Source organism: Channa argus, chromosome 6, assembly GCF_033026475.1.
Source record: "Channa argus isolate prfri chromosome 6, Channa argus male v1.0, whole genome shotgun sequence".
NCBI classification, from domain to species: Eukaryota; Metazoa; Chordata; class Actinopteri; order Anabantiformes; family Channidae; genus Channa; species Channa argus.
In genome coordinates, this window is record NC_090202.1 from 27,400,195 (window position 1) to 27,964,528 (window position 564,334).

The window sequence follows — 564,334 nt, forward strand, 5'->3', positions numbered from 1 at the left end:
CAGTAAATAGTGCTGAGGTGCCCCTGAGCAAGGTGCTTAACCCCTGTCTGCTCCAGTACAGAGGCCCGGTGAGGAGCAGGAAACTGGGGCCGGATGGGGGCAGTTTCATCATCCTTATTCACTGGGCTACAGTTTATCAAATTATAGTTTGGATATGCCACCATACGTGAATGAACCCACTGTGGGTGGTGCACAAGCTGGTGGCTGAGTGTGGACAGGATGCAGATACAGGCAGACCTCCGTAGCACAACCGGGCATGAACCTGCTCTGTCTTCTGTCCTTAGGCGGCCTGGTGCCTCAATGGGTTGGACATCGGGCTCGGGTGCAGCCACCTGAGACACTCAGCGCTACCACTACCCACTACCACCCCCTCCCATTTTGGTGTAGCAGTGCTCAAACGCCTGAATCCGTCCAAAGTCATTCACCTGAAGACCTTCTGTAATGTCATTATGAGTTTTGACTAAATGCCTCCTGCTTGTTGCTTCATATCAATGTTTCAACCGGCAACAGTCTGATTTACTGAAGCTACAAAAAACAGTTTTTGATCCTGGAACTTAACTTTAATCACTGCTATTGTTGAGGATGCGTGTTGTTTTTCATTTTCATGGTTTTCACAGTGTTTTATTAAAAGGTATAAATCCTGCAGTGGTGAAACGAGCCTGTGTCTCCACAGATGATAGTGAATAATAAGACATTCACGTACATAATGAGAAACTAATTATATTTTTAAGGTTGTCAGATGTCAAACCAGATATAATTTATCAACGTTGCATCGAAATGGAGAAGAGACAACGTTGTAAAAAAAAACTGTATTTCTACAAAATCCGGTTGCATGTAAAGAGGTTTTAAACAACTTTTTACCAGTTTGTTTTAGAAATGTGGGGGGACCAGATTAAATGAGATATAGGGCAAGTTATTAACGCATTGGACATTAAATTGATGAAAGCTACATTTAGTAGCAAAAAGAGGCTTTTTTAAAATTAGCTGCTCCTGTCATACATTCAGAAAACAAGTGATAATGGACTATTATCGTACCTTTCAGGATACAACACCCCCGTCACTGTAACCTTCACTGAGTACTTATTTGTACCCTTTGGATGGTAGCTGTACTCATTATTCAGCACTTTGCCACTTCAGTGCACATATGTCATTGTTTTCATTTAACTTAGTCAGTGATAACTGCAATTTTATATCCACAAATCTACTCAGACAACTGACTGAAATTGTACCTTAACTGAACCAACAGTACACATATGTACATTCCTTAACCCCCAAAAAGTACACATAGGTACCTTGAGCTCCAATAATCAACCCTGGAGGCTATATTAGTGTAGATTGGACACTGGGTGACAGAAATGAACTCGTACAGCGTCACATGATTGCACCAGGATGTTAAGTAGGAATTTCATACGTTCAAACCAAGAATAAACCGTATAAGCGACTTTTCTCTACATTTACAAACTAGTGATTAGCACAGTGGTGGAGGGAGACGCTGTTAAAGCTGTAGGTGAATATTTCTGAGCCGTGCTTTGTGTAAATGTGTCCAACTCTCACTTAAACACTTGTCTCTATACTAAACTAGCGGTGCCTCTTCCAGTAGGGTGAAGGCCGGCCCATCTCAGCAGCTCCCAGAAAGAAGTCACGTTATCGACAAAACCAAATCCCCGCTCAATACAGTAATGAGCCAGTTCAGTGCAGTGAGCCTGCTGTACTTCTCATCATTACCCTGCATGGGTAGAGGACCAGAGACAACTAATCAATGCAGATGTATCTCCCGTGCAATGCAATGCTGCTAAAGCTAGTGCTGGAATGTGCCTGGGTCCCGTTTCTCCAAATGTGATGCCAGCACGTCATCATCTTCTTTACAAGTTCTGGTACCAATTTTATAGATGGAAAACAGCAGTTTACTGTTGCTAATGAGACCAACGGGTGCGGCCTGAGCAACTGTACGTCTCACAGCCCCTGAACTGGCTGAAACAAAGTCATCGTGAATTCAGGTCAGTTCTTCCTGTTTCTTCATCGAAGTAGTGGGAGAACGCGCTGGGACTGGGTTGAGTCATAATTTCATCATCCATGTTTAAGATTCAAAGAGCTGTGTGAAATGAGAAGAATACCATCGTGTTATTATTGTCTGTGTATATGACGGCGTCATGCTCTGTTCAATCAGTTAAAGTCCGTGTCCAATAGCAGCCTCACAGCTCTGCATGTCTTTTCTTTTTATTTAGAAAACAAACGCTGGAGTGTCAAACTGGCCCATGTGAAGACGAGTCCACAGACGAGTCGGACTTAAAAAGAAATTGTTATATACATCATATTTTATCTTTCCTTTTATTGAAGGGGGTGTCCAAAGTCCGGCTTCCTTCTTATAATGTATTATTTATGTCCTGCCAGCACTGTCCAACACAGTGTATCGTACGTTCAAGATTCAGTTTTTCCTGTCACAGCAGGGTGGCAGCAGCATCCTGCAGCACTGTCTTTGTAAACCTGAGCGTCTCAAAGGTGGAACCGATCTGGCCCTGACGCAAATGACCCCTTCCCACTGCCAGTAGATAATATTTGTCATGGCTGCTGAAGCTAAAAAGAGAGGGAAAAACTATTTCTTTTTCACCAAAAGCCCTGGAGAAAATGCTGAGCTTCTTCAGATCCACATATTTGTTTGAGCAAACACTGTTATGAACTTGAACAAGCACTGCTTTGCATCCAGACTCAACAAACTTTGTATTAAATAATGATTTCTGATACTTATCACTAATTACACTCAAAACAAGGTTAGAACTGTGCACTTGGACTTAAATTCACCTATAGTTGTTAACACTGGTGTGATGTCTGTATGATATTTAGCAGTTTCCTTGTTTCCCTCGGCCATGTTCATATTAAGGAATCTGGCCCTGTTTAAAAAAGGTTTGGACTTTTACACAGACAAGAGGGACACAACATGATTTCCTAATGAGCTTGGCACAGGGACACTTCGACGGACATTAGATATCATCAATCTGTCTTTAGAAACAGGCTATGTACCACAGGCCTATTAGGTTGCTGTATTCACACCACTTCTTAACAAACCCTGTCTTGATGCAGGTGTTTTAGCCAATTACAGACCAGTATCCAATCTGCCATTTATTTTATAAATCCTTGAAAAGGTAGTTGTAAAACAATTATGTGATCACCTGTACATGAATAATTAGTATGAAGACTTTCAGTCAGGATTTACAGTTCATCATAGTCACCAACGATCTTCTCATGGCCTCAGATAATGGACTTGTCTCTATACTTGTTCTGTTAGATCTTAGTGCTGCATTTCATACCATTGATCATAACATTTTGTTACAGACTGTAAGGACTATAAGTAGCACTAAAAGGCCTTTAACCATGACGTCACTCAGAAACTACTAGGACCAACTTCTCAAAGAAAAATGTCTTTGAGAAGTTTGAATTGATTTTAGTTTGACAGGCAGCTACAACATTCTGCACACAGCTTCAGATTGTCCAACCTTGCTGTGTAGTTTTGCATGAAATGAAACAAATCCTCTGGGGAGTCCACTTTTAAAGCCCACCCATGGAAGAAAATAATCTCATTTTTAAATCGGAGACACACACTCTATGACTTTGGCGGCTTGTTATAACAGCAGGTTCCTCCTTTACTTACCTGCTCGCACACAAACACAGACACATTTTCTCCAGCCACACGCCTACATACTATATTTCCACCCCTCCAACTTTCCTCAACTTGTGTCCTCACCGCCCCCTCCCTTACTGATAGCATCTGTGTTCTGCTTCCTTATCACAGGAACAATGTAGCACAGTGCACCGACACAGGCACCTTTATCAGCAGCACAATACCCAAAAAAAGTTGACACAATGCTCCACATTGCAACATAAATGCATAATGTGGCTCAGGTGAATCAAACATGCACAATGCTTCCTATCCGGCTGTATCGATGATGGTATCGAGCATGTGGCTTTTATTTGTGGCTCTACTCATTGGGTTTGCCACAGAACCAGGAATTTAGCCCCGGCGCTAACCTTTAAAGTCAACAAAGCCTTTACACCGATCCTTGGATTCTGCATTCAGCCCTGTTTAATGCTCCTACAAACATAGATGTAATAAATGAGTTAGCGGTTTTTCCTCCCTTCTGTCCCTGTAGAGGCAAAAAGAAAAGCCTCCATTGTGAAGCAACATTCAACAGCTGTACATGCAGAGTAGTAGAAGTAGCAGTGTGCACGCAAACTGCGATAAACTGAGTTTGGACACGTTGAATTCACTTAAAAAATTAAGTAATTGAAATGAAAAACTTGTTATTTGAAGTCCAATACACTAAATGTCTAACACTAAAGGTTTATTCAGTGTTTTAAAAAAACAATTTCTTCACCCCATCAATCCACTTTAAACCTTAAGTTTAATGGTCAGTTTCTCATCTTTATGGTGATAGAAGTTCTTCCTCCAGATGCAGCTGCCTTGCTCATGTAATACCGAGCTCAGTATAATGATCATCATCATCATCTGCAGCTTCTTTGAAATTTTTTGGTAAAATGTCAAACATTAAAATGTTAAAGTGCCTGTAACTTACTCATTTGCTGTTGCAGTTGCTGCAGTAACCACTAAGAATGATGTTTGCATGATGTGACTGACTGAGTGTATTATATACTCTACATGCACAGGATGCAGCTGTACGGCAGACGTGGATACGATACGTATAATAAACCCGTTCCACAGTAACTAAACAAATTATTATTATTATTACTACTATTACTATGTTTGGATATTTTAATTTGAGTGATGGGGGAAAAAAGTTGCCTTTTAGTCAAATCATACCAGCTCAAGCAGACACATGCAGTCAGTAAAAGCCCCGCTGGTTTGATAAGCACTTGTTTCGTGTTGAGGTGAATGTTGACCAGCCTCTTGAGCCCTGACACACCTCCTGGAATCGCTCCATTCCTGCACAACAGGCGGACGTGTGCGAACGCCTTGGGAGGACGTGCACTCAAAGAGCAATTTCCCCTTTTCTGTTGGGGGCGTACAAGGTGAGTGTTGCTCTTCCCATTGTTCACTGCCCTCGTTTTCCCCAGAGGAAGCAGTTGGAGATGCACAGCTCAAACCCCAGTCGATAGCTCTCATTCCACACAGTGCTGGAAACTTCAGTGAGAAGATAAGACACTGTAATGCTTTAAAAAGTGAAGCTCAATACACACAGGCACACAGACACACAAGACGGAAGACGCACACACACACACACACACACACACACACACTGTGGCTGTGTAGACTCACTGACCTAATGCATCTCACTCCTCACCCTCCAACAAGCCATTTAAAATTGTGAGGATCAGCCAATATATCCTCAAAGAGCCAAAATGTTAATATCCAACTGATATGTGTCCACAAAGCATAGAAACACACACACTCACACGCACACACACACACACACACACTCACACACACACACACACACACATCCTGTGGGAGGCTGCAGGCCATTTATGAAGTAATAAAAACAAGGCTGCCCAACAGTCAATTTATGCAGACAGCACTGTATCGACAGGAATAAACACAAGCCAATGCAACTGCTGAGCTCTCACCAAACACTTTCAATATGCCTAAGTGTGTGTGTGTGTGTGTGTGTGTGTGTGTGTGTGTGTGTTTCGACCCCAGCCTGCTGTCACAGCAGTTTCAATGTGCACTTATCCTCTATGATTTTTCTTTGGCCAGAGCTGAAACACACCTTTGTGATTGTAAAGCCACGTAAGAGTGTCGCCAATCAGTGTGTGTGCATGTGTGTGTGTGCGTGTGTGTGTGCAGGTGGACCTTAGGGCTAAAATTGATGTTTCTCAGGGGAACAGCAATTCCTCTCTTCTCTGGGAAGTTGGGATCAGGCCAACTGTGATTGGTTTTTCCTGCACATCCGTCCGTCATAGTACCGTCTTCATCCCAGGCTCTCAAACACACATTTCCTCTCTTCCCGTTGGCCCACGCTGCATCCCTAACTCCTGCTTTATCACTGTAAATTCACGCCGCTCTCTCTCTCTCGGCGTTTTAATTCTGTCCCTATGTCTTGTTTTCCGCTCTGCTCGCTCCCTCTTCTCCCCTTTTCATCTCATCTCGCTTCTTCCTCCTCTCCAACCTGAGAGCTTCTACCTCCTGCTGATTCGTTGAGTCAAAATGTACGTTATTAACATTTTGGTTTACAACAGGTTATTTCCTGAAAACGTTTCTACTAATTTCACCTGCTTTTGATTTCGTTCCCTGCTCCTTTTAACCCGCTTTCATTATCTTTCATCTCCACACGGCCATTAATTCTCCACTCTCATTTCACTCTCTCTTCCAACTTTCTTCTTACCTATTATGCATCTCTACCTGGATCTGAAAGCATTGATTCAGAGCTAAGTTATTTATTAAAGCTGATTGTGGTGTTAAAGATTGATTGTGCTATGAAAGTGCTGTTTACAGGCCAGGAGCGTTCCCTTCTGTTGCCTTATTTATTTTTCCATCCACAGCAACTGAATGTCTGGGGATTTTTTTGGTTTTTATGTCATCAGCTTCACTGATCAGAGCTCCAAGCTTTGCAGGCTCTTAGATAATGCTTTTACCCATGAATATGCAGTAAGAAAGTAATTATGGTTTTACTGTCTTGCTGCAGAGACAAACTGACAGGATACATAAAGGCTGTTTTGTGCTAAAGAATGGGAAATGTGCAAGAAATGTACATGATAATTATGGAGCAGTTTGGAAGTGTCTGAACAGTGTTGCATGGAAAAAAAGAACTGGCATTATCAACTTATCCATGAGTCTAAATGGAGGTTTGTGCAAGATGTAATGGAATTCTGTGCATGGGACGGATGTGAGGTTAAAGTGTCCACTGAAGTACAATCAAGTTCGTGATAAGTGGATGTTTGCGAACCAACATGTCGTCCATTTTTACCACCTACAGATGTTTTATACCCTCTCCTTTGAATCAATGAAGTGTTTGTTGAAACAGCACCGCACCGCCGGGGGGCGGGTGTCTTTGGAAACTGCACCCACACAAAATGGCCCATGTCGTTCCTAACACTGAAGCCAAAAAGGTTTTCTGCTCTAAATACTCAAAAATGCGGGATATAAAACGTGCACACACAGCAGTCAGGTTAGATTTAGCTGGAGTTGGGCACAAAAACATTAAATAAAGATGTTTGGGTTAGTTAAAACGTCGTGGTCTCATCTAATAATCAGCTCATGCTTAACGTCACGTGATGTTCAGCAGGGAGCAGTAACTCTAACAAACTGTTGCTAAACAGTCCAAAAGAACCTTGGTTGGGTTTAACGTTAGAAAATGTCACATGACAACAAGAAAAGGGCAATAACACTACTCGGTTTTCCTGTGGGAAAGTCCTGTGTTTTAGTGACACATCCATCAACCCCGACCCCGTCCTTTTGTCGGTCTGCTTGATGTCACCAAACTGTGTTACGTCTGTTTGGCTGATCCTACAAATGGTCGTATTTTTCAGGAGAACAGTCTCTGAAAACCTAACGTCTCCAGTCACAGCTGCCAGCAGTGCAAAGCCACAAACACACAGCTGGGTTTGTTGTAAGAACCATGCAGTTGCTTAGATAATCTCGCTCTTTCCATTTGCAGCCTAAACCACCATTGGACCAGTTTGTGGTGCGATGCAGCTCATTGCACTTAGGAACTGCCTCAGGTTCATAGATGGACCGATGCTGCATCATGTGGACCCTGTCCCAGAACGTTGAAGTGCGGTGAAGAAGCTTGAATGTCAAGTGTAAATGTTCCAACATGGAACTCTAGTGATGATGGGCTATAAGAACCATGGCCACAGAGATGCTGCACTTTCCTCTAGTAAATTTATACCTGAGAAGCCAGAGATCTTTGTAAGCTTCTCAGAGCAGAGACGGCAGCATACAGTACAGGATAAACACAAACACATCCATTACTTCGGTGGCTGTGGTCTGAATAATTAAAAAGCATTCTAGTTTCAAATTAAAGTCGTAAGTACAGTGCTGAACAAGTGGTCTGAGAGGGAACCTCTATAAAAAGGGGGGTTACAGAAGGAAACAAAACATTTTTCTCACACAGCGAGACTGAAAAGAAATCATTCCAGGTTTACGGTATCCAAACAGCAAGTGCTCAAATGTGTTGTTTCTGTGGAGATGATCTGCTCATTAGGGGCCAGCGACTGCAAAGTGGTTTCCTGTAACTTGTGCAAACCTGACATGAAGAGAGGAAGCCGAACACTCAGGACTGGGGAATAAAATGAAGAAATTCCCTTTTTCTTGCTCTGGATACAACCCTGCATGAAGACAAATGACATCCAGCCAGAGGAATATAACTTTCATTAAAGGCTCAAAGGGCTAAATGAGGGTAACAAGGCCTTTATCTGATGGGCAATGTTTTCTGGAGAACAGCTGAGCAGTAATCTGCGTGGCAGATGCACCAGACATGCAAACAAGTCATAAAAACATGGCAGCTGCCGGAGGCCTTGTACTGAACCACAGCACTAAATGAGAAAATTATTAATAAACGTGATTTTGCTTGCTAGTCCAATGTGTGCAGATGAACTGCCATGAGACAAATGAGCGGCAGCCAGTACTTCCTTCAATGTGCCCTTGCAGTATTATAACTTGGGGATTCGGGTGATGATGTTCTCATCCTGAGTGACTGGTAATAAATGTACAAGTAGGTGTGGAGTGTCTCACTGCAGGACACGGACAGAAGAGGATTCCCTCATCACGAAACTGAAACTGAAATGTGCCTGTTGCCATGGTAACCAGCCAGCCAAATATGCGTGCAATTACATCATCGGCACTAATCGAATCAGATGTAAGCTGATGATAGTTTTGTGATAGTTTGACCCATGATTAGCGTATGAAGTCGGCAGGATGCTTTGGTTGGGCCACAGCTGGGAGGAACTCGCTTACTGATCGGATCGTGTTTTTGTCTTCTTCACAACTGGCTCAGAGTCACTAGTATTGATCATGATTTCAACACCACTTGTATCCTGTAGAATCTAGCAGAGGTTGCAGTATAACAGGGTCACTGGTTTGATTCCCAGCTTCACACGCTGAGGTGTCTTTATGGAGGTTTGACAAGTTGTGTGTGTGTTTAAATATAATACCAGACTTCTAGGTCATTTTGAGTCAGTCCTCGTGTCCTTGGACAAAGCACTCAACCGAGTGATGGGCAGTTGTTGGAATCTACCTGTTAAAGAGTTTCCTTCATTCCTCATCCTCAGTGACAACAAAGCACACGCGCCAAACATTTCATGGCTGCATAGAGCTAACATAAAGACGTTATCATTGAAGGACAAGGCCTCCTGTTTGACAGATGAGTACAGAGAGGACGCCCACTCTTTTTCAACGGGTCGTCCCCAAAGGACTCATACGTCGGTGAGTTATAGGAAAGGGAACTCTCTGATTTGTAATATGGATTCACCCTCGAGCAGCAATAACAAATATAGACATTTATGAATATTTAAACTGCTCGAGCCGTCCATCCAACACGGTGATTCACCTGAGTGCAGTGACAGTCTGTGCTGCCGTGAGGAAAGTAAATCAGCACAAAGTGAAATTATTTCTGGACTGACTCAGTGATTAGTGATGCTGCATTCAAAACACACCGTGCCACCCCTCCACTCCCCCAACCCCACAGTGGCCGCTCACCTGTGTCTCATGTCTTTTGTCTCGAGAAGGATCACATGTGCTCCCATCTTTATCTCCGCAGTCAAACACGCAATCATCAAGCTGTTTGTGTCACCGCTGCCGTACCACTGTATGGGTTCATGTTCTGAGGCAGGAGAGCGGAGGTGTCCTTCAACACCATCTGGCTCTTCATCAGGAAGCAAACCGCTTCATTAAAGGACACGATTAACATCCACGCTTTCTTGAGTCCTGCAGTGGGGATTAAAGGATGCGCATGGTCGTACATTCTAACGGGAGGGAAGTCCAGCGACAGGTAAAGCATTTCACTTCCTGCAGGCTGGAGGACTCTATTACAAAATACAGTTCAGGTTCACCAGTTTGGAGATGTAATTGTCTCAGGGAGGTATTTTCCACACCTGCAGAAATTGTTCTGATGTCTGGAAAAAAGACAGGTTGCCAAAGACTGAACCTTTGATAATCCAACAAAGCACACGCGCCAAACATTTCATGGCTGCATAGAGCTAACATAAAGACGTTATCATTGAAGGACAAGGCCTCCCGTTTGACAGATGAGTACAGAGATCTCCTGTCCCTGTCGTCAAATGTTAATTTAATCAAAACGACAGCAGTAGAAGTCAAAACTGCTTTTGAGTGGCTCCATTGTCCTTTAATGCTTGTAAAGAATTGAGTCAGTAATGTTACTCTCCTCATCAAGTGCTGGACACATCAATGGGACAATTAACATTCCTGTGTTTGTGAGTTCTGACCTGCAGAAAGACAATAGATAAATCATTCAGGTTAGAACTCACACAGACGTGTTGATGTTTTACAAAAACTTCCGACATCCAGAGGGAGCTCTGAGTAAAGACACCTCTGCTTTACGCTGAAAGAAACCGTCCAACGAGAATTCTTCCATTGTGCCTCCCATCGAAGGTCTTCCAGGCATGTCCACTTATAGGAAACTCAGATCATGCTACAGAGATTAGGTATCTCGTATGGACTGGGAATGTCTCAGAATCCCACCAGCTACTGAACCTACTACTCCAACCCAAATAACGATAAGCAGGTGATAATGAATGGGCCCATTTACGTGCTATAATTTGTTTGCTCTCTCTAAATTTCTTCTAATTTACTTCATAGTTGATATGTAATAAGTCCTAATCTGGTATTGATGTCTTTTCTCTATGCTATTACACCACTCATGTCCCTAAGTTAGCTGCTAACTCTGAGACTCCGTGAAGCCTTTCTGAAGCCCTGGTGAGGATTGGACGTCATTGGTTTCTTATAATCCCTAGTGCCCCCTCTCCCACCACCCCCATAGATCCAGGCCCGTTTACCATTACAACACTGTAGTTGATAGTGAATCTGTGCCATAATTACTGTTTTCGCTATGTGTCGGGTTGGTGGGACGATTCTGGAGAGGACAGCACCAGGATACCCTGGTGGGTTGTGTGTTTGAGTGTGATGCACAACAAAAACAGGCCTAAACAGAGGAAACTAATACAGGCCAGTGTTACCTCCACATTCGTCACACTCAGCTGCTGCTGTGTGTTTGCTTTACAACTTTGTCCTCTGCTGTGTCTAATAGCAGCAGGTGTGTGTGTGTGTGTGTGTGTGTGTGTGTGTGTGTGTGTGATAAACTAAACAAAGCCTGTCTCTGTCTTTGTCCTTAGCCTTTTCACCTCTCCGTCTCTGAGGGCCGACAGAGACAACCTGGACCTCTGTGATACCAACGCTCACTCTTTCTCCCTCTGTTGTCCTCTGATTCTCCCTGGAGCCGTCTTGGAGATAAATATCCCTCTTTTCATTCTGTGCTTCACATTTAACAGCCTTCTGCTTTGTGTGGGACACAAGACCTGAATCTTTTTTCCCGTTTTCTCTTCCCATATATGGTAAAATCCTTAGTTTGTTCCATTATCACATGAGGTTAAGTTTGTGTAAATATTCATTTGGTGTTTGTGTGTCAAAAGATTTTTAATTAAACGTCTGATAAGTCAGATTTGGAAGTATTAGTGTTTTAAGTCTCATTTGAGTCACGTACAGACAGATTTAAAATATGAAATCCACACACACACACACACGTAAATGATGTATGAATATTCAAACACATCATTTGGTTGTGAAGAGAAACTTTGCTCCGAATGTTGCAGCGTTTTCTGACTCATAACTTAGTCAACCTGAAACGCAGACGCTGTGCTGCAGTGGGTGACAGTTCTCCTCGTCTCTCCATGGCCGGTCCACACTTACGGACAATAAACATTCGCTATCGGATGGAACAGGGGTGAATGTACAACGTGAGCTGTAGCTACACATCATGTCCTGAGTTAATTACCTCTAATCTCATTGTGCACTGATTTCTGTCACTGAGAACAATACATTTTACATGTTGCGTTGGAAGTAAAGTGAATGTTTGCACTATACTCTGTGTAAGGAACTTTAAAATTAGAAGGAAAAATTGTTTGACCGACCAGGAGCCAAACCAAATTCCACAGCTCTTGGCAGTGTGCTGAAAAGCGAAGGTGGCGTAGTTTCCGCTCACTGACTGTGGCCAGGATCTGTCGCTAATGGGACAAATGTAAACTACGACGGACACAGATTGTGTCTCTGCTGCAGCTGCGGTCTCATATGGACTGACCCGTGAGACACGTCAGGTTTGAGGCCTGATTTTTCATTCTGTTTCAGTACAATGATGCAACTTCTACTGCTGAAGAAAAAGGTTTGAAAACACTGGAAAACGGCTCATACACCTGTCAAACTGAACCATCTCATTGTGGCACATTTTTTCTGCCCATTTGAGTCAATGTCATTTCCCAACAGTCCTTTCCTGTCCAACAGCTGTCCTCAGTGTCTGCACGCCTCCCCCTCAACAAGCACTAACTTTATAAGTACTTGCCCAAAAGATTTCAGTCATTCGTAATAATATCACTTAAACTTTTTATACCTAACATAACCACTGGCAGAGCATCAGTGCACGTCTTCGTGTGAATGTATGAAGAATTAAAGCCAAAATAAATAAGCATAAGCTTTGCTAAGTGGATATGCAAGTACTTTCATTAGAGTACTTGCTGATACAAATACTACACTGTTTTGCCTCCGGTGTGAGTTGCTGGACAGTGGAACCCTCATCAATCCATGACAGTTAAACAAATCGCATGGGAACAGAAATTATCACACATTTTTCTGTCAAAAAAACACGGCAGCGACTGGTGTTTAATAAATGAAGCAAGTTTTTCTGAAAAGAATAAAACGGAAAAAAGAGAATAGTATCCTGGATGGAGAAGCGTGGACAACATGGAAAGTAGAGTCTGAAACAAACTTCAGGTAACATTTCAGTTACTGTATATCACCACTTGTGAGTCCAACCCTGTCTCCTAAAAACTGTAAACACGATTCCGTTACCACATTACGTTTCCTGTGTTGTCATGTAACGTAAATGTTGAGTTACAAATACGTTAATAGTGAACATATCAATGAAATGTTAGCAGACGCTTTTTTTTTGTAGCTCAAACTATCTGATCTTGCAGCAACATACCAGGTCTCGTTTTATGCTGTAATACGTCTTCCTGATATATGTCATCATTTGGATCATTGTTGAAGGAATTTTATAATAATAGCGTTTACATCAACACAGATGATTTGTGTATTAAAATGATATTGAACATTCCACATACGAATAATTTTAAATATTTGAATAAACTAGTGTATATTCAGACAGTATGTGTCAGTGTAATAGGCCCAGGACGGGAAAGGGCTTATACTGTGTTAGGAGCTATAAGCTGCTATACTCCCATATCCTGTCCATCCATCTGGTGCCGTCTGGCCAGAGAGCTGGCTCATGCTTCTATATTTGAGCCTGGTATTCACACTCTGCCTCCATATTTGAAGATGGTGTTTACCTCCCACACAGAGACAAAAAAGGAGTGGAGTTGTGAAAATCTCTGCGGGTGGGAGAGATGTCCCAGACCATCTTTGGGAGGCTTTTCTGCGTTGAATACATTTAGACTGCGGGGACACGATGTTCCCTCTAAGATGACACAGTGAAACCGAAGCGCTGCAGTCAAACACCTGAGAGTGCGATGATTCACAAAATGTGACAGTAAGATTTGAATTCAATTCAATTCAACTTGATTTATATGTATATATATATATATATATATATATATATATATATATATATATTATTACAAACTCTAATGCAAACTTTAGATGCATGTATGGCTGCAGCTGTGTATTGGCTTTTTACCTCTTTCACCGACAGTTGGCAGGTGGGACGGACACGTCTCTTGTCTTAGAGAGCTCGTCTGAGAGTAAGGACAGCTTTCCCTGGAATACATTCACACTGTTCCCACCGAATGTTCCCACTCGATCGCTGCAGCATCTCTCCCGGCTTCAACGACAGTAGTGCAGCCTGCACGAGGAGTCACCACATTCTCTTCTCACTCTGTGCACGATTGTATTCTATTCACTTCTATTCACGTGCTTAGTATTTAGTTTTGTACTTACACTTTGAGAAATAATCTAGTAAAATAGTATTTAAAAGTTTGACTCCACTTGTGAACTGAGAGCTACCTGTCGCTCTGTAGATTCTGATTCCCACATTTTGACAAACGTGTAGCAGGCTGGGATTTGATCCTGCAGACTCCCCCCGTGCCTCCCCATCCTTATTCCTGCTCTGCTGGGCTCTTCTACCATCTGCTACACTTCATTACCCTGCATAACTTACGAATGAAGCTGGAATTACTGAAATTCCCTGACTGGTCAGAAGCGTGAGCCTCGCTGGCTGTGATGTTTCATTAAGTTGCACAGGAGCTCAACACTTCACCACTTCTCCACTGAAATATACTGTAAGGTAGGTGAGACCTTACTACTAAATGAAAGTCCAATACACACTGTACCACACTGAAGTACTACTAATAATGAGTACCCTGCAGTTATATCCACTGAAGAGACCAGGCCTTTACTTTCTGGCAAACTTTTCGATTGTCTGCTTTAACCAAACTTGGAGACCACCCTCTCCCCCTCCTCACTCCATTTGTTTTTCCCACACAGCATAAGCTTTGTATGAAAACCATTACGACCCAGAGGACACTGTGCTTTGATTGTGATGCGGCTGATTTCCAGCTGTTCCCCATACTTGTTGTTCCTGTGATTATGGGTAAGACTGTACCCATTATCACAGTGGCCTCCTCTTACTGTGCATGTAAATCTTGTGTTATTTGCATATATTTTATTTCTGCTGGAGGGTGGAGGGAGATTTTCTCTTTCCTCTTGTTTAAAATGCAGTGAATTAAGAACAAAATGTACTGAACCTCTGCTTCTTTTTGTTCCGTGCTCCCCAGTGGTGGGCCGACATTTTCTTTTGACTGAAAATAGCTGCCTGTCTTGTGTTTGTAAGTGAGGCTCTCATCTCTTTGAGTACCAGGTCTCTTCACCTCTTCCCACTGAAGCTTTTCTACTCTTCCATCTCCTTAAGGCACCGGCCATTTGTTAGTCATAGAATAAAGAGGTAGTGGAAAAAGAATTGTTCATTATCAACCAGTGGCTCTCTCAAATCCCAGTAAAGCTGCCAGCTGCTTCCCTGTTGTTGCTGTTGAATTTAGGATTAACTACCCAATTATAATAAACTTAAGTATAATTATAAACTTCAGGCTGGCAGACACTAAATCCTCACTGTTCAGAAAAATGTGAATTTATTTCAGACATATTGAAGCTGTGTGAAATGTGTGTTTTATATGTAATCAAATCCACCTGATACATGATGATCTTAAGCATGTGTCATCTTCAGATGTGAAATCTAGAAAAACTAAAATCATATATTAGTCACAGTTTTCAGAATTTCACCAGTGAGAAATTCACACGTGGTTTATCACTGGTGCCTGGGTGGAAAAATCACACGTGACTCAACTGACTTACAGAAACACAAATGTTTGTTCCATTTGTGTTAAAAGTTCTAGTAAAGCATCACAACTAATACACACTGTGTGCACATGTTTCTCCCTCTGCTCTTTGAAATATAATTTTCGTAATGGTCATGAATCTAAACTCTGCAGCAGGCAGAACTTGGCTGCAAAGAACACTGTGTATTAGAAGTTACCATTCAAGCCCTGCTGGTTATTTGCTGTTTGACCCATCATGTAATGCAAAAGTAATATTAGTGATAACAGTTTGTTGCGTCGTATTATTTTAGTAGTAGTGACTCTCTGTTCCCTGCTGGAGAGGAGCTGCAGCCGAACCTGCAGCAGTGATATTTGCAGAATTCCCAAACACACGAGACCATTATGTTTCCTTCTGCAGCATAAAACAACCAACACAGACGTTTTACAGTTGGGCAGCAGCCACAAGGCCGTAAGCATGTTGGTTGTACACGGTGTATGTCACATAATGCTGAGTAGGTCAATGCTTCCAGGATTTTGCAGACCTGTTTTTTATGGCCCCTTAAAATGCTTTTCTAAAAAAATTGTTATGCGTGTTGCAAAGTCACGCAGAATTTCTGGGGGATCAGTTTAACTACTAGAAATGTTGAATTGTCGACATGATGAATTCCTGGGGGGACTGATTCCAGCACTTGTAAACTTTCCTCTTTGTCTTACTGGCCCTTCTCACAGCTGCAGGTAGGGTCATTTAGATAACCCTCCCCATGTGGCCGACTCACGTTGTAGTAAAAATGCAGGTTCCTGGCCTTAAAACCTATTTTCCCTGCCTCTGCTTCAGGTCCGGAGAGGATGTAACGCAGCGAGATCAGACGATTTAAAGAGCCTTCTTCATACAGCATGAAACATTTCTCCTCCTGAAATCACGGGCACAAATGTGCAGTGTGATCACACACGACTATCTGTGTGTATCTGGATTAAAAATCAGGTGCAAGTGATAAAATGAGGCTAAAAGATAATTACATGCATTCATGACTATCAGAATTTCCGTGGCTCATTAATTCTGTTTGTCCCGACCTTATTTCCAGCTTCTATTTTTTACATTTTTTTAATGATTCATGTTTCATTCTTGCGACGTCTTGCAGAGCAAGTACTGCTGCTACTTTCACCACGTCATGTTACGACTGGTAGAGAAATAAAACTGGGCTGTATAATTTGCATCATACAGCCTAAACCGCTCCAACCAATCATATTTAATTATTACTATGAACGTGCTAAAGTCTCATCATTGTAAATGTTTGCCAACTGGTGTTCGGTGGATCCTCCACCCCACCTCAGAGCGTATCGGCACCTTTGCTGTTCCACGTCAAGCGCTGGCCCTTGTGCCCAAAACCAACCAAAGCTCTATGTTTGTGCAATTGTAATGCAGAATTTTAGACTTTTTTTGCAATACTCATTTCATAATGCCAGCTGCACTTTGGTGCCTTTGTAAGTGACAGATTGTATCTAGAACCAAAGGGATGCGATTTTAACAACCACCTGCAGTCATGCGGGTGCTGCTACACATCTGTACGAGTACACATACTGTATGAGTGAGTATGAACCTTTAGGTCGGAGATGTACTTGCATAACGCTTCCCCACCTTACTGGAGTAAGTGCTTTACAATGTAGCTTCCCATTTAAAAGGCAGGACTGCAGAGAACACAGGACTGAAACGTTGTTTCTTTGACTTCAGTGCTTCCACCACATGTCAAATGTGTCAGTCTGAATATGATTTATTGATTATAGCTTATATTACACATAAGCTGCAGTATTTAGATGTCTTATGCTGCATTAGGCTGCATTGTTATGTTCTTTTGGCCCTTGTGATACTGGATGATCTATTTTTGACATTTTTAAAATTGAATTTCCAATTTAAGATTAGCAGTCGGACAAATCCACAGATGCACCCTACAAATCTTACATCACCTCAGTCCTTACATCTTAATACGTGGCTGACTGCCCGTTAGCTGGTCTGACTTTACAGGAACTCTTATCTAACAGTTTAAACGAGTTCTGCTGAAGTCCAATTTGTGGAGCCCGGATAGATTTTTATAGACCTTTGAGAATTTTGAGGAATAATATTGCTTTAAAATAACTGTTTATGTTAATGGACTGTGTAGAAAATCCGATGATTTATAATTTACTTTAGTTACTCACAAATGTAGAGTTAAAGCCCCCCATGCATCACATCTGCAGCAGAGAAATTATAACATATAAGAATCTAGATATGTTGGCAAACATGTCTGAAATTAAAAAGAGGTGTGAAAAATCTGCTCTCTTTATTAGCAGCTGAGTGTTGGGCAGGTTGGCTGGATGGTCGGTGGCTGCTCTGACGTGTGAATAGCTGAGACGCTTTAAGTGCAGTCAGATAAATAATCAAAACAAAGAGAATTGGGACAGCAGCTCCTTGTATTTTGGTCATGTGTGTGAAAATGTAGGTTTGGAGTCTGGGGACAGAATGAAGACTTACTGCAGTCAGCATTTTAACTGCTGCACCTTTTCTCCCACAGAGTGAAATTCACACACCGACTCACAGAAGCAGGAGGTTGACATGCACATGAATGCAGACACAGTGCAGCTTGGTGCTCTCCAAGGTGCTGATCCTGCAGGGACGGTACAGTCCTGGTCCTCTGTCCCCTGTCCACAGCTGGTGGAAGGCTGATGCCAGTGAGAACATCCAAGCCAAGAACTTTCAACCTACCTCATATATATTTATATTCAGAAGCATGTAACAGCCAAGTCGGGTCCTCACTCCATCCGTTAACAGCTGATTTCAGCTCCCAGCTAAAGTCCAAACAATCAAACAGTCTTTTAAATCACTGTGCAGAATAAGTGTTCTTTGTCAAAGTACAAGCTGGACAATACACATCACTTTCCAGAAATTATCTTGTCCACCAGCTAACAGTGTCCATTGACGAGTGACCAACCTAAATGGCATGTGCTCCTGATTTGAGCCTTAACTAAAAAGAAAAACCCTCAAAGACACGAGCAATGTTTTCTTACCAACATGAAAAATGTGCCCTTTGTTTAGGCTGATCCTGGTTTCATCAAAGGCACCAGATACATGCTTGTACTTTCCACAAACAATTTCAAAGTCCACATTAAATGTCCCAAAGTTACACGTGACCTGTGGCAAAGCCAAAGCTTAGTGTCCTCTTAGTGTATTAGTATAGGATACAGTGGTTTATACCAATGTGCTGTGATGTCCGGATTTTGCCCAAACATGTTTTGAAGATGGTTGAAAAAAAATGTTGAATTGTCTTGTCAGAGAAACAAGAACTAAGCAGTGCGTTACCTTGTGTTCTCAACTGTCCTTTAATGAACGAGGACCACTTCATGCTCCAAAAGAAAAAATCTGAAACTCTCTCACACACTCAGACACACACACACACACGGTTTGTCATGCAAACAAGCAGGATCATCACTTTGTTATTTAGTCGTCACTACTGTGCCTATTTAATGTTACTCACCTTGATTCTTTTCGCACTTCCAGTGGCTCCGAATGCATCAGCCTGTCGTGGTAATGTGCCTGTTATCCACATTGTAAGGGGTTCGTTGAATTTGTGTCTACTGTTGTGTTTGCAACATTGGGAACGAACTGTGCTTGTGTGACTTCTCCTCACAAAAAGTCCACATTTAACATTGTGTCTGGCCCAACGCGTCAGATGATGAATCCTTAGGTGTGAAATGGCCCCGCTCTTTAAGTCCGTTGGTGCATCGTATGGAGGCCAGAGGTGCATTTTGATGTAAGTATTGGACGCTCCAGGAAAGCTACTAATTGAAGCCACATACACACAAAAACTGCACTTGGGGTTTGTGAAAACAACTTCTAACGTTACGTTAATAAAAAAAGGGCTAAATTTACCTCAGAGTAAAGTTAAGTTAGAAGATAAACAGAGTTGAACCCTGGTCTGTGGGAAGGTCCTGTGTCTTGTTGTACTATCCTTTGTTGTACCAGACTTTCTCACTTCATGTTCTACGTCACTGCTTTAAGCGTCAAGTATTGAAGCAGCAGTTTCCATTGAAATACTTTGGAGCCCATTGGAGTGTCGACCAATAGGCTGCTCTGGTCATGTTGTGACAACAATGGAACTAAGTCACAGACGACAAAACTCATCCAGGCTGCAGACTGAGAAAATCACCTGTGGGTAGAGCAAGTCGTGGGTAGAGCTGGTGTTTGTAGAAAATGAGTGAAGATATTGTTTAAACATTAGAAATGATTTTCGTGTTTGAAATTTGAATTACAAATGTATAAGATGTAGGTTAAACAGTTTCCTGTACATACAATATCTATCTATATCACTTTTTGTCTTCTAGAATTGTATTGTTACATCCATCAACCCACCACACACACACACACACTTACACACACACACACACACACACACTTAACACTGGAAGTAAAAGAAGTCTGCAGTGGCTGCTCTATGAAAAATGGAATAAAATCCACACAGGGAGTCACTTTTCAATCACTGCACATATCACATCCTACAGCTGCCGAGAAGGACAGGAAGGGGGGGGGGGGGGGGGGGGGGCTGGGGGGGCTCAGCAGATAATGAGAAACTCAAGTCGGAGAAACAGAGAGAGAAGGAATGAGAGATGAGAGGTAAGGAGAGGCCAGATTAGCAAAGCATATCTCCAGACCAGCATAATTACCCATCATCCTCCTCTGTAATACTCCTCTTATTGCCAGGCTCTTTGGAGAGAAGAGGCTCAGGAACTTCTGAAACTGAAACGGTGTCTTCTTATTTCCCTCTTCTGTGCTCCCCAGGTGGTTAGGAGGATGATGGGGGGGGGAGCAGCGCTCTGTAATTTGGATGCAATCACATTCCTGCTGTCTGCTGGTCCAGGTTTAACAGTGCATGATGTGCATGAGTTCTGGGATCTTTCTTGTGTTTTAAGCGATGGAGGCAGACCAAAGAAAACCTTCAGAAGTATAAAGCAAACCTGTTCCAGATGTTCCTGTCCGTTAAATTTAAAGGAGATGTGCGGTTTTATCGTATTAAATTGATCTCAGATTGACACCTGTGCTTGGACCAAAGCTGGGAAAATGTGTCTGGATATAATGAAATGTTTGAAGTCGACATTTCATCAGCATTTTCAGGTGTTGATTCTAATTTGATCTCTTCCTGTTTTTTATCTCACTGTTTTAAGTTCACCCACCGATCATGGCTACAACAGAACACGATCAATTATCCCAAAGAAAGTATTACCATTACCAAGTATTACTATTTAAGAGAGAAGACAGCAACAAGAGGAAAGATGGGGATATGGTATAGATCATGCGAGGCACCAATAAAGGGGAAAGAAATGTGTGTGGAGGGACATGTGTTATACAAAATGGATGAGGTTACAGAGTTAAAGCTGGAGCAGTTATTGTTTTCCATTTTTTATGGGATGGGTTGCGTTAGATTGAGGTTTTCAGAAGCACTGATTTAAGTCAAGTGGATTTGAAATAGTTTCCCTCTGCACCAACTTCTCCAGAACTGAAGATTTTTATTCCAAAATGCTCTACATTCATCTTTTTTAAGAGTTTTTCCAAATGCATCCTTGATTCACTAAGCACACTAATGGAAAACCCACTGAGAGATGATTTAAAGACGGCAGATCCTGCCCTTACATCAACCTCTAACCTTAACCATCTTCCATTTTGAAAAACATACAGGAATCACATGGTTCACAGAATCAAATTCGGTTACTAATCTTTCAGATTTTCAGATCAGCATTTATTTTGATGCATGTATGCGTGTCAAATCACACACTCACACTCACACACATACGGTCAAGGTGTATGTTTGTTGTCACCTACAGGTTTTAGAGAGAACTGCTACGAGAGAAAAAAACTGTCTTTGTGCTATAGCAGCTTAGGAAAAACAGGATAAAACAGGTCGATCTAAGTAATGTCAAGGTAATAGAGAGTAATACCTTTGTAATACTGGATAATAGTTTGCTAATAACAAGATAAGAGAGGTAATTATTTCCGTAATAACAGCATTATTATACCAATAATAAAACAAATGAATACATTTGTAGTAACAAGCTAATAGCTTGTATTAGCACTAGATACATGTAGGTAACAGGAGCAGTTATGTAGAAACCAATCACAAACTAGTCCATCCTCTGACAGGGAGGCAGCAGGGTTCTCAGTTATTGTGTGTGTGTGTGTGTGTGTCCACTTATATCAAGCCATTACATTAATAATAATATGATACTTGATACATGATAGGGTTAAGTTGATAACACTAGCTGTTACATTGTTATTACACAAACATTAGCATTATTACAACGCTGTTACTAAGTTGTTACATAACACTTTTATTACCTAGTTAAAACCCCTAAATAGCCTTATTTGCTAAATATTACCTCAGCATGACCTTGTTATTACTGAGCTGTATTGACAGCGTACAGTAGCTGTGTGACCCTCTCTGGGTTCTGCTGTCTCTTTACAAAAAAGTCCAATGCTGGAGTTTTATGATTCAGTCAAATGTTTTACGAGTGCTGATAAAATGCATCAGTGAGCACAGTGGTCCATGTAAGTATCATGTGTGAGTGTTTGTCATGTGGCTAAATGGATTTAAACTTTATTCTACCCATCGCTCTGCGGATTTTACTCTATGGATTGTTGCTTGTTGGCCTTCTCTACTTGGCGCAGGAATTTCCACAGCTCTTCTTCACCAAACATCAGACTGGGAGTTTTTAACCATGTTTGCCTTAAAAAGACTCTTGGAATTTTTACCAGTACCTCACTTGTCCCACAAGACAGGACGAGAAACTATACCTTTGCTATGAATCAGTGAAGGATGCATACAAGTCCCGTCCCGTCCCCCCATTGGGCCTATCAGACCATCACTGTGCACATTTGCTGCCCTCATACAAGAGGCATCTTAAAAGGGAGAAGGTTAAGAATAAAAGAGATAAAGACTTGGACTGAGGTGTTTAAAGACTGTGGAAGTGATCGAGATGCACTGACTGATGTCGTGTGTTCTTACGTTGTTTTTTCTAGGGACATGATTACAACATCCAAGCAGGTTAAACTGTCCCCAAATAATAAAACCTGGCTCAACTAGTCTGTGAAGTTACACATTTTCATGGCAAAATTTACAATTTCTGGTCCCAGACACCTCGAGTGTAATCAAGAAGGAAGCTTCCACATTCAGGCTGTTGTTTCAGCAGAGTTTCAATTCTCCATCCAGTGCAGTTCTGAGGACTTAACATGTCAAACATGAATTTATATCTGTTGCTGGGCAGAATACTCTACTCTCCAGGCTGCTGCCTTCAGCTTTTTCTCCTTTTGTAACTTTGCCAACATACGTTAAGCACACAGGAATCTGGTTTAACTTGGAGACATCTCCGTGTGGGCAGTCAACCATGTAGCCGACCAAGAGCATTTCTACAGACACAAAACATCCCTATGAAACATACTGCAGAATTTACAATGCATAAGCTTTAAAATATTAATACTTGATTTCCCATCACACACATAGAGGAAAACAAGTCTTGTCTTTAAGCTGGGACCAGTGTGAAATTCCAAAAAATAGCAAGATGCTAAAAATTGAAATCCTGAAGGCTAAACAGAAAGAAAACGGGCTCATTCTGGTTCAGCATAAAAGCCAGAATCAAGGTTATGACAGGCATCTTTCTTTAGAGGGTTTCAAATCAGACGTGGAGTTAGTAAATGCTCTTTACTGCTCTTATAGGTTCAGGAACTTCAACTAAATGATAACCAGCACTTTGAGACTTTCAACAAGAGCAAACAAAAGTCAAGGCGCAGATAACATCTACTTAAACATTGCATATTTTTAACACATTCCACGAGTTTGGAAAGATGCCGTTCTTGTACCAGTCCCTAAATCAAAAAGACCTAAAAATGGAAATGATCAACTGAAAAATTGAAAAGGGTAAAGATTGTGAGTAAAACCAAACTCTGTGCTGTTTGCTTCTAGGCTACAAAGGGAAGTAGAACATGCCACAGTTACCTTGCTCCACTTGATTCTTAAACATTTAGAAGGAAGTGGGTCCGATGCTCGACTTCTTTTAATTGATTTATTTTTTTTGTTATTCACGCTTAAACTGTCTCTACTGGTTTCTCAGTACGTTTTAGTTGTTAATGTATTTTATACTATGTGATGTCCTGCTTTTACAGCTGGCTGGTTGCAGGACCTGCTCTCTCAAAACTGTAAAACAAACCTACATTCAGGTACAAATAAAGGAACCGTTACCTGACCTGGAACCTGAACCACGCTAAATGAATCATGTTCTTCCTAACCTGTAATGTTTCTATTATTATTTTATTGTAATTTAATCTCCCAGCCAATATTTAGAATTTTGACGTTTGGTCCTTATGAGCCAGTGACAGTTGATTTGATAAGAATATTGTCATGTTGTTCTGCAGCAACACTGTATGACTCATATCTTACTGTATAAAAGAAAAGACGTCTTATTTGATACATCATTGTTCCTTGTTATAACCTGCCCAAGACTACATTACCCAGAATGCAACCTCAGCTTTCAATCAGACATTCAGGTGTGTTGAAGCCTGCAGCAGAGATGGGGAGCAGCTACAGAGGCCTGGTAGGCTCACTTCTTTCTGACTCCGTGTGCCCTTGTTTTGCCTTTCAAACCTTCAGCCCAAACCATCGTTGACTCTAGTGACATTACTCGAGGCAAATTATCAGATCAGATTTCCCTAAGCTCCCTGGAGACACAGCAGGGTTCATACAACTTGTTCTCACATATGCATTAGCGCTCCCCAACACAGGCTGTGCACAGACTTTGATGTGTTAAATAGTTGGAGGACATATGCAGGAAAAATGGGAACAAAATTAGATAAAGGTGCCTGTTCAGATTTGGATCCCGGACACTGTAAATGTGGGTTTGTGAAGGAGAAGAGAAACTCTCACTACCATTTGGGTAATGTGAACATACAGGGATTCAAACGAGCGGCCTGACATCCGGGCTGCTGTCTGCGGGGAATCTTAGAGATGACAACAGCATAAAGTAGCTGGTGGCTTCATTAGAGTTCTCCTCTCAGAAAACATCACATGTTGTTCCAGAATCATTTCGGGCCATTTGAATGTTCTGCTTGTCTTTAAGGCATTTCTGCTTCATTAGACAGTTTACTACAGAGCACTACAGAAAAGCAGAGACAGACAACGGACACGACAGGCTACAAAGGTCAGGGAGACCAGATATGCACTGTGCTTAACTAACTCGAAGCTCTGATTGCATGACAAACATGTTGTTGTTTCACATGTCGTCTGGATGCAAACCTTTGTCCAACCAGTGAGCTTGTATCCTGTAGCCTGACTGCAGGTTAGTAGTATTTCTGTCCAGCTTGTACTCTGTCCTCTAACCACAGTGCTGGTCTGTGTTCTTCCTGTCCACACCTATAGTTTGTATTTTCTATAATGTATGAGTTGCCCGAACTACATGAAAAAAGCATTGATTAAATTTTTAAGCCCAGGGCTCAAACTGAATGGAATCAGTCTCAGTTTTTTTTTTTTTATGTCTGCCTTTAATCCGTCCCCCAAGTGCTGAATGTCTTGCTTAGGGAAACACCTGGTGCTTTGGCTGGGATGTGATCATGCAGACTTCTGCACTCCAGCCTGATTCTTCACCTAATCAGTCACCAGTCACCACAAAAAAAAAAAAGCTTTGCAGCACCTGGTGTCTTCCTACCAAGTACTAACCAGGTCAAACCTGCTTAGCTTTTTAACTCAGACAAGATCAGGTATGTTCAGGTGCTGTGGCTGTATCATTCTGTTATCATGTAACAAGTCAATAGAAACAGAATGGTGTCTTTGCAGTGTCCTTGGAAAAGAACCTCAAGGTGACCACACGAATAAACAGGTCATGACCAAGTCGTTTGGGCTGCAGCTTGGCCGTAACTGTAGTTGTGAATTAAAACATACCCCAACCTTCATGCTCATACAGGTAATTTATCCCGACCCTCTCATATTATCTATAGACAGCTGCCGTGTCCTACAATGGTGCCAAAATGGAAAATGATGTAAAACTATTTTTGTCCGAAACACTCAACACTGGAAACATAGTGGATTGGTTGGGTTTAGGTACAACTTCACCTCAGTTTGTTTTAGATGAGCTCGGGCTCATAGAAGGTGGCAACGGTTTTACCTCTCGTTTCTTTGCATAATAAAGTTTTTAGTCATTTTCATGCTCTGATTTCCACTACACAGTTCTGTTTTAATGCAGTGACCCGTTTTTGAGGTTGTCACACGGCCCTTTAGATCCATATTACGAACCGTAGATGATGAAATGCTTATCCCCTTCACTTTTTATGCACTGATGAACAATTCATGACAAATGCTATGTATTACGTTGCTTTGTCTTTTTGAGATTTGTTCCCGGTATCAAATTCAAACGGAGCAACTATTTTTCGAAATCAAATTTCTTAGTTTCAGTCTTCTTCGCTTGCATTAAAAGAACACATTTAAAGTGATGAGCTTTCTGAAAATGGGGTTTATACATGTTCAGTCTAATCAAACACAAACAGACACATTTAACTGGTGACAAAATTGAAGTCATCAGTCATATTAAAAAGCCCGAGTGTCTTTCTCAGGACCTGGTGGATACTACTGTGCTAAAGTGAGTGTCACAATGTACATTTGTCAGGTGGACACGGACACTGCTCCAAATCAATGCTAATGCTCCTGCAAGTCTGTAAACACGGTCACTGTTTGTCTTGAGAGCTTTATGGGCTCAGCAGTGAGTTTAGATCTTACAGTTTGCTGCTCCCCAGTTTTTCTTTGCAGCAACAGGCAAGTGAGATGAGAAAGTATAAGCTAAAGGTTTCCTTCCATGTTGCCAAAGGGCATGGAAATGACTTAGTTTAGGTTTAAAGGTTTGTCAGTTAATCATGGTATATTTAAAATGACTCTGTGAGAGAGAATGGGGGAAAAACTCAGGGATCCAGCTGTGAAAGTAGCTGGTGGTTTTTAATACAGAATGCAGCAGAACCTTGTTGAAATTCACAAAGCATATGTTTGAGATGATTTCTCAAGAGGCGACTGATGAAATGGAAGTTACTTTATCACTTCTTAGACATATTTGAAAAATTGGTGAAGTGCAGAACTTTTAAATTTAGCACTGTCATGACTTGATTCATTAGAAAAGAGGCGAAAAGGAAATTACCACATTACTGTGAATGAATTATGTTCACGTTGCCCTGTGAACATTGAAATAGGTCTGTGTTTGGTTGTTGGTCCACATACGCTTTGGTTGACCAGCTGGTTCTTTTGGCGCACAGTTAAGACAAGGGTTTGTCTTCATACCAAGGCCAATGTGCTATGGGTTCACATGGACTGATTTGCTTGACTGTCCAGCCCGTCAAAATGGTCTCAAGTCACCAACGTGCAAACGCAGTGTTGAATCAGCCAAGAAGCCACCAGTTGGTTCTGAAAATCGCCAGTGGTGCAGAGCAAAGACTCGGGTTTGTCTCTTTGCATGAGAGGAAACACCTTTAATTCATAAAGCACAACTCTGGTGGGGCTTGGTGGGATCCAAAACCATTTCTGTAGAACTACTTTTCTAGAAGTCAAATGCACGTTGGGTTCACATGGACTGATTTGTTTCGCTGACCAGCCAGTCAAAGTGGTCTCAGTCACCAATGTGTCAATGCTGACTCATCATGTCAAACTGGCCGTAAATGGGGTCTGAATAGTGCCACTGGTGCAGGACATACTGACAGATGCTCCCTGATGGCCCGGTACCGGCCAATCGTTGCTGTGATGTGTCACAGCCACTTTCTTTAGTGCGTCAGTTCTGATGGCCATGTATTGAGTCCATTTTATTTGACTGTGATAATCTATGATACTCAATGATCAATGATATGCTTCATTTGCTCTTTTACTTTAAGATAAGAATCACTTTGTACAAATAAAGATCTATGTTTAGCTAATAAAATGTGACTCTGGTGGGACTTGAACCCACAACCTTTGAATTACTTGATCATTGTTTTAGCTAGAAGTCCAATGCGCTGTCCATTGCGCCACAGAGTCCATCTTAGTCTTCAGTGTCCGCTACTTGTTTGTCTCAGTTCTCATTAGGTTCCTAAATATCTTTGAGTTCCAGACTGCAGAAGTCCAATGCGCTGTCCATTGTCGTTGGCCCTGTGGAGCAGTAAACAGTGAGGAGTCTGCAGTGAAAGAAGGAACCTGGCAAAGCCAAACATGATGGCTGTCAAAACCTCATTTTTTCTGTATGTAAATGTCTACACGTGCGTTATCACCATGTTTTCCTATTGTTCAGAGGCTTCGTGGTTGTGTAGAGTGACTCTGCATTTCAGTTACCCAGCCAGATGTTTACCCTGCTAGTCCAGGGATTGGAGCAATGGTTTTGGAACCATGTTTGTTTCTGTAACCTTTAGACTGATGCTGGCCCACAGCAAAAGCTGGAAGTCAGCGAAGAAGTGGTTGGATAGTGGTCCTCACCTCTCAGGAAGCATGTGCTGGATAGCAATGATTCACCTGCTGCTGCAAGCAGGAATCTAAAGTTTTCTTGAAGACTGTGACTCTTCCAGTGCTGCAGATGGATAAAAGTGTGTGTTCAATAGCTGCAGCTGAGTTTTATTCTGGTGTGTTGCCTCAGAAAATAAAAACCAATCTTTGCCAAAACACCTCCCTGATGCAGCTCTGGATTTGGTTCGTTTTGCGTGTCACAACCTGCACTTTGTGATTACTGTGTGGGGAGCATGTGAACTCCAAGGCAGAACATTTGATGGAAACCATCAGCTGAACTGATTTTCATTTGGATTGAAATAATGCGACCCCTTGCACTAGCAGTTACACCCACCCCTATTATCTCCCCACAGACAGCAGTGGCTGTCAAGCCCGTGTCTGAAGACACTTTCATTTCAGCCAAACACCACAGACCTTCCTGCTTCTCTGTTCACTTCTAGATTTTATCAGTAAAATCATCTGCTGCAGTGTTTCTGTCAAATGAACATTTCTGTATTTATCAGCAATGCTAACATCACATTAGCTAGATGTGTGTGTGTGTGTGTGTTGGAGGCCTAAGTGGGAGGCCTTCCATCCAGCACCCATTCCTCATGTTTTCAACCCACCACATCAATCCATTCTGTCTAATCTATGCATTGTTTTTGACATGTGTGCATGTAGGTCACAGATTATACTCTGAGAGTGTGTGTGTGTGTGTGTGTGTGTGTGTGTGTGTGTGTGTGTGAGGGAGAGCAAACAGTGGAGATTTGGTGTCCTTGTCTCTTTTGTATACTTCATCACTTAAACATAATGACTATTCAACAGTCTGTTGAGGATTTTGTATTTATCTAAAATCCATAGGGGAGTGTGTGAGTGTGTGTGTGTGTGTGAGAGAGTGTGTGTGTGTGTGTGAGTGTGTGAGTGTGTGTGAGTGTGTGTGTGTGAGTGTGAGTGTGAGTGTGTGTCTGTGTAACAGTGTGTGTGTGAGTGTGTATATACCATATTCTCATTTCCTGTGTCATTCAGTTCACATCGCAGTATGAACAAATGTGTGCATCGTTCCCTGTGCGTGTCTCCATATTTCCACTCCTCATTTCATTTATTACCAAGTCACAGCTCCTCCATCATGACTACTCACTCTGTTCCCTCACCATGTCTGCTCGTGCTCCCTCGGGTCAACAGTATCGGGGTGTGACTCAGAAATGCAGCGCACGTTTTCCACTTACAAGGTGATACAATATTCAGCGTTCAGCAGGCGCGTAACAATCCCCCGATGATGCTAATTCTAATTCACGGCTGCAGTGGCGACAGCAGCCGTCCCTTGTGCAACCTAAAGTCTATTCTCATCCTCTTCACACTTTAACACCCTTCCAGTCTTACTGTGTAAAAATTCACTTTGCGTGTCTTTTCATATTGAAGTTAAACACATTTTAGACTGAGACTAAATGAAGTCCATTCCTACAGTTTGTTCCTCCTTTAACTAAAATGCCCATCGCTTCAATTGCACAGTGGGAAATTTGCAACTTTGGATTTGGATTATTGGCCATTACCTGTTGTTATTATTGCTATGGGCCAGAAGGTACCTGCTCCACACGTTAGCAGTCACAAATGTCCACTTTGTCTTGAGGATGCACTGTATGTGTTTTGTTAGTGAAAGGTCAAAGGTCATTGTCCCTGTGACCTCATGGTCATAATGTTTTTGTAAATGTGATGTCACAGGAATCTTCAGCAGCTCAGGCCTTAAACTTACAGTAAGGAGGCCAGAACCCGGAACAGCATGTAAACATGAAGGGCAGCAGAATTGTGTTTATGTGAAGACCAAAATGTGTGACTCCTGTTCTTACTGGCCATGGACTGATCCTCAAATCCTTTCAATGGACATGATGGGGACTAAAACACACAGTGCTTATTCTGTGAGGAAATGTGTTCACATGTGTGAAGCTAAAATGAGTCAACTCTTCCTTGTACTGGTATATTTGCCCTTTGTATTTCCCTGGACAGCAGCTCCCTGTTGAGATCTATGGGAGGACATTAGCAGAAGAACAATGAATTTAGCTGTAAGAAGGTTGCAGCTTTGGATGACGTCCACTCCCATCACATTTTTGAAGAGAAATTCTAATCTACCTGAAAACCTTCCCTGTACCTTTGTAGTGCGTTTTTAAATCTGGGAATGTAAAAGGTCCAGTGGAAACACGGGTACAGAAAAGAAACTTGCCAAAAGGTGCCTGGTTCTTGCAGTGGACATTCTAACTGTCTTAAAATTAAAAAAGGAAAAGTTTTTAACAGAAATGTGTGAGTGTTGTCTCCCATCACTAACAGGGGTTAATGAAACCTGCTCTAACGGCCACATTGTACAATGATTGAATTGATTTTAACTCCAGTGTCTATCAGGGGATGCTACACAGATATGGGTGTGTCTTTTTGTTGTCCCCCCCCCCCCCCCCCCCCCCCCCCCGCCCCCCCCGCCCCCCCTCCCTCCCTCCCTCTTCTCATTCCTTCTTCTTCCCTGCCAGTCAGTCAGCCTTGTGCGCGCCTACAGCCGCCTCCACCCGGCGGGAAGTACGCGCTGTGATCTGTGGCTGAAATTCAAACTTTCATCGTCTGGAAAAAAATTCCCCAGCAGCAGCAGCAGCTGTCACACGCAGAGCGGATCAGACACAGAGGGATGTAGCGGAGGAATTAACCAGCCAAAAGAGGAAATGTGACCGACAATGTGACGTTTCGACGAGGATTACCACAATCTCCATCGGTGGGGTGTTTTTTTTTTATTGTCCTCTAAAAATAGGCGACTTTCTGGATCCGCGCCTGCTGCAGGTCTGCAGCCTTCACCAGCACATCGCTGGTAGCGCGCTGAAAGTAGAGCTTCAGTCATTCCTGCAAGATTATTGTCTGTAAAAGCTGCGTTTTCCTGCTCGGTGGATTATCAGAGTCCTGGGAGGTTTCTCGTTGATCTGCGAGGACGCAGCAGCTGGACACCGCCCGGACCAGTGTCAAGGATTTCGCCACCCTCCCTTGGTTTGGGGTTAACATCACTGGAAGGTCTCTGGATTGAAATTGTTGTATTTGCCGATCGGGCCCCACCTGGAGGAGCAGCTGCGTGTGTGGAGGAACGCACAGGAGGATGCTGGGATAAGTGAGAAGGAAAAGGGTTTGGATTCCAGTCAAGGACGCCCTCAGCATTCCAGTGTTTGGCCACTGATTCCTCCTCTCAGCGTCACTTTTCTCGGTGGGTTTCTCTCTGATGAAAAGGGACATTACACGGGTGACACGAGCTCTTCCGTCCCCGATACTTTAAATCCGCTTGGAGTACCGCTGACCGGACTTTGGGAGGCGACTCGAAGGAAAATAGGAGTTTTTCGCTGACCCCTCCATCGTTTCAGGATCTATGTGATTGCTTGTCGGGGATTTGCACAGCGAGACCACCGGCACCTGGATTACCTATTGCCCCCCCCCCCCCTCCCCTTTTTTTTTTCCCTGTCGGACTGCGTGCCCGTTTATTCCCCTTCTGTCCGCCCCCCCCTACACACACACACACACACACACACACACGTTTATTCAGCCACAGAAAACTACCAAGGTAGCCCCTCTCTCTCTCGTTGTGTGGCTGGGAAAGGAGTCGCGCAGCAGAGGAGAGCAGGAGTTGGGATAGGCTGCTGAGCCCGCTCGCCTTTCTTGAGCCTTTCGGGGCTTTGAATTGTGATTTAGGTCCCCCATTAGTGGACGGGTCGCGAGAGGAAGTGGACGGGATTCGGGAGAGAAGAGATAAGACGCGGGGAGAGGAGCTGCAGATCGATGAAGGTAAGGCTGACTGATCGGCTGTTAATAATGCAGGGTGTGTGAGATGGCGCTGGATGCGCGCTGGGACCGAGCTCCGCTATGCAGTTGCTTTTTTCTGCCAATAGTAGTTTTATTCTTAGTCCCCAGGAAATGAATCATCGCTGTAATCTGATTAGGCTCTGCCATAACTCCCCTCCGTGTGTGACTGCTCTCTTTTTTTGCGCCGGTCTTGGTTCCGTCAGTGGACTCTGCCTTTCTCGGAGGCGACACCGTGTTTGTCCAGACCGGCTCCAAAATGTGGCACCGCGGCTCCTCTGCGGTGGTTCAAGCGGTGAAAGGCTAATTGTTATTTTGGCGTCTCACTGGTCAGGCGGACCCCCCCCCCCCCCTCTCAGAGTGCCTGTGTGGGAATGTGTGCGCGCGTATCTGTATGTGTGAGTGTACGCGGGGTTTCTGCGCGCACCCGTTCTCGCGCGCGCGTGTGTAGGGGCACAGTAATAAAACCCTTTATTTTCTCTCTCTGTCTGTCTCACTCTCTGTTTCTAAAGCTGCCTCATCATGCCGCTCCAGTTGACAGGCATTACAGCCACATCTATTATGCAGGAGCCGAGGAGATGAGAACACGAGAGGGGAGGAGAGGGGGGAGGAACAGAGGAGCAGGGGGACGGATCACGAAGTAAGCGAAGGGCGAGGTGAGGAAAGATGAGAGAAGTGAAAATGAGCGAGCAGTGGAGGACAGGGGACAGAGAGATGGGAAGAGGAGAGGGAAGGAAAGAAGGGAGGCCGAGCAGAGGAGGTGGCAGTGCCAGAGGGGATAAAAGAGAGGAAAGGTGAGGCGAGGAAAGACCGGATAAAACTGAGAGACACTATACTGTTTGTGAGCTACAAGCCACAGTGTTACATAATGTTCTCCCGCTTGTGCAGACTTGAACTTCCACCTGCAGGAAGAAGAACAGATAAGAAGGAATGTTCTTCACTGGGAGCTCCTCATTATGCAATGATAGGAAGTGAGTGAGACACTGACACACATGACGGAAACAGACTAAATGATGTCTTTATGAGAAGACTTAAGATTTGTCCTCAAGGAACCTGGACGTGTTTAACAAGCAGTGACAGCTCCACGGGGGAGCGTCTGTTTCAAGGAAAGATCGGAGCAAGACCTGTCCAATAACATCCCCAGAGACAAGTGAACAAGCTGCTTGTAGTTCATGGTTGCCTGGGACAACTAGGCCACTATTCAGGACAGAGGAGAGGTCCCCAGAGGCATCCTCGGTCCCAGGGAGACCGCTACGCTTTCAGTACCACGGAGAGAGACGGTGCAGTTCAGAACCACGGGGAGCTCCAGCTTGGTTTGGCTGCTCTACGGCAGGTCCACATTGAGTCAGGACAAAGGACAGCTCCAACACACAGCAACCAAGCTGTGTCGGGGTCGTGGCACGATATGAACAAGTTGTGTGGGCTTCAGCACCGAGGACAGTTCTAAGCCGTGTTTCTACTGCAGGGAACCTTAGGTCCTCTTCCTGTGTCTCCACCAGAGACATCAGGGACTAAATTAGGTCTACTACGCCATAGAAAAGTCCCTAGATTGTAGTTAGTATTTTGAGAAGCTTCTAGAACGTTTGGGTGGTGTCTGTAGTGCTGAGTGTAGCTGACTGCCAACAAAAGCAGTAACGGCCCTAAAGGTCATGGCTGCAGTGACCATTCGAATACAAATACAGATGGTAAGAAGTGAGTGTCAGTGAGACAGCTGGGACAGTAGGGGGCTTCTTTTTTCATCTGTCAAGTGGTTTCTGTCACGATTTTACCACGTGTCAATGCTGTAGGCTGAGCTCAACCTCACAACATGGCTCCTACAACCCTCACATGTTCATGCTGCGTGACATCACCTCAGTGATTGGGTTTGACAGGTTTTCCGTACACTGGACAGAGCTGATGTGGGCTCAGAGCATGGAGAGTCCACTCTAGATGATTCAGAACAATGGAGGACCCACATTTTCTGCTTTCCCGCCATTGGATTTGTGGGTAATTCTTGGAAAAAAGAGCCCCCAGCATTTATATTTCTGAGAATGGTCAGATGGATTCTAGGGAGGCCCTGAGCCCCATTTTCAAACCAGTAACTGTACCCGACCAAAGACCAGCTATGACTGAATCCGTATTTCAAAAATTTATTGATAAATCTTCTCTTAGATGGAATTAAATTTTCAGGAATGTCCCAGTTAATCCTATTTTCATGACATGTGATGTAATTTAGTGCTGTTAGTTTGAATGTGTTAGACACACATTTAATGAGCTTTTGGGTAAATTTAAGGTTCAGCGGATATCAGCACCTAAACAAACTCGTTGTGCAACTCTAAAACCTTTTGCGACTCTTGTAGGAAGCAGTTGTTCCCATAAGGACACTGCATTGAACGTTGGAGTGGTTTTAAGGATGTTTGAGTGTGTTGGAAAGGAGGAGAGTTTGTGTGTGATCAGTGGATTTCCTCTCACTATCTGTGACTGTCTTCACGTCAAACTTGAAACTCGTGGTCTTTACTTCCACGCTTTGACTGTTCTTCCTAATAGCAGTGATGGTCCCAGTGTGACAGGAAGCTGGACAGACAGAGGGGTAGGTAGCACACTTCTTCATACAGGAAACAGCAGGTAGGCAGGGCCGGAGCGCCAGTAAAGGTAGAGAACAGTCAGCCAGGTGCTGAGCTGTCCACAGCAATGCCCAGTGAAATGCGACTGGAGTGATGCATGGTTTGCGGCGACGATTATCATATGGAGAGCATTAAAATGTGCTTCACATCCCATTAAGCGTTGGGATGGAGGGAGAGAAAACACTGCCCACCTCCACACTTACTCTCAGCACGGTTCTCTGCCGGGTTTTCCGCCTCCTTCTACCTATGACACATTTGTTGGCTGCTGTATTTTCCCTCTGCAGACAGCACAGGGAAGACCAAACCGTTCTCATGCATAGAATCAGGGTCAAGTAGACACTGGGATTCATAGCAAAAAACACCATAAAATGAATTAATATTAACAGGTTTTTAATAATTTATTTATTCATTTTTCATTTCCACCGTCTGATCTGAGGCTTTCCTGTTCATTTGACACCTTTAAGTGATAACAGACCTTGTTTTTTTATTTCTTATGTGGAAATGATTCTTTCTCATTCTCTACAAGTTGAAATCAGAGTCAATTTGAGCAGCGGCACTTCGTACGGCTTATTATGTAACAACACCCCCACTCCGGTCGCAGATAAGCAGGTAAGAGGCCGCCACAAATATCCAGCTCATGACGTGTGATTTACATTCCAGTGGAAATTCGGCATCTTGTCTGGTTGAAGAATTAATCTGTGGCTTAATCTCCGGGGCCAGAGCTATTCTCAATCCCTGCATCCATTCTCCTATCTGTTTCCTCCTCCATCCATCCAGTCAGCTCATTGGCTTTGCAGTTTGTATTTGCTGCTTTCTGTCCTTTTCCTCGACCCGTTTTCACCCAGAGATTCTTTGATTGTTCCGTGGGGGGAGATTTGTTGCAGGCTACGTTCACAAAGGTCACGTTAGGCCTTTAGGCCTTTAGATTTAAATGGACTTCAGTCTGCAGTCTGGTGTTCCAACAGTAAAACCACCACCATCAATACCGAGCCACAAAATAGGAACTAAATTGCCCTCACGGCACAGAGAGCGGTGCTGGATACTTTTCATCATTCTGTTCCATCTCAGCACAGATGAGATGGAAAACGTAAAGCCGTGAAGACGTTTGGCCTGTTACTTGGGTTTAGACTATGGTTCTATTATGATTAATAGCTGCATTTTGGTTTGGATATTCATTTCCTGTCAGAACATTTGCTGCTAGCGTGCACAGATTACTGAACATAAGAAGATCCCCTCTTCTTTGAAAAGACCCCACAAAAGAAGGATGAAGCTAAGATCCTAAAGAAATTCACAATGATTAGAACTATATACAAAATAGAGATGATGTGACCCAAAAGAGGCATAAGATATCTTTTTCAATTTGGGGTCCCTTACAGGGGGTGTGGACCCCCATTTTCTCAGAACTAGTTGCATTGCAACATGCAACAGTAAGAAAGATGTGCTGTGATGTCTTCTGTTCCTCAACCTTTGTTTTTTTTTTGTACATGTTCTGGTGATGAAGACTTTATAAATAGACCACAGCTTGACCCACTTTCCAGCCCAAATAAGGGACTGTGCTTTCTTTGTTTGGACTAATGGGGAAATTAGCAGTTGTGTAAAATGATGGCCTCCGACTGTTTCCCCCAAACCCACGCACTTGTTTTCTGTGGAAATGTCAGGGTGGCCGGGTACATTTAGCATTTGGTGCTGATGTTTGTGTTTGCAGAGACGAGTCAGCACCTGTTTGTCAGCAGATACAATGCGGCACTAACATGTGATAATTGGTTAGTGGTACTTTATGAATGTCACGGTTCGAGTGCTCAATTAAGTTGTCAACTAACCGTTTCATTGTTCAACAACGAATTAGACAACAGATGTGTTAACTAACAACACAGTGAAAGGAGCTATTCCATATCTGATAGTTCGTTAGTGAAACGGAGCATTTCCACTTACTGTGCTGCTCACACTTTTCCAATCAGTCCTCTGTGCATTAGTGAGCAGACTCCCTCAGTGAGCGCGGTGAAGATCCACTCTGAATTAAAAGCGCCGAGCTGATAACACGGGGATCGGTGCCCTGCCTCCAAAGTGAGTCTTCAACTCTGATCTGACAGCTGAGAGATTAACGGGAAAATGGGAAAACGTGTCGAGTTTAAATTGAATATGAGCAGGCTCGGTACAGACCCCCGAGAACCGGCAGCGTGAGGACGCGTGACGAGCACAGACCCTGATCTAATGCTCATCGCATCTCACTCTGTCTGTCCTGTTTCCACGCTGTCCATCACTCCTTCCTCTGTTTCTCCTACCCAGCTCTCCCCAACTCTCTGTTTTCATTTTCAAGTTGAAGGTCACATGTGAGAGTCTGGTGATGGATGCCACAATAGGATTTATGACAATTGAACACTGTGTGTGTGTGTGTGTGTGTGTGTGTGTGTGTGTGTGTGCGTGTGTGTGTGCGAGTGCAGAATCATATTGAAGTTGTTGGGGGGAAAGCAGATTACGTGCGTGTGCAACAAGCTGAACCAGATCAAACTAAGTAGTGGAAAAACGCGATCACAACAATTAATTAAATCGGTCCCCTGTGAATTCAGCACAAACTCACAATTTAGAACGTTGTCACAACATCACAACATGCATCACAGATATTTTTTAGTTGACACTTAAAATAAAGCTACATAAAATCCTAGAAGCACTGATTAACTCATTAGTCAGCTGACAGGAAATAAACAGAAGGACTAAAAAGATTAAGTGATTAAGCAACGAATGTTAAATACTGTGTTTCTAAAAAAGTGAGGTTGGTCAGTTTGAACAGACGAACGAAGGCAGTTAAACGATGCTGGATGCTCCTGATGAGTGTTTTGCCTTTTTTACTTTCACTAACCAACAACTGACAATGAAATGATTTCATAAGCATCAACACACCTGATAAATATGGCAGTTTGTTCAATTACGTCCTGATGCAGGCTGGTGTGTGTATGTGTGTGTGTGTGTGTGTGTGTGGGTGTAAAAGGCAGGTGGAGGTCGCTGCAAAGTGAAAACAATCAGTGCACACACACTTGTTTTCATCACTTACCGGAGAAGTTAATGTAAACCCTAAACTTCACTCCCCTTTAACCGAGTCCTCTAAAGCTCAGTTGGCAGAGCAGTGATCAGATTTAAATGTGAAAGCTGCCTTTATATAAACTATCATAGGTGAGATTGGACAATGGACGAGCTCGCTGTGCAATGAGTCTCACTTTACAGTGTTGTTGTTGTTGACCTACATATTTGTTAAAAATGTCACTCGTATCGTTCACTATCATTTCTTGGTTGTGTGAAATAGCAGCTGTGCTCCGTTATTGATGGATTTCTGTGATGCTTCCACTAATTAACACTGCAGGAAACACTGAGTCTCTGTGCATCTTAGCAGTCTGGTCATGGGCGTTGGCTGATCCAGCATCAGCTCATTATGTATAACTGACAACAAGGCTTAGGTTTTTCCTTAGGATCCAACACGTAGCCACATCGTGTACCGTGCGTCCGATCGAGCGTAAGCGGGTAATGTAACTAATGTCCCGCTGAATCACTTAATCTCTGTGATCAGTCACATTCAGACAGCCACTTTGTGAGTTGTGTTCCTGACATTTAATACCCAACTTTGTCTAGAGCTTGACCTCACAGCACTGAGGAAGTGATGTGGACTCAGTAAACCTGTTTGATAATGGTTTGGATTTGTTAAAATACTGAAGTGTCTACTTAAGGCCTCACTCCTCCACAGCAAACCCAGCTGGTGTTCAGCAACAGCCTAAAAATACCCACTGTGACATTTTCTCTCTGTCTCTGTCTGTCCCACTCTCTCTCTCTCACTCTGTGTGTCTCCATCCTCGTTGTTCTCCTCTCTGTCTCCTACCTCCACTTTTCCCAAGTGTCTTTCTGTCGCCTCCTTCTCCCTCGTAGCCTGAGTGTAAAGTCAGCCTTGTGATTCGGCTCTGCTGCAGTTCAGGCCTCCTGCTGGGATGGAAAATGGGAGCTTGGTTTTTAGCTCCCAACGCATAACTCGCCAGGGTAAGCACAAGTATGGGATGGAGGGATATCAAAGACGGAGGCAGGGAGGGAGAGACAAGCAAAAAGAAAGTCAGAGAGAGATGGTGGAGGCAACCAGAGAGGATAGATGCAGCCAATTATGTAGCTCAGCTTAGTGTGAACAGTGGGACGGGGCGCTATCAGCAGCAAGATATAAATAGACACTATGTGTGTGTGTGTGTGTCATGTATCGATGTCTGTGGGTTTCAGGTGTATCTGAATGTGTGTGTCACATGTTTGCAGTTCTTGCTGTTAATTAATTGTGTCTCTGTGTCTCTGTGTGTGTGTGTGTGTGTGTTGGCAGTACAGTGCAGGAGGTTGGTGGAGAGTAAACATAGCTTGTTTAATTGCCCAAGTTTTCACTTACTTGTTAGGATGAGGGGGAAATGTCACAGACAGTGACTCTACAGTGTGTGTGTGTGTGTGTGTGTGTTTGAGACAGATCTCTACGACCAATTATAAAATTGGCTGATGTGGAAAGAGAAACTGAATATGCAACTGTGTGTGTGTGTGTTTGCGAGAGAGAGTTCAGCACTTCACTGGGAAGTTTAAGGTTCTGATTGGCTTAAGGTTCGAAGCGAGTCCTGGGTTGTGCTAAACACTGTGCTGTGGTTGTGAAGGTCAAACAGGACACGTTATGCATAAATTATGGATTTTATTTTGGTCAGAGGCTTTATTGGAATGAGGCTGTATGATTTTTCCATTTCGTTTATGCAACACCTAATGTGGTCAAACGGGTGAAGCCGTCCTCCTCCTCCCACTCTGCCCACTGCGTTGGACATGGGAAACCAAAACAGCAATGTGTCTTTGTGTCCCAAGGACACTTCAGCATGTGGACAGGTAACATGTTCTCATCACACAGCATCAGGTAATGATGCTTCTTAAAGGAAGCCTCTTTTTCTATCTGCAAATTAACATCATCTGAACTCCTAATGACAAAAAACTCCTCCAGGTGATGTCATCTGGAGGAGTAATATTCTGGAGAATTATTTTAATGTAATGAAGTCAGAGGGAAGTTTAAAAGCATTAATGTACAGTCACACATTAAATTAAAGCCATAGAGAGCAAGTAGAACATTAGTGGAGTTAAATGTTTACATTCATCCATTTTTCGCTTGATATACTACGTCACAGCTTTAGGCGTCAAATACTGAAGCGTCGGGCTTTGCATGAAAGACCGCTGAAAGCTCAGCACGTCGATCAGCGACACGGACGGGAACCTTAACTGTCAGCATGTAAGACAAAAAACTGGACGAACGGCCGCTTTTTGAGGCCTTGGGAATGAGAAGAGACTGGGTCAGGGAGTAAAACCTTTCCACTCCTCAGCCAAGCCTTAAACTTCAAAAGCCCTTTAAACCAAACAGTGATAATAATCCCCACACGACATGAGAATATGAAAAAAACAAGTTTTTCCCGTTGGGTGAAAATCGAGAAAAATGAAATGTGAAAGTGAAATGTTTTCCGTTTCTTTTCTTTTTATAAGTACAGTGCAGTTGGTGGAGCAGGATCAAATGCTCTGCTGCAGAAAACACGTTGGTATTAAGTTTCGGGCTGCAGGTAGATGATCCCAGATGTCCACAGTACGCTGCAGTCAGGACACAATGATGCTAAATGTACAAACACCGGAGAAAATCCCTGTTATTTTCGACGGTTTTCTGTTGGCGTTAAATGAAATGTGGTCAGTTCTGACTCCATACTGCAGGGCCCTGATGGAGCTTGTTTACCCAGTGTCCTGTGAAGTCCTGATGGCAGATGGTTTTGTGGATTTTGCTCGGCGCAGGCTCGCTGCCGTCTCCCTGGTGACTGACGTGACTTCCTCTGCACTGGAGCTGCCGTCCACATTATCTGCAGTGACACTGCTCTGACTAAAGCTGCCATCATTTACTGTTTACATTTCCACAGCTTTGTTTGGTCAGAAATAACTTCACAGTGATGTAACTGAGGCCTATTTTCAGTTCTGATTATGATTTTGATTGATTACGACTTAAACTCACTTAAATATACTCAATATTTTTAACTGATGAGATAAAATTGTTCAAATCACTGTGATAAACAGTAACAAACTTTCTTAAGATAAGACTTTATTGGTCCCACGATGGGGAAATTCCAGTTAACACACACACAATGTTTGTCTTTTTTATCTTGTTTTAATTTTTTTAGCCTGATTTATTGTTGGAAAGAATCCTAATTGTAAAAGTGTTAAGAACAGTGTGTGATCAGGTCTCTGTTGCTTTATTGTCGATCCAAACTCAGGCTTTGCAGAGCAGCAGCAGATTCTTCCATCTGTAAAGAGGACGGAATCGTCCAAACAATATGTTGACTTGGATGTTAAAATTGGACGACGGTCACGCTGCTTTCAAAGAGGACATTTTGCTTTTCTTTCATATTTCTGTTGCAGGTGAAATTGATGCCTCTGTTCTCTGTGTGCTGGATCTCAGTAGGCTGCTTCAAACCCCCCAGCGTGCACTCAAGGATCTGCAAGGACGTCCAGATGAATGTCCGCATTAGACGCTGTATGTGGTGGAGGACACCCTTCGGAGCGGAGTGGTTTATAGTTACAGTATTTAGTCGCACACGTGTTAACGCCACTAGAAACCACAGCCGCATGGTGAACGTCCACATTTTCACTACGGTGGCCAAATGGACACTGGTCTTTGCAGAGCAGTCTGTCTTTGTGGCTGTGCTGAGGACAAGAGACGATGAGTCTAATGGCCCCTGTCGTGATTCCGTCTTTATTCCTGCACATTATCGAATATTTTAAAGCCACTTTTATCGTTTGACTCTGCTGTTCAGGAGACAGTGGCTGCAGGTCAGAGATTTCAGCCACACAACGTTTCCTCCTGGACGTTTGTCACTTCCTCTTTCACTTCTAAAGCCACTGGAGATGTGTAACATGTGCGTTCGAGTCCCACCACAGTCAAACTTTATTGAGTTCATTGCATTGCTGTTCATGACCATCTCTGCTCTGAAGGGTTCCTCACACAGTTCAAACAATCAGTGCTTCCATCCCCTGACTGCCCTGGTTCTTTGTTCTGTGTTCATCTGCAACCTCTGCCACATCCCTAAACGGAAAGGTGTGATGTTTACTCAAGGTCTGGTAGTACTCAGTAATCCAATGCGTACAGCCTGAGGAAGGTACTGTATCAACACCCTCTGGTATCAGTGTGTAAACACGGCTTTTCTTTGCTGCTGAAGAAGGTAGCTACTGTAAATAAAATGCTTCTGTTGGCCTGTTCCTGCTCTGCTCGGCCATGTTGGGCTGCTAAAGGGTGCGTGTGTGTGCAGTGCACAGTGGTTACACGTTGTTGTGAATATTAATGAGCTGTTGTGCACCACTGCTGAATCCACAGAGAGGGAAACACCAGTGTGTGTGTGTGTGTGTGTGAGAAACTGTCATGTTTACGACATGCTCTGAATCATCCCACGTGTCCTTAACAGAATGCAAAGTGACCACCTGCTGATGGAGCTTTGTACTCACCCACACAAATACTTCCTCTGTATGGAAGAAGATGATTTGAACTTCAGACTGGTGCAGATGTCCTGATACCAGACAAGGCCTTTTCTTTCATTAATCATACTACATATGGTAAATAATCCATATTTGTTTATGCTACAAAATAGGCATCAGTGGCTCAGTTGGTAGACTGGCTGCCTACCGAGGGTCAGAGGTTCACGCCCTGCTCTTCCCGACCGCATGTCAAAGTGTCCCTGGGCAAGACACTGAACCACAAACAGCCCCTCCTCATCCCAGCTGTGCAGTGCCAGTCCCAAGCCCAGTACACATTGGGGAGCGTTGCGTCAGGTATAAAAACTGTGCCAAATCAACATGCGACCAAAACGATCCGCTGTGCAACCCTGAACTCACAGGATATCTGAAAGCCAAAAGTCTATGCTACAAAATAAGCTTCTTACATTGATCAATTCCGAAAGTAAATTAGTTATTAAAAAATCAGGTAAATACTGTGACAAAGTACTTCGGGTAGCTGCTGTCTGACGACACCTGGCGAATCTTGGGGGCAGAGTGGTTAGAGAGTGTCGACGTGCTGATGTATCCCAGCTCACGGCACCTGGATTTAACACCTGAGCGACCTACGTTAAAATAATACCAATGAGAAGCACTTAGGATGTGTGTTCCAGGAACAGCTCTGACTGCATTAACATTATGCAGCAGCAGCCTGTGTCTCTGGATTCAGATGATTGTGTTTGCAGAGTGATCCATTTTGCTGTGCGCTGCAACCCGCCTGTCCATTAGAACCAAAAGCTGTGGAATTAGAAGCTGCTTATTGATCCTGGAATCATTTGCCATCTTCCTCACTTTATGCTCTGTCTTCCCCCCCTGAAGGTCAGAGGGATTCCCCAGACACTTTGGAAAGATTCAGGCAGAGCAGTTGGCAGCGGGACTGAAAATTCATCTCTGGTGGTTTCCAGTTTTATTTCTCAGTCACCAGCAGTGGTTCATCTATTCTTCGGGGATTCTTTAAAAAAAAAAAAAAAACGTGGCTTCACTTAATTACATTTCACAAATGAGTTAAAGCAGTTTTCTTTCCCGTTGAACAGTTAATCACTCACTCCACCCTCAGGGATCAATATCTGAAGCTCGTGTTCATCACATCTTTACTTAATTTCTCTGTACGTAAACACTTGGTTTCGTGCCAAAGTGTTGGAACAGACGAGAAGATCACCCACCCACGAAAGTCACCTGGAGGTAATTTGCTATCCACATACATTAGTGCCAAACAATTATCCTCCACTTTCAACACTGACTTTCATTTGTTTTCACTCAAAGTTCACTCTCAATCATGTACAATCTTTTCTGTTAGCGACTATTTTAGCTGATGTAGAAGTGAAGAGCTGCCACGTCCACACCGGATCCTGAAGATTGGAAAACTGTGGCTTCTAAGGAGGATCAGCGGATGGCAGTGTAGTAACCAGTCTTAGAAATTGCATTGAAATTCACTGGCACACACACCACTCACGATAAGTAAGGCTGCATCCCACTATTATTTTTTATTTTTTTTGGTTTTCAACAATTAATTTACTAAGAAATTCAATTTTAATTCCTCGATCATTTCTATTTCAATATTTTCTTCAATCATCTTCACGTTTTACACTGGTTTCATTCTTTCAAAGGAATGTGGTGCAATCTGCCTTCACCAATTCAACAGCAAAGCTAGAAAAAGCATTGCCAGAAACAAAATGCACTGTAAAGGCTTCAGTGCTGAAAGCTTTTTGCAAGCAAAGCTGAAGAGAAGAAGTTCGAGTGCACGTGATGTCACCCACTCTATCTGGGCCAACATTCTGCAATACACACCAATGGAGAAGTTGAAGATTCCCCAAAAAGTGCCTCAAACTACAACTGCGATTCTTCAAAAACCGTAAAAGATATTAAAAAGTGCATTACAGGGGTGATAGCTGAGAGTCTTGTGACTGGCTGAAAGTTTGAACGTTCTCTCTAGGCTGGAGTATGTGGCTAGTTAAAGCTGAAGAGGAGCTGAGGAGTCTCTCCTTTCATTTGAGTGAGAAAAACTCCCTAAACAACCATCTTACTTCCTGTTCGTTTACACGCCGTTCTCGCGTAAACACGTTGATTTCTGTACACATTTTACATAAATGATATGTATATATGCAGGATTACGTACATCCGTGTATTTATGTAATCGATGACGTTTTTGCGGTCGCTCCACCTCTAATGATGATCGCTGCTTTGGGACATTTGGTTTCACTGTGTTTATAAGAAGTTAACAATTGTAAGATCGAACCTTTTTTAGACGTGTTTGTGTTTAGATAAGTGCAGAGCAGCAGTAAAATCATTGGTAAATATTTCGAGTGCATCCATGAAGATCGGCCGTACCCACCATTCGTACCGCAGCATGAATTCAGTCAGTGTGTACATGTAAACACTGTGAGCACTTGTTGCACCTGTAGCTGCTGTACAGCTGTAGCACAGACAAAAGACAAACTTGAGCGGAGACGAGCTCATTAGGGGAATAAATTGGTTTTTCCCACCTTCAACCTTCAGTAGAGCTGTAATCATCGAAATAATATCAGGTGTTTACCTAAAGTTTTAGAACATGTTTCATCCGTCGTGTCGCTGCTTTGGTCCAAACAGTGTTTAAAGTGACTGCAGCTCAAAGCGGTGAAAACTGAAGTTTGTAGCATCTATGTGCTCCAGTTTCTTTTCGTCTGTCCCGCTGTGACGGAATATGTCGTGACACGTCAGATTCCAAAAAGTCGCAGGGGCACGCGGTGGGTCTGTGCACCAGAAAGCTGACAGGAAGCCCCGCAGAGCTTTCACTTTTCATTTTAAGTGAGGCTGAAGCGCAGGCAACTAACTAATCCTCCAGCATCTGTTCCACACAGCCGGCTGCTGCAGAGAGGCCCAGCAGCTAAAGGGTTAATAAGTCAGAGGTCACGGGGGTCAGTGTGTCCACTCCACAGCAAACCTGACAATTACCTTTCAGACGCTGATCCAGCTTTAACGAGACATACTGGCCTGATATAGCCTCCATCTTGTCCTCATCTCTGCCTTTATTTGTCCCCTACGTCCTTCCAGCCGCTGCTTTGATTGTTGCCTTTCTTTTCCCTCATTTACTTTTTTTACCAAAAGTTTGTCTCCTTCTGTCCATCTGTACTTCATCTGGACAAACAACCACAAAGATACGAGAAGGAATCACACAATCATGTTGCTTCCTCCCATTCTCTCTTTCTCTCCCCTCTTCCTCCTTCCTCCTCCGTCTCTGTGTCTAACCTCTTACCTCTTACTCATTTTTCCCCTCACCTGCTCTCCTCCATCCCTCTCTCTCTGTATCCTTCACGCTCCCTCTGCACTTCCACTCTGCTCTCACCTTCACCCCATCCAGCACCTCCGCCCTGCACCAATCCGCTCAACTTTTCGCCTGCTCTGCTCTCGTCTTGACCTCTCGTATTACTGCCGTGCCATCCCTCCCTGCCATCATGACTGTCATTACAGTAAAGGTTGAAGATCCTATCATTGCTCTAGCTGCCATCAGCACACACAAAGAAACATAACTGGGCTCCTCTTTCGGTGCGGTGCTGGCCTCTGCAGGCAGAATTATCCAGAGGAGGTGTGTTCGATGTGTGTTGCTGTGCGTTTGTAGTCGCAGTAATAATCCCTCATGCATCGTGCATGACACCGTGGGCAGAAATAGTCTGACAGAGTCCACGGCACCATCGAGAAATAATTCTCAGAGTGTGGAATGAGGCCAGATCTGGCTGACCCCATTAGAACAACGTCACGAGCCATTGTGACGGCGCCCCGCCGCCGATCACCAAGACACGCTCACCTCGGTCTCCAGTCTGTGGTCTCAATCAGCCACGGGGGGCTGGGGGGGGGGGGGGGGGGAGGCTGGGCTGCAGGGACACAATATTGTATGATTGTCTATTTTGTGCTGTGTAGCCAGAGCCACAACATGCTGCCGTGTTTACACCTTGTTAGTTTCTGCTACAATCGTGGATGGATTATGAGAAAACTGGCCCCTGGGCACAGTAAGATACAACCACTACCACCAGCACGAAGGAGACAAACCTGCCACAAGTAAAGCTGTGAGGTTGTTTTAGTCTCGTTTGGTCGTTGTATTTATCTGTGCACTGTGTTGATCACTTTGTCTCTTTCAGCCTGTTGTGAGCCTCATTTGTGCCTCTTCAGGCTAATTTTTTGAATCATTTGCTGCCATTTTGTTATTTTATGTGGTAATTGTCCACCTGTTGTGTCTTTTTTTCCCACTTGTTATTTCGGAGGTAATTAATTGGGGTAATTATTCTGTATTTGTCTTTTAAACGTAGTTTTTTGGTGTCAGTGGTTATTTGGTGTCAGCTAACTGAGTCGTGTGACTCTAATAGAAATATTAACCCTGTGACTTCTAGGCCCCTGGGCCCAGTCGATAATACATCCAGTTAGGTAAGAGGATTAGCAACGAGCTGAATTGGGGCTAAAACATCCTGAAGAATCTAAGAAAGGTAGATTCAGAGCTGATGTGATTCCTTCTCTGTTGCACACCAGTGGCAAATCACTGCATGGGGGCAGTTTTACCGAATCAACATTGGTTTTATTTAATGAAAATGAGCCACTGTGAATTCACCTTTGTCTAATTTTGCCTACTGAAAAACACTGCTATATTTGATGTCGGATCTAGAACAAACAGCATTTTAACTAATTGTTCAGTGGTCTCATGCCGTAATTTATGTGCACAATTTGCTCATTTGAAAAACCGAAAGTGTTAATTAGACAACAGAAGTGGTCTGTGAAAAGACCGAGGAATTTAAAACCTAATGAAGCTAAAATCAGCACTGGTACTGATCGTGTGTAGGAGATTCATGTAGTGACATAACGGTTACCTTGACAACAGAAACTGATGAGGACAACTGTCCCAAAGCTGAACCAAATAGTTTTCAACCATCACCTCAAATAGAGGACTGGTTGGTTACTGGTAACTGGGACTAAGTCAAAACCAGGATTTAGCCACGTTACAGGTCGTAATATCACAGTGCGTTTACAACTCAGCTGGGATGTGCAGCTGCTCACTGCTCATGTTGTACAGTGCAGAAATCTACAGGAGCTAAGCTTAATAATCAATGTCTTAGCATCAAAATTCAGATTGGAGGATGTTTATTGCTTTGTGTTGAGCTTTCCGGACTTTATTCCACTCTTTTTACTGAGGACTTCCCATCCATGGTCGCCTGAGGCCCGGAGCTGATCTCGGTGATATGAGGTCAGTTTGGAGCCACAGGTCACTGACTCAGTTTAAGTTAAAGAGTAAACAATAGCGTCAGTACCGAGGAGGGACAGTCCAAGGTGTAAAGGAGCTAAAACACCAAACCTCCTTTAGTTCCCAGCCACCATCTAAGCCTCCAACCTGTCCAAAACAAGTTGAACCCTTCAAAATGTTTGACATGAGTCATCATCTGGAGATTTGTGTATTATCAGCCTGAGTCAGGACTTGTTTTTTTTCTATTTACTGTGTATTTCCCTCTTTCTCTTGTCTTAGCTTTTCTCTTTACAGATCTACTCCTCTCTCTACACTCTCATTGGTTATTGCAGGTTTCTGCTGACTGTTCTTCACACACTACAGGAGTTCAAATCAGTGAGACTCAGCCTGTGGGGGACGAGCATCAGTTTGGGAATGTCCCCCCATTCTTTGGGAGAAGACAAATCAGACTCTAAATCCACCCAATTGACCTCTAGTTTGGATTTTCTCTCTCTCTCTCTCTCTGCAGAGGTGCTTGTTATCAGGTGCAGCTCACTTTCTGCACCAAAGTCTTGAAACAATAATACTTTTATTTAGTTTCTTATCAGCCATTAAAACGGTTAATGTGTTTTAGTGATTATGCAGCAAGTGTGTTTCCTGATTCGTGGCTGAGCTGCATTTGCTCTGTGATAGCTGCTGACTGGCTCCATCAGCGAGCATTAAAGTGAAACAGGGAATCTTCATTTATTTCCCCATCTTGGAATACAAAGCATACATCACTTGCTTCTATTTGCATCTGGGGAGAGTGTTATTGGAGCCTGATGCCTTAACGAGAGTCATATAAGCTGATATCAGAAATCATTGTGACGTTTGTGTACCGTAGCCGCGCCATAAAAATGCTAATGCGGTTTCTCTGGTGGAGGAGGAGGTGGCTAGAGGAAACGCTGTCATTACGCTCATTGCTCAGGCTTTTGTCTGCACACTGGCCAAAGTTTAGCTGCGAAATAAGACGTTTACAGGCATTATCATGCTCATTATCCTCCAGAGGCCTCTTCCAAAGCTGAAGCTGCAACATTTCGATGCTGATTCTGATAGTGAGTTTTAGCCAATTTCGTTGTTTCTCTGTGTTGGTGAATAGACGAAGAAGCTGCAGGGCCAAAAAAGACACTTTATGCATCTCAAGTCCTGCTTGTTTGTGGATTAGAAATGCCTTGTTAATCTCATTACATGGAAGAGTCCACCAGGGTTTAATTCTTTCTCTATCCAGTCCAGCCAATAAGGGGATAAGGATTTCCTTTAATGTGAAGCTAGAAACGGCCCTTTTCAGGAAATTGCTGTATTCTCATGAATACATGATTTATGCAAGATGGTCCAGGGACAGTAGAAATGATCATTACTTCTCTGAATGCTGTGCCAGTGATTATTAATCATTCCATTCATAAAGGAAGCCATGCGAGGTTTTTCAGCTTGTCCGTTTCACATCACTGCAAACTAAATATATTGGCTCAGCTTAAACTTTACTTATTTTATTTTAACTTATCCAGAAAATATTTGGTAGATTTCACTGGTCCCTAAAAATGGCCGCCGAGTGCAACCAAACTGCAAACATGATGAGGTCTTTGTGCAGGTCTGGGTTTGACTCCAGCACCCTGTGTTTGGCTGCAGTTGGACAAACTGAACGCTGGACTGCAAGAACAAATATTTTGATGCAGGAAGCTTCTTATTAACATGTTCAGCATCAGTGTGTTTGTGACTTTTTTGTTCTCGTTGCGATTGAGTTCCACATGAAAACAAACGAATTTTCAGTGGAGTCGCATATAAACAGACAGGACGGAATCAATACTGTTGCAATCCATTTAGAAGGCGGCAGAAACCGATGAAACATGCTGCACCGTGGTCACGTGATCATCAGTGTTACTGTGGTGAACGTCTAAAACCTCTGACATTGTTACACAAAGCAGAAATGTAACAATTCCCAACTCCAGTGTCACAGTGATGGTCAAGATTTGCATGTGTCCACACACACACACACACAGTGAGACACGAACTACACACCCCTCTTCACCCTCCTTTTCCTCTCGTTGTCCTCTTTCACTCCGTCTGATTGTGTCTTTCTTTCCCCTTCATCTCTCACACAGTGGAGATGGTTAGTGAAGGGGAGAGCAGTAATCAGACCCGTTCCTCAACTCTGCACTGTTCAAGAGGCCAGACGACCTCCACACACACACACACACACACACACACACAATCAGGATATAAGATGCGACAACTGCCTCGCATGCTTTCATCCAATCTTTTCTTTCTGTCTCCCAGTTCATGTGTGTGTGAGCTTGGATACACAAGCTCTGCCACCATGTCTGCTGGAGATCTGCCCCTGGCCATTTGTACAATTATGCGTGATGTGCAGAGGTACAGAAGACGCTGTGAGTGTGTGTGTGTGTGTGCTTTATAGCAGCATCACGACCTTGTTGCTCAGTGCAGGTGATTGATGAGGCTTTATGTGTTTATCTAATGGCATTTTAAGCAGGTGCTAATGTTCTCCTTCACTGCATTTACAAACACTCATCTTCCATCTCTGTTTCTGTGTATTTTTAAAATGAGAGTGGCCGATCCATCTTCTTAAAAGGCATTATTGGCTGTGTGTTGGCAGTAATCACAAAGAGGAAGCCGGTGAGAAGGAGAGAGGCTCGTCGACAGCAGCGGACTTACTTTAAGCTGTGTTAATTGTGACATTTGCTGTGCCTCTCGATGTAAACCTGCAGTGGACGGTTTGCATTTTTGTCCAGTGTAAATCACTTCATTGGATTTCAGTGGTGCCCTTTCTGTGCTGCGGGCATCTGAATGCTTTCCAGCAGGACTCTGTTTGCTTTTAAATGTTGTCTGCTCCACAGGAGCTTCCAATCTCATTGCTCCAGTTCAAAACAAACCCCACAGGCACCAGCTGCGCCACCAACACTCAACCAAATGACACGCTCACAAACTTTCTTTCCACTGTTCCCTTTATTCAAGATGTATGCGGACGCACAGAGCTTCATTGGATTTGAAATCATTCATCTGATACCAGCTGCTCGATTAAGAGACGCCACATCTGTGAGCTTTAAGCTAATTTATTATGTGGGTGCAAGTAACTCATTCAGATAAAACTACCCATGCGTTCAAATAGGTGCACGACTGCTATGCGAATATTGATTTTCAGTTTGTTGACTTGTGAAAGATCACCATCAAATTAACTTTACTGACTTTACAATGTGTCAGCATCACCTAAACACATCATGTTTTGCAGTGTAAGCATGGAAGGACACATTTGGAAGGAAAAAAGCGGAGCAGTGTGTGATTTATCTAGCAATCGTCCGGCTCCGCAGAGTCCTTCATTACAGAGTCATTATTCTGTGAAGCCGGGGGCAAAGTGCTTAACAGATTTACTTAGAGAATTGTTGGAATCAAAAAACCAACATCACAGTGGTTTGCTTTTCATGTCACGTTTAGCCGCTCGTGTCCGTCTTTCTGAAACCCTGAGTCTTAGAAATTAGCCTCAAATCACACAAATTTCTTTGGCTAATTACATTGTGATAGAATATACAATTGCTGCCTTAATTGACTTGTCTAGCGACGCTTTGTTTAAAGTGGGAACACTTTGGACGGCAGCGCAGGCACCACAGACCTGAATTTGACGCGGTTTGGTTTCAGCAACAAAAGCTCTTCTAATATTAGAGAAACAAAAGGTCTCACGCACCCATGCTGTTGGAAAACATGGAGACAAAGATGTCGTCTGGATGGCAGCATATGTCGCTCCAAAACCTGTAGATAGCTTCAATAGTCAAAACAAGTCAGTCGAGTTTTTTGTCGATGAAGCAAACCAAACTTATTACTCCTGATATCAAACATATTAATATGGATTGAACCTGTTCCTAACACAGGATAACCAGCTGCAGAAGCTAAGAGCTGAACATTCATCACATCCTGCTTGATTTGAACTGTCCTGAAAACACGTAACAGCCCGTGGATGTTGTCAATGGAGGCTTGTTTTTTTCTCCCTGTTTGATTGACAGCAAATAGGAAACTACAATTATGTGAGCGATGCTGGTGATGGTCTGGTTGTGACAGGGATCAGCCTAAAATCGCCTCAGTTCCGCTGAGACGAGCTTAATGTGTGATCCCAGCTCAGACACAAAGTACTTTGGATGATCTGGAGCTGGTTCCAAATATTGGACCTTGTTTTCTGCGCACGACTTCTAAAGACTCTCCGAGGACCAAGACTAATGTAAATGGGAGTGTTTAACCTTCAGGGGGAAAACATTGCTCTCATTCATGCGTTGTTAATAATTCCTCATCAGTTCACCTCAGTTCACCCTAACTGGGTTTAATTCAGCTTGGTGAGTCAATTTGTATCTATTAAAGGCATTACACACGTCTCCTCCCAACTGTCTTATGATGAGGTGGTGCACAGAGCATCAATCCCAACAAGACAGCTCTCCAACCCTCAGTCAGCTCAGGCTTAAACATGCACAACATTAAGCCAAAAGGTTCATTGTGGCCCAACAATGATGAAGGTTGCTGCACTACCACCATGAAATGCGATATTTTTTTAATTTCCTCATAAGGTGTTCGCTCTGAGCTACATGCACTCTATGCAGATGCATGACAGAGGTCAAAGGTCAGTGTCAGCTGTGAGCGGCATCCTCACAGGAGGAGTGTTTAAAGGCAGTTTGGTTTCTGATTGTGAAACCAAACACTGAATCCACACTCGTGTCTTTTAAGGCAGGCTGGCTGATTGTTCCACCCCCTGCAGTTTAACGTGCAGCGGGTGTCGAGGCAGGAAACACAACTGACACAAATGCTGATTTCAGCTTCGAGTTGGCCTTCGAACTGATGCTAACAGGTCAGTTGTAGCAGTTACCCTGGTGATAGCAGCAGGGTCATTGCATCTACATAAACAAACCATTTTACACTTGAAGTGACCGGAGAATCATTTTGTGGTTCAAACCTCATTTGGAGGAAGCATCTTATCAGAAGCATTCGATTTTTTATTTTAATATTTTAAGTCAATACATGATGTATTTATCCCACCGTATTTTAGATAATATTTAAATACATTTTTATTCTGTTTTTATTGTAATCTTATTTGGCTGTTGAGTGGTTGGGGGCATTGTTCGTATCCCCCCCCCACACACACACACACCTAAACTGTTAGGTAGAGTTGTTTGCCAGCGGTTTGATCTTCATACAGGATTGATGCCTGTTTATCACTTTGGCTGATGGATAACATGAGCTTAGCTTCCATACTCTACCTCTCAGGAGGCAGCATGATGATGATCCCCCTGCAGAATGTTGGTGAAAGATCTCATCAAACATCCTTTAAATACTCTGCTGCTTGTTCGATGTGCTCCTCTTCCTCCGCTAGTGGTCATGTTCACATCTTTTTTTTTCTCCAACTATCAGGGTTCAACTACACCTTAATGTGTTTCCACATTAGCCTGAGTCTATACTCTGATCTGTTAATGTGTTTGAGATGGAGGCTTGGGGGCTAATAAAGTGTTCGTGTTCAATCAGTCTTTAACGGATAAGCAAAACGCTCCCGCCCACTCCATCTCCAGAGTCTTTAGACCTGCTGCAGCTAGCTGTTGTCCAGTGGTCATTTAGTACATGTGGCTCCCAACATTCAGCTAAACATGCCCTTGAAAACAATAATAATAAAGTGATTTCTCCTTAAAGGAGGCGTAAACAGGCACAGTGGTGGAATATTAAGTGTTTGACCTTTTAAATGAGAAGCAGGGTCTCTTGGGATCCAAATCTCTTTCTGGACTAGATGGAAGCACAGCCAGGAATTGACAGAGGTGCTGGGGAGAGTAAATTACAAAGGCTATCAGATCACATGGGTTGTGCCAACAGTTTTTATTTATCTGCTTTAAATAAAGCCATTCGTGGACCCACAGACAAACTTAGTTCACTCACAGTGGTTTTCAGATGTGATCCTGAGCCCAGCATGTCTGTTTATAATGAGAGATCATGGTCATCCAATATTGGTTGTCAGCCTTTTCAGCCATTGTTTTTGTTATTAAGTGATGAACTCATCTCAGACTCAGCTTCTCTGGGTTTATCATGATACCAACCTGTTGCCAGTTGACCTCAGTTCAATTAATCTCGGTAAATTCAGTGATGGTTTGGGTTATTTACACACTGACACTGTACTGTAGTGTCTGCTTTAAATGCATATTTTAATAATTTGCATTGTTAAACTTCACCTCTTTCTCACTGTATTGTAATAACCCACAAACAAAACAATCTTTGCTTTGACTAAATATGTGTTTTCTTTATCTAACTGTTATGAGTAAAATCAACTCTGTCATTACCATTTTCATCACCATCTTCAGACTTGTCTATGCCAAAGTCAGAGAAGAGGAGCTGAAAACTCAATGTGCAGCTTAAACCTGGTCATTTTCCAATGAATCCAAAAAAAAAAGAAAACCTGTTATTGACTCCCAGTTAAGCCTGTGCGCTCCACTGGCCTGGACACTGCTAAAACGGACCGATGTGAGTGAGCAAAGTGGGTGGGGGGTACACCCACACCTGTCCCCCTCACAGACCAGTGCCTCTGATCATCTGCCGTCACAAATCATGTAATGTGACTCATGAGTGTCGGCCTCCCTCCGCCCCCTCTCAACCTGTCAGCTCATTATGCAGATCGTGCTCATTTGTGACATGCTGCAAAAATGCATTAAAAGAAAGCAGCTGCATCCCGGAGTTGTGTTTTTACTATATATCGTAGAGGCTCCTGTAGGAAAGACAGTGAAAGACTGACTGACTGAGTGAAGGAGGGAAAGCATGAGAGCAGATAAAAGTTAATGTTGTGTACACAGTTTAAGTGGCTGCAGTCGTATCCTGCTCCATTGTCTTTTAGTACGAGGCACTAAAACTAACGAAAGACCAACATTCTTTGGTAACGTACTTAACTCTGTGCTATAAAACTATTTAGCCTTTGCAAAACTGAGCGAATGCCAACAGAGTAACCTTCCACATTTTCATCAGCCAGTTAGCGGGTTTTAAACAACCCCCCAAAGAAACAGCGCTTGAATGCAGGGAGGGGGCTTTTGGCATTAAGGCCAGCTGACATGAGACCCACAAGGCAGCTATAAAATCATTAAGGCCAATAAATATTTTATAGCAACCAAGACCGGGTCCAAATTATTAGTTTGTTGCTATGTGTGCAGCCTGACATCCAGAGGACTAAAAATCCTGTGCTGATGGTCCCACTGCAGCAAGCTGAACAAAATGAATGAGCTGCCATGTTTGGATTCATTATCAGCCGTGAACGTTTCAGCCAATGTCTCGTGTCGTCAGAGAGCGTGTGTGGGAATGTAATCAGAATCCAGAAAGTCCAGAGTAGGAGTGGACACAGAGTGAGAAATGACGTGAGAGAGAGGAGAAGGAGAAAACTGGATGTTGGGCCGAGGTTGATGAATGGAAAGCACGAAGGACCACGCGATTAACAAAGGTGAAAACAGACAAATTCATGGAGGAGGAAGAAGTCTGTGCCATGTCTGTGCTGCTTTCTGCTGCAGATTAAAAAAAACTGTATTCTGCTTTGTCCCGGGATTAGGAAGGTCCAGACCAATGACAGCCAGTCTAATCAGTGAGACCAGATTAGAGTCAGTGATCGGTCGCAGACAGGAAGTACAGTGATGTATGATGGTTGTACGAAGCACACGGCCTGAGTTTGACTTCACAGCTCGTCGTAGACACAGGACTCAGGAATCGATCTCAGGTCTTTGGCTTGACAGTCACCACCCTCCTCATCCACCTTCTGGAAGCTCACTTTCCCTTAAAAACAGTGCAATTTGTGTCATTCATAAAAGTCGTGGCATTTTCTACAGACTGTTTGCAGTTTAGTTGGATGGGGCGTATTTTCTAGCAGACACAGTTGCCTTAAAACTAGACTAATGTAACATATTCTAAAGTAAGAAGGATCAAATGCTATTAAACCTAGAAATTTTAAAATATTTTTTTGATTACAACATGATCTGTGAAGGGACCTGCTGCCCTGCTGCATGACTCCCCAGTGACTCTGCACATGGAGGTGGCAGCTTTTTGTTTTATCAGCTCAGTGGATCTTTGGCTCGGACCTGCTCTCCCTCCACTCACACCACTAATCACATTTAGCTTCTACGGTTCTTTTACATTTCTGCATTTCCGCTGCTGCAGTGGAACCGGAGCTGGCCGGATTGTTACACGCCGTGCTGATGTGAGCACGGGAAAGCAAACAGGCGAGCGCTGAGCTATTTGTTCAGTAAATATAGTTTGGTGTTTTTGTGAACATGTAGCAAAGTGTGTGTCCAAAGAAAAGAGCACTGCAGCCGGCAGGTGACAGACAGCTCCCGTCCCTCCTAACAAAGCCTCTCACTGCAGCGTCCTGCAGCTGTTTCTCACCGACTTACCTCATTCAGCTTCTCTCCTCCTTATCACGTCTGCCACCTTCTCTCCTCTGTCCTCACTCGGAATTTCCTTTCCATCATTATCAGGATCTCCTTGATCTTCGCAATTCATTATCAGGTTCTTTTTGCAGAGCTGTCCGTCCACACTCAGAGACCAAAACAGCAGAAAAAATGCTTGAACAACGAAAGTGTTGGACATCTGCTCAGTAGATGACCAGACAGATGTTCCTCTGTTCACTGATCTGGCATTTTCTCTCTAAATATGAACGCTCATACCGCCAGTGCTCCGTTGTAGTTCACTGTGTGTGAGTGGAAACCTTCACAAAGTAGAATTTACTGCAGCCCAGCGGTGTTAGGCTGCATTAGCCTCAGCTTGGTGTACCTAATAAACTGCCCTCTGATTGTATTCTGTGTGGATCCATTACAGCTTGATCAGCTTAATAAGGTCCTGCTTGCTCAGTCTAAGTATCACTCTCTCCTCCTCAGTTCTGAGACCCCCGTTAATTTTGTCCCTTCTCCTCTTCCCGTGGCCTCAGTCAGCACAATGATTGGGCAAGCACACACTCATCTAATCACTACTGTGCTGAGTGTGTGTGTCTGTGTGTGTGTGTGTGTGTGTGTGTGTGTGTCCATCCACCACTCTCTTCAATCACATCTTCTCTCTGATTATTATCATTACTGTTACATTATCACTTGTTCTTGGCAGGAGGAATCCTCATCTCCATTTAAAATGTCAGACACTCACAGACACACACACACACACACACACACACACACACACACAATGACTCATCTCTTTGGGCTAATTAATGCTTTTAATAGGCCAGAGAAGGCTGCAGCAGTAAAATATGTCCAGTGTCAATTAATGCACACTTTCCTTTTATTCTAATGCAAGAACCACACAGAAGAATCTGTACTGGAGAACATTTAAGGTAGAGGATACACATGCACACACACACACACACACACACACACACACAATGACGTGTGTTTAGAACTGCAAAATGCGTTAAATAAAACTGCAATCCACATGATCTTCACATTCACCTGCTGTGTTAACACTTTTCCATTTTCCAAACAATAACACACACGTCATTCTGTGGCTTTCTTGAATTAACTGTGTCAACAGTGAATCACATGATCCCAGGTGATAGAAATGAATTGTGATGTCATGAATATGTGTGCAACCCTCTACACAATATTACTTGATCAGTGATCAGTTTTTATCATCTATAAAAGCTGCTGCAGTCGGGGTAAAATGGTCTGTTGATGAGAACCTGAGGTCTGATGGACAGGAGTTCCATTTAGTTTCTTTTTACTTCTGTATTTTCACAGTAGTTACAGCGTTCAGTGTTTTAACTGAAGGATGAATGCAGTACAAACATCTCATACTGAGACTGTGAATTGGTCCAGTCTCATCTCAAAGACAGTTGGATGCAGAAAGACCTGCACACAGGAATGAATCAAGAAAACAAAGTCTTGACAGGGAAATCTCTTCACTAAAAAGTAACATAAATGTTGACCAGCTGCAGTACTGTATGTAGCAGGGTAGTAATGTGTGCTCGACTGTGGGGGCAGATGTAAAGGTCACATCTATAGGGGGTGGGGTCTATGTGGGGAGCTGTGTACACTGATCTGAGCCTGAGATGTGAACAGTGTGAGGCTTTGGGTAATTCACAGTGTCCCTGCAGGAGAACACTTCCACTAGCTAACAGCTGTCTGTAGACATAAGGCCGAAGTCTTGTCAGCTTAAACAGTGCGGATGAATTAGTGAGCAGACTTTACCTTCCTGTCCTGCCTCAGTGCCACGGTGTCGGCACTGTGCTGCACGGGTCGGCTTTTTTACTTTTTTTTATTCCTTTTATTGTCTTTAGATTGCTTTAAACAAATCTCTGATGCAAACTTTATGTGAGCAGTGATACTCAGGTGACATCCAGCCCCATTACAGCACAACCCTCCATCATTCCCAAGTATTCTGGTCTAACTATGTCATTTCCTCACATACAGTTGGAAATGTTAATACGGGTTCACATGTGGTCAACACAAAACCAACAGGATTGCACACACAATATCGCACAAAATGGAGGTCAACCCTGTGTTAGTCTCCATTTTTAACCTCAGCAAATCTCCATCTCTATCCACACTGACGCAAACTCATGCACACATACACACACATGTAACAGTGTGTGTGTCTGTGTGAGTGTGTGTGAGTGTGTGTGTGTATTACAGAAAATATTTAGACCATTTTTTCTATTAGAGGAACATCTGACTAATCCCTGTTTTAGAGAGAAGAGAATAATCTGCCTTTGTCTGTTTCCATCCGTGTGTGTGTGTGCGTGTGCGTGTGTGTGTCTGTGTGTTTGCAGCAGCCCAGTTAGATATTTGTAACCACACAACACACATGCAGTGAAGGCAGCACTATTGTCTTGGTCTAAATCACCCAAAACACAAAGCTCAATGCTCAACCCTAAAATTCACTGGTCCAAATGAAAATCCTGAGGTTAGAAGATCCTAAGGGAGGCTGGGAAGATCGTGCATGTGGGCAGCAAGTGATGAGAATTTGTGTGGCCAGTAATCGAGTGTGTAATTGGATTGCAGCCGTTGCCTTCTCTGTCCTCCAGTACGCACCAACATGTGAGGGACAGGTTTGGTGGAAGCATGGATTTTGTCAGTGCCACAAACAAATTGCATTACACACAGAAAACTCCTGCACTCTTTGGTTCGGCTGTAATTTATTAATGTTTCATCATGTTTCTGTGTGTTCTATCTCACATTTAGCCTTCAGTCATTTTCCACAGTGTAACAAAGAGGTAACAACCTTCACAAACGGATTCTTGTCTCTACAGATACAAAGCTTTTAAATTAAATGTTACAGTCACCATGTTTTCAAGTGACTGAAGAAGATCGTATAACTGAAACATGTGGAAAATATGTTTTCATGCCCACTGGTAATAAAAGACAATAAAAGGACAAATATTAGTTTTGACATCTAGATTTTTGAGGAGTTCAGTCTTGTCATATTTTACTACAGGTCAAAAGTCCACATCACCAGCATGCTAAGCTTTGTGTTACACAGAGTTTAAAGCCCTGGTGATCAACAGAGTCGAGATTTGTTAGGAGGAGAGAAACTAAATGAATTGGTGCGTCGGTGCAGTGTTGTTAGATGACTGTGGTCCTGATTAACCTCAAAGACAGCAGAGTCAACAAGCTCTCCATTTTCTATTCTAAGCCATGGCTGCTGTGGTTACAGATGTTCAGCAGGACAGTGTCGACCGGGAGTGGAAATATGCACAGCTGGAAGATCTGTCTCCACACACACAAACACACAGTTGCAGAGGAAACACACAAAAAACACACTGAAATCGGTCAATACAACGTGACGGAAGCTGTGTGACAATGAGACGTCTTTATTTCCCATCAGTCAGTGCGGAGGATGAAAGACGTCGATTAACCTTAGAAACAGTGAGCTTCACCTGCTGCTGACTGTTCATGGACAGCGTGAGTGGATGACCTTCATGTGAACCATGAAGCCCGAATCTTAACTGCCTCTGACCTCGGTGCAGAACTGGGAAGCAAAGGAGAAAACGTTCCTATGCTTTAAAACCTTTTCCTGATTAACTGTTCCCACACACCGCTTCTTTTGTCCATTAGTCTTTGCTGCAGAGACAGTTGGGCTGATTAATTATTGAGAGAGAAAATAAGATAAAGACTACAAACTGTGCTTCAGAGTATTTTAGAAAACATCTGCCACCATCCCAAAGCATATTTTATGACCAGCTGTAAGAAATTTCTTTTTCAAAGCCCATTTCTTCTGTTCCTTTTGAAATGTACAAATAGCACTTTGAATGCACCATCACACTGTGTACGACAGCAGGATTCCTACCCTGACTCACTGCTAATGCCTGTACCTGAGTGGATAACAACTGAGACGACGTGCACATAGTGAAGTATTAATATACAACCAGGTGCTTAACTGTCCCCCTGTAAAGTCCAGCTCGTACGAGCAGTCGGGCGACATCCACATTACACGGGTGTCGTGCTTCATGTCTGACACCTAAAGCAACGACGTAATTTATAAAATAAAAAACCTGTGGCATCAGTGAGAACGTGTTGAGATGTCTGCCTTTCTACCAAAGAGTTACTTGTAACCGAACTGAGTTTTATACCTCTGGTCCCTGGAGCGAAGAAGTCCTCGTCCCTGATCCGTATCCTGGCAGAAATGCAGTGACTCAAATGTATATTTGTCAAGGCAAATGAGGACAATAAACATCCCTTGTAGTACCCGGGGCTGGTTTAATGCTGCTAATTAAAGTGGAGAGATTGTGTAAATAATCCCGTGCACCAGTGTGTGTCTGTTTTGTGTGTGTAGCTGAGTGTGACTGAACAGGAGCATCTGTGCTTGACCCTGAATAATTAGACGTTCGGGAAAAAAAGATGCACACAATGGGTTTTTTTCTGCACTTAAATTGTATTAAGTGTGGTTGACCACTCACTGACTCATGCACGTCTTGCTGTGGACATGCTGGACTTTGTGATTCAGTAGATAATCCTGATCAGGGTCAAAGACAAACACTCACGCACAGCAGCTCTTGCTGTTTCCACATCGTGGCTGGAATGGTGAATTTGTGGGTCGAGCGTGTGTGTTGGGGGGGTGTATGTAATATAAAGGAGACAGAGCCTGGGGGACTGATGTGGGTCTGGGAGCCTGCTGTCACATCGTGGACACACCCACACACATGTACAGGTGGCTCGTTGTTTGTGAGGAGCTTCATGCATCAGCGGGGGTCAAATTTCTCAGCGCTTTAAAAAAGCTCTGTTAACTTTTAGTGTCAGTGTGTCGTGATTAAGGGGCAGACTGAGCCCAGCGTTGGATGAACTTTTATCTTTTTTAAATACGATAAAATTGACTTCTGCTGTAACAACTTAAAGTGTAGCTATTGATTAAATAATCAGAAGGAAATCAATGATTTTAAAAGAACAGTTTCTCCACTAGAAAATACTTTCAAACCACACTGACCATTAGCTTCTCTCATATTTGCTATTTGCAGTGTGAGGCCAGTAGTTTCAAAGCTTCTCTCCTGAAAAATGGAATTGCATTTCTAACACTGACAGTACGTTGACCCTTATACTCAAATATCAAATATGTTTACTTTAAACATTTCAAGTATTTTTTTCACCAAAATATCTGATCTTGCAGTACAACGTCCATTTTGTCCCTGCACTTAAATGTCTTTTATTTGTGTGTATGGGCGCTCATGGCACACAGTCTAACGTAGACTGACTGTGACACTTTACCTTTAGACAGAAATGTGCTAAATAAATACTTTGACATTACACTATAAATATATATGTGTATGTGTTGTACACACAAACACCCACGTGTGTCATCTGTATGAAACTACTACTAAGACAAATCCAAGTCAGATTCCAATGTGAAGAATCTGTAAGTCCACAACATCCTCTTTTACTGATTCTTTTGATCACAATAAACTTCATAAATACACTAAAGTCAATTTCTAAATTGTCAAATGACATTTTGGGACTTAAAGTTTGGCAGAAATGCCACGTGACATGTGTGTGACTCCACAGATGTGGGAGTAAATAAGCCATTTTTAGTTTTGTTTTTCTTAAATAACAAACACATTAACAGTAAATATTTAAGCTTTTATTTGTAAACTAGACACAAACATGAAATAATATGAACTAATAATGCAGCATAACAATACAGAAGTATGGTGAAACAACAATCTCACCACAATAAATGGCATTTTACTTACATTCTGCTCTTTTAGAACGTTAATGAGTTGGTTTGACTTGTCCAGAGTAGGGTGAGATGAAAATAGCATATGTCCAAGCACCATTTCTAATGCTAGTTTTTTCAGGATTTTTCTCAAATTTAATTTTTCAAATTTTCCCTCAGAAACATGATCGCTCCTGCAGTTTCACTGTAGACAATCATAGTTTTTAGGAGTTGGGATAGTGATAGTTATTATTACGGATCATTGTTTTTAGCTCTGCTTTGGTCTCCACCATCTCCTGAGAAATCTTTAATGGATCTTAGGCAGTTTGGTGCTAAGGAAGTAGAGGTCAGAACTTGTTTGTGGGACACAACTGGAATCCGTAAGTGTACCACAAAGCTACAGTAACACAATCAACCCGCTAAAAGAGACTCGGGCTGTTTGTTGTGTAACACTGGGACCAGTCTCACAGTAAGAACAAAATTATTATTGCAGAGATGATACAACTGACTGCTACTGCTACTGACGGTCAAACACACACACACACACACGTACCACGTCCACGCACTTCAACTTGCATTTACTTCAAACACACACAACCTTCACCCACACGGCACCAAACCAGCTGAGATCCTTTGATGTAAATGTGACCCAGTAAAATGAAATGAAGGAGGCCCAGCAGCGTATCCTCCACTGTCACCATCCGGTCGATTCGCCACACTCCGCTGCTACAGCACCTCCTCTTCTCTCCCCTGCTCCGTCCATCGGCTCGCTGTCCTTGTCTCCTGTCTTGAGTTTAAAAATGGATTGTGGCCTCGCCGTGATTAGATGCGCTCTTCAGAAACTCCCCCTCAGCCAGGCAGAGGACAGCAGCGACCCACGCTCAGCAGAAGGTTATTTTGAATCAGTTTTTCTTCATTAATCTTTTTATTTCGCTCCCTCTCATTAGTTTCACAAAGAATGTACAGCATTTAAAAGGCTGCACTATTATTTCATCACAGTATTTTTAGTATTCATGTTTGATAAACTGGTATTAAATGACCAGTAATAATTTATTTTAGCATTCTCTAAAAATCTAGAGTTTGAAGAATTTGTGAGAAACGAACCACTTTCTATTCTCTGGATGTTTTCTCCAATACTGAGCTCACTAAAGAATTATGGATCACAATCCTCATTTCTACACCGTATTACTAAACTTATAACTGAACTGAATTGGGAGCTTGCTCCACATGGAAGAGACCAGCAGCAGACGAGCATTTTGAGACAGATCAGAATCCGTGAAAAATGGATTTGTGGCGTGAGGAGAACTGACTGGGAGCTGGGAGAAGGAATCTGGCAGCTCTGTTCATGTTAACCAAATCCTCCCTCGTCTTCATTTGAGTCTTACTAGATCTTTGAAGAACTGAAGAAAAGAGTGATGAACCATCTCAAATTAATACATGTTGGCATGGAGGAAAACACCATATTATGTCAGTGTCCCTCTGCCATATCTATTAAATCCCAGAAAGAACCCACCCCTCAAGACATGAATCGTTAAGTGTGCGCTTTGTAAAGATTCTACTCTTCAGCCTTAAGACCCAGTCGTTCTCACCACGATTATTTTAAACATGTTTAATATTTACGACTGATATCGGAGACAATGGAGTCAGACCTACAGTAACTACAGCTTTACTTGAACATTGCCTACTTATTTCACTTCCTGTCCCTCTGTCGACTCCATAGTTGGCTCCACATTGTCTTTGTCTTTTTACTGCTTAATAATATTGACTCATCAGTACTTTACAGTATGTACTACTACACACTCACATTCTTTACAGTACACAGTGGCTGAGCGAATCCCCTATGACACAAAATTTAAGGGAAGTCTGAAAGATTCTCTGCCCTTTTTGTCTTGTATAACATGCTTCCAGCTAATGTGACGTGTGCAGTACGTTCCTCCTACTTATGGAGCCCAAGGTTCAGAAATTACTACTCATACTGCAAATAGCAACGCGCAATTTGAATTGTATTTTATTTCTAGGAGCAATAAATTGGCTTTGCTCAACTGTGATGTTAGAATAAAAAAGGATATTTGTGATTTATAGCATCTGCATAAATAACAACAAACCGAAAACAAAACAACTTGTACCTTGTTTCTCAGCTGTTTTGACATAAAAAAAAAAAAAGATTTGCAACATTCATCTCTGCTCCTGTATTCTATTTTTACTCCCCCACCGACCATCCTTCACACCTCGGAGCTCCTCTCCGTCACCCACTCATTTACAGAGGAGCGGCACTGATATCTGAAGAAAATGACTTAATGGAAGGCGGCGTGAAGGCAGCGAGAGCTGTTTAGTGATTAAGAGCTGATGCAAACGCACATTTTCTGCCTCACAAATTAATTTCAAGTGTTTCTTGTTGGTGTCACCGAGCTGACGTTCAGTGAAAACATCTGTTGATTCCGATTGAAAAGGCCAATCGATTTCAGCCTCTTTACCTGTTGTTCCTCTGCTCTCATTTTCTCTTTAACCTCCGTTTAGCTCCTTTCCATTCCTCCTCACTGTCATCCAGTCTCCGATCATCCTCCACCTCCTCTCAACTCAACGAGACGATCGCCTGAGGTTTCTGCTGCCATCTTCCTCCTCTCATTCCTCTCTTTGCCTCTTCTGCTGTCGTGTTTGGTTTCATTGTTCCTGTCACAAGCATCAACCCTCCCTTCATCTCTGCCGCCTCTTCCTCATTTCAGGTTTGCTCTTCTTGTCGCCTCCTGTGAGCAGAGGGAAGCGACACCACGAGGCCCCCGCAGAGCCAAGGCTCAGGCAAACAAAAGACGCCGAGCTCTGAGCGAAAGATTTGAGACGGAGGAAGGAGTAAATGTGCAGAGAGGAAGAGAGGAAGGAAGTCTGAAGGAGGTCACCAGGGAAGCAGAGATGATGCAAAAAGAGCAGTGTACACAAATGGAGCTACACCAAAAAGAAGATGGAGGGAGTAGGCAGGGGCAGGGGTGGACGCTGTGTAGCATCTGCTTTGTGCAACGCTGCTCACATTACCCAGAGCACAGAGGGGCTGAATGAGCCTTCCTCCTGCCTCTCTTTAGGTCATACTGTGCTCTGCACAGGCTGGGGATGAAAACGCCATGAACTTCTGCCCTCTAGTCTTCTTCTCCCATTGTTGGTGCACGAGCTTCCCAGCTGTGGAAAACGTCTTCCATTCTTCATTTCATGCTTCAGATCACTTTGCAGCCATCTATCTCCCATTTATCCATCTTTTCCTCTTCTGCGTCACACGTTTCCTCCTCCTCCTTAGCTCTTCTTCTCCTTGTCTTCTCTCTTTCTACCTCTTCTCCTCCATCCTCTTAAAAAGCTCCATGTCACATCAAAGTGCACATTTGAAAACATCAATTTGATCTCCTCTGTTTGTTTCCCCACTACCAGTTTGATCTCAAATAATATCATAAATGCCGTGATGTAACTGTCAGAGCAGAACAGTGAAACTGGTAATCCTGTCAGTGCTCTGTGGATGATTGTAATATCGTTACACTGTGACCGGGCTTCTTTTTCGGGATGATAAAAGCATTGTACTGTGTGCAAACCAGGGTGAGAAGCTTTCAGCCAAACACTGTTGTGCACTTTGGTCAATGTGTTTGTGAAACCTGCTCAGCTTTAAAGAAGCCAGTGGACTTTGGAGTGTGTCAGCCAGCATGGAAACACGATTGGTCTTTGTACTATTATTGTGATTACTTTTCATTTGGCTTATTAGCTTTGGGTTTTAAACTATTGCAGTCGTGGGTAAAAAGTCTTGCAGGCTGCCAGTTTCTTAGCACGACGTTGGATTTGCTGCTTGCTCCAGTGGTGCTGCTGTACAGCTGACCTGCCACCGGACTCTAATCTAAAGTCATAATGTTAGGGCTATGTAGCCCTTCACATGGAGGGTGGCTCCAGATCAAGGGTTATGAAGAAATGTAATTGGTTCTCTAACTGACCTGTAATAAACACGTTTAGCACATAATTGCTTTAGCTTGTTAAATGCAGTTGCCAGCTTTATGTACATTTCCTGAACAAAACTATAACGAGCTAATTGCTAACATCGGTTTAGCAAATGTTAACACCCAGTTAGTGACCTAACCTTAACCAAACAAGACAATCTTGCATTTCCACAGTCATATTTCCACATTCTATTAAATCTTTTCAGTATCGCATGTCTCCTTGAAAAATAGTGCAGGCCGGCAGAGTAAGATGTATAGTGGTGATGAAGGGTTGTCCGAGTTCATAGAGTGATATTTCAACCACTACCTCTTGTTACTCTGTTTTGAGGGGAAACTCAAAACAAGCGAGTACTTAAAAATGAGGGGCAGTGCTATGAAATATAAATTGGGTTGGGTCTTGTTACATTCCACTTGTAAGAGGAGGAAGGAAGATCATTTCCAAAGAGAGAAGACACAAATTGTCCTCTTGTTGTTGGTGTGCAGCTGCTGTGTGCAGATTCGGGTGTTGGGGGGGGGGGGGGGGGGGGGGGGGGGGGGGATGTAAGACAGCATGTGGATCTACAAATAAGCAGCAGGATTTGGGTTTTGCTCCTGCAGAGATGCCTGCAGGCCTGGATTTCTTCCTTGTATCCGACTGGGGGCACAAATTTCACAAACTCTCTGTCACACTGAGCCCCGGGCTTGTTAAAACATTTTCTCCTGTACTTATTACTTCATCCCACACTTGTACATTGTTTGTGCAGCATTGCTGTTTTTTGAACTGTAAGTTTCATTTTAACCCTGATGATTTCCCTCCCTATTGGGTGAAGGCTAGCTGTTCCATTAGCACTAGCAGTTAGGGGCATCTGCGTTTGGTATCGGTTGCGTAGACACATCGTAAAGAAAGTGTGTTTCATTCTTTTTGTTTCATTCTCCATTTTGTGTCTTTCACTCAGCCCTGCAACCAAAAAAAACACAAATATTGAAGCTAACTGCACACTGGGCCCCGGTGGACCCTGACCTGAGCTTGAGGAACACTCTCAAAACAGGTGGCACAATTGCAAAATGACTTGAAAGGTTTTAAGTCAAATTTAAAACCCTTTTTTTGGTATAATAGACTCTATTGTAAGGCTAATAGTATGCTTGTATATCCAATATGCAACTTAACTCCCATTTTTAACTCCTAATAGTTAAAAATGTCCAACCCATCAATAATTCAGCATTCTTTGGAGTTTTTTTTTCTTTTTCTTTCTGTGTCCTTTTGTAAGGCAGATATTGGTGGAGCTGTCCTTTCTTTTAGTTTGTTCTCCAGGGGAAAGCAGAGGAAACACTGGAGTCACCTTCTCTACACCAGTTTCCTTTTAAAACTTCACACTGAATTGTGCTCATGTCTACCAAGCCTCCCCCTCCTCGCCCTCCATTTCTCCTCTCTCTCTTGACTTTGTAGCGCACAATGAGAACACGGGGCCCTAGCTGTGTTCTCTGCATGTTGAGCAGCTCAACGCAAGTGACTTTTGTTGCTTTGAAACAACAACATTCACCAAAGCCAGACGGGGACAGTGTCACAGTTTGCTCTCTCAGCCTGGTGTGACTCGATCGGTGAACGGGAAGGGTGCTGCGCAGCATCTGGCTGTTCCGAAGAAGAAAAATTGCAAAAACCAAAAGATCAATATTTTAGAAATACAACAATTTCAAATGAAATGGCAAATGGCAAAGATTTCAACAATGCTGTGCAACCGATGTATTTTAGTGATCAGAGTATTTATCAAGGTCCAATAGAGGAGGGTTAACAGCCCACCATATGGCATATTAAGCTGAAATATGGGCGGCAAAGCAGTCCTAATGTTTCCGCTCGCTCCCTGAGGCTTTTACCAGTGTGGCCCTGTTTTGCAAACACGATTTAATGTAAATGTGACACACATCATCAGTTTTCAATGAAACACAAACACGTCCTGCTCGTGCTTTTAAATCTGTCTCACCTGCCTGTCCAAATGTCCCTCTGTCCTCGCTGCCTCTCCTAGTGAAAATAAATGATTTTTTTTTACTCACATCAACTATTTATTTATGTTCCTATAGTATCTCTTCCCTTATGGATTTGGTGTGCGCTTCACAGCACATGTCCACCAACTCAAACGAGTGTCTGTTGCCAGAGCATGCACCGAGGTCAGCTGTCCAACGATGCATCAGGGATGTCAGAGTCTAAGACTTTCAATTACTCAGGCATGTTTACACTTTCAATGGGAAGAATGTTGAAAGTATCGACTAACCACAGGGAGGGAAAATCTCACTGAAGACTATCAACACCTCACTGGCTGGTTTGCAGACAGCAGCAGTGCAGTGGTTGTAAACAGTGGTGGCTCCAAGCTCCAGTGTTGATGTACTGTAGCAGACTGCTGACTGCACTCTGCTGGGTTAAACTAATCCTCCATCGTCTTTCATTTTGCATGGCTTGTTTTGACTCTGCGAGGACTCTGACGCCGGATTAATGTGTGTTTTTGTAACAGAATACAGCAGCATCCATGGATGCACAAAGAGTGTTTCTTAAATGGAACAGGCTGTTGCTAAAACCAACATCAGGATGCTGCTGTGTGAGCACTCAATCCACAGAATGTTCTGGAATTAATGTTTTTGGTTTTTTTGTATATGTTGTTGGGATATTTGCTGCTGGAGTGGTTAGCACTGCCGCCTCACAGCTAGAAGGTCGTGGGTGTGAATCCCCAGCCCGCTGCAGCCTTTCTGTGTGGGGTTTGCTTGTTCTCACCGCACCTGCGTGGGTTTGCTCGATATACTTAAGTTTCCTCCCACAGTCGAGAATGTTATAGGTTATTTGCTGAATCTAAATTGCCCCTAGGTGTGAGTATGAATGGATGTCTGTCTGTGTATGTCTCTCTGTGCTGACCCTGAGACAGACTGGAGACATGTCCAGGGTGGACCCCGCCTCTCACCCAGTGACAGCCAGGATAGGATCTGGTTCTTTGTCATGCAGAGTCCTGTACCTGGTCTAATAAATGGTGTGGTCACTACTGTGGACCGCAGTCTGTTTGTGTTCACCTGGAGGTTTGCAATGACTTCACAAGCAAATTGAGGACTTTCCCTTAATTGACGCGTTGATTATAGTTCATTTCCTGCTAACTTATGAGTTAATTTATGGCTGACAAAGACACTGTGACCTCTATGCTACACAGTCACTTTATAAAGCTGTTCATTCTCAGCCATATTTATTTCAAGAGAGTGGCTTTCATTACCAGGGGATAACTGATAACTGCAAAGGTCAGACGTGTTCTGCTTTGTTGTATCGATTTACACATTTTGTGATTTAAATTTGAACAAACTGCTCACTGTGGATCATAAACAGCCTGAGAGGTTTGGATAACCAGGCATTCAGAGCTTCTTTTACTCTGATTCTTACAGAATGTAAAGTTGCATTTTCAGCTTAGGGGCTGAAGATACTAATATATCAACAAATGATGTATAAAATCAGTCATGATTGTAAATCAAGTTTTTAACTATAACATCTTATTTAAAAACATCTATTTTAGCAACCATTCCTGAAACAGACATTTATGCAGTGCATCAAGTTTCATGTATATCTTGCACACTTTCCTAAACCATTTACTGTATCATTTTCAAGAGAGACTAAGCAGATGCGAAGCCTATTTGTGATATAATAAACTTCATACTGCTTCTGATTCAGCTCTTGTCTTCTATTAAATGTATCAAACGATTCCTGTGCCTTTCTAATATTGCACTATTGCAGCATTTACTGTCCTATCAAGCTAGAGAGCAAACTAATGGAGAGACAGACAGTTCATGGATCTATGATAAGTGGACAAAATGCTTTAAAAGGGCTTTGCTTTTACAAAATGGAGCTGGAGCTTCACCAAGTGAGTTACTGTCGCACTTTATCCAGCTGGACACTTCCAGATTTAATCAATCGACAACAATTTAGCAGCTTAAAACCATTTGTTGGTTTACTCAGTTTTTCTTATTCAGAGATCTTTGTATTTTTTTTATTGGGATAGCAGACCTGCATTTTTTAGGTAAACAGCACCTTGGCTGCCCTCTGTGTGTGTGGTTGTGTTTGTATGGGTGCATGTGCACATCTGTGGTTCCCAGCCAGTTGAGTGTGCAGAGTTTCGAGCCGCAATCAGATTAAGGCTGAGCATCTCCTTCTGATCGCTGCTCACTGTGCTGCACTGCCAACTCAATCTGATCTGGCCACAGCCTCAGGCCGCTTTTTTGAGGAGCTACACACACACACACACACACACACACACACACACGCACAATCACATATGCATGCGTGAAAAGCATAGAGGCTCACTTACACCCACAGATGTGTTCAGACACACAGGCACTCTACATACATAGTCCCAAAGTGGCATATGGCAAGGGAGATGGAGAGTTCAATTGTGTGTGTGGGAGAAAGAGAGAGGAGGCTTTAGAGATGGAAAGCAGGCTGGTCAGAGAGACAATTTTTTATTTGGAGTCCTTTTGAATCATTCATGAAGAAGAGATGGCAGAAATCAACACAGAATCAATCTGACACACACACACAGAAACACAAACACACAGATGCATGCATGGGTGCACACCAAAGGCATGCATCACTTACCCTGAATCACACATAGCACAGAGCACATAGAAAGACCCACAGACATGCACACACAGAGAGCAGTCAGATGAACCAGAGTCAAACACCTCTTACTGTCTCACTCACACACTCCCTATACCAGTCGGGATGTAGCTTCGGTGTGGGGATGCTGTGGCTGATGGTGGGCGTAAACAGATTGACTGCAGTGGAGCACAGTGTCAGAGCTTCCCTGTCTTCTATGTACTTACACTGCAACAAACCATGTTTTTAGTAGCACAAACCCTCCATCACCTTAACCAAAGTGTATTGCCTATAAGCTGCAAATGGCACCTGGGATGCAGATCTTTATCTGTCGTGTGATAGTTGTGTCTAGAACGAAATGGAGGAAGACTATACAGAAGCATTCAAAAACGATGCATTACATATCACACCACCACTCGATCTCAATTAAAGGTAGCTCAAAATAGAGCTTACGAACTCTATGCACTGCAAAGGAGATGACATGGCTTTTTTTGAAGTGGTTGGTGTTTTCTCCACTATCACCAACCTCTGCCAGCGTTGAAAAGCATTTCAGTGTTTGCAATCTGTATGTTTTATGTTAGTAGCCCCGGTGTGCAGTTGCATTTTTAAGCTCCAGGAATAGCCACGCTGTAACTCGATGCAACTAAGGACTGAAAATGCTGGAGTCAGAGAGGGGTCAGCTGAAGAAATGAATGAACCGAAAAGAAAAGAAGAGCAGGCTCTCAGCTTAAACGGGCATGTTGCATAAGGAGAGGTGCACAAACCTATAGGGGGGAAGAAGGGAGAAAGAAAGAGGAGAAGAAATAAAACAGAAGGGGAACAGCATGTGGGAGAATTAGAGAAGAGACGGCAGTGGGTGAGGAGAGAAAGGCTGGGCAGATGTGTTTGGAGGAAACATCCATTTTACACAGGTGACACTAGGCCATGAGAACAGACAATAGAGTGAGCTCAGCCCAGTCTGTGACATTTTATGGATGCATTCACTGTCAAGGTGATGTGGCCTTCTGGATGCTGCTCTATAAGTCATTAATGTGGCCATGGCTCATTGTCACTGGGTGCAGGTGTATTCAGAGACTCTATTAAAGCTGAAATCAATCATGGTTTTAGTGAATATGTTTTTTTTTAATCCATCTGTGTAGTGAAACACTAAAATCTTTTAATGCGGTCACAGACAAACTGCACCTGTCCTCCTCCACCTGTTCAGTTGACAGTGCCTAGTGCTGACTTCATTAGTGCAGCGAATATTCATGTTTTCCATGTCCAGGTGATATTGTGAGGTGAAACATCTCAACTAAAACTCAAGGCCACATGTGGGAGAATGTAACCATCACACAGTAGTTTTAATGTTTCACCTTTAAGGCAGATTTCAAATGCGATACTACTTGGCTGCTTCCTTAAGATTATTGAGAGCATCACTTTGTTTTTACTTTTATTTAATTCATCCAACACTAAATATATATAGTTTTCCACCCACTAACATCAGTCAACCTAAACGTCTAAATTTTGTTTGATATATTTACAAACGAAATATGTAGCTGGGTTGGCTGGATAAAACAAGCAAAATTGGACTCTGATAGAATGATAGACTAAACAAATGTTTTTTCATCAACCAACTACTCTATCATTTCTTCAGCTGCAAGTGCAAAGGATGGTTTTTAAACAAAAACATCATATACTGTATATGAGCGATGGTGAACGTATGAAGTGTGTTTGACTGCGTGATAGCCAACTACGTCTGGAGAAGCCCCACGAGGGTGTGGGGGGTGTTAATGAGCTGCAGCAGTGCAGTGAGACAGGCTGCTGTTGGTAATAATGAGTCACAGTTGTGGCCTTCTGTACTATTATACTGGTCTTTCAAATTATTTCTTTAACCTTCATTTATTCCAGAAATATTTCTTCAAACAAAGCTTTAAGTTGTTACGTGTTGCATGAGTCAAGCGTTGCATTTTGAGCAGCAGACAGCTGTTTCTAGCCACTTTCAGGGAATATGTACAGTTTGGATGACAGACAAAATGAGCAAGTAACCGATCAGTGAAGTTAATGTTTGTGCTAAGGAGATATTTTTCATTTTGAATGTGCGGAAACCAAATTTAGACAAAACAGTATGAACAGGATATAGGAAATAATCTGTTTGCGATTTTAAAAACAGTATCATTTGGAGTCCATATTTATGGTATTGTTCAAAGTCTAAATTGAAAATGTAAGATTTCAACAAAGTGAACCCCCCCCTCCCCCCTCCTGACAGTACTAGTGGCCTCTTCCACTTCCTGGTTGAAAAGCATAAGAGGCCATCTCACCCTGTACTGCATCTTTTAGTCTGAGGTGGACTTGTGGCTTGTGGCGGTAAAACTGGGACAAAATGGGACAAAATGGCTGCCTGTTGAAATGCTACAATCTCAACTTGATGCACTACCGAGTACTTCAGGTACATTGGGTTCTACTACTTCTCAAGTTGTTTGTGCAGTTCACATTATGAAGTAACACATACATTGTGATAACCTAAATTACTAGTAAGCAAAGCTAATCTAAATTTGTACTAATGAAGGCTAAATTACTCAGTAAACTAGCCTTACTTACTAGCAAGTTTGCTAACATTAGCAGTAAATTAAGCTAGCTCAAATAACTAGGCACACTAGCCTCATTTACTAGCAAAGTAGCTAATGTAAGTAAGTTAACCTTCATAGGCAGAAATTAACTTAGCACAAATTGCTAAGTACACTAGCCTTAGTGGTAATTTAGCTAACCCAAGTTAACCTACGTTAGCCTCATTTACTAGTAAGTCAGCAAATCTAAGTAAGTTAACCTAAGTCAGTGGAAATTAAGCTAAGTCACATTACTAAGTACACCAGCCTCATTTACTATTAAATCAAAGAACCTAAGTAAGATAAGCTACTTTAGCAGAAATGAAGAGCCAATAAGCCAACTAGTTTACCAATCAATGGAAAATTCACTTTGGATCTTTGATTGGTTTACAGTCAGCCAAACCACTGGGCCCTTTAGCTGAAAGCTCCTTTTTTCTAACTAGACCAAAGACGTTAGGTCTGTGTTTACTTATTTTGTCTTGGTATTTTTCTCTTAGACTTTTTGACTTAGCCCTTAGCGTGTGTGCTTGGCAGGCTGAAGGCTGTACTGTGTGTATGTCGGTGGACTTGGTCCAGTCTGCTGGTCCCACTACAAATGTATTCATGTCTCAGCACTTCTGTTGTTTACTTCTTTGCTGGTACTTCAAACTCTGCGCTGTCATCAGCAGTAAAACTTTGCTCGCTGCATGCCATTAGCCCATATACCAACCGAGGAAGACCACATAATAGAGCATACGCCTTCCTTCCAGCACTCTCCTTTACTTAGCATCAAAGTCTGCTTCTACTTTCCAGAGCCTGTTAATGATGGCACACTGAAGGTATTCCTAACATAGCAGTATCAGTGAGTGCTTGTTTGCACGGAGGACGTTCTTCAGATAATCTGAACAACCATGACCACTGCTGTAGACACAGTGGTCTACAGACCATGCTGTGGTCTGCTTAAGCTTGCATAGCTGCTGTCAGCGTTTTGATATGTGCACTTGTGTCTTGAAGTGTTCTCATTGTGTGTCGCAAGGGTTTTTTGCCACTTTCTGAGCAGTGGTTTCAAAAAACAAACATTTTCACACACGAGCATGTACATTCACTGTTCCCGTGTGTCATTATTGGTGATACGATGGCCAAACTAAATCTAGCAGAGAGCAGTAACTGCACCACAGTCCACCATAATGTGATCATTTTCTGCAGCTGTGGTATCTCATATGGGAAATGATGTGGACCATTTACAGACTCCTGTCAGGAAGTTGTTAAAGTCTGGGGGACGGGGATGGGCAATTTAGGCTTCAGTGTCTTGCCCAGTGACTCTTCGGTCGGAGAAAACCTTTGACCCTATGGTCGGTGGACAGCCACTCTAGTAACTGAGCCTCTGCTCACATCATACCTACTTTATTTAAAATCATGATTTTGATGTGTATGTCAAAGTACTATGATCTGGCATTTTAATTTTAGCTTTTGATGGGGGTATATCTTAGATGCTATTGTGGTTATCTAGCAATGTTCAATGTTGTGTTTAATCGGTTTTTGCCATTTTTCTGCACACACATGATAACTCTTAAAGGAGTTTCTGGAATTTATTTTTAGATTAAACACCATACTTTCCGTGTGCTTTTGCTTCTTTTTTACACTGAGGCCACAACCTGAGCTCTATTAAATGGGGAGCCATTTAATACAACCTAATTTCACATTTTTGTGTGAACTTTGTGGGTTTCTTTTGACAGGTCATTATTGAAGTTCATGTTTTGTACAGTAATTTGGTTTAATAATAAACTCTGTTTGTCATGTAATATAACCTTTATTTGCAAAGGTTGTAACTAAAGTGAGACTGAGACGGATGTTTTTAGCTGCACTGTGTAAGGTCTGTGCTGTGTCTTTGTCTATCATGTTAATGCTCAATTATAAGAACACAAAAACCCTCTGAGGATGGTCATTAACAATTTAGGTGCTGCTTGTTTGTCTTTGTGAGTGATTGAGCTCAAAGTAAAGCATGGAACCTCCTATCACAGGTCAGTGAGAAGTACTGTGGGTGCCACACCAAATAAGGCTGACTTCCTGCAGCATGCAGAGTCACGTAAAGCCTTCAGACACTAGAACATGATACTTTAATTGTGAGGCTGATGGAAACACAGCTTAGCTGCAGGCATTTCATCCAAGCACCTGACCATTAAATGCTTAACATAACCTTTACCTAACATTGCCTTCTCAAACGGAGAAGCACTGCATCTTTACTGCAGGACATTGAGTGCCCTCTGTGATGTTAGCGATACTCTGTCAAGATCAGACTAGCCATGGCTTTTAAAGCTCAAAGTAGTCCAATTTCATTGAGGGGGTCAGCCTAAGGATGCTTTTTGACAGTCTACACTGAATTTTCCTCTTCAGGATGGTATGGAAAGAATAGGTGAAGGGAAGAAATATTGAAAGTAGGGACAAATGAGGAGAGGAGAAGAACATGGAAGACAGAAAAGCTCTGTATTCATGTGATTTATTGAGCTTGTTTTTGCTCAGTTTTTAAATTGCCCTCTTTGCATCTTTTGTTTGTCTTATGGAATGTCACTCCTCCTCTGTCTCGTATGTTTAAGACATTTGTTGAATACGTAGACACGTAGATGCAACAAAACTCTCTTTGTAATTTCTTCTGCTGTTGCGTCTCTTCATCCCTTCTCATGGATGACATCCACTTGTCAGCTGCCTCGGCATCTTTAAAATGAATCAATTTGAGTCTGAGTCGCTTCGTTTTGGCATTGCTTTATTGCAAAGAGGCACAGTTTGGCAACAAATGCTAAAAGATGAAATAAGAATTGGTGTCATGATGACTCAATGGGTTCAGCTATATTCTCGCAACATCAAATATGACTCATAACTTCCTCTGCATGACATGCCCCTTTTGCTATCTCCGCTTTAACAAATGCTTTAGAGTGTACAAAACTGTGTAAAGACAGGTAGACTAATTAGTATAACGTGTCATTTGAATCCTGCATTTTGAGATAAATTTTAGTTCAACCCGTGTGGGTTGTGCAGTGATGTGTAGACCCTACTCTTTCCTACCTGGGGACTTTGCAACTAGCACTGTATATGTGTGAAAATGTCCACCCTATGTAAGAACCAAAATAGGCCCAGACACAGGGTAGGGAAGTCATATGTAATCTGTATGTATCTCTATGTAATCATGTTTACCCAATAACAGGGGTTTCAGGGTGTGTTTAACAAAGTTTAATAATAATGAAAAACATAAGTTTTCCACAAGTCAGTCCAGGGGTGGAGCACAAATGTCTCTGCTCTGCTCCGTGTGCAGTCATTTTTCAGCTTTGCATAGAGTCCCTTCAACTCCTCACAAACAGTTTCAGATGTACCAAATCTGATCCTATAAACGGGTGCATCGCTTAATCTGCCTTCCTGAAAATCACAAAACACTAGATCAAAAGTTTCTTAAAAGCTGCAGGATTTTCTCAGGACCTGTCGAGTGTCTCTGACATTACTGTACCTGAAGTTAATTACTGAAATGATACAGCAATATTTCTTAAAAAGAGCTGTGAAAAACAATTAACACTTTTAAATTTTATTCTGGTTTCAGGTGTCAGGACTCATTGACCTGGTGACCAGATGACAGAATGGTAAGTCAGTTACTTTTTAAAATACAACTGCAAGTCTAAATATGGTATCTTGTTTTGATTAGTTAAGTAGCAATTTCTTGACCAACTCAAAATGAGGAAGTGAAATCCATTACTTGTACCTGCTTGAGTCTGCATCAGTTACTGAACTTCATTTGCACTGTGAGAAATTACAATTGAAACATGCAGAGTTTGGGCCCAGGTAAATGGATGGAATCTGCATTAATGGATAGGGAAAGAAGTTGGAGTGATTAATGTTTGCTTAAGGATGGATGAATAGCTTTAACAATGACAGATAAAAGTGGCAGTTGATGAAGAGATTGAATTAGTCCTGCAGATGAAGGTTTGCTTCAGGCTTATCAGGTACTCACTTTGACAAGAAACGCAAAACAAAAACCTGAGTTGAGTTACAGCCGAAAACGCATGCACACAGAGGAGCAGGCCACACATCTTCTAATGGAACTACCACTTCTGTAGCTTGCTATCCACTGCCAGACCAAAGGTTTATGAATAATATATGTGTAAATATTATCTGATAAGAGTTGGCATTATCTGGAAGGATGGACTGGACTTCCTCTCTAAATCACCAATGGCATTTAAATGATGAGTTTGTTGAGATGTCGGCTATTATTGAATTGACATGATGATGGCTTCAGGTGTGCCTTCATAGTGTGTTGTCTCTGACTTACCTCAGTTACTCAGCATCTGATTCATTTTGACTGCCAGGTCTAAAATCTGGTACAGTATGGCCTTTAGTATTTGTAGGTTTCATTTCTCTACTTTGACTGTACACGTGTCAACCTTACATTTCTCTACCCACATACAAGCCAGTACACCCAGTCCTGCAATGGGAGTAACGAGGCGAATAAGCGCTTTTAAAAATATCTGTAGAAGCAGTGAAACAGCAGTCCATCCGTGTCTGCAAAGTGGGATATTATAACAGTACCAGACTCGGTCTATAGTACATTTTGTGTGTGACTGTGTGATGGTAGTTACTACCCAGAACTAAGTGGACACGTAGATTGCTGCCAAAAAAAAATCAGATGGTTCTTTTCTCTAAACTGCAGAATTTGTATCTAAACACATCTCCCCTTGGTTCATTCTCTTGGCACTAGATTATCAAGAACGTTATTTTGCATAACTTTGTCTAAACACTAGTTTGACACTGTTTTATATCAACAATTGTTCTCTCTCTTGCCTTTGGTCAAAGTTGCTTCATGCTCAGTCACAAAATTCAGAACTGGAAACCAGCCTCTTCTTCCGCCGATTATAGCTGCTGATCATCCACCAGACTGTTTGTACAATTAGTTGAATCATTCACAAGCCAAGCATCTCAGTGTTTGATGCCTCATTATTTATTATCTTGTTTAAAATATTCCCTTTTATTCTTACGGCCATAACTCTGCACTACAAGGCTCAAAGTAAACCACAACTGCTTTGCTATTAAAGGAAATGGCTGTGTGGAGCGAGGGAGCATCTCATTACTCCAACATCTCGCATTCTTAACTGGACCTTTTCTACCCTCTGTATGTAATGTATGGTAACCCACATAAGCATTCAGTACAACATGTAGTATTTGTTTAAAGGGCAAACAAATATTTTTTGAACCAACAACCCGTCAGTGAGACATTTCACATCAAGGACAGATCTTGTTGTGCCAAAAAAAGTTGCATTTGTCATCTTCATCCTCTGGTCGATTTCTCCAGCTTTTTGCTAGTGATGTGTTAGTGCTGGATGAGATTAGATTGTCACACAGGCTGATTACTATCTACTGTTGGTTTCAATATTTCACTCAATTTGCAGCACTGTTGCCAAATGTGAACTGGTGCATCTGTAAGAATTATTTACTTGTCAAAGTGCAATATTTAACCTCTGACACAGCCGGGCGCAGTTCCAGTTTCCGGGTACCTGAAATTGCTCCCCTGCTTCTTCAAATGTGATGTTAACAACTCCTAAAATCGTCCCACAGACATCTTGAAGTATGTGTGAAAGCAACTGGGTAGAGCGGCAACACTAACAGGTGGAACTCTCCACTCTTTAACACCCACGAAAATGCACTGATTTTTGTCTTTAGTAGAATAAACACCGGCTCATTATTGCTTTACCTGTAATCAGTTTTTGAAGTGCAATGGTTTTTAGAACCTACTTGCCTATTTGTATTGCCTTATATGTGAACTTGAGGTACATTCATTTGCCCGTGTTTCACTTTTTTGACTCATTTTATTTGCATTGTCTCTACTGTGTAAAGACTTGAATTGTAAATTTGCAGTATGTGTACAGCAGTACATGTAAATTCATGTGCGTAGCACTGATAAACATTACATATAGTACTTGGAGTCATCAGTGTACATTCAAGTAATATATGTACCTGCTCAATTTGTATAGTTTGTGATTTAGCCCTGTTTTTAGCAGAGTTGCCTCAGAGCCTCGCAGTAACACTTGCAGTAGAAGTAGCATGATGCTCAGTACATGCCTCTGCAAGGATACTGTATGCAATGGCAGTAATCAAAAATGTGAAGCATCTGAGACTTGATAGATGAGTACAGATGGTAAATGGTCTGCACTTGTATAGTCTTTCTACCTTATCGGTACACAAAGTGCTTTACACTGCTTCTCATTCACCCATTCACACACACACACTCAAACACCAATGGGGCAGCTGCTATGCAGCAGTGTCTTGCTCAAGGACACTGAGACATGCGACTGGAAGAGCCGGGGATTGAACCAACAACCCTTGGTTTGGTGGATGACTGCTCTACCTCTTGATCCACAGTCACCCACAGATTACTAAGCTTTTATCAAATAAGCATTTTAGTACTTTTACTGTACAATACATTCACAAAATAGAAACACAACGCCCAAGACTCTGACTTATCTCCTAATTATGATACACTATCTCAGAATTACAAAAGGTCTTGTTTAGTCTTCCCTGATTTGAATAGATCAGTGGTTAAACTAGTGATGTGCTGCAACTTGGGCCCCATGTTTTGGCAAGTATTACTATCATTGGAACTTTAAGCAGCCCCTCCAGGATTGTATGAATCTTTTTGATTGTTTTTTTGAATGCCTGATTTTTTCTCATAAGATTATTGAAAGAGTTATGCATATTGCAATGCTTTTATAATGTTGTAAATTCTTGAGAAGAATTTACATGGTTGAAATAATTGTTGTGATCGCAACATTGCAAATTCCTGGAGGGACTGATTACTGATGCCAAATAATGATTAACAGTTTATTTTTGCTATGCACTACTGGGTGTGCCATCACTTATTAACTAAACTGTATAAATCTTAATGTGATTACTCTTCCACAAGTTCTGCACCATTAATTGTACATTAATTTGTAATTATACTATACTAAGTTAAGAGATGAGAGACTTTTAAGGGCTCCAGCTGCTAAATCATGTAAATAAAACATGCCTATATAACTTGATGCATTGTGAGCCATCTTTTGTTTAAAAAATTAGCCATAAAAGTTTGCCTTTTATCCAAGGTTCAGTTAATTTTTTCTATGACTTTGGCTGAAAATTAAGAAAGAAGTGGTTAATGACCAGCCCTGCATAACCAAACTCTTGCATAAAATGTCATTAGTTCTTGGAATCTTTATTAGAAATGCAACATTGAAGAAACACAATTAATTCGCTGTTAGGTTGCTTAGGACCAAGGGGGAGGTAAACAGAAAACAGATGGTTTATATGATGCTCCATTGCATCAATATGTAAATATAACGCTTGGCTCTGCTGGTGCCTTGGCGAAGTTTTTTTTTTTTTAATACAGTAACATATCAATGGGTTTTTCACATAATAACGAGGGTAATTGGATGGATTAACAGATTAAATCAAACAAATCTAATATCATAATTTATTAGCCAATTAGCACACACTTTATATCATACTAGCTCTACACTGACAGCATACATCACATTCTTCTTTCAGGCTTGTTTAAGTCCCATCAGTATTTTACCTGTGAGTTTAAAGTACAGTATTTAAGTTGAAATGATCAAAAATTAAACAAATGATTCATCCTTATTATTGTAACAGTACTACATCAATAGTTTCTTTTTTCCAACAACTTAAAAGAAATTAGCTTTATTATGTTCACCTCACAAAGATAAAGAACTTACAAAGAAAAAAAAGACATGCGGGGGTCGGAGTGCATTCTTTCAAATTGTAAAATAAAACAAACAAACACACACACAGTAGGGGAATTCGACATTTTGGCTATTCCCTCTTTAATTCTATTTCATTGAGTTCCTATAAGACAGTGCTTAAAGTTTGTTCAAATTAAACCAATGCCCGTGTACATCTTCCCACAGAAGCACATGATTGTATTTATCTTCTGGGGAAAAAAAAATATTTTTTTTCAGCTTCTGTTTAAAGACTAAAACGTGTCTGTAGCACAGTGCTGTAACACTATGAAGCAACAACAACTTGGACTGAGTTGTAAGGAAAGCAAAAAAATCTTCCCATTCATATTAAATGAAGTTTTGACTGGACCCTCACTGTACGTAAAGGTTTTTGAATCTTGCATCAGGCCACTCTGTGAATAATCTGCTAGACCCCATAATATGTAACATTATTCTCATATTCTCTAACTTAACCGACCGAATTCAGACTTGTAAAGCTTCTTTTAACTCTTACCCTCACCTGAGACTAAATACATCCCAACTTGTCTAGTGCTACCAGTACTTACACGTTGTGTCAGGAAATGACCACTATTCTACCTAATGTACTTTTAAGGTGTTATGGATTCACCTGATACTTGCATATCAGTACAGTTTCATAACCTTTATATCTGTAATAAAATTCCTCAGATAACTAGCCTGCAGCGACTGGCCCAACTGGGTTGTCAAGGAACTGTGATTCAATTGGTATAGCACTGCAGGGTCAGTGGTTCGATTCCTGGTTCTTCCTTGCCGCATCCCTATTAAACAAATTAGGGCCTTTTGACTGGTCTGCTTAAGTAAAGTAAATGACTACTTGTAATGAATGTCATAAGATTCTCAGTTATCTCACTTTTCCTATACAGTACTATAATTCAGCGCAATTATATTAAACACAAGTTGACTCAACATATTTCACCTCTGCTCCACATAGCTTCTGTTGAGTCACCTGAGTCAAGGTGTCGATGGGTCTGAAATTTTCTATTATAGAAAAGGGAGAAAGGATTGTTATAAGTTGCTGGAAAGTTGTGTCATAGAGTAGCTGCACTGTTTGTCTGCATGTGGGGTCTTGGACAAAAAAACTTCAACAACAAGCTTCTCTTGATGCGTTTGCAAAACCCAATAATTAATTTTTCGTTGAACGTAGAGCTGTATTTTAGTGATTTCTTTTCAATTTTGTTTATGTCCATTTTCCCTCTGTCAGCTGCAGCACTTTTCTTCCTGGATTTAGTTACTGATAGCTATAGGCTTTTAGTGCTCCCCTGATATGTTTTCTCTCCTTCCTTAGCTCTGCTATATACATTATCTGGTGGTAAAAGCTTCTAATGTGTTCTAGTGGGTGATGGGAGTCAAAGAGTAAATATTGATCAGAGTGCTTGTTTTTTCTCCATTTGATGTAGGTGGTTCTAAACACATTATTCGGTCTACTTGTCTGTGTTATGCACAATTCAAAAAGTTATTCTCCTTTTTTGCAGGTTCTAGTTGAATCTACTTTGTTGATGTGTGTTGTGAAGGCTGTCACTTGTCATTCACATACCTAAAAAAAGACTGTTTGTTTTACCCTAGAAGGAGCTCAGGGCTGAAGTTTACATTACTTGGATGTGTGGTAAATAGTAGCCACAATGGGAGACGCTTCACGGTGAAGCTAGAAGCCATCACTGTGTTTGAAGTAGGTGCTTGAGCAGAGCTACAGTGTATGTGGTCAGAATTATGACTGATATGGGTTTTTCAGTAGCCAGGAAGGCTGATGGCCGATGCAGATATACGTATATTTAGTGGTAACAAATTAAGCAGACATCTGCTGCACGTACGTTTATTTCACTAATTGTGAACAAAAACATCAACGGCTTTTCGGCTTGTCGCCACAGCGGAGCATGTTCTGCACTTTAATTTGGCATGAGGTTTTACTCCGGATGCCCTTCCTTCCGCAACCCTCCCATTTTGTCCGGGCTTTGTGCCGGCACCAAGTTCAATTCGAACCCGCAGTCTTTTGCATCCCACCCTGATACTCTACCCATTGACCCACCGGGCCCTTAATTATTACATTAATTGTAAACATTTGTATTAAATAATTAGGTATTTCATAATAGAAAAGTGTGGTGTTTCATTTTGATCAGTTTTAAATATAAAATGTCCACAAATATTCAAAACTAAACTTGGAATAGAAAAAAATATTAACATTTTTATTTTTGAGAAAGCTCTCATTTATTGAAAAATTATGTTAGTAAGGTGCACAGTACAATAGCGGCATCTGTTTTAGTTCCAGTCTAATTTAAGAGCAGTGGTGCAAAACAGTTTAGGCTAGTTTTGTTCTATTTACACCATTACACTGGCAGAGCAGTCTTCCTGTCAAGCACTGGGTCTCAGAGGTAACTGATTAGCTTAATAGAGATGTCCTCCTCACTTTCCTCCTTAGCAACTGACTGTAGATGCCATCATTTGTCACAAGCTGCAATGTGTGAGCACTGCAGCTGAGGTTTACTTGCATTGTGCTGTCTGCTCACATCTACCCAGTTACCAGAGGTGAAAACAACGTGACACTCACTGATCAAGGACTATATCTCATTAAATATTATGCCAAATTAGTTTGGTATATGGTGTATTTCAAGAGACGTGCGCATGCAAAGGCAGACAGGCCTGTACTGTAAACACAGGCAGAACAAGTGCACACTAGCTTTCAGACTCCTGTTACTGTACATAATCCCAGTTTAAATTGATTCTCCAGCCCAATAGCAAATTCGAGAGCCTGTAACTGAGAAAATCATAGAACCATTAAATCAATCGCTTAAAAGTTTAGGCGAGTTTTGAGCTGATAGCACTGGTTCAGGCCTGGTTCAGGTTTCCATTTAGTCTTTTGTACAACCTGTAAATGTTATTGAAAATTTAAATATTTAGCTAGAAAATCCTTTTTTCCCCTCCCAGATTATGTTTTGTCCAGCATGTCATTAACATTGTTGCACAGCAGCCATTTAGACAGACAGACTGATGCCGACCTGTTTAATCGGTTGGACGCTATTCTGCTCCTCACTTTTACCCTATAACAAGCTTCTCCTTCAGCAGTAGTTGATCAATACTGACATTCACTTACACTTTGGTTGCAAGTCCAATATTTACTCTTTGGCATTTGTTTAGTCCTGCCAACTCCTGAGGGCAAAACGCTTATCTCCTAAATCAGGGGTCGGGAAACTTTTTGGCTGAGAGAGCCATGAAAGTCATATATATTAAAATGTATTTCCCTGAGAGCCATACAATATTTTTTTAACACCAAATACACTAAATGCATGAATTTTTAAGTAAGACCAACAATTTTAGAGTATAATAAGTCTGAATTTATTCTTTTTAATAGCGTTGTTATACTGGAGCTAACCAATAATAAATAAAATACTTCTTACCATTATTGCGACTTATGGTGCTGCATGGTTTTGCTGATGGCTCTGTAGTCTGGTTGATACGTGGTGAGGTAAAGCTTTATGCAGGCGTTGAGGCTTTCATCAGTTAAAGTGATGGTAGGTTGCTCTTGATGTTTTTTAGATGTGAGAACGACTGCTCACATGCATCTGTAGAGCCAAACATGGTCATTACGGCAATTGACCGTTTCATTGATGACATTTTAACATGTCATCAATGACTATTTGATTAAAAGGACCTCCCAACGACCCATGCAGGCTACTGCATTATCCACTGAAAATACAAAATGGTAGAAAATGGATGTATGGATTAAAATTCATGAAAATATTTTTTTATTTTGAACGTTATTTTTAACACTGTGATTTCTGTACTGTTTTACTTTAAATGTCAGGGGAATTATTAATTACTTACCGTGTTAAGAAATGTCAGCTAAGATTTATCTGCTGCCATAGTTTCCTGACGCCTGTCCTGAATGCTTCACTGTTTAACCAGCAGATCTCCAACTGTCCATCTTCTGTTTGGTGGAAGTGTACAGCAGCCTGGTAATAATTCTGTGTATCTGTTATTGTAAGAACTATCCTTTACCTCCATTATCTACCACAGCTGAACAATATCTGCTGCAAAATTATTTCTGAATCATGAGTTTGTCTCCTACCTCTTATTCCAGAGACTGACTTTAGACCCACCAGACATTAGACCATTCCTCATGAAAGGATCGGTTGTTCTAGTCCATCTTAATGTCTTTATCACAATCTCATCCACCTTTGTTCTGAAGTGACTCTTCAGCCAGACCCTGACATCAATTATCCTGTCAAGCTTTCTGCCAACAAGCAGTGTCTCTTCTGCTCTTTCACACAACCTCTGGATTCTTCCTCACTTCCCCTCCACTCATCTTTGTCATTCTGTCTCTTACTGTCAATGTGTCTTTTTAGTCCGCCTCAGTATTAACAGAACCCCCAAGAGAACCACAGCAATTTGTCGTTTTAGATTTTACAAGAGAAAAGTGATTTTAATTGTCATGAACGTGCTTATTAAAGTCCATACCAAACCACAACAGCAGAGAGTAAAACTCTGAAAGTGCTGTGTTGGTGAGGCCTTCTTTGCTCAGGTGATGAGGTGAAATGGAAGCTGGGAAGGGTTAAAGGGTTTCTTAAAGGGATTTTCAGACAGTCTGACGTTGTGCTTTTGATATTTCTCCTTAGAAACAGGATTAGTACATCTATAGGACTTGTCACAGTAGAAGTACTTTGGCCATGTGGTACTGTCTAGTACTAAGAAAAGGCTAAAAATATTCCTATTTGGTACATACTAGTTTGACACATTGAAGCTGTTGATGTCCTGATGGTTTAAATCATTTGTGTATTTCTTTTAGTAATTATATCTACTTCTGTGTGTTTCTTTTGGCTTGTTTCTATCTGAAAAATGATTTAACATTTTAGGTAAAAAAAAATTGCTCTGGAGAAAATATAAATGGATGAAATGGCCGCACACAGAACACGTAGGATTATTATGATGATTATTTACAGACATAAATCCAGTCCACAAGGCGTGTTTTTGCTTTTAAATAGCACCTCAACACCCTGACATTTTTCAGTCACGTCAGTGCAAATAAGTCATCTTGCAATCCCCCACAATTCAGGCATCTCTTTTCGAAGTTGTCTTTACCATGTTTACTGTCAACACTACTCTATTTTGGTATAACCTGCTAGCTTAAGACATTAGGCAGTGGGAATAAGTAAAAGGAACTTTTTCCCCCAAACAATGTAAAAAAAAACTGAAACAGTACAACATTTACCATGACTTAATCTGCTTGAATTCCTATTTTTAAAGCAGGTCCTAATGAGGTCAGAGTGAAAATAGAATTTGGTATAGAAGATGTATGTAAATTCAATATAATGTACACATGCTGTGGCTAATGGTTAATAGTCTGCACTTATATAGCACTTTTTTACCTATTGGCACTTTACACTGCTTCTTATTCACCCATTCACACTCACAATCACACACACACCGATGGGGGAGCTGCCATGCAGCTGGCCAACACTCACCGGGAGAAACTAAACTGGGGTTCAGTGTCTTGCTCAAGGACACTATGACATGTGACTGGAGGAGCAGGGAATCAAACCAACAACTGTGAGATTGGTGGAGAACCGTTCTATCGTCCTGCGTCACAGTCGGCTGTGGGTGTGGTTTTATTATAGAATTACAAGCTTTGTGTTTAAGTGACACAGTGAATAAATAATTGCTGCTCCAAAGGGAAATAGAAATATCTTCGGTGTAGGCAGTGGAAGTGACATGAGCTAGAAATGACTCACATTCACTAATGGAACCTGACTTGAACCTTTTCTCTGTTCGAGCCACTAAGGTGATGGCAACATTACATTTAGTCTTTAATGTGTCTGTGGTGGTCCTGAAATTCCCCGTTGTTCTGTTAGACATGGAACTACGCAACTGCTGATGCAGTTATGCTGAAGGTTCACTGCACACCAAGATGAGGCAATATTAGTGTGTATGGTTTGTTTGTTTGATTCTTTTATGATGGGAGTTTTAATTAGTTTCTGGGTTGTTGCTGTAGCTATGTTGTGGCTGTGGCTCAGAACGTACTGTAGATCTGCTGAATTAGCTCATCAGTGGTTTTGTGTGGGCTCTTAACTGTAGCGACTAGTGTTAGTAACGTGGTCTGATATCCATTTACCAAAGATTAGGGTGGTGGTACAACAATGGTTGAACACCATTAACACTTTTTGATAAATTATGAATACAAAGTTGTGTGAGGAAAAATGGCAGATGATTTTCTACAAAAATGTATGTGTGTTTATGCAGTTAAAACATTTGACCATGCTTGGTTGAAAGAACAGCATATATCTTGTGGTCAGTGGTCAGAAATCATGCAGACAGAGAAAAATGAAAACATTTACCATCTATTTCAAATCAGGGATGAACATCTCCAAAAAATAAAAACGTCCCCCCAAATAATGACTGTGGTGCTCAGTCAGCAGTGGCTAGTTAATGACTGTGACTGAAGGAGGAACACACCACAAACTAGTGTTGGGTAATGTGCTGGTAAAGTACTACTTCATGGCGGCTCCACCTGGCAGCTTCCAGAACATAAAGGATCTGCTGCTGACATGTATCCTATACCATAGCAACCTTCATAGGTCTTGTAGAGTCCACGCTTCAGCAGGTTGGTGCTGGCAGCAAGCAAACAGCAGGAAATCAAGGCTGATGGTTGTGTGTGTTGTTTTAAACTACAGTTTGAATGAAACTCGGCATGTTAAGTTTGGACGGGCAGAACAAATAACAAAATAACTGGTTGATTAGAATCTGATTTAGAGCTAGTTCTATTAGTTTTCTTCAAAGTTTAAAAATTAGTTTGAAATGCAAAGGTGGAATTTGTGTGACATTGTATACTTATGATACTTAACAGCCTATTGCAGCAGTGCAACAAAGTTTTTCACTGTCGCAGTGGATGCTGTGCTTCACATCCTGTTTCCTACGTCACTGGTCAACAAAGTTGCTTTTAACCTTTTCTCACTGACAAATTATTATTATTTTAGATATATTTGCTCTATTAAGAACAAGAAAGAACCCAAAAGTCAAAGACCCTGTGACATAGAAACATGACAATGAGGGGTAGTGGAGGAGGAAAAGGAAATCATTCAGCACAAGGAGCAGCAGCTGTTTACCTCAGGTCAGATTAGATAAGAAGCAGGAGAGTGCAGTGTGAACCTGGGAGATTACAAGGACTACTCCATGTTGTTGATTGAACATGAGTAGTTTATTAATGACTCATCTTATGTGTCTGTGTGACTTTGGTGCTCTGCCAGAATTAACACAGCACTTCATTAATGATCACGATGGTGGTAAGAGGGACTTCTGCATTCTGGTCTCACTTGGCAGGGGATAGACCTGCTGTTTTTAATTGCAGCTTTCGGATAAACTCACAAGTCTGCAATGTATTTATTTGGCAGTTAGTGGAGGGGAAATTTCCTCAATCTTTCATTTGACAGATTTTTGTTTTCACAATCTGAGAAAAAAGTGAGCTGTATTTTGAAAAAACTATGTAACAGGCTGTTTTTGCTCTCGCCTTTGTACTTGGCCAGTAACTGCTGGGACAGGCTCCAGCACCTCCACGACTCTCCACAGAGTAGGCAATAATGGATGGATAGCTGTTGGATGAGGAGAGACAGAACACAAAATCCAGAGCAGCAATATTTGTGTTTAGCAAACATGTCTCCTCTTCAGAAACTGTGCAGAAACCAATAATTGAACTCTGAATCTAATTAAATTAATTGTGCTCACTCTGCCACAAAGTTATTTCTGCTATTCATAAAAAATCACATTAAAATGGCAGTTACACTAAATCTATTAGTGATTATAGTGATTGTACCCATCAGTCTGTGTTATTAGAGGTGAGCTTTTTGCCTTCAGTGAGCAGCCATTATCCATTTCACATCCCTCCCTGCCCACCCATTGCTTTTAATTTACACACACTCTCACACACACACCCTAATACACAGTTAAAAGGGGATACACACACCTGCTGTGGTCTTATGTGCTCGTGTTGCTTTCACACACAGACATACAAACAGTGATTGTGACTACTGAAGCTGCAGCTACACTTGTTAATGTGACATCAGGTATGTGGAGGATCCCGGTTTCAGCTGGAATTGCATTCCTCAGTTCTCCATTTGCATCCCCCTAGAGTCAACAATCTTCCTTTTGCCTTTAGTCCTAACAAACCTTATTAACTACCACAGCAACTGCAAGGGCTTTTGGGATGGCAGTGCTGTTGCTCCATTTATTATTGGATAGAAATAAAGGACTGGCCTGGCACATGCTGCTGCTGTGGGGAGTTTTGGATTAGGAGGAATAGTGGATCACAGTGGCTTCTGTGCTCTTTCGAATCATCTCTGAGCTTTGTAATCGGTCCAGTCATTTTTTTTCCCCCTACAAAAACAATCATTGTTGCTTCCAATGTTTTGGCAACTGCTTATTCAGTGGGTATATTTTGACTCATACAGTTGAGTTTGTTCAGAAAGGTCAGGTTGTCAAAGTACAGATGATGTTTTCCACAGTCTTGGGATGGTTATAGCTTTGTCTTTTGCATATCCACAGAATAGTATCTTATGTTAATGTAATGGCTTTATCATATGTTATATCAGAGCTATTAATTGAGATGTGCTGTATTTTTAGGTTGCAGCTTATGTTTGGCTGCTTGTACAGGGTTCTGTCATATGCATGACAGTTAATTCAACAGAGCACAAGAATGTTCCCATTCATGTTTATAGCTTGACTGCTTTTGAAGATATAATTTAAGGCACAGTGCTTTTTTATAGTCGTGGTTAATCACTTGGTCAGGTTTGCACAAAGATTGTTGTGTATCTCGGTTTGTGTTAATAAAAGTTAAACTTCAATCATTTAAAAAAACATATTACTTCAGCACATTTTCTTTACTCTACAGTAAAATGAAATCTTTGTAAAACAAAAATTTACAGCAGTGTTAAATGCATTGAAACTTTATTAGCATTCCTGAGTCTGCTCTGGTCTCCCATTACTGCAGCTTGGGAGAAACATGAGGCGACTGTAAAACAGAGGCTGAGCCACTAATGCACCGCAGTGCTGTGATGAGGGATGGTGCGGATGGTTTTTTTATTTATTTTTTTTAACTATTTGCTGCTATTAATGCATTTTACATGTAACAGTTGAGTCACATTGACCTTATGAAGCACTGATGGAGCACTTCCAGTCAAATCATTTTTATTTATGATGTTTTTTTCTTTTATTTATTCATCATAATAGTTTGCTCATCTTCAGACATGCAAACATAAATGTCAGTAATCCATTTCTTTCTCATATCCAGTCCACACTGCTTAACATTTTATAATGTCAGATTTAATTGTATGATTGAGTCTGTTGCTTTTATTGTTTGCTATTTTATGACTTTTTGAACTCTGGCATCTTTGTATTTCTTTACTGCTGTTACTGTATAGGAGCTTTATACTGCTTAATCACGTTACATTTGCCACTAGAGTGAGGAACTTTCTTCCTACTGTAAGTTACCATTAAGATGTGCAGGTATCTAAAAGCTCATAGAACTGGAAAATCTGGGCTTAACTGTGTTATGATAAGTAGCATTATGAGTGAGTATATAGGATATGCTCGTCTATTCTGGCTTACTTTTGTTCATTGTACTGTATAGTCCTGGTTTTGCATAGGGATTTTGGTGCATTTCCCTCTGTCAGTTTACCAAACACCTTAAAGTTACCAGGGCAAAATGGAACCCAAAACAGGTGATTGTGTACTGTATGAGCACATTAGCATGTAGCCATACTCTCACTTGTTTACAATGGTCTGAAGGCTCCATGTGAGTTAAGCATTTATCCCCCACATTTGTATTTTATACAGCAGATTGATACTAGATAAACTGAATGATCTTTACTTAAACTTATTTACTCACTGAATTAGCTGCCATGCTGAGTAATCACAAGAGTGTTGTCAGTCTGCTCCCTGAGTGCTTTCAGACATCCCTGTAATGGCTTCTACCGCAGCTTTTATTAGTCGGAGCCCGAGACGACACAGAACTGTCAAGATGCGCTTGCAATTTTTTTATATCAAAAGTGTGTGAACCAAATGATACAAATATTTTAAAATTGCCAAGTGGACTCTCAATGCCATACCATGGTAGGTAATTTAAAGTAAGCTTACAGACTGAGAGTGCACGTACATGAACTAGGAATGTGCCATTTGTACCTGCTGTGCAGTGACTGACGTAAGATTCCTGCCTCACCTTCAGTCTGTCATTTAGTGAGCCAGTGAAACAGTCACTCGTTCAGTGAATCAGATGTTCAGCATCCAAGCTGGGTGGTAATTGTGGTCTCTGCCTGCTGCAAGTTGCTCTCATCATTTCTATCTCTCAACCCATTTACACAGCCATGTTTCACATTTAACTCTGATAGGGTTTAATACACTCCAACACCACTGTGATACACACACTGCAGCCATTTGGGAGGCAACCGCAGCATGTACAAACTTTATTTTATGCACACTTCTCCCTCCTTTGTGTCCACAAATCGAATGAGATATCGCACATGACATTTACCGAAGTCGGCTATTTCTTCCACAAATTTCTTTATAGAATGCAGTATGTCAGGAATTTTAAAACCTGGAAATCAGTTAGTGTTTTCGCACTCAGTTTCCTTGTTCCAAATTCCATGGGCTTTGTGAACATCTTTTTGGTTCAATTCCTGAAATAGGCAGTAGCAATCCTAGTCAGTGGAGGCCCTAGGCAAAACTTAATGCTATTAGGATATGGAAAAGTAGAAGAACTTACAATCACCGTAGTGATTTATAGTGCACTATAGTCCAACTTGCTTTGAATCTAAATGTCAGAACTTAGCATTTATAGCTTGACAGTTTAGTTGAACACAGCTTTTATCGGTTTACAACATAAACGGTCCGAGTTAGCTGATTATTAGCAGCCTGTTAGCTAAGCTAACACATTGACTTCTGGTGACTCCAGCAAAGCTAAAGACATTAGGCTGCTCTGCTAACTTGTTTAGCTGAGTTAACTCTTGTTCATCTCAACACCCAGTGTTCTGTCCTTTTCCATACAAAGACTTTGATCATTCTGAATTACATTAACTTACCATATGTGCCTGTAATAACCTATATAGCTGCTAGATATTCATCCACGCATCCAGCTCATAACAATGCAAGTAGGCTGAGTACATGCCAAACAATAATTATGGGCTGATGATGACTGATAACACCACTCAAAGGCATGATAATTACTACACATACTGTACAGTACTGTATATATTTAGTCTGCAATAACACTGTTTTGGGTTTTCATCAGCTTAACAGCAGCATAACTATTACGATGATCAACATCTTCATCTCAGCTGTTATAGTGTTGTATTTATGTGCATTTTGACTGCTGATAACCACAGGTTGCACCGTTCATGATGTCACAGGGCAAATATATTTAATGTCACAAAGTCCTCTATTTAGGCAAATCAGCAACATTTAGTATTTGCAGTATGTATACAGGACAGGAGAGGCAGGATTGAAAAGACTGATTTTCTCTTTATTCGTGTTTTAACAGGTTTTGAATATTTGCTATTAACAAACACGTAGATTTTCTTACATGTACAGTAACAAGTAAATTTTTTTCTTAAATATATTTTGCTTCACCCAGTGTAATTTTCTGCTCCTAAGACTGTGTGGGTGTGTGTGTGTGTTTAGAACTGGCACCCTGTTTAACAGACTAAATGAGTACTGGGTGTATACAGTAACTAAATAGACTTGTGATCTGACTGCTTCCGCTACTTTTGTACCTGTACTTCTAAAATATTATATTGGAGACCTTAGAAATGCTGGTGAGTGAAGTCAGTGAGTGGCCTGAAAGCAGGTTGATATTTGTAGGTGTCATGTTACTATAATACAAGCAACCCTGCCTCCCTGTGACAAATCAGCAGCAGCAAACTTCAGCCTCTCACTTACCAAAGAGATGAATTAGGAATCATTAAGCAAAGGCTTAGATGTTGAGGGATTAAAAGGTGCAGGGCATCAGTGCACAGAAGCAGCAAATTGTTGTCATTAAGAGTGGGGAGAGCAGGGTGAGTGCCAGGAGTTCCTCAATGACAAAATCAGCTGAGCTTGACCACAAATTAATTTCTGAAATGCTTTGCTAGCTTGGGCTCAAGGCAAGAGAAACCTGAAGATGGAACATTTCAGTCCAGCATTCAAACATGCACATTGACGTGTAGACTACATGCTGATCCAAGCATGTGGATGGCCTGCTCTTTAATAAACACATAACCTGTCATTGACAACCCGCTCTTCTTCCTGAACCAAAGCTGCCAATACTCACAACACTCTGTAAGATGATGTAAATTAATGTTGTTATACATTAGATAAAAATACAACTGAAGACTGAGAAAAGGGGCTATGCTATGTTGAATTGAACAGCATTAAATCCGATCCTTGTATTACCAAATGCAAATGTTCTTATTGTAAGAGGAAATATATTTTTACTGTATGTTAATGGCACTAACGTTAGAATGCAACTGAATATTGAAAGTAATGGCTTCAAAAATCCTGGCATACAGCCATTTTGTTGTGGCAGCAAAAGGAAGTATTTAGTATAGGTTGCTAAAGAAATGATTGGAGGACAAAAGAGAAAGCTGAGGGCATGAGAGAAGAGGAGGATGAAGTTAGGTGAGTTTAGAAAGAAGCAGCGTGCAGTCAGGACAGGGCCTGAGACATTACTGTGTCTTGGCCTCTGAAAAGAGAGCAGGGGGTGAATGCAGCCTTTGAATAGCAGTAATGGGATCAGGCAGCCTCTGGACTGCAGACTGAACTACAGCCAAGTATTGACCCGGCTCACATCTAGCAGCCAAACAACGCTAGCTAACGAGCTGCACTAGGTCAAATTTCTGCTGCTGCCCCTGTTTTGCACTAGAGTGACCCCCCCCCCACCAGTTGAAGATGCTTGATCACTTACAACAACTCAATTAGCTGTAGAGTTCACACACAGGTAAACAATGCTCAGAGAATTGGACTGAGGTGATACATTTTCTTTGTTCAGGAGTTAAGGATCAGCAGTACAACACATGCCCATCTTGAGAAGAACATCTGGGACTGTTTTGAATGCCATAACTAAAGCTTGTAAGAAATCTGATAGAAAAGTCTCACAACCAACATGTTGGAGCACTTGGCTCAATGCTGTCTGGAAGAAGAGAAAAGACACTAACTGCTCTGTCTGCCAACACTCTGGAAACCCAGCTGTAATATATGCCGTGATTATTCACAAATACACATCCTAACCCAGAGTAACAAAACATGTGCTGCTCTTATAAACAATTTGAGTTTGGTACGCTAGTCACATCAAAAAAGACACGCACAAAAAAAAAATACGTGCTGAGGGTGGCAGGAAAGGAACACAAGAACAAAAAAGTTAAAGGCATCCTCAATCTGAATCAACACATTGGAAACATAAAAATGTAAATATATCAAAACAGTGCAAATCACTGTTGAATAATGCTAGTGATGTGCTGCACATTTGAAGTGTAAATTATGTAACTCAAAACATTCGAGATCAACACCACATTCACGGCGGTTTCTGGCCTCTGTGTCATAGCAGGTTAACACCAGGATCGATAGTTGCCCTGCATCAACACATTCGTAATTATTTTGCTCATGTTTACACGCTAGAAATCGAGATTGTCATTACTCCCCTCTGGATTTCATGTCACCCTCCGGTTTATTGCAATAATAAACACGTTAAGGTTAAAGAGCTATTGACTTCTTGCTTTTGCCATAATCCCCCTCTTGTACAGAGGTCTTTGTCACAGGACCGTAAACATCAGTATTTAAGTTCCTGTGATGAGTAGGCAGTTGGTTGTTGAACTAATTGATCAGTTCACTACAGGCATTAGTGCTTTTTTGACGACTTAATGACAGGTTTGTTGCATAGCTGACCCTGACCTCTGACCTCCCTGTGTGGGAACAGAACAAACAACTGTCTTTAACTAATCAATGGACTATCACATTAGAAGCTAATGTGGTTAGTGGGAATCCCAAGCTAACACTGACACGTGTGGATTGGAGCCTCTGGCTGAAAGCAACAAACTGTCGGCTGCACTCTTTGTCCAGCTGCTGCTCATCACATCAGACACTGTTAATAGGCTTTAAACACAAACTGACATATGACAGCAACAGTGAAGTACTGCAATCTGACATACCCACACCTCAACACAGCACAGCGAGTGTGTGCCATATGGATGCATTAGTCTAATTAGTTGGTCAGATTGCTGCATGTTTGATATGATCTGTCTGTTCTTTTCACCCTGGAAATTTATTTATATCTCTGCACGTTTTGCTTTGAAATGTGAAAAGAAAATGAAAAAACGTCTGGAGGCAGTAAGGCAAAAAACATTTTCCGTAAAAACCTTTATGATGTAGGAGTCATTTGAAAGGGGATCACATTTGAACCCACACCTTGTGTGCCACTTTAATTCAGCTGCTGCTGATGCTGTGTGACGTCCTTGAATATAATGAGAGTAGTATTTAAATGAATTTAAAATAACTGAAAATGTCACAAAATCAACTGTTACAATTCAGTTTCTGTACAGTTGTTACACTGCTACTAAAAATAGCGCCATTTTTTTCTTACTGGTGATAAGTTATCAATACTTCTAATCAATTCTATTTTTTCTCCTTATAGTACTGCATCCTCATTATGAAAGTAATCCAGTGAATTGTTTGTGTGCATCAGTGGAGAAATGTGTAAATGGGAGCAAGGCTGGATCTAAAAATACATTATACAATTTAGGACATTAAACTGAAACAATTAAACATGAACTAGTCCATTCTTTGTTCTGGGCGATGGAATGTCCAACATCTAGTGTAAAAGGTGGAAAGTAATCTAGGAAACAGAACTCTAGTGAATTTGAGACATCTGAAAGCTGGTGAATCACTGTATTGAGTGGTCCCTGGTCAGTGCTTTCTTGATGCACTCAATGTGCATGAAAGAGATAAGAACTGAAAATGTCTTAAAGATTTGTAGAGCAGGTTCTTGAGTATCAAACTACAAGGTAAACACCACTGCACCACTGTAATGTTAATGACCTGATGTGCACTATGTGCTTTACGACATGCATGTGAAATCATAATGCAATTGGCCACAGAAAGGTGAGCAAAACAGCCTGGTTGATAAAGTTAAACACCAAATTAATAACATTTTGCGAGTCAAAACAGTGTTTATCTTGATGTTAGTTGTAGGAGTTATTTCTTTTAACTTACTAATCTGCTTAGACTTTGTCCACTGCATGTAATGAGTTACAAGCCAGCACACGCTGATTTAAAAAGATAATGATGTTTCATAAATGCGGCTGTGATGAATTGGACCTGGCTGTGCTGATAAGCGGGGCAGTGCCCAGCTGATGAGCTGCTCGTTTCATATAATGAGTTTTATTGACATGGATGTCTCAGTGTGATTAGCGACGCTAATAGGCAAACAACTGTCTGGTCTCATATTCAACAGCAGCTTTAGCTGAAGGGATCAGAGAGACGGTCAGCATTGATTGAAGGCTGCGTCCTCCAAGAAATTGTCTACAGTTCATTTTCTGCTGACATTAGCAGTAAACATTAGTTTCTTACAATGTTGGAAGCATTGTCGCCTAATTAAGTGTAGTTTAAATGCCGATTTCATTTTTTTTTAATAGTGTTATTTATTTGTCAACAGTAAGAAACATTCAGGTCAAACCTGTTAGAGCAGCACAGTACAGAGCTTGAGTAATGATGTCCACTGCAGAGAGGACGGGATCTCTAAACCATCAATCTGGGCCAACTGTGCCTCTTAAAAATGACCTTTATAACACTGAACTGCAGATATCTTTTCTAGGTAAAGTAATTGCAACCCAATAACCTTTTTTTTTACACAGTGAGAATTGTTAACAATTGACAAGTCTCCAATACGTTGATTCTAAACGTGGAGACATTTTCTGCAAAAAATAACCACTCTCATAGAACAACATCCAGTTTATGTAACATTAAACATGTCATTTAACACACGTTATTCTTCGCACAAAACCACAGTGTTCCACTAATTCTGACAACACACTGGTTTGGAATGACAGTTCTGCATATTGCATGCTTGTGACCATCGCTAGTTCTAGATGTACTCTAGCTTCATTCAAAACAAATGTTGCATAGAAGACAGGGTTGTCTCAGGACATTGTGGTGGATAGGTTTTAACCACTGACCTAACATCAGCACAGATTTTTCAGAATCTTTCAGTTTGTGTTTCTCAAGCATACTGCAAACTGGATTCCTGAGGACCAGGTTGTGTTTTCAGTGTTAGAGAGCACAAACTGAAAAGTGCTGCGCTGATGGTGTATTTTATTGTAGATATAATTTAATTCCCATCTCTTACATTCTACTAATGTTCTACTCTAACTAATTTTTATAATCTCATAAAAGGATAAGTTAAGTCACAAATTTGAACAGACTTTTGATTTTCAGGCAGCTGTAGCTCAGTTGCTAGAGCAGTGGCAGAGGAAACACGGGGTCAGTGATTTGACTACTGGTCCTCATGGCTACATGTCCAAAGTGACATGGAACCCAGAGTTGCTCCCGGTGGGTTACGTGACCACCGTGCATGGCAGCTGCCATCGTGAGTGTGTAAATAAATGAATTAATGCGAAGCAACATTATATAAGCTTTTTATAAGCAGAGCTTCACATTTTTTGCTATTTTTGCTATTATTATTTTGACAGCTTTTATGTCCAGTTATGTTCATTGGGACTACATGAAATGCCTTTGTTTGCCTGTTCTATGGTTACAGACTTGGCAGTTGTGTCACTATAGCACTCAAACACCTGCTTTGCTGAAATTTAAGTTACTGTAATAAGAGGACATATTATAGTGCAGAGACTTGTTGCCTGTTTCTTTATCTTCCACTCTGTGTCCATTGATTGTGGTTGCTGACATTTAGAGACGCGCCACCAGCTTACACAGCAGGTTGCTTCACTGTGGTGTTGCTCTGAGCTAATTGTCTGAATAAGTTCTGGTCTCACGGCGACAACCAATGAAGTGTGAAGGGGAGACTGCTGCTGAATGAGACAATGCATCAACCTGACAAATGGATGCTACACATGTCCACATACATAGAACATCCACTTTTTAATGCGTACAGATATTTTCTACAGTTTTACAAGCGTGTGCACACACAAGCAGGAGTAGTTGTGCAGACAGTGTGAAGATCAGAAGATGAGCTGCTGCAGCTGTTGAGCGAACCCACAGACAATGTGGGTCCAGATTTTGTGATTCTAATGCTGATGGGAAAAACCAGGACCGTTTTATTTGCCGGAGGTCTGCTCTGAAAGACAACACCACCTTATTCCCTCTCCTTCAATTGGTGTCACAACCTACATCCGCGGCCAGTTGGATTTGGTCATTTCCTGAAACGAAGTTGGTCAGTAGGGTTGAGTAGTTTTGCCTTTATGGATGCAACAGCCTTTTTCTACTAGTGCTACTATGACACCGCACTTTAGTGCACACTAATCTCATGACTGCACCTCTGCAGTAAGTTAACTTTTTAAATCCTCAGGTCACACAACTTCAAATTAGTTTTCCTTTCTTGACTTAAATTAATCGAAATAGTTATGTTTATTTATTAAAAAAATTTAAGGGAACTTTTGTTGAAAAAGCATCTATATATTTACATGGGTTTCTTTTGCACTTTTGTCTGCATGTTGCATTAAGTGGGATCTTATAAAAGATTTTAAATATTATATGGTACAGGTTTTATTTTTGCATGCTTTAATAAAGCCCCAGTATTTAATATATTTTTTAGCATTTTCAAAAGAAAAGATTCAAAGCCTATTGTGAACACAACAGCCGCCAGCAGTGCAGAGATGTTTGCTTCTGGGGGTTTCAAGTGAGACTTTGAATGGTTTCTACTTGATTGGCAAATTTTGCAGCTACTTGTTTATTGTATTTTGTTACTGACTAATACCTTGAAGGCCTATGCAGGGCGTAGAAGAGCGGAGAAGAGCTCAGCAGAGCAGACTGAGGAAAGGGTGGGTGGAGTCAAGCTAGTGTTAGCTTGTTGCATATTATAGCTTTAATAAGAATTTTACAGTTGTTTTTCTTGTAGCATGTAATAGATCCAGCTTTTATGGCACTTGTCAAGCAAAATGGAATGTTGTATGTCTAAAAACGTCATGTATAAAAGTATAACTGGGCACGAACCTGTGGGAGTTGCAAAGCTTGAGTTTTTATTCTGGCCACCAAACATCTATACTGACCTTCTGAGGACATATTCTTCATGTTAGGTCGTAGACCATTACCACCAAATCCAATCATTCATCCTTGAGTCCAAGTTGGCACCTGCTAATTTTGTGGAAATTCTTCAAAGGCTTTCCCAAGAGATTGCATTTAGAAGAACAGGACGCACATTGCCTCCAGCCATGGGTCTCAACAGCACATCTCATTTAGCTATGCATAATATGTGATGCATACAGATGATTCGAGTTCTGAAATTTAATTTAAGGATCACTTTCCCTTCAGAGGAAACAAGGTGTAATAACCCCCACAGGTCAAAGACACTGCTGCACTGCAGCAGCAACAATGACGAAGCAGAAAACTTGTTTGAAGAAAATGAGTTCAGACAGGACATCCATTGTTGTTAACAGCTTTATAAAAGCTGTTACACTGGGGCTGCACGGTGACAGAGGGCTTAGTACTCCTGCCGAACCAGCCAGTTCAAATCACGCTTGGGTGGGTTTCCTCCGACAGCACAAAGACGTGCAGATAGGCTTATTGGTGACTCTAAATCACCCATAGCTGTAAATGTAAGTATTATGGGTTGTCTGTCTCCCAGTGTCAGCCCTGAGAAACTATTCAGGCTGTACCCGCACCAAACATCATATGGGATTGGCTCCTAACTCCCCCCCCCCCCCCCCCCCCTCCCCAACAGCTCAGTTTAGATAATGAATGTGTGTTATAACACTGACAATATTCCTCACCTGCGGGGCAGATTTTCACCTGGGGGGACATTCAGAGCTGTGATTAGGGGTACTTCACTCCTGCTGATGGTGCCTTATACCTTGATTCATCACTGTCCTACCTGTAATCGCAGCACTGAATGTTTAGATATTACTGCTATAATAAATCTATATCGAGACACTTATAAGAAATTCATAATATTCTGGCTTCAATCTAATGATATTTTACTTCTCCTGGTTTTGAAATGCATTATTCATATTTCATTTGGTTTGGATGGGAGATAAGGACGAGATAGTTTTCCCTTGGGCACTTAAGTGTCAAAATCAATCACAGTTATGCGTAAAACACTATGAATCAATTACAAGATGAACTAGAAGAGAATGGGTTCAACTGGATTAATGCTGCTTTAAAGATGGAACAATCTGAACTGAGTTTAAGGTAGAAAGGGAGAAGAGGATTTAATATGGCAGGCCAGTCACACAGGGGTGGAACATTTATGCTGGTACGAGACAAAGCATAGAAATGGACATTAAGGGAAAATATCTGGCTTCTTCATTGAGCATCTTAGTTCAGACTAAAGGTATGAGACTAGGTACTGTCAGCAAGTTCAGTAAATAAGTCTGCTGGACTAACTGTTCCTGACACTTAAAGAATGCGTTGGTCACTAAACCAGCTCAAACTCAAAACTTTACCTGTTGGGTGACTCCATGTTTAGTGCAAGAATACACTGCAAAGTTAAGCTGAAGCTCATATGATACAGCAACAGCACCTTTAAGCAAAATCCTCTGTGCCTATAAAGTTACAGTGTATTTACTGTTTTAGTTTCCTCTGATATGTTCTGCTTTTTACTCATGTAAGAGCCTGTAAAAGCCTGCCTGTATTATCCAGATTACAGAGATGACAGTACAATGTTGAGAAACTATGATGAGCTGGTGCTGGTTCTACTTAAAGGAATATGGGTGCATCCCAAAATAAGAAGGAATGTGTAGATTTTTCCTGCTTGGTGCAGGAGTTGCAGTTCTACTGTGGTTATCTTTGGGTGTACTTCAGGGTGTTTGTGCTACAGTGTGAGGGGTTGTAGACTCAGCTGACGCCGCTCAATACAACAAACTGCAAAAACAGCCCAGCTATGAAATCTGCAAAGTCAAAACTCACTTTCATGTTATTTTGTGTACAAATGAAGAGGCAGGCAGCAGCAAACCTAACCCTGACTCCTTCTTATTATCCCTGTTTCACAGCTTACATGGACTATAGGGGAAACGAGTGACATTTGTCTTAAATACACTGTGTTGCAAGACTTGTATTTTGTGATGGCTAGATGACACCTCATGTATGGCACAGTTCCCTATCTGTGCTGGCACAGTGTTGACACTGAATGACGAGGCAACGTGGATAAAGCGTGTGAACTTGGTTCATCCCTTCTGACATGTAAATGAATGGTCCTGTTTTCATAACCAGCTGATAATAAACTGAAAGAAGTGCGTATACTCGAATATAACCAAAATAATATGACTATGACTAATAGTATGTCAAACACAGAATCTACAAAAATATTTTACAGAATTTACAAAAATATTTTACAGAATTTAAAAAAGGCGGTAGAGCATTGGGTTGGGATGCAGAAGGCCGTGGGTTTGAATCCCACCCTACCAGGTGTGGCCAGGCCCAGTCACCGGCCCCAAGCCTGAATAAGATGGGAGAGTTGCGACAGGAAGGGCATCCGGTGTAAAACTCAGGCCAAATCAATGTGCGGAACAAGTTCCGCTGTGGGGACCCCTGAAGGGTCCGAAAGCTGTTGATTGTGATGATTTGAAAAACGTGAGATCAAAGGTTTTGGTTAATGTAATTTCTGAATATTAAGTGAAAGTGGGAGTTCTTGTGTACTTATGTGAGGGGAAAAGGCAGGTTTACACCTTCTTATTAAGAAGTTTTTGTCTCTTTGAGAGCAGTTCTCCTGCTTTGGTAAAAAACTCTTACAGACGCTACAGATGAGGCGGGAGAACATAAACACTTTAAAGCAAGTTTGTACCTGCAAATAAAATTAAAAGTTAATTCTTCAGAAAGGATCTGAATTAATTTAAATGAAAACTGAGTAAAAGTGGAAACGGGAAAGAAAAAGCATTTACCTTATTTGGGGTTATAAGATCAAAATGATCCCAGACTCGACAAAATAAACTTTTTTTTGATGGTTCCATAAATATCAGTGGATAATGATGAAACAAAAACTAATAGAAACAGCACCAAACAAAGTCTACTGTCCTCGTTTCAGAACGAATACAAATCAAAAGCTGCTCTTCCCGATAGACACAATTTGGTGCTTCACGTCCTTATAACACAGCAGCTTTGTCGGTCACGTGATTTTTCTCAGATACACAAATCAATACAGGACTGATTAAAATTGTTTGACCCGTCTCTACTTCTATTAGTTTTGTGAGCCTCAGCTAAGCTTACAGGTACTTTTTTGGATACGCATTCGATACTCGTCCCAATTGTGCTCCAGGTCAGATTTTATGGAGCATCCTAACACAAGGCCCATGAAGGCACAGGTGGCCCTCAAGGGAGTCATAAATAAAATAATGTAAAGATCATCATAAGATCAGCTTCATAAAACCCCAACTATTTTCCTGTTGTCATGGAAAATTAGAGATATAACCACATCCATTTTCTACATGCGATCGTCTCCATATCTTTTCTGCACTTTCCTTTGTAAATGTACAGATTGCAGTTTAAATGCAACTGAATGAGCCTGTGTGTGTCTGGGTGAGGTCTGACTTATTGTATGTCAGGAAAGTGAAAGCTTCATGTAGAAAGAGCTCCCACCCAGAGTTTTTTCTTGTTTCAAGCTCTCACACCTGGAACAGAACAAGACATTTATATATTCTGATACCAAAAGTGGTGTCAGTCAAATTCAGTACATGACAACAGACGTACAGTCTTTCATTTTACTGGGGCAGATTGGTGATTTGTGAATTACCATGAGTTAATGTTGGAACTCATTTGAGTTCTAACATCACAGAGGAAGTTTTTACTGACCCTGATTCCAACGTGAGTTTGAAACTCTGCATCCGTTTAGTTGAACGTTTTTCCAGCAGTGTCAGACCATCACAGCACAGTTTTTTTCTAAATGAAGGCTGATAATTGGTTGTATAGCTTCTTGCTTTAAATTGCAGTTAAACTGAAATATTGCCTTTTTAATGAGTGTGGCTGTCGAAATAAGATGAGTTTTTAGTTTTTTCAAATGTCATACTGTTAATGAGGTGTTTGGTAGTTTGACCTTCTTGTTTGGTTTGCATTCATCTGTAAAGAAGTAATATGTTTTAATGAGCCTGAGTGTAGTTTATGGAGTTTCCTGCTTGTAAAAGGTTAAGAACCTTTGATGTAATGAAGCTCACAGGTACTAGCAGACTTTTAATGAGTCTCACACTACTCCATGCTTCTCAATCAGCTTACTACTGGTTCAGCTCAAGTATGTTGAGAGTCTTAATCCTGTCATGTTCACGAAGTAGTTGTACAATGTAGTTGTTGTTTTGTTTTGTTTTTTGCATTATTTCTCTGCTGATATTCATATCTATCATTAAAAAGCCTTATAAATACTAATTTAACATACATGGCTTTGGTTTGCATATATAATTCCATTTCATTAGCACATAGATTATTGGATCTGCACCAATAACTTTTTAAAATCATAGTTAATTAATCATTTGGTCTGTAAAGTATCATGATGGCCAGTCACAATTTCCCACAGCAGTTCAATTAAAGTGGCTACTGCTGTATTTATTATGCCTTTCATAATACATCTGCATTTACTGGCACAAATGGGATTTTTCAAAATGTACAAATTGTGATCCTGGGTATTCATGAGTACTCATATTTGTAATGAGATCAAATCAGCCAGGGATGAGTTTGTGGCATGATTATTCTAGTACATCTAGTCAGTCTGGGGGATTAAACCAACTAATCATGCATAAACATACAGTACCCAAGCCTTTAAATTTATTCTCTTTCCCACCACAGTAAGGCTGGATGCTGACACCATCACCAACTCCAACATTTTAATTTGCTAAGTCACTTTTAATCTGTTCATGACAAATCAGTTACATTTATTAAATACCAATGTTGCATAGAGCCCTTCTCAGATTCCTGGGATTATGTTGAAATTCAACCAACCAGTGAGCAACACGGTTTACACATTGTACTTATTTCCTAAGAATTAATGTGGCCTAAAGGTTATATGGTTGTTTTAGGCTTCAAGTTCAAAACAGTTAAGCAAGTATAATAAACTTTATCTAGATTATGATTTAGCCACAGTTTGTAACAGCTATCATCTGTTTTGCTCATGTTGTTATACTTCCAAATAGATGGAGGACAGTTTAAGCCTCTTTTTAAACGGTTTTGTCTATAGTGTTGTTTGTCCTTCAGGTTGAGGGAATGAAAAGACTCTTCAGTGATTCAGACCTCTTGTGTGTTGAAGTGTACACATGCACGTCACACTTTGTGTGTGAAACAATGACATCTTTGAGTATATTTGTCGGTGTGTGTGGGGTTTGTGTTCACCATCAAGCGTGACTGTGTGTTTTACTCAGCTAAAAATAAGCCCTTTGTCACTGGGAAGAGCAGCAGAAAAGTAGTGAGAGGACTTTTATCAGCATGATCTAACTTTAATAACTCGACAGGAAGTTCACTGACTACAAGCGCCCAACCACAAAAACACAGGAAGCTTTCTTGCATGCGTCACAGCGCCGGTGGGGGGCCAGGTGATTTGAAGGACTCCTGCTGTGAGCTCAACTACAACCGGAGGAGTTCAAACAAGTATTGTAGAGAAATGGGACCAAAAGGAAATGTAGATTTTTCCGGTGGGGAAAATGGCAGTATGGCAGCAAAAGTGAGTGACAGCACACATCGTTTTTTCCCTAATTTTCTTTCTCTTGGTTAAAAACTCAAATTCATCATTTATTCTCTTATAACCTCTCACACTACCATGGGACGCGCTGTGATTTGCAATAAGTGTTTAAACTGCCAGTGATTTCAACAAATCTGCAGCGTCTGTAATTTGTAAAGTAAAAGTGCAAATTGCCTTCGACATCCTGCTGAAGACAGAACTCCCTGATAACACTAATCCCGTATGAATCCATCTCTGCAATTGTAGCTGCAATTTGTTGTTTCTGCAGTTTCACCCTTCATCTTTAAAAAAGATGGGGGAAAGAAAATTCTTCAATCAATTCTCAGCTTAAACTTCACTCATTTTGTTGTGAATATTAGATGAAATTCCTGTTTTTTTTTTAGACTAATGCATGATTTACACAAGGTCCCTGCGTTGCTTTCATTCTGTTTAATCTTTTAATTTCACACCTCCTGTTTGGTGTATTTTGTGTCGGAAATTACGATCTTTCTTCTCAGTGTCACAAGTCAAACCAGAACACACCTCAAATACACACTTTGTGCTTTTCAGATGCCGCCTGAAGACAAGTGTCCTTAAATACACTCGTATGTATTAAAAACAAGTTAAGCATTACTGTCACAGGTAAAAGGCAAACGGGGACACTTTTGACGATGGTGAACAATTCATGTCTCACTGTTTTTGAACCTGTGAACTGTTCTGTAAAAGACCCTTTTTAATATGCCTGAGTTATGGACATGTTTGTGCGAACCAGGTGGTGCAGCTGCAATTTTCACCTCCCTGCTTTATATCATAGTCTGATGTTTTGACACCATCCTCTCCTTTTCCTTCTCCCCTCAGAGCAGAGACATCTCTCAGCCCCATTCCCCAGCTGGCTTGAACATATAAAGTGAACAGTCCACTGATCGAACTGCAAAGGTGAAATGGGTTTCAGTCTTTGGCATTCCAGGACGTTCTAAAGAGCCACCTGTCGTCCTTCCTGTCCATCTCTCCCCTCAACTTTGTATCTTCACAGGCATGTTGTTAAGCCTCAATCGATTGATCTGTACAGCAGAACAGATGAGTGGAAAATATTTACCGCCTCTCATTGATCAGCTGTGGCTCAACCAACAATCCCCAGCACTGCTGGCTCATGGTGAGCTGGGAATATTTATTATAAACCTGAAAAAAAGACAAACGGAAAGAATGGCAGGAGGAAGGGCCGATGTGGCATGGAAAATAGTCAGTTTTGAAGCTGTGTTAGCGTGCTAGTCATTCAGACGCACAATTACTTCTCTCCCACACTAAGACATGAAAGCACAGGCCAAGCATGCAGAATGTGGCAAGCGTGAAGCATCAATACTGTGATGAATTACCTTAATATCAGGATTGACTTGCATTCAGACTCTGCCTCTTCATCCTAATGACCCTCTTGAAATTGTCCACCCTAAAATTATAGCATGGCTCACATGGGTTTACACAAAAGTCTGGGGTTGTTACCCAATTGAGATCCCAAGTGAGAACTGTGTTCTATTGTTTTATTTTGTGGTTAATTTTAGGAAAGTAATTGCAAATGGATCTTGTCTACAGTATTAACACAATGCACATATGTTTTTAATTTACTAGATAACATATTTTCTTCAAAAACCTTGTTGGACAATGTCCAGTTTGTTGGACTATTGCGTTATAAATGTTTAATGGTTATGCTTAGAATTACACATCCCTTGGTCGGTTAGAGAAAGATTCAAAAAAATGTAAACATAAAATTAAGACTGTGATAACCATCAAGAATTATAAAACATTGTTTTATACACGGTAAAAAAAATACAATAGGTTTGTCGAGCAGCAGAGCTGCTGGGGTGTTAGAGTTTGGCAGATGAAAGCACAAAACATTGAGGACAGGTAAATGGGAGCACAGTTCTTAAAGAGAGAAGAGGAAAAATGAAACATGACAGACAGGACAATGATGTAAACAGAGATAAGAACACTGATGGAGAAACCTGAGTTGAACCAGAGAGAGTGGTGAGAAAAAACTAAATGTTAGAGGATGAGAGGATGGGTGGAAAACGCCACAGTGAGGCAGATGAAACTGAAGACTCACTGTAAACACTCCATTCTGTCAGTGTCTGTCTCTTAATGGCTCACAAGGGTTTTGTTCTTCATGTCACGCTCTGATGTGTTGGTGTTGTCATTATAGTGAAATGGAAAATGCCAGAATGGAGGAGAGCAAAGCTGCAGACGGTGTGCTCTTGATGTAGTGTCAGGTTTGCTATGAGTTCCATAAACAGGGTGGAGGTGTAGTGGACGTTTGGAGGCATATTGAAGAGCCTGGCTGGAAATCAGACGTACACACAGCGAATAGTGCGAACATTATACTACAGCATATTCTGGTTCACGGCAGGAGCTCAGGTCTCCAGCAGGGATCACTACACGATATTCATGGCTCCATTTCTGAAGTGTGAACGCAGATTTGTTGCATGTATGCATGTATCTAGTGAGGTGGGAGAGATCGTGTGCCATGGTATGTAATTGTACATTATATTTGACTTCTTACAAAAGAAGGGGGGGGGATTGCTGCATCTCTGCAAACCAGTCAAGTTGAAGTTTTCATGTCTGTCCAGAAACTAATTCTAGTTATTCATGGGTCCAAGTGGATGTTTTTGTCAGATGTAATGAAACCCCAGGTGCATTTCTGTGATTATGCTGGGAAAGTGTGACGGACGTGAGTTTACCGTGACTTTAACCTTTGACCATCAAAATCTAATCAGTTAATGCTGGAGGACCTGGTGGAGGCTGTTGCCGCATTTACAGAAAGTCCCCTTAAGCCATTGCTTTCATATTTCAATTCCAAATGTAGGATGGATGCAAGTTCTGTGACCCTGACCTTTAACCTCTAATCAGTTAATCTATGAGTGCAGGTAATTGCTTGAAACTTGAAAAGACGTTGTAATTTACTAACAATCAGCTTTTCCTTTTTCTTTTCCTTCATTTTTCTTCCCTTATCATCTTGTCTTTACTGAGATTTATTTTAAGATGAAGGGTAGTGAATGTTTGTCTTTAGTGCACATAAATGCATCATTTCATCTTCTCACCCTCAATAGCTTTCATCTCATGTAAAAATAGAACCAGAAGACATTTTTCAGTTCTTACATCTAAATTAGTAACTAAAAAAATTCAAACAAATCTCCATATTTTTTTCAGTTTCCCCATAAAATAAATGACAGAATATACTTCATGCTGTATGTTTTACTCTTTTAATCATACACAAAATTGCCCTTTCTTTATATACTGTAGTTAGACAAACAAACATAAATCCCATGATTAGTTGAATGCATTGAAGATCACAGGTTTTCTTTGATGGCAGCACACTTCTGATACACCGAATCCATGTGTTCACAGGCTCACTCCTGTTCCCTCCAGGTTAGTGCTGCCAGAAGAGGTACATTTATGAATTAAGCCTGAACTGAGGTGACTTATAGGCCAGCAGCTTATTCTTGTTTTTTTGGTTTGAAGCAGATATTAGGTGGGGGCCTGCATGGCCCCCGGACATGACACTTATTCATCACTGGAGCTCAGCCTCAATTTTAGCTCTTTATTTCTGGAGGCAGAGCACAGAAGAATCAGGTGCAGCTCTCTGAAGTATACACATCTAATGCTTCTATCCAGTGGATGTGGTACTGAATGGAAAACCATCTGTGGACCTTTTGGTGCATAGGTGTGTTGAAGCTTACACTACATACAGTTAACAGAGTTCATCTGAACACAGGAAGTGGAAGATGACCACAACCACCATACACACAAGTTTGGCTTCACAGGCCCACGTGTGGTTGGATGTTTGGTTGTAGTTATCTTGCCCTGATGGTAACCAAGTGCTCATTAAATTTGGTGCTTCAAGATTGGATATTTTGGTGGAATGTTAAGATCGCTAAATATTTGGAAACGTGGCGTTAATTGCAGTCTCAGGTGGGTGGACTGATTGCTCTGGTGAAATGTCAGGATGGCAGTGAAGGGAGGTGATACTGTAAGATATGACTCAATCTGTCGTCTCCAATTTCCAATTCAAAGTCAGTGGCTTTGTCTTTTACAGTTATCTGTATTATCTGTCCAAAATGTGAGATGGAACTGCTGTTATTTCATATATAAGGGTGTCTGTCTTCTGTCATTGTAGTTGGACCTCCTACTGTCGTAAGGTGTAAGGACACTGTGGAGTTTCAAAGGGCAGTGACCCATCCACAGGTTGTCTGAACTGAACATGAGGCTTAGAGATTAAGACGGGTGTCTCTTCCAGTTCATGTTATCAGTTTGTTCCTCGTCTCCCTCCGACAGTTTTCCTTTGAGTCTCTCTCATCCTCCTTGTCTGTCGAACATGACTCCAAATCATGCTCTGCCTTTTACTCTGATCCTTCACCAAATCCCCTTTACATGCTCCACATCAAACCAGAACCTTTTCATGTGAGAATAAAAGTGTGCTTCAAGGTTTACATAGCCTGTAAGCCTTTTACAAAATAATTAGATTGGACGTAAACAGTGATAATATTTTGGCTTTGTAAAGACGGGCCATAGATCTGAAGTGTGACTGGAGCCTGGCTGCTAAATACTGTAGTATAGTTCTTGAGAAAACTTAAGTAGCACAGGAGTATAGGAGTATTTCTCGGCAGCACGGCAGCTGGCGAGTGATTCCTCAGTGGGGTAACAATCATGCTGAGTATTATCCACAATCTGAGCAGAAAACTTTCTCTCTGCTGTGCATAATAATGATGGCAGACCAAGTTTGGATGCGCAGCAGTCGGGAGGAAGCCCCCACTGGATTTCCAGGAACGTGTTTCTGTGTCGGCTCTGATTAAAGTGCAGACTGACACAACATGGGACAATATGTGTCATGTCTTTATAGAAGCATTTGTATCTACGTCTTCAGTCACACCTGGTCTAAACGCAGCTATGTTCTGCCCACTGTCTTCTTGCACAGCTGTCAGCAGGGATTTCTAAAGTGTTTATCCAGTTGCTTCAGACGTTTTTGAAATGATTGACCACAAGCTGATTGCTGTTTTGTTCATTTCTTTTTAGTTCTAATGCTTCTCTTGCTTGTCACACCAGGCATTGTTATATTTCACCTTTCACTTCTACCTTTTCACCAGATTGTGATCATAAAATTATGGGTTTATTAGCTGGTAACAGCAAAGTGAATTCTGTCAATTGGTTAAATTCCAGGGCTTTAACAAAGGCAGCTGGTGGGTGGTACGGAGTGGCTCCAGCACCTAACAGCTACACGGCTCAGCCAGATTAAATGTGCTTTGGCTGAGCTCCCACACAATCAGCCCCTGATATGTCAGCACGATAACCCGTGAACCCATGACATAGCCTATTAACATAATTACACTTATAGCTTGCCTGAAGTGCAAAGCTGTTTGCACTGTGGGTCAGCTTAAATGAAACACAGCCCCAATGTTAGTGTCATGTTTTTGCAGATTGTTGGCTTAGCCAAATAGATGTTTTCATCAATCATGTTAATACAGTAGTCATATTATCAGACTCTATTGACTGGTGCTACGACTCAGTGCCTTGCTCTGTATGTTTCTACCTACAGCTTGCCTCCATTGCAGCATCCTAAAATACTAGTGCCCCTCTGCTATTCTATAAACCTGTCTGTAAGTGTCACCAGCAAACACTCACATTGCCAACTTGCTTTGATTGTACAGACTAAATCCACTGCTTTTGGCTTGTCCCTTCAGGGGTCAACACGGCCGAAGGTGTTTCCACACATTGATTTGATTTGGAAACAAACTCCCATTTTATCCAGGTTATCTGCTGTTAAATGTTAGAGGTTTGTGTTTAATAAGGACTTAGCATAAAGCTAACAAAGGCTGCCCTGCCAAACATAGTGACTTTTCGTAGTTCTCCAAGCCTGCATTCAGATACAGAATGTAATACAGGCCCAGTAGCAACCACCACCTTGTGATTGACAATGCAATAACCTTCTGTATGTTTGCATTTAATACATTCATTCCTCCATAGGGAGGACACAGTTATCATGGTGCCCTGCAGCTAAATTACTGCACAGCTGAACATGTTTACCCTCTACAGTCTAATTTAAACAGCAGTTCAACACTTAATGAAACACCGACATGTTGGGATTTAATAGGGATGTAAAAGAACAGGTCGGCTGGACAGAGCAATGGCTGAGATGTCTAGTGGTAAACTTTAATTTGCTGGGGCAGCAGCAGTGACCTCCATCCAGTGCCCTGAAGGACAAACAAACAGAGAACCTTCTGTGGAAGGCTAGCTTACCCCCATCATAAAGCAAATGTGATAAAAATGCCTTAAAGTTGCCACTTAAGTGGAGCAAATGTGGAAAACTGCCCTCTGAGGTAACTTCACTGTTTTCACGAAACACGTATGGTCTCTGCGGATGGGGGGCCACTAAATGCAGATTTTTTTTTTTTTCCTTACCCCTTAGACAGCCAGAGTCCACCTCTGTAGCTTAGGACAAAGAACATCTTTATTATGAAAATGTATGACTGGTTACTTAAACTAATTTATGAACATAGTTTATTAGATAATGAACTAAATTTCTCTGCTGCTTCCATGATTTATTAAAAGCTATAAGATATTCTGCCCTATTTCTGCTTATTTAAATAATGAAGGAAAGGGCGAAGTTGACAGCAATGTTTGGATTTGACACAGCTTAGAAACGGAAGTCCAACTTGTGACACCTCAGGTGATGTGTGACTGACTTTTAATCGACAATGGCACCTCAACAAGAAGTGATAGATCGCTGCAGGGTAATTAATCCCACTGTAGGCTGCAGGCGTCACTGTCCTCATGAGGACCAGAACATGGCTTTGAAAACTCATAACTCATAACACATAACTGCCTGGCCAAAGAAAAAAACGTGTGTTCAACATATTTATAAAGTGGTGAGTGTCTCTGCAGACTGATTTAAAGAACAGTAAGAAAAGATGGCTGAGAGAAAGCATGAAGGACGGTGCATTCCAGTACCGAGCCACCAGGATGCCTTTAATCCTGCCGTGTCTCACACACAAACAGTCAGATCTGATTAAACTGCTCCTCTGGTGAATGCTGACAGAGTTTGGGGACATTTAATCAATCTAAGAGTTGGACCTAAACTTGTGCCTGCAAATTAAACATTATTGAACTCAGCTCAACACCAGGGTGGTACATCTGGCTTAGAGGACATTCCTTAGCTGGAGGCAGAGTTTCCTTGGAGAAGCATGCTGACCTTTGACCTCCTTGTGGAGAGAAAAAAATCCACTTAATTTATCAGTAGTGTCTCATAAAATGGCTCCCAACCTGCCACCCAAGGATAAAGCACTTCAGCTGAGACTGGCTGTGCTTTAACACTCTTTTGCCTGGAAAACCTGTGACATTTTGATTAAATGGTCTGTTAAACATTGTTGAATGCTGCTCGCACTCAACGTGTAGCAGGAGCTTCTTTGGTGCTCCAGCAGAATTCTAATTGCTTGGATTTACTGTTTCCATCCTGCTTTATTGAAAAATGGTTGGTTTACTGAGATTTAATTGAGGGATTTATAGTGATGAGACAGATGTTTTCCTCTGATTTATTGCAGCCTGATGGTTCCTGCTTGGGTGGTATATCCGTTTCCAAATAGGATTGTGTTTAATTGCTCGCTTTGATCTAAACACAGTTTGACTGTTTTGTTAACTGTTTCATGTCCATATGTTGAACATTAGTCGTTTCAGTTTGTCATACACTGTTACCCACTGACATTGTCACATCTTTAAAATAGGGCAGTTGTTGGGCTACGCGTCTTTACCTCTCGTGTCTGTGCAGTGAGTCCAGTGTTTGTGCTAAGCAAAGCAGCTGATGTATAGCAAATGATGATGTAACCTGGCCCATTTGTTTTCTGCATGTGAAGCGTTGAGTTCTGATATATAAAATGTAGAGAATGGAGTAGGCCTCCTTCTTGTTTAGATCAATGAACCATGTGTAGCATTGCTCACTTTTCTTTTACTAATTTTATTCTGAAATAAACTGCACGAGTTTCTTTCTGTTCATTCCTCTGAAGCAAATCTGCCTTTAAGTTTTAAAAATAGTTCTGATTGTGTTGATTAGTGTGTGATTATTACGTGTCACTGAATTCTCTGTGCTGTGATTCATTTAAATGCAAATTTTGTCTCAAGTTCTTATCTGCAAAACAGATCTGGGTCTCATTGAGACTTGTTAAAAATGCTTAACAAGCGTGATTAGGAGTAAAATAAGATTAGGACAAAAGCACGATTGTGGTTTGTTCTACAGCAATCTTTAACAATAGCAAAGAATCTAAAGTGATGTAAATCTGCGCATCAGCACAACCTGCATACAGAGGGTTGTTACCACTGGTGCAAACTTAAGTTGTCCTATTTCCTGTTGTTCAGTCAGTGGTTTATGTGAATGAGAACTCTGCTAAAAATAAATCTGTCCAACACAGAAAGCTTCATCATTTATCTGCTTCAAAACCACCGAGGCTGCAGCTCACTGCATCCAGCGAGCCATTATATTGGAATAACACATTGTGTACGACCACCACACGCTCACACCCACAACAATGAGACTCATTTGAGTGACTCCTATAGAGGCTCTGCAGTAGCTGTTCTTTTAGTGAAAGACAAGGAAATTGTATTTCTGTGTACATGCAAGTGTCCAGTGCTGTGTCAGCTACCAATGGTTGAGCTAATTATTTTCTTGAATGCAGAGCATAAGACATGCTGACAACAGGGTAGCAAGCAGAGAGAGAGGGGACGGGACAGTTTACGGAAAACAAACGGATCAAAGTAGACAAAAAAAAAAGTGAGATAATGAGAGAGAACAGCTTGAAGGCAATCGAGATGCCGCATACAACTTTTCTGTAATGTACATTTAGAATTTGTGCAAGGGAAATCCCAGCCCAGCTTGAGGTGAACAGACTGTTGTACTGTTATTGGAGAAGCACAGCAAATGTTGGAGGCTGCAGCTACAATTCCCAAAAGCGGAAAAAAAAAAAGATAACTGGCAGAGATGCCACACGCGGTTTTAATTTAGAAAAGCAACAAACTGAAATACAAATACATTGGTACTGCAAAAATATTTTTATCAATAGATATTTATGCTTCATCTGCAGTTTACATTTTCTTTGGTTTACTAAAAACATATATTTTTAGAAAAAAAAGTGTAGGTTTGCTGAGTTATAGTAGATGCCGTATTTGGATGTTTCACTGGGGGGAAGAGAGAAGCTAAATGACTGAGCAAGGGGGGAGAAGATGGGGAGAGAAGCTGATAGAGGAAGAGGTAAACAGTGCAGTCTGGCACACACATAAGTCAGATGTTTACAGTACAGCCATGACCGTCTAACATCTTTCCCCTTTCCATTTCCACAAACCGTCAAAGAGTGATTGACTGCTGTATTTGATCTCGTTTAATGAAGTCACAGTACAACAAGGTAGAAGATAAAAGAACCACAAACATGTCTTCTACACATGAACGGGCACAACCAGCCCCAGCACCACAGGCATCTGAGTCACAACAGAAAAACTATTTGGAGGTTTTTTTTAGAAAATGCAAGAGCGATTTAATAAGAGGCTAAACTGAGGGGGAGCAGGACAGAGGAGGGTGGAGACAATATGGAGGAGAGAGGTGTAGGCTAATGGTTTGGTCATTTCTCGACTGTCATTTGATGGACAAAAGAAAATGACGTGCTTATGATTCTAACAGAAGTGGTGTGAAAAGCATCAGGCATCAAGCAGCTTCAAGCAGCAGACAATGAAACAACACAGAACACTGTTCCAGATGAATCCAGACTACATTCAGTCTGTCCTGTTAATCTGAAATCTTTCTGCACAGCAACTCTACTGTTAATTTGGAGGACGAGAAAGAACAGTTATACCTGGACCCTATTTTACACGTTCTTCTGAGGAAATAGGTTGAACAGGAGGGAACCAAGCCCTGACACAGTGTATCTCAGCTATTGCAGTAGTTCTCAAGCTTTTGTAGTAAAAACTGACTCCCTTTGACATAGCTTTGCAATGAAGTAGCTTGACCAGTGCCAAACACTTTGCAAAATAGTGCTTCATTATCAGAGCCAAAGGTATTTAATAACTGAAACACTTAAACGAGTGTTTCAGTTTTTACTCGCAGAGTTTATATTGTGCGCGCAGTAACAAACAGTAGTTATAAGAACGACTGGCCTCTGTCCTCTCTCCTGTTGGCAGCTGGCTGCTCTTACTTTGTGAAGTTCTTATAACTAACTGTGTGCACAAATAAGAAACCTTAAGCATCACACTTACTTTCAATTCATGTTGCAGCTGCACTTTGCTCTCATCTCTTCATTGAGTAACTTCAGTAGGCCGCCAAGAGACAAATGAGGGAAATTTCACTTAATGAATTTTGAACTGCCCCGTCCAGATTGAAGATGAGGGTGATAACGTGTGCAATGATTAGCAAAATGCAGCTGATGGGACATGCCAAGCTCCTCTTTGTGTTCGTGGGACAAACGAAAAACTGCATCATCCACGCTGTACAGGGTTGTGCTCATGTGACTGTACAGTAATTCCCCTCTCTCTGTGCTAAATAGTGTCCTCCTGTTCATTTGGAATTATGTAGAAATCTGTGCAGATATGATCCTGTAAAGGAGAGTTTTGAGACCGCAGCAGCACAAAAGCGTATTATCTCCAAAAAGCCATTCTTTAAGGATTAGCAGAAATATTATGTTCTGAGTTGAGTCACTTAATGAGCTCTTTGATTGTGCTTAAGAACACTGGCAGTGCTTAGAAGAGATACACACTGATAATGTAACGCCAGAAACACAGAAGCTCCATCAGGCTGAGATGTACCTTTTTTCGGTTTTAATATGACACAAATACCAGTAAGAATAATCCAGGAAGAGCATATTAAAAATACATGGTGTGATGGCTGTGGATCAGGAGCAAGGGTCAGTAGTTTGATCCCCAGCTCCTCAGCTCCTCCAGACCATGTGTCCTTGGACAAGAAACTGAACCAAATTGTTGTGTGATCCTCACTTGTAGGTTTTGGATTGAAACATGGACCAAATGGCTAAATGTAATTAATTAACTAAGCAGAGTTAAATTCCAACCTAGCAGTCTGATTTAGGAAGTGGAACATTAGAGTTACATCTATCAATAAAATGTTTTTTTCCTGTTTAGATAAGCAGGTTTACTTCTCGGCCGTGTTGCACCCTGCCTAGTCAAACCACATCCTGGCCCTGTTCTTTGGACGTACTTAGCTGGAAACCTGATAATACTGTTGAGGATTTGATTTGATCCTGGATCATGTTGAGCTTGTTGTCCTGGCAGCGTACTGTCTCACAAGCAGGTTCATTCTCAGGTTTAGTCAGTGTAAACAACATAACACATTGGAACAAAATAGAATCATGAAGTCTATTTAACTATAGATGTGGTTTTCATTGTTGTTGTTTTTTTAATCCACTAAGTCTCCACAATTACTCAGATAGGCCAAAGTAATACACCAGCACCAGATTGCAGAATATTCTTGTAACTTAACTTCTCACCGGTTTTAGGTTCTTATTGTGCTTGTACTTGATTTATGCAGAGATAAGTGACACATCATCATTGGGATATTTAGAGAGTGACTGATCCTGGGTTTATATTTATACTGGTTGTTTGATTATAATTTAAAAAGTCACTAATCACGATAGCAGAAGAGTGTTCTTTGCATATGCTGCTCAGATTAATGACAGCAGACATTTTGTAAGATACTGGAGCTGATTAATTAGCTGGCTTTAATGGTGCAAACTAAAATTATTTTAACACGTGTCTTCATCAGAGTCTTTGTTCTTGTTTTTCAGCTTCTTGATTCTCTTATATTCATCATGTGGCCACACAACTATAGATAAGTACTGTATGCTCTACGCAGGCATCACCCCTCAAACTAAATGGGATTTCCAGTAGTTGAAAGTGATGCCTGGTGTCTACATATGCTTTTCTGGACCTTTTCTGATGATCATGTTGTCTGAGAAAATGGCTGCGGTTACAGTGTGAGCTTTACATTGTTATAAACCACTGAGATGCCTCAGAATTCAGCTTCTTGCTAAAGTTTCCGCACTGGGCAGTTAAAGTTCACAGTTCAACTGCTACATCAAGTGTCTTGTTGTAGGACAGTTAGATAACAGATGTTTGCTGTCTGCATACTGAACACCATGTCTTTTGATCAAGTCTTTAAACGGTTTGACTCTGTAGTGAAGCTGTTAAATGCTGAGTTATCAGCTGAAAAGCGAAATACTAACACACAACTCTGTCCTGTCCTGCATCAGGTGGGACAGAATTCTGCTGACTTGGTTTTCAGACTTTGCCTGTGGTCTAACTGCGTAGTGAGAAAAGTGAGCAGGCAAGGATTGTCCTGAAAATGTTTGGTGTAATGAGTTGTGCAGTCTCTGGCGAGGTATTGTAGCTGCTGTTGTGTTTGCCCTTTTACTCAACTAATAGACACAGTGTGCAGGAGTTTCCAAAAGCCTCCAGCAGCAACATGAATGCTGAAGAGTCCATTAAAATAGACCTCCGTCTCTGTATCTCTGCCCCATCTGTCTTTCACTGTCTCTCCCTGTAGCATTTTTTCTTTCCCATGAATCGGGTGTGTTTCTCCCCGTCTGTTATCTCTTTTTCTCCCTCTCTTCCTGTTTTCTTATTATTCCTCCTTTTATCCCCCCCCTCTGCATTTCTTCTTCCCCAGCTGTGTTCCTTATCCCGGAGACCCAAGCTGCCTGTGCAAACAATATTTGCAGTGCAGCTGGGAACTGCAAACACACATGAATACACGAACCAGTACACACTGAACAGGAAAACACACTCACTGTAATACATAAAACCAATTTAGATGCAAACATGCAGTGCTCGTTTGGCAGTTTAGTTGCTGCTTTTGTACTGATAAGAAGACCTAAAGAAAAATGAATTGTGGTGATTGTGTGTCTATCTTTAAAGGGAGCTTTGAGCTCTGAGTACATCTCTACATTTGCCTGTTTGTGCTTGTTTATTTTCTATGTGTGCAACTTTCTTGTGTGTGCATGTGTGTGTTGGGCAGTAGGGAATTATCCAGGAGGAGAGGGGATATAGATGGCCGTCTGGTGATAGAGGCGATTGCCGGGTGACAGTTGGGGATGACTTAGCAACCCGCCACCAAATTACTTTCTAGAAAGAGGAGCAGAGCTTAAGATAGCTCCATACTTATCTGTTATAACTCATGGGGGAAGGAGGGAGAGGTGTGAGGGGGAAGGCTGAGAGACAAGCAGAGAAAAATACAGAGGTGCAAAAATGTAGGAAAGGAAAGATACTATAAAAGAAACAGGCAATGAGGATGAAGGCAAAGAGCAATTTGGGGAGGAATGAAGGGAAGAAGAAATGACACAAGAAAACAATGAGAGGCCAAGGGGGAGAAAAGAAGCAGCTACTGTACTGAAGAGGGCAAACTTCAGCTACAAACGTTCTTATAATCAGAAATAAAAAAAAGTCTAGACTTAAATGGAGGAAGTAGGAAATACAGACACGTACAAGCTGGTTAGGAATGAAATCTGAATCAAGAGATAAGTAGTGAAGGAGAGGGAAGAAAAGCAGGAAGGAACATGTAGATTCAGTTATTAGTGATACTAGGATGTTACTGAGGGCAGATGTCTCCTAATTCATACTGGAACCCAGCCAGGGCCTGCTCAGTCTCCAGCTGTGTTGCTGCAGAGTCAAACAAGGCTGTAAGATGAAATGTTCTTACTGAGTTATCTTGAGCTGCCACATCAATGCAGTAAGTAATCTGGTCTGCAGTGAGGGTGGAAGTGAGCCCCAGGCCTCTGTAGGAGCATCCAGATTACAGCTTGTTACATCTGTATTCAGTCAAATATCATCCGGAGCACTGGTTTTATTTTCCATTAACATAGTACAGGTACTAGGTGGTGGTACTGTGTTTTCAGTCCTCTGCTTGAAGTTTGTTCCTGTTTAGATGGGAAGTTTTACTTTTCCTCCATGTCGCACCCTGTCAAACCCGGGGGTCCACATCCTGCCCCTTTTGTGTGTACAGGATTAGCAGGAAACCTGATATAGTGAAGATTTGATTTGATCCTGGATCATGTTGAGCTCGTTTTCTTGGTAACATATCTACAGTCTCACAACCAGGTTTGTTCTCAGCTTCAGTCAGTGTAAACAGTGTTATGATTTTAATTAATTTACTTTTGTTTTCTTACCTCCATAAAGTCTCCACAATGACTAACTTGTAGCTTCTCCCCTCCCCTAGTTTCCAGGTTCTCGTTGTGCTTGTATTTGATAAATGCAGAGATTATGCAAGTGATGCATCATCATTAAGGTTTCAAACTTAATTTGTCAGCCATTTTGCACCTCCACTGCTCCTCTGTTTTGCAGCTTTTCCAATTTAGATGTAGAGAGAAACTTGACTGATAGCTTTTTCGCCATGTAAGAGTGATCCAGGTGTTAATTATAATTAAAACAAATTCCCAAATAATCAAAAAAAAGCAGAAGGGTGTTTTTCTTTGTCCTCCAAAAATATGAACTTGAATCAGGTGCTGCTCAAATTGATGAGATATTTTTTTAAGAGGCTGGAGCCCACTGATTAATTAGCTTTTAATGGTGCAAACAAAGCACATTTTTCATCAGTCTTCGTTTTTGTTTCTCAACTTCTCGATGGTCTCTAAACTTCATAGAATGACCCCCACACTTTTGGATTCCAGGCCTATAGATGGGGAGCCGCTGTTTGATGCCATGAGTAGTCAGTGCACATCCTGATTCATACTTCAGCCTCTGAGAAGCAACTATTTTCATTTTTACTCGCTCAAAATATCCCTTCTACACACAAACACGGTCAAGGAAAACAAAGTGTGACATTGACACAAATGATAAGCACATACAGTCACACACACAGTCTAGACAGACACTTTGTCAATCTTTCTCTATCTCACACGGACACAGATACTGACGGGGGAAGACAGATGGCAGGTCGTTGGATTGAATGTGGTGACAGAGGCGCCACTTTACGTGTTGTTTCCACGGTGAGGGGTGTTGCCCAGGGAAACCATTTTGGGACTAAAACTGAGATTGAGTTTCCCTTCTCCGGGGTGAGCGATAACGAGACCCTGGCAATCAAACCCCACAGTATCAAACGCTCGTGCATCAGTCAGAGGTGACAGCCGAATGCAGGCAAATGCACATAGGATAGATGAGTTCTACTAGGAGACAAGGACACAGGAGATATCAGGGGAGATGCAGTCGCACACACAAGAGTGGGGGAAGCGCTTTAGGTGCTACTGCAGTTGTAAGACAAGACAAACTCCCAAGGTTTGTGACGGAAATGGATTATATTGCAGGATATTCCAGACTTAGTTTATCAGGTGGTGAGTTCGCTCTTTGTCGCACACGTTTATAAATCCAAATGCTTCCTATTAAATGTAACACAAGGAGGATTTGTGTGTGTTAGTGAATTTCAGTTAAATACATTCATTTACCATATTTTTCACAATAGGAATTGTAGTTGATGGAGGGATGTGTTAGAAACTTCTTCCATTTCTCAGTGTTGACATTTACCCGAGCTGAACATCAGGCCCATATTATTCCTGATTTCCCCTCCCAGTTCTTTTGAGGTCTACTTGCTATTATTAAAAGCCTGTTTGCATCTGAAATCCCTGATGGTGTCACTGTATTGCAAGAAATTGACAGTGGTGCTGCTGGAAGGTTTATGAGATGTTTGTGCCAGTGTTTTACTAACACTTAAATCAGAGTGAACAGTCACACAGGCGGCAAACGTAAATCACTTACTCTGCCAAACAACTGCAATGGGCTGCATGATGAGCTGTGCGCTGATCCATGTCATAATGATGTTTCACAGGACCTTTGAGAGCCGCTAACCTACATCAAAGCTTACATGGGTTTGTTTTTCAAGCTGGCTTTGACATCCTTATATGTATGTTACCACATGTCTCCGTCCCTACAATCTCCTCCTCTAATTAAACGCACTGTTTATAATTTCACCAGCAACTCATTTAGGCTTTAAGTGGTTGGAGTCAAAATGGACGGTGCTTGTTTAGTGAAAAATATAAATAGCATTTATATATATTGCACTATTGACATCATAATGAGACCAAACCTTTTCTTACTACCTTGATCAAGAGGACATTAAAAAACTGAACCCACTCTGGTCAAAAAGTACCTGGTACTGTGGTCATGGATCCAGGTTAATTTATACTTTCATTAGTTTTCCTTAGCAGAGCTAAGACAAGGTAGTTGGTTGTTTGTCTTTTTAATTCAGTTGAAAAATCGCTTCTGTTCATAACCTAAAGGTCTCTCACGACATATGTTGTGATTTTGTTTTTTCACTTTATCCCTTTCTCTTGTAACATCTACACCAGCACAGTGCCGTACGGCTTTTTGATGAAATTACATCACATTGGTAAAATAACCTGATGCAGCTAATAAAACTGGAAACTACATCAGGGCAGTTTTTCATGTGATGAATGTTTAATCTGGACCTCCAGCTTGTTTTTCTAACTTTATTTTAGCCTCAGCAAACCGTTCTTAAGCATTGAGAATTATTTTACTGAAACTGTCTCAGTCGTCTCAACAGGTTTTCTAGTTGATATTAGAATGGCACAGATAAAACATCACAACACTGATTGGGCTAATCTCTTCCTTTGAGGTCAACCAACCCCAGAATACAGTAAGACTGAACCTCCAGTCAGTGTGTGTATTAAAGGTTCAGCACATTACACGATCAGTCTGCAGATTAAGCAGGCTTACACGATGTGTGTCACATCCATGATGGATCAATGTAAGCTTATCTCCCGGCAATACATTCATTTAAAATGAAGATATTGATGGCGTCTTAATTTTCCATAGCTCCAGGAGTGTTATCTGTTAACGCTGAGGGATGAGGACTTTAGCTTTAAGATATCACTATACTGACATAAACAATAATTGGTCTCTGCAGTAGCTCCATCAAAACATGACATTGTTTGTGCTGACAGGACGTTTGTGAATTATCTTAATGAGCATCTCTTCTGTAGCTTTTTGACAGCATAGGGCTGTGCATTGTTCGTGATATTGTGGCATAATGTGTGCATATGTGCCTTAACTAGGGCGTCTCACATGAGCTTCCAAACACGACTTCGGTTTGAGAAATGTGTGTTTTGTAACTTATACCATCATGCACGAGGAGGAGAACATGGTAGATATTAGAGTAACGATGGAAAGCAAGTTCCATTAAATCCGATGGGTTTTGGCTTTTGCAATTTTACCTACTGTACGATGAAGAAAAAAGAAAATGCTGGAACAACCTTACAGGGGCAGTGGAACTTCTTGTCATGTCAGTTTAAGTCTTACAGTAAGTGCATCATCCAGCCCTACTCACATGGTGTTAAATGTACCATCAGTGAGAGCTGGTATGTACATATTGCAGACGTTAGGATGCGTGTGTGTGTAAAGCAGGTGGGTATGAGCAGGTCACGTTTCCACTGTGGTCTTTTGATTAAAGCTTCCAGCTAAAAAAAGTTTCTAGAAGCACAGTCCTTCTGTGCAGGCTGAGCTGATCAGGAAACAACCTGCTGTGGGTTTAAAGACCTCAGACAGAAAAGCAAACCTCTGCTGCCCCTTTTTATTTGAAATGTTTACTGTTGTTGTTTATGAAACAATCCTGTAACCCCTGTTTTTTGGAGTAGGTGCCAAAACAAGACTTTGAAGAGTTTGAAATGTACAGCACAAATACTTTTGTGCTTAAACCCCAACAGGTGTGATGCCAAACCTGAGGGCAGCCAGGTGCACCATAATCTATGAGGAGGAAGTGCAGTAGGTGGCTTACTCAACCATTAAACGAGTCATGGACTAATAACAGCCCAATGAATGGTTTGATAACATCTAGAATTAAATGAGAGACTAAAGTGAAAGGACATTTCAGTTTTCTAGAGTTATAAATCTTAGTAGGCATCTAGTGTAAAACACAGGGAGTTAGCTTGTCCACTGAAAGAGCCAAACAAAAGATCAACATGTTCTGTGCTTTTGGTGCCAAATAAGGTTCACAGTAATGTAGCTGTAGCTTGTTCAAGTTTTATAATCCTAATGAAATTCTTATTTCTCTTTTGGCAACAAAATTAATCTTAACGGGTGTCATAAGGTTTCCCCTTACAGGTGTCCCCTAATAATAGTTTAATAAGGCTACGACAAGTCAGACAGAATGTGTGGCCACATTGATTCTGCACATTATATTATTTATTAAATGGTTTGTTGTACAAACAAGAAGATAATGAGACTTAAAGGAACAATGATCAACTGAGCCCCGTCTCCAGACAAGCAGTATATGTATAGAGTATAATATTAAAACCTGCTTCTCCTTAATTGATTAATACTTATTAGAATACACATCTATAAGTCTGGAGACAAGAAGTGAACTGTGATTTACTGTAAGATAGTAAAAGAAAACTGCAGCTTTTTGCTTTGTGCCACAGCAACCAGACCCTCCCCTCCTTGGAGTGTCGATTGGATTTTTGCAGAGCCAGATTGAAGGAAAGAGGCATGATTAAAATGTCCCTTCTGCCTCTCTGCCTGCTGTAAAAGCCAGGCCAGCAGTACCAGTTTGATTTCCTTTGTTTCTGGTTCACCATGCTAGCAGTGTCACAGCACGACACACTGTACTGTTCATTCCCCAAACCATGTTTATTGCAGGAGAGGCAGCTCCTCTCTAATTACAACTGACACTTGACAGCTGCTTGTGTAACATAGAGCAGATTTAGCTGAACTCCTGAGAGTTAAATGGCACTTTTATTGTTTTTTTTTTTTTAACGAAACAACATCCATGACATGTAGGTTGGCAGGTATTATTATTTTGATCCTTTTGAAGCCTCTTTTCTTATTGCTAAAATCTTTCTCTGAAGATATTTGGTGTGTGACATGCAAAAAAAGGGAAGTTAATAGAGATTAACTTTGGGATTTCTATATTGATAAAACCTTAACAATTTTCACATCAGTATTAGCTACTAGTTATGACACCAGTGTATAATAGTATTAAATAGTCATAAAAGCAAGTTTACCCATTATTTTAATGCCGTGTCAATTTATGTGCACAACTATTGAAGCTATACATTAATAATGGCATTGATATTTGTTCATTTTTACCATCCTGTTTTTTGTGAGATCAGCTTGAGATCATCTCACCTTGTTCAGAAGGAGCTGGGCTTTACAGTAGCTAGTGTATATCTGTGCCATGCTATAGCTAATGCTAATCTCTTAGTCTGCAGCTTTAGCCCATAGTAAGGCTACTCCTTTTTGTGCAGGAACTGGTGTTTTCTAGTTGTGGTAATGCTAGTCCAGCGGTCAGTCAGTGCTGACGGACTGAGACTTGAATACCTGTCTGCAGCTCACAGTGCTTCAGCCTGTCCTAAATACAGCATCTTTGCTATAATTCTTTCACTTCATGCTTCTGTTTGTCTTTGCATCTGAGTACATTCCCACTAATCTCTGCTAGTCCTCCACTCTTTCCTATAGTAGTGTAGCACAAAAAGATGCTTAACCTCATACCAAAGCTCTAAGACCTTCTTAAAGAACTCAGTGGGGATATAGAAAACAACCCAATGGTGAGTGTCACAGCCATATCCACTATGAAACAACAAAGATGCACGAATAAATCAGGAAGATGGTCCTAAATCATGATATGCTTAGTGAATACCTTAAGCAAAAGAAACACGGATCAAGAGAAGGAAGAGCAGGAACCATCATGGAAGGACAAACCCCTTCACAGTATGTACAGATACCAGATAGAAGGGGAAAAATCTTTCCAGTCGGTAGACAAAGCTGGACCAAAGCACTAATCCTGGCAGCATAGGAGCAGGCTCTAAGTACAAGATCAGTAGAGGCTGGGGTCTATCACACCAGGCAGGACTCCAGGTGCAGATAACAGCATTTTTCAAGGTGCTGGCAGGCAGGGCAGGCATGGAATGCCATGACCAACTATGTGGTGTCGTGTAGCAGAACAGCTGTGCAGAGTACAGTCAAAAAGGGACACACTTCCAAATGTGCTCAAGAATGACAGAGTTAGCTGTGGGACTTCCAGATACAGACTGACAGATTGAAGTGTTGGACAAACAGAAGAAAAAGGCCGTAGTGTTGGTTGTAGAAATCCCAAGTGATGGCAACATCACGAAGAAGGAACACGAGAAGCTTGAAATACCAAGGGCTTGTCTTGTAGCTCACTTTCAAGTCGCTTTGGATAAAAGCGTCTGCTAAATGTAAGAGGAGTTATAAAACATGTGGATGGTGAAGGCACAAGTGGTAACTGTGGTAATTACAACCATGGGGCCTGTGACCCCCAAACTGGAAAGTTGCTCCATCAGATTCTTAGAAAAACGTTGTCTGTTCAGAGGAGTGCAGTCCTCAGGAAGAAATGCCCAAACAAATAATTACTTAAAAAATTCATTTAAAAATTGAAATTTGTGTTACCTGTGCTGACAATCAAATGCCAGCGCCAGCAGTTTTCTGGAATCGTGAAAGCTGTCATCATCAACTGTCAAGTGAGCTTTTCTAGTCCACAAACTGGACTAATGGTGGCTGCAGAAGCTGAATATGACAGTCATTGCATGGTGGTATGATTTTGGTTTTCTTTTCTAGTCCTTCAGTTCCGAGCTTTACTGGGCAGAAGAGGCAGCACGTGATCACTGCCATCCATTCTAGATGGTGTTGATCCTGCTCACTGAAATACTCTTCAGCCTTTGACCACAGAGCATAACTGCATTGACAACATTGCTCTTCTATGTGGTAACTACTATTAATGGGTAGATGATACTGTGTGAAACACAGAATGTAAAAATATCATTTCTGAAAAATAAGTGGGACAGTCTACATGTCAGTTGTCGACAATAAGACAAAACGTGGCCCATCAGGAAGCCTTGTCTATCCATCTATTATCTGTCATCGCTTATTCTATTTGGGTCGTGGGGGGATGGAGCCTATCCCAGCTGTCATAAGGTGAAGGGAAGGTTAAACCCTGAGAGGTCGCCAGTCTACAGTATCTCAGGGCCACAGAGAGACCGAAGAATCCGGAGGAAACCCACGCAAGCACAGGGAGAACATGCAGAGACCACACACAAAGGGCGTGAACCTTTAAGCTGTGAGGCGACAGAGTTATCCTTCAAATAAAATGTATGTGCATATATGTGATGCAAACTCGACAAAAGTCAGACTTCAGCTCAGTTGTTTTGTCCGTGCAGCTTTGAATTAGATCTCCTGGAAGTGTCCCGATCTACTGTTCTCCCCATTTATCTGCTGTTTATTTGATTCTCTGGCTAGACGGCTTCCTGTTGTTGCTAAAATTCCCTTCTTTCTAGTGTCTGAACAAAACAGCTTGAGGTTTCCCCAGTGACACAGGCTGCCTTCCTCCTCCCACTGCCTTCCTCCAGTTCTTCCTCTTGGGACTGTTTATCATGTTGTTTTTGTTTTTACTTTTCCTGAATGCTGTTTTCATGCAATCGCCTTTTTGTGTTTTACAGCCTCTTCGATTTACTTATGTAATTTAGTCGCCCCTTATCGTCAAGCTGTTTCTGCATTTTTCCTTTTGTTTTGAAGACGCAACTTATAATAACTTGGCTTATTCTGTCATTTATCTTTGCTGCATAAATTGTGTTTATGTTCTGTTTTTCTGTTGTGGCTGTGTTTTATCGCATTGTTTAATTACCATACATCTATCTTTTAATACCAGGCAGACTAACTAGAGAAGTGCTTTCCTAAAAGCCTGGAGCCAGTCCATGTTAATACATTTGGAAAATATGACTTCTTAAAAAGAAAACAAGCACAGAAAATATAGTGTATAAATATATACTTTCCGATGCATAGAATGTGATGTAACAAGTCACAGTGGCACCCGCTGCACCCCCACCACCCTGACATTAGAATCCCACCTTCAGGCACCTTGTTGGCACATAGTTGTATATCATCAGTCAGTGATGTTCACTGTGTTTCTGTGAAGCAATATTTACACACTTTTCCTTCCACCTTCCTAATCATCTTCACTTAGCAGTTTCATGCGTTTCCCAGCATGCCTCTGGAGAAACCCACGAGAACAAAACACGAACAATACGCTGCAGGTTTCAGTGAGTGGGTGGACAGAGTGAGGGGAAAAGTAAGGAGTTTTTCTAGCTGAGAAAAAGCAAAGAGTCACAGCGTTTACTAAAAACATGTTTTTCCTCTGAGGCGGCAGAAAACTGCATCTCTTCTTCTCGGGAGTCTTCATTGTATGATTGTTGAAATGTCAGCAGCACTTGAGAGAACACTCACTCAGATTCTGAAGGACAGATGCCAGAATGTTTTTATAAATTTGGGGAATAAAGATTACTGTTGCCTTTAAATTCTAGCTATTTCCTTGTATTCTTTTATGTCCAACATAATTATTATTGGTCCCTAAATGTCATCCGTTCACCCATCATTCATCCTTTACCTGTAACTGCTTATCCTGTTCCGGATCATGGAGACTACAGCCTATCCAAGCTGTCATAGGGCGAGAGGCAGGGTCCACCCTGGACAGGTCCACAGTCTGTCTCAAGGACAACACAGAGATAAATACAGACAGACAACCATTCACACTCAATTTTACACCTACAGCCAATGTAGTCCCCAATTAAGCGAACACGCATGGCCACGGATTTAAACCAGTGAACTTTTTAGCTGTGAGCCACCGTGCTGCCCTACATAGTGTTGTTAAATTGGTATTTGAACCCTGGCCAGCACAGTGTGGGAGTGGTTAGAGCTGCTGCCTCACAGCTACACAGTTTGACTCCACCTTTCTGTGTGTCTGTTCTGTTTCGATGTTTTGTTTGTATATGGTTGTTTGTTTCCGTGGTAACTTGTGTTTGTGAATGCAGACAAACCATGTTGACGAAGGTTATCAGAGGTGCAGAGTCATACAGTATGTATTGCTGTGTTGACTTAGGGCCCAAAGATTTAGAGATCTCTCTGGATTCTGACTATTCCAATGACATTTTGGATTGTACATGATAAAATCGGCAGTTGGTAAAGGCAGTCGTCCACGGACCACAGGGTCAGTGGTTCGATCCCCGCTCCAGGCTATATGTCAAAGTGTCTCTGGGCAAGACACTGAACCCCTAACAGCCCATTTCCCTCCCCAGCTGTGCAGTGCCGGTCCAAGCCCGGTAGAAACTGGCGAGTGTTGCGAGATTCAATATTCACACACAATCTAGTTGCTGACCTGTTACCACTTAACCTCATTATATGTGAGATGATGCAGCAGCTGTTTTTCTAGCATTGCACAACTTATCCAGTCTTTTGTTGCATGTTTTCTGACTATTACACTGGTATCAAATTAACATATATGAGAAATAATGTAATTACTAATTTTCAACATTTGTACTCTTTTAAATTGAATATAAGTTGTCAATTATTTTAAAAGTATTACATTTACAGGGTTGTAGTCTTGAAGTTTAAAAACTTTAAAACTTTAACTTTAAAAACTGGGTGCACATTTAGTGAGGCATCTGGATCTTTTAGCAAGTAAACTGCACACTAGCCACTGCAAAAGTCTACATTTCTTTGAGAGCAGCCAAGTAGGGAGGGACAAGAAAGGCAAGAGGAGCCGAGAAGTGACAGTAGCTAGAAAAGAGAGGCGTGAAGAATACTAACGACTTAATGATGCAACATGTTGACATTTCTCTCTATCTTCTCTCCATCCTTGGTTTCCTTCCTTGCTCTTTCTCCACCTTCCACATCCCGTCCTTGTCCTGGGCTTCTCTGCAGGTAGAATGGTGTCCTTGTTAGCTTGTCAACCTGTTGGAACCCCGAGGCCAGTGATGTGAGTGGAATGTGAATTGAGCACAAAAGGACTGACTTTACCTGAAGACTTCCCGCTGCCCAAGAATTTCAGGTAGGTCATCTGTAATGGGATAATTAATGTGCTAATTCTCTGTGTGCTTTATGCGTGTGGAATACTTACAAATGGTGACCAGCAAAGCAAGAAGCAGCCTGGACAAATGTTAAATGTTTGACTGAGGCCTTGTAAAGTTGGTGTCTGTAATTATCAGGTAATTTGACAGGTAACTTGAAAAGCTAATCAGCTGCTATATAAATGGTTTCTATTGTAATAGGTAAGTATGACTAACAAAATAGTGGAAATGACTGTTCAGTTTTGACTAAGATTTCTTACGATATTAGACAAGTGTAAAAGTTGGAAGCTGTTGAGAGTTGGAATTATTTGGCAAGAGGTTAGTTGCTAAGATTTATTAGCTACAGTAATAAAGTGCAATGCGTTTTTGGCAGGTTTGGGGATTTAGGCCAGCATACAAACAAGGGAGCAATAAAACATCAGGAGGCCTCTGCTCTCTCATATCAAAAGGAGTCAGTTAAAGTGGTTTGGGCACCCTGTAAAGAGGCCTTCTGGACACCTTCCAACGAGGCCTTTCACGCTGATCTAACTGGTAGGAGACACCAGTGTAGACGCAAAACCTGCTAAAGGGATGAATGGATGGAAGGAATCACAGAATTCTGATAAGACATCTCTGTAAATACTCTCTACTAGTAAGTCATTATAAACTCGATTACATTACAAAATGAATTACATTCCACACTGTGCCTAGTTACGCAGATGCAGGTAGTCACAAAAATTGCAAAATGAGTGCACAGTGTACCCACACTGCCATCGTCCAGGTTGTATAGACTTGCAGTTGGACGGAGCCTTAAAAATAGGATCTGAAGTGTCATCCATTTGTAGGGACTTCATCCTTTAAGTGGACTGTTTCTGTGCAAACAATGAAGTGCAGGCAGAAACACTGTGTCCTATGACGTTATCTGAACAATAAAACCTATGTACACTAAGTAAATACTCAGGTGTCCCCCACACACTCTTTTGCAGAACAGACATTTCTGCTATAATGATGGACCCTGTGTTTCTGCTTTCTAACAGACTCCTCGTAATCCTGTTTAACACCTCAGACCAGTACATGTTTGCTATTTCTATGACACACTTTTACTCACACACCCTTATATTAGTTCTACCTAAACACTATTGGCTGTACAGGTGATTAATTTAGTATATTTTACATTTAAATAAAGTTCCTGACTCTGGTAATATAATCTGAGCCCATCCTCTACCAACCAAGTACTCGGGGGTATTTGATTTATATCATTTCAGTCTGGTTTAACGATGTTTATTAGACTTCCAAATTTGTTGTTGATCACTGAGACAGATTTTTATGAGACGAGCCTAAACACCGTGGTTACCACTTTATAGGAGTGTGGTAGAAAATCACTGAGCAGCTCTTTAACGAATAGTGACTCAGTGAGTTTTATCCCAGATGGTGCCACACTCTTGACTCATGTCCTTCACAATGATGAGTGTTGGTGCTTCTCCTGCTTAACAGGGAGTGGAATATGCAGGAGAACACTTGGTGTGTGGACTGATGATCATGATGACACATCAGGATGGTGGGAGAGCCTCTGGTCCACGGCGACCTCTGCTCATCACTCTCTCATTGTGTTGTTCTCAAACACATTCACACAGTGTTGTTCCGTATAGAAATATGCAGACACACACATGCACACACTAGCCCTAGAAATCTAATTATCTGCTATTTTCTTCTGAGAATAGACTGTGGTCGAGTGCAGCACCCATGGGGAATGGGTTAACTCTGTGTGTGTGTGTGTGTGTGTGTTTGTTCCTTCTGTGTAATCTCCATCTGATTAGTGCAGAACAGGAAAGATGAAGGGGTATGGGTCTGTTCTCATCCAATTACTGTGTGAGATCTGAGTGAGTGTGTGTGTGTGTGTGTGTGTGTGTGAAGTAAGACGATGGTGTCCTTAGAGAATCATCCACTGGATATTTCAGATCTTTTTCAATTTTCTACATCATTTGTTGCAGCCATTTATCCAAAAGCACCCAGTGAACGTAAAGTTTTAGTGGAATTCAACCTCTGCTGATGTTTCACACTAAAGACCTCATGATATTTTTACTACAGCAGAATAATCTTGAAGCATCTAACATGCTGCACACTGCAGAACCACATACCCAATATTTTGTGGGTCCCCTTCAACCACCAAAACTGCACTGACGCATCGATGCATGGACTCTACTAGACCCCTAAAGCTGGTCCTCTGGTATCAGGCAGCAAGGCACCAGCAGCTTTTCCTAAGTCCTGTAAGTTTTGAGGTGGGTGACTTCCACTAAGTTCACCGCAATGCAGTGTTGTAGTACTGTACTGTAGATTGGTCTTGGTCTCGAGACTGGTCTTAAGACCACGTGTTTAAGGTGTCTGACTCGTCTGGGTCACGTTTTCACTTGGTCTTGTCTTGGTCTCCAAACACTAAGGTCTTGTCCATGACTTGATCTCTGTTGACAACAACACTGCCACAATGTGTGACGTGGTCTAAACATGGGTTTGGAACAGGTTACATGCTGGAAGCCCCTCTGATTCAATCCTCATCCATTTTGCCTGCAATGGGTGTAATCATTCAACATGTAGACCATAGATATCTAATCTGTTTTCTCTACCCGTGTTAACTAAATATCAAGACATGCTCTTCATATCTGACTGAGTCTGTTTCTCTGTCTGATCTTTACATTTCTGCTCCTCTATGGACACAAAACTACCTAAAAATTAACTAACATTGATGTTGGTTGTGTGCAATGGAAACATCAGTAGGTCAACTTCCACTTATCCTGTGAAACGGTGACAATTTGTATTTTATTCAAATGGTTGAATATGTTGAATATTGCTCTGTGTGCTTCAAACTTAACAGACTGCCCAGACTTACATGGTTAAAGATGTTGTACAAAACACTTCTTACCTTTTCCAGGCCTTTAAATATTTAATTGAAACATTTTTGCTAGTTTACATTATGATATGCAACAAAGAAGTGACAACCTTGGCAACAGTGTTAAATATGTAAATTCTGTTTTGCTTTTACTGCGAAACACAACACGTACAGTATGCAAATCTCTACAGATTTATTCTGTTTGTTCACTGATGATGCTGGGATTTGTGAACCTTAATCTGCAAGTTTTCTGTATTTATCCTCCCTTCTTCTGAGTTTTCTGCCACCTCTATTTCTGCTCGTGCTTTCAGGCTTTCCATTCCTTTGTTTTCATGTTCTCACCATCTTTCTCCTTACATTTTCCTTCTGTCACCTTCACTTTTTTTCTCATCTTGTCATTTCTCTAGTCTGAGCACTGGTGTTGCTTTTTGTGTTTTCGTGATCTTTGTCACGCACACAGGATCTTGTATTTACCATCAAAACTCTTCCCCTCTCTTTGTCACGGTTCTAAATGTCCTTTTGTTTTTATTTTCAGCGGGCTTTTTTCTCCAGTATATGACAATATCAGTAGTGAGTTTCATGATCAAAGACTATAATGAATAATTGTGAGAGTATAACTGCGAAGAGAAGTGAGAGCTGTGCACTTAGACAGCCATCCTCCAAACCTTGTCTCCAAATTACCGTTATGTTCATGTGACATAAAGGGCTTTATTAGTTGGACTGGTTAAGGTTTAGAGTAGAGAGATGTGTGAAATCATTTTTGCCTTAAGGTCTTTTCATTTCATCTTTTATCGTTTCTCAGGCCTTTCTATACCAACACACAGACATACACACAGTCACTTGATGGATGTGAAAAGTGTCCTGAGATTGACTCACTGAACGTTCTCCCCTTTGATCAAACCATTTTTATGTCTTTATCTTTGTGTGTGTGTGTTTGTGCACATGTGCACGTCAACCATTAGTCAGTGTGTTTTCTTTGCCTGAGGATAAAGCAGGAATAAATTTAAACATATGGGAACCTCTCAGGATATGTTCTCTCATTTGTGATCAGACCCTCACACAGTGAATCACAATGCAAAATTTGCTGGAAACAAAACAGTTTTTTTTTTGTGAGCTGAGCTTGGTGGGTCTAGATAATGTGCATCAACCAAAAAATAAAAGCAGAGATGCATTGCAATTTTTGGAAGGTGACTGACCCTTAACGATGATCGTCATCATAGATCTACTTGTGTGGTACAACCTGTACTTGATGGTCTCTCTTTACTGATTGTAAAATGGTTAATGCTTTTCTACCTATTGGAACCCAAAGCACTTTACACTGCTTCTCATTCACCCATTCACACTCACAATCACACACACACACACACACCCACCCAAGCTTACGGGGGGCCAACGCTCACTGGGACTAAGTTGGGGTTCAGTGTCTTGTTCAAGGACACTTCGATATGTGACCGGAGAAGCTGGGGGTCGAACCCTGGGGTTGGTAGACTACTGCTCTACTTTCTATTGTAGCTGCCTTTTTTTATGGAATAATGTGGTCTGGAAACTGCTGTGAAGCTGCTAGTGTTGCCTCTATAACCCTCATCAGTCAGCCACATCCAGTGTGTTGTATTTTGTTTTTTTTTTGTTAGGGGTCTGTTCGATCTGCAAGATAAAGATGCTGTATGAGCAGTTCTTGGTTTAGATCACCAGGAACAATTTTTACTGCCTAACAGGCCATAGGTCCTCCTGCTTCTGAGCACCGGATAAGGTAGAGCAGATTAGCTTTAAAGTAGATGCAACTGGGGTCTTGATGTTATCTGAGAAGATGATCGACGAAATCGAGCTGCACTGCATCTCTTCCTATCTGTGGCAGCCCCTGCTGGTACAGTAATTATGTGAAACTATATGAAGGATGTCATTGTTTGCCCTACACCTTTCTTTCAGGTCCAAAAATAAAACCCAGACGTACTGTATGTGAGTCAACAGTGTGAAAGTGCAGAGGTCGGCATCATGCTTCTCGCAGATGATTCATGCTTCTTTTTCTGTCATGCAAATGGACGTCTTTCTAAACCACAAAAGGCCAAATTTAATATTTGTTGCTTTTGTGCTTTGGGTGCCCTGAAGACAGACAGAATATAAAAGTGACTACAGTTGTTTGTGGCTAGAGAGTTTTCTTTTTTCATACAGTCCTTTTTTAGCTTTCATCCTTTTATCTCTTGCCTTTCTCCCCTGCCCTCTTTCTCCTCTCCAGTTCTAGAGAAAAGTGGTCGCACTGCTATTTGGAAATCATACAATTCCCAGTTAGACGCTCAGCTTTCACACTATTTCACACACAAACAGTGACTGTTCCCTGCTCAGATCACTCACCGAACATGCACTTACAATCCATGTGTAAAGTTACTCAATCTTGAAAGAAGAGGAGAGATTGAGGTGCAGAGAGAAACCGAGTTAAGAGAGGAAGATTCACAGAGCGAGAAATAGTGGAGACTTGATGTATGTTTGGCTGAATCGTATTCTGTTTTTACAGATTATCTCAGGTGATATAGTTGATTGATGCTCCTTCAAGCAGTGTTCGCCCTGAGCTGAAGATGGATACAATTAACACTGGAATTGTAAACCCCTGCACTATTTGTCACATTGTGAGCAAATTAGTCATGTGTTGTCCCAGTGCCTATCAGCTTCATACTTAACAGGCTTTAATACAACAAGACACAGGACTTTTCCACACAAGACCGAGGTTGGACTCCAGTGCGAGATGTTGTTTGCTTTATTGTTTTCACGTGGTTACTATAGTAAGTAAGTGCGTGTGTGCCGTCATCACCGTTTTGTGTTAATGTAATTTTTCTTCTAACTTACCCTAAAGTGTTTGTGCCTGAACCTAACAGTTGTTGTTTTTGGATGGAACGTTGCCCTGTAGTTGTTCTCGCTAAGCGTAATGGTCATTGCTGTGGCGTCATAAGTTGATGCTCCTGTAGCATCCAATACGTGCTCCAAAGTGAACCTGCAGGGTCAATACCTGTGGCGTCAATGTGACGCTCCAAAGGATGTGCAGCGCAGCACAATTTGACCTTTGGCCTTAGGAAGGGTCGATATCTGACGCTGTGGGACGAGAACATGTTGGTAGTGAATAAATTTTGATATGAATATTTTCTCGACAACAAAGCTTCCTTTCTATTCCATTCAGTAATGAAAACTGAGACTTGGACTTTTCAAGCCAATGTTTATAATAGTAAAAGCTGTATGGCTACAAGTGATGACTGTTAATTAACAGGCAACCGTGTTGGCCAAAGGCCAAGTTGAATCGTCTTTTTGAGCCGACCAAATCCGCAGAGATATTTTTTCTCATTCTCATTAATTAGCTTTTTCGGTGCTGCAAAGACTTTTCTGTTTTGCACAATTAATTTCTACCCTCTCACTTTTGGTCTCTTTGTTTTTCTAGCTAAGCTGCTGGGTGAAGGCATTTATTTTTCATGGACCACCTCCATTTTTGATATATTTTGTTTTTCCTTTGAGAGCAGATCAGGCTTACTGAGAGTCATGAATCTATCTGGGGGAGTTATTTGCAATGTGGAGATGAGAGGCCAAGGACAAAAGTCTCCTTTCTGGAAGCTGATGGAGAAGCTTATTTTGGTCTGCAACAGTCTGAGCCCCCTTTGAACCCTGACACTAAGAGTCTGAAAACATTTCAGTGTATTTTACAATTTGTTTTGCCGGTTTTAAGACATCTAACAGATGTGCCGACCCTGGATGGAGATGTACCTGACATTTTTTATTTTCAGAATTTGAGGAATTAGGAACTTGTCTGCAGAAATTCTGTTAATTCCATAGTTGTGACTATGGAATTAATCTATGAGTTAAACTATGGGGTTAATCTAAGTCTGTTGTGCACCACTGAGATTTCTGTAAAAATTCTTGTTTATTAAGAGTTGAGGAGTGTTTTGATTTAAAAAAAAGAAAAAAAAGTTGGGATTATGAAATCACCACCTTCTAGTTGTGATTTTTCATGAAACACCCACAATTGTCCTCATGCTAATGAAATGAAATTCACACATAAACTTCTGTGTCCTCCGTCAGCGTCTCTGGAGATAAATGAGTGTGTACACACAGTGATGGTATCATAATATTAGTTTTAAATACCTGATATGTTACGTATGTAAGTCACTGGGTGTATCATGGCATAGTCGGCATTTCTGTTAAGGACTATGCTATTTCAATAAAGTTATGGAGGCACGTCGAAAGACTGAGACTGTTATAAGTTTCCATCAACTATTACTGTTCATATCTTTAGTCTTTGCAGTCTGGTCGGAGGACACACCTGATGACTGAGGTCAAACATGGGTAACACACTGAAGATCTGGGCCTCAACTGACAACTAGAATTCTTGCGTGTTCTTGTGGCAAAACAAAAGTCATCAGCATCCGGCAGCTTGCAGTTAAAATTGCACTGAAACAAATGAATATTGAAATGCCGGATGGAGACATGTGGCCAAACTACACTACTGGGTGTAGTTACACTCAGACTCCCTTGGTCGTTAGGTCTTCGATCACTTACTGTACTGTCAGTCATATATATCCACCGTATTTTACAAAAGCATTTACTGAGAACTGTCTCTGAAGCACCTGGCTCTGAACACAGAGCAACTGACCCAGACTAGCACAAACCCAGATCACCCCCTCCCCTCAAATCAAATGCAAGTTCTCCCAGTTATCTATTTTGTAAGTGTGGGTTATATCTGGGTGCATGAATAAATGTTCTTAAGCAGTGTATTTTGGAATTAATGAAGCCCGACCTTTATTATTGGATAGTGGGAGGGGACATAGTTGGGGTGAATTTTTTTTTAATGTCAGGGTTGTAAGAAGCACTGTAGTAAGTAAATTGAAGGTTTTAGTGTAAGAATGCAAGAGTGTTTTACTGATAATCCAAGTTACACTGTGTATCCGATTACAGTTGACATGTAGAAGCGTAACTGTAGGAGACGGCTTGGATCCACAGTGTTGAGTGGTGAAAGAAGCTTTGAGCCTGTGCTGCCTCCAGCCAGCTGATATACTGTATATATACTGTACTCAAAGTCACCAAGCCACTTTAATGAGTTTGTCAAAGACGCTGTACATGGTTTAATTATTCAGAACCTTGATTCAGACTTGGTGTATATGGAACTTTATAAAGCCGTTGCATCAGGATCAGGAGCTAAAAGCTCTTAAAGTATTAATGAAGCTGCCATGCAAGTCAAGGTTGAAATTAAACACCGTCTAGCAGTCAAATCACTGTCAACACTGGCTGGGGGAAATGTATCCCGTCTACCCAGGGATTCTGACAAATACCCAGCCAGGGCAGGTTTCGCTGCCCTTTAGTTGCAGGCCTCATTGTGTGTCGCTTCCTCTCTCTGAGTTTTTTTACATTTGCTTCCAGTTAAGGTCGGGTTCTGATTCCCACACATAGCTTGCTTTAGACAACATAACTTACACTTTGTTTGCTTCTAGTTGCTCTTTTCTTTGCTCTCTCCACTCTCCACTCACCCCAGCCGGTCAAGGCAGATGGCAAATAACTGGGCTAATACATTAAGATTTAACTAAAACTGATCCTTCCGCAGCCATAACCATAACATGTTAGCGATTGTTCCCTGCAGTACTTCAGCCATTTCTGTTCCAAAGACTTAGAGCATGTTACTTCTGGGTGACAGAGTTGGAGGACAACAAAACATTGATGCAATCTTTGGTTGTCCTGGGATGATTGACAGCACCAGGATTAGGCCTTGTCCATGTGTTTTTAATCTGTATATCTGCTACAAAAAACCTGATCTTTTTTTTTTAAAAGGAACCTGACACTTTGGCAACTTGCTTCAGGTTTGTCAGTTCATCTCTGCAGCTCTAAGCCCAGTATGTGTAAAGACATGCTGACATGTTCTCTACTAAAACGGAAACATTAAGGTGAGGAAATACAACAAACTGAAATTTTTACTCTGTTCATCCTCAGTCAAAGTAGATGTAACCATATTAACGTACAAGTTGAATAGTGTGATTTGCTCGATTCTACTCTACATCAACACATTAGCTGCTTGAATAATTACCCTGAGTTTGGGATGAACCAGTGACTGTGGGTGGGAGGGAAAACAAAATCAGTTTCCTGTCTTGGATGCGATGTAATGGGAGCACAGTGTCCTCTGAGCGGCTGGCACAAAGATGGTAAACACAATCCAGAAGTAATGGAAGTCACAGTCAGACTCGACCCATTTTAGAAAGTGCTCTTAACTTTGGATATCATCACTACATTTCACATATGTAATGCAGGTGTGGTTTTATCATTTTAAACAATGTTAGCTCAAATGTTATGAGGATAAAGATTAATACAGCACCTTTTTTTTTACTTTCACTTTATTGTGGATGAGTAATGTTCAGAAGTGCATCCTGCCAATGTCACTTTTGGAACCACGACTTTTCTATGTCTGCATATTCTCTGAGTACCCTGGTTTTCCCCCACAGTCCACAGACAGGAATGTGTTTAATTGGTAACTCATAGGTGTTGTCTGCATAGCCTTCTCCAGGGTGTAGCGCACCTTTTGCATAGTAACCGTAGGACTGGCTTCAGCTTACCTGGATAGGCAGCTTGCAGTAGATAGATGGGTTAGATGCTTGAAACAAATGTAGCACTTCACTCACACTATATTGCAGTGGAACATAGACAATGTGCAGTCAAGTTAAATGAATTGGAGACAGGTTTGGCTATGTGGACGACATGCAAAGCTCAAAATGCACAGTGAGTGTGTTTACATGGTGTTAGGTAGCCAGGTTACAGTTTCTAAAGTGCCATGTAAACGGGAAAGCTGATTTCTGAAATCGGGGTCAGCGATCAGGGAAATCTGGTTCCCCTGTCGGAGAACGCAGTCATTGACGTGTTACCACCCACGTACTCTGTGCAGCACCGGGGTGAATATGTGTGACCCTAGCGATATCCTGATTCCAGTTGCTGCAGAATCCGAGATACAGTCTCACTCCTGCCTTCTCTGTTCTACTCAATTAATCAGCAGCACAGCTAAATAGACTCTCTACCATCAGTGGCCCTAAATTGCTTTCAAGATGAACAGCTCAAAGCAATACTTTGAAATTACTTTTAAAATTAACTACCAAAGTCAGCAGCTCCAAATTGGCTGTAGAATGATCAATTAAAAGCAACAGACCTAAATAGCTCTGGAAATGAACACTGCAAAAAATGGCTGTAAATTATAATGAACAAATGAAAAGTTTATTTCCAAAGTGCTGTAATGTTTATTGACTTTGTAGGAAAACAATCTCATTAACTGAAAAATCATTAAGAGCAGGGCATCACTGTCCACTTTGTGGAAATTGACAGTTTTGTTTGGCAGGTTCTTTACTTTCCATGTTATCAATCACGAAGTTGCAGGTGTCACTTTGTGTTGTCGGGTCCTTAATTGTAGATGTAAACTCCATGTTGAACTTCCTGTAAGGCATATTGACTCAGCTTGGCCTGTGTTGTGGCTAGAGGGATGTTCTACTCCAGTGATGTGGAAACATTCCACATTTCACTCCCTCAAAAACAGATGCTGAGCCTCACATGTGGGGCTTTGATTGGTCTTTGTAGACTAATCAGAGTGGAAAAGTTTAGTTGAATGTGTTTAGTCAAGTGTTGGTTATTAGGATTGGTTAAGGAAGATTTGTAAAGAGGAGTTAAACTCAAATGATAAGTTTACTGGGATTCATTTTACAACGTATAAATAATTACAAATAACTAAAATCTGACTAATTTGTGTCTTGAATCAGTGGCTAAAATTAAAGATTTGAATAGTTAATTTCTTATTACCGTGGCCTGATATTGTCATCTTTCCCAAAAGCCTCATAAGGAAGTTAACATTAGATCTTTTTCCACCACATGGTGCTGACCAAGCTGTACTTGGTACTTGGTTTACCACTACGCACCTAGTTGGATGTTTCTGTACCTTTAACGTGTACACCTGGCCTGGGGTGAATCGTCCACCTAATTGATTATGTGTGGACGCGTTGTAGGGAGTAACATGACTGTGTGTCGTGAGTCCACTGATGAGCGAGCGATAACCGTTGAATGCGAAGTATGGGAGTGTTTGAAGCAGAGGCCAAACAACATAGTGCTCTTTGAGCTGCTATTGGTTTTATATATTTTGCTGTTTAATTCCTAAATGTAGATTGCACCACATTCCTATAGCTTGAATGGTACGAGCTCTTGCTTTAATGATATTGTGGAGAGACTTTGTTTGGGTCTGTAACCACCAGTTAAGACTGGACAGTGCAGACTTGGTCATATTTGTTTAAAGAGAAGATGTTTTAAGAAAGAATCAAATATAAATGACTGAATTGAAATGTATATTTTTAGTAAATGAATAAGTGAAAAATAAGCAGCTATGGGTCAGTTACTACCTCACAGATGATTTGATTAATTGAAAAAATAATGGAACCATTGATCATGAAACAATTGTTAGGTGCAGCCCTAAGATACACCAATACAATTGCGACAGTAATTAACTTTGTCCTATCAGAAGTCCTATCAGAAAAGTTTTTTTTTCCCCGCACCCCAAATGTCCTATTAGCCTGGTACATAGCTCCTGTAAATGATTTAAAACAGGCTTCATAAAGCTTTATGAAAGTGTGGAAAGGTATCACTTCTGTGCATTTGGCTTCATGAAAAAAAATTCAGTGATCACACAGAATGGAAAGGGAACATTAGAAATCAAGACCTCTTGTAGTTTTAAATAAGCAAAATAAGAGGATCTACTTTGTTGTCAGCCTTTTTCAAACTTTATAGAAGAGACTGACCCAGCGGCACAGAATGAAAGTGTTTACTGAGTGTTTTCATTCTCATCCCACTCTTGATTAGTTGTCTGTCTTCCAACATGGCTGCTCCACTGTTTTGGCTGCTGCTGTCTGGTTTCTCACAGATCTCTGTTCAAATTTAGATTGCTGCGCTTTGCTGCTCTGGCTGAGGAACGAAAGGCAGGTGGATTATTTCATCCACTGTTTCATGTGGCTGGTGTGTCAGAATGTTAATTTGGGACAGACACACACACACACACACACACACACACACCTGACTGTCAAACCAGCAGCTGTGCCCAGTCCCCGTGATGCTAACCAAGCGCTCTTAATTAGGTAGCAGCCAGACAACCGGAATGTTTTATGTATCTATGTGCACATTCCCTTCCACGTGTATGTGTGTAATCTGATCTGGCATCGCATCAGTCGCTGGGTTATTATCATGAACGTGTTTAATGTCTGTGTTTTGAAATGGAAGCAGCAATAGCATGCTAAGTATCCAGGAGAGTAGCCATCTGCTGTGTGTGTGTGTGTGTGTGTGTGTGTGTGGGAGAGAGCCAAATGCACAGTGTCACAAGACGGGATTAATTAAGTTGTGTGTGTGTGTGAGACACTGCACACTCTCAGAAAAATGTGTGTTTTTAGTCTGCTGTAAGAAAAATAATGATGGAATCATAACCACTCAAGGTTGTGATTGACAGCTCAGGAAGAAAAAAGAGTTACACAAGGTGTCAAAGAAAGTAAGAGTTAAAAGGGGATAAAAATATACATTTAAAAATATGTAAAGCTTGTTAGTTCATTTGTCCTCAGAGCAGTAGCTGATCTTCAGATCATGTTTGCTCTGTTCTCATAACCTTAGATGAACGTTTGAACCGTTGTGTTCTATTAAAGCTCCTGCTTTATGCATCTGCAGTGTAAAGAGCAGCAGTCCTAGTTTAGTAAGAACTTATTTTTTTGTGTAATTAGCCGACAAGTTTACAGCCATTGTAACAACCCTGAGAGTGCAATGCTCATTTCACCCAGAAAGTACTGGATGGAGGAAAAGTTAGTGGGGTTTTTTCAGAAAACCCTCGAGTGATGTTTGACCTCAGGATGGTGGCGTCAGATCAAACTGGGCTCAGCAAGGCTCTAACTGAATGCTAATGTACAGGGCTGTGAAAAACTACTGGGCTCCCTCCTGATTTCTTCTTTTTGTGTGTAGCTCAAACTGAACCGTTTCACATCTTCAAAGCAAATCTACCATAAATCAATGGTCCGGACGATGACTAGGCCACTGCAGAACTGTCATTTTATTCCTCTTGAATCGTTCTCAGGTCGACTTCCTCTTACGTTTGGGATCATTGTCCTGCTACACAACCCAGCTGTTGTTGAGTTCCACTCACAGATTCTCTGGTAACACAGCTGAATTCCTGCTTCCCTGGCTTTGACTGTATATGGTGGTGGGTTTGTGGAGGGTCTTTCAGACGTCTCAACTTTGACTCATCAGTCAGAGGTGTGTTGAGGCAGAGTTCAGACGAGCTTTAATATTGTCCTGGCCTGGTCAGCAGTGGTGTTCACCTCACCACTGTCCCATGATGCCCCTTCTACACTACATCTCTCCAACCGTGGAGTCATGAACACTGGTCTTTGTTGAGGTGGGAGAGGCTGCAGGTCCTTCGATGTTTCCTTGGATCTTTTGTGACTCCCTGTATGAGTCTTTTCTCTGCACATGGACTCATTTTGAAAATATCTGACACTTGTGGGAAGGTTCACTGTTGTTTTTGAGACTTAAAACTGAGATTTGCTGTCGTTTTGCTTTAATCGATGCAGTAATTATTTAAAACGTGTGTTATAGTAAGTGTTTTCTCAGATTGCCTTTGTTTGATGCTGGATTTAGTTTCAAGATCTGCTATAGTTTAGTATGAGAAACACAGACTAAATCAAAAGGCTTATGCAACATGTAATGGTTAGCAGGTTATCATGTTCACATATTTCATAAGTGAAGGGTGGGTCTAAAAAACACTGACTTGTTTTGACAGATGAATTTCTATCATTAGTAAACATCTGAATCCAAAGTGCTAGTTGTAGTGATCCCATTGTAGTCGTCTCAGCCTCATTTCTTTCATGTCTTCTGTTTGGCTTTGCTTTTAACTTCCCTCCTAACAGAAAAAGTTTTCGTTGTAGCATCAGACTCTGCTGTCTTGACCAGCTTCAACCTCTTTCATTGGAGCGTCTGCTATGTTTGTGCCTCTGGCGTCTTTCCCATGACAAACAAACATTCCTGATGCTGGATGCTGATGTTTGAGAAATGTGATCAGTCGGCTTTGTTCTGCATCACTTCCTCTGTTGACTACATAGAAAAGCACAATCAGGGCTAAAGCCTCTGATTCCCCTCAACACGGATTGGACTCTAAAATGTGAGATTCACCATTAGAATGAGTGACAGCTCACCACAAATAATCACGAGAACATTAAATTGTATGCATACAAAAATGCCAGTCTTAGGTTGGTTTAATTGTAGGTTTTTCGACAGGATGTTCTGCAACTCAAAACTTTAAAATAAGATGTAATGTTCCACCAGCGTGTTTGCAAGTTGTGACAAGTTTGGCATTTAATTTTAACTGACTGATATGCATCTTTTCTTTTGTTTTTTTTTTGGATTAAACACACACTCAGGTAACTGACAAACATAATTTGTGTTTTTGCACAAGCGACAGTAGCTGCAAAATACAATAAGTGTGCTTCCAACTGTGACAAGTGTCTGCAGATGGCTGTGCGAGGATATAGAGATGATAAATGTCTAAGAGCACTCGGAGCAGCCCGGCCCAGAGAATATAACACTGTCAGGATCCATTCAGTCGTCTGGGTATGGCAGAAAACAGATGCCTCACGGTTAGAGCTGCAGACTTTCCCAAATGAAAGAGAGGTTACAGAAATGTGACTTCTGCTGGTGTACTGCTCCAGCATTAAGTGGTCAGAAAAATGAGCAGGGGCTGAACAGAACGCTGAGAAATAGCCTGAATAAAACAAACAGGAGATGTCCTGGGAATAAATCCTGAGCCCGAGGGGATGCGGTGTTCATCCTTTTGTCTAAGAAATACGGATTTAGCTGTGTTGGCACACATAAGGCTCCGAAAAATAAACTGCCATGATTCTCTGAGTGATTCCATTAAATTAGTGGTTTAAATCAACAGGACATAATTTTGAGAAATTCGACCACACGGTCATTTAAACAGCAAGTTTTTAGACTGTGATGTAGAACTAGCTAACGCGGCAACTGGTTTCACAACCTTTTCACAGCAAGGGTCTGGCCCAGTGTAGTTGTGATGTGGTTCAGTTGCTGATTCCAAAGCTAGAAAGTGCAATAAGAAATGACCCGGACACACAGCAACAGTGATGCTCTTCGCCTCACAACAACTGAAGTGGTTTTTGAAGCTGTAATTTTAGTGGAAACAGTCGACATGTTTTGGAAGCAAATAGCTGACTGTGAGCCCACTACATTTATTATTAAGACTCTGTTTCAATAAACCAAAATGCATCGTAACCATTAGACTATGATGATCCCTGGTGTTTCCAGCAAAACATATGATCATCAAAACAGTGGATGAGGTCATTAAAATCAGCTCCAGTGTTACCAGCTGCAACATTAGAGTGATAAACGCAATCATGCATCAATTATAGTTACATCACAATAATTATTGTAAAATGAGGCACTGAGAAAAATGAGTACTTACACTTTTAGGATCACAAAAGAATTTTCATCAAAACAAACACACTTTCTTGTTTCACATTTTGAATGCAAGATTTTTATTTTTGGATTTTTCTAATCATAGCTTATGCTACTTTTATTGGGTAAAGCACTTTTAGATTGAAGTACTTCTTCCACCACTATGTTTACATTAGCATTTACCTGCAGTGGGATCCATTACCGTTAAAGGCATTTAAACCATGGACAGATATAGCACCAGGACTAATGTTATCTCTAAAAACCACTGCTACTTTAATGTTTATACTTATCTAAATAGTCAAGTGTGTTTTAAACAGCTTCTTGAATATGTAAATTAATAGCCATCATGAATATTTAACAAGCGTTAGAATAATCAGATATTAGTCTGAGCCGCCCACTCAAGAAATCAATGCAATCATGGAGAAGTGCTGAGTCTCCCACCTCAGTGCTTTTTTTAATCGATTTCAAACACGCAGACTCTCAGCCACAAGCTTGTCCACCTGACTAACACACACAACAAAAACACTAATGCACAACCGTACACACAGCTTTGTCCCTGAAATGTCACATAGGGTTTAGTTCTATTAAATACATTATGTAAACTATAAGGAATTGGTACATGTTATTGTTCCCCTAGACTAAACCAGATCAAAGCAACAGGCAATGATCAGACAAAGTGAGAATAATGAAGAAGAGCAGCTCGTCTTTCATTTCATTAAACGAGGTGTTCAAAGATGTGGCTTATTATTCTGTATGTGAGGCCATACACAGGTCTGTAAAATGATTCAACCGACTAATATTAGTCAGCGGGGGGCACAACTAATAGTAATTTAAAGTTGTTGCCTTAGCCTCTTTGGGATTATGATTGGCATTTTTACCTTTTTTTTATAAACAAAATGCTTAATTGGAAAAATAATAAACTTAATTGACAATGAAAATAATCAGTGGCAGCAGTGCTGCTGAATTCTAATAAACTAACTCAAGGTAAACAAACTGCACTGTAAACAGATGTGACGGCTGCCTTTAATTAAAATATCTGTAAATTGTTTTTCAGTTTGTTATTTTTCATCATGGACCTGTCAGAAAGGTGTAAAATCTCTGAAATAAGCAGCTTTCTGTCTGGTTGTGACGCATCCTGATCTTTGCCTCCTGTCACTCAAAAAGTGGCTTAAACAAATGGAGATGTGAGAAATTGGTAATTTCCTGCCCCAAATATAAACAGCTCCCGATTCATTTCCACAAGAGTCAGACCTCATTTAGCGCTGTGTGAACTGAGCTCTGCAGCCTGAGTGGGTAATGGTTAATTAATGTTATGTCTTGTACTATAACTACTGCACATATTTTACTTAATTTATTTTCTTCATTTATTTTTTCTGATTCTCCACTCTCACTATTTACCTTTGGTCTGGGTACACGATTCCATTATAATACCACACGGTGTAGTGCTGATACGAGACTTTGTGTTAGATGCTGCTAAATCATCCAAAAGTTACGAGTCATATAATCAAAGTTATAGGTATAATAATGAACAATATAGAAAATTATAAATTTTTATATTTCTTATTTGGATCTAAACAGTTTTTGTCAGGTTTTTTTATTATTATTTTTTTTTATTGGCTGCAAGACAAAATTCCAGATAATTACCACAAACCTGTCTTATTTCTTGTAAAATAATAAATTAAAAAGATGGGTTATCCCGCCCCAAACATTGGGGTGAGTGACCCACCTTGCAATGTAAAATACTAATAATATAATGTGGAACTCTCCCACTGCTACCAAATACAAAAGCTACTATATTAACCTGCTATTACCGAGGTGACGTCGGTACAACAGAAAGTACCACAGCCACTCAATGTCTATCTGTATTATTAAAGGAATGAGTCAGGTATTTTGAAGCTGGTCTTAATATAATGCTGAGGTATTTTTTATGTATGTGACAGTGTGTTTTTTGCTACAGTTTATTCTTGTTACAAACACAATGTCAAACTTCACCAGGAACATGACTGGACTGTAAGTAATCAGGGCCAAGATGCAAAGCTCCAAAGCTCAGCTGACACACTCTTAGTTAATCATAGACTGTCCCCCTGTAAAGTATGATTCTATAGTTCGTTTGTGAAATTTGATGCTGTTTAGCAACATCTAACAGCTGTGGTCAATGTAAGACATCACCTAATATTTAGACCCAAAACAGTTTGTTGTGAATTGGTGCTATAATAATACAGTTGAATGAATGAATAAATCCAACCACACCGAGCTCCTCCCTACAAAGTCATCTCAAGATACCTTATATAATAAAGTCATCTTTAAAGATGTATAGAGAGAACCCAACAAATCCCCCTTGAACAAGCCCTAAGCCACATTGGAGAGGAAAAACTCCCTTTAACGGAAGAAACCTCCAGCAGAACCAGGCTCAGGGTGAGCGGCCATCTGCCTTGATCGGTTGGGGTGAGTGGAAAGTGAAGAGAGAAGAGAAAAGAGCAACAAAAGCAACAACAAAACATCAGCAGGTTAGTTGGACCAGTAGCTGCATGCTGGAAAACACACAGCTCAAAAGCCAGGGACACCTGCAGAAAGGGACAGAGAGACGGGGACAGAGAAGGACAAAGACAACTACGGGAGAGAAAAAACACTGTATGAGTTAATGTCATACAGTGGTGAGAATTGTGGGGTGAGAGGAAAGGACAGAGGGACAAGAGGAGGAAAGGAGCTCAGTGCATTGGGGGGTGGGTCCCCCAGCAGTCTAAGCCTATAGCAGCATAACTATAACTAACTATAAGCTTTATCAAAGATGAAGGTTTTAAGCCTAGACTTAAAAGTAGAGAGGGTGTCTGCTTCCTGAATCTGAACTGGGAGCTGGTTCCACAGGAGAGGAGCTTGATAGCTAAAGGCTCTACCTCCCATTCTACCTTTGGAAATTTTGGGAACCACAAGTAGGCCTGCATTCTGAGATTGAAGTGGTCTACTGTGATGATATGGTGCTATGAGGTCTTCTATATATGATGGAGTCTGACTGTTCAGAGCTTTATATGTAAGAAGCAGGGTTTTAAATTCTATTCCAGATTTAACAGGAAGCCAATGGAGAGAAGCTAGTGAAGGTGAAATATGATCTCTCTTGCTAGTTCCAGTCAGCACTTTTGCTGCAGCATTTTGGATTAATTGCAGGCTCTTTAGGTGAACAGATGAGTCAAAGCACAGGACATTTCCCCCAGGAGACTGATGTTTAGGTCCACAGTGAAACTACTGCTATTGCTGTTGATGTGACAGCAGCTTTCAGCACTTCTCCATAATTCTATTGATTTCCTGAGTGGGCGGATCAGAGTAATATTTGATTATATTCATGCTTGTTAAATGTTCATGATGACTATATATTTACATATTCAAGAAGCTTTTTTAAAACGTGTAAGTAGCAGAGGTTTTTACAGATAACATTAGTTCTGGTACTACATCTGTCCATAGGTTGAAAGCCTTTCATGGTCGGCTACATGCTATGCTATGCTAGAAATGACACTGACATTCAAAATATGCTAAGTAAAAGAACAACCATGAGTATTAAATCATACTTAAAGTACTCTACCAAAGGTATATGTGCACGTTTGACTTTTTTCTAACACGAACATCTTTAGTGCGTAGACCAAACCCTGATGTGTTTGTGGCCAACTCTACGAAAGATGAAACTTGCATACTTCTTATTTTTTTGGTTTAGATCTTGGAGACACAAATGTAGTCCCATAAATGTTTGACTGGCTGAGACACATCTTGGTTCCTCTGTCTTGTTTCCAATTATGTCCCACTTACATCTCCTCCCCGTCAGGTGTCTCCACGTGGACTGAATCTCGAGGCTGTTGAGGTGTAGCAGCGCCTCAGCCGGACAGCACTGCTGTTGCAGGTTTGGCTGCAGTGTTATCGATCAGGGCTGCTTCTCTGCAGTGAAGCTCTTTAATTAAAATGCAGATTAGATTCTTTTTTCAATTCCTGATGTGTTTGGAGGTCACATCCAGGTGATTTTTATCTTTATTGCTCTGTGCTGCTGCTGCTGGACCTTCATTTGAGTCAGATCAGAATTCAGTTTTTTCTCTGACAGTGAAGCTTCTCATCGTCTTGCTGTTAATTCCATCAGATACATCATGTTTCATAGCCATAAAACCCCATTTTCTACCCTTGAAGTTCTGATTCTGTGGAGCAATTACCTGAGCTGAATCTGAGTAGAGGAGCCAAACACACTGTAACATAGGGAGAACGTTGGTTCTACCGCACTGGTGAGCAGATGTTTTATTTCTCATTAAAATGGAAAAGTTGGCTTTGTGCTTTACAGCGTGGTTCCCGTGTTAAAATCAACAGAGGAAATGCATCGGATGATGACGAACATGAAAATGTTCATATTTGTCATGCATGTGCCACTCAGGGCTTTAAATGTGACTACTCTTCAGTGTTTTCTCTTCGGGAAGCTACAGATGTGAGTGCTCTCGATTTCATACTGCACTCAGAGCTGTTTCAGAGCTTGTTACTGTAATGTGAAGTGCTGCTCATAATGTGACACGTGTTTATACATAAGTAAAAGCTATGGTGTTAACTTATTCCAGAAATACTAGATGCTGCTGGGGAAGGCAGTGAGACATTAATTACTAAAGAATTGGTAATATCTGAAGTGACTATTGGCTCAAGAAGATCAAAATGGAATTTGCTTTACCCACATGATGATTACCTAGGCTGTTGCCTTGTTATGATTTAATGCTAATGGTTGTTCTTTTACACCTTTCTAGGGTCAACTTCCTGTCATATTCTAACTGCCAGTGATGCCACAAAGTCCTGATTCCTTCACCAAATCATCAAAACATTTCTTGTAACTAAACCAGCCAAACATCATGTGTGTCTCTGTGCTGCTAAACAATAGAATAAATCTCTCACTATCCTTTAAAATGACTCACTCTGGACTTTGTCTGCACCTTTTAAAGCTGCAGTCACACAATCATCCTGATCTGATTTATTGCTGTTGTGGCTTAATGTTTCATTGAAGGAAAACTAACTGTAGCTCAGTAGGTAGAGAGGTTGTCCATGACCCACAGGGTCAGTGGTTTGACTCTTGGTCCCTCCTGGGCCCCGCCTACATGTCCAACTGTCGTCCGAACTGCGAGAGTCTAAACCCCAAGTGGCTCCCAGTGCGTCAGGTGACGGGGCAGTCGCTGTTATTGCAGTGTGTGAATGAGAAGCACATTGTCAAGCAGCTTGGATAAAAGTGTTTTATAAAACCAATTACCAGTTTACCAGTCTGTAACCTGCTTGACTGTCTGTGCCACAAAGAATGTGTCATATTTAACAACCAAATATGCTGCAACTCCTGCACACATTTCCCTGCAGCACTTTGTAGTGGAGCTTTTCCACCACAACTAAAATAAACAGTGTCTTCACTAATGTCGGACGTAATTATTGTATTGTGTTTGTAATCGAACATGGCGCAGGCTTGTTAAGCTTCATGGAAAACAAACAGTACCACAGTCCAGCACTGATGACACGATAAAATGTATCTGCATCTGTCCGATTCAGATCAGTAGTTTGTTTGACCAGTCACATTACAAATTAGTTTTGTGGTAAATAATCACAGCAGCCTGTGCAAATGGCAGGAAAACAGTAAAGGTGTATCAGATAATCAGATCTGTCAAAACTCTGCATTAAATTTGGACCCTCCACCAGTTTAATTGGGTGAAGACTGCTACACTACGCACAGATCACTCTGTGAACGAACTTCCAACATATGGTGTATTTTAAAAATATGTTAATACATGTATAGCGATCAACAAATTCACTCAGGATTGGGAAGGAAGGAGAGGAGCGAGAGAGAGATGGGTCTACTTGACTAAAAATGGGAGTCCTTCACAGTTATAAGCTGGAGTGCTTCCACCCCGACTAACTGGCTCTCAGCCAGCAGTTAAGAACACTACAAAGAGCACTTGTCATGTCATTATCCAACCAGCAGCTACTTTCCCTCGATCACATCAAACATCACTCTGCTTGTTGCTGGCCCTTCTCTCTCTTCACTGTGCTGTTGTGTATCTGTGTCTGTATTTATCTCTCCATCTCTGGTCCTCCCGCCTCCTTCTCCCCCTCTCCCCCTCCCTCCGTCTCTGTGACACCCTCTCTTGTTCTCCCTCTGTAATCTCCATCTAATTAACGCAGAGCAGTGGAAATGAAGGCAAAGAGGCCCACTCCAGGTCAATCAGTAGGATAAGTGTGTGTGTGTGTGTGTTTGATAGAGCATTGGAGCCAGAGTTAATTACTGGTTATAATAACTGTGGTTGGGAGACTGACAGATTAGTGAAAATATTGACTGAATGAACCACTGACTGGTTGGCTACTGACTCACATAATTGACTAACTGGCTGACTGACTTGCTCACAGGCTCACTAAGTCACTTGCCATGCATGTGTGTGACCATCTGACTGGTAAGCAGCCTCATAAATCTTGACATTTTACGTGTTTTTTGTTCAGATCTAAATCTCGGAAACAACCAATTAGCAGCCAATCCAGTCTGACAGCTAGGCTCATCTGATCAGTCGATAACATGACTCAACACGCCCAAACCATGAGCCATTTTAATAGTTTGACAACAGATATCTTCAGTATATCTTATAGCTTCCTTTGTTGTTATCATGTCTGTCATTTTTTACAATTATTATATCATGTAGCTACACCTACGAATTATAAACCTCATAACAGGAACTGTTCCCTTTCAGGAGTCACCACAGCGAATCATGTGCCTCCATCTAACTCTGTCCTCTGCGTCCTCTTCTCTCACACCAACTAACTTCATGTCCCTCTGATGTCCTCATTCCTGATCCTGTCCATCCTCGTCCCTCCCAAAGAGAACCTCAACATCTTAAGCTCTGCTACCTCCAGCTCTGCCTCCTGTCTTTTCTTCAGTGCCACTGTCTCTAAGCCGAACAACATCTCTGGTCTCACCACCGTCTTGAACATCTTTCCTTTCATACTCGCTGATACTCTTTTATCACACAACACACCTGACACTTTTCTCCACCCGTTCCAACCTGCCTGCACTCGCCTCTTCACCTCTTTTCCACACCCTCCGTTGCTCTGAACCGTTGACCCTAAGTACTTAAGGTCCTGCACCTTCTTCACCTCTGCTCCCTGTAACCAGCATCCTCAAAGCAAATACTTTCTAGGCATGAAACCATCTTGCTGCTCACAAATGTTCACCTCTGCCCTTAGCCGAGCTTCCACTACTCTTTCCCATAACTTCATTGTTTGGCTCATCAGCTTTATTCCTCTGTAGTTGCCACAGCTCTGCACATCTCCCTTGTTCTTAAAAATTGGTACCAGTACACTTCTCCTCCAGTCCTCAGCATCCTCTCACTCTCCAAGATCTTGTTAAACAAACTAGTCAGAAACTCTACTGCAACCTCTCCTAGACACTTCCATACCTCCACAGGTTTGTCATCAGGACCAACTGCCTTTCCGCTCTTCATCCTCTTCAACGCCCTCCTCACTTCACTCTTACTAATCTTTGCTACTTCCTGCTCCACACCAGTCACCTCTTGTACTCTTTGTTCCCTTTCAATTTCTTCATTCATCAACTCTTCAAAGTTCTCTTTCCATCATCCCATCACAGTCCTGGCACCTGTCAATACATTTCCATCCTTATCTTTAATCACACTAACCTGCTGCACATCCTTCCCATCTCTATCTCTCTGCTTCACCAACCTGTACAAATCCACCTCTCCCTCTTTAGTGTCCAACCCTAGCATACACGTCCTTGTTGTAGAAAGCTTTGCAAAAAAGTTCTCCGTCAATTTAAATAAGTTTCATTAAAAATCATCATGATTCTGCAGCCCTTGGATCCATTTCTCATCTCAAATGCATTTCAAAGTGGCAGAATACTTTTTGGGAAAAAATGGCATACAAATGGCATATGAAACAGTCAATAACTAACCATGGCCTGCTGTGCATTTACATATATATGGATTAAAGTGTCTGATCTTGGCTGAGCTGCCAACTGTGATAATGTTTGAATTCACTGAAACATAAGAGCTTTGAGTTGGTATTATTTTTGCGGTTCATTTTTCCTTTGTGTTGAAAGAAAATTGTGAGCCACAACAATACTGATCAGCAGCCAGACAGTCTGGTGACAGTAAAATCAGGGGTATTTTGTCTTTCTCTAGCTCTAGTTACACACTTAGGTAAAATTACAGCCTGTAATTTGTCTAAACTGCAGACAGACAGAGGCCCGTGGGACTGTGTTTCTGAAGTCACACAATGTGAAGTAAGGGTTCTTAAAAAATGGGCTGAGAGGTTTACGTTTTTATGAAAATGGTACTGTGGCAAAGGGGCCTATTGAATCTCATGTCAATGTCTGCACATTAATGATGCTTCAAGTCTAAGCTAAGGTATCAAACACTATTGCAGGTCAGAAATGTTCTACTTTCTACATGTTGTGGTGGATAAACTGGTACTGGTGTCACTCCAAGAACCCGCTGAATCACGGATGGCTGAAGGACATGCTACCTGTGGAGTATCACACATAAGTGCATCCCTCATTATGTTCATACTTGTGAGCATTGCTCTCATTCGTGTTGTGTCTCTCCGACCCTGTAATGTGGAGAGACCATTGCTCTGGACCAGACCCAGCAGACAGCAGGGCTTCCGTAGAAGAAAATGTGATGGTTCAGTGTTAAACTGCATATGTGCTGAGTTCTGTTGCTTCTAAGTAGTTTTTGACCTTCATATATACATCATGTATTTTATTGTTGGCTATTGAGCTGATTAGTCAGCATGTGTGTTACCAAAGAGTGTAACACTGATTCTCAAAACTCGTCACACCAGGACAGGCCAGTAAAGGTCAGTTGCAGAGGTCAGTGGGTTTGTGCAGTAAGCTTGAAGCAGGCCTGAGTCCTCTGGTCATGTGTAATAATACTGTAAGTATACAGACAGGAAGAGTTTCCCATAGGCACCTAAACACCGGTGTATTAGCTCAAGCATCAGTGTCTTCTATAGGCTAACTTTTCACCTCAATCAGGTGAAGGCTCTATTTAACAAGTGGATTGAAACATACTTGGGGAGTCGATGTAAAAAATACTGCGGTTTGTCTAATGCAGACTGAGAACATTGACAATAACCTGAAACATCAGCTTTAACTCAGAACAGCCACCAATTATACTTCAGAAAAAAACATATTTGCTTTTGCAGCTTAGCTGAACAAAAAGAACATTTCTAGCAAACAGGCTTGTAATGTAGTGTGTGTTTGCGACTGAGGGCACTGTTTGGAAAGATCATGTACTAAAGCTTCTGGAACAAAATGGAAGTAGATCAAATAAAGAACAGAGAAGGACATTGAAGCACTAAATAATGAGCCTTCACAGGCTGCATTCAGTCAAGCTCAGCACAGACTTTTAAATCTCATACTTGATATAACGTTGACAGTTTTGTGTATTTTCAGATGGTTCAAATAGTGCGAAGAGAAATAAACGTAGATCCAAGAGTTGTGGAAAAGCATTAATGGACACGAGAGGAATCAAACGGAGGCACAAAACTATGAATGTGTGTGAAAGAGTGATGTGTAGAACAGACAAAGGGAATAACTGGGAAAGATGGAGAAAATCAGTAAGTATCTAAAGGGATCAGATGAGAAAGTCCTGTGAGATGAAAGAGAACACAATGAAAGAAAGAACATGTATGAAAGATTTTGAAGAGGGTGATTGCAGTTTTCCCTCTGATGAAAGAAATGGAGACTGAGAGGAGGAGGACATGATAAAAGGAGGAGGAGGACATGAGAGGTTGCTGAGGAATTAATGTGGTTCTGATCATTATCCTCATTTGTCATCTGCTACACTGAATCAGACGGTTGATCCTCACAATAATTATGTTTAAATGTAAAGCTCTTAAAAAGCTGCTCTCTCGGCTTCTTCCACATGAAACCTCTCAGTCCTTGTTTTGCATTATGACTGTGGTGGACAGTATAACTCTTTTTGTAATGAAAAGGAGTCAAACATGGACTATGAAGAGATCAGTATCTTTGGAGATGAGTTTGACTTGTGATGTGCCGGCTGACGGTGAAGGTGGAATGATGATGAAGCAGCCATTATAATAAACGTGGGTCATGCTTGAAGATTTGTTTTTTTTCTTTTCAGTTTAACTCAACAAAACACAGGAATGAAAGAAACAAATGTTTCCTGTATTTTAACACACACCACAGTCTTTCCCTGTGTCTTGATTATCGTATCCAAACCTAAGCACTTAATACCATGATGAGCCCGCAACCGTGTAGAGCCAGTACTTTGGGCCTATGGTGCTGACACGCTTGCAGAACTAGTATGTGAATTTGTGTAGTTTTATGTATCATAGTGAAATGAAGCATATTGAATCCGGTAGATGGTCAGGTAAATATAAACTGTGCATAACTGCTTGGTAAAATGAACTGAGGTGAGAGCTGCCTGCTTTCTTCTTTGGACTGTCTTCTCCATCAGACTGTTGAGCAGCAAAGAGAGTAGAAAGCTCAGACAGGAGAAGGATTTCATTTTATTTTCTCCTGCATTTTTCTCCCCTCTCTCCTCTTTGATAATGGGATTTTTAGCTCTGTGACAAAATCGAGTCAGACTTCAAAAAGGGGCTGCTACAGCTTAGCAGCTGTGTGTGTGGGTGGGTGGGATTGAAGAGTGTGTGGAGGTAATTCAAGTGTGCATGTGTGTTTGTGGGTTCACAATTCAGTTCAGGTTGAAATGGTTAATTTGTATGAATGACTAATAAGCTATTGTTCCATTGTTGCTACCTTTGGCAGACAACAGTGACTGAGCAGCATCTGAGAAACGTGTTGATGTTGCCAGGTTTGTCATCATCAGAAACAAAAGCCAAAACCCTTCACTTGCTGAGTCTGTGGGACATGTCAGCACCACGTAGGTGTCGATTCATCAACTGACAGCAGAAACACTTTTTTTATATATCACATGTGCATCAGTGATGCTGCAGTGTAGATGGACGGTCCTTTAGTTTACATTTAGTTGTTTGGAACAAGTATATGCACCAATATTTCTCAGGGACATTGTGACATGTACTCAGCCGTCGTCTTGAATGCTGCCGGTTGACTTGTAAGCTACCAAGCAGATGTTCACTGAACGTTCAGAATATGTTAATCCTGAGGAGAGACGATCAGTTTTCGCAGACATTTGATGACTGGTCTTCACACACTTAAAGGTGGAAAAAATAGCATTTTTGTATAAGCTGCTGGAATTGTACCGGTTACAAAGACTTAACTGGCCGCATGGTTTTCTGGTGTTCAGGGAAGAGGCCGATCAACGGTTTCAGCTTGTCACTTTAAAAGTCGACACAGCGGAACATGTTCTGCGTGTTATTTTTACGGTGGATCTCCTTCCTGCCACAACCCTCCCTTTTTATCCGGGCTCGGGACCTGCACCAAGGTGGCCCTTGGTGGTTGGGCGGGGCCACAGGTGGTCAGGTGGGATTTGAACTTGCGGCCTTCTGCATTGCGACCCAATGCTCTACTACTAATCCACCAGGCCCCCATTTGAGAGAAGAGGTAGCTGATGCCCTACATAGTGCTGTCACCATCTTGTCTTTTTAGATAGAAGTCTCATTTGTAAGAGCCAATCAGGGGTGGAGCCAGAGAAGTGTCCTGGTGCGGCACTGGCCACTCACCAAAATCTGATTGGTAGTAGGATCCTATCAAGCTACAACACAAGGTGAACTGATTGAATGTAAAGAAAAGAAGTTTGTAGATTTCCACCGGGCCGGAATTAGTTTTAATTTTACTCTGATTTTCAAAGATTTGTGTCCATCTGTTACGATCCTGTGACAGTTATTTTCAGATTTTTTTGATTGTCTTACGTTCATTATTTTTGAGTTCTTCATCTTGTTGCTCTGTGCAAAACTTTGTCCTTTGTATCTTCTAACTGAACTTACAAATACATAGCTGGGCCTGTTGAGTAATCTGTCCCTGTCCATCAGATGCAGCTCAACCGTCCTTCTCTTACAGGGAGTCTGTGAAAATTTGACTATAAGCACGTGTCCTTTGACAGAGACACTGTGTCCCAGCTGAGCCAGCAATTCTGCTACAAGAGACTGTCAGTATGTAGCCAGATGTTTATTTGTTAATACATTGAAACAAATCTGGGGTGAAGTCGCTCTTTATTACTGCTTTTCTCCTTTTTCTCCTTTGTGGAGCCACAGCAGTGTTTTTAAATGTTCCCTTTTTGCTTCCTGATCCATCTTCAAGGTCACCGCAAAAGCTTGGACAAACACACACACACACACACACACACACACACACACACACACACACGCGGCACTTTTTGTGACAAGGCAGCTCTAAACGAATCCCATGGTCACCACGGTGATGAGAATTGATTGGCGACAGAGAGAGACGGGCTGAAGGATGAAGGTGTCGCTGTGCGGTGTTGGGGTCAGAAAACTCTTTCCTCAAACGCACAGACAGAGACACAACTCACAATGAAACAGTAACAACTACACTCAGTTTATTGGTGCCAGTACATTGTTCAACAATGCTTAGCCATATGGTTATTACAGGCTGTAATCAGCTAGAGTTGTAGATGATGATGATGAGTGTTGAGGTCAACCATACAATGTGGCAGGATCCACGGATTAGAGACTAAAACAAGATTGTTGCAGTCACTCAGTCTGTCCTTCATTAATCTGCTGTGACAGCAACAAAACGCGTGATGCCAGTGCAGTGCGGCACATCACTTACCAACATGTTTTTTCACATTAAAAGATTCCCAGCTCCAGTTTTCTGTAACATTTCAAGACATTAACATTTGCATGTGGGTTTTCTGTGTGTGCAGGCACCTGTACACAAAACCTGCAGAGCTGTGAAGAGTGAACTTCGCCTAAATGTGAACTGAAAAGCCTTTACACTGTTAACACAACATTACCAGCACAACTGTCTCTTGTTCTCGCTGTCACATTTTTTCCCTTCTGTATTTCTATTCTGAAGACACTCATTGACATAATGCATTACCTAATTCCTTACCTAACCACTACTAAATGCCCTAAGGTGGGCACACACTCAAAGACTGTGTAGACCATTACAGTATAAATGTGATTTGGTCTTGACTGGTTGGACGTAGTTAGTCCGGGTCATGTTCTGTTGGTGCCGACAGTCAGCAGAGAAAGATACTAATCTTCCATCTTAAGGACAGTCTCATTCTCACAAGAATTATTAAACAGGTTTAATATTCACAACCGGTATCAGGGACAAGAACACGCAAGAATTTCAGCTCCCCTGAGTGTCTCAGACCAAGGAATCTGTAGTAGTTGGTTGAAACAGTCTTTGTGGATATGGATCACTATTTCACAGTCCTTGCTATTCTTCAGGTGTGTCGCCAGCTTTACCCCAACACTAAAATCAAGTCCATTCAAAGAAAAATTAATCTTCCATAAAGTCTGTTTTTCCACTCTAACCTTCTCCCCATGGATTTACTGTAATGTGCCATTGTTTTTCCTGACAGATGAGTCATAATTACTACAGCTGCTCTTTGTCACTAAATGTCATATAGTGTGTCATTCGGGGGCATTTGCTGCAACAACTGGCTTCCTGGCCACATCAGGCAATTACTGGTTCACATTAGATCATTTCTACATCCCAATACACACAGTGCAACATGTGATAATATAACTGATGAGAGATCACCTGCTTTTCCCAATAATAAAACTGCATTCTGCAGTGCTGACCTTCAGTCACACACACAGATGTTCACATTTTCTTCATGTTTGTAACAAGCAGGTTTGGTTGTGTGTTCCTCTGTGGAGCTAAGGAGGCTGATACACTGACTGAACAAAGCTGCAGTGATACAGAGAGGAGAGGAGGAGGGAGGGTGTGGGAGGATGAGGAGAGTTTGTCCTTCTCAGCTTATCTCTCCACAGAGCTCTGCACCTGCTGCGGTTGCCAGGTTGCAGGGAGGTTTACAAGCAGGCGAGAGTTGCCATGTTGGAGTGATTTTAAGCAGAGGAGGTGAGTGGATTTGGAGGGAGCACAGTGGAAAAACTCCTGTTGTCATGTCAGGCTCTTCAGATGTCAAGTGGTTCGGTTTAAAGCAGGGCACAAGTTACTAGGTTGGAGAGAGTTTTAATCCGGTGGAGAGGAGGTGTGTGGAGGCAGATGTTGTCAGGTGTTTAACAGGTGCAAAGGTTAATGGAGACCATGAAGAGTTGCCACATCGGTCTCATTTTTTAAGGGAGTGAAGTGGACAGGGTAATTTTGGAGACATGGAGGCTCAGCTGCTGTGCAGATTGTTTGAAGTGCCAGGTTGGAAAGATGCTAATGCAATGTAAAGGTTACAGCTAGATAGTTTCAAACTGACAAAAGCCAGTGCTGTGTTTTGCTGAGGAAGATTCAGGTGCCAGGCTGAAAATTGCACAGTAATTTTAGACAGCTGGTGTTTAGAGCTATTAGCGACGATGGCGCCAGGTTGGAAGAAAGTTGGACCCTTCGAGGCTGAGCTTTTTACGGAAAGTTTTGACACACATTTATCCTTTGATAACTTTAAGGGCAAGTTGGTAAAAGACTGATGCCAGTTTGCAATAATTTTATTTGTCAAAGTTTGAAAGAGTTGAAACCAGAAAACCACCCGGGATTTAAGTCATGCGATGGATGCTGTGTTGGCTGCTTTAACTCAATTAAATATTGTTTCCAGGTCACGGGTTTGTTTTTCGTTATAAATTCAGGACGAAAGTCACGGTGCACATCATTCTTTTCTACAGGTATAAGACATAGAGGCTTTTGTTCTAGACTCACCGCTACTTGAAGCTGGTCACTGTCCTGGTCAGGCTTTAAATATAAATAATCATCATTTCTTACACACTGAAATGTACCTATAGTGTCTTTGTTAAACACAGGCTCCTCAAGGCCACAAAAGGGAAGGAAACTAGATGGGATTTTTCTATTTCTAACCTTATAGATGGTTAGCAGATAAGTCATGCTATGATAAGAGCATGAGTTTATTCTTTTCTTTTTTTATATTCCTAATAATTCTTTGTTTACTGGATTATGATAATTCATTTACTGACCAAATTCAGACCATTATTATAGGTTTTCACAACTTCACAAGCCACAAAGAGAACAAGCAACCATGACCCCAGATAACTCAAAGATCCATGTGTAGGATTTAAAATAATAATAATAAAGGAAAACATGGAATGGAGTGAGATTTTTCTGACACAACAGATTCAATCAGGAAAAAATTACATCCGCAGTAAACGGGTCTGGAAAGAGGTTCCAGACAAGCTAAAAACAAGGAGTTAAACACACTGGTCACACTCTGTTTAGAGGTTGTCATAGCAGCAGCACTGTTGATACAGACAGTACAGGTACTAAGAGAGCAGGCCAAAATGTGTGGCTGCAATTTAAAACCGGAGAGAAGTTGGAGTCATGTTAGAGAAAAGATTATTTGAATGAGAGAGGAGGGAATATTTTTGTCACTAAGAGCAGCTGGACAGGTAAAACCACTCAGCAGCCATGTGATTTATTCATGTTGCCCAGTGTGATTCTCAATGTGCTTTTAATTGTTTTTACATTGTTCATTTATGACAGCCATCCAATACTGCCTGTTGGACCTGAATAAAATTTAAATGAGGAGGGAAAAGCATGGACTCCACTTTTCATAGTCCCACAGAGGTAGCACTCAGTTTGACTATAACCGGATTCATTGTGATATCAGACAGGTTTTTCCTGTCCTGACCTCCACTTACCACCAGTAGAAGCCCTTTATATGGAAACTTCTTCTTTCAGGCGCCTCTGTAAATTCAACACGCTCTCATCCCACAGCGTCAGAAAATGACATTTTCCAAGCCGTCGAATTGCGCTGCTTTTTATGTCCTTTGGCAAACAGTATTGACACCACAGTCACCCTTTGGCACCAGTATTAGAAGCTGCAGGAGCACCACGATTTGACACCATGAGAAGGGCATCACATGCACACAAACTGCGTTAGGGTTTGGCACAAATGCTTTAAGGTTCAGGTAAATTAAATAAAAAAAACTACAAACTGTGACATCACACATCTTCATTCTCACCATAGTAACCACATGGGTTAAGTTATATCTCACACTCTGGGACCCTGTATGATGTGCAGGTCTGAAGTGGGCAGTGGTAACTGTTTAGAGGTAAATGGATTAAAGTTAAGCTTAATAACACTTAATTAAAAACTCAATGTGTCCAACCGGGTAACTGTAAAGTGGGGTCAGGGTTAGCTAACTAAGCTTATTTAGGAATTTAACTTCAGCAAAGAATCAAGGTACTATTGAGCTATTGTATGAGTTATGAGCCCATATTTGTGGTTGAGTAGGCCACCAATTAACAATATCAATTGTCTGTGTGATAAATATTCACCATCTAGTGACCATCACTATGAGAGCAGCAACGCTGGCAGTCAGTGAAAGAAGGCCAAAATACAGGACTTTGAAACATACTATGATATTTCTTTGAACCTCACTGCCTCGTTCCTCGTTACTTAACCCAAACATAAATGTGTGTTTTATGCCAAAATCAAATGGCATTGCAGCGAACAATATGGCATAATAAAGATTTACGGAGTCTGATATGGACCAGGTGCTTATAACAACAGATAGCATCCAACTCATGACATGACGCTTAAAAGAATACAAATTCAGATTAAGGACACACAGTTTGCACCTTGGAAAAGTATTCATACCCCTAGAAATGTTTTTGTCACATTACAACCACAAACCTAAATTTATTTAATTGGGATTTTATGTGATACACATACATAAAGTGAAAGGAAAATAATAAATGGTTTTCATTAAAAAAATAAATAAATACCTGAAAAGATTTGTGTGCATTGTATTCAGCCCCCTTTACTCTGACACCACTAACTAAAATCCAGAAGTCACCTAATCATTAACTAGACTCCAAATGTGTATCATTTCATCTCAGAGGTTTGTTAGAGAACATTAGTGAACAAACAGCATCATGAAGTCCAAGTGACACAGCAGACAGGTCAGGGATAAAGCTTAAAACATGAACATCTCATGGAGCACTGAACAATCTATCATCTGAAAGTGGAAGGAGTTCAGCACAACTGCAAACCTACCAAAACATGGACGTCCACCTAAACTGACAGGCCGGACAAGCAGAGCATTAATCAAAGAAGCAGCCAAGAGGCCCATGGTGACTCTGGAGGACCTGCAGAGAGCCACAGGTCAGGTGGTGGAATCTGTCCACAGGACAACTATTAGTCGTGCACTGCACCGATCTGGCCTTTATGGAAGATGTGGCAAGAAGAAAGCCATCGGTGAAAGAAAGACATAAGAAGTCCACACAAGCACAAGTTTGTTTAAGGGGTATGAAGACTTCTTCAAGTCACTGTATATAGAAAATAGTCTCATTGCTGTTTGTTCCTCAAGTTAAAGTTTCAGGTGCATTGGTGCCGTTTAAAACAAACTGGCACCTCATCTGTCCACTGACTGTATTAGTCACACCACTACTTTGAATTTTACACTCTGTGTTGCTGATAAATACACATTTAATGTCTGAAGAAATCTGTGAAAAAGACAGTTGACCTTTTAAGGAGGTTGTAGCATCAAAGCGATGCTGCTAAAGCTCCTCTTAAGTTTGTGGATGATTATTTGGTACAGAATGAAGGGATGAACACTGAGGCTGCCAGGTTGGATCAGCGCTGCTAGATGCTTAGAAACTGAAGGGTCGGCTACATCTTCTACCTGTGCTTTTCTTTTAAGAGATTTCAACAGGATTTCAACAGGTTCCATTATTGGAGGTTGATGCTGAAGGCAGAGAGAAGTTTATTTTGAACCTCCATGCTAATTTACAGTATGTGATGGGTCACAGTGATGCTGGATCTGTGAGACCATTGTGCTGACAGACTTCACGTCATGTAATTAAGTTTTTTACAGTTGTATAATAGATTAACTGTGTCGACAAGTATTTCCTAACATGAGGATATGTTGACAAGATTCTGTCAGCTTCCAGTCATTACATTTATTAATTTATGCTGGACGGCCAAACCTTGCTCATACCCACAGAACATCACCTTAATTCCAGTTGAGATCCCAAAGATCCCAAATATGTCGGGCTGCATTTCTGCAGTACACATATGAAATGATGCACTAGACATCAAACATACCCCAGTTTGCTGTAATGGTGCAGCCATAAAAAATACAACACCCTGGGCGTAAATATTTAAGTCAATGTGAACATCACAGCATCAGTGAAGCTGACACTACAGACGCAGGTTTATGTCAGACATACAATTGTCAAAACTAGAGCTTATTAAAAAGGAACTGTATGTCAGGGGATTTAAATAAGATTCCTTAAATCTGATTATTTAAATGTCTTACATACATTTGTACGACAGTTGGCCTAAATGTTAATGGAACATTTGTGTTTCATGAGCTAAATGGCACCTCTGCGTACATGTCCACCAGAGGGCGGTATCACGTTTACCAAGCCTCGATTTGCTAAAAATGAAGAAACAATCCAGAAATGGCAATTAAATGTGCAGGTTCTTTGAGTAAACCTTTCACAACACGCAGCCCATGGGAAGGATTTCAATGATTAAATGGGTAGTTTATTGAACTGAATGCACAAGATGTTGACATTTGGAAGCTGTGCTCATCGGGCCTCTGTGGCCTATGTTTACCCATAATTCCAGTATAATTCCACCTTGAGACTAAACTGAATCCTGTCATTTACATCCTGTTTAACATAAAGCACTGTAGTCTGACCATGTGCAACAATAAGTCAGTGAAAAGCTCATTTCCACCCCAGCGTGAACATGAAGGAGCCACTAAAAGTTATCCGAGCTCCTCCGGCCTGATGCTTCACTATGTGGAAATCAGAATGTGTTTCTGTGGAGTGTGGCTGCCGGAGCCAAACACTCAAGGCTGCGTTCGCGCACAGCACCTCATACACTTCACACTTTGGTTCATACACCACACCTCACATCCCTAATGTATGATAATGTGCGGCTTCCTCTTTCCAGAATGAGAAGACTGGCTGACAGCCAGGGGCAGCTTCCATCAGGAGGTGTTTTCTAAAAGTCAAATTACTGTGTTACACAGCGGGTTCATGCTGATGAAGTACTGCAACATCACGACTGGTGCCAGTGGGTAAAACATGATATCATGTCCAATTTAGGGACGTACCTTCAAGTGAGAGTACACTAATGTGAGGCTGTTGCTTTGTGAAAATATATATTTTACGTTACGGTAATAAAATGTGATCATTTCTGTGGGTAGTTTGTCTTTAAAGTATGTGTTGCATTTTCAGCAGTGTTTCTGCACAAATGTGTCTTACTGGGGATGTAATTACTACTGGATTACATTTTTTCCTAACATGAGGATATGTTGACAATTAGCATAAATGACAAGTCATAAACATGTTGATACTGAATATTTGTTCCTGCTAAATATCCTGCAGTGCAACACCCAGTTTTGAAAATGTAATGAAGCTTCATAGAGAAAAAGGAACATCCACTTCAAACACCGTGTGTGGATTGATGTTCGAGCTCTCTCTCTATAACCTTAACCAGAGCGCGTTTGTTGCCTACACCTGTGGACATAAACTAGTGTCTGCTGTGACAGTCCTGGTCATGTTGTGCCCAACATGCCCTTCCAAGACTTTTCCAGCATTCGCCTTCTGTTGGTAACAATAACAGTGTTTGGCTGCCTGATGGCTCACTGGGTAAAGCATGAGCTGGGATGTGGAAGTCTCCTGGTTCTAATCCCAACCCATGCACCAGGTGAGTCCTTGAGCGAGATGCACTGGCTCCTTGGGTGCTGCCTCTGGCTGCTCTCCACAGGCGGATGGGTTAAAGGCAGAGGATGAATTTCATACCAACATGTATCTGTACTGTATTTCCTAGTGTGGACTCATACCTCCTCTCCAATTTGTTTGTTCCTGTTGTGATCAAAGACAACGAACAGAAAAAAAATAACAAAAGCTATTGTTCTTATTATTAGGGTATTAAATAGTTTTTTTTCCTCTAATAGCCACACGGTCTCTATGGACATGTAAAACTCAGGCCAGTGGACAAAGTGGATCCCCATGTAGAGTTGCCAAGCTGGCCTGATGAGTTAGGTCTGCAGAGGAGAAGGACAGGCCACTTTATTTCACTAAAGTGCTGACAGATCCCAACCAGAAAATGTGCTTAGGAACCCAGACAATTTCCTGCACTCACCTATTTAGTGTTTGGCGCTTCAGTCTCAGCGGATCGTTTTAGAACGGTAACAACACAGTTTAAGAAGTGGGCTAAACTAATCTGTCACACACCGCTGTGGGAGAACTCCGACACAGTTTGGGCAAAACTAAAGTAAAACTTCACACCATCTGCCTGTGATGACGTTGGTCCCAAAGGCTTCTAGCTTGGCTCTGTTTGCTCCTTAGTGTTTTAACACCACAGATAACAGTCATGTAGATATTTGACAACCATCAGACAAGGTCAACTTTTTACCTGCAAACTGTGTAGACTCAGCAGGGATTCAGTGCACGCAGAGCCAGACTGCACAAGGCCGGGCTGCCAGCTGTCGCCTGAGCCGTCAACAGTCTCCTGCTCGACGCTGGGACCTCAGCAGTAGTTTGTAGGACGTTTTCACAGATTTACAGGAACAGAAAATGTTCCAGTTGTTGAATGAAAAGCTCTTTGTCCCTTCGTTTCTCATTGCGCAGCACTAGGTTTAATCAGCTCCCTTTGATTGGTTACAGATCTCCTCCATCTGCACTGAGGATTTTCATAAACAAAAGGTAAAGTCTTAAGCCAGACAGCTAGTTAAGGGACTTTGCTGCAATCGTGACACATCTGTCCGCACTCCCTTCTTATATAACACTCCTGGGGGACTTTAACATCCACGTTGACAATGACAGCAGCACCCTTACCAAGTATTTTCAGTTCTGTCTGGACCACAGCAATATGTCAACTCAAATTAGATTTGATCTGTTGCTCTGGTACTGCTCCTGTTGATTGCAAGGCTCTTGTTCCTTTTTCCTGCCATATGTTGATATCTTTCAGTGTTAACCTGCCATTCACCACATACTGTGTCCCCCCCATAATATCAAAGACACTAATATAGACACGTGTTCCGATGGTATCAGTTTTTCCAGCCCAGAGGAATTGGTCTCCTTCTACTACAACAACAGTCCACATAATCTGTCAAAAAATCTGGCCCCACTTAAGAGTAAATCTTTTACTTTTATTCTGCTTAAAGCTAAATGGCACCAACTTGAATGTGTGTGTGTGTGTGTGTGTGTGTGTGTGGTGGTGGCAGCATCATGCTGTGGGGATGTTTTTCTGGAGACTAGTAAAGATGGAGGTTAAGTTAAATGCAGAAATGAGACACTTTGCAGAGACATCGTTGATGAAAACCTGTTCCAGAGCATCTGGACCTCAGACTGAGGCGACTGTTAAACTTACAACAGGACAACGACCCTAAGCCCCCAGCCCAGATAACAAAGGAGAGGCTACAGGGAAACTCTGGGAATTTTCTTTGAGTGGTGCAGCCAGAGCCCAGACTTGAACCTAATGAAACATCTCTGGAGAGATGTGAAAATGGCTGTGCCATCCCATGTACCCATTTATGTACATGGGAGTTCTTTAGTTTTTTTATTTGTAATAAATTAGCAAAGATTTCAAACATTGTTTGTAGAATTTTGAGGAAAATATTGAATTTAATCCATTTTGAAATAAGACTGTAACATAAAATGTGGATACTTTCTGGACTGTAATCATATCTCTCATCAATCCTTCTAATATTGTGGTTAGGTGCATTTGATTCAAGGTGATTCAGTGGCTTTGTTCTCTGTTCAGAAATGTCACACAACCGCCTGATTCACCTTCCTCACACATGTATTCCAAGGATTTCTGTAATATACCGCTCTTTTTTATTAATAAAATCTGAAGTATCCATCAGGAGCTAACTCTCACGAATCATCAAAATTCATCTTTCTCTGTTCCTGCTCTGGTCCCTTCTCACTTCCTCTCAGTATTCACTCTGCCTTCCGTTGCTCAAATTTCTAACTTAATTAAAAAATCCAAATTGTCAACTTGCCAATTAGACCCCCTTCCAACTGTTCTTGTTAAAGCAACCGTTTCCTCCCTTGCCCCTCTCACGACAAGCATAATTCACTCTTCTTATCACTGGAATTGTTCCCTCTCGTCTCAAAACAGCTGCTGTTTCTCCCATACTCACAAAGCCTGGTGCAGATCCCAATGACCTCTATAATCTCCGTCCTATCTCCAATCTCCCTTTTTTATCTCTGACATTCTAGCAAAAACGATGGCTTCTCAGCTCCGTGCCTATATAACGCACAATAATCTTGAACAATTCCAGTCTGGCTTCTACCCTCTGCATTCTACTTTAAAATGACAAATGAGCTCCTCCTGGCAGCTGATTCTGGTTTTTGTCTGTCCTCAGTCTTGTGACCTTCTGCACCATTTCACATTCCATCCTCTTAGAGAGACGTCTTGCTATTGGCATCCCTCATATAGCCCTTATCTCTGTGGCTGCACTCAGTAAGTTCATTCCGGTAAATGCATTCACATCGCACCCCCTCCCAGTCACCCCGGATGTGCCCCAGGGTTCTCTACTGGGTGCCCTGCTTTTCATCATCTAGATACACTCGGTCACATTTTTTGTAAATATCGTAAATATGGCAACCAGCTGTACATCTGGACCAAATGTAATTCCACCTCCTTGATATAAATTGCTGGCTCATGTGCCACTTTCTCCCATTAAACCAATGTTACTTACTGTTGTTAAATCTGCTTTAACCAAATCTAATGGGTTTAAAATTTCTATTGACCTTATCTCTCTTCCCCTCAGGTTAAGAGTTTGGGTGACATCCTCGAAAACACATCTTCGTTTTTTCTTCCCAGATTAATAACATCACACGATCAACCTACTTGTATCTTCGCACCATCAACCGCCTGCATCCGTCCCTCACATCTCATACCGCCACCATACTGGTTCAGTCTTGCCACTTCTCAGCTGGACTACTGCAACCCCCTTCTGTTTGGACTTTCCCAAAAAACCCTCCACAAACTCCAACTTGTACAGAATTCAGCAGCACGCAACATCACATCACTCAACCTGTCACATTATGCCCGTTCTGCAGAATCTCCACTGGCTCCACTGGCTTATTACATATTACTTATTATTTATTTATTTACATTTTACTTATTACGCATTACTTATTCCATACGTATGAGGCCATTCATAACCTCGCCTACCTTCTCCATATCACCATACCCGTACCCTCAGAACTTCATCTATCCGACTCACTGTCCCTTCTGCTGGACTCACTGCTATGGAATTCCCTGTCTCCTGACCTTCGCAAAATTAATTCACTCCCACACTTCAAATCTGTTTAGCCTTTCCTACTCTCTGAGTGGTTGGCCTGCACAGACGTCTATACAGATGATTTTGATGGATTGATGCTGCAACAGTTTGTGTACTATGTATTTTATTATTTTTTTATTGTACTTCTTTTATTTTGCTTTTATCTGTTTGGTGACCTTTATGGTTTATCTGACTTTTAATGTATTTTATTCTTCTCTTCTGCTCTTATCTGTATGGTGACCTTGAGTGTCATGAAAGTTACCTTTAAATAAAATGTATTATTATTCTGTTCACATTCATGAAGGAAATAGTTCAGGAGCAATCTGTTGGAATAGGGTTTAATATGATGGTGGGAATATGGATTTTTATTCTGATAATTCTCTAGAAACTGTAAACATTAGGAAAAGAATTCACAGATACAAATGTGGGTTTGTGATTATAGTATTGATTTCGAGGCTATTTGACCTTGGCCAACAATAATATACATGAGCTTCCTCAACCTGCCTTAACCAAAGACTGTGAGAATCACCTGTAGACAAAGGATCAAACTGATGCCATCACGTCCAACCTTTGTGTGTCTAATGTATAATGCATAATGTAAAGGTGAACAGCTCAATAGTTGAAATTGTTAATCAACAAAAATAGTATAAAAGTATTAATTGTTTCTTTACAAAATGTTATTAAAAAGGGAAATAAAGCTACTATCTCTAATAGATTTCATACTGGCAGAGCACTTCTGTCTGTAACATGGTGAACCAGCTCAGGAGTTCTCTGAGCAGCACATCAGACCCCCTCTCCACCCCAGTCTTACTTTGGTTGACTTCCAAAGTGGGTGTAATAGAAGGCATTGATAGTCTGAAGCAAGAAGCCGGAGCCCTGCCTGTCTTCACCTGCTAATCCAATGTTGCTTGATCACATTTTCTTTTTTAGTCAAACATCAGTTGAGTTTTCTGAAGCTGAAGTGTAATGGCTGCTGCCTGATACTGGCTGGTCTGCAGATTTGCAGTCTGAGCTCTGTCGCTGAGAGAGAAGTGGTGCTTCTATAACCCATGATTCTCTTCTCTTCTCATGATGGATGTTTTTCGCTGATTAAAGGGACATTTCAGCAGCCAAGTTGCCATTTGGCTGCTTTCACTGCATCTGTTCACTCGTCTGCCACCCTCCTTTCTTCCCCTCACTCTCCTCTCAACCTTTTCCCTCCCTTCTCTTTGTCTGCGCAGGCAAACTTGGCAGACTTTGACAGACAGCTGGCCGAGTCAATGACAAACATCGAGGACTTCTAACGCGCGTCTGCAGGGTCCTCCGGTCTAACTTATGTAGGCGTGCGCATCACGTGGACGTGCACGTGAACGCAGATGAGCCAGCACTGCTTCAAACCCTGTGACAAGAGGACACTCCCCCCAATTAAAGAGGTAGGCTGCTGTTCAGTAGGAGTCAATTAAAGCAAATCCAACAAATGCAGTCACTAAGTGCATTGTCACTTTTTTGCATTTGCTCAGTTTGCTTCTTCTGGACAAACTCCCCCACTAAGGAATGAGTGTAAAGACAAGCTGCTGTGTTGTTGTGACACTACTCTTACAGTGTCCTCTCTCTATTTGGCTGCTGCAGACATCTCACGTATATCACTGTTATATTCACATCGCCGGTGTAGCAGCCATACATTTGTTGTTTGCAGCTTGTTTTAATTGATTTCCCTGCACCCACACTGCTTAACTCATTATTTAATTTTGCCTTATAACTAAAGTCACAATTACCCTTTTTTTCATTTTCACACACCAGATCTGTGAGATACTCTTGAGTTGCAGAACATTTTACCCTCAAGATAATTAAAAAAACAAAAAAAAATCAATGAGTGCCGACACCACTTGCTGTGTTTCTCACCTTAATGTCCAAGGTGATCAACACCACACGTCCTTGGCTGCAGGGTAAGAAAAAAAAACGAGCTCCCAAACTAGAGTTATTCTTTGCTGTGTTACCAAATCAGTTTCCCTGTTTGAATGGCTTTAAAATGAACTGCATTTGGTTTATTTTGTCCTTTCATCAGGAGCAGAGATGCTTTAAAAGCCATGTTAAAAGGTTAACGGCCATAGATCTCCATCAGGCTTTGAGGTGACCTCTCTAACTGCTCTCACACATAATCAGAATAGAAAAAGAAAGCAGCTCGCAGTTGGTGTGTGTGGGGGACAGTGACTTTACTAATGCAGCCTTAATAGCCACATTAGTTTCTTGCTCTGGCTGAGTTGTTTGACGAGCAAATAGGTCCATTAGGTAGCCATAGATCTCATAACACACACACACACACACACACACACACACACACACACACACACACACGAGTGAGCTTCCGAGTACACTTCATTTTTTCTTTGCTCCTCTCACAATACACACCCCACACACAACTCTGCAATCACAATTTGTCTTTCCTTTACATGCACACACACACACACACACACACACACACACACAGAGTCATATGTTTTTTTGTGCTGACACGCAGCATCTCATTGATGACTTTTCTATCAGACGTAATTTGCTGCTGCTGCATTGGTTGTGGCAGTGACAGGCATTTCCTAATGAGACGGAGGTCTTGCAGTAATGGCAGGTGTGTGGGCCTTGAATCAGGATTACAGTAATGAGATGAAGAGGCCTAATGGTCACAGGCAGAAAAATAGGAAGTACAGACGCAGGACGAGAGCGACAATAATGAGAGCAAAAGCTGGGACACTGAGCAGAGGAGCAGTGAGTCGACTGCTGCTGCTGCTGTGTTGGGTTTATTCTAATGAATGAACAGAAGTGGCAACATTTTACTTTTTTTTTTTTGTCTGTTTGCTTCGATGAATATTCACTAAGTTCTGGTTGCTTATATTAAATCTAACATTTTTGATATTCATGTTTTGAAGCAGAGTACAAAAGAATGCAGTGTGAATACTGAAGAGGTGTGTTTCTGTTGAGTTCTGCAGTGTGACTGGCGAATGCTTTCATAAATAGTCATTAGCAGTGAAACCTCCGTGTTCCTGCAGAGCTGCTGGGCAGAAAGTTTGTCTTAAGTTGTCACTTGTGCCGTCACAGTAAAACCAAAGCAACACACATGTTGTAATGACATTTTTTTATGTAACCATTATCCATCTGTGTGTGAATTCACACCTTTGTGCTGGCATGAGCTGCAGACTGCAGAATCCCTTGTTATGAGCTACATCAGAGGGGGCCTGCACTCAGCCTGGAAGCTGACACAAAAACATGAAAATGAAGATGTGAAAACCAGAGTTTAAAGGTGTAAAACTGCTTTGGTTTCAACTTTTCACAATTATAGCTTTAGATTTAAAATCACTGTCAGAACCCAGTTTTCCTACAAAACACTAATGTGAGCACTGAACAGCTTTGGTTGATTTGCTGGATTCACACTTTTTACTGTGCATGTAGCTATGCACATAGTTACTGATGATTGACATACAGTGCACACAGAGAAATACCTTTTTTTTTTTTTTTTTTTTTTTTTTTTTTTTTTTAGGAGATTTTAACTGTTTGGATCTAAAAGCCTAATCAGAGACTGGAGCTGACACTGCTGCTCATCTACTCTTAACACTTGTTCGTCCATTTATTTCATTAAATCATTTCATCATTGTGGTGGTTAACAATTGTTTCCTCCGTGGAAAAATAAACACCACCATGAACTCGGTACCTGGGCTTTTTTGCTTGTATGGTCTGTGAGCGATCGGTGACTAGACCAGTTTTCAGTTCAGGTTGTTGTCGGCACACAATGGTCCCGTCTGCTCATTGGTGAAATGCAGGAAAGGAAAAAAGTTAACGCAGGAAGTAGCTCCTGTTCTGATATGGTGAATATTTCTGAGTGGAAAAAAGAAAAGTTTGCATTTGTTAACGGTATTGATCATGTGGGCAAGCGACAATATTTATTACCATGAGAATAGCAAGAGACAAGCATCACTAGAAATACAATTACGGCAGCTGCTGTGATAACAATCAAATGCTCAGTTAAAACTGTGGAAACTTCACAGTTGGGTCTTAGATACAACATTAAATGGGTTTGAGTTAGAAAAAAACAGGAATATAAACATGTAGCTGGGGCTAAAATAAGTACTGATTAATGTTGAACGGTCAAGGTTAAAGCGTTCAATATTTCAGTATCTGCCTCCTGTGGGAAGGTCCTGTGTCTCGACCATCCATCCACCTCCACCTCCTCCCTACATGGACTGTCTGGTCTAAAATACTATGTCCTTGCTCCAGGTGTTTAATGTTGCATTTGTTTAAAAACCCTCCGTGTCTCCTACAGATGTCAAGACCACCTTAACTATCAGTATGAAATGCCAAAGATTGTAAGCAATGAGTATTTGAGTCCATGGGAATGAGTGGTCCTGTTCTAGAGGTTCTGCTTTTTAGTGGCTCCGGAGCTATGAAGGCAGAGTTGATGTTAAAACATGTCACATATAGAACTTCCTTGTTATCACGATAACAGAAAGCTTGTTTTGCATTGGACTCCTGTGGGAAATTCCTCTGCTTTAGGTAAATTAAGCTGAAATTCAGTTATTCAGATAGAAACATAAAATCAGACGTAAATATAAGCAGCACAGGGGCAAAGGGACTGGGACTATTGGGTCAACATCCTATGAATATTGAGCATCACTGCGAGTTTGTCTGAATGAGAGCGTCTGCCCAACGTCATAAATATGTATGTAGATGTCCAGTAAACGTAACTTTGCTGCTGTTAAACTTCGAGAACACTTTGGGAAGTAGAGTAGCTCTGTGCCTGCGTGGCTCTCTGCTCCTTTCATTGTAAACTCAAGGTCGACAGACATATTACCGCCCCGACAGAAGTGGTGGACTGTGCCAGGAGGCTGAGGACACGGCCGGCTGCTGGCAGGCTGCTCGGCCTCACTGGCTCCCTCGCTGTGTCGCTTTATAACTTTATTGATCTGGACAGAGCGGTGGAGCAGAAAGGCCCATTACAGTAGAACGTGTTGGCGACTTCTCCTGCCATCACTCAGTAGCAAAGGTGCAGAGCAACAAGGAGAGAGCTTCATCCTCTGCCCAAGGCTTTATATTTAGTGGAGATCTAAAGCTTTTTAAAGCTCGAATGTGAACCTCAGTGTCGTAGAACTGCAAGCTAGCTTTTGGTTGTGCAGATACTTCTAAGTTGTGCTGTTCCTAAAAGGGCCATAATTTACTTTTGAATCTTTAAAACACAAATCCTAGATTTTGTAAACTTGTAAAAGTACTGTAAGCACAGCTCACATTAGAGTTCCTGTTCTTTTTTACCTTGTCATTTTATTATTTGTCAGCAACTTGAATGTACTTGCAGTACACATTGTGCTGGCTGTGCATAAAAAGCCTGGCTGCGACTAGTATTGTCGAATAAGGCTACAGTATGTCAATTTTATTAGTGCTTCTTCAGCAATAACACACATCCCCTTTTAATGATGGAGTAGCAAATAAAGTGTCCCAGATGGCCCCTACTTCCTCACTCCGCTTCCCCCTTTATTTCCTCCTATGAAGGACACTTCCTGTTGATGGAGAAGGGTTTTGGCTCCAACCTCCCTGATGATCTGTCAGCAGCCTCCGTGCTTTATTTTTAACGCTTTTAGGTGATGAGGACTTTAGAGCCATATGTGGGTGTTGGAAATCACTGTCCAAAACCACGTGCATCAAGCCTCAGCCGCTGTCTGAACTCATACTATGTCAGACCCATTAAAATGTCATCAGTCCAACCAAACGATGGCTTGTTCATCCATTCTGTTTTAAGCCAGAACCTCAAATCAAGAATTGATGTCACTGTTTAAAAATAAAAACAGCATTTATTTAAGGTCTTCAGGTAGATCTCTCCAATCTGGCCAATCATAATGAAACTTCCTGCAGTGTCATCAATCAACATTTACCATAGTTGGATCTTAGGGGGTAGTTCTGCTTACAAGTGAGCCGTCTGTGCATAGCTGAAATACGCAAAATGATCTTTGTGCTGGCCAAGATTTATAAAAAAATATACAAGATCACTCTAGTTGCAGCATTGTTTAAAGCTCAGTGGGGCATTTGTGACACAAACCTATTGATTTTTTTCATCAAAATGCAATATTTGCCTCAGACACAAGCCTAGATTTGGGTAGAACAGCTCCCCTCTGCTTCTTCAAGGTGGTGTCCACATGATTAGCTCCTGAAACAGTCCCGCAAACACCCTGAAGTCAGTGTGACACTGACTAGAGCTGCAACTCTATGCACCAGCTATTGAAATTCTCCACGTGGTCCCATCTTGTCCATTTAGGATCCACCCGTTCTTCTCTTTAGCAGAATAAGCAGCAGGTCACGTCATGTTTAATGTGAATATCTGGGTTTTGCTTCTTCGTATAATTATTTCACGCTTCTAAAGTTATCAGATGGTAAAGAAAGTGCTTTGTGCACATCACTCAGACTTTCTACACCAAACATGTCTATGGTTTTGCCCGTGGCAGCGCTGACATGTTAAAAAAAGAAAAGGTAAAGGCCTTCGTCAATCTGGTGCCACTCTTCTGTTCCACTTCGCTGGTTTAAATGATGTTTGCAGTGGGTTGAAGCCTTTTTTGAAAATATTTTGTCTGTACTGTCAGATGCAGTTTCAACGCACTGCTTTCTTTCTTTGGATTCCTCTTCTTTTTTATTTTTAAGGAAAAGTCCAAGTTTTATTTTAAAGTTTGCTGATGTTTCTTCTTTTGTTCTTAGAAAACAGGATTTCATATGTTTCGGAATTACCGTTTTTTTTTTAAATTCTTTTCATGCCTGTTTCTAAGTGTTTTCTCTGAGTTCAGATTCCTGTTTCCATCTTTCTTTGCATGGTATTATCTTGTGCCACAGCAGCAATTCTAATCACTTTCATGAAGCATCAGGCTCTCGGCTGCCTGTCTAATTAGTTCAGAGCTTTTCTAACGCCGGCTGGTTTCCTGCCAGAGCTGCTGAAAACAGTAGGCCAGCTCCTTCGAATTGCTGTTCGGTGCCAGTTTCCCTCCCTGTTGTTCAGTTTAAGTAAAGGATGGTTTTTTGGGGGGTGGGGGGGCAGATGTTTATGTGGAACTTGTGGTGTGCTCTGGCAGACAACTTTTATTTTATTGAGAGTGAAGTTTGTCAAACTGCTCATAATTTCCTTATCTCTCATTAAAGAGTCATTTTCAAATGTGTGTTTCTCAAGACAGAAGTGTGTGTGTGTGTGTGTGTGTGTGTGTGAGTGTGTGTGAGTGCCTCTTTAGTGAAATTGTTTTCATGGCATTTCTCTATCATTTAATTGTCTTTCACAAACACGTACATATTTGTCCAAAGTTAATAGCAGTTTGAATGACAGTGTCTTATACAGTAGAGAAATGTGCAGTGGATCTAAAGCACACATCACTTGGACAACCAGTCATATCGAGTGGTCTTCAGATTGTATTTTTCATAAACCAAATGACCCATTCAGCCTCCCCGAATGAGCAACACAATAGAAATGTCAAATATCTTTAAGAGACATTTATTAAGAGCAGTTCAGCTGTCAACTTTTATTATCCTTGATCAGAGTAGATGTGCAGTAGAGAATAAATACGTGTGAAATATATTTTCTTGCTTTACAGAATCTGTGTCAGCTTCCTGTGTGGATCACTGTAAAGAACATGCACTCAGCTTTTTTCTTTCCCTTGGAAGTTTGACGATCAGTTTCTCCCACTGGTATTTTTCATTAACCCACTACCTATTGACCATAGGTGACCATGTTAAAACTGCGGTAATACTTTTCGCCAGTTAAGTATCACTTTAGAAAATGGGACTAAGGATCATTTTCTTGTGCAGCCCTCACAGGGTTTGTAGCTGCCTCCTCAGCTAATTCACTCCTCAAATACAAAGTCAACTGAGCGTCTCTGGATCTGTATGCTGCGAGCAAACCTCTGTGAAATGAGCTCTAATGTGGGATTTCAGCCTTAATCTTCTAAATTAGTGAGGATAACTTAATAATGGCAAAAATCTCAACGCAGCCTTGTGGCTCTGTCCTTCTGTTTGTCAACTCTGCTGTGGCACAACGCCTGCTGTAAATGTCAGGGCAATTTCTCATTCTTCATCCCTGCTGAAATGAAGGCCTGACTGTGTGGCAATAACCGCAGCCTGATCTGCCGCTTGGCTTTGCCTTTGTGTGCTAATGCCCCCCTGAGGAAGCCCCGAAGGTCTGCGTGAGGCAGCTCACTGAATGCTTGTCATGGTAATGTTACACTTCACTCCAGAAATGATGGAGTAACGTGATTTTCTTGTATCTAAATTCAATAGGAGCTCAGCTGTTATTGGCTGGTCATTTTCTAAAAAAGCTTTGCTTTGAGTGTCTGCTGCTTTGAGTATTTTTTTAACTTCCTTTTCTTAAAATCCCATTTTAAGGCTTTTTTCCTTCTATGCCCATAACCCTCTGACATGGCATCATATATGTTATGTTTGAAGTGTTCAGGCACCTGTGGATTCTGGGTTAGCTTGTACTAGCATTTCCCACATACATTTGTCTAACATTCATAATACATTTTTGCCTGTGGAGGTGGCAAATCCAAAGGAAGTTGTCTTGGACCAGTATCTAGTCTTTCCCCTGTTTCTTACCATTAAACAATGACTGAATGCTAGTGCTATCCATGTAGCCGGGTTTGCTTTCCAGCAGTTTAAGACTGACAGCTTGGAATTTTTCTTGCCTGTCAAAGAGCACAAGGTGAGAGGTGCCAGCGCATATGAAGTTCAGTGAAATGAGGCAGTGCACATACAGCGGGATCTCACAACTGTCACTTTCTGACTGTCAGAAACAATGAATTACTGCTTTGAACTTACACCGACTTGTTTAAATTAAACCCTCTTCAGTGTGTACAAGCATTAAAGTCTAAATCCAAAATGGATGCAAACCTTGAAAAGGCAGCAGTGATCTACAGGTAAATGTGTTGGAGTAGATGCTGGTTACAGCTACTGCTGGAGTTCATTTATATCAACCTAAACAACCATATGTCATTAGTTCTTTTCATCCAATCCACAGAGCAATTTGTTGCAAAACAAAAGGCCAAAATGGCAGCTAGGTAACTGTTATGTTTGATTTTTTTTGGCACTGAATGAACATGGTTACGTTTAGTAAAACATCGTGATTAGCTGAAATCATAAAGAATAAATAGGTTTTCTTGACGCTGCACATCATACAGAACGCTGCATTTGTACAGTGGCCATGTGCATGTCAAGTAACGTCACAGACACAACATGCAGAGTCTTGTTGTGACTACAAATGGTCTGTAAAACATCCATAGAGCTGTGAGGGAGGATATATTCTCCAATAAACTCCTGCAGCCATCTTAAGGCAGCAGGACAGTTATGGTTCCTCAAATCTTGGATGTGACTCTTTGTTTTTGTTTAGTAAGTTCAAAGTTCAGAAGTTACCTACAAGTCTAATAATACGATGATCCACTCACAGGTTTAATGAGGTTTGTGTGACCGTCTATCATAACCCTGTAGGTTTCTGCTTCCTCTCCCTCGTCCCTTCCTCTGAATGAATGAGTGGACTTTTCTAACCAGACAACTTGACTGTGCTCGTTCTGCTGAACATCTGTAATATAACTCGGCGGAAATGAGCCCTCGGTCGCATTTCTGCTTTATTGGACGTACAGTGAGAGGCATAATTTGCCATGGTGGAATTTGATTTCCACAGTGATCACAGAAAACATTGTTGGACAGCTTAATTAGTTTCATCCAGCTTTGTGCCGTAGACCCCATCTCCTGCAGTTCTATAATAACACTAATGACGGTGCACTATGCATGGCTTTGTCACTTTTTCTTCATGATTATGAAGAAAAAAGTAAGAAAGTAATTACAATACCAGCAGATATAAGTTGAGAGTTTAACACAAAAGCTGTGTGTGAAGAAATGACTAACAAAGTAAGGAAATTAAATACTGTTAGTAAAAAGGAAGTGCATACAGTATTAGCACAGACCATGTACGGTCCATTAGATCCATGGCCTGCATGACAGTGCCATACTTGTAGGAACAGGTTCCGCTGCCTGTGGGCAGAAGAAAATGATCTTTTCTCAACACTTCATATGCATGAAAGCAGAGCAAACTAGTCCCAGATTTGTTCAGTTTGAAAACAATGTGACTCTGGTCTGATTTGAACTCGACGCTTGCAGTGCAGATGATGTCATTAGAGATGGCTGTGGAGTAAATTGTGTGTCCCTTCTTCTGCAGACTCACACTCTGAGCTCCTGTTGTTTGTGACTGAGGTGTTTTCAGGTACAGCTGAGGGAGGATGCACAGTCAGCCTGCTGCTGGATCTCAGTGGATGTGGGTAGACAGGGAAATTATGCTTTAGTGGACATAAAATGATGGGTAATACTGATCAGCTCCAGCCTCATCAGCCCATGGGCACCATGCTTCATGTGTACTGCTGAATAGTGCTTTCAGTAGCAGATCTTCTGTGTTGTTTCAATTACTGAAATTGTCTTTGGTGTTGATTCTTTTTCTCCATAATGACTTTTCTCTTCCTACTACATTTCCAGCTTCTCTCTCTTTCCCAAATGTAAACAGGCCTATGACTCGTATCTACTGTATAACGTTACACAATTTAGCAAGAGGCTGCAAATGTAAAAGCTCCATCTTTAACTTTAGGTGGAGGCATTCGAACACCAGCCGTTTGTTTGGGGTTTTGCACGGTTTAGTTTCATTGATCTTGACAGATCACAAGGTCGTGTCGTTATTATGCAACAAGCTCAGTTTAATTTTATACCAGAAAGCAAATGAATGCAGAGGCTCCCCAGTGTTCAGCCTGTCAAACTAGCGAAAACAGGGTTTGTGATCAGATACAGGCTGTTCATTTAATATGTTAGTACAGCTACTGCTTTGTGTTTTCCTGAAGTACACACAGTACACTTTTGGAAAAGCCATACGGATCGTGTTTTTAAGTTTTACTGTTAGTTTCACAGTGAAGAACATTTTAAATGCTCTTATTGCGAATCACATGTACAGTAGAAAGTCAGGAGAACTCACTGTCCCCCCCACCGGCTGTTATGAAAAATATACATATTTTCTACTAAATGGAAAACTCCATTGGTGTGGGCCCAAAAGAGCAGCGACACGTGAGCTCAGACAGGCTCAGACATACACTGACACTCAGAGTTATGGATGAATATCCAGAGTGTTGGCACTGAGATCCAGCCAATGGTGAGCTGACTGTGTCACTGCCGCATTGAGAGGCTGTCTGGATTTTACACTGCATTGACTGGGTAGTTTGTTACACGACTGACTGACTTGGGCATATTGCAAGGATTACCAGTCCGCTCAAAACATGGATCAGCCAACATGGAAGTAAATTTGTATTGAGGATCTAAACCCACAAGGTGCTCGTATTCTTTATGCCACACGACGCCTCCCAACTCCGGTACACTGAACAGACCTCATTAAGGAGAGGATGTCAACAGCCAAACACTTCTCCACAGGGAATGTGTTGGGGTCTGCAGCTTACAAACTAAGGATTTAATAAATAACTTGGATATACTATTTACAATTTTCTCCAAACTGCTGGATTCATATGCAAATATGTCAAAAAGGTCAGCTGGGAACTTTAGCATTATCTCTGAATGCTAATATGTAAATATTTTTTGTTTTGCTATTCTGTCCCCACTTATGGATGTGCTTCATTAAACCTGTTCATCCACAAAAATGTCACCGTTCCAAAGCCGTGCAGAACGTGTGCTGATAATAGATAATACATCAGTTGGTCCATCAGCAGCATCCATGTTTCCCAAACAACAACAGAACAACTGGACAATTTTCTGCTTTGCCTCAATCCATTTTAAATGAACTAAGTGGGCTCAGAGAAGGTGGCAGGAGGTTCTGGATGGTGTTTGGAACTGGATGTTTCTTTCATTTGTGGATGCAAATGTGGATGCTGTGTTCAGTGACAATTTCAGAGGTGTCCCTGAGTCCATGCACTGATTTTCACTACAGAATCATGTATGTTTAATTCAGTGATCCCTGGGGCCCAAACACCATGGTCGTTCAGTATTGGTTTTACACCTTGTCCCTTGATATACCAGATGTTTTAATGATACTAGAATCCAGAATGATGAAATAATTGAGCATTTGCCCCTGTTGCCAGTGTTACCAGAGATGTTTGCTTAAGGGAAAAGCCACCAGCTCCACAGTAGCTCCCAGTTTATGGAGCCAAGCTCATTATTGGTTCTTGTTGCTGGGGAGGAAATATGATACTTCAGTAAGTCGGTCTCAGAACTCACATGCAACAGCAGTTCAATTTTAACTGCTCTTCATTATACGTGTGTTTACTCCAGCTCAGCTAATGGCCTGCTCCTATTGGTTAGAACCTCTGCAGTGTGGAATCCTCTGGGACCTATCAGAGCTCAATGCTGTCTGGGGAGTGCTGGGCTGATGCACTCTGCGTAGTCCGCTGGGAACTTCCATTTTCCTTTGGTGGGAAGTCAGTGAAAATGAGGTGTGTGTTTCCAGTAGTTACATGTTCAAAAGGCACCAACTGCAGCTTTTTATCACTAAATGGTTGATAAGAACATAGTAGAGGTTGATGGAGGGAAGTCATTTTCCTAAGAACTGTTTTATAATCTGTCACAGTTATGTGAATGGCTGAACAGTGTGTTTGACCAATAAAAATGTAGTAAAACTGCTTCAGAGAGGCAACGTTCTATGTGCAGACATACTCATTTCTTCTGGGTTATGTCAGTGTCCTTGGTCAAGACACTGAACCCCTAAGTTGTAGCAGCATAAATGAGCCTGATGACATGTGAATCAGCTGATTGCACTTTGCGCTACGTCAGTTGTATGAGAAATGATGTGGTGATGAAAAATGGAATTCTTGAAGTTACCAACTGTAAAGTCCGACAAAGGTGCAGCAGGGAAACCACATTTGTTTGCCTTTCATATATACAGAATGTTTTCAGAGTCGTGAGTTTTCACCCAAACCTAATGCAATTATATTAATAATGTAATTGTGTCCTACAGCAATGTGGTGAAAATACTTTATATACTAAGTGAAAACAGCTTCGTTTCACAGCTGCAGTGCAACATTTCTGTTAATGCAATGTATTAATTTGGTATATACAGTAATGTTGTGTTCCGACACATGATGAGCATAAGTAAACAATACAGTAAAACTTAATATGTGGTGAATCTCAGGATAACGGAAACTAATCAGGTAAAACAACCCAAGGCGCCATACGAAAAACCAAACCATAAGAAAATCAAACATGGTCATATCCAATATGGCACTGGGACGCTGTCGTTTATTTCCTGTGGATATAAATAGAAGCCGGCGACCCAAAGAGCAACAGGACGTCTCAACATCCTGTCTGATGCGCTGTTTGCTGACAATTGATGTTCATTGGATGAATATGTGAGTGTGACAAGAGGAGTCGCCAAAGTTATCCCCACTTGAGATATGCCCTGCACGTCACTCCCCCCACCCCTCCATCCTCACCCCATCTATCCATCCATCCATCTCCCATCTGTCACACACCCCCACCCTCTTCTTCTTCAGTTTAGTTGAAGATGCAACATGAGAAGAGCTGTTCTCTGATTGCAGCATCCCACCACTTCTGACAGTCACAATTCATCATTTTATCCATTTCTCTCATGCTCCATCCGTCCGTCTCTCTCTTTCTTATTTGTTTATTTACCAAGAGGAAGCTGTGATATGAGGAAGAGATGGGGCTGACGCCAGTTTGATGCTGATTGCAACATCCCACCATTTCTGTCAGTCATAATTTATAATTTTATGTGTCACCCCCTCGCTCCCTCTCCCCCTCATGATGATTTACTGAGGGGAGGATGTGGTATGAGTTAGCTTTTGCTGATGTTATCTTGTGATGCTGATTGCAAGAATCCACCACACTGTCCAGCAGGATGTTGCATTAGTTGCTGTTATGTGCACTCACTCTGCCTGTTTGTGTCTGTCTTTCAAAATATTTTTAATTTCAAACATTTGACTAGTACAACGATACTGAAACAAAAGTAAACTTAGTTTTTCTATATGTTATACATGATGTAAACAAAACGATGCAACATAATCTACTGTATTCAAATTTTTTATTATACAATTAACCCTTGTTTACTTCCCTTTAAGCTTGGTTTCTTCTAAGATTTACACAATCTAGTAGGGTCCGGAACGTTCTGTGATGTTGCAACTTAAGGCCACACACTGGTCAGCCACAATAAAACAGCTACACAGGAAGTGAATAACACCGAATTCAGTGATACTGTGCCTGTGGTTCTAAAAGCAGGAAAAATGGGCAGCGTAAGGATACGAACAATTCAATTCAATTTCAATTCAATTCAACTTTATTTATATAGCGCCAATTCACAACAAAGTCATCTCAGGGCACTTTACAGAATAAAGTCAAGATTATAAGATATATAAAGAGAACCCAACAATTCCCCCTGGAGCAAGCCATAGGCAACAGTGGAGAGGAAAACTCCCTTTAACGGAAGAAACCTCCAGCGGAACCAGGCTCAGGGTTGACGGCCATCTGCCTCGACCGGTTGGGGTGAGTGGAAAGGGGAGAGAGAAAAGAACAGAGCAACAAAAAGCAACAACAAAACATCGGGCAGATTGGTAGGATCAGTAGCTTCACGCTGGAAGACACACAGCTTCAAAGCCGGGGGACACCTGCAGAAAGGGACAGAGAGAGGGGGACAGAGGAGGACAAAGACAACTACGGAAGAGAACACACAGAGTTAATGACAACAACAACAACAAGTGTGATGTCTAAACATCTGGGTCAGAAAAACATCCCTTCTCATGACGTGTTCCCTGTAAGCAAAGGTCAGTAGCTACCAACATTACAAGAAAAGACGACAGGTAAACCAGTGACTGGGTCATGGCTGCCAACCATATTCAAACTCATCTGAGCTAACCTTTGAGTGCTTGGTGTGAGCAGATGGTATGAAACCAGCCACCATTTTGGCACCATGGTAAGCAACAGTAGCCGCCATTTTGGTGCCATTTCAGATGCCCGCCTCCCTACGTAGCTGTGCTACTTCTAAAAACAGTTCATTGGTTCACTGGTTTTATGAGAGGGCAGGGACAAATGTTGTACTATACAGGCAGAATGTTTAGAGGACGGTTTGGGAGTCCCCCATCCATGGAGGACTCCACCTTAGAACTGACAGGACTTGAAGAATGTGCTGTTTTGGCAGCACAGGGGGACTTGCAGAATATTAGTCATGTTAGCTTTTAAAGTTGTGGCTGCTCTGTGTGCTTCTATCTTTGATACCGACTGACCACAGTCATTACTCACACTCTTTTTGTCCTGTGGACTTGAACTTGTTTTGGAATTTATCATGACCAAACTTTTCCTACCTTTTTTTTAAACCTGTCAATATGACAACTTGCAAGTACTGTGAGTCCTCTAATGAGGAGCCAGTACTGAGAGTACACCCTCCTAACACTGAACATGTTATTAAAGCTGCACAAACATGAAGTACTTTATCTCCACAAGCTGAAAGTCAATTTGCTTTCAGCCTTTGCAGAGACATGGTTGAAGTAACTAATGGTTGAACAGTGACTAATGTTCAAACCCGCACAGTGTTTGGGACACAGCTCTGCATGTGAGTGTGTAATACTTAACCTAACATTAGTTTGTTGTGCTGTATAGTCTAATAACCAGTTTACATTATTTGTAAAATGTGAATCAGTGTGTTTATGGAGGCTAAATTACATTGAACTTGGAGTTTAATTAGTGTGTGTGTGTGTGTGTGTGTTTTCAACTTGTGCTTTCATCTTTGGCCAACCAACCAGCAGACTGTGTGAGATAAAGGTCCATAATTCCCCGGTGGTTCATTAGAGCTCTCTCTGTTTCTAACCGCTGAAAGTGGAGGTTTCCCTCCCCTGTCAGAATATTGTCTGATGGAGTCTATTGGCTGCTTGTGGACGAGAGACAGAAACAAAGAGGCCAGTAGTCCCTCATAATTCAGGCACGTTGTAGATCCTAATCTCCTAAAAATGCATGTGAGCACCACTCAAAGCAAACCACAAGCTTTCTCCAACCGTAACCAAAGTGCTTTCGTTGCCTAAATGAACCCGGAGGTGTAGCACTTTATACGCCCTCTGTTCCCTCCACAGCCTGCTTAATACTCTGTACAGGATAGTAAATGTGTCCCTATTCATTCATTCAAAACACTGGTCCATCCACTGATTATGTTTCATATTAAAAATATGAGAAATTGCAGTTTAGTTTTGTGATACAGAGTTAAGGCTCCAAAACCACAATTATTGTTTAAAATCAACCATTACAAAGCTTCTTACAACCCACCAACGTGCTCTAAACCTTTAGATTGTTTCCACACTCAACCGCTGTGACCTGCAGGCCAAAGATCGCATGACCGTCAGGACAAGCCTCAGCATCACTGGGCTAAATGTTCGTGGCTCCGCCAGTAAAGAAAGACAAAGGTGAGGAAGTGAACAACACAACTTTCATTGAAGAATTATTCAAACTCTGCAGAGGACAGGAAAAGCTGAAGGAAAGCTTGTTAATCAAGCTACTGCATTTATTTATTCCTTCCCATGCAATGACTTTTGTCAAACCAGCATCATCACTGTGATTAAAATGCAATCAGTGCAAAACTGTTCAAATGGAAAAATTACCATTATGACAGACACAAACTAAATCAAGGCATAGAGCAAAACAGCGCCCTTCCTCAATATGACATTAATCCCTCATGAATATTCCTGCAGACACTGTGCTGTAGGTAATCAGACTGTCAAAGCAGACTTAATCATTACTTTTAATATAAGTTACTTTACATTAGTTTATTATCATTCTATTATCTGTGAATCCAATAGAGGGAGCAGTGCAATTCTGTCCATTTTTCTGTATCATGCAAATCGTTAGACTCTGAAAGGAAAACAAGCATATTTTTAAATCATACATTTTAATTAATTTATTTACTTTTTTGCAGTAATCTTAACACAATCATTACTGGAGCAAAGAAACTGTGCTATTTCCATAAGTCTTATTAATGACCCTCATGTTTTTTATTAATAGAAGTCTTGTAGCAGAGAGTGGGGCTCGATTAAAGCTTTTGGCAAACAGAAAGAAGCTGTGGACGGAACTAAAAAATGTAAAATAAAAGTCTCTCTCTCTCTCTCTCTAGATAGATAGATAGATAGATAGATAGATAGATAGATCTATCTATATATTTATGTATAGAGATCTATCTATATATTTATGTATAGAGATCTATCTATATATTTATGTATAGATATAGATATATAGATATAGTTATATATAGATCTATAGATATATATAAAAACACATTGGTTATGAAAATGTTTTTGTTTAGTTTTTCATAACCACTGTGTTTATTCTTGTTGGTGACTTTCCTCGTGGCGTCCGTGAGTGAGTGTGGTGAATTAGTTTTTATTGTTTTTAATATTTGTTACAGTCTGTACGCCCACATATTCACTGAGACACACACTCAACATGCATGTCCACATGGCTGCACATTTACAGACGCACACAGTCGGCTGGTGCCATCTGTCGATCTACAGTAGATGAGCCTGCAGGTGGGAGCAGCCTCATCTCTCGCTCACACACAAGCTGTGATGTGCCAGTGTCTCGGGGCCGAGTGTGACGAGGTGTCAAAGTGTTTGCCCTGCCTGCCAAGTGTATCTCTCTCTCTCTCTCTCTGTCTCTCTCTCTCTGTTTTATTTGTCCATTCCGTTCTTAGTATTGTACATTAGATAGTGGCTCCTCCATTTAGGTGGACGCTCACATGATTGATCCTAATTAAAACAACCTCATCAAATGGTATTGACCACAAAAATAGAAACATCATTTTCACGGAACATTTAACTGAACATTTATTTCACTGAATAAGGTTTTTTAAATGTTTATAACTTATTTACTACACACCTGTTTTTTCATTACTTATATATTGGGCCTCCACAAGGTCTCCAAATCACCCACTTACCTCCCCACCCGAAACTCCACCCTATAGGACTCAGGATTTACAGTGTCATTAGTGCCTTGTGCTGTTGGACCCTAAAGGTTCTGATCGTATGCTTGATGTTTCAGTTGTATAATAAACCTTTGAGATTTTGATTCAGTGTTTATGGTCCTACTGTTATATTATCTGAAGCCATCCTCTGCCAATGAAGTAATGATGCTGTTAATTACATTATTTATTCACTCACTGAATCTGCTTATACGGTACAATATGTACTGTGCAATTAAATACAATTTATAAAATCACATTTATTGGATTTGAAGACCCTGGTTACACCTACTTCATGCATAAATCTAATTAGACAGCTGATTCCCAAGATGCAATGAAAGTTGCAAACCATGTATCACTTTTCATGCCACCTAGTGACTAAATCTATAGCAGATTGATAACAATCACTAACAATTCAGAGTTAAAGCTGCTTTGACAATTATTTATTTTTGTGAATATTGTTACTATGTCCAATACATTCTATGAGGCTATGATTCATCCATGGGTGCTCACAATTATGCTGGGTCAGTACCACAGCTGATGTCATGTATAACCAGTAGTCCAGCATGTTACACCACTCACCTGGTTTCACTGGCTACTGGTTGTTCTGTATATGTCACATCATCCACCTGCCAAACTGCACTAGGGACAGTGAGTATAATTCTATTTAAAAAGACTGTGACTGTGGGTTCAGAGTCAGAACAGACTGATTTCTGGGAGCTGCATGCTGATTGGGTGTTTTGTATTGCCAGTCAGCCATGTTCTCTATTGGAGCTCTGCTTGTTACTGCCGATTACCAGTATTGGGTGTTTTTAGTTGACCAGAAGCTGGAAGATACCATCTCAGAGGAGTGTGGAGTAGGAGAAAGCAAAGGGAATTGGTATCTTCCAGCTTCTAATTGAATGAACACACCTGATCCAGGTAATCATCAGTGGGAAACGCAGGGTTAGTTGGAACATGAGAGAGGTCCTTGAGGACCAGGATTGAGAACCATTTCTTTTCTGTATGTTGCCCATCTGGCAGCCCATGTGTCAACACTACGTTAGGAAAATGGCATTTTAAGCATATACAGTGTGACAGCAGGGGTAGCTGGCTCCATAGCCCCACGACCCTGGATAATGGATGAACACATATATTTGAATGTAAACAAAGGCAAAGCAAAATGGTTCGAGCCCCAGTGTGTTTCAGCAAAACAAAGGCCAAATGCAAAAATAAATGATGCCGTCGTTTGCTTTACACACGTAAACACAAACACTTGGTCCATCTTCTCCTGAACTGCAGCCCGGTTTTCCAGCCAGTCTGTGCGTATTTTGGTGAACGCAGCATGAGTGTATGCACGTGTGAGAGACAAAGTGTGTGTGTGTGTGTGTGTGTGTGTGTGTGTGAGACTGTGAGGGTGCCATCTGTTAAAATATTGAGTAGAACAGACCAGTATTATTCCCACAATCCCTCCCCTGCTGTCCCCTCTCTTAGCCATCCTGTACTCTTTTCATCTTCATCCCCACATTTATCTCTGTAGCTAGCTAGCTGTGCCCTCTACACTCTCTCTCTCTCTCTTTCTATTTTTTCTCTTCATCCACACCCTCTCCTTTTGGCCCAAGGCTGTTTATCTTGCAGCACCACATGCACCAGACCTGGAGGTAAATAACAGCATCATCAGCAAATCATTGCACAGGACACAGCATTTACATATTTTTCCACAACACGTTACACAACATCCTCATGCTATTTGACTTGTTTGGATTAGCTATGTTAATAATGAAATGCACATATATTTATTCCAGTTCTTCAGTGCACTGCTGTAGCGTATGTGTACATCTGTAGCGGTGTGTGGACACTAAATAGATTTTCTCCATTCGTGTGTTTGGATTCTTGTGTCACTGCATGCACACACGCCAGCCTGGTCCTCATGTTAACTAACGATGAAATGATGATGAGGGAGTTTTTCCTCTCCACTGTTGCCTAGGGCTTGCTCAAGGGGGATTTGTTGGGTTGCTTCTACATACTTGTGTAGTCTGGACTTTATTCTGTAAAGTGCCTTGAGATGACTTTGTTGTAAATTGGCGCTATATAAATAAAGTTGAATTGAATTGAATTGAATTGAATGTAGGAATGTTCATTCTATCATGTTTTTGCAGAGTTGCTCATTATTTCCTTTTCTTTGTGTATTTCTTTCTTTGTTTGATAGAGCGTATAAATGATGATTTAAAGAGTTTAGTGGCAGTGCAGCAAACATTAAACAGGATGGCACTGTCCCCAGTGGGGTTTTCATTTTAGTGGAGTGGTGGATCTGTCACACAAAGTAAAAACACTTTTTCAGGAAGAATTATAGAATTACAGAGCAACTGTTACATGAGCCACATGTCTTTAAGGAATTATTTAATCACACCAAAATAATAGTTTACATCTCTATTTGTAGTCTCGTTTACCTGTTGCTTCAACACGAGCGCTCTGCACTTCTTCAGTCAGCATCATTGATTGAAACCTGGACATAGTAACAAACTGGAGGGTTCAATCACACTAGTTAGAGTTCATCACAGATTCTTTGTATGAAACTAAATGAACAAACAAATGAAATAGGCCATCAGTGAAGGGGCAATAGGACGATGCCATAAGTTAAGATATCGGCTGAGAAATCGGTGCATCCTTAATTAGAATCTACTTGGACCAGTTCCCCACTGACTCACAGAAGCTAACGCAGTCCATTCTCCATCCGGTTGTAACAAGTCAATGAAATGAATGTTAATGTTCAATATGGATGTTGCCTTTAACACAGCACGAGGCTTTTCAGACAGCAACTGTTCTGCATGACTTATTATTTAAAGCTCCAAACTGGTTTTCAATACTGTGTCTTAGCAGACTGGAAGCTTAAAGATGCAAATTCTCAGGTTTATGTTTCTTCTCTTCATTATACAACCCAGTGTGAGCTTAGAAGCTTTGTCTGTAATACTGAAGCTGTTAGCAGTGTGATTATAATCAGATAGTTGTTTCTTTGCATTTGGGATCAGCAGATAAATGTTATTACAGCTCACTAGAGCTGTGGTAGAAATTCCCTCTATAACCACTATATGAATTTATAGTGTGTAGTATTCTGATCTGGCTGGTTTGAAACCTAAATACTCGAAAACTAACACACTTTCATAATGTTAAATACACGCAATTTATTACATACTTGAAGATAAAAGTAATGCTGTCTAATGGCTCTGCAGTAACACTGTCCTTCATGAAGGTGATCACAGTCTTCATACACACTGAGCTGTTAATTCAACTTTAGGTTGGAGGCTGTAGCTCCTGCTTCTGCTGCAGTTACTGTTTCTGTGCCTTAACACTTCTCACATTTTCTTTAATAAAAGGTCATTTATTGCAGGACTGCTCGACTGCTTAGTGTGTAGGTATAAAGAACCCGGTAACAAGTTGGAACCAGTCTCAGATTTTTTAGGAATTCACTGAGACATGTGAATTTAAATCCTGCACTTTCCTGACTTGAGTGAACGGGTCTGTAGCTCAGTCGGTAGAATCGTCATCCACAAACTGCAGGGTCAGTGGTTCGACTCCTGTGCCCTACTGGCTGCGTGTTAGTGTCTTTGGTCAAGACCCTGAACCTCGCGTTGCTCCCGGTGGCTCAGGTGAGCACCGTGCAGGGCAGCTGCCATCATTGTGTGTAGAAATGCATAAGTGAGAAGTCATATTGTAAAGTGCTTTGGATAAACGGGCTACACAAGCAGAAAATGGACCACGGCTGACTGCAGCAAGTGCTCAAAAGTTCTGCTTTCCTTCACTAACAAAGACAACGTCTGCAATCCGACATTTGAGGCAACAGAGGAAACGCCTCTTGTATGACGGAGCATTTGCTTCAATAACATGTCCAACCTTAATGACTGATTGTAGACTTACATCAGTCATCAATGTGTCTCAGACATTTTCTAAGAAGCAGCTTTGTGAAGCGGTGATATTCATGTAATATTTGATCCTTTGAAGTCGTGAAGTTAAATGACCTGAGGAAGGTGTTTAAGAACAAACCTTTTACTGCTGCTCATAGTGCAGCACATTAAGGCGAAATGTTCATCTGCTTTTCAGTATATCATCACTTCTGCATCACACCGTCAAACAGCTGGAGAAATGTTTCAGTAGATGAGAAACGTCTGACCTGCTAGATGAAAAGTCGGGGGATCAGCAGTGCTCGTGGTGGGAGACGGCCCTGCTTGTTTTCCAACTCTTTACCTGGGTGAGGTGTGTTCAGCCAGTCAGAGGCTGGGGAAGCATTGTAGAGTCAGGGAAAACACATCCCCGCTTGTTGAGCATGGTTTCTCACCCCTGCGTTGTTCAAAGACAGATCAGGCTGTTTCAGTCTCCACATTAAATTAATTACACCTGTGACCTACATCTCAGAGTGGACGAGGATAATTTAATGGTGCTAACAACAACAAACGGGGGAAAAAAACGAGACGTTGTCGTGTCCTTGTATCTTAGTCATTTTTTCTATCCCCCATGAGCAGTTTCCAGTCTGCTCTGTGCCCCCCTCCCTCCCCCCCTTTATCTCCTCCCATTATTGTCCCCCATCACACCTGTCCTTGTAAGCGTGTTGTTTTCATTTTCTAACATGAATTTTTCTCTGTATTCATGTCTTTCTTTGCCTCCATTTCACTCTCCTTCCTTTTCCTTTTTCTCATTTCTTCCTCTTTGTCTTTAACTAGCTTACTTCGACCCCCTCTGCAGTCTCTTTATCTGAATTATGTCTTTCTGTCCTACCTCTCACAGTTTCTTGTGGCCTAACCATCTCTTGCTGCATGTCTTTAAATGTATTTTATGTGCTGCTGGCACTGCAGATGTTTTCATGTTGTTCCTCATGTTTTAGCTCTTTTTGTCTTTCGTTATAATGCAACATGTATTTCCATTTTATCAGATGCTTTATTAAATCTCAGCCTCTGTAAAAGTTCTCCCACCATTGTTATTGCCTACAGTAGTGAACAGAGAGATTTTCCTGGGTACTGCCAACGTGAGTTCTGTTTTATTGACACGGCTTCATCTAACTTAACACTGCCGGACCCCTTCTGTTCGCCTAGGGGATTGGGGGTATTTGATTTGGGCTTGGTCTACATCTAGGTGTTCCAGTGGGAAAGAGAATTGCAAAGAAGTAATGCTGCTTCCAATACCCTTGGCATGCTGGGAAGTTTAGACTTCACATGAGCTTTTGAGAGATGGGGGAGTGACGGGACCAGAGAGAGTCGGTTTGTGGATAAAGGTATGAAACCTCAGCAGCAATACAAGCTGCTCCATGTTGAAAATCAGTAGATACTGTGAGGCAACAATCAGCTTGGTAACGCTCATTTTGGTTGATGAAACCTGACACCAGTCACTTCATTAACTCTACAAGCATTTTTTTTTTTCCTTTTCTATAATTTCTAAATGGATTTTTGGACTCTTTATTTTTCAGATGATTTTTTTGTATGTTCAGATTTGGACGTAGGAATGTTGATTGAAACACCAGAGAAACTAGTGCTGCTGTGTTGCCCGGATCAAATCCGACCAGCCAGTGGTTTTCATCTTCTCCCTGTGCTTGAGTAGGTTTTCCCCCGGGTTCTCCAGTTTCCCCCCAGTAGCTGGGATTGGCTGCAGCAGTCCTGTGATGCTGAACAGAATAAGCATTTAAGATGATGGCTTGAGCAATAAGACGTTGAATCCTTAATGAGCCCATTACATGTTTAGCCAAACAATGGACAAAGTTAGGCTTAATACTACTTATAATACTAATACGACCCTGGTGCAGGACGTAGAGCGGTCGTCCACCAATCCCCCCAGTTGCTGGTTCGACCCCCGGCTCCTCCGGTCACGCGTCGAAGTGTCCTTGAGTAAAATACTGAACTTAGTTGCTCTCAGTTAGCGTTGGCCAGCTGCATAGAAGCTCCCCCATTGGTGTGTGTGTGTGTGTGTGTGTGTGAGATTGTGAGTGTGAATGTGTGAATGAAAAGGGCTTTGAGCAGGTAGAATAGGTAGAAACACGCTATATAAGTGCAGCCCATTTACACTCACTTTGTGTTATGACAGATTAAGCACATTTTTATTTTATTTTGACACCTAAAACATTTAAAAGCAGCTTTGTGATCAGAGGTACTGATTTAATCCCCTCTCAACAATCCTGCTAACTGCCTAGCTTTTCCCTAAATAAGTCATTTCAGACATACTGAGACATACTTTTACAGAGAGCCAAATATTGGAGCGGTGATATAATAATGTCCTGCCATGGTTATTTAATCATACTCAAAAAAGGAAATGCATTGGAAATTTAATATTTTTCCTCAGTGATCAGCAGAGATTGATGTCACTCAAACCCCTGAAGTGTACGTGTGCAACATAAAAGCATGATGTGATGGGAGGGAAAGTAGCTGAGGGGACAGATATGATAAAAAGCCTGTGAGAGAGCAGAGATGAAAAGGGAGAAACAACAGACGAAGAACAGAGGACAGAGGACGGATGATAGATGGATTAAAAAAATTAAAGGGTATTTGCATGAGGGCCCGGGAGGTGGAGGAGAGGACGAAATTGAAGACGAGAAGCAAATCAAGGACGTCGATCAATAATCTGAGAGTCTGATACTGAACACTGCTCCAGGTTCTGGAGCGTGGGAGGAGGACAAGGGGACACGCACTTTCTCACACTGTCTCACAATACACACTCTCATACAGTGAACAACTCTCTACACACACAGGCCCAGAGGCAGGTGCACACCGGGTACACACACACGCACACACACACACACACACAGGTAGAGTACCTCCCTAACAAGTCTCCTGCCTCCATGTTTTCACCTTTCATCAGCACAGAGAAGTCTGATCCTGATTATCCACCTTCTGCCTCCCTCTTCCACACGGAGCCCTTGTTTCTCCACCTACACTTTGCTAGGACAACTCCCAAACACTGCTCCCTGCACTGAAGAGGAGGAGATGCTGACACATTAAGAACAGGAATCACATCTGTCCCATTGATTAGAATAACGTTTTCCAACCTCATCCAACAGAGCAGCACCACACTCAGGCAGTTTGGATACATTTACTTTATACTTGCAGAGACGTATAAAGGAAATATTACAAGTCATCAAGTGTGTGCACTAAAGAGTACTAGCAAGTACAAAAGTACAAGTAACAGTTTGTTGCCTTGTTCAATTTGTTCAACAAATGTGAAAATGATTGTAACATCAAATCTCTTGTAACACCAGCAAATGACTGAACTATGGAATTGTCCCCACTGTGGGATGAATAAAGGTTTAGACCAACTTGTTTCAGTTTGCGTCCTTCATCAGAGTCAAAACACTGGTAGTTGCACTACTATTCTCCAGTTTATCACCGTAATAATTTCTGCATGAAAGGGTCAATCAAAGAGAAGAAAGATGTGGTGACGGTGGTGTCACTTTGTGTACTCACAGCTGCTTCATCTGTGATGCATCTTATTTTATTATTTGAGTACTTCACGTAGAAAAACTGCATCTGCTGGGCAGCTAGTAACAAAAGCTGTTTCTCATCACCTCCGGTGTGGCGACCTCTTGATCGTGCTACTGGGAAAAACCCCATAACCACAGCATGTGTATGTGTCCAGTTAGATCAGTGGTTCCCAAACTTTCTCCGCTTTCAGACTTGCCATTTGTATGGCAAACTTTTATTATAATATTACTTGTAATTTATAAAGAAGCCAGAAGAATAATGAGCAACCAAACTACCACAACACTCCACAGAGAGCATACATATTCATCAGAACCACTTGGCATCTTTTAGCTTAAATACAAATGAACACGTTACGAACATTGAACAGTTTCACTGTACCAGCTTTGCTGTGTTGGCTGTTGGTTCCTCATTCATGGTTGAAACCACTGAGTTAGATGTTGTTGTGTAGACAATGCACACACCACACACGCAGGGGAAAAAACCTCTTGAATTCCAAACCCTGACGCTCCTCTCCAGTAGCAGTCAAACCTTGTAGGTCCAGTGAATTAATAACTGGACTAAGTTGTATAAATATGGATGAGGGTGTGAGTACTCCCAGCACCTCTCCTCACAGGGATCATTTATGTTTCTCATTACTTTGAATTGCTGTGTGCTCCCATCAGAGCAAAGTAGTGAAAGTATTTTGTGTCTCTGTGAACGTGGCCCAGCTTTGGCCCACAATTATTCTGAAGGATTTGTCCTCTTCATCCTGAGTTAGGGACCATTAGTATTTGCTCAATGGATGTTAGGTTCTAGATGTTCAAGTTTACCCGGTAAAAGTAAAAATGTGTAAACTGGTTAAAACTTACTGCAGAAACAGTGTTGTGCTTTAATTTTGACGTTATCCCCAGTGTTATGGAGTTTCCTGTCTCAAGCATGGTGCACTGCAGCTTCACACTCACTTTAGTAAGTAAATTATTACAATTTAAAAATGTTTAATATTTGTGGCTGCCACTGGCAACGAGGGTTATATATAGTAACTAAAATGTTACCTGAAGTTCCCTTTGTTTTCCAAACCTGTGTTGTCCACACTTCTCCATCCGGGATCTCTTCATAAATCTGTGCTTTCTTTGTATTTTTTCCTTTTCTTTTTGCTCTTTTCAGTGGTTATTGCCATGTTTGTTTTCACAGGAAATGCGTTTTCTGGCAAGAGATTGATGAGGATTTTACTGCCCAGCAACTCGAAGCTAGATACTAGAAGCAAAACACCTTAGTACTCGCATCAGTAATAGGTATCAGCAAGTACTCGAATGTGCTTGTACTACTGTAATAAGATCTTGTATGCAGTAACCTTCTGACTTTCCTATTGAGGTTGTCAACTTTCCATAGATGTGTTTTGTGGAATAGGAACCACACCAGAACAACCTATTTTGTAAAGAACAAAGATCCCTAGCTCCTTCCTCACAGAGAAGAAAACTCCACTGCATCTAGTTTAACCTGCACACATCTTCTGTCCAGTCGTATAAACAAACACTATCTAGAACTGTCTTCTGCTCGGAAAATGGCTGCAGTAAACGTGACAGTTATGAATTACTTGCTGATTAGCACACTACCTGCCTGGCACCAAACTGGGGTCAGTGAGGGCTTCTGTCTTCTGTCTGCAGGATCATTTTTTTTATTTGCTAAAAAAATCAAGCAGAACAATACTTAATATGATTAGAAGCCAGTTCTTTTGCTTCCAGTGACTAAAAAGAATGAATGCAGCTTTGATTAAACAGGAACTGATATAGCAGTATGAATATGAAATCCAGAGACATTTTATTTGAAATAAATCCCATAGTCAGTCAACTATCTTGGCCAAACTCTTCTCTCATCATCCTTAGAGGCTAAATTTGACACTTGCCATTGTATTTCCCATCATCTCCTCTCTATATTTTCAAGCTCTACATTCTCTAACATACACTCATGTTGAGTTGTAAAAAGTCGGTCCCTTTAATTTCAGTGACTGCTGAGTTCTGTGACAGACCTTCACTTTACAGAAGAAGCTGCATCGCTGGTCCCATGTGATGCACTGTTGGCTGATTGTTTGATTTCATTTTATTTTACTTCACTCCGTGTTCCCTTAACTGGAAGGTTGTCAGAGATTAAATGGCAGCCAAATGTCAGTGGTGCCTTCAGAGGAAGGTCATAGTTTCAGGGTGTGGATCAGTTTCCTGCTCCTCTCAGTTTGAGTGGACTTGCTGTACGTTGACGGCTTAAAAGCAGCACAGTGATAAACCATTGTTTAACCAAGCAAAATAATTCCTAAAGACACAAAGTCTGCGTATTGGCTCAGCAGACACATGCAACAAATAAAGGAAACATCCAGGAGCAAAAATCAATTCCTTACAAAGGAAGCTGAGAGGAAAAACTGAAAAATAAAAACACTCATAAGGTTTCTCATCTGCTTCAAAAAGCTTCTCGTCCATTTCTTTTATTGATGCTTTTTATGCTGTTTGAACCTGATCGTGTCGAAACCTCTGAGCAGAACAGTGAATGTCTCAATTATCAAATGTATCTTACAAGGCTTGAAGAAAGTGACGCCGCTTTACAAGCTTTACTTTTAAATCCACAGGACTGTAATGTTCAGGCTCTAAGTGAATTGATTTTAGCAGTGAGTAACTTGTAATATTGCTCAGGATCAATACTGTCTCTGTGAGACTTCTGATACAGTTTGTTTTACTGTAAATGACTGGACCTAGTGCTTCTCACACTAGTGCTGGACAGGATACAGACGATCACATCATTACATCATTATGTTCCCAGATTACACGCGGTGACAACATTTTATGAGGGGATCTATCACAACAAGCTCAGAACGTGATGGTAAATAATGTCAAGTGATTTCCAAAGGGTTAAGGCAAGAAAATTCATTTAGCTAAACGTTGTGCAGGGATTGTGGGCAGATCGCGAGCTTCCTGTGCTGTGGGAGTGTGAAACCAGCCGTATAGTTTTGTAGGCTGCCGACAGATGAATTGGATCCTGCTCGTCACAATCTGCTAAGTTGTCTGTAAAGAAAAACGTCAAGAGGAAAAGTTTTACTGATGTGTTCAGTATCAACATGTTTGCAAAATGTTTACGCCAACTCAAAGCATATTATGTTCATGTTAATTTAATCAGATTCCAGTTATGTTCCTTACACATACATATAGGAACATCATTAGTTAGGACTCGGGATCCAGGACGAAATATTTTTATCACTAGCAAATCCTGACATGTTATACTTCAACGTGTTTATTAGATGCAGTGTATTGATGGAAACCTCAGGCTGCCAGAGCTCCAGCAGCAGCAGCTACATTCAGACGCTCACTAACACAGTAATAACACAATTAAAGTCATGTTTCTTCAAGCTCTCTAGGATCAAACAATAGCGACTACACCCAGGCTTTTATCTGATGTTGCTGCTGCCTGCTCAGCGTGGACGAACTGTCCTGTTGCTCTTCCCTCTGGGCAGTACAGAGAAAAAAAGTCACTGTGACACTGAGCATTTAACTGCTCAACTTGGACTCCGCCTGGATGATTCTCATCAGGGGGATGAAACATGAGGCACCCAGAGGCCAAACACAGACAAACCTTTCTTACACCTTCGAGTATCACTCAGCCTGTAAAGTCATTAAAGAGGGTGTTGACTTTGGAAGGTGAAAAGAAGCCTGCGTAATTACACTATTTAAGTTTGTTTCCCTGCAGCAGACTGACAACTCTGTTGTGTAAAAGCTCCACAGATGGAGAGACAGACAGCAATTTACCATGTTTGCATGAAAATGAAAAGAACCTGCAGCACAGTGAAGGGTGGGTTTAATTGGAGCCCGCTGCAGCTGAATTGAAACAACAGTGGTCAACACTCACATTCATATTCCTCATGTTCTCTGCTGATAACATTCATTCTAATGCTGGTAATTCAACAGGTCAGGGAACTACAGAATGTAAGGAGAACTGCATTTATCACTATGATTAGTGTTATTAGCAGTATTGTATTATATAGTATTATAGATGATGTTGTGCCCCCCTGCCAGTGGAAAGGTTTCATTTTCATTACAAAGCCGGGTTTTCTCTGTGCCCTCTTTGCTGCTTCATGACCCTCCTGACCTTCCTGTGTTCAGACAGTGTCTCTTGTGAGTGAACATCAAGCGTTTCTTTAATACATTTCATTAACTTATTGGCCAGAATTTCACAATTAAGGTCCAGACACAGCAGAGGCAGTCGAGAAGATGTTTTTAATGTGAATTTATTTTATTTAGCATAATTAATGAAATAACAAAATCTGTTGTTGCTGCCATCTTATTCAAAATGAGCTAATATTTTCCCTGAATGGGTAAAATGTCTGTTTCAACATCTGACATGTTATGTTCTATTGTGAATCTAATATGAGATTTGCAAATCATTGCATTAAGATGTTATTTACATTTTACACATCATACCAACTTTTTTAAAATTGGGTTTTTACTAACTTAATCTGACTGTTCACAGCTTTGCTACATTTGTGAGCTGCACACTAATCAAGCAAAAGTAATGCACATAGTACGTGTGTGTGTATATACATACAGGCATTTAGCTGGAACACACTTTAGATAAAATATTAGCATAAAATTTCAGCAAGAGCCAAATCAGGTAAAAATAAGATGCATTCAACTGTAAAGTAAACCACTTTTCTCTACTTACTGAGACATGACTCATAGTATAGGCCAGTTACCAAGTGTCCTAAGGCAGGACATTCCTAAAGGATGCTGTCTGTCTTATGTAAATGAAGGCATATCAGGGTCAAGATCCCCTGATGGAATTAGGAGTATTTAGAGGATCTGGGGTAAAGATATTTAACAAATTTCTTCCATGCTGTATGATGAGGACGTGATGCGTTTTGGTTTTGGGGCTGCGACAGAGTCTACGGCACAAGCTAATCCAGACTGAAGACTGACTGACAGTCAACATGAGTAGAGAAGGCGTCATTGTTGGGTTTGGTGTTTGAAGGGGCATAAAAAATAAAAAAGTTTTCATATACAAAATGATCAAAAGTAAACGTTCATTGTGAAGCAGAGAGGATCTTAATCTGTAAATCTAAGCTCACTGAGCTACTTTCATAGCTTTTTGGTTCAGTTTGGTCAAACGCTTTGGGCTTGCTCAGCAGATCACCCACAGGACTGAGTGACAGTTGATGTGACTCCACTATTCATGATTTTACTGTTAATTAAAGAAACCTCGTGATACAAACCTCACGGTGAAGGACTACATAGCTCATTTGTTGGTGGCCCCTCACAGGTTCTAATGGACACTCTGCTCTAATGGCTGCTCACACACAGGGCTCACTGTTTGCTACAGACGGACCTAAGCTGAAGCTGCAGATTCTGTCTTACGAGGCAGAAAATATACTTTTTACAACCTTGATGTGCAAATGTCTCTGTCCTCCTCTGTGACATTACACTTGAACTTATTCTCAAGGAATGGAGCCTTGTACCAGGCTAGTCTGAGCTTAAGTGGTCTTTTTAAAGTTATTTCAGATAAATTGACCCTGTGATTAAATGTTACATGTATCTGATAACACAGTGGCTGTCCATTAAATCTTTATCCTTCCTTTTTGTGTCTCCCATTTATCTCTGGACTATTCCCCCTCTGTTGTGTCCACGTTTCACGGTTTGATTTAGAGCTACGTATTTTAGAGCAGAGGTTTCTGTGATTCATCGCCTCTTCCTCTCTCTCGTCTCTATTGACCACCCATCCTGCAGAGCTGCAGCAGCTCAGTGATGGATTTCCATCCAGCATTTATAGAAATGAACACACACTGACAGCAGTGACCTGAAATTTATAGTGTGGTCTCCTCTTAAAGAAGGGATAATAGGAAGCAGATTTGTCTTTTGCTTCAGTTCATGTCCTTGAGATTGTCACAGTTTTATATAAGGACGGACCCAAGTGAAGAGACGGAAGAAACTGATAACCAGGTTTATTAATGGAGAAAACTAAGGACTAACATAAATTCACTCCTGAGAGGAGAAAACGAAAAAAGCACAACAGGTAGCTAAACATTAAACTCAAGGATATAAGGGGTAGATAACAAAACCAAACCTCAGGCCAGGAACAGAGAACAGAGTTCAAAAACAAGAATCAGGAATCCGCAAACATACGTCAGGTAAACCAGGGAGCGAGTTAGACGGAGGATCTGGCAGAGGACTGTGGGGAGGGACAGGTGAAAACAATCAGGCTGATGAATTAACATGAGGCAGGAAGCAGGTAAATGGGGCTACAAAATAAAAGTTGTGGGCAGGAAGTGGAGCTGAAGACCAGATCATGACAGAGATGTTGTGTCCTCATGTGTCCTTAGCTTGGGGCTGTGGATTAGTGTGTGGTCTTTACACTTTTCTAAAACCCTGAACCAAAGTGTAAATGTGATTCATGTTATAATAAATGTTTTGAATGTACAACATCTATCAGCTAATGTGATGAAGCCTCCACTGTGATGTAAAACAGCCTTTGTGAGTAGAAATGTGAAGTGACGAGGGACTGAACCATCATGGTTTTCAACAAACGTAGTGCTATCACTACTGAGGCCTCAGGGCAAGTGTGTTTCCTCTTTTCCTGAGATCTTCTAGCATTACATACAGTCTGTGGTGTTCAGAATTGATAATGCAGTCTTTGCTGGCCTAACATTAAGGAAAACACTGGCTTTCTAAGCCAGGGATTGTGGTTCGAGTCCCAGAAATCAGCGGCGGCCTTGTAACTACAAACTACAATTGTGGGCCACTCTCACGAGCATTAATATTGATGTTCAGAGTTGTGTGCTGGTTTTTGAAGTTCTCTCGTAATTCTGCTCAGTCAACATGTTCTCATTCCACAGCATCAGATAGTGACTCTTGCCTTTAATGCTTTTAATTTTCAATGTTCTTTTCTTACGTGGTTTTGTGTATCAAATGGACTATTATTGTTGCTATTGGACGCCGCTCCAGAGCGCCACCATTTGGAGCCATAGGAGTGTGTTTATGTACACCAAAAACTGCGTTAGGGTTGGGGAAACATGTTCAGGGCGAGGTCACGTGAGGAAACAACCTGGTTTAGGGCTCGGCACAAAAACCCCAAGGTACAGTTACGTTACTAGATAAATTACATGAAAACAAAACGCACCAAACGGGGACAAATCACACATACCTCCTTAAAAGGACTGGACAAAGTGGTGCTTTTGGGGACAGTGGGAACAAGAACAGGCTGTCTCAGTGCAGTACCCCCAGGACCAAACTACATTTCTACTGCACCTTTGCTGCAGTTCCTCTTTCAGCTTGCAAAGCTGTGCTTTCAAATTCGGTTCCCCAACACTGCATGTAGTTAGCTACATCTGACTATGGTGCACAGGATGTTATGATGCAGCTACATCATGGTACAGTTACCTTCTTTGTCCCTAAAAATCTTTGAAAACTTGACCTCCTGAGTCAGTGTCACGTCCTCACACAAGCTTTTATGATGATGCACCTGCACTTCCAAAGTGCAGGACTTTTACGTTTCAGAACTTCATTCAAATTCGTTTCATTAGGTGCTTTTTAACTTTCATTGCTTGCACAGGTGTTGTCAAGCTGTCATCAGAGAATCGGGTACAGTATGACGCTCATTGCCTACAGAACACAGCTGGTCAGTAAATTGAAGCAAACAAACTGCATCCATGAGCATTAAGAACAGCTTCACCGCTCGTTGTCAAGGGCCTCAAATTCTTTAAGTCAGAACATAAGTCTTTGCCAAAGACAAGACCCTTAGAAATTGTGTCCACTCCCTTTAGAGGCTCTGGAATTCCACCTTAAATGTTCACCGGCTGAAATAACAGGAAGTGAATCAGAGCATACGGTGCTACGTTGCTGAAAAATACGTCCCGTCTTTTGGAATAAACCCACAAGTCTCCCAGTGGAAGCAGTTTGTCTCACTGATGTATTTTTACATTTTTGGACAACAGATGTCTGCTTCAACAAATGAGCAAATTCCTGGCAGCAGGCTGATAACCAATAATAGTCTGTATGGTAAATTTAAGATGATTAGTTTAGAAGCTGATGTCCCTCCCCAGATAATGGGACACCTGTTCACACCTTGTCCCAAATGACACATGATGATCCACATGTGACCTCCACCAAGCTGTAACTCTGCACTGGTCAGTGAGAACTAAAGAATCGGTTCAGTTTAGAGGTGTAACGTTTAGAGGTGATTTATACTTTGATTTACATTTTGTTTGTCTTTGCTTTTTGATGTGAATTGGCTTGAATGGCATCTGCTGTCATTAGTGTGAGAATGAGAAACATTTTAAAGAGCTTTGAATGAAAACTCTATCATTTACTTTTATTATTCTATTTCACTTTTTTTTTCTATATTAATTTTTCTTTCACCTTCTTTCTTTTCTTTTTATCTAATTTTCAGTTTTAATTCTTAACAATTTTCATTTTTAACATATTTTTCTTTAAATCACCTTTTTTTACTATTTATTTACTTTTACTACTTTACATGCGTAACAAGCAAATGGAATAATTTAGGCCGTAGGTTAGTTTGTCGCTTCATTTGACTGAAAAGACAAAAACAGGCTTCAAAGTTGAAGTGGATATAGAGAGAAATCTTTTTATGTTTCTTTGATCAGATATACTTTATCTTCATGAACTTAAACTCGGCAGTGTTTTCTCACGCTATTGTTGGGAGGAAATAAACTCAATATGGTTTAAATATTAATATATAACATTTATTTTCTGAACATTTGGACATGATAGAGGGATGAAGCTAGTTTGTCTAAACTTGAAGGATCAGAAGGAATGTTTCTTCTTCTGGCATTATGAGGAATTCTAGAGAGCCACACTTACAGCAATGGTCAGACATGGAGGAGCGGGAAATGCAAAAGCTCTTAAGGGGGAGGCTTCAGTGGAATGGATGGAGGGATTTAAGGAGGAGTTTAGACTGGGGTAGGAGGAGTGTGGCTTTCTAGAGCTGGTCCCAGTCAATGCAGTTAAACTAATAGTGAGATATGGAGGAGCTCGATATGCACAAAATCAATGTCTGAGTAAGCTTTGCTTCGTTAAAAGGATGGAGGAAGGTTACTTTAGTTCATCATCTTTCAGGGGAGGCTGGACCTGTTTTTGGACGAGTTTGAGAAAGTTGTTCTTAGGGTTTTTGAAAAGAGTCAGACTGAAGAAGGTGAAGTCGGCGACGGGCTCCATCTACAGGAGGGGAAGAGTCAGAACCGGAGGCTCCGGGGAGGCTTGGTCTGGATTGGTAGCAGGTGGTAAAAAGAGGGACAACACATCAGGAGTGACTATCAACCAAAGCACAATTTTATAGATTTAGAAAAATGGAGAGAATCTTACCATTTAATGTGGAGGCAGAAGATCTGTTGGAAAGGCAGTCGTCCACGGACTACAGCGTCAGTGGTCCCGGTTACATGTCCAAGTTGGTCCCGGTGGGTCAGATGAGCACCTTTCTATGGCAGCAATGTGTGTGAATGAGAAGCAACATTGGATAAAAGAGCTTTATAAGCTGCCGTCAGATGTGATGTGGGCGGCTACATATTTGTGGGAGGGAGAGAGCGATTTGAGTTTGAGAGACTTCATCCTGCAGTGGAGAGCAGTATGGAGGTCAAGAGGGCCGTGAGCAGGTTCTGACCAACTGTGGAGTGAGAGGCAGACATTTCTCCAGGCTGATTTTTATTGTGAAAATGTTACACAATGGATGAATTGAATTTGAGGAACCAATTCACTGTCAGTTGACCACCTTTCAACGGGTGACAGCTGGGGGCAGCTCCAGCACTCAAGCAACCCAGTAAGAGAAAGTTTTGTAATTGTGGATGGATGGATTCATGGAAATACCTCCTGGATGTGTGTGTTTTTGTCTTATGAACAGTTCATCTTTACGCATAATCAGAATGTTCCAAACCTGTCCACAGTCCAGACCTGTGGGACTGTCTCTGAACCATTCTCAGGGCAAATAGATATAGGAGCACATGCATGTGTGCCAAGCTAAAACTTCATATTTCCAATGCATCTGGATAGTGATCAAACTACAACTGCTAAACATATGCTAAACCGCATATGCAAACCTACCAAGACACGGACGTCCACCTAAACTGACAGGCCGGACAAGCAGAGCATTAATCAGAGAAGCAGCCAAGAGGCCCATGGTAACTCTGGAGACGCTGCAGAGCTCAGGTGGGAGAATCTGTCCACGAGCCAACTATTAGTCGTGCACTGCACGAATCTGGCCTTTATGAAAGAGTGGACGCCAAACTTTTCAGATATTTATTTGTAAAAGATTTAGAAAATCATTTATCAATTTCCTTCCACTTCACAATTATGTACCACTTTGTGTTGGTCTGTCACATAAAATAGCAATATAATACTTTACATTTGTGGTTGTAACGTGACAAAAGGTGGAAAATTTGAAGTATGAGCACTACGTCTCCTTCAGCTTCATTCTTTGTCCTTCTGTCTCATCTTTCTCTGCATCTCCCTCTTCTCACACATCTCTCTTCTCCTCTTGTAGTTCAGAAGTTTTCCAGCCCCAAATCAGGACATATATGACGAACACGATCAACTTATGAGTCAACAGCAGTTTCGGTGACTGCATCATATTTATTATTAATAACCTGCTTATTTGCTGTTATTCAGTGCACACAGCAGCATCAAGCAGTGTTTTATCGTGGATGGTTTGTGGGAGAGACTTTGGCAGCTTAAAGGCAATGTTGCTTGGAGTTGAATATGGAGATGAATTCAATATAATCCAAATTAATCTGCCAGCTCCAGGTGTTTAAGCGGGTGCCTGTCATTGATGACTGGAGATATAGCAACATAATCCTGTTTGTTGGAGGAAACATCTCAATCCTGTTTCAGCTTCACGTGAGACAAGCCCTGACTCGTTTCATGCTCGTCTTCCAGCTGAAGTTCTGCCTTCACCTTGCTAAGGATCTTTGCTTTGATGGGATATTAATCTAACTTGGGTTAACCCTGCTGCCTCACAACTAGAAGGTCCCCGGTTCAAATCCCCGGCCGACCGGAGGCTTTTGGTGAGGAGTTGTGGAGCATGTTCTTTCTGAAGGGAAGCTAAATTGCCTGTAGCTGTGAATGTGAGTGTGATTGGTGGTCTATTTGTCTCTCTGTGTTGCCCCTGAGATGGACTTGAGACCTGTCCATGGTGGACTCAGCCTTTCATCCAGTGACAGCTGGGAATGGATGCAGCCACCCATGATCCTGAGCAGGGTAAATGGTTACAGATGATAGATGGATGATCGTACTAGGTGGCTGCTGCACTTTTTATTTCAGCAGAAACCAAAAATTTATATCATTTTATACAACTTGAGGTTATTTCAGTAAACAGTAAATTTATAAACTGAAATTAAATTAGATTCAATTTGACAAAAATAAAACTGTGACCTTGTCTCTGATTTATAAACTAAAAAAGGTTTTAAGTTAAATGTTTAGTAAAGACATCCGTCCAGTCCTGGAGAACAAGGTGGCTGTTTCTTCCAAGATTGTCCCTGTAGCACTTGGTGTGTGCCCCTGCTTTTTTAATATCAAGACAATTTCCAATTCACTGAGATACAATAGAGTGGTGAACATGACCTGCTTCACGGTCTGAAATGAAGATTGGATATTTTTCTTTCCTTCTGAATTTTTTATTTGGTTATGAGTTGTACCATGTTCTCTCCATTGTTATTGTCCTAAAATGAAATGGATTGAAGTGAGAAAGAAAAATGAACATGGAAAAATGAACATGGAATGGTCCAGAGGAGACGGAAAGCACAACTGGCATGGACTTAAAGGGGGAAGAGGACAGAGGCTCGAACAGAGAGTGGAAGGAAATTCGGCCTGACTTTAAAAAATGACAGTAAAGCTCAAAGAGGAATGGAGAGTTGATGTGACAACAAAGAGAAGGAGAGAGAGAGAAGGCCACTTTGATATTCAGCCTATAAACTGAGGAGGGGCTTCAGTCTGTCAGCTCAGGGACACAGACGCACTCGAACGAGTCATCCACCTCGTCAGTCATCGGAAACACCATCACCCAGCCAGGAAATCGCCCATCAAACGCTCACTCACCAGCTCTCACCTCACACTCGCACCAAATAGACTCGTCAGACTGGCGAAGGAGATTTGGTCAGTCAGCCTGACGAGTTGGCACCGGTAAAAGTGTGTTTCTAATGGAAAGGTGGGGGCATTTTATGCAGCTGATGTGGCGCCTCCATTCTTTCACCTCCATCCTGTAGCTCCCCACTGTACGTCGCGTGGTTATTCATCGTGTGGGAAACCTCAAATGGTGACTCAGCATCGCTTTGAAAACACAAAATGTCCCTCTTGATATCTAATGACTCCTAAAGGTTTTTGCATTTATTGCAGGTGTAAAAGCTTTAACTGTAAAATCTATAAATATAACAGTAAATGATATTTTAGACACATATTTTAGTACTAGCATCATCCCTGTCTCTGTTGCTTTAGAGGAGACATAGTATCTGCTAGTATAAACCTGGGTCCTTGTCCCTTTTCAAAGCTGGAGGAGCGATGGGAGGACAAATAATGCGATGGCTGGAGAGCAGCCTTGGTGTTATGGCTCACTGCACGCTAGCTTCAAGATGAACACGAACAATGGCCAGATGCCATTCATCCAACGTCAGGTAGTTTCTGTACAAGAGGAAATCTAGTCTGCAAAGTCCCAACTAGTCAGCCAATCAGAAGTGTTGTTCCGAGGAGGAAGAAGTTTCTTTCACATGTAGACTATTTGAACTGTGCCCAGTTTCATCCTATACAGTTTTACCTTCATGGACTCATTACTGAACAGGCCTACGACAGGTCATGGAACCCAGGGACCAGACCGTGTGAAGGTCCGGTTCAGATGTCTTGCTCAGACAAGCTCATTTAAAGGAGAGAAATGATCAGAAACAGATGCACAATGAAAACCAAACGCAAGAACAAGCCTCAAAAATGAAAAGACTCAAAATGATCAACAATAAAAACAAACAAATGAAAGCGTTGGGTCCCTTCCTCATAAAGCCTCTACACTTTGCCCAATTAGCTGCTTGCACTGTTATCAACTTGCTGCATCAGACATCAGAGCAGATGGATTTATATTCATAATTTCTTTAATTCATATTTAGTTTTTCCAATGTGATCTATTGTCAACATTACAGAATCTTCCGTGGCAGCCTCTTGTTTGTGCCCTTATATAAGTCACCATCCCATGATACTGTGCCCAGCAACAGTTTTACCACAAAAGGAATCTTGAAATCATATTTATTATTATGAAATGACCAAGCTGGCTCCATGTTTCCACTCAGTTTTTCTTTAATCACTATAATTTACCTTTTACAAGCTGAGACGAACACGTAGGGATAATCCACATGACCGAAATGTATTTCTGCATTACTCAGAAATGGAAGTTCTTGTTTGATTCCAGCTTCCAAATGTAAATAAGGTGAATTTCTTTTTTTACATTTTTTTATTAGAATCTGTTGCATTTTAGATTTGGAAGTTAAGAAAAGTTCGCTTTCATTTATTGTGATTTTAACTTATATTACTTGACAAAACAAAAATCTGGGTAAAAAGGAGAAATCCACAGGTATCATACTTGTTAAAATGTGCCCATAAACATCTGAACACTGAGCCTCTGAGCTCAGCAATGAAAATAAAAATCTAGTCTACATTAGGGCTCAGATCAACAAAGAATCAAAAAAAAAAAAAAAATTGATTTCCTTTGAATCTGATACCTGTGGAGGTTTGAAAAAGTTTTTTCTCTCAGAAACATCCTCAGAATTGAACGGACAGTATTAGCCTTCAATCCATGTACAAGGCTCCAGGCATAGAGGAGGGGGTGGAGGCAGGGAGGCAGGGAGCCCCCACCCCCCTCCGGAGCTGGAGCTGGAGCTGGAGGGAGCGTGAGAGAAAGCAGAGGGACCCACAGGGGAGAGAGAGACTCAGCTCTGACCATCTGCCAGCTTCCAGCCTCTGCCAACACACACCAACAAGTGTGCACACATCCCTTAGCCTTTACATTCACACACACACACACACACACACACACACACACACACACTGGAAGGATGCATCTCAGGTGTGTATTCAATCAGCGGTGTTTTCAGCCTTCTTTATTCTGTGTGTGTGTGTGTGTGTGTGTGTGTTGGCAGCATAGATGCTGGGTCCGGTCCTTCTGTCAGCTCCCTGCTAAATTTCATTCTCTCAGGTTAAAATAATCCTCCGCCCATTCACTTGTTTATACATCCATCTTCCCCCCCTCGTTCCCCCCTCCTTCACCCCTCCTCTTCTTCCAAGTGTCGTTCTCTTTACAGATACGCTCTCCTTTCCACGCAGCCATCCAACTCTCTATCAATTTATTAATGTGTGGAAAAAGTCACTTGAATGAAGTGGAGCAGGTTCAGGTGCACTGCTTGACTATAGAGTACTTAAATAAGTATTACTCTCTCAGTACTACTACTATTAGTTCTGCTTTGTGTATGTGTGTTGTGTGTTTACGCACTTGCAGCACTTGCTTAAGATTAAAGAAACATTTTAAGTTGCGTTTCTATTAAACCAAACCAGTCACTTCACACACAGCGTGTTTAATTGACCTTTGCACACAACCAGTCTTTCTGTACCTGTAACCAAAGACGTTCTCTCACCTAAAGCCCACGTGAGACTGTGGGGTAACAGTCCTGTGCATTGTACAGTCAGCACCGGCCTTTAATGAACGTAGTGCTTCATAGTACGACGTGAACTCGTTGAACCGGTGTTTTCAAGGGTTCCTGGTAACCATAGGATTCATAAGATGGTAAAAGTGCGCTGAATGACAGCGTGGAGATGGAGATTTTTCTCTTCGGAGAATTGCTAACCGATGAGGGGAACTCTGGCAGGGTGCATGGGTCAGGTTGACCTGGAACACTGATTCGCTCATGCTTCATTATAAGGTCAGGTTGTTTTTTTTTTCCCAAAGAGCTCATCTTTCTGAAAATATCATTAGAGTGCTGTTTTTTCATTGTGTGTGTGACCTTTGGGCTGCCTGAGGCTCTATGGACACCCAAGCTCCTATTAGAGGTCTCAACTTCAATTCAGTCCAGCTCACAAACATACATAATCCACCCAGTCAAATATGTTCCCTACAAAAACCTAATTGCGTCCGTATTTTAGTTGAATAGGACCCAATTTTCAGGAGACGTGGTTGAATCTGCATTCTCCTTATCGTATGAATGAACCATTTTGTTACAAAAGCGGGTCTGGATCTGTGTGTTTCTGCTGCTGCCATGTGTGTTCCCGTGTTAGTCAGTGGAGCAGGGAGGATTAGCACCTTAATCAGTCCAAGAGATGATGATTATTAATAGAATCGGAGTGAGTCATCATTTTACGGACAAGAGCCCCACCCCATCATACATCCTTTACCAATCACTCCATTCATATTTCATGTAATAAGTTTTCTATCATCCATTTACACCTACTGTACTGTCCATCTATATTCTATTCCAGGTGTCCCCCTGTCCACCCGTTCTTTCCCCATAGATCTATCATCATTCATTGATAGATTTCTCAGTCCATCCACCCATCTTCCCATCATTCAGTTCACTAGTTTATCATGCATCTATATGCAAATAATCACTGTCCCCTAATCATGCATTCATTGATGCACCTATTCATCAATCATCCATCCAGTCACATCCTATTCAAACTCCTACTCCGTTAGACCTGTTCCCCTCCGACACTCTTATCTTTCCTCCTTGCCCATTTCAGTTTCCTTCATTTTCTCCGCCTTTATCAAATCTAATCACATTTTATTCATATTGCCCAATTCCCAGATCACACATTTACCTCACTTGGCTTTACAAAACGTAAAACAAAGACATCGTCCTTCTCTCTGTCAGCTGTCCTCTTATTTCTTCTCCTTCAACATTTGCCCTCTGCTCTTACTTGTCTCCGTCTCCTCCATCCCTGCATTTGACAGATGAGCCTTTTTTTTTTTTTTGCCTCTATTTGTGCTTTCGCCATATTGATTTATTCATAACTTAAGGGGTGTTTAGTATTTGCTGTGGTAGGATGAAGGAAAAAAGGGGAAAAAAGAAGCAATTTCCTAACTCTCTCATATATTCAATCAGTTCCATCAATACTTCAGTCTCTTTCTGTGGTTAAGGCTTATGGTTTTATGACTTAAGATATATTTCTGTATTCTACTCCCATAACAGTTTGTGGTTTCTGCGGTCAGTTTTGTGTGTATCGAAGCAGGGTTGTTACCATTTGTTAGGTAAAAGGCCTAATGAAGGTTGGTTGTCTGTCTCCTACACACTTCATCAAGTCCATGTCCCTGTATGTAGCACAAAGAAATTTAGTTCCTGATGTCACCGAATGCAAAGGATTCAGTTCATGAAAGTGTAACGGGTGTAATTTAAAACCAGTTTTCCAGTTAAAAGCTCAGACTAGAAAGAGGTTTAATCAGATCTAACAGTAAACATAACCTCAAGCCTCTGCACTGCTCCCTGTCCTCCATCATCTCTTTATATCTTCTCCGTCCTCTGGAGGATTACTGCTGAGTGTTGAAGGACGTGGATGGACAGATCAGAAGAAAAGAGGCTGAACAGAGCGGAGAGGAGAGAAATGTCTTAATAGGACAGAGCGAGAAGCTTCTTTGGGAATGAAACTAGCTCTAAGTTGGGATATGAGTGAAATCGGAAATGTGGTATTTTTCTCGGGGAGAACAGAGACACTGGCCTCCCTTAAAAAGCTCCTCGATAAGCACCAACTGGAACAAAATGTAGGAAGCGAGTTACGTCTCTTACATTTATGGCATTTATCCAAAGCGACTTACAAGTGAGGTACAAGGCAGCGAACATCTAAGTCAAGGAGAAAACATCAAAGCAAAGTCCCATCAGGAAAGGGTTTACATTTCATGAGATGCAAGTGCAAAGAAGAGCAGATAGGAAGAAATGTTTTCAATATAATAGATTTAAGTGTATAGGAAGGTGCAGAACAGTTCTTTTTTCAGCAGTCATTGAATGTAGGGGAGTGCGTTTGCTGAGCGTGCAAATTTCAGTGGCTCGTTCCACCATCGTGGAATCACTGAGCTGAAGAGTTTTGCTTGGTGTCTCCTATGTGGTGCTGGGACCACCAGACGTCGTTCGTTGGCAGACAGCAGCGAAGGAGCTGGGAGTTGGTCACCCTGTAGGCAAGACACAGAGGTTTGATCCTGATGCAAGCAGCTAGAAGAAGCCAGTGTAGAGATCTGAAGAGTGGTGTGACATGATTCCTTTTTGGCCAAATAAAAACGAGTTGTGCTGCTGCATTTTGGATCATCTGCAACGGTTGGATACACACCCGTAACCCCATTAACAGCACATTGCAGTGATCAAGACGATATGACCCGGCCTACACAATGAGTTGGGTTATATATTCCGTGAGGTAGGGTCTGATCATTCTGATGTTGTAGTGGGCAAATCTGCATGCTCCACATGCTAAGGAGATGTGGCCCTTAAAGCTCAGTTGGTCGTCGATGATGACCCCCAGATGTCTGGCCAACTTTGTGGGGACAATCACTGTAGATCCAGTGTTGGTGCTGATGTTGTGTTGTGTCAGTCTGGCCAGGAAGACAATGACTTCGGTCTTCAGGTTGAGCTGAAAATGTCTCTCTCTCATCTAAGCAGAGATGTCAGAGAGACATCCGGTGGAAAGGACAGGAAGTGCTGTGTGTTTTTAGCATAGTTGTGATAGGGTGTGAGAGGATGATGGAGCCCAGGGATGTAGTACAGATGGAAAAAAGAAGAGGACCAAGACCTGAGCCTTGCGGCACACCAGGAGGGAGGCTATGAGAGTCAGAATCATGCCCCTTGAAGATACCTTGAATGTTCGTCCAGAACACTTTCAAGGGCATCCACAACCTCGCCCCCTGATATTTGTTTGATCTCCTCCACACCGACACCTTCTCTCGCTCTCTCACATCGTCCTTTTCCATCCACCTGCCAGAACCACTGGGGCTACAGCTTTCAGCCGCTCTGCTTCCAAGCTCTGGAACTCAATCCCACTGGACAATAAAAACATTGACTCCAGACTGAAATCCTACCTGTTCAAGATCACCTACTCGCTATGATCTGTCTTTGCATTGTCCTGTTACTGTCTTTTGATATGTCCCTTGATCTGTTTGTCCTTAAATGTTTTGACATGCGCCTATAAATAAAATGTGCCATTATATTAGTCCAACTGAAAATTAAAGTAAGAAGTAGTTTTCCCTCAGCTAAAACAAACTCTTTCAGACCTAAAACACTGGCAGCACATAAGATATGATGCTATGGTCTTTCAGATCCAAATGTCAAGTCACCACGTTGCAGCAACATTCAAAATGGATGTAGGACGATCTCTCTGACAAGAGTAATACGGGCTCTTTTCAGGAACACATCACAAATTGCTTCACAAAGCAGCTGAGAAAATGATGTTGACTTGCTAAATAAACTGTCACTACGCTATCAAAATACCATGAATCTCCATCTGTTGAGCAGTAAACCCAAAGCTTTTGCTATAAGCCAAGACTGTTAAATAGCATCTGTCAGAATAAATATTCCGAAATTCTGGGGGAAAAAAACCTGAAGCTGTAATGAAATTGCAGTTGCACATTATCAGAAAGTTTTGCACAGAGCGTATCAGAGATGAGATTTACTGATAAACCCACACGTGTTTGATGACTTTGGGCTTGGTGTGTTTTGGTGTCCAGCGACAAAAAGAAATGAAAAGAAAATTCAAAGAGAGAAGAATATTCCGTGTAGTTTGATTCAGAAAACAGAAGCCGTCTTTAATGTGTAACTTCTGGATTCTCCAGCTGACTGAAGATGACAGCCTGTAGCCACATGACACACACACACTGCCGCAGGGTTTGTATTATTAAGGTTGGAGGCTGAGCTGTGTTCAAGTCAACTCTCTCACACTCTCTCAAACACGCACGTGTCATCCCATCCTCTCATATACAGTACACCATAAGTACACTTCTAGTTACGGACCTGGACAAACATATTTAGCTGAATGCAGCGAGAAGTCAGCAGAGCAGGCTACAGACGGATGAGGGCCGGACCGTCAACAAAGCCGACTGACTCTCCCCGTCCACTTATCGCTCTTCTCATCTTAATAAGACCAGAGCTGCAGCCGCATCCTTCCCATAGGGCCGTGCTGTCCAGCCTGAGCCACAGTCTCATTAACCAGACATATTGGCCTCAGCAGTACAAAGGGCTTCCTCTGGAGCTGACACGCGCTCTTTTAAACCTGAAACGCCGACATCCTCGCCGTGTGCCATCATCGATATCAGTAACCGGCGCTGTGGAGAAGGAGCAGACGAGAGGCCTTCTGCTGCTCCTCACGCCGAGCTGCTGCTAAAGACGACGGATGATATTTGCTTCTGAGTCAGTGAAGACATTTACATTTGATGACAAATCAGTTTCTCTTTCTAATCAAGTGAGATGCAGTTGAATTCTCTAGTGTTATTTGAGTTTCCTGAATATCCTGGTAATCCTTACAGTCCTGCTCAACATATTTGAAGGTTAATGCAAGAGGGATCACGTGGACGGGAAATTCTAGATAATGATGGATTTGTACCACTAGATGTCGCCATGAATAACGCTAACAGTCAAATCACCTGCGAAAACTCCATCAGGTTGTGTTTTTGCTCTACACCCAAAACTGGATCTTGGTCAACAAAGGTTTTTTTTGTATGTTGGCAAATTAAAAATCCAGTTTACCACATTTGTGTTGTGTGGATATTTAAAAGCATTTGATGCTTTGTGTTATTCCACTTTATATTTGCTTATTTAAAATTAGATTTTCTTTGGTACATAATGGTCGACATTATCTTTGCACATCGTCATTTTAAAAGAGCTCCTACCTTGAAACTTTATCATTACAGTAAGTCTTTATCTTGTACAGTATCACACTCTGAATACTTGGTATTTATAGAGGACATTTAAAAGGAAAATGAATTAGCTGTGTCTCTACTAAAAGGTGTAGCAATGCTGTTTAAATCACATTGAGTTTGATTTAATGTTCCTTAATTATCTTTCCTTTTCTGACTGTTGCAGATTAAATCCAGACGTCACGTCTCAGCTCGACCTGGTCCTGATTGGCTACTGTGGATGTAGAAATACTGAAGCCCTAAAAATCAGGTTTGCTCCATTTGAATACTGCTTTTTTATAGTTCTTCACTCTTGTCTTTACATGGACACTAAACATGCCTATGGATGGTCACCAGAATTTAAATTGATCTAGTGTTAAATGGAAGCAACACATCTTCTATGAAGAATCACATGTCGGATCAGAATGTTTTGATGAATGATGCACAAGTGATCGAGGAGACAGATTCTGTGTCAGCTCAGCTTTTTCTGCTGAGATTTAAACTCTCTCTCACCCCTCCCCCACTTTTCATTCTCAGTGGTAATTTCAGATCCACCAGTCAGACACCTGCGACTCTATTTGATAAATATTGAATCTGCCAGAGTTAGAAATTGATCTTTAACAAAGCGCACACACACACTGCATTTTAATAAAAAAAACAGTAGAGATGCAGAAAGCGTAGTAGGAACATGCTCCAAACTGTGGAGAGGTGCTGTCGGTGCCTCCAATAAGGTCACATTCAGAGATCACCTTTGTAACCAGTCAGAAGCGTAAAACCTTTTGTCTTGATTAGAACATTTTCCAGCCTCTTATTTATTATAAGTTGCTAATGGAGACGGAGTTTTTTCTTTTGGTGTGTTGGTTTGTTTTTGCTTCAGTGATGAAGTTTTGCATCCATCCTGTGGACTTGCACTAGGATGGATTGCGGTTATGCAACTTAGTCTGAGATGCTTGTGCACACACTAAACATTATTCAGCAAGTCTGCAAATGTGCCAGTGTTAGACAAATAGTTATTGAACCCAGACACAAGTGAAAGTAGTGTAAGCGCAGACAAAGAGAAAGATGGCAGCTATGTCTGATTTAAAACACTCTGATGTTGCTGAGAAATCGGAATTACTGACCTAATGAACTATAAATCCCAGATATAGATCATCCACATCTAAACAATGTGTCTCCTGTCCTCTGTGCTCTAGACATCAAGGACAGATTTGATGGACTTGGGGCTGTCTCCATATACATTCATGAATATGTATCACAGGTATCATCATGCCTTGACTTGCCATTGCTTTTATGCTGATGTGTATCATTCTCCCAGTGAGAGAGGACACATCTGTTTGCCAGCAGAAGACACGTATCAAGGACATTTCTTCCTCCTAAAGCAAAGATGAGGACTATGTGATTGTCTGCAGCAGCAGCAGCAGCTGTAAAGCAGAGGAGGACATCAGCTCAGTAATAACTATGCTTTTATAGGCACTGGGAAGCTTCTGATAGTGTTGCTGGTGCCATCAGAGGCTAATATCATTTACGGGCGTTTGGATGTGAACAGGGATGAGAGTGTAACGATTTCTCGCCTAATTTGTTTCTGGTGTATCACTGATTTAAAGGAACATAATGGAAACTTTTAGAAACTTTAGGATGTAGAAATACAGTGAGGCTTCCCATTAAAAAAAAAAAAAAAAAAAAAAAATCACCTAAATCAAATTGCTTCCGGCTGCAGTAAACCCTGCAATACCTTGTGACCAAGTTCATGAGAAGAGACAATATAAAAAGTTTAAAGGCAATAGCTGTCTGTCTATCTAGCCATCTGTCTGAGAAGTTCTAGGGTGGACTTTACTCCTCCACCTCACGTCATGTATAATGTATCACAGGATTCATTCTTTAACACAGTGATTGCTTTTCTGTTGGTAAACAATTTGGATGCAAAAGGGCTGAGACTGCTCTGCAGAGACGAGCTGCACATTCAGACAACACCCACAAATGGCAATTTGACTGCCAATTGCTCAATTCACAGAACAAATTCACCACCTCGTTGAAGACAGAATGGGTTTTCAGCTACATTAAAGGGACGTCCCAGAGCAGCTTAGCTTTGTGAGCGGGATCCTTCACAACAGCTATGCACACTCATAGCTGTGGGGAGGTTTGCTGTGAGGGTTCAAAATTAAAAGAACACTGTCCTGTTTGTCAAAGTTGATATTACATTCATAGGAGACACTTCTGTCTTGCTTTTGTTGCTGGATATAATGAATAAATGTAGGTGCATTGATTTGCCATCAGGGCTGGAGGTTCAAAACCCACCAAAGAGCATCTGTAGGCATGATCATCATCCCAATGGCTCTAATGACTTGAACTTAACTGTACCTTAAACGTCTCTTTTGTTGAAAGAGCACCGTGATAGAAGGAGGCAGGCATCTGTTGCTACTCCACCCTTTTGACAGCAGTTCCAAAATGGCAGCTGCTCTGTCGTACAACTGCACTAAAATGGCTGCTGGTGTAACGCTATTTTTAACAATGCTGCTTCCTTATTGTAGCATAACGTGTGTCATGTGCTGTGCATCACATGGATGGTTACAATAACAGCAATTGCAGTAGTTTTCACACTGCTGTTAAACTCCTCATCCATCTTGGGGTCTTTGGGTTTACATACCAGGCTGCTGCTACAAATAAGCTACTAAGTCTAATAAGTCATTTTAGAGGAAGACAGTCATCTACATCTATATACTACAATTGGAGATGTGTGAAGGGACACACTTCATGACAGCAGCACAAAGATCATCTCCATTATGTATATAAGTGAAAAAAAACATACTTACAAGACCAAGGATGTTAAAATATATTGTAGCTAGTTACTTGTCTGGTGCATTTGGCAGTGGCCCTGTGAACAATGGGAGGAGGCAGACATTTTGGGGCTGCGCTCCGACTCTTACAAACTCTGGAAGTGGCATAATTTAGGTATACCTAGATACCTTTGTTGTGCATGAACAGGCTAAAATCAAGCCTTCTATTAAAGAGCCTATTTTTCCGTTGAATGAATTGAATTCTTTTGTCACCAAACAAAGTGAACCTGGAGTGTCACTCACCCACAGGTGGACTCAACGTGACCGCAAAGGCTTCATTCTGCCACTGCGAGTCCCCCACACTTTGAGCCCCTACCTCATCCTAATTCTTCTCCATGGTTCACTTAAAGTGTGGCTGAGGAGTTCAGCAAGTTGCACAGGTTTCCAAAGTGCTAAGACCAGAGACCAGTTGGTGAAGAACATTAAAGTATTTTGGAGCCGTTTTTTTCGGAGAGGCTAAAGTAGATATAAGATATTTGGACTAAGTGTTGCATTATGGTTTCTGTATCTTGATTAAAAACCCCTCTTTGGCCAAAAAACTATCAAAATAACTTTAATCATCTTAGGGAAAATATCCTAAAAATTAGAGAATGGAGTTAATTTCCCTCCAATCACTGGACTAGATTTGTAAGTAAAGACTCTGAAATACCAACATGGTGTAAGTGTTTCTATGGCAAACAAGTTGCAAAAGTTTGTTTTTTTTATTATATGTAAGCTCTCTATTCTTCCCTCTGAAGTATTTTGATTAGTGATTAGACATTTTCACGTTTTGTCATTTCAGCCGCAAAGCTTCAGAACAACAGGGCTGCTCCAGGACTAATAACGTGAACCATACTGCCTCATATCTCTGTGTGTCATACATATAGTCTATTCTTTTCTTTCCTCTTCTCAGTTCTCATTTTGAATCTATTCAGATCTATTCTCTCCAACATCATGCAGCCACGTGGTTTTGGTTACAGATAGAAGCCTCTGCATTGAACAATAGCAATGAGCAGGCACGCCGAACAAAAGCCTCTCAGTCTGTGACAGAGTTGAGCTCGCTGCTAATGGGAACCAACGCTCAGAGGCCTAAAGTGCATAGAAAACGATCATCTCCACTCACATAGAAGAGAAACCACAGGGGATGAATAAATGAAAGAATAGAAGACAGAGAGAGTGGTGGTAGGAAAATAAAGGAGGGTTTAATAAATGCAATGGAGACAATAAATTTGTGAAGACTGTTATTAGCGCAGGTATTGTATCTCTAGGTTTGATTTCATGGCTCTTGCAAGAACAATAGAACAGTGAACCTATTTATTATCAAGATGCGTTTCCACCGATGCTCCGGTCTCCATATCTTCACAGCACATTCATCTGTTAAATCCTCTACGGAGATGGAGATGTAGATAGAAAAGAGCAGGGATTATTTTCACACCACATTTCTCAGCACATAACTCTGGCTGCTGCCGAGCAGAGGGTGGGAAGCTGGAGGTTTACAGCATCCAGACTAAATCTGGATGTGTAGTTTGAGGCGTGATTGGACCAAAGATTAAAGTCCCAAGATATAAATCAAGAAGTAGAAGTTAATTTTCATTTGTTTGCATTTCGACTGCATCTGAATAGAAATGAGACCAGTAACTGATTAAAAAGCTTTGTTTCATGCACAAAAACACACAAATCATTATGTTGTTCTGTGTAAATTACTGCTGTAGGAACACGGGGAACTGGAAATGCTTGTAGTTTTTGAAGACAGTGAAACACTTATCTGAAACAGCTTCATCAGTTCTGACCATTAGGCTTAGAAAGACACGCATATAAATCCTGTGGAGTTGCTGAGGTGTTGCCTACTATATGACCCCACTTAAGGTCGGGGTGGGGGGGAATCCAGTCAAGCTGGTACTGACAATGGTGCCCATTTCATGTCAGAAGAGTTCAGACAATTTAGTCAAGCCGCAGAGAGGAGTGTACCCACAGTTAAACGGATCAGTCGTTAGTTAAGGGGCAGCTTAACTAATGATTAGCTGACAGATCAGGACTGTTCATACACTGACTAAGCAGGTGAAATGTCCTATTTACTATAACACTGTCAAACTTAAGGACCAGCAAACCAAACAAGTCTATATCTTCTCCTGCAACAGACGTCCCTCAGGACCTGAACTTTAGTAAGGTCAGAGTGGCACTGTTGCCCTGAATGGAGAAAGAGGCATCCTGTTACTTTCAGGCCCATTTCAGTTTAGTCATTTAGCTTTTATCCGAAGCAGCTCACAAGTGAGGTACAAGGCAGCAAACCTCTAATTCAAGGAAGTCCTGTGAGAAAAGTGGTTGCATTTCATGCAGCACGGCCTGGTCGTCCGCAGGAATCGACGACATATTCAGGAAGCCACACCGCCATTAGTGGGAGATGCAGCACAAGAGACCTATGAACCAAGCCAGGAAATGTCTCCCTCTGCCAGCACTGCTATTACTTCAGTTCCCTCTTTACCAGTCAGTCCAAGGGCTGCTCCCATAAAAGCCTCAGCTGGGAGAGCTGTTAAAACTCCTTGGATTCAAAGACAATTAGATTAGTTCAAAGACTGGATTTTGGGAGAAAAACAATCAAAAGCAGTCAGCGTATTGAAAATGTTTCTAGGTAATTTGGGATGCATTATTTTACATGTCTTCATATTAGTGCATACGATTAAAATGGCCCATCCACCCGACACGCGTAACAGAAATAATGACATACTGTGCAGAGTAGATAATAAAAATAATCAAAATAAAAGGATCCATACAAGACCAAGAATAATCCAGATACTTAGCTTTTCAAATTCCATTTTCAAAAGGTAACGTAATCTCCTTTTGTTTCTTAAACAATATACTCCTGTATTTGTAATGGAAAGAACAATACAGAACAACATGCACTTCATTTTCTACTTTAAGGCACAAAGCTCACAGCTCCGATCATGTTCTTTAACGTCCCGTTCTGTAACTAGTAGGTAATAAACAGAAGAACTACAACAGAATGAGTAGATTTCAGTCAAACTAAAAATCAGGAGACCAGTAATCAAATAGTTAAATTAAAAATATCTCTGTACCACATTTGCTGTGTGTCAAACCTGAAAAAGTACAAATTAGTGATACTTGAAGTGCAAAAGTTACCATCAAAGCTGCCTCAGCCACCCTCAGTGTCTTACTGAAGGACACTCAGGCAGAGCAGCTGCTGGCGTCACTGAGATTTCAGACCTTTCATCTGAATGACACAAAGCATCAGAGCAGACCAACAACCCTGCACGCAGAACAAAACGCACTTTTCTCAGGGATTGTCTTTTCTTTCATGTGGACACGTGTCCCATCAGTTTCTTGTTTCTCAGCCTTTTTTCCCTACTGATTCTTTTGATCCCACCTTGTGAATGTTATGCAAGTGAAGAGTGACAGACTCAGGTGTCTCTCCTGAGAGAAATCTTGCAGTTCGCTCTGTGTTGCAGGGTCTAGCTGAACACTTACACACTGCATCTTTGGTGAATGGACGAGTCTGTGCTGGCTGACAAACGACGCTTTATTTTGCCGCAGCGACTTTTCCGAACTCGTGGGAGTCACAGTGCGCATCGAGCACACGAATGAATCAAAGAAGAGGCCCAAACGCTGTGTTCTGCTCCGATGCTACACATTTAGCCGTATTTCCAGTGTAAACACTGCAACCGTGTGAGTAGCCTACGTATCCCACAGACTTCTGAGTGCAGCAGATACAGTTACACAAATACGCACAGCTGCAAATATTAAATTGCAGCCATCAATTAGAATGTAAGACAGTCTTGGCCTGTGTAATTTGTGCCGGTCAGCAGACTATACTCCTGTAGGCCCCACTTACCTGTGATGTCACAGTTAGGATGTGTCCCATTGGCATAAGGAACCTGACAAAGCTTTGAAAAGAAGAAAGCACACACTGTATCCTTCTCTGCATCCTAGTGAAGATTTTAAAAAGTGGACAGTTTGATTCCATCCTGTACAGACTTAAATGAATCTGATTGTACAGTCACAAAAAGATCCTCATCTAACAGCACAGCCTTCGACTACAGCTAATGACTTATCATATGTTGCCATGATGGCCTCCAGATATTCATTCTCCACTGTGTTCTATGCTGGTGATCTTTAAATAAATGGAGAAATGATAAGTGTTTGACAGATTCCCTATAGATTTCTAGCATTTAGAGGTCTGGAACAACCTGGGAGACGGCAAAAAGACTTAACTCCCCTCTGTATGCTCTCATGGTGCCTCATGGTATGTTTGCTGCCTCGCTGCAGATGGAGACAGTGTGTGTGTGTGTGTGTGTTTCCATGTATAGGCTTGTATGGGAGTTTGTAAAGTATGTTAATCCATCAGTGGAAGGTCAGCCCCTCAGGGTTTCCTCATTGTTGTTTAACGGAGAACTTTTCGTGCGAGTCAGCACAAACAGGAAGGGAGGGGAGATGGGGGAGAAGCGAGGGTGGGGGTGAGTGCTGCTTGCTGGAGGCCAATAACACCTGGACTGATGCATCCAAATGAATCCACAGCTAACAGCTCACTGAGCACCTCTATTTTTATCTCTGCTGTTTTTCTTCATTTGCTTTCTTTCATCTCTATTGTTCCCTTCTTTTCCAGCCCTTCCTTAGTGTCTACTGTCCCTCTCTTTAGTCTTGGCATCCAACTCGTACTTCTCATATTTTTCTCATCTCTTTCTTCAATCTCTTGTCTTTTTCTTCTTTTTGGTCTTTTAGTCTGTTTTCATGTCACTTTATACCCATTTTCCCCTTTAACACAATGGTTGTCTCAGTTCGTATAATCCCCTTCACACCACTCTCCTTCTTCTGCGGCTTTAAAGAATTCTATTGGTGGCTTTGTGTCTTTGCTGAACTTTTTTATATCACTCAGCCTTTTTTTGTCTATAAAAATCAACCTGCAGGTATTAATACCTCATAGGAACATGTGTCCTAAACCTCATCTTCCTGTTGTATGTTTTATATGCTCCTTCACAGCTTCTTTTCCTTTCAGGGGTCACCACAGCCAACCCTGTCCTCTGCTCCTTCACAGCATATTTCACTATGTTTATATTACTTGTAGTTTACAGATTAAGATGTTTACATGACGTTTAGCATAAAACCATCCAACCCTATTACATAAACATTTGATTTATATCGGATGTTGTAAATGACTGTTCTTTTATACAAAGACTAAACACAGCACATCTGGTCCTTGTGCATAAATATGTTAGCTACCATTTTATTGCTACTGTAACATCCCCATCTAATAAAATAAAACTAATAATAAACTGTCCAAACAGATCAGCCCCCTTCCCCAATGCACCTTTTAACCAGATGACTTGACTTGTCAGTCATCAGGCCTGATTGGTTGCACAGCCGGCCCACTGACACAGCATTCAGTGCTAAAAGTTTCTCCTGTTGTGCAGAGTATTAATTTACAACAAATAAAAGTCGGCTCTTGGATTGGATTGATCTGTATTTACTGGACAATGGTTAAATATGAGTATCAGATGTGAATTGGTGTTGGCAGCGTTTTTCTATATTAAAGCAAATAAATTAGCATTGGTGCAAAACAAAATCAGGTTTGTGTCACCACTAATTCCAATGCAACTAAATGGCAGTTTTTGTAGGGAACTTCCTCTAGTAACAAACATGTTGACAGACTTGGCTTCTATCAATTATTGTATGATTGTATTCACTACAGAAATCTCCCGAGTAGGAACATCATTTTTTGGAAAGAGGGTTGCAGGGAAACCTTCAGAGGAAGGTTTTTACCTGCTGCTCACATGATGGCTGTAGGATAATGCCGTTAGAACAGGGACTGTTTTGAAATCTCCTGGCTGGGAGAGTCAGACACAGTGATTGTGATCTTCAAGTCCGTGTTTAGTGCAGCTACTTTTAAAAAGATATGTTGGAGAACTTGAGTTCTAAAGTGGCATTTTAACTGCAAACTACTCTGTGTTCGTTGTGTCCACCTGAACCGGATCTTTCAGGGAGCTGATTGCTTCCATACTACACCTGATTTCCAAAAGTTTTATCCCCCTTCATTCATCAAACAAGTGTGTTCATATTTGGAGGCAGAGTGAGGTAATGGAGCCAATCAGTCACTTAGTTTTTGGGGTTTTTTTGTGTGCACCTCACTCCATCCTTTAAAAGTGCAGGATAATGCTGGTAGATGTGGTAGTAGAATTTTTCTAATACAGCCTTTTTTAAAAATCTGTCCCAGTGTTAAATAACATCTCAAACATTACATAAAACACCAGACAGTGGTTTCTCTGGAACCTGGACCTGTTATAATCTAAATGAATCTTCTTAGCTTACAAAATGTTGGAATTATAAAACTATGACTTATTTTCACGCTCTCAGTAAAGAACTCATTTCACAACTGAGTAACCCTCTGTATACAACAGCATTTGCTTTTACATCACTTGACATGATTGGTTCTTTACAGGATGTGTTCATTACATATTCTAGGAAAAGAGGTCGTCGTTTGCTCTGCATTGTGAACTTTGATACTGAAGCTGTGTCAGTCTGTATGAGGAGTCTGAGTGGGTCCTCACACATGAAGCCATAAATCAGACATCACTAATGAGAGCGGCTTTAATTTGAAAGCAACCAGCGATTGTTGTTCTGCAGTTTGACGACATTGAGAGGTGCTGACACTATGCTGACGTTAGTGTTCAATAGTCCAAGATTCTGTTTGAGTATTTAAAATAAAACCATGAATATTAAAGGTGCAGATATTAGGTGTTTTTCCCATTGCAGCCACTGTATCAGTGTGTTCTGCAGCTGTTTTCAGAGATCCATTTTATTTATTAGTTGAAGTATAGACCACAATCTACTTGTCTATAATTAACTTGTATATGTGTTATTCTCGTCTGCGTCTCTCGGGAGGTTGGTGGTTGCTGTCAAGCTGAGAGCAAAAACAACAAAAGGTGCGTTAGCGGCTGCTGTGACACCTCACAGACCTTCACAGAAGGTTGTGCATGTGTGGATTTTGGCCTGCTGTGTGTGTGTGTGTGTGTTTGTGTGTTTTCTGTTCCTTAAGCGTATGTTCAGCACCCTGCATACACACACACACACACACATGGACAGATGGACAGGCAGGTAAGCAGACAATGGAAATTTCCATGACAGGCACAAAAGCAGGCTGATGGTAAATCACAGTGACAGTTAGATGAACAAATCCTCTGTTCAAGTAAAATGGTCAAAGTCTGGACTGAGTCATTGGTTGATGACTCATTGCAATAACAGTAAAATAAAAAATACACACACTAAGATGTATTTTCTTGCTGGAGCTGGTGGCAAAACTTGTGAAAGGACTTAAAAGTTTCTCTATTTACAATCTTTCTTACAAAGTACTTGTAATCACTGTAGTCAGACAAACCGCATGATGCTCTGCAAGGGTTTCGCAGGAAACAGGAAGTTGCCTGCGTTAATGTAAACAGTCAGACAAAAATCCCTTTCACAAACAAAAAGCAGTTGATGTTCTCAGTTTACAGATGTTTAAGATGTTAAAAGACGAAGGTCAACATACCCTTTGTCTCAGAAATGTTTTGCTGGTATCAAATTCAGAATTTAAATGTATTAAAGTTAATATCTTCAGGTTCAACTATTAACAGTCAGACAAATTAGCAACTCATTGCTTCTCTTGGTTTTATCTCCATCTTTTACAGCGTCCCAGCTTTTTCTGGAGATGTGGTTTGTAGACACAGTTGGTCTGAATGAAATCACGCTGCTTAAATGCTTTGCTCCTTAGGGCCCGAGCTTGTCTGTTGTTTCAGTTCAGCTTTTTTTTTTTTTTGCGTTAGTTGCAAAATTACCACATTACATTTACATCAAGTAGATTTAGGTTTATCCAATGGTCATGGACTTTACCTTAAAGAAGCTTTGTAGCTTAAATCTACTCCTGTAACTGCAAATGGCCCAATGACATCAGCTCTTACTGACTATGCCTGTAGGTGCAAACATGTTTACATCTGCACATGTGAACTGCTGCTGTCCTACAGCTATTTACATAATTATGCACTGTGCATCTTGTATTTAATCATGTCTCATGTTGTTTCATGTCAACAAGTACATTTGTGATGCTACTTGTGGCATGTTCTGGTTGCTGGTGCATGCTGGAAGCTAATGACTTATTAATGAATGCTTCAAATGCTAATGAACAAGACTTATTAAAACATTAAAATAATCACTTTGGTCACATTCAATATTGATCCTATTGTCCATGATTTCCATACAGCTGCTAAGACCAAAACTGAATCTCCTCCATGCTCAGCTGTGATGTCAGTCTGAAACCTGCATTTTTGTCAAAACTCGTTAAACATATCAGCTAATAAACTGCTGGTCTGCACTTACATGATGCCTTTGACTGCTTCTAACGGTGTCACGTACAGTTGATCGGCCACTATAAAAAGACATTTTCAGCATTTGGGACGACCTTTACCACATGTGGAATAAAGACGCACATCACTCAGGCCTGTTTCACACTTGAACTCCTGACGATGTTAGTAGAATTCAGCCTGAGACATGGTCTGGAGTGGTCTTTCTGACCTGTAACTCACAGCAGGAGAAGCCCCATGAACGCGTGAAAATCCACAATGTTTCACGATCAGCGTGCACAGGAAGCAAAGCACCATATAAAACTTAAGCACATCGGAACCGTGCGTCTATTAAAAAACCTCATCAACACAACCGCTCACTTGCTTTTAATTCTCCTGGTGATTTGGGAGGTGCAGGCATGTTGTCTCAGTGAAGACATAAATCTTTACAAACGTGTCAAAGAAACAACAATTTTCTCTGTTGCTCTGCATTTGCTTGTTTATGACTCTAGTGGATTTATGAAGACTTTCAGAGCTTTTAGCTGGATTCACCTGCTTTGTCAGTCCAAAGAACGTAGTCATCACGTGTTTTCTCCCTTCACAAACCCGTCTCCACACAGATACGGCTGCCGTGATGCTTTGTTTCAGCATGATGGTGGCAGTTATTGGCCGTGTGTGTGTCCGTGACTGTCCTACCCAGCGTCCACGCTGTTGACAGAGACTGTAATGTGTTGTGTTTACATTGCTGCAACCAGCAGACATCAGCACCTTTTTAATAAAGAGACCCAGTGTGACCATACCTTTAATGAATAGCCTTGTCCACACCTTTATTAAAAGCCCTGGTGTGTGCGTATCCAAGATTAAGAGCCTCATATTTGTTCATTCCTGTTGGATAAAAGGCCCAGTGTGTCCATACCCTTAAGTGTCTGTCTCCTCCTTTGTTAAATGATCTACTGTGTGCTCTCGGGTTTGCAATGTTAAATGAATCTTTTTCTTTCTTTATAACTAAATCATTTTGAATGATGGGCAATTCCTAATGAAGTGACTTGATACATACTGTAGTTTAACTGTGAGGCTTCATTCTAAGCTGTGCACACAGAACTTTGAAGCAGCCATGGGGACTCACCCCGTGCCGTACTGGCCTTTCCTTCACCCTGCCCGCTGGCCAGCCGCTTCTCCTCAGTGGCCCACTTCACATTTCTAAAGCCTCCAGTCCAATTAGATTTGAACAATGGCTTTAAACCAAGCTAACAACAACCTAAAAACGCCTCGTGTGTTGCTCTACACACAAGGGTTTGTGGTGTGTGTGCGAGTGCATCAGAACTCTGGGTAATTACAGCAGTGCATTCAGACACAAACAACAAACAAGGAGTATGTCCCATGCAAAACAAGTAACTTGGCAGAGTGACATTTATTTGGCTTTATTGTTGTTCATTGTCAATCTATCTGTTTGCTGCTCTTTGTGTTTTAAACGTGATTCTGCGTCGACCAGTGTTCAGAAGCTACAATGCTACAAACACTGAGTAAAGAAGGTAGTTTAAAGCCCCAATATGTAACATTTTGACATTAAAATAACGACTTCAAAAAGGTTGGACTGATACTGAGACCCCCAACCCCCCCCCCCCCCCCCAAAAAAATACCAAAAGGAGAACCGTTTGCATGAAAAAATAAAACACTTGAATTCTTACGGTTTTACCAACAGGGTCTCATCCCAGAGCATCACATAATGAAGCTGTACATCCGTTGGTGTATCATACTGGCGTTACACGTACAGTTTGGACACTGCAGGAGCGTCACCTATTTGATAATACAGGACGGACTTTATATTCACACAAAAACTGGACTATGATCAGGAAAAAAACGCTTCAGGGTAAGTTTAATTTAGAGGAAGACCAAAGAGGAGACTTCTGGATGTAGTGAGAGAAGAGGATGCAGAGGACAGGGTTAGATGGAGGCACATGATTCGCTGTGGAGACCCCTGAGAGGGAACAGCCCAAAGGAAACAAAGAATTATATTTTCAATTAAAAAAACTTGTTATTCATCTATGCCACTAAAAACACAAATGATTAGTTTATTAAATGACACAAAGTTATGTTTTAAATATGTCGTTCGTGTCGTGCAACTTTTAATTGTAGAAAAGAATTTTCAGGGATTATTTCTGACTTTAGAAATGTGCTTCTGAAGTGTGTAAAGTTGCCGCTGTCCAAAGTAGTGTACAGTAAACCCTAGCTGCTAATTTTCCACAGAGCAGAACACTGAGAGCGAGGCAAATTATGGAGGATTGCTCAGGAAGGGGATCCAGAGTTCAAACCTGTGGCAAATGAATATGCAGATCAGATGATTTGCTGGGGCGACTTCTAAGGAGATAAGCCAAAGCAAACTGAAAAACTTATTGGTAGACTCGACCCACCAAATGTATTTCCGCAGTGTTTAGGCAGGTGTAGACACACACTTGTCATTAGGACTCTCTCTTGGCTGCACATAGCAATTACAGCTCTGCACTACACACAATGGGCTGGGATGGCGATGAATGGAAAATAATAGAGTTTATAGAATGTGAATGTATGTGTGTGTAAGCATTCCATTTATTCCAGGTGTGCTTTGATTCAAGCCCCTGCGGTATATGATTACATGCCTCTGTAAAACTCAATCAGACCTTTATGATGGCAGCAAACAACACATCTGACAAAACACACACATTGTGAAGCAGCACCTCACTCGGGTTTAATGAGTCTTTGCAGTAGGCTGTAATCAACACAGTCGCCATGGAGAACACAATTCAGATTTTTCTCATCTATCACTTTGTTGTCCTCCTCCTTTTTCTTTTGGTGTAGTTGGTTTTGTGCTCAATAGAAGCACAATGTTTACAGACACATTAGCAAGTGTGAAATGTGTTAAATGCAATGTTTGCTGCTATTCATTAGAAAAATAATAACCACTGATTACTAATGTAACAATACTTTATTTGGTTGTCGAAAACATTTTCTTTAAACACTGGCTGTGTTTTCCTGACCCCCAAGAAACTGATGCAGAATAAACAAGTGTCACTTTCAGATTCCTGCCACGTGGAGATCAAACCTCTGTGGTAAAAACAATATTACAGTCCAAAACAAGAAGGTGGCTGTTGTGTCCACTTGTCCTCACATTTCAGCTAATATTTATCTGGATGAGTTTGCTCGGCTCACGGTGACAGTCTTTGCTTAATGAGCACATAACAACTACCTGGGAAACATAAATATTAAATGAAGCAATGGACAGTAGCAGAAATGGTGACACATTACCTCATTAGCAGGAATGACTGCACATCACATCTTTTACATGCTCTGACTCATTAGCATGCAGCATCTGTTAATGTGGCAGTGGGGGGAAAAAAAATCAACTGAGCTTTACATAACATGGTTACAGCTGAAATGGCTGAACAGTGGAAAAAGTATATGAACGTGAACTAATTTACATTATGTCTGCGTTCATCGTACATTTGGAAATGAATTTCTAACAAAATGGCAGTGTCAGTGGTTTGAATCCTGGTTGTCCCTGGTGACCATAGGCTGCAGAGGCTCGCAGAGGATGTGCCTACCTCCTAAATCTCGGCAATGTGTTGTGCAAGGCTGCACATCGACAAGCAGATTGGTTAATGCACTATATTTGGGAGGCAGGATCAAATTCGAAATGAAACGTAAATCGCCGCCTCGTAATTGCCGATGTGTGCGACCGACTCCCGTGTGCTCTTGTGGTAAATATATCGTGTCACTCGTATATTGTGGTGCGCCTCAAAGATGAATATCTATAATAGTGGTAGCTCTCATCTTGCATAAAAAGTGATTTCCCTGTACAACCACTCATTATTGAGCCATAGCATAAATGTATTACTCAGGCCTCTAAAATACTCAAAAAAGCTGTTGCAAAGCAATAACATGATCACATGTGCAGGAATAACAAGACAGAGTCAGAGTTTACAGGATATCACAGTATAGAAACAGCACTGGAGAAAGTCACAACTGGTGTTAGCTTAGCTTCTGCTAATGGACTCCTCTCTAAACGTGTCCTGTTAAATCTTACTGCTGCTTGTGACACATTTAGAGACGGGAACATGTCATTGGGATTGAGGAACTGTACATGGTTTAAATGTTAACCATCAGATAGATTCTAATTTGTGCATGTTAATGATATATCTTATCCACAGGACTCTGCTCTGGGACCCATACGTCTCACTATTATGAAACATTCCATACATTTTCATTGCTACGCAGATGACACCCAGCTATATTTATAGAAGCAGACGAGACAAATGATTTGTTTTCCCAGCCACCCGAAACTTGTTTCAGTAGACTCCAGAAATAAATCTATGAACCTTTTTAAAGTACTTTTGATGTGAGAAACCTTATATTAGTGTGCAGCCTGTAACGTAGAAGACATCGGGATGCTCCCAAAGGTTGCCAGAAACGTTTTCATCTGCTAATTGACCTCTGACCTCAAATAAAACTGACACCTCTGTGCTTTGGTTTGAAACTTCACAAATGTTGTGAACTTCAGAATGATCAGTGATCCTGACTAACCTGGAACCTGCGCATAGTCCCACAGAGCGTTCAACTGAAAAAAGTCAACGAGATCAAGGAGCTGTGCTTAACGACAAGACTAGTGACAAGCTGACGTATGACCTCAGGTTAAGAGGACTGTAAAATTGACACATTTTTAATGGGCTCTGTGTGTGTGTGTGTTTGTACGTGATATTTGTGACATAGGAAGGGTTTGCGTGTGCTTAAAGTACCCGGGTGTCCTCTGTTTCACCTTGTCACGTCATGCAGCTCTGTTCTCACCTGTCAGCTTGGATCACTATAGATACACGAGTAAAGCCGCAACGACAGCACTGCGTGTGTGTTTGAGCTGCAGCACCTGACTGTTCAAACACAGCTGTCCCCCTTACTCATATTTACACATCTCATCACAACACACACACTTTTCCTCTTCACACCCACTTTCTCTCTCTCTCTCTCGATACTTAGCCTGCTGCTGTAACATTCAATAGCTTCTTCTCAGAGACAGTATAGCATTAAATGTCATTATGTCTGTCTTACACACACACACACACACACTCACTCACTCACTCACTCACTCACTCACTCACTCACTCACTCACTCACTCACTCACTCTCTCTCTCTTTTATATGTTCAGCACAGTTCATTAAGCAAATCCAACAGTTGCAGTTTTACTCCTCACATCAGTCACAGATGAAAATATGAACTAACCATGTTCAAAAAGTCTTCTTAATTTGCTATGAGTTCCACGGGAGTGGAGTTTTATCAAAAATTGATGCAGGATGAGGTCAGTATTAAAAATTAACAGTTTTTGTGAAATCCAGCTGTCAATCATTTTCTCCATCCAGAAAGCAGCAAAAATTAAACATAAAAGCTTCATGACGCTTTTTCATCGAGTGCATAGTATTTTAAAGTGTTTACTACCCACACAGATGGCTTTTCGATAACGCCGGACATTTGCTGTAACCTTTAAATCAAATACAAAACCTACTTTTGTCTCTATCAAACATTTATAAGGATTATTAAAAGTGAAACATTGTCACAAAAGGATTTCTGCAGCCACTGGACTCTGTCATGATACAAAGTAAATTCACACCATCCTCCCACAATGAGTCGAGGTGAGATTGTCCCAGTGAGGCAAAGACGAGTCCAAAAGGGAAAAAGCTATTTGCTTAGTTGCCTCTTCTGATTCTATAACTGTGCACTGATAGAGTATAAACTGCTCCATAAAAGAGGATACGATGAGGAGTTAACAGGAGTTAAAACTAGCAAACTGACCGGTTCCACTAGTACATACAGTACGAGTTGCACTGTGCCTCATAGTTTAACACCATCAAATAAAGTCAGATGGATTTTATTTTATTTTTTATTGTGCACAGTCTGGCAGGTTATCTGGCAGCACAAACTGGGGAAGTTGTGAAAGTTTGGACTTTTCTCTGAAGTACAGATGCATCAAACTGGTTAAGCTGGTTAAGCTCTGGTTTACCTCAAGAAGCAGAGAGTTATTCAAATTTAATACTAAACTCTAAACTCAACAGCACTGAATATTAGAGCCAGTAGCTCCCAATTCATAACTGTGGTAGACTTGAATAAAACTTGATACACATTGCTCAGTAAATGAAGTACTGGAAGAAAATAACTCTGAAACATACCTGCAGGCTTCAATCGGGAGATTTTGTAATCAGAAAACCACTTATCTGTGAGGGACAAAGTGATGAGTGTGGAAAATCTGCTAGTGCAAGTAGACAAACTGTTCATTCATGCACAACACCTTCACTGAAACATGGAATTCACTTGTGTTTGTGTCCTCGCCTCCACAAACATGTCCGCTGCTGGATCTGCCCTCCCCTGATCTCACCGCCTGGCTGCAGATTGATTGCTGCTCAAATCTGTGTTGTGCTCTTTCAATAGTTTCACGTTAAATTCTTCTCTGGGCTTTAAATATTAGGCCTTGATTTTATCTGCTCCCCGATTTCTCCTGTTTGTCTTCTTTCTTTGTGACAATGCCTTTTTCTTTCACTTGTCTCTCTGATGTACTGTGTGGAGTTAATATAATTCAGCCCAAACACACATCCATTGTTTTGTGCTTATCGCAGAGGTTCAACTCGTTGAATTGCAATTGTGCGTCTCTCCCACACACTGTGCATGTGTGGATGTGTGTGTTTCCGCCAGGCATCAAGGTTTACCTGTAGGGTTAGTGCCAGCACCCGGCCCCCCAAAGACACACACACAAACACTGGTCCACGCAGGCACACACCCTCTGGCATTTTTGCAAAACAGACTGGCTTCCTAAAAGACACGCATGAATACATTCACACGCTCCAAATTTACGCAGATGAAGCAAAGATCACACAGCCGCCCAGGCAAATAAACACACACACACACACAGTTTCCTGCTTCACTGAAGAAGAGGAGAGGTTAGGCTGGCTGTAGTAGAAGAGAGACGGTAGAAATGAAATTAAGAAAGTAAGATGGAGAAGGAGGAGCAGAGAAAGATCAGTGAGGTAGAAACAGCTTTGGCACAGGGACAAAAATTGTTGGACTTATTCTGATCTTAAATCTAATTTAAACATTTCTTTTCCTTAGAAAACGACAAATGTCTAAATACACAGAAATGGATTTTTCACTTGTACCGGAGTCGATTTGCACACACTGTGTCGCTGCATTAAAAATATAGGATCCAGCTGCGAAGCATCTAATCTCAGAGAGATGTCATCCTGTTCCTGCACGTCCCCTGAAGAGACCACAGCACAAACTTTAGCTTTCTGGATGTTGATGATCTGCACTGATGCTGCATTTGTGGAGTAATGCTTCCAAAATGAATAAATAACGATGTTGTTTCATTTAATCAATCACAAAGAGATAAAAGCCTCCTTTCAATACAAGACGCAGTGATGAGTGCTAATTATCACTAGTTATGAATCCAAATGTCAACCTAATTACAAATCAATGGCATCAGGGGGTTTGAGTGAACAAAACCACATATGCCCTGTAAATGATCAGTTAAAAAGAATGCACGTAAAACAAAAGACGTGCTTTAATTTATCTTCCTGCAGCTCAGTTCTGTTTTATCATGTAAATACTGTCATGAACACAGTATATTTCTGTTTTATACCTGGTCAACTTTTTCAGCTGTAAGAGATGAGTTTAGAGATTCCAGTTACAGAAAAGATACAATGAGTCAGCACAACACAAATGGATCATTTTATTCTTTATTGTGGGGATTACAGCACAATTATCCCCAATGCCACTGGGATGTTGTGTATGAAGTAAACTATTTGAAAATCTAATTTGAAACACATTTGACTGCAAAGAAATCACATCCAACATATCAAATGGACCAATTTTTCAAATGGAGAAATTGGGTATTTACATATTTGTAATTTGCGCTGCGCCTTTAACACAAAGGACACGCAACACATGACTGGGGGGAAAAAAAACACATGAAAAGAAAAAGATTTCGGCAAGTCATTATCTACCATTTACATTATCATTAAAACATTTAGAGAATCAGAAAAATCTGTAACAAGGGAGAATATCTGTGATCCTTTTCAAATTAAAGCAGTTCAAACGTTAAAGTCTGTGATGCAACAAACATCCATTTGTTGCTGCCATCAAATTTCAAATGATCGAATGATTTCAATATGTGATAACTTGTCGTCGTCCTATTTGCATTAAAATAGGACGACATTGACATTATCCTCCTATTTCATTAGCAAATCATTGCATTCTCTTTGTGTTTACATGTGATAGTGTCACAACTTTTCTAAAAACGGGGATTGTATTAAATAAAGGATACCAGGCTTATTACGCAGTGACACATTCATTTGGAATAGAAATTCTTTATCCAAATATGATGTAAATAGTCTGACGTTTGTCAGTAGCTGAAAACATTTGTAAAAAGCTTTATATAAAAGTAGCAAACAATTTCTTGACCATTTGTAACGTTTCATTTTTGTCAGTTTTTCCTCGTCCTCACTAAGACTCAACTAAAACGTCAGAACTTTTAAACGACGGTTTCAGGGTTTTTCTTTTATCTAGTGGTTTTAACTGTCGTGGACTTTATTAGTACTAATTAAACTGGTCTGTGAAAACTAAGCTGCTAAACAAACTTCATAATTTCAATTATCAAGCCAACCTTTCTTTAAGCATCTCACATCAGTTTACAGAGTTAGTGCCTCTGTGACCCAGTGACACGGTTTCACAGTAAAAGCTAAATGGAAGCTGTGCCAACATTCGTTCACACGCGTGCACACATTAGTCACACATGTTAAGCAGCTGTCAGCAAGCGAGTAAACACAAGTGTGAACTGCAGTTTTTCTGTCATTTAGAACCAAATGTGCAGCAACTTGCTGGGGTTGGTGCTTTTGTACAGTGTCAGTGTAGCTCGACATGTGAAACTGCCTTTATCAAATAAATGACATTTAATACAAGTTAATATACCCGAAAGCCTCAGTTATCAAACTAAAGCACATTTTTCCTTTTGTTTTTCCTCTGATTCATGGTGTGAGGATGAAGATTTGTACACACTGTTAACCACACAATTTCTAACTCACTAGACGTGCTACAGGTGAAAACTTAAATCCCCAAATGTTTAATCATTTAGAAACTGAATGTTTGTGCACATCTTTGTTCGGATCCATCCTGTATTTACTGACGTGTTTCACAGGATAAGTGACGACAGCTTCGTTATCCCACAGCGTCAGATACTGACGCTATCTAAGGCGTCAAATTGTGCCACAAGTACCTTTTTGCTTCACTATGCACTTCAGGAGCTCCACTATTTAACGCCCCAAAAAAGCAATACGAATAGGAAAAACAACTTTAGGGTAACGTTACATTACGAAACAACGGTTAGTGTTAGGCAGAAAACATGAGGGTGAGAGTAGGAAAAGAAAAATTCCCTAAAAACGGCACATGCGTACTTTCTTACCATAGGAACAACGTGCACCACGTTGTGAAACAGTCACCAATAAAACACACATCTTGCACTAGAGTCGAACCCTGGACTCCTGTGGAAAGGTCCCGTGTCTTGTTGTATCATACCCCCCCCCGACCAGCTCTCAGACTTTTCACATCATCGATTTAGGCGTCAAATATTGAAGCCCTGGGGTTTCTGTTTAACTACACTGAAACCTCTGAGCGTCAGTCAGCGACACAAAGGCCAACGTAAGCATCAGCGTGTGATGCAGAAGGGACTGTACATGTAAGAATGGGCTGGTGACAATCAACGTTGCTGTGATGAAATTCAGGTGATCACCAAACTTTGTAGGATTCTTCCTACACTACATACGAACGTGGGTCTGTGGCGTAGTGGCCTTGCATTTCAAATATAGATTTTCATTCATTTAAGACAATACGCTGCATTACAACATAATCAAACTGATTACATTCGCTGCAAACGTCTCAAACCGATTGCAGTATATTTGCAAAGTATCATTTTTAGGAGGCAGCACGGCCTCTTGGGACTATAAAAAAGACTTGATCGCAATAGATCACATGGTTGATATATTTCAGACTGGAACAAAATCTTATTACCTCTTTTCTACAGTGCAAGTAACTTTTTGAGTTGTCTAGAGGTTTTGAAATTACCTGATTTAATAGACGTATTCTCGCTCACAGTGATTACCATCGATGCCCATGGTACACAATGGCATTAAAATGTGTGGTGTGTTCACTGCTTTGAACTCACAATGTATTTCCATTAGTTTGAGGAGGAAATGTGGTCGCACCTCTGTGGGTTGAGCTCCGTTTCACTCGGCGCTCTTTAGAAATCCCAGTGACGTGGCAGCTGTGACGTAAAGCCTGATAAAGTCCTTACAAAGTGAACTGATGCCCCTGGACACATTAGCACAGCAAAGGTTAGGTAGGGCGGCGGGAATGACGGGAATACGGGAGAAGAGGAAACAAGGAGGCTGAGAGAGGATGCTTCCCACCAACATGCACAGAGCTGCGAGATAAAGGTGGAGAATACTGATGAGTAGTCAACACAAACACTTTCAGCCCTTTGAGACTGGTACCCAACCACCTTCCTCTTTTCAACACATCTCCTTTTTACCCTTCTTTTGTTCTCCAAGTATCCTGCACAAAAACACACAATCTTCCAACAAAGTCCCACTGTCCCTTTGCTCTGTAGCTTTTATTTATTTATTCGTGCCTCAGCCTATTCCTGGCTTGTCTGAATCAAATGTCCTGCAGAAGACAGACAGACAGATGGATGGCTGGCTGGATAAATGGAAAGACGGTTGAACTGATTGGGAGATGAATAGATATTGTGGATGAATGGAAACGAATGGCATTTAAGCTGAATGAATGGGTGCGTGGACATTGTAATGGGTGGACACGCAGGTTCATAGACGAATATTTGATGGCTGAATTGACTGGTCAATATTTCTCGGTGAATTAGTGGATGTACCCGTGCTCCACAGGGCCAAAATAAATGTCCTGCTTTTCCTCGGCCTTGAAAAATGAGAGTAAAAAAGCCTTTGTTTCCTCAAACCAACTGGTGCAGGATTGTGCCAAATATATCCAGAGGTAAAGCATGTGATGACAAGGCCACACACAAGTGGCCTTTAGCAGCTATCACCTTAATTACACCCCTTTCTAGCATTTAGACGGGAAAAAGAGATGAACATTAGCCCGAAAGCTAAGGCCAGCAAATGACTCCAGATACAGCTGACAGTCACATCAAGTCTCTTTTTTTTTCCGATCTCAAACTTTTCTTTTACACATTGAAGCTTTAGAGCACTTACTGTGGGCACTGATGTATCTTCTCTGTACCTTCTAAGATATTTACGGCAGGCTTTTGTGATACAGATGAGAAGTGTGACAGGCCTTGAAGGAGCATTGTTCTCTCTTTTGATCATGCACAGTTCCCAGCCACATGGTCGACGAGCCTGACAAAGGTTCTTCCTCTATTACTTTACCCTCCCTTGGCAACTGGTGATGCGCTTGAAGTGGTTCAAGTAATGAGGCGTCTTTCCCTCAGCTTCTCTCCAGCAGCTAGGGAAGGATGATGAACTCCCCTTCCACTACAGGAAAACGAATTTGTCATATTACACTTTCATGTGCTACATGAAGCTTTAAAAGCCTCTTGTGAAGTTTAAACATAGTTTGCCCGACTTTGCATGCTGGACTCTGGACTGGGGTCTTGTCTATACGAACCCTGCTAGGGATCTACAGTTTACAGCCCTTTTCAATAGGAAGCAGACATTTGTTTATTCCCAAGTAGGTTCTCACATACAAGGAATCCATCTTGGTGAGTTTGTGCAAGAACTACAAAATATGGGACAAGGACAAACACACATAAGGGTCATATATATGCAGCACAAAGAGACGCCCTGAGCTTTACACTGTAAAACTGAGCTGCACTACCAGATTAGAATTCATGCCGCGTATCAAGTAGTCTGTGGGGTCAGAGTCTGTGTCAGTAGGGGGGCCGGGCCTCGTTAATAAGACCAACAGCAGTCAGGAGGAAGCTGCTCTTGTGGTTTTGTGCAGCCTCTAGCTGCATGGGAGTGTCTCTGAATGTTTGAGCCCGGGGTGGGAGGGGTCGGCCTTCTTTACACACTTCAGGGTCCTGGGCTCGTGTAGGTTCTGGGCTTGTGTAGACCTTTTCAGCTGAGTCAACGGTACCCTGCCGTCTGCTCTCGTCCTTCTCAGTCGAAGCAGCGTAACAAGCACTAGTTATTTATTTCGGCAGGTTGAGTTTCTTTAGCTGCTGCAGGAAGTACATCCTTTGCTGAGCCTTCTTTGTTAGGGAGCTGGTGGTCGGTTCTTGTTGGAGGGGTGCTGGGTGATTCTGGTGTTCAGGAAGTGGAAGGACTCCACGGCGTCACCGGGGAGCCGTGCTTCACTAAAGCAGATGGAAATATTAGCTGGAAGGGAGACTGGTTCATTTCTGTTGTAACTGTCAATCATACTGTTTCCCTCTGAATGTTCTCAGCAGGGTGACAGGTCCCAAAAACAAATTAGAAACTGTGATGCACCAAAAAGTGGGACCATTAAAGGTACAGGCGGGGCAACCCGCCCTGAAATCTGACTGGAACTGGCATCGCTAAATAAATGGTACTGGAGGTGAATAAAGTGATGTGCTACTGTGTGTATTTATCTCCCTGTGCTTCCCACATAATCCTTTTACTGTTGGGCTGGAAAGGCAGTGACACTGCATTTAGACAATATGACACTAAACCCAGTGGATCATAAGAAAAAGAAATGAGGTTCTTTGAGCCCGAATGTCATTTTATCTATTTAAAATGCTTTTTCCTGCTGAATCTGTGCCGAGGGTAACAATGGTATCAAAAAACTCATTCTCAGCTTTGTCTAAAAGCAGCATTCATACAACTGTGCCCTCACACTCACACAGTGACATTTACACCTTGGGAAATGTCAGACTCTGCTGCAGCTGGAGGGTTTTAACTCTCTCATAACCTCCTCGCACTATGTTATTGGATTGTTACATAAAAAAGTGTTCAACTGTCTGCAGCTAAAATACATATGAGGACTAGAGGACTAGACGCTAGGCCACTAAGGCAGCCAGACTGGATAAGTGAGGCTACTGACATCAAACATCAGGCTGGTTCATGTGATAGGGGCCTGTGCTGGACTCTTGGTGTCTGGCTGGAAGCTGAGTTTCGTTGCCACATTGCTTCCCTGTGGTCTGGTTTGCTTCTTTGTGCTGCTGTCGCAGGGATTTCCCCCTTCACAAGCTGGGAAAGAACATTTGTCAGACTTTAGAGGAAATTTCAGGCCTGGGAAATAAATCACTGATCGCTGTGGTGTTAAAACAGTGTCTTTTTATAAAACCCCTAAAAAATAATTTCCAAAGTCAACCTGCACTGTACAAACCAGCATCTGTACTTAGTTTTAGTTCACTATACTCAGTTATCAGCTTAATAGTTTTCATCAATTTAGACTTAATGGGTTTCTTGACCCTGCAATTAACGTATTGTTTCTGAGTGAAATAATTAAAATCAAGAATAGTACAAATGAGGCAATGACACTACTACACCAGTGTGTGCTGGACAGATGCGTATGAAAGTATTATCAGGATCATGTAGATAATTATTAATGGGGTCAAAGCATCACACTGCAATTCATGAACCCAGTGCAGTTGACCATTGGATTTTCTGCCCTTGGGGCCTATTTTGCTGCCATTTGCTATGGACAGAGGGAGGATTAAATATTTCCAAATTCACCTGCACTGCATGAAAATTAATTTCATATTTATTCAGTACACTGTAAAGACATTTTTTTCTAAGGTTGGGCAGCTAATCAACAAAAGAGACCCTCGTACTTCCACAGCAGACAGAGACACGGGGAGGATAAAAGGGGAGGGGGATCTATTGATTTCAGATGTTACTTTAGCAGTAAAGTGTGTATTATAGTATTTTGGTGTATTTTTACAATAGTAATGCACATTTCTACTTTTTTGGGGGGAGGTGGCTCGTGACTTGAGCACCATGTGATTAAAGCAGAAAGTCACATATAACAATTTTCTGGAGTTTTCAAGTGACTCAAACTATCACCGGATGTTTTTAGGGCAGTTTGCATTCAAGTAACTACACCTAAGACATACAGACATATAAAACATGTCACATTAGCTGCCACAACTTGAATAAGTGTTGTTTAGAATACAGTACACGGTACTGGAATTATAGTAATACTTTGCTAAGCATTTGTAATTGGAAAAACAAATCCTGTTGTATATTTACTTTTCTTTTGGAGACGATCAGTTTCCCTGCTTTCTTCTAAGTGGTTAACTAGTCAGAATTTACAGTGTTTCCCACGATTGTATGTTGCACTTGCTTCTCTGAGATGTGAATGTCTGCAACACTGCAGCATGAATGTACGTGTCTAAACCTGAACAGGCCGCTCTGACTTCTTCTGTGCAGCTACAAACACTGAATTAACCCCAAACTGCAATAAAGCTTCCAATACAGAGTTGCTTTGTTGACAGACCACGTTTTTCTCCTTTCTGTGAATATTCTGTACAGTTTGGTATAAACACAGATGTGGCTTTGGTGAAAAGTAATAACCCATTCTGCAGACGGGCACCATGGGAACAGCAGCACCAATCTGTCATTGTCACTGGACTTTAAGTGGATGTGAATGGCCATCACTTTGCATTTTTTTATCCATGGATCTAGTGGAATGTATTTTTCTCAGGCAGCGCTGAGGCGGTGGTGACCGTGGAATGTGTGTATGAATGGATGAGGGAAAGTGTATCATGGTCGCATTAATCAGAATCAGACGTTCTGTTACTGTAATCCAGTGTAACACATTAAATGTGTCAGCCTGCAAAGATTTGTTTCAGTACCGCAGAGCAAAATGTACTGTAGTGGCAGCAGGTGATGGAGTCACCTTTGTACAAACCATCTCGACAACTTTGTTGCCTTTTTTTAAAGAAAGGATGTTGCTGAAGCTTTTGCAGAAGAGCGATTTTGATTTGAATAGTTATTCTGTCTGCGTAGGCCCTGATTGTAATTGTGCAAGTTTTCTCTGTGTTGGTAAGATTTTAGGGCTTGTAGAAAGCCTCTGTTTTCTGGTGGCTGATTGACAGGTGTGATTGACAGTTGGCTCACCTGGATTTGCACTGAGATGAACTTTCAGAGCTTTCTATTGCCTAATGTTGGAGTTTTAGTTTTCCAAGTGTAAAGTTCTACTGTGGCTGTTACACTAATTAGACCCTCAAAGATGCTGTGGCCCAGTGTTTCTTTAGGTTCACCATGACTTTATCATGACACCTGGCCTGTAGCACAGTTCACTTACCTGAGCTGACATTAAGTTGGTTCGCATTTGCATTAAACAATTAATTTGTTCTGTCCCGAGTGCAAAGGTTACACGTTGGTGAAAATGACATTACCAGTGTTTCACAGTAACTCAGTACATTTGCCTAATTCTACTCTAATATTTAGTTATTTTCAACTTCATTCCATTATTTCCACTTCCTGCTAATTCATACTTAAACTTCACTTTTACGTTGTACTTTTACTTCGCTACATTTCTTTGACAACTTTAGTCAGAATCAGATTAAGAAAACCAAACTTAGTTTAATCCCTTTTTTGATTCTCTGTCATAATCCTGGCTCCTGGACTTGACTTTCCCTCGCTTTACTTCCTGCCTATGACTTTTATTTAATTTTTATTACATTCATCTCTTTTTTTACCAGCTGCAATATTAAAGTGACAAATACCTTAATTCATCAATAGTTATAATGCAGTAATATCATATTCACTTATAAGACATTCTGCAAAAATACTACTTTTACCCTTGTACTTTTTAAGATAGCATTTCTACAGTCTGAGCAGCCTTTGTGTCCTTTCAGGGGTAATTTCAGCCCTTTTTTCAAGACATAATTAAACCAAATCTAGCAGACTGTTGGTTGTCTGCCATGGACAGCCTTCTTCAAATCTGTCCACGAGTTTTGAATTATATTTCAGTCTGGAGACTGAGAAAGCCATTGTAAAACATCCACCTTATTCTTTTTTAATCCCTTCCTAAGTTGAATTTGGCTCCTTGTCTTGTTGAAGGATCCACTTCCTCTTCATTTTTAGCTTTTTCACTGACAGTAGAAGGCTTTGCTTTAAAATCGTATGATATTGGGCTGCATTCATTCTTCCTTCCACTTTATGCAGAGCTGCCCAAAACATCAGTGAGTCTTCACCGTGATTGACTGTGGGAATGAAGTTTCTCTCCTCACAGGCAGGAGAAGACACCTTTTACATATTACAATTAATTACCTAGAGGGTTTATGGGGGAAGGGGAAGGGGGATTCCAGTCTTTACACTGACATAAGGGGATGTCAGTTTTTTACTAAGAAAAACTTTAAAAGCTAAAAATATTTGTAGTATAGACAGAAACTCATGTGTGGGTGGTTGATGCGTCATATGATTGTAGAGAAACTTAGCTTTGTGTTGCATGACTTTCATGCTGTAGGAGTTTGGAGGGGAAGACTTATTTCAAGTCTCACTAAGCACCACACACATGCAAACTAGTGTATTTGCAGCATCTAACAATTGAAGGTTTATTTTGTGCGACTTGGCTCTTAGGGAGGATAACAAGTGATGACTTAAAGACAAATAAACTAGCATTTCAGTGAAAGCCTGGAGCCTGCAGTGAAGCAGCCGATTAGGGCCGGCAGTCTCGTCCTGTTAGGAACAACAAACCCACCGAGACCCTGACCTCAGAAAACTATAATGTCCACCTGTTATCCACTGTCTCATCTCAAACTCATTCTTTCTTATTCCAGCTGGGATGTATTTATAGGGCAGGATTACTCACTAGTGAAGTCCCAGAGATCACTTAGAACTAGGAACATCCGGCTTAAAGCCGAAACTAGTTTGTGCAACATTTTATGTTCTGTGTGTAGTTTGATAATTGCTAATGTCGTGTTTATGTGTCCACTTCAGTCCACTATAGGAAGTAAAGAAGTGAGAGCATAATGTACAGTATGTTTGCTGCAGGCATTGTATTTACCTCTTTACACATCAAAAATAAACATACAGTAAATATGTAATTAGCCCAGCGATGATCAAACGTTTGCATGCAAAATGAGCCAGATGCTGTTGGATTCTTACGCCGCTGAAAACGGTGCCCGTTTGCTAAAAACTACAGTAACTTTTGGAGTTTATTTTAAAAACTATGATAAGACTTATTTTTGGAAATCAGTCAGCTTGAAAATGGGAGTCAGCGAGTCAGTTTTTTCTTTTTTCTTATATGGAATTTGTTGGCATTAAGAAAAATGCCACTGTTTCTATGTACTTCTCTCTGTGGTATTGTGCTGAAGACAAGAAGTACTGTTTCCTGCTGCCTTTCCTCATTTCTTTCTTCATCTCCCTCTCAGCAAACTTCTTTTTCCTCTGTGTCTTCTCTTGTTCCACTTGACTCATCCTGTATCTTTCTATCTCTCTCTTCTCATGTGATTCATCTAAGCCCCTCTACTGTCTTGCCATGATCTTGTTTCCCCTCCTCCATGTGACACTCAGGAGACGGAGTCAAACAGTGCCGTGCTGTGGATGAAGAGGTTTCTTTGCTCTGAAGAACAGGACCGATACATGTGCAGCTCAGCACAGATTCCTCCTTTCATTTGTGTCTTGAAGATCTGTAAGAAAAACTGCCTGATGTGGTTTGTCTGGGGTGACAAGTGGAAATACTAGAGTAAACAACCCCTAAGCAAGGATTTACTGTATATGGGTAAAAGGAGAGAGATGATATGTGAGAGCCAGTGGATCTTATGGGTTTTGTCGCTCACATCCAGAACTTCGATAATCAGCTTGGTCAGGTCTAGTCCATAATGTGTGTGTATGTTTGTGTGTGTGTTTCTGAGCTGCTGACTTTGACGTAAAAATGCATTTGAACTCCTTTTAAAACCCAGCATTGTGCAGTCAGCAATGTGCAGGTTAAGCTGACATCTCAACATCGAGATTTAAAAGAGGACTAAACAGAATTTATTTATCCTAAATTTATTTTAAGAAGAATTTTGGCTACACTTTGATATGTGAGTCTTATTTCCACCTCGTGGTCGAGGCGTGTTTGCTGTAAAGCATAAGCTGTTAAAACCATTTACATAAATCGGGCTGGACAAGGTTTAATAAATACCAGTAAATAACTATCAGTAAAACAGATCCGCAGTAAACGAAAGCGTCTAAAATGATCACAGAGTTGAATCAACACCTCTGAAAAGTTTCAACTTAATCTGATCATTCTGACCTTCGTGGAGGGTGAGGGTGGGGGCGGGTACAACCTTGGGAGGAAGTAACTTTGACAGATGATGTACGTTGAGACCAAAATGGTCAGAGTTAAACAGTGAGAACAGTTAAAAACGTCTCTGATCTTTGTCTCCAGCCAGGTGCTTCTCAGATAACTCACACCCTCAACATCTTGAAGACAGTTTAATGATATTCAGGCTTTTCCATATGTGTTTGAAGTGGTGACGAAGAACCTTTTAAAATATTTAATGACTTTCCAGTGAGAGCCAGAAAAAGACTGTTTCTGCATTTGGAATGTCAATGCTCTGAATAACGCAACAGACTCCTCGTTGGAAATCTGAAGCAGGTTATGAGTCCGGCGCTTGTGCATTATGATTATCAGATTGTCTTAGTCATGACAAGCAGACCAGCCAGAGATCATTGTATTCGGTCTTTCTTGTTTAAGTTTAAACTTCCCTGGAGGTGTTGAGAGCAGGAGGAAGCAGAAGGGAAACGGGGAGGTGGAATGACTCAGCTGAACCTGAAACCTAGTGATGAAAGCCCTTCTCCAGACGGCTCCTTCCTAACGTCTACTTTCTCTTCATCAGAGGAGGAGGTGATGAGCAGCAGGTGCAGGAGTACGTTCGTGAGATTTGACCGTCCACTTTGTTCCATCACTGTTATAGAAGGGACATAATGGAAAACTGCATCTTTGGCATAGTTTGCTGTCTGCATGCCGCCGAAACATGGAGACAGTATAACCAAAGTGTGGATAGCTAGTTTTATTCTCAGCGGTACTGACATAACAAACCCAACTAGCTCAATTCCAAGATGGATAATACAGAAATGTCACAGTGCACATTGTTCTGGTCTCACAGCTGCTCTTACAATGTTCATATGCAGCAGTGAAGAGGTGCTATGGAAGCCACCCAGTCTTAGTCAAAGAGCAGCTGATCAGTAGAAGTATAAGGATGGAATAGTGTTCTGTACCAGCGGTAAGTGAGAGAGTGAAGCCTGACTAACTCCTGCATACAGAGTATTACAACAGTCGTGTAGAGATAAAAGCAGAGGATAAAACTGTTGGTTGTTTTGTCAAGAGTCACCATTGGCTTTACAATGTTATTAATGTGTTTATCAAGCATAAATTCAGGCTCCATTTTCACGCCAAGATTTGTCACCACAGGCTCACCAAGAGCATATGGCTTCAGTGGGCCCGGGTCCAAATGAGAGACGGGGGAGGTGTCACTAGGGTTAAAGACAATAACCTCTGCTTTACTTTGATTAGAGGAGCAGGTTTCGCCGAAGTTGCACACTGCAGCTTTACTTTCGCATACAAACACATGCTATAAGCAGAACACTGGAAAGCACTGGGCCATGAAGTAGCAGAGCAGGGAACACTGACATACGCTCTTCATGCCATTCCACCTCTGCATCCATGAGGTTTCCAGCTGTTTTACAGCTGGACAAAAGTCTTCAGATCTAGTTACTAACAGTCAGACTCATGTTTCTCAAGAATATTTTGGAAACTGACATCAGCAACAGGAAGGGTTACACCCAGTATCTACAACATTACCTAAAGTTCATTTTTTTACCTTTATATTCCTGTGGAGACTCTACTCATGTTGTCCACGCTGCTCCATCCAGGATCTCACCCTAAATCTGTGCTTAGCTGCCATGTTTGTTCTGTCATAGGAATGAGAATTTACCTTCTTGTGTGGTTTGCTTAAATGCAGTGGACTGATGATTTTACCATCCGGCAACGCAGTTTGGTACTTGTGTCTGTGCTCTGTATCAGTTAGTACCATAATGAAAGTCCTCTTACTAGTACTCAGTCTGGGAAAGTGTGGTATCGGGACATTGCTACGCTTTATATAAAAGTCCCTCTTTGTGTGCCACTGTCGAGTTGCAGTCGGAGGACATTTTAAATTATTCTGTAATATTGGATGATATATAATTCATTTGACATAATTGGTAGGTTGAAGCCATTTGTGGCCTTTGTTTTTGTAAACTCAACTTGTTGTAAACTAAATTGCCATCCCATGTTGGGGGGGAAACGGGGTTTCTAAACCGGGGTAAAATATGAAAATAATATATCAGTCTGTCGTCTGTATTTGTGCTGTTCAGCTGACAGTGACCTGAGCAGCAGCAGCAGCAGCAGCAGCTTATGTTAATGCTGTGGAGCATCATCAGCCGCCGATCAGACCCTCTGACAAACAAAGCAGCAGCACTGATACAGTTAAACCCACCACACTGTTAGTGTTATCAAGAAAGGAGCTCAGTTTTCCTTTTCTTCGTCGCTCACTCGCTCTCTTTGTCGTCCTGTTGGCCTGTCTGTCATCGCCCCTCTCCTCCTACTCATGTCTTTCTCCTCCTTTCTGCTGCTGCTTCTTATTGACATGGTAATCCTCTTGTCAACAGCAAACGATTGCCTGTGTTTGGAGAAGCAGCAATAAGCTGGGTTTGTGTGTGAGCAGACATGCTTATCTGTGTCAGGCGTGTGTGCGCGCATGGACATGGTACATCATTCTGTGTACTGTGCGTGTTTAGTTTCGGTAATTTTACCTGCTCTCATGTTTGAGTGTGTAAGTGTTCAAAAATAAAAAAGAAATAAAAAAAGAAAAACCTGTATCAGTCCGTTTACAATTGAACAGCTTCTTTATTCAGTTCAACAAGCTTTATTGTGGTGACAATGCTTCCTAATTGTGTAAAAACAGCAGAAATGCTAAGTGTTAGTGAACTGCACAGTCAAATCATCCTCACGAACTCTTCATCCATTCATCCACACACAAGATCAAACAATCACCAGCTACAGTAATTACAGCCACTATTGTTTCTTTGCTTTCCCAGCTTTCGTGTGTGTGTGTGTGTGTGTGTGTGTGTGTGTGTGTGTGTGTGTGTTTGGCTGCTGGTTTGCACCCTCTGCTGGTTTAAACTAAACAGTGTTGTTCAGTAATTCTGATTTTGAACACAAACCCACAGTATTCATGTGACGGGTTGAGGCCTTTGAACATTTTTCTTACCTATGATGATAAAGGAGCATTTGTACAAGCTGAACATTTATTATTATATCAGGTTTAGTATTAAGTTTGCATCTCCCTACGAGCCATTTTTGTGTAATGCACATTCATCCTGTTCCTTCATCAACAGAAGTAACAATAATGGTGAAGGAGTGTGTAAGAAAATAAAGGGATGCAAAGTTTTTCAATACGCAACATATCAAAATCCTTCTAGAAAAACATTTTGGTTTGTTCTTTTACACCACTTTTAATTGAAAGATTTTGGTCTGAGACACATTTGTCATTCTAATGAGGACATCAGAGGGACAGCTCATGTTAGATGTGTTGGAGATAAAGTCAGAGAGTCCAGATTGAGGTGGTTTGGACATGTTCAGAGGAGAAACTGTGAATATATCGGTAGAAGGATGCTGAGGTTGGAGCTGCCAGGCAGGAGGTCTAGAGGAAGAGCAAAGAGGAGATTTATGGATGTAGTGAGAGAGGACATGAAGTTAGTTGGTTTGAGTGAAGAGGATGCAGAGGACAGAGTTAGATGGAGGCACATGATTCGCTGTGAACAGCCGAAAGGAAAAGGAGAAGAAGAAGACACATTTGTCATTCTATAAATAATGTAATAATTTACTTTACTTGTAAACAATCATTAAATTTTAAACTAAGTACTTCTGTTGCTGAAACCCAACCGCACACAACTGTTGAGTGAAACACTGGTGCCTGTCTACGTCCAGCATCCACATCAGCCACATTCTACCGACTTGCTGTTTAATATAGAACTTCATTTAAACATCACGATGCATCGAAACATATTCCGTCTACAATAGTTATGTAGAAAAACATTTTTGGAGTTTGTAGTATTTATGAGATGCTTCCAGCCGTGTCCAATAACAGCATTAGGCTATAATTACTTCACAGTCCTTAGATAACTGCAGGATATGAAGTGTCTCCTTGGACAGTGGACATGGTGGTGGATGGTATAACAAGACACAGGACTTTTCCACAGGAGCCCGGGGTTCGACTCCACGTGAGACATTATCTGTGATTATGCTTGTGGTTACTATAGTGAGGAAGTACGTGTTTGATGTCGTAACCTCACCCTGAGGTTGACCCATGTTGTCTCGTTTTTTCTAACCGCCTTTTCGTTTTGTGTGTATATAAAATCATTCCCCTAGAGTCAAAAGGTGACTCTCAGTGTCCAATACTGACACCAAAGTGTACCTGTGGTGTCAAAACCGGACGCTATTGTTCTCAGGGCTCGTGGATCATCCAGTAAAAACGCCAAAGGGAACTACTGTAATTTGAAGCCCTGGGAAGTGTCATATCTGAGGCTGTGGGAAGAGAAGGTTTTGGTTTAACTGATGACAGATGATGACAGGTTATATGCACATGCATAAGTGACATAAAGAAAAACACAAATATTCGGATCTGATACGTTAGGACACAACTGCATTGCCGGAGATTGATGTGGATGTGGCTGCATCTGAAGGTTTGTCCCCACTTCCTGAGGTGAGATCCAAGACTTATGTGAACATGGCCAAAGAACTTTGTCCATAAGTGATGCTGAGGTTCTTCTGAGCAAAAAGATGCTACTGATCCCTATTTCTGTGCACATTTGCTCCAACAACGTCACCATAACTAACATCATTTCAGAGGTTCTCGCACCTTCATTCAAAATGTTGCTTAAACTCTTTCCTCCCAGCTCTTTAGCTAATCCTCTGTGTGGCTGCTTTTTCCTTGTGTGTAATACTGACACGTTCATTCAGAGCTGCACTTTTCCTGCAGTAAAAACAACATACTTTAAAATACCTCTGCTCTTTGATGAAAACCCTGAATATTTGAAATGATTACATGGTTAGTTTCTTTATGAGGCAAGTGAATGAGAAAAATGCAGCGTCACTGAGCTGAAAACAAAGCTATACGCTGCTTCATCTACTGTAGCAGCATTGATTAAACAAATCAATTGTAATTTTCTGATTCTTTCAGTAAAGGGTGAATCTGCAATCAAGTCATTTTAACATTCTTTCTCATTAATTTCACATGTATTGCTACGGTATTTTGGTAACACACACACAGACATTAGCCAGCAGACGTCCCATTCACTGCAGTGAGCTGATTGATGTTTCAAATGTCGGCCTATTTCCACTATGTTGGCTTCATTCACGGATTATGTAAAATTATTCAAGACAGACTCTAAACAACGCTCTCTCTCTCTTGCGTGCACGCGCACACACACACGCACACACAGACGCCTGGATAAACAGCAGCAGCACTAAACTTGTAAAATGATTTAAATTCTGTCTTCCCAACCACATGCAGATGAATTGATTCACGCAAACATTCAGGAACATATTTAGAAAAAGGCTCTGACTACAAACACAAATTGCAGTGTAATGCTGTAATGTAGAACATGTGACCTGAGTTCTGCTGCCGCCAGACTCAGACAGACATGAGATGAAGGGATCTGACTGATGACTCTGACTTGTCTTCACCCAGACGCGACACACACGCCCTTTGGAGAAAGAGCACAATTTTCACAACCCCCTCGAGTCAACTCAGCACCACTCTGAAATCTTTCAAATAAGCCTTTCAGCCAAGTCATTAGGTTACGAGGCAAACTGAGGGCAAACAACTGATGCCTGTGGTTGGAAAGGTGTGTGTCTGTGTGTCCCATGGTGGACACCCCTGCTGTAAGCCTGAGTCTCTGCTTGATGGTGACGGTGGTTGGCAGCAGTAATGGTTGTAGCAGTTTGTCAGCACATGAGTTGGGACTCAGTACCAGGGTGATGAATTCACCATAGGGATCCTAGAGCATGCTGGGAAGGTTCTATTCTATCAAGGAGGTTTGGACACTGTTGTACCAGGGAAACATTATCATTTTAAGTAAAAATGGTACGCAGCCAATATATAGTTTTAAAGATGCTAAGATTGATTTTTACCTTGAACTTCAGGGTAATACAATTTTTCCTTTGACTGTCTTTTCCTGAGCATAAACTCAGACTCAAAGTTGACTCAAGTTGTATGTTTTTTCAACTCATCTGTCTAAAAAGTAATAAAGTAATCTGGAGCTGTGAAGACGACGGGCCCTTACACAGCAAACTCACCAATGACATTAACTCCGTCTCTACCACGTCTTTTTTAAGCTACTTGGTGGCTGCTGTGCATTTGCTGAATGTCAAGCAGCCAGATGAGATTCCTCAGTCGTGCGTGTTAAGTCCTTCCTGCAGGGTTATGTGGAGGTGTGACCACGTTCGCTTGTGTTTCACAACGTACCCGCAGTGTAACGATCAGAAAAGACCGTTTGATTTCTGTCGGACATCTGAGTCCTCACAGCACATGGCTTTTACCAGGACTGAACTTGATTTGGAAATAGCTTCAAAATTAGGTTAAGTGCGGCGATAGCTCTTTAGGATTTAGAGAGCTCTGTGATGAAATACGTGATGCAAGAAGGGGCTGTGGTCGACTCCCAGTTTAGCAGCTTTTTACACTCACCCAAGCACTAAATACTCTTCTTTATGGCCACTTTGACTAAGCTGCTGTGTTCGTCCCCATTGGCTTGAGAGACAGCTCCATCGCTTATCTTCTGTTTGTTGGACGGTGTTTTGTCTTAACTGTAATTGCCCTTTGGGGACAGTACAGTTATTTTTGAGGCTTGCTCGTCTTCCTCAAGGGCACTTCTACATGTGTAGTGGAGGAACTGGAACTTCTACTCGCTCTTCTTGTCCCACAGATGCCTCCTATTAGAACAGCTATACCATCTGGAATGACTACATGGTGACATCATCAGCATGGTTAAAAATATCATATTTTGCTATAGGATTCTCCCTAATGTTACATACAGCTTCTTTTAGCTCCCTGGTTCAGTTCAGATGAGCACAGCCTCAAGTACTTTGAGATACTGTTCTGTGTAATGTGCTGGCACTAAATCTGAGCAACAATCTAACTACAGATCCATCATAACACGCTTAAAGATTGAGTATTATGTGGAAATATAATTTCATTATATAACAGGAAAATAAAACCTCCCACAGTGTGTGAGGGAGACAAATGCATCATGCTGCTTATATTTTTCAGCTGCATTAAGGCTTCATTGCTCAGTTGAGGTATGAGAGCATTTCTAATTGATATCTGTGAACTATCACAATCTATGACTTTAACTCAGTCTGATTGAGTCAATAGCTGGCAGTGATAATGGTATTCCTGTTTATTCAGGAGATGAGCAGTTCCCAGGGGAGTCTGGGAAATGCAAATGGTGTGATAATGTCACCAGAGGGGTCCTACGGCCTGCTGAGATTACGCACTATCATTAGAAATCTAGCAATACCACTTTCCCTTTCACTGCCGAGAAGAATACTCCATTTAAAATGAGTTTCTTTTTTTTTGTTTGGCTGAAAGTGTTTTTTACAAATGCCCCCTATGATTGCGAAAAGTGATTTAAATTTTAAGCTGGCAGTTAAAGCAACACAGCCTTGCATTTTATAACAGAAGTGGGTGAGCAGCTAGTGGATTAATATTCTTCCTGTCTTTTTCACGGGGGTGTCAGAACCTTTCAGATGAAGAAAATTACTGAACTGTTCCCTAAGATGCCAAGAAGTTTTATTCCAACTGGAGTTGTTGCAGCTGTGATTGTCCAGCTGCAGAACCTGCACTCAACAAAACATTATCCTTCCTATTAAAGACTCTTGAGAAGGTTGTGATCTCACAACTCACAATTCTTACGTAAAAGGAATTAAAAATAGAAAAATAAAATGGAATCAGGTTTCAAGATGCACCATAGTATATCATCAATTCTGCTAAAGGCAACAAACCTAACTCTTACTGTCTCTGGACATCATTTTGCACTTGAAACTGCTTAACATCTCGTACTTTTGAAATGTGTCAAAAGCATTTAGGACAAGTTCCCTGACTGTTAAAATAGAAAATGTTGCTGCCATTATTCCCTGTGGTGTGCCACAAGGCTACATCTTTGGCCTCCTACTATTCTCACTGTACATGGCTTCAATTGACTTGAATTAATAAGTTATTACCATTTCCCATTGAACCATTGAGTTGCTTGTTGTCAGTAAGGCCAAATGTCCAGCAGCCTCCAGGATCAATTGTTGGTTCCAATAATCCTATTGTAATTATGTAGAAATGGAAGTAGTTTTCTTGATTGATGAGCTCATGTTTGATTTTCCATAAGAGCTGTGTCAAACCAAGGGCAAGAGAAGGATTGCAGCACAACTCTGTCTCCTAAAAAATACATTCCCATCCAAAAAAACTGCAAACGTGGTCACTCAATCATTAAGTTCCAATGCAACGTAGTTTTTGAATAAATGACACAGTAGTTATATTAAGGGAAAGTGAGCTGCAAGGACGTGGTTCAGGAGGGTGGCAACATATTTGCAACTCACCATTTATGTTACATGTCAACATGTTCTCATTAGGTTCACAGGGAACGTGATGTGGTTGAAATGTCGTTTGTTGAGAAAATGTAATTGCATTTGCAGTTGTATTTTTTAGGAGACGTTTAAAAGAGATCATATGCAAATTAGCCAACTCGCCTGTTTCAGTCTGAGCTTGAAGCACCAAAAAAATGTGTTTACTTATTCCACAACACTGTCACAACTGCGCAGCTGATTTTATAGAGAATGGTGGCCCCACTTCAATGGTTTGAAAGACGAGGCTCGGGTTTGCTGGCTGGAGTGAAGTGTGGAAAGAGCTTCTCAAGGCCTGTGGCAGGACTTTTAGACTGGGCGCAAAGATGACTAACAAACTTTGGATACATTACTTTTGGAAGTGTCTTTATTACAGAGCGTTTGAGGGTGAAGGAATAAATGTGGGGAAATAAACATGATTGCAAACAGCTTTTTACAACCCATAGTTACTTTTAATGGTTAGATGACCCCCTATTGGCTGCAGTAGAAGCTGGGATGGTTGGATGAGAGAGAAACTATGCCCAGCTGTGCCATGGGAGCAGGCTGCCCTGTTCTCTCTTCTTTCCCCAGAAATATAAATTAAAAATCGCCATTGATCAGGTCTGCTGATTGTGGAGGCCTTTTACTGCTTTTACTAAACAGTAAACCTCCATCTCGTTGTACAGTGCTGCACAACACGGCACACACAACCAAATTACTGATTGCCGCAGCCCAGCGATCAAACAGGAGCGAACACAATGAGCTTTCTGGACAAAAGCCACAAATCATTGATTTGGAGAAGTGTGATATGTGTGATCAAAGGCTTATTAAATTGAATTTTTATGAAAGGCAAAGCAGATTTTTGTTTGACTTTGATCTTTGTAGCCTTTGAGGCAGATTCCACGCTGCTGATGAGCTGCGTTTACAGTGAGCAGAGCTGCTTGGACAGTGATTGATACTGGCTGCAGTGGCATTAATATGAATGGCATCTATAACTGCAGAGGAAAGAGCAACAATAACGCTCAGTGTTGCGGGTGCACAGCCATAGTGCAAGGTGGAGCGTGGCGTCCCTTTAAAATAGATGTCGAATTGGAGGATGAGGAAGTCGTTCAGCTTTTGGATTGAATGGATTTAATTCCAAACATTTATCCTTAGGTCACTGACCTGAGTGCGAAGGCACTGTAGAGCCAAAATCAAGTAAATGCTCTTAGATTAAAGTAATTAAGTCTCATGTTCAGCAGCCACTTGCACAGGTGGAATTTAGTTTAGTGTTTGAACAAAAATGCTGTTATGTCCGCTGCTATGCACCAAAGCAGTGCTATTTCAGCACGTCTACGTCCATGGTGGTGCCCTGTTTAAGGCCGGAGGACATGTTGGACTATGTCCCCCACAAAAACAACCTTGTGATTGCTGTTAAAACTGAGCCGGTGCTAATAAATCTGCTGTGGTGTAGTTCATCATTCATAATACTGAATGAAAGTCTGGTAAAGAGCCAGTTAACAACAAGCTACTGTTTTACCATTAAGTGGATGAAATGGTTGTGCGGTTTTGCCTTATTGCCTCTTTTTCCATTCTTGGTGTTGAGTTTTATATTACTGTATTTGGATTCAGATAAGTGTGATTTTTGAAGGCTGAACTTGCTGATGCTCAATATCTTGTGCCAGTTTTAACTTGTCTGAAAATCGGAGCCCCTCTCTGCCAAGAATGTAGTCAGCAAAGCATGCAGTGTTTTGGCAGAGTGGAAACCTCAGTGTTTAGGCCGCTGGTTCCCAGACAACAGAATGCAGGTGTCAGTCGGAATAAGGTGCTGCAGTGGGTGATAAGTGAGAGGGAACACGTGACACCTCAACACATGTGGGTTTGCTTTGTTTTTTAATAAATCGGTTCAGCTCCTGCCCCACATCTGTAATGATTCACCTGATTAGAAATGACTGAGGTGGTGGGATTATTGCCCTGAATCAAATTAAATATTGACTAATTTTGGAAAACAGGGCGAAACATAGACGTCAAGAGTTATTACCGAGAATGTGACAGATACACAGGATGTGCAGTGAAACATGAGCTGGGGGGACTTTGATTACATCTCACAGTTAAAGCATGAAGCCGTCAGCTTTACCCAGCGTTGCTCGTAATGAGCGTAGCTGCGATGACTGCAGAAATGAAATGACATTTCAATATAAATGACAATTTCTATGACATACAATCTACTGTGATGCGTATGTAAAATCCATTAACGTGTCTAAATGGCAGTGATTGATGTTAATTGAAATGACAATTTTTCATGTGTATCTCTCTCTGAGCTCCAGTCGAACACAGACACACAAATCAAATCAAGATTCCTCTTGTAGTTTACTGTGAGCAGCCCCTGCTATCGTGGCTGTTTAACATATCATTACGTGGTGATCGAGATTCTGAAGTTGCCATTTAACTTTATCTCTAACTGCCTTGTTCATTTACCAAAACATCATCACAGTTCTAAGTTTGCACCGTAACGGCATTAAATCGGCAGCTTATCGTCTCCGAAAATCCTACAGGGACAAATGGAACTGTGGACAATCGTTTGTGTTTTACCTGAGGAGATGACTTTGCTGGACTATAACTTCAAATAAATCACTCAATTCTTTGATTTTGTGTTAAGAAATATTCTTCTTGAACTGACCACTTGCTCACATTTGGCAAGTTCAGCACTGCTTGCACAGACCGAGCCTGTTGTGGAAGCTCCTTTCACACCCTGTCATGAAAACGACAATCACCCACAACAGTGTAACTCTGAGACATCTTGTCTTTTTTTGCCTCTGTCCTAACTTTTTAGGTGTGTTGCAGCATCGAACATCAAACTTAAAAAAAAAAACAGACAATCTTTATTTATCTGAAAAAAAAGTTTCAAGTGAATCAACAAATTAAGGATTTATTTTATTCAATCCATTTTTGTTTTTGCTCTTTAGAAACAGTCCTGACATTTCTTAGAATGGGATTTGTACTTTAACACTTAAGCACTTGTCAGAGAATCATGAATTCTTTATTAGATTTTTTTTATCATCTTCTCAAAGAATCATCGTTTACCTTAACTGCAGTTAAATGTAACTCTTCATGTTACGTTCGGCAGATAAACAAGCTTATTAGTGGAATGTGAACAGGCTACTGTAAATTAGGGGAGATTACAGGAATCCTTTCAGCTTTCAGCCTCCTCCACATTATTGAGTTGCAGAACAGGGGAGAATTTAGCAGCATCCTGTCTGCAGACATCTAACATGTCATGAATGATAACACTGTCTGTATTAATATGAATGGATCATGTTCGTAAAGTCAGACATCCTCCACCAGAGCTGCACCATAATCAGTAGTTGGCCCTGTGGATGTCAGTTATTATTGATTCTAATCCCATTTGAAATGCATCATTCAAACAGCATCAGCAGTGTGTAGGCACAGCAGCACTGGGAGACAGACGAACATATAAACAGGCCGGCGTGATGAGGCAGACTGTGACTGAGTTTTCCTGCTGCGAGAGATGTCACGATCTGTCCAAAAATAAGGTTAGCATGAGAAAAAGAGCATCCACTGCTGTTTATGAGCCTCAGTGCTGAAAATGGGAGGTTTTAAAATGTGTACAATAACATTAATACACATACAATGTGGAAATAAATGTGACGAGAAGTCGTCCAGCATAAATAGAAATACAAAGGAAATTGTTATCTAATGTCTGTTTTTGGCCATTTTGCGTCTTTTTGTGGTTGATATGACTCTTTTTCCGGTCATTTTGTCTCTTGGCTGAACAGTCACTTCAGAGCCGCTGACCAACGGCTCCCTGGGCCTGTACCCAGTGGACCCGTTCAGTAATCCATCCATGTTTACTGACGCTACAGTGGACATACGTTCTCCTGTACTGATGCCTATGCATGAATTAACACATCAGCTGTGACTTCAGTTTTGTCTGCTCATGTTTAGTCACTAATTCATGGCTTTATTTGGGCTAAAAATAAGATTACATGTACCAATGTATCATCGCCTCGGCCATATGTAAAGAGCAGACGTAAACATTAGCTGTTCATGTTGGTTCATTAGAAAAGATGATGTGATGAATGAGTAGAGATTTCATCAGTATGTCTGTGACGTTGGTTTAGTTCACAACTGGATGTTTGACTTGTCAGTGGAGAGTTTTCTTCTTTACCTTTCTAAGAAATGAGATTTCTTTGATGCGGATTCTTGTGTCCTGCAAATGATCCATGTTCCCAGTATATTCCAGGGTTTCTGCTGGGATGTGTTTTAGTGTTTTTGCCTGTCCAGTCTCCAGAAAGAATTTCAGTCAAAAAAAACAAATCGGTATTTCGTGAACCGTAACAGATGAGCATAAATTAGTGGGTAATGACTTAAAGAACCTCAACACTAAATGTCGACTACAAAACTGGGCTGGGCTACCAGGTAACACTGTAACAATAATCAGGATTAATGCAGATCTAAAATTAGCTGCAGCAGTGAAGCCTGTAACCTGTCAAAGGACTCTGGCTGCAAACTAACCATCATATGAACCCTGACTCAAGCTGTTCTTATCTTACAGCATGTGATTTACTCATGAGTACTGCTACATGTTATTAAATTCAAGGTGAGTCGATGTCCAAGTCACAAATCCACCACCAATATAAACCTCCCTCAAAGATTGTGCTTCAAAAATGCTACTGTTAACTACTATTTTCTGTTGATGCTCCCTCACACTAAAAACCTTTAATGTGGAAATACGCTGACGCTCTTATTGTGAAGGAGGAATAGCAAATCTTATATCTTCAAAAATACACAGGCCCCTGGAGAAATCCGCAAGAAATGTGCGTGTTTCTGAAGCTGTGTTAATGATCAGAGGAAGAGAGATGACACACAGATGATGCTTTTTCAGACATTTAACACATAACCATAACCACATGTAATGATGACAGCATGATGCTTGGTGGCACCTTTCTATACCATGTAGGAATCATTGGGTCGGCTTTTGGGAACAAAGGAAATTTCAGCTGTGGAGTCAGTACGATCTGAATCAACATTTTGTGCCTTTATTAGCAGTAATGTTGAAATGTGGGCCGCATTCCATCTTTCTCAGATTGTAGTCGCTGTAGCACAGGACTGGCTTTTTAAAGTGCCATTTCTGGACGACACAGTTATTGTGACAGTACAGGAGCAGAAAGTGGACCCAAAGGAAAATAGGGTTTAAACAAGAGGACGGCGCCTACGTAGTTTCTGCATGTGAACAGATGAACACAGCTGGTTTGCTGTATGGATTACAGCAGGATGCAACCGCAGCAGTGGAGCATTGGAGACAAAGAAGACACGAGTTGGGAGTGTGTAAACGTGGACGGGTCCTTCCTGCTTTGTCTTCTCTACCCTCGTACTTGTCTCCACACTGCCTCTGTCAGTCACTTTCTCTCTGGGTTTCAGTCTCCATTTCTGTATCAGCAGAGCACAGCTTTGCTTTAGTGGCCTCCCTTTTCCCTCAGCCTTCAGTGTGTGTGTGTGTGTGTGTGTGTGTGTGTGTGTGTGTACATTTCTAAACACAGAGCACAACATCGCCACCAACTGGTTGTAGATTGGAACTTTCTCATCTTAAATATTCTCTCGTCTCACTCTTCTTTTATCGCCTTCCCTCCTTCTTTGTATCTTTTCTCCTGCACCTCTCAGCCCCTCATCCTCACATCTAAGAAGACATTCTCCCTCTCTCTGCTTTTTCTCCTCTCTTCCTCGTCTCACAGTCTGACCATCTCCCTGCTAATTCCACTTTCTTTCCTCTGCCAGCTTCTTGTTGTTTTTGCTTGTCTCGGACCTGTCAGCTGAAATAATTAGCCGGCACTTCAACTATCTGTAGGTGTGCTGGTTTCTGCTTATTACTGAGTGTTTTGCTGTTTTCTGTGTTTGTGTGTGTGACAGACAGTGAGGAAGCTGTGTTAAAAAGACACGTTGTCTCTGTCTGTGAGGAGTAAATAGTACATGGCCTCTTAGAAAGCACTTTTATCCAAAGCGCTTTACAATCACACACACACACCGATGGCGGTCACTTCAACTTGGGGTTCAGTGTCTTGCCCAAGGACACTTAGCAGGGACCAGGGATCACACCATTGACCCTGCGGTCTGTGGACGACGGCCTCACCAACTGAGCCACAGCTGCCCTGACAGATTAGGGCCCCTAGGCATCGTTTGCCCAAAGGAGGTGGTGCAATGCCAAAACCCAGGAGTGAATATCCTCTTGTTGGTTGACCTTCTCACCCTGATTATGTAGCTCCACTTGTTCCAATTTCAGCTCAATATGGACTTAAACTTCACGTCTTTTATGTTTTTTCAGCAGTCGGAACATTTTTCACCTTGTTAAAAATCTAAGTAAATTTTAACAGTTGTATTTAAATGTGGAATTGAAGCAGCCTCTCTACAACTTCCAATCTTGTTACAGAGGGTCTCTGACTCAGGCCTGAAGGATGTTTCTTGACTTTTTCCTGCCTACAAATCTGGGATGGGCTCAGTTGTTAATCAGATCAACTGTTTGTTGAATTAGTACCATCACATAGGGAGGCAGTCTGGAGTCAAGTAGTTCAGAACGGCAGATTCAATTGTTTACTATGAGTAACTGTATTTTGTATCTGTTTAGGTCAAACTGTGTCGACTGGTTAGGGGTTGGGTACAAAGTCAATATGGTTTGGTGTTGTTGAAATGTCTTGGTTTGGCTTCAGTTCACTGATGGCTCTTGGCTGATCACATGACTCGTGTCTCATGACTTGTTGAAATAAAGCAACAAACCCTTGTTTCTCACTGGACTCGAACGTGAGTCACCTGTGGCACATTGCTTTGCTTTGTTGACCCATTCATCCACCTCCAGGGTGACCGTGTTATGTTCTATCCAGCTGCTGTGTTTCGTGCCACAATAATAATATGTTTTATTGGTAATTTTTCCTGCTTGAACAAATGATCCACGTAGTTGCAGTTTACAGGACAGTTGCTATTTTTCACTTTTCCACTAAAATCTTTGGTGGTGGGGGAGCTACTGTGTTGTGATAGTTTTTATATACTTTAAAATTGTTTGCAGAAAAACTGATGTCGCTGGTGTTAGCCACCGGCCACAGCTCATCGACAGAGCTTGTCTCTGAACGAGCGGTAACTGTTCTTGTTTGAACGTAATGCTAATAGACAGGCACAACCTGTAATAGACTTCTCCAGACTGTAAAGCTTCCGTCATAAATGCTTCTGTGGCCACGCTAACAGAAAATACATTGACGAAGATGGTGCAGTCAGACTGAACCGGGAGAGAAAGTGCTGATACTGTTGTTAATGCTTCTCAGTGTTATTTTAATAGGCAGGCCCATGAGTCATCAAACTAAATCAATATGTAAATTAACAAGGCGACTTCCAGCTGTGCCTTTCAATATCATCTCTTAAATGAAACAAGGATCCGTCACTTAACGTCTCTTTGACGCACAATGTGGATGGCATTTCATCATGTGGAGGAATACATGTGCATGTAGATGTATTATTAAATATGTGGGGACAAAATAAAAAGGCAAATGAATCAAACCTGATTAATGTAAGTGGGCAGAGATGAGGAGGATGATCGAGTATGGATAGAGCCAAGGGTTAGGAAACACAGGGGGGAGTGGGGAGGAGCTGGAGGAATAAATGATCTTTCAGAAACAGGAATGGTGCAGCAGATACAGAGGGATGGATATGGAAAGTGATTCAGGCAGAGGAACAGAATGATGGTTGGATGGAGGGAAAGAGGAATGAAGCTGTGTCTGGTGTGTCAGGAGAGGAAGAGGTATGACAGGAAACAGCTGAAAAGAGTTTAGGAGTAGACAGACTGATAGGGAGTGAGGGATGATGGGAGGGTGCGTGCGGAAAGTTAAGTGGAGGGATGGATAAAGGGAGCAATGCAATTGAAATGAGAAGCACTTTGAGTGGAGAAGAGAGTGATGAAAGGACGGGGGAGAGGGCGACAGAGATGGAGAAGTGCTTGTAGTCTGGAAAAAGAGCTGCTTTGCATTTCCCTCACGCTGAGCTGGCCTGACTAAACAAATTAAATCCGTTCTCGGAGCAGCAGTGCTCCTCCGAGACTCACGCTGCACCTACTCTCTGCTGCAGAACCAGGTCCAGTCCTGATGAAGGTATCATCACCTGTATGAACCGGTGATGATTGCTCACCTTTGTCCTTAATGCAGGTCTTATTTTCTGTGGTTGTTGTGTGGCCATTTTGTGGCTTCTGTGTGAGCTCGTTTAAACGAGGAACGTGAACAGTGTTTTCCGCGGCTCTGGTCCTGGTCCGTTCAGTAACCCAAACACGCTTACGAGAATCTTTAATTTGTGAGGAGCCACTGTCCTGCATGTCCACCTCACAGCGGTCCCCCCTTGGACATTTTTTTTCCCATCCGTAACCCGATTCACCTTGTGTGAAGTTTTACATATATTCATTCCAATGACAAATTAGTGAATTCAGTTGCCGCTCATTATGGGCTGAATGCCTTCTTTGCTCACACTCCCCTCATGTGCAAACGCCTCAATTACCTATTGACATTTGAGTGTTGTCTCCGTTGGGTTTTGAATCCTCCCCATCATTTCCACTGAATTTATTTCATTGCATTACAACTCCCCCCTCCTTCCTCACATTTAGCTCTGTGTCCCGCGCTCGCGAGCAGAGGACATGTGCAGACTTCCCCTTCTGTGTTGCGTGCTACAGTTGAGGCACACTTTGAATATTTCAGCACCGTAAATAAAAGAGCGTGTCTCTTTCCGCTGTTATTTGCAATCGACCTTCTTCCAGTCACTCGGCATCTAACTCAGAGCAACTTTTTGGAGAGTGTGTATATAAGTGTGTGTGTGTGGGGTGGGGGGGGGTTATGGTTTTCTTTTGCATATGTCATTCTTGCTTGTGTGCGTTTTTTGTTTCTCCTCATGTGAATTTATTCAAGGCTCCGCTGCAGATGAATGTACAGACTGAAGGCAGAAAATTCAGCATCAATGTAAATGTATTCATTTATTGGCTTCGCCAGAAAAGGTGCTTTTCTTATTTCTGTGCACAAAAACATCTAAGATTTATGAAGCTAGACAGAGAATAACCCACATTTGTGTTCTTTAATATTGGCCGCAGATTGTGATGATGACGACTTTAATTGATGATGAGTGGTGTTTATGTTCACCTTCCCAGGACAACTTCCTCAGCAGGAATAAACAGGCTACTTAACTTCTTCACCACCTCTCGTCACCCGCTTCCTCTGCTTCCTTCTTTTTTATCCGTACTGCCCTACTCTCTGTTATGAAGCATTCATTACAATAAATGTTCATGGCATCGCATCTGTATGTGTTTGGAACGTCATAAAGGGAGGATTTCTGTGCTGTTATAAGCTGCAAAAGCCTCAAAAATGTCTTTTATTCACATTTTCTGCAGCTCTTAACTTCCATTCTCTGAGCAGAAAGTCGAAAGCACTAAGCAACATGACCTCTGACCTCTGCTGTTGTTTCTCTGCTTCCTGCTGCAGCATAAGACCAACCATGGACGTCACCTCTTCGCTCCTCCTCCCCCTAGTCTTCATCCTGCTGTCCTCCCTTCCATCCTCCTCCTCCTCCTCGTCCTCCTCCATGTTGTGTCCGAAGAGGTGCACCTGTCAGAACCTGCTGCCATCCTATACTGTGCTGTGTGCCAAGACGGGCCTCCTCTTCGTCCCGCCCAACATCGACCGACAGACGGCCGAGCTCAGGCTGATGGACAACTTCATCACAACGCTGAGGCACCGAGACTTTGCCAACATGACTAGCCTGGTCAGAGCTCGCTTTTTTAGCACCTTTACAGCCACGTTTGCTTAGATCTGAGTATACAATTAGTGAACAATTAGCGCAATGCAAACTACTAGATGCTGTGAAATCTGTACTGAATGTAACTTGACATAATGAGTGAATGAAAGCAGGGGCATGTCTACAATGGTTTTTAATAGGGTTGGCAGACTGGGACACATGGTCAAAGAAGGTTGTGCTCTAATTTAATGTCCCCTTTTTGGACATGATCAGCTTTACGTGTTTTCAAAGAATAAAGCCATTTGTAGCTCCAAATGGAAAACTACGAATCGTCATAAACACACAGAGCCCTGTAACTGGGATTTCGATTCTTTAGAATCATAAGCTCAGGTACCAACCACTTTTTGATTTGGGCAGCGCCGTGTGCCACGTGGATGTATTATGAGAAAATACGTTTCTCATTCATTTCCGTATCCCAGTCTTAAAACCCAGATGTTCCTCATGCTTCTTTGTTTCGGTGCCTAAAGACCACTGATCTCCCGACACACATGAACGAGGATAAAATGAAGAATTCCTACAACTCTTTGCAAAATTGGACCAAATGTCAGTAACAATAAGTCGGTCAGGCTGTTTTAACTATATTGGTTTGACTGTTAAAGACAAACATGTTAATCACTAATCACTGTTTGAAGTATAAAAATGTGGCTGAGACAAAAAGGTACACAAGAAGAGTAAATTGCACCACTTTGAAATAACATCTGGAAAAAATTGAACATGTCAGATTAAGGCTGATTGTGTGATTCAACATTTGGAGTAAAGACAAGTGTTTGGCTCTCAGTGTTCAGTCAGGAACATGTAAAAACAAGTCATCGAAGCCAATGTTTATTCCACACTGAACGCAGGGAACATTAGGAACATCTGCTCCTTCCAACAGCACGTATTCACTGAGGTGAAATCTCTGCTATCCTACAGATTTCTCCAATTACTTCCATCGTATTCATATAACGGAGGTGGAGAGGCTTCAATGCACGTGGCACAAAAAGAAAGATACCAACATCACAGTATTTCATTGCCACATAGAGAACCTCGCCACAGCAGGAAACTTCCTTAGCGTGTCAAAGATACGTTTCTTCTCCCAGCACACATGATGTTTGCACACACACGAGGAAGCGTGGGAAATAAGGTTTTAATCACTCGCCAGTGAGCGTGATACAGCTGTCCCCGGTGATCGTGGTGTTTGTCCAAAACAGGTTTGCAAATGTGTGGGTGTTTAATGACCTTTTCAGGGGTGTTAATTGAAAATATTTCTGCATCTTTAATCTTGTGGGACAGCGGAAGTATTTAGCTGCACAAACTCCTGACCTCAGTAGCTGGTATTATGTATTCATGAAGACTTATTTCGTCGCCGTGTTATCTGTAATTTCAAGTGACACTCAGCACTCTAGTATTAGTCACTAAAATTATTATTTATGAAGGGGAAAAGATGAACTGTTGAACTTTTCTTAAGCAAAACTGGAATCTGTTATGTCAAGTGGTTACTCATCAGCAAACTCTGGCCTTTGACCCCCTGCACGGGAGGACAGAGAGTGGTAGAACAAGTGAAATGGCTCCGTTGGTGCCACCTCCTATGTGTGGTTACAATAATCCCATGTGTCTCCATGTGTTCAGATCCACCTGACTTTAAGCAGGAACACAATCAGCCAGATCAAGCCGTACACCTTTGCTGACCTCCAGGATCTGCATGCGCTTCACCTGGATGCCAACCGCCTCACCACCCTGGACGACTCCCACTTCCAGGGTCTGGTGAACCTCAGACACCTCATCCTGGCCAACAACCAGCTGCACAGCATATCAGAAGGAGCCTTTCAGGTACAAATCCTACCTGATAACCTTTTACCAACGCCACACTCAACTGTGCACTGTCTGTTTATCCTGGAGAAGCAATTCTTGCTGTGTGGCTTCTCCAAGGTTTTTCAGTTTTTCTCTGTGTTGTACAGACTGGGTTGCTATGTAAGTTTGTGATTTTAGACAAAAGAATTAAATGAGACCAAGGACAACAGACAAAACTGCTTCCTTCAAACCAAAGTATCACTGCTGCTAAAACTAGTACCGTTACTACAGAACTGCTACAATAACAACCTACCTGCTGCTGCTGTGTACTGTACCTACACTATATACTGCTATAGCTTTTATTACCACTCATACTAGTACCACTACGTTTCTTACAACAAACCAGTAACCCTGCAGTAGTAATGATTGAGTACACAGATGTACTACGTGGACTATGTGAAAGAAGTAAGAGCAAAACGTACTCGAGGTTGATTGGCTCTTTCCAGGTGTCATGTACAATAACTTCATTAACTTCGACAAATGTTTGTTTTACTGAGGCTAAAATGCACCAGTTTCTAAGATGTTGGGTAGCTGGTAATATTCCATAATTCCTTCAGTGAACAATCTTCAGATGATCTACAATCTAAATGTGCAGTGTGCCTAGATAAACTATTAACCCCTTGAAACATTAGACTGTTTGATTTGATTTGTATTTTTTCTTTTTCAGCTTCAGCTTCTCGTAAACTCAGGGTTGCCACAGCAGATTATTGGTCCACACGTGGATTTGGCACACTTTTTATGCCGGATGCTCTTCCTGATGCCGCCTAAATCACCACTGGTGCAGCAGCCATTTAGTTACTAGTGATTATAGTGTAAATACACCAGTATCTGGAAGGTCCAGTTAGTAATGGTTCTGTATCCTGGCCATAATTTACACTATGAAGACAAATGAACGCCAGGAAAAGATTGTTGAAAAGCAGAAGTCATGAAAAGAAAAGGACAGTTCCTACTCATGAAATAGCAGTGCAGTTAAATGCATCATTGAGAAATGAAATTCATATGGTAAATATGTAAATCACTGCATCTAGTCTGGTGGTCAGAAACCTCACTTATGCTATTATTGTTAAACGTTTTGAATTCCTTATTATTTTAGATTAATTTGTAGAGATCTGTTTTCATTTTAATACATCTTTTTTGTTTTTTTTTTTGTTTGGTAATTTATGTCCATAACATCCAAATTAACATTAAACATGATTCAGTGTGGCAATATATATATGTAATGGAGGGAGTAACAGGAGCTGCCCGGCTCCAAATGAAAGTGAGCTGAAGAGGATTTGCCAAGTGCAAACATCAACACAACACAATGTGGCAGAGGTGCACTTAAAACCCATTTCCTAAATGTTAACCCATGCTCAGAAATCTGTTGCAATTCTTAATTCATGAGAGTTTTAAGTCCACTGCTTTACTCCTTCACTCATCTAAACCTGGAGTACTTAATGTCTTGTTAAGACACGAATACAACTTTTGTCCCCCAGGCATACAAACCTATGATACGCTGTTCAGTTGAGGCAAAACTGCAGCACGAAACAGAAGCGGTAGCACATTTGGCAAATTTCTCATTTTCTTTGTTAATTTGATTTTATATTAGAAATTACAGTACAATCTGCTTAGTTAAGTAAATCTTGTTTGTCGTGCTGAAATTGAGTTCTTTATACTTTTTAAGCCAACATAAATTTAATCAAACATAGTTAGAAAGTAGCTGACCTGACAATGGACCAGAATCAGTCCAAACCTCAAATCAACAAGGACAGAATTGTCTTGAAAAGCATCACAAATCACCGTATCCTGCTGCCACCAGCTCCTCTGACAAATCTCCCACTACACCAACAAACTATTTTAAATCCAACTATTTTGGATCAGCACTGCCAACAAACCTCATGATTCATCACCCAAACATGTCTTTTGCCAAGAGTCTAAGTTTGGAGAGTTACTGCAAAGTCATTTGAAGCTCTGCAGAAAACGGTATTTGTGATTCTCAAGGTCAAGTGCTTTGGGAACACGATGCCACATTTCTGGCTCCTGCTCCGAACCAGCAGAACCAGCCTGCCATGCCTCTACTGCTCAGCTCAATCTTTTCAATTTCCCCCTCTTCACTAATTGATGCTGTCCTTTCTCTGATCATTTAAAGTCCAGGGCTGAGGGGCCGAATTGACCCCTCAGCAGCAGGTCTCAGACCTCTGCAGGACTTTCATGAAGAGACCTGAACTCATTAATGGACCAGACCTTCTGAACCTCTCACCCACTGTCACAACTTCTCTCTCTTTCTGTCCCTGAGTCCATTTGACTCCTTTCGCCCACATGTGCACAGATTTCATTTTGAAGGATAAGACGAGCATTTTTCCCTCTAACTATTTTGTGAATAAAACCTTTAAATACAGGTCAAATCCCAAAGTCAATTCAGTTTAAACCATGCAGATCCAAGCTTTGACTAATTGCTTAAATCAAATCAAACTAAAAATAGCAAAGAGAATAAAGTCTTTTAAACAGGATCAAATTAAAAGGTTCAAGTTAGAGCAGAAAACAAAGATGGCCGCCCTCTTATCATTAGAGCAGCAGCAAACTTTTTTCACAATTGGTTATAATCCTATTGTGTCTTCATTTTACTCTAAAGTCATAAAGCTTTTGAAAATCAAAAACCTACTTTAACTAAACAACCTGTGGATGGATGTACAGACACATCTTTCCATTTCATTTATTTCTGACTGCACTGCTACAGCACCTGTAAGCAAAAGGTTTGAGTGGACAACTGGCTCAGAAGTACTAAAACGTAATACTCTGAGTAAAAGTGCTACTTCAAATTCTAAAAGGTACTAAGTACAAAAGTACAATTACTCCTCCATGCATAATATTACATATTTTATTTATATTCTATTATTTGACAAAAATAAAATTTGGACTGTCCCCCACCATCACTTTACGTACTGACAACTGCTTCATCTCCAATAATACATCAGCATATATTAGTTGATTACGTTTTTAAAGCATCTACATCTGCAATATAAGTGTAGTGGAGTAAAAAGGACAATGTAATGGAAATGGAAACTGAACTTTAGTGTTGTGCTTTAATACTTGGTGACCCAGTCCCTCTATATAAAACGCATTGACAAACCCTCACCACCTGTTTTGTTATTTGGACATTAGTAAAGGTGGCAGGTCACTCAGTCTCAGGTGTCAGAGCCAGATGCTTCGTGGACCGTGAAGCTCAAAGTAAACGAGGCATTTTCAGCACTCTGAAGAGAAAACGGCACAGTCTGAGAGGAATTTGGCCATTTACAACTGCATTTCTGCTCACATCACTCTTTGAACTTCTCTCCACAGCTTGTAATGTTTCTTTTGTCAGTAAGAAATGAGATTCCCTTTGTTCGCGAAGCAATAAAGCACCGATTATTGTAATGAGAGCTGAGGCATTGTGACATTCACACAGTGTCCTGATTGTGTGAATTATGAGCACAATTACAGCAACAACACCACCACTTTGGCTGACCAACAGGCTTTTATCGCTTCTCTTCAACCTCTCCTTCCTCTTACCCCCCATCTGTCTCATTATGTTTGCTGACTCGTGGCATTTCAATGGTGTAGCGATTATGAGAATTGTATGGAAGCAATTACAGAAAACAAAATGCTTAACTGCTTTTCCTGTACAGCCTTGACTGGGGTAATTGATCCCCACTTCTTTGTCTCTTGGGTATTTCCCATCCTGCCTTTCTTCGCCTTTCTTCCACATTTGGTTTATCTTCTAACATTACCTTTCCATCCATACATCTAAAGCTCTTCATTCGTTTCTTTGTCTCCACCTGTCTCCATTTTCTCCTTCCCTTACCCATTTTTTCACCCTCCTGCTTGTGTAATGTCCCTTCTTCATATTTCTGTAGATGCTGAAAGTTTTGTGTATGCACATAAAAATGCACTCCCAGTCAACATTCCTTTTTCCCCTCCCAGGACTTCCTGGAGACCCTGGAGGACTTGGATTTGAGCTACAACAACCTGGTGGACATGCCTTGGGAGACTATCGCCATGCTAGTCAGCGTCAACACCCTGAGCCTGGACCACAACCTCATAGAGAGCGTCCCTGAGGGTATCTTCTCCAACCTGCACAAACTGGCCAGGTCAGGATTATGTGTTAACCTCATCGACATCATGTTGGGTTTTATATAAAGGAGGGTGAGAAAAGCTGGACATCCGATGATGCATTGTTTGTATTTATCATCAATGCGATGTTCTAGCCATGTTCTAGTTGCACTAGAAGTAACAAATGCAAAGTTTAAATCTGGTATGTATCATTTAAAAAAATATTGTTGTCAACAATAACTCCAAGATTCCTCAAAGGAGTGCTCTGTATAGTTCTTCTTTATAGATGGCATATTTCTTATGGTTTAGATGCAAAATACAATAACTTGTGTTTTATCTAAATTCAGAAGCAGAAAGGACTTTCAGACCTTAATGTCTTTTGGCATGCTGTTGTCTGGTTTTATAGACAAATAGAGTAGGGTGTCATCTGCACAGCAACAGAAAATTGATAAGAAAAAGGGAAACATCAAAAGTGAAAAATCCTGCCATGTGGAATCCCATAACTAACTTCTTTGCACGGAAGATTCGTCACCAACACGACAGATAGGATTTAGGCAAACAAAGTGTGTTCCCTTTAATACTAATGGCATGTTCGAGTCTTTGTAGTAAAAACATTTTGATCTGTGTTGTTAAATGCAGCTCTAAGAGGAGAAGGTTCATTGTCTGAAGCTCACAGAAGAAGCTATACAACCTTGTTTATTCTTTATTTAATGTTTTTAGCTGCCTTTACCTAATGACCCCATGCAACACTTGGGCGTCAGTAAGAACCAACACATTCTCATCCCACTGCTTCAGATATTGACACTTCCTAAGGCATCACATTGTGCCGCTTTGTACGTCCTTCTGTCTCTATTGGACACTCGAGGAGCGCCGCTATTCGACACTGTGGTACTGACACTGCAAGTGCACTTTGGCATCATGTCGAAGTGTCCTTGAGCAAGACACTGAACCCCAATTTAGTTGCTTCCAGTGAGTGTTGGCCAGCTGCATAGCAGCTCCCCCCATTGGTGAGTGAGAAGCAGTGTAAAGCGCTTTGAGTACCAAGAGGTAGAAGCACTATATATGTTAAGACTATTTACCACTCCACTTCTGAATACAGCCAGAAAAATCTCTGTTCAGTTCTTTGCAAAGTGAGCGCACTTTAGAGAGGAATATACCAAAGAGTGGTGCACAATCCATGCAGGCGGCGACGCACAAGCACACCTGAGCGTTTACCTTTTCTGCTGGGCCTCACTTTGTCTGCTTGATCAAAATAGCCAGTAAATCCACAGTAGAAGCCAGAAATAAAACCACAGAGATAGTAGCTCTGATGTTCATGAGCTCTTCCCTGGAGTAAGGGGCACCAGAACTGGTACAGAAAACTGAATTTCAACCCAAAACAAGACAAAGTAGACTGCACCAACACACGGAGCCACCTGGGCCCCATCTTATCTAAGCCCACATCCTCCAGTATTACTGAGTGAAAAGGAGTTGGCCACATTCAAAACAACATGGCAGCTGACAAGTGGAAGCAGAGAGATTAAGTGGTGCGATGTACTTTAAGTCTAACAGTCATTATCCTGCATTTGAAAAATTGAACTCTACATTAGAAAGTGATGTGTGAAAATGGGCTCATGAAAGAATCAAAAACCCACAAACAGTGGATGGACCTTAGAGATGTACACGTAAACCATTACATAATGACTGGGGATAATTCTGTCTCTGGATGAATATAGTGTATAAAAAGCTGCAACCAATTCTCACATAAATTCTTAATCTTCCAGAGACAAAAATATTTGAATGGAAGAGGAATAAAAGTCTCATCAGCGCTTCTGTGTTGTAGGAGAACATTTCTTTAAAGGGATTTTGTTATTTTGACGGAAGGATCAGAATTAAAATAAACCATTTCCAATCATGTTTTGTTCAACAATACCAGTCCCTCGGATGAGCTGTGTGTTTCGTTTAATTGATTTTCCAACCAATTAGACATAAACTGGAGCAGAATACAGCTAAACTAAAACCAAAGAGCAAATCCCTTCACATCAGAATGCGCTTTGAGGAATTTGAGCTTTTGAGGCTTTGCACTCACTTTGCACTCAAACTGTTGAGCAACAGCTGTTTCCACGCTCTTCAGAACTCAGTAAGGCCCAATACGACCAGATCTCTAGTGCAGCACAGCTGGAGCAGCTGCAGGTTCAGCATCCCGCCCAAGGGCACATCAACAGGAAATGAGAGTAAAGGTTACTTCCCAGCAGAATAGAGATTTAAAACCGTGACCTCATGCTGCTTCTCTGCCGAGCTGATTTTCCCCACTGTTCAAAGATCTGCTTGTGTGTGGGAGTGTTTTCACATATTCACAAACAAAAGAGAAATTCAGACAAATCTGGAGTTTTTAGCATTGGCACTGGTCTTTTTTTAAGTTGGCTCTCTATCATCTAATCTCCCTTCGAGCGGCAGAAGTTCTTATATATGATAAGAAACTGTGCTGTGTGTTTATGAATTTATCAGTTGTGATGTGGCCATTGAAACACATCAGAAACAACACAATGTTTTAAGAAAAGCTGTCACGTGATTCAGGGCTGCAACAATCACAAAGAGCTTTGTAAAATCCTGGAGGGACTGATGAATATCACCTACAGTTTATCTAAAATAAACGCTAATCTGATCAGGCTACAAGTCAGAAAAGTAGAAGACACAGCACAGATGTCAGCGCTCATTTCAACATTTCCTTATTGACACGTTCTGGCCTACTGGTAGGTGCACTTTCCCTCTAATAAATGATTATGGCGGCTTTTTCTTACTTGGCTTTTGCCCTGCAATGCACGTCTAGTTGGATTTGATTCCATGTGACTGCATGTGTTCACCAAGTCATTTTAATGTACTGGCACAGAGTAGCTTTCGAGCCCCATTAATGGTAATCAATTTTAATTTATGCCCTAACGAGCAACAGCTATTGACATATACAAAGAAAACTAACCTAGCTCTAGATGAATAGTCATGCATTTATTAGAAGGGCTGTAATGGGTTATTTGTGCCCCGGAGACATGAAACTTATGAAGCAGCTGGTGTACAGTCACTAAGGCTTCGTCGGTGTGTGCAGGTGAGCGCTCACTCACACACACACACACACACACACACACACACCACAAGGCTGCTGCCCATGAAATAACATAATTGAAATGTGTGACATGCAGCAAGCTCGCCGCTCTCAACAGCTATTAACTTCTTGTTAAGTCATTGGTGCCCAATTTTTCTGGAGGGACTTTGGAGGAAAATAGACTTTCCTGTGTTTGTTGCTGACAACAGTAAATGCTTGAATTTGCCACATTATTACCAGTTATCAGGTGCAGTGTTTTGGGGAGAAAATGACTGTGTAATTCCCTGATATGATGAGTGGCTGAAAACACACCCTCTAATATTTGTCCACTGTTGGATCTCATTAGATTCTTAATTAGATCTTTTTCTACAGGCCGGTCAAACACGAACCCTTCGGCTGATGGTTTTGCTTGTAGGGTGAGAAAATCCATGTCTGTGTGCTTCCTGCTCACAGCTTGTAGGGGTCTGAGCTGCTGCTTTCTTTCCTTCTTCTTCATCAGCTACTTTTCCAACCTTTTTTTAACTGGAGGCTTCCTTAAAAATGGGATGTGTGCAGAGTGGAAAATTACAATTCAAAACTCTTCACTCTCATTGAAATTAATTACAAAAAAGTCACTGCAGACTGTTAAAATGCATTCTGTTCAATTTCAGTTTAAAAAAGTGAAACTAGTAGAAACTGATTTTAACTTATTTGTGAAGTCACCAACTTCAAAATTAATGTTTTTTTTTCTCTTTAGCAACTACAGGCGAATGCATTAAAAGGCGACTTCACCAAGATTCAACTTGCTGTCTATGACTTTAGTTTAGGGTGTAAATGTACATTAATGCTTTTAAACGTCCTCTGATCTCACTGTATTAAAATATTTCTCAAATTCTAGCTGAAAAACTCCTCCAGATGACTTTTCCCGGAGGAGTTTTTAATCATTAGGAGTTTAGATGATGTCATCTGGAGGCGTTTGCCAGCTAGAAGTAAAGAGATTTGTGATATAGTGAAGTCAGGGGGACGTTTAATGGCATTTATGTACATTTACTACCCAAATCTAGAACCATAAGAAGCAAGTTAAAAATCAGTCCTTCAATGCTTCAGACTGTAATAGTTTGGTGATTATAGTGTATTTTGTTTTATTAATTCGATTCTGAAAGATAACTATCAAATAATTCTAGCACACAGTAAAGTTACTGTATTTGAGACTGAAATGTAGTGAAGGGAAATTGTAAAGTAGCAGAAAATAGAAATACTCAAGACATTTCTGTCTTTTCTATGTGTTTTTTGTGGATTTTATGAAGTGATAGTTGTTTAGCTATGAAAGCACATTACATACACAATCATGTCTGGAGTTGTCATCCACAGATTGAAAAAGCAGACATGATGATCGTTATTTAACAAACCTGATCTCTGCCCTCCCACGTCCACTTCATGCTTCAAAATACAATTAAAGTGAGGTCCCTGTGTCTCTGTCACCAGACTGGACATGACGTCCAACAAGCTGAAGAAAATTCCTCCAGACCCGCTCTTCCTGCGTATCCCAGTGTATGCAAAGATGAAGGGTTCTCCACTCACAGCACTGGTGTTGAGTTTCGGCGGGAACCCGCTGCACTGTAACTGTGAGCTGGTGTGGCTTCGCAGACTGACCAGGGAGGACGACCTGGAGACCTGCGCTTCACCTAAAGACCTGGCCGGCAAATACTTCTGGACCATTAGAGAGGTTTGTTCATGTTTGTGCAGATCTGAACTACAGATTGTTGTGAAAGCCTGATTTCAGCAGTGTTTATATACAGATAGTGATGAGGAAGAAAATCTAACATAAGATACATTTATTTAACTCCAGCCATCATCAGCTGTCACCTAAAAAGCTCTTATTTAACACATCAGTGTTTCATTAAAAACAAACCAAAGTATGTTTTTTGCGCGGTCGTAAGTTTAGCCCTTTGTGGACACATCACACTTCTTATTTTTTCCGAGGACGTACTGTTTGGCAGGGCAGATGGTGGGTGTCACCGAGGACTGAACCTGCCGGTGGAAGTGTGGAGTCATCGAGTTTCAAATGCAAGAGCACATTTTTGTGCTTTATCTACAATAGTTAGAGGAGCATAGAAGAGTTAAGAAAGGTAGCAGAAAATGTGCACCACCTGGTTGGTTTATTGAGTCCCATAAATTATGATGTAAGCTACAAGCATTTTTTAAAAAGGGGATTTTGCTCTTTGTTTACTGATTTTGTTGTTTTGGTTTATTTCGCAAAAAAATTGTTCACCTTAATAAACATTACAGAATATGTAGCACTAAAGCTATTTAAATCTCTTGGATGCATGTTAAGCAAAAACAAACTATTAAAGTCTATTGATAATGTTTTGTTTGATTAAAATATGAGCATGCAGAGCAACAAAAGAAGTTCACCCTGTCAGTCCCAGCGATGTGAACACAAACTGATTACTGATGACTAGCAGCTCGGGTCCTTAACAGTTCATTCTAACCTCATGTTGCATGTTGTCATGGGAGTCTGGGAGCAACATTTGTTCATCCACACTTAGCTTTAGGGCAGAGGCGCTAAATTGAGGGAGAGAAAGGACATTTTTCTGTGTTATTTATTTATCAGATATGCCAGAAACGTCACTGATGTTACTCTGCTGTAATGAGCCCTCATATCTGACACCTTCACAATCCTCATGAATCACATTTTGTAACCAAAACAAAGTAAAATGTGCAAAACATCCATATTTAAGCAAATGAGGAATGTTAAGAGACGCACACTGATGGTGGTTGTAATAAAAACTGTTATTTTTGTAAAAATATGATGAACTTATAAATGATAATAATATAATATATAACCACTTTTCAACACATAAAGTGGTTAAAATTGTCTCCACATTTATAAACCGTGACCTTTGACCATTATTTTTATTAATTACTGTACATATTTCTCCATAGTTACCATCAGTATGGGGCTGTGTAGCTGCAGGCAGCTTAGCACGGCCACGTTTACCGTCGTCCTCTTTCACATTATGGTCGATCGCTTTATAACTGCTAATAAGCAAAAATGCTGTTGGATCATTTCCAGCCTGTAAACATGGATGAGTAACTGAACGTGCAGGGCAGGGGTCCAGAGGCACAAAAGGTCAGGGGGCCCACAGATGTCTTATTTGAAAGAGGTCAGTCATAAGACACTAAATGACCACAAATAGACAGCAGCAAGCACAAAAAGCTAAACTATCCAAAAGAGGTGCAGAAGACCAAGAACAGACCCAAAAATTTCGACATAAAGAAGAAACTACAGCAACTCTTCACTTGTCTTAGATGGATGTGTGATTTTATTTATTTTTTTACTGGTCCATTTTTGCCACGGATCATCATAGAGCAGCTCAGAGATCACAAAGCTTCACTGCCACAGATGTACAGGGTGGACGAAAGATGGAGGAGCTCCTTCATCGAAACGCTTGGAAAAATACCTCCGTGTGATTAGCAGACACACTGGGGAGCGTTTCAAGATGTTAGTTGAAAGAGGATGGATTCGAGGCATTCTCCTCACCTGGAGGTCTTCGGGAGCCGATCCCCGTGGGTCGTTTTGAGAGTTACGATGATAAGTTGAGGTGCGCCAGGAGATAAAGATGGGATTAACTGGTATAATCTTAAAGAGGATAATGTACACGCCTTTGCCTCACCTCGTGTAACTGTGGTGGACCTCCTTCTGAGCAGTGCTGTAGAATCACTATAAGAGGATTAGCCTTGTAAAGAGGTCAATCCAGAGACCTCTGTGACACCGAAGTGCCTGTGCATTTTAATACTCAGAATTAATAGCTGCCTTCACTCTGCATTGACAAGGATACAGCCTGCACTGCATGAGAGGTCAACCATTAGCCATCAGGTGCCAAGGGAACTCCTACGCTGAAAGCACTGAAGGCTGCTGAGCTGCTTATCGCCTCTGCACTGCTCCTTGTCTGACGCAAAGCTCAAAAATAGAAGGGGTTAAATTTTCATGCCGTATGCTGAAAGGTTAGTACTAGTTGGAATTCGAAGGTTATCAGCACAAACCACATGATTTATTCATTCGAGACAACTGAGTTCTCTTCCCTCCAAGTTCACATTCTCTCACTTTCACATTTCCACACCAGGGTGCAGCCCAACCAGGGAGCTTCACCGTGGCAATTTACAGTCAGAATCAAATACAAGACTGAAAGGTACTAGTAGTCTATTTTGAAGCCGCAGCCCTGCAGTCATCAGGTCAGCAATCATCTCGGCAGGTATCAAGACCCACTAAGGGCCGAGAAAAAAGGTTTGGAGATGCACTGAGTGGAATAATGAGTAAGCCCCAGTAAGCCTTGCTTGGGCCTGCTTGGCCTCGCAGTAATACTCCACTAGGGCTCGGACTGGCTTTATGCAGGCTTAGGTGATGTAATCAACTGTAGTTTAAACCTCAGCAATTCCTCACAGCAATCAGCATCTCTCTTTTTGTAGTACTGCACTGTACTTGTACTGCAGGTAGTATGTGGAGTGTACAATAACAATCCATTCCACAAGCATTGTATAAACTAAACTGTTGTTTTGGTCCTTGATTCCTTAACAGGAGGAGTTTGTTTGCGAGCCACCGATGATAACCCGTCACACCTCCAAGATGTTTGTGATGGAGGGTCAGGAGGTCAGCCTGCGCTGCAAGTCCATCGGGGATCCCGAACCTTCGACACACTGGGTCAGCCCCGATGGGAAGCTGATAGGAAACACGTCCAGGACCATCTGCTACGAGAACGGTTCACTCGACATCCTCAAGGCCTCTGTCAAGGTAGAAAAGTGACTTCGTTTTCAAGAGCTATGTTATGGGCTCAGTGGATTTATTGGCCTTTTTCTTTTTTCTTTTCTTTTCTTTTTTTGCTTTATCACATTTTTTTGTTAGTTTTGAATCTAAAACCTCCAAAGATAATTGCATTAAAAGGAAGTCATGCAGAGGTGGATCCGTGCTTTTAAAAGTTGGGTGAGAAGCATTCTGGCTAAGTTTGACTGTTCTCAGTACAGGAACTTCCTTCCCTTCTACTTTCCTTTATTATGTGCTCTGTTTCTCAGGGATCTGATCTATGAGAAGGTGCCTGTTTTTGAATCCCCTTATGCCTCAAACTGTTATGTTTCAACACATGTAGTCAGTATTTATACTTATACTACAAATTGTATTTGTATTTTAATTGGCGTGTTGTACTACAGTGTGTTTTTAATCCTATTATTTTTCCAACATTTGTTTGATGCTATTCAGAATAAATGTCGTGTCACCAACGGGCAAAATTCCACCACGTGTTTAGCCACAGACATTGAGAGCAAGGCAACTAGTTGCTAACTGTTAAATTCTAAGAACTGTGCAGCACAGTTTATTATAATAAACTACTACTATGTGAACACATTGAGTGTCCACTTTTTTTAAAGGGCAACTTCACCAAGTTTCAACTTTCTTTCTATAGCTTTAGTTTAGAAGGGTTATTGTACATTAACCCTTTTAAACTTCCTTCTGACTTCGTTATTTTAAAATACTTCTCTGCTTCTAGCTGAAAAACTCCTCCAGATGACATCACCTGGAGGAGTTTTTCATTATTAGGAATTTAGATGATCTCCTCCGGGGGAGCTCTGGAAAAGCAGCTTGACATAATCAGAACTGAAGGTTCCTCCAAGTGATGTCATCTGGAGGCATTTTTCAGCTAAAGGTAGAGAGATATTTTTATATAGGGAATTCAGAGGGACGTTTAATGGCATTTATACATGTACTGGCCAAACTAGAACCAAAAGAAGCAAGTTTAAAATCAGTGAAGCCGTCTTTTAAGATCAGGATGGAAGTAACAGGTTACTGATTATGAATTCATATGCGTTCTAAAAGGGGTGTGGCTCCTCCCTGGGACTTTGCAAAGTTGTTGGCTCGCCCCCCACTTCGCCACTACGCTTGAAGTCATGGAATATATTTCCATTTCCTTTGCATACAGAAATTACTTTGGCTTAAAGTGACTGTTACTACATTAAAGTGCAACTTCAGCAACTTCACATATGAAAATTAGCATTTCAGGTACATTGCTCGCGTCCCAGCAAGAAATCTTTACCGTACCCTCACTAATCTTTACTTTAAAGTACATTTGTCAGTGTGAGATCCATTAAAAACTTTGTAATGCACATAACACTAAGCTTTTAATGCTTTATCGTATGGACACTAATTATTTCTCTGTAAGATATAAAAGTCTACTTCCACATAAAGCCTTTTGCTGATTATATGAAATACTGAAAATGTTTAAGCATGAATTAACAGAATAATACATAAAGGCTATGTTCCTGATAATTGGTTTCAAAGGGATGAATCACAGAGAGGGGGAGAAGCTGAGTCTTTATTCCGTTTTTAATGATTTCTAGGATTCTGGAAAGTTCACATGCATTGCATCCAATGCAGCTGGTGAGGCCACTGCTCCCGTTGAATTAGTCGTCAACCCGTCTCCACACTTTGACCCCAAACTGGACCCTGATCCAGGGCCTTCGGACATCCCCACATCCATCAAATCTAACATCAGCGGAGGCCAGGCAAGGTACGACCAGCAGAGGGTCAGCGTGTCTGATCTAACGTCCAGCTCTGCGACCATCAGATGGCCCCCACAGAACCACATACCGGGAGTCCGCATGTACCAGATCCAGTACAACAGCTCCACAGATGACATACTCATATACAGGTAAGAGAGAGGGATTGTGTGTGAATCGACTTTTCCATGTTCCCAGTTCCGACATCCACACGTGTACAATACGCCTCCTTTTTAAAAGTACTCAGCGGTAAAGAACCCGTAACCTGCACTGCACACAGCAAAGAATAATGAGGAAAAAAAAGACTGGTGCATGTTTCAGTGCAAACATTTCTAACTTAATGCTCCACGACACACTGGACAGGAGGTTTCCACCTACACTGCAATTAGTGGATGACCCTCTTTACTTCCTGAACCACAGCTGCCACAATAGTCAACTACAGTTATCAGGATAAAATGTCGAGGCGGCGTTGTTACAGTAAACCCTGTTTGCAGACGAGCCCGGACACAGACACCTGGACACACAGTTTATTTTAATTTTACCTCAGACCTCCTCTGAAATTATAAGGGGGAGTTATATAGGGGAGCTCTTTGTTCTTGAAGGCAGCTGTCAGGTGACTTAACACAGCTTGTGTTGCAATGTGCATTGCATGTGTCTGTAGGTCAGTGCAGCAACGGTGGCTTTGAAAAGCTGATTGTGTTTCTTACAGTGTGTAAAACGTGGTCTTTTCTACAGAATAATTTCAAATTTACTGGCTGACGATGGCGCTGTGTTTGTGTGTGAAACATGTCCCACAGTCCAGGTCTTACAAAAGCAAACTGAACTGTGTGTGTGTGTGTGTGTGTGTGTGTGTGTGTGTGTGTGTGTGTGTGTGTGTGTGTGTGTGTGTGTGTGTGTGTGTGTGTGTGTGTGTGAGAGAGAGGGAGAAAAAGGCAGAGTGTGATTTGTGTTTCCTCAAACACACATCATCCCTGTGTGGGTAGTTATCACCAAGATCGTCCTCACGTAGGAGGCTGTTTCAGGGTTTTTCAGGCTGTTTCAGGTTTTTGGGGGGAGTGAACAGCTCTGTAACCAACAAACGACAAGCAAACTGGAAAAATGCAATTTGCTTTGGGCAACAGATATCACATCAGTTGAATTCTTTAGCTTCCAAAAGACTTTTTGTAGAAAACCATAGTTATGGTGACGTTCTCATGTGTAAAGAGAGAAAGGAAAAGAAGTGGAAAAAAGAAGATTAAGGTTTTTACTGAGCCTGCTGGGTAATCAGGTCATTATAGCAGCAGAAGAAAATCCACATGGGAAAACAACCAGCTGTACATTGGAAAACAGGAAATAAATTGTGTACCAGTAAAAATGTAAAACTTTATGGGCGAGACAGAACATTGAGATTAATATAAACTGGTACTATTTTAAACGACAAGGAGACTATGCAGAAAAACGTACAGAGGAGAGAATCAGTGCTGCAAACAATCATTAAACTTTGCAGCACCCAGTAAAGTGAGCAGTCAAAGATAAATGCAAGCAGATAATCCACATTTGCAAATGAGTGAGCCAGGATCAAGACAGAACAAACAGGAAAGCATTAATACACATATAATGTACTTTAAATAATGCTTTCTTGAAACTCTAAATGAGCAGGGAAACTTCCCTAAAGGAAACTTTTGGTCTGACTCCAAACCTCAGGCCTCCTGTGCAGCAGCTCGGTGGCTTGATTTGCACATTCTAATCACCAGATGTGGATTTCAGAGCATGTTTCAGGCTTCAGCTGCCAAGTGCCTGAGTGCGGACCCTCTATCAGCCCACGGTACCGAGTGACCACTGGATGGTCCCATCAGCCACTTAGCCAGCTCGGTAACCTAGCAACGTCATTCAGAATGCATAATTGGGTGTTATTACAAAGCATTTGGAGGGTTGACAGATGACAGTTTGAAATGTGTCCGTGGCCTCATTTCTCATTTTAACCTAAAACCAAAGGCACTCAAGTGACCATTTTCTGGCCTTCAATTGTAGAGAGCACTTGGTCGAGTGCAGAGCGTCCAAATGGATAATTTCACATTGAACCATGGGGGTGACCTAATCATTTTCCCAGGCTTGGGGGGGGGGGGGGGGGGGGGGCGTTGCACTCACAGCTGAATGTTACAACCAGGAAGTCTGATGCCGGCAGGCAAAAGTAGATGATCCAATCCCCTCAACTTTTGTGCAGAGGACTGTTTTTTTTCTCATTTCAACCCACATACGTGCATTAATGCCTCGTTCATGTGTGATTAACGTCCACATCAAATGAGGAAATACGCTATTTGTAACTGCCTTCCAGAATTACACATATACATAAGTGTTTTTTGGGTTTTTACAGGTATTTTAGTGTTGCCAGTTAACTTAACGTGCATGTCTTTGGACTGTGGGGATCTGGAGGAAACCCACGCAGGCACGGGGAGAACATGCATGAATAGGCTGCAGATTCATGCCGGGGACCTTTTAGCTGTGCACTCCACCACTGTGCAGTCAGATAGTTGGAGTTGGAGTCGTATGTGTTGTTAAAATTAGGCAACGTAATAATTGTGGTTAAAGTTAAAGAACTTGTGAGGATTCGTGGTCCAGACCACAGTCTTTCTCTAACCCTAACCAACCAAACACAAGCTCTGCAGTCAGAAAAAGCGGATGCTGCCGGATCAGAAGGGCCGCACCAGGATTTATCAGCCAATAAAAGAAAACAGCTTTTACCTTTGTGTGTCTAGCACTTCCATGCAGACACAAACATAGTTGGTGTTGAAAGACCTGTTTTCTGAACATCTACAGTATGTACACCAGGTGCTGCTGCTCTTCTGTGGCATCCTGAAGGCACAGAGATGCAGCCTTCTTGTGCTTTAAAGGTCAACAATTTGATTCGTAGCTTAGCTGGGAAAATTGCATTGGAGTCTGGGAAGTGAAACCAAATGGCTCTCTCCTGCTTTTATACCAGCTGTCGCTCCCTTCAACTCAGCATTTACACTCTACACTCGAGCAGATTGAGAGTGAGGACTGAGCAGTTTGCTGATGAAATATGGCACAGAAAAGCTTACTCCAATGCATCTGGATAAGGAAGCGGGGTATAGCACAACATCAGTCCTTCAGAGACAACGAAAGGTGATAACGTGGAAAAACTGAGCCAATAAATTGTTGAATATTATCTAAAAAGGGCCTGGAATCCCAAGTGCCAACTGTGGACAAGATACGAGTTTGCTGTGCTGAGATAAGAACAACACTTTTCTATTTTTTAATTATTGAATAGCCACTGCTCATTAAAATATCTGACTACATCCAATCTTTGCAGAAACACTGTCCCTGTTTGCCACTGTGCACACTCTACCTGTGAGCAAATGAGTTTTATTATAAGCAGGCAGTCAGCTTTTTTGGCTGAGGCTTTCCTGGCCTTACAAGCCATGACTCACGTAAAAGCAGCGGTTTTAGCTCACAGTCCTTATACAGTCCACTTTAAGTGCAAAGCATTTTGTAACACAAGTGCAGCTCTCTTGCAGAGTTATTGGCCTTTCTGCTGCACACTGTAACAGAGCAGACTCAGGACGCCCACTCCGCCCTCTCCGTCCCGCCTTTGCAGTCTGGTGCCAGGCTTCACAGAGACCCTGTCGGTCAGAGACGCCCGGCATCATCACGCACTCAAGCTTGTGCTGTACTCTGCAACACTTCACATCCATTATTGTAATTATTGTCTTTTGGCGTCTCTTACTTGCTGAGCACCACATGGCTTTGCTTCATCCCATGTGTCTTTGAAGAAAGAGGATGATGTGGCAACACAAGTGTTGAAGGATCGCTGGCTTCATTTGCCCACGCCAGCGCATTTTTATATGATGTCTACAGCAGGTGATGGAAACATTTATGGGTATAAGGACAGTTTTTATGTAGCTGGAGGCTTTAGGGTTGTTGGTCTGTCCTGTTGTTGAATGCAATATTTCAGTAATGAGGGACTTTCAGTACACCCAGCACCAACGTCCAAATGGATGAGCTGATTGGACAGACATGCATGGAAACTGCAACTTGATTGATTGGTTGAGGCATATTTTATTTGGTAACTGTTTCCAGTGACCAGATCCTTCTCCTACACCTTAAATGCACAACAGGAAACACACCGGTGAAAACTTGGGACATCAGGCATCAGGCTGTTTTTTATCCCAGTGTAAGTACGAATTTTTAATAAATATGTGCCAGCTTTTTAAATATTGGAGCTATCTGTAAATTATTATTTGCGCACGACAACCAAAGCATTATAAACATGTTTGTGGTTGGGTTTAGACACTCACATCACATGGTTAATGATAGGGATGCCAGGAGTGATTGATATGTTCTGGGGAGGAAATGTAACACACAGGCTGTACTTTTTCAGGGCAGCATCATTCTTGAAAAATTAAGGGCGACATTTATTAACAGAAGGCAAGTTGCAAAAAGGAACTGGCAACAACGGCAAAGAAAAGCACTTTGGTCAGAGGACGATCACGTCTTTGTTTCGTTCTTTTAGCTTAATAAAATGTTTCCTGTATCCTTCATACGTGCGAGCGTGTTTGTTGCTTGTCGGCGTGTCCTCATTAGACTAACGGGACAAACACTGTCATTCCCTAAAAAACAAATATGACATTTGGTGTTTTAGAAACATCATTTTTAGGAAACAGGGTTGAAACTCAGCAGAGGAAATATTTCAGAGTATCTCCAGCACCCACAAACATGGCAGCATAAACATAATAGGTGCCTGTAAACATACCATGCTCCATTTTTACAATAGTGCATAACAAGCAGCACAATGGTGTCAAAATGAGTCTAGAGCAGAGCATTTGAAAGTTTTCTCTATGCACCTCGTCAGCAGCCTGCAGCTACAGTGGACACCGAGCTGACACTGAATCAGGGATGGAATGAGTGTGTTGGCAAACTGGTAGAAGGCTACTAAACATTTTGTGTGAACACAAAGCTACAAAAAGCTCTTTTGTTGCTCATCCAGTTACAGCTCTTTCTTCTTTAGTTCCGATTCACATTAAGGATCCCTCCACTTTGTCCCCGCACACATTAAAAACTGCCCTCCCACCATTAGGAAAGTGTGGATGCCCTCAGCCTACCTGCAGAGGGCCCAAACTGTGCACGGCCTTTTTCTGACCTTTATCTTTCCAGGGAAAGTCGGGCGGGGATGCCTGCTGTCCTTCACAGGCCTGATTCACATTCACATTTGGGAGCTGTCCAATACTACAGAACTGCATTAACTGCGTGAACTGAGCAGCTGCAGTGAGCTGGTTGTGAAACAGCAGCTCTGGGGTTCATCATGGCACTTGTCAAGGGATGGAGGGAGGAAGCAGGGGGTTACTCATTCGTTTTCCCAGCCGCTGATCTTCCAGTCTGAGGCTGCTGGCTGTTCCCTGTAGGATGCTGCTGCCCTATCATAATGGCATGACAAATGGGGCAATGAAAATTTCAGAAGTTCAGTGAAGTTCAGTGACCATCATCATGGTTATCTCTGCTGCCCATGCCGCAGGGAAGCACAGCTCAGATGGACAAACTATGCATTACAGATGAAATACTCCAGCATTGCCTCAGCTTTTCCTCTGTTTAATTTCTACGGGTTTCAAAAGACGTTGAAACTGCTCAGCTATCCACGGATATGTTTCCTTCCCACTACCATTAGCCTCTCTCTTCTGTCCGAGCGTGTTGGCTCTGAGCTCCTAACAGCTTCAGTAAAATTCAAATCATACACAAAAATGGATGAAGGCTAAATTTTGGAAATGGTTTATATTCATGTACCAACTGAGATACAGGCTGATGAGTGAGCAGCAACTTAGAAAAGATATGTACAAGCATCTGCTCAAAGGCCTCGTTCAACGTTATCATTAACATTTTAGCACCTTCATTTTAAGATTATACAGGAATCCCACCAAGCAAACTGTCTGTTTAATTTTCTCCCCTCTCAAAAAGGACTAGAGACTAGAACAAGCAGGTTCCAGTGCAGCGCGTCGCCCCAAGCTGCCCGACTTCTTACACTTTGAAACACTTCACATTTTGAAATAATAAATCTGGGGACCGTTTTATGTGCAAAGGTATTTATTTATATTATTATTTATTGATATTGCTCCTTGTCCTTGACCAGGGTTTAGTATTTTAATTTCCCTTAGGTTGATTTATCAAACTGGTAGATATCTTTATCGTATTGTTGCACTGATTTTATTTCTTCGTTGGAATTTTTATTTAATATGGTGAGTGTGTACTATGTGTGTGTAAAACCACCGAAAGAAATTCCAATTCACAATGTCAACATGGGAATCAAGTATAGAATCTTGAATCTTGCCTTGACGCCATGATCAATACATCCGTTAAGCACAAAGGTCCACAGCTTAAAATAACATGTGCTGTAAAATCTTGCAAAAGAAAAAACAAGCCAAAATAGCTGCAAAACAAAAGTGAATTTATATAGGAAGTTATGATTTATATAGATGTATATTGCTACCGAATCTTCCATGTTGTCCTCGTTTGACCCTCGTATAAAGTGTCACCTGATAGTTTTATCCTATTAGGATGGTGTCAGATTAGCTCATGATGATCATGGAATCTTGAGTTAGGGCCATAAAAGTGTTTTGTGAGGCCACACTGAGCTTTGAGCTTTGACTTACAAATTCTAGCTCAGGCGTTTCTGAGACACTGCGTTCATAAGGACAGGATGTACGGATGGTCATGCTTGCAGCCATGGCTGTCTTCAGCTCAGACACTGGACATATTTAAATTGAGCAATTACTAGAAATAGACCAGTAAAGATAGATATGTTGTTAATTTAAATATTTTTTTACAAGTTACAAACAAAGCTCTGGTTTAAAGCTGAAAAACTTCGGACAAAATATGTTAATTTACATTTAACCCAAACAGACCAGACTACGACTTCAAACTCTGCAATGTGGTGCGTCAGGCATTGAGCGCGATTGTTGTACAGTAAATAACCTCATTTCTCTGAGACAAGGTTGCATAATAAGCCCTTCGCTCAGGATTCTGATAGTGCTGAATATGAATGTGTCCAATTAAGCATTACACCAGCAGCTACATCTTCTGTCAGACCTCTGCCTCAACTCAAAACCCACAAAGGAGCAAATCAGGAAGAAGTGAGAGGAGAGCAAGAAGGAGACAGACAAGTGTGAAAGCAAAGGAGGAGAGCACTGTGTGAGCCACACTGTTTTCCATCTCAGCGACTCGTCCTCTTCCTCCATGCTGCTTTTTCTCTCCATCTCCGTTTCCTCGAGGTTTCAGGTTTCAGTTCAATACGTGCTTCGCTGGTGGAAAAGTCAAGAACCAAAGCATTGAGACAGCAGATCGACATTTCCTCATCACTCTGCACGACTCCCAGCAGAGAGCTGCTTGTATTTTTACAACGTGCCCTTTTTTCTCAGTTGTGCCCCAGGGTAAGAATAACCTGACCAGCTTTATCCTTCACCTCTCTCTTTCCATCTCACACACACACACACACTCTAAGGATTACGGGCACAGGGAGAGATGAACTTCTGTAAGCACCAGGAAATGAATCTATTGATTTTACCTCCTTTAATATTCTCTCTCTCTTTCTATTCCACCAGGTTTGTGTGTGTGTGTGTGTGTGTGTGTGTGTGTGTGTGTGTGTGTGTGTGTGTGTGTGTGCGCGCGCATTTGAATTTGTGTTTGTGTGCTGATTTTTCTAATTACCATCCTGCCTGCTTCTCAAAGGAGTGATTAATGAAGCGAGAGGCACAATGGAAACACTGTAGGATGGAGAGCAGGATACACTGCAGCAGCACTTTGACTCAGCATGATGCACAGATAGAGGTGGATGGAAGTAGGGAGGGAAAAGAAGACAGGAAGGAAAGTAAGGGTTGTGGAAATGACAGCTGATCATATTCTGCTGAGATGACACGTCAGCTTCTCTCTCACTACTGTTCTTTTGTCATCCTTCGGTCACGATCAGCACACAGGATTTTAGAAAGTCACTGTAATGTTATCACCCTTGTGTTTCTCGTCCCTCGTTCATAATATCACCTCTGTACGTCTCATCTCCTCTGTCTTTGTTCATCTTCTCTCTCCTTCTGTCGGCCTAGTGTGCAGTTAGCAAACATCCTGTGCAGAAGATGAGATTTTCTCTTCTGTTCAAACTGGTCAGCTCTCATCGTCATAGCCACAGCAGGACGTTGAATCTCACACCATTTTGCTTTCTATGTGAACGTTAAGACAGAATTTAGGCTTTGTCATAAACAGCTATTTTTAATGGTCAAGTTTTACTAGAAAAACATGCCGAATATTCTTTACTGGTTTATACTGTTAGACCATGAACTTAAATTACTCTAATGCTCCACAAAAGTTAGTGTTCAACTTTAGCCGGTGCTGATAAAAAGCTCAGAATTAATTACTCAGAATTCGTCCTCCTCGCTGCTCTGATAAAATTTTACTTTGCTCGTTATCACATAAAAATACTAATCAAGCAGAGATTGCTGCTTTAAATAGTAAAATCTCTAATTATCTCTGTACTATGGCCAGTGCTGTTGAATGAGCGCTTAAGCGTTGGAACATGTTTCTATTAAAGTATGAAAAAGTCCATCATTGTGTTGTCAGGTACAATTATAAAAAAGACCAATTTTTCCATGTTCACACCTTTTGTTTAGGTTGCGTTCTCCCGCTGCTTGAAAATATGAGTTACTTATAGTTATGACTCATAGTTCAATGTCATGAGTTTTAAAAAATGAAAAGCTAACTCAGTGAAATGACTTAAACATGGGTGGAAAACGTTCAGTAATCTCAATCTCTAAGTTGATTTAACTGTTTAGTCACAGGAACTTAACAGGTATATTTATTGTAAATTATAAACGAGGCATATTTTCTTTTTACATATCTTAGTTTTAAGAGTCAGTTAGAGATGGTTAAGAGTTTACACTAATCAAACCTGCTAAATTAGTAGGTTTTGCAGATTTGTTAAGAAGTGAAGACTCAAACCACATTTATAATGTTGCACTCGGCTGGGGCGGCTGTAGCTCAGTTGGTCCACGGACCACGGGTCAGTGGTTTGAGCCCCGGACCCAGCTATATATGTGGAAGTGTCTCTGGGCAAGACATTGAACCCCTAACAGCCCTTTCCCCTCCCCAGCTGTGCAGTGCCGGTCCAAGCCCGGGAGAAATTGGGGAGGGTTGTGTCAGGAAGGGTATCCAGCTTAAAAACTTAGCCAAATCAACATGTGGACAATGATCCGCTGTGGTGACACTGAACTCACGGGATGAACAGAAAGGACAAAAAATAATTACAATAATGTTGCACTACATTGAAAAGTGTCTTAAATGGTTAAAAAGCTGCGTGGAGTGGTTATGATTCAGAAAGTCTGAGAGTTTCTCAGACACGGTGCCAGAAAGGTCCCTGCAGAGGGGACCTTTCTCAAGTTCAACCACCCAGCTAGCAGCTCTGATGGAGCATGCTGGCAGCTAACGGATGACGAGCAGAGGATAAAGCTTTATCACTTAGGGAACAACGTGAACTTTCCTGACTTCCATCCTGATATAATGAGGTGTATAACAAACCTCATTATCAGCAGCAACTGTAGCAGCTTTATAAACACCTTTGACCTCAGTCACCTGTCACCTGCTCCTTACATCCACAGTCCTGCCATGGAACCAACAGCACTTCCCGAACACGCCCACGTGCCTGCATGTCTGCAATAAACCCAACGTGAAGCAACGCTGACCTTTTTTCCACTAATGATGCCCAGTCTCTTCTCTGCCAGCTGCCTCTTTCTCTCCACCTTTCATGACTGTCAGTCTTTCCAAAAAAGCAGCAAATTAAAAAAAGGGAAAGCAACACGAGAATTCATCATGAAGCCTTTGTTTACAGGTTGTTTCTTTAGGTTTAGGCCAAGTCTTTGTTCTCCTTTTTGCATCTCTGCCACTTTAACAGCTCTTCATAGACATTCATGACTTTGTTGCACCATTCATCAGTATAATTCTAAGTTCAAAAAATACTGACCATATCTATGTATACAGAACGTTTCTATAGGCTGAGAGTTTGAGACAACAGCCTCTGAGACTTATAATAGTAAATGTTCTGCACTTATATAGCGCTTTTCTACCTATTGACACACACACACACTCACAATCACACACACACTGACACGTACACACACACACTGATGGTCGCCCCTTCTGCTGCCACTCAGGACACTATTTTTATGAGGGCTGTTTTTTTTAAGTAGAAAGAAGTTGGAATGTACAGTCCCCTCCAAACATATTGGAAAAGGCCAGTTTGTCTGTTTTTGCTGTACACTGAAGACTTTTACGTTTAATATCAAAAGGTCAATATGAGATGAATTTCAGCTTTTATTTGAAGGTATTTACGCTTTGGTGAGGTAAATAACATAGAACCCATCCGCTGTATCCATTGATGCTAATTTTGCACTGAGACTCTTTGTTAAAACATTAGGGCTCTAGAAATGTCCAATGTTGGTTTAAGCCTTGAGTTTTATCTGTGGAAGTCATCCAGGTCAAGGTAATGCTAAAGGTGCTGTTCAGTGGCAGCTGGACTTTCTTGTGGTTCAAGATGTTTCAGCTCTTATCTGAAAGGCGTCATGCACTCTAATGACACACATGAAAGCCAAGTGGAACAACCCCCAGATGACCATTAAATGCTCTGTGACCTAACGACTGCCTCTTGGTGCCACTTGGTCAGAAGTGATGAAGCTTTTCAGATGAGACATCTTCAAGAACCACAAGCAAGTCTAGTTGCTGCTAAACGACACCTTTGGATTTTATGTGTGAGGACTGTATTTGTATTATACCACTGCATAAATCACTGATGTTCGAAGACCGAGGAGCAGTTTATTGGAGAAAAGCAGGTGTTTTGAATGTCAGAGACAGGGACAAAGTCAACATCAGAACTGGAAGTAACCACTGTACTGAACAACCTAAACAGAAGACGTCTGCCCAGCAACTGGTGACAGTAGCAACGGCATCCATGAATTTAGCTGCATGGCTGCTTCTGGAACTGGTCCAGATGTTAGCAGCAGAATGAATTCAGAGGTGAACAGAAACATGGCTGCAAAGAGCTTTATCAAGAAACAACACGGTGATACAAACAAACTGTGAACAAAAGGCCTTAACCAGACCTTAACCCACCTGAATGTGGATTTCACCTGCAGAAGAGGAGACCAAACAGAGTTCTGATGTGTGGAGCTGTGCGCTTAAAATGGGGGTTGTGGTCTTGTTGTCCCTCTCTTCGTATGCATGACAAACCTTCTGTCCATCCTGCCATTGTCCTTCATTTCTAACCGCCCCTCGTTTCGCTGTACTCATCTCAGTTTCTCTTATCTGCTTTTTCGCTCTATCTTCCCTTATTGACATTCAGAGAGGAGTGGTGATAAAAGTGAGCATATGCAGACAATCTCTTACCTTGCCCTTGTGTCTTGGGTATGAAGTGAATTATCCTTGTGTATTTTATATCTAAAGCATCTTATGAAATGTCCATAAAGTCATATTTGCAGAAATTAAAACAAACTGGGAAAAGTTCTGATTTACAGCATGCCACACTAAATTTTGCACATTGGTTTGGTCCTGGCTAAATAAAAAATAAAGTTCCACGCTCCATGAAAACACATTTCATTCCCATTTTTTCCTAGTATTGAATTATTACTTTATTGGAGCCTTTTTCTTGCCACTGTCCTCAGTCCGGTGTCTTCAAATGGCTGACAGCCTGCCAGGTGCTTCCCTCAGGTTCAGTGCTAATTGCACAGCTTGGACTCCATGCTGTCAGTTGCACACCCATGCTTGTTGGCTATATTTCACTCCCTGCAAGATGTTGTATTGGTACATTTTTATCCAAAAAGCAGTTCTTGGCATGCTCCCAACGGGCCTTAGTGATTACACCCACTGGCAAAATACAGGACAGTTCACAATACATTGTTGCTTTGCAGAGATTTAAAAAAAAAAATTGTTCTCACAAAGGGTTTTTTTAAACATGTTTAATATTTGCGACCAGTATCGGCGACATCACAACTGAGTCAGACCTACAGTAACTACAGCTTTACATGAACCTAGCATTGCTTTATAGTTATTCTACCTTCCTGTCCCTCTGTAGGCCCTATAGTCTGTGTTGTTCACAAATACATCCGTGATTTTGCAGCTATTTTTTGTCTTTTGTTCTTTTATGCAAAAAGAGGAGTTTGTGAGGAATCTTCTAGAGATGAAAAGAGTATCAGACAGGTTGATGAATCTGAAGCTGGAAATTCAAGGTGTGTTGTTGTCTTGTTAGTGGTTATGCCCCACAGGTAGGATGCAAGTTAGAAGTGGAGGAGAAATTGTGGAGTGAGTTACATGAAGTGATGCAGAGCATCACCAGAGGTGAGAGAGTGGTGATTGGTGCAGATTTCAATGGACATGTAGGTGAAGGGAACAGAGCTGATGAGAATGTGATGGGCAGATTTGGTGGCAGAGAAGTATGTTAGAGTGGTGCAGGACATGTATGAGAGCTGTGGTGAGGTGCTGCAGGTGTGACAGAGGAGTTCAAGGTGGAGGTGGGTCTGCATCAAGGATCAGCTCTGAGCCCCTTCTTGTTTGCCTTGGTGAATGACAGGCTGACAGATGAGGTTGGACTATGATGTTTGCAGATGACATTGTGATTTGTAGTGAGAGCAGGGAGCAGAGGTGGAGGTCTGCTCTGGAAAACAGAGGAATGAAGCTTAGCTGCAGTAAGACAGAATACATGTGTGTGAATGAGAGAGACCCAGGTGGAACAGTGATGTTACAGGGAGCAGAGGTGAAGAAGGTGTAAGACTGCAAACAGGAGGCAGAGCTGGAGGTAGCAGAGCTTAAGATGTTGAGGTTCTCTTTGGGAGTGACGAGGATGGACAGGATCAGGAATGAGGACATCAGAGGGACAGCTCATGTTAGATGTTTTGGAGATAAAGTCAGAGAGGCCAGATTGAGGTGGTTTGGACATGTTCAGAGGAGAAACTGTGAATATATCGGTAGAAGGATGCTGAGGTTGGAGCTGCCAGGCAGAAGGTCTAGAGGAAGACCAAAGAGGAGATTTATGGATGTAGTGAGAGAGGACATGAAGTTAGTTGGTGTGAGAGAAGAGGATGCAAAGGACAGAGTTAGATGGAGGCACATGATTCTCTTCGGTGACCCCTGAAAGGGACAGCTTGAAGGAAAATAAGTTCTTTTACACTTTTATACGTTTGTAAAAATGTACTTTTTTTTTTTTGTAAGTTTCCGGTCAACATGCAAGAATTTCCTGCTTTCACTGGGTTTCGGTTTGCTATCCACCAAATGTCCAGTTGTTCCTGAGAAATTAAGTGTGTTGTTGGGTGTGTGCCACTTTCAGACTCTGCGACAAGAAATATGTCATAGTTATAGTGCAAATAGTCTTTATGTGTAACCTGTCCAGTCTATGACTGTCTTTTCTAGTCCTCAGGTGTGTCCCCAGCCTTAATTGCCTTTTAAAATACAGTCTTATCTCCTTTCAGGAAGAAAGCTGTTCACATTTTGTCATGAGACCCACATGATTGCCAAATGCAATCCTCATTCATCCTGTCTACAACTGTATGCGTGATGGAAACTTTGTCACCACCCAGGTCCATGAGGGTCAGGATAGAGTCTCTATGGACGTCCAAGTGCAGCCCCCAAATTGTACCTGCAAGACCTATTCTTAGTGCCAGTGCGATAAATGCCCTGAAAAGTAACATCGTACATCAGAGATCTCCTGGGGTTCTGTGAGCTGTTTGTGTAAATCTACTTTCATGCGACAGTCCCTCCTTGCCTCTAGCTGCCCTGCATTGTGCCTGTTTAATAAAGAACTCTGTACTGTGGTATTTGCTGCTGTTTCCAGAGGTAGCTACAACTCTGATGGGAGCTGATTCATTTACCAATGGGGCATAGAATGTATTGAAGCTTATTTCATACATAGAAAATGTGCTCGACATGAAATGTAACCCCGGTGAAGGGGAGGATTTAGTGTCATGCATCATACAAAACCCTGAGTGGTTGTATTTTATATGGTTGTGGTTACTGCATTATTCACAAAGCTGCCTGCACAGAGAGAAGCGTGACCTCATGTGTTTCTACTGTAGTGGAAGTCATACAGTACAGGGAAAGGCTTGAAAAGTATCTCATGAGCGTTGCATTATTCAAAGCCTTAAATGATACGTGCTGCTATGATGACATGTTTAAACTGCAATTATCTGGGATGTTTCATTATGCAGGAGTCTGTGTCCACGGCAAAACCACTATAAAACATAAAGCTTTAATATAAGTTACTGTAGCTGCTGTGTTCATTTCTTTTTAGTGCATCGTACCTCAGGAAGTATGTAGGTTTAAAACTGGAAGGGGAAAAGAAAAACTATCTGCATAGTTTGAAGATGCTACTGTCTGGAAATATGGACTCAATCGTCCACATTTGACAATTGGGTTTGGGGTTGTGCAAGAGACTGAGATAACCCTCAGAGCACATTAAGACATCAGTCTTATCTTTGACCCGTAGATGCCCTTATACAAACGTTTGATGAGTAAACTCACTAAAGTTTGATTTTTACTTGTGCATTTTTGTGTCTGTGTCAATGCTGTAATTACACAGACAAAGTGATAATTGTTGATGGGTTTTTTTTTATCGCTGTGGTGTTTGTTCTCTGAACTCGCTTCAGTCATTGACCACAACTGAAGTTCTTTTTATAACTAAGACTAATTGAACATTTTGGGAGTTTTTTTTCTTGTTCACAGCCCCATTGCACTGTCAGCTCCAACACATGATCTAGTTTTAGATTAGTGGCAGCTGCTGATGTTACTAATTTCTCATTTTATATTTCAGTCTAGCATTAGAGTGCGTTCTTTCTCAAGACCTTCTGCTGACGGTGACGCTGAAGGTGCCCATTTACGTCAGTGATTGACACGTGGAGCTTTCGGTGTAGTTCATTAGAAACCCTGGCGCTTCATTATTGACGCCAAAATTAATGACCTAATATAAGAAGACAACAAACACAAGACTTTTCCACGGGAGACTGGGAGTTTGACTCCAGTGTGAGATGTTCACCTTATTGATGATTGTTTCCCAACGTGGAGCACGTGGTTACTATATTGGTGAAGCACTCGTGTCCTGTTTCCTTTTGTTTTTATGTATTTGGACTTCTAACTCCTTGTGCCTAACCGTAGTTGTCTCCTAACGTAAAGTTACCCTGAAGCTGTTTTTTTGTGTGCATATAAAGTTGTTCATGTTGGAGCCTCCAATAGTAACAATACGATACGCGGCCACCATTTGATGCCTTGGGAGCAGCAACATCTGACGCTATGGGATGAGACGTGTTGAGCATTATGTAGAATGTCGGTCTCTGCATGTCGAGCTACAAATGAAAATGAAGCACCAACCCTGACAGCACTGCTGTACTGTACTGAAGCCTCAGGCTGAAACATGACTGAGCAACACCGAGGCCACAAGCATCAACAGTAGCTGTACATTTATCTGTGTGTGTGTCACAAAAACGAGAGAGAGAGAGAGAACCTTAGTTGTTTATTCCACCATTGGTCTGACCCAGAACGCTGCAGCACTTATGGACCACACCTCTAATAGACAGCTTATCTCTTCTAAACACACACTTGTGTGGACTCTTCGGTGGAAAAGTCTTTTTTCAGTGTTTCACTCAGACACAGACGCACACACTGCCCCATGGGTCGGGCCGGTGCTTTATAATTCCATTCTGCTTTGATGAATAGGAACTGCCCTGCTTGGCCCGACACCTGAATAGTATATAGGACACAGACAGAGGACAAAGACAGACCCAAAAATGCCCAGACAACTGGGACCCCCTCATACAGAGAGGAAGATATAACCTGAGTTGAGCACTGCCAAAGTCGAGCGCACAGAGTCAACACTAACCGTAGGAAGATTATATGGCATCAGAAGCAAACACTCGCTCTGCAGGGATTCAGCAGCAGCTTCAGGAGACTCGGGAATCACATCCATACTGTGTGAGCTCACCAGTATTTTTCATTTGTTAAAGCTACAACATGTAATTCAAGCTGCAGCGACCGACATTAGCTCGATCTGCTTCTCGCTCTCTCTGCTCCACTACTCCGACTACTGTCTGCTACGCAGCTCTGCACAGCTCTTTGTGTGTTAGTCGTTTTCAAGAAGCTGCAAAACAATTGAGAAGAAATCAGGGAGATTCTCCGACTCAATAGAAAGATTGAAAATGTTTTAGAGGCGAGCGTCTCTCCGCTGCTGCCAGTGCCGTTCTGGGAGTTTACACAAGCCATCAATAACATCTTGCCTCGCTAATATAAATTTTACAGCAGGTTTCTACTAAAGATATTTACAAAATGGCTTTAATGGCTGAAAGCTTCATTGCAGTGCATAACATTTCTTGCTGAAGTTGAAAGATGTGTGTTGGGGTTTAGCCCAGTCAATGCCCATGATTTAGTTGCCTAAACTTAATCCTGTTTCTGGTTTAACCTACAAAAACTGCTTTTGCAGAACAGTCTGATATTAATGTTCTTATGGAGCGATTGGGACGTGTGAAATAAATGAGTTTCGTGGATGTGATGTGCAGTGCAGGATTGGATTATAAGAAAATGGGCCCCAGGGCCACAGACAGGACAAGAACCACCACCCTTTCGTTTAAAACACTATGTGACAGTGGTACATTTTCATTAGTTATTTGACTTTCTGTGTCAGTTTCAGGGCATTTTTGTGTCTGTTCTTCTGTGATTATTGTGCATCTCTTTGTGGCCATTTTGTGTCTTTTCACCGAGCTCTTTCAAACAAACATGAATAGAAACTTCCGAGGTGCTGACCTCTGTCTGGTTCGGTCGTCTATCCGTGATCGAGTGCTGCTGATGGAAACCCACAGACCAAGAGACTGAACCAGACATTGCTGAACCAAAACTATGAGTTACACCAGGCTGCGATGCTGATACGTCTGTCTGCGTATATCACTTTCCACATTACACGGCATCATTTGAGTCACTATTATTACCAATACTTAGATTAGGAGAGCGTTAGAAGCCTAGTGTCCTAGTATATGTAGATAAGACTGTAGGACTTCGTATACCAGAGCACAAAGAACACACACACACCTCAGACTATCTGACGGTGTGTGTGTCCCTTTCATCTATTTGTTTTCTTCTGTTTGTGCATCTGTGGAACAGAACAGTTGGTCCAGTTTTTGCAGTAATCTTGATGTTTCAGAGGCTGGTGGCCTAGTTCACAGCTCCCATGTTTCTCCACTCAATTATTATTCCATCGATAACATCTCTTTCTCTCTCCGCTCCCCAGAATACTCTGCTTTGTTCTTTTTTTTTTCCCCCCTCAGCTCTTTTACAAGCCACTCTCTCGTCTTCCCTCCATCACTATCTGCCCTAAAATTAGTTTAGGGAATCAGAAAAGGCTCCTGATCGTCCTAAGAAAGGCACAGTTAACGTTACTCACCACTGATGGTCCAGCTTTCTGTCCCAATGCAGCTTAGTCGTTGGAGGTCAGAATGTAAAACATCATCTCATGTCACCATATTTTTGTAATAACTCCCAAAGAAAATGCTCTACACATTCACTAACCCAAGATTATGAAAATAAGGCACCTATGTCTTTCTAGAAATGAATTTCTGAATTTCCAGCACGATGGGACATGATTCTGTTTTCAGAGAGGTTTTCACTGTATCAAATTCTAACCCAAAAATGTAAAGTTGATATGTTTCTATCACATTGAAATGTTCTTCTCTTGTTTCTGTTTTGTCTTTTCGTGTTGTCTCACCTTCTTGTTTCAGTGTCCTCCTCCTCTGGGACATTTCCTTTTTCCACATCTGTGCTTTCTCCTCATCACTTCTGTTTCCTCTTCTGTCTCTGATGTCTTCCTGCCTCCCATCTGTCTTTAATCTCACTGTACCACCTGATTTCCAAGCTGAAAATTGACAGTGCAATATCCTTTCGTTTCCCACCTCTCTTTCCTCTGGTGTGTCTCGCCACTTCAATTTTCTACTTCAGCTTTAGTCCTTTGTATTATTAGAGACACTTTTCTTCTTCCTTTTGCCTCAGTGCTGGTTTAGAGCTCTGCTTTTGCCACTTCTGCTTATTTGTATATTGCTTGAGTGTCTTCAAATTTAACTCCGTGATGAACTGATTATAATTTAGGTGGTCAGAGGAGACCTGATGTCTAACCCATTACTGTTACTGGTCCAATCACCTTTTTGTCTGTTTCTGATCATTTTGTGTCTATTATTGAACGTTTTGTATTTGTTTTTGGTATAACACTTGTATAGGTACAGCAACCTCTATGCAGGGAGCAAGTTCTTGGTGCCAGGAAACATAATGGCAGATACCACTGCTTGCAATGACACCAAAATGGCAGCTGTTTCACAACTCAGTTCTCCCTCAGAAATGTGCAATTTGCTTAGTGTGAGGAAGAAAAACATCAGCACTTGCTGAAAGTCTGATAGAGCGCTGGACAATAGGGGATCGCACCACAAAACACAGGAGTTTTTCCACAAGCGACCAGGCACTAGTGTTAGTGTCTTGTGCTTTCATGATGATTGCAACAGAACGTGACAGTGCATTTGGTTTTTATGTCATTCATTTATGTTTTACCCTGAGGTTTTTGTCCCTAACACATATTGTCTCTTAATGTAACATAGGCCTGAAGTTATTTTCCCCGACCTTAACGCACTTCTCATGTTAAATGGCGTCAAACGGTGGAGCGTCCAACAGCACCACCAAACGTTACCTGTGGCACCAAATGATTCGCCAAAGGACTTAAAAAGCAGCGCAATCTGATGCTGTGGGACGAGAACGTGTGTCTGTTTCACAATAAGATAAGATACGTGTTATTGTCTTTCCCAAATTTCTCTTTGACGAGGCTCTAAATTTCATACAAATTCAAACAACGTTTGGACTCATTTCTGGTCTCCAGTAGAACAGTGCTGTGTTTTGTGAAACATCCATTACTCCAGGTTCCTCCAGACAAACCACTGACGTCGTATGTATGTATGTATGAGTAGGTGACTGTACTATTTTATTGTATTTTATTCTTTTTATCTTTTATTACTATATATGTGTGTGTGTGTTTATTATGGCTTTACCATTTTAAATCGTTAAGAGTTTGCTTAGCATTTTGCTGCTTTTTAAAGCTTATGTTCACTACAGCCACTAGATGTCACCATTCAGTCATATGACTGTGTCGGTTGTTTTTGGCGGCATTTTGAACCTTGGATAGTTTCAGGTTATTCCTCCTTTTTGAGTCATTTTGCATCTTTTTGTAGTTGTTGGAAAAATCTGTTAAAAGACTAAAAAAGACACAAAGAATGAATATGTACAGTATCTTCAGAGGCCTCCTGGCCCCCTGACCTGTACCTGGTACACACCCATTTGCTAATGCATCCATATTTGGTTTAATAGTAAATCTGAATAATAAAACATGAGAAGAATTAGTTGAAGCAATTCAAGTTTTTCTATCATAAAAATATTATTTTAGTCGCTCCTCACTTTTCTTCTGTTTTTGGCTGCATATAAATAACTCAACTCAACTCAGCACAAAATGCAGCCTCCCAACAACGTGTCAAAGGAAAAACAGTGGTCTGGTTTGTTAATGCAGTTTATACAAAGATGCACCTCAGATCTAATTTACAATAAAATGAGAACACATGCTAATAATGGTGCTCATGTACTGGTGCTGCTGCACATATGCTCCACAGTCTGTGCTGGAAAGGACTTTACTGTTGAGTGCTACATGATGAGGTCCTGGACCAGCTGTTGGTGTAGCACAGACTCTGTAGATTTTATGACTGTGGACTAGACCTGCAGATGCTTCTAAGTATTTTTAATCCCAGTTGCTGCAGTTTTCAGATTTGCACTTTAGCTCAATGTAAAGGGAAAGCACTGAAATTCTGGCACTGTGGTTGTATTTTTATGTAACTTGTGTTTTCTGATCATTTTGGTCCCAGCTCCAGCTCAGTTTGTAGAGCATGAACCACAGGTTTAGTGGTTTGACTAATGGGTTCTCTTGGCTACGTGTCTAAGCGTCCTTGGACACTAAATGCTAAGTTGCTCCTGGTGGGTCAGGCGGGCACTTTGCATGGAAGCCACCATCACTGGTGTGTGTGGGCGTGAAGCAGTATTGCATTTGTATCCAGGAAGCAGAACATTTATCACATCCAACACACTGTGTGCTTAGTTTTGTATTGAAGAACAGTAAATGTTGCCCAGTAGTTTTATCTTTTAAAATCATTGCATGATGGAAAAAGCGGTGACAGATATTTGCACCAGAATTCTCTTTATTCTCTCTCTCTTCTCTTTACAGTCCTTAACTCAATTATGTCATCAGAGTGGAAACTTGACTTGATTTGTGTGAGCAAGTAGCTCTGATGAAGCTCACTCACTGCCTGTGCCAATGTGGGAGTTCTTATATTTATGATATGAATATGTTTTTGGGAGCATCTCACTCGGACATTTGCTTTCTAACAAACACCCCCTCCGAATTTCAGGATTCCAGTGAATGTGTGAGGCTCAACAGGCAGCGAGAGAAATTGTGCTTTTCACTGTATAGTTCCAGTTGAAGTCAGTTATTGATATTACCCAAAAGTCATTAATTGTAGTAGAAGATGGATATTAAATGATTAGTGCAATAGGGTTAAGTGGCTGGGGTTAGTGGATCACGGTTATTAGTCCCAGAAACGGTGCAAACGGACTAACTTCTGGGAAAGGTTGATGACTTTCAGTTCATTCATCTTCTTTTTTCTGCAGCCAGGCAGCTCTCAGATATGTAAGCTACAAAACGATTTAAGAGTTAATTTCCATTTACCAGCACTATATGAAGTTTGTAACCATCAGCATGGAGCCTCTCTTTACTCTGTCTCCATCCGTACCCTGACTCCTGGTCGGTGAACTTTGACCCAATAATGAGCTGGACCAGCAGTAAGATCAGCGACAAAAAATAATGACATTAATGCTCTGATTGGTCTGAAGAAAATTGGCTTGAATACGTTAAATGCCGAACTGTTTGTCTGAAGTCTTTGTGAGCGAAGATCTGCTGTTGAAGACACTTGATGAGTTGCTAACAGAAAACCTGTGGAGAACAAATTAAAAACAATGTCCTTCTCTTTGTTTTCGCCGCTTTAGGATGATCCCATCCAACCACAAGTACTTCCTGCTGAGCGACCTGGCATCATCGCGGGACTACGAGCTGTGTGTTTTGGCCGTATACGACGATGGCATCACCGCGTTGACGGGCACCAAGCTGGTGGGCTGCGTGTCCTTCACCACAGAGACGGAGTACGGGCGCTGCCACTCTATACGAGACCAGGTCAGTGTGTTTAAGTGCAGCTTCAATGCAACATACTGAGCTCAGCAGTTTAAATCCACAGATCTGCTGAGTGTCACAATCATGACCATTTCTTCTTTAACAGTTAGCAATAACAACCTTAACAATTTACCTGATAAACGATCACATATTAAATAATCTTGATGATGTGATGATGAATCACCAGCTTTTGACTGCTTGCATGTTTTCAATCTGTCTCCCCAGTTCCTCGGTGGGACGATGATCATCATCATTGGGGGGATCATTGTGGCCTCTGTCCTCGTCTTCATATTCATCCTCCTGATGAAGTACAAGCTGCACAGTAACCACTACAAACAGAAAGCCGCCGCACGTCACGCCAACGTCTGCTCCCAGACGAATGGAGGAGGAGGTGGAGGAGGGGGAGGGGGAGCCAACATCCTCGCTCTGCCTCCATCCTCCTCCTCTGTAGGGCAAGGTAACGGGTGGGAAAATGGAGAAGAATAAAACATCACCTTATGATCGTCAGCTTCTCCTAACCTGAATCCATCTTGTCTCCCAGGTGTAGGTGCTATTAAAAACTCCCAACCGTCGTCGTCAACAGACGGGATGGGGGGAGCCTCGCTACGAGGGACGACCGTAGTGGACTTAAATCCAACCCGTGATGATGACGCCATCTCCCAATAACACACAAGAAACTGTCAGTCAAACCCACAAACCACTGTTCTTGAAGTCCAAACCAATACCCCCTCCCCCCTTATGTTTTTTTATTTGTTGCCAGTGCCTGGAGCCAAACTCCACTAGACGCTGAGGAGCGGCTCCTGTCATTGGTAAGTAGCTGCTGTCAGGTCGGGGCGAGGTGGTGTGTAAGTGAGCAGATAGCCCAGTCAGTCTGGATGTGGACAATTGGTGCACGAGGGACACGTTACCAGCCAGTCCCCTCTTCTAAAACTTATGTTTCTGCTGCAGTCACAGATATGGTTTTGTGGGGAACATAATTGCAACGTTATTAAAAAATTGTGGACAAATTGACAAAGGTTAGAATGAACACATGAGTAAAGCTTGTAATGGTTTTGTTAAAGTTTGGAAAAGATGATAGTTTGGCTTAATGGAATAACACAACATGTTGATTAACCTTTAAACCAAACCATGATCCCTCTCTAACCTTAACTAAAGGTCACAAGCACATGATTTTTAGGAGACGCGTGAACTGATGGTTTTATTGCCTCTGCCTCAAGGACTGAATTCGGTAAAAACAATACAGCTCATTCAGGGAGATGAGGGAGGAGAGAGCGCGCTTCACCTGAAGTTTGTTTGAAATTGAAATCTGAAGTTGACACAGGCACTGAGGGAGACGGAGACGGAGAGACCGGGCTGCGAGTTGCTTTAGTAAACCATGCGGACGAAGTTCATTCAGTCTGCACGACTGAGCAGCAACTGAACATTCTAACATTAAAAATACACTTTCATAAACACTTAGTCACTCACCCGAATAACACACACACACACACACACAAGTGCTGCTGCTGCTATGGGGTTGGCTTTTTATTCACGGTGCACACAAACCTGTGCCGAAAACCAATTTGGTCCAGCTCATTTCATGCAAATATTGACAGTGAAAATCAATGCAGGGCAGGTGTGTTTAAAATCCCTCACATCCAGCCACGACACGAACTTATTGGCCTGCGATGCTAAGCAGCGTTCACTTTCACTAAGGTTCCAGACATAATTGTAGTATTACTACAATTGCAACCCTCAGAGAATGGAGTTAATTGCTTCATTTCAATAGAGAGTTTGATAAGGATGATGGAGGGGGAGAGCGCCTCGAATAAAGTCCAACACATAGGAACCAACGATGCAAAGATGCTCTCAAATTACCCTGTTATTATTATCTGTCATAGAGGTGCAAAGTGGGAGCCGCCACTGGTGCCTGAAGTAACGGCGTTCAACCGGAGAAACGCGTGACTCTCACAGTCACCATTAGCATCAAAGTTTGGAATTTTACCAGCCTGCGTGAGGCACAGAGCTCCTTCGCTTTATCCGTGAGGTTTGACGTTTAGAGAGCACAGATCATGTGGTGACATCAGCTAATTGTTTGATAGGATTCGCTCTTTGCTCCCCAGAGACATTGAGGATGTGACTCTGCTTGGATTTGATTTAACAATGGAAACAAACACTCAGGATTTCTGATAGCATCACCCTTTATTCCCTCCTCCCTCTACCTTGGACAAACATTACTTCCTGATTTTGTCTCCTTCCCCGCCCCCTCCCTCCGTCCCTGTAGTCATTTGTTTGATTTTAATGAGTTGTTTTGTTTTGATGCTTCCTTTCTTATCTCCACTCCTTTCATTCCTGAGTTCAAGGTCATTCTGTTTGTCTCTTAGCCCCCTCACACCCGCCCGCTACAGCTTTTCTCTTTATCTTGTGATATTTCTTCTTCCAATTTCACTCTCAAATTGAGATGTACACCCTATCGCAAGGTATCTGTGAAAGCTCTGGAGGGTTTTCTTCTCTTCACACAATTTATGAGCTGTTTCTTTTCTTTTTATCTCTGTGTGAATTGAAATCCTGGCCCAGTGTAGTTCACGGGCTGGAGCATGACACAATGCTGTCAGGGTGAACGCCTCCATTCACTGTTTCACTAAACAGGCAGAACAAATCATTTGTTCCTGTTCACATGCTCTGTCTGACCTGACACATAAAGGCTCTGTCTGACCTTTTCATTTTTATCCCTGTGAAAGCAACACGACTTGGTTTGTGTATCACAAGAATCTGCATTTAGCTGCTTTGCATGTTTTCGGTTATGTTACACACTGTTTCTTTGGGTTCACACTTTAATGTGTGTTTAACCCCGTTTTCACATTCAACTGATGTTCACACATGACTCCATGGGACAAAACCGTTTGGCCACAATTCAAACTGGGTCAGAGCATCTCCTAAATGGAAGGCTTCTTCCCGGTGGCCTCTACCTCCCAAAATGGTCCAAGAAAGAGAAGCCACAATGTGCTGTGACCATCATCAGTCGAACCCTGGTCTCCTGTTGAAATGTCCTGTGTCTTGCTGTACCATCCAGCCCCTCGTCCACCTCCCTATGAGACTTTTCACGTTATACTTCAATATAGATTTAGCCGTCAAATATTGAATGTCATCTCTGAAATACTTGGTCTGAGCGATGATCAGCGAAGCAGTCGGTTACTCTAAGCGTCTGCATGTACCGCAGAAGCGACTGGACAAAGCATCAGGAACGAAAATGGGCTCCACCAACAAGCACTTACACTTCTAGTAATGTTGCTCATGGCTTTGTGAGCCTACACTGGCATCCATTCACCAGTTGACTGGTCTTTGTTGGCTTTAGCCTTCACCTATTTAACTTTCATTAATTTTCATTGGTGGTGTCGGTTACAAACCGCACCCCCAGCCCCTAACAAAGCAGTTCTTGGTTGGACTCTGGACCAGTTTTTTTTATTTTTTTTCTAGCCAATAGTCATCTTCTGAAACACAAAGAGCTATATTCAAAATAGGCCCTGTCTTAACACCAGCCCTGGCAGAAACTAGCAGAGATGTGGATAATGTGGATGAATCTAATCTCGTAAAAAGGCCAGTGTGTTAAAAATACTAAGGACATTTCTTATTTTTCCACAATAACTGTACAATTAAGTACTGAGTTAAGTGTAATTAAGTTGTGCAAGTAATTGTTTCCCTCCCTCCACCTTCTGCCTCTCACCACAAACATAGAAACAGTTAAATTTGATTTGATTTCTGTCCTTGTTTGTGTAATGTGATCCAGCAGCTTTCCCTCCCAATCTGGCCTGGTACTGTAGATTTTCTATTCTGTCGTTCTGATTCTCTAACTTTAACCTTTTCGTCTTCAGTCCTTTCTTAACTGTGTTTTGTTCCCTTCCTCCTTTTCCCTTTTCATTCCTTTTTAATGGTTTACATCCATCTTCCCTTATGGCATTTTGGTCATTTCTGTCCCCCCATCATGATCCACAGTCCACCATTGCATTTCCCTACGATACTACAGCTCCTTTATATCTAATCATCACATCCTTTCTCTTTTCCTCCCTGTAAAAATACACAATACATCACACATGTATCCACAAATACAGACATGGAGAAACATACATTTGTTTCTCATGGAAACAATCTCAGCGGCCCAAACTGGCCCTTAGGCCATTTGTTGTGGCCTTAATATCAAGCGCACACACACACACAGAGCAGCAATCACGATGCACCTGCTTCCTCTCCAAACTAAATGAAGTAATCTGGTGTTTGTTGGTCAGCCTGACTCACTGCTCCTCGAAATGCCATCACACACCCACCAAAAAACATTTGAACCTGGAACGTGTCTCACTAACTGAAATGTTGTGGCTCAGATGAGCCTGATGATCTCAGTATATCCATCCATCTATGCATTATTTGTAATCTGTTCAGGGTCGGGGGGCTGGAGCCTATCCCAGCTGTCATAGGGTGAGCGGTGGGGTCCACCCCGGACAGGTCTCCAGTCTATCTCAGGACCGAAACAGAGACACATACACAGACAGACAACTTTCATACTCACATTCACACCTATGGGCAATTCAGAGTCACCGTTTAGGATTTAGTTTGAGTAGTACATGTAACTGAATGGCAATAAACGTGTATCTGACTTCCTATATGAAAATATCGCTCTACTTCTAGCTTTAAAAAAGGCTTCCAGATGACATCACTTGGAGGAACCTTCAGTTCAGGTTATGTAATTTTGTTGCTCACACTATCCAGTTTGTAAACCTGGTCAATTAGCTTTTCGAGATCTCCTCCAGATGACATCATCTGAACTGCTAATGATGAAAAACTCTTCTGGGTGATGTCATCTGGAATTTTACAGCTAGAATCAGAGAAATATTTCTATAAAGGGACGTCAGAAGATTTAAAAGTCACATTTAAAAGTATTGATGTACATTTACACCCATAGAAAGCAAGTTGAAAATTTGTGCAGTCGTCCTTTAACCTAACAAGCATGTCCTTGGACTGTGAGACGAAACCCACACAAGCACAGGGAGAACGTGCAAACTCCACACAGAAAGGATGCAGCCGGCCAAGGATTCAAACCAGGGACCTTGTAGTTGTGAGGTGACAGTGCTAACCACTCCACCACCATGCTGCCCCTCATGCTGTTACTCGTTAGCAAAAGCAAAAAACTTGTTGGGAGAATAATCTCTCTGCAAGCAGTTTACAAGAATTGTAAAGTTAAAGGGCAACTTCACGAAATCTGGAAAGCTAAAAAACTCATCATCCGGAGCAGATTTTTAATCGTTAGTTCAGATGATGTCATCTGGGGGAGCTATGGGAAAGCAGGTTCATCAGGATTACAAACTCAAACACATAACATTATCTTGATATTATCCTAATGTATGGAAGTCAGAGGGAGCTGTAATCACTCAATCCTTCATTTAACTAGAACCACAATTTAATGTCACTGAAGGCTTCGTTTAGTAGATGTCTATATATTAATGCATCTGCAAAACAGTCACTACCAATGTGTTTCATGTGTTTTCTGCATCATCTGTCCACTGGCAACTCCCCCACACTTTAGGGTTTTAGCCATGCAAGCAGCCTGAATGTAGGGGTCTCGTGTTTTTAGATGTGCACAACTTTGCATTTTCCTCTAGAGCCACCAGCAGCTCAGATTCTACTTGTCCTGGTTGTTTCCCTTTCCTGACAGTCCTACTCTGTGATGGCTTTACCTTCACTACAGCTGCTAGATGTCGCCAAGTGATCCAAACAACCTGCTGTTGTATTTTACAGTTTTACCATTTCAACGCTTTATCACTTGTAATGAGCATCTTTCCCAGTTCTTGACTATACTGCAGAGATAAAGATAAAAACAGGGGTGAAGGTTACAGTTTAGTTTAGACTGAGCATTGATCAGACACATGTACAAGTCATGTATTAGATATGATTCTAATTCACTTGCATAAACACTAATATACTCATTCACACACACGGCACAGAAATACACACATTAATTCAATACACGCTCGTTCCCTCCAATACCATTCCAGCATCGCACCTCACCGAGAGCAGGGAGAGAGGAATAGGCAGACACGAGCAGATAGCATCACTGTGTGCTCTGTAAAGCCACGAGGCATCAGGGCCTCATTCAGTGTGCTTTTATTATCCAGGCCTGGCACCAAGCAGCAGGATAGCACAGTGACTAAACTGTTAGCGACTGCCACAGAGCTTCCACTGAGGCCGACGGGCAGCGCCAGCACAGAGCCACAGTGACACCTGGTGGCCATACGTGCAGTAGCATGGATTCACGTGCTTTTATTTTTACCCTCGTGTATCCAGGGAAAGTAGACTGATGCAGTCATTCACATTCATGCATTCACAGCCATTCACACTGTGGGTTACCCAGGATTTCTAAGGAGCACGGCACCAGAACGTCCGCTAGTCAACCAGCAGCAAAGTAAAAATATGCTGTTTTGCTGGGGCTTTTCTCAGCATAAAAAGAAACATCAAAAGAATATATAGTGTTCATAATCCCATAAGGGGCTGCCACTCATCTCCCAGCCTACAGCAACAGATCTAAAACAATGGGATTTAAATATTTCCAGGGCACAGGTTTTAAATCTCAAACACAGCAGAGTGGGATGAGTCTGCAAAATCCCAAATTGCTTACAATGATGTATTGACATGTTTAGTGTCAATGCAGGGCCACTGCATGTGTGGGTGCAGTGGAATGAGATTAGTGGCATGTTTGTAATTAGCCAGTGTTAATTGGGATTTGAACCCCAGTCGTCACGTTGTTGGTCACCTGTATATCTGTCCTCTATGCACTAAATGTTGCAAATATAACTGTAAATAGTTCAGTTGGTTGAAATCGACCTGACAATACATCCTTTTTATCTGAAGGGCTGCGGACCCCCCCCCCCAAGTTTAACTGTCAGAATACAGTGAGAGCGCCCGGCAAACAATGCTACAGTGAAAGATGTGATGTTCATGTGCACACTGTGCTGGATGGGAGTCAGCATTTAAAATGCTTTAAATATCATAACTGTTTAATAAAGCTGTTTTTGCACATTTTCCACTAAGCCGCCTTCGCTAAATAAATCTTGTGAAGGCACATTAACAGAAAGCAGTGAATTCCAAACTCAAGCTCTGCTTTTTCCTTATAACTATTTTTACAGGCAGACCCTTTGAATGTGATCTGCAGCATAACATTGCCAGTGGCTTTTTCAATCCTTTGACTCTGTATTATTTTAGTGAAAGTCATTTTAATCTCCATCTGAAAAACACCTGGGTGTATGTAGAAAGGATGGAGAAAGACAGATAAAGAGGGACGTGCGACAGACGGGTGGATTGGGGGTTTATAGTTGGTGAAGATGAGAAATATCCAAGAAAGACAAAGAAAGAAAGGAAGGCAGAGGGGAGGATTAGGGACTTATCTTTAGTTAGTGAGACAGAGAGAGAAACAGCCAAGCAAACAGAGACAGAAGTACAGATGAGTCACTGAGCCCCGAGACACATTTATTGACAAGAAACGATGGCAGGATGAGGAGATGGAGGAAAAACTCAAGGCTGAGTGGGAGGCAGTAGGAGAGGGATGGAAACAGAGACTGGGAGAAGAGTGGACATGAACAAGATGAAAAGTCTGCAAATAGAAAACTGAAAATCCAAATTTGCACTTAGAGACAATACAGCTGAAATATTTATCTATGTGAAAAAATGTGTCATTGATTTATCCTTTATTCATCTTTTCATTATCTGCTGCTTGGCTCTGTTCTACCAACAGTTTAAACAGCCATTTCTCAATATTTAGGTATTATGGGCGTAACATTCTGGCTAAAGGTTGTAACTACAAGGTAGTAGAAGGATAAAGATTTGGTATTAGTTTAATACTTTGATAACACCAAGGTTATTGCTTTTTTTAAATGAAAATATATTTAGTAATATCATGGTCATTTCTAAAGCAACAAGCAGGTAACAGCTTAAGTATGAGTGATGGATACATCTAGGAAACAGCGGAGCAGTATTTTTGCGGCAGGTTAAGATCAGAAAGCAAACACTGAGCGTAGCAGCTATTACCTGTAAATGCATGTGGTCGTTTCAGACCGAGGTGGAAACTGCAGAGTTACCTAATATACAGCATGAAGTGGTGACAGCACGACTGCTCCTGACGCCAACTCTATGCCAGCAGATATCATGGCCATTAACTTATTAGCTTATTACAGAGCTGTTAACTCAACCATATGGTTTCATCTCTGATGATCTGATGTGTTGCTTTAACCATTAATCAACAGGAAATCAATCAAAGCTTTATTTATGTCGTTATATTTTTGTCCAGACTAATGCGATTCAGGCGATAAAAGATAAAAACAGTCAAAGCAGTAAAAACAATAAAAACTGTAAAAAAATAACCATGAAACAAGACTATTTTGATTATAGTAGATAGTTTTCTAATTTAATTATCAAAGTCAAGGCAGGAAAAAACCTCACTAGCTGCTTTTATGTGAAACGATTAAAAAGAGATTTGAAAAGCGATGCAGGGGTGAAGGTGCACTGTGCAAACACCCCAGTTTACCAATGATATAGTTGTTTTTGTGAGAATATATGTGCAGTGAATTCCTGATGTTTCTCCTGGCAAACGATGGAAGTCTGCACGTCCAATTAAGGCCTTAGTTTCTGCACCGATTAAACAAATAAGAAATCACATGTTAGTCACAGAGATGGATGATTTCAGTAGGGTTAGTTTGAACAGTTCAACTAAATAACCTGCTGCTGTGGATTGAATCAAATCAATTGTTTTTAGCATGTGAGGGTCTGTCTAAGCCCCCATCCATCCATCTCCATGGATACATCGGCCTGAGCGCTAACTCCATCTCCTTGTTATTTAGTTTTTGATTCTGTGTGTGTTGCAGATTTACTTACATTCGGTTTCACAGCGCTGGAGGCAGAAGAGGCGAGAGAGGTGAGAGATCAAACACACACACACACACACACACACACACACAGGTGAGAGGGGAACCACTCATTGTTCCACCACAGAAGCTGCAACACCACATCTTGAGGGAGACAGAGCGTTGGACAGATGCCAGGCATATTTTAACAGAGGGAGACGGAGCGAGAGAAAATGGAGGACGGAGAGCAGCAGTCAGCAGCCATTAGCAGGCCTGGAGTCAGTCTGCCTCTAAGTGCTCTGTAAATATGGCCTTGGCTTAGTAAACAACATTATTCCTCTTTATTGGGCCATTATATAAAGGCCTGATCCCCCATAGCAGGCAGATTGGTGTCACTCAATTATGTAAGTTTGATCCTCCATTATGTAAGTGCTCTCCTCCACTCCGCCTCTCGTCTGTCGCCGTCTCTGTTCAACGTTTTATTTTCACTGCCGCACTTTGTGTGTGTTCTGCAAATTCTCTTTCCTGCTTTTTCTTGCCTCATCTTGCATTTCTTTCTGCTCCCCATTTCTCCATCTTTACTTCTACGTCATCGTCTTCTTCCTTTTCTTTTCCTCGTTTCTCACGTTTTCTCATCTTTCATCCATCCTTTTCTTTCTTCTGACTGTGTTCACATATATTCCTTCTTCCTGGCCATAGTTTACAGTCTTTTGCTTGTACTGCACGTTGAGCGCCCCCTGCTGGCTAAATTACTTCAACTACTGCACGGTTCTGCGCCTTCTTTACTACCGTAGCATGTCTCCATGCACCGAGACACAGCTTCACCATCTGCTTTATTTAGCAGACAGTGAAAGGTGTCGAGATTCCTTTGCTTGCCCACAGTCTGTGTTTCAAGTACAAGCACAAAAGAGTTTGTGGGTGTGAGGGGGGTAGTTTGCAAAACAAAGTATCGTCAGGAAATGGGATTTACAGCCCTGAAATCCCTGCAGCTGGCCGAGCATTCACTGAGTCATCAGTACTGGAAGCAACATCATAGACCCCCTGCAGATACTGGAGGGGTTTTTGTCTGTGGGTTATTTTGATTTGGGGCAAAGTGGAATATGATTCTGTTCTCTCTTGTCCAAATAATGGGATTTAAAAATATTGAACAAGGAGAGCTGGAACCTACAGCCTGTAAAGTTTCTGTCCCTCACGTTTTCCCAGTCTGCAGCTCCCTTCATGCATATTACACGTTCCTTGTTAATCACTGTTTCCTTTTGGTAAAACTTACTAACTTTCACCTAAAGCTACAGTATGTTACCTTTTAGAAATACGCTCCAAAGGCTAAATGCTCTGCACCAAAGCACTTCACACTACTTCTTATTCACCCATTCACATTCACACACTCACCAGGAGCCACTAAGTTGGGCTTCAGTGTCTCGCTCAAGGACACTTCGACATGTGGATCCGGGGATCGAACCAACAACTCTGGGATTGGTGGACAATTGCTCCACCTCCTGCGCAACAGTTGCCTGTACAATATGTCTTGAAGTGGGGAGGTTGCTGTCAGACTCACAAAACAGCACTGGCAGCATTGCTGAGATATCAGCCTCTGACCAACCAGGATTTCAGCAGCAGTATTTTTCCATATGTAGATTTTGCAGCATTCATGTTAATAGTAACAGTTACAGGCTGTGCAGAATACTTCTCCCTCCACTGCATCCAGTTTCCTGCAGCACTTCAACCACTCACAATGCATCTTTGATCACAGTAATAAGTTAGCGTGTCCTTCTATCCGTCTCTTGTCCCCATCAGGTGCCCCCATGGCTGGCGTGTCGGCAGCAGAGGTTGTGAGCCCTGGTGAACAGGTGCTTGACCCAGAGACAACGTCCTACCCCCAGAACTAGATGGGAGTTGGTGTGAACATCCCGTCAGCAGCCAGAGGAGAACAAACAACCAGCCTGATATGCAAAAGTCTCCACATTGCTGGGAGTGGAGATGTCACACAGAGGTCAGGCTGCTCTGAACCCTGCTCGTGTTCGGTGCTTAACTAAGGCTTCAAAATGGCTTCTTCTTCTCTGAAGGAGGTATCCAATGATCTCACAGTGCTCTGAAGGATAGTGGGTGGATTTAGTCTCTGAATTTGACTTTTGGAATCTATGCGGTTCCACTAAATGCTCCTCTGGGAATATACTGAACGCGTTCCTGTGGATTTGGGGACATTCTCCGTGGATGTTCTTTAATGGGGTTGTCGATGGTTGGTGGCACCGCTCTTCTCTTTCCCCAGCATACAGTCATATGCCAAAGGATTATCACAGTATTATGACAGCATTATTATAATATCGGGATAACATGCAGACTTCTGAAGGACACACCTCTCTATTATCTCGAATAGAAAATACATGTTGGGCCTTGACTGAAAATATGAGCACATTGTCAGCGTCTTGTCTCAAAGCATCAGTAATAATAAACTGTCAAACTAAACGGTGAACTTCTCTGGCACTTTAATCATATGTTTTCCTGTTATCTCTCTCCCCTCCTTCCCTCTCTCTCTCTCTCTCTCTCTCTTCACTGTCTCTCTCTCTCTTTCTCCCTTGTTTTCATAAAGAAGTGAATAGTATTCTTTCCAGTCTGATTCTTCTGGCTGCGGATGACTTAGGTAATGTTGAAATAATCGGTGTGTTTGCGTCCATGGTGGACTGGTTCTCTCTTTGTCAGAGTATTTAAAAAAAAAAAAAAAAAAAAAACCTTGGTGCCCGAGAATGGAGCCTTGAGGGACAGCAGAGAGAATTTATTCAAAGTCAAACTTAAAGCACATCTCCAGCTCTACTTTTGATGGTGAAAATGGTGAATTCTGACGTTGTGTTTGAAACTGGAAAGAAACTGTACATGTAGGAAACACTGGTGAACTTGGCCGTAAGTGTTCCTCCAACTAAAAAGCTGGTACTCGAGATCGTTAAATGTATTTAGCGGTTTTAAAAGAAGGCCAGCAGATCTTGCGCTGTCCCACCCCCCACTCCCCACCATGGGCGCCCCCTTTTTGCCGTTTGACAGTGTCTGTGTTTGTATGTGACATACACCTTATGGTCTTTGATGGTTTGATATCCATGATTTACTTTGAATATAACTAAACAAATAACAGCACTAAGAAGAAAAAAACACAACGTTCGAAATGGGGATTTTATGCTTTCATAGAAACAATTATGTGGATTTATAATGAAATAAAAGGGTATTTTTCTTGGAAAAAAGGCACTTTGTGTTCCTTTCCCAGACCAGACACATTATTTATGGCTCTTATTTTATTTCCAATCTCCTAAGTCAGCTCTGTATCCAGCACAAAAACATCAATGATCTCATCTCACTCTTGCAAAAAAACCCACTTGTGCCGCTCCCAAAGGTGCTAGTCGGTGTCCACTGACCTCACTGTAGGTTCTTGAAGACGTGTCCCAGGCATTTCAGGTATGTGGAATCAAAGGGTAATTTGTGCCCCACCTGATCATCGTGTGTCATCAGGGTTGATGTATTTACTGCCTGAGTTTGATAAAGTAATGGTAAGTGGTGGCATGTTGATAGATGTTTAGTGACAGTTGTTTCAGTTTATTTACTCCTGTTTCCTTCTGTCTTTTGTACACAAGCCATTGCTGTCCTCAAGAACAATGGCCCATTTTCTGTCCAGATGAGACAACTCGTTTGTAGGGAAGTCATCTACGTCAAACTGGAACCATCACGTAACAGGGTGTACTACACCAAATATTATCCACTTACAGTACATTCATATAATCCCTTCCCAGGCAGCTTAGTACACATGATGTGATCATGAAGTGAACTTAACATCACTCACTCACTGACTTATTGACTCAACAGAAGTTAAATACCTGCACAATGGTCAGTTAAGAGTCTCAAGAAAGTCCAGTTACCACCTTTGGGATAACACAGGACCTGGATGACTGAGAATCTCCAAGGAGATTTTTAATCATTTCTTCTAAGGCAGCAGTAGATGTCTATGAGTTGGTGGTTGTGGGGACTCACTATTAGAAATAATCATATCGAGCTCAAACTGTTTAACAGCATCAAGTCAGAACACGTACAGATTCTCATTGTGTTACGTCCTCGGTGCACTGACATCAGTTTCTGTATCACCCTTTAAACAAAGATTTAAAGACAGCAGCTGATGTCCTCTCATGATTACAGTAGACGGTAATAAAGCTTTTCACATGATTTCAGATGCTACCATACAATGTTTAACTGGCCAAGTATCCTAACACAGAAACACAAGCTTTGTCCCTGCTTGTTGGTGGCTCTTATGGACCTGTTCAAAATGTAAAATTATTATTATTTGTTTGTCCTTTCAGTTTATCCTGTGAGTTCAGGGTCGTCACAGCAGATTATTTGTCCGCATGTTGATTTGGCAGTTTTTGCACCAGATGCCCTTCATGACCCACCTTCCCCACAATTATGGACAAAAACTAAAAGAGAAACTGCTACAGACAACATAAGAACGGGATGAAGAAGACAACCCCAGGTGCAGTGTGTGGCAGCTCCAACCAATTCCTTGTACTGTATAGTTACACTTTGTGTGTGTGTGTGTGTGCATTTAGTCACTGTGTGGGGAAGTACAAGGTTAGCTGTTAAGTAGTGTTCTGGTGTGTAGTGGTTTTGAAAGAAAGAGCTCTGACAGAACCTGGAAAGAGGTTGCGTCCAGGGTGAGAGGAGTGGGTGGTGGTTTTCTTCACCTTATTTCCTTCAAAAACATCCACATTCAAAATTAAGAAAAGTTCATCGTCCTCTTTGACAGATGAAGCTGGGATACTGGTCTTCAGTAGGTATTTAAACAGCTGAGCTAGTACTTTTACTCGGTGTCAGATACTTTAGCTGATGAAGTTTAGCTGGCAGTCTGTCGCTCCCTACAACTTAATGTCACAACTAAGGTCAGGATTCCTCCAGCGCTTGATGTTTGCCTGCCATCACATATAATTTTTAGTTGTTGCTGTTGAGGTGAATTACTTTTTTTTTTTTTTACTCTAAATATTGTCGACCCTCCATAACTGCACTAATGGTGCCAGCACTGACTGATTAACAGAAAAAGGCTGTGACAGTGATGATTTGATTAGTGTTGACCGTGACTGGCATAATCTGACTAATCAGTTTGGCTGAACTTTTTCCACATTTCCTTATGTTACAGCCTTATTGCCAAATAATGATTTTCCTCAAGGTTCTCCAAACAACACCCCATAATGACAACGTGAAAGAAGTTTGTTTGAAATCTTTGCCAATTTATTAAAAAGAAAAAAAGAAAAAAATCACACACATAAGAATTCGCTGCCTTTGTCATAACAGTCAAAATTGAGCTCTGGTGCATCCAGTTTCCACTGGTCGTCTTTGATGTTTCTACAACTTGATTGGAGTCCACCTGTGGGAAATTCAGTTGAACATGGACTTGATTTGGAAAAGCAAACACCTGTCTACATAAAGGTCCCCCAGTTTACAGAGCACAAACCAAGACATGAAGTCCAAGGAATTGTCTGTAGATCTCTGAGACAGGATTGTATCGAGGCCCAGATCTGGGGAAGGGTACAGAAACATTTCTGCAGCATTGAAGGTTCCAATGAGCACAGTGGCCTCTATCATCTGTAAATGGATAAGGTTTGGAACCACCAGGACTCTTCCTAAAGCGGGCCGGCAAACTGAGCGATCGAGAGAAGGGCCTTAGTCAGGGAGGTGACCAAGAACCCGATGGTCTCTCTGAAAGAGCTCCAGTGTTTCTCTGTGGAGAGAAGAGAACCTTCCAGAAGAACGACCATCTCTTCAGCACTCAACCAATCAGGCCTGTATGGTAGAGTGGACAGATAGGAACCACTCCTCAGTTAAAGGCACATGACAGCCCACCTGAAGGACTCTGAGACCAAGAGAAACAAAGTTATCTGGTCTGATGAAACAAAGATTGAGGTCTTTGGCCTGAATGCCGAGTGTCATGTCTGGAGGGAACCAGGCACCACTCACCACCTGGTCAATACCATCCCTACAGTGAAGCCTGGTGGTGGCAGCATCATGATGTGGGGAGGTTTTTCAGCAGCAGGAACTTGGAGACTAGTCAGGATGGAGGGAAAGATGAATGCAGCAATGTACAGAGACGTCCTTGATGAAAACCTGTTCTAGAGCATCTGGACCTCAGACTAGGTTGACAGATTATCTTTCAACAGGACAACGAGCCTAAGCACACAGCCAAAATGACAAAGGAGTGTATAGAGGACAACTCTGGGAATGTCCTTGAGCCAGAGCCCAGACTTGAACCCGATGGCTGTGCATTGACGCTGTGCATTGACGCTCCCCATCCAACCTGATGGAGCTTGAGATTTACTTTTTTGTTGTTGTTTTTTAGTTTTGATACTTTTGCAAAGATTTCAAACAAAGTTCTTTCATATTGTCATTATGGGGTGTTGTTTGGAGAACTTTGAGGAAAATAATGAATTTAATCCATTTTGCAATAAGGCTGTAACATAACAAAATGTGGAAAAAGTGTCGTGCTGTGAAAACTTTCTGGATGCACTGAAATGTCACTGCCAAACCAATTATTCAGGATTATGCCAGTCACAGTCGACACAATTTTCACCAACCGATGCCAACTTTGGTCTGCAAGTGTTTAATTGCCTCGGAGGAACATTAATACCACCAGGGTGTTTTAATGATTTGGCCGATCTGTGTCAATAATCAGCAGAAGACCTACCTCACCCTATTTAGCTCATCTTTTCCTTTGTAAATGAAAAAAATCATCCATCGGATTATCCTGTTCAGGGTGGAGGGGGGTTGGAGCCTATTCCAGCTGTCATAGGGTGAAAGGCAGAGTTGACCCTGGACAGGTCTCCAGTCTGTCTAAGGACCAACACAGACAGACAACCATTCACACTCACATTCACACCTACGGGCAGTTTAGAGTCACCAGTGAACCTAACATGCATGTGTGGGAGGAAACTGGAGGAAACCCACACAAGCACAGGGAGAACATGCCTCCTACAAGCTTCTAGCTGTGAGGCCGCAGTGCTAACCACTCCACCCCCAAGCTGCTCACAGTGCAACATTGTAGTATCATGTGGCTCCTGCCTTTGTGGTGGTCACCTAACCACTGTCGTAGCAGTAACTTCATCCAAAATGGCACAAATCAATCTTTTTTTTTAATTTCAAAATAAATGTACAACACAGTAAAACAGTAAAAGGTGTGAATGCTTTCTGAAGTTACGGACTTTATCTCTGCAGGGAATTCATAAGAGGGTTATGAAGAGGGCTTGACATATCTTGACAATGTGATAATATGAACATTGAATTGTTTTATGTAACAGTTTAACTGGGTAGTTTTAAAAGGACACACGTCTACATGTTTAAACTGTAGACAGCTGGACTTTGGTTCATTATGTGTTAATGGCTATTTGTAGGTAAAAACTGGGTAAAAGTCATGTTGAATAGAACAAATCAAATGTTGACGAATGAGAATATTGTTGTAAAAATGTTTAACTGCCATGTGAAAATTGAGCCAAAGTTACAAAGAAAACTCCAGTGTTCACCACTCGCCACATACAGGCTCAAGCTGCTGCAGCTGAAATGTAATTACAGGAAAAGTATCTACACAGACTCCAGTCAATGCACAAGAGTATATTGATCAAATGCTTTGATTTGATAACAAATGATATTTGTAATTTGATCCCAGCACTTCTGTGTGAATCTGTATTTGTAGCAGATCCTACTCTCTTGCCTGGGCCTCCTTCCGTTCTTCAGCACCACCAAGGAAATCCAGCTCAATGGGTTTCTCTCCTTTTGGCTTCTGCCCTCTGGTGGCCTGGAGACACATGGCAGAAAATGTCTAAGTCACAAAATACCTGCTCCAGTCTCTTTGAGTTTCACGTCTCGCGGTGAAACTCAGCATTTTCTGCAAATGCTTGACATTAAAAGCCAAAGAGGAAAGAGACGGTTCACATCCTGTGAGTCAGCAGAAGGCTTTTAATGTGACGCGTCAGTGGGGAAAGTGTTGAGGTTGATAGGTGTGTGTTTTTGAGCTACTCATGTACACAGCATAACTGTGGCCTTCTGTTCGAGTTTTGCTTTGCAAAAAAACAGTCTATTGATATGTACAGTACCTTGAAGCAGAAGAGCAGTGCAGCACTGAACAACATAACCGTCACCACGGAAACTCTAATGATCAGATCTGTTAAAGAGGCTGAAACAAATTTACAATCAATAAATCAGCTCATTTAGGAGCATGAGTGTGTTGACGTGGACATTTGTTATCCTTTCACTCCGGCAACAGCTGTGGCTGAGAACATGATGTTTCCAGGTTGTTTTTCTTTATGTGCAATATCTCAGAAATGTCTTGCGGGAATTTATTAAAACTGGCCTTAACTGTGAATTGATTACAAAGGACAAAGTCACCCAACATCCATTCTATTGTTTTGGATGCAATATGATACCAATGTATTCAATTTCCAAATTTTTAAGATTAGTTTTTGCCACAAGGATGATACAGAACATATTACAGAGCCAATGTTCTTCACCCCGCTGCCCTTCTATGTACATGCTGTATAAAGACGCTTCCCTTTATGGATCATGATTCATGAAGTTACCTGAGACAGTAAGAGAGAGTTGCTGGCTCGCGGAAGAGAAGTTATGGTTAAAAACACAGACGTGATAAACACATCTGTAGTCCCCTTGGTGGGTGTGGACTGCAGCAGAGAACAGGAAACGAGCAGAGTGATTGACAGCCGGTAAGGTGAAGTTTTGTGACACAGCTGAGGTGGTCAGGATTAACTGGAAGGAGCCTCCCTGGAACTGTGGCTGGATGGAGCAGCTGATGGTGAACCTAGAGCCCATGAGCACCTGAAGCTCCGTCCGATTGGCCTCAGAAACCCCATCATTGCAGGCAGCAAAGGAGATGATTGGCCGAACCAGAATATCTATGAACACAGAGGAAGAATAGGGAAAATGTCTCCATCCTCATCGTTCTGTGTCAAAGTCTTGAGCACTAACGACAAGAAAGAAGGCAGGACTTACCTGAGCAGATCACCTGTAGGATGTGCGAGAAACTTCCCTTCACACCTTTGCTTAATAAACAGTCCCTCAGATTACTGTCAGACTGACCACATGGACGTCTGAGAAACCACCGAGCTCCAGGTGAATGACTGACTGTTCTTTCTGCTGAAACAACAGAACCACACCCCAGTTGACGACACACTACAGAAGCCACATCCTGGTCCCCCAGGTTATCGGTAACCAGCGGTCTCCACTCTTCCCGTTTCATCTCCACTCTACCATCACAGCGACTGGTTCCTCCAGACAGCCTCACATTATCAAGCTCTGATCAAACATTTACACGAGAATAATTCATTTTAAAGCACCATTTTTAATTTAAGACAAAGTAAAATCAATGCTGCAGTCCCAGATCTACCTGAGCAGGTGAGTCCAACAGCTTTACCAGGTGAGCATGTGTTTCTAGCAGAGTCTGAGCTGTCACAGTCCAGCAGAGCAGACTCATTTCCTTCACACTGGAATTCTTTACTCCACACTGAAGCCTTCAGTTCTCCGTAGAGCCCCCCCTGAAAGACTAATGGAGCCCCACAGCCAAGCTGCCTACAGACCACCTCTGCTTCCTGCAGGTTAAAGTCATCGTCACACACTGAGGACCACGACTGGTTGGACTTTACCTCCAGTCTGCCTGAACACAGACTGGTCCCATTAAGCAGCCTGACAGAGTCTGGAGAGAGAGAAATAAAATAGTAAAACAAACCTGATCACTAAGAGTAATAAAACATTAAATACCGACAAACATCTCACTCATGTTGGGCTGTTCCAGTCACAGGTGAGGATTTGTTTTGTGGGTAGTTTCCACGTCAGGAAGGCAGGTGCATTTACCAGGTTTTATCTTGTGTGTATGTAATAAATGTCCTGTGTGATACCATCTGTCATAGTTTGGTTCTGAAATAGTCTTAATCAAAAGTAAATGTTACTGTGCAATATGTGACAGAAACAATGTTGCACAAAAAGCCTTGATATAAAATGTTTGCAGTGTCACTAGATATTTATGTACGTAATTAGTGTGGTGACTCAGTGGGCAGGTAGAGCACAGGGTTGGGATGAGGAGGCCGTGGGATTGAATCCCACCCAACTTGTTGTAGCCCCGCGCAGCCATCAAGCACCTTGGTGCCGGTCCTGAGCCCAGATAAAATGGGAGGGTTGGGGGAGGAAGAGCATCCAGCGTAAAAATGCAAAATCACATTCCACTGTGGCGACCGCTGAAGGGACGAGCCGAAAACCGTTGATCTACAATCCCAAATCCAAACAAGTGTGTAAAATGTAAATAAAACCAGGAAGCAATGATTGGCAAATCTTTTTGATTTGATTTCATATTTTATTCACAATAGATCATAAACCACATATCAGATGTTGAAACCATTTCATGGAAATATTAGCTCATTTTGAATTTGATGGCAGCATCACATGTCAAAAAGGTTGGAACAGGGAGATGTTTCCCATTGTGTAGCATCACCTCTTCTTCTAACAACTGTCTGTAAATGTCTGGGAAGTGAGGAGACCAGTTGCAGTTGTTGTCCCTTTTTCTGATGCAGGTTTCTAGCTGCTCAACAGTTCTGGGCCTTTGTTGCTGGATTTTATGTTTTATGAGGCACCAAATGTTTTCTATTGGTCAAAGGTCTGGACTGCAGACAGGCCAGTTCAGTACCTGGACTCTTCTCCTGTGCAGCCATGCTGTTGTGATGGATGCAGCGTGTGGTTTAGCATTGTCTTGCTGAAATATGCAGGTCCTTCCCTGAAAGACGTTGTCTGGATGGGAGCATATGTTCCTCTAAAACCTCTATGTGCTTTTCAGCATTGATGGAGTCTTTCCAGATGTGTAAGCTGCCCATAGACACTAATGCTCCTCCAAACCATCAGAGATGCAGACTTTTGAACTGACCGCTCATAACAAGCTGGATGGTCCCTCTGCTCTTTAGTCCACAGGACACGACGTCCATCGTTTCCAAAAATAATTTCTAAGTTTGACTGATCTGACCACAGAACAGTTTTCCATTTTGCCTCAGACCATTTTAAATGAGCTTTGGCCCAGACAACACGTCAGTGTTTCTGGATCGTGTTTGTGGATCACGTATTGCTGCATTTGCCTTTGTATGATTCAGCTTTAACTTACATGTGTGGACTGCACAGTGACCTGTGTTCACAGTGATTTCTGGAATGTTCCTGAGCCCATGCAGTGATGTCCAGTAGAGAATCAGGCCTGTTTTTAATGCAGTGTCGCCTGAGGGCCTGAAGATCAGATGCATCCACTTTTGACCTTTGGCCTTGACCATCTTTGCATTTACATTACTTTTTCAGCCTTTTTTGAGATGTGTTGCTGCCATTTCATGCCATCCATGAAATAGTAAAATGTCTCAGTTTCAACATCTGATATGTTGTTTATGGTTTTGTATAAAATATGGGATGATGGGCTTCGCAAATTATTGCATTTTGTTTTTACTTGTTTTACACATCGCCCCAACTTTTTATGGAATTGGGGTCTGATAGTGTAGATAGGTCCAGTGTGTGAGCTCATACAGTTTGATGGTTTTGTGTTTGATATTAATAGTAAAGTTCATAAATATTTAATAAATGATGCAATCTTTATCATGTTTCCTTGTTTTCCTCTGGAACTTTTTTTAAAAGCATCATAATTGTTCTAAGTAAAAAAGGACTTATTGTTGGTCTGCTGTATTATATTGCAATGGTTTTATCAATGAGTAACTAATGCAGAAGAAAGGAGCCATCTCACAATACCTCCCCAGTTGCGTATTTCTTCTTCTGACTCTCTCTACCCTTAAGCCTTGTCTCAAAAGTAGAGAGGGTGTCTGCTTCCTGAATCTGAACTGGGAGCTGGTTCCACAGGAGAGGAGCTTGATAGCTAAAGGCTCTGCCTCCTATTCTACTTCTAGTTCAAAGTCGTCTTCACATAAAACGAAATAATAAAAATATCTGCCCTCAGCTCATTCTTGTCAGTGGGGGCTGTGCCATAATAAAACCAGTTTGGGGGGAAAATCTCAATCAGAAAAAAGCTTTTTCCAATGTGCCATCACCTGTTAGGTACTGTTCTTCCTGGTAGATTAAACTTCACAGCCAAACATCTCAGTTAAGCAATTTTAAAGGTGGATGAAACAGCTGTGTAGGTTTCATTACAACTGATGTAGATGCCGCTCTTACCTGAGCAATTGATCAACAGTATGTTCTGGGAGGAGATGTAATTTGTAAAAACGCACTCCCTGACTGCAGACTCAGACTGAAGACAGTCGGAGTCAATCTGCCAGACAAGGTTGTACATTGAATCCCATTTCTTTCCTAGCGAAACTGCAGAGCCGCAGTTCATTTGTCGACACATTGCATCAGCTGCCTTTAGATTCCATTCAGATGTTGGGTCGTCCACTTTCCTCCATTGTCCTTGTTGTTTCACCTCCAGTTCACCAGCGCAGGGGCTGAGTCCTTTCACCAGCCGAACAGTATCAGGCTCTGAGCACAGGAGTAGTTTGTAAAAACACATGAAGTCAAGTTAATTAAAATAGAAACTCAAATCAATTAAAATTTCTACCTGAGCAGGTGAGTCCAACAGCTTTACCAGGTGAGCATGTGTTTCTAGCAGAGTCTGAGCTGTCACAGTCCAGCAGAGCAGACTCATTGCCTTCACACTGGAATTCTTTACTCCACACTGAAGCCTTCAGTTCTCCGTAGAGCCCCCCCTGAAAGACTAATGGAGCCCCACAGCCAAGGTGCCTACAGACCACCTCTGCTTCCTGCAGGTTAAAGTCATCGTCACACACTGAGGACCACGACTGGTTGGACTTTACCTCCAGTCTGCCTGAACACAGACTGGTCCCATTAAGCAGCCTGACAGAGTCTGGAGAGGAAAAGAGACAAAGTTTAGTTCTGCTACCTTAAACCAATTCAGTCTAATCCTGTTCAGTCCTGTAATAAACTGGTTTAGAGAAACATCGATTCAGCTATTCAACAGTGGTCAAGTGTTGTGGGGACCTGGACTCCTATGTGTCTCTCAGCAGATGGAGAACTGAAGTAGGTCAGTTCCCTTGCATTTTTTCATAAAAACTTTGTAGGTGACATAGTGCTCATTGTTCTGTGGTTTGTTTTAGCAGCACTTGTCATCTGGGATTGATGCCAGACGTACTGTGGTTCTACTGTCGGGTGTGAAACTTCATGTTCAGCTTATAAAGTGCCGTTGGTCTTTCAGGATTTCAGTGGAGGAACTTTCTCTCAAGCAGAGGGGTCAGCGCCGCCTCACAGCTGTGTCAGTGTGGAGTGTTCTCCCCCTGCTTATAGGTGGGTAGGTTAGCAAGTAGATATAGAGAGACTTTAATTATCCCGACGGAAACTTACATAAAAAAAAACAAACAGGAAATACACAGTTGTGTGGGTTTTTTTCTGCGAGCAGCCTGAACAGGATAAGCGGTAACAGATAATGAATAAATAGATATTTTGTGTCTAAAGTTCAGTTGTTCAAACTGTTTTGGGGTTTTTTTGAATAACTTTGTGCTGATTTATAGGAATTAAGAGTAAAATTTGCTAAATTTTATTAAACTTTGTTAATAAACATTGACACATACTATGAAATTACTGTAAAGCCTGAGGATTACTCTGCTGTCATTTGATATACATCATACTGTCATAATAAATATAGTAGATATAAAAGCCAACTGAAATACTGGCGTGTGCTGCCCGTATTTTACTGTGACCCCCCCTTAGAAAACACACACTCATCTATAGATTTAATCTGTTTTAATGGTGGATGTGAAACGCTGCGTGTCGGCCACTTTGGTGCAGCTTGTACATGAGACTCACCTCACGTGTGGACATTTGCAACAGGTGTAAGTTCCTAGGAAGTGACCAGACAACGCTTCACCTAATTCACTCAAACATCATGGAATCTACCTGTGTGCGAATATCAGCGTGGAGGTTTTGAAGCCAACAGTAAACAGTGGGCTCTGATGCTGTTACCTGAGCAGGTGATCTCCAGGCTGTTTTGAGGAAGGTGGGACCTTTTTGTTAGACATTTCCTCTGGTTAGATTTTGGTTGAAGACAGGAAGATGCGTACGTCCTCTGAAATGTACGTTGAAATTTTGAGAGAACCTGAACCACAGAACCACAGTCCAGCTGTCTACAAACTACAGCTGCTGACTTCAGATCCCAGATGTCGTTATCATTATTAGTCGAACGTCCGTCTCTCTCTAGCAAAGCAGAACAGCGGCTACGTCGTCCCACCAGCCTCGTCACTCTAACGTCTAAAACAAAACAAGTAAAAAAAACCAATCAGTTAAGTCACACAAGTCAAATAAAAGCCTTCATCTTTATTTCTACGTTTACCTTTTAAAGGATTGTGTTCCTTTGTCTGGAGACCTGCGAAAATCATGTCACATCGTTAATTTCTCTTAACAGGTCAGGCAGCAAAATCTGCAGGAGAAACTTTTCTGCACTTATGTTTCCAGCGGTAGCCACCAGGGGGAGCTGCGTGTGCACTCAGGCCACTTTATTAGGTACACCTGTACACTTCATTTGGCTACACCAAGCTAATACAAGTCTAATACTACAAACAAAAAACTCACTTATTCAAACAGTTTTGTGTCAAAACTTGACCCAACTTCAAATTTCAAGCTTTGCTCTGCGAAATTCTGACCTCTAGAAGATTTTCCTGCTCTAATGAAAATCGACTTGTTTTATTCAATATTATGGAACAGTGTCTGAATCCTACATTCAAAGTGAAATGGGGAAATAAACACATAAGACAGGAGTGTTGTGCGTATAGTTGCAAAACATCCAATACTTAGTATTGTGTCATCTATTCATGAGTGGGCTACTGAGGCTGTGCTTCAAATTAAGATGAAGAACAGCTGAAGTAAAAACTGGAGGATGTGCAGCTCTTTTGAAGCATATTCAGTTAATGTACACAGATATAAAATGAACAATGATGATAACAACTATTGTTCTAAAAGAACTATTTTGTTCTTTTACTTTGATTCAAGCTTGGGACGCTGAGTAAAATGTAATTAATAAGAAAATGAGTGATTGGCAAATAATTCAAATCCATTAATGACAGTAAAAAGTAAATTTAAAGAAGCTGGCGTCTTACCTGAGCTCCACAGCAACACAAACACTGTTAGTACGTGATCCATGTTCTGCTGGTCTGTTACATGTCCACTCGCTGGTCCCTAAAGTGTGATCGCACACGTCTCTAGAAGTTTTCCTTCACTTGTCAGATGTGCAGTTTCCTCTCTTTTTATCTCCTCAGCAAGCTGAAAGGGGTTTTTCTCAACACTGCATTTCATATAGCACAAACATGGAGACACGTCACAGTGCTGTATGCAAGACAATAAAATCATTAGAGCAAACTTGTAAATGAAACGGATGAACACATAGACCAGTTTTCTCAAATAATTAAAAAAATGACATAGTATAAAAATAAATTAAAATCTGTTTGCTTTTAATTATTCTTTCAACAGAATAGTTTAATAACTACTACTAAGAAATGAAAATATAAGAAATAATTAGTGATTAGTGATGATGATAATGATAACATCTTTATTCTTGGGACTGGGTGTTACAGCATATAGTTACGTCATTTGGTCAGTCAGGCAGAAAACAGACGGGAGAACAAAATATGTACCATTAATGAAAACGTTATGTGCATTAGGAGTCTAACATAACGCAACCAACCATCATCACATCATCACTATATGGCAAAAACTGGCAGGAATGTTGTCATATGACCAAATGCAACTTTATGGCCTGTGGTGCACAAGTTATTCTATTCAAACATTTTTGCAACAAATCTCACAACGCAAGAATAAAATATCTTTTTTTAAATTTAATTAAAGAACCATTCTTGCTCCACGCAAAATGTAGAGTGTCCAACAATATTTCCTCTAATGACAATTTAACAAATATTTGTCTTTGTCCTCTGCATATTGGAACCGTTAGTCACATGACTTTAACCAGTATATTTCCCACACGTGTAACTGGGGAGAAAGTCACAGCAGCCATTTTACTGGTCATTTCCACATCGTTGACACATGTTTCTAACTGACACTTGTTTCGGGGACGATGCTTTTAAACATTTCAACTCTTTCTGAACATTATAGTTTATTTCAAAAACTCTTTTTACTATCTATTTTTACAATAACATCTCTTATTATTTCTGAGTATAGAAATTACTGGCATTATATTTCTGTAGATAGTCGAGAAATACAAGGTCAATTAGGGCTATAGGAAAATTGTTGTTAATTGCTAAGCAGAATTACTTTTGGATACATTTTCTTTAATGAATTTTCAATCATTAGACATTTCCATCTATTAACAGTTTCTCAGCTAAATTTAATTTTACTAACATTAAGAACTTTATATTTTACTGAATGTGTCATTCTTCTGCAAAATCAAATCTGATAACCACTTTGCTGGTTTACACATAGGATGGAATCAGAGAGAGAAACTCACAATATGGACATTTTCAATAGACTCCAAATATATATAGTAAGTGTGATGCATTTAAAAAAAATTCAAACATTACTCTCAACAGGATGTAACTCGGGTCCAAAGCTGTGTTCAAACACCCTTCAATTTCAGTCTAAATTATCAGTGTAACACCGGTGGTAAATCTAAGATAATTATTCCATTGAACATAGTCAAAAGCCACATATTTAGCCTACTGACAATATTAGAGAAAAGGGGAAAACGTAGCTGAAAAATCTGAATAATTCTGTGCCATTAAGGCCACTCGGGAAGCAGTCAGCGGTTTAAGGTGGCACTTGCACTGACTTGACTCTGAACAAACAAATTAAATAAAATAAAAAAATCTGCCATCCACCATGACATTACCCAATCACGTGATTACAAACGTGGATTCCTGCTTGATGACTTGTAATGATCAGTCCTACAATCCTCGCGGAGTATTACAAACCCCTGGGCCGTGATTTGGTTTCTGATCATGAATCAATGCTGCCCTGTGTTAAAAGTGCACTGTGTCAGACTGACAGGCATCTAGCAGTGAGGTTGCAGATTACAGCCCCACTGCTCCCTTTCCAAAAGCGAGAGCCTACTGAGTCCGTCAGATGCCACGATGTCTTTAGTTATAGCTACATGTCAAGTGATGCAGTTATTTCATTTAGAAACTGACTTTAGAAAACCCGTTAGTATGTAAAACCATACTACAGCTTCCATGTAAGATGACTCACATTACTGTTACTGTTCCGCGCTGTGGTTTTATGACAACTGTACCTTTCGTCTTATGTGACCTAACATCAGCAAAAACATTAAGAAAAGGCTACTTTATAGCAGGTTGCACATTTACCGGTATGTTTAAGTCCCAGAGCAGACAGTCCAGTCGGTAACCTTAAGGAGAGAGAGGGAGAGAAATGTGTCCATGTCATGTAGCCTTGTTTCAAGCCTTTTTCCTTTATCTTGTGCTATATTAAAGGTATTAATCCTTCATTGCTCCAATTCATCTTCATCTTTCCAGCGGTGCTACAGTATCAACAAATTCCATCTACAACTTCAATGAGCTACTGTAGAAACTCGGTGGACTCGTTCTCTGTGTGTATATTAAAAGGCTCTTTCTAAGCTAAAGAAAACATCACACAGTCATGAAAATATAAATACTTCATTCCATATTTGCCAACAGACATGCTTATACAATGCACCTTTAACACAGGTGTTTCTCCAGCAGACAATCCAGCAGTTGGGAACACAGAGGGACCGTGAAGCTAGACTGACTTTAACAGAGTTTAAACAAATGAAGATGGTTGTCACACAGATGCTCCTACTCTGAAGCACAGTTGGTACATTTCTATTGTACTAACATTGTAATTTTAATTTTTCCTGTCCTCCAGTGACCCAGTGCAGTCGATTGGTCTCCTAGTGCACTGGTTTAACCTTTGGGAGCATACAAGCCTTCAACCAACAGTCAGTACAGAAGAACAATGTAAAAACTCAGGCACATAAATTAACATCTGGGCTGGGAACTGCATGTGTTTGTGCGGCCAGTGAGCAAATGTTCTGTCATATTCAGGCTGGTAGGTCAAATATAACCAACAAGACAGTAGGTGAGCAGGTGTAGTGACTGATTACCTGAATACCTGCCAGACATTTCTCGTTTCTTTCCTTTGAGACATTTCGTCATTTTGAAAATCTTCTAATTTGTTTATCACAATTTCTCAGAAGTGTGAAGGCGGATGATGATGATGTGTTGCCATGTGTCCGCTGTTGGCTTTGTCTCTTAGCATAGCTAGCGCTGTGTTGGAGAAGTCCCTCAAGATGTCCACTGTCTCCCTCTGCAGCAGCAGAGACTCTTGCACAAACTCCTGCTGGGATTCCACTAGCAGCTGCACAGACTGAGCCAGAATCTCCAAAGACTGAGACACGGAGGTCAAGAGCATCCTGCTGGCCCGCTGCTGCTGGATGCTCTGAGAGGCCAGCTGGGCCACATGGTCCTGAGACCTGCGGAAAGACGCTCCATCCGGAAGAGGATCAGACGGGTTTGAGCCTGAGGTGGAAGAATGAGGCTTAGGAGGGAGGGCTGAGGACGAGGCAGGAGGTTGCTGAGCACCAGCAGCAGGGACAGAAGATGAGGGAGCAGAAGTTGTAGTAGCACTAGAGGAGGAGTAGGAGGACACAGCACCAGAAGAAGGGGGAGGAGGTCGTGGAATGGAGAAAGAGGAGGGCACAGGGTCAGAGGCAGAGTTAGAGGCTGCAACAGATGTAGATGCAGAACTGGAAGGAGCAGGAAGGGATGAGGCAGCCATGTTGGAGCTCGCAGAGGACTGTGGTGGTGGAGGAGGAGCAGCAGCAGCAGCAGCAGAGGACAAGGCACCATCAGAATCAGACACTGTAGGGAAAACAGAGGAGGTGGTGGCCACAGAGGAAGAGGGTCCAGGTGGAGTTCTGGCAGCGGTGTGGTTGTGGTTCTGGCTGTTGCTCCGGGAGTAGGTGTAGACTGGTTTGACCCTCATCAGCGCGTTGTCAGGCAGTGGGTCCAGGGAGGTGGAGGAGGGCGGCAGCTGGGAGAACAAGGGCTCGTCATTTTCGTCCAAATCCATGGTTTGGTCTGGTGACAGACACAGAGGATTCAATTCACTCGCCAACACAGAAGTCGCTTCTCTGTTCAGTGAAATCACTTCACATCAGCATTTAATTAAACTTGCAGGAGCTTTATAAACTGGTATCACTACAATACTGCTGAAGCTCCTGACAACAAAAAAACCTATCCTGTGTTTGTTTCCTCTGAATTCAAGAGGCTTTGAAATAATCTCAGCCCTTTTAACGTTTCTACAGTCACACATGTTGGCTGAAAACAGCAGCTTTGTAAAGCTATATTTTTACCTCCGTCGTCAGCAAAGTCTAAGTCTAAGTCAAAGTCGGAGGAGGAATGGAAAGGATCTCCTGCAAAACATGACAACAAGGCAGCAGTTAGAATCTCTGCAGGACAAAATGGAGGAGGCAGCAGAGTAGAAAAGGAATAGTTAATAACAACTTCAAGTGGCTCAACATTTCAGCCTCCAGCTTTTCTTGAGATCTAAACATGTTTTTCGTCCCGCTAAATAACCACAATAGATAAAACAAGCTGTGTAATTACATCACATTCATATCAAACTGATATATTTGCTTAGAGGCTGAACAAAACCCACAAACTGAAGTGATGTTCTGTTCTTTGACTCCTCATTAAAATGCTTCTTATTGTGAATTATATATGAAAACTTGATTTCTTTTGTTTATTGAAAATAAAATGTAGTGTAAGCTGATGTATTAAAGGGCAACTTCACCAATTTGTAAACTCTGTCTTGATAGTTGTAGTTTGAGGAGTGTTTGTATATTAATGCTCATAAACTTATGCCTGACTTCACTAAACTCTAGTGGAAAACTCCTCCAGATGACATCATTCGTAAGAGTCGTGATGAGTTCTGAGCAACAAGTTAACCAGATTACAGCCTGCATTGTATGAACAATGAGACCACAACATCTGAACTGAAACTTCCAGGTGATGTCATCTGGAGGCCTTTCCCAACTAGAAGCAAAGAGATATTTTAGTACAGGAAAAGAAGACAAAACTTTCATGGTATTCAAATACATCTACTGCCCAAACTAGGAAGCAAGTTGTTAGTGATCAGTGAATTAGTTTTTTCTCGTGTGAACTTTCATTTTCTCACAGTCGAGGAATAGTTTGTTATCTCAGGATAAACCTCCGTCTGATTTGCGCTCTTTTTAAATTTTTTTTTTTTTTTAGCACACTAATATTTCCGGGCATTGTAAATAACGGCTCTGTGTTTTGTTTTTCCCACTAATTAAGACATGTTATTATCTTTTTTCAACAATAAGCCAGTAAAGGTCAGAAACAATCTTGACTCACACATGGAAACGCAAACAGTCACTTGACTCTGTTTTGTAACTAGAAGTGATCTGTACACAAGAACTGTGACGAAAGCTGAAAAAACGGTGTCGAATTTGTGCAAATCTGGAAAAGCAACATCAATTTGAATTTTGCTTTAGTCTAAGCTCTCTTTGGTACATGAACTACAGTAGATATGTAGCACTGGCAGTAACTGACTTTGCCCCTTAGTGACCATGTGAATTTTCTGTGCTGTCGCTCTGCATTTTTTAGTACTTACCACCAAGTTCTTTCTCTGGTGAGGAGAGAGGAGAGAGGTCTAAGGAGGCTCCTCCAGGCACCGAGTGAGTGCTTTCTGTCACACTGAGGTAGGAGTAGCGAGCTGCGTTGGAGATTGAGCCTTTACTATAAAGTGCAGAGAAATCATCATCCTCGCCGAGATCACTGTCGCCGTCTGACAACCAACACATGAAAACTAGTTAATGAGGTGACGTACTTTGACCCGACTAAAAGGACTTTTGTTTGTGGGAATGTTTCATCCACACAATGTCAGTCAGGTTAGAGACAGGTGTTGTATTAGAGGAGCACAACAAGGATCAAATGTTAGCAGTGAGTAAGGTGTCATCAGAGGGATGGTTCAGGCTGCAGGAAGTTAAAAAGCTCTTTATAAAGAAAGTTTGATGGTTTTGAATCAAATTCTTTCAAATGTCTTTTCTCTCTCTTCCTCTCCTTACCTCCTCTAGGACTCATCATCAGTATCTTATGGACCATCCTCTCCACAGGGCCCAGGTTCTTCTTCCTCAGGTTGCTGCCGTTGGGGCCCCGCAGGGCTGCAATGCGTCTCTTTCCATCGCATTTAAGGTCGGCCCACTTCTTCATGATCTGACGCACCTTTGAAGAAATTGCTGAATTATGAGTCTCTAAAGCTACAAGTTTGGGACCAAATGGCTGAGCAATGTTCTACATATAACTACAATAAAATTATGTTGCTAGCACAGTGGAAAAAACATATTGAAACAAAAACTAAAAAAAATATACTGTATAAAAAAGCGGACACATAGATTGGGCCTGTACATTCAAGTTAATGACCATAGCAACAAACCTCTCTGTGATTTTCTCCCAGACTGTTGATTTGATTGGTGATTTCAGTCCACGTCTGTTTCTTGGCTTCAGCAGACACACCTTGGTTAAACTTCCCTACAGGAGATAAAGTCACTGATTTAAGGTTTGGGTTTGTAGAAGACATCAGTCCTGGTCAGATGCAACTTTTAACAGCAGCTGCATTAACTATACAGAGGACGAATGTTACTTTGGACAGGACACAGCCTAAAGATCCTACTGAACTGAACAAATAAAGATAATCTCTCCTTCTAAACGCCAAAACACACAGTCCATCCTACTCACTGAGGATGATGTATCGGTTCCTCTTCACTGCCTCCAGCAGCACTCTGACCTCAGTGAAGGAGAACCTCGGTTTGGCTCTCAACCCTCCTTTAACTCCACCCGCTTTTAACTCGTCATCATCGTCACGCCAAGAGGCCGACATCGCACCACCTCTGCCCCGTCCGCTCCTCTTCCTCTCACAGCCCACTACAACTCAGTCTGGTGCCGTGTCCAATTCCACAGGCCTACAGGACTGTCTGGACCTGACCCATGTGGCAGTGAACTAAAGACACCTGTCTGACTGCCCAAGGCCTGCAATAGGAGGAAAGAATGAAGACAGAGAGACAAAGGTAGAACCTTTTCTCTGGTTTATCAACAAGTTCAAATACAGACAGATCATTTTAAGTTTTATAGAACTAAAGTGCACAACAATTTTAAATAAAAACGTTGATAGTAATTTTTCTTATGGGGATGAATAAATGTTTCATAACCAACATTGCAAGATGTCTTGAAAAGCAGGTAGCAGGGCACTTGTTCATCCGTGATGCATGCATGATTTATGATGATGATGATGATGTCACAAAGCACATCATCATCATGATCTCAATTTGCATCAAAGCAGATTCATTTAAAACAGGCTGCTCCAATCCAAATGGAGGCGGACTGATGACTGTAGGCCAGGATGCAAATGTTGCTGCTTGTAAGCAGCTTATTTGAGTGAATCGAGTTTGATACAAATTACTTTCCATTTTAATTAAAGTTTAATTTCCAGAACGTATAAGGAATTAATAATAAGAAAATAATCCATATTTGAAAACTATCTTCTACAGAGCTGGACTGGAGAATCCTGTGTTTCCTGCAGCATGTGTGGCTACAATGCCCCCTTCTGGCTGACGTTGACTAAGAGCTACACCGTGGGGTAAGTCAGGGTTTATTGTGTTGTGCTTATGCTTCTCAAATTGTTGGATTTGGATTTTTTTTCCCACTTTTTACTTGTTTGGTTTGACTCAAGCAAATCTATTAAAGTTTGTGTTGCCTTTACATTAATTTTCTGTCGCAAAACATGTCCTGTTCAAATAAAGTTTATTTATTTAAATGTTTTACCACAATATCCCTGTTTCGTGTCACTGGGTGACGTCTTAAAATGTATAAAACGTCCAATATGAATTCTTACTAAAACCTTTATAACAAAATTATTTACATTAACGTTGCGTCTTTTCTGCCCACGTGACACGTGGGAGCCAATCAGCGGCGAGCTGCTCCTGCCTTTGTTGGGCTCTTGCGTGCCCGCCTCTGCCCCCGCTGCTCGTGCCTGACGGCTCCCAGAGAGCAGCTCGGTGACTCCGCCATCTCTGTTCGCTCCGTAATGCTGAAAAACCGTAACGGTGAATCCGGATTTACTATCAGATTCGGCTTTAATATGTGGCTTTTACGCGGATGTAATCTGTGCGTTTACAAAGCTGCGTCTGGGTATTTATGCGCCGCTCTGCGACATCCGGTAGGTCTACGCGACGGTCGGTGGCCGAGCCTGGAGGACGCGACGCCTGCTAGCTGCGGCGGGAGCGCTGACGCTTTTTTGCATCTCAGCCATTAACGCGTTCCTGCGCAAAACCCACGGGCGTGTAGCCTGTTTGCGGTGTAAAACGCTGAATAAGTAGGAAACAGTTACCAGGGAAATGGCGTTGTTCTCCCTCTCTCACCTCCTTCCTCCGTGGTTCTCCCGAAAGTTCGGAGTGACGAGAACAACGGAACTGCGCAGACTCCGCAGAGCGAGAGACGGGTTTTTTTTCCTCCCTCGAACGCGCAACATTTTGAGGCGACCGCGCGCGCCCCCACCTGCCCCAGATACAGGCTGCAGCAGTCAGAGCCATTTGTACTCAAATCTGCACAAATAAGTTACGTCAGTAATTTCATGATCAAAACGGCTGATTAGTGCTCATCATGATACTGAAGTTCCCCCATGTGCCCCCCACTCTAAATGCTCTTTCTACCTGTTGGTACTCAAGTGCTTTGCACTTCTTCTCATTCAAACTCACGCACTAACAATGGCTGAGTTGCTAAGTTGGGGTTCAGTGTCTTGCTCAAGGACACCTGTGACAGGAGGAGCCGGGGATCCAACCACCAGCTGTAGGCTTGGTGGACGACCGCTCTTAACCCGTGCGCCACAGTCGTTTCTACTGTTGACACAATCCCCCGCCACGCACGCCAATGCTTTGGTGCACATTTTTATCCAGAACATTCATATTGTAGCATTTAATCACCGCAGACATTAATATACACGTTCCCAAATCGTGCTGGTGTCCCGATGACAGGAAGTGAGGCCTGTTGAGGTCAGCAAAGGTCATCGGCTTTATTTTTCCAACATATGACTAATGACAACACCACCACAGACAAACCATCGGATCTGAATCGCAGCATCACTTCAAACCAAAGACTTGGGATCAATAATGAGGCCAAGAAAGCTAAAACACCACGGAAACCATTAGGCTATAATTGGTAAAAGACACAGAAATCACAGTACAATTACATTTTCATTCCAAAGAGCTTAAACCTTTAGATCGGCTGGAGTGGAACAATATCAACTCCTCAGTGTTTCACCACCATTTTGCATCGAGGTGGAGAAGGAAGAAGATGGAGAAGCCGGAAGAGGAGCTTCCATCTTTGTCCACTTGGTGTCACCAGAGATCCTCCACTAGGGACAAATGCGTGTTTCCTTCTTATGAGCAATACCCCGCATGGCCTGCAGAGGACGCCCTCCTGCACGTCTTTCAACCATTATGGAACATTTCAGACTGGAGTAAAGGGTGGGGGGTTGTACACTGGGAACTGGTTGCTGATACCTGTTACATATTTTTAGGAATGTGGACATATCCTACAGACACACACTTTCTCTATGTGCCCGCTTGAGACACACACACTTCGCTGTGTCGAGCTCCACGTGTTCTGCTTCTGAATTGGTTTCTTCAGTTATAGGCTGGTTGTGACCATGCTGCCGCTGCAGTGACCCAGTTTCCCCACAGGGCTCATTAAAGCTTCCTATGATCTGAGTGTGCTGGCTGACCACACAGGCCACTTGAAGGGCAGAACGCAGTGTTAAATGTAAAGTGACATGAAATAATCCAACGACAAATCAGTATCGCTGCAGAACTAACTAAGAAAAAGGAATACGACAGCTCATAGGCCACTACTGACAAAAGTGGACTGATCGACTCCATAGAAACATATTACAGCAAACACCACATACAGAGTGATTAAGTGAGGCATAAATTAACGTGGGCGACACGTTGGCACAGCACGCAAAAACATAGCTGCAAATACAGAGCGCTCCTATCGTTTCATGAGGTTGTTAGCTTTCTGATTGGCAGCGTCGATGCGGGACACGTTGAGAAGGGCCTGCAGAAAAGGGCAGATAGAAAAAAAACAGGAAATGTGAAATAACAAGGGTTAATCAATCGTCATGACATTACAAACAAACACCTAAGCAGTGGTAAGATACAGCTGTGTTGCAAAGTATAAAAATATTAGAAGCTCCTTATTTAAAAGAAACTAACAATAAACAAAGAGGGAGGATCTATCTCTGCTCATGGAAACTGTATTTCTTCTCCAGCACATGACACAACCCTTGCAGCACTGTGAGATGTGTGTTTGAAAGCCTGAAACATCTACTGCTTTATAAAAACAGACATCATCAGCCTCAGTTTCAGCTCCAATCCCGCTCCTCCCGTCCCTCTTCAGATCCTGGACTCGTCAGTGTCTCGATCTTCTCCCTGAACACGCTCATAAAGCTGAGCTGGCCACCGTGCGCTAAGTGCACATGCCTGAAAAAAACCAGTCTGACAGGTTTGATGGCTGCACATATGGAAATGCCTGCTTTAATTTTTCGTGTTGTTGTTCATGATTTTTTTTTTTTATGCTAACAGGACCAGCATAAGCACCGTAGAAAACCAGTTACACCAGTGCTGTAGCTGAATGGTCGGTCTGCATGAAGGGCCACACTCCCCAGAGAGAGTGCTGCAGTGAACAGTGGACCCCACCCTGGATAACATGTAGTGCTGCGTTGCTACTTTCAGCGTTTTGCAAAGATGAATCAGACATTTATTTCTGTTTCTATTTCTGTCATTAGCCTTTATGTAACAAGGTTCAGATTGTGTGCTTTGTCCACTTTCTTGTAGTGCTCCCATTAACTAGAAACACAAAACTGCCAGGAACTGCAGGATATTAGAGTGTGAATGCTGGTCTGTCTGTATCTGTGACATCCTGGTGACCTATGACCTTACACGGGACAGGCAGGAGCAGTGGGTGACTTAAACTGTCAGTCTACCATGGCAGCAAAATAGATACATACTGTACTTTCTTAATCCCCGAAGGCAAGTTAAGCTGGGTTTTTTTTTGCTGTTCTTGGGTGAATTACCTCATGCATGTAAACTCCTCTGGGAGGCCCCCCACACCTCCCATAAGGACCCTCAGACCCAGAGAAAAGCAATGAACATGTTTTTAGGACATTTTGTTGTTTGTTTGTGGTTGTTTTGAGGACAGTGTCCATTTCTTTGTAGATGGTTTTTGTCACTTTTTGCTAACTCTTCCTCTTTATGTAGTCGTATTTGAGTTTTTGTGCGCCATCTAGTGTCCGGCATATTTTGCAGGCGAGGACCTGATCCCCCCCCTGGTGCTGTGAGTAGCACTGTGATCTTTTTTTAATGCTGATTGGCTTGTGATGGGACAGCAGTACCTTGCCCTGTATGCGATCGATCTGGACGTTCTGCGTGTCGATCTCGTTGCCCATGTCCAGAGCCATACTTTTCAGATTTCCAATGATGCTGCCGACATGACACAGGTTCTCCTCCATCTCGTCCTCACGAGCATCGTCAGTCACCCTAAGACACAGGGGGATGATGCAGGAAAGCCTTCATAAATCACAGCCAATTTATACTGTACGACTGTAAATCTAAATCTACTGGCAAGTTTTGGTGTTTGTGTGTGTGTGTGTGTGTGAGATATCATCCTGTGTTTGACCAGCTGCATGTTTGACAGGTGACTGGTATTATTATGTGTCTGTCCATATACAGAAAAGCAAACACAGTCAGCATGCAGCTGCTTTTCAGTAACACAACATCCACCTATAGTGACACACTGCATTAACCTCTGCTGTACGTCTCTCTTTACCTTCGTATGTATCCTCCGCTCATGATCATTTGTTCCCTCTCGTCGACGACTCGAGACGAGGGCGGCTGATTAGACACAACACCATCCTGTCCGGAGGTTCCACCCCAAACTGCCTTATATGCCCCACTCTCCTCAAAGGCCTTGAGTCTGACAGACGGGCAGACAGCACAGCATGATTGTCTCTTTCGAGTGAGCTCAACCTCTTTAATATGCTGCAGAAGAATCACACTATACCCATACTGGCTTTACAGCTACATGTAGGCTGGAGGTTGTTTTAATTAAGATGAAGGGTTTGCATTTATCTGAGACCCACAAACTGACATCAAAAACAGCACTAAAACACCGAAATTGGGAAAATTTCGGTTAAAAAAGACCCGGGACAGTGACTGACATCCCTAACTTAGTGGTTTCCAGCAATTTGTGATTTGTGTTTCTGTGCACTGTGTGATCAGAGTGGTCTCTCTCACAGCCAATTCAACATGCTGAATCAGCTGAAAAGCCAGGCCGGGACACACCGCAACAAATGCTCACCTGCCACCCTGCATTGCATGAGGTTCTGGTTGCAGACAAATATAACCTCAACAGGAAGTAGTAGCACTTCATTTCATTGGAAGATAAACTGGTTAGGGTTATAGAAGTCAATTCGGTGGAGTGATTAGGGTGAGGAAAAGGCAATTAGGCCCAGAAACATTTCAAAAAGACTTAACGTACTGAAAAAGTTGTCAACTTTTAGCCCAGTTTAAAAAGGCGACCATCTTGTTGGCACTTTCCGTTCTTTGTCTGCAGCCAGGTGGCTCTCAGGCACTGGGCAATGGTCTACCATCGCCTTGGTGTGTCACAGGCTTAATATGGGTACAGTAGAGATTATCGACATGATGTGAGATGATATGTAAACAGCTGCAAAGCGAGCAGATGACAAAAGCTAAAGCAAATGATTGTTTGTGGCTTGTTTCTCAGTGTACGTTATCAGAGGGTACTGTCAAATTATTATTGTTAAATCAAAATTCTAACAGAAAATCTGCACCTCACCTCAAAACAAACACCCACACTTATGTCTTTCTGTGGTTGTGAGAACAATTCCAAAAAAGTTGGGACAATGTGTAAAACATAAATAAAAACAAAATGCAATGATTTGCAAATCTCATCAAACCATGTTTTATTCATTTTATTCACCTGGGCCTTTTGTTTTTTGTTTTTGTTTGTTTTATGATGCACCAAATGTTTTCTATTGGTCAAAGGTCTGGACTGCAGACAGGCCAGTTCAGTACCAGGACTCTTCTCCTGTGCAGCCATGCTGTTGTGATGGATGCAGCATGTGGTTTAGCATTGTCCTGCTGAAATATACAAGTCCTTCCCTGAAAGACGTTGTCTGGATGGGAGCATATGTTCCTCTAAAACCTCTATGTCCTTTTCAGCATTGATGGAGTCTTTCCAGATGTGTAAGCTGCCCATAGACACTAATGCTCCTCCAAACCCTCAGAGATTCAGACTTTTGAACTGACCGCTCATAACAAGCTGGATGGTCCCTCTGCTCTTTAGTCCACAGGACACGACGTCCATCGTTTCCAAAAATAATTTCTAAGTTTGACTGATCTGACCACAGAACAGTTTTCCATTTTGCCTCAGACCATTTTAAATGAGCTTTGGCCCAGAGAACACGGCAGTGTTTCTGGATCGTGTTTGTGGATCACGTATTGCTGCATTTGCCTTTGTATGATTCAGCTTTAACTTACATGTGTGGACTGCACAGTGACCTGTGTTCACAGTGATTTCTGGAATGTTCCTGAGCCCATGCAGTGATGTCCAGTAGAGAATCAGACCTGTTTTTAATGCAGTGTCACCTGAGAAGATCATGCACATTGAGTTTTGACCTTTGGCCTTGTCCCTTTCACACAGGAGATTCCTCCTGTTTCTCTAAGTGATAATTGATGATGATATACACTGTAGATGTTGGAATCTTCAAAGTCTTTACAATTTTACATTGAGGAACATTTCCCTCAAATCGTTCCACACTTTTTAGATGCAGTTTGTCACAGATTGGTGAAACTCTGTCCATTTTTACATTCGAGAGGCTCTGGCTCTCTGAAATTCTCCTTTTATACCCAGTCATGTTACTGAGCTGCTGCCAGTTAACCTAATCAGTTATCAAATGCTCCTCCATTTGTTTTATCTGTGTCAAATACTTTCCAGCCTTTTGTTGCCACTGATCCAACTTTTTTGAGATGTGTTGCTCCCATCAAATTCAAAATGAATGAAATTAATTCAAAAAATATTTTCCATTAAATAGTAAAATGTCTCAGTTTCAACACCTGACATGTTGTTTATGTTCTAGTGTGAATAAGACATTGATGAGATTTGCAAATCATTGCATTCTGTTTTTTTTTTTTACATTTTCACATCTTTTTGGAATTAAGGTTACATATTACCTTCCGTAGCCGGGGCGGCTATAGCTCAGTTGGTAAAGGCAGTTGCTTACGGACCACATGATGAGTGGTTCGATCCCCGGCCCTGGCTATATGTCAAAGTGTCCCTGGGCAAGACCCTGAACCCCTAACAGCCCATTCCCCCTCCCCAGCGATGCAGTGCCGGTCCAAGCCCGGTAGAAATTGGGGAGGGTTGCGTCAGGAAGGGCATCCAGTGTAAAAACTGTGCCAAATCAACATGCGGACAATGGTCCGCTGTGGCAACCCCGAACTCACGGGATAAGCCGAAAGGAGAGTAGTAGTATTACCTTCCGTAGCCCCTTACTCAAACTTCAAGCATCACACCAACCTCTGAAACCGGCATTTGAATTTGTGAGGACTGGCCAATACGTCCTCACATTGATTGTACTGAACCAAAATTTGTACACACAGCTATAGAAAGACGTGTACACCTCCACCTACTTATCACAGGAGCAGAGGCCACAGCACTTGCCCAGGTCAGTCAGGTTTTTCTCGGCCTCCTTCATATCAGAGTTGATCTGATCCAAGCCCTCCTCTATACGCTCCAACTGCTCTATGAGAGGAGGACGAGGCGACGGGGGTGGGGAAGTGGAGGAAGGTGGACATGGACAAAACAGAAGGAAGGCAAAACAAAAGACAAAAAGGAAAAAAATCACCAACTATTTTACCAAAGCCCTGCAGATAAACTGAGAACAGCCACTAGCACCTGAGCACGGACCATTCAAAACTAAAACCCAACAAAATGTGTTTGCAAATTATAAAAAAGTGCACTCAGCACAAACTGTTGCTTCCAAAACCGGAGCACACAGGGGCCAAGCTGAGCCAGTGTGAGACGCTGCAGGCGTGGTGCCAAGTTCCATTATGTTTTCTCTGTCAACTCTTGGTTGAATAGGAAAGAAGATGATTATGATTTTTTTTTCAGAAGACTTGAGGATGAATAATGAGGGTGGTTTGGCTGGAAAATGATCTCTTCAGCATTTGTAGCACGGGAGATGTTAGTTTGTGTAAAAGTGTGGAGTGAGGTTTGGGGGAGTATTTATTCAGTGACGCCCAAAAAGGTTTAATAAACTGTGTTGTTCCTGTGATTATATGATGATGGAAAATTAGCCATAATATGCTACTTACATAGTGTTATGTGCATGAATTTTATTCAGTGTTTGACAAGTTAAATGATCTTATGTTTGTTAAGATAATTTCTCTTACTGTATTGTTCAGTTTAATTTGAACAACACGATTCATTTCTGTTTCGTATTCTTACATGTGTAACTATCTCCATGTTCTTCATCATGTAGAATAAAGAAAAGTCTAAAGTAGTAGTTCTGCAGGCGTGAAAGCTGCGGGAACTGTTCATCATTTGACAGCTTTATTTCCACCAGGAGAGTTTTGAGGACCAAGTGTTTCTTCCTGTCAGTGACAGTTTAGCACCTGAAAATCCCAAATCTCTTTCATGTAGAGAAGTGAGCATGGAAAACTTTAAGCTCATTTAATGGAATTGGCACCAATATGGGCTTGTTAGGCCCCCAGCTGGGCGAAGGTACGAGTCCCAGAAACCAGACCTACTTCCTAATTGGCCAGATACACAGACCACAGCACTGGGCCATGTCTGTCAGATTCTTCTCTGCCTCTCTCATGTCCCTGTTGATGGAGTCCATGCCTTCCTCAATACGCTCCAGCTGCTCTGTTAGGAACAGGAGGTTAATGTCAGCTGCAGATGGTCCCGCTGAGTGATTGGATGGCTTCAGGCCATCGGCCGCTGTGTCCACAGAATGCTGGCATTCAACATTAATCACATCTCAAATCAGAGAGGTCCTCAGTAGATCCCAAACATAGTTTCAGTTCAAGTTATAGTGCACATGAACCCAAGGAAAGACGAGGGGTTTTTTCTCAAAGTCTGATATGACAAAGACAATCAATCGCTTATCTACTTGTTACAAACTACTAAAACTGTACTTACTCTAAAAATGCGAGGTTCAAGAGTGATAGAACTCATTACCTCCTTGTTCGTACAAATTCACAACAGTTTTGATCCCAGCATCTTTACTCTGGAGGAGGAAGCACATAAAAAAGACAAATGTATTACAAACACATCCTGTTTGATGTCATTTGATGAGACGTCTCTGGGCGTTTACTCTCTGCTGAACTCACTATTTCACTGGAAATGCACAAACTGTGTGTGTGTGTGTGTGTGTGTGTGTGTGTGTGTGTGTGTGTGTGTACCTCTTCTACTAGCTGCATCATCCGTCGTGTGCTCTCTAAGGACTGAAAGACAAAAAAATGGGCACTTTAATAAACCTTTGTTTCATCATAATATATAAGACTCCATCACCAAAATGAAACTGAACTAAATTACCACAGTGTCTTCATGATTCTGTTTAAGGTTATAATGAGACTGATCTGTTAATTCCTCATTTGCCATTTTAAAGACCCCGCCGAGCTCCCCTTGTGCAAGTAAAAGACAAACGTCGACTCTTGTGTGTTATTTCACTGTTGTTGAACTGTATTTCCAGGTGTATCAGCGCTGTTGTGGTTGTCAGAACCCAACAGATGTAAATTGTCAACAGACACAAACACACAAATTGGTCCTTTAACTGCTTTTTTTGCTCTGAGCCTGTAGAAAGTCAACAAAGTGCAGATGTGATGAACAGAGTTTACGCTCACACACGGAAATCATCTCTTCCAGTGTTTCCACTCGTTGCTCTTTGTGTGTGCAAATATCACTGTGTCAGTCCTTGGGGGACTTCCCCACCCAGGGGATGAGTGGGTGACAAATGGCTTTGACTCGCAGTAGCCTTTAAACCCCAGGGAGTGTGTGTGTGTGTGTGTGTGTGTGTGTGTGTGTGTGTGTGAGATTAGCACCACCTCACACTGAGTCTATGAGCTCATCGCTGCTTGATGTTTCTCTGCAAACTGTATCACTGGGAGACCAGCTGTCTCCACGGTAACCAGGTGAGCCAGGTGTCCTTAAAGGGACACTCCCCTCAGGCACAGCACTGTCCTCTGTAGCTCACAAGAGGCTGTGAAACGTGTAGCAGAGATGAACCCTGAGGTTTCTCTGCCTGACACATCGGATTTGAGATGTTCCCCAGTAGCTCGAAAGATCAGGTGCATCTAATGTTTGCAATAGTTGTTGTTTGTAATTAATTTCCCTTTTTAGCCTTTTACAGGTGATGTTGATCTTTATTGATGTTGGAATAGTCTAATTAACTAACATCTACATGTAAACACATCCACTGCATTTGTTGTCCTCTGCTAAACCATATTGTTGTTATCATGTTGACAGAATGTTCTAGTTACTTGTTGGAGTTTTTGTCATTCATTGTTTATAACAAAGGCATAATGTTGCTGCTATTGTTGCAGATTCAGAAACTCACTGATGCAGTGAATGATTGCAGACTTAGATATGAGATCTGCTGTAGCAGAGTCTTGTTTTAAAAAGAGCTAAAATTGCATAAAAAGATTTATTTTAATGAATTTATTTAGGAGAAATGTTTCTGGGCACCGGTTCCAGATGTAAGCGTGTTCTCATATTCTGCTTTACATTTTAATGAACTGAATATCTTTGGTTTCCAACAAACTTAATGAAACTTTGGAGAAAAAGTCTAATAAGCAAAATTGTTGGAGTCGGAGCTTTAGGACTAAATATAATCACTTACCTCATCTGTGACCTGATTGGCTCTACTTTGCAGCTCCTCCTGCTCGGTCAAAATCGGCCGGTCCGACGCCATGATGGCCGCGTGTGTGTGTGTTCAGTCCCAGGTGAGCAGATTAAGCTGCAGCAGCATCAGGTGATTTTGGGCCCATGGAGAACAGACAAACAACATGGTTATTTCCAATACCTGACGACAGAAGAGGGGAGCTGACAGACTGATGAGGGTCTCGCTCACGCTGAACCATACAGGAACAAGTTCCCTTTTTTCCACTATTGTTCACTGTGCTCTCTGAATGCAGCTCTGGTGTTGCATTTGATGCTGACCCGATTTAATTCCGCGGGACTGTTGCGGTTCCACATGAGTTTCAGCTGAGCTTTGGAGTGAAACCCACAGAACAAGGGTTGAGCGTTAACACCATAGTCGAAGACTCTCCTGCTTGTACACATCAGCACCTCAATGCCGTATTTTTAGGAAAGCAAACGTGGGATCACAGTGTGATTATAAGCTCATATAAACCACAGGCTTCCAGCAGCTGGTTCCTCAGCCATTTAACACCAAACAAGCCGGCGAGTGTGTTAGCACTAAAACAAGAACGGCCTGTTTAAGCCTCACGTATTTAGATCAAGAATAGTTGACTTTGACTTAGCAAATGACATTTTTTGGTTTGGTTTGCATGATGGCCGTTTTATAATTCTGGGAATTCTGCATAGACAATATTAAAGGCTTTTCCCGTCAGTCTACAGACCGTGAGCTTTTAGTTAACACTCTGCTCGATAAAAGGTTCTGAACATAAACATGAAACACGTCTGTCTTATAATTACTCTCCGCTCTCTGATAGGGGGATCTGATGTCTCCACTATGTGAGTGTCCAACCTGGTGCTGGGTCCTCACAGGACCATAAAAACCCTTTCCCCCTCCCTCCCCTAATCTCCTCTGCACACACACTTTTCTATTCAGACACTGTGTTGTCGTGCTGGAGCATCATAATTAAACCTAACCACTAATCAACACCTGCTGGAATAAAGGCGAGAAAGGAGGACAAGAAGGAGGGACTGCAAAGATAAAAGACTCTCAATGTTCTATAGAGAACACAGACAAGGTTCTACAGTACGTAACAATTTAATCGAAAATGCAATGAAACATGTGGATCTCAGTTACCAAAGGCAAAAGAAATCTGCTGATCTCTCAATCCAATAGCTTAGTCGCTAATAAAGACACTTGGGGACTTTTCTTTACTCAAAGACACCTGAATCCCTCATGGATTCAGTAACCAGTCTGTGAACAGTGCCACGTTCACTTGGAAAAAACATTTACACCGACCTTTGACCTGCTGCAGATATTTGGAAAAGTCTGACATTAGTTTTGCTGCTTGTTTGTCATGAAAATATTGTGCGGATCATTTGCAATTTGCACTAATTAGGATCAGACAACAGTCAAAGTCTAAACTGTTTTGTGACGTTAAGCATCCAAATAGTTTCACTTTCTGTCCCACTACACATCACTATGTTGTAATGTCGCGTGCAGGGACTTAATGGTGCACGTTGGTGTGATACGGCCACGACAAATACAACACGAGGAGGCATTTCTGAAGTAAAGAGCAGCTCTTTGCTTCTCATGTAGCATTGTTGCTGTTCCACCATCTATTTCAATGAGAAAAGGTGACATTCTCTCAGCAGAGCGTTTAGTTTTGCTTTCTGAGCTACTGTAGGATCTCGCTCCCTGTGCATCTATAAAGGCTCATTCTGAGCCAGAGAGTGAACATTCAGTCAGGTTCAGTCAGAATTAACTCTTCCCTTGTCTGTCAGTGACTCCTCAATATCCAGCCAATAGGAAAACAGCTGTGTTTGCAGAGACCTGCGGCAGGTAAGTTCAGGCTTCACAAACTGAAGCAAACTACATTAAAACCGAGCAGGACACTTCACCGTGTCAACAGTGAGACAGGCTGCTACTATGGTGAACGAGCGGACAGTCAGCAACCTTCCTGCCACCTGCTGCTCACTGACGTGCAGCCTCGCGCGCTAAGTTCTTATTCAATTTCTTTTTTCCTCGTCTTAAACTCACTGGACCGCTGCTTCTTTTAAGTCCCAGCTCGCGGAACGTGTGAGAACAACTCGGATCATTTACCTGCCTCGAGTTCATGTGAACGCAAACACTCAAATTGTTACTTTAAGCGTTTCTTCAAATCAAGGACACCTTCCACTAAAGAAGACAGAGCTACACACAGCAACCCACCTCCTCTCTGCGTTCCCGGTGCGCGGCTTCTCCAGTTTTCGCGCATGAATCCAGCTGCACCGGCAGCAGAACAAACCTGTTGTTGTTCTCCCTCCTCAGCATCTCTGCTTCCCCTGTCTCCTCTGCACCGCCCCTCGCCTTCAAACCGGCCCCGCCCCTCACCCAAACGCACCACCAAACCTTCCCTGTGCACATGAAAGGAAGAAGGTTCCCGTGGGATGATGCGAACGTTTGCCATCAGCAATAAGTGGTTCAAATAAAAGTAGATTTTTCACAGTAAATAGTCAGAAATCAGATTTTTGAATAAAGCTACGTGAATTCAAACGTTTAAGATTTTTGCTGAAACTTTATTTATGGACTAGACTTTATGTTTAATAGTGTTTAAATTAGGGCTGGAGTGACGCGACTCGACGTAATCGACAATGTAATCGATTATGAAATATGTTGATTTACGTGTTTTAAATCGGTGCGTCGCAAGCAGCGCTTCAGGACAACGAGGTCCCCTTGTCCTGGGGACAGAATACATTGCACCTGGGACACAGAGATTCAAGATGTGGAACAGTAGAGAAAATGAGCTGACGATGCGCGTTTCGTTGTTAAAAGTTAACTGGATCCCAAAGAAATACGTCTTTATGTTCTGACATCACTGGATATGAAAATTGGCATCTATGAAATTTGCGCAGGCGAGAGTCGCCCCCCTTTGAATTTATTCTAACTTTTTCATATTTTTAGTGTAGTATAGTAAAGTATCCAGTTTGTTGTGTAAAGTTTTTATCTTTGCTGCTGCTTCCAGCTGTGACCAGCGCGCGGCAGCTGTCTGCAGGCGGGAACAGCTGATCGGGCTGCAGCAGACCGACACCGTTCGGACTTTAAACATCACGGACGAAATAGGGAGACAAGCAGCGAGGAGTGTTGGCGGTGAGCCTCCGTCCTTACATGAGCCCAGAGAGTTCTCACACAGCATACAGGCGGCGCATGGGACGTCATACACTCGGTCGCAGACTCCGGGCTTCAGGAACTCATGGACTTCAGGAACTCATGGACTTCAGGAAGTCCGGGACGAGAGGGGGTGGAGGAGTGCAAATACCTGGGTGTCCACCTGGACACTAAACTGGTTTATAAGTCCGTGGTAGCCAGCTCCATCTTCTGTGCTGTGGTTTGCTGGGGCAGCAGACTGGAGGGAGCAGCTGGACCCTCTGCATGCTGTGGCTGAGAGGAGAACGTCGTCCAAACTCCTCTCAGTCCTGGACTTTCCCTCCCACCCAGTCCACTGTGTGCTGGCTGCACAGAGGAGAACTTTCAGCCAGAGTCTGATCACAGTCAAGTTCTCCACAGAACCACACAGGAGATTCTTTCTCCCAGTGGACATTCAGCTGTTCAACTCATCCCCCTTCTGTAAAAAGGAGGGGGACTGAATGGTCCATTTATATTGATTTGTTATTTATTATTTACTTATTATTTTTGTTCTATTTTATTGATTTTTCCTCCTCTAGCTGGGTTTTTTTTTTCTTACTTATTGATCCGTAGTTTGTTTATTGTCTTGGTTTGATGGAAGTTTTTTCCTTTCTGTTTTTGTAGAGCAGCTATAACAAGGCAACACAATTTCCCTATGGAATCAATAAAGTTGTTGAACCTTGAATCTGAACACTGAGATTAAGAGAATAAACTTGTGGAGCAGCAGCAGGGAGCAGACGTTTGATCAGACAATATCTGTGCTCATTCATAAAATAAGACAATGAAAAGATCAGAAACGTGCAGAAAACATGGATCACTCCTCCTCTACCTTGATATGAAGCAGACACTGGATCATAAAACCATAAACCTTAACCACAGAAGGAGACTGACTGAACTAAAGTCACAAGCTTCATGAAACCGGAAAAATATGTTTTTGTTAGTGACTTTATGAGGTTTGAACCAAGTCTGGTTAAAATCTGATGGGAATTTGCAAAGTAAATGGTAAATGTATGATGGAACCACATTGCCACCAAATGGTAATAATGAGTTTGTAATGTTTTGAAATGTGTTCTTACTATTTGATTATGTCACATGACATCATGCACGAGTCGTTTGTATTTGGTCATTTCTTGATTACACACGATCTTGTTTACGAAGAGATTAGGATTATTGATAACCATATTATTATTACTTAGTGTTGGAGGCGGCAGTGGCTCAGTTGGTAGAGTGGCCCCGTACTGGCCATGGGTCGGAGGTTTGAGCCCGCTCTTCCCGACCACATCTCAGTGTCTCTGGGCAAGACACCCCCAACCGCCCCTCCCCAGCTGTGCAGTGCTGGTCCAAGCCCGCTAGAAATTAGGGATGGTCGTGTCAGGAAGGGCATCCGGCGTAAAAACTGTGCCAAATCCACATGCGGACAATGATCCGCTGTGGCGACACTGAACTCGGCCCAAATGTTTTTATTTTTTTAATATTCCTTAGTCTGCAGAATATCAGTCTGAATACTTATGTCTATATATGTTGATGTGCTCCTTTAATGTCATTAGACATTGTCAGCTTCTGTTACATTTTGCTGATTACTATGTTCACTCCTTGAGCATATGTTGATTGGAAAATCAGCCTAATGCATAGAACGTGCAGGATACGTATTTTTAAAAACAAAGAAAACCAGGGGTTTTCTGACAAAGGCTTGATAGAAGATACACGCGCATCAGGAGTCAAGTACACAAGAGGCTCAACTTCGGTAGAATTAGGAGTTTAAAAAACAGAGCCGTGACTTCGGGCTGAACCCAGAGGTCATTAGATCTTTATAAGATCCACTGCCTGAACGAGCCTTAAACCTCAAATTACATTGTCATTATCCAATTTGGTGCAGACATCTTGAATTTTAGCATGAATGCATTGAGCCTGTGGATTTGCTCTACCTCCTGCACAACAGTCATCCAGACAAAGTAACACATCAGTCACACAGTTTTCATTTATATCTGGACTAAACAGGCAGTTAGACTGAGTCACAACTGAAAACCAGTAAAGCAAGAAAGTATTTTGTGGAGAAAACACAGCAGAAAGGTCTCATTTACACACACACACACATTAATGTCAGTTTAATGTCTTTAATGTTAAAAACTCACTTTATTGAACAAACATTTGTTCAGGCTTTGCTTTATATGCGAAAACACACAAATCTGTTGCACTGGGACGTCGTAGCGCCACCACATGGCAGCAGTAGGACGGTTCAACACCAGCACCACCTTTAGTTTTTCCATCTGGAATTCAATTTTTCCCTTGACTCTAGGTTCACGCTGGCGTTCTGGTCCCATTACCATGGAGATGGTGCTGTTTCAAGGATGACTGCACATCAGTAAGCGCACACAGGTGTGATGAGTGTATTAATAGTGTGTGTGTGTGTGTGTGTGTGGGTGTTTAGGAGGGAGAAAGCAGTTTCCTCTCATCGCTTCACGAATACATCGTCAGCTGAAGCCACTGGGAGACAGAGAGAGACAGAGTGGGTGTCACACCTTGTTTCATCACTACAGGTTTCCTACAGGCTGTAACTGCCACTCAGCATTGCTCTGACTGCTCTGCCACCATGTTCCACCCGGGACACGCTTATCTGTGTGCCCTCCGTTACTACCAAGCAATTCCAAGCTTTTCTGCCCTGGTTATTAGCTCCCAGGCTACACACAGGCTGCGTCACTGGTGGATCCTGCTGTGGCTTTTTCAGCCTGAAAGTTATTCCTTCAGACTTTTTATTTATAGCTAGAGTAAAACACGGACTTCTGTAACAGCTTTGTAGTAAACTTTATCCAAAGGTGTCAAATGTACACTGACATTTTATTTGTTTGTTGTAAATTATTATGAGCTTTACATTGCATCGTTCCATCTGTGAAACTCAGTGTAACATAGTCTTTTACCTCCTTGATGTCTAGGTCGATGGAGCCGCTGTTGTTCTTATCCAGCGTCTTAAAGGCTCCTGCAGAACAGGAATACATATTCATTCCCGCAGACAGGACTCCAACATTAGGAAAACCAATAACCATTAAATGAAGTAGAGTGTGATTGGCATTCAACTTTAAACGAGCTGTAAAAACTGGAAATTCAAGTAGAGGTCTAAAGTAAAGTAAATACCAAATGTATCAGGCTAAAGTCTGTACAACATGCACCGGACAAGATGAAGCATGACACATCTAGATATTATTTATTACAACGATGCACCACTACAACATGACTCGTTGATCAATGCAGGCAGCAGAAAGTGGAAAACGTGAGATTTTATGGTAAAATTAAGAATGAATCTAATTAACCAGTTTAATCATTCTGATCTGAGTGTGTCAGGCTTCAGAGTGTAGCCAGAAATAGGGATGAGACCGAAAGACTTACGGCACATGGCATCCAGTCGCACCAGGCAGCCAATGAAATTGTCAAAGTCCATGTTGCCGTTCTCATCACTATAGCGACGACTAATCAGCTGGTAGAGCTGGTCGTTCAGTGGGAAACCTTCACACACAAACACAGTCAGCTTCAAACATCCTGCAAAGATTCCCTGATTAACCAGCACAAACACTGAGCTGCTCACCCGCAGCCTTGAAGGCACTTGGTAGCTCTCCACCGCTGATCAGACCGGAACGGTCCGTGTCATGTGACAAATAGATCGCCTGGAGACAAACCGAAAACACACGAATGATCAAACTGAGACGAAGAGGAGTCTTCTTCTCTGCCTCTCTGTTTACTGACCTGCCATCTCTTGATGTTGTTCCACAGGTATTTAAACTCGTGGAAGCCCAGTTTCCCTGTGCTGTCACTCTGAAGGCAGCGGGGTCAAAGGTCAAACAGCAGACTAATAATTATATTTTTACCACAGTCTGGTAAATACAGAGGTATTGGTATATACAGCTTTTATTTCTACTACTGTTACTGCTACTGCTACTATCACTACTAGCATTATTACTACTATTCCAAACACTGAATGCTGCTGTTACAACTGCTACTCAAACAGCTGGTATTGTTACTTCTGTTACTCCTTTAGTTACTGTTAGTGCTACCACTAATTTCTGGTGCTCTGCTCCTGTTGTTAATATTTCTCCATGAAGTAATATCTTCATCTCTCAATCTTGATACTACTGCAGAAGCTGCTAAAACTCAGTGCTGTATTGTGTTTGGACTATTTTTTGTGGAAGGATACGTCCATGACAGCCACCATGCTCCTGCAGGACTCGATGCTGAAACCATCTGTCCTCAAGCTCCCATCTGAAACAAGACATCAGCAACTTTTACTTCACTTTAGCTGCAAATGAATTAAAAACAAACATTTAAATAACTTGGTATGAAAATCAAGACAGGTTTGTGTGCAGAAAATGAGACAAAAGCTTCTCAGAGAATCTGAGGTACAGCCAGTAAAAAAGAATAATTGAAGTATTTCAGGGTCTACTTTTTCCATTTTGGATCTTTCTGTACAAAAACAAAAGGAGACTCACGTTTGGCAATAATCTTGTTGAGGATGTTCATGAGCTCTTTGGGGCTCACCTCCATGTCCTGGTGAAGCACACACACACACACACACACACACACACACACACACACACACACACACACACACACACACACGTTAGCCAGGCTGGCTCTTCACAGAGAAATCCCTCCACCCCCCAACGCAGTGAGTCACAGCGAGTCTTTCCAGCCTCTGACTCATAACTTCACTCAGATTTACTCTTTGTTGCCAAAACACTGAAGCAACATGAAACCGTCTCTGGATTAATAGCACAGCACCATCTTCCCTTACTTCAATTTCTTCACTCATTTCTAATTTTAGAAGAGTATTTTTATTGTGAAAGTATGTAGAGAAATCAAAATGGCAGAGGGGAGTTGGTTTATTTGTTTCCTCCACATGGTTTATCCTCTCTCTCTTGCCTGAGTTTATAATTTATCCAAACTATCCCACAAATAAAATGATTTAAATGCTTCGATGCTTAACCTAAATAACCTCACCATCGATCTTCTCTGCCCTCTGTGTATGTGCCCACCCACTCATTTTAGAGAAGCCCCCTCTAAACCCTAAGGACGTGCAGTTGGCACTGGAGCCGAGACTGCGCAGCCAAACTTTGTCTTGCCTACAACTGTATCGGTCCAGTAAAGACCACAACATTTGCAGAGACACCGACTCTTTCAGCCTCAGTCACTCTCCTGTTACCTTCCACCCGACTCCACCCATGGAGATACTAGTCTTCCTGGTCTCCAGTAAAACCAGTATTCCTGCTGTTGAGCTAGAGGAAATCCGCCCACTCTTGGTTTAGCTCTGGTCTAACAAGCGCACACACCCCTCTGAGTCAGAGAAAGCGTCACACACACGGTTCTACACCCTTAAAGAATGAGTGCTGCCTCATCTTACAATGGCAGGAATGCATTAAAAAAAAGCTTCCTCTCCGTCTCATACACCCTGAAGCCGACTCTGGTGCTTCCCCATTTTACTGGACAGAATGAATTGATATCATCGCTCATCTCTGCACAAACTGTGTTTAAAGAGATTATGTCTGAAGTTCATCTGATACGTAAAGTCCACAGCCATCCATGTTACAGTCTAACTTACTGTTCGATTCCTAATCAGAAACATCTTGTATTGAATTTATGGTCAGTGAAGCTGAAAGAAAAACTCTGATAAGATTAGGTATTTATCTCACGCATCAGCTTCAGTGAACAACCTTTTAACCTTTACTATTTACTCTGCGGTGCTTAACAACAGAGGACGTCCGCCTCCACTCCTCATCTGATTTTATCCACCAGACTGAAATCACATAACTGATGGTCCCGGCATCTTACGACTTCCTGGCTGAGTTAAGTGGATGTCATTTTATCTCTGACTAATGTCAAACACTGAAAGATCACAAAAATTGTGCTTTGTATATTTTAGGTTTTGTTTGACGTTTACTTGCCAACAGGTGTGAATTAGACCTGCAGAAGCTAAAAAACCTGCCTGGGGGTGCGACGAGGGAGACAAGAGAGAGAAAACAGTGAAGGGTGGGGTTTGAAAGCAGGAATGCAGCCGACAGCAGGCAGGTGAGGTGAGAACGGCAAATAATAATCACAAGTCCCAAGAAACGGAGAGAAAGACTGCACACTTCTGCACTAAACCTGAGGCCTGCACACATCACTGCAGTCAGTTATTGTCTGTCTGTCCACTCGTCCTTCATGTGTTCATCTGCAGGGAGAGCTTAGGATTTTCTGTCATTTAAAAGCCCAGGTGACAGCTACAAGGTCAAGTTTTATTTGAACTCTGCATTTATACTGAACAACAAGCAGAAAGACACGGGCCCCAGTTTACTGTATGAAATATGTACAAATGTGACACGTAGAGACATTAGGAGGGAAAATATCACTGGACTCACATCTCCAGCCAGCTGCTCGAAAACCCTCCGAAACTGTTTTTCCTCATCGCTCTCTTGACTCTGGGAGGCGTGCAGTGGTCTACGAACAGGAGGCTGCACACACACACACACAGAAAAGAGCTACTGTTAGGCTGCACACTCACGCACACACACTCCTGCATTTGGACATCCAGTGTGTGTTTGCTTATGAAAACTTCCACTGGGAAAAATTTGTTTATTACGACACATGTGACACTGCCAGCTCTGAGTGCACAGAACCACAGCATTAATACTTTCAGTAATAACATTTCAGACAGACATAATATAATAGTAATTCTAATTACTATTATTATGGATTTTGTTTTTCTATTTATTTGAAATGTCTTTTGTACAGTTTCATTTATCTATTTTTTATTATTCAGCTTAAGTATATTGTCATTGTTGGCACAGACTGGTGCTATTACGTTTTTATTAACATGGAGGTAAAAGCATGTGTGATATTTGTTGATTTACATTTATTCTGTTTTTCAACCCCATTGTGTCCTTTGCCTAAAAATGTAAATCTAACTATAAAAAACATGGTAACAAAGTGATATTCAGATTTCAGCACTTTGAGCTGAAATGTTCACAACTTTCAACTTTTCAGTTAGTTTCATTTGGCTGTGACCACGTTTAACTTAAGGACTGTACAGAGCAGACACACACACACACACACACACAGTGTCACTTATGTTAATAAGCGTCTGAAAGGCCTAATAAACACTGATGTAGAGAGGAAGGTTTGTGCAGCTTCATCAGATTTTACGCTCAACATTTGCTGATGTCGGTACTTACAGGACCTGAAGGAACAAACTGAGAAGGGTCAACGTCGCTGTTGGAGGAAAAAAAACAGGAGATCAGTTTGCTGATCCTAAACAGACAGGTTAGCCTAGCTTAGCATGAAGACTGTTAATCTGGCTCCATCACACAGGAAATAAATGCATTTTGTGTACTCACGTCACAACTTTAAGGATGCCTCCAATTAAACTCTTCGCCAGATTCATTTTGACGTCTGTCTAAGACAAAGACAGAGTGAAGACTATAATTGGATGTGTGTCTCTTTACAGTAAAAGTACTAAAAATCCACCACAGCTCAGTCAGAGTAAAACAAAACTTGAACCATACACACTGAATGAGATGAAATCTGTTCTTTGTGAATGCTCAAACAATTATTAAGTCGACCTCAAATTAATCTAGCAGATTTGTGTAATAAGAGTCATGCTTGTGGATTAAAGAGCTACGTAGAAAAATAATCACTGTACTACTACTACTACTACTACTTATTACACACATCACCCCAGCATTACCACTGGTGGTCTTAATAAGACGTAAAATGTGTGCAGAAGCAGTAGAAGTACAAGTTTTGGCATAAACAAATCTCGACAAGTACCACTTGAAATATTTTACTCAAGTACTAAGTAAAAGTACTCTACTAAGGAAGCGAAATAGTTTAATACTGATACTAATTACAATACTGGTTGTGGTAATATTATAAAACATGTAGAGTAATTGTTCAGACTGATTCATGTTTATTGTCCCTGACAAAAGAAACAATTAGAAGAAGTCTCTCAGAGCTTCTGATGAGTGTGAGTATCGTCTTTTAGAGCAGAAGAATTTTATCAATGAATCAATTAGTTGTCAGCAGAACACCAATCAGTAACTTTTTGGATACATTTCAAATACTTGTCATTTTTTATTACGGCTTCTTAAATGTGGCCATACGATCAAATATGATCAGAGAAAACTCTGTTTTATCTCAAAGTTTAAGGCTGCTGATCCAACCAAATCAAACTTTTAAAGTGGACTTTTCACTCTGGTCCGACATTTAATGAACCTAACAAATAATAAGTTGTGAAGACCAACAAAGAAACAGATCTTTGTGCTTTTCTGCACAATTAACACTTTTACTTTGAAAATCCTTTTAATGGGGAATACTTTTGCAGTATCAGTAAAATTGTCAGTTGTTAACATGCAGTATTGTTTCTGTGCTTCCTGGCTACTTTTACTTGTAAAATACTTCCTCCAGTCCTGCAGGCTGATACAGGAGCAAGACTCTACCGGAAGCTGCTGCTGCTTCGTTAACATGTCCAACATCGGACTCTGGCAGCTCGTTGCAGAACTTTTACGGACTAACTGAACCACATTTACAGATAGTACTTGTTCCCGTGGAGTCAAATTGAACTCTGAACGCAGTACTGGACGCAGTTCCCACTTGTGGTTTGTACTTTCCCATAGCACAAACAAATACGCACTTTACGTCCATTCTTCGCAGCGACCCAACACACTCCACTGTTCCGTGAACACACCTCCGAGCCACATTTACGCCAGAAACACTAACAAATTGTTGGGGTTCTACTTACCGGGTCCGGATTCCGGAGGTTGTGCTAAGGAACTGGAGAACAGACCAACTGGGAGCGGACTGGGTGAGGCTCAGATATTCAGGCTGCCGGGCGACACCCACAGACCGACCAAAAACTGGTCGAGCAAAATGTTCCAGGTTGTTTATCAACGCATCACCAACTCCGCCCAAACTGCACTCGCACGCACGCAGACACAAACACACACACTGGTTATTATAAAAGTATTCAGAGCCGTTTTATTCGGAGAGATATGGACGCGTGTTTAGCGCCATCCTGTGGCCACAATGCGGAGCTACACCAACACCAGTCCCACATCCGATCAAGATTGTCAAAATAAAATTCAATGCTCTGTAACCTAAATAAAAAACTACAAGATAACAATATACTTGCAGTAGTAACAGGAAAAATACTTCTTACCAGGACAAAAACTGCCCGTGAATTTATTCTACGTAAATACTGTTTTGAAGTTAAGTATTTCAGTTTTATAATACTTATAATTTTTCTCCACTATAATTACAATTGCAACATCGTACGTTTTACGTAACTACATTTAGACAATGTTCTACTTACATGGCACCGATTTTTTTTCTCACATCATACCGCTAATGGAGCCACGTTCCGACCCCTGAACGGACAAACCGAAAGCCGTTGGTCTTGTTTTGTTAAATAAGTACATCTTCATAATGCATCGTCAAACCTTCCACGGCCACTGAAAACATCACGTCCATGCCGGAACGTCAGCAGGAACCCGGAAGTGTTGCAGCTTGTTGTAAGTTGTCTCGGTGGCTTTGCTGCTGCTGGTTTTTGTGTCCTCTTGGCTTTAATGGCGAGCTCCTCGGGTCCGGCTCGAACCTGGTCAGGACTCTGGCCCTCGGTGCTGCTCCTGCTGGTGCTAACTGGGTTGAGCGGCCCCGTCAGCGCCGTATCGGAACCGGGCAAATGGATCCTGAACGTCAACAGTGTGAGTTTCCTTTTCTGTAGCAGCCACCTGACACAGTGGAGGTTGTGTCAGTGTCTTTTAGAGAAATACAGATTTTTTTATATATATAAACATAGCAGTGAGGACAGAAGCACAGGATACGGGAGCTAAGTCTTGTTTTAATGTGGTTTGTGCTCGCTGGACCACTGATACCCGTCTAAAACGCTGCTGCTGGGTTTCACATTGCTCTGCGTCAGAATCAACAGCGTTAGCTAGCTAACCATGCTGTGTCGTCTTTTTAAAGTCATCTTAAGAATCTCTTTTAGTCTAAATGCTAAAGCTGTTGTTAGTGGGGGTTTAAGTTTCTCATTTCTCAATATCCTGTAATGTCATATTGCTGAGTTACACTGACTAAACTTTGTAGACACTTCTCTGAAATATAATAAGGAAGTAGAGTTAGCGTGAATTCCTTGAACCCTTGTTTTAATTTAATGTGAAAAAGACAAATTGTAAAAAATGTGGTGCAAGTTCAAAAGTATTCATTTAAACTTTAATTGCGTTAAAGGAAACCGGTTTATTTCAGTTGGCTTTTTTTGTCACTGATAAACAGAAGGTCAAATTGAAAACAGTTTTTGACAAAATAATAATTAAAAAATAATACAAAACGACCGCTAAGGGTTTTATTGCCCTTCACGTCAGGATTTAGCTAATGCACCTGTAGCCTACGGAAACATTTCCTTAATTCAGGGGACAGATGGTCTTTGTGGTTTAATATTGCACCTTTGTCCAAAGCAATGTTTAATCCCATTCACGCATCCACACACACACTCGCATACCGATGGAGGTGGCTATATGCAAGGTGCTCACCTGACCCATTGGGAGCAACTTGGGGTTCAGTGTCTTGCCCACGGACACCTCAACAGGTAGCCAGGAACCACTGACGGAACCACCGACCCTGTGGTCCGTGGACGACTGCCTTACCAACTGAGTCACAGTCGCCCCCACAGCCATTTCAGTAAATGTGGAATGTTCCTGTGTTGTAGTGCAACAGGAAGCTTCTCCTGTTTGTTTTCACAGGTGTGTCCCTGTGAAAACAGCAAGTCAAACACATAGACAAACAGGACGGAGATTTAATGAGGGAAATTGCTTGTCACAAACCACATGCTCAGGGTGAGCATTAGTGGGTGATGCTCTGCTCGCCACTCTTCATTATCGTAAAGGTGGTATGGATGTACTGATGATGACAATGGTGATGTAGTGATAATTGAGATTAGCAAATGAAAAATGAGAAGTTATTGGAACACTAAAGTTTCTCTATTAGGCCTGACCCTCTTAACCAGTTGGAAAATACCAACTTTGTGCTCAGTTAGTTTTGCAGCTTCATATTTATTGCAATTTGATAATGACTAAAACCAGAAGGGCTGTGCAGAGCATTTCTGACAATGGAGCAGGGTGAGGGAAGGTTGAGATCAGCTATATTCAGCAACACTGCAGTTTGCAGATAATACTTTGCTGTCAGCTCCATTTCTGGTCTGAATGTGCTTAAGCGAAATCCTACGAGAATTTAAAGCTAAAAGGAATTGTTGAATTATAGATATCTACTGGTAAAGTGTTTTGATATATTATTCAGCACTGATGCAAAGTATTCTGATCATATGTTTTTGTGTTTTAGGATACTCTGAAGGTGCAGAACTTATTCTACTATGCTAAAACACTGTTCAATGGCAGCTCTATCCATCTCAAATGTAAGTAGAGTCTTTTAGTCTTCTCACATTTTTCGCAATGAGTTTAACGGGGTAGCCTGACGTTCGTGTGTGTGTGTGTGTGTGTGTGTGTGTGTGTGTGTGTGTGTGTGGGCAGCAACGTGCAACGCCTCTTCTCCTGTCCAGCTGGTTGTTTCCTGGTATCTGAGGAACTCCCACTGCTACAGTGAAGTCTTCAACCACAATGTAAGCTCTGTTTTCTGCTCTTGTAATCACACACCGAAACTTCCATGTGCAGAGGTATTGAATGTAGAGTAAAATGTAGGTCTGTGAATGAGCCAACCAAGGGTTTCCTCAGGTTTAGTTTTATGTAGTATGTATTGAGTTGGGTTTCTGTGTACTGATGATGTCATTAGTGACATCATATAGCTGTGATTGTTTGCCTTTGTAGTTTACCTTTTAAGTTTGTTGTGCAGTGGTGAAGGGAACGATGCAATGCAAAGAGATGATGTGACACGGTAGCTGGAGCTGAGGAACTGGCTGCAAGGTGGTGTGAACCACAACAAGTTAGAGGAGATGGTTCAGTGTGTAGCTGTGGAGGCCCACGGATTCTTACCGATATCAGCCATAGTTTGAGAAACTTGTTTGATGAAGCTGTTTGCGAACGTGCCTCTTAAACTTGTACGTACAATTGATCCGTCATCGGCCAAGTTGAGACGCAAGTACAATAAATGTTCAATGTTCATCATCCAGTGAGTGAAGTTTTTGCTGGAGAGTCAGGTTTGAGTAAGTTCGCCTCTACAGGCTGCACCTAACGATTATTTTTTTGTCGAGTAATCTTATGATTATTTCATCGTTAAGTCTTCCTGTAATGGTAATATATTGTAAATGGTGTAGTTTACTTTACTTTAAATACTATAACGGCTAAAATATAAGTTGGCATTTTAAAAATTCATATTTCACAGATTTCTAGATCCCACTGTACTGACAGTTATGGTTTAATCTTTGGTGTGTTTGGCTCTGCAGCAGTGAAATGCTGACATTGTGATTCGCTTTAAGAGAAATAACCCACTTCCACCTTGAACCTGTTTCTGTACGTACATCTGCAGAGCTGGGAGGTGAAGAATCGAGCAGGACAAATGGTTAAAGCAGCTAGAGCAGAATCTGATATAAGGGTTGGTTAATCCAACAAAAATTGATTAGTTGTCTAAAACACAGCTTCTAAAACTCAATCAACTCCTGAGTGTGAACACAAACTGAACATTATCACCTTCACGAGGGAGGATTTACTGCAGGACTGTTGGATTAGACCCAACAAACTTACAACTGAGTGGTAATTTATTCTCCAACAGTGGGTACAGCTGAACTTCTCCCTTTTCTGCACGTCTATGATCGTTTACTGTGCGTTTTGATTGTTTCCTGTTATAGATCATTAATCTGCGAGTGATGCTACATGATCCACTTTCTGTTGATCTTCATTTCACTTTGACATTTTTCTGTAGAACTTGTTTATACAAGTCAAAATTCGGAACTCCATCAATGATGGCAAGTTGTCTTGGTCCAAAGGCAGCAAAGCAGGTCCACCGCCATGTTTCCCAGATAAGAAAAAGGTTCTTATGCTGGTTGTCGCCAAATGCTTCTCATTTGAGCTAAAATCTTCCCATCTACTGAAGACAGGTTGTCCCTGTGTGTCCTTTCTTTATGGCCTGCAACTGACAGTCGAGTGGTGGAGTCCTAACTCTGCAACTCTTTTCCGCCTGTAGAACATCAACAACTCTTTATGTTTAATCTTCTCTTGTTGAAAATGTGTTGTTGAGAATCACAACACAGAACTTTCCAGCACAACAAGCTATAGTTAAAGTGAATGTGTAACATCAACTTCAGAAAAGTGAAATCAGTGATCACTCAGAGAGTTAAATTGATTGTCACAAATCTGTACGTTAGTACCTGCAGTGATTGTGTGTCTGCTGATTTATGTTTGTTTGTCTCCAGGAGTCACAAAAAAAGAGTTACTTCAAGTCTACAGATGTCCGACAAGTTGGAGGAAGTGGATACTATGTTTTCCATGAGTATCCCATCTTTACATGCAAGCAGTCCATCGACCCCTACATGGTGAAACGAGCGCGCGCCCCCACACACACACACACACACACACACACACACACACACACACACACACACACACACACACACACACACAGTGTGTTTTAAACTGGCCATTTTATGTTACAGTTTGGTCTGGATAAGTTTGAGATGATAACACGACTGACTGAGCCGCCGCAGCTGCAGCAGCAGCAGGTGAGAGGCTTCTCCTGCCTTTGTCCTTTCTCTCTACTGCTCTTACACGAGACAAAGAAGCCAGTCATGGTATGAACCACTTTAGTTTCCTTAGCTTTGATCCTGCATCACTTTGGCACAGTGAAATAAAAAAACCCAACCCTTTCTGAGAGCTTTGTATATCTGCAGTTAATCTCATAATCTTGGTAACTAAAGATGAAACCGTTGTTCTGAGTTTCACTGTCCAATAAGATTTATAGACATAAATCTGTTCCTTCAGCTTAAATTACTGAATCATATTGCATTTTCTCTCTGGTTCTTTAAGCAACACATGTCCATCAGTGCCCATTAATGCATTAAAATAACTCCAACATCTATCTGAACACAGCCTTATTCCATTTCCTTGATGCAGTTCAGATTAATTTACATTCACTGGCCACTTTATTATGAGCACCTGTAGAATTTAATGTAGTCAAACACAGCAGCTCTGCCATAAATTCTATTTTTACAATGTTATCATTTCTCAGTTTGAAACTGTCAGAAAGGTGATAATGCTACTGTTTATGTTCGAGGTCATAGTGGGTTTTAAGAAGAGGTGGTTCTAATGTTTTGGCCCTCTCTTTTACAAACGTTCTTGTTTATCAGACGATCATACTGCTCAGCTCTGTAATACACCATTGAAGAATCACTGTGTGTCCTGCAGTTCAGTATCAAACAAAAACCTGATCATGTATTTGTACAATATCACTAAATCTTTCATGTTTTGTCTCTACTTTATAACAGAAGAACATTTGGTCATGGAATTTAAAATCCTTTAACTGATCACTATGAATAAATGTCTTACCCCAAACTATGCTAAAAACCTCTGTTTTATATCTAATCTTTTTTTGTTTTTGTTTTTTTAGCCAATCACAGAGAAGACTTCAGGCAGGAGTATACGAGAAGTGGAGCCTCCAAGACCTAAGGTCTGCACATCTAAGTTATACACATGAAAAAAAGAAATGAATAGATTTTTGTCGGTTTTACATGAAGTAAACAGATCTGTTTTTATAAGAAGAAAAAGTGCAGAATATTGCCACACTTGCCAGGAAATGCAGTAATAATGCATTTAAATTTTTAGATTAATATAGTTGAATACAATCCATCCGGAAAGTAATCGCATTTTCCTCAGAAGTTCTAGATACAACACCCCATAATGACAACGTGAAAGAAGTTTGTTTGAAATCTTTGCCAATTTATTAAAAAGAAAAAAAGAAAAAAATCACACACATAAGAATTCGCTGCCTTTGTCATAACAGTCAAAATTGAGCTCTGGTGCATCCAGTTTCCACTGGTCGTCTTTGATGTTTCTACAACTTGATTGGAGTCCACCTGTGGGAAATTCAGTTGAACATGGACTTGATTTGGAAAAGCAAACACCTGTCTACATAAAGGTCCCCCAGTTTACAGAGCACAAACCAAGACATGAAGTCCAAGGAATTGTCTGTAGATCTCTGAGACAGGATTGTATCGAGGCCCAGATCTGGGGAAGGGTACAGAAACATTTCTGCAGCATTGAAGGTTCCAATGAGCACAGTGGCCTCTATCATCTGTAAATGGATAAGGTTTGGAACCACCAGGACTCTTCCTAAAGCGGGCCGGCAAACTGAGCGATCGAGAGAAGGGCCTTAGTCAGGGAGGTGACCAAGAACCCGATGGTCTCTCTGAAAGAGCTCCACTGTTTCTCTGTGGAGAGAAGAGAACCTTCCAGAAGAACGACCATCTCTGCAGCACTCAACCAATCAGGCCTGTATGGTAGAGTGGACAGATAGGAACCACTCCTCAGTTAAAGGCACATGACAGCCCACCTGAAGGACTCTGAGACCAAGAGAAACAAAGTTATCTGGTCTGATGAAACAAAGATTGAAGTCTTTGGCCTGAATGCCGAGTGTCATGTCTGGAGGAAACCAGGCACCACTCACCACCTGGTCAATACCATCCCTACAGTGAAGCCTGGTGGTGGCAGCATCATGATGTGGGGAGGTTTTTCAGCAGCAGCAACTAGGAGACTAGGAGACGTCCTTGATGAAAACCTGTTCTAGAGCATCTGGACCTCAGACTAGGTTGACAGATTATCTTTCAACAGGACAACGAGCCTAAGCACACAGCCAAAATGACAAAGGAGTGTATAGAGGACAACTCTGGGAATGTCCTTGAGCCAGAGCCCAGACTTGAACCCGATTCAACATCTCTGCAGAGATCTGAAAATAGCTGTGCATGGATGCTCCTCATCCCACCTGATGGAGCTTGAGAGGTACAGCAAAGAAGAATGGAAGAAACTGCCCAAACATAGGTGTGTGATTGTAGCATCATACTCACAAAGACTTGAGGCTGTAATTGGTGCTAAAGGTGCTTCAACAAAGCATCAAGCAAAGGCTGTGAATACTTATGTACATGTGATTTTATTTTTAATAAATTTGCAAAGATTTCAAACAAACTTCTTTCACATTGTCATTATGAGGTATTGTTTGTAGAATTTTGAGGAAAATGCTTAATTTAATGCATTTTGGAATAAAGCTGTAACATAACAATGTGGAAAAAGCTTAGTGCGGTCAATACCTTCAGGATGCACTGTATGTATCAACTTTATCTCACCTTTATTTAAGAAGCCTATCGGTTGGCTAATGTTTAGCTAATTTATATTTGTAACTAATAAATGTTTGCCTCACTGGACTGATCTTTCTCATTCTCAGGTGGCTACAGTAGAGAAGGAACATGCTTCAGCAGAATTGGGAAAAGATGCAGCCTCTTCTAAAAAGGTGAACCTCCCTGTTAATTTGGATAAGCCAAAGTAACACGGCTTGTGATCCAGGGTTGCAGTGTTGTTTGAATCCCAGGATGTTTAGTTCTGGTCTCACGGAACCGTTAAGGTTCAATCATCAGCTCTTAAATAACTAAAGCTACTGCAACTGTGGCACTTCCTCATCAGATTATCAGCTGTTATTCCATCCATTTACTGGGCTTGTTCTCTGGCTCCTGTGAACCTGATTTTTTTTTTTTTTTTTTTTTAAAAAGGAAAAAGAAATGTGCAGTATTCACACAAAATAATTCAAGATTTCTCTCTGCAGCACCTTTCAAAACTCATGTGAAAAATAGGCTTCACAAAGTAAAGGTGTCAAACAACAGCATCATACATGATAAAACAAACAGCCACCCGAGTGTCAGTGTGCACAGTGAAAAATATTAAAACAAAACCAAAAGTCCAAAAACATCAGAAAACATTGGGAACATATTATATAATGTCAAAGTCATCAGTTGCATTGAAACACAACAGCAGAGACACAGTCTGGTGTCATCAGATGTTTGATGCTGCACGAATTTGGATTTTGTGTTGATGTGAAAACTGCTCTGTCCTGTTGCTCAGGTGACTTCTCATTCTCACTTTGATGCTGTGGCGGAGAGCTGGGAAGACGGACCCTACATGTTCATCCTGAACATCAGAGAGGTCAAAAACAAAAGCCAAGCGCCCGACTCCACCAGCGCCTCTGCATCCTGGAGTCTGCAGCGTCAGTACACACACACTTTTTGTGTTAAATCACATGTCAGACCGGTTTTCTCTGACATTCTCAGCTTTGTAGCTTCTTCTTCTGGGAATTGGATCATTGAAACATGTTTTACTTGCTGTGATATTTCCTCCTTTTTAATCACTTCTTGTGTAAGTGTAACCTACTGTTAGCCCAGTGACCAAATCCTGAATCTTCCACACTCGCGTTTGGTTAGTTGTCATTTGTTGCTGCCATAGACCTGAGTTATTGCCCAAAAACAATTAGACACAACCACCAGATTTAGAAAATGACTGCAATTATCCTTTAGCTGCAGAAGGTCTTTAGCTAATGGATAGATCCAACAGAGGTGACCGACTTTTTATATTTGTTTATGTATTTATATATATTTTTTGCCTAAGGTGGCAGCACATATTTACATATCAAACAGAATGCACACACACAGACACTAAAACCAGTCAACAATGTATAGATAAAATTAAAGCTTAGCAAGCAGATTTCAAAGACAAACAAATGGAGAGAGTCAGTCATCAGCTTTCACAATGGCTCTGAACTCTGTCTGCAACACCCATCATACAATCATCCTTTTGTTTTCTTGCACATTGTTTAGTGTTAAGACAGAAAGTAGAATTTTTGTATCCAAAAGTCCATAGTTTTAGACAGAATTGGACTTCGGATCAGGAACTGAATATCTCGAGTCACTTAGGCTGGAACCAAGTTAGTATCCAGCGTCTTCATGTTCAGGTTCTTCACAGATTACTTCGAGTGTGGGCAGGAACGTTAATCCTGCTGGTTCTTTTTGAGCTCTTTGTGTTGCTTTCTTGGTTCCCTTGCTCACGGCACATCAGTTTAATGGAAACACAGTGGACCATTGTGGAAACTGTCATTTCCAGAGCAAATAGACTAAATGGATTTAAATACAGCAGCTGGTGCAGCTCATCAGAAGGATGCAAGGATGCCTCTAATTTGATGATTTTGATATCAGTAATTCTGATAAATTGAATTAGTTCTAGTGGCCCAGGCTTCATTTGAGCTAATACAGTCTTTTTGTGTTTGCAGTGCAGATCAGCATGAAGGGTCCTCATGACTACATCTCAGCCTCTGAATGGCCTCTGATGGTGGTAAGACTACAGCAACCAAAATCACATTCTCAGTTTGCTTTTTATTAGTGCCCAGTTTCAATAGTTTACACTTTTCTGGTGCGTACTAGAGATGGTAAAAATCTGAAATGCGTTTAGGATCAAAGTAAAATGCAGTTAAACTGCTGCAAAAAGTAATATTCGAAAACAAAGTCCTTAGTTTAAATATTCATCCATGTTTGTTACTGTTGACAATATGAAGGTGACGAGTGCTCGGCCTTGGCCTGTTGACGGTGTCACTCTGGTGGTTTCTGTGACCTGTAGTAGTTCACTGCACTGCATTAAATAAAAACGGTAGACTTTCTGTTAACTAGTAACATATTCACTAAGCGATTTGAACAGGAATGTGTTCAGTAAGGGATTTAGAACCAGATTCAGATTAGCTACATTGCCATAGAAGCCATTCCAACCTTCTTCCCTGTCTGTGCCTCTCAGATCGAAACGCATTAGTTCCTAGTGGGAAATTTTTAAAAACTGCTGGGAGAATACTCAAACAGGAGTAAACGAAAAGAAAAAAGGGAGAGAAAACACTAACACCAAGAGAACAGATGGAATGTTCATGCTGATGCCTGAATCCCTTAAAGTTTTAAATCATTTTGGATTCAAAATTCAAGAATGTGTAACATTTGACAAAGTATCTTCCCTTAGACATTATTCCACCTCCCATTAAGTCGCTCTCTTTGTTTCTGCCTCCAGTTCTACATGGTGATGTGCATTGTTTATGTGCTGCTGGCCGTGTTGTGGTTGCTTCTGTCTGCGTGCTACTGGAGGGATCTGCTCAGGATCCAGTTCTGGATTGGCGGAGTCATCTTCCTGGGCATGTTGGAGAAAGCAGTGTACTACGCTGAGTTCCAGAGCATCAGATACGACGGCCTGTCTGGTAGGTGAAGACACGCTCTCTGTTGGACTCTGACTGACAGAAATGATGTTTGGGACGGCCAGTTGTAACGTGTCCTCTTACAGTCCATGGGGCTGTTGTGTTTGCAGAGGTTCTCTCTGCAGTGAAGAGGACTCTGGCCAGGGTGTTGGTGATCATCGCCAGTCTGGGATATGGCATCGTCAAGTAACCTCTCTGGGATTTATAGTTTAAACATTCATGTCATTTGCTTTTCTGTCTCACGCTCACATTGTCTCCCCACCAGGCCCAGACTTGGTGCCTTGCTCCACAGAGTAGTTGGAGTAGGCCTGCTCTACCTGATCTTCTCCATCGTGGAGGGAGTCCTACGAGTAAATGCAGTAAGTGTCACACACAGATATGTTGTAGCTTTTTATGTGTGTTTTTGTGGTTGTGTGTCTCACTTCTCTTTCTCTACAGGGCCGAGGAGACAAAAACCTCAGTAGACTTTTTTGTGATATAGGTCTGGCCTTTATTGAGTCATGTATTGCCTGGTGGATATCCTTTTTAACACACACACACACACACACACACACAGAGCCTCTGTGTGATATCACCCCCTACTCACTCATTCTCTAAGCGTTGCCATGTTGCGTCATCACTAATAGCTGGTTGAGCCGTGCGACGTTCATTTTGGGGAGCATTGCATTGTGGGACACTTTGAGTAAACTACATATGTTCAGCTGAGGGTGTAAAGTGGACAGGATGCCCGTACATCTCACCTACAAACCTGTAACAATTATTTTTTCAATGAATTGATGAATCTACAGATTATTTTCCCATTAAGCTCTTTTTATTTTTCAATTAGTATAACAAATAATTTACTAAAAATGTTTTTTTTAATGTTTTATTAAATCATTTTCTCTTCAAACAAACTAATATCTATAAAAAGTCAAACAAAAACTAGTCCAGTCTGAACTGGTGATCTGGGTTTTACAGACTGGCTCCGATCAAGTTAAAAGAATTCGGTTCAGTCTACATTTAGTAATTCAACAGCAAAACGAGCTCCGTGTTGTTTGGTCTCTGCTTCACATCGTTCCGTACTCAGCAGTGGACTCACTACACATATTACTTCCTACTTATTAGGACGCATCGACGTATATACAACGTTATCACGTGAATATGTTGATTTACGTAACAACAGATTTTACGTATGATCACGGTTTTGGTTGTTTTTACACAAATAGCGTATTTTACGTACATCGTATGTTTTTACGCATGTTTACGTCGATGCATCGTCCCCATAGATGTATAAAAACAGTTTGCTCAACCACTTTTTCCAGCAAATATGAGCGAACAGTCCTGTAAAAGTCAGACCAGTTGAAAATACTCCAGCAGCTGTAGTTGATGTGACAGAATGGGTGTGATGGTAATTTAAATACAGAGAAAGTTTGTTTCCTGAGCTACTGCCGTGCGTTTTGTAGCAGACTTTTCTCTCCTGCTATGCTACACATATTTGACATTTAGTAGTTTACATGTGCAAATACTTGGTGAAGAAAGACATTTGATCACACAGCTGTGTCGAGGTTTCTGACAAAACCAGCAGCCACTGTTGGTGTCACCAGAGTGAGATAAATTGAGGTTCCTTTCTGCATGTTGTGTGCATATTTGTCCTCTCCCCTGTTTCCTAGCAGAGTCCTTTTACCCAAATTAGAGAAAACAGAGTCAGTTATAAAATGGATCCAGTGTGTTTCTTTTGTGATTGCTGACTAGTTTCAAACGATGCATTAAGGAGGTAAATCTCTCCCACCTGGTTAAAAACATGTAGCTGTTATTTAAGTAGAGGATGTCTCACTGTCTGCTGCCTTTTCATTCTCCTGTCTCTCATCCCCTTATATTCCCTCGTCCTTTGGTCGAACATCTGCTCTCTTTCCTTCTCCCTGACTTCTCCTCCTCCATACTCTCCCTTGTTCACCCCACTTCCTGTCTATCACATCCCGTTCCTCTTCTTCCTTCCTTGTAGGCTGAAGATGATGTAGTTCTCCTGGCTGCTATTCCTCTCGCTGTGCTCGACTCAACCCTCTGCTGGTGGATATCCACTTCTGCACCTTCCCCCTGTCGTCCTCCTGAAAATCTGTTTATCGCCTTCTAGCTCTTTTTAATTTTCTCTGAATTTTCTGCTTTGGTCTTTATGAATACTACCATGGTTCTGCAGAAACCATGTTCGCTAAATGTTAATGCGATCAATTTCAAATCAGTTAACATGTTGTTTCTAAAGATAAAACTTGCGATTCCCACCTGCAATAATAATTATGATGATATGATTATGAATTATGAATGATAATTCCTGCAACCAAGAGCTTTTATAAACAGTGGGTCTTAAACCCACCTCTTCTGTGGTGGGAACACAAAATGTAAACAGCTTAGTTTTGACTTCGCTCTGTGCTGATGAGAAGCTGCGAGCTACTGTAAAACCAAAATCCTGACGAGTTTCTCCAGCTGCTACTGTGTATTTATTGTCTTTGATCTTCCTTGACTGTTGTCACATCTTCGTGAGTTTGGCTCAGACCATGAAGCTGCTGAGGTTGAGGAGGAACGTGGTGAAGCTCTCTCTCTACAGACACTTCACCAACACACTCATCTTCGCTGTCATAGGTCAGAAACATCCTCTCTGTGTTTGTGTGTAAAATTTCCTGAGAACCTTCCCAACATCTCTAAAGCTGTGTGTTTATGTTTCCCAGCATCAGTCATCTTCATCGTCTGGACAACCAAGACTTTCAGGTTGTCCACATGTCAGTCTGTAAGTACTTTAAATAGAGTTTCTGAAACAATGGCACCCACAAAAGGAACAGTAGAAAAGAATAAATTCAGTGCCAGAGATTCTTGATTAAAGTTTTTCCCTACTTTTTCAAAAATGCAATTATTAGTCACTTTTAGTCAAGTTTGGATATAAAGTTAGTTCCCTTTTCTGTTTGGACAGTGGCTTAGGCCTCGCACTCCATCAGAATGGATTTGGAACCAATTTGAAATGCTCAGTATTTCCTAAAGTTTAGACTGTCACTGTTGCTGGAAGTCTTAAAAACAAACAGGAAGTCAAGACATCAAGCGTCGGGTGGTTTTCAGACGTTATATTAAAAATATGTGCAACCAAGAAGGAATTTTATTAGTTTGTCCAAATACTTTTGTGCCACACAAGAGACTAAATGGCTGTGACTCCTACACAGTCCATCCAGTAGTTATTTTTTTTTTTACCAAACCCTTAAATGAAATCTCACTTGAACCACATCTTGATTATTTATTTTTCTCAAAGCCGGTGTGGTGATGAACAGAGCCAGAACTTGATTAAAACCTTGTCGCTGTCCAAATAAATGTTGACCTACCTGTAATACTTGCATAGTACTAAAAGAAGTTATGTCCCATTTCATTCTGCCATTTAATTCCTTGGTGAAAATCCTGTCTAAAGGTTTTAATGCTGTGCCAGATAAAGGAAGAAAGTCAATTTTATCATCAGCCACTTTTCTTTAAACAAACCTTTCAAACATTTTTAATGCTTGTGCTTTGGTAAAAATGTCTGTTTGTGGGGGGGGTTATCTGCAGGACTGGAGGGAGATGTGGATAGATGACGCATTCTGGCGCTTCTTGTTTTCTATCATCCTATTGGTCATCATGTTCCTATGGCGACCGTCGGCCAATAACCAGAGGTAGGGAGACATGCATCGGGGGTGTTGCTCTTATTTTGGCAGTTTTTCTGTTGTGGAGCCAGTTTACATATGTCTCTGCGACAGGTATGCGTTCACTCCACTGGTGGATGAAGAGAGTGAGGAAGAGGAGAAGGAGCCCATGATGAACGAGGCTTTCGGTCAGGAACCTACACACCTCTCGTACTCCCTCCTCTTCTCTCTTCTGTCTTCTGACTTTTCTTCCACACTAGTATTCAGTTCATCGGTTATTTTGGGACACTGCATGTCTAACCTGCATCAGGTGCCTCTCAGACAGGTGCTAAACTGTCACATCAATGAAATTGCAATAGATTTTCCTCGAACTCATTTACTTCTTTCTTTGGATTTGTATTTACCTGGAAAATGACAATTAGAAAATCAAGCTCCAATACATTAAAAGTCGTTTACTGTCAACAGACTAATAAAGCATCATGTGAAAACACAATGGAATTTGTGTTTTTGAATTTTGAGCCTTAAGAAAATGTGAGTTCACCACATCTCTGTTTCTTTGGTCATGTCTGCAGAGGGGATGAAGATGAGAGGCATGAAAAATGAGACCAATGGAGTGGCCAAGTCCAACAAAGTGGTGGGTGAACACCTGTCCACTGCTCACAAGCAGCCATTTTGAGAGAACTAAAAACGTACCTTCTTTACAGCTATGTTTTTCTTCACTTTAAATTTATTCCATTATTTTCCCAAAGGATTTCACAACTTTTTTCTCGCAATACAGATGTAGTTATTACATGCATTATTTATTGTTGCACATATTTTGCAGTCATATTCGTTGTTTCCATTTCCAAGTTTGCTCCCCCTTATTTTAAAACAAAAATAACTCAGTGTGTGTGTGTGTGTGTGTGTGTGTGTGTGTGTATGATGGTCAAGCAGTGTATAAAATGAGACTTTTGCCTTTTCATAATCAAGGTATGCAAATCTCATCCAAGTGTCTTAGCTGTAGTTGTCTGATGAATTGAACTTTGTAAACAGCCCTTTTTGTGGTGTTTCTAGGATGAGGATCTGAAATGGGTAGAAGAGAACATCCCCTCGTCTATGGCAGATGTGTAAGTTTCCTGCAGCATGAAATCAGTACACTGGCACAGATTTTTACATGTCAGAGATTATTTGAAATTAAAATGATTCCAGTTTACTTCTAAAAGTCTCTGCCTCCCCCCTCACAGTGCCCTGCCCCCTCTACTGGACTCTGATGAGGTGAGTCGTCTGCTTTTAGCACATAAACACTAAGCTGTGCTGTAAATGCATTGGTGCAAATCTCCTACGTTTAGTTTATAATTAGGTAATTTTAGGAAATTGGAGTCAATGCGTGAAACAACAGTGAAACAGTGAAATGTGGTCTGGGGAAGTGTGCTGGTGAGGATGGAGTCAGTGTTTTCAGCTTCTGACGGCTTTGTGCAAATACAGAAATTCAAAGCAAACATGTGCAGCAATGTAAAAAACATGGTGTTTATGTCCCTAAGCGGAGATGGGACAAGTACACAATACTCGAGTAAAAGTGCAAGTAAGTGCCTAAAGAAATCCTCCACCACGAGAACTTCCACACCTTTACATGTTTCTAGTTGAAGAACCAGTGTATTTTAAATGCAGTGGAATTTGATGCTCATAACATGAATGTACAAGTCAAATTGGAACTTGCTGTTTGACAAAGATAATATATTGTAATTCATAGAAAATAACGTTAAAACCAACTTGGTGTGAAACAAACAGTAGCAGATAAAGCTGCAGCTGATTTTAACACTTTATGTAATAACAGCTGCATCATCCATAATATATTTGTTTATTAGTTCATCAGATTCTGCAAAGTTACCAAAGTATCAGATACATGAACTGGAGGAAAAACTACAGCCTGTCCCTCTGAAGTATAGCGAGGTAAAAGTAAAAGTACAAATACAGCAAAATTGTACCCAAGTACAGTGTTTGAATAAATGTACTTAGTTACTTATCACCTCTGAGTTACCAGAAAACCACAAGGATACTTGTAGTAGAAAACTTTAAGTAGAACACGTAATTATTCATTTTTAAAAAACAGATTTTCACAAAATCCACACAAGTCTTACACACATCTGCAAGACACACACACACACACACACACACACACACAGTTTCTCACATGGGCAGTTCCCATTCAGAGCAGCAGGTGGTGGCACACAATCATTAGAGCACATCTGTTACCACGGTTACGTCACACCTTACTGTTGTTTATCCTCTCCTCTGTTGTCATGGCAAGGAGAACAGTGTGATGTGGGTGTGTGTCTGGGGGGTTAACCACAATAACCATGTTAATGTGGTTTATGATTTATGTGATGTTAGATATGAATCTGTCAAATCTTTATCTTTTTACACGGTTTTCCTAAAACATTTCCTCTTTGATCTCTGTCCTGAACCTTTTAAGTCGTTCAACAATCAACAAAGTGCCTCTTATGAGAAGGGAATTTCTTATGTAAGCTGTGACAGGTATTACACACTGAAATGCCCTCTACAGTCTGTGTGTTGTGAGGAGAGAAGGGAAACGGGAGCCGGGTTTTGGTCTAATACGTGCGACATACGTTCTGAATCTCCTGTGTTAGAAAATAAATCTGAGTCGGAAGGATTTTCTTTAGGTCCCTATAGCGGATTCTGTAACGTGCTCTTGTTGCTAAAGGTGCATTAAGGAGAAACCAACCAAAACTGCTCATTGTCCCCAACATGAAAATGATACAATTCATCACGATTAGTGAGAGACTTTGTTACGCTGCCACCTCCCCAGTGCTCACACATACGCCATTTGTCCAAATAAAACTGACTATGTCCTATATGTCCTCCTATAAGACATGGAGGACATACGGCGTCACAGAATGTTCCATCCATCACCATCACATTTCTCCAACAATTTGCCTGAAATACTAAACTAGCATTGAAACTAAAACTGACAACTGGCGAAATGAGTTTGTCCATGTCATCTGTCAATCATCTCTTCGTGGTTTTCGTTCGTGTCCGCCGCAGGAGGAACCGTCTTAACAATGTCAGCGTCTTTGTTTAGGGGGCAGGAGACGAGATGGGGAGAGGATTCAGGACTTGAGTCAGAGATCATGGCGAGGAGCAGAAATGAGCGTGACTCTACATTCAATACATCCATTGTCTTTTTCCTTAGAACCGTGGAGTTTTAGTGGTAACGGTAAACGTTTTCTGGCTCGGTGACATAGTTGGTATGAACACTAAGCAGTGATGGTTTAGTGCCACAGTCAGCTCACATTGTGCAGAGACCCTGACTGTAAATAAGTCTGTTCTGACTACAGTAATTAAGAGCCAGTTTAGGCTTTTAGATTTTTCCGGATGCTTCTCTGCAGCAGCCCCTGGAAGAGGCCTCTGATCGCTACGTAGCGCTGACTTGACAGCTGTAGTAATTTCAAATACTGTAGATTTTAGGGGGTTGTTTGTGCTTTGATCCGCAGAATAAAACGGAATTGACCATGAGTCACTGTTGGACAACAATAAAAGGTGATAAACCCTGTTTACAGGTGCTGTTCGCGTCACGGGTACCGACCACACGATGACCGTCAGTAAGTTCAGTCTCATAGCAGGAATTAAAAGTAGGAGATTTATGGGATTTCTGTCATTTGGTGCCAAACACGTGTCCACATACTTTTGGTGCTTTTGTTCTGAATTTGGACAAAGCCGACAGAGGTCAGTGGAGAGAAGCAACGACAGATCTCGCAGAGTTAATCAGTGTGATGGCGTGTTTTCTGTTACAGGAAGCCATGACCACTAAGTTTGAGATGTCCAAGATGGAGTGAAGCTGGAGGACAAATGGACAGACGAATGGAGGGAACAGGGAGGAAGAGGAGTGGAGTGAAGGAAAGTTGACCTGAGGAAAGAGGGGATGTCGGTGTGTGATGTAATCCCTGACTTTATGAGCTTTGTAAGCCTTGATTGTACATACACTGGGGGGGAAATGGGTCAAAGCGGCACACAGGTCTTTTTTTACTTTGTCTTTGCGTTGCCTGTTTGTATTTATATCTCTGTCCTACATATACAAAGTGCCCACAGTATATTTCTACATGTTTGATGTTGATGAGGTTCTCTGGCTTCTGTCTTTTCATTGTTTACATGTTATGACTGTCCCCCCTCCTTCACCACAGTCACTGCTGTTGAGTTTCAACTTTATTTTCTACCTGTTGACCAAGAAGAGAAAGAAAACGCGTATGGATGTGAATCGTTGTCCACTCTTAACTTCTAAAACCTACTTCATTATTACGGACAGTGAAAGTTTCAAAGTCCTCCTCTGCTTTTGTCTCAGCACTGGCTGACTGCAGACACTGCAGGGACTTTCCCATCATGTCACTTCTTATTCATCAGCTCCCTCTTGTTGATGTTGTGCCTTCAGACACAGCGGTGCCCTCGAAGTTTTGTCCCTGCTAAGGACGTTGCAGGTACCACTGAAAGCATGAAAAGCACTTTTAAAAGGCTGGTAACACATAAAAAGCAATTAGCTTTCACATGGTTTGGGTGATGGTGCAGCTACAGCTCCACCTGAAATTCCAGGCATCAGAAAAAGCAGTTTGGAGATTGAACTTAAAGTGTAAACCCCCCTGTCCAGCGTTAAGTCTTCCAGCTTATTTAACTACTTATTCCTGCTCTCGTATGTTGAAAGAGTGCTACCATGCCAGCAGTTGGACTTGGAAGAACCAAAATGGCTGCTGCCGTCTCGGAGGTTGGTGCCAAAACTGCAGCCGTCTCACAGCCATTTCCAAAACAGTAAAAAAACACAGGATCAGTGTGAAAACATGGAAGTTTGTGGAGGGTTAAATTAGAATGTTAGGCTGTTTTGGCTGTAGCCATTATTCAAAGAAAGACTGAAGAGAACTTGTGGTACTGATGATTTGGGAGCAGGTGGATGAAGCATATTTAATGAAAGACAGCTTTTGGTGAGTAAAATGTCACAAATGTTTAAAATCCACTTCGTATCTATAAAAATGAGTCACAAAGGGCCAAGTAGCAGTTCTTTAAGTGCCCTGACACCAAGTTAAAACCCGTCAGGCTGTCGAGTAACTTCCTGCTGATTGAGCCTGTTGAACTGATGACAGAGGGAGTGAGAACTCTGACTCTTCAGGATGGAGAATGAAGGAGTTTGGCACCGTTTTTCTTTTCTTTTTCACTTTTGCCTTTTGCCTTTCTTTCTTTCCAGCCTTTCATGCAGTAGCTGAAAGGTTCTGGGAAACATCAGTCCGGTCTCAAGTATTTTAATAACTGGATACATTTACACTAAATACACATTCATGTTCTGCAGACGATGAGTCCTGTCATGATCCCATCATTATTAAGATCATGTGTGGTGCTCAGCGGGGAGGCGTCCTGTCAGAAAACTGACGGCTTATGTGAATTTAAGTAACCAGGTTTCTGTAAATCTGCACGTTTGCACCAGCTGAGTGATCTCACTTCTCTTCTACCTTTTTTAAAGCATAGCCCACAGATTTGTATGATGACAGAAAACACTGCTTCCAGACTTTTTTTTTCTTGGGTGTGTGTGTTTTCACAATACAAATTGTAATTAAAAAATATATATGAAAAATGTCTTATTTAAACTTAAACTCACACTTCTCATTAGAACCTATGAGCCTCAGCTGTATTTTAAGTTTAGAGCTAATCAGCACATGTTAGTGTAGAGACGAGTTAATTTCCTGTCATCCAGGTACGTGTGGGCAGTGTTGGACAAAAACGGCCACTTACACACACATTACTCTGTGTACTGTGTGTGTGTGAGACAGTATGTTGTGTGTATTGGCTGAATGCTCCACACATCATTGAGTTCAGCCACAGGGAAAAGTCCACTCTGACTCTCAGCTGTCTGCTCACATCATCTGCTCCCTATTATCAGGAACAAAATACAGTGGTGGGTTTTTTCACCTGATCCTAATCTGAGATTCTTAATATTGAAGCTGTGTTTTTATTTTTTTTTCTCCTTAATACGGCTGTAGTCATAGCGACCTACAGCAGAATCGGAAAAGCAAACTGAGCTCAGATAAGAGGGCAGCTTGTATTGTTTCATGTTAAATCTGGTTTAGTTTCGAGCTTAGAGTTGGTTTTAAATACACCCTAATCTGCCACAGTGTGAAGGCACAGAAATGTGTTAAAAGCCATTAAAACCAGATGAAATTAAAATTTGTTCTGCATTGTTGTGTTACTGTCCCAAAAGACTGAATTCATTCTTTAAAAGCCTTCTGCTGCTTGTTTAAGCTGTAAAACTATTGAACAGACTGTGTGTGGAATTCTGTATTTTGTTAAAAAAGTTCTGTATGAGGGAGAAATGCTTCAGTTTGTGGGTTTTTGTCAAGTTGCACAGCAGCATCTCTTTGTTGTTGTCCCTGATCATGTGAAATACTGTGCTTTGTAAATAAATCAAAAGTTAATAATAAAAACTTGGACACAAATTTTTAGATTTATGGTTCCGGTTTTTTTTTTTTTATTGAGAATTTTTAGTAGATGCAGACTAAGAAGCAGCTGGTTTAGGGGGTGAATGGGGATAAGGTGTGTGTGTGTGTGTGTGTGTGTGTGTGCGTGTGCGTGTGCGTGTGCGTGTGTGTGCGCGTCCTTTGGTACTTGTGCTCTACTGTAGACAGATTCTCACCAAACTTGTTGCAGTGTGTTTTATTAAAACCGGCACATAAACATGCAAAGCAGCTGCTTCAGTTTCTGAGCTGCTTTTCCTCTTCGTCTCTCATTGTAAAGTTTTTATTTCTCATCCAAGAGAGCAGGGCTACAGCATTTAGTGAATTCAGAGATTCTGTAGAGTGTTTTATTACTGTTTTGTATTTTTTCATTTTTCACTTATTTAGATTATTCTGCTGAGACACAAACAGCAAAATTAAATCAATCAGGGTTCAACGTAAAAAAAAAAAAAGAAAAGGTGAAATCTTCCAAGTGGGATCTAAGGTTTGTATGTAGGCTTCCTTGCATCCAGCTGCAGCCCTGCACAACAGTGAGGGATGGAATTTGAATATAAAACTGAGCATTGTCTCTTTGGCTTTGATTGCTCTTTAACATTGATTTAAGCAAAGTGAATAACAGAAATGTAGGACCTCAATAAATGCTAGAGATAAAATTTGTTAAAAATAAGCATCACAAACCTTGTTTTGTCTGTTTCACAGCTTCCAGATAGATGTGAAATGACCCCAGCAGGAGTGTTCTCCATCCTAACATATTATTTCTGAGCTTAAAATGTCTTTAAACTTGACCCCAAATCCTCTATCTGCGGATTCTAATTTGATCTAATGAGAGCAACTGTAGCCTAAATATCATTCGCTTAGCAGCTGCCAGTACTTTGCTGAACTCCTGACATAATTGTCATGTAATGTAGTCATAAGGACGACGCCTTGTGTGCAGCATTAGCTTTGTCTCTACATTGCAAACCTTTGTCCTTTACTGACACCCAATGAAAGACAAAAGACGGCTGGACTAGTTCAGACATACTTACATGTTGTCCATGTTCTGTTTGGAGCTGTTTCCACAAACTGTGTGATAATCTGCATTTCATTTCTGTTCATCTACACTCTGACACATCATCAAAACTGACACCACTGTTCCCCCACTATGTCCAATAAAATGTCCTCAGGTTTTCGGAATATTTTTTTCTATGTGTGTGTGCACGCTTGTGTTGCAGAAACTCTATCCTGGCATTATGACTCGCTGTAATAACATAATCCCAGAGATTTGGCCTGACAACAAGACAGTATGCTGCCGATTTCACTGACAGTAGGGAATTATCATCACCGTGCACTTTGCAGACGGCTAGACGTGTTCTTATTGCAGCTGTGAGTCTCAACATGTGGCCTTGTTGACATTTTCAGAGACACTCACATTACATCCAGCCATTTATGATGCATTTAGCTCCATTTAATCACATATTTGTTTAAAGACTTTCAGTCAGGATTTAGATATACTTGTTCTGTTAGATCTTAGTGCTGCATTCGATACCATTGATCACAACATTTTATTACAGACACTGGAACATGAAATTGGGATTAAAGGAACTGAACTAGGTTGGTTTAAATCTTATCTATCTGATAGATTTCAATTTGTTCATGTTAATGATGAATCCTCCATGCACACAAAGGTTAGCTATGGAGTTCCACAAGGCTCTGTGTTAAGACCAATACTTTTTACTTTATATATGTCTCCTTTAGGCAACATTATTAGAAAACATAGTCATAGTGTTTGGGTCTAGATGGCATAAGTCTGGCCTCCAGTACTACTGCAAGGAACCTTGGAGTTATTTTTGACCAGGATTTGTCCTTTATCTCACATATAAAACAAATCTCTAGAATAGCCTTCTTCCACCCACGGAACATTGCCAAAATTAGGAGCATCCTGTCTCAAAGTGGTTGGACCACTGTAATTCCCTACTTTCAGGATGCCCCAGTAACTCCCTAAAGAGCCTGCTTGCTCTGAACAGTCAGGCTCCATCATATATAGAAGACCTCATAGCACCATATCATCTCAGTAGATCACTTTGCTCTCAGAATGCAGGCCTACTTGTGGTTCCCAGAATTTCCAAAGGTAGAATGGGAGGCAGAGCCTTTAGCTATCAAGCTCCTCTCCTGTGGAACCAGCTCCCAGTTCAGATTCAGGAAGCAGAAACCCTCTCTACTTTTAAGTCTAGGCTTAAAACCTTCATCTTTGATAAAGCTTATAGTTAGTTATAGTTATGCTGCTATAGGCTTAGACTGCTGGGGGACCCACCCCCCAATGCACTGAGCTCCTTTCCTCCTCTTGACCCTCTGTCGTCTCCTCTCACCTCGCAGTTGTCACAACTGGATGTCATTAACTCTGTGTGTTTTCTCCCATAGTTGTCTTTGTCCTTCTCTGTCTCTCTCTGTCTCTTTCTGCAGGTGGCCCCGGCTTTGAAGCTGTGTGTCTTCCAGTGTGCAGCTACTGGTCCTACCAACCTGCCCAATGTTTTGTTGTTGCTTTTGTTGCTCTTTTTCTTTTCTGTCTTCACTTTCCACTCACCCCAACCGGTCGAGGCAGATGGCCGTCCACCCTGAGCCTGGTTCTGCTGGAGGTTTCTTCCGTTAAAGGAGTTCTTCCTCTCCACTGTTGCTAAGGGCTTTTGTTTTGCACAGAATGGTCCAAACCTGTACAGGTCATTCAGAATTAATGGAGTGCATTACTGCCCCCCAAGACTGGATGTAAAAATATGGACCTCAGTGTAATTTGACCTCTGTGTGACCTCCCCAGTGTGATGTTTGTCTGACATGTCTTGCAGTTTCTTTTGTGCACATAAATGTGTCAGCAGCTGCTGCTCAGATCTGTTACACTGAGTGAGCAGTTTAAGCATTTGGCTCAAGGACACTTTGACAGGACACCTCCCCGCTGAGCACCAGACATGATCTTAATAATGATGCTTTGTCTTCTTATCAGGCATCGTCAGCCGAAAAGGAGCAACAATGTAGGCAAAACAGCTTTTATATTTCTGGTAATATGTACAACCTGAAAGTTGTTGGCTGTTTTACAGTTGAATTAGAAAAACTGCATAAAGACTATTTTAATTTTAAAAGAAAAGGGGGTGGGGGGGGCCAGAGGACCTCCACTCACAGCAGACCGACATGAAATGGCTGAGTGAGGCTGTCATGTCTCAACACTGTGGTGCACTGTTCTTCCTCCCAAACTCCAGCTCCGCTCGTCGAGCCATAAACACATAACCTGTGACTGGTGTTGATCTTCAACCGTACTAATAAAATGTTATTCAAACAAGATAAGCGTGTCCTAAAACAGCAAGCAGCGGACGATGATGTCACCATGAACACTGTTAAAAATGAAGTAATGTGCCGGAAAAGCAAAAGTAAGTGTGGGAGTCATACTGTAAAAAATGATTTTAAATGAAACTATAACTGTTTTGAACGATGTCACATGAGAAAGTAAAGAGCATTTACTCAGATATAACTGTGACAAACATTACCCATAAGCACAGGGACGTTATCGCTGGTTCAGTGACGACTGTGGACAATGACCAACAACACTATGCATAAGTAAAGACCTACAATTCTTGGCTGCTACAGATTTAATTCTCTGTGCCTTCCACTCTAAATGTGAATGAAGTGCATCCCCGTGCGCTAAAAGCGGCAGTGTGAGGAGGCTGCAGCTGGCATATGGACGTCCCTGTCCGGCTACACGAACCATCAGCAGCCTGCTTCCAGATAATACACACAAATCTACTTTAATACAAAGAAATCTTGTATTATTCTGCCCCTTACGTAAAGGGATGAGATTATCGATACGCAGATTAATGAGCATCCAATGGGTGAATCGGCGTAAGGCCCCGCCCCAGCCCAATCCCTCCACCCTGCACCCGCCCATGTGCACACAAGCCTCCAATGAGCCGGATAAAAATAGAAAAGGCCACAATGACTTGCAGTTTAGTTGTTAGATTTTAATCTTTATTGTACTATTTTTTTTCTTGACAATTTGCTAGCGGACATGTGAAAAGTTGGACCAATGAAACATCATCATCATCATCATCAATATTTTTTTAATTACAGCATATCGTCAGACTGCGATAACAGAAGATGTGTTTTTAAAAAATAAAACAAGAAAGAAAAAGAGAATCCAAAGCAAACAGGAAAAGAAAAAACATTTTGACTTTAATATTCGGTGGCGGTTTGTCTTTTTTCCTTTTTTTTAAGTCATGTACACAGTATAACAGTCTAAAAACATTAAACACACAGAGCTGAAGACATTGCAGTGTTGGTTGGGAAGTGGCAGTCCTCAGGGCAGTTTATATACTGTAGCAACATGGTCCTGCTGTACTGTCAAATATCTACAGGGACGAATGAGAAGGGGGGAGGGGGGTGATTGAGAGGGGGACTACAAACCAAAAGGGTTGCCAATATAAACCTAACAGTCTTTTTTTTTTTTTTTTTTTGTTCTTTAAATCCACCTGTCAGGAGTCGGTAGAGACAGAGAGCAGAGTTTAAGGAGGAAAAAAAAGGGTGGTGGGGTGGCGTTAAAGGGGGTGGGGGGGGTGGGGGTTGGAATGTCTCTATTTTTAATTTTTTACAGTTTTCTTTTCTCTCGTAGACAATAAAAACAAATCTCACAGACAAGGAAAGAAAAAAACATGTTTGCATGTGTTGAACGGAGGAGATGGACGGATGGAAAAGAAGGGTTGAATTATTGCTTTCTGAGTAATTATTAATTTTCACTTCTCGTCTACATGAATTGCATCTCGATCTCTCCTTCTCTCTCTTTCTCACCGTGGCCGTCTGCTAACACGTGATTACTCCGTTTATTCGAGAGGAGGGATGAAGGGAGAGAGGAGGAGGAGGAGGAGGATTTTAGGGTCGGGGGGTGAGGGTTGGGGAGGGTTCAGAGCTCCTTGCTCAGCGAATCCCGGGCAGTTCTAATCCTCTTTGTGTGGCCTCACACGTTTCCCGCCTTTTTGTCTGGTGAATGATAACAGAAGAGATTGAAACAAATGTATTAAAAAATAGGCCTTGGAAAAAGAATAATAATAATAAACAGTCATATAAAAAGGGTCATGTGTGTTTAGTGGTTTAGTACAGATGTGGGTTATTTCTGTGTCAAGGACAAACACAAAGCAAACGACAACACAACAGCTTCATGAGATTATAAGACAATGTGACAGAGTGCTTGTTATCATGCTACACAACAGGAAGTCAGACAGTCTCTGTATCACTGCCTGTCTGTCTGTTTGTCCTCTACCTGTATCAGCACCTTTTTTACATTGTTGACCTTAAAACTGGAAGAAATAATCTAACGATCCACTCGTGTCCTCTGGTCACTTCGACCCACACGGATGAGACCACTGAGATGAGACCGTGGGGAGAAGGCTACTTAATCTGGCTTGTTGAAGAGGCTCCGTGACACTTTGATTTTGCCCACTAATCCGTTGATGGACTCAACTCTATTGATGTCTGCTAAACCAGCTTTTCTCTTCCACACCAAACACAGCGCTAACTATTTAAGCTAGAGCTAGTTAGAGCTGGAAGTCGGCCGCCCATTCAGTGCGGCGGTACGAGGGTCGAGGAGGGAGGAGCTTAAGGTGTTTTTATAACTTTTGTTTTAGTGTGATGATGGTGTGTTCACACAAAGGCTTTCATTCTTACCCCGTCATCAATTGGTGGTTTTTTAACATTAAAAATGGACATTAACGCATCTTCCACTTTTTCTGTCGCCGAGGTGCAAAGGCATGAACGCTGACTTCACTGTGCACCTGACTTGCCACTAAAACACTGTCACACGGCTGTATTTTCACTTCAATGAGTTTGTCTTACGTTTTCCTGAGACGGTGTCACTGCAGCTTGGGCTCATTCACATGGAAGACGACAGGAAAGGAAGACTTATCCAGTCGGAACAGAACTGAAAAGCATCAGTTTACAGTGATTTTTAATTCTGTAACCACTTTGGGTTTCAGCAGGAAGGTGCACAGAGCACCATCAGATGTGGAAATGTGCCTGTAGCCCTTCCACAAGTACAGGTTGGTGGTGAAAACTACAAAGTCCATGTAAAGTCTGAGGGATCATGCAACCTGGTGCCTGCTGAACGCTACATGAAACCAGCTGGTTATGTTGTCACGTTTGTCGGCAACACCTGGGATGATGTTTGTAGAGGCCACACAGCCTCACGCATCGTTCTCTCGTGCACAACCTCAGGTTACAGCTGTGGTGTCTGTGTGTTGGACAAAAGACATTTTCAGTCTCAGTTTCATTCAAAACTAAAGACGCAGTAAACTAAATCAGTGAGTCTAGGATTTCACGAGCTAAGATGCCTGATTGTGATGCACAATGTCACGTCTTTATGAAGTCCTAAATCGCAAAGACGCGCAGAATCCACGAGAGATCAGCTTAATTACTAGTTACAAAGTCCTGCAGGGGCGAGTAAGTACAGGTTTTGTGCTGACCTTCATGAAAAGTTGAATTTAAATCTAAAAGGTGCTTTAGTCACACAGAGCTGCTCTTTCTGTAGTAAAGCTGTGCTCATGTCATGTAATTTGTCATAATTACAAGATTCCCACTTGTAGATAAAACAGTTTATGTCACTATTCCAAGTCTTAATTATAACTGGAAATTGAACATGCTGATACATGAGCTGAAGTCCAGTCTTTAAGGGAACCAGACCCAGATATCAGGCCTTGCTTTGGGAAAGTTCACAAATCAGAAATGTTCCCACAGATGACATGAACCTGGCAGCTAAAGATCTGTCAGCTACAACACTGCTGAACGTTGGCTTTGTAATTGCGTGTTTGATTTTCTTCTACTCTCGGTAAAAGCAGCTGCTGGTGTGTCTCCACAATAATTCAGAGTTTTGGCTCGTTTCAGGCCTGGGTGCCAAACGTTACCTGGTAAACAGTTTGGTTTTAGCCAAACTAGAGCAAGAGGCTTCCAGGAAAGTGCACATCAGCAGCAGGACCCCCAGAACTCTCCATGAGTATCTGCTGGCCCCTGTGTGTGATCAAAGCGAGGCAGTTGCTGGACACTGAGCTTCATGCAGCACTCGAACAGAGAGGAGGCTGAGGCTGATAAATAATGGAGGAGGGAAAAGAGCACCTTCTGGTTCACAAGCATTTCACCTCCTGTTGCTCAGCGTCCAGCAGCTCTGAGTGGATCCCAGGTGGGAGCGTGAGAAACGGTCTGAGCGAGAAAGGCAGCTACACTCAGCAGGACATGGGTAGGTCCACTTAGGGGATGAATCTGCTCTGACATTCAGAAAGTATTCAGACCCCTTCACTTTTTTAAAATTTTGTTACGTTGCAGCCTGACACTGAAGTTGTTTAAATGCATTTTTCTCATTAATCAACACCTCATAATTATTTTTTTTCTTTCTTTGTCCTTTCAGTTCATCCCGTGAGTTCAGGGTCACCACAGCGGATCATTGTCCACATGTTGATTTGCACCCTTCCTGATACAACCCTCCCCAATTTCTACTGAGCTTGGACCAGCACTGCACAGTTGGGATGAAATGTTTACATTTCAGGAGACGCAAATGCAAGAAAGAGCAGAAAGGAAGTTTTTTTTAATATAATAGATTTAAGTGCATAGGAAGGTGCAGAAGAGTTTGCTGAGCCTGCAGAGTTTGGTAGTTTGTTCCACCATCGTAGGATCACTGAGCTGATTGAATGAATGAATGAATGAGCTGAGCTTGATGTCTTGGGACCACCAGATGGTGTGTACCATCTGTGTGGAGATGGTACAAAGTTCCAGAAGGACAACCATCGCTGCAGCCCTCCACCGATCTTAATGGCGAAGTGGCCACACGGAAACCTCTCCTGGGTGCACAACACATGAAAGCTGCTTGGAGATTACAAAAAAGCACCTGAATCTCTCAGACTCTGTGGCAGAAGATTCTCTGGTCTGATGAAAACAAACTTTAACATTTTGGCCCAAATTCCGATAGTTATGTCTGGAGGAAACCACTCATCACCCCTATGGTGAAGCTGTGGCTGTGGGGGTGTTTTTCAGCAGCAGGAACTGGGACACTGGTCAGAGTTGAGGAAAGTAAAGTACAGAAATCCTCAATGAAAATGTTCCACAGTGCTCAGCGCCTCAAACAAGTCCACCTTCCAACAGGACAACAATCCTAAGCACACAGCCAAGACAACGCAGGAGTGACTTAGGGACAATTCTGTGAATGTCCTAGAGTCCAGCTACAGCCGTGACTTGAACCCTACTGAACATCCTTGGAGAGACCTGACGATGTCTCACCACAGATGGTCCACATCCAACCTGACTGAGCTTGAGAGGATTTGCAAAGCTGAGCCAGGTGTGCGAAACTTGTGTCATAGCCAAAAAGACTGTAAAAAGTACTTCAACCAAGTACTGAGCAAGTGTGAAATGAGAAAAAATTAATGTGAACAACTGTAGAATCAGGCTGCAACGTTAGAGAAGTGAGCAAAGTGAAGGGCACTGTACCTCCTCACATCAGTGCATCATCACATAAAAGCTGAAGTCGCGGGGGAACAGTGACCAGCTGTGACACGTGGCAGCGAATGTGATGTTTGTACTTTTAGACAATTTCAAAAAAACCTTTTTTTTCAACCATAGCTGCTCTGGGAGTCGCCACCTGAGTCCTTGTTAAATGGCTGTTCATGAACTTGACATTGTAATGAAATTAGCAGGCGTCCAATAACAGCGAGGACGCTCGCTGTCTGTCTCCACTAACGAATACTCACAGCTTATTTCAAGGTGAACAAACACGTATGTAACAACTACTGCACAGTGCAGTGTTATTTAAAGGGACATAGAAACAACCGCATTACTTTAATCATGCAATCGGACGAAAGATGATGGACGTATACGTGTCCACGCGGAGGTTTTGACCTGCATGCGTGTCCACGCCCGTGCTGCTATGTCTACAGTAACTTTACATTTGGCACATTTAAGTGTGTATTTTCACATACTTGTGTTTACCTGTGCACAGGTGTGTGTGTGTGGGTGGGTGTTACTTTATCTAAAGTCGGCGTCGTCACAGCCATTCAAACCGTTGTCGACACATAGCTCCCTCTCTAATTGGTCGGTTGCTGCCGACATCACGTTCTGAACGATGGCCACCGCTGCCTCTCGGAGATCCCTCTTCCTCATCTCTTCCTCCTCATCATCACATTCCTCCTCCTCCTCCCCTCTCCCACTTTCTCCCTGGTCACATTGCTCTGCACCATCCTCACAACGCCCCCCCTCCTCCACCTCCTCCCTGCTAACGGCTAATGCTAGCTCATTCGTTAGTGCTGGTGTTAGTTCTTGTTGACTGTTAGTTTCTCCATCTTTGCTGCTGCTGCTGTTTGGTAGATGGTCAGAGTCCCGCTCGACGTGGTCTAACTCACCGCTGTTCACAGCCGCTGTGGCGTTGATGATCTTGGCGTTGGCCTCCTCTTTCACTCCTCCTGCCTCCTTGCTCTTCTTCACGGGGCTGCTCCCCGTCGTCTTCTCCTCCTCCTGGTGATTGTGTGTGGCGTTCTCCGCTGTGCCATTGGAGCAGCCGTTCTCTCCGTTCGTCACCGGAGCTTCAGCCGGTGTCTTCTCTGCCTCCTTCACTGCCTCCTTCTCTGCCTCCTTCACTGCCTCTTTCTCTGCCTCCTTCACCGCTTCGCCTCCAGTCTCCTCTGCCGGCGTCTTCTCCGCTGCTTTTGCATCTTTGTTGTTGGTTTCTTCGGTTGCCGTGGCAGCTTGTCCGTCTGCGCTTCCCTCAGCTGCTGCCTGTCCTCCATCCGCAGCCTCTTCGTCCTCCTCCTTGGCGCCCTCTCCCAGGTCCACGCTGGTGGACTTGCCCTTTCGCATGATGAAGTTCTTTAGGGAAACTGCACGGCCGAAATGCGAGCGCTTGGCCTTGGCAGACTTGCCATCTTTGCCCTCCTCGCCTTCTCCATCCTCACCTGGATAGAGGAAGAAAGTGAAGGGTTAAGAACCAAAGTAATATCCCTCAGAAATATTCCATTGTGCCCAAGGTTCTGTGTTTTAGTTGCTCATGCAGCCTGAAGCAGACAGTCCCCTAACTTTAGTCTTTACTGTTGACTGAAGCTCCAGCCTGATTTGAATTTCACATCAGATGTTGAATATTTTATTCGAGAGAAATTTCAATTACGTTATGTCCCCCACAGTTAGAAAGCCACTAACTTCTGTGTGTGCTTCCTGGACTGGGACCAAAACCCAATTAGTGCGAACACATCGTCAGCTTCCATGCTGAAGCAGGATAACAAAGAAAAAAACATCTACGCTGCTTCTTAAACACGTCTGCTGGGAGAAAAACTGGACTTGATGGATACCATCGTGCCCACAGAACACAGAGGTCGCCAGCTCATGGTCAGACCTCGTCTGAAGGGTCCCAAGATAAACTGCTATTTAATGAGATGATTAATGATCCAGGAAGAAGCAAATTTGTGTTCAACTTCTGCATTTTTGGACACATATTTCAATCATTTAGCCTGTTATGGCTTTGGACAATTATTTAAAGAATTCTGCTAAGATCTGGGATTTAAGGACTTCTCACCTGAGGCAGCGGCTGCAGTTGTGCCGTCCTCCCCACTGGGTGCGCACTCTGTGTTGGCCCGTTTGGACTTGGGGATAACGCGTTTCTTGAAGGAGGTCCAGATCTCATTGGCGTGTTGTGTCACTGTCCCACCTCCTGCTGTCGCTGCCTTGTCCTCCTCGCCGCCTTCTGCCTTTTCCTTCTCCTCACCTCCCTCCGTCTTGGCCTCCTCTGCTTCTTCTGCTTTAGCCTCTTCTCCCTCAGCCCCTCCTCCTGCTGCTGCTTCCGCTGCCTCCTCTGGCTTCGCGTTGTCAGCGGAATCTTTGTCGGAACCCTTGGCCTTGCCACTGATACCAACCATGGACGGGTCCCTCTTCAGGCCCTGGAAGGTCCAGGAGCGTTTCAACTTCCACCTCTTCTGTCCTGACTCCTTGGAGTCCAGCGTGGAGGAGTCTCCGCCTCCTCCCTCTCCTCCCTCCGCTCCATCTTCCTTTACATCCTCTTCTCCTCCTCCACTTTTCTTGTGCGCCTTCTGAGCCATAAGCTTCTTGAAGGAGTGCCAGCGTGTCATGTGCTTGGTGGTCGCTGAGGATGTGACTTTCTGCTCTTCATCTGCTCCTCCCTCTGCTCCTCCTGCTGCACCTCCCTCCTCTGTGGTGGAGTCTGCAGTAGTGTTAAGTGCTTCTGGATCTTCCAGCCGGTCCAGGGACTTAGAGCGGACTTTTACTTGTTTCTGGGGTTCTGCAGGGGCACCGTCCTTCTTCTCTGTGCTGCGATGGGAAAAGATCTTTGCCACCGGTTTCCTGATCAGATCTCGAACTGTGGTTTTAGTCTCCGCCGTTTTGACCTTCTCTGCTTTCTTCTCTTCCTCTTTTTCCCCATTTTCTGGAGCTTTCTCAATCGCCACCTCACCTTCTGTGCCCCCCTCTGCACCTCCTTCAGCTGCTGCAGCCTCCTCGCCGCCTTTTTCTCCCTCTTTCTCACCTCCATCTGCAGCACTCTCCTCTCCTGCTCCTCCTGCAGCCGTGCTTTGCTCCTTCTTCTTCCTTCCTCCCATCACCTTCCCCAGGCCACTCTTGTTGAGGAAGGAGTCCAGGAACGAGGTCTTGTGCTCAGCAGAAGTCGCGTTGTCTGAGCTTTGGGGAGGAGCCGCCTCACCGCTCACTGCTCCTTCTTCTTCCTCAGTTCCTGCTGCAGCTGTGTCATTGTTCACAGTCTCTTTGTTATTGACCGCTTCGCTGTTGACAGCAACGCCATCTTTATCAACAACTTCACTGTTAACAGTCTCTGAGTTCGCATTGGCATTTTTAGCCGGTTGCTCCTCCTCTATTGGCTTACTCTCAGTAGTTTTACCGTCTTCCTGGACCACTGGCGCCGCGCTGGCCTCCGTCGCCGCCATTTCAGAAAGGGAAAACAAATAATATGAACAAAAAAAGTGTGGTCCTGCCTTCCTTCCTTCCCTGGCCTTCTGCCCTCCTCTTTCCTCTCTGCTCTGGTGTTTCGTTCCTCCCGCTGTGGTGGTGCTCTCAGGTCATGGAGAGCAGGATGGAGAACAGTGACGAGGAGAAAAGACACTCAGCATCCTACTAGTCCTCCAAACTCCTGCTGAGAAAAGAGACAGAAAAGTACGATGGAAAGAGAGAGAGAGAGAGAGAGAGAGAGAGAGAGAGAGAGAGAGAGAGAGGAAGAGGCACAGATGGTTAATAGCCTGAACCAACACCATAGACACTCAATTGGTCTGGTCTAGACTGTGCATTGAATGGCGAATGAAGTGAAGCATACTGTAATAGAGAATCTCAGCGGGAAATGCAACACAATTATGATGTTTCCCAATCAGTGACTATTCCACAATTCACAGCCTTTGTGATTTGATGTGGGACACATGCTCCTCGTTTTCCTTTCTGATTTCAAAATGTAAGTCCAGTAGCAGTATAGGATCCTCCAAGCTGAGTGTGAACTTTAAGTCATTCCAGTGACCCTGAGTGTTCTGTCCCATCCAACTCAGACATTTTAAACACATCAAGCCCACTTAAAAAGGCACTTGAGCAGAACTTGGCATCGTCAAAATAAAAGCACAATGTCCTGTTGAAAATGCCATCCCCAGTTATGTTACGTCTATGACAGAGCTCCTCCAGAGCAACAAAAGACATTACACAAGTTGCTGTCAAAGGCTGCGTATGACTGTGATGAGAAAACTCTGTGGACTCCCCCCTTTAAACACTGCATTAAAATGGATGCATATACTGTAAGTGATAGGAGCACGGATGGGATTGAGTCATGAATTATTGAGTGTTTGGAGAGTTTCTGCATAACGTCGGCCAATGTAGCACAAGTGAATGTAGTGCACATGTTTAAACTTTTCTCAGGAGCATCACTTCATCAGCCCACAAAGCACAAATGTGACTGTTTGTCTGTTCCTCCTTAGTTTCTGACTGTGTGTGACTTTGAGCTGTGACACGCTGTAAATCTTTAAAACACACTTTACCAATGCACTAGCTGAGGAAATAGCGTATATTTGTGAGGGACTATTCTGAGCTGCGGAATAATCCACACTTGGTGCTCTAGTGTTTTAGTGAGTGCATGTGGGAACGAGTCCAAATAAACCACAGTGCGTGTGAAACGGCTCACAAATGTGTTTTTAATTGTTCCTGGACAACAATGGAGCTGTGTGGCACAGCGAAATACGATACACGAGGCCTGGATGTGCACATAGTATCTGTTACTATAGGATCACTGCATCTGAACCAATATTGGCCAATAAACAATGTGATGGAAGTGTAAAGAATTACACTACAGTTCTCCTAACTTGTCTGACACTGGTCTTCAACCGGGGTTTTTGCTTCGCATGAAGGAAAGTGGAGAATATTCCAGGTGTGGTTGTAACACCATTAGCAGAATTTAATGAATGAATCAGCCATTAAAGGAATCTGTGAGTCAGATGTGGAGTAACTGACTCTCAGCTGTGTGAAAGTGTGGAGAGTCCAGACGTTTAGTCACTCACTCCCAGAGGAGGAGGTGAAGCAATGAGTGAGTCAGACCGAAGGAGGCAGACGCTCAGGTGGACGGGCAAGCGAGGGAGGAAACGGCAGCCACATACATGGAGAGAGCGAGGTGTAAACACATGCATCACATGCTCCAGATATCCTCGCAATGTTGTGGCCACGACTGACTGACTGACCAGCTGCTTACTGGTTGACTAGCTGCCATATTGGCTGCCTGGGAAATGGGGTGGCTGACTGACTTACTGCCTTATTGGATGATGGACGCCCCTTATCTCTTGACACCTGTCAATTCAGCTGTCTGGCTGATTTGCTGGCAGATGACTGGTTATCTGACCGAATGACTGTTCGGCCACATTCAGATAAACAGCCTTGTGTGAAAAATCCCCTTCGCTCCCTTGGGTAAGACCACCAGGTTTGCTGTCTGCCAGACTGCCAGCGCAGACAGCTCCAGAGAATAAAACAAGAGCTTATCCATCAAACAATCTGACCTTAGCTCGACATTGTAATTTGCACAGGCCAATCAAATACATGCACACCCAAGTTCCAAGTGAGGGAAGCACGTTTACACATTTCACCGCAGTTTCCAGATGTGCACTGCAACCTGGAACTTGCCTGGGCTTTATCGGAACGAAGCTGTCTGTGAGAACGCTAATGTCCAACTCAGTTGGACTGCACATTAAATTTACTTTACCCTGACAGCCCGCGGATACAGTCTGTGTAATGTCTAGTAGAGCCCCTTTAAGACCTCTTCTATGATGCAACGGGTGCAAAAGGAGAAGAATACAAATGTTTGGGTGTAAAAAGGAGGAGTCATTTACATGCAAACGAAAATTGGAAAGATGATGAGACTCCAGAACCTCTTACAACACGAGCCGACCCTGAAAACAGACTCTTTGTTGTGCTGCAAAATTATGATTTCATGGCAGTCAAGGCAGATGCCGCTCACCCTGAGCCTGGTTCTGCTGGAGGTTTCTTCGGTTAAAGGGAGTTTTTGCTCTCCACTGTTGCTGAGGGCTTGTTCAAGGGGGAGTCGTTGGGTTTTCTCTATACATCTTTATAGTATTGACTTTATTCTGTAAAGTGCCCTGAGATGACTTTGTTGTAAATTGGTGCTAATGAATAAAGTTGAATGGAATTGAATTCCACATGGCACCTCGTGCATCATGCCCCGCCTCCTGCATGTCCTAACTGTCACCAACTGGCCTAAACCAAACTTTGCATTTCCAATGGATGAGAACGTTTTCGAGCTGACAATCACCTGTTCAGTGCTACATGTTTGATAGTCCAGAGATTCAGGTTATGAGAAACAGCTTAACAGAGTTTAACTATCCGGCAGGTCAACATGACATTACGAGCGTTGCAGCTATCAGATGGCCAGAGAGGAAGTTGGGGGCAGAGAGAGATGGAATATCTTTCAGCTTTCAATGAATAAAAGTAATAGAATCTAAGTGACGTTCAGCAGGCGCAGTAAATGTACACAGTAGTCTCAGTGACACCATCACACACATACGGCATTTTACGCTTTCTGCACTTTCTGTTTGATTTTTCCTGCTGTACTTGAATAATTTATCTCTGGCTCAACATGTTCAACTCATTACTTTGTGTTTGTAGTTGCAACAGACGACAAACGTTTGTTCAGACTCTGTCGATTACAGAACACTACATTTGTTTTTTCTATCCTCTATTCTAGTTTTTGACCTTCTGAGCTGTTTGCGGTTTCTGAACTGATCCTAAATTCTGCAGACGCTCAGTCCACCTCAGACCTGCAGTCTGAGATGGTCTAGGGTCTCAACCCGCCTCCTCTCACGCCTGTCAACCATTTACCTTATGTTGTGATTCTTTTTAAGAGCACTCTCGTCTTTAAAGCCAGGATTCTGTGCACGTGTGGATTCAGACGAAGCTTTCTGGGAGTAAAGTGTGTGCACAGGAAGCAGTGGGGTGATGAAAAATGTAGTCTAGACCATCCAGGTGACCGATCGTCTCAGTCAGGATGTGGAGATTAATCAATCAGCTTTAAACTGATGGTTTGATAATAAACAAATGTGAGCTTCACTTTCTACCTGCATGTTTGAGGCACATTCAGCTACACAAGATGGAGATGCTCTGTCTTTTGTTTCCATTTCTTCATTTTGTTTTTGTTAATGCCTGATTACGCATCAGCAGCAGCAGCTGAAGAGGAGTATCGGCGTGTTGGATGTGAGGCTGAAGATCTGGGGTGCTGGAACAGCATCAGACAGAGGACGACGACAAAATGGAGGGAGGGAGGTAGGGAGGGGGTTCAGGATGGGAGGAATGCTGCAGACGAGCTGATTGTAAAGTGTCTCTCTCTTCCTTTCATTCTTCACCTCCATCCGTCACTGTCTGTCTCCCTCTCACTTCCTTATTTGCCTTCCTTACCTCTGTCTGTCTCTGTCCACCCGTCTCTCTGCCTCCTTTACACCTTTCTTTCCTCAGTCTGTCTTTTCCCCCACTTCTTCTCTTTGTCACTTTCCCAGTCTCTGTCTCTCTATCATTGTGTTTATTACCCTCTTTGTGTCATTCCTCCATCTCTTTTCTGTCTGTCCTCTTGCTCCTTTTCATTTTCCCCGTCGTCCTTTCTCGACATCTTTTTTGGCTTTGGGTCATTCTTGTTGTTTTGCACGCGATGCTTCTCTCTCATTTTTCCTCTCTTTCCTTTGTGCTTCTGTTTCCTCCTGTCTGTCAGTCTGCATGTTGTGTTTTCATTGCTGACGTCCTGTTTATGACCTTTCAGTCTGTCTGACACTGTGCTCCAGTGTCCCAAATTTAAAAAAAAAAAAAAAATCTTATCAGAAAGCAAAAATCATAGATTACTGCCGATCAAACATTTGTGCCACCTGAGGCTGCATTACAGCTGTTGCAGATGTGGGTGGAGTGAGTCATCAGGGTTCCTGTACCCTGCAGAACTGTGGAGACCACAGAAGGCATCCTGGGATAGAATACTTATTGTGAAAGGTCACAGTCTGGTTTATTGTAATAGATACTCAATCTCATTTATAGTGGCACAACGTGGATTTGCTCTGATCCTCTGACCTTTTAAAAAACTCTACAGTTCCTATGCACTCCTTCAATTTTAATAATCCTAAACTGGCTTACAAAGACGGAGCAAACATCATAGCATCTAAAAAAAAGGGGCACAAATCCCCCTGAAATCCATGTCGGGACAGCTGCTTGTTACTGTTCGTGCTGTTCACATAGAAAATAATAAATCATCAAAAAACAACCGGTCACTGTCTAATGAAGGCTATCGCAGGTGCAGGCTGCAGACGGACACAACAAGTGAGCACAGGAGATTCATTGTTAAGTTTAGTGTCTGTATGGTGACAAAATCCCAGCCAAAGTAGCACTGGATGGTTAATGCATCATTTGGGGCAGAGGTCATAAATACAGGAAGGATGTGTGCAGCCGTTGCCATTTTCAGTGCACAACTGCAGAGCACGTATGTAAATTACATCCATCTACTTTGTATCCACATGTGCGAATGCAAAATTAACCCCTGCTGCTCCAGTGGAGCTGCTCCGTGACCAGCAGGTCAAAGTGGTTCTACTGGGCAGCTTCTAGAAACAAATGTGAGCAGGGCTGTTCCTATAAAAGAGAGGCTGCTCCCACTGGAACTATCCTGAGTACAAAATGGTTAAAACATTCCCCAATGCAGCTGCAAAGAGGAGAAGGAGTTGAGAACAACAAAAGCAAAGAAGCCCACAAAAGTCCAATCACATCTCTCCATGCTAATAACAGTCAGTGCATGTACAACACAACAGCTTGAGTGAGACACAAGACACCGACTGCCTTTTTGGATTTTGCACATGTGACTGCACCATTACAGCCACAAGCTGATTTGAGTTTCTGTTCGAGCCGTTGGAGCAACTCAGAGGCTGAGGTCAAGAATTGCTGATCGAATCCCGAGCTTCTCCAGTCTGACCTCTGTGTGCTACCAGCAGTCCTACTGCAGGAGGAGAACCTGCCGCTCGATGAGGCCACATCCGCTGCAAATCAGCACTGTACACATATAAAACCCAGGACTTATAGTTTCTTTCCAACAGGTTGTCACTCATGTCTCTTCACAGTTAGAAAGTTGGGCCCTTTTTGATATCAGGTAACTTTGTCATTATGTCGTAGCCTTCACTGCCTCCTGGGTACTTTTCCAGCTCCATGTGTTTTCACTCTCTAGTGACAATCTAATCCCCCAGGATGCCTGTTAATGCTGCTATAATGGGGGTCAACAGGGAGGCGGCAGAGTGGCCAATCACCGTTTCCCACTTCACACTGTGATAATAGTCGTCCTCTTTACACCTTCCTGCCATCAACTGCTGCATTAACACACAAAAACACACAGCGCAGGTTTGCCACCCCTCTGAGGTGCACGTGTGCCATTGTTTCCGGACTTGAATGCAGAAATGTGTCTCGTTCCTGCCCAAACCACCAGGTGAAGGTGAGATAACATTTCACCAAGGGAGGCACTCACACGATGCTGCAGCACAGTGAGGGCAAACAGGAAGATGAAACAATATGGCACTGTTTGACTAATAACGTAGATAAAGAGAGTCCAGTAGTTCAGGTTATGGCTGCATTTGGATGCAATCAGACAATGCAAACAGTTACAGTCAGATCAGATGCATGTTTAGATCAAGAGGAAGCTACAATGTGGGGGACAAGCTATGGGTGGCTTCACATTCAAAAATGTGGCCCCCCTGTGTGTTTAATCCCTCCTCTTTGTTCTCTTTGATAGGGCAAACATTTCCCTTCTTCCTGGGAAATACATTATTGGTGTCAGTCTGTTTAAGACATACATCAGTAACTGCAATCCAACAGTATGTCCCCAAATGTGCAGGCTCTTATCTTTTTGCAGCAAATGTAATCAGCTTTTGAATGAAACCGTAACAAAAACTAAGTTTCATTCTTGGGAAAAACAGGAGAAAGTTTCATTCATTCCAGTTGATACAAGAGCCTTAATGTATGGAAGGTGACATTTCAGGTGATATATGGAGTTATACTTTAGAATTATTAAACCGTGAACACCAGGACTCTGCAGCCCTTTGTAATAAAAACCATCAGTCACGTTTAATGAAATAAGGCCTGCAGGAGAAACCACTCCAGACAGAGTGTTCACACTTTACCATTTCAGTCACAAAGCTGGTGGAGTTACGGTGATAAAGAGCTGCCGTGGTGCTCCGGGACACAACAGCAAGCCTCGGCGAGCGGCTGCGGGAATTGAACCTGACCTCGCAGACAAAGGCTCAGCGGAGCGGAAACCATGTCCAGACCAACACGAGTGAGAGTCGCATCCATTTGTACGGTTTATAGTGGTTTTTAATAAGGTCAGAACCCGGAAAGTGAAGAGAGAAATGTGACCAAAGCATTTAATTAGCACAACACAGATAACAGGAGGAAATCCCACACACATTTTCAGATTGTCTAAAGATCTCAGTGAGCTTCAAATGCCCCAGATGTTGTGTGAACACATCTGAAGACAACAGGTTTGTCAGTTGTCTGTATTTGAAAAGTTAAAAGTTTGTTTTGGCTGCAGCTTCTTGGATTCCAAGTGTGTAAAGGACTAAAGTATTTGGGAGACAGAAGGATGCAGCTGCAGACTTTTCCTTTACATTTAGTCATTTAGCAGACGCTTTTAACCAAAGCGACTTACAAGTGAGGTTCAAGGCAGCAAGAATCTAAGTCAAGGAGAAAACATCAATGCAAAGTCCTATCAGAAAAGGGTTTAGATTTCCTGAGATGCACGTGCGAGAAAGAGCAGAACGGAAGTTTTTGTTTTAAATATATAGCACATTTAAGTGCAAAGGAAGGTGCGGAAGAGTTCTGCTTTCAGCAGTTTTTTGAACACTGGGAGTGAGTTTGCTGAGCCAGGAGGGCAGGGATCAAATGTTCTGAACAAAAATGCACCTTTCTGCTACACCCAAAGACTGGAGTCTTTTAGGATAAATTGAGTGTCCAGATGCTGAAAACATTGCTGAAGAAATTGATAGCGTCCTTTATATTCATAGCTGCACAACAAAACCCCAGATCCAAGTCACTATAACAATCTAATCAATCACTCCTTGGCTTGAAGCCACACTGCCTGCAAAATAATCAGGAGAAATCTGCTCTCAGACCCACAGATCCTCCAACAACACCTGTTAGATCCTCCACGTGCTGGAGGACTCAACTTCATGCACTTGCTGTCTCCGTTTGATATCTGTCAAAGTACCCATGAACAAGGTTTATGAGTTCATTGTATCTTCAGTCAGTCCACACCTTCTTTACCAGGGCAGAGATGAAGCCTTCAGTAGATCGAGCCCAAAACCTCCCACCTGCCCCCCAAACGAAACAAGATGAGGATCAAATCAAAACGCAGATGCTGCTCTAAATGCCTGATTGAAATTCAGTTTCTTGCCTGCTGTGAAGTTTGTCCCTGCAGGCCCCGGTACGCAGTCTGACAGTGAGCCAATCAGATCAAAGCAAAACAAGGGTTCTTTATAAACCAGGCTCCTGATTGGCCGCTCTGCACCAATCAGCAGCATTTGATTGAATCAGGTCACACACACCTGATTCTCCAGACAAAGAACAAGTGTGGTCAATAGGTAAGGCTGTGTTTCTTAAGTGGAAATGTGTGTTAAAATGAGTCTGTGTATGTTTATTATCAAGAATTGATTTGATCTGAACATGTGGACTTTATGTCCTCAGCAGTTGTTGGAGTTCACGGTAATATATCCCGTGAAAATTCGGTAACCTCCATTTCATAATCCCCTGTGTCTTTAGCAATTATTTTGCATATCTAATGTTTGGATGATATTTTTTCCAACTGTCATCCAGTTGTTTAATATTAATATTGGAACAATTAGTTGAGTAGTAGTAGTAGTAGTAGTCTTTTGGCCATTGATTTATCATTTCAGCAATTTAATCAGAGGAAACAGATTATTTTGCTGCATGTTATCCAGTGAGTTTCAGGCTGAATATTTGCTGATATGTTCTTAAAAATCTTTGAGAAATTTTGCAGACTAGCTATTGTAGGTTTTAAAGGAAATGGTTATGAAGATATCAAGCCACAGTTGCAGTATAGTTGAATGGGATCATAATTATGAATTATCCAACTATCAGTCCAAACAAACATAGAGTTCACTGTGAAATTAAGGAAAAACACCAAATGTGATTGTTACATAAGCTGGAACCGGAGCCACTACGAACATTTTCTGCATTTATGCTTCGTCCGCTCTCAGACGTGCAGACTGGGCTTTGAAACGTAGACATGGAACCGAGTGAGGTGTGATCTGCTTCAGCGAGCTTCATCCAGATAAACTGTTGTTGCTGCTGTTTGTTGTCACGGTGGATAAAGCAGCAGGCTGCCCTCAGAGGGAGTGGGCAGGCCCGTTGGTGTGAGGTATTAAGTCCAGGTCTAATCTAGAGCTATAGGAGAGCAGCCAATTTAAACTGGATCTGGCCCACAGGATGATACGTCCCTCAGTCTGTCACTACTGGCTGTGTGTTGCTATCGGAGATTCTCCCTCTTTGTGGCTTTTTTGTTATAAATCGCCTGGTGTTTTCTCACGTATTCACTGATGTGGATCCAGAGATGGACGTTCTTGGACACAGGCAGGCAGGAGAGTCTGGTTTGGCTGCTGTAACAATTCCTCCTGTTCATACTGACCACAGACAGAGAGCCTCTTACTTGATGTGATTAGGGGCAAAAATGTGAAGCTTCAGCACGTTGTTGCATGTTCTACAAGTGTTTGTGTGGGCGCAGTTTACTGAATGCATTGTTTTAACGGGAGGCTTGTTTTTGCACATTTTTGCAACATTTTTCTTCAAATCAGTGTTTTCACACAAACAATTTCACCTCTAACTGCCCCCACTTTAGAGCAACAAACCGCTGTAGCTCCTAGATCACACTGAATATGTGAATGATTCATCAGAAAGGTCACATCCTAAAGTGTCAGAAACACTGGGTGGCACAGAGAGGCCTTTATTTGAATTAATGATTAAAATAATCAGCCTGTAAATCTTAAATTGAAGGCAAAGGATACTATAAAACAATATTTCTGCTATTAATTGAGGGACAGCCAGAAGCTGGAAGACCCTCAGTTAACTCCAAGCTTGTCAAAGCTACTAACCAGTTTAAAACAGCACCACAAAACCCTATTAACACTGCATTTGTATGTGATTCAGATCAGGCCGAGCCAATAACAAATGCCTTCAGTGTTTTCATAGCAGCAGAGCCACGAAACACATGTTGAAGGTGACTGAGCCCAGAAAGTCCTCTCCTCTGGATATTGGCCAGAACAAGCAAAAGCTCCCGTTTTCCACAACTTTAGGATATTTTTGACTTTTTTTACTGCATTTTTTTCCCTTTTCTGAGCTGAAAAGCAGGTACAGACCAGTTATACTCTTAGTCTTGTTCGTATTCCCTTTTGGAAACACACCGATAGAAGAGAGAATTTAGTTTATTTCAAACGGGCTGAAACTGTGGATCATGTCGACTACATTTAACCAGTTTGTAGGCTTGGACCCTCATATTTGCTGAAGCTGTGGACTCCCCTGAAGACATCCAAAGACTGGACAGTTCACACATAAACCAACTTTTTCACCAACTATCACAGATTTCTAATCTCTGACAGTCTGACACCTAATGACTCAGTAAACTGGGGGCAACACACTATTGACTGGTCAGGAATGAGTGGACGTCCTGAAGACAGACACACCCCCCAAATTCTCACATGTTCTTTTGCCAAAACAGCAACTGGAAACAGATTTTTTTGTGGATAAACGATTGCGAAAGAAGCAGCAGAATCGTGGCCGTAAAGCCACGTTTCATTTTCCTATAGGAAAATAACTTTATAAAAAACGGTACATTCAGATACAGCGGCAATTACTGTAGACCTGCCTCAGTTGTGACATGATCGGTCATTGATACCAGTCCTCAGTGTTCTCACCCAACTATCATTAATACATTCATAATCGGCCAGTCAGTCGGCCTCAAACTTCTTAATGCAGTTTTCCACAGTTAGAAAGTGTTGTTATTTTTTTGCAATCGAAGCATCTTTTGGACCCTTTCTCTCTGTTCGAGGCCTGTATGAAACAGGAGCACTGATTGCAGCACCTAAAACCACTTTCAGTGTTGCTTTGATACTTCCAACTGTGTGAACCTGTCCTTCACTTTGTAAATATGTCACAATCCTCTTCCTCGGGGTTCTTGAATGTAATTTGTCTCGGCAGTTTTTTGGATTTCCACGACAGTAAAACAAATATAAATGGATTTTGGAGCGTTGAAAGAACAAAATAATGCAATCGTTAGTTGCAACCCTAAACACGTAGAGGAAGAAATATCTGCAACCCTAGTAAATCCTGCGTTGTTCTCTGTGATCGTCCTTTACTGGGTGAATAAGCTGCTGTATTGCTGTTATTCCATTACTGCAGATGTCACGGCCCTGCAGAGACTTACTGTAACAGTGTGTGTGATCTGCTTTTAATCCAGACAGGAAGATTTGTTTGAGCTGAATTGTTCCTTTTTTTTTCCCTTTCTCCATTCGGCGTTGTGCCCTCATTAACATGCAGGCCTATATTTTCAAAATACAATTCTCTAATTATCCCTGCTGTCGTAGTTTTACATCAGGAGCGGGGGTGGGAGGGGGAGCTGTGAAAAGGCTTTCATGTGCAACACTGCGAGGGTCCATTTATTTTCAACTGTTCCCTGTGCAGCCAAAAAAAGGTGAGCAAGATTTCTGTGTGCTGCTTGTTGCTGGTTTTCAAGTGGGGAAGAATTTCTGTGTTGCAGCTAAATGTGACTGAACATACCAGCACACAAAAAGACAGATCTTTTAGAAAGAACTGTAGTTTTTAACCAATTCTAAATTCCTTTTTTCCTTTAGTTATTATTGTCGCTATGGTTATTAACTTATGAAGCATTGACTGTCTCATATCAGTAAGCAGTAGAAACATGGATGAGTCCATTCTAATGTAGTTTACCAGTCAGTCCGCATCTATTCGATGGATAATTTACTGCAGGTATTTAAGACTCTAGTGTCTGCCACCAGCAAATCAAAGATTTCACATGTTACTTCATAGTTAGATGTCTGCAGAATCACCAGCTATACTGTGTGTTTAGTCGAAATCCACATACTAACGTTGAACAAAAGCTTGATTAATACTTGAGTATCATGCTTTGAGTTTAGGTGATAGTTCTCCTTCCCTATACCTGATGTGCACCATCCAGAAATGTAACTACACAGTTTAGTGTGTTCAACAACAGCATGAGTTCAAAGTCGCAGATCTGCAAACCTGCCTCGTCTTCTTTTATAATGTATTTTTAAACAGATCAAATCTGAATAGAAAATCACCATCTAAATACACATATACCTGCTAAATATAGGCAGCTGTGGTGACATGACGGCTGATTGTTGCCGACATGCTTTCCAGCATTGTTTCTAGACGCACAGCCGTCAGAAGTGCTGTTTCTCAACAGCGATGTAAAGATCCGCCAGTGTAAAAAGAGCCCAGGGCCATGAAATCTCAGGCCGAAGCACAGGCTGAGGCGACCAAACCAGACCCTGTCAAAAGAATTAAACTCACAGGAAACTGCGAGAGCTTCTTGGCTAACAGCCTGTCATGGATAGGGGAAGTTGGCTATCGGGAAAAAAATCACTATCCAGTTCGTGTAAAAGCGCTTGGAATCCACCGTTCATTTTCTTGTGACAGCAGCCTGTAGCTGCCACTGGTTAATTCCAATCTCAGACTGTGATGGTTATGTAACCTTACAGAACCTGTCCTTCAGCCAGCTCCTAACCTGCTGTTGACCTTCACCTTTGACCTCTGAGAGCAGAGGGTCAGGAGAAAGAGGATTTCCCTGCAGGGCGCAATAAAGTTTCAAATTACACGACACTTGATTTAAGCCTGTTAACTCCATCAGCGGGATCAGTGGGGACTGCACGCAAAGCTCTCACACAGGTTTGAAAGTGTAGGAAGAGATCTGGTGGAGGCACAGCGAGAGCAGGACGACGCGTCGCCAGCTTCTGCTGCTCTCGTTGCCGGTTTATCAATTTATCTACAACTCACAACTGCCAGTAAACTGGCCGACAAACACATCTGCGCATTGCTCTCACCTGCATATTCACCACTCGCTCTCTCACTGAACATGTATTTCTCAATCACATGCACACGTGCACAAACATGGGAAAAGCCTGGTTTCAGTCAATGAATTTTCCCCACAAAGCTCCTAAGGATTCGGAGTTTCAGGACTTTGTTACATTTAGCTCTTTATTCCACTTTGAGAAGAATAACTTGTTTGGTTTCATTTACAGAGAAATGGCCCTTCTGTCTGTGTGGACATGGCTGTATGGCTGCGGATTGTGAGGCCCTAACCTGGACATCCAGCACAACCTGCGCAGGTGAGAGCTACGTCTTTTGTCAAGGCCTATTGAATGTGAAAGCAGGAAAATGCAAAGCCTGCAGTGAACTTGCATTTATACCCCCACTTCCACTTGAACGGCACCGATTTCACTTTCACTCTGATGTTACAGTAATCGAAAGTTTTCTCCTTTGTTGCCAACTGAACATGCAACAGAGGTCAGGTCATAATTTTCAGGCAAAGTCGTATCTGGGTTCAAACCTGGGTTCAGTGGGAGTTCGCTGACGGATCATGTGGCTGTGCCATCATGGGTTCCAGTGCTTTGCTGCATGTCATGCCTCATGTCTTCCCTCAGGTTTGCAGTCTCCAAACTTCACTCTACCGATCTAATAATGTGAAGATGCCCAAAATAAAAAAAGGGTTGAGTGTTTAAGCCTTGCTGTCATGGGATCGCCTGCAGGTGTCCTAGTGGAGCTCTTGTTCGCAGAGAGCCTCTGAGCACTCTGCAAGACTTTGAATTACTTGGATACTGAAAATGGTCAGCATTCAACGAAACCTAGAGAAATCCAGCCTCTGTGGTGGTTGTTCAGCGTTTGCCGTGCAGCTACGCCGCCACCCCACCTAAGGTCACTGAGTTTATCCTGTCCCGGAGCAGTTACACAGTACGAGCACTTTATTCATCCCAACAAGCAAAAGTGGAAAGCACAGAATTTATCGCCTGAGTTTTTATTTTTTTTTTGTTTTTCTGCTGCAACTGGGCTGACGACAATTTTCATTATTGACTCAGCTGCTGATAAAGAAGTTACAAGCTGCAGAATTCATCCGTCCAGCAGCCAAAATAGTGTCAATCTTATAATGATGTTTTTACCAACTGTTGATGGATCAGTGTTCAGGTGTGGATTAGTTCGTATTGTACTATGTATCATCTAGGCTTAACTGAGAAATCCCACAGCTGATTCCACCGTTATAACAATGAACATGTGGGAGCTGGGACATCTGCTGCGGCAGATTCTTCACTAATAGCTGACGTCTGCTGGAGGTTGCTATTTTTCCAGATTCAAAACACAACTGAACCGAATTTATAACTAAAATGTACATAATTGTAATGAGACTAAGGCACAAGAAGCTAATAAACTGCCGTTATCTGATTTTAGCAGAATGAAGCTTGCAATAAATAAAATTCTTCTTCAACATCAAACGTTATTGTTAAGCTTCCAAACCAGTTCAGATGTTTGACTTTTCCAGCTCATTTCTGATTGGCTGAAGCTGCAGGAAGAATTTCTAAACTAAAAATAAAAAGCAGTTTGGAATTGGCTGGATGACCGAAACTGTGGGCGACAGGAAACAGAGAAGCATCATATCGCACCGAATCCTCGTGCTGAGTGATCCTCCGACATTTTCAGTTTCCAAAACAAAAATCCACCTTAATCCCAACTATGTCCTTGCTATTACTCTGCAACTGTCAAACATGGTGCAAACAGGTCTCAGTCCCTTAGTGCAGAGACTGTAAAGAATATTGGTGGTGAAGATGAACACGTTGTGTCTCATGCTTTCAGTCCCTTCCCCATCACAGCAGAGGCGGTGAGCTGCCTAAACTGACTGGGCTTCATTCTCTACAAGTGGATATTTGTAGGGAAACTACTTCAACGCTACGTTGGTGAGCATTTTATCACATCCGGCACCAATAATTAACTTTTTCTGCAGAGATTTAAATTCTGCAAGAAGCGGGTGACATGTCAGATAATCCACCTTTTATACATCCCCAAGCATTAACTTCTGATTTCTGCTGCCCAGGGTTCCACATTTTATCACAGCACATCATCTCTTAGTCTGGATCCAGGTTTTAACAGGCTCAAACCTGTTGGTTCAGGTCCTAAACTCTGACCCAGATCAGCCTTTCCTCTTGTTGCTACCAATCAACCATCAGCTCCATCACTACAGGACTCCCTCACAACCGACCCGCACTTTAAAGGAACATTCTGTGATTAGTTTTTTCTCCTCCCCGTCCATAGTGGCATCATTATAAGAGCCTATTATGGCATTACAGAGGCCGACTCACAGACTAAATGCCTTGTTTCTGTCCGCAGTGGGAGCCTTCTATAGAGCCGCAACTCTCTCCTTCAACAGAGAGGCCCCTTCATCATGCTGCCCTCCTCCTCCTCCTCCTCCTCGCTCTCTTCTCCCTCAGACACAGACAAGCCTTTATCTGCCCTTCATGTGCTCACTCTCGCTTTCTCTTTTTTTCTGTAGCCTGACCCTGTTTTCGAACAGACATGGCGCTTAGGATGTTTGTGCGCGCACACACGGAGCGATGGGGAGAAAAGGCTGATTTGGAAAGCCAGCTAAATGTTTTATCCATGGCCGTGCTATCTGTCTGTGTAGCTTAATACCGATTTGATGTTATCTCCTAAGTCTTTCCAGCAGAGGCTTTTTTTTTTTTCTCTCCATATTTTATTTTCTGGTCAAATAATCTCTTGCTATCTGCTGTGCAGCCTCTAAACCGCGCACCATGTCACCTCGCCGTGCCACTGTGCTCTTTGCTAGCTGGGAGTTGTACCGACGTCCATCTGAGTCCAAGCAAGGTGACACCTTGAAATCGACTGGTAAAACTTGCAAAACAGTTTAGTCTGGAGTGAGTTTCTGTCAAGCAAAGACAAGGAGTTCATCCCTTGCTACATCCTGCAAGGCTTCACAAGTCTAAACACTACTGATCTCTTCAGCTCTGTTCACACGTTTAGTTGCAACCTCCAGGTTTCCTACAACGACAAACGTGTGCATGTGTGTACTAAGTGATGCACAACACATTTTCAGTGTGGGAGTTCAACCTCCAACACTTCCTGAGTGTGTGTGTGTGTGTGTGTGTTTCCTGCAGCGTTTCGTTTGACAGGTGAAACAAAGGTCACATCATAAATGTCTATCGCACTTTTATGACATAAAACATTAACTTTCGCTCAGCGAAAGGCAGGTGTTTAGGTGGTTACTACTGTTAGATTATCCACCCGTTAAACTAATCACGAGTCATGATGTGTGGGTGTTACTACCTCTGAGAGAAACCCTGACTTATTCTGTGGCTTATTGATTACATCACTCATTTGTGGAGAGAAATGGGCTCTTTAACATTTTTAAAAAGATGTTTTTTAAATCCATTAGAAGACTTCTGCTCCATCATGACTCTGCAGAGCATAGGAAGAATCTTGAGGTGAGGTCAGTTTGCAGAGGGGGCCATCGATACGCTTGCTCTAAAAGAAGTCACCGCTTTGCCAACGTCATGTTTTTAGTCCACGTAACCATTTCCCCCAATGAGCTTGTCTGAGGTTTTGTGGTTAGTTGCTGTGCACCTGACTGTGCACCTGACTGAGCCCACACCATCCTCCTCCTCCTCCTCCGTCAGCTCTCACCTGGTTCACAGACCCAGAATCAGCTCCAAACCTTCCTGTAACTTGTCCCTTCGCCCCCCGTCCTTCTCTCATTCCATCCTCTTTACCCCCTTTTACCCTCACGCCTGTTGTGTCAGCTGTCATTTATCCTGTTGTCCCATCTTCCATCCTGCCTTCTCCTGTCCTGCTATCAGTTATTGTCCTTTAAACGCCTTCCTTCACCTTCTCTCCATTCATTATTGCTTTTTTACTTTTTCCCTTAAAATTTTCCTAAATGTATTTTCCATTATTTTTCCACTGTCCACCTCTTTCCTTCCCTGTCCTTCATCCACCTTCCTTCTTTCCTTACTGCTTTACTTACTCTTTTCTGTCTCTTTCCTTTTATTCTCTAACTTTTCTTATCGTTCTCAGTCTGTCCTTTAATTTTCAGATCCATCCTCTATACTGGCTCTTCATTCCTCTCCTCATTTCGTCATCACTCTCTTGTTTTCCCTATTTTGTTTGTATTTTATAAATATTGTCCTTCCATCTTTTGTCTGTACCTGTCTTTTTCCCCCGTCTTCCCTTCATCCATTTCCTTTTCTTTCCTTTGCCCCTTTAAACCCTGTTTTGCCCCACAGACCAAATGCTGCTATTTGCACAATCAGAACATTTCCCTTATTTCCCTCTGAACCTATGAAAGGCCAAATGTTGATGAATATGGAAGCACTAACTAAACTTCTTAATGGATGTAACTAAATATGGACATGTCTAAATAATGTACTGCTACTGAATTGGACAGTGAATATTACGAAACTCTAAAAATAAAGCTTTAGTAGTAGAATGTAACTAGTGCATTTCCTCCAGTGAATATTAAATAAGTGGAACATTAAGGGCAATATAGGCATAAAATTAATGATGGTGAAATGATGACGTTGACAATATATATTTTTTAGGCTGTAGAGGTCAGCAAACACTGATGAAAACAAATGAGCCTGGACATAATCAAATACTGAACAAAATAAATCCATTGAGGAGCTAAAGAATAAAGAAACTGAATCAAATTTCCTTCACCGGATGCATGCATGCTCCATATTTCAGCATTTGCCTCGAAGTCAACAGTTTGGATGGGCAGCATGTCTTCTGGCTTAGCTCGTCAGGTCACCAGTGGGCGTCTGTTGCCCGAGCTTTTGGTTTGTGTCCCACGCCATATGACCCCTGTTGGTGGCTTTTTAGCCTATTCAGCATGTTGAACTGGCGGCAGACCCCATCGGTGAGAGAGACCATTCTGATTGGCTGCTCAGCAAATCGGCGCACAAGAAGAGACACTGCAGCATCGAGGCTGCACATGAAAAGCTCATTTTTCATCCCATGTAAAACATTCCTTTTTAATGACAGCTTGGAGCGTCTATGCCTTTTAACAATGGTTAATGTGTTTGTAGGAGCATGTGACATGTCCACATTACATGCAAACACTTCGTCATGGAGCTGTATGGAATTTCTTTATAGCACAATTCTTATCACGGGAAGAAATTAGCCTGATATATCATAGACAAAACAATATGGCACAGACCTATTCTGATTTATTTGTACTTTCTGTACAACATGTGTCAAGTTGCTACTTAATTCTTCAACTCCACAGTGGAGAAATTATGAACTACAACTTATCTGACAGCTGAGCTACTGTTAGCTTGCAGTGCAACATTTAAATAAAACCCTACGAGGATACAAATCTAACAAAATTAAAACTGGCTCCAACTGCAACACTGAAATGTTTATGACCTGTTATCATTTATTGGACGGCTGCTAACAGGCTGGAATGAAGTTGTAATCAGACACAAGTGGTTAACTGTAACTCCTCCTGTGCACACGGCTCAGGAGGAGGCTCTGGCACAACAGGAAACAAATAGATATAAAGGCACTTACAATAGCTAAGGACCAACAAACACTGTGCATTAATAATGACCTGTCTTCAGATCTAATGTCGAGAAATCAAGAATTACACACGTCCCTAAAATCAGTTCCATCGTTACCAGCTGCAGCATTAAAGTGATGGACACATGAATACATCCAGAGTTATGATCCAGTAAGGTCACATACACTGATGCTAATGACACATTCTATATGCAGAGTACTTTTACTTTTGCTACTTCGTGAAGTCCTTGATTTTTGTTTGCTTAGAAACATTTTGAATGCAGGACTGATACTTTTACTTAGCTAAACGATCTGAGTAGTTTTCATATTTTTCTTTACTTTATATATCAAATTTTTTTCTTTTTCTGATTCTTCAAAGCTTTAATCGCGTTTGCGCCGTAGAAATAGAACATCATTCTATTGAGAAGGACGAACTGGGGCGCGCTCACGAGTCCGGAGGAAGGGAGAGGAGGAAGCCAGTCAGCCATCCAGCTGCGCGCGCGTGCTCGAGACAGCAGGTGCCCGAGCCCCAGTTAAAGGGGGAAAAAAACTACTTTGCATTGCTAATGAGCTCCTAAGAGCCTCCTCCCCCTCCATTTTGGGGGGCAAAAAAAAGCGTCTAATATGGCGACATGTTTTTACTCGTGTGCACCCCTTTCCCGTGCTTCAACGCACACGCACACACAGAACATTTCTGTTGGATTTCTATCTTATTAATAATGTCTTCTGCATTTCTGCTTCAATTTTAATTACAAAGTCCACCTCCAGGAGGAATCAAAAAACACCAGGCATGAAGGAGGTCACTGGACTTTACCACTGACTACACCTATTACACACACACACACTTCAAGTCATTACAGCGATATTATGAGAAGAATACACCGTCATAGCGACTTCCCATCGGGGACACACTTGTCCCATGGATTTGGGTTAATGAACCGACGCCAACGTGTTTTTCACCATCACATTTACACAGGGAACAATAGACGCCACCGGCAAACACAGCGCACATGGGCCCAAAATGATCTGTTAACAATAATCAATGATGATAAAACAGGAAAAAATGGGGGGGGGGGGGGGTCATGGAGGGCTCCCACTTCATGTGAAAGGGGTTCACAGTAAATAACTGAGCGCCAAATTCCCAGCAAGCAGGCTCATTATCTGGTGTTGGGGCAGATGAGAGGAAAAAAGGTGCCGTTCCACCCCCAAACATAATAATAATAATAATGATATTAATATCATATATATGTATATAAATAGAATAAATCTATGTCGGTTTCGTAGCGAAACGAGCACGTCCTCCTGTTTCCTCCGCGCTGACCTCGTTTACATGTCACACATGGACTCCCGCCTTTGATTGTGATGTGATTTCTGTCTGTCGCCATGTGCGCGCGTTTTTACACGCGCTTCATCGAAAATGGCTGAGAGACCCTCGCACCCCGTCACCCCCCCTCCCCGCCCCCTTTCAGTCTGTGTGTGTCTCTGCGCGCGCACTGTATAATATTCTGGCTTTTATTGCACTGTTGTTGTTGTTGTTGTTGTTGTGGAGGCGCATGAACAAGTTCGTGCGCCTTTGGATTTTGGTTTCACTGGACGCGCGCGCACAGACACACAGATGCTCACATGACGGACACATGTCGAATGCACATTAGGCTGATTTAACATTTGACCAGTTATTTCCTCCCGCGGAGAAACGTTTCAGCGAGATCCCAAAGCTCTTGTTTGGCTCCACGTAAACACTGTATCACGCTGCGTCCATATAATTCCCCTCTGTTGCTCCACAACATAAAGACATGGCGCACAGAAACACACACAGCACAGCCGGTCTGTGTGACGGATCCACGCTGCGCCGTGATTTGACCCTCGCCGCTTAATCACAACCTGGTAACGTTTCTGATTTAAATAAAAAAACACACTAATTACCCGACTCTTCCAGAAGCAGCCGGATCAACGGGGGTCGGAGCAGGACGCGCTCAGCGTCGCCCAACAACAGCCTCGGTCATTGTCCCCCTCCGCCACCATCAGCCAGCCTCTCCGCGCGCACCGGTGGCTCTCCAAACCATGACAAAACAACCCCTCTTGCAAGAGACCCCCGAGTCAGTGCAACCCAAGTGCTCTCACTACTACTACCGCCAGCAATTTGACCGTCAGCGGCCAATTACCCGCCGGCTAATCGCCATTAAACGCATTCCCGCGACCTGTAGCGGCGGGGCAAGTGAAACGGTTAATTTAGGGGGCGAGAAAAACACAAATCGGACACAAGGATGAATCCAGACAGCGGAGAGATGAGAGCAGATATTGGGTAAAAATAAATGAGCCAAACCAACCTCTGTTCGTGCGCGTAAATCCGTTCCCAAGCGCGTGGAGAGAAAGGTAATAAGCTTGTTGTGTTGGACGGAAAAAGACGCTGTCGGGACTAAATCCTACCAGCCATTCTGTCGCTCTCTCTCTCTCTCTCTCTCTCTCTCTCTCTCTCGGTCGCTCTCGCTCTCTCTCGGTCGCTCTCGTGTGTGTGTGTGTCTGGATTGGCGCGAGAGCTCGCTCAGCGGGACGGTGGCGGGTCACACACATGCACGTACACACGCAGAAGACGCCTTCTTCCTCACTCACTCCCCTGTGGTTGCCCCTAGCAACCAATAAGACCCACCCCTCTTCCGACACCCCCTTACCCCAAATTTTACCCCCCACCAGTTAAGAAGGTTAGAAGAAAAATGATCTTCTTTTGGTTAATTTGCTGAAAAAGAATGATGCGTGCACGAGCTTTTTAATATCCTCTTTAAAAACATTTCAGAGCGAGAGACACAGACAAACACAGAGAGAGAGAGAGAGAGAGAGAGAGAGAGTCAAGTCTGGGCGCCAGCAGCTTACAACTCTCCCTGTGGTGGCTGCTCCATTCACGGTTCAGGCATTGTCCTGTACCATTGTGTGTGTGTGTGTGTGTGTGTGTGTGTGTGTGTGTGTGTGTGTGTTATTTGTATGCAAGAGAACAATGAGGGCAAAGCATCAGTGTGAGTGAGAAGAGGAGGAGGGATAATGGGGAGAGATTTGGGGGGTTGAGGACTCCCCTCCTCTTTTAAACCACAACTGTTCAGAGTGAACTGGGAGGAGACGGAGGAAACTCGTTACAATATCAAATGTCCAAAAGCAACTCAGTGCACGGAGCTGTGTCGTTCTGCAGCTCCATCACGTTTGTGTCACCAAAGCGTTTCTTCATGCCGTCTTACAGGCTCGTCCTGCATTATTTAAAGTTGTTCTTTTTGGACGCAGTCTATAATCTATGATTCTGCACTGCACAACTCAAGTCCTAAATCCAAAAACCAACATTCAGTAGCAGAGTGGAGTACAGAGTGTGTGTGTGTGTGTGTGTGTGTGTGTGTGTGTGTGATTCACATTTCAAACACCTTTATTAATCCCAGAGGGAAATGACTTTGCCTTATTACAGCTGCTTCTTTGCTCAGAAAACTTCCATCAATAAGAGCAAAAAGAATGAATGAGGTTTATGGGAGGCAGTGGTGGAATGACATAAATAATGACAACGATGAGTCAAAAGCTGCATGTGAGGATGTGATGACACATTAATAATAATGATAAAGTGGTTTTACATTGGATATGAAGTAAAGATTCCAAAGATTTCAGTTAAAGAAATATTGGTTTACCTCAAAGTTATGGTAAAGTGGAGCTTTCATGTTCAGGTTACGGAGAGACAGAAAATGACAACAGTGTCCTTCAACAATGTTTCCAGGTGCAGATTTCTGCAGAATCATTTGATATTAAAACTGCAGCTGGTTATCAGGATGCAGTATAACACACTACACAGCATGTTACAAATGCATTTGTCATTCAGGAAAAGAAACTTTGTGGCTGTACTTCGTGTTTAGTTTGTATCTGAATGAATAAAACTGCAGGTTTGTCCGCTGACAATATTATTTCACATTCAAACGTGAATTTCATATGCAGGAGATACTCGGACAGAAATAGACGTGTCGGTGCAGGATTGTGATGTGTGTGTTAATGTTTAGTTACTGGTGATATGAAGATACAAGAACTGAACAGATAAGCAGACTCTCTGGTTATGATACGTTTTTTCCTGGTTTTTAGACGTTTAGAGTGGACGGATGTCTTCTTTTGTTTTGATTTTAGAAAGTTTTTCATCAGGAGCCCAACAAACATTTGTACTCATAAAAACATGCCACAATATGAAATCTGGTTGTAGGTTGTTGTTGTTTTTTTATTCAAAAGGTGCAAAAGGTGAAGCCCCTCCCACCCTGCTTTTTATGTATGCAGGGTACATTTATTGAGTCATGTGTTGGTGAGTCATGGTTAAGAATTTCCCATTAGTGATGGGATACACTGCTGCTGCAGAACTGCTGGAGCCTTGTGATGGTACAGAACATCTCCACGATCAAGTGCAGACATGCAAGCCGACGGAACAGTAGTCTTATTATTTCAAAACGACAAAAAACAATTATCTCCATTTATCCATTATAATTTTCTCCCATTTCCATTATCCCAGGAATTCCCATGTTTTAATGACCTTGAAAATATGGATTCACCCAATATCACCATTTCTTTAAAAAGTGTGTGTGTGTGTGGAGAAGCAGATGATGTGACAGCATCCTCCTAATGTTTGAGCTGAAGCCTGTGTGTGTGTGTGTGTGAGAGAGACAGAGAGGGAGAGAAACAGCAGGACCAAGATGTGTCAGTCGGTGTGTCGTCGAGTAGAAAGTCTGATGCTGATTGGACGTGACAGCCAACAGGATCAGGTCCTCTTCTCTGTTCTCCTTAATGGAGGAAGATGCTAATGAAGGGAAAATTTCTTTACTGGTCTCTAACACACTTATCAGCCAGACAGGAGCTTTTAAATGTAAAGTAGTTAATAAAAGGATGAGTTGTATTTTCTGGATAAATTGTGGCGCACATTTCCCGTCTTGATTGAGATTCAGCGTCGAGGCTGACAATGTTCTTGTTTGCAGTAATTACACCAACATCTCCACACATGAAGAGTTCCAGAATGTTCAGATGATGAGAGCTTCAGTCGTCTTACTGGGTCTTTGCTGCTGGTTAGAGTTTCCACACCAAACACCCAGGAGATCTGACAGAGCTGCTCGGTGACACCGTAACAGGTTGGTCCTGCTTAAAGGACGCAGCAAAAGGTTACAAAACAAATTAAAGTCAGTCAGTTTCTACCCTTTAAAAGATGACATAAAATCCTCTGCTGGCTAATAAAAAACCTCAGATATGTGACAGGAACTCAAGTGAGTTTTAGTGGCTGCTACAAAGACTCCATCATATTAAAACGTACAGAAAGGAAAAACCTGCAGCTGTAACTCAGAGGCAGAAGTGCTGAGTCACATCACTGCTCGAGTGTCTGCAGATCGCTCCATATGTTCTAATGAGACCAGGAACACCTGTCTGCACACACACACACACACACACACACACACACACACACACACACACACACACACACACACACTAATGCCTGCACTGCTGCTGTAAAGGGTGACTCTGACTCAGGAGGTAGAACAGTCGTCCACCAAACCTGGGGTTGGTGGTTTGAATCCCGGTTCGTCCTTTTACATGGCCAAGTGTCCTTGAGCAAGACCCTGAACTTCAACTTAGCGTGTCCTGTTGAGTGCAGACGAGCTGCGTAGATCAGCTACCATTTAAATTTAGCCTCATCTCACAAACACATGCAATTTTTACTGTCGGTCAGTGTCCCGGCTGTAACCACGAAAAAAAACGGGTCCATCTTTGTCCTCAACCAAGCTGTGTTGATGTGACATGTTGGATTGTCTCTGTTGTTGTATCTGGGGATAACAAATGGCGAAAGCTGAGAATATGTACTGAATTGGGATGTGAAATGGTGCTAGATACAGTACCAGTGGGTTAAATGATGCTGCTAAACTTGTTAAATTGTATTGATGAGTGCCAGTTGGTAAATTATGGTGGGTTCATAAATCTTAAATGTTGCCACTAAGATATCTGCTTGTTTGTTTGTTTGTTTGTTTTGGACACATTTGTGCTCATTTTGAATTTGTTGTCAGCAACACGTTTTTAAAAAGTTGCGGGAATTGCAGCACATTGGTGCCACCTTGAAAACATTTTTTTTTAAATCACTTATTATTATTAAAAGAAAAGCATAACCCCAATTCAAAATAAGTTGGGACGAAGTGTAGAACGTAAGTAAAAACAAAATGCATCGATCTGCAAATCTCATCAAATAGAACAGAAACAAACTGAGATATTTTCATGGAAAAAATGTGCTCATTTTGAATTTGGGCCCCATGTCATTTTCCAACAGGTTGTCATCCCTTTGGCTGTGACCACATCCTTCAAAGGACAGCGTTCTTTGTAGACATGTAGCCTTAGAGGACCGTGTAGACCGCTGAGCCAAAATGAGACGGAAGGAGTCTTTGATTGCATTTGAACGCACACTTGGTCTTCAAATGCACCTTCAAAGGATGTGGTCCCTAGATTGAGACTCAAATTTTGTCTGTTTGAGGCTATTTCCACTGTTTGTGGTCATTGTCTAATCGTTTATTGGAATATTTTGTGTCTTTGCAGTGACTGTGCATGTTTTTTTTGGTATTTGTGTAGTTTTTAATTATTAGTCATAGTTGGTCTCTTTGGCCATTTTCCAACACGTTTTATCATTTTGTGTGTCTTCTTGGTTGTATTCTTTCCCTTTTTGTGGTACTTTTTGGTCTTTTGCAGCTTGCTTTGTATTTCTTTGTGGTAATTTGGTGTTTCTTTTAAAGGCTGTCTGAGTTTAAAACAGGACAACGTAACACTTTATAGAGACGTGTTACGTTTTTCGGAGGCATCCTGACCTCCAAGGCCCATGAGCCTCTCCCTGATAATTACATTTGGTTTTTTTTTCTTAACTAATCCAGCCATGGATAACTTGCATTTGTAGGGAATAATGAGCTGAGAATGAAGTCTTTGCAGGGGTGTTAAATATTCCATGTTGGGATTAAAATGCTTCAGTTTGCTGAGAACTGGTGCATTGGTTCTTGTTGTAAATTTATAGATGGGCAGTAAACTGTGCCTCACAAAATGACTTTCCTTTTCTTAAATATGAAGTCAGTTTGTTGAGCTTGTATTATTTGTGGAGGTCGGACTGACACCCTGGAATAACTTGGACAGCGAAGAGGCATTTTGAATGAACTTACGACGTGTCATTAAGGTAAGAAAGAGTTTTAACCATGCTGGTTCTACAAACACATGTATATACATGTATAGCACAAAAATCCCTTATTGGTGGTTTTGCAACCTCAAGAGTTATTTAGATTTATTTTAGAGAATTGTATTAAATAAAGAAAAATGGTCATTTGTCAGCGTAAATTAAATCCTGCAGTGGGAAAAGCATGATTCCGATTTCAGATTTGTGTTTTGACCTTTTAAGAAAGCAACAGAATGTATCTGTTAAGTGTGGCTGAGAGCGATGGTCCATCTGATGGGTCTAACCGCTGCTCTGTCTGCTTGATTGATTGCTTGGCTACGAGTCAGGTGATAAACTTTAGTTTGTGGCTGAGCTTCAACGATGGTTCTTGGTTTTTGAAAAAAAGATTTGCTCAGACAACAGTTGACAACGAAACTGAACCCATAGGTTGATTTCCCTGTGGATGTGCACGTTTTTTTTTTAAAGTTTAATTAAGATTTTCTCTCAGGACTTAAAGGGCTTTGTTATCCTTTTGACCTGGTATAGGAAACAGGAATATCCCACTTCAGCCATTTGGTTGAAAGTGGGGGTGTGTGTGAAATTCACCTAAAATTATTTCTGGATGTTTTCTGGCAGCAATAATGCAGTTATCTCCAGCTGACGGCCAGAGTTTGTCAATCTGAATCCTACAATGTGTGAGAGCGGATTTTGACAAACAGTATGTTCATGCAGGCAGTGCATACTGTTGTAATGCTGTTGAAAAGTATTTAGTCTCTTACAACCACTTGAACTGTCATGTCACTAGCGATCACTGGCCATCTGTTGCCTTTCTTGACATAAGTCTAAATTTAGCTGAATGATTCTGCTGATGTTTGCTGGGTGTGTTTCTGTGCTGGTTGGTTTTGACCTGTTGTGCACAGCTGATTCCCAAATCTTTTGTTATTTTTCATGTGGTAACTTAAGATGATCCTCATCATCACCTAGTGATTGGTTGATGATGCCTCATAGTGTGTGAAACAGTTCCCTAACTGTGCTGACCCGGTGTCGACGCTGACTTGAAAGTGGGAGTTCTTGTGTACTTATGTGAGGGGAAAAGGCAGTTTTACACCTTCTTATTAAGAAGTTTTTGTCTCTTTGAGAGCAGTTCTCCTGCTTTGGTAAAAAACTCTTACAGAAGCTACAGATGAAGCAGGAGAACATAAACACTTTAAAGCTGGTTTGTAGAGGTGCATTGATGAAGTTCTCCTGTTTATGAAAGACAGCTCTGTGGAGCAGAGTCCACATTTTACCTGTTATTCTGCTTGACTATACTTTGAAGGGTCCCTGGGATGAATAACTGAACGTTATTGGCCTGTGAGTGAATGAATGAATGGGTGACTGTGAAGCACTTTGGATGACAGCACTACATAAGAAGAACTTTTACAGCATCTCTCTTTGGCCTTGTGATAAAAACAAACTAATGCAAACACTGTTGAAAGCTAATTAGGCTTCACAGCTAATTGCACACATACAGCTCGAGGGCAAAGCTGACAAATATGCAAACATGGTTTCATCTTTAATTCCCTCTTAAGTCTCTTTCTTTCCCTCTCATCCTCTCATGTTTTGCTCTATCTGGCTCCCTCCATAGACACCTTTTTATTTATTGCCACTATCCATCCCTCTTTCATAGAGGCTCCAATATCTCATTCCTCTCCCTCCCTCTCTCAGCTTCACTTGACTGTGTCCACTCTCCATCTCTTCAGTCTCTAATTAGACAAATCCTATATATGTCTGCTGCTATGAAAGCTGAATGAAGCAGCCCACTGTGGAACTGACATGTGCAGAGACGTCTGTCGGTCTGTCGGTCTGTCTGTCGGTCTGTCTGTCTGTCTGTCTGTCTGTCTGTCTGTCTGTCGGTCTGTCTGTCTGTCTGTCTCAAACGCACCAATGGACAAAGGCTTACATCCACAAATGCAGACACACACAGTCCAATGTTGTCTGGATGTCATCACACAGTGAGGTGTCTAGAGATGGTCCTGCACCTCTGGTGACAGCAGAGTGTGTGTGTGTGCAAACAGTGACATGAACAGCGGAAAAAACCAACAGAGGATGGAGGGATGGCGATAGGGAAAAAACAACATACAGAGGAAGAAATGAGAGAGAAAGTGCCAGACAGTGTCATAAAAAAGTGAGAGAGAGATATTGACAGAGTGGGAGAGAGAAGCATTGGCAGAGTGAGGACGAGAGGGTAATAAAGGGAGAGAATGAGAGGGTTTGCCTGAGGACATGGCGACCAGCCTTGGCATGCTTGGCTAAAGCAGGGGCTGATGGGTAGTAAATAACAGTCATTGGGATGCCAGACGGGGGGATGGACACACTAGACAGACAGAGAGAGAGATAAACGTCTGACGATAAAAGAAAATGGTGTTAGAGTAAACTGCTCATCTGATGGTCGAATACCTTAAAAATCCCCTCCACTCCCATTCATGTTAAGTTACTTAAAGTCGAAAACAATCTGACATCTACACCCACTTGATGTTCAACCAGCTGTGCAGAGGTGACAAAGGGTTTAACTAGAAATATTTCTGATCAGCCTTATAAGCTTGTTAAATCTTGTTAGTATCATGGTGCAGGATGAGGATTTATTTTTTAATTAACCTGCTTCTGATTTCTCCGTTTTTGTATCTCACACTAAAATGTTTCAGGTCTTCAATCAAGTTTTAAAGTTTTTTTAAATGTATACTTCTTTTGGTATTCATCACTTAATAAGCTTTAGATGTTCTGGCTTCATTGACTCTATAAAAGCCAGAGTTTACACCTTTTCTTTACAGGATCTCAGTGTTTTGATTTTTTTTTTTTGTGAGGACTTTTGATTAGGACTATTTTGGTTATTGGTTATGTATGAGTCCATATTTCATTCACTTAAATCTTGTCCTGATCCATCCACCTGTAAACCCAGAATGTAAAATGACATCACGCTGTAATGACTTTTTCTTTGCACCCTCCTGCCTTTCTGTTGGTGAGTTGGAGAGTGTGTTTTAACGTAGCTTGGTGCTGCTTAGTGGGTCATTAGACGAGTGCTGTTTTACCTTTGTCCCATATCCATCAGATTAAAATGATTTCAACGACTTTTTATCCAAACAAAACAAAAGCGATGCAGGTGACCAATGTGTCAGGGTGAGCGTACCTCACAAGAGGGTGTGAAGTAACTTCACACTCTCAGGTTTTAGTTGTTCAGTGTACATATACATAGTCGGTTTGAGGGGACGAACACTCTACCTTAATTATCAGTATGATCACCTCTCTCGTTTTTGTGTAACCTTTTATTTTTGCAGGAAAACTGCATGAGTATCCTGGTTGAGACGGGCATCAACGTAAAATAAATTGTGAAGAAATCCGACAATGGCACAACCCTCTAACCTCTGCAGCCAACAGATGGGAAAACAAAGCATTAGTTTGTTGTTTTGCCTAAAACATTGTAAGGGAAACGTGGTTGTTGTCCCTGTTGTCCCCTGTCCCTTTTTCCTCCACCATAAGGAAGAAGTAGGGAGGTGGAGGATGATTGTGCGAGGTCTTATCTGCATCCTGCATGTTTTAGATTGTGGCAACAAAGACACGAATACTGGTCAAAGATTGTGGCTGTGGCTTGATGCACATTGTGTCCATCCTGCAGTCTCTTCTAATCAACGGGTGAAATAGTTTTTGATGCAACACATTCAAGTGCTAAATGTTTTAGCTGCAACAGAACCTCAAAGTGGTCGAGGTGGATGGTGCCTGTTCAAAGCTGTCACACTGCAGGACTGGATACTGTAGTTTGGCAAAAAAGGAGATGTTTTTAAAAATGTCTGCTGTTATGTATTGTACAAAAACATACGTGTGGTTGCAGTGTAGCTGAACTTAACCACTGTCAAAAACGCGTAGGCGTTGACAATGACGGCGTCATCTGCATCATTGTTCACATGCTTCCTTGTGTAATCTGTGCACGTCTGGAAAATGTTAAAGGTTATCAATGAGAGAGCAAACCTGAGGCCAATACTCCCTGTTTGTTTTCTCGTGAATACAAACACATTTCATGGCAACACTGGAGGTCATTTTAGATCATGGCACAGAAATGGCTGCTACAACCTAAACCACCTGTGGACGTGGGTAGTTATGGACGGGCTGATCTAAAGCTGCTGCAGAAATCTTTTGATACTACCCCACTGGTAATATGCGGGATTTCATCTTGTAGGTGTATTAGACGAATCGGTACGTTCGTGTTGTTAGCAGCAAGTTAATCTCAAACCTTACAGCAAGTACATCGGTTTGAAATGTGCTAAACCAAAACTTCAGCAGCAGTACTACTACTAATACCTACAGGAAAGCTTCAAAGAGGAAGTCATGATGCTCCTACTTAATTCAGACTGTCTAAACACAGATAAGGTGTTAAAAAGTGGATTTCATAGCTTTAAATTCAACTTATGCGGATTTATATGATTTTATAAATGATTGTTTTTCCTCACTCTGTCAGTGTGAGAGAGAAAGATTGTACTTTCAACACTTGGCCTCTTTGTCCGAGGCTACATGGATGAGTAAGCATGTGTGTGAGTGTGTGTGCACTTGTGAATAAGCTCATGTACTGTAAATGTGTGCATGTGTATGCACTGTATCAAGCGCTCTGTGGTACCTGTCAAATTCATTTCTCACTAGCCCATCCCAGCTTGCTAATTTTTTTATCTGAGGTGTGCACGTGTGGTGGCATGCAGCTCTGTTGGCCAATTAAAATGGACTTTAGAGCCCCTGTGTGCAGCAAACAGCCTTGTGATTGGTGGAGGTGAGCAGGCTCTAAGAAGAGGATTTAGCTGGGATTAACTTCAATATCTAAATGATGTTGAGAGAGAGAGTGGAAGGAGATAGAAGGAGAGAACAAATAAGTAGAGGAAAGGAGGACAATGCATGAGAGGAAGGGGAGAGGAAAAAGAGGAGTGACGACATAGAGCTGCAGAGGGGGAAGAGAAACTGAAGAAGTAGAAAAAGCTTCATGGACAAAAACCTTAGACAGGAAAAACATGAGAGAATGAACTGTAAAGGGTGAAGAGGAGACAGGAGAAGTAAATAAATGACACAAGGAAGAATTGAAGTAGATGGAGAGAACAGAAGAGAAACTTGGAGTAAGGAGAGAAGAGGGGAAGAGCAGAGAAGCCAAAGGAAGAGGGAGGAGGAGGGTGTGTGTGAGAAGAGTGGATGGCCTCCTTTCAATAGTTCACCACCCCCAGAACCCCCCCCCCCAACCCCTCACTCACATGAAATGGAGTGTGTGTGATGAGTCATACTTTTGTTTTGTGGTGGCCTGTAGTTCCAGAGAATGGCGTGGGTCACTCAGGGTGACACACACACACACACACACACACACACACACACACACACACACACACACACACACACACACACACACACACACACACACACACACACACACACACACACACACACACACACACACACACACACACAAAGGTGAGTAAATAGGGAAAAAAGCAGAAGATTGAAAAGTTGGAGGCTGAAACAGCAGAAAGCAACAAACAGACGCCATGAACTACAGTATATAGAGTTTATACCTGTATTACAACTACATATATAAATTACTGCATAATGTTTTTCTTTTTTACAACGCCAATTCCAAAAATGTTGGGACGATGTGTAAAACCTAAATACAAACAGAATGCAATGATTTGCAAATCTCATAAACTCATTTTATTCACAATAGAACATAAACAACATGTCAGATGTAGAAACTGAGACATTTTAACATTTCATGGAAAATATTGGCTCATTTTGAATAAGATGGCAGCAACACATCTCAAAAAGGTTGGAACAGGGTGATGTTTATCATAGTGTAGCATCACCTCTTCTTTTAACATCTGGGAAGTGAGGAGCACAGTTGCTGGAGTTTAGCAGAGGAATGTTGTCCCATTTTCTGATGCAGGATTCTAGCTGCTCAACAGTTCTGGGCCTTTGTTGCTGGATTTTACGCTTTATGATGCACCAAATGTTTTCTATTGGTCAAAGGTCTGGACTGCAGACAGGCCAGTTCAGTACCAGGACTCTTCTCCTGTGCAGCCATGCTGTTGTGATGGATGCAGCGTGTGGTTTAGCATTGTCTTGCTGAAATATGAAGGTCCTTCCCTGAAAGACGTTGTCTGGATGGGAGCATATGTTCCTCTAAAACCTCTATGTGCTTTTCAGCATTGATGGAGTCTTTCCAGATGTGTAAGCTGCCCATAGACACTAATGCTCCTCCAAACCATCAGAGATGCAGACTTTTGAACTGTCTGCTGATACCAAGCTGAATGGTCCCTCTGCTCAGTTTTCCATTTGGGCTCAGACTGTTATCATATCTGGCTTCTTGTTAGCATGATTCAGATTTAACGTACATTTGTGGATTGTACGGTGAATTGTGTTCACCGACAGTGATTTCTGGAATGTTCCTGAGCCCATGCAGTGATGTCCAGCAGTGAATCAGACCTGTTATTAATGCAGTGCCTGAGGGCCCAAGCATCACATGCATCGAGTTTTGACCTTCAGCCTTGTTGCTTGTGCACAGAGATTCCTCCTGATTCTCTGAATCTTTTGATGATATTATATACATGTAGATGCTGGGAGTCTTTACAATTTTACGCTGAACATTTTTCATTTTTTGCGACGCAGTTTGTCACAGATTGGTGAACCTCTGTCCATCTTTACATTCGAGAGGCTCTGGCTCTCTGAAATTCTTCTCTTATATCCAGTCATGTTACCAACCTGCTGCCAATTAACGTAATTAGTTATCAAATGCTCCTCCATTTTTTAAATTTTTTTTTTTTTGTATTTGCAGGAATTAACAATTACCAGTCTTTTGTGGCCCTTATTCACACTTTTTTGAGAGGTGTCATCAAATTCAAAATGAGCTAATATTTTCCATGAAATGGTAAAATGTTAGATTCAACATCTGACATGTTGTATATGTTCTATGGTCAAATACGGGTTGATGAGATTTGCACATTTTGTCAACCCGATAAACCCTTAAAGGAAACTAAAAAGCACCAGGCTGCTTCTTTAGAAGCAGTGATTCGCCTGTCATGTGTCAGCATTGTGTCCATTTCCATCCTGGGATTTCTCCATGTTTCCTGCCTGTCTCATCTCCCAACTGGCAAAAGCCAAATGGCAGGAAAGACAATTTTAACTCGCTGCAGTAATTTAATATTGGACTTTATGGAAGCATAAAGTTAGAGGATGTGAGCAACAGATTGTAAAATAGTATTGAAAACTGCATCAGGAGATCCTGATGGATCTGTTTCCGTTCCGTAACTCAGATGGAATAAGGGCTTTCTGGTTTGCATTTCACCTTCTTCTGCAATTACAGGCAGCAGCAGTGAAATCTTTGCTAAACGTTGGCAGATTCTATTTCATGTTCTGCTCCTTTAAGGTCATTCTAGGAATCTGCCAACTCGAGACAGTTTTACATCAGCTGTTATGATGTTAAGCCACTTTATCCACTGAACTGTCCTTTATTTCTATAAAACTCAGTGAATGGAATTGAACAGAGAGAACGGGGGGCGGGGGGGTAATTACAGAGAGGTACTGACAGAGGGGAAAGAGAGAGCTGGATTGGGGGGGGGGTAAAGCACAGTGCTGACACATCCTGTCTAACAAGAATGAGTGAGAAAGCCTGAAAGACAGCGGAGACAGTCATCTACATTTACAGTTTTGATCATTGTGGACTGATCTCTCTATCTCTGTCTCTGTCTCTGTCTCTCTCTCTGTGTCTCTCTCTCTCTCTGTCTCTCTCTCTCTGTCTCTCTCTCTTGGCCTCTCTCTCTCTCTGTCTCTCTCTCTCTGTGTGTCTCTCTCTCTCTCTCTCTCTCTCTCTCTCGGTCTCTCTCTCTCTCTCGGTCTCTCTGTGTCTGTCTCTCTCTCTTCTAGTCCATTTGGATAACTGCTCTCTCCACGCCACATTAATCTGTGTAATTATGTTTCAGGCTCATCTTACCTTCTTCCTTCTCCTCATCACTTCTCTCCACCTGTGATGCTCCCTTCTTTCCTCTCCTGCAGGTCTTTTTCCTTCCTCTGTTTCCCTTTTCACACTCTCCTCTCATTCACCCATCCTCTCTTTGTCTTCACTTGTCTTTTTCTAACACCCCCAGCCTCTAAAAATCTCTCCAGCTCCATTCACACTCAGAACTTAGGAGGAGTGACTTTAATTATTCATGTTGGACAGAAACAAGGATAAGATGAAGAGTCCACAGCTACACGAGCAGCTCTGCAAAGCTGAGTAAAACACTAATGCTAGAATGCTAACACACTCCCCAGCGGGGGGAGACTCGTGTTGCCGGAAGGGAATGCGAAAAACAAATGAAAAGTTGGCCAAATATCAGAAACCAATGCTGTATCATCGCTGAGAAGGCAATTTTTATGTCTATTTCAGGGGCTCTGGTGGGGGCACCCAACATTTACTGCCCCCTCTGCTGCCACCACAATGTAAATGATGTAAGATTCAGTATGAAGTGAAAAAGTCCCATAGGGAAGTGGAGACCAGGGTTTGACTCTAGACATGATCCTTTGGCCTCCCACTGTGCGTGTGTGTGTGTGCGTGTGTGTGTGTGTGTGTGTGAGAGGGAATGAAAAGCAACTGTAAAGCACCAATAAAGTAGAAGAGCTGTATATAAGAACAGACCATTTACTATTTTTTCGCCTCTTTCAGCCCAATACTTCTGTCAGTCACTCAGTTTCCCCAACAGTATAAAACTGCTGGCAGAGCTGATAAATCCCGTCCCACTGTAAGACACACAGTTACACACTAGCTGGTAAAACCACTGAAACCTCTAGAAGCTGTGCACAGCGCTAACAGTGAAATAAATATTGGACTGATATTCGTGCGGGGGTTTGCGAGCCTGTCGGCAACAACTGTATAGCAGCTGTGAGATCTTATTAATTTAATAATTACTGTGAACAAACACTGGGGCGTGTGAGATTAGGTTTGGGATCTTCACTAGCTGCTCGTCTCCACTGCCTGTTTCTGCAGAAATGTGGGTTTTACTCATTTACTTGAATAGAAAGAGAGAAGATATTTTTCCTTTAACTAACACGGAGTTGACAGAACTGTAACTTGAACTCCTTTGTGTGTTTTTGGTCCTTTAGCCAAGATGGATTCAGTTATTTTCCTCACTTGCGCAATAGAGAATAATAGAAATAAGGTTTCTAGAATCTCTATATTAAGCAGCTTAACAACATGAAAATCAGAATAATACTTATCTCTGTACATGTCCATCTCTTTCATCATCCTCTCTCTCTCACTCTCTCTCTGCTGATTCATGGCAGAGCTGCAGGCGCTGACATGACAGTCAGTCTGGTAGCACTCAGACACAAGTCCTGCTGCTCAGTGTGTGTGTGTGTGTGTGTGTGTGTGATCTGTGCTGACTAGCCCTGTCTGCTGTCCTTCTCCTCTCTGGGTCACATCCCTAAACAGACTGTGAACCTCAGCAGGACAAACCCAGTCAGGACATCTGCAGACAGAACACAACAATTTCCTCCGCTGAGATGGATCCTTGTGATTGGCTGCTTCTTCTGCGGTGTTTACTGGTGTCACTGATGGAAACAAACAGAAGCATCATAAGACAGTAGAACCTCACATCGAGCTGTTGTGTCGTGTTACAGATTCAAATGTCAGAAACAGGCCCCTCAGCAAACATCATTCTATGGTTTTGATTTCTGTCCACACACGTCTCACACACACACAGATATATGGATGTGTCCACCAGCCTAGTTTTTGCAGTGTGTCCCACACTGGTGGCACTAGTCTGACCCTCGGCGGAGGCTTTTCCGCCAATCGAACACGTTGAATTGTTGTCGGGCCCGTCAGTGAGGGAGACCACTCTGATTGGCTGCTCAGTTTAGCGAATCAGTGGCGACACGAGCTGAGGCAGCAGTTGGTCTTCGTCGCCACCAGTTCTTTGGTCTCAGGTTGTTGTGTTACAGCCCTCACACTCCCAGACCGCAGGTCAGTCCAGTCTTGCATAAAGTTGACCCTTTCTCTTTCCACCACTGTGTAGTCAGGCACTTTGTGAGTCTGTCCGGCTCTACAAAGGTTTTTCAACCTGTGTCTGTAAAGCTCGTTAGTTCCTGTGTGAAAGCTACAGTGTGTAACTTTTTAAAGGGTTTTTTAATGACAAATCTGCCCAGAAGCAGTTTAAATCTCATAACACACACACACACACATTAACTCGTTGAATAGCACTGGCTGATTGTTCGACCAGTCGGAGAATTTCCCTTAATTCTGCTTTGATGAATGAGTTTTACAGCAGCAACACTGCAGCAGTGAGTGTAGCAGAGCATTGCAGAGTTAAGTGGACTGTGTTTGGGCCTCGTGCCGCTGCTACTGTATCTTAAGCTGCATTTTGGGGCTTTGAGAAGCCTGACAATGAATTTTGTTGTGGAGTGTGCTTTCAGGTGGTCAGTTGACAGATCCTCATTATTCCACTTCCACATTTAACACTTTTCTTGCAAACAAACCCAAAAAAGAAAAGCTAAAGAACAACAAACCATGGAATTTAGTTTCACCAGCAGATTGAAAGTAAGAGTGATGGGGTCACTTTGTAGGAACGGGTTTGCTTCATCTCCTGGACTTTTAAGTTCTATTTTTTAATATGTTTCTATTTTGCTCCCTAAATCCATTCTATTGTGACTCACTTATTACAATCATCGGACTGCAGGGTGTCCGGGACTAAATTACAGGACTGAGGACGGATGTCCTGTCCTCACCACATTTAGAATCACTCCAGACAATCCCTGTCCTGTTAGCAGCAATGTGGATGTGGTCAACATGTAGCTAACACAGATAAAAACAATGACCTCCACTCAAAGCGCCTGTGCAACCAACAGACAGTGACACTATTCACTCACTCTCTGCCCGGACAAAGCCTCTCTAGCCCCCCCCACCCCCACCCCCCATCCTTCCCTCTCCAAAATCCCATTATGTGTAGAAATGGCCCGTCAGTGTCAATCAGTGTTGTTGTCATGCCAACCTCCCACCGTGGGCTGCTCTCGAGGCTCCCACCCAATGGGATTTGTCCCCGCTGATTAGGCCTTTAGTGGCCCCACCTACTCCATGGGAGCTGTGGTGGAAGGATGGAGGAATGATGGGCGATGGGTGGAGGGACACGCAGAGAAGAAAAGAACGATTTCCAGTTGATCTAACGCATCTTCTGGCCGACATGTGGGAGGTTCTGAAATGAGACGTCAGAGCATTTCTGATCATTTCATCAACCGTCCAACAAACGGAGGCTTTGGTCACAAAATACTTCATTAACATGAATAGTTTAGGCAAAATAATTCCTGGATTCAAACTGAGCCCAGGACAAGAAAGCTGCATTTTTAATCCAACTTGTTAAATTTTGTTTTCATGCAACTTGAGCTGGCACTTGCACTATAGCTGCTCCTCCCAGCCCCCCACCTCCCTTCTCTGCTATGCTCTTCTACCATTTGCCCCCCCCCACGCTCTGCACAGCCCTTCAGATATTAGTCATAATTAAACTACAATGATTAAGAAGCAGCAATCCTGTGGTTCGAGGAGTGAGCCTCATTCCAAAGCATTTAGAATGAATGTACCTGCACCGCTGTCAGTGCTCTTACATTTACATTTTACATTTATCCAGAATTATTATCCAAATTCTGGTTTGGTTTGTGTGTTTCCAAAAATGCTGCAAAGAATATTTCTATTAGTAAGAAATAAGTTGTGCTCAGGAAAAAGTTACAAACTACTAGGTTCTGATAAGGCAGCGCGCTCTTTAGGACTTTCATCATCGCGATTACATTAGTGGCCATGTGGTTAAGTCGAGGGAAAGAAGATTATGCTGACTAGAGTTATGAAACTGAATTTTTCACCCCCTAAAGGTGGATTCAAAGGTGCAGTGTGCAGATTGTAATCATTTAAATACCCCCTCCCCCTTCCTTCCAAGTGGGAGAGAGACTACAGTGGCCATCAGGTGAAATGTTGTCTGGTAAAAATATGTGGGGAGGTTACGTTAGATTTATTGCTGAACTACATGTAGTTAATTTATGCAAAAGTATAGGTCACAGCTTTGTTAGATAATGAATATTACTGTTGCCTTTCTCACATTGTGGTAGTGTTTGTCCTTTCTGGGTTACTGTAGAAACATGGCAGCCTCCGTGAAAGGGGGACCTGCTCCTATGTTAATAGAAAAGGCTAATTTTCATGTGATTACACATTAGTGATGACTATTCTGAAGAAGACATTGAATGTCTGCATGTGGATTCCTTAAAATGTCCCACACTGCACCTTTATAGTAGAACTGAGTATGTGTGGGGATGAAAGTTTTAACCTGAGCCACTGTCAGTGACCCAGCACATGCTCATTACTCATACTGCATGTTTGAGTGGACCCTCTGATCCTACTGGAATTTAACCCTTCAACTGTGCTTCACCTCTGACTCCTGTCAGTCAGCTGTTATAATCTGCTGTTCTTCCTCTGCTCGCCCTCTTTTGTCAGTGCTTTTTTCTGACCAGACCTTTGTTTAAATTGCTTTAGGTTCCAGAGGGAACTACATCATTATCTCACAAAAGGTCTTTTATTTGACAATCACCAACCTGACTGACTCTCTTCAGTGGAGATGCAGATAAAAACTGCTGGCTACCAGCTGGAGGGATTGTGATGTGTTCAAGTGCCGGTATTGCTGGGTGGTAATCCAGTATCACCATTTCTATTCACACAGGACATCAAGTTGTGTGTTATGTAAGGTCTTGGTTGATTTCCTTGTACACACTGAATTTGAATCTTCCTACAAGGAAGTTGGATAAATGTGTTGTTAACATAGTAACAGGAAAAAAAAAAAAAGAGTCTCAGCCAGCTCTGATCAAGTGATGCATCATTAAAAAAAACTCAGACAGGCAGCAGCTGCACCACCAGTGTTTCAGTTCTTACTTTTGGTCCCTGAACACCTCAACTGTAAAGATTCCATCGTCTATGTTCCTCATGTTTGCTGTAACCTTTAGGCAGCATGGTGTGTTTCTGCTTTTCTGTGTGAGTAAAAGTGCTTCAGAAAACACTGAGATATGTTGAACTCAGACACAGATGTAGCTTTGCTTTGATTTATAACATTCAATTAAATCCACATTGTTCATGGCAACTGAATACATTTACTCAAGTACTATACAATATTTATAACGCTGATTAATGGGTAAAGTTTCAGCATATTACATCTTGTGCTCAGCACTTAAATGCTGAGAACATCTCCAGTTATGGCATCCTGAATAACCCTGGATGACTCCAGTTGGCAGGAGAGGATTGTTGTTGTCGTCGTGCATGGTGTAAACCCAGTGTGTTAGCCAGCAGCCAGCTGTACACATCCGACTACAGGCTACTGCAGGCTGATCTGATGGCTGTAAACATGCCCTGATACTTTGCCACTGCTTGGACAACAGGGCAGATTTAGGAGCCAAACCAGGACAGTGCACTGGAGCCTGAACTGCAGAATAATGCTGCTGTATAAGGGAAACCTGGAAAGAAAAAAGGCCATATGAAACATACACATTAATGCATTGAACATGTGCAAATATGGTCGATTAGCAGGATTGATGCAAAGCAAGAATGTTCTTTATGTCACAGTGGTCGAGTAATTTTTTTTGGTCGGCTTCTTTCAACGACAGGCATCTTTGTACACACTCAAAAAAAATATTTGACTAATTGATACGAAAGCACATATAACATGCAACAATTTACCTTTTTATGACCAATATGATCTTTAGACTCTTGAAGGAATGAAAAAAAAAACAACTTGAAACTTGTGTTTCAAGTTTTTAAAATTTCTAACAAGCCATTTAAACACTAACCTTTTCAGAAATGTCCCCATCACTCGACATCAAGGGAACTTACAAATGAAGCGAGATGAGCACGAGAATGTGACAGTAGTTTTCCAATTTTTAAATCATCTTTTACACAAAGTGACCAAAGGAAAAGAAATCCATAACTGATTTATAATACTGTCACAGACTATTTAAGTGTGAACATACTTTGTCTAACAGTTACTAGTGTAGCGGTTTCCAGAAAGTCTCCACAGCAGAGTTATAATAATGTGTAATATACAACTGTATATTACATTTACAAAGAAACACAAAGATATAACTAGAACAGTTATGGGATGAATCGCTACCTTTTCTCTTTCCCCTATTTAGAGCAGCCTGAATATCTGATCCTAAACTCAGTTATTCTGACCACAGTCATGCTGACTCATTTAATAAGGAGCAAGCATCATTAATACAGCTATTAATTACAAACCTACACATTTGTCCTGATATGTACATTTTCTTTTTAATTGAATTTGCCTCATTAGAATTTTGGAGATGTGAGAGATTGTTGCAAACTGTGTGAGCAGTGCATTGGGTGGAGATTTCTTTGGGTTTTAGACCTTGTTGTAGTTTTCACTGAGGGAGCCCTTTTTTTTTTTCTCCCTAAAAGTTAATAGGATGAAAACCAAGTGAGAAATTCGATATGCCAGCCAAACAATTTATGACACAGTATCTGCTTCTGCCAGAATGTGTTCCCTCCACTCCTAAATATCCAATATTTAAGGGATCGTCAGTGACTTATTATTCGCTGGTTTGAAAATAATTCAACCTAAATTCAACTGATAGTTTTACATGTGCTATTTTTCATCAGTACCAGATCTTTCCGTCTATTAAGTGCTGCCGTTTAGGACGTTTACAGTGGAGTAAAGTCTTGTTTGTGATGACATCATGTGCTTTAGCTCCTCCCCTTGCTGTTGTGATGTAGACGTATACTACAGGATGTGGTCACAGGTCACATATACTGTACAGATATGGCAGCATTGGTTGATGCTAAGCTTATATAAAACACTGTATTAGTAGGTGCAAATAAAAATTTGACCAAAGATTGAACTGGGACCATGTGATGCTGTGGTGCAACTTGGTCATTAAAACTTTTCAGACAACTTTTCAAACAATTTCAGACGTGTCCCATCAGATTGTTGTCCTGCTACGCCACAGGTCTGAGCCGACAGGACACGATTCTTCGCAAGTGACCAATCAGCTGATTCTCCTCTCACTGTCCAGAAAGACAACATCACTCCTCCAGACGCTCCAGCTCCTACTGAGATCTGTCCCAGAGAGACAGACCCACTGCTGAGTGTGTACACACACACACACACACACACACACACACAGAGCTTTCATCTCTGAGTGTAAGCTCTATATTCTGTTCAACTGGGACAGTGAGGTCTTAACTAGCCCGGCCTAAAAACAACGTTTTTCCCATTTCCTTCACATTTCTCTTTTCATCTCAGTCAGTAAAGCTGTCTGTGTGTGTGTGTGTTGCTTGCCTAGTTCTTTATACTCCTGGCACCATGTTGAATACATTGTGGTAGTTAAGTCTGTATATTTAATTTGTTCATAATTTTGTGAAATGAAGACAGTTTGTTTGAGTGGAGACGATGTGCTGCAGTGTTTGTGTTTGAGTTCATTGTAGAATAAATGAAGAGGGGTCTTCAAGCAAACATTACTGACCAAGCCTACTGGGCACAGGACCAGGGCCCTTAAATCTCAGAGGGCCAGAAACTGTCTACAAAGTGACTCTTCATATTTCTTTTTGAAGAGACCAAGTTAATCGCACAAAGATGTCGATATACAAAAGGGTGATAAAGGAACCTAAAATTTAGAGATGCAAAGCTGCCAAAAGAGATTGAATCATGTCAACTAGACGTCTTTTTCTTGGTTAGAAATGTTTCGCTACTTACCCATGTAGCTACTTCATGAATGAATAGTATTTCTTCTGAGGTGGGAACAGGGTGGAGTCAAGATGTAAGGATATGAATTTCTCCATAAATGGCTTCATGTCCTCCTCTCTCATACCATCTGTCTTCTCTGTCCAAAATGTGAACCTTGTCCTCCTCAAATGAGTGTCCTTTGTCCTTCAGGTGTAGGTACACACCTGATTCTGGTCCTGAGGTGTTGCTCTTCTTGTGTTTAGGGGTTTGCAGGGTCCTGATGACTCCTAGTTTCCGAAAGAGATGCTACATTGAAAAAAAGGTTTTGGCAAATTTTCCTAATTTTTTTTATGTGAAGTGGTTGCAAACAACACATTTATCTAATTCCAAAAATAGATTTTTAAATTGTCTGTAATAATTCAAGTAATTTCAAATAAACTATTACTTTTATGCAAAATTATTTATTTTAGACTAAGCTCATCAGTAATTCCAACTAAACTCACGTTACATGAACTTATGTCATTTGAATTGCCGTTACCTAATTTCTTACTGTACATTCACCTAATTTAATGATTTAAGTCCTACATACTAAAATTAAGTTTAATCTAATTTCAGTGGCTTCAGTAAATGTAAACGACACAATGTTTAAAAGACTCTGACTTTATTTAGACTTATCAATTTAACAATTACATCTCTGTCAAAATGCAAAGTGTTAGTCTTAGACAGGCATGTGTAGAGTTGCATCAAGTGTAAACCTCAAGTATTATGAAATGTAAATGTACTAAATACTGTTTAAAGACAGAAAACCATTGCTCTTCTCCCACAGTTCCTGCAGCTCCACATCAGTAGGACAAACAAAAGCCAGTAGCAGCATAAATCATGATGACCAAAGTCAAGTTCAGTGCGAAAGTTCTAATCAGTCAGAGAATTTCAATGACTTCTGTTCAATTAATGTTTTTCAGATTCTTACTGACTGTCATGAGGATTAAAGCTGAAGAGCGTGATGTGAAAGAGACAGTAGGAGGAGGAGGAGTGGGCGGAGCAGGTTGTCGCCAAAGTGAGTACACCTTAGTTAAGTGTGGGCTTCAACACGCTGAATCTTCAGAGCACATGAAACGAAACAGTGAAGTTTATCATCTACTCTTCCATTTCCGTCTCATCTGTTCAGAAAACGTGAGTCTGGGTTAACGAAGATGATTTTCCATCAGTCACCGAATTATTCCAAAGCAAAGCTACAAATTGTCAATGTGCATTTATGTTTTAAAGGTCAAGCATCTGATCACTCAAAGCTGTATCAGCACATTTAACAGCATGTGGACACGTGTTTTCAGACACACACCCTCCATTGTTTTCAAGGTGAATGATAGTGTTTGTGAGACTGTTGCCACATGTCTACATTTTCACGTGAACAGCTGTGTGTGTGTTTGCATCTAATAGCTTGATGTCCATGATCCCTGGAGTGCACTCCATTAGTCAATAGCCAGCATAATGTTGTGAGTTTACCCATAATGCCCCAGGGGATTGGTGGTTAAGTGAGCTCATTGTGGTTTGACTGGTGCACTGAGTGGACACTTGGGACAAGAGACACACAGAGGTAATGATTTATTTGTGCAGTGTATGTTGAGTAAAGAGAAGTGGCTGAATTCTGACACGTGTGATCGTGATTTTTATCTTCTATTCACAGCCTCAGATTAAAACATTACAGCATCACACAAGATATTTTATAGACAGTTTGCTGGGTTGTAAGCAGTTTCAAGCCACAAGTGTTTTTTCCTATTCAGCATTTCTAATATAAGTCTACATAATTTAAATAGGATCATTCTAGTTGTAGATTTGAACCAATTGTAAATATGTATATACTTTATGTACTGTAAGTCATTTCCCAAGCTCCAGGTATAGATTGGAAAATTATATAATAAGGTGATAATATCAGGGAAAAAAATCAAAGATGAAAAGACTGGACATGAAATCATGGATGGATTAGCAAATGGGTCTACTGGGTACCGGGTCATAGTCTCTGTATGAAGTCTCCCTTAAAAGACAAAAAGGAAAATAGACAAATAATTTCAAAAGAAAAAAACTGAAGTTTCAACAAAAATGGCACCGTTGAAAAACCACCAAATGTGGAAGAAAGTCTCAAAAGAACTGCAGTGTTCAGGTTCGTGTCATTTGTGGTCATTTTGTGTCTCTTTCAGACTTTAGGCTGTAGGAAGGGTGGAAAGAAAATGCTCGGTTTTTTCCAGGTTTAGAAAACGTTTTGTCAAGTTTCCAACTATGCACTTTTTTAAAGTTACAGTGTGCAGACTTTTTACATATTGTTAAACAGAAATACACCTAATGTGGAGAAGTGTGTTTGAAGCCTCTGGTGATACAGAACAGCAGTGCAGAGAGATTCACTTCGAAAAGCATTTGAGCGAGGCTCATCCTGCCGACCAATCAGAGCAGAGCAATGACTTCTGCTTCATAAATAAGTTCTGTAGCTTCTTGTTGATTGTACTTTGATAATGAGGATCACCTGAAAGACTGTGCAACGTAAATTCAGAGTAGGCACAAACGTCTGGACAGTTGATGTTAGACTGCTGCATCATCCCTTTAAATCGAGGCAGAGTGCGTTTAAACGTACCACATTCTGTCCATTAAAAACTCTGACATTTTAATAAAATGCACAAGGGAAAACCAGCAGTTATCAGTCAGCAGAGACACCAGTTTAAGCCCAAAATGTAACCAACCTGTTTATTGTACATAGGTTTAACCTGGAAGCTTTCTACAGTCCCTCCTGGGTTTTGGACCCGTTTGGTCGTTGCAGCTTTTCTTTAAAAAAGGTTGTGTTGAATGTTTGACATTTTAAATTACAAGGTTGTGCAGAATAAACAGGGGACTGGTTGCACTAATTGTAGCATTACATATTCCTGCAGGGACTGTCTGTACACTTGGATGCTGGAGACCTGCTGCAGAGGCCAAATCCCCATCCACTTAAGTGTCTGTCTGTTTCTGTGTCCACAGGGACAAGCCAGGCAGTGCCACTGTCTTTGTGATATTAATGTCCTTTTTCCTCCTCTTGGTCCCACTGCACATTAGGCCATGTTCATATACAGTATTTGTTTGGTAGTAATAGATTTTCTGTATTCAAACATCAGTGTGATGAAGTATTGTCCTGTATCAGCTGCACAGAACCCAAGCAGTGTGTCGACTAGCTGGTGTCATTTAATTTTTCTTGATTGGAACTTCACAGGAGTCCACCTGAGGCAAACTGAAGACACATACCTATACACTGGACTGTGGCACTGTTCAAACTGCAACTCAGGACAAAACCCAAACCATGAAGATCAGTCAACTCCACCTAGACCTCTGCAGTGTTTACAACCCTGTTCCAAAGCTTTAAAAATCCCAGAAGCACAGTGACATTGGAAAAAGTCTGAAACCACCAAGACTGTTGATGCCCGTTTGGCTCTAGAAGAACCAAGATGGAACATGATCAGAGAGGTGAACAGGAATGAACATGAACAGTATAAGGAAGCAACATTGAGGCAAATCAAATGCACCAAACACTCCTAAAGGCAACATCATTTTAGAATAAGTCCAAAACAAAAGAGGAGGACAGGGACAAAGGACCTATTGGCGTAAAGGTTGGAGGACACGTTGAATAAATCCAGTTGTGAGAAGCTGGTACAGTCCTGAATAAGGGTCTAAATATTTTTTGCCTCTGGTATTTAGTGTAGATTGCTGAACTCCTTCTGAAGTCTCTGCATTTCTTACCCTCTTTAATGTTCACAGTGTGTTTATTAATCTCTGTCTTCAAATTCTCAGGGGAGGTTGACTGTCTCTGTGCATTTCTGCCTCCCATTTCTTTCCATTTGTGGAAAACACCAGACATGCCAGGCTGAATTTGGGGTTAATGTGTGTAAAGATTGTGCTCTGGATATCTGCAGGATTTTCATTTGATGCTGCAGCAGCTGTAAACACAAACGCATACGATTCATCAGTGCAGATATTAATACACGATGAAAGTGAAGACGTTTATCAGATATAGTACGTTTAGCTTCCGGCATCAGCTCGTTAAATATTTCAGTCAGTTCGCTGTCTGGTATTGATCACGTCAGAGCAACGGTTTACAAAATAAAAAGCCAACTTTAAATTTTTATGCAGACGGTGTTCATGTGCAAAAAACATCAGGTGTGTGTGTGTGTTGACCTGGCAGTGACACACACTCCACACAGCAGCCGTTGGTTGGTCAGTCAGTCCTGTCACTGTGGGCTCGGATCCAAAACCATTAGCTGGGGGAACATCCCAACTTGATCCTATAGTGCACTGCCAAGACAGAGCTCTAACACACACACACACACCTGTCCAGTGTTACAGATGGCTGCAGCTAATGCTACGCTAATTAGTGTGTTTATAGGCTGAGGACTATTATTAGCCAGTTGCTGGATACTTTTATCTGCATCAAGGCTCACAGGAAAGTGATCAGTGTCCATGTGAACTTCCAGCCTCAGTAACGTCCACAGCAGCACTGGGACGTCCTGCGTTATTTTACAATGAATAAACCTGACACACAATCATCACTAAGATAATGCATCAATTATTTACCTACGACTGTGGCCTGAGGTGCTGTCACAGTGAATTTATAAAGTGCAGAACACCAGAGACAGGGTTCACATACTTACAGTACTACTTGATTTTAGGTAAATATTCAGAAGCAAACAGGGAAAGATTGTGGTCTCTGTTTCACAGTGACTTCAGAACAAGTGAGGTGGCCTAACTTTCCACACCTTCATCTCACAGGGTCTCGTCTAATTTACAGAGACTATTTGGACCAGCAGTGTCTGCCAGAGACATCAGCTTAAATGCAGTAGCTCGATGAGGAATTTACTCTCCTGCAACTTGTACTAGAAGCACAAAAGGTTAGTACTAGTATCGGAGGGGGGGGCACTAATGCTACTATACTGTCACAGCTGGTTCTGCTACAGAAGAACTATGTCTGGCGTCAAACTGCTACATGATGAAGGTCAGTGTTGACCTGTCCTCAAAAACACACGTTTACAGGTTTTACTCGTATTCATCTGGCAGCTGTTTAGCTGTAGTAAAATCACGTAGTGCTCATCCAAAGCCACTTTGGATTTAACAGACAGGCTGCCTGACCTGAGCAGAGCTATTTGGACTATCGGGTCATAGGAATATATTTCAGTGTGTTGTAGACAAATTTGAATTAAGACAGGTTTTAATCGACTGTAGAAATGGTGGGAATTTGTCCTTTGGGTGCAGATTACTGCATCATTGCTTAAATGTTCAGGCTGAGGAGAAGATTTTTATTAGACAAACAGAACAAAAAGCCCAAAAGCTGAAATTGTCTGAACTTGACTTCTGACGACGTACAATAACATTTATGAAATATTTATCACACAAACACATTGTTCTTCCATAATCTGATCCCTGACTTAATGAAATTAAACTGGGCCTGTGTGGGGTTTTTATTCGGGGCAGTGAAATGCAGAGAATGTCTTTGGGACGATAAATGTAAAAAGGGGTCTTTTAAGGATGCAGAAACTTAGAGAATATGGCCGTGCAGGATGGCAATTTGGATGGTTCATTAGTTCTAGAGATCAGGGAGTGTGTGTCCAGCCTGGAGCCTCACTGAGCATCTGCAACACACACACACACCCCTCTTTTAATTCAACCCCTACACGCTTATACAGTATAAGAGGAGAGCAGCCGGCCAAAAAGAAAACTGAATTTATCTCTTTGTGTGTTCTAGCAGTAAATAGACCAACTCCATTACATCTCCATTAAATCAATCACGTGCTCTGACATCAGTTTCAAATTTCACTAAAACCTCTGTGTGTTGGAAATCAGATTAACCAGCTTCTCTTCGCTGATGGATTTAAATCTAATGAAATAATGGACTTTTTTGTCAAAATGTTCAACCCCCAGCCCAGTTTGGTTCTAGATGCCACAGGAGAACAGTCAGTTAAATTCCGTAAATCAGCAGCTGTGGAGCTGGAATGTGACTGGAATCTGTTCCTTCACATCCACCGGGTTGTTTCCTCATTGCTTCTGAGTTCAGTACTAAAGCTAAAACAACTAAACCAAATGAAAACGTGCATAAACACTGAAACTGAGCGTAACTACAACAGCACTTCCTGATTTGCCACCATTTCAGCATCTTCCCAAACCCACGACAATTTGGATGAAAAATTCTTTTTGTGTTCTTAAATCCTAATCACTTAATCATGTGAACGAGCTCCGTTTCCACTCTCTCACACCAACCCTGCCTCCTAAAAACTGGTTTTCTATGCAACCGAACTACAAGCGGGATGTTTTTGTATGGAAGCCAATAAATCTGATGGGATGGATGTTTGTGCTGCATTATTAAAGTTAGTTGAGTCAGGCGTGGGTGGTTGGGATGGAAGGACCATCACACCACAGGGTCCTGTGTGTGGTTAAGTTTAACCTTTGGTTAAGGTTAGAAAAAGACGTGCATTAAAATGGACCCTTCTGAAACCTTTACCCATAGAAAAGCTAAGCTCAGTTCAACTTCTTCATTTAAGGAGCGGCCTCATCAGGAGGACGAGGCTGCATTTTCTCTGTCTAACACGACCACCACAGCGCGTGAGACAGAATTAAAAAGGTGTCTTTTTGTTTGCTGCTCATGGTTCCAACTCTCACGACCATAAGGTTAAAGTCCACGGGCAGATCGACCAGCTAACATGAAATTTTTGACCCTCTAACTGAATTTGAGGCGTTTTCTCAGCTGAGGGAAACAATCCCATCTATTCATGGGCTCTAACCCCCGGACATTCTCCCTTCAGCACAGTCTTGTTTCCACACACGAAACACAGAAAAAGTCTCCTTGTCTGTCCAGATCCATATCATCTATACAGGACAATGCATACATTTAAGATTGAAATCCAACACATCGGGACAAACAGGAACTGTGAGGACAGATGTGGAAAAACACTGCTGCTACTCTCACAAAACAAGTTTTATCTTTAGTTCTTTTATTTTTAGTCAAAGATGGAGACACTGTGCGATTAGTGTGTTGTTGCTGGTGATTTTTAAAAATTGATTAATTTAAACTTCTTTGATATTCTCTGTAATTTTCCTTGGAGAGAAATCTTTTTTTTAATGCCCATGGGTCAAACTTGAAAAGGGAAACTGTTGTAGTCGTTCTTCTCATGATTTCTGAGACAGAAGTGAGGGTTTTTTTGGTTCTTAATGAGCAGATATCATAATCATCTTTGTCCCAGCTGCAGAGCTCTGAACAGATGGAGGCCTTTCATTAAGTGGATCACCAGCAGAGCGCACACAGTTGAATTTCTGTAGTGATGGCGACGTTCACACAATAATGCAATGAGTTTCCAAGTCCCACACCTTAAACTTCACCATCATCAACAAATGCCAACAACCAGGAGCCTAAAAGCTCATCTTAACTCCCAAAAGGCTTTGGAAGGAATGAGGACCAGACAAACACAAATTTGTCTTCACAACCACCAAAAGACACGTACACACGTGTGAATGGACATGTAGAAGCAAGAGAACATCTGCAGAGTGTCACAAAAGAAAGACTGCAGAATATTTCCGTAGAAACTGCATCGCTAAACGTGTCACCTACACACTGTTGAGTCACTGAGGAGGATGCACATAACGCACTAAAGCCACTTCACTCTCAAAGAGGGAGCTACATTCCCCATCACTGGTCCTTGGAGAAGCTAAAGCTGCTTGTACTGTAGCCTGTTAAAGTCCAGCTGCCGGCCTTTCGACCAACATCATGACTACATGAGTCCAAATCACGTGACTCGAGTCAATCTTTTAAAACTGGAGTGTGAAACTGGACGTTTTGGAACCAAACACTGTACATTGCCAACTAAAATTTACAGCAAGATTATCTCCATAGATGAAACCACTGACTTTTAAAGCCACAAATACAAGAAGTAAAAACCTATTGTTAGGCACTAAACAAACTCGCTAGACGTCCCAATGGTAATTTCACGTAGCACACTTGCCTTTAACAACGTGTTAACTTCACCTTTATTAAGACACCAAAAACTCAAAACGACTGCAGATATAGTATTAAGTGATAAATGGTATCAATTAAGCTTAGAAATTAATGTAAACATGTTTATAAAGCCCCAAAACAACATGAAACCAGCACATGCTCTACGTTTACATCCCTGCTGAAGAGGCTCTTCCCTCTAAACTGCACCTACACTAAGTATGTAGTGTGAGTAATTTGAGGTTTGTGTTCAGAGCAAAAATATCCTCACAAGTGAAACCTGCTTCCAGCATTTTGTTAGCATTTAAAATCAGTTAGCGATTAGAAATGTTCACAAACACTAACATTTCACCTATTACTGACGAGCGTGACAACAACTATGCATCTAATGTGTTTACACACACACACACACACACACACACACACACACACACACTGCAGTCCTAATCCCCGTTAAGTTTATTAGCAGCGACTGTTCGAGTGACAACATGAAGCCACATCACTCACCTGCAGGGCAGCACTCTGACGTGTCAGAAGAACTTTGTTGATGTTGTGCTTCCACGGATTCGACCTGCAGAGACACGGGAGTCAAACTAATGCGTTCACAAGTAACCTTGTCGATAATTCTAACAGAAATACTTGTAGAATTACCTTCACATGTTGGATTTGCCACATTTCTCATTCTGTCAAGCAGACAAAACTGTGTGCAGGGTTTAAAAAAAAAGGGTTCATTTAAAGAAACTCCAGTTTGTGGGTCAGTTGACAGCTACATGAGATGGATCACAAAGCAAACATTAAATGTCTCACGAGGAAACTAAATAAAATGGTCTGTTTTCTGTCAGGAGAAACTTTTGAAATATTTGGATAAAACTAATATAAAGCTGAGAGAAAATAAAAGATCTAGAAAATATTTTGGTGTATTCAGTTTATTTTATTTCTAATCTTCAAACGTGTACAAAAACAAGAACATTTGTCTGGATTCAAAATCAGCTTTTGAAATACTAAACAATGATCAAGTCAAATAATTGAACTTAAAGTGAAATGGTTACATGGCAGTTGACGAAGTTTCCCTTTATAAATATTTTTCTCAGAGCTTTAAAACGTGTTTTTCCTTCATGATCATGAAACCACCTGGTGATGGCAGGTTTCGGAAATTAACTTCTTCCACATCTTGCCCTGAGAAATTTAGACATTTGGGTTTTATCAGGTCAAACAGCTCCAACAAACTATGTACAAAAACGTGCGACATGATTTCAAACTCTTCAGCAACTTTAACACAAACCAGACCTGGGAACAGTTTCATTTTACCGACACTGTTAGCAGATGTTGAACATTTAAAAAAGAAAAGGAAATGTAGGTAGCACACTGTTTTTGCTTCAACCCTTCTAATGCACATCACGAAACCTTCTCTCTGATCATTTTGAAAATCCCCTTCGTTTTAAGGCACAAGTCTGAGTGACAACCAAACACTTAGCTGCACAAGTGAACACGTCTGTCTGTGCAAACACGGAGGAAAGTCTCTTTGTCTCTTTGAATGAGATTTGAGCTGCAAACAGAAAATCCATCATGTAGATATTTATTTGGTTCAACTTTAAGTTAATGTTCTTTAGAAACTTTCAATTCCAACTGCTCACGAACTGGACTAACGCAGATGTCATCTCAACTGTGATGGATTGTCTCTTTGCAGAAGCTTCATGTCTGCCAGATGATTTTCATACAAGTTGATTGGCTGCCAATTAAGTTGAAACTAGTTTCATGAATCTAAACGCTGCTACGTTCTAGAAAAGGTCAGCAGTGATCTGCATTTTGGGCTAAAAAAGACATTTTAATTTATTGCAAATATACGTTTTATCATGTTGCAAATAGACAGGTAGTGATTAATGTTAAATACTTCATATTTTTGACATGAATGGCAAAGTATTGTACACTTTACTAGCAGATTAGTTACATTAGTGCAGAAAGACAAATCTTCATCTTAACCTTCAGATTGTTAACACTCATTTCTCTAAGCATGTAGGTATTTTCTGGTGTCAGTTTTGGTATTTGGACATCTGAGTTTCAGAAACTTGAAGGACCTACATGTTGAACTGTCCCTGAATGTTGGTACTAAACCTCTGGAGGCCAAAAGACAAGTACTGTGGACACTGTTGTTGTAGCTTTACGCCGTAACACAGAGTTTTCAGCAAATAAGATACTTCTGATGTCCATCAGTGGCCAAACGTCTCAGAGATATATGAAGATATAAAAGTATAATGACATATTACAACTTGTTTTTAGGGTCCACACATTCCGTTTATACTTTCTATATTTTAAACGGCATTAGGCTCCAAGACGTTTCTGCATGGCATGTAAAGAAGTCAGTATAAAGGTTCTCCTGGATATGTTGTGGAAATTTAACAATCTGCATCAAAAAAGTGAATCAGATAGTAAACAGAAGAATTAAATACAGATGTAACAAATATGACAAGATACTTGTAAATCATATGGTTTTGTCCCAGGGTGAAATGAGGATTTACATCCTTGTTTGCAGTTTCTTGGAGTATTACACAATCTGCTAATTTAAATACTGATCATCCTCCGTCTGTTTCCATATATGAATGATGCCTTTACTGATAATAAACTTCAAGTTTGCTTAGTACATGTAATTAAATTAAACTTCCCTCTGACTTCACAACATTAAACTCTCTCTCTACTTCTAGTTGGAAGCAGAGAAATATTTCAACATCGGAAAGTCAGAGGGTTTAAAAGCATTCGTGTACATTTGCACCCAGTCGGTTTAAAGTCAGATAAGTCCAGGATGAGTCTGATGGTAAAATATCCCACATTTATCCCTTTATTTTGAAAAAGCAACAGGAATTTTTTAATGCTGAAATGTCAGTTTTATCGACCTGTTTTCAGGGTTTAATCTTGATGCTGCTCCATTAATCTGCCTCTTTTCTAGATACTTGGTTCTATTTTAAACACATTGAAATGTACACATTCTTAGCGTCACATGACGAGTTGTAAACCTCCAATCTGTCGAGCCTGAGAAAGTGCTTTGTCTAAACTCAGTCTTTGGATGATCTTCAGGTAGGTGGGGGTCCGTTTATGTACCTCAGTGCCAGATGGAAGCTACGGTGCATCCTGCTGCTGCGGTGACACGGCGGCTCCAGCGCGACCCAGATCAGACAGGCCAGCAGAGCCAGAGCTGCAGCCAGGAGGAGGTAGTGGAGGGGTGAGGGGAGCAGGGAGGAAGAGGAGGACGCCCTGCTGCTGCTGCTGCTAGAGGTCACACTGTGGACAAGGAAGAGGTGGAGCTGTTAGAGTCTGGTTCTCCTGCTGTTCAGAATCCTCTAACTCTGGCAGAGTTAAGATCCAATGTCTCATCTGACACTAGAGCCAGAAAGTCCACATTTAGTCGACGGGTTCAACACGAATGTTGAAGCGTAGGGGAAGTTCTACTTTAGGGAGCACACTGCTTCTCCACATCATGTGGAGGCATTAAGTTCAGATGGCATCTGGAGGAGCAAGACTAAAACGTCTGTAGTATGAGCCACCAAATGACACCAAAGCTGAACAATTCCTCCGGATGATGTCACCTGGAACAGTTTTTCGCGCAGTGATACTTTAAAAGGTATCATCATCATCATCCACATACATCTGATGCTCAAACTACAACCACAGGATGGGAGTCGATCATGAATGAGGTCATCCTCTAAACCTACCTACTGTTCTGCTCATTAGCTGATCAGGTGTCTTCAGCTAATCAGAAGCTGAATGACGGCATCTTCCAACTTCTGAGTGGCTGAACACACCTTATGCACATAATCAGCAGGTGGTAGGTTGGAAAACAAGCGGACCACAGTTCCCTGAGGACCAGGCTTTGTAATCCCTGCTCTAAGGAAACTTGATATAAAATGTATCTGCTACAAAAAGCTACAAATTGATGTCATTGACTCAGCAAAAGTACAATTGGATCCTCAGAACATCAGTAATATTGGTGCCAGAATTTAGTCCTCAAAGTTCAGTGAACATCCAAACAATTCACAGCTGCTTTCTTTTTCACTGGGAAAGTCCTTGAAGACTCTCCTCACTTTTAATAAAACTTGGAGATAATCTAATTGAAGTGATTCAATATGAAACATTTTAGTTACTTCTCTTCTGGCAGCTCTTTCTTCAAACCTGGTTCAAATGCACTTTTTTTTTTGTCCTTGTGATGTCAGATTCCTTATAACTTCAAGCCAAAGATTTTCTGCTAATCGATGAAACTTCGATGGTGGTGCTGATCTGCTCTACGTGAATAAAGAAGAGACACTGTTCTGCTCATAGCTACGGTTTTGGAAATATCCTGCAAATTATGGACATTAATAAAAAAAACAAAAACCTATTCATCTGAACGTTTCTGCATTTCCTCACCTTTGTTCAGAGAGATGCTCCAAATCTTCACAGAACCACAGTTCTTCTTCAGCCTGAAGAACAGAGAGCTGCCGTTAGTGCTCAGTGGTTTCAGGCCACGAGTTTCTCATGAAAACTACAGATATATCAGCTTACAAACATCTGGCTACAACATCAGCTTTAGTTGGCTCACATTAGTTTAGTTTTAGTAATTGTACTTAATGTTTCAATTTGTTTCAGATTGACAAAACCTGTTCGCACGGAAAAGGAAAAATGAAAATTATTTTGAACCATTCACGTCAGGCCACATCAGCCCTTCGTGTTTAATTAAAAATGTTGATAACAGACAACAACAGTCACAGGTTGGAGTTTCCTTTGTCTTTTTTCTCATTTTACTTTCTCAGTAACAGTTATGTAAAGTCGATTCTGTTTGGACTTTTGGGTCCAAATCGTTTTCATAATAATTTGTTGTTCAAAAAAAAAAAAAAAGTCCCCTCCTGAGTTCATGTCTGTGTATTTCAGAGTAAACTTTTTCAAATATTTGAACTAAATCTGAAAAAATAGCCTGAGAAAACTATTGAAAATCTATTGAAGCAGTAAGGTGGGAGATGCCATTGATCTCAGGCCAAACTGAACTCCATCAGTCTGGGAAGTTACAAAACTGTTTCCGGGGCTGCACAGAGACACGGTCTACAAATCGAGAAGATTTGGAACAGTAAACCTTCCCACTAGTGTCCGACCCTCAAAACAAGTCCAGGAAAAGACAAACTACTCATCCAAGTAAAACATCCAATTACCTGCAGCTCCTTTCACTTCAATATCAGGATCTGTGTTTGCGACTCTACATCAAATCAGATTCAGACTCGACGGTCAAACACGGTGGTGAGAGTGTGATAATGTGGCGACGCTTTGCTGCGGAAGAACATCAGCTCATCATTCTGAGTGAAGCCCAACAACATCTGGGCTACGCAGAAGACAATGATCCCAAGTGTAAGAGGAAGTCGATCTGAGAACAACTCTAGACCCATGTCCAGCCCTGAACCAGCAATAAATTTAAGGGGGTTGTTACATTTTCACACTGGGGATTTGGTTCCTGGAAAACGTTTGGCCCAAGTAAAACATGATAATCCTTTTAAAACTGCATTATGATTCTAATCAGGTTGTTTGTTTTATGTTGGATTTAGTTTGAACTGAGATGCACACATACAAACATTATTCCTCTGAGAGCACTGACAACATTTTAGGAGTCTGCTGCCCAATCATAACTCAATACCAGATTAATTTCAGCTCTTCAGTTACTGTGCCTTAACGACAGGATCAGTCACTTCTTTGTTTCTGGGTGAAGACAACTGAGCAGCGGCTCACCTGTGGATCAGTTAGACACATCGAGCTCGTGCACTCAGAGGCTTTGAGGTCGTGTCGCGATGACAGGGAGGGGGCAGGAAAAGGCTGCGGTGTGTCGTCTTCACTTTGACGTTGGCGTCCGCCAGGGTGGCCCTGTAACAAACACCACAACGAGACACAAGTATGAGGATGTTACATCTGATCAGACTGTTTAACGGGTTTAAGCTTTTGTCCGTGAACATGCTCCGACACGTCCGTAAACAAGTGCCAAACCCTGACTGGCTGCAGTTTGAGTTCAGCTGCTGTCCTCCCACACCCAGAGCTCTTCTTAATGCTGACAAGTCAAGACGAAAGTCTTTTAGCAAATCAGTCTTAAAAAAAAAAAAATATCTATATCTATCTATCAAGGTACTAAAGCAAAGTTGTTGTTTTTTGTAATTCTTTGTTTGGTTCACAGATGTTCTGCACAGCAGCTTGTCCTGGAGGAGGACTAACTCTTTCCCCTTTAGAGCTTTTTGGGGAGATTCTCTAATACAATTCAAGGGGTCACTATCATACACAGCAAAATACATGATTAGTAAAACTGAGCAAACACTGTCATCAGTTACCACAAAGCTGAAGTGGCACAGAACGGTTTGGATATGAGCTTCTGCAGAAAAATCGATTAAATTCTTGATTCTGTCCTTTGCTGCTCTCAAATCTGGACTTGCAGGTTGATTTGTTCTCCGATTACTTACTGATAGTTTTGTCAGTGACGAACCTCCATTAGGAAGTTTCAGTGTGTGAACGCACAAACCCACCTTTAAAACAAATCACACTTTGTCTTAACCTGAAACCACTTCAGATAACGGTATAAGAAGCAGAAACAGAGGAAAAGCAAAGATGAGGAAAGGATGTAAAGAGGAAGTCGCTGCACTTCTCTCCTGTTTTTATGACCACAATTAAAAGTGCAGCCACACTTGCTGCACAAATCAAGTCTTTACGGATTCATTTGGCAGCGCAAGGAGCAACGGGCGAGGAAGATGGAGATAAACGCACTCTGACCACTAATAAGAGAGACGGAGGCCAGTGAAGCCGTATGGAAAGCAGAGACATAAATCTGAAGTGGGCACAGAGAAAAATAAAGGCTGAGGATTCTGAACGGTGTGTGTTGCACTGTGATGACAGTCATGTGCAAATGTTTGCATCCCCTTATTTTGAAATGGGAAAAAAAAAAAGTTGTTGAGATACTGCACTCGTAAAGCTCTGCCCACACACACACACACACACACACACACACACGATATTCATGTGACGCCATGTGATGAATGTCAATGCTCAGCTCCACATGAAAACCAGCTCACATGGGATAAGTGACAAATATATTTGACCATACTTGTTATACGGTACATTTCTGCTTGTGCAAAGCATATTAGTAGTAAACTTATGAGAAGTATGTGATTAGATTTTCTAGAACAGTAAGTGTATCTGAAAGTACTGTATCTTTTACTTGATCAATGTATTGTTAATCATATTTAATAAAACTTCTTTTCAAATACATTTTGAATCAGGCCATCATTCTAAATACAAAATAAAATTGCTTTAATAACACTTAGGCTCAATCACACGCTGAAAAGAGTATAAACATTGATATTTTATGTAAAATATTATATTGTACATATGTTCACAATATGCTTAAACTGCATGCAATTTGCAACAATATACTGACAATAGACAGACAAATATACTATTTTAACGCTGAACTATTTTCATGGGCAAAACTACAGAAAGTGTATAAATATACTATATACTTAGAAAATCTTAGTATAAATACTCTCACTGGTCACTTTATCAAAGATTTTCTAAGACCATCTGTACAATCTAAACTTATCCAACACAGCGGCTCTGTTATGAATTCTACTTCTGTCAGTGTTTAAGTTGAAACTGTCAGAAAGCTGATAATTCTACTGTTTATTATTGAGTGGTTAGTGGAATCGTACTGGAAGAGGTGGTTCTAATGTTTTGGTCACTATTTAAAATGAATGAGGGGCTAAAACTTCAATTTACTGCACATAACAAACAAGACAAAGTACTACATTTTTCCAGGGACTTATTTTGGTGGATGAATAATTGGTCTAATAATAATAATTTGTGGCAGAGGACGGCGAGTGTTCATGGTGATGAAGAACACGTCATCCAAACTACAATCACTGATTTTGGACACCGTGGAACCACAACTTCAGATATTCGCCCAAATCAATCCTGTTTGTGCGTTTTCATCGAATTCATCAGATCCGATAAAAAAAGCAGACTTAACGCGGCCAAGTTAATTATAGCTTCGGACTTCACCCACCTCCCCGTCAGTCTGCACAGCTTTGGAACAGGAAGTCTGGACTCCCAGCCACGCTCTCACGCGTCCACTGTCGAAGCCGACTGGCTCGCTGTCCTGTCCCTCAGGAGTCGAGGTCATCCACTGGTCCTCGGGGACCAGATCCCCAGGCTGGGTGGGCGCCACAGGTGAGCAGACACTGGCATAAGCATCGTCCACACATCCCTCAGGTTGCTGCAGAGAAGCAGATTATATAACGTGAAAAGGTGATAAAAAAATAAATTCTCACATGTTGTTAAAGGACAGATTTACTGAGACGATTAAATGATGTCAACGTTCCAAATGGGGGAAAAAAGAAAAGGAAAAAAAACACATTTGTAACTAAAACCGAGTCTGATGCAAAACCACAGTCACAAACTGGTTTAATTTTTACAGCCCAATATCACAAATCTGTTTCAACTTGTAAAAGCGTATGAGACAGTCTGTCCTTAGACTGTCAAATGAGATGAGGAGAAACTCCTCCAGTAAAAGACAACTAGAAGACTGGACAGAGGAGACAGTTTTTCCTGAGGAAACTCAGATCAGTCTGCAGCTGCTCATGCTGTTCTTTGTGGTGGGGACATCAAGGCCTGGAGGTCAGCAATCACAAGTTGATGAGGATGGACTAAATACCCCTGAGGTGTTCCTGAGACATCGCTAGAAGGGGATGGACACGAGGTCACAGTGACCTTGACCACAACCAAAATCTTATCAGTTAATTATGGACTACAAGTGGACATTATACAGAAATTGCCTCAAGGTGTCCCAGCAATATCACGAGAATGGGATCACAAAGCCTCTGGGTGGACTAATGACTAAACGGTCCCTTGGGCACAGAGAGGTAAAGGCCCCCTCTGATACAGGACATCCAGACTAAAGACAAGATTTTTTGTATTAATTTTTTGTGTCTTTTGTTCTGTTCTGTCTCTTTGCACCCACATGCATCTCTGGTAGTTGAGTCTCTTTGTCTTTAATCTAATTTTAGTCATTATGTTCCATTTGGTAATTTGTCATCACTTTGTGTTAATTTTGTTGCGTCATTGTTTTGTTTCTGTGCATCCTGTGGGTCTTTACGCTCATTTTTGTAACTGTGTCCTCATTTCATGTCATTTGTCCGAGCTCTGGGACTTTCAAACCAGAAATATTAACACTTAACAAAAGTTCTAACCCAAGGCCCTCAGACCTTCTGGGCCTCTGGGCTTGTGTCCAATAAGTATTGCTCAGTAATGCTCCTCCTCTGCATGGAGGAGTTTAATGTAATAATTCATATTTTTTCTGGAGGATTTGCTAGCGGCCTCTTGAAACCCAAACAAACATACCTGAGCACAGGACAGAACTTAAAAAGCTGTTGAGATGCTAAAACCTGTGAATACCGGCTTATAAACCACAGCATCGACGACCCCGTAGAGCTGTCGAAGAAGTTTTTAAGCCAAAGAGGCAAAAGCCCAAAAACGACAGAGTTGGAAACAGTCAAAGCCAAACTCCACTGCTTTGAAGCTAGAAATGAGTGTTTGCGCTGCTGGGGACACGTCCTCAGAGTCGCGGTCAGAGTCCTCACAGTGTACAAGCTCCTGGAGACGAGGTCACACAAAAAAGCGAAACCATGTAGAATCCTTCAGACAAAGCTGAGTGGAGACCAATGGGGGGGGGGGGGGGGGGGGTTGCTGACATCACAGCTTCATAAGACCAATAAATGAATGAGATTTCTTTTAAAAAGAACACGGCAGGAAGACGCCCTGAGCTGAAGCAAACACACACTTTGATGTGTTTGTTGTGATGTTGCAGCTTTAATCAGATGCCAATTCAGTTTTAGGGGGTCTCTGTTCATTTCTCCCCCTGTTTGACTGAACGGTTCACCCACAGTCCAACTGTGTGTGTGTGTGTGTGTGTGTGTGTGTGTGTGTGTGTGTGTGTGTGTGTGTGTGTGTGTGTGTGTGTGTGTGTGTGTGTGTGTGTGTGGGGGGGGGGGAGGGGGGCCACAGGCTACAACATGACAATACTTCTGAATTTCTCTGACAGTTCCTGTCCTCGTCTCCCGTCCTCACCCTGCCTCTCTTCATGCAGCTGCAGACACACTGCACTCTCCCACTCTGGAGTCTCGCCAAAATAAAACTAAAGAAGGTAAAACTGATGTACCTGACAACACATAGACTCGTGGTGCCCCATTGCACAGACTTCATCAATAAATCAGCAGAAGAGGAGGTGAACTGTGGTAACCAGCTCATAAAAGCTGACACCCAGCAATGGAGGACATTTTTATATAGCTGGTGTGTTGCAACATCAGCGGCTGAGTGCGAGTGCGAGGGGGAGACAGATGAAGCCTCTGGGGCAGCAGCATCTGGGTCAGAGCAGAAACAGAAAAGATGGAGCGTGTACAATGAAATTAGAAGACAACCACGTGGTTTTGTCCAAATTTAGATCTGAAGCGGTCCCTTTACAAATGATGCAACGTGTAAATATCTGAGGTCTCGTGGGGGTCCATCAGTCATAACCTCCACACAAGCACAGAAATAATGTACAGCCTCTAGTTTTTTATAATAAACAATACTTATGCATTATGTTCCACAAAATCAATCTGTACAACACACGTTTAATCCTGATTTTATTAATGCAGAGTTCTGCAGCAGATGATTCAAGTCATGAGACAAACGTCTTCTGCCGCGTCTACGTGTAACCAGGCTTCTAATCCGCTTTTATATGAGAAAAGCCTGCAGGCAAATCCAAAACAGTCTGACTAAACCTGGACCTAACACAAGGCAGCTTTCACAGTCTAAAGAAGCTAGTTTATGTTATGCTTATGTATTTCTTAAATTCAAACAGTTTGTCCCAAAGCTCTGACACAGATTTTTTTGCCCAAATAAAAACAGGAAGAGTAAGATAGAGATGTGGACTTGAATCGAACAAAGACTTCAGACTTGAGCTGAGTGACTGTTACCAGCATCAGAATAAATGCAGGCAAACAGTGAATCTCACCTGAACTTGTCTCTTAAATTGTAGATATGAGATTCTGATGTCACTCATATCCACCCCGAGAACGAGAAAAGAAAGTCGGCTGCATAAGATGATAAAAAAAAAAAGAACTAAGGGTTGTCCTCCAGGACAGATGTCCAGTATGTGGAGGCAAAGGAGGAACTGATTAAGCATATTGGTCCATCTTTACCAGCATCCTCCACTTTAATCCCTGAAGGAAAAACATTGTGTGAGTTAAAGGTGCAGAGGGGATCAGTCGGGCTGTCACCACTTAACTGTCATCCATTTTAATAATCGTTCGAGCACCTGGGACTGCATTTCTCACCATTTGCAGACTTTCTACAAACCTATCATTGAAAGAAAATCAGCTGGATGACAAACAGGGAGCTCCACCTCAGCCGACTACATCCAAATAATGATATAATTTGCCCTGCACCAGACATTTTTCTATTTTCTCTCATTTGTGATACTCTTTTTATGACTGAGGACTTTGCTATGTACTTGATTATTTTATTAAATACAGTTTTAATCAGTGCTGATACTTTATGGCAGTGGAATACAGGAGTGACAGTAATGCAGTACAGGACACTTGAGACATACAGGATGTGACCGCGTCTTCCATCACCACACAGTTCAAACTGAGCCAGTGGAGGAGGAACCCAGTTATTCATTGATGCTTTATGTTTGAACAGATTTAACCCGGAAACAAACTGAAACAGCCCAAACTAACTGACCTTCACTACAAGTAAACACAATGTCACTTTACTTATGGTCGGCAGCTCTCGTCTTAACTCACAGGTTTTACAGGTGGAAAAACGTTAGACATGAGCAACATGTGGCAGAAGCTTCAGTACTGAACATAATACTGCTGTGATTTGTTTTGTTCAACAAACACTCACTACTTCCTGTTTTCAGACCAAACCTGGATCCTTATTTTCCTCAGTGTGTGTGCGTGTAGAGACTCACCAGGTCTGCGTCGTCATGATTCGCTGCGTCGTTGCTGAAGTCAGACTGGGAGCCGAGGGAACTGAGGTAGCTCTGCCTCTTCAGGCCGTCTCTGTGACACACACCTGCAAACACACACCCATCACTCACAAAACGAATCATCCATCATGTTTACAGACACTATCGGATACACAACAGATGGATAAGGACAAAATGAAATGAAAGTTCTGTATTGAGATCTCTGTTGTTACAGGTAATACAACAGGTTTGAAAGCAAAGTACTGTTCATTTCTTAGTTGGCAGAACGTAGCTGAGCAAGCGAAGCTTTGTGTCAACTGCTCCATCTTTTCTTACCTGTGCTGGCACTGAAATACGACGAGTCGGCGTCGTCACAGGAGACAGAACGACCAATATCGACTGAGGGGTCCCACTCCAGCCCCTGGTGCTCATGGGTAGGAGATGATGGAGTCGGAGAAGATGGAGGCTGAAAGGTGGAATGTGGGTCTGAAGGCAAAGCCAGGGTGGGGTTAAGTGACCTGCTACAATCTAGAGAAACACTTTGGACAGATACAGATTTACTTTCTATCTGATGGACTGTTGGACATCTTTGTTCACCTTTAGGACTGTCTGCAGTTGCAGGGAGCTCCAGGTTGGTTTTACTAAGTGTTCCCTCTTCCTCCAATAGACTTTCTGAAGGACAACCAGAGTCTGCCGCTTTGGACAGGATGCAGTCATCCTCAAACACCTGCAGCAGGACGACAAAGAGTGGAGGACAAGCAGCACACAATTCTACATACAGTGCAATGCTCACAGGGGCCATGGACAAAGCAGTAGAAGTCCTCATACACTATTAACATGCTCTGACATAAAGCTAATTGTTGCTTTACTGCACAAAGAAATAGTAAAAACAGTCAAGGTGCTACCAAATCTGAGATTCACCCAATGTCCACATCCCTGCAGGTCTCAGCCGCCACTGACACACAGCTCATTCAATATGCAGAAGTACTCCAAATAACAAGGTTTTTAAAAGGGGGCATCTAGTTTAATATACTGTATAAAAGCGTGTTTAATCATTGTGCAGAGTTAGAGTGCAGAGTGCAGACATTACTGGACTACTGAAAACGGCTGCATGGCATCCTCATGCATGACAGGGTGCAGAGGTATGTGTGTGAAAGACAGACATTGACAGTTTAATGAATGACTTTCATTATGCGAAGTGTAGGGAAAAGTTCAAATGGTTGAAATTATTTGAGCCATTGTATGAAAGTCTGCTTCTCCCAAATCCTCAGGCTTTAGAAAAGCACGAATATAAATCACAGGGATGAGCCAGTACGACTAAAACAGTAGTACTGACTGAACACTGGATATTCAGTGACTTGAGTGGCTGAATATAGGTAGGAGCAAAAAAAGTCGGATCCATCTGAAGGTCTGACATGTATGTGTACAGGATCTGAATTTACTTGTACAAAGTTTGTGAAAATACCTGTACAACTACAACACGTAGGTTTGTGTACTCTGAGCAAACTTCAAGTACATTCATTTCATGTATTATTTGTGTACTGTCTGTCTGCGTGCGTGTGCGTCTGCGTGTGTGTACCAGTCTCATGCTGAGCAGCCGGGTGTGTGTTCGTGCTATGTTGTTGTAGATGTGGCTGCAGCGCCGCAGCAGCGCCAGCAGCCGACTCTCTACATGCTGAGCATCAGTCAACTCGCTGTGCTGGATCAGCTCCTCGCCGCGTTGCAGAAGGGCGTTTACACGGCTCGAGTTCACACAAACGCACTGCTGGAACGACTGCACACACACAAAAACACTAAGTAAATACACACGAGTTGAGGGAACGTGGCTGCAGACTCTGACGACAATTTTTTTCTGAATGTTCAGAAATGTACAGCAAAAAACTGGCCTTGTGTGGAGCAGACAAAAAGGAGATGAAACTAATTGTTACATAGTGTAGAAAAAAATTAAAATTCAGCATAGATGGTAAATATGGCATCAACCACAACAAGGCTCTTATGTTTTCACTGAAGCCTCCTCAGGTCGAGCATTTAGTCGTTTAACACACAAACGCACCTGCAGTCGTCTCAGCTTTTCACAGGTGCTTCCATCCAGGTGATCCACTTCAGTCAGGCGTACATCCAGGTCAGTCATCCAGAGTACAAGCTCCTCCCCCTCTGCCTCAAACTCCTCCCACTCTGAGACAAAGAGCTGAGGGAGACATAGTCCGTCCTCAAATTATTACCGATTCACTTTTAGTGACTGCAGGTTAATAAATGACAACATTTTTTACAGCACCAAACAACCTGCTGGATAAAAGTGTCATTCAAGAAAATACTTTTTGAAGTGTTTAGTGCAAAGAGGGAACATTCATATTTACGTACATAAAATAATCCGCTGATAATTTATAGGCAAGTATGATTCAAACATTAAATAGATTTGTTTCCTGACTGAGGCAGAGGTGTCGTCTGATTTCATCTCTATTCACAGAGTAAATGTGTCAAAACATTTAGCAACTAAAACTTGTATTAGTACATCTTCTCAATACAGAACTTTAATTCTTGCTGCTTTTTGAAGATTGAAATAAAAAACAAAAATGCTGCTTATTATACATTCTTAAGCTCCAAGTAGGTTGACTGGGACTCTGACCTTCAGTCTTCCAATGGTGGATTCCAGTTTCGCGTTCACGTTATCCCATCGTTGCCCACAATCCCTGGCTGCTGCCAGCAGTCGAGCCTGCATGACGCCCTGAAACAGCTGAGTGAGCGTTCGATTCTTCCAGGTCAGACCGTCCAGCTGGACAAGCAGAGATCCTGCCTCACACCGCAACCTCTGGACACACAAAGGACAAATACACAACTGCATGTTAAAGTGCCAATAGTCGAACCCATCTGAACCACTGCAGGTCTAAGAAACCGAGTGCAGCCTTTCAGAGATGGTCGTGTGGGTCAGTTCATCGCTCATTCTCCAAAAAAAAAAAAAAAAAAAAAAAACACGAACACGTCTTGTTTCCATCAAACAGCTTCTTAACCAGATCAGATTTTTATGCTGTACAGATATTTTACCTTCAAAGTCAATTTAAAACCTAAAAAAACCAAACAAGTGAAAATTCAGAGGAATAAAACAACCTAAAAAAACCATAAGCTCTGAATTAAACCTCATGCTACGTAAAATTTGAAAGTTATTTCTTAGCAAGTGAATATTATAAAAACTGTTATGATTAGTACCAAAGAACTATAATATTTTCTTTATAGTTAATCATAAGATCATGTTCTATGCAGACAACATGACTCTGTCAATTGCCAAAAACATCTTTGCAGCAGAGTCTGAATGTTTTTTTTTAGCTCAGGAGATAAAACAGGTTCCTCCACATATTAAAGTGTCCTTGCACAAGACAGAACATCAGGTGCCAATGATGTGTGCTCCTTACTAACTTTGGATAAGCATCTGCAAAAACACAAATACAAATTAAAATAAAAAGTTCTGCTTTGAAATGTTTTGAAATGCCTGATCTTTGTAGACCCCTGATTCCTACATCATGAGTAATTTTAATACAATAACAAAGCAGCAGTAAGTACAGTTTATACAGTAACTTCGTTTTATCAGCATTTTAACTGGGACACACTGATCAGTCACCCAACTGATTTTTATTTAATTTGGCTTGTGAAAAAGCATAGCTAATGCAAGTAGCAGAGGCTTTTTGTACTTACAGATTACTCATAAACCTGCAGCTTCAATAAAACAACAGAAGGTGACTGATAAACTAACGTTTGGTCAAGTTCTGCGACTGCTGCCTCGCTGTGAAGAGGACAGGTGAGGATCAGATTTCCCAGCAGCAGCCAACCAGTTTAATACTGAACAAACAAGGCTTTAGTCATAGTGGACGTGTGCTCTACTCTGCTGCACAATCACACCCACTTTGATTTAAGGTGGTAAGACCCGTTAGGTTGCACATAAATACTGCCTTCATCAAGCTTTACAGCTAGAAGCCAACTGATATTTACAGTCCAGCTGAATTATGCACTTGAACTTTAGCCCAACTTTACCCCAAACCTTGTTGGCCTTTACTTGTGCAAGTCATAAGACAAATGTTGAGATTTAGGACACACACACCAGTTTTCACAATGACGTACAAGACAGAAGAGATTTAGAGCACAACAAATACACAGGGCAGTGCATGTGGAAAACTAAGGCTGAGAATTCAATGAAATGTGGTCAAAAAAAAAAAAAAAAAAAAAAACACAACACAGGCAAAGAGCACGAAAAACTTTGTAAAGTGTATTTCTTCCAAATAAAAATATGTATTCAGTTCATTTTATGTTGACTTGCAACGCGTAATACACAAGCTCAATTAAATTTTACTTTGAATGCGTTTGTGTCTTATTTGTCCTCACTTCAAACTTTCTCAATTCTTCCTTAGCGGTAATGTAGGTGACACAGGTGCAGCTGAAGGAAGTGACTGCTTGCTCGGCCAATTGCAGCCAAGCGTCCAGGTGGGCGTGTTCCTTCATAAACTCATGCCAGAGGATCCACCTGTGCTCCAACCTGGGAAGACAGACACAAAGACACAAGCAGTTTCTCAATATGCGTTCTTCTCTGACTTTGACTGATGATGTTTCACAAGTCCAAGTACTGTTCCAATTTGCACCTAAACAAGTACAGATCAAATACCCAGAAGTGTTCTCACACCGCTTATTCTATCCAGGATGCTTTGGGAGCAGACTGGTGAACCTGGCTACTGCAAGTCCACACAGGAGAGCCTTGCACCCCCAACCTGCAATCTTGGCAGAGAGTTTAAGCAAAGCTCAGAGCTGATTATGTTGAATCCTAGTATTGCTATTGCTCTACTTTATCATGTATTAATATATTTTCATGTGAGAATGTACCTTTAGATTTGTAAATGTGTAATACGTTTGTCCAAATCGGTTCTACTTGTCAATTTTATTGGGTGTTTTTGGCACCGTGAAAACTGTTCATTAACACACAACAGCGGTCACGTCAGCGGTTTTACCACTAGCTTTGTTCTAAGTAGCATTTAAATAAGTTATTATTCACTTTGGAAGACAAAGAGCATTTTGACCCTTGGATTCACACAAATCAACACAGAAATGCACATAAAAGGGTGATATCAATAAAAAGGCAGCAGAAAAGTGTAAATTGCATTGTTTTTTAACAAACATGCAGCCTTCAAGTTTACTCTTTATCACAATCACAGATTTCCTTTTGTGAAAGTCAGTTTTTGTAACACTTAAGATTATTTTGTCACGGTTCATCAACTGTACAGTTGTGTTTCAGTCTAATTATCAGTACTGAGGTAAGTTGCTGCTGTCCAATTTGTAAATAGTCCCGTCCTCAGAGTCTGGACTCTGTGTTCTGAAGCAAACATGGTGGATTTGCTCTCAATGCAAATCAATTTCCCCAGAACTTTTTAAGAAATGACAAATGACAGCACTGAATTATGGAAACCATGAATATGTGATATTTATCAAACGAACAAAGAGTCTTGAGGACACTCACTCTCCACATCCATGCAGGTCTCCATCTTGGGTCCAGCCGCTGTGCACTCGCTGCATTTCCTCCAGATGAGACTCGGGAAAAGGAAAGAGAGACTCTGACAGATCCATGACCAACTTCATGTCCATCACGTCCTTTGCAGGTACAACATCACTTCCTTTAGGGGTGACGTTACCATGGTCTTCTGAAGGGGCTGGTTTTACACCAGGCATCCTGACATCACGTCAAAGTTACCTGCTGAGAAACACGGCAGACGTTAAAAGGTTACTTAATATCTCCCCATGTCAAAGGACGACAAAGGACCAGAACCAATGCTTTCAAATGTTTAAGGATAAACTGGCTCAAAGAAATCAGTTTGTCTCTGACACTTTGGACATTCGTTAACTCGTGGACCGTCAATGTCAGGATTGGAGCTGGGTGAAAAGGTTTTGGTTTGAATGGTGTGAAAAAGGCCAGGATCTTCATGTTTGCTGGTTGAAGACAGACATTGCTGCAACACACACACGAACTTATGCACGAGTGTCTCTGCGTCTTTGCCGACGTGGAGCCAGAAATGTTCTAAGTGGCTGGAAAGCAAAAGATGGTAGAAACATTACTGAGGAGCAGATTTGCATGTATGAAAAGAAATCATTTACATGGCACATTGAGTTCAACAACTAGTTCACTGGCAGCCAGTGTGCAGCTCTCAGCAGCTGATCAGCTGATCCACACCTTCTTTTTGGGGCCTCCATCAACACAAGAGTTTGTTTTTGTCACACCAGAGATTTTCTTATTGAATGTGAAAATGAGGATTTGGGGAAGAAAATAACATGATCCTGAGCAACAGCTGTGTGGGAATAAAGTTCAGCAGTTAAACTGTGTCCTGACTGTAAAACAACCTTCATACAGCTGCTCACACAATAAAAGGCTGTTACAATATACAATGTAATATATATTGCAGTTATGAGGGTGAATATCCATAGGTTTCTACATTGCTGGTTATATTTTATCCTGCTGTGACTCCACTAAATGACCAGAATTACTCATTTGGACACAAAGTTTTGCCACAGAGAAATGGTTTCAAATGTTACACGAATCATGTGAACACAGCATGAAAGTTGAGAGAAACCGAAAACGGCTGGAAGTAACAAAATATTAAGCAAGAGACAACAATTCAGCTCCAGCTGAGACAAAGTATTACTCCTAAAAATTAGCACCGATTAAACTGTGCTTATGGAAATGATTTAATAACAATGTATATTTGAGTAGAAGCTCAGAGGCAGGTGGAGAACAACTAATGACGGCTTTGACATCACTAAAGCTCAAGTTCACGTCAACCAACACAAACTCCCCATCACTGAGTGTGTTATACAATAAGACAGATGCAGACTTTAGTTATGATATAGTTTAAAACAGCCCGTTTTTTTCCCCTTTTTATCAAACTTTAGCCGACAAGTTTAGCAACACAAACCTGCTGACTTGCACAATGCAGAGCATGAACACAGAAATGTGGATCTCCTGCACTGAACAGGCTGTAGACACAATCCAAGCAGCATTTGTGTTTATTCTTAAACGTCCTGCACATAATCCAGACCGATGGAGACGTGTTTGGAGGGTCGCGAGGGGGCAGGAACCTCAGAAGTGGGCTAAATTCTGGAGAGTTCTGTGATCCAGCATCCAGAGACAGAACAGAGACAGTTTCACCTCAGACGAAGACAATTACCACCTCAGTCTCAGGAGAACAAACAGAGATATAAAAATCTGTTCAACATGTGCACACACACACACACAGTTTCCCCCCAGTGAGCTCAAAGTGTGAATGGAGCTCCATTATGTTTCGTTACTAGACAGACACAAAGACAGAATAAATAAAAAAAAAAGAAGCGAGCATCTTTTCTGTTGATGAGTCACCAGCTGCCTGCAGCTCAGAGCTGAACAACACACTGTAGTGCAGATAGGCGCACACACACACACACACACACACACACACACACACAGCTGGTTTAATGACTGTTGTGGACCTTATTTTTCATTCATTCCATTTTTGCTTTTGGCTCCTAACGGCTGATCCCTGTCACAGCCACCGTGTAACACACAAGTCAGACGTCTCTGCAGACTCCATTAAGGTCAAGTCCTCTCTGGGGTTTTTGTGGGCAGCGTGTTGGTATCTGAACCTGGCAGAAGTTCACATTTTACACATTTGTGTAAACTCAGTATCTTCAGGATCATATTTCCTTTGTCAACTATTACTTCACATTTCTACCAAACTGCATCTGAGTGAGGGCGAACACCAACAACAGGTTTGTGTCTGGTAGTTTTCCAGGAGTAGACATGATCTGAATATGGGAAGAATGGAGTGAGCTCATAGACCCACACATGAAACATAATTTGCATCAGCTGGAAGGCAGGATTACAGCTACTCAACCAGACAAAGAACTGCATCCTGTCCAAGGACCTGTTACTGCAGCAACACACTGAATTATGAACTACTGCTTTCACTTAGACATTAGACAAGGAAAATAACACATATCAGGACCAACAGGCGGCCGAGTAAGACTAACATCAGTCGCTCTTCTCTTTAACATAACTGAGCATCTAACTGGAACTCAGCCGTCATCCATGTTTGCTGATCGTGAAAGCTGCCATTCCAATAAGCAGCACATCGTTTAAGATTTTTAGAAATGACCAATCTTCGCTGGGTCACATCCTGAGGTCACATCCATGGCATTTGGTCAAAAACTGTACTTTAGTAAAAGTATAAAGACTCTGAAATTTCTACTTGAGTACATTGTTTAGTTGTATTTTAGTAAAAGCATTGAGCATGATTTATATTTTACTTAAAATAATAAAACTATTTCACATTTTTTTTTCTCCGTCCTTCTCTGTGGACCAGTGCTGCTTCATGTTTGTGGGGACATTAACTAATTGATGGTAACAGACCTGATGTGTTTTGAACATGAGAAGAAGAGGAAGGAAATAAGTTCAGAAAGCCAAACAGTAAAATTACTACATACCAGCTCGGTTTGACTGCTAATGTGTCAAAGAACTCTATTAAATCAGACCAGGGGAAGCTGACTATTCGTTTTCATAAAAAAATAAGTAAAATTAAAAAAAAAAAAAAAAAAAAAAAAAGGTGTAAAGTGACGTGATTGTAACCGACTAGAAATTGAGTGGAGCAAAAAGCCAAAGTAAAGTAGCTGTAATTAAATATACTTAAGGTAAAGATACATGAAAATGTACTTAAGTACAATAACAAAGTACTTCTATTTCTGTCTCACAGGGTCCTGAACAGAGTGGATATGGTTAAAACGAACACAAAAGGCCTCTTGACATTGCAGTTCCCTAAACTGGGCCAAAAAAAAAAAAAAAAAAAAAAAAAAAAAACATATTTTTTTTCAAACCCATTTTCAGAGACATTAATCACAGTCAGTCTCTCGTCATTTGTTAAATGATTAACAGCATTCTCACACTTTTAATACGGAGTCAGTCCAGTTCTTCAAGATCCTGTTTCAACAGGAAATCCATCAGAATAAAAGCACCACACTCTGAAAATGCTACTTCAACATTTCCCCAAATGAAAAGACACATTTTTGCGTCAGCCATAATTTGCATTAGATTAATTTGTTTCAAGATAGACACACTGCCATTTCTAAGCCAAGTGGGTGGAGAAGGAGACATTTTCCTTATCAGATTCTCTTCTGTAGGTCTGCTTTAATTCAATGAATTCAAAGACAATCTAGTTTCAGGAACCGTTATCTTCAGCGTCTGAAGTTCTGCTGCTTACATGAGAAAACTTTAAGGTCACAAAGTGTTTGGGTTGGATTTTAAAGCTACTTTGACTCCGTTTTATCAGGTGGTTTTTGCTGATGCTGCCTGCAGATATTTGTCATTTGATACCAGCAAATAATATTTACTTGATGCATGTGATGTGTAAGTCGCTGCAGACTGCAGACACACTCGGGTCGGCACAGAGGAACGATTACAGGCAGCTCTACTGTGATATTAAGACCTGCCCCTGCTGAGACATTGAGGACATCACCTCCTCTGCTATTCACAGTGGCACCAAAGGAACTGAATTTAAGTTATTAAGATTAAGAAACTGGCTTTTGTTGGACCTGATAGTGAGACAGAGTTGAGGAGAAGATTAAGATGAGAGGGAAAAAAGTGGAGACTCAGGACTCATTTAAATAAAGCCGGTGCTCTCAGACAGAAATCTGAAGAGAAAACAACTTCTTTGTCCATGAAGGTGGAAAATTGACGAGAGTAAACGTCGGTTAAAGTTCCCTCGAGGCTCCAACCTTCAGTAAAGTACAATATGCTACAGAGCTGAACAAACACCATCCTCCTGATTTATACCAGTCCAGCAGCATCTGAGCTACAGCGGAAATGTTTGTCCTGAGGAGGTGTGGGAGGACAGTTCACAGGTCCAATTCAACACTGGAAAGGGGACATTTTCACTTATTTGGTAAAAAAACATTTCAATGTTGAAAACAATAAAACATCTGACATTGAACACACTGCATGTCGATTTCAGTTCAGGCTCAGCGTGAACATCGTGGCTGTAGTTACAGCACATCAGAGCCGTGCATCTAAAAAGACAAAGACGCTGCAGTCGACTGATAGAAATGTCAATTCCGGACAAAGCAACAAGCTCTACGCACAGAATTACAGGATAACGTCTGGATAATGTTGGGAGCATCTCACTCTGAAGTTTGCCTCCTCTGGATAAAGTCCAGAGAATTTCAGGATTTCAGTGCATGTGTAAGAGGGGTTTTAGTGACACCACAGGTTTGGACACAGCGTCATTATTCGCTGACCTGAATGGACGGATTGAGTACAATGCTAAAAGTAGCTTGATTCCCAAAAGCTGCACATTTTAGCAATTAAGAAAAAGTACAAAAGAAAACAAAGTAGCAGGAGTAAAAGAGTTTGTTTTACCTTCTTCCTCAGTTGTTGGATTATAATTGATGCATTCATGTGTTCATCACTTTAATGTTGCAGATGATTTTAACAAGTTTTTAGAAAACATTTATAACAAATTATGTTTAACACAGGGGATTAATAAAGTCAGATGATTAAAGTGTATTTTGTTGTAGTCAGATACTGAAATGTGGCTACAATTAATAGATACGTGTAGTTGAGTAAAATTACCACGTTCCAGAGGCAAATACCCTAAAGTCAGAGAATGTAGCTAAAAAAGAAAATATAAAGCAGAAATACCTCAAAATGGTAAAGGACACCTTCTTTTGGTTCTAGTTTGGCTACATTTAACTTTTAAAAGTTCCAGGAAATGCTGAATTTGAACTTGGTCTAAATTCCCTCTTTTTGTGAAAGGTTTCCTTTAGTGCTGTAATATTATAAGAGCATTAAATATAAATGTATAAGGCCGAGTTAAATCGTTTTTTGTTGTTTAAACCTGGAAAGAAATTTGGATTTAGTTGTGACTTTAACCTCTAGAAAACTCCAGTGGAACTGGCATCAAGGATCTTGTGTGCACGGGGAGAGGAGAAGCACTGCAGGCTGGCGAATGCTGGAATGAAGCACTCGAATGCATCATTCCCCGAAGCTGCAGGCGGCGAGGAAATGAGATGAATGGCTCCTATTAAGAGCGTGGCTGCTTGAGAGGGAAAGTGATATTCAGCTGAGGAGGTGATGAAGGTGAGAGGAAGTTACGACCATTAGAAGAAAGACTGATTAAAATAACGTCTGTGTCCTGAGACAAAGTTAATCACGCCGCCTCTGCTCCTCAGCCGAGGACAAACACCTGAAACCTGAGCTTACATGTCCACCCTGTGCCCACATTAAACACCGACAGTGTTGATCTTTAGTGCTTTTCTGGCTGGAAAACGCAGACGCAGTGGTGGTGGGAACGTTGGAGGGCAGCTTTGAAACCATAAAACATTTCTTGGATGATATTCATACAACAGTGGCTACAGTTGGTCCACATCCAGCAGATCAACGTGATCGTCCAGTATGAGGTGCATCAGCGTCCATGTGAAGCTACGGCCGATATTTATTCTCCTTCTAGCTCTGCTCTGGTCCCCAATGTCTCTGACACAAAATGGTGGCAGCCATTGTTACGTTAAAGTGGTCTAGAACAGAAAAATGCATGAAGTGACAGAGTTCTAATAATTAGTAAAAATGGGATCAGTGCAAACATTTGCATCCTCCTTGACAAGTTAATTTCAAATTTACTAGGAATCACTAAGAGTTGTTTCCCTCTTCTCGGCATTTCAAAATAAGAGGATGCAAAGCTTTGCACCCACCTACAGAACACGATCAAACTTCTCCATCAAGACATTTTTTCCCTTCTTACTGCCCAATGTCACCTGTGGTGCAAAGCTTTTGAAAAGTCCTTGGAGACATTAATAGAATGTTTCTATTTTCCTGCTCTCCCCTCGTTGCCTACACCTCCTCCTCTCTGCCTGGGAGTCACTATTGTCTTCTGACAAAAGGAGGCAAACGGGGAACAAACAGCCTCTCTGTCCTGCTCACTGAGGACAGAGAGGGAGGGGGTAAATAAGAGATACCTGCTCTCAGCTATCCGATTGTGTGGAGGGGGATGGGATGGAAATGGAGATGTGAGAATATCTGGAGGACATATAGTTTACAAATCAGCCCTAAAATAACTGAGGATACAGAGTCACAGCCACAGGAGGAAAGAGACACTAGATACTCTGGTTTTAGGTCCCAGTCCTGAGCAATAAAAGAGACATTTGAGCTTCAGTCAGGGTCTGTTAGAGATGCATAAAACTTTTTTCAAGGAGGCATAGAGAAAGACATGGAAATATGAATGAGCTTTTTTCAATCAATTAATATTAAACTTAAGCTCCCTTCAAAACTCATCTGTCATAATAAAGCATTTTGCTTCGACTGTCTTCATTGTCGTCTTGCCTGTTGAGTGATTGTGTTCTTCCGGGGTTGGACTTTGGAGAGCATCATGTTTACCAGACATCCCCTCCCAGCTCCCTACAGGCATTTCTCTCACCTGTTGACTACATATGGTTTCACCTGTGTCAGACTCGCCCTTTACTTCTCTGCCAACTTGAGAAGATGACGGACCAAAAACCACTTGAGCACATACTGACACACCCATGTAAATGTTACAATGACTGTTTGACTACGTTTTTTTCCTCTCATAAAAAATTATTTAAATGTCCTTTATTACGCACCAACACACAGAAACACACTTAATAAAGCTGTTTGACAATCTGCAAGTGTTGGTGGCAGTTTAATCTTTTCAGATCTCAGACAGTGTGATCTTTAACTAAGGTTCAGTTTTTTCTAAGACAACCAGTCAGAGTTTTGTAGCAAAAGTCCAGTTTAAGTCACAGTTTTTGTCTGGACCAAAGGCCGCAAACAGAGAAACACAGGTGTTGTGTTTGGCCAGTCTGTCTCTCGATTCTCACTTAAGACAGTTAGTCAGAACTGTTTTTAATCACTGGAGGAACATTTTTAAACTGAGGAAAACGTTATCAAAAGCCGACTTGGAAATAATTATTCATGCTTTTATTTCTTCTCCACTTGTTCAAAATGCTGCAGCGAGGCTTTTACCAGGAACCTCTAGAACAGCCCATATTACTCTGGTTTTACTTTTACTTCACTGGTTGCCAGTCAAGTCGGGAATTGATTTAAAAATTTGAGCGCTAACGTTTATAACACTACACAAACCGGCTCCTCAGTACATCGCAGACCTCTTGACCCCATACTCTCAAAGCGTCCTCTCCGTTCCTCAAGTCAAATCGTGCTGATGGGTCCAACAACTCGTTTGAAAAGCTCCTGGTTTAGGAGCGTTGCATCTAAACTAGAAAACCTCTGCGCTCACCTCTGCTCTCTTCTTTAACTCAAGGTGCAGCGTCTCCTCAGAATCAGGATGTGAAGCACAGTACCGAGGCCATTAGAGGCCGACTCTTTACAGTTATTGGTCTCTGTTCTTAAAAATTAATGAGGCGTTGATGTGCTGATTTGAAAAAAGCTGCGTATAAACCTTTGATAGAGCACACCGGGGATAAACAGTCTTCATCACTTTCTAAATCACATTTATTATATTTGCCCTGTGGAAGTTCCTGCTACAGGTCAAAACTGAATTTATTTGGCATTTTGAACACAGCTCTTTAATTGTAAAGACACTCTGGGGTCTCATTTCTCAGACTGTGACCTTAAAATACCAACTCCACACTCTACACTTCCCTTTCTAAAAATACCAAACCCCTAATTCCTCTTCTACAAGCTCCACAACAGCACAGAAGCACAAGTCTAACATTATCCCGTTTTTGATTTTGAAAATCAGAATGAGGCAGACTTCATAATTCCAAGCTCAGTGATTATGTCACATTTTGGTTTCAGGCTAAATGGCACTTTGAGATGTGTAAAGGTGTCAGAAGAGCTTTTAACAGCACAGATCTTAATCTCGTGACCCAAATACATTTCTCTGTAGACTTGAATGTTAAATTAACTAAAAGCTGGAAGTGGCGTCACAAGGCGGCAGATTGCAGCGAGATACACAGAGTTTGGGATCAGCAGAGAGGATCAGACACAGAGTAGGTTCGGAGGAGCATTTGATGACATTAAAAGTTCTGATGGGTGGATTCAGGCTCTTATCTCTTTCACTGTGAACAATAAAAGGATGGAAATGTACAATTATTGTTTTCTTCTCTGCAGAAACTTCACAGAAAGTTTGTTTAGGACAATAGTCTTGAATTGTTCTCATCACATTTAACATCATTTCTCTGCTAAACACGCCAGCTAATGCACAGGAAAACCACTCACTTTGCACGTTGCCTGTGTGAAATCACTCCGAGACGAATAAACATGAAAACTGTTGGTAAATGCACAGAAAAAGTCTTTATGCATCACTGAAGAGAAATTTCACTTTGATCGGTTTCATCTCTGTGAAACTAACAGGAGGAAATTCTGCTCTGCTGGTGCCGATGCTCATAACTAAAATTCTAAATGTAATTTACGGTTTGAACTTGGGATCTGTTTTGCAGCAGGACCCATATTTGACATTGCTGTGGCTTGAAGCCTGATTTGAAGAAAGAAGAGTGTCACTCTATTATGTGCTGCTTTGTTTTAAAGGTTTGTTTTAGTCATTTTCTTAAGTAGTTGTATTGTCCACAATCACTATACAGATGCTTTGGTTGGTTTTACTCTTTTATTGTGCTTATTTTGTGTATATTCATCTGTGTGGAGTTTCAGTGCACAGAGTTGCTGGTGATGACAACGTTTTATATAATGGACATGGCCAAAAAAAAACAAGTTGATACTTGTTTTGATCATCATTTGTCTGTTTCTATCCAAAAGACTAAATCGGGGACAGGGCTGCAAATTAGTTGCATAGTTGTAACAATGTTTAATTGTATTGTCCCCGTAAAAATACATGTTTTTAAAAATCTCCAAAAATATAATCATCTCTACTCATATTTGCTGCTCGTCCAGCCTGCAGCCTGGATTAGTTTGAAACAGCAGCCAGACAGACTGTTCCACTGAGAGACATTTGTCCAAAATGCTCCTTTGAGTCCTTATGACGTCGTTTGTCTCTTCAGTTAAAACCAGGTCTAAAACCTGTTGATGATTGGGCCCGAAACAAACACCAGGACCCCCCCCCCCCCTCTCCCAGTCTGACCCTTTGTATGGCAGAATCTAGACTGGACTAGACAGAACAGTAAACCCTTGTGTGGCTCATTCAGTCTAGTCTAAACTAAACCACCATTGTTGTCAGGAAGCACTGTAAAGATCCTTGCTGACTAATATCTGAAATGTGTCTATAAAAGTCTCACAACAAACAGCAGAGCCACACTTTGCCATTTGATGAACCACCAATCTCAAACAGGCTCCTGGACTTCATCGCCTCACCCTTCCTGTCCTCGTTTGGCCCTGCAGTGGAACAGACCAGAGGCTCGATGTGCTGCAGGTACCAACAGCCATAACGCCGAAGGGAGCAGGCAGCTTAATGGTCTAATAACATTATGTGTTGTTACAGCCGTCAGAGGGGACATTAGCCTGCAGATGTTGGCTAGCTGAGAGCTGGAGCGGCCCGCCACCTCGTGGGGGTGAAGCCTTGGGACATAATGAAGGTAATCGGAGTCATAATGAAGCCTGACAGCCTCAGCAACAATAATGAAACACATTAACGCCTTTCAGTCCACTCCCATCAACTCAGAACTTGATCTGCTTCCTCCCTCACTTCATTACTGCAAACACACACTATTACTTTCCATCTCCCACACCTCCACTTTTCACGGCCTGTTCACTACAAGCAGAGTCCCCAACCGGTGCAGACATAAATTAACATGGGACCCTGGGACATCCAAAGTGAAAGTGTCGTCTCCTTGTGGTCATGAGACTGTTTGAGGAAAATCTGGAACTAATTTTCGTCTGAAATGTTTGTTGGATAGAAGTTTGCACTGTTTTGTGCATCGTCTTTGCTTGTTGTGGGTCTGTTTTTGCTTTCTGTGTGTCTGTTTTGGGCCATTTTGCCCATTTTGCCAAATCCAAATAAAATATTAGCATTTACTTTGTGGAGTTCAACAATCTGGTGACGAGTGGAGACGGCAAGAAAAACGGAGAAACAGCAGGTTGTATGAACAGTTTCGTCACCAAACGGTGTTTGAACAGAGGAAAACTACTTTGGACTTGGGCTGAATTGGTTACTTCATCTGTTTATTAGTCAAGCTGTTTTGCTAATTGGTTGGTTGTTTGAAAAATTCAAGGACAATGAGGAAAGTTTGTGAGCTCCAACTTCAAAAGTGTAAAAAAGCAAAAGAAGCTTTTTTCCAGGTCTATTCTGCATTGTTGCAGTTTGTCAATGAAAAGTGACATTTAAGACAATAATTAGGTTTCTTGACTCCCTGGTTCTGATGGGAACTGGGTAAAACAGATGTCGGGACCTGACGGTGCCTCTCGGGTAACTAACCACGGCAGGTAAACAACAGGCTGGAGTGAAACTGTAGCCACAGTAATGTGATACAGTTTCAGTGTAAAAGCTGCAGGTCAGTTCACCTGAGCTCAGTGACGCCACCCAGGCTCTGCAGGTGTGACCTGTGCACATACAGTGACAGCAGAGGAACGTGCAGGGCCAACACACACACACACACATTATTGATTTAATTCTCCATGTGAGCATAATGCAAACTATATGCTGCAGCTGAGAAAATACATCACGTCACATTAACTGTTGGGAGACACGAGCACCATCTGGTGATCTGTGTGGTCAGTTTACCTGCATTTGTCCTGTTTGGCTGTTCACACTGTGATTCTCCATTGAACACAGATTTGAGAAACTAAGTGAAACATCTGCAACACTGCAAAGTGTAGAGAAACAAGTTCATTGATCTCAGGGATCAAGGTGTTTGCGTACGGATCGAGCAGAGGCCGCGACGTGACACATGATGTGAACTCACGTCACAGACACAGACACGGCAACGTGTTTAACTGCGTCTCCAGCTGAGACATGGCAGAGGATCAGGCAGATGGTCTCAGTGTTGTTCTGCCATCACCAGGTGGATTTAGGGTTCACGTGGGAATGCGTTTGTATGACGAGGTGGATTAATGTAAGGAGATGGGTTAAGACCTGCCTCATGATAACTCGACCTATTGGGCAACTTACTGCTACTTCATCACAGTCCATTTAAAAAGCCTGTTATTTGAAGTTTCTCTTTAATAATCCAACATGGTTAATCTTTTTAATAGTAACACAGTAAAGTAACATTCCCTCACAACTTTAATAATATCTTTTAATAATAACTTTAATCAATCTTTGAGGAGTTTGGCAAAAGTAAGTAAGAAGTAATTAGTTACTGTTTTTAAAAGTAATATTACTGTTCATTAAAAACACGTTACATTTGACTTTACACTGTTCAACCATCTGAAATCAAAGATCACAGTGCTTGTTTGAGATTCTTGACGTAATTTAACTTTGTCAAAAAATGATCAGCTCAACATTAGATTTGTCTTTTATACGTTTACTCATTTAGCTGTTTTACAGCACTGTTCCCTTTGATTAATCCATAGTTCATGAGTCTTATTTTATATTGTTTGTGCTGGTTACTGGATCTTGTTGAGGTTCTGGAGTAAAAATGTCCCCTTACAGTGTAAGAAAAGCTCCTTAAACAGAAGCACTGAGCTTAACAGGTCAGAAACAGGAAAGGAAAGGTTCCATCACAAATATGTATCCACACACACACAGTATCGCATCAATGCTGTAATCCTACACTTGGAAGGACCAAATGTTACTGCTGTCTTGAGAAACGTTTGCATCTCTTTTATTGCTGCACTAAGGTTCTGATCGTGTTGGTTCTGGTATCTGACACCAGCATAAGAACAAGTTTCTCTACATGTCACAATTTCAATCCTGACTATTGTTTTTCATATCATTTCAAATCCTCTGCAGTCAAAGCTCTAACTAACTATAGCACACACACACACACACACACACACACACACACACACACACACACACACACACACACACACACACACACACACACACACACACACACAAGCTCTGTGACCATGAATGGCTGGCCTTCTTCCGTGCACCCGCATCTGTGCACGCGCAAACCGGTTCTTGAACAGCAGAGTTTAAATTACCACCCTCACATAATTTCCCACGCTCCCTGAACACAACATGTGCCTAAACTATCGACACTGACTAGCAGCGTTTGCTTCAGCTGACATTTGAAACCAGGCCGCACAAACCGGAAAACCAACTCCAAGGAGGTAGAAGTTGTGCGTAGAGACGCTGTGAACGTGAATAAGTCAACGTCCTCATAATGAGGAACTTACCCGCTGGTGGATGCGCTCATCTCAGGGAACGTAGAGAACGCGTCCGAACCGGAGAAAAACAAAACACACTTCACACACACTCATAAGCACTTCCGGTGCTGCAGGTGAGGTTCGGGCTTGTAATCAGCTGATGAGAGGTGAGAGTGATAAAAATCCTCTGCAGGTGAATCAACCTGCTACAACAGGAAAAAAAACAGCGACTGAAGAGCAGCAGGTTAACACGAAGATACCTGCTGCAGGTAGTTTCCAGGCCACGCCCCCGCGGAACCTGCCCGCTGACACACACACACCTGTAGCTGTTAAACACATCGTGCTCTGCTCCTTTAACTGCATTCCGTTTTTTTAACCAACACCTCATCGGATGTTTCCTACTTGACCTTCCTACACAGAACTGTGGATTCACGTCCTTAAACATTTATTTCACCTGCTTATTTGTCATTTGTTGTGTCCCACTGCTGCTGCGTTCACAGACACTAATGAAGGACACGTAGAAGTAGAGCTGCATTTGAAATGGGACGCGGCCCTTGTTGGCCTACATTATCATCATTGTCATCAAACGATAAACACATAAACTTCTAAGTGCAGCACAGTGAGAAAAACGCTGATCAAACACAGGACAAAGTATTTTAATAACAGTCTTTGTACAGCAAAGCTACAAACAAACCTGGAAAACTACAACATTGGTGTTTTTATAAAGATATTTTATTTTAAGGTTCTGAATGATTTGTAGTTCAGAAATCAAACTGAAGCTGATTGGTCTCATTGTCCATATTGACTTGTCCGAATAAAGCTCAGGTCTCAGGTCTTCCAACGTGGATTAACAGCCAGACGACATAGATGATGATTTCACTGTTCGTTCTTCCAAAGTGAAGTTGAGCTTGTTGTCCAGGCAACATTCACAAAATATCAAAGCTCCTCTGGAGCTGGTTTATATTCTGCTTTAGTCAGTGTGAACAAGATACTCTTACTGTTCCGATACCTGAATAGTGTTTGACCAGGAAGAGATCCACCGAAATCCAGGTGATGATGATAATAAAGTGAGATCTGCACCAGGCATCACTGATGACTCCACTGTTCACCACAAAAAACCTACAAATATTAAATCAGTTATCTACAGGCCTTAGTGTCTGTGTGTTTACCCACACGCTTTATGTGCACATTTGTCTTTGGATGACACAATTTAGAAAATAAAAACATCCCATTTTTGTCTCTTTTTTGACTTTTGATGCTGTGTCAGTGTTGCTGCTTCAGTGGAGAAAATCTGCGAAGACCTGAGTTTTGTACAAAAGAGCCATGTTCTTAAATTTGGTTCCTTACATAAAACTGTTTTTCCTTCATTTTACATTTCAGGACCTTTTATGTTTCATCTTCAAAGTGTTAAATCTCAGTTTTTCCATGTTGTATCACGTTGTCCCACTGTATGTGAAGAACATGACCCAGGAGGACATCAAGCAACTTCCTTGTGCTGCCAACACCCTCTCCACCAGGAAGACCTGGAAAGGACACACACGAGAGGAAGAACCAAAGCAAAACATTTACACATTTGGGTAAAAAACACAAATGCAGAACGCAGGAAAGACACAAGGACAACATGAACACAGGGGACAGAGAGAGAGAGGAGAGAGAGACAAGGAGAGAGACAAGGCCGAGCCTGGGACCCCTAAAGGACGAAGATCAACATACAAGCCATCTGGGATGAAGCGTGGACAACCAGGGGAAAGAGAGAGAGGCCAGTGTCCCACAGAAGATTAGAGATGCAGTGGTGTTTATAACTAATCCTGTCTGCACAATAATATGGACTCAACACATTCACTGACTCAAGTTCAAGGGCTTAAAAAAATGTTTGACCACATAAATTTGTATGGGCGTATCCTTACACACACACACATCCCAGGAGGAGCAATAGACACAACAAATAAAGGCCTGTTTGTCATCTGTGTGTGTGTGTGTGGTTCATTTGCGTATATGTAAATGAGCTCACACACGCTGCGCTATAGATTGGTGCAGCGACTTTATCTCTATGCAATTATGTAAATGAGACCTGGTGTTGTAGGACAGTTACATAAACGCTATATTTTTTTAAGAGAGATTTCGCAGGAAATTACATAAGGGGCTATTTACAGCCGCAATGAACACGTTTCCGCTGAGACAATTACACTAAGACAATGGGCTGTGTTGCGTCTGCGAGTAAGGAGGGACTTTAACAGCGAACGTGGGCCAAAGAGCTGGTACATTCAGGTTGATGGTTGATCCACCGGTTTTTAGGTCTGTTTGTGTGTGAGAGATTTTCAGCCTCCTGCTCACCGATCTGTTGCTATCAGTCTTCTCCTGTTTGCAACTGATTTTCTACCAGGCTCTAAATGGAGAGAAGATGTTAATTTGGACAAATAAGGACTCACGATCACCCCAGGACCAGTGCTCATGTCCATAGCAGCTGTTTACATGAACGCCTTGCCAAGTGCAGCTCTAACCAGCCGCTGAGCTCAGTGGCGACACTGACAGGGCCCCATCTGTCCACCGCTGTCTGGCTGAGACTAATTCATGAAGATTGAAGGAATTCTGTTTCGCGTATGTTATGTCAGGCACTTTCATGTTCACATTCTCAGTTGTGATTCAGCTGCACTTTCACCGCTTTTTATGATGTGTTTAAAAATCGTGTTCAATAAGAAAAGCTGGATCAGAGTTCAAAACCAGTTCTAACTATAAGCTTTATTAAAGAGGAAGGTTTTAAGCCTAGACTTAAAAGTAGAGAGGGTGTCTGCTTCCTGAATCTGAACTGGGAGCTGGTTCCACAGGAGAGGAGCTTGATAGCTAAAGGCTCTGCCTCCCATTCTACCTTTGGAAATTCTGGGAACCACAAGTTGGCCTGCATTCTGAGATCGAAGTGTTGAATAGGAAGGAGTTTTAAAATATGGGGAAACCAGCTGAGTACACCTGGATGTTTGCACTGATCTCCCTATTTAATTCCCACAGTCCTGAATTGATTTCAGATTTACTTACATCAGATAAATACCAATTTGTTGGACACTTTAGACACTTCTCAGAATCTGGGATTTTTTTGACTAGTGCTACTTTTTTCAATAAAATCATAATTTAATACTATTAGTTTAAGCTTCATGTGTCTTCGTACCAAATGGCTCCAACAGCTGCAGCAGTAAAAATTCTTCATGTCAAGCTAAGAAGTGACTCCTCAAACTGAGAAAAGTCAGAACGGGAAAAATCTTGTTTGAGAGTTAACAATTCAATGAGTCAATGAGTGTTTCATGTTGTAGTTCATTCAATGGACATCAAATAGCAAAGTTAATTTCTTATGTTAACAGTAAATGTGAAGTAAACCCACTTGCATTTGTCAGGTGGTTGACAGTAAATTTTACATACTTAAATTTGGCTTTCAGGGTTGTGAGGCGCTTTAAAAGTGAGGCAATCTGTTTCCCAACGTATTTCAAATAAAGTCAACAAGTCAGCAAGTCAACATGTCCAGATTTACAATCTTCTTCTTTTCCTTTCGGCTGCTCCCTTTCAGGGGTCGCCACAGCGAATCATGTGCCTCCATCTAACTCTGTCCTCTGCATCCTCTTCACTCACACCAACTAACTTCATGTCCTCTCTCACTACATCCATAAATCTCCTCTTTGGTCTTCCTCTAGACCTCCTGCCTGGCAGCTCCAACCTCAGCATCCTTCTACCGATATATTCACAGTTTCTCCTCTGAACATGTCCAAACCACCTCAATCTGGCCTCTCTGACTTTATCTCCAAAACATCTAACATGAGCTGTCCCTCTGATGTCCTCATTCCTGATCCTGTCCATCCTCGTCACTCCCAAAGAGAACCTCAACATCTTAAGCTCTGCAACCTCCAGCTCTGCCTCCTGTCTTTTCTTCAGTGCAACAGTCTCTAAGCCGAACAACATTGCTGGTCTCACCACCGTCTTGAACACCTTTCCTTTCATTCTCGCTGATACTCTTTTATCACACAACACACCTGACACTTTTCTCCACCCATTCCAACCTGCCTGCACTCGCCTCTTCACCTCTTTTCCACACTCACCGTTGCTCTGAACCGTTGACCCTAAATACTTAAAGTCCTGCACCTTCTTCACCTCTGTTCCCTGTAACCTCACCGTTCCACCTGGGTCCCTCTCATTCACACACATGTATTCTGTCTTGCTGCGGCTAAGCTTCATTCCTCTGTTTTCCAGAGCAGACCTCCACTTCTCTAGATTTTCCTCCACCTGCTCCCTGCTCTCACTACAAATAACAATGTCATCTGCAAACATCATAGTCCAGGGAGATTCTTGTCTAACCTCATCTGTCAGTCTGTCCATCACCAGAGCAAACAAGAAGGGGCTCAAAGCCGATCCTTGATGCAGACCCACCTCCACCTTGAACTCCTCTGTCACACCTACAGCACACCTCACCACTGTCTTACAGCTCTCATACATGTCCTGCACCGCTCTAACATACTTCTCTGCCACTCCAGACGTCCTCATACAATACCACAGCTCCTCTCTCGGCACCCTGTCATACGCTTTTTCTAAATCTACGAAGACACAATGCAACTCCCTATGACCCTCTCTGTACTTCTCCATCAGCGTCCTCAAAGCAAATACTGCATCTGTTGTACTCTTTCTAGGCATGAAACCATATTGCTGCTCACAAATGTTCACCTCTGCCCTTAGCCGAGCTTCCACTACTCTTTCCCACAACTTCATTGTGTGACTCATCAGCTTTATTCCTCTGTAGTTGCCACAGCTCTGCACATCTCCCTTGTTCTTAAAAATTGGTACCAGTACACTTCTCCTCCAGTCCTCAGCATCCTCTCACTCTCCAAGATCTTGTTAAACAAACTAGTCAAAAACTCTACTGCCACCTCTCCTAGACACTTCCATACCTCCACAGGTATGTCATCAGGACCAACTGCCTTTCCACTCTTCATCCTCTTAAATGTCCTCCTCACTTCACTCTTACTAATCTTTGCTACTTCCTGCTCCACACTAGTCACCTCTTCTACTCTTCGTTCCCTTTCATTTTCCTCGTTCATCAACTCTTCAAAGTACTCCTTCCATCTTCCCATCACACTACTGGCACCTGTCAATACATTTCCATCCTTATCTTTAATCACCCTAACCTGCTGCACATCCTTTCCATCTCTATCTCTTTGTCTGGCCAACCTGTACAAATCCACCTCTCCCTCTTTAGTGTCCAACCTAGCATACAAGTCCTCATATGCTCTTTGTTTGGCCTTTGCCACCTCTATCTTCACCTTACGCTGTATCTCCCTGTACTCCTGTCTACTCTCTTCAGTCCTCTCAGTGTCCCACTTCTTCTTAGCTAACCTCTTTCTCTGTATACACTCCTGAACTGCCTCGTTCCACCACCAAGTCTCCTTGTCCGCTTTCCTCTTTCCAGATGACACACCGAGTACCCTCCTACCTGTCTCCCTGATCAAATTAGCTGTAGTAGTCCAGTCATCTGGAAGCACCTCCAAACCACCCAGAGTCTGTCTCAGCTCCTCCCTGAAAACTAAACGACATTCTTCCTTTTTCAACTTCCACCACTTCGTCCTCTGCTCTGCCTTAGTCCTCCTTATCTTCCTCACCACCAGCATCATTTTGCACACCACCATCCTGTGTTGTCTGGCTACACTCTCCCCTACCAATGCTTTACAGTCACTGATCTCTTTCAGATTACAACGTCTACATAAGATGTAGTCTACCTGAGTGCTTCTCCCTCCGCTCTTGTACGTCACCCTATGTTCCTGCCTCTTCTGAAAGAAAGTGTTTACTACAGCCATTTCCATTCTCTTTGCAAAGTCAACCACCATCTGACCTTCTGCGTTCCTGTCCTGAACACCAAACCTGCCCATAACAGTCTCATCACCTCTGTTCCCTTCACCTACATGCCCATTGAAATCTGCACCAATGACAACTCTCTCACCTCTGGAGATGCTCTGCATCACTTCATCTAACTCACTCCAGAATTTCTCCTTCTCTTCTAACTCACATCCTACCTGTGGGGCATAACCACTCACAACATTGAACATCACCCCTTCAACTTCCAGCTTCAGGCTCATCAACCTGTCTGATACTCTTTTCACCTCTAGAACATTCCTCACAAAATCCTCTTTCAATATAACTCCTACTCCATTTCTCTTCCTATCTGACCCATGGTAAAACAACTTGAACCCTGCTCCTAAGCTTCTAGCCTTGCTACCTTTCCACCTGGTCTCCTGGACACACAGTATGTCCACCTTCCTTCTCTGCATCATGTCGATCAACTCCCTAGCCTTCCCTGTCATAGTACCAACATTCAAAGTCCCATGTCCAGATTTACAATGGATTCATATAAAATGGATTCGTGTCGCAAAACCCAGCATGTCCTGTGTCCCACACAAGGGCGCTGTGCAGACATGTCCAAGTTGCTCCCTGTGGGTCAAGTTAGCCCATTGCACAATAGCTTTGCCGTCATCAGTGTGTGAATGGGTGAATGAGAAGCAGCATTTTTCAATCACTTTGTCCAGTGAGGTAGAATCGAGCTGGAACGGAGTGCAGACCATTTACCATTCTGTGGGGAATAGGACACCAATCCACCTACACACTGACTCCAGTTGAGTGAAAATCACACAGGGGTTCTGTGTGCGCTCAGGGGAGGTGGTGATGAGGTGGTCGTGAGAAGTCTCTGGGTTTAGAGTTAAGTTTTTGCCTTCAAGTAACAAAGACAAACAATAAATGAAGAACACACACAGTGGATAATTAGAGCAGTAACTGACCTGGAACTGTCCCTCGACAATGTTATGTCCCACCCCCACACACACACACAAACACACACACACACTGCATAACTGAGGTCTTTTGTGGAACATAAGATGCATGTTGTGTGCACTGTGTGTGTTTGTGTGTGTCTGTGAATTTTTGAATGCATGTCCTGACCTTTACCAAAACACCACTTCTGACCTTTTAAATAGCAGAAAGAAGTGTTAGAAGCACTAACACACACTATGAAGAGTGAAATGACAGATATTGGTCAAATGTTCTGTTTCTGTTTACCTTGTTATTCAGAGGTGACATTTTCTCTGAACATGTAACGTTTTTAAAGCAATCGTGTTGGTGCAAAAACCTACAGTCTTTTACATTTTCTCACCAAATCCGCCCACAGCACAAGGACACTAAGAAGACGAGATCAAAATGGTAAATTGGCACAGTAAAATCAGTCTGTGCATCCCTATCTGGTTGTGTCGTCTCGGGTGATCCATTTGTTTTCCAGGCAAATTAAAAATGTAATTCTGCATACGCTCACCAATCCAGTGAAAGTGTGTTGGTCGTCTGGGTAACTATGAAATGTAGATAATATCTACTATTTTATACTATCAAAAACATCTGTCCCCAGGAAATTCTAATGTGCTCTGTGGCCACGTTCAAAATGTGGCACTTGATTGGAATTCAAGATTAAACACTAAAGCTATGTGCATGTATGAAGGCATTCAAAGGTTGTGGGTTTGAGTCCCACCAGAGTTGACCTTTGTGAGTTGGAGACCGTCTCTCTCACAAAGCAAAAATCCTTTTTGAGCGAGGGCCTTTGCAAAATTGTGTTCACTCATCGAAAGTCTTGGTTGCTTTCCGTCTTAAAGCTAAGGACAAATGAAGCAGTTCAAAGACTGTGGATTGAAATCCCACAGAAGCACAATTTTAGTTTGACAATTTTAGTTTTAGTTTGGCGCGTTGGACTTATAAGTAAAGCATGTATGAAAGCATTCAAAGGTTGTAGGTTCAAGTCCCACCAGAGTCGACCTTTGTGATTCAGAGACCGTCTTCCTCACGAAGCAAAAATCCTTTTTTCGTGAGGGCCTTTGCAAAATTGTGTTCACTTTTCACAGAAAGCATGTATGAAGGCATTCAAAGGTTGTGGGTTCGAGTCCCACCAGAGTCGACCTTTGTGAGTCGGAGACCGTCTTCCTCACAAAGCAAAAATATTTATTGCGTGAGGGCCTTGTGGGTTCGAGTCCCACCAGAGTCGACCTTTGTCAGTAGTAGACCGTCTTCCTCACAAATCCTTTTTGCGCGAGGGCCTTTGCAAAATTGTGTTCACTCATCGAAAGTCTTTGTTGCTTTCCGTCTTCAAGCTAAGGTGGTAGCCACAGCAAGGGCTCTGTGGCGCAACGGATAGCGCGTTGGACTTCTAAGAAAGCACATATGAAGGCATTCAAAGGTTGTGGCTTCGAGTCCCACCAGAGTCGACCTTCGTGAGTCGGAGACCGTCATCCTCACAAATCTTTTTTGCGCGAGGGCCTTTGCAAAATTATGTTCACTCATCGAAAATCTTTGTTGCTTTCCGTCTTCAAGCTAAGGTGGTAGCCACAGCAAGGGCTCTGTGGCGCAACGGATAGCGCGTTGGACTTCTAAGAAAGCACATATGAAGGCATTCAAAGGTTGTGGGTTCGAGTCCCACCAGAGTCGACCTTCGTGAGTCGGAGACCGTCTTCCTCACAAATCCTTTTGCGTGAGGGCCTTTGCAAAATTATGTTCACTTTTCACAGAAAGCATGTATGAAGGCATTCAAAGGTTGTGGGTTCGAGTCCCACCAGAGTCGACCTTTGTGAGTCGGAGATCGTCTTCCTCACAAAGCAAAAATCCTTTTTGCGCGAGGGCCTTTGCAAAATTATGTTCACTCATCGAAAGTCTTGGTTGCTTTCCGTCTTCAAGCTAAGGACAAATGAAGCAGTTCAAAGACTGTGGATTAAAATCTCACAGAAGCACAATTTCAGTTTAAAGAATCTGACAGTAAATTTGAAAAAGTCATCGAAAGTCTTGGTTGCTTTCCGTCTTCAAGCTAAGGACAAATGAAGCAGTTAAAAGACTGTGGATTGAAATCTCAGAGAAGCACAATTTTAGTTTGACAATTTTAGTTTTCAAAGGTTGTGGATTTGAGTCACACCAGAGTCGACCTTTGTGAGTCGGAGACAGTCTTCCTCACAAAGCAAAAATATTTATTGCGTGAGGGCCTTGTGGGTTCGAGTCCCACCAGAGTCGACCTTCGTGAGTCGGAGACCGTCTTCCTCACAAATCCTTTTTGCGCGAGGGCCTTTGCAAAATTATGTTCACTCATCGAAAGTCTTGGTTGCTTTCCGTCTTCAAGCTAAGGACAAATGAAGCAGTTAAAAGACTGTGGATTGAAATCTCACAGAAGCACAATTTTAGTTTGACAATTTTAGTTTTAGTTTGGCGCGTTGGACTTCTAAGTAAAGCACGTATGAAGGCATTCAAAGGTTGTGGGTTCGAGTTCCACCATAGTCGACCTTTGTGATTCAAAGACCGTCTTCCTCACGAAGCAAAAATTCTTTTTGCGCGACGGCCTTTGCAAAATTGTGTTCACTCATCGAAAGTCTTTGTTGCTTTCTGTCTTCAAGCTAAGGTAACCACAGCAAGGGCTCTGTGGTGCAACGGATAGCGCGTTGGACTTCTAAGAAAGCATGTATGAAGGCATTCAAAGGTTGTGGGTTCGAGTCCCACCAGAGTCGACCTTTGTGAGTCGGAGACAGTCTTCCTCACAAAGCAAAAATATTTATTGCGTGAGGGTCTTGTGGGTTCGAGTCCCACCAGAGTCGACCTTTGTGAGTAGTAGACCGTCTTCCTCACAAATCCTTTTTGCGCGAGGGCCTTTGCAAAATTATGTTCACTCATCGAAAGTCTTTGTTGCTTTCTGTCTTCAAGCTAAGGTAAGCACAGCAAGGCCTCTGTGGCGCAACGGATAGCGCGTTGGACTTCTAAGAAAGCATGTATGAAGGCATTCAAAGGTTGTGGGTTCGAGTCCCACCAGGGTCGACCTTTTGTGAGTCGGAGACCGTCTTCCTCACAAAGCAAAAATATTTATTGCGCGAGGGCCTTTGCAAAATTATGTTCACTCATCGAAAGTCTTGGTCAGAGACCGTCTTCCTCACAAATCCTTTTGCGTGAGGGCCTTTGCAAAATTATGTTCACTTTTCACAGAAAGCATGTATTAAGGCATTTAAAGGTTGTGGAATCGAGTCCCACCAGAGTCGACCTTTGTGAGTCGGAGACCGTCTTCCTCACAAATCCTTTTTGCGCGAGGGCCTTTGCAAAATTGTGTTCACTCATAGAAAGTCTTTGTTGCTTTCCGTCTTCAAGCTAAGGACAAATGAAGCAGTTCAAAGACTGTGGATTGAAATCCCACAAAAGCACAATTTTAGTTTGCAGAGCATGTATGAAGGCATTCAAAGGTTGTGGGCTCGAGTCCCACCATAGTCGACCTTTGTGAGTCGGACATCGTCTTCCTCACAAAGCAAAAATCCTTTTTTCGTGAGGGCCTTTGCAAAATTGTGTTCACTTTTTACAGAAAGCATGTATGAAGGCATTCAAAGGTTGTGGGATCGAGTCCGACCAGAGTTGACCTTTGTGAGTCGGAGACCGTCTTCCTCACAAATCCTTTTTGCGCGAGGGCCTTTGCAAAATTATGTTCACTCATCGAAAGTCTTGGTTGCTTTCCGTCTTCAAGCTAAGGTGGTAGCCACAGCAAGGGCTCTGTGGCGCAACGGATAGCGCGTTGCACTTATAAGAAAGCATGTATGAAGGCATTCAAAGGTTGTGGGTTCGAGTCCCACCAGAGTCGACCTTTGTGAGTCGGAGATCGTCTTCCTCACAAAGCAAAAATCCTTTTTGCGCGAGGGACTGTGGATTGAAATCTCACAGAAGCACAATTTTAGTTTGACAATTTTAGTTTTAGTTTGGCGCGTTGGACTTATAAGTAAAGCATGTATGAAAGCATTCAAAGGTTGTAGGTTCAAGTCCCACCAGAGTCGACCTTTGTGATTCAGAGACCGTCTTCCTCACGAAGCAAAAATCCTTTTTGCGCGACGGCCTTTGCAAAATTATGTTCACTCATCGAAAGTCTTGGTTGCTTTCCGTCTTCAAGCTAAGGACAAATGAAGCAGTTAAAAGACTGTGGATTGAAATCTCACAGAAGCACAATTTTAGTTTGACAATTTTAGTTTTCAAAGGTTGTGGATTTGAGTCCCACCAGAGTCGACCTTTGTGAGTCGGAGACCGTCTTCCTCACAAAGCAAAAATATTTATTGCGTGAGGGCCTTGTGGGTTCGAGTCCCACCAGAGTCGACCTTCGTGAGTCGGAGACCGTCATCCTCACAAATCTTTTTTGCGCGAGGGCCTTTGCAAAATTATGTTCACTCATCGAAAGTCTTGGTTGCTTTCCGTCTTCAAGCTAAGGTGGCAGCCACAGCAAGGGCTCTGTGGCGCAAAGGATAGCGCGTTGGATTTCTAAGAAAGCATGTATGAAGGCATTCAAAGGTTGTGGGTTCGGGTCCCACCAGAGTCGACCTTTGTGAGTCGGAGACCGTCTTCCTCACAAATCCTTTTTGCGCGAGGGCCTTTGCAAAATTGTGTTCACTCACAGAAAGTCATAGAAGGGCTCTGTGGCGCAACGGATAGTGCGTTGGACTTCTAAGAAAGCATGTATGAAGGCATTCAAAGGTTGTGGGTTCGAGTCCCACCAGAGTCGACCTTTGTGAGTCGGAGACAGTCTTCCTCACAAAGCAAAAATATTTATTGCGTGAGGGCCTTGTGGGTTCGAGTCCCACCAGAGTCGACCTTTGTGAGTAGTAGACCGTCTTCCTCACAAATCCTTTTTGCGCGAGGGCCTTTGCAAAATTATGTTCACTCATCGAAAGTCTTGGTTGCTTTCCGTCTTCAAGCTAAGGACAAATGAAGCATTTAAAAGACTGGGGATTGAAATCTCACAGAAGCACAATTTTAGTTTGACAATTTTAGTTTTAGTTTGGCGCGTTGGACTTCTAAGTAAAGCACGTATGAAGGCATTCAAAGGTTGTGGGTTCGAGTCCCACCATAGTCGACCTTTGTGATTCAAAGACCGTCTTCCTCACGAAGCAAAAATTCTTTTTGCGCGACGGCCTTTGCAAAATTGTGTTCACTCATCGAAAGTCTTTGTTGCTTTCTGTCTTCAAGCTAAGGAAACCACAGCAAGGGCTCTGTGGCGCAACGGATAGCGCGTTGGACTTCTACGAAAGCATGTATAAAGGCATTCAAAGGTTGTGGATTTGAGTCCCACCAGAGTCGACCTTTGTGAGTCGGAGACAGTCTTCCTCACAAAGCAAAAATATTTATTGCGTGAGGGCCTTGTGGGTTCGAGTCCCACCAGAGTCGACCTTTGTGAGTCGGAGACCGTCTTCCTCACAAATCCTTTTTGCGCGAGGGCCTTTGCAAAATTATGTTCACTTTTCACAGAAAGCATGTATGAAGGCATTTAAAGGTTGTGGAATCGAGTCCCACCAGAGTCGACCTTTGTGAGTCGGAGACCGTCTTCCTCACAAAGCAAAAATATTTATTGCGTGAGGGCCTTGTGGGTTCGAGTCCCACCAGAGTCGACCTTCGTGAGTCGGAGACCGTCATCCTCACAAATCTTTTTTGCGCGAGGGCCTTTGCAAAATTATGTTCACTCATCGAAAGTCTTGGTTGCTTTCCGTCTTCAAGCTAAGGTGGTAGCCACAGCAAGGGCTCTGTGGCGCAAAGGATAGTGCGTTGGATTTCTAAGAAAGCATGTATGAAGGCATTCAAAGGTTGTGGGTTCGAGTCCCACCAGAGTCGACCTTTGTGAGTCGGAGATCGTCTTCCTCACAAAGCAAAAATCCTTTTTTCGTGAGGGCCTTTGCAAAATTGTGTTCACTTTTTACAGATAGCATGTATGAAGGCATTCAAAGGTTGTGGGATCGAGTCCCACCAGAGTCGACCTTTGTGAGTCGGAGATCGTCTTCCTCACAAAGCAAAAATCCTTTTTTCGTGAGGGCCTTTGCAAAATTGTGTTCACTTTTTACAGATAGCATGTATGAAGGCATTCAAAGGTTGTGGGATCGAGTCCCACCAGAGTCGACCTTTGTGAGTCGGAGATCGTCTTCCTCACAAAGCAAAAATCCTTTTTTCGTGAGGGCCTTTGCAAAATTGTGTTCACTTTTTACAGAAAGCATGTATGAAGGCATTCAAAGGTTGTGGGATCGAGTCCCACCAGAGTCGACCTTTGTGAGTCGGAGACCGTCTTCCTCACAAATCCTTTTTGCGCGAGGGCCTTTGCAAAATTATGTTCACTCATCGAAAGTCTTGGTTGCTTTCCGTCTTCAAGCTAAGGACAAATGAAGCAGTTCAAAACTGTGGATTGAAATCTCACAGAAGCACAATTTTAGTTTAAAGAATCTGACAGTAAATTTGAAAGTCATCGAAAGTCTTGGTTGCTTTCCGTCTTCAAGCTAAGGTGGCAGCCACACCAAGGGCTCTGTGGCGCAAAGGATAGCGCGTTGGATTTCTAAGAAAGCATGTATGAAGGCATTCAAAGGTTGTGGGTTCGGGTCCCACCAGAGTCGACCTTTGTGAGTCGGAGACCGTCTTCCTCACAAATACTTTTTGCGTGAGGGCCTTTGCAAAATTATGTTCACTTTTCAAAGAAAGCATGTATGAAGGCATTCAAAGATTGTGGGTTCGAGTCCCACCAGAGTCGACCTTTGTGAGTCGGAGATCGTCTTCCTCACAAAGCAAAAATCCTTTTTTCGTGAGGGCCTTTGCAAAATTGTGTTCACTTTTTACAGAAAGCATGTATGAAGGCATTCAAAGGTTGTGGGATCGAGTCCCACCAGAGTCGACCTTTGTGAGTCGGAGACCGTCTTCCTCACAAATACTTTTTGCGTGAGGGCCTTTGCAAAATTGTGTTCACTCATCGAAAGTCTTGGTCAGAGACCGTCTTCCTCACAAATCCTTTTGCGTGAGGGCCTTTGCAAAATTATGTTCACTCATCGAAAGTCTTGGTTGCTTTCCATCTTCAAGCTAAGGACAAATGAAGCAGTTCAAAACTGTGGATTGAAATCTCACAGAAGCACAATTTTAGTTTACAGAATCTGACAGTAAATTTGAAAAAGTCATCGAAAGTCTTTGTTGCTTTCCGTCTTCAAGCTAAGGTGGTAGCCACAGCAAGGGCTCTGTGGCGCAACGGATAGCGCGTTGGACTTCTAAGAAAGCATGTAAGAAGGCATTCAAAGGTTGTGGGTTCGAGTCCCACCAGAGTCGACCTTTGTGAGTCGGAGACCGTCTTCCTCACAAATACTTTTTGCGTGAGGGCCTTTGCAAAATTATGTTCACTTTTCAAAGAAAGCATGTATGAAGGCATTCAAAGGTTGTGGGTTCGAGTCCCACCAGAGTCGACCTTTGTGAGTCGGAGATCGTCTTCCTCACAAAGCAAAAATCCTTTTTTCGTGAGGGCCTTTGCAAAATTGTGTTCACTTTTTACAGAAAGCATGTATGAAGGCATTCAAAGGTTGTGGGTTCGTGTCCCACCAGAGTCGACCTTTGTGAGTCGGAGACCGTCTTCCTCACAAATCCTTTTTGCGCGAGGGCCTTTGCAAAATTGTGTTCACTCATAGAAAGTCATAGAAGGGCTCTGTGGCGCAACGGATAGCGCGTTGGACTTCTAAGAAAGCATGTATGAAGGCATTCAAAGGTTGTGGGTTCGAGTCCCACCAGAGTCGACCTTTGTGAGTCGGAGACAGTCTTCCTCACAAAGCAAAAATATTTATTGCGTGAGGGCCTTGTGGGTTCGAGTCCCACCAGAGTCGACCTTTGTGAGTAGTAGACCGTCTTCCTCACAAATCCTTTTTGCGCGAGGGCCTTTGCAAAATTATGTTCACTCATCGAAAGTCTTGGTTGCTTTCCGTCTTCAAGCTAAGGACAAATGAAGCATTTAAAAGACTGTGGATTGAAATCTCACAGAAGCACAATTTTAGTTTGACAATTTTAGTTTTAGTTTGGCGCGTTGGACTTCTAAGTAAAGCACGTATGAAGGCATTCAAAGGTTGTGGGTTCGAGTCCCACCATAGTCGACCTTTGTGATTCAAAGACCGTCTTCCTCACGAAGCAAAAATTCATTTTGCGCGACGGCCTTTGCAAAATTGTGTTCACTCATCGAAAGTCTTTGTTGCTTTCTGTCTTCAAGCTAAGGTAACCACAGCAAGGCCTCTGTGGCGCAACGGATAGCGCGTTGGACTTCTAAGAAAGCATGTATGAAGGCATTCAAAGGTTGTGGATTTGAGTCCCACCAGAGTCGACCTTTGTGAGTCGGAGACAGTCTTCCTCACAAAACAAAAATATTTATTGCGTGAGGGCCTTGTGGGTTCGAGTCCCACCAGAGTCGACCTTTGTGAGTCGGAGATCGTCTTCCTCACAAAGCAAAAAACGTTTTTTCGTGAGGGCCTTTGCAAAATTGTGTTCACTTTTTACAGATAGCATGTATGAAGGCATTCAAAGGTTGTGGGATCGAGTCCCACCAGAGTCGACCTTTGTGAGTCGGAGACCGTCTTCCTCACAAATACTTTTTGCGTGAGGGCCTTTGCAAAATTATGTTCACTTTTCAAAGAAAGCATGTATGAAGGCATTCAAAGGTTGTGGGTTCGAGTCCCACCAGAGTCGACCTTTGTGAGTCGGAGATCGTCTTCCTCACAAAGCAAAAATCCTTTTTTCGTGAGGGCCTTTGCAAAATTGTGTTCACTTTTTACAGAAAGCATGTATGAAGGCATTCAAAGGTTGTGGGATCGAGTCCCACCAGAGTCGACCTTTGTGAGTCGGAGACCGTCTTCCTCACAAATCCTTTTTGCGCAAGGGCCTTTGCAAAATTATGTTCACTCATCGAAAGTCTTGGTTGCTTTCCGTCTTCAAGCTAAGGACAAATGAAGCAGTTCAAAACTGTGGATTGAAATCTCACAGAAGCACAATTTTAGTTTAAAGAATCTGACAGTAAATTTGAAAAAGTCATCGAAAGTCTTTGTTGCTTTCCGTCTTCAAGCTAAGGTGGTAGCCACAGCAAGGGCTCTGTGGCGCAACGGATAGCGCGTTGGACTTCTAAGAAAGCATGTAAGAAGGCATTCAAAGGTTGTGGGTTCGAGTCCCACCAGAGTCGACCTTTGTGAGTCGGAGACCGTCTTCCTCACAAATACTTTTTGCGTGGGGGCCTTTGCAAAATTATGTTCACTTTTCAAAGAAAGCATGTATGAAGGCATTCAAAGGTTGTGGGTTCGAGTCCCACCAGAGTCGACGTTTGTGAGTCGGAGATCGTCTTCCTCACAAAGCAAAAATCTTTTTTTCGTGAGGGCCTTTGCAAAATTATGTTCACTTTTCAAAGAAAGCATGTATGAAGGCATTCAAAGGTTGTGGGATCGAATCCCACCAGAGTCGACCTTTGTGAGTCGGAGACCGTCTTCCTCACAAATCCTTTTTGCGCGAGGGCCTTTGCAAAATTATGTTCACTCATCGAAAGTCTTGGTTGCTTTCCGTCTTCAAGCTAAGGACAAATGAAGCAATTCAAAGACTGTGGATTGAAATCTCACAGAAGCACAATTTTAGTTTGACAATTTTAGTTTTAGTTTGGCGCGTTGGACTTATAAGTAAAGCATGTATGAAAGCATTCAAAGGTTGTAGGTTCAAGTCCCACCAGAGTCGACCTTTGTGATTCAGAGACCGTCTTCCTCACGAAGCAAAAATCCTTTTTGCGCGACGGCCTTTGCAAAATTGTGTTCACTCATCGAAAGTCTTTGTTGCTTTCCGTCTTCAAGCTAAGGACAAATGAAGCAGTTCAAAGACTGTGGATTGAAATCTCACAGAAGCACAATTTTAGTTTGACGAATCTGACAGTAAATTTACATTAGAACCTAATAGAAGCACATTTGCGCGAGTCCCACCAGAGTCGACCTTTGTGAGTCGGAGACCGTCATCCTCACAAATCGTTTTTGCGTGAGGGCCTTTGCAAAATTATGTTCACTTTTCAAAGAAAGCATGTATGAAGGCATTCAAAGGTTGTGGGTTCGAGTCCCACCAGAGTCGACCTTTGTGAGTCGGAGATCGTCTTCCTCACAAAGCAAAAATCCTTTTTTCGTGAGGGCCTTTGCAAAATTGTGTTCACTTTTTACAGATAGCATGTATGAAGGCATTCAAAGGTTGTGGGATCGAGTCCCACCAGAGTCGACCTTTGTGAGTCGGAGACCGTCTTCCTCACAAATCCTTTTTGCGCGAGGGCCTTTGCAAAATTATGTTCACTCATCGAAAGTCTTGGTTGCTTTCCGTCTTCAAGCTAAGGACAAATGAAGCAGTTCAAAACTGTGGATTGAAATCTCACAGAAGCACAATTTTAGTTTAAAGAATCTGACAGTAAATTTGAAAAAGTCATCGAAAGTCTTTGTTGCTTTCGGTCTTCAAGCTAAGGTGGTAGCCACAGCAAGGGCTCTGTGGCGCAACGGATAGCGCGTTGGACTTCTAAGAAAGCATGTAAGAAGGCATTCAAAGGTTGTGGGTTCGAGTCCCACCAGAGTCGACCTTTGTGAGTCGGAGACCGTCTTCCTCACAAATACTTTTTGCGTGAGGGCCTTTGCAAAATTATGTTCACTTTTCAAAGAAAGCATGTATGAAGGCATTCAAAGGTTGTGGGTTCGAGTCCCACCAGAGTCGACCTTTGTGAGTCGGAGATCGTCTTCCTCACAAAGCAAAAATCCTTTTTTCGTGAGGGCCTTTGCAAAATTGTGTTCACTTTTTACAGAAAGCATGTATGAAGGCATTCAAAGGTTGTGGGATCGAGTCCCACCAGAGTCGACCTTTGTGAGTCGGAGACCGTCTTCCTCACAAATCCTTTTTGCGCGAGGGCCTTTGCAAAATTATGTTCACTCATCGAAAGTCTTGGTTGCTTTCCGTCTTCAAGCTAAGGACAAATGAAGCAGTTAAAAGACTGTGGATTGAAATCTCACAGAAGCACAATTTTAGTTTGACAATTTTAGTTTTCAAAGGTTGTGGATTTGAGTCCCACCAGAGTCGACCTTTGTGAGTCGGAGACCGTCTTCCTCACAAAGCAAAAATATTTATTGCGTGAGGGCCTTGTGGGTTCGAGTCCTACCAGAGTCGACGTTCGTGAGTCGGAGACCGTCATCCTCACAAATCTTTTTTGCGCGAGGGCCTTTGCAAAATTATGTTCACTCATCGAAAGTCTTGGTTGCTTTCCGTCTTCAAGCTAAGGTGGCAGCCGTATGAAGGCATTCAAAGGTTGTGGGTTCGAGTCCCACCATAGTCGACCTTTGTGATTCAAAGACCGTCTTCCTCACGAAGCAAAAATTCTTTTTGCGCGACGGCCTTTGCAAAATTGTGTTCACTCATCGAAAGTCTTTGTTGCTTTCTGTCTTCAAGCTAAGGTAACCACAGCAAGGGCTCTGTGGCGCAACGGATAGCGCGTTGGACTTCTAAGAAAGCATGTATGAATGCATTCAAAGGTTGTGGATTTGAGTCCCACCAGAGTCGACCTTTGTGAGTCGGAGACAGTCTTCCTCACAAAGCAAAAATATTTATTGCGTGAGGGCCTTGTGGGTTCGAGTCCCACCACAGTCGACCTTTGTGAGTCGGAGATCGTCTTCCTCACAAAGCAAAAATCCTTTTTTCGTGAGGGCCTTTGCAAAATTGTGTTCACTTTTTACAGAAAGCATGTATGAAGGCATTCAAAGGTTGTGGGATCGAGTCCCACCAGAGTCGACCTTTCTTCCTCACAAAGCAAAAATCCTTTTTGCGCGAGAGCCTTTGCAAAATTGTGTTCACTCAGTGAAAGTCTTGGTTGCTTTCTGTCTTCAAGCTAAGGTGGTAGCCACAGCAAGGGCTCTGTGGCGCAACGGATAGCGCGTTGGATTTCTAAGAAAGCATGTATGAAGGCATTCAAAGGTTGTGGGATCGAGTCCCAACAGAGTTGACCTTTGTGAGTCGGAGACCGTCTTCCTCACAAATCCTTTTTGCGCGAGGGCCTTTGCAAAATTATGTTCACTTTTTACAGAAAGCATGTATGAAAGCATTCAAAGGTTGTGGGATCGAGTCCCAACAGAGTTGACCTTTGTGAGTCGGAGACCGTCTTCCTCACAAATCCTTTTTGCGCGAGGGCCTTTGCAAAATTGTGTTCACTTTTTACAGAAAGCATGTATGAAGGCATTCAAAGGTTGTGGGTTCGAGTCCCACCAGAGTCGACCTTTGTGAGTCGGAGACCGTCTTCCTCACAAATACTTTTTGCGTGAGGGCCTTTGCAAAATTATGTTCACTTTTCAAAGAAAGCATGTATGAAGGCATTCAAAGGTTGTGGGTTCGAGTCCCACCAGAGTCGACCTTTGTGAGTCGGAGACCGTCTTCCTCACAAATCCTTTTTGCGCGAGGGCCTTTGCAAAATTATGTTCACTCATCGAAAGTCTTGGTTGCTTTCCGTCTTCAAGCTAAGGACAAATGAAGCATTTAAAAGACTGTGGATTGAAATCTCACAGAAGCACAATTTTAGTTTGACAATTTTAGTTTTAGTTTGGCGCGTTGGACTTCTAAGTAAAGCACGTATGAAGGCATTCAAAGGTTGTGGGTTCGAGTTCCACCATAGTCGACCTTTGTGATTCAAAGACCGTCTTCCTCACGAAGCAAAAATTCTTTTTGCGCGACGGCCTTTGCAAAATTGTGTTCACTCATCGAAAGTCTTTGTTGCTTTCTGTCTTCAAGCTAAGGTAACCACAGCAAGGGCTCTGTGGTGCAACGGATAGCGCGTTGGACTTCTAAGAAAGCATGTATGAAGGCCCACCATAGTCGACCTTTGTGATTCAAAGACCGTCTTCCTCATGAAGCAAAAATTCATTTTGCGCGACGGCCTTTGCAAAATTGTGTTCACTCATCGAAAGTCTTTGTTGCTTTCTGTCTTCAAGCTAAGGTAACCACAGCAAGGCCTCTAAGGCGCAACGGATAGCGCGTTGGACTTCTAAGAAAGCATGTATGAAGGCATTCAAAGGTTGTGGATTTGAGTCCCACCAGAGTCGACCTTTGTGAGTCGGAGATCGTCTTCCTCACAAAGCAAAAATCCTTTTTTCGTGAGGGCCTTTGCAAAATTGTGTTCACTTTTTACAGAAAGCATGTATGAAGGCATTCAAAGGTTGTGGGTTCGAGTCCCACCAGAGTCGACCTTTGTGAGTCGGAGACCGTCTTCCTCACAAATCCCTTTTGCGCGAGGGCCTTTGCAAAATTATGTTCACTCATCGAAAGTCTTGGTTGCTTTCCGTCTTCAAGCTAAGGTGGTAGCCACAGCAAGGGCTCTGTGGGGCAACGGATAGTGCGTTGGACTTCTAAGAAAGCATGTATGAAGGCATTCAAAGGTTGTGGGTTCGAGTCCCACCAGAGTCGACCTTTGTGAGTCGGAGACCGTCTTCCTCACAAATACTTTTTGCGTGAGGGCCTTTGCAAAATTATGTTCACTTTTCAAAGAAAGCATGTATGAAGGCATTCAAAGGTTGTGGGTTCGAGTCCCACCAGAGTCGACCTTTGTGAGTCGGAGATCGTCTTCCTCACAAAGCAAAAATCCTTTTTTCGTGAGGGCCTTTGCAAAATTGTGTTCACTTTTTACAGATAGCATGTATGAAGGCATTCAAAGGTTGTGGGATCGAGTCCCACCAGAGTCGACCTTTGTGAGTCGGAGACCGTCTTCCTCACAAATCCTTTTTGCGCGAGGGCCTTTGCAAAATTATGTTCACTCATCGAAAGTCTTGGTTGCTTTCCGTCTTCAAGCTAAGGACAAATGAAGCAGTTCAAAACTGTGGATTGAAATCTCACAGAAGCACAATTTTAGTTTAAAGAATCTGACAGTAAATTTGAAAAAGTCATCGAAAGTCTTTGTTGCTTTCCGTCTTCAAGCTAAGGTGGTAGCCACAGCAAGGGCTCTGTGGCGCAACGGATAGCGCGTTGGACTTCTAAGAAAGCATGTAAGAAGGCATTCAAAGGTTGTGGGTTCGAGTCCCACCAGAGTCGACCTTTGTGAGTCGGAGACCGTCTTCCTCACAAATACTTTTTGCGTGAGGGCCTTTGCAAAATTATGTTCACTTTTCAAAGAAAGCATGTATGAAGGCATTCAAAGGTTGTGGGTTCGAGTCCCACCAGAGTCGACCTTTGTGAGTCGGAGATCGTCTTCCTCACAAAGCAAAAATCCTTTTTTCGTGAGGGCCTTTGCAAAATTATGTTCACTTTTTACAGAAAGCATGTATGAAGGCATTCAAAGGTTGTGGGATCGAGTCCCAACAGAGTTGACCTTTGTGAGTCGGAGACCGTCTTCCTCACAAATCCTTTTTGCGCGAGGGCCTTTGCAAAATTATGTTCACTCATCGAAAGTCTTGGTTGCTTTCCGTCTTCAAGCTAAGGACAAATGAAGCATTTAAAAGACTGTGGATTGAAATCTCACAGAAGCACAATTTTAGTTTGACAATTTTAGTTTTAGTTTGGCGCGTTGGACTTCTAAGTAAAGCACGTATGAAGGCATTCAAAGGTTGTGGGTTCGAGTTCCACCATAGTCGACCTTTGTGATTCAAAGACCGTCTTCCTCACGAAGCAAAAATTCTTTTTGCGCGACGGCCTTTGCAAAATTGTGTTCACTCATCGAAAGTCTTTGTTGCTTTCTGTCTTCAAGCTAAGGTAACCACAGCAAGGGCTCTGTGGTGCAACGGATAGCGCGTTGGACTTCTAAGAAAGCATGTATGAAGCCATTCAAAGGTTGTGGGTTCGAGTCCCACCAGAGTCGACCTTTGTGAGTCGGAGACAGTCTTCCTCACAAAGCAAAAATATTTATTGCGTGAGGGTCTTGTGGGTTCGAGTCCCACCAGAGTCGACCTTTGTGAGTAGTAGACCGTCTTCCTCACAAATCCTTTTTGCGCGAGGGCCTTTGCAAAATTATGTTCACTCATCGAAAGTCTTTGTTGCTTTCTGTCTTCAAGCTAAGGTAAGCACAGCAAGGCCTCTGTGGCGCAACGGATAGCGCGTTGGACTTCTAAGAAAGCATGTATGAAGGCATTCAAAGGTTGTGGATTTGAGTCCCACCAGAGTCGACCTTTGTGAGTCGGAGACAGTCTTCCTCACAAAGCAAAAATATTTATTGCGTGAGGGCCTTGTGGGTTCGAGTCCCACCAGAGTCGACCTTTGTGAGTCGGAGATCGTCTTCCTCACGAAGCAAAAATCCTTTTTGCGCGACGGCCTTTGCAAAATTGTGTTCACTCATCGAAAGTCTTTGTTGCTTTCCGTCTTCAAGCTAAGGACAAATGAAGCAGTTCAAAGACTGTGGATTGAAATCTCACAGAAGCACAATTTTAGTTTGACGAATCTGACAATAAATTTACATTAGAACCTAATAGAAGCACATTTGCGCGAGTCCCACCAGAGTCGACCTTTGTGAGTCGGAGACCGTCATCCTCACAAATCGTTTTTGCGTGAGGGCCTTTGCAAAATTATGTTCACTTTTCAAAGAAAGCATGTATGAAGGCATTCAAAAGTTGTGGGTTCGAGTCCCACCAGAGTCGACCTTTGTGAGTCGGAGATCGTCTTCCTCACAAAGCAAAAATCCTTTTTTGCGCGAGGGCCTTTGCAAAATTATGTTCACTCATCGAAAGTCTTGGTTGCTTTCCGTCTTCAAGCTAAGGTGGTAGCCACAGCAAGGGCTCTGTTGCGCAACGGATAGCGCATTGGACTTCTATGAAAGCATGTATGAAGGCATTCAAAGGTTGTGGGTTCGAGTCCCTCCAGAGTCGACCTTTGTGAGTCGGAGACCGTCTTCCTCACAAAGCAAAAATATTTATTGCGTGAGGGCCTTGTGGGTTCGAGTCCCACCAGAGTCGACCTTTGTGAGTCGGAGACCGTCATCCTCACAAATCGTTTTTGCGCGAGGGCCTTTGCAAAATTATGTTCACTCATCGAAAGTCTTGGTTGCTTTCCGTCTTCAAGCTAAGGACAAATGAAGCATTTAAAAGACTGTGGATTGAAATCTCACAGAAGCACAATTTTAGTTTGACAATTTTAGTTTTAGTTTGGCGCGTTGGACTTCTAAGTAAAGCACGTATGAAGGCATTCAAAGGTTGTGGGTTCGAGTCCCACCATAGTCGACCTTTGTGATTCAAAGACCGTCTTCCTCACGAAGCAAAAATTCTTTTTGCGCGACGGCCTTTGCAAAATTGTGTTCACTCATCGAAAGTCTTTGTTGCTTTCTGTCTTCAAGCTAAGGTAACCACAGCAAGGGCTCTGTGGTGCAACGGATAGCGCGTTGGACTTCTAAGAAAGCATGTATGAAGGCATTCAAAGGTTGTGGGTTCGAGTCCCACCAGAGTCGACCTTTGTGAGTCGGAGACAGTCTTCCTCACAAAGCAAAAATATTTATTGCGTGAGGGCCTTGTGGGTTCGAGTCCCACCAGAGTCGACCTTTGTGAGTAGTAGACCGTCTTCCTCACAAATCCTTTTTGCGCGAGGGCCTTTGCAAAATTATGTTCACTCATCGAAAGTCTTGGTTGCTTTCCGTCTTCAAGCTAAGGACAAATGAAGCAGTTAAAAGACTGTGGATTGAAATCTCACAGAAGCACAATTTTAGTTTGACAATTTTAGTTTTAGTTTGGCGCGTTAGACTTATAAGTAAAGCACGTATGAAGGCATTCAAAGGTTGTGGGTTCGAGTCCCACCATAGTCGATCTTTGTGATTCAAAGACCGTCTTCCTCACGAAGCAAAAATTCATTTTGCGCGACGGCCTTTGCAAAATTGTGTTCACTCATCGAAAGTCTTTGTTGCTTTCTGTCTTCAAGCTAAGGTAACCACAGCAAGGCCTCTGTGGCGCAACGGATAGCGCGTTGGACTTCTAAGAAAGCATGTATGAAGGCATTCAAAGGTTGTGGGTTCGTGTCCCACCAGAGTCGACCTTTGTGAGTCGGAGACCGTCTTCCTCACAAATCCTTTTTGCGCGAGGGCCTTTGCAAAATTGTGTTCACTCATCGAAAGTCTTGGTCAGAGACCGTCTTCCTCACAAATCCTTTTGCGTGAGGGCCTTTGCAAAATTATGTTCACTTTTCACAGAAAGCATGTATGAAGGCATTTAAAGGTTGTGGAATCGAGTCCCACCAGAGTCGACCTTTGTGAGTCGGAGACCGTCTTCCTCACAAATCCTTTTTGCGCGAGGGCCTTTGCAAAATTGTGTTCACTCATAGAAAGTCATAGAAGGGCTCTGTGGCGCAACGGATAGCGCGTTGGACTTCTAAGAAAGCATGTATGAAGGCATTCAAAGGTTGTGGGTTCGAGTCCCACCAGAGTCGACCTTTGTGAGTCGGAGACAGTCTTCCTCACAAAGCAAAAATATTTATTGCGTGAGGGCCTTGTGGGTTCGAGTCCCACCAGAGTCGACCTTTGTGAGTAGTAGACCGTCTTCCTCACAAATCCTTTTTGCGCGAGGGCCTTTGCAAAATTATGTTCACTCATCGAAAGTCTTGGTTGCTTTCCGTCTTCAAGCTAAGGACAAATGAAGCATTTAAAAGACTGTGGATTGAAATCTCACAGAAGCACAATTTTAGTTTGACAATTTTAGTTTTAGTTTGGCGCGTTGGACTTCTAAGTAAAGCACGTATGAAGGCATTCAAAGGTTGTGGGTTCGAGTCCCACCATAGTCGACCTTTGTGATTCAAAGACCGTCTTCCTCACGAAGCAAAAATTCATTTTGCGCGACGGCCTTTGCAAAATTGTGTTCACTCATCGAAAGTCTTTGTTGCTTTCTGTCTTCAAGCTAAGGTAACCACAGCAAGGCCTCTGTGGCGCAACGGATAGCGCGTTGGACTTCTAAGAAAGCATGTATGAAGGCATTCAAAGGTTGTGGATTTGAGTCCCACCAGAGTCGACCTTTGTGAGTCGGAGACAGTCTTCCTCACAAAACAAAAATATTTATTGCGTGAGGGCCTTGTGGGTTCGAGTCCCACCAGAGTCGACCTTTGTGAGTCGGAGATCGTCTTCCTCACAAAGCAAAAATCGTTTTTTCGTGAGGGCCTTTGCAAAATTGTGTTCACTTTTTACAGATAGCATGTATGAAGGCATTCAAAGGTTGTGGGATCGAGTCCCACCAGAGTCGACCTTTGTGAGTCGGAGACCGTCTTCCTCACAAATACTTTTTGCGTGAGGGCCTTTGCAAAATTATGTTCACTTTTCAAAGAAAGCATGTATGAAGGCATTCAAAGGTTGTGGGTTCGAGTCCCACCAGAGTCGACCTTTGTGAGTCGGAGATCGTCTTCCTCACAAAGCAAAAATCCTTTTTTCGTGAGGGCCTTTGCAAAATTGTGTTCACTTTTTACAGATAGCATGTATGAAGGCATTCAAAGGTTGTGGGATCGAGTCCCACCAGAGTCGACCTTTGTGAGTCGGAGATCGTCTTCCTCACAAAGCAAAAATCCTTTTTTCGTGAGGGCCTTTGCAAAATTGTGTTCACTTTTTACAGATAGCATGTATGAAGGCATTCAAAGGTTGTGGGATCGAGTCCCACCAGAGTCGACCTTTGTGAGTCGGAGATCGTCTTCCTCACAAAGCAAAAATCCTTTTTTCGTGAGGGCCTTTGCAAAATTGTGTTCACTTTTTACAGAAAGCATGTATGAAGGCATTCAAAGGTTGTGGGATCGAGTCCCACCAGAGTCGACCTTTGTGAGTCGGAGACCGTCTTCCTCACAAATCCTTTTTGCGCAAGGGCCTTTGCAAAATTATGTTCACTCATCGAAAGTCTTGGTTGCTTTCCGTCTTCAAGCTAAGGACAAATGAAGCAGTTCAAAACTGTGGATTGAAATCTCACAGAAGCACAATTTTAGTTTAAAGAATCTGACAGTAAATTTGAAAAAGTCATCGAAAGTCTTTGTTGCTTTCCGTCTTCAAGCTAAGGTGGTAGCCACAGCAAGGGCTCTGTGGCGCAACGGATAGCGCGTTGGACTTCTAAGAAAGCATGTAAGAAGGCATTCAAAGGTTGTGGGTTCGAGTCCCACCAGAGTCGACCTTTGTGAGTCGGAGACCGTCTTCCTCACAAATACTTTTTGCGTGGGGGCCTTTGCAAAATTATGTTCACTTTTCAAAGAAAGCATGTATGAAGGCATTCAAAGGTTGTGGGTTCGAGTCCCACCAGAGTCGACGTTTGTGAGTCGGAGATCGTCTTCCTCACAAAGCAAAAATCTTTTTTTCGTGAGGGCCTTTGCAAAATTATGTTCACTTTTCAAAGAAAGCATGTATGAAGGCATTCAAAGGTTGTGGGATCGAATCCCACCAGAGTCGACCTTTGTGAGTCGGAGACCGTCTTCCTCACAAATCCTTTTTGCGCGAGGGCCTTTGCAAAATTATGTTCACTCATCGAAAGTCTTGGTTGCTTTCCGTCTTCAAGCTAAGGACAAATGAAGCAATTCAAAGACTGTGGATTGAAATCTCACAGAAGCACAATTTTAGTTTGACAATTTTAGTTTTAGTTTGGCGCGTTGGACTTATAAGTAAAGCATGTATGAAAGCATTCAAAGGTTGTAGGTTCAAGTCCCACCAGAGTCGACCTTTGTGATTCAGAGACCGTCTTCCTCACGAAGCAAAAATCCTTTTTGCGCGACGGCCTTTGCAAAATTGTGTTCACTCATCGAAAGTCTTTGTTGCTTTCCGTCTTCAAGCTAAGGACAAATGAAGCAGTTCAAAGACTGTGGATTGAAATCTCACAGAAGCACAATTTTAGTTTGACGAATCTGACAGTAAATTTACATTAGAACCTAATAGAAGCACATTTGCGCGAGTCCCACCAGAGTCGACCTTTGTGAGTCGGAGACCGTCATCCTCACAAATCGTTTTTGCGTGAGGGCCTTTGCAAAATTATGTTCACTTTTCAAAGAAAGCATGTATGAAGGCATTCAAAGGTTGTGGGTTCGAGTCCCACCAGAGTCGACCTTTGTGAGTCGGAGATCGTCTTCCTCACAAAGCAAAAATCCTTTTTTCGTGAGGGCCTTTGCAAAATTGTGTTCACTTTTTACAGATAGCATGTATGAAGGCATTCAAAGGTTGTGGGATCGAGTCCCACCAGAGTCGACCTTTGTGAGTCGGAGACCGTCTTCCTCACAAATCCTTTTTGCGCGAGGGCCTTTGCAAAATTATGTTCACTCATCGAAAGTCTTGGTTGCTTTCCGTCTTCAAGCTAAGGACAAATGAAGCAGTTCAAAACTGTGGATTGAAATCTCACAGAAGCACAATTTTAGTTTAAAGAATCTGACAGTAAATTTGAAAAAGTCATCGAAAGTCTTTGTTGCTTTCGGTCTTCAAGCTAAGGTGGTAGCCACAGCAAGGGCTCTGTGGCGCAACGGATAGCGCGTTGGACTTCTAAGAAAGCATGTAAGAAGGCATTCAAAGGTTGTGGGTTCGAGTCCCACCAGAGTCGACCTTTGTGAGTCGGAGACCGTCTTCCTCACAAATACTTTTTGCGTGAGGGCCTTTGCAAAATTATGTTCACTTTTCAAAGAAAGCATGTATGAAGGCATTCAAAGGTTGTGGGTTCGAGTCCCACCAGAGTCGACCTTTGTGAGTCGGAGATCGTCTTCCTCACAAAGCAAAAATCCTTTTTTCGTGAGGGCCTTTGCAAAATTGTGTTCACTTTTTACAGAAAGCATGTATGAAGGCATTCAAAGGTTGTGGGATCGAGTCCCACCAGAGTCGACCTTTGTGAGTCGGAGACCGTCTTCCTCACAAATCCTTTTTGCGCGAGGGCCTTTGCAAAATTATGTTCACTCATCGAAAGTCTTGGTTGCTTTCCGTCTTCAAGCTAAGGACAAATGAAGCAATTCAAAGACTGTGGATTGAAATCTCACAGAAGCACAATTTTAGTTTGACAATTTTAGTTTTAGTTTGGCGCGTTGGACTTATAAGTAAAGCATGTATGAAAGCATTCAAAGGTTGTAGGTTCAAGTCCCACCAGAGTCGACCTTTGTGATTCAGAGACCGTCTTCCTCACGAAGCAAAAATCCTTTTTGCGCGACGGCCTTTGCAAAATTATGTTCACTCATCGAAAGTCTTGGTTGCTTTCCGTCTTCAAGCTAAGGACAAATGAAGCAGTTAAAAGACTGTGGATTGAAATCTCACAGAAGCACAATTTTAGTTTGACAATTTTAGTTTTCAAAGGTTGTGGATTTGAGTCCCACCAGAGTCGACCTTTGTGAGTCGGAGACCGTCTTCCTCACAAAGCAAAAATATTTATTGCGTGAGGGCCTTGTGGGTTCGAGTCCCACCAGAGTCGACGTTCGTGAGTCGGAGACCGTCATCCTCACAAATCTTTTTTGCGCGAGGGCCTTTGCAAAATTATGTTCACTTTTTACAGAAAGCATGTATGAAAGCATTCAAAGGTTGTGGGATCGAGTCCCAACAGAGTTGACCTTTGTGAGTCGGAGACCGTCTTCCTCACAAATCCTTTTTGCGCGAGGGCCTTTGCAAAATTATGTTCACTCATCGAAAGTCTTGGTTGCTTTCCGTCTTCAAGCTAAGGTGGTAGCCACAGCAAGGGCTCTGTGGCGCAACGGATAGTGCGTTGGACTTCTAAGAAAGCATGTATGAAGGCATTCAAAGGTTGTGGGTTCGAGTCCCACCAGAGTCGACCTTTGTGAGTCGGAGACCGTCTTCCTCACAAATACTTTTTGCGTGAGGGCCTTTGCAAAATTATGTTCACTTTTCAAAGAAAGCATGTATGAAGGCATTCAAAGGTTGTGGGTTCGAGTCCCACCAGAGTCGACCTTTGTGAGTCGGAGACAGTCTTCCTCACAAAGCAAAAATATTTATTGCGTGAGGGCCTTGTGGGTTCGAGTCCCACCAGAGTCGACCTTTGTGAGTAGTAGACCGTCTTCCTCACAAATCCTTTTTGCGCGAGGGCCTTTGCAAAATTATGTTCACTCATCGAAAGTCTTGGTTGCTTTCCGTCTTCAAGCTAAGGACAAATGAAGCATTTAAAAGACTGTGGATTGAAATCTCACAGAAGCACAATTTTAGTTTGACAATTTTAGTTTTAGTTTGGCGCGTTGGACTTCTAAGTAAAGCACGTATGAAGGCATTCAAAGGTTGTGGGTTCGAGTCCCACCATAGTCGACCTTTGTGATTCAAAGACCGTCTTCCTCACGAAGCAAAAATTCATTTTGCGCGACGGCCTTTGCAAAATTGTGTTCACTCATCGAAAGTCTTTGTTGCTTTCTGTCTTCAAGCTAAGGTAACCACAGCAAGGCCTCTGTGGCGCAACGGATAGCGCGTTGGACTTCTAAGAAAGCATGTATGAAGGCATTCAAAGGTTGTGGATTTGAGTCCCACCAGAGTCGACCTTTGTGAGTCGGAGATCGTCTTCCTCACAAAGCAAAAATCCTTTTTTCGTGAGGGCCTTTGCAAAATTGTGTTCACTTTTTACAGAAAGCATGTATGAAGGCATTCAAAGGTTGTGGGTTCGAGTCCCACCAGAGTCGACCTTTGTGAGTCGGAGACCGTCTTCCTCACAAATCCCTTTTGCGCGAGGGCCTTTGCAAAATTATGTTCACTCATCGAAAGTCTTGGTTGCTTTCCGTCTTCAAGCTAAGGTGGTAGCCACAGCAAGGGCTCTGTGGGGCAACGGATAGTGCGTTGGACTTCTAAGAAAGCATGTATGAAGGCATTCAAAGGTTGTGGGTTCGAGTCCCACCAGAGTCGACCTTTGTGAGTCGGAGACCGTCTTCCTCACAAATACTTTTTGCGTGAGGGCCTTTGCAAAATTATGTTCACTTTTCAAAGAAAGCATGTATGAAGGCATTCAAAGGTTGTGGGTTCGAGTCCCACCAGAGTCGACCTTTGTGAGTCGGAGATCGTCTTCCTCACAAAGCAAAAATCCTTTTTTCGTGAGGGCCTTTGCAAAATTGTGTTCACTTTTTACAGATAGCATGTATGAAGGCATTCAAAGGTTGTGGGATCGAGTCCCACCAGAGTCGACCTTTGTGAGTCGGAGACCGTCTTCCTCACAAATCCTTTTTGCGCGAGGGCCTTTGCAAAATTATGTTCACTCATCGAAAGTCTTGGTTGCTTTCCGTCTTCAAGCTAAGGACAAATGAAGCAGTTCAAAACTGTGGATTGAAATCTCACAGAAGCACAATTTTAGTTTAAAGAATCTGACAGTAAATTTGAAAAAGTCATCGAAAGTCTTTGTTGCTTTCCGTCTTCAAGCTAAGGTGGTAGCCACAGCAAGGGCTCTGTGGCGCAACGGATAGCGCGTTGGACTTCTAAGAAAGCATGTAAGAAGGCATTCAAAGGTTGTGGGTTCGAGTCCCACCAGAGTCGACCTTTGTGAGTCGGAGACCGTCTTCCTCACAAATACTTTTTGCGTGAGGGCCTTTGCAAAATTATGTTCACTTTTCAAAGAAAGCATGTATGAAGGCATTCAAAGGTTGTGGGTTCGAGTCCCACCAGAGTCGACCTTTGTGAGTCGGAGATCGTCTTCCTCACAAAGCAAAAATCCTTTTTTCGTGAGGGCCTTTGCAAAATTATGTTCACTTTTTACAGAAAGCATGTATGAAGGCATTCAAAGGTTGTGGGATCGAGTCCCAACAGAGTTGACCTTTGTGAGTCGGAGACCGTCTTCCTCACAAATCCTTTTTGCGCGAGGGCCTTTGCAAAATTATGTTCACTCATCGAAAGTCTTGGTTGCTTTCCGTCTTCAAGCTAAGGACAAATGAAGCATTTAAAAGACTGTGGATTGAAATCTCACAGAAGCACAATTTTAGTTTGACAATTTTAGTTTTAGTTTGGCGCGTTGGACTTCTAAGTAAAGCACGTATGAAGGCATTCAAAGGTTGTGGGTTCGAGTTCCACCATAGTCGACCTTTGTGATTCAAAGACCGTCTTCCTCACGAAGCAAAAATTCTTTTTGCGCGACGGCCTTTGCAAAATTGTGTTCACTCATCGAAAGTCTTTGTTGCTTTCTGTCTTCAAGCTAAGGTAACCACAGCAAGGGCTCTGTGGTGCAACGGATAGCGCGTTGGACTTCTAAGAAAGCATGTATGAAGGCATTCAAAGGTTGTGGGTTCGAGTCCCACCAGAGTCGACCTTTGTGAGTCGGAGACAGTCTTCCTCACAAAGCAAAAATATTTATTGCGTGAGGGCCTTGTGGGTTCGAGTCCCACCAGAGTCGACCTTTGTGAGTCGGAGATCGTCTTCCTCACGAAGCAAAAATCCTTTTTGCGCGACGGCCTTTGCAAAATTGTGTTCACTCATCGAAAGTCTTTGTTGCTTTCCGTCTTCAAGCTAAGGACAAATGAAGCAGTTCAAAGACTGTGGATTGAAATCTCACAGAAGCACAATTTTAGTTTGACGAATCTGACAGTAAATTTACATTAGAACCTAATAGAAGCACATTTGCGCGAGTCCCACCAGAGTCGACCTTTGTGAGTCGGAGACCGTCATCCTCACAAATCGTTTTTGCGTGAGGGCCTTTGCAAAATTATGTTCACTTTTCAAAGAAAGCATGTATGAAGGCATTCAAAAGTTGTGGGTTCGAGTCCCACCAGAGTCGACCTTTGTGAGTCGGAGATCGTCTTCCTCACAAAGCAAAAATCCTTTTTTGCGCGAGGGCCTTTGCAAAATTATGTTCACTCATCGAAAGTCTTGGTTGCTTTCCGTCTTCAAGCTAAGGACAAATGAAGCAGTTAAAAGACTGTGGATTGAAATCTCACAGAAGCACAATTTTAGTTTGACAATTTTAGTTTTAGTTTGGCGCGTTAGACTTATAAGTAAAGCACGTATGAAGGCATTCAAAGGTTGTGGGTTCGAGTCCCACCATAGTCGATCTTTGTGATTCAAAGACCGTCTTCCTCACGAAGCAAAAATTCATTTTGCGCGACGGCCTTTGCAAAATTGTGTTCACTCATCGAAAGTCTTTGTTGCTTTCTGTCTTCAAGCTAAGGTAACCACAGCAAGGCCTCTGTGGCGCAACGGATAGCGCGTTGGACTTCTAAGAAAGCATGTATGAAGGCATTCAAAGGTTGTGGATTTGAGTCCCACCAGAGTCGACCTTTGTGAGTCGGAGATCGTCTTCCTCACAAAGCAAAAATCCTTTTTTCGTGAGGGCCTTTGCAAAATTGTGTTCACTTTTTACAGAAAGCATGTATGAAGGCATTCCGAAGCACAATTTTAGTTTAAAGAATCTGACAGTAAATTTGAAAAAGTCATCGAAAGTCTTTGTTGCTTTCCGTCTTCAAGCTAAGGACAAATGAAGCAGTTCAAAGACTGTGGATTGAAATCTCACAGAAGCACAATTTTAGTTTGCAGAGCATGTATGAAGGCATTCAAAGGTTGTGGGTTCGAGTCCCACCAGAGTCGACCTTTGTGAGTCGGAGACCGTCTTCCTCACAAAGCAAAAATATTTATTGCGTGAGGGCCTTGTGGGTTCGAGTCCCACCAGAGTCGACCTTTGTGAGTCGGAGACCGTCTTCCTCACAAATACTTTTTGCCTGAGGGCCTTTGCAAAATTGTGTTCACTCATCGAAAGTCTTTGTTGCTTTCCGTCTTCAAGCTAAGGTGGTAGCCACAGCAAGGGCTCTGTGGCGCAACGGATAGCGCGTTGGACTTCTAAGAAAGCACATATGAAGGCATTCAAAGGTTGTGGGTTCGAGTCCCACCAGAGTCAACCTTCGTGAGTCGGCGACCGTCATTCTCACAAATCTTTTTTGCGCGAGGGCCTTTGCAAAATTATGTTCACTCATCGAAAGTCTTGGTTGCTTTCCGTCTTCAAGCTAAGGTGGTAGCCACAGCAAGGGCTCTGTGGCGCAATGGATATCACGTTGGATTTCTAAGAAAGCATGTATGAAGGCATTCAAAGGTTGTGGGTTCGAGTCCCACCAGAGTCGACCTTTGTGAGTCGGAGACCGTCTTCCTCACAAATCCTTTTTGCGCGAGGGCCTTTGCAAAATTGTGTTCACTCATCGAAAGTATTGGTTGCTTTCCGTCTTCAAGCTAAGGACAAATGAAGCATTTAAAAGACTGTGGATTGAAATCTCACAGAAGCACAATTTTAGTTTGACAATTTTAGTTTTCAAAGGTTGTGGATTTGAGTCCCACCAGAGTCGACCTTTGTGAGTCGGAGACAGTCTTCCTCACAAAGCAAAAATATTGATTGCGTGAGGGCCTTGTTGGTTCGAGTCCCACCAGAGTCGACCTTTGTGAGTAGTAGACCGTCTTCCTCACAAATCCTTTTTGCGCGAGGGCCTTTGCAAAATTATGTTCACTCATCGAAAGTCTTGGTTGCTTTCCGTCTTCAAGATAAGGACAAATGAAGCATTTAAAAGACTGTGGATTGAAATCTCACAGAAGCACAATTTTAGTTTGACAATTTTAGTTTTAGTTTGGCGCGTTGGACTTCTAAGTAAAGCACGTATGAAGGCATTCAAAGGTTGTGGGTTCGAGTCCCACCATAGTCGACCTTTGTGATTCAAAGACCGTCTTCCTCACGAAGCAAAAATTCTTTTTGCGCGACGGCCTTTGCAAAATTGTGTTCACTCATCGAAAGTCTTTGTTGTATTCTGTCTTCAAGCTAAGGTGGTAGCCACAGCAAGGGCTCTGTGGCGCAACGGATAGCGCGTTGGACTTCTAAGAAAGCATGTATGAAGGCATTCAAAGGTTGTGGGTTCGAGTCCCACCAGAGTCAACCTTCGTGAGTCGGCGACCGTCATTCTCACAAATCTTTTTTGCGCGAGGGCCTTTGCAAAATTATGTTCACTCATCGAAAGTCTTGGTTGCTTTCCGTCTTCAAGCTAAGGTGGTAGCCACAGCAAGGGCTCTGTGGCGCAATGGATATCGCGTTGGATTTCTAAGAAAGCATGTATGAAGGCATTCAAAGGTTGTGGGTTTGGGTCCCACCAGAGTCGACCTTTGTGAGTCGGAGACCGTCTTCCTCACAAATCCTTTTTGCGCGAGGGCCTTTGCAAAATTGTGTTCACTCATCGAACGTATTGGTTGCTTTCAGTCTTCAAGCTAAGGACAAATGAAGCAGTTCAAAGACTGTGGATTGAAATCTCACAGAAGCACAATTTTAGTTTGACGAATCTGACAGTAAATTTACATTAGAACCTAATAGAAGCACATTTGCGCGAGTCCCACCAGAGTCGACCTTTGTGAGTCGGAGATCGTCTTCCTCACAAAGCAAAAATCCTTTTTTGCGCGAGGGCCTTTGCAAAATTATGTTCACTCATCGAAAGTCTTGGTTGCTTTCCGTCTTCAAGCTAAGGTGGTAGCCACAGCAAGGGCTCTGTGGCGCAACGGATAGCGCATTGGACTTCTAAGAAAGCATGTATGAAGGCATTCAAAGGTTGTGGGTTCGAGTCCCTCCAGAGTCGACCTTTGTGAGTCGGAGACCGTCTTCCTCACAAAGCAAAAATATTTATTGCGTGAGGGCCTTGTGGGTTCGAGTCCCACCAGAGTCGACCTTTGTGAGTCGGAGACCGTCATCCTCACAAATCGTTTTTGCGCGAGGGCCTTTGCAAAATTATGTTCACTCATCGAAAGTCTTGGTTGCTTTCCGTCTTCAAGCTGAGGACAAATGAAGCAGTTAAAAGACTGTGGATTGAAATCTCAAGCATAATTTTAGTTTGACAATTTTAGTTTTAGTTTGGCGCGTTGGCGTCTCAAGCACAATTTTAGTTTGACAATTTTAGTTTTAGTTTGGCGCGTTGGACTTCTAAGTAAAGCACGTATGAAGGCATTCAAAGGTTGTGGGTTCGAGTCCCACCATAGTCGACCTTTGTGATTCAAAGACCGTCTTCCTCACGAAGCAAAAATTCTTTTTGCGCGACGGCCTTTGCAAAATTGTGTTCACTCATCGAAAGTCTTTGTTGCTTTCTGTCTTCAAGCTAAGGTAACCACAGCAAGGGCTCTGTGGCGCAGCGGATAGCGCGTTGGACTTCTAAGTAAAGCACGTATGAAGGCATTCAAAGGTTGTGGGTTCGAGTCCCACCATAGTCGACCTTTGTGATTCAAAGACCGTCTTCCTCACGAAGCAAAAATACTTTTTGCCTGAGGGCCTTTGCAAAATTGTGTTCACTCATCGAAAGTCTTTGTTGCTTTCCGTCTTCAAGCTAAGGTGGTAGCCACAGCAAGGGCTCTGTGGCGCAAAGGATAGCGCGTTGGATTTCTAAGAAAGCATGTATGAAGGCATTCAAAGGTTGTGGGTTCGGGTCCCACCAGAGTCGACCTTTGTGAGTCGGAGACCGTCTTCCTCACAAATCCTTTTTGCGCGAGGGCCTTTGCAAAATTGTGTTCACTCATCGAAAGTCTTGGTCAGAGACCGTCTTCCTCACAAATCCTTTTGCGTGAGGGCATTTGCAAAATTATGTTCACTTTTCACAGAAAGCATGTATGAAGGCATTTAAAGGTTGTGGAATCGAGTCCCACCAGAGTCGACCTTTGTAAGTCGGAGACCGTCTTCCTCACAAATCCTTTTTGCGCGAGGGCCTTTGCAAAATTGTGTTCACTCATCGAAAGTCTTTGTTGCTTTCCGTCTTCAAGCTAAGGTGGTAGCCACAGCAAGGGCTCTGTGGCGCAAAGGATAGCGCGTTGGATTTCTAAGAAAGCATGTATGAAGGCATTCAAAGGTTGTGGGTTCGGGTCCCACCAGAGTCGACCTTTGTGAGTCGGAGACCGTCTTCCTCACAAATCCTTTTTGCGCGAGGGCCTTTGCAAAATTGTGTTCACTCATCGAAAGTCTTGGTCAGAGACCGTCTTCCTCACAAATCCTTTTGCGTGAGGGCATTTGCAAAATTATGTTCACTTTTCACAGAAAGCATGTATGAAGGCATTTAAAGGTTGTGGAATCGAGTCCCACCAGAGTCGACCTTTGTAAGTCGGAGACCGTCTTCCTCACAAATCCTTTTTGCGCGAGGGCCTTTGCAAAATTGTGTTCACTCATAGAAAGTCATAGAAGGGCTCTGTGGCGCAACGGATGGCGCGTTGGACTTCTAAGAAAGCATGTATGAAGGCATTCAAAGGTTGTGGGTTCGAGTCCCACCAGAGTCGACCTTTGTGAGTAGTAGACCGTCTTCCTCACAAATCCTTTTTGCGCGAGGGCCTTTGCAAAATTATGTTCACTCATCGAAAGTCTTGGTTGCTTTCCGTCTTCAGGCTAAGGACAAATGAAGCAGTTAAAAGACTGTGGATTGAAATCTCACAGAAGCACAATTTTAGTTTGACAATTTTAGTTTTAGTTTGGCGCGTTGGACTTCTAAGTAAAGCACGTATGAAGGCATTCAAAGGTTGTGGGTTCGAGTCCCACCATAGTCGACCTTTGTGATTCAAAGACCGTCTTCCTCACGAAGCAAAAATTCTTTTTGCGCGACGGCCTTTGCAAAATTGTGTTCACTCATCGAAAGTCTTTGTTGCTTTCTGTCTTCAAGCTAAGGTAACCACAGAAAGGGCTCTGTGGCGCAGCGGATAGCGCGTTGGACTTCTAAGAAAGCATGTATGAAGGCATTCAAAGGTTGTGGATTTGAGTCCCACCAGAGTCGACCTTTGTGAGTCGGTGACAGTCTTCCTCACAATGCAAAAATATTTATTGCGTGAGGGCCTTGTGGGTTCGAGTCCCACCATAGTCGACCTTTGTGATTCAAAGACCGTCTTCCTCACGAAGCAAAAATCCTTTTTTCGTGAGGGCCTTTGTAAAATTGTGTTCACTTTTTACAGAAAGCATGTATGAAGGCATTCAAAGGTTGTGGGATCGAGTCCCACCAGAGTCGACCTTTGTGAGTCGGAGACCGTCTTCCTCACAAAGCAAAAATATTTATTGCGTGAGGGCCTTGTGGGTTCGAGTCCCACCAGAGTCGACCTTCGTGAGTCGGAGACCGTCATCCTCACAAATCTTTTTTGCGCGAGGGCCTTTGCAAAATTATGTTCACTCATCGAAAGTCTTGGTTGCTTTCCGTCTTCAAGCTAAGGACAAATGAAGCAGTTCAAAGACTGTGGATTGAAATCTCACAGAAGCACAATTTTAGTTTGCAGAGCATGTATGAAGGCATTCAAAGGTTGTGGGTTCGAGTCCCACCAGAGTCGACCTTTGTGAGTCGGAGACCGTCTTCCTCACAAAGCAAAAATATTTATTGCGTGAGGGCCTTGTGGGTTCGAGTCCCACCAGAGTCGACCTTCGTGAGTCGGAGACCGTCATCCTCACAAATCTTTTTTGCGCGAGGGCCTTTGCAAAATTATGTTCACTCATCGAAAGTCTTGGTTGCTTTCCGTCTTCAAGCTAAGGTGGTAGCCACAGCAAGGGCTCTGTGGCGCAAAGGATAGCGCGTTGGATTTCTAAGAAAGCATGTATGAAGGCATTCAAAGGTTGTGGGTTCGGGTCCCACCAGAGTCGACCTTTGTGAGTCGGAGACCGTCTTCCTCACAAATCCTTTTTGCGCGAGGGCCCTTGCAAAATTGTGTTCACTCATCGAAAGTCTTGGTCAGAGACCGTCTTCCTCACAAATCCTTTTGCGTGAGGGCATTTGCAAAATTATGTTCACTTTTCACAGAAAGCATGTATTAAGGCATTTAAAGGTTGTGGAATCGAGTCCCACCAGAGTCGACCTTTGTGAGTCGGAGATCGTCTTCCTCACAAATCCTTTTTGCGCGAGGGCCTTTGCAAAATTATGTTCACTTTTCACAGAAAGCATGTATGAAGGCATTTAAAGGTTGTGGAATCGAGTCCCACCAGAGTCGACCTTTGTAAGTCGGAGACCGTCTTCCTCACAAATCCTTTTTGCGCGAGGGCCTTTGCAAAATTGTGTTCACTCATAGAAAGTCATAGAAGGGCTCTGTGGCGCAACGGATGGCGCGTTGGACTTCTAAGAAAGCATGTATGAAGGCATTCAAAGGTTGTGGGTTCGAGTCCCACCAGAGTCGACCTTTGTGAGTCGGAGACAGTCTTCCTCACAAAGCAAAAATATTTATTGCGTGAGGGCCTTGTGGGTTCGAGTCCCACCAGAGTCGACCTTTGTGAGTAGTAGACCGTCTTCCTCACAAATCCTTTTTGCGCGAGGGCCTTTGCAAAATTATGTTCACTCATCGAAAGTCTTGGTTGCTTTCCGTCTTCAAGCTAAGGACAAATGAAGCATTTAAAAGACTGTGGATTGAAATCTCACAGAAGCACAATTTTAGTTTGACAATTTTAGTTTTAGTTTGGCGCGTTGGACTTATAAGTAAATCACGTATGAAGGCATTCAAAGGTTGTGGGTTCGAGTCCCACCATAGTCGACCTTTGTGATTCAAAGACCGTCTTCCTCACGAAGCAAAAATTCATTTTGCGCGACGGCCTTTGCAAAATTGTGTTCACTCATCGAAAGTCTTTGTTGCTTTCTGTCTTCAAGCTAAGGTAAGCACAGCAAGGCCTCTCTGGCGCAACGGATAGCGCGTTGGACTTCTAAGAAAGCATGTATGAAGGCATTCAAAGGTTGTGGATTTGAGTCCCACCAGAGTCGACCTTTGTGAGTCGGAGACAGTCTTCCTCACAAAGCAAACATATTTATTGCGTGAGGGCCTTGTGGGTTCGAGTCCCACCAGAGTCGACCTTTGTGAGTAGTAGACCGTCTTCCTCACAAATCCTTTTTGCGCGAGGGCCTTTGCAAAATTATGTTCACTCATCGAAAGTCTTGGTTGCTTTCCGTCTTCAAGCTAAGGACAAATGAAGCAGTTAAAAGACTGTGGATTGAAATCTCACAGAAGCACAATTTTAGTTTGACAATTTTAGTTTTAGTTTGGCGCGTTAGACTTATAAGTAAAGCACGTATGAAGGCATTCAAAGGTTGTGGGTTCGAGTCCCACCATAGTCGACCTTTGTGATTCAAAGACCGTCTTCCTCACGAAGCAAAAATTCATTTTGCGCGACGGCCTTTGCAAAATTGTGTTCACTCATCGAAAGTCTTTGTTGCTTTCTGTCTTCAAGCTAAGGTAACCACAGCAAGGCCTCTGTGGCGCAACGGATAGCGCGTTGGACTTCTAAGAAAGCATGTATGAAGGCATTCAAAGGTTGTGGATTTGAGTCCCACCAGAGTCGACCTTTGTGAGTCGGAGACAGTCTTCCTCACAAAGCAAAAATATTTATTGCGTGAGGGCCTTTGCAAAATTGTGTTCACTTTTTACAGAAAGCATGTATGAAGGCATTCAGAAGCACAATTTTAGTTTAAAGAATCTGACAGTAAATTTGAAAAAGTCATCGAAAGTCTTTGTTGCTTTCCGTCTTCAAGCTAAGGACAAATGAAGCAGTTCAAAGACTGTGGATTGAAATCTCACAGAAGCACAATTTTAGTTTGCAGAGCATGTATGAAGGCATTCAAAGGTTGTGGGTTCGAGTCCCACCAGAGTCGACCTTTGTGAGTCGGAGACCGTCTTCCTCACAAAGCAAAAATATTTATTGCGTGAGGGCCTTGTGGGTTCGAGTCCCACCAGAGTCGACCTTTGTGAGTCGGAGACCGTCTTCCTCACAAATACTTTTTGCCTGAGGGCCTTTGCAAAATTGTGTTCACTCATCGAAAGTCTTTGTTGCTTTCCGTCTTCAAGCTAAGGTGGTAGCCACAGCAAGGGCTCTGTGGCGCAACGGATAGCGCGTTGGACTTCTAAGAAAGCACATATGAAGGCATTCAAAGGTTGTGGGTTCGAGTCCCACCAGAGTCAACCTTCGTGAGTCGGCGACCGTCATTCTCACAAATCTTTTTTGCGCGAGGGCCTTTGCAAAATTGTGTTCACTCATCGAAAGTATTGGTTGCTTTCCGTCTTCAAGCTAAGGACAAATGAAGCAGTTCAAAGACTGTGGATTGAAATCCCACAAAAGCACAATTTTAGTTTGCAGAGCATGTATGAAGGCATTCAAAGGTTGTGGGCTCGAGTCCCACCATAGTCGACCTTTGTGATTCAGAGACCGTCTTCCTCACAAAGCAAAAATCCTTTTTGCGCGAGAGCCTTTGCAAAATTGTGTTCACTCATAGAAAGTCTTGGTTGCTTTCTGTCTTCAAGCTAAGGTAGTAGCCACAGCAAGGGCTCTGTGGCGCAACGGATAGCGCGTTGGACTTCTAAGAAAGCATGTATGAAGGCATTCAAAGGTTGTGGGCTCGAGTCTCACCAGAGTCGACCTTTGTGAGTCGGAGACCGTCTTCCTCACAAAGCAAAAATATTTATTGCGTGAGGGCCTTGTGGGTTCGAGTCCCACCAGAGTCGACCTTTGTGAGTAGTAGACCGTCTTCCTCACAAATCCTTTTTGCGCGAGGGCCTTTGCAAAATTATGTTCACTCATCGAAAGTCTTGGTTGCTTTCCGTCTTCAAGCTAAGGACAAATGAAGCAGTTAAAAGACTGTGGATTGAAATCTCACAGAAGCACAATTTTAGTTTGACAATTTTAGTTTTCAAAGGTTGTGGATTTGAGTCCCACCAGAGTCGACCTTTGTGAGTCGGAGACAGTCTTCCTCACAAAGCAAAAATATTTATTGCGTGAGGGCCTTGTGGGTTCGAGTCCCACCAGAGTCGACCTTTGTGAGTAGTAGACCGTCTTCCTCACAAATCCTTTTTGCGCGAGGGCCTTTGCAAAATTATGTTCACTCATCGAAAGTCTTGGTTGCTTTCCGTCTTCAAGCTAAGGACAAATGAAGCAGTTAAAAGACTGTGGATTGAAATCTCACAGAAGCACAATTTTAGTTTGACAATTTTAGTTTTAGTTTGGCGCGTTGGACTTCTAAGTAAAGCACGTATGAAGGCATTCAAAGGTTGTGGGTTCGAGTCCCACCATAGTCGACCTTTGTGATTCAAAGACCGTCTTCCTCACGAAGCAAAAATTCTTTTTGCGCGACGGCCTTTGCAAAATTGTGTTCACTCATCGAAAGTCTTTGTTGCTTTCTGTCTTCAAGCTAAGGTAACCACAGCAAGGGCTCTGTGGCGCAGCGGATAGCGCGTTGGACTTCTAAGAAAGCATGTATGAAGGCATTCAAAGGTTGTGGATTTGAGTCCCACCAGAGTTGACCTTTGTGAGTCGGAGACAGTCTTCCTCACAAAACAAAAATATTTATTGCGTGAGGGCCTTGTGGGTTCGAGTCCCACCAGAGTCGACCTTTGTGAGTCGGAGATCGTCTTCCTCACAAAGCAAAAATCCTTTTTTCGTGAGGGCCTTTGCAAAATTGTGTTCACTTTTTACAGATAGCATGTATGAAGGCATTCAAAGGTTGTGGGATCGAGTCCCACCAGAGTCGACCTTTGTGAGTCGGAGATCGTCTTCCTCACAAAGCAAAAATCCTTTTTTCGTGAGGGCCTTTGCAAAATTGTGTTCACTTTTTACAGATAGCATGTATGAAGGCATTCAAAGGTTGTGGGATCGAGTCCCACCAGAGTCGACCTTTGTGAGTCGGAGATCGTCTTCCTCACAAAGCAAAAATCCTTTTTTCGTGAGGGCCTTTGCAAAATTGTGTTCACTTTTTACAGAAAGCATGTATGAAGGCATTCAAAGGTTGTGGGATCGAGTCCCACCAGAGTCGACCTTTGTGAGTCGGAGACCGTCTTCCTCACAAATCCTTTTTGCGCGAGGGCCTTTGCAAAATTATGTTCACTCATCGAAAGTCTTGGTTGCTTTCCGTCTTCAAGCTAAGGACAAATGAAGTAGTTCAAAACTGTGGATTGAAATCTCACAGAAGCACAATTTTAGTTTAAAGAATCTAACAGTAAATTTGAAAAAGTCATCGAAAGTCTTTGTTGCTTTCCGTCTTCAAGCTAAGGTGGTAGCCACAGCAAGGGCTCTGTGGCGCAACGGATAGCGCGTTGGACTTCTAAGAAAGCATGTAAGAAGGCATTCAAAGGTTGTGGGTTCGGGTCCCACCAGAGTCGACCTTTGTGAGTCGGAGACCGTCTTCCTCACAAATACTTTTTGCGTGAGGGCCTTTGCAAAATTATGTTCACTTTTCAAAGAAAGCATGTATGAAGGCATTCAAAGGTTGTGGGTTCGAGTCCCACCAGAGTCGACCTTTGTGAGTCGGAGATCGTCTTCCTCACAAAGCAAAAATCTTTTTTTCGTGAGGGCCTTTGCAAAATTGTGTTCACTTTTTACAGAAAGCATGTATGAAGGCATTCAAAGGTTGTGGGATCGAGTCCCACCAGAGTCGACCTTTGTGAGTCGGAGACCGTCTTCCTCACAAATCCTTTTTGCGCGAGGGCCTTTGCAAAATTATGTTCACTCATCGAAAGTCTTGGTTGCTTTCCGTCTTCAGGCTAAGGACAAATGAAGCAATTCAAAGACTGTGGATTGAAATCTCACAGAAGCACAATTTTAGTTTGACAATTTTAGTTTTAGTTTGGCGCGTTGGACTTATAAGTAAAGCATGTATGAAAGCATTCAAAGGTTGTAGGTTCAAGTCCCACCAGAGTCGACCTTTGTGATTCAGAGACCGTCTTCCTCACGAAGCAAAAATCCTTTTTGCGCGACGGCCTTTGCAAAATTGTGTTCACTCATCGAAAGTCTTTGTTGCTTTCCGTCTTCAAGCTAAGGACAAATGAAGCAGTTCAAAGACTGTGGATTGAAATCTCACAGAAGCACAATTTTAGTTTGACGAATCTGACAGTAAATTTACATTAGAACCTAATAGAAGCACATTTGCGCGAGTCCCACCAGAGTCGACCTTTGTGAGTCGGAGACCGTCATCCTCACAAATCATTTTTGCGTGAGGGCCTTTGCAAAATTATGTTCACTTTTCAAAGAAAGCATGTATGAAGGCATTCAAAGGTTGTGGGTTCGAGTCCCACCAGAGTCGACCTTTGTGAGTCGGAGATCGTCTTCCTCACAAAGCAAAAATCCTTTTTTCGTGAGGGCCTTTGCATAATTGTGTTCACTTTTTACAGATAGCATGTATGAAGGCATTCAAAGGTTGTGGGATCGAGTCCCACCAGAGTCGACCTTTGTGAGTCGGAGACCGTCTTCCTCACAAATCCTTTTTGCGCGAGGGCCTTTGCAAAATTATGTTCACTCATCGAAAGTCTTGGTTGCTTTCCGTCTTCAAGCTAAGGACAAATGAAGCAGTTCAAAGACTGTGGATTGAAATCTCACAGAAGCACAATTTTAGTTTGACAATTTTAGTTTTAGTTTGGCGCGTTGGACTTATAAGTAAAGCATGTATGAAAGCATTCAAAGGTTGTAGGTTCAAGTCCCACCAGAGTCGACCTTTGTGAGTCGGAGATCGTCTTCCTCACAAAGCAAAAATCCTTTTTTGCGCGAGGGCCTTTGCAAAATTATGTTCACTCATCGAAAGTCTTGGTTGCTTTCCGTCTTAAAGCTAAGGTGGTAGCCACAGCAAGGGCTCTGTGGCGCAACGGATAGCACATTGGACTTCTAAGAAAGCATGTATGAAGGCATTCAAAGGTTGTGGGTTCGAGTCCCTCCAGAGTCGACCTTTGTGAGTCGGAGACCGTCTTCCTCACAAAGCAAAAATATTTATTGCGTGAGGGCCTTGTGGGTTCGAGTCCCACCAGAGTCGACCTTTGTGAGTCGGAGATCGTCTTCCTCACGAAGCAAAAATTCTTTTTGCGCGACGGCCTTTGCAAAATTGTGTTCACTCATCGTAAGTCTTTGTTGCTTTCTGTCTTCAAGCTAAGGTAACCACAGCAAGGGCTCTGTGGCGCAACGGATAGCGCGTTGGACTTCTAAGAAAGCATGTATGAATGCATTCAAAGGTTGTGGATTTGAGTCCCACCAGAGTCGACCTTTGTGAGTCGGAGACAGTCTTCCTCACAAAGCAAAAATATTTATTGCGTGAGGGCCTTGTGGGTTCGAGTCCCACCAGAGTCGACCTTTGTGAGTCGGAGATCGTCTTCCTCACAAAGCAAAAATCCTTTTTGCTCGAGAGCCTTTGCAAAATTGTGTTCACTCATAGAAAGTCTTGGTTGCTTTCTGTCTTCAAGCTAAGGTGGTAGCCACAGCAAGGGCTCTGTGGCGCAACGGATAGCGCGTTGGACTTCTAAGAAAGCATGTATGAAGGCATTCAAAGGTTGTGGGCTCGAGTCCCACCAGAGTCGACCTTTGTGAGTCGGAGACTGTCATCCTCACAAATCGTTTTTGCGTGAGGGCCTTTGCAAAATTATGTTCACTTTTCAAAGAAAGCATGTATGAAGGCATTCAAAGGTTGTGGGTTCGAGTCCCACCAGAGTCGACCTTTGTGAGTCGGAGATCGTCTTCCTCACAAAGCAAAAATCCTTTTTTCGTGAGGGCCTTTGCAAACTTGTGTTCACTTTTTACAGAAAGCATGTATGAAGGCATTCAAAGGTTGTGGGATCGAGTCCCACCAGAGTTGACCTTTGTGAGTCGGAGACCGTCTTCCTCACAAATCCTTTTTGCGCGAGGGCCTTTGCAAAATTATGTTCACTCATCGAAAGTCTTGGGTGCTTTCCGTCTTCAAGCTAAGGTGGTAGCCACAGCAAGGGCTCTGTGGCGCAACGGATAGCGCATTGGACTTCTAAGAAAGCATGTATGAAGGCATTCAAAGGTTGTGGGTTCGAGTCCCTCCAGAGTCGACCTTTGTGAGTCGGAGACCGTCTTCCTCACAAAGCAAAAATATTTATTGCGTGAGGGCCTTGTGGGTTCGAGTCCCACCAGAGTCGACCTTTGTGAGTCGGAGACCGTCTTCCTCACAAATCCTTTTTGCGCAAGGGCCTTTGCAAAATTATGTTCACTCATCGAAAGTCTTGGTTGCTTTCCGTCTTCAAGCTAAGGACAAATGAAGCAGTTAAAAGACTGTGGATTGAAATCTCACAGAAGCACAATTTTAGTTTGACAATTTTAGTTTTAGTTTGGCGCGTTGGACTTCTAAGTGAAGCACGTATGAAGGCATTCAAAGGTTATGGGTTCGAGTCCCACCATAGTCGACCTTTGTGATTCAAAGACCGTCTTCCTCACGAAGCAAAAATTCTTTTTGCGCGACGGCCTTTGCAAAATTATGTTCACTCATCGAAAGTCTTTGTTGCTTTCCGTCTTCAAGCTAAGGACAAATGAAGCATTTAAAAGACTGTGGATTGAAATCTCACAGAAACACAATTTTAGTTTGACAATTTTACTTTTAGTTTGGCGCGTTGGACTTCTAAGTAAAGCACGTATGAAGGCATTCAAAGGTTGTGGGTTCGTGAGGGCCTTTGCAAAATTATGTTCACTTTTTACAGAAAGCATGTATGAAAGCATTCAAAGGTTGTGGGATCGAGTCCCAACAGAGTTGACCTTTGTGAGTCGGAGACCGTCTTCCTCACAAATCCTTTTTGCGCGAGGGCCTTTGCAAAATTATGTTCACTCATCGAAAGTCTTGGTTGCTTTCCGTCTTCAAGCTAAGGTGGTAGCCACAGCAAGGGCTCTGTGGCGCAACGGATGGCGCGTTGGATTTCTAAGAAAGCATGTATGAAGGCATTCAAAGGTTGTGGGTTCGAGTCCCACCAGAGTCGACCTTTGTGAGTCGGAGACAGTCTTCCTCACAAAGCAAAAATATTTATTGCGTGAGGGCCTTGTGGGTTCGAGTCCCACCAGAGTCGACCTTTGTTAGTAGTAGACCGTCTTCCTCACAAATCCTTTTTGCGCGAGGGCCTTTGCAAAATTATGTTCACTCATCGAAAGTCTTGGTTGCTTTCCGTCTTCAAGCTAAGGACAAATGAAGCATTTAAAAGACTGTGGATTGAAATCTCACAGAAGCACAATTTTAGTTTGACAATTTTAGTTTTAGTTTGGCGCGTTGGACTTCTAAGTAAAGCACGTATGAAGGCATTCAAAGGTTGTGGGTTCGAGTCCCACCATAGTCGACCTTTGTGATTCAAAGACCGTCTTCCTCACGAAGCAAAAATTCATTTTGCGCGACGGCCTTTGCAAAATTGTGTTCACTCATCGAAAGTCTTTGTTGCTTTCTGTCTTCAAGCTAAGGTAACCACAGCAAGGCCTCTGTGGCGCAAAGGATAGCGCGTTGGACTTCTAAGAAAGCATGTATGAAGGCATTCAAAGGTTGTGGATTTGAGTCCCACCAGAGTCGACCTTTGTGAGTCGGAGATCGTCTTCCTCACAAAGCAAAAATCCTTTTTTCGTGAGGGCCTTTGCAAAATTGTGTTCACTTTTTACAGAAAGCATGTATGAAGGCATTCAAAGGTTGTAGGTTCGAGTCCCACCAGAGTCGACCTTTGTGAGTCGGAGACCGTCTTCCTCACAAATCCCTTTTGCGCGAGGGCCTTTGCAAAATTATGTTCACTCATCGAAAGTCTTGGTTGCTTTCCGTCTTCAAGCTAAGGTGGTAGCCACAGCAAGGGCTCTGTGGCGCAACGGATAGTGCGTTGGACTTCTAAGAAAGCATGTATGAAGGCATTCAAAGGTTGTGGGTTCGAGTCCCACCAGAGTCGACCTTTGTGAGTCGGAGACCGTCTTTAGCACAAATAGTTTTTGCGTGAGGGCCTTTGCAAAATTATGTTCACTTTTCAAAGAAAGCATGTATGAAGGCATTCAAAGGTTGTGGGTTCGAGTCCCACCAGAGTCGACCTTTGTGAGTCGGAGATCGTCTTCCTCACAAAGCAAAAATCCTTTTTTCGTGAGGGCCTTTGCAAAATTGTGTTCACTTTTTACAGATAGCATGTATGAAGGCATTCAAAGGTTGTGGGATCGAGTCCCACCAGAGTCGACCTTTGTGAGTCGGAGACCGTCTTCCTCACAAATCCTTTTTGCGCGAGGGCCTTTGCAAAATTGTGTTCACTCATCGAAAGTCTTTGTTGCTTTCTGTCTTCAAGCTAAGGTAACCACAGCAAGGGCTCTGTGGCGCAGCGGATAGCGCTTTGGACTTCTAAGAAAGCATGTATGAAGGCATTCAAAGGTTGTGGATTTGAGTCCCACCAGAGTTGACCTTTGTGAGTCGGAGACAGTCTTCCTCACAAAACAAAAATATTTATTGCGTGAGGGCCTTGTGGGTTCGAGTCCCACCAGAGTCGACCTTTGTGAGTCGGAGATCGTCTTCCTCACAAAGCAAAAATCCTTTTTTCGTGAGGGCCTTTGCAAAATTGTGTTCACTTTTTACAGATAGCATGTATGAAGGCATTCAAAGGTTGTGGGATCGAGTCCCACCAGAGTCGACCTTTGTGAGTCGGAGATCGTCTTCCTCACAAAGCAAAAATCCTTTTTTCGTGAGGGCCTTTGCAAAATTGTGTTCACTTTTTACAGATAGCATGTATGAAGGCATTCAAAGGTTGTGGGATCGAGTCCCACCAGAGTCGACCTTTGTGAGTCGGAGATCGTCTTCCTCACAAAGCAAAAATCCTTTTTTCGTGAGGGCCTTTGCAAAATTGTGTTCACTTTTTACAGAAAGCATGTATGAAGGCATTCAAAGGTTGTGGGATCGAGTCCCACCAGAGTCGACCTTTGTGAGTCGGAGACCGTCTTCCTCACAAATCCTTTTTGCGCGAGGGCCTTTGCAAAATTATGTTCACTCATCGAAAGTCTTGGTTGCTTTCCGTCTTCAAGCTAAGGACAAATGAAGTAGTTCAAAACTGTGGATTGAAATCTCACAGAAGCACAATTTTAGTTTAAAGAATCTAACAGTAAATTTGAAAAAGTCATCGAAAGTCTTTGTTGCTTTCCGTCTTCAAGCTAAGGTGGTAGCCACAGCAAGGGCTCTGTGGCGCAACGGATAGCGCGTTGGACTTCTAAGAAAGCATGTAAGAAGGCATTCAAAGGTTGTGGGTTCGGGTCCCACCAGAGTCGACCTTTGTGAGTCGGAGACCGTCTTCCTCACAAATACTTTTTGCGTGAGGGCCTTTGCAAAATTATGTTCACTTTTCAAAGAAAGCATGTATGAAGGCATTCAAAGGTTGTGGGTTCGAGTCCCACCAGAGTCGACCTTTGTGAGTCGGAGATCGTCTTCCTCACAAAGCAAAAATCTTTTTTTCGTGAGGGCCTTTGCAAAATTGTGTTCACTTTTTACAGAAAGCATGTATGAAGGCATTCAAAGGTTGTGGGATCGAGTCCCACCAGAGTCGACCTTTGTGAGTCGGAGACCGTCTTCCTCACAAATCCTTTTTGCGCGAGGGCCTTTGCAAAATTATGTTCACTCATCGAAAGTCTTGGTTGCTTTCCGTCTTCAGGCTAAGGACAAATGAAGCAATTCAAAGACTGTGGATTGAAATCTCACAGAAGCACAATTTTAGTTTGACAATTTTAGTTTTAGTTTGGCGCGTTGGACTTATAAGTAAAGCATGTATGAAAGCATTCAAAGGTTGTAGGTTCAAGTCCCACCAGAGTCGACCTTTGTGATTCAGAGACCGTCTTCCTCACGAAGCAAAAATCCTTTTTGCGCGACGGCCTTTGCAAAATTGTGTTCACTCATCGAAAGTCTTTGTTGCTTTCCGTCTTCAAGCTAAGGACAAATGAAGCAGTTCAAAGACTGTGGATTGAAATCTCACAGAAGCACAATTTTAGTTTGACGAATCTGACAGTAAATTTACATTAGAACCTAATAGAAGCACATTTGCGCGAGTCCCACCAGAGTCGACCTTTGTGAGTCGGAGACCGTCATCCTCACAAATCATTTTTGCGTGAGGGCCTTTGCAAAATTATGTTCACTTTTCAAAGAAAGCATGTATGAAGGCATTCAAAGGTTGTGGGTTCGAGTCCCACCAGAGTCGACCTTTGTGAGTCGGAGATCGTCTTCCTCACAAAGCAAAAATCCTTTTTTCGTGAGGGCCTTTGCATAATTGTGTTCACTTTTTACAGATAGCATGTATGAAGGCATTCAAAGGTTGTGGGATCGAGTCCCACCAGAGTCGACCTTTGTGAGTCGGAGACCGTCTTCCTCACAAATCCTTTTTGCGCGAGGGCCTTTGCAAAATTATGTTCACTCATCGAAAGTCTTGGTTGCTTTCCGTCTTCAAGCTAAGGACAAATGAAGCAGTTCAAAGACTGTGGATTGAAATCTCACAGAAGCACAATTTTAGTTTGACAATTTTAGTTTTAGTTTGGCGCGTTGGACTTATAAGTAAAGCATGTATGAAAGCATTCAAAGGTTGTAGGTTCAAGTCCCACCAGAGTCGACCTTTGTGAGTCGGAGATCGTCTTCCTCACAAAGCAAAAATCCTTTTTTGCGCGAGGGCCTTTGCAAAATTATGTTCACTCATCGAAAGTCTTGGTTGCTTTCCGTCTTAAAGCTAAGGTGGTAGCCACAGCAAGGGCTCTGTGGCGCAACGGATAGCACATTGGACTTCTAAGAAAGCATGTATGAAGGCATTCAAAGGTTGTGGGTTCGAGTCCCTCCAGAGTCGACCTTTGTGAGTCGGAGACCGTCTTCCTCACAAAGCAAAAATATTTATTGCGTGAGGGCCTTGTGGGTTCGAGTCCCACCAGAGTCGACCTTTGTGAGTCGGAGATCGTCTTCCTCACGAAGCAAAAATTCTTTTTGCGCGACGGCCTTTGCAAAATTGTGTTCACTCATCGTAAGTCTTTGTTGCTTTCTGTCTTCAAGCTAAGGTAACCACAGCAAGGGCTCTGTGGCGCAACGGATAGCGCGTTGGACTTCTAAGAAAGCATGTATGAATGCATTCAAAGGTTGTGGATTTGAGTCCCACCAGAGTCGACCTTTGTGAGTCGGAGACAGTCTTCCTCACAAAGCAAAAATATTTATTGCGTGAGGGCCTTGTGGGTTCGAGTCCCACCAGAGTCGACCTTTGTGAGTCGGAGATCGTCTTCCTCACAAAGCAAAAATCCTTTTTGCTCGAGAGCCTTTGCAAAATTGTGTTCACTCATAGAAAGTCTTGGTTGCTTTCTGTCTTCAAGCTAAGGTGGTAGCCACAGCAAGGGCTCTGTGGCGCAACGGATAGCGCGTTGGACTTCTAAGAAAGCATGTATGAAGGCATTCAAAGGTTGTGGGCTCGAGTCCCACCAGAGTCGACCTTTGTGAGTCGGAGACTGTCATCCTCACAAATCGTTTTTGCGTGAGGGCCTTTGCAAAATTATGTTCACTTTTCAAAGAAAGCATGTATGAAGGCATTCAAAGGTTGTGGGTTCGAGTCCCACCAGAGTCGACCTTTGTGAGTCGGAGATCGTCTTCCTCACAAAGCAAAAATCCTTTTTTCGTGAGGGCCTTTGCAAACTTGTGTTCACTTTTTACAGAAAGCATGTATGAAGGCATTCAAAGGTTGTGGGATCGAGTCCCACCAGAGTTGACCTTTGTGAGTCGGAGACCGTCTTCCTCACAAATCCTTTTTGCGCGAGGGCCTTTGCAAAATTATGTTCACTCATCGAAAGTCTTGGGTGCTTTCCGTCTTCAAGCTAAGGTGGTAGCCACAGCAAGGGCTCTGTGGCGCAACGGATAGCGCATTGGACTTCTAAGAAAGCATGTATGAAGGCATTCAAAGGTTGTGGGTTCGAGTCCCTCCAGAGTCGACCTTTGTGAGTCGGAGACTGTCTTCCTCACAAAGCAAAAATATTTATTGCGTGAGGGCCTTGTGGGTTCGAGTCCCACCAGAGTCGACCTTTGTGAGTCGGAGACCGTCTTCCTCACAAATCCTTTTTGCGCAAGGGCCTTTGCAAAATTATGTTCACTCATCGAAAGTCTTGGTTGCTTTCCGTCTTCAAGCTAAGGACAAATGAAGCAGTTAAAAGACTGTGGATTGAAATCTCACAGAAGCACAATTTTAGTTTGACAATTTTAGTTTTAGTTTGGCGCGTTGGACTTCTAAGTGAAGCACGTATGAAGGCATTCAAAGGTTATGGGTTCGAGTCCCACCATAGTCGACCTTTGTGATTCAAAGACCGTCTTCCTCACGAAGCAAAAATTCTTTTTGCGCGACGGCCTTTGCAAAATTATGTTCACTCATCGAAAGTCTTTGTTGCTTTCCGTCTTCAAGCTAAGGACAAATGAAGCATTTAAAAGACTGTGGATTGAAATCTCACAGAAACACAATTTTAGTTTGACAATTTTACTTTTAGTTTGGCGCGTTGGACTTCTAAGTAAAGCACGTATGAAGGCATTCAAAGGTTGTGGGTTCGTGAGGGCCTTTGCAAAATTATGTTCACTTTTTACAGAAAGCATGTATGAAAGCATTCAAAGGTTGTGGGATCGAGTCCCAACAGAGTTGACCTTTGTGAGTCGGAGACCGTCTTCCTCACAAATCCTTTTTGCGCGAGGGCCTTTGCAAAATTATGTTCACTCATCGAAAGTCTTGGTTGCTTTCCGTCTTCAAGCTAAGGTGGTAGCAAAAGCAAGGGCTCTGTGGCGCAACGGATGGCGCGTTGGATTTCTAAGAAAGCATGTATGAAGGCATTCAAAGGTTGTGGGTTCGAGTCCCACCAGAGTCGACCTTTGTGAGTCGGAGACAGTCTTCCTCACAAAGCAAAAATATTTATTGCGTGAGGGCCTTGTGGGTTCGAGTCCCACCAGAGTCGACCTTTGTTAGTAGTAGACCGTCTTCCTCACAAATCCTTTTTGCGCGAGGGCCTTTGCAAAATTATGTTCACTCATCGAAAGTCTTGGTTGCTTTCCGTCTTCAAGCTAAGGACAAATGAAGCATTTAAAAGACTGTGGATTGAAATCTCACAGAAGCACAATTTTAGTTTGACAATTTTAGTTTTAGTTTGGCGCGTTGGACTTCTAAGTAAAGCACGTATGAAGGCATTCAAAGGTTGTGGGTTCGAGTCCCACCATAGTCGACCTTTGTGATTCAAAGACCGTCTTCCTCACGAAGCAAAAATTCATTTTGCGCGACGGCCTTTGCAAAATTGTGTTCACTCATCGAAAGTCTTTGTTGCTTTCTGTCTTCAAGCTAAGGTAACCACAGCAAGGCCTCTGTGGCGCAAAGGATAGCGCGTTGGACTTCTAAGAAAGCATGTATGAAGGCATTCAAAGGTTGTGGATTTGAGTCCCACCAGAGTCGACCTTTGTGAGTCGGAGATCGTCTTCCTCACAAAGCAAAAATCCTTTTTTCGTGAGGGCCTTTGCAAAATTGTGTTCACTTTTTACAGAAAGCATGTATGAAGGCATTCAAAGGTTGTAGGTTCGAGTCCCACCAGAGTCGACCTTTGTGAGTCGGAGACCGTCTTCCTCACAAATCCCTTTTGCGCGAGGGCCTTTGCAAAATTATGTTCACTCATCGAAAGTCTTGGTTGCTTTCCGTCTTCAAGCTAAGGTGGTAGCCACAGCAAGGGCTCTGTGGCGCAACGGATAGTGCGTTGGACTTCTAAGAAAGCATGTATGAAGGCATTCAAAGGTTGTGGGTTCGAGTCCCACCAGAGTCGACCTTTGTGAGTCGGAGACCGTCTTCCTCACAAATAGTTTTTGCGTGAGGGCCTTTGCAAAATTATGTTCACTTTTCAAAGAAAGCATGTATGAAGGCATTCAAAGGTTGTGGGTTCGAGTCCCACCAGAGTCGACCTTTGTGAGTCGGAGATCGTCTTCCTCACAAAGCAAAAATCCTTTTTTCGTGAGGGCCTTTGCAAAATTGTGTTCACTTTTTACAGATAGCATGTATGAAGGCATTCAAAGGTTGTGGGATCGAGTCCCACCAGAGTCGACCTTTGTGAGTCGGAGACCGTCTTCCTCACAAATCCTTTTTGCGCGAGGGCCTTTGCAAAATTATGTTCACTCATGGAAAGTCTTGGTTGCTTTCCGTCTTCAAGCTAAGGACAAATGAAGCAGTTCAAAACTGTGGATTGAAATCTCACAGAAGCACAATTTTAGTTTAAAGAATCTGACAGTAAATTTGAAAAAGTCATCGAAAGTCTTTGTTGCTTTCCGTCTTCAAGCTAAGGTGGTAGCCACAGCAAGGGCTCTGTGGCGCAACGGATAGCGCGTTGGACTTCTAAGAAAGCATGTAAGAAGGCATTCAAAGGTTGTGGGTTCGAGTCCCACCAGAGTCGACCTTTGTGAGTCGGAGACCGTCTTCCTCACAAATACTTTTTGCGTGAGGGCCTTTGCAAAATTATGTTCACTTTTCAAAGAAAGCATGTATGAAGGCATTCAAAGGTTGTGGGTTCGAGTCCCACCAGAGTCGACCTTTGTGAGTCGGAGATCGTCTTCCTCACAAAGCAAAAATCCTTTTTTCGTGAGGGCCTTTGCAAAATTATGTTCACTTTTTACAGAAAGCATGTATGAAGGCATTCAAAGGTTGTGGGATCGAGTCCCAACAGAGTTGACCTTTGTGAGTCGGAGACCGTCTTCCTCACAAATCCTTTTTGCGCGAGGGCCTTTGCAAAATTATGTTCACTCATCGAAAGTCTTGGTTGCTTTCCGTCTTCAAGCTAAGGACAAATGAAGCAGTTCAAAACTGTGGATTGAAATCTCACAGAAGCACAATTTTAGTTTAAAGAATCTGACAGTAAATTTGAAAAAGTCATCGAAAGTCTTTGTTGCTTTCCGTCTTCAAGCTAAGGTGGTAGCCACAGCAAGGGCTCTGTGGCGCAACGGATAGCGCGTTGGACTTCTAAGAAAGCATGTAAGAAGGCATTCAAAGGTTGTGGGTTCGAGTCCCACCAGAGTCGACCTTTGTGAGTCGGAGACCGTCTTCCTCACAAATACTTTTTGCGTGAGGGCCTTTGCAAAATTATGTTCACTTTTCAAAGAAAGCATGTATGAAGGCATTCAAAGGTTGTGGGATCGAATCCCACCAGAGTCGACCTTTGTGAGTCGGAGACCGTCTTCCTCACAAATCCTTTTTGCGCGAGGGCCTTTGCAAAATTATGTTCACTCATCGAAAGTCTTGGTTGCTTTCCGTCTTCAAGCTAAGGACAAATGAAGCAATTCAAAGACTGTGGATTGAAATCTCACAGAAGCACAATTTTAGTTTGACAATTTTAGTTTTAGTTTGGCGCGTTGGACTTATAAGTAAAGCATGTATGAAAGCATTCAAAGGTTGTAGGTTCAAGTCCCACCAGAGTCGACCTTTGTGATTCAGAGACCGTCTTCCTCACGAAGCAAAAATCCTTTTTGCGCGACGGCCTTTGCAAAATTGTGTTCACTCATCGAAAGTCTTTGTTGCTTTCCGTCTTCAAGCTAAGGACAAATGAAGCAGTTCAAAGACTGTGGATTGAAATCTCACAGAAGCACAATTTTAGTTTGACGAATCTGACAGTAAATTTACATTAGAACCTAATAGAAGCACATTTGCGCGAGTCCCACCAGAGTCGACCTTTGTGAGTCGGAGACCGTCATCCTCACAAATCGTTTTTGCGTGAGGGCCTTTGCAAAATTATGTTCACTTTTCAAAGAAAGCATGTATGAAGGCATTCAAAGGTTGTGGGTTCGAGTCCCACCAGAGTCGACCTTTGTGAGTCGGAGATCGTCTTCCTCACAAAGCAAAAATCCTTTTTTCGTGAGGGCCTTTGCAAAATTGTGTTCACTTTTTACAGATAGCATGTATGAAGGCATTCAAAGGTTGTGGGATCGAGTCCCACCAAAGTCGACCTTTGTGAGTCGGAGATCGTCTTCCTCACAAAGCAAAAATCCTTTTTTCGTGAGGGCCTTTGCAAAATTGTGTTCACTTTTTACAGAAAGCATGTATGAAGGCATTCAAAGGTTGTGGGATCGAGTCCCACCAGAGTCGACCTTTGTGAGTCGGAGACCGTCTTCCTCACAAATCCTTTTTGCGCGAGGGCCTTTGCAAAATTATGTTCACTCATCGAAAGTCTTGGTTGCTTTCCGTCTACAAGCTAAGGACAAATGAAGCAGTTCAAAACTGTGGATTGAAATCTCACAGAAGCACAATTTTAGTTTAAAGAATCTGACAGTAAATTTGAAAAAGTCATCGAAAGTCTTTGTTGCTTTCCGTCTTCAAGCTAAGGTGGTAGCCACAGCAAGGGCTCTGTGGCGCAACGGATAGCGCGTTGGACTTCTAAGAAAGCATGTAAGAAGGCATTCAAAGGTTGTGGGTTCGAGTCCCACCAGAGTCGACCTTTGTGAGTCGGAGACCGTCTTCCTCACAAATACTTTTTGCGTGAGGGCCTTTGCAAAATTATGTTCACTTTTCAAAGAAAGCATGTATGAAGGCATTCAAAGGTTGTGGGTTCGAGTCCCACCAGAGTCGACCTTTGTGAGTCGGAGATCGTCTTCCTCACAAAGCAAAAATCCTTTTTTCGTGAGGGCCTTTGCAAAATTGTGTTCACTTTTTACAGAAAGCATGTATGAAGGCATTCAAAGGTTGTGGGATCGAGTCCCACCAGAGTCGACCTTTGTGAGTCGGAGACCGTCTTCCTCACAAATCCTTTTTGCGCGAGGGCCTTTGCAAAATTATGTTCACTCATCGAAAGTCTTGGTTGCTTTCCGTCTTCAAGCTAAGGACAAATGAAGCAATTCAAAGACTGTGGATTGAAATCTCACAGAAGCACAATTTTAGTTTGACAATTTTAGTTTTCAAAGGTTGTGGATTTGAGTCCCACCAGAGTCGACCTTTGTGAGTCGGAGACCGTCTTCCTCACAAAGCAAAAATATTTATTGCGTGAGGGCCTTGTGGGATCGAGTCCCACCAGAGTCGACCTTCGTGAGTCGGAGACCGTCATCCTCACAAATCTTTTTTGCGCGAGGGCCTTTGCAAAATTATGTTCAGTCATCGAAAGTCTTGGTTGCTTTCCGTCTTCAAGCTAAGGTGGCAGCCACAGCAAGGGCTCTGTGGCGCAAAGGATAGCGCGTTGGATTTCTAAGAAAGCATGTATGAAGGCATTCAAAGGTTGTGGGTTCGGGTCCCACCAGAGTCGACCTTTGTGAGTCGGAGACCGTCTTCCTCACAAATCCTTTTTGCGCGAGGGCCTTTGCAAAATTGTGTTCACTCATCGAAAGTCTTGGTCAGAGACCGTCTTCCTCACAAATCCTTTTTGCGTGAGGGCCTTTGCAAAATTATGTTCACTTTTCACAGAAAGCATGTATGAAGGCATTTAAAGGTTGTGGAATCGAGTCCCACCAGAGTCGACCTTTGTGAGTCGGAGACCGTCTTCCTCACAAATCCTTTTTGCGCGAGGGCCTTTGCAAAATTGTGTTCACTCATAGAAAGTCATAGAAGGGCTCTGTGGCGCAACGGATAGCGCGTTGGACTTCTAAGAAAGCATGTATGAAGGCATTCAAAGGTTGTGGGTTCGAGTCCCTCCAGAGTCGACCTTTGTGAGTCGGAGACCGTCTTCCTCACAAATCCCTTTTGCGCGAGGGCCTTTGCAAAATTATGTTCACTCATCGAAAGTCTTGGTTGCTTTCCGTCTTCAAGCTAAGGTGGTAGCCACAGCAAGGGCTCTGTGGCGCAACGGATAGTGCGTTGGACTTCTAAGAAAGCATGTATGAAGACATTCAAAGGTTGTGGGTTCGAGTCCCACCAGAGTCGACCTTTGTGAGTCGGAGACCGTCTTCCTCACAAATGTGTCTGTAAATCTGACAGTAAATTTACATTAGAACCTAATAGAAGCACATTTGCGCGAGTCCCACCAGAGTCGACCTTTGTGAGTCGGAGACCGTCTTCCTCACAAATACTTTTTGCGTGAGGGCCTTTGCAAAATTATGTTCACTTTTCAAAGAAAGCATGTATGAAGGCATTCAAAGGTTGTGGGTTCGAGTCCCACCAGAGTCGACCTTTGTGAGTCGGAGATCGTCTTCCTCACAAAGCAAAAATCCTTTTTTCGTGAGGGCCTTTGCAAAATTGTGTTCACTTTTTACAGAAAGCATGTATGAAGGCATTCAAAGGTTGTGGGATCGAGTCCCACCAGAGTCGACCTTTGTGAGTCGGAGACCGTCTTCCTCACAAATCCTTTTTGCGCGAGGGCCTTTGCAAAATTATGTTCACTCATCGAAAGTCTTGGTTGCTTTCCGTCTTCAAACTAAGGACAAATGAAGCAATTCAAAGACTGTGGATTGAAATCTCACAGAAGCACAATTTTAGTTTGTCAATTTTAGTTTTCAAAGGTTGTGGATTTGAGTCCCACCAGAGTCGACCTTTGTGAGTCGGAGACCGTCTTCCTCACAAAGCAAAAATATTTATTGCGTGAGGGCCTTGTGGGATCGAGTCCCACCAGAGTCGACCTTCGTGAGTCGGAGACCGTCATCCTCACAAATCTTTTTTGCGCGAGGGCCTTTGCAAAATTATGTTCAGTCATCGAAAGTCTTGGTTGCTTTCCGTCTTCAAGCTAAGGTGGCAGCCACAGCAAGGGCTCTGTGGCGCAAAGGATAGCGCGTTGGATTTCTAAGAAAGCATGTATGAAGGCATTCAAAGGTTGTGGGTTCGGGTCCCACCAGAGTCGACCTTTGTGAGTCGGAGACCGTCTTCCTCACAAATCCTTTTTGCGCGAGGGCCTTTGCAAAATTGTGTTCACTCATCGAAAGTCTTGGTCAGAGACCGTCTTCCTCACAAATACTTTTTGCGTGAGGGCCTTTGCAAAATTATGTTCACTTTTCAAAGAAAGCATGTATGAAGGCATTCAAAGGTTGTGGGTTCGAGTCCCACCAGAGTCAACCTTTGTGAGTCGGAGACCGTCTTCCTCACAAATCCTTTTTGCGCGAGGGCCTTTGCAAAATTATGTTCACTCATCGAAAGTCTTGGTTGCTTTCCGTCCTCAAGCTAAGGACAAATGAAGCAGTTCAAAACTGTGGATTGAAATCTCACAGAAGCACAATTTTAGTTTAAAGAATCTGACAGTAAATTTGAAAAAGTCATCGAAAGTCTTTGTTGCTTTCCGTCTTCAAGCTAAGGTGGTAGCCACAGCAAGGGCTCTGTGGCGCAACGGATAGCGCGTTGGACTTCTAAGAAAGCATGTAAGAAGGCATTCAAAGGTTGTGGGTTCGAGTCCCACCAGAGTCGACCTTTGTGAGTCGGAGACCGTCTTCCTCACAAATTCTTTTTGCGTGAGGGCCTTTGCAAAATTATGTTCACTCATCGAAAGTCTTGGTTGCTTTCCGTCTTCAAGCTAAGGACAAATGAAGCAATTCAAAGACTGTGGATTGAAATCTCACAGAAGCACAATTTTAGTTTGACAATTTTAGTTTTAGTTTGGCGCGTTGGACTTATAAGTAAAGCATGTATGAAAGCATTCAAAGGTTGTAGGTTCAAGTCCCACCAGAGTCGACCTTTGTGATTCAGAGACCGTCTTCCTCACGAAGCAAAAATCCTTTTTGCGCGACGGCCTTTGCAAAATTGTGTTCACTCATCGAAAGTCTTTGTTGCTTTCCGTCTTCAAGCTAAGGACAAATGAAGCAGTTCAAAGACTGTGGATTGAAATCTCACAGAAGCACAATTTTAGTTTGACGAATCTGACAGTAAATTTACATTAGAACCTAATAGAAGCACATTTGCGCGAGTCCCACCAGAGTCGACCTTTGTGAGTCGGAGACCGTCATCCTCACAAATCGTTTTTGCGTGAGGGCCTTTGCAAAATTATGTTCACTTTTCAAAGAAAGCATGTATGAAGGCATTCAAAGGTTGTGGGTTCGAGTCCCACCAGAGTCAACCTTTGTGAGTCGGAGATCGTCTTCCTCACAAAGCAAAAATCCTTTTTTCGTGAGGGCCTTTGCAAAATTGTGTTCACTTTTTACAGATAGCATGTATGAAGGCATTCAAAGGTTGTGGGATCGAGTCCCACCAAAGTCGACCTTTGTGAGTCGGAGATCGTCTTCCTCACAAAGCAAAAATCCTTTTTTCGTGAGGGCCTTTGCAAAATTGTGTTCACTTTTTACAGAAAGCATGTATGAAGGCATTCAAAGGTTGTGGGATCGAGTCCCACCAGAGTCGACCTTTGTGAGTCGGAGACCGTCTTCCTCACAAATCCTTTTTGCGCGAGGGCCTTTGCAAAATTATGTTCACTCATCGAAAGTCTTGGTTGCTTTCCGTCTACAAGCTAAGGACAAATGAAGCAGTTCAAAACTGTGGATTGAAATCTCACAGAAGCACAATTTTAGTTTAAAGAATCTGACAGTAAATTTGAAAAAGTCATCGAAAGTCTTTGTTGCTTTACGTCTTCAAGCTAAGGTGGTAGCCACAGCAAGGGCTCTGTGGCGCAACGGATAGCGCGTTGGACTTGTAAGAAAGCATGTAAGAAGGCATTCAAAGGTTGTGGGTTCGAGTCCCACCAGAGTCGACCTTTGTGAGTCGGAGACCGTCTTCCTCACAAATACTTTTTGCGTGAGGGCCTTTGCAAAATTATGTTCACTTTTCAAAGAAAGCATGTATGAAGGCATTCAAAGGTTGTGGGTTCGAGTCCCACCAGAGTCGACCTTTGTGAGTCGGAGATCGTCTTCCTCACAAAGCAAAAATCCTTTTTTCGTGAGGGCCTTTGCAAAATTGTGTTCACTTTTTACAGAAAGCATGTATGAAGGCATTCAAAGGTTGTGGGATCGAGTCCCACCAGAGTCGACCTTTGTGAGTCGGAGACCGTCTTCCTCACAAATCCTTTTTGCGCGAGGGCCTTTGCAAAATTATGTTCACTCATCGAAAGTCTTGGTTGCTTTCCGTCTTCAAGCTAAGGACAAATGAAGCAGTTCAAAGACTGTGGATTGAAATCTCACAGAAGCACAATTTTAGTTTGACAATTTTAGTTTTCAAAGGTTGTGGATTTGAGTCCCACCAGAGTCGACCTTTGTGAGTCGGAGACCGTCTTCCTCACAAAGCAAAAATATTTATTGCGTGAGGGCCTTGTGGTATCGAGTCCCACCAGAGTCGACCTTCGTGAGTCGGAGACCGTCATCCTCACAAATCTTTTTTGCGCGAGGGCCTTTGCAAAATTATGTTCACTCATCGAAAGTCTTGGTCAGAGACCGTCTTCCTCACAAATCCTTTTTGCGTGAGGGCCTTTGCAAAATTATGTTCACTTTTCACAGAAAGCATGTATGAAGGCATTTAAAGGTTGTGGAATCGAGTCCCACCAGAGTCGACCTTTGTGAGTCGGAGATCGTCTTCCTCACAAAGCAAAAATCCTTTTTTCGTGAGGGCCTTTGCAAAATTGTGTTCACTTTTTAAAGAAAGCATGTATGAAGGCATTCAAAGGTTGTGGGTTCGAGTCCCACCATTTGCAAAATTGTGTTCACTCATCGAAAGTCTTGGTCAGAGACCGTCTTCCTCACAAATCCTTTTGCGTGAGGGCATTTGCAAAATTATGTTCACTTTTCACAGAAAGCATGTATGAAGGCATTTAAAGGTTGTGGAATCGAGTCCCACCAGAGTCGACCTTTGTGAGTCGGAGACCGTCTTCCTCACAAATCCTTTTTGCGCGAGGGCCTTTGCAAAATTGTGTTCACTCATCGAAAGTCTTGGTTGCTTTCCGTCTTCAAGCTAAGGTGGTAGCCACAGCAAGGGCTCTGTGGCGCAATGGATATCGCGTTGGATTTCTAAGAAAGCATGTATGAAGGCATTCAAAGGTTGTGGGTTTGGGTCCCACCAGAGTCGACCTTTGTGAGTCGGAGACCGTCTTCCTCACAAATCCTTTTTGCGCGAGGGCCTTTGCAAAATTGTGTTCACTCATCGAACGTATTGGTTGCTTTCAGTCTTCAAGCTAAGGACAAATGAAGCAGTTCAAAGACTGTGGATTGAAATCTCACAGAAGCACAATTTTAGTTTGACGAATCTGACAGTAAATTTACATTAGAACCTAATAGAAGCACATTTGCGCGAGTCCCACCAGAGTCGACCTTTGTGAGTCGGAGACCGTCTTCCTCACAAATACTTTTTGCGTGAGGGCCTTTGCAAAATTATGTTCACTTTTCAAAGAAAGCATGTATGAAGGCATTCAAAGGTTGTGGGTTCGAGTCCCACCAGAGTCGACCTTTGTGAGTCGGAGATCGTCTTCCTCACAAAGCAAAAATCCTTTTTTCGTGAGGGCCTTTGCAAAATTATGTTCACTTTTTACAGAAAGCATGTATGAAGGCATTCAAAGGTTGTGGGATCGAGTCCCAACAGAGTTGACCTTTGTGAGTCGGAGACCGTCTTCCTCACAAATCCTTTTTGCGCGAGGGCCTTTGCAAAATTATGTTCACTCATCGAAAGTCTTGGTTGCTTTCCGTCTTCAAGCTAAGGACAAATGAAGCATTTAAAAGACTGTGGATTGAAATCTCACAGAAGCACAATTTTAGTTTGTCAATTTTAGTTTTCAAAGGTTGTGGATTTGAGTCCCACCAGAGTCGTCCTTTGTGAGTCGGAGACCGTCTTCCTCACAAAGCAAAAATATTTATTGCGTGAGGGCCTTGTGGGATCGAGTCCCACCAGAGTCGACCTTCGTGAGTCGGAGACCGTCATCCTCACAAATCTTTTTTGCGCGAGGGCCTTTGCAAAATTATGTTCAGTCATCGAAAGTCTTGGTTGCTTTCCGTCTTCAAGCTAAGGTGGCAGCCACAGCAAGGGCTCTGTGGCGCAAAGGATAGCGCGTTGGATTTCTAAGAAAGCATGTATGAAGGCATTCAAAGGTTGTGGGTTCGGGTCCCACCAGAGTCGACCTTTGTGAGTCGGAGACCGTCTTCCTCACAAATCCTTTTTGCGCGAGGGCCTTTGCAAAATTGTGTTCACTCATCGAAAGTCTTGGTCAGAGACCGTCTTCCTCACAAATACTTTTTGCGTGAGGGCCTTTGCAAAATTATGTTCACTTTTCAAAGAAAGCATGTATGAAGGCATTCAAAGGTTGTGGGTTCGAGTCCCACCAGAGTCAACCTTTGTGAGTCGGAGATCGTCTTCCTCACAAAGCAAAAATCCTTTTTTCGTGAGGGCCTTTGCAAAATTGTGTTCACTTTTTACAGATAGCATGTATGAAGGCATTCAAAGGTTGTGGGATCGAGTCCCACCAGAGTCGACCTTTGTGAGTCGGAGACCGTCTTCCTCACAAATCCTTTTTGCGCGAGGGCCTTTGCAAAATTATGTTCACTCATCGAAAGTCTTGGGTGCTTTCCGTCTTCAAGCTAAGGACAAATGAAGCATTTAAAAGACTGTGGATTGAAATCTCACAGAAGCACAATTTTAGTTTGTCAATTTTAGTTTTCAAAGGTTGTGGATTTGAGTCCCACCAGAGTCGTCCTTTGTGAGTCGGAGACCGTCTTCCTCACAAAGCAAAAATATTTATTGCGTGAGGGCCTTGTGGGATCGAGTCCCACCAGAGTCGACCTTCGTGAGTCGGAGACCGTCATCCTCACAAATCTTTTTTGCGCGAGGGCCTTTGCAAAATTATGTTCAGTCATCGAAAGTCTTGGTTGCTTTCCGTCTTCAAGCTAAGGTGGCAGCCACAGCAAGGGCTCTGTGGCGCAAAGGATAGCGCGTTGGATTTCTAAGAAAGCATGTATGAAGGCATTCAAAGGTTGTGGGTTCGGGTCCCACCAGAGTCGACCTTTGTGAGTCGGAGACCGTCTTCCTCACAAATCCTTTTTGCGCGAGGGCCTTTGCAAAATTGTGTTCACTCATCGAAAGTCTTGGTCAGAGACCGTCTTCCTCACAAATACTTTTTGCGTGAGGGCCTTTGCAAAATTATGTTCACTTTTCAAAGAAAGCATGTATGAAGGCATTCAAAGGTTGTGGGTTCGAGTCCCACCAGAGTCAACCTTTGTGAGTCGGAGATCGTCTTCCTCACAAAGCAAAAATCCTTTTTTCGTGAGGGCCTTTGCAAAATTGTGTTCACTTTTTACAGATAGCATGTATGAAGGCATTCAAAGGTTGTGGGATCGAGTCCCACCAGAGTCGACCTTTGTGAGTCGGAGACCGTCTTCCTCACAAATCCTTTTTGCGCGAGGGCCTTTGCAAAATTATGTTCACTCATCGAAAGTCTTGGGTGCTTTCCGTCTTCAAGCTAAGGTGGTAGCCACAGCAAGGGCTCTGTGGCGCAACGGATAGCGCATTGGACTTCTAAGAAAGCATGTATGAAGGCATTCAAAGGTTGTGGGTTCGAGTCCCTCCAGAGTCGACCTTTGTGAGTCGGAGACCGTCTTCCTCACAAAGCAAAAATATTTATTGCGTGAGGGCCTTGTGGGTTCGAGTCCCACCAGAGTCGACCTTTGTGAGTCGGAGACCGTCTTCCTCACAAATCCTTTTTGCGCAAGGGCCTTTGCAAAATTATGTTCACTCATCGAAAGTCTTGGTTGCTTTCCGTCTTCAAGCTAAGGACAAATGAAGCAGTTAAAAGACTGTGGATTGAAATCTCACAGAAGCACAATTTTAGTTTGACAATTTTAGTTTTAGTTTGGCGCGTTGGACTTCTAAGTGAAGCACGTATGAAGGCATTCAAAGGTTATGGGTTCGAGTCCCACCATAGTCGACCTTTGTGATTCAAAGACCGTCTTCCTCACGAAGCAAAAATTCTTTTTGCGCGACGGCCTTTGCAAAATTATGTTCACTCATCGAAAGTCTTTGTTGCTTTCCGTCTTCAAGCTAAGGACAAATGAAGCATTTAAAAGACTGTGGATTGAAATCTCACAGAAACACAATTTTAGTTTGACAATTTTACTTTTAGTTTGGCGCGTTGGACTTCTAAGTAAAGCACGTATGAAGGCATTCAAAGGTTGTGGGTTCGTGAGGGCCTTTGCAAAATTATGTTCACTTTTTACAGAAAGCATGTATGAAAGCATTCAAAGGTTGTGGGATCGAGTCCCAACAGAGTTGACCTTTGTGAGTCGGAGACCGTCTTCCTCACAAATCCTTTTTGCGCGAGGGCCTTTGCAAAATTATGTTCACTCATCGAAAGTCTTGGTTGCTTTCCGTCTTCAAGCTAAGGTGGTAGCCACAGCAAGGGCTCTGTGGCGCAACGGATGGCGCGTTGGACTTCTAAGAAAGCATGTATGAAGGCATTCAAAGGTTGTGGGTTCGAGTCCCACCAGAGTCGACCTTTGTGAGTCGGAGACAGGCTTCCTCACAAAGCAAAAATATTTATTGCGTGAGGGCCTTGTGGGTTCGAGTCCCACCAGAGTCGACCTTTGTTAGTAGTAGACCGTCTTCCTCACAAATCCTTTTTGCGCGAGGGCCTTTGCAAAATTATGTTCACTCATCGAAAGTCTTGGTTGCTGTCCGTCTTCAAGCTAAGGACAAATGAAGCATTTAAAAGACTGTGGATTGAAATCTCACAGAAGCACAATTTTAGTTTGACAATTTTAGTTTTAGTTTGGCGCGTTGGACTTCTAAGTAAAGCACGTATGAAGGCATTCAAAGGTTGTGGGTTCGAGTCCCACCATAGTCGACCTTTGTGATTCAAAGACCGTCTTCCTCACGAAGCAAAAATTCATTTTGCGCGACGGCCTTTGCAAAATTGTGTTCACTCATCGAAAGTCTTTGTTGCTTTCTGTCTTCAAGCTAAGGTAACCACAGCAAGGCCTCTGTGGCGCAAAGGATAGCGCGTTGGACTTCTAAGAAAGCATGTATGAAGGCATTCAAAGGTTGTGGATTTGAGTCCCACCAGAGTCGACCTTTGTGAGTCGGAGATCGTCTTCCTCACAAAGCAAAAATCCTTTTTTCGTGAGGGCCTTTGCAAAATTGTGTTCACTTTTTACAGAAAGCATGTATGAAGGCATTCAAAGGTTGTAGGTTCGAGTCCCACCAGAGTCGACCTTTGTGAGTCGGAGACCGTCTTCCTCACAAATCCCTTTTGCGCGAGGGCCTTTGCAAAATTATGTTCACTCATCGAAAGTCTTGGTTGCTTTCCGTCTTCAAGCTAAGGTGGTAGCCACAGCAAGGGCTCTGTGGCGCAACGGATAGTGCGTTGGACTTCTAAGAAAGCATGTATGAAGGCATTCAAAGGTTGTGGGTTCGAGTCCCACCAGAGTCGACCTTTGTGAGTCGGAGACCGTCTTCCTCACAAATACTTTTTGCGTGAGGGCCTTTGCAAAATTATGTTCACTTTTCAAAGAAAGCATGTATGAAGGCATTCAAAGGTTGTGGGTTCGAGTCCCACCAGAGTCGACCTTTGTGAGTCGGAGATCGTCTTCCTCACAAAGCAAAAATCCTTTTTTCGTGAGGGCCTTTGCAAAATTGTGTTCACTTTTTACAGATAGCATGTATGAAGGCATTCAAAGGTTGTGGGATCGAGTCCCACCAGAGTCGACCTTTGTGAGTCGGAGACCGTCTTCCTCACAAATCCTTTTTGCGCGAGGGCCTTTGCAAAATTATGTTCACTCATGGAAAGTCTTGGTTGCTTTCCGTCTTCAAGCTAAGGACAAATGAAGCAGTTCAAAACTGTGGATTGAAATCTCACAGAAGCACAATTTTAGTTTAAAGAATCTGACAGTAAATTTGAAAAAGTCATCGAAAGTCTTTGTTGCTTTCCGTCTTCAAGCTAAGGTGGTAGCCACAGCAAGGGCTCTGTGGCGCAACGGATAGCGCGTTGGACTTCTAAGAAAGCATGTAAGAAGGCATTCAAAGGTTGTGGGTTCGAGTCCCACCAGAGTCGACCTTTGTGAGTCGGAGACCGTCTTCCTCACAAATACTTTTTGCGTGAGGGCCTTTGCAAAATTATGTTCACTTTTCAAAGAAAGCATGTATGAAGGCATTCAAAGGTTGTGGGTTCGAGTCCCACCAGAGTCGACCTTTGTGAGTCGGAGATCGTCTTCCTCACAAAGCAAAAATCCTTTTTTCGTGAGGGCCTTTGCAAAATTATGTTCACTTTTTACAGAAAGCATGTATGAAGGCATTCAAAGGTTGTGGGATCGAGTCCCAACAGAGTTGACCTTTGTGAGTCGGAGACCGTCTTCCTCACAAATCCTTTTTGCGCGAGGGCCTTTGCAAAATTATGTTCACTCATCGAAAGTCTTGGTTGCTTTCCGTCTTCAAGCTAAGGACAAATGAAGCAGTTCAAAACTGTGGATTGAAATCTCACAGAAGCACAATTTTAGTTTAAAGAATCTGACAGTAAATTTGAAAAAGTCATCGAAAGTCTTTGTTGCTTTCCGTCTTCAAGCTAAGGTGGTAGCCACAGCAAGGGCTCTGTGGCGCAACGGATAGCGCGTTGGACTTCTAAGAAAGCATGTAAGAAGGCATTCAAAGGTTGTGGGTTCGAGTCCCACCAGAGTCGACCTTTGTGAGTCGGAGACCGTCTTCCTCACAAATACTTTTTGCGTGAGGGCCTTTGCAAAATTATGTTCACTTTTCAAAGAAAGCATGTATGAAGGCATTCAAAGGTTGTGGGATCGAATCCCACCAGAGTCGACCTTTGTGAGTCGGAGACCGTCTTCCTCACAAATCCTTTTTGCGCGAGGGCCTTTGCAAAATTATGTTCACTCATCGAAAGTCTTGGTTGCTTTCCGTCTTCAAGCTAAGGACAAATGAAGCAATTCAAAGACTGTGGATTGAAATCTCACAGAAGCACAATTTTAGTTTGACAATTTTAGTTTTGGTTTGGCGCGTTGGACTTATAAGTAAAGCATGTATGAAAGCATTCAAAGGTTGTAGGTTCAAGTCCCACCAGAGTCGACCTTTGTGATTCAGAGACCGTCTTCCTCACGAAGCAAAAATCCTTTTTGCGCGACGGCCTTTGCAAAATTGTGTTCACTCATCGAAAGTCTTTGTTGCTTTCCGTCTTCAAGCTAAGGACAAATGAAGCAGTTCAAAGACTGTGGATTGAAATCTCACAGAAGCACAATTTTAGTTTGACGAATCTGACAGTAAATTTACATTAGAACCTAATAGAAGCACATTTGCGCGAGTCCCACCAGAGTCGACCTTTGTGAGTCGGAGACCGTCATCCTCACAAATCGTTTTTGCGTGAGGGCCTTTGCAAAATTATGTTCACTTTTCAAAGAAAGCATGTATGAAGGCATTCAAAGGTTGTGGGTTCGAGTCCCACCAGAGTCGACCTTTGTGAGTCGGAGATCGTCTTCCTCACAAAGCAAAAATCCTTTTTTCGTGAGGGCCTTTGCAAAATTGTGTTCACTTTTTACAGATAGCATGTATGAAGGCATTCAAAGGTTGTGGGATCGAGTCCCACCAAAGTCGACCTTTGTGAGTCGGAGATCGTCTTCCTCACAAAGCAAAAATCCTTTTTTCGTGAGGGCCTTTGCAAAATTGTGTTCACTTTTTACAGAAAGCATGTATGAAGGCATTCAAAGGTTGTGGGATCGAGTCCCACCAGAGTCGACCTTTGTGAGTCGGAGACCGTCTTCCTCACAAATCCTTTTTGCGCGAGGGCCTTTGCAAAATTATGTTCACTCATCGAAAGTCTTGGTTGCTTTCCGTCTACAAGCTAAGGACAAATGAAGCAGTTCAAAACTGTGGATTGAAATCTCACAGAAGCACAATTTTAGTTTAAAGAATCTGACAGTAAATTTGAAAAAGTCATCGAAAGTCTTTGTTGCTTTCCGTCTTCAAGCTAAGGTGGTAGCCACAGCAAGGGCTCTGTGGCGCAACGGATAGCGCGTTGGACTTCTAAGAAAGCATGTAAGAAGGCATTCAAAGGTTGTGGGTTCGAGTCCCACCAGAGTCGACCTTTGTGAGTCGGAGACCGTCTTCCTCACAAATACTTTTTGCGTGAGGGCCTTTGCAAAATTATGTTCACTTTTCAAAGAAAGCATGTATGAAGGCATTCAAAGGTTGTGGGTTCGAGTCCCACCAGAGTCGACCTTTGTGAGTCGGAGATCGTCTTCCTCACAAAGCAAACATCCTTTTTTCGTGAGGGCCTTTGCAAAATTGTGTTCACTTTTTACAGAAAGCATGTATGAAGGCATTCAAAGGTTGTGGGATCGAGTCCCACCAGAGTCGACCTTTGTGAGTCGGAGACCGTCTTCCTCACAAATCCTTTTTGCGCGAGGGCCTTTGCAAAATTATGTTCACTCATCGAAAGTCTTGGTTGCTTTCCGTCTTCAAGCTAAGGACAAATGAAGCAATTCAAAGACTGTGGATTGAAATCTCACAGAAGCACAATTTTAGTTTGACAATTTTAGTTTTCAAAGGTTGTGGATTTGAGTCCCACCAGAGTCGACCTTTGTGAGTCGGAGACCGTCTTCCTCACAAAGCAAAAATATTTATTGCGTGAGGGCCTTGTGGGATCGAGTCCCACCAGAGTCGACCTTCGTGAGTCGGAGACCGTCATCCTCACAAATCTTTTTTGCGCGAGGGCCTTTGCAAAATTATGTTCAGTCATCGAAAGTCTTGGTTGCTTTCCGTCTTCAAGCTAAGGTGGCAGCCACAGCAAGGGCTCTGTGGCGCAAAGGATAGCGCGTTGGATTTCTAAGAAAGCATGTATGAAGGCATTCAAAGGTTGTGGGTTCGGGTCCCACCAGAGTCGACCTTTGTGAGTCGGAGACCGTCTTCCTCACAAATCCCTTTTGCGCGAGGGCCTTTGCAAAATTGTGTTCACTCATCGAAAGTCTTGGTCAGAGACCGTCTTCCTCACAAATCCTTTTTGCGTGAGGGCCTTTGCAAAATTATGTTCACTTTTCACAGAAAGCATGTATGAAGGCATTTAAAGGTTGTGGAATCGAGTCCCACCAGAGTCGACCTTTGTGAGTCGGAGACCGTCTTCCTCACAAATCCTTTTTGCGCGAGGGCCTTTGCAAAATTGTGTTCACTCATAGAAAGTCATAGAAGGGCTCTGTGGCGCAAAGGATAGCGCGTTGGATTTCTAAGAAAGCATGTATGAAGACATTCAAAGGTTGTGGGTTCGAGTCCCACCAGAGTCGACCTTTGTGAGTCGGAGACCGTCTTCCTCACAAATACTTTTTGCGTGAGGGCCTTTGCAAAATTATGTTCACTTTTCAAAGAAAGCATGTATGAAGGCATTCAAAGGTTGTGGGTTCGAGTCCCACCAGAGTCAACCTTTGTGAGTCGGAGATCGTCTTCCTCACAAAGCAAAAATCCTTTTTTCGTGAGGGCCTTTGCAAAATTGTGTTCACTTTTTACAGATAGCATGTATGAAGGCATTCAAAGGTTGTGGGATCGAGTCCCACCAGAGTCGACCTTTGTGAGTCGGAGACCGTCTTCCTCACAAATCCTTTTTGCGCGAGGGCCTTTGCAAAATTATGTTCACTCATCGAAAGTCTTGGTTGCTTTCCGTCTTCAAGCTAAGGACAAATGAAGCAGTTCAAAACTGTGGATTGAAATCTCACAGAAGCACAATTTTAGTTTAAAGAATCTGACAGTAAATTTGAAAAAGTCATCGAAAGTCTTTGTTGCTTTCCGTCTTCAAGCTACGCAACGGATAGTGCGTTGGACTTCTAACGAAAGCATGTATGAAGACATTCAAAGGTTGTGGGTTCGAGTCCCACCAGAGTCGACCTTTGTGAGTCGGAGACCGTCTTCCTCACAAATGTGTCTGTAAATCTGACAGTAAATTTACATTAGAACCTAATAGAAGCACATTTGCGCGAGTCCCACCAGAGTCGACCTTTGTGAGTCGGAGACCGTCTTCCTCACAAATACTTTTTGCGTGAGGGCCTTTGCAAAATTATGTTCACTTTTCAAAGAAAGCATGTATGAAGGCATTCAAAGGTTGTGGGTTCGAGTCCCACCAGAGTCGACCTTTGTGAGTCGGAGATCGTCTTCCTCACAAAGCAAAAATCCTTTTTTCGTGAGGGCCTTTGCAAAATTGTGTTCACTTTTTACAGAAAGCATGTATGAAGGCATTCAAAGGTTGTGGGATCGAGTCCCACCAGAGTCGACCTTTGTGAGTCGGAGACCGTCTTCCTCACAAATCCTTTTTGCGCGAGGGCCTTTGCAAAATTATGTTCACTCATCGAAAGTCTTGGTTGCTTTCCGTCTTCAAACTAAGGACAAATGAAGCAATTCAAAGACTGTGGATTGAAATCTCACAGAAGCACAATTTTAGTTTGTCAATTTTAGTTTTCAAAGGTTGTGGATTTGAGTCCCACCAGAGTCGACCTTTGTGAGTCGGAGACCGTCTTCCTCACAAAGCAAAAATATTTATTGCGTGAGGGCCTTGTGGGATCGAGTCCCACCAGAGTCGACCTTCGTGAGTCGGAGACCGTCATCCTCACAAATCTTTTTTGCGCGAGGGCCTTTGCAAAATTATGTTCAGTCATCGAAAGTCTTGGTTGCTTTCCGTCTTCAAGCTAAGGTGGCAGCCACAGCAAGGGCTCTGTGGCGCAAAGGATAGCGCGTTGGATTTCTAAGAAAGCATGTATGAAGGCATTCAAAGGTTGTGGGTTCGGGTCCCACCAGAGTCGACCTTTGTGAGTCGGAGACCGTCTTCCTCACAAATCCTTTTTGCGCGAGGGCCTTTGCAAAATTGTGTTCACTCATCGAAAGTCTTGGTCAGAGACCGTCTTCCTCACAAATACTTTTTGCGTGAGGGCCTTTGCAAAATTATGTTCACTTTTCAAAGAAAGCATGTATGAAGGCATTCAAAGGTTGTGGGTTCGAGTCCCACCAGAGTCAACCTTTGTGAGTCGGAGACCGTCTTCCTCACAAATCCTTTTTGCGCGAGGGCCTTTGCAAAATTATGTTCACTCATCGAAAGTCTTGGTTGCTTTCCGTCCTCAAGCTAAGGACAAATGAAGCAGTTCAAAACTGTGGATTGAAATCTCACAGAAGCACAATTTTAGTTTAAAGAATCTGACAGTAAATTTGAAAAAGTCATCGAAAGTCTTTGTTGCTTTCCGTCTTCAAGCTAAGGTGGTAGCCACAGCAAGGGCTCTGTGGCGCAACGGATAGCGCGTTGGACTTCTAAGAAAGCATGTAAGAAGGCATTCAAAGGTTGTGGGTTCGAGTCCCACCAGAGTCGACCTTTGTGAGTCGGAGACCGTCTTCCTCACAAATTCTTTTTGCGTGAGGGCCTTTGCAAAATTATGTTCACTCATCGAAAGTCTTGGTTGCTTTCCGTCTTCAAGCTAAGGACAAATGAAGCAATTCAAAGACTGTGGATTGAAATCTCACAGAAGCACAATTTTAGTTTGACAATTTTAGTTTTAGTTTGGCGCGTTGGACTTATAAGTAAAGCATGTATGAAAGCATTCAAAGGTTGTAGGTTCAAGTCCCACCAGAGTCGACCTTTGTGATTCAGAGACCGTCTTCCTCACGAAGCAAAAATCCTTTTTGCGCGACGGCCTTTGCAAAATTGTGTTCACTCATCGAAAGTCTTTGTTGCTTTCCGTCTTCAAGCTAAGGACAAATGAAGCAGTTCAAAGACTGTGGATTGAAATCTCACAGAAGCACAATTTTAGTTTGACGAATCTGACAGTAAATTTACATTAGAACCTAATAGAAGCACATTTGCGCGAGTCCCACCAGAGTCGACCTTTGTGAGTCGGAGACCGTCATCCTCACAAATCGTTTTTGCGTGAGGGCCTTTGCAAAATTATGTTCACTTTTCAAAGAAAGCATGTATGAAGGCATTCAAAGGTTGTGGGTTCGAGTCCCACCAGAGTCAACCTTTGTGAGTCGGAGATCGTCTTCCTCACAAAGCAAAAATCCTTTTTTCGTGAGGGCCTTTGCAAAATTGTGTTCACTTTTTACAGATAGCATGTATGAAGGCATTCAAAGGTTGTGGGATCGAGTCCCACCAAAGTCGACCTTTGTGAGTCGGAGATCGTCTTCCTCACAAAGCAAAAATCCTTTTTTCGTGAGGGCCTTTGCAAAATTGTGTTCACTTTTTACAGAAAGCATGTATGAAGGCATTCAAAGGTTGTGGGATCGAGTCCCACCAGAGTCGACCTTTGTGAGTCGGAGACCGTCTTCCTCACAAATCCTTTTTGCGCGAGGGCCTTTGCAAAATTATGTTCACTCATCGAAAGTCTTGGTTGCTTTCCGTCTTCAAACTAAGGACAAATGAAGCAATTCAAAGACTGTGGATTGAAATCTCACAGAAGCACAATTTTAGTTTGTCAATTTTAGTTTTCAAAGGTTGTGGATTTGAGTCCCACCAGAGTCGTCCTTTGTGAGTCGGAGACCGTCTTCCTCACAAAGCAAAAATATTTATTGCGTGAGGGCCTTGTGGGATCGAGTCCCACCAGAGTCGACCTTCGTGAGTCGGAGACCGTCATCCTCACAAATCTTTTTTGCGCGAGGGCCTTTGCAAAATTATGTTCAGTCATCGAAAGTCTTGGTTGCTTTCCGTCTTCAAGCTAAGGTGGCAGCCACAGCAAGGGCTCTGTGGCGCAAAGGATAGCGCGTTGGATTTCTAAGAAAGCATGTATGAAGGCATTCAAAGGTTGTGGGTTCGGGTCCCACCAGAGTCGACCTTTGTGAGTCGGAGACCGTCTTCCTCACAAATCCTTTTTGCGCGAGGGCCTTTGCAAAATTGTGTTCACTCATCGAAAGTCTTGGTCAGAGACCGTCTTCCTCACAAATACTTTTTGCGTGAGGGCCTTTGCAAAATTATGTTCACTTTTCAAAGAAAGCATGTATGAAGGCATTCAAAGGTTGTGGGTTCGAGTCCCACCAGAGTCAACCTTTGTGAGTCGGAGATCGTCTTCCTCACAAAGCAAAAATCCTTTTTTCGTGAGGGCCTTTGCAAAATTGTGTTCACTTTTTACAGATAGCATGTATGAAGGCATTCAAAGGTTGTGGGATCGAGTCCCACCAGAGTCGACCTTTGTGAGTCGGAGACCGTCTTCCTCACAAATCCTTTTTGCGCGAGGGCCTTTGCAAAATTATGTTCACTCATCGAAAGTCTTGGTTGCTTTCCGTCTTCAAGCTAAGGACAAATGAAGCAGTTCAAAACTGTGGATTGAAATCTCACAGAAGCACAATTTTAGTTTAAAGAATCTGACAGTAAATTTGAAAAAGTCATCGAAAGTCTTTGTTGCTTTCCGTCTTCAAGCTAAGGTGGTAGCCACAGCAAGGGCTCTGTGGCGCAACGGATAGCGCGTTGGACTTCTAAGAAAGCATGTAAGAAGGCATTCAAAGGTTGTGGGTTCGAGTCCCACCAGAGTCGACCTTTGTGAGTCGGAGACCGTCTTCCTCACAAATCCTTTTTGCGCGAGGGCCTTTGCAAAATTATGTTCACTCATCGAAAGTCTTGGGTGCTTTCCGTCTTCAAGCTAAGGTGGTAGCCACAGCAAGGGCTCTGTGGCGCAACGGATAGCGCATTGGACTTCTAAGAAAGCATGTATGAAGGCATTCAAAGGTTGTGGGTTCGAGTCCCTCCAGAGTCGACCTTTGTGAGTCGGAGACCGTCTTCCTCACAAAGCAAAAATATTTATTGCGTGAGGGCCTTGTGGGTTCGAGTCCCACCAGAGTCGACCTTTGTGAGTCGGAGACCGTCTTCCTCACAAATCCTTTTTGCGCAAGGGCCTTTGCAAAATTATGTTCACTCATCGAAAGTCTTGGTTGCTTTCCGTCTTCAAGCTAAGGACAAATGAAGCAGTTAAAAGACTGTGGATTGAAATCTCACAGAAGCACAATTTTAGTTTGACAATTTTAGTTTTAGTTTGGCGCGTTGGACTTCTAAGTGAAGCACGTATGAAGGCATTCAAAGGTTATGGGTTCGAGTCCCACCATAGTCGACCTTTGTGATTCAAAGACCGTCTTCCTCACGAAGCAAAAATTCTTTTTGCGCGACGGCCTTTGCAAAATTATGTTCACTCATCGAAAGTCTTTGTTGCTTTCCGTCTTCAAGCTAAGGACAAATGAAGCATTTAAAAGACTGTGGATTGAAATCTCACAGAAACACAATTTTAGTTTGACAATTTTACTTTTAGTTTGGCGCGTTGGACTTCTAAGTAAAGCACGTATGAAGGCATTCAAAGGTTGTGGGTTCGTGAGGGCCTTTGCAAAATTATGTTCACTTTTTACAGAAAGCATGTATGAAAGCATTCAAAGGTTGTGGGATCGAGTCCCAACAGAGTTGACCTTTGTGAGTCGGAGACCGTCTTCCTCACAAATCCTTTTTGCGCGAGGGCCTTTGCAAAATTATGTTCACTCATCGAAAGTCTTGGTTGCTTTCCGTCTTCAAGCTAAGGTGGTAGCCACAGCAAGGGCTCTGTGGCGCAACGGATGGCGCGTTGGACTTCTAAGAAAGCATGTATGAAGGCATTCAAAGGTTGTGGGTTCGAGTCCCACCAGAGTCGACCTTTGTGAGTCGGAGACAGTCTTCCTCACAAAGCAAAAATATTTATTGCGTGAGGGCCTTGTGGGTTCGAGTCCCACCAGAGTCGACCTTTGTTAGTAGTAGACCGTCTTCCTCACAAATCCTTTTTGCGCGAGGGCCTTTGCAAAATTATGTTCACTCATCGAAAGTCTTGGTTGCTGTCCGTCTTCAAGCTAAGGACAAATGAAGCATTTAAAAGACTGTGGATTGAAATCTCACAGAAGCACAATTTTAGTTTGACAATTTTAGTTTTAGTTTGGCGCGTTGGACTTCTAAGTAAAGCACGTATGAAGGCATTCAAAGGTTGTGGGTTCGAGTCCCACCATAGTCGACCTTTGTGATTCAAAGACCGTCTTCCTCACGAAGCAAAAATTCATTTTGCGCGACGGCCTTTGCAAAATTGTGTTCACTCATCGAAAGTCTTTGTTGCTTTCTGTCTTCAAGCTAAGGTAACCACAGCAAGGCCTCTGTGGCGCAAAGGATAGCGCGTTGGACTTCTAAGAAAGCATGTATGAAGGCATTCAAAGGTTGTGGATTTGAGTCCCACCAGAGTCGACCTTTGTGAGTCGGAGATCGTCTTCCTCACAAAGCAAAAATCCTTTTTTCGTGAGGGCCTTTGCAAAATTGTGTTCACTTTTTACAGAAAGCATGTATGAAGGCATTCAAAGGTTGTAGGTTCGAGTCCCACCAGAGTCGACCTTTGTGAGTCGGAGACCGTCTTCCTCACAAATCCCTTTTGCGCGAGGGCCTTTGCAAAATTATGTTCACTCATCGAAAGTCTTGGTTGCTTTCCGTCTTCAAGCTAAGGTGGTAGCCACAGCAAGGGCTCTGTGGCGCAACGGATAGTGCGTTGGACTTCTAAGAAAGCATGTATGAAGGCATTCAAAGGTTGTGGGTTCGAGTCCCACCAGAGTCGACCTTTGTGAGTCGGAGACCGTCTTCCTCACAAATACTTTTTGCGTGAGGGCCTTTGCAAAATTATGTTCACTTTTCAAAGAAAGCATGTATGAAGGCATTCAAAGGTTGTGGGTTCGAGTCCCACCAGAGTCGACCTTTGTGAGTCGGAGATCGTCTTCCTCACAAAGCAAAAATCCTTTTTTCGTGAGGGCCTTTGCAAAATTGTGTTCACTTTTTACAGATAGCATGTATGAAGGCATTCAAAGGTTGTGGGATCGAGTCCCACCAGAGTCGACCTTTGTGAGTCGGAGACCGTCTTCCTCACAAATCCTTTTTGCGCGAGGGCCTTTGCAAAATTATGTTCACTCATGGAAAGTCTTGGTTGCTTTCCGTCTTCAAGCTAAGGACAAATGAAGCAGTTCAAAACTGTGGATTGAAATCTCACAGAAGCACAATTTTAGTTTGACGAATCTGACAGTAAATTTACATTAGAACCTAATAGAAGCACATTTGCGCGAGTCCCACCAGAGTCGACCTTTGTGAGTCGGAGACCGTCATCCTCACAAATCGTTTTTGCGTGAGGGCCTTTGCAAAATTATGTTCACTTTTCAAAGAAAGCATGTATGAAGGCATTCAAAGGTTGTGGGTTCGAGTCCCACCAGAGTCGACCTTTGTGAGTCGGAGATCGTCTTCCTCACAAAGCAAAAATCCTTTTTTCGTGAGGGCCTTTGCAAAATTGTGTTCACTTTTTACAGATAGCATGTATGAAGGCATTCAAAGGTTGTGGGATCGAGTCCCACCAAAGTCGACCTTTGTGAGTCGGAGATCGTCTTCCTCACAAAGCAAAAATCCTTTTTTCGTGAGGGCCTTTGCAAAATTGTGTTCACTTTTTACAGAAAGCATGTATGAAGGCATTCAAAGGTTGTGGGATCGAGTCCCACCAGAGTCGACCTTTGTGAGTCGGAGACCGTCTTCCTCACAAATCCTTTTTGCGCGAGGGCCTTTGCAAAATTATGTTCACTCATCGAAAGTCTTGGTTGCTTTCCGTCTACAAGCTAAGGACAAATGAAGCAGTTCAAAACTGTGGATTGAGATCTCACAGAAGCACAATTTTAGTTTAAAGAATCTGACAGTAAATTTGAAAAAGTCATCGAAAGTCTTTGTTGCTTTCCGTCTTCAAGCTAAGGTGGTAGCCACAGCAAGGGCTCTGTGGCGCAACGGATAGCGCGTTGGACTTCTAAGAAAGCATGTAAGAAGGCATTCAAAGGTTGTGGGTTCGAGTCCCACCAGAGTCGACCTTTGTGAGTCGGAGACCGTCTTCCTCACAAATACTTTTTGCGTGAGGGCCTTTGCAAAATTATGTTCACTTTTCAAAGAAAGCATGTATGAAGGCATTCAAAGGTTGTGGGTTCGAGTCCCACCAGAGTCGACCTTTGTGAGTCGGAGATCGTCTTCCTCACAAAGCAAAAATCCTTTTTTCGTGAGGGCCTTTGCAAAATTGTGTTCACTTTTTACAGAAAGCATGTATGAAGGCATTCAAAGGTTGTGGGATCGAGTCCCACCAGAGTCGACCTTTGTGAGTCGGAGACCGTCTTCCTCACAAATCCTTTTTGCGCGAGGGCCTTTGCAAAATTATGTTCACTCATCGAAAGTCTTGGTTGCTTTCCGTCTTCAAGCTAAGGACAAATGAAGCAATTCAAAGACTGTGGATTGAAATCTCACAGAAGCACAATTTTAGTTTGACAATTTTAGTTTTCAAAGGTTGTGGATTTGAGTCCCACCAGAGTTGACCTTTGTGAGTCGGAGACCGTCTTCCTCACAAAGCAAAAATATTTATTGCGTGAGGGCCTTGTGGGATCGAGTCCCACCAGAGTCGACCTTCGTGAGTCGGAGACCGTCATCCTCACAAATCTTTTTTGCGCGAGGGCCTTTGCAAAATTATGTTCAGTCATCGAAAGTCTTGGTTGCTTTCCGTCTTCAAGCTAAGGTGGCAGCCACAGCAAGGGCTCTGTGGCGCAAAGGATAGCGCGTTGGATTTCTAAGAAAGCATGTATGAAGGCATTCAAAGGTTGTGGGTTCGAGTCCCTCCAGAGTCGACCTTTGTGAGTCGGAGACCGTCTTCCTCACAAATCCCTTTTGCGCGAGGGCCTTTGCAAAATTGTGTTCACTCATCGAAAGTCTTGGTCAGAGACCGTCTTCCTCACAAATCCTTTTTGCGTGAGGGCCTTTGCAAAATTATGTTCACTTTTCACAGAAAGCCTGTATGAAGGCATTTAAAGGTTGTGGAATCGAGTCCCACCAGAGTCGACCTTTGTGAGTCGGAGACCGTCTTCCTCACAAATCCTTTTTGCGCGAGGGCCTTTGCAAAATTGTGTTCACTCATAGAAAGTCATAGAAGGGCTCTGTGGCGCAACGGATAGCGCGTTGGACTTCTAAGAAAGCATGTATGAAGGCATTCAAAGGTTGTGGGTTCGAGTCCCTCCAGAGTCGACCTTTGTGAGTCGGAGACCGTCTTCCTCACAAATCCCTTTTGCGCGAGGGCCTTTGCAAAATTATGTTCACTCATCGAAAGTCTTGGTTGCTTTCCGTCTTCAAGCTAAGGTGGTAGCCACAGCAAGGGCTCTGTGGCGCAACGGATAGTGCGTTGGACTTCTAAGAAAGCATGTATGAAGACATTCAAAGGTTGTGGGTTCGAGTCCCACCAGAGTCGACCTTTGTGAGTCGGAGACCGTCTTCCTCACAAATACTTTTTGCGTGAGGGCCTTTGCAAAATTATGTTCACTTTTCAAAGAAAGCATGTATGAAGGCATTCAAAGGTTGTGGGTTCGAGTCCCACCAGAGTCAACCTTTGTGAGTCGGAGATCGTCTTCCTCACAAAGCAAAAATCCTTTTTTCGTGAGGGCCTTTGCAAAATTGTGTTCACTTTTTACAGATAGCATGTATGAAGGCATTCAAAGGTTGTGGGATCGAGTCCCACCAGAGTCGACCTTTGTGAGTCGGAGACCGTCTTCCTCACAAATACTTTTTGCGTGAGGGCCTTTGCAAAATTATGTTCACTTTTCAAAGAAAGCATGTATGAAGGCATTCAAAGGTTGTGGGTTCGAGTCCCACCAGAGTCGACCTTTGTGAGTCGGAGATCGTCTTCCTCACAAAGCAAAAATCCTTTTTTCGTGAGGGCCTTTGCAAAATTGTGTTCACTTTTTAAAGAAAGCATGTATGAAGGCATTCAAAGGTTGTGGGTTCGAGTCCCACCATTTGCAAAATTGTGTTCACTCATCGAAAGTCTTGGTCAGAGACCGTCTTCCTCACAAATCCTTTTGCGTGAGGGCATTTGCAAAATTATGTTCACTTTTCACAGAAAGCATGTATGAAGGCATTTAAAGGTTGTGGAATCGAGTCCCACCAGAGTCGACCTTTGTGAGTCGGAGACCGTCTTCCTCACAAATCCTTTTTGCGCGAGGGCCTTTGCAAAATTGTGTTCACTCATCGAAAGTCTTGGTTGCTTTCCGTCTTCAAGCTAAGGTGGTAGCCACAGCAAGGGCTCTGTGGCGCAATGGATATCGCGTTGGATTTCTAAGAAAGCATGTATGAAGGCATTCAAAGGTTGTGGGTTTGGGTCCCACCAGAGTCGACCTTTGTGAGTCGGAGACCGTCTTCCTCACAAATCCTTTTTGCGCGAGGGCCTTTGCAAAATTGTGTTCACTCATCGAACGTATTGGTTGCTTTCAGTCTTCAAGCTAAGGACAAATGAAGCAGTTCAAAGACTGTGGATTGAAATCTCACAGAAGCACAATTTTAGTTTGACGAATCTGACAGTAAATTTACATTAGAACCTAATAGAAGCACATTTGCGCGAGTCCCACCAGAGTCGACCTTTGTGAGTCGGAGACCGTCTTCCTCACAAATACTTTTTGCGTGAGGGCCTTTGCAAAATTATGTTCACTTTTCAAAGAAAGCATGTATGAAGGCATTCAAAGGTTGTGGGTTCGAGTCCCACCAGAGTCGACCTTTGTGAGTCGGAGATCGTCTTCCTCACAAAGCAAAAATCCTTTTTTCGTGAGGGCCTTTGCAAAATTGTGTTCACTTTTTACAGAAAGCATGTATGAAGGCATTCAAAGGTTGTGGGATCGAGTCCCACCAGAGTCGACCTTTGTGAGTCGGAGACCGTCTTCCTCACAAATCCTTTTTGCGCGAGGGCCTTTGCAAAATTATGTTCACTCATCGAAAGTCTTGGTTGCTTTCCGTCTTCAAACTAAGGACAAATGAAGCAATTCAAAGACTGTGGATTGAAATCTCACAGAAGCACAATTTTAGTTTGTCAATTTTAGTTTTCAAAGGTTGTGGATTTGAGTCCCACCAGAGTCGACCTTTGTGAGTCGGAGACCGTCTTCCTCACAAAGCAAAAATATCAGTCATCGAAAGTCTTGGTTGCTTTCCGTCTTCAAGCTAAGGTGGCAGCCACAGCAAGGGCTCTGTGGCGCAAAGGATAGCGCGTTGGATTTCTAAGAAAGCATGTATGAAGGCATTCAAAGGTTGTGGGTTCGGGTCCCACCAGAGTCGACCTTTGTGAGTCGGAGACCGTCTTCCTCACAAATCCTTTTTGCGCGAGGGCCTTTGCAAAATTGTGTTCACTCATCGAAAGTCTTGGTCAGAGACCGTCTTCCTCACAAATACTTTTTGCGTGAGGGCCTTTGCAAAATTATGTTCACTTTTCAAAGAAAGCATGTATGAAGGCATTCAAAGGTTGTGGGTTCGAGTCCCACCAGAGTCAACCTTTGTGAGTCGGAGATCGTCTTCCTCACAAAGCAAAAATCCTTTTTTCGTGAGGGCCTTTGCAAAATTGTGTTCACTTTTTACAGATAGCATGTATGAAGGCATTCAAAGGTTGTGGGATCGAGTCCCACCAGAGTCGACCTTTGTGAGTCGGAGACCGTCTTCCTCACAAATCCTTTTTGCGCGAGGGCCTTTGCAAAATTATGTTCACTCATCGAAAGTCTTGGTTGCTTTCCGTCTTCAAGCTAAGGACAAATGAAGCAGTTCAAAACTGTGGATTGAAATCTCACAGAAGCACAATTTTAGTTTAAAGAATCTGACAGTAAATTTGAAAAAGTCATCGAAAGTCTTTGTTGCTTTCCGTCTTCAAGCTAAGGTGGTAGCCACAGCAAGGGCTCTGTGGCGCAACGGATAGCGCGTTGGACTTCTAAGAAAGCATGTAAGAAGGCATTCAAAGGTTGTGGGTTCGAGTCCCACCAGAGTCGACCTTTGTGAGTCGGAGACCGTCTTCCTCACAAATTCTTTTTGCGTGAGGGCCTTTGCAAAATTATGTTCACTCATCGAAAGTCTTGGTTGCTTTCCGTCTTCAAGCTAAGGACAAATGAAGCAATTCAAAGACTGTGGATTGAAATCTCACAGAAGCACAATTTTAGTTTGACAATTTTAGTTTTAGTTTGGCGCGTTGGACTTATAAGTAAAGCATGTATGAAAGCATTCAAAGGTTGTAGGTTCAAGTCCCACCAGAGTCGACCTTTGTGATTCAGAGACCGTCTTCCTCACGAAGCAAAAATCCTTTTTGCGCGACGGCCTTTGCAAAATTGTGTTCACTCATCGAAAGTCTTTGTTGCTTTCCGTCTTCAAGCTAAGGACAAATGAAGCAGTTCAAAGACTGTGGATTGAAATCTCACAGAAGCACAATTTTAGTTTGACGAATCTGACAGTAAATTTACATTAGAACCTAATAGAAGCACATTTGCGCGAGTCCCACCAGAGTCGACCTTTGTGAGTCGGAGACCGTCATCCTCACAAATCGTTTTTGCGTGAGGGCCTTTGCAAAATTATGTTCACTTTTCAAAGAAAGCATGTATGAAGGCATTCAAAGGTTGTGGGTTCGAGTCCCACCAGAGTCGACCTTTGTGAGTCGGAGATCGTCTTCCTCACAAAGCAAAAATCCTTTTTTCGTGAGGGCCTTTGCAAAATTGTGTTCACTTTTTACAGAAAGCATGTATGAAGGCATTCAAAGGTTGTGGGATCGAGTCCCACCAGAGTCGACCTTTGTGAGTCGGAGACCGTCTTCCTCACAAATCCTTTTTGCGCGAGGGCCTTTGCAAAATTATGTTCACTCATCGAAAGTCTTGGTTGCTTTCCGTCTTCAAACTAAGGACAAATGAAGCAATTCAAAGACTGTGGATTGAAATCTCACAGAAGCACAATTTTAGTTTGTCAATTTTAGTTTTCAAAGGTTGTGGATTTGAGTCCCACCAGAGTCGACCTTTGTGAGTCGGAGACCGTCTTCCTCACAAAGCAAAAATATCAGTCATCGAAAGTCTTGGTTGCTTTCCGTCTTCAAGCTAAGGTGGCAGCCACAGCAAGGGCTCTGTGGCGCAAAGGATAGCGCGTTGGATTTCTAAGAAAGCATGTATGAAGGCATTCAAAGGTTGTGGGTTCGGGTCCCACCAGAGTCGACCTTTGTGAGTCGGAGACCGTCTTCCTCACAAATCCTTTTTGCGCGAGGGCCTTTGCAAAATTGTGTTCACTCATCGAAAGTCTTGGTCAGAGACCGTCTTCCTCACAAATACTTTTTGCGTGAGGGCCTTTGCAAAATTATGTTCACTTTTCAAAGAAAGCATGTATGAAGGCATTCAAAGGTTGTGGGTTCGAGTCCCACCAGAGTCAACCTTTGTGAGTCGGAGATCGTCTTCCTCACAAAGCAAAAATCCTTTTTTCGTGAGGGCCTTTGCAAAATTGTGTTCACTTTTTACAGATAGCATGTATGAAGGCATTCAAAGGTTGTGGGATCGAGTCCCACCAGAGTCGACCTTTGTGAGTCGGAGACCGTCTTCCTCACAAATCCTTTTTGCGCGAGGGCCTTTGCAAAATTATGTTCACTCATCGAAAGTCTTGGTTGCTTTCCGTCTTCAAGCTAAGGACAAATGAAGCAGTTCAAAACTGTGGATTGAAATCTCACAGAAGCACAATTTTAGTTTAAAGAATCTGACAGTAAATTTGAAAAAGTCATCGAAAGTCTTTGTTGCTTTCCGTCTTCAAGCTAAGGTGGTAGCCACAGCAAGGGCTCTGTGGCGCAACGGATAGCGCGTTGGACTTCTAAGAAAGCATGTAAGAAGGCATTCAAAGGTTGTGGGTTCGAGTCCCACCAGAGTCGACCTTTGTGAGTCGGAGACCGTCTTCCTCACAAATTCTTTTTGCGTGAGGGCCTTTGCAAAATTATGTTCACTCATCGAAAGTCTTGGTTGCTTTCCGTCTTCAAGCTAAGGACAAATGAAGCAATTCAAAGACTGTGGATTGAAATCTCACAGAAGCACAATTTTAGTTTGACAATTTTAGTTTTAGTTTGGCGCGTTGGACTTATAAGTAAAGCATGTATGAAAGCATTCAAAGGTTGTAGGTTCAAGTCCCACCAGAGTCGACCTTTGTGATTCAGAGACCGTCTTCCTCACGAAGCAAAAATCCTTTTTGCGCGACGGCCTTTGCAAAATTGTGTTCACTCATCGAAAGTCTTTGTTGCTTTCCGTCTTCAAGCTAAGGACAAATGAAGCAGTTCAAAGACTGTGGATTGAAATCTCACAGAAGCACAATTTTAGTTTGACGAATCTGACAGTAAATTTACATTAGAACCTAATAGAAGCACATTTGCGCGAGTCCCACCAGAGTCGACCTTTGTGAGTCGGAGACCGTCATCCTCACAAATCGTTTTTGCGTGAGGGCCTTTGCAAAATTATGTTCACTTTTCAAAGAAAGCATGTATGAAGGCATTCAAAGGTTGTGGGTTCGAGTCCCACCAGAGTCGACCTTTGTGAGTCGGAGATCGTCTTCCTCACAAAGCAAAAATCCTTTTTTCGTGAGGGCCTTTGCAAAATTGTGTTCACTTTTTACAGATAGCATGTATGAAGGCATTCAAAGGTTGTGGGATCGAGTCCCACCAAAGTCGACCTTTGTGAGTCGGAGATCGTCTTCCTCACAAAGCAAAAATCCTTTTTTCGTGAGGGCCTTTGCAAAATTGTGTTCACTTTTTACAGAAAGCATGTATGAAGGCATTCAAAGGTTGTGGGATCGAGTCCCACCAGAGTCGACCTTTGTGAGTCGGAGACCGTCTTCCTCACAAATCCTTTTTGCGCGAGGGCCTTTGCAAAATTATGTTCACTCATCGAAAGTCTTGGTTGCTTTCCGTCTTCAAGCTAAGGACAAATGAAGCAGTTCAAAACTGTGGATTGAAATCTCACAGAAGCACAATTTTAGTTTAAAGAATCTGACAGTAAATTTGAAAAAGTCATCGAAAGTCTTTGTTGCTTTCCGTCTTCAAGCTAAGGTGGTAGCCACAGCAAGGGCTCTGTGGCGCAACGGATAGCGCGTTGGACTTCTAAGAAAGCATGTAAGAAGGCATTCAAAGGTTGTGGGTTCGAGTCCCACCAGAGTCGACCTTTGTGAGTCGGAGACCGTCTTCCTCACAAATACTTTTTGCGTGAGGGCCTTTGCAAAATTATGTTCACTTTTCAAAGAAAGCATGTATGAAGGCATTCAAAGGTTGTGGGTTCGAGTCCCACCAGAGTCGACCTTTGTGAGTCGGAGATCGTCTTCCTCACAAAGCAAAAATCCTTTTTTCGTGAGGGCCTTTGCAAAATTGTGTTCACTTTTTACAGAAAGCATGTATGAAGGCATTCAAAGGTTGTGGGATCGAGTCCCACCAGAGTCGACCTTTGTGAGTCGGAGACCGTCTTCCTCACAAATCCTTTTTGCGCGAGGGCCTTTGCAAAATTATGTTCACTCATCGAAAGTCTTGGTTGCTTTCCGTCTTCAAGCTAAGGACAAATGAAGCAATTCAAAGACTGTGGATTGAAATCTCACAGAAGCACAATTTTAGTTTGACAATTTTAGTTTTCAAAGGTTGTGGATTTGAGTCCCACCAGAGTCGACCTTTGTGAGTCGGAGACCGTCTTCCTCACAAAGCAAAAATATTTATTGCGTGAGGGCCTTGTGGTATCGAGTCCCACCAGAGTCGACCTTCGTGAGTCGGAGACCGTCATCCTCACAAATTTTTTTTGCGCGAGGGCCTTTGCAAAATTATGTTCACTCATCGAAAGTCTTGGTCAGAGACCGTCTTCCTCACAAATCCTTTTTGCGTGAGGGCCTTTGCAAAATTATGTTCACTTTTCACAGAAAGCATGTATGAAGGCATTTAAAGGTTGTGGAATCGAGTCCCACCAGAGTCGACCTTTGTGAGTCGGAGATCGTCTTCCTCACAAAGCAAAAATCCTTTTTTCGTGAGGGCCTTTGCAAAATTGTGTTCACTTTTTAAAGAAAGCATGTATGAAGGCATTCAAAGGTTGTGGGTTCGAGTCCCACCATTTGCAAAATTGTGTTCACTCATCGAAAGTCTTGGTCAGAGACCGTCTTCCTCACAAATCCTTTTGCGTGAGGGCATTTGCAAAATTATGTTCACTTTTCACAGAAAGCATGTATGAAGGCATTTAAAGGTTGTGGAATCGAGTCCCACCAGAGTCGACCTTTGTGAGTCGGAGACCGTCTTCCTCACAAATCCTTTTTGCGCGAGGGCCTTTGCAAAATTGTGTTCACTCATCGAAAGTCTTGGTTGCTTTCCGTCTTCAAGCTAAGGTGGTAGCCACAGCAAGGGCTCTGTGGCGCAATGGATATCGCGTTGGATTTCTAAGAAAGCATGTATGAAGGCATTCAAAGGTTGTGGGTTTGGGTCCCACCAGAGTCGACCTTTGTGAGTCGGAGACCGTCTTCCTCACAAATCCTTTTTGCGCGAGGGCCTTTGCAAAATTGTGTTCACTCATCGAACGTATTGGTTGCTTTCAGTCTTCAAGCTAAGGACAAATGAAGCAGTTCAAAGACTGTGGATTGAAATCTCACAGAAGCACAATTTTAGTTTGACGAATCTGACAGTAAATTTACATTAGAACCTAATAGAAGCACATTTGCGCGAGTCCCACCAGAGTCGACCTTTGTGAGTCGGAGACCGTCTTCCTCACAAATACTTTTTGCGTGAGGGCCTTTGCAAAATTATGTTCACTTTTCAAAGAAAGCATGTATGAAGGCATTCAAAGGTTGTGGGTTCGAGTCCCACCAGAGTCGACCTTTGTGAGTCGGAGATCGTCTTCCTCACAAAGCAAAAATCCTTTTTTCGTGAGGGCCTTTGCAAAATTGTGTTCACTTTTTACAGAAAGCATGTATGAAGGCATTCAAAGGTTGTGGGATCGAGTCCCACCAGAGTCGACCTTTGTGAGTCGGAGACCGTCTTCCTCACAAATCCTTTTTGCGCGAGGGCCTTTGCAAAATTATGTTCACTCATCGAAAGTCTTGGTTGCTTTCCGTCTTCAAACTAAGGACAAATGAAGCAATTCAAAGACTGTGGATTGAAATCTCACAGAAGCACAATTTTAGTTTGTCAATTTTAGTTTTCAAAGGTTGTGGATTTGAGTCCCACCAGAGTCGACCTTTGTGAGTCGGAGACCGTCTTCCTCACAAAGCAAAAATATTTATTGCGTGAGGGCCTTGTGGGATCGAGTCCCACCAGAGTCGACCTTCGTGAGTCGGAGACCGTCATCCTCACAAATCTTTTTTGCGCGAGGGCCTTTGCAAAATTATGTTCAGTCATCGAAAGTCTTGGTTGCTTTCCGTCTTCAAGCTAAGGTGGCAGCCACAGCAAGGGCTCTGTGGCGCAAAGGATAGCGCGTTGGATTTCTAAGAAAGCATGTATGAAGGCATTCAAAGGTTGTGGGTTCGGGTCCCACCAGAGTCGACCTTTGTGAGTCGGAGACCGTCTTCCTCACAAATCCTTTTTGCGCGAGGGCCTTTGCAAAATTGTGTTCACTCATCGAAAGTCTTGGTCAGAGACCGTCTTCCTCACAAATACTTTTTGCGTGAGGGCCTTTGCAAAATTATGTTCACTTTTCAAAGAAAGCATGTATGAAGGCATTCAAAGGTTGTGGGTTCGAGTCCCACCAGAGTCAACCTTTGTGAGTCGGAGATCGTCTTCCTCACAAAGCAAAAATCCTTTTTTCGTGAGGGCCTTTGCAAAATTGTGTTCACTTTTTACAGATAGCATGTATGAAGGCATTCAAAGGTTGTGGGATCGAGTCCCACCAGAGTCGACCTTTGTGAGTCGGAGACCGTCTTCCTCACAAATCCTTTTTGCGCGAGGGCCTTTGCAAAATTATGTTCACTCATCGAAAGTCTTGGTTGCTTTCCGTCTTCAAGCTAAGGACAAATGAAGCAGTTCAAAACTGTGGATTGAAATCTCACAGAAGCACAATTTTAGTTTAAAGAATCTGACAGTAAATTTGAAAAAGTCATCGAAAGTCTTTGTTGCTTTCCGTCTTCAAGCTAAGGTGGTAGCCACAGCAAGGGCTCTGTGGCGCAACGGATAGCGCGTTGGACTTCTAAGAAAGCATGTAAGAAGGCATTCAAAGGTTGTGGGTTCGAGTCCCACCAGAGTCGACCTTTGTGAGTCGGAGACCGTCTTCCTCACAAATACTTTTTGCGTGAGGGCCTTTGCAAAATTATGTTCACTTTTCAAAGAAAGCATGTATGAAGGCATTCAAAGGTTGTGGGTTCGAGTCCCACCAGAGTCGACCTTTGTGAGTCGGAGATCGTCTTCCTCACAAAGCAAAAATCCTTTTTTCGTGAGGGCCTTTGCAAAATTGTGTTCACTTTTTAAAGAAAGCATGTATGAAGGCATTCAAAGGTTGTGGGTTCGAGTCCCACCATAGTCGACCTTTGTGATTCAAAGACCGTCTTCCTCACGTAGCAAAAATTCTCTTTTGCGCGACGGCCTTTGCAAAATTGTGTTCACTCATCGAAAGTCTTTGTTGCTTTCTGTCTTCAAGCTAAGGTAACCACAGCAAGGGCTCTGTGGCGCAACGGATTGCGCGTAGGACTTCTAAGAAAGCATGTATGAAGGCATTCAAAGGTTGTGGATTTGAGTCCCACCAGAGTCGACCTTTGTGAGTCGGAGATCGTCTTCCTCACAAAGCAAAAATCCTTTTTTCGTGAGGGCCTTTGCAAAATTGTGTTCACTTTTTACAGAAAGCATGTATGAAGGCATTCAAAGGTTGTGGGATCGAGTCCCAACAGAGTTGACCTTTGTGAGTCGGAGACCGTCTTCCTCACAAATCCTTTTTGCGCGAGGGCCTTTGCAAAATTATGTTCACTCATCGAAAGTCTTGGTTGCTTTCCGTCTTCAAGCTAAGGACAAATGAAGCAGTTCAAAACTGTGGATTGAAATCTCACAGAAGCACAATTTTAGTTTAAAGAATCTGACAGTAAATTTGAAAAAGTCATCGAAAGTCTTTGTTGCTTTCCGTCTTCAAGCTAAGGTGGTAGCCACAGCAAGGGCTCTGTGGCGCAACGGATAGCGCGTTGGACTTCTAAGAAAGCATGTAAGAAGGCATTCAAAGGTTGTGGGTTCGAGTCCCACCAGAGTCGACCTTTGTGAGTCGGAGACCGTCTTCCTCACAAATACTTTTTGCGTGAGGGCCTTTGCAAAATTATGTTCACTTTTCAAAGAAAGCATGTATGAAGGCATTCAAAGGTTGTGGGTTCGAGTCCCACCAGAGTCGACCTTTGTGAGTCGGAGATCGTCTTCCTCACAAAGCAAAAATCCTTTTTTCGTGAGGGCCTTTGCAAAATTGTGTTCACTTTTTAAAGAAAGCATGTATGAAGGCATTCAAAGGTTGTGGGTTCGAGTCCCACCAGAGTCGACCTTTGTGATTCAAAGACCGTCTTCCTCACGTAGCAAAAATTCTCTTTTGCGCGACGGCCTTTGCAAAATTGTGTTTACTCATCGAAAGTCTTTGTTGCTTTCTGTCTTCAAGCTAAGGTAACCACAGCAAGGGCTCTGTGGCGCAACGGATAGCGCGTTGGACTTCTAAGAAAGCATGTATGAAGGCATTCAAAGGTTGTGGATTTGAGTCCCACCAGAGTCGACCTTTGTGAGTCGGAGATCGTCTTCCTCACAAAGCAAAAATCCTTTTTTCGTGAGGGCCTTTGCAAAATTGTGTTCACTTTTTACAGAAAGCATGTATGAAGGCATTCAAAGGTTGTGGGATCGAGTCCCAACAGAGTTGACCTTTGTGAGTCGGAGACCGTCTTCCTCACAAATCCTTTTTGCGCGAGGGCCTTTGCAAAATTATGTTCACTCATCGAAAGTCTTGGTTGCTTTCCGTCTTCAAGCTAAGGACAAATGAAGCAGTTCAAAACTGTGGATTGAAATCTCACAGAAGCACAATTTTAGTTTAAAGAATCTGACAGTAAATTTGAAAAAGTCATCGAAAGTCTTTGTTGCTTTCCGTCTTCAAGCTAAGGTGGTAGCCACAGCAAGGGCTCTGTGGTGCAACGGATAGCGCGTTGGACTTCTAAGAAAGCATGTAAGAAGGCATTCAAAGGTTGTGGGTTCGAGTCCCACCAGAGTCGACCTTTGTGAGTCGGAGACCGTCTTCCTCACAAATCCTTTTTGCGCGAGGGCCTTTGCAAAATTATGTTCACTCATCGAAAGTCTTGGTTGCTTTCCGTCTTCAAGCTAAGGACAAATGAAGCAATTCAAAGACTGTGGATTGAAATCTCACAGAAGCACAATTTTAGTTTGACAATTTTAGTTTTAGTTTGGCGCGTTGGACTTATAAGTAAAGCATGTATGAAAGCATTCAAAGGTTGTAGGTTCAAGTCCCACCAGAGTCGACCTTTGTGATTCAGAGACCGTCTTCCTCACGAAGCAAAAATCCTTTTTGCGCGACGGCCTTTGCAAAATTGTGTTCACTCATCGAAAGTCTTTGTTGCTTTCCGTCTTCAAGCTAAGGACAAATGAAGCAGTTCAAAGACTGTGGATTGAAATCTCACAGAAGCACAATTTTAGTTTGACGAATCTGACAGTAAATTTACATTAGAACCTAATAGAAGCACATTTGCGCGAGTCCCACCAGAGTCGACCTTTGTGAGTCGGAGACCGTCTTCCTCACAAATACTTTTTGCGTGAGGGCCTTTGCAAAATTATGTTCACTTTTCAAAGAAAGCATGTATGAAGGCATTCAAAGGTTGTGGGTTCGAGTCCCACCAGAGTCGACCTTTGTGAGTCGGAGATCGTCTTCCTCACAAAGCAAAAATCCTTTTTTCGTGAGGGCCTTTGCAAAATTGTGTTCACTTTTTACAGATAGCATGTATGAAGGCATTCAAAGGTTGTGGGATCGAGTCCCACCAAAGTCGACCTTTGTGAGTCGGAGATCGTCTTCCTCACAAAGCAAAAATCCTTTTTTCGTGAGGGCCTTTGCAAAATTGTGTTCACTTTTTACAGAAAGCATGTATGAAGGCATTCAAAGGTTGTGGGATCGAGTCCCACCAGAGTCGACCTTTGTGAGTCGGAGACCGTCTTCCTCACAAATCCTTTTTGCGCGAGGGCCTTTGCAAAATTATGTTCACTCATCGAAAGTCTTGGTTGCTTTCCGTCTACAAGCTAAGGACAAATGAAGCAGTTCAAAACTGTGGATTGAAATCTCACAGAAGCACAATTTTAGTTTAAAGAATCTGACAGTAAATTTGAAAAAGTCATCGAAAGTCTTTGTTGCTTTCCGTCTTCAAGCTAAGGTGGTAGCCACAGCAAGGGCTCTGTGGCGCAACGGATAGCGCGTTGGACTTCTAAGAAAGCATGTAAGAAGGCATTCAAAGGTTGTGGGTTCGAGTCCCACCAGAGTCGACCTTTGTGAGTCGGAGACCGTCTTCCTCACAAATACTTTTTGCATGAGGGCCTTTGCAAAATTATGTTCACTTTTCAAAGAAAGCATGTATGAAGGCATTCAAAGGTTGTGGGTTCGAGTCCCACCAGAGTCGACCTTTGTGAGTCGGAGATCGTCTTCCTCACAAAGCAAAAATCCTTTTTTCGTGAGGGCCTTTGCAAAATTGTGTTCACTTTTTACAGAAAGCATGTATGAAGGCATTCAAAGGTTGTGGGATCGAGTCCCACCAGAGTCGACCTTTGTGAGTCGGAGACCGTCTTCCTCACAAATCCTTTTTGCGCGAGGGCCTTTGCAAAATTATGTTCACTCATCGAAAGTCTTGGTTGCTTTCCGTCTTCAAGCTAAGGACAAATGAAGCAATTCAAAGACTGTGGATTGAAATCTCACAGAAGCACAATTTTAGTTTGACAATTTTAGTTTTCAAAGGTTGTGGATTTGAGTCCCACCAGAGTCGACCTTTGTGAGTCGGAGACCGTCTTCCTCACAAAGCAAAAATATTTATTGCGTGAGGGCCTTGTGGGATCGAGTCCCACCAGAGTCGACCTTCGTGAGTCGGAGACCGTCATCCTCACAAATCTTTTTTGCGCGAGGGCCTTTGCAAAATTATGTTCAGTTATCGAAAGTCTTGGTTGCTTTCCGTCTTCAAGCTAAGGTGGCAGCCACAGCAAGGGCTCTGTGGCGCAAAGGATAGCGCGTTGGATTTCTAAGAAAGCATGTATGAAGGCATTCAAAGGTTGTGGGTTCGGGTCCCACCAGAGTCGACCTTTGTGAGTCGGAGACCGTCTTCCTCACAAATCCTTTTTGCGCGAGGGCCTTTGCAAAATTGTGTTCACTCATCGAAAGTCTTGGTCAGAGACCGTCTTCCTCACAAATCCTTTTTGCGTGAGGGCCTTTGCAAAATTATGTTCACTTTTCACAGAAAGCATGTATGAAGGCATTTAAAGGTTGTGGAATCGAGTCCCACCAGAGTCGACCTTTGTGAGTCGGAGACCGTCTTCCTCACAAATCCTTTTTGCGCGAGGGCCTTTGCAAAATTGTGTTCACTCATAGAAAGTCATAGAAGGGCTCTGTGGCGCAACGGATAGCGCGTTGGACTTCTAAGAAAGCATGTAAGAAGGCATTCAAAGGTTGTGGGTTCGAGTCCCACCAGAGTCGACCTTTGTGAGTCGGAGACCGTCTTCCTCACAAATACTTTTTGCGTGAGGGCCTTTGCAAAATTATGTTCACTTTTCAAAGAAAGCATGTATGAAGGCATTCAAAGGTTGTGGGTTCGAGTCCCACCAGAGTCGACCTTTGTGAGTCGGAGATCGTCTTCCTCACAAAGCAAAAATCCTTTTTTCGTGAGGGCCTTTGCAAAATTGTGTTCACTTTTTAAAGAAAGCATGTATGAAGGCATTCAAAGGTTGTGGGTTCGAGTCCCACCATAGTCGACCTTTGTGATTCAAAGACCGTCTTCCTCACGAAGCAAAAATTCTCTTTTGCGCGACGGCCTTTGCAAAATTGTGTTCACTCATCGAAAGTCTTTGTTGCTTTCTGTCTTCAAGCTAAGGTAACCACAGCAAGGGCTCTGTGGCACAACGGATAGCGCGTTGGACTTCTAAGAAAGCATGTATGAAGGCATTCAAAGGTTGTGGGTTCGAGTCCCACCAGAGTCGACCTAAGGAGTCGGAGACCGTCTTCCTCACAAATCCTTTTGCGTGAGGGCCTTTGCAAAATTATGTTCACTTTTCACTGAAAGCATGTATGAAGGCATTTAAAGGTTGTGGAATCGAGTCCCACCAGAGTCGACCTTTGTGAGTCGGAGACCGTCTTCCTCACAAAGCAAAAATCCTTTTTTCGTGAGGGCCTTTGCAAAATTGTGTTCACTTTTTACAGAAAGCATGTATGAAGGCATTCAAAGGTTGTGGGATCGAGTCCCACCAGAGTCGACCTTTGTGAGTCGGAGATCGTCTTCCTCACAAAGCAAAAATCCTTTTTTCGTGAGGGCCTTTGCAAAATTGTGTTCACTTTTTACAGAAAGCATGTATGAAGGCATTCAAAGGTTGTGGGTTCGAGTCCCACCAGAGTCGACCTTTGTGAGTCGGAGACCGTCTTCCTCACAAATCCTTTTTGCGCGAGGGCCTTTGCAAAATTGTGTTCACTCATCGAAAGTCTTGGTTGCTTTCCGTCTTCAAGCTAAGGACAAATGAAGCAGTTCAAAACTGTGGATTGAAATCTCACAGAAGCACAATTTTAGTTTAAAGAATCTGACAGTAAATTTGAAAAAGTCATCTAAAGTCTTTGTTGCTTTTCGTCTTCAAGCTAAGGTGGTAGCCACAGCGAGGGCTCTGTGGCGCAACGGATAGCGCGTTGGACTTCTAAGAAAGCATGTATGAAGGCATTCAAAGGTTGTGGGTTCGAGTCCCACCAAAGTCGACCTTCGTGAGTCGGAGATCGTCTTCCTCACAAATCCTTTTTGCGCGAGGGCCTTTGCAAAATTATGTTCACTCATCTAAAGTCTTGGTTGCTTTCCGTCTTCAAGCTAAGGACAAATGAAGCAGTTAAAAGACTGTGGATTGAAATCTCACAGAAGCACAATTTTAGTTTGACAATTTTAGTTTTAGTTTGGCGCGTTGGACTTCTAAGTAAAGCACGTATGAAGGCATTCAAAGGTTGTGGGTTCGAGTCCCACCATAGTCGACCTTTGTGATTCAAAGACCGTCTTCCTCACGAAGCAAAAATTCTTTTTGCGCGACGGCCTTTGCAAAATTGTGTTCACTCATCGAAAGTCGTTGTTGCTTTGTCTTCAAGCTAAGGTAACCACAGCAAGGGCTCTGTGGCGCAACGGATAGCGCGTTGGACTTCTAAGAAAGCATGTATGAAGGCATTCAAAGGTTGTGGATTTGAGTCCCACCAGAGTCGACCTTTGTGAGTCGGAGACAGTCTTCCTCACAAAGCAAAAATATTTATTGCGTGAGGGCCTTGTGGGTTCGAGTCCCACCAGAGTCGACCTTTGTGAGTCGGAGATCGTCTTCCTCACAAAGCAAAAATCCTTTTTTCGTGAGGGCCTTTGCAAAATTGTGTTCACTTTTTACAGAAAGCATGTATGAAGGCATTCAGAAGCACAATTTTAGTTTAAAGAATCTGACAGTAAATTTGAAAAAGTCATCGAAAGTCTTTGTTGCTTTCCGTCTTCAAGCTAAGGACAAAAGAAGCAGTTCAAAGACTGTGGATTGAAATCTCACAGAAGCACAATTTTAGTTTGCAGAGCATGTATGAAGGCATTCAAAGGTTGTGGGTTCGAGTCCCACCAGAGTCGACCTTTGTGAGTCGGAGACCATCTTCCTCACAAAGCAAAAATATTTATTGCGTGAGGGCCTTGTGGGTTCAAGTCCCACCAGAGTCGACCTTTGTGAGTAGTAGACCGTCTTCCTCACAAATCCTTTTTGCGCGAGGGCCTTTGCAAAATTATGTTTACTCATCGAAAGTTTTGGTTGCTTTCCGTCTTCAAGCTAAGGACAATTGAAGCAGTTAAAAGACTGTGGATTTAAATCTCACAGAAGCACAATTTTAGTTTGACAATTTTAGTTTTAGTTTGGCGCGTTGGACTTCTAAGTAAAGCACGTATTAAGGCATTCAAAGGTTGTGGGTTCGAGTCCCACCATAGTCGACCTTTGTGATTCAAAGACCGTCTTCCTCACGAAGCAAAAATTCTTTTTGCGCGACGGCCTTTGCAAAATTGTGTTCACTCATCGAAAGTCTTTGTTGCTTTCTGTCTTCAAGCTAAGGTAACCACAGCAAGGGCTCTGTGGTGCAACGGATAGCGCGTTGGACTTCTAAGAAAGCATGTATGAAGGCATTCAAAGGTTGTGGGTTCGAGTCCCACCAGAGTAGACCTTTGTGAGTCGGAGACAGTCTTCCTCACAAAGCAAAAATATTTATTGCGTGAGGGCCTTGTGGGTTCGAGTCCCACCAGAGTCGACCTTTGTGAGTCGGAGACAGTCTTCCTCACAAATCCTTTTTGCGCGAGGGCCTTTGCAAAATTATGTTCACTCATCGAAAGTCTTGGTTGCTTTCCGTCTTCAAGCTAAGGACAAATGAAGCAGTTAAAAGACTGTGGATTGAAATCTCACAGAAGCACAATTTTAGTTTGACAATTTTAGTTTTAGTTTGGCGCGTTGGACTTCTAAGTAAAGCACGTATGAAGGCATTCAAAGGTTGTGGGTTCGAGTCCCACCATAGTCGACCTTTGTGATTCAAAGACCGTCTTCCTCACGAAGCAAAAATTCTTTTTGCGCGACGGCCTTTGCAAAATTGTGTTCACTCATCGAAAGTCTTTGTTGCTTTCTGTCTTCAAGCTAAGGTAACCACAGCAAGGGCTCTGTGGCGCAGCGGATAGCGCGTTGGACTTCTAAGAAAGCATGTATGAAGGCATTCAAAGGTTGTGGATTTGAGTCCCACCAGAGTCGACCTTTGTGAGTCGGAGACAGTCTTCCTCACAATGCAAAAATATTTATTGCGTGAGGGCCTTGTGGGTTCGAGTCCCACCATAGTCGACCTTTGTGATTCAAAGACCGTCTTCCTCACGAAGCAAAAATCCTTTTTTCGTGAGGGCCTTTGTAAAATTGTGTTCACTTTTTACAGAAAGCATGTATGAAGGCATTCAAAGGTTGTGGGATCGAGTCCCACCAGAGTCGACCTTTGTGAGTCGGAGACCGTCTTCCTCACAAAGCAAAAATATTTATTGCGTGAGGGCCTTGTGGGTTCGAGTCCCACCAGAGTCGACCTTCGTGAGTCGGAGACCGTCATCCTCACAAATCTTTTTTGCGCGAGGGCCTTTGCAAAATTATGTTCACTCATCGAAAGTCTTTGTTGCTTTCCGTCTTCAAGCTAAGGACAAATGAAGCAGTTCAAAGACTGTGGATTGAAATCTCACAGAAGCACAATTTTAGTTTGACGAATCTGACAGTAAATTTACATTAGAACTTAATAGAAGCACATTTGCGCGAGTCCCACCAGAGTCGACCTTTGTGAGTCGGAGACCGTCATCCTCACAAATCGTTTTTGCGTGAGGGCCTTTGCAAAATTATGTTCACTTTTCAAAGAAAGCATGTATGAAGGCATTCAAAAGTTGTGGGTTCGAGTCCCACCAGAGTCGACCTTTGTGAGTCGGAGATCGTCTTCCTCACAAAGCAAAAATCCTTTTTTGCGCGAGGGCCTTTGCAAAATTATGTTCACTCATCGAAAGTCTTGGTTGCTTTCCGTCTTCAAGCTAAGGTGGTAGCCACAGCAAGGGCTCTGTGGCGCAACGGATAGCGCATTGGACTTCTAAGAAAGCATGTATGAAGGCATTCAAAGGTTGTGGGTTCGGGTCCCACCAGAGTCGACCTTTGTGAGTCGGAGACCGTCTTCCTTACAAATCCTTTTTGCGCGAGGGCCTTTGCAAAATTGTGTTCACTCATCGAAAGTCTTGGTCAGAGACCGTCTTCCTCACAAATCCTTTTTGCGTGAGGGCCTTTACAAAATTATGTTCACTTTTCACAGAAAGCATGTATGAAGGCATTTAAAGGTTGTGGAATCGAGTCCCACCAGAGTCGACCTTTGTGAGTCGGAGACCGTCTTCCTCACAAATCCTTTTTGCGCGAGGGCCTTTGCAAAATTGTGTTCACTCATAGAAAGTCATAGAAGGGCTCTGTGGCGCAACGGATAGCGCGTTGGACTTCTAAGAAAGCATGTATGAAGGCATTCAAAGGTTGTGGGTTGGAGTCCCTCCAGTGTCGACCTTTGTGAGTCGGAGACCGTCTTCCTCACAAATCCCTTTTGCGCGAGGGCCTTTGCAAAATTATGTTCACTCATCGAAAGTCTTGGTTGCTTTCCGTCTTCAAGCTAAGGTGGTAGCCACAGCAAGGGCTCTGTGGCGCAACGGATAGTGCGTTGGACTTCTAAGAAAGCATGTATGAAGGCATTCAAAGGTTGTGGGTTCGAGTCCCACCAGAGTCGACCTTTGTGAGTCGGAGACCGTCTTCCTCACAAATACTTTTTGCGTGAGGGCCTTTGCAAAATTATGTTCACTTTTCAAAGAAAGCATGTATGAAGGCATTCAAAGGTTGTGGGTTCGAGTCCCACCAGAGTCGACCTTTGTGAGTCGGAGATCGTCTTCCTCACAAAGCAAAAATCCTTTTTTCGTGAGGGCCTTTGCAAAATTGTGTTCACTTTTTACAGAAAGCATGTATGAAGGCATTCAAAGGTTGTGGGATCGAGTCCCACCAGAGTCGACCTTTGTGAGTCGGAGACCGTCTTCCTCACAAATCCTTTTTGCGCGAGGGCCTTTGCAAAATTATGTTCACTCATCGAAAGTCTTGGTTGCTTTCCGTCTTCAAGCTAAGGACAAATGAAGCAATTCAAAGACTGTGGATTGAAATCTCACAGAAGCACAATTTTAGTTTGACAATTTTAGTTTTCAAAGGTTGTGGATTTGAGTCCCACCAGAGTCGACCTTTGTGAGTCGGAGACCGTCTTCCTCACAAAGCAAAAATATTTATTGCGTGAGGGCCTTGTGGGATCGAGTCCCACCAGAGTCGACCTTCGTGAGTCGGAGACCGTCATCCTCACAAATCTTTTTTGCGCGAGGGCCTTTGCAAAATTATGTTCAGTCATCGAAAGTCTTGGTTGCTTTCCGTCTTCAAGCTAAGGTGGCAGCCACAGCAAGGGCTCTGTGGCGCAAAGGATAGCGCGTTGGATTTCTAAGAAAGCATGTATGAAGGCATTCAAAGGTTGTGGGTTCGGGTCCCACCAGAGTCGACCTTTGTGAGTCGGAGACCGTCTTCCTCACAAATCCTTTTTGCGCGAGGGCCTTTGCAAAATTGTGTTCACTCATCGAAAGTCTTGGTCAGAGACCGTCTTCCTCACAAATCCTTTTTGCGTGAGGGCCTTTGCAAAATTATGTTCACTTTTCACAGAAAGCATGTATGAAGGCATTTAAAGGTTGTGGAATCGAGTCCCACCAGAGTCGACCTTTGTGAGTCGGAGATCGTCTTCCTCACAAAGCAAAAATCCTTTTTTCGTGAGGGCCTTTGCAAAATTGTGTTCACTTTTTAAAGAAAGCATGTATGAAGGCATTCAAAGGTTGTGGGTTCGAGTCCCACCATTTGCAAAATTGTGTTCACTCATCGAAAGTCTTGGTTGCTTTCCGTCTTCAAGCTAAGGTGGTAGCCACAGCAAGGGCTCTGTGGCGCAATGGATATCGCGTTGGATTTCTAAGAAAGCATGTATGAAGGCATTCAAAGGTTGTGGGTTTGGGTCCCACCAGAGTCGACCTTTGTGAGTCGGAGACCGTCTTCCTCACAAATCCTTTTTGCGCGAGGGCCTTTGCAAAATTGTGTTCACTCATCGAAAGTATTGGTTGCTTTCCGTCTTCAAGCTAAGGACAAATGAAGCAATTCAAAGACTGTGGATTGAAATCTCACAGAAGCACAATTTTAGTTTGACAATTTTAGTTTTCAAAGGTTGTGGATTTGAGTCCCACCAGAGTCGACCTTTGTGAGTCGGAGACCGTCTTCCTCACAAAGCAAAAATATTTATTGCGTGAGGGCCTTGTGGGATCGAGTCCCACCAGAGTCGACCTTCGTGAGTCGGAGACCGTCATCCTCACAAATCTTTTTTGCGCGAGGGCCTTTGCAAAATTATGTTCAGTCATCGAAAGTCTTGGTTGCTTTCCGTCTTCAAGCTAAGGTGGCAGCCACAGCAAGGGCTCTGTGGCGCAAAGGATAGCGCGTTGGATTTCTAAGAAAGCATGTATGAAGGCATTCAAAGGTTGTGGGTTCGGGTCCCACCAGAGTCGACCTTTGTGAGTCGGAGACCGTCTTCCTCACAAATCCTTTTTGCGCGAGGGCCTTTGCAAAATTGTGTTCACTCATCGAAAGTCTTGGTCAGAGACCGTCTTCCTCACAAATCCTTTTTGCGTGAGGGCCTTTGCAAAATTATGTTCACTTTTCACAGAAAGCATGTATGAAGGCATTTAAAGGTTGTGGAATCGAGTCCCACCAGAGTCGACCTTTGTGAGTCGGAGATCGTCTTCCTCACAAAGCAAAAATCCTTTTTTCGTGAGGGCCTTTGCAAAATTGTGTTCACTTTTTAAAGAAAGCATGTATGAAGGCATTCAAAGGTTGTGGGTTCGAGTCCCACCATTTGCAAAATTGTGTTCACTCATCGAAAGTCTTGGTTGCTTTCCGTCTTCAAGCTAAGGTGGTAGCCACAGCAAGGGCTCTGTGGCGCAATGGATATCGCGTTGGATTTCTAAGAAAGCATGTATGAAGGCATTCAAAGGTTGTGGGTTTGGGTCCCACCAGAGTCGACCTTTGTGAGTCGGAGACCGTCTTCCTCACAAATCCTTTTTGCGCGAGGGCCTTTGCAAAATTGTGTTCACTCATCGAACGTATTGGTTGCTTTCAGTCTTCAAGCTAAGGACAAATGAAGCAGTTCAAAGACTGTGGATTGAAATCTCACAGAAGCACAATTTTAGTTTGACGAATCTGACAGTAAATTTACATTAGAACCTAATAGAAGCACATTTGCGCGAGTCCCACCAGAGTCGACCTTTGTGAGTCGGAGACCGTCTTCCTCACAAATACTTTTTGCGTGAGGGCCTTTGCAAAATTATGTTCACTTTTCAAAGAAAGCATGTATGAAGGCATTCAAAGGTTGTGGGTTCGAGTCCCACCAGAGTCGACCTTTGTGAGTCGGAGATCGTCTTCCTCACAAAGCAAAAATCCTTTTTTCGTGAGGGCCTTTGCAAAATTGTGTTCACTTTTTACAGAAAGCATGTATGAAGGCATTCAAAGGTTGTGGGATCGAGTCCCACCAGAGTCGACCTTTGTGAGTCGGAGACCGTCTTCCTCACAAATCCTTTTTGCGCGAGGGCCTTTGCAAAATTATGTTCACTCATCGAAAGTCTTGGTTGCTTTCCGTCTTCAAACTAAGGACAAATGAAGCAATTCAAAGACTGTGGATTGAAATCTCACAGAAGCACAATTTTAGTTTGTCAATTTTAGTTTTCAAAGGTTGTGGATTTGAGTCCCACCAGAGTCGACCTTTGTGAGTCGGAGACCGTCTTCCTCACAAAGCAAAAATATTTATTGCGTGAGGGCCTTGTGGGATCGAGTCCCACCAGAGTCGACCTTCGTGAGTCGGAGACCGTCATCCTCACAAATCTTTTTTGCGCGAGGGCCTTTGCAAAATTATGTTCAGTCATCGAAAGTCTTGGTTGCTTTCCGTCTTCAAGCTAAGGTGGCAGCCACAGCAAGGGCTCTGTGGCGCAAAGGATAGCGCGTTGGATTTCTAAGAAAGCATGTATGAAGGCATTCAAAGGTTGTGGGTTCGGGTCCCACCAGAGTCGACCTTTGTGAGTCGGAGACCGTCTTCCTCACAAATCCTTTTTGCGCGAGGGCCTTTGCAAAATTGTGTTCACTCATCGAAAGTCTTGGTCAGAGACCGTCTTCCTCACAAATACTTTTTGCGTGAGGGCCTTTGCAAAATTATGTTCACTTTTCAAAGAAAGCATGTATGAAGGCATTCAAAGGTTGTGGGTTCGAGTCCCACCAGAGTCAACCTTTGTGAGTCGGAGATCGTCTTCCTCACAAAGCAAAAATCCTTTTTTCGTGAGGGCCTTTGCAAAATTGTGTTCACTTTTTACAGATAGCATGTATGAAGGCATTCAAAGGTTGTGGGATCGAGTCCCACCAGAGTCGACCTTTGTGAGTCGGAGACCGTCTTCCTCACAAATCCTTTTTGCGCGAGGGCCTTTGCAAAATTATGTTCACTCATCGAAAGTCTTGGTTGCTTTCCGTCTTCAAGCTAAGGACAAATGAAGCAGTTCAAAACTGTGGATTGAAATCTCACAGAAGCACAATTTTAGTTTAAAGAATCTGACAGTAAATTTGAAAAAGTCATCGAAAGTCTTTGTTGCTTTCCGTCTTCAAGCTAAGGTGGTAGCCACAGCAAGGGCTCTGTGGCGCAACGGATAGCGCGTTGGACTTCTAAGAAAGCATGTAAGAAGGCATTCAAAGGTTGTGGGTTCGAGTCCCACCAGAGTCGACCTTTGTGAGTCGGAGACCGTCTTCCTCACAAATACTTTTTGCGTGAGGGCCTTTGCAAAATTATGTTCACTTTTCAAAGAAAGCATGTATGAAGGCATTCAAAGGTTGTGGGTTCGAGTCCCACCAGAGTCGACCTTTGTGAGTCGGAGATCGTCTTCCTCACAAAGCAAAAATCCTTTTTTCGTGAGGGCCTTTGCAAAATTGTGTTCACTTTTTAAAGAAAGCATGTATGAAGGCATTCAAAGGTTGTGGGTTCGAGTCCCACCATAGTCGACCTTTGTGATTCAAAGACCGTCTTCCTCACGTAGCAAAAATTCTCTTTTGCGCGACGGCCTTTGCAAAATTGTGTTCACTCATCGAAAGTCTTTGTTGCTTTCTGTCTTCAAGCTAAGGTAACCACAGCAAGGGCTCTGTGGCGCAACGGATAGCGCGTTGGACTTCTAAGAAAGCATGTATGAAGGCATTCAAAGGTTGTGGATTTGAGTCCCACCAGAGTCGACCTTTGTGAGTCGGAGATCGTCTTCCTCACAAAGCAAAAATCCTTTTTTCGTGAGGGCCTTTGCAAAATTGTGTTCACTTTTTACAGAAAGCATGTATGAAGGCATTCAAAGGTTGTGGGATCGAGTCCCAACAGAGTTGACCTTTGTGAGTCGGAGACCGTCTTCCTCACAAATCCTTTTTGCGCGAGGGCCTTTGCAAAATTATGTTCACTCATCGAAAGTCTTGGTTGCTTTCCGTCTTCAAGCTAAGGACAAATGAAGCAGTTCAAAACTGTGGATTGAAATCTCACAGAAGCACAATTTTAGTTTAAAGAATCTGACAGTAAATTTGAAAAAGTCATCGAAAGTCTTTGTTGCTTTCCGTCTTCAAGCTAAGGTGGTAGCCACAGCAAGGGCTCTGTGGCGCAACGGATAGCGCGTTGGACTTCTAAGAAAGCATGTAAGAAGGCATTCAAAGGTTGTGGGTTCGAGTCCCACCAGAGTCGACCTTTGTGAGTCGGAGACCGTCTTCCTCACAAATACTTTTTGCGTGAGGGCCTTTGCAAAATTATGTTCACTTTTCAAAGAAAGCATGTATGAAGGCATTCAAAGGTTGTGGGTTCGAGTCCCACCAGAGTCGACCTTTGTGAGTCGGAGATCGTCTTCCTCACAAAGCAAAAATCCTTTTTTCGTGAGGGCCTTTGCAAAATTGTGTTCACTTTTTAAAGAAAGCATGTATGAAGGCATTCAAAGGTTGTGGGTTCGAGTCCCACCAGAGTCGACCTTTGTGATTCAAAGACCGTCTTCCTCACGTAGCAAAAATTCTCTTTTGCGCGACGGCCTTTGCAAAATTGTGTTCACTCATCGAAAGTCTTTGTTGCTTTCTGTCTTCAAGCTAAGGTAACCACAGCAAGGGCTCTGTGGCGCAACGGATAGCGCGTTGGACTTCTAAGAAAGCATGTATGAAGGCATTCAAAGGTTGTGGATTTGAGTCCCACCAGAGTCGACCTTTGTGAGTCGGAGATCGTCTTCCTCACAAAGCAAAAATCCTTTTTTCGTGAGGGCCTTTGCAAAATTGTGTTCACTTTTTACAGAAAGCATGTATGAAGGCATTCAAAGGTTGTGGGATCGAGTCCCAACAGAGTTGACCTTTGTGAGTCGGAGACCGTCTTCCTCACAAATCCTTTTTGCGCGAGGGCCTTTGCAAAATTATGTTCACTCATCGAAAGTCTTGGTTGCTTTCCGTCTTCAAGCTAAGGACAAATGAAGCAGTTCAAAACTGTGGATTGAAATCTCACAGAAGCACAATTTTAGTTTAAAGAATCTGACAGTAAATTTGAAAAAGTCATCGAAAGTCTTTGTTGCTTTCCGTCTTCAAGCTAAGGTGGTAGCCACAGCAAGGGCTCTGTGGTGCAACGGATAGCGCGTTGGACTTCTAAGAAAGCATGTAAGAAGGCATTCAAAGGTTGTGGGTTCGAGTCCCACCAGAGTCGACCTTTGTGAGTCGGAGACCGTCTTCCTCACAAATCCTTTTTGCGCGAGGGCCTTTGCAAAATTATGTTCACTCATCGAAAGTCTTGGTTGCTTTCCGTCTTCAAGCTAAGGACAAATGAAGCAATTCAAAGACTGTGGATTGAAATCTCACAGAAGCACAATTTTAGTTTGACAATTTTAGTTTTAGTTTGGCGCGTTGGACTTATAAGTAAAGCATGTATGAAAGCATTCAAAGGTTGTAGGTTCAAGTCCCACCAGAATCGACCTTTGTGATTCAGAGACCGTCTTCCTCACGAAGCAAAAATCCTTTTTGCGCGACGGCCTTTGCAAAATTGTGTTCACTCATCGAAAGTCTTTGTTGCTTTCCGTCTTCAAGCTAAGGACAAATGAAGCAGTTCAAAGACTGTGGATTGAAATCTCACAGAAGCACAATTTTAGTTTGACGAATCTGACAGTAAATTTACATTAGAACCTAATAGAAGCACATTTGCGCGAGTCCCACCAGAGTCGACCTTTGTGAGTCGGAGACCGTCTTCCTCACAAATACTTTTTGCGTGAGGGCCTTTGCAAAATTAGGTTCACTTTTCAAAGAAAGCATGTATGAAGGCATTCAAAGGTTGTGGGTTCGAGTCCCACCAGAGTCGACCTTTGTGAGTCGGAGATCGTCTTCCTCACAAAGCAAAAATCCTTTTTTCGTGAGGGCCTTTGCAAAATTGTGTTCACTTTTTACAGATAGCATGTATGAAGGCATTCAAAGGTTGTGGGATCGAGTCCCACCAAAGTCGACCTTTGTGAGTCGGAGATCGTCTTCCTCACAAAGCAAAAATCCTTTTTTCGTGAGGGCCTTTGCAAAATTGTGTTCACTTTTTACAGAAAGCATGTATGAAGGCATTCAAAGGTTGTGGGATCGAGTCCCACCAGAGTCGACCTTTGTGAGTCGGAGACCGTCTTCCTCAC

The 564,334-nt window shown here is 42.3% G+C and overlaps 8 protein-coding genes, 1 long non-coding RNA gene and 101 other non-coding genes across 129 annotated transcripts; 103 read left to right on the forward strand and 7 right to left on the reverse strand.

The window, feature by feature from the left end:
* Window positions 1-27,464: 27,464 nt before the first annotated feature.
* Window positions 27,465-27,557, reverse strand: trnar-ucu (transfer RNA arginine (anticodon UCU)). Its single transcript has 2 exons — window positions 27,521-27,557; window positions 27,465-27,500 (listed from the first exon to the last, which is right to left on the reverse strand). It is a non-coding gene; the product is annotated as a tRNA-Arg (tRNA).
* Window positions 27,558-30,518: 2,961 nt separating this feature from the next.
* si:cabz01090165.1 (uncharacterized protein LOC100333421 homolog) lies at window positions 30,519-308,124 on the forward strand. 9 transcript variants are annotated; one of them, XM_067506897.1, is made up of 17 exons: window positions 30,520-31,793; window positions 76,026-76,065; window positions 104,885-105,179; window positions 127,766-127,892; window positions 167,827-168,018; window positions 212,037-212,120; window positions 259,104-259,383; window positions 261,025-261,225; window positions 265,186-265,352; window positions 269,855-270,095; window positions 272,949-273,161; window positions 274,757-275,067; window positions 296,024-296,207; window positions 296,430-296,661; window positions 296,746-297,013; window positions 305,087-305,136; window positions 306,860-308,124. In XM_067506897.1, exons 7-15 carry the CDS (start codon window positions 259,117-259,119, stop codon window positions 296,868-296,870), a joined length of 1,941 nt encoding a protein of 646 aa, XP_067362998.1. In that variant the 5' UTR covers window positions 30,520-31,793; window positions 76,026-76,065; window positions 104,885-105,179; window positions 127,766-127,892; window positions 167,827-168,018; window positions 212,037-212,120; window positions 259,104-259,116; the 3' UTR covers window positions 296,871-297,013; window positions 305,087-305,136; window positions 306,860-308,124. The 9 variants fall into 9 exon arrangements, with proteins under 9 accessions (XP_067363005.1, XP_067363001.1, XP_067363002.1 ...); XM_067506904.1 differs by lacking the exon at window positions 167,827-168,018 and having other exon boundaries at window positions 30,519-31,793; XM_067506896.1 differs by lacking the exon at window positions 104,885-105,179.
* A 333-nt stretch (window positions 308,125-308,457) lies between these two features.
* On the reverse strand, window positions 308,458-323,288 carry LOC137128606 (scavenger receptor cysteine-rich type 1 protein M130-like). 4 transcript variants are annotated; one of them, XM_067506890.1, is made up of 12 exons: window positions 323,193-323,288; window positions 322,417-322,457; window positions 320,203-320,387; window positions 319,440-319,472; window positions 319,073-319,357; window positions 317,655-317,960; window positions 317,273-317,575; window positions 314,475-314,780; window positions 314,081-314,383; window positions 313,654-313,983; window positions 313,171-313,250; window positions 308,458-312,872 (listed from the first exon to the last, which is right to left on the reverse strand). In XM_067506890.1, exons 3-12 carry the CDS (start codon window positions 320,243-320,245, stop codon window positions 312,777-312,779), a joined length of 2,085 nt encoding a protein of 694 aa, XP_067362991.1. In that variant the 5' UTR covers window positions 320,246-320,387; window positions 322,417-322,457; window positions 323,193-323,288; the 3' UTR covers window positions 308,458-312,776. The 4 variants fall into 4 exon arrangements, with proteins under 4 accessions (XP_067362991.1, XP_067362994.1, XP_067362995.1 ...); XM_067506893.1 differs by lacking the exon at window positions 323,193-323,288 and having other exon boundaries at window positions 317,682-317,960; window positions 322,417-322,555; XM_067506894.1 differs by lacking the exons at window positions 319,440-319,472; window positions 323,193-323,288 and having other exon boundaries at window positions 322,417-322,555.
* zgc:113149 (uncharacterized protein LOC541363 homolog) lies at window positions 320,638-328,630 on the reverse strand. The gene is made up of 7 exons (XM_067506906.1): window positions 328,499-328,630; window positions 326,851-327,141; window positions 326,549-326,643; window positions 326,181-326,337; window positions 325,727-325,900; window positions 324,444-324,503; window positions 320,638-324,168 (listed from the first exon to the last, which is right to left on the reverse strand). The coding sequence occupies exons 2-7, from the start codon at window positions 326,990-326,992 to the stop codon at window positions 323,279-323,281; spliced, it is 1,518 nt and encodes a 505-aa protein (XP_067363007.1). The 5' UTR covers window positions 326,993-327,141; window positions 328,499-328,630; the 3' UTR covers window positions 320,638-323,278.
* A 143-nt stretch (window positions 328,631-328,773) lies between these two features.
* zgc:101731 (SNARE_SNAP25N and SNARE_SNAP23C domain-containing protein) lies at window positions 328,774-340,451 on the reverse strand. 2 transcript variants are annotated; one of them, XM_067506907.1, is made up of 8 exons: window positions 340,319-340,451; window positions 338,090-338,206; window positions 336,654-336,695; window positions 336,430-336,478; window positions 335,997-336,114; window positions 331,993-332,139; window positions 331,559-331,703; window positions 328,774-330,222 (listed from the first exon to the last, which is right to left on the reverse strand). In XM_067506907.1, the coding sequence occupies exons 2-8, from the start codon at window positions 338,159-338,161 to the stop codon at window positions 330,157-330,159; spliced, it is 639 nt and encodes a 212-aa protein (XP_067363008.1). In that variant the 5' UTR covers window positions 338,162-338,206; window positions 340,319-340,451; the 3' UTR covers window positions 328,774-330,156. The 2 variants fall into 2 exon arrangements, with proteins under 2 accessions (XP_067363008.1, XP_067363009.1); XM_067506908.1 differs by lacking the exon at window positions 335,997-336,114 and adding an exon at window positions 334,878-334,989 and having other exon boundaries at window positions 328,777-330,222.
* A 2,921-nt stretch (window positions 340,452-343,372) lies between these two features.
* capns1b (calpain, small subunit 1 b) lies at window positions 343,373-350,220 on the reverse strand. Of its 2 annotated transcripts, none has more exons than XM_067507360.1 (11): window positions 350,031-350,220; window positions 348,628-348,682; window positions 348,466-348,502; window positions 347,653-347,745; window positions 345,748-345,805; window positions 345,456-345,520; window positions 345,008-345,076; window positions 344,850-344,928; window positions 344,654-344,770; window positions 344,188-344,246; window positions 343,373-343,756 (listed from the first exon to the last, which is right to left on the reverse strand). In XM_067507360.1, exons 2-11 carry the CDS (start codon window positions 348,672-348,674, stop codon window positions 343,730-343,732), a joined length of 651 nt encoding a protein of 216 aa, XP_067363461.1. In that variant the 5' UTR covers window positions 348,675-348,682; window positions 350,031-350,220; the 3' UTR covers window positions 343,373-343,729. The 2 variants fall into 2 exon arrangements, with proteins under 2 accessions (XP_067363461.1, XP_067363459.1); XM_067507358.1 differs by having other exon boundaries at window positions 348,628-348,686.
* A 374-nt stretch (window positions 350,221-350,594) lies between these two features.
* zgc:162698 (Transmembrane protein 87A-like) lies at window positions 350,595-370,592 on the forward strand. 2 transcript variants are annotated; one of them, XM_067507357.1, is made up of 21 exons: window positions 350,595-350,991; window positions 352,622-352,694; window positions 352,810-352,898; window positions 354,645-354,764; window positions 354,885-354,950; window positions 355,835-355,894; window positions 357,662-357,727; window positions 358,333-358,474; window positions 359,531-359,592; window positions 360,307-360,490; window positions 360,574-360,673; window positions 360,753-360,846; window positions 362,469-362,537; window positions 362,992-363,100; window positions 363,187-363,245; window positions 364,043-364,146; window positions 364,231-364,304; window positions 364,689-364,750; window positions 365,170-365,222; window positions 365,340-365,370; window positions 367,908-370,592. In XM_067507357.1, the coding sequence occupies exons 1-21, from the start codon at window positions 350,854-350,856 to the stop codon at window positions 367,947-367,949; spliced, it is 1,797 nt and encodes a 598-aa protein (XP_067363458.1). In that variant the 5' UTR covers window positions 350,595-350,853; the 3' UTR covers window positions 367,950-370,592. The 2 variants fall into 2 exon arrangements, with proteins under 2 accessions (XP_067363458.1, XP_067363457.1); XM_067507356.1 differs by lacking the exon at window positions 362,469-362,537 and adding an exon at window positions 360,926-361,003 and having other exon boundaries at window positions 350,596-350,991.
* A 3,974-nt stretch (window positions 370,593-374,566) lies between these two features.
* Window positions 374,567-403,285, reverse strand: si:ch211-137a8.4 (cylicin-2). Of its 4 annotated transcripts, none has more exons than XM_067507350.1 (4): window positions 403,079-403,285; window positions 381,151-382,731; window positions 379,988-380,536; window positions 374,567-375,593 (listed from the first exon to the last, which is right to left on the reverse strand). In XM_067507350.1, exons 2-4 carry the CDS (start codon window positions 382,526-382,528, stop codon window positions 375,571-375,573), a joined length of 1,950 nt encoding a protein of 649 aa, XP_067363451.1. In that variant the 5' UTR covers window positions 382,529-382,731; window positions 403,079-403,285; the 3' UTR covers window positions 374,567-375,570. The 4 variants fall into 4 exon arrangements, with proteins under 4 accessions (XP_067363451.1, XP_067363450.1, XP_067363453.1 ...); XM_067507349.1 differs by having other exon boundaries at window positions 381,151-382,734; XM_067507352.1 differs by lacking the exon at window positions 403,079-403,285 and adding an exon at window positions 402,675-402,903.
* On the forward strand, window positions 390,390-432,464 carry LOC137128809 (uncharacterized). The gene is made up of 4 exons (XR_010914647.1): window positions 390,390-390,724; window positions 395,435-395,521; window positions 424,610-424,704; window positions 426,880-432,464. It is a non-coding gene; the product is annotated as an uncharacterized lncRNA (long non-coding RNA).
* Window positions 432,465-432,562: 98 nt separating this feature from the next.
* si:ch211-137a8.2 (uncharacterized protein LOC777613 homolog) lies at window positions 432,563-462,166 on the reverse strand. Of its 3 annotated transcripts, none has more exons than XM_067507354.1 (13): window positions 461,892-462,166; window positions 449,130-449,360; window positions 448,007-448,157; window positions 446,262-446,444; window positions 445,689-445,823; window positions 445,215-445,409; window positions 444,233-444,362; window positions 443,972-444,121; window positions 443,639-443,742; window positions 439,688-439,897; window positions 437,377-437,508; window positions 436,033-436,085; window positions 432,563-434,910 (listed from the first exon to the last, which is right to left on the reverse strand). In XM_067507354.1, the coding sequence occupies exons 2-13, from the start codon at window positions 449,336-449,338 to the stop codon at window positions 434,703-434,705; spliced, it is 1,860 nt and encodes a 619-aa protein (XP_067363455.1). In that variant the 5' UTR covers window positions 449,339-449,360; window positions 461,892-462,166; the 3' UTR covers window positions 432,563-434,702. The 3 variants fall into 3 exon arrangements, with proteins under 3 accessions (XP_067363455.1, XP_067363454.1, XP_067363456.1); XM_067507353.1 differs by having other exon boundaries at window positions 432,564-434,910; window positions 449,130-449,363; XM_067507355.1 differs by lacking the exons at window positions 448,007-448,157; window positions 449,130-449,360; window positions 461,892-462,166 and adding an exon at window positions 447,323-447,434 and having other exon boundaries at window positions 432,565-434,910.
* A 7,867-nt stretch (window positions 462,167-470,033) lies between these two features.
* trnar-ucu (transfer RNA arginine (anticodon UCU)) lies at window positions 470,034-470,125 on the forward strand. Its single transcript is given in 2 exon segments — window positions 470,034-470,070; window positions 470,090-470,125. It is a non-coding gene; the product is annotated as a tRNA-Arg (tRNA).
* Window positions 470,126-470,253: 128 nt separating this feature from the next.
* trnar-ucu (transfer RNA arginine (anticodon UCU)) lies at window positions 470,254-470,345 on the forward strand. The gene is given in 2 exon segments: window positions 470,254-470,290; window positions 470,310-470,345. It is a non-coding gene; the product is annotated as a tRNA-Arg (tRNA).
* A 969-nt stretch (window positions 470,346-471,314) lies between these two features.
* trnar-ucu (transfer RNA arginine (anticodon UCU)) lies at window positions 471,315-471,406 on the forward strand. Its single transcript is given in 2 exon segments — window positions 471,315-471,351; window positions 471,371-471,406. It is a non-coding gene; the product is annotated as a tRNA-Arg (tRNA).
* A 211-nt stretch (window positions 471,407-471,617) lies between these two features.
* On the forward strand, window positions 471,618-471,710 carry trnar-ucu (transfer RNA arginine (anticodon UCU)). Its single transcript is given in 2 exon segments — window positions 471,618-471,655; window positions 471,675-471,710. It is a non-coding gene; the product is annotated as a tRNA-Arg (tRNA).
* A 713-nt stretch (window positions 471,711-472,423) lies between these two features.
* On the forward strand, window positions 472,424-472,515 carry trnai-uau (transfer RNA isoleucine (anticodon UAU)). The gene is given in 2 exon segments: window positions 472,424-472,460; window positions 472,480-472,515. It is a non-coding gene; the product is annotated as a tRNA-Ile (tRNA).
* A 631-nt stretch (window positions 472,516-473,146) lies between these two features.
* trnar-ucu (transfer RNA arginine (anticodon UCU)) lies at window positions 473,147-473,238 on the forward strand. The gene is given in 2 exon segments: window positions 473,147-473,183; window positions 473,203-473,238. It is a non-coding gene; the product is annotated as a tRNA-Arg (tRNA).
* A 91-nt stretch (window positions 473,239-473,329) lies between these two features.
* trnar-ucu (transfer RNA arginine (anticodon UCU)) lies at window positions 473,330-473,421 on the forward strand. Its single transcript is given in 2 exon segments — window positions 473,330-473,366; window positions 473,386-473,421. It is a non-coding gene; the product is annotated as a tRNA-Arg (tRNA).
* Window positions 473,422-474,432: 1,011 nt separating this feature from the next.
* On the forward strand, window positions 474,433-474,524 carry trnar-ucu (transfer RNA arginine (anticodon UCU)). The gene is given in 2 exon segments: window positions 474,433-474,469; window positions 474,489-474,524. It is a non-coding gene; the product is annotated as a tRNA-Arg (tRNA).
* Window positions 474,525-475,199: 675 nt separating this feature from the next.
* trnar-ucu (transfer RNA arginine (anticodon UCU)) lies at window positions 475,200-475,291 on the forward strand. Its single transcript is given in 2 exon segments — window positions 475,200-475,236; window positions 475,256-475,291. It is a non-coding gene; the product is annotated as a tRNA-Arg (tRNA).
* Window positions 475,292-475,896: 605 nt separating this feature from the next.
* trnar-ucu (transfer RNA arginine (anticodon UCU)) lies at window positions 475,897-475,988 on the forward strand. The gene is given in 2 exon segments: window positions 475,897-475,933; window positions 475,953-475,988. It is a non-coding gene; the product is annotated as a tRNA-Arg (tRNA).
* A 366-nt stretch (window positions 475,989-476,354) lies between these two features.
* trnar-ucu (transfer RNA arginine (anticodon UCU)) lies at window positions 476,355-476,446 on the forward strand. Its single transcript is given in 2 exon segments — window positions 476,355-476,391; window positions 476,411-476,446. It is a non-coding gene; the product is annotated as a tRNA-Arg (tRNA).
* A 1,332-nt stretch (window positions 476,447-477,778) lies between these two features.
* Window positions 477,779-477,870, forward strand: trnar-ucu (transfer RNA arginine (anticodon UCU)). Its single transcript is given in 2 exon segments — window positions 477,779-477,815; window positions 477,835-477,870. It is a non-coding gene; the product is annotated as a tRNA-Arg (tRNA).
* A 1,315-nt stretch (window positions 477,871-479,185) lies between these two features.
* On the forward strand, window positions 479,186-479,277 carry trnar-ucu (transfer RNA arginine (anticodon UCU)). The gene is given in 2 exon segments: window positions 479,186-479,222; window positions 479,242-479,277. It is a non-coding gene; the product is annotated as a tRNA-Arg (tRNA).
* Window positions 479,278-480,595: 1,318 nt separating this feature from the next.
* On the forward strand, window positions 480,596-480,955 carry trnar-ucu (transfer RNA arginine (anticodon UCU)). The gene is made up of 2 exons: window positions 480,596-480,632; window positions 480,920-480,955. It is a non-coding gene; the product is annotated as a tRNA-Arg (tRNA).
* A 1,712-nt stretch (window positions 480,956-482,667) lies between these two features.
* On the forward strand, window positions 482,668-482,759 carry trnar-ucu (transfer RNA arginine (anticodon UCU)). Its single transcript is given in 2 exon segments — window positions 482,668-482,704; window positions 482,724-482,759. It is a non-coding gene; the product is annotated as a tRNA-Arg (tRNA).
* Window positions 482,760-483,430: 671 nt separating this feature from the next.
* trnar-ucu (transfer RNA arginine (anticodon UCU)) lies at window positions 483,431-483,522 on the forward strand. Its single transcript is given in 2 exon segments — window positions 483,431-483,467; window positions 483,487-483,522. It is a non-coding gene; the product is annotated as a tRNA-Arg (tRNA).
* Window positions 483,523-485,005: 1,483 nt separating this feature from the next.
* Window positions 485,006-485,097, forward strand: trnar-ucu (transfer RNA arginine (anticodon UCU)). The gene is given in 2 exon segments: window positions 485,006-485,042; window positions 485,062-485,097. It is a non-coding gene; the product is annotated as a tRNA-Arg (tRNA).
* Window positions 485,098-485,973: 876 nt separating this feature from the next.
* On the forward strand, window positions 485,974-486,065 carry trnar-ucu (transfer RNA arginine (anticodon UCU)). The gene is given in 2 exon segments: window positions 485,974-486,010; window positions 486,030-486,065. It is a non-coding gene; the product is annotated as a tRNA-Arg (tRNA).
* A 1,614-nt stretch (window positions 486,066-487,679) lies between these two features.
* Window positions 487,680-487,771, forward strand: trnar-ucu (transfer RNA arginine (anticodon UCU)). Its single transcript is given in 2 exon segments — window positions 487,680-487,716; window positions 487,736-487,771. It is a non-coding gene; the product is annotated as a tRNA-Arg (tRNA).
* Window positions 487,772-489,086: 1,315 nt separating this feature from the next.
* Window positions 489,087-489,178, forward strand: trnar-ucu (transfer RNA arginine (anticodon UCU)). Its single transcript is given in 2 exon segments — window positions 489,087-489,123; window positions 489,143-489,178. It is a non-coding gene; the product is annotated as a tRNA-Arg (tRNA).
* A 1,114-nt stretch (window positions 489,179-490,292) lies between these two features.
* trnar-ucu (transfer RNA arginine (anticodon UCU)) lies at window positions 490,293-490,384 on the forward strand. The gene is given in 2 exon segments: window positions 490,293-490,329; window positions 490,349-490,384. It is a non-coding gene; the product is annotated as a tRNA-Arg (tRNA).
* Window positions 490,385-491,000: 616 nt separating this feature from the next.
* On the forward strand, window positions 491,001-491,234 carry trnar-ucu (transfer RNA arginine (anticodon UCU)). The gene is made up of 2 exons: window positions 491,001-491,038; window positions 491,199-491,234. It is a non-coding gene; the product is annotated as a tRNA-Arg (tRNA).
* Window positions 491,235-491,983: 749 nt separating this feature from the next.
* trnar-ucu (transfer RNA arginine (anticodon UCU)) lies at window positions 491,984-492,075 on the forward strand. The gene is given in 2 exon segments: window positions 491,984-492,020; window positions 492,040-492,075. It is a non-coding gene; the product is annotated as a tRNA-Arg (tRNA).
* Window positions 492,076-492,746: 671 nt separating this feature from the next.
* Window positions 492,747-492,838, forward strand: trnar-ucu (transfer RNA arginine (anticodon UCU)). Its single transcript is given in 2 exon segments — window positions 492,747-492,783; window positions 492,803-492,838. It is a non-coding gene; the product is annotated as a tRNA-Arg (tRNA).
* A 1,489-nt stretch (window positions 492,839-494,327) lies between these two features.
* On the forward strand, window positions 494,328-494,419 carry trnar-ucu (transfer RNA arginine (anticodon UCU)). Its single transcript is given in 2 exon segments — window positions 494,328-494,364; window positions 494,384-494,419. It is a non-coding gene; the product is annotated as a tRNA-Arg (tRNA).
* A 925-nt stretch (window positions 494,420-495,344) lies between these two features.
* On the forward strand, window positions 495,345-495,436 carry trnar-ucu (transfer RNA arginine (anticodon UCU)). Its single transcript is given in 2 exon segments — window positions 495,345-495,381; window positions 495,401-495,436. It is a non-coding gene; the product is annotated as a tRNA-Arg (tRNA).
* A 596-nt stretch (window positions 495,437-496,032) lies between these two features.
* On the forward strand, window positions 496,033-496,124 carry trnar-ucu (transfer RNA arginine (anticodon UCU)). Its single transcript is given in 2 exon segments — window positions 496,033-496,069; window positions 496,089-496,124. It is a non-coding gene; the product is annotated as a tRNA-Arg (tRNA).
* Window positions 496,125-496,656: 532 nt separating this feature from the next.
* trnar-ucu (transfer RNA arginine (anticodon UCU)) lies at window positions 496,657-496,749 on the forward strand. The gene is made up of 2 exons: window positions 496,657-496,693; window positions 496,714-496,749. It is a non-coding gene; the product is annotated as a tRNA-Arg (tRNA).
* A 135-nt stretch (window positions 496,750-496,884) lies between these two features.
* trnar-ucu (transfer RNA arginine (anticodon UCU)) lies at window positions 496,885-496,976 on the forward strand. Its single transcript is given in 2 exon segments — window positions 496,885-496,921; window positions 496,941-496,976. It is a non-coding gene; the product is annotated as a tRNA-Arg (tRNA).
* A 338-nt stretch (window positions 496,977-497,314) lies between these two features.
* Window positions 497,315-497,406, forward strand: trnar-ucu (transfer RNA arginine (anticodon UCU)). Its single transcript is given in 2 exon segments — window positions 497,315-497,351; window positions 497,371-497,406. It is a non-coding gene; the product is annotated as a tRNA-Arg (tRNA).
* A 301-nt stretch (window positions 497,407-497,707) lies between these two features.
* Window positions 497,708-497,799, forward strand: trnar-ucu (transfer RNA arginine (anticodon UCU)). Its single transcript is given in 2 exon segments — window positions 497,708-497,744; window positions 497,764-497,799. It is a non-coding gene; the product is annotated as a tRNA-Arg (tRNA).
* A 396-nt stretch (window positions 497,800-498,195) lies between these two features.
* trnar-ucu (transfer RNA arginine (anticodon UCU)) lies at window positions 498,196-498,287 on the forward strand. Its single transcript is given in 2 exon segments — window positions 498,196-498,232; window positions 498,252-498,287. It is a non-coding gene; the product is annotated as a tRNA-Arg (tRNA).
* A 756-nt stretch (window positions 498,288-499,043) lies between these two features.
* Window positions 499,044-499,135, forward strand: trnar-ucu (transfer RNA arginine (anticodon UCU)). The gene is given in 2 exon segments: window positions 499,044-499,080; window positions 499,100-499,135. It is a non-coding gene; the product is annotated as a tRNA-Arg (tRNA).
* Window positions 499,136-499,570: 435 nt separating this feature from the next.
* Window positions 499,571-499,662, forward strand: trnar-ucu (transfer RNA arginine (anticodon UCU)). Its single transcript is given in 2 exon segments — window positions 499,571-499,607; window positions 499,627-499,662. It is a non-coding gene; the product is annotated as a tRNA-Arg (tRNA).
* Window positions 499,663-501,337: 1,675 nt separating this feature from the next.
* On the forward strand, window positions 501,338-501,429 carry trnar-ucu (transfer RNA arginine (anticodon UCU)). The gene is given in 2 exon segments: window positions 501,338-501,374; window positions 501,394-501,429. It is a non-coding gene; the product is annotated as a tRNA-Arg (tRNA).
* A 1,242-nt stretch (window positions 501,430-502,671) lies between these two features.
* Window positions 502,672-502,991, forward strand: trnar-ucu (transfer RNA arginine (anticodon UCU)). The gene is made up of 2 exons: window positions 502,672-502,708; window positions 502,956-502,991. It is a non-coding gene; the product is annotated as a tRNA-Arg (tRNA).
* Window positions 502,992-503,527: 536 nt separating this feature from the next.
* On the forward strand, window positions 503,528-503,753 carry trnar-ucu (transfer RNA arginine (anticodon UCU)). Its single transcript has 2 exons — window positions 503,528-503,564; window positions 503,718-503,753. It is a non-coding gene; the product is annotated as a tRNA-Arg (tRNA).
* Window positions 503,754-505,705: 1,952 nt separating this feature from the next.
* Window positions 505,706-505,931, forward strand: trnar-ucu (transfer RNA arginine (anticodon UCU)). Its single transcript has 2 exons — window positions 505,706-505,742; window positions 505,896-505,931. It is a non-coding gene; the product is annotated as a tRNA-Arg (tRNA).
* A 269-nt stretch (window positions 505,932-506,200) lies between these two features.
* Window positions 506,201-506,292, forward strand: trnar-ucu (transfer RNA arginine (anticodon UCU)). The gene is given in 2 exon segments: window positions 506,201-506,237; window positions 506,257-506,292. It is a non-coding gene; the product is annotated as a tRNA-Arg (tRNA).
* Window positions 506,293-507,115: 823 nt separating this feature from the next.
* Window positions 507,116-507,207, forward strand: trnar-ucu (transfer RNA arginine (anticodon UCU)). Its single transcript is given in 2 exon segments — window positions 507,116-507,152; window positions 507,172-507,207. It is a non-coding gene; the product is annotated as a tRNA-Arg (tRNA).
* An 844-nt stretch (window positions 507,208-508,051) lies between these two features.
* trnar-ucu (transfer RNA arginine (anticodon UCU)) lies at window positions 508,052-508,143 on the forward strand. The gene is given in 2 exon segments: window positions 508,052-508,088; window positions 508,108-508,143. It is a non-coding gene; the product is annotated as a tRNA-Arg (tRNA).
* Window positions 508,144-508,543: 400 nt separating this feature from the next.
* Window positions 508,544-508,863, forward strand: trnar-ucu (transfer RNA arginine (anticodon UCU)). Its single transcript has 2 exons — window positions 508,544-508,580; window positions 508,828-508,863. It is a non-coding gene; the product is annotated as a tRNA-Arg (tRNA).
* Window positions 508,864-509,399: 536 nt separating this feature from the next.
* trnar-ucu (transfer RNA arginine (anticodon UCU)) lies at window positions 509,400-509,625 on the forward strand. The gene is made up of 2 exons: window positions 509,400-509,436; window positions 509,590-509,625. It is a non-coding gene; the product is annotated as a tRNA-Arg (tRNA).
* Window positions 509,626-511,577: 1,952 nt separating this feature from the next.
* Window positions 511,578-511,803, forward strand: trnar-ucu (transfer RNA arginine (anticodon UCU)). The gene is made up of 2 exons: window positions 511,578-511,614; window positions 511,768-511,803. It is a non-coding gene; the product is annotated as a tRNA-Arg (tRNA).
* Window positions 511,804-512,072: 269 nt separating this feature from the next.
* Window positions 512,073-512,164, forward strand: trnar-ucu (transfer RNA arginine (anticodon UCU)). The gene is given in 2 exon segments: window positions 512,073-512,109; window positions 512,129-512,164. It is a non-coding gene; the product is annotated as a tRNA-Arg (tRNA).
* Window positions 512,165-512,987: 823 nt separating this feature from the next.
* trnar-ucu (transfer RNA arginine (anticodon UCU)) lies at window positions 512,988-513,079 on the forward strand. Its single transcript is given in 2 exon segments — window positions 512,988-513,024; window positions 513,044-513,079. It is a non-coding gene; the product is annotated as a tRNA-Arg (tRNA).
* Window positions 513,080-513,923: 844 nt separating this feature from the next.
* On the forward strand, window positions 513,924-514,015 carry trnar-ucu (transfer RNA arginine (anticodon UCU)). The gene is given in 2 exon segments: window positions 513,924-513,960; window positions 513,980-514,015. It is a non-coding gene; the product is annotated as a tRNA-Arg (tRNA).
* Window positions 514,016-514,544: 529 nt separating this feature from the next.
* On the forward strand, window positions 514,545-514,636 carry trnar-ucu (transfer RNA arginine (anticodon UCU)). Its single transcript is given in 2 exon segments — window positions 514,545-514,581; window positions 514,601-514,636. It is a non-coding gene; the product is annotated as a tRNA-Arg (tRNA).
* Window positions 514,637-515,165: 529 nt separating this feature from the next.
* trnar-ucu (transfer RNA arginine (anticodon UCU)) lies at window positions 515,166-515,257 on the forward strand. Its single transcript is given in 2 exon segments — window positions 515,166-515,202; window positions 515,222-515,257. It is a non-coding gene; the product is annotated as a tRNA-Arg (tRNA).
* A 1,315-nt stretch (window positions 515,258-516,572) lies between these two features.
* On the forward strand, window positions 516,573-516,664 carry trnar-ucu (transfer RNA arginine (anticodon UCU)). The gene is given in 2 exon segments: window positions 516,573-516,609; window positions 516,629-516,664. It is a non-coding gene; the product is annotated as a tRNA-Arg (tRNA).
* Window positions 516,665-517,373: 709 nt separating this feature from the next.
* On the forward strand, window positions 517,374-517,465 carry trnar-ucu (transfer RNA arginine (anticodon UCU)). The gene is given in 2 exon segments: window positions 517,374-517,410; window positions 517,430-517,465. It is a non-coding gene; the product is annotated as a tRNA-Arg (tRNA).
* A 302-nt stretch (window positions 517,466-517,767) lies between these two features.
* On the forward strand, window positions 517,768-517,859 carry trnar-ucu (transfer RNA arginine (anticodon UCU)). Its single transcript is given in 2 exon segments — window positions 517,768-517,804; window positions 517,824-517,859. It is a non-coding gene; the product is annotated as a tRNA-Arg (tRNA).
* A 128-nt stretch (window positions 517,860-517,987) lies between these two features.
* Window positions 517,988-518,079, forward strand: trnar-ucu (transfer RNA arginine (anticodon UCU)). Its single transcript is given in 2 exon segments — window positions 517,988-518,024; window positions 518,044-518,079. It is a non-coding gene; the product is annotated as a tRNA-Arg (tRNA).
* Window positions 518,080-518,897: 818 nt separating this feature from the next.
* On the forward strand, window positions 518,898-519,200 carry trnar-ucu (transfer RNA arginine (anticodon UCU)). The gene is made up of 2 exons: window positions 518,898-518,934; window positions 519,165-519,200. It is a non-coding gene; the product is annotated as a tRNA-Arg (tRNA).
* Window positions 519,201-519,454: 254 nt separating this feature from the next.
* On the forward strand, window positions 519,455-519,546 carry trnar-ucu (transfer RNA arginine (anticodon UCU)). Its single transcript is given in 2 exon segments — window positions 519,455-519,491; window positions 519,511-519,546. It is a non-coding gene; the product is annotated as a tRNA-Arg (tRNA).
* Window positions 519,547-520,727: 1,181 nt separating this feature from the next.
* trnat-ugu (transfer RNA threonine (anticodon UGU)) lies at window positions 520,728-520,819 on the forward strand. The gene is given in 2 exon segments: window positions 520,728-520,764; window positions 520,784-520,819. It is a non-coding gene; the product is annotated as a tRNA-Thr (tRNA).
* Window positions 520,820-523,072: 2,253 nt separating this feature from the next.
* trnar-ucu (transfer RNA arginine (anticodon UCU)) lies at window positions 523,073-523,375 on the forward strand. The gene is made up of 2 exons: window positions 523,073-523,109; window positions 523,340-523,375. It is a non-coding gene; the product is annotated as a tRNA-Arg (tRNA).
* A 575-nt stretch (window positions 523,376-523,950) lies between these two features.
* Window positions 523,951-524,253, forward strand: trnar-ucu (transfer RNA arginine (anticodon UCU)). Its single transcript has 2 exons — window positions 523,951-523,987; window positions 524,218-524,253. It is a non-coding gene; the product is annotated as a tRNA-Arg (tRNA).
* A 269-nt stretch (window positions 524,254-524,522) lies between these two features.
* Window positions 524,523-524,614, forward strand: trnar-ucu (transfer RNA arginine (anticodon UCU)). Its single transcript is given in 2 exon segments — window positions 524,523-524,559; window positions 524,579-524,614. It is a non-coding gene; the product is annotated as a tRNA-Arg (tRNA).
* Window positions 524,615-525,437: 823 nt separating this feature from the next.
* trnar-ucu (transfer RNA arginine (anticodon UCU)) lies at window positions 525,438-525,529 on the forward strand. The gene is given in 2 exon segments: window positions 525,438-525,474; window positions 525,494-525,529. It is a non-coding gene; the product is annotated as a tRNA-Arg (tRNA).
* An 844-nt stretch (window positions 525,530-526,373) lies between these two features.
* On the forward strand, window positions 526,374-526,465 carry trnar-ucu (transfer RNA arginine (anticodon UCU)). Its single transcript is given in 2 exon segments — window positions 526,374-526,410; window positions 526,430-526,465. It is a non-coding gene; the product is annotated as a tRNA-Arg (tRNA).
* Window positions 526,466-526,994: 529 nt separating this feature from the next.
* On the forward strand, window positions 526,995-527,086 carry trnar-ucu (transfer RNA arginine (anticodon UCU)). The gene is given in 2 exon segments: window positions 526,995-527,031; window positions 527,051-527,086. It is a non-coding gene; the product is annotated as a tRNA-Arg (tRNA).
* A 529-nt stretch (window positions 527,087-527,615) lies between these two features.
* trnar-ucu (transfer RNA arginine (anticodon UCU)) lies at window positions 527,616-527,707 on the forward strand. Its single transcript is given in 2 exon segments — window positions 527,616-527,652; window positions 527,672-527,707. It is a non-coding gene; the product is annotated as a tRNA-Arg (tRNA).
* A 1,315-nt stretch (window positions 527,708-529,022) lies between these two features.
* trnar-ucu (transfer RNA arginine (anticodon UCU)) lies at window positions 529,023-529,114 on the forward strand. Its single transcript is given in 2 exon segments — window positions 529,023-529,059; window positions 529,079-529,114. It is a non-coding gene; the product is annotated as a tRNA-Arg (tRNA).
* Window positions 529,115-529,823: 709 nt separating this feature from the next.
* trnar-ucu (transfer RNA arginine (anticodon UCU)) lies at window positions 529,824-529,915 on the forward strand. Its single transcript is given in 2 exon segments — window positions 529,824-529,860; window positions 529,880-529,915. It is a non-coding gene; the product is annotated as a tRNA-Arg (tRNA).
* Window positions 529,916-530,217: 302 nt separating this feature from the next.
* Window positions 530,218-530,309, forward strand: trnar-ucu (transfer RNA arginine (anticodon UCU)). The gene is given in 2 exon segments: window positions 530,218-530,254; window positions 530,274-530,309. It is a non-coding gene; the product is annotated as a tRNA-Arg (tRNA).
* Window positions 530,310-531,720: 1,411 nt separating this feature from the next.
* Window positions 531,721-532,023, forward strand: trnar-ucu (transfer RNA arginine (anticodon UCU)). Its single transcript has 2 exons — window positions 531,721-531,757; window positions 531,988-532,023. It is a non-coding gene; the product is annotated as a tRNA-Arg (tRNA).
* A 254-nt stretch (window positions 532,024-532,277) lies between these two features.
* trnar-ucu (transfer RNA arginine (anticodon UCU)) lies at window positions 532,278-532,369 on the forward strand. The gene is given in 2 exon segments: window positions 532,278-532,314; window positions 532,334-532,369. It is a non-coding gene; the product is annotated as a tRNA-Arg (tRNA).
* A 1,361-nt stretch (window positions 532,370-533,730) lies between these two features.
* trnar-ucu (transfer RNA arginine (anticodon UCU)) lies at window positions 533,731-534,033 on the forward strand. Its single transcript has 2 exons — window positions 533,731-533,767; window positions 533,998-534,033. It is a non-coding gene; the product is annotated as a tRNA-Arg (tRNA).
* A 395-nt stretch (window positions 534,034-534,428) lies between these two features.
* trnar-ucu (transfer RNA arginine (anticodon UCU)) lies at window positions 534,429-534,520 on the forward strand. The gene is given in 2 exon segments: window positions 534,429-534,465; window positions 534,485-534,520. It is a non-coding gene; the product is annotated as a tRNA-Arg (tRNA).
* A 128-nt stretch (window positions 534,521-534,648) lies between these two features.
* Window positions 534,649-534,740, forward strand: trnar-ucu (transfer RNA arginine (anticodon UCU)). Its single transcript is given in 2 exon segments — window positions 534,649-534,685; window positions 534,705-534,740. It is a non-coding gene; the product is annotated as a tRNA-Arg (tRNA).
* An 823-nt stretch (window positions 534,741-535,563) lies between these two features.
* trnar-ucu (transfer RNA arginine (anticodon UCU)) lies at window positions 535,564-535,655 on the forward strand. Its single transcript is given in 2 exon segments — window positions 535,564-535,600; window positions 535,620-535,655. It is a non-coding gene; the product is annotated as a tRNA-Arg (tRNA).
* An 844-nt stretch (window positions 535,656-536,499) lies between these two features.
* On the forward strand, window positions 536,500-536,591 carry trnar-ucu (transfer RNA arginine (anticodon UCU)). Its single transcript is given in 2 exon segments — window positions 536,500-536,536; window positions 536,556-536,591. It is a non-coding gene; the product is annotated as a tRNA-Arg (tRNA).
* Window positions 536,592-537,775: 1,184 nt separating this feature from the next.
* Window positions 537,776-537,867, forward strand: trnar-ucu (transfer RNA arginine (anticodon UCU)). Its single transcript is given in 2 exon segments — window positions 537,776-537,812; window positions 537,832-537,867. It is a non-coding gene; the product is annotated as a tRNA-Arg (tRNA).
* Window positions 537,868-538,576: 709 nt separating this feature from the next.
* On the forward strand, window positions 538,577-538,668 carry trnar-ucu (transfer RNA arginine (anticodon UCU)). The gene is given in 2 exon segments: window positions 538,577-538,613; window positions 538,633-538,668. It is a non-coding gene; the product is annotated as a tRNA-Arg (tRNA).
* A 302-nt stretch (window positions 538,669-538,970) lies between these two features.
* On the forward strand, window positions 538,971-539,062 carry trnar-ucu (transfer RNA arginine (anticodon UCU)). The gene is given in 2 exon segments: window positions 538,971-539,007; window positions 539,027-539,062. It is a non-coding gene; the product is annotated as a tRNA-Arg (tRNA).
* A 128-nt stretch (window positions 539,063-539,190) lies between these two features.
* Window positions 539,191-539,282, forward strand: trnar-ucu (transfer RNA arginine (anticodon UCU)). The gene is given in 2 exon segments: window positions 539,191-539,227; window positions 539,247-539,282. It is a non-coding gene; the product is annotated as a tRNA-Arg (tRNA).
* Window positions 539,283-541,040: 1,758 nt separating this feature from the next.
* trnar-ucu (transfer RNA arginine (anticodon UCU)) lies at window positions 541,041-541,343 on the forward strand. Its single transcript has 2 exons — window positions 541,041-541,077; window positions 541,308-541,343. It is a non-coding gene; the product is annotated as a tRNA-Arg (tRNA).
* Window positions 541,344-541,738: 395 nt separating this feature from the next.
* trnar-ucu (transfer RNA arginine (anticodon UCU)) lies at window positions 541,739-541,830 on the forward strand. Its single transcript is given in 2 exon segments — window positions 541,739-541,775; window positions 541,795-541,830. It is a non-coding gene; the product is annotated as a tRNA-Arg (tRNA).
* A 1,108-nt stretch (window positions 541,831-542,938) lies between these two features.
* trnar-ucu (transfer RNA arginine (anticodon UCU)) lies at window positions 542,939-543,241 on the forward strand. Its single transcript has 2 exons — window positions 542,939-542,975; window positions 543,206-543,241. It is a non-coding gene; the product is annotated as a tRNA-Arg (tRNA).
* Window positions 543,242-543,636: 395 nt separating this feature from the next.
* Window positions 543,637-543,728, forward strand: trnar-ucu (transfer RNA arginine (anticodon UCU)). The gene is given in 2 exon segments: window positions 543,637-543,673; window positions 543,693-543,728. It is a non-coding gene; the product is annotated as a tRNA-Arg (tRNA).
* A 1,181-nt stretch (window positions 543,729-544,909) lies between these two features.
* Window positions 544,910-545,001, forward strand: trnar-ucu (transfer RNA arginine (anticodon UCU)). Its single transcript is given in 2 exon segments — window positions 544,910-544,946; window positions 544,966-545,001. It is a non-coding gene; the product is annotated as a tRNA-Arg (tRNA).
* Window positions 545,002-547,254: 2,253 nt separating this feature from the next.
* trnar-ucu (transfer RNA arginine (anticodon UCU)) lies at window positions 547,255-547,557 on the forward strand. Its single transcript has 2 exons — window positions 547,255-547,291; window positions 547,522-547,557. It is a non-coding gene; the product is annotated as a tRNA-Arg (tRNA).
* Window positions 547,558-547,952: 395 nt separating this feature from the next.
* Window positions 547,953-548,044, forward strand: trnar-ucu (transfer RNA arginine (anticodon UCU)). Its single transcript is given in 2 exon segments — window positions 547,953-547,989; window positions 548,009-548,044. It is a non-coding gene; the product is annotated as a tRNA-Arg (tRNA).
* Window positions 548,045-548,939: 895 nt separating this feature from the next.
* On the forward strand, window positions 548,940-549,031 carry trnar-ucu (transfer RNA arginine (anticodon UCU)). The gene is given in 2 exon segments: window positions 548,940-548,976; window positions 548,996-549,031. It is a non-coding gene; the product is annotated as a tRNA-Arg (tRNA).
* An 895-nt stretch (window positions 549,032-549,926) lies between these two features.
* Window positions 549,927-550,018, forward strand: trnar-ucu (transfer RNA arginine (anticodon UCU)). The gene is given in 2 exon segments: window positions 549,927-549,963; window positions 549,983-550,018. It is a non-coding gene; the product is annotated as a tRNA-Arg (tRNA).
* A 1,181-nt stretch (window positions 550,019-551,199) lies between these two features.
* Window positions 551,200-551,291, forward strand: trnar-ucu (transfer RNA arginine (anticodon UCU)). Its single transcript is given in 2 exon segments — window positions 551,200-551,236; window positions 551,256-551,291. It is a non-coding gene; the product is annotated as a tRNA-Arg (tRNA).
* Window positions 551,292-552,000: 709 nt separating this feature from the next.
* trnar-ucu (transfer RNA arginine (anticodon UCU)) lies at window positions 552,001-552,092 on the forward strand. Its single transcript is given in 2 exon segments — window positions 552,001-552,037; window positions 552,057-552,092. It is a non-coding gene; the product is annotated as a tRNA-Arg (tRNA).
* A 302-nt stretch (window positions 552,093-552,394) lies between these two features.
* On the forward strand, window positions 552,395-552,486 carry trnar-ucu (transfer RNA arginine (anticodon UCU)). The gene is given in 2 exon segments: window positions 552,395-552,431; window positions 552,451-552,486. It is a non-coding gene; the product is annotated as a tRNA-Arg (tRNA).
* Window positions 552,487-552,894: 408 nt separating this feature from the next.
* On the forward strand, window positions 552,895-552,986 carry trnar-ucu (transfer RNA arginine (anticodon UCU)). The gene is given in 2 exon segments: window positions 552,895-552,931; window positions 552,951-552,986. It is a non-coding gene; the product is annotated as a tRNA-Arg (tRNA).
* A 668-nt stretch (window positions 552,987-553,654) lies between these two features.
* Window positions 553,655-553,746, forward strand: trnar-ucu (transfer RNA arginine (anticodon UCU)). The gene is given in 2 exon segments: window positions 553,655-553,691; window positions 553,711-553,746. It is a non-coding gene; the product is annotated as a tRNA-Arg (tRNA).
* Window positions 553,747-555,687: 1,941 nt separating this feature from the next.
* trnar-ucu (transfer RNA arginine (anticodon UCU)) lies at window positions 555,688-556,007 on the forward strand. The gene is made up of 2 exons: window positions 555,688-555,724; window positions 555,972-556,007. It is a non-coding gene; the product is annotated as a tRNA-Arg (tRNA).
* A 597-nt stretch (window positions 556,008-556,604) lies between these two features.
* Window positions 556,605-556,696, forward strand: trnar-ucu (transfer RNA arginine (anticodon UCU)). Its single transcript is given in 2 exon segments — window positions 556,605-556,641; window positions 556,661-556,696. It is a non-coding gene; the product is annotated as a tRNA-Arg (tRNA).
* A 522-nt stretch (window positions 556,697-557,218) lies between these two features.
* Window positions 557,219-557,310, forward strand: trnar-ucu (transfer RNA arginine (anticodon UCU)). The gene is given in 2 exon segments: window positions 557,219-557,255; window positions 557,275-557,310. It is a non-coding gene; the product is annotated as a tRNA-Arg (tRNA).
* A 709-nt stretch (window positions 557,311-558,019) lies between these two features.
* trnar-ucu (transfer RNA arginine (anticodon UCU)) lies at window positions 558,020-558,111 on the forward strand. Its single transcript is given in 2 exon segments — window positions 558,020-558,056; window positions 558,076-558,111. It is a non-coding gene; the product is annotated as a tRNA-Arg (tRNA).
* Window positions 558,112-559,058: 947 nt separating this feature from the next.
* On the forward strand, window positions 559,059-559,150 carry trnar-ucu (transfer RNA arginine (anticodon UCU)). Its single transcript is given in 2 exon segments — window positions 559,059-559,095; window positions 559,115-559,150. It is a non-coding gene; the product is annotated as a tRNA-Arg (tRNA).
* A 1,462-nt stretch (window positions 559,151-560,612) lies between these two features.
* Window positions 560,613-560,915, forward strand: trnar-ucu (transfer RNA arginine (anticodon UCU)). The gene is made up of 2 exons: window positions 560,613-560,649; window positions 560,880-560,915. It is a non-coding gene; the product is annotated as a tRNA-Arg (tRNA).
* A 395-nt stretch (window positions 560,916-561,310) lies between these two features.
* On the forward strand, window positions 561,311-561,402 carry trnar-ucu (transfer RNA arginine (anticodon UCU)). The gene is given in 2 exon segments: window positions 561,311-561,347; window positions 561,367-561,402. It is a non-coding gene; the product is annotated as a tRNA-Arg (tRNA).
* An 895-nt stretch (window positions 561,403-562,297) lies between these two features.
* Window positions 562,298-562,389, forward strand: trnar-ucu (transfer RNA arginine (anticodon UCU)). The gene is given in 2 exon segments: window positions 562,298-562,334; window positions 562,354-562,389. It is a non-coding gene; the product is annotated as a tRNA-Arg (tRNA).
* Window positions 562,390-563,284: 895 nt separating this feature from the next.
* trnar-ucu (transfer RNA arginine (anticodon UCU)) lies at window positions 563,285-563,376 on the forward strand. Its single transcript is given in 2 exon segments — window positions 563,285-563,321; window positions 563,341-563,376. It is a non-coding gene; the product is annotated as a tRNA-Arg (tRNA).
* Window positions 563,377-564,334: the final 958 nt, after the last annotated feature.

Coding starts and splice junctions, on each gene's coding strand:
- capns1b (XM_067507360.1), bottom strand. CDS start 348,674: ATGAATCTGGCGAAGAGTTTAATTGGAGGCATCCTTAAAGTTGTGAC. Junction 347,746..348,465: donor AGTTTGTTCCTTCAGGTCCT/GTAAGTACCGAC, acceptor GTGTGTGTGCAG/CCTCCTGTTCGTAGACCACT. Junction 344,247..344,653: donor GCGACTGGATGCCATGTGCC/GTAAGTCTTTCG, acceptor CCTGTTCTGCAG/GAGCCTTTAAGACGCTGGAT.
- si:ch211-137a8.2 (XM_067507354.1), bottom strand. CDS start 449,338: ATGCCTGGTGTAAAACCAGCCCCTTCAGAAGACCATGGTAACGTCACC. Junction 448,158..449,129: donor GACCTGCATGGATGTGGAGA/GTGAGTGTCCTC, acceptor CTGTCTTCCCAG/GTTGGAGCACAGGTGGATCC. Junction 436,086..437,376: donor TGTGTCTAACTGATCCACAG/GTGAGCCGCTGC, acceptor TCTGTTCTTCAG/GCTGAAGAAGAACTGTGGTT.
- zgc:162698 (XM_067507356.1), top strand. CDS start 350,854: ATGGCGAGCTCCTCGGGTCCGGCTCGAACCTGGTCAGGACTCTGGCCC. Junction 360,674..360,752: donor CTGGGATATGGCATCGTCAA/GTAACCTCTCTG, acceptor TCTCCCCACCAG/GCCCAGACTTGGTGCCTTGC. Junction 363,101..363,186: donor ACTCATCTTCGCTGTCATAG/GTCAGAAACATC, acceptor TATGTTTCCCAG/CATCAGTCATCTTCATCGTC.
- si:cabz01090165.1 (XM_067506904.1), top strand. CDS start 259,117: ATGGACGTCACCTCTTCGCTCCTCCTCCCCCTAGTCTTCATCCTGCTG. Junction 261,226..265,185: donor TATCAGAAGGAGCCTTTCAG/GTACAAATCCTA, acceptor TTCCCCTCCCAG/GACTTCCTGGAGACCCTGGA. Junction 270,096..272,948: donor ACTTCTGGACCATTAGAGAG/GTTTGTTCATGT, acceptor ATTCCTTAACAG/GAGGAGTTTGTTTGCGAGCC.
- zgc:101731 (XM_067506907.1), bottom strand. CDS start 338,161: ATGGCGTCGGACCGGCCGATTTTGACCGAGCAGGAGGAGCTGCAAAGT. Junction 336,696..338,089: donor CCAATCAGGTCACAGATGAG/GTAAGTGATTAT, acceptor TTTGTCTTTCAG/TCCTTAGAGAGCACACGACG. Junction 336,479..336,653: donor TGATGCAGCTAGTAGAAGAG/GTACACACACAC, acceptor TTCCTCCTCCAG/AGTAAAGATGCTGGGATCAA.
- zgc:113149 (XM_067506906.1), bottom strand. CDS start 326,992: ATGTCGGCCTCTTGGCGTGACGATGATGACGAGTTAAAAGCGGGTGGA. Junction 326,338..326,548: donor TGGGAGAAAATCACAGAGAG/GTTTGTTGCTAT, acceptor ATTTCTTCAAAG/GTGCGTCAGATCATGAAGAA. Junction 324,504..325,726: donor ACCAGAGAAAGAACTTGGTG/GTAAGTACTAAA, acceptor CATGTTTTGCAG/GAGATCCTTTCCATTCCTCC.
- si:ch211-137a8.4 (XM_067507350.1), bottom strand. CDS start 382,528: ATGGCGGCGACGGAGGCCAGCGCGGCGCCAGTGGTCCAGGAAGACGGT. Junction 380,537..381,150: donor AACTGCAGCCGCTGCCTCAG/GTGAGAAGTCCT, acceptor TCCTCTATCCAG/GTGAGGATGGAGAAGGCGAG. Junction 375,594..379,987: donor CACAGCGGCTGTGAACAGCG/GTGAGTTAGACC, acceptor ATCATTCACCAG/ACAAAAAGGCGGGAAACGTG.
- LOC137128606 (XM_067506890.1), bottom strand. CDS start 320,245: ATGGATCACGTACTAACAGTGTTTGTGTTGCTGTGGAGCTCAG. Junction 319,473..320,202: donor TGTGTTGCTGTGGAGCTCAG/GTAAGACGCCAG, acceptor TGATTTTCGCAG/GTCTCCAGACAAAGGAACAC. Junction 314,384..314,474: donor TGTTGGACTCACCTGCTCAG/GTAGATCTGGGA, acceptor ATGTTTGATCAG/AGCTTGATAATGTGAGGCTG.